Source organism: Antechinus flavipes, chromosome 4, assembly GCF_016432865.1.
Source record: "Antechinus flavipes isolate AdamAnt ecotype Samford, QLD, Australia chromosome 4, AdamAnt_v2, whole genome shotgun sequence".
Taxonomy (NCBI): Eukaryota; Metazoa; Chordata; class Mammalia; order Dasyuromorphia; family Dasyuridae; genus Antechinus; species Antechinus flavipes.
The window spans coordinates 206042099-206618814 of NC_067401.1; the positions used below are offsets into that span (position 1 = coordinate 206042099).

A 576716-nucleotide genomic window follows, 5' to 3' on the forward strand; every position below is an offset into this window, starting at 1 on the left:
CAATTCAATTCTACACTGTTTCCTTGAATCACATGTTCCCTTAAAATATTGCCAGCTTGCTCTGCAAAGCCTTGGCCTTGGATTACTCCCACGCTCCTACATACAATGAAGCTGAAGCTGGAGAAGATCATGAAGCCATGCTGATTGGATCCAGTCTAAATTTAAGTCACACACCTCAACCAGTGCATCTCTGCTGCTAGGCAACCCTTCCATACCTCCCTAATCAATTTACTAGTCCACTCTTCACAGGGACTCTTCCAAGCCCTTTCATTCCTGTTCAAACCTCCTATGACTCTCCCTCTCTCCACCCTCTCAGCTGAGATCTTTATCTTATATGTTACTGAAAAAGTCGAAACCATTCCCTGTGATCTCCCTCTTCTCCCCTTGTCTTCTCCTATCACCCAAATGCTTTTTGTCATTATCTTTTATTTCATTCTTGTCTCACGTGAAGACGTGGTTCTTTTCTTTGCACAGGTAAATCCTTCTTCTTCTTTTTTTTTTTTTAATATTTTATTTTATTTTATTTAATAATAACTTTATATTGACAGAATCCATGCCAGGGTAATTTTTCAGGTAAATCCTTCTACAAGAACAAACGATCTCATTCCATCTCATCTTCTCTAGATTGTTGCTTCTATCATTCCGACTTTCTCACTTATCTACAATTTCTCCCTGTCTTTCCCACTGAATACAAATATGTCCATATGCTCCATCTTCAGAAATCTTCTCTTATCCATTTGTTGCCGCTGGCTATTGTTCCATATGCCCCTGGATCACTGCCTCGTCATGTTGGAGGGGCTTGCCTAGCTCAATGAAATGATGAGCGATGCTGTGCAGGGTCACCCAAGACACATAGGTCATAGTGGAGAGTTCTGTCAAAAGGTGATCCATCGGAAAAGGAAATGGGAAACCACTCCAGTATCTTTTTCAATAAAACCCCATGGACAGTGCTAAAATGACAAGAGAGAGAACATCAGATGACATCTCAAGTTGGAAGTACCCAGTAACTACTGTGGAAGAATGGAGGACAATTACTAGTAGTTCAAGTACTAATGAAACATCTGGGTCAAAGACAAAAGGAAGCTCAACTGCAGATACATCTGGCGACAAAAGGCAAGTTTGATGCTGTAAAGATCAAATTGCACAGGGATTTGAATTATAAGATCTACAAAACATGGTAAACTATGTAGTCAAACAGCAAACAGAAAGATTAAATATCAATATTTTGGGTATTGGTGAACTTAAATGGATGATAATTTTGGTGAACTTGGTGAAAATGGTGAATTTAATTCAAATGATTACTACATATACTACTGTGGCAAAAATCCTTTTAGAAGAAATGGAATAGCCTACATGGTCAACAAAAGGGTGAGAAATCAGTATTGGGAAATAATCTCAAAAATGACAGAATGATATCTGTTCAAATCCAAGACAAATCATTCAACATCACAGTTATACAAGTCTCTGCTCCAACCACTGAAGCCAAAGAGGCCAAAGTTGATCAGTTCTACCACATACAGTATAGACAATGCATACCTATAACATGTTCTAGAAATAAAACTCCCCAAAAAGTCATATTCGTCATAGAAAGATTAGGATGCTAAAGGAGGAAATCAAAATATAATTGGAATAACAAGCAAGTTTGTCCTTGGAATACAAAATGAAACAGTGCAGAAATAATAGAGTTTTGTCAACATAACTTGTTATTCATAACAAATGCTCTTTTTCAACAACCTAAAAACTAACACTACACATGGACATTACCAGATGATCAACATAAAAATCAGATTGATTATATACTTAGCAGCCAAAAATGGAAAAGTTCTCTTTATATTGTCAGTTAAAATAAAATCTAGAGCTGACTATGGATCAACTATCTTGAACTTCTCATTGCAAAATTCAGATTTTTTAAAAATTCAGATTTAAATTGAAAAAAGTAGGGAAAATGATCAGACCATATATGTATGACCTAAATAACATGAATATGAATTGGAGATTTTAAATGTATTGATTTATTTAAAACTTGAATGCAAAATTTAAAAAAAATAGAAAAGGAAAGAAAAACAAAAAAGGAAAACATTGTCATCTATCCAGTAGAACATCAGGGAGGATTCAAAATATGTAACAATAAATTTCCATTTCTGTTTTGTTTTGTTTTTTGCTGAGGCAATTGGGAGTAAGTGATTTGCCCAGGGTCACATAGCTAGGAAGTTTTAAATGTGTGAGTCTGAATTTGAACTCAGGCCCTACTGATTTCAAGGCTAGTGCTCTATCCACTGTGCCATCTAGCTGCTCCCAATAAATTTCCATTTCAAAAAAGCATATCTATCTATCTATATATCTTTTCTATTTTTTTTTTAAACATCTAGTAAGTGTTAGGTGTCTTGAGGTCAAATTTTAACTTGGGTCCTCCTGTGGGCCTGTGTTTTATCCACTATACCATCTAGCTGCCCCAGTCTATCTTTTCTTTGATTCCTTATAGGTTTGTTTATTTGTTCTCTGATATGCACTTTTTACTTTATTCTTTTTCCCCCTTTCCTTCCTCCCACCTTTTCCAAGCTAGCTATAATCAAACACAGATATATTTATGTTTACATGTTTATATACATACTTGTATGCACACACGCAGACATATATATGCACACACCTACATACATATATACACACACACATATATACACAAATACACATACATCTAAAACAATATTAATATGGTCTGCATATAATATAGATTTCTCTATTAATTGAATCTTTAAGTTTGACTTTGAGATCAATGATTACCATCTCTACTTTTTTTTCCTAATAAATTCTACTCCTGATCATTATTATTGTGTTTTGTATATCTCTTATTTCCTATACCCGTTAATTTTTCTACTTTTGGCCCTGCTTTTACTTAAGCTACTGCTCCCCCCATAGATCTCTCCCATATCTTCTCTCTCCCCCACCCCCACTTCCTTTCCCTCTTTATCCCATTCCCTTTGATCTACATACTTTATCCTACTCTCCTTAATCTACACTCCTTATTCCAATTCCTTAAACATCTTTCTAAATCCCACTTTATCCTATTCCTTCCTCCCCTTATTTCTGTATAGATTTTGGAAGGTATCTTTTTTGGTATATTGTTCCTTCTTTAATCCATTCCTGATAAGAGTAGCTTTTGAAAACTACCAGCCTTCTTCTCCCATCTTATTCCTCAATATTAATTCTTGTTCTCACATCTCATTTGTATGCCACAATTATTATTTTTACCATTTTCTAAATTGTTTTGTTTTTGAGGGTCACAATGTACTCAGCTCTACTCCAATCTTTCTTTTGGACTACCCAATTACTGATGTCAATCTCAAACATAACATTTACATTTTGAGGTACAAAACATAAACAATTTGTCCTTATTGAATTCCTTGAAATTTTTGAGTTGAAAATCTTGAGTTGGCTCTTATATATTAAATTTTCGATTGTGTTCAGGCTTATTTGAAACAAAATGCTGATAATCTGACTGTCCATTTTTTTATTCAATATTATACTTAATTTTGTTGGATATAATACTTTTGGCTTCAGCTCTAATGCTTTTGATTGTCAATATATATTATTCTAGGACCTGCAACCTTTTATTACAGTTACCTTTAAATCCTGTGCATTTCTTCTTGTAGCTCTAGCATATTTGAATTGGTTTTGTTGTTATTGTTGCTTGTAAAATTTTCTTTGACCTGAGGGTTTCAAAATTTAGCAATGATGGTATCAGAGGTGATTGGTAGTTTTTTCTATTTCTACTTTTGCATCTTGTTTTATCGCTTCAGGACAATTTTTAAAAATTATTTCTTGCATTATTTTGTCAAGGATTTTTTTGGGTTTTTGGGTTTTTTTTTTTTTTTTGGTTATAGCTTTCAGAGGCAGTCCAATTATTCTTATGTTTTCTCTTCTTGATCTGTTTTCCAGAGCTGTTGTTTTTCTTATAAAATGTTTTATATTCTCTCCTATTTTTTCATTCTTCATATTGTGTTTTGTTACTTCTTGGTCTCTTATAGCTTCACTAGCTTCCCCTTGCCCAATTCTAATATTCAGAGTCATTTTCTGCTTTAAGACTTTGGATCTCCTATTTTAGTTTTATCTGTTTTTCATAGGTCTATAATTCATCCTGAGGTGTAATCTTGGGGGTTTTTTGAGGGAAATCTGGAGAACTTGGAATTTTCTGACCTATCCCACCATCTTCCCAGAATCCTCCAACGAATGGATTTTAAAGCATTAGCTCAAGTAGACAGAGTGCTTTTTCACAACATTGTACAAGAGGCAGTAACAAAAAACATTCCAAAGAAAAAGAAGAGCAAGAACACAAAATGGCTGTCTGATGAGAATTTACATATAACTGAGAAAAGAAGGAAAATAAAAGGGAAAGATATGCCCAACTGAATGCAGAATTCCAGAAAATGGAGAGATAAGAAATCTGAAATGAACAATGCAAAAAAAGAAGAAAATAATAAAATGGGAAAGGCAAGAGATCTCAAGAAAATTGGAGCTATCAAGAGAAAATTTCATGCAAAAATGGGCATGATAAAAGACAAAAATGGAAAGGATTTAACAGAAGCAAAAAAAATGAAAAAGAGGTAGCAAAAATATACAGAACTATAGAGGAAAGCTCTTAACATCATCAATAATCTCCATGTGATGGTTGTCATGAATCAGACATCCTGGAGAATGAAGTTCAACTGGGCCTTAAGAAGCATTGCTAACAATAAGGCTAGTAGAGGTGCCCATGAATCCATTCTCAGACTATATGAAAAAAAAAAGTCTTTCTGTGCCATTTGCTTCTGTAAGTTTACTGGGGGTGGAATCTTTGACCCAAAGGTTCGGTTGGTCAGTTAACAAGCATTTTTTGAGCATTACATGCCAAATCAGGCACTGTGCTAGAACTTGAGGATTCAAAAAAAAGGGGGAGGGAGGAATCCCTGTTCACAAGTAGTTCACAATTTAATGAGGGAGAAGACATGCTCAAAGATTTGAGTGTGTTCTGGGTTTACTCTCCCGGCAAAGATGAGATGTCTCTCTCTAAGGCCATTGGCTAGAAGCCCCACTGGTTGTATTCCATCTACGGTTAAGCGCCAGCAAGACCCAATTCCATGTAACTACTGAACGTCCATAAGCTTTTACAAAGCGATATTTACTTTGAAGGAAGCAGCTTCCCTAGTCACTTTTTCATGGTTAAATAACATCAGAGGCAATCTGGGCATGTGTCGGACCCCATTATAGATATATGCAGCGTAAATGGAAGAAGGGCCGTGGTGGTGAAGTGATCAGACCGGCCCTTTAGGAAAATCATTCTGAGAGCTGAGGATGGATTAAAGTGGAGAGACCTGGGATAGGGTTTGATCACAATAGTCCAGAGGAATGGTGTGAAAAGTGGTGGCCGTTCCAGTAGGGAGGAGACATCTGCAAGAGATGCAGAAATAAGAATAACAAGATTTCACAACAGATTAGATATATTGGTTGAGAGTAATTAGCTGACAATGGCACTATGGTTGTAAAAGCCTAAATAACTGAGTGGTGAGATTTTTTTTTAAAAAAAACAATAATGGGAAAGTTGGGAAGAAGGGAAGTTTTGAGGGGAAAGAGAATAAATTTTGTTTCAAACATGTTTGAGATGCCTATAGAACATTATCCAATTCATGATGTCCAAAAGGAAATAAGTTGGAGCTCAGAAGAGCATAAATCTTTAGTGGCTCCCTATTGCCTAGCCTGACACATCCTTGCCACATATTACTATCTCTGTGTACTTTACTCCAGCCTAACTGGACAGCTCTGTCTCCTGAACTCCTAAGCCTCCATATATCTTTGTTCAGACTTTTTCTCATCTCTAGAATTCTTTCTCTTTCCTCCTCTTTGCCTTTTGAATTCCTAAATATCCTGTAAGAGCACCTTCTCCGTGAAACTTTTCCTGGTCCCCAATCAATAAAGCCTTTTCAAGTGAGACCATTAACACTTTTTTGTGTAACTCTCTGATGCATTTAGATTTAATTATTAGTATTAGTATTAGTTTGTGTCTGTATACTTTATCTAATGGTATCTTCTCCTCCTCCTATGGGAGAGCCATTTGGTTTGGAGTCGAAGTAAAAGCACTCACTCAGGATTCTTTTTAATTCAAAGCTTCATTTTGCCAAAATGGGAGTGTCAAATAGCATGGGTAGAACTCATGGCCACTAAGTCAAAGAAAGGAAAGCTTATATACCATAAATTTGGCTCACATTAGGAATACTAAAGCTGTTAAACACAGAAATCTTTTTCTGACAGTATCTTAACCAACAGTTAGCCAAAACAGCAACTTGTTTGTTTGCCTGGGTTGAAGGAATAGTTTATGGGGCAAGTATTCCTTCTGTGGGTCCAACAAGTCTAAACATACTTATGCTAGTGATTTTATTTTATTTTTTTCTTTTTGAGGCATTTGGGGTTAAGTGATTTGCCTAAGTCACACAGCTAGAAAGTGTTGAGTCTCCTCGGGTCCTCCTGATTCCATGTCTACCCACTGCACCATCTAGCTGTTAGTGATTTTAGAAAATGTTTATGTTGCTAATTTTCAGAAACTAGTCTAGGGTCCAGTATTAGGGTCCAGGTTGTCCTCTACACTCCTGTGTAATATGCTACAAGAAGGCAGGAATAGTGTCTTAGGATAGGATTATAAGGGGTTTTTTTTTTTTGGAAGTGACAGCAACTATGGAGATCATCTAGTCCAGAAGCTAACTTTTTTTTTTTTTTTTGGGTCACAGATCACTTTGGAAGTCTAGTGAAATCTATGAATTCCTTCTAAAAAGAAATGTTTTAAGTAAAATAGAATACTTAGAATTATAAAGGAAAACAAATTTGTTTAAATATAGTTTTTTTTTTTATTTAAACAAGTTCATGGACCTGATTTAGTCCAACTTCTTCATTTTAGAGCTGGGAGGTAAAGTGACATCCAGAGGCCATTTTAGGAGCAGAGATGCTAAATCCCAAAAGTATACAGTAGGAACAGAAGTAGGATTGGAACCAATTTTTTCTTTCTGCAAATCAAAAACTATTTCATTACACCATGGTTGCTTTGTGCTTCTATCAATACCTCACAGAATTCTATGTAAAATAGGTGCTTAATAAATGTGTGTAAATATAAGGTAGGTATTTCATAAATGCATGTAATGATTGCTATTACCCATAAACATTGCCCCGTAGGATTCTGGGGGAACATCATCTCTAAAGCCAGCTGCTTGAAATGATTATCTCCTCTCATGTTAATAATTATTAAAGTTGAGGAGACTTAAGTTATTTTCTCTGTCCTATTTCTTTATCCAAAACCCAGTCTCTCAAAGACAGGGCTGATTCTCTTCATTCTGGGTATTACTATTCCATACAACTAGACCAGACTTCTAATCTAAAATGAATTCCCCGCTCATTATGTTCCACTCAAATTAATCCAGGTGGAGATGGTTCCTTTGTCTAACTTGCCCAATGCTGGGGGTGGTCTGGGTGAAGAGATAGTCTCTTTGTCCAAGAGTGACATGATGTCATTCTCCTAGCCTCTCATTGGAGTGAGTCTACTTCTCTTTGTACAGTACACTTTCCATTCATCGTTAACCAATTGCCACCCTCAGAAACACCCAGTTTTCTAAGGGTATATAAGTTATGAGCCTGCTACCGTCTTTGGTCCAAGAGAGAGGCTGCCAAATGATCATTTCTTTTGTTAATTAAATCCTGTCTTACTAATAAAATGAGCAATTACCCAGAAACTGTGTCTCTTGAACTTTTAAATTATCACATGCTTAAGCCCCTATACCAGTTTTGCTCCCTTCATTGTTAGTAACTAACACCCCAGTTTCATGCAATCAATGAACATAAATTGGCTTTTGTCAAAGGATATTTATTTAGAAGACCTGGTAAGAACAGAAATACAAACATTTCCCCCTAATACCTCAAGTGCATACCCTCCCCTGTACCATATCATTCTCCGGGGATAATGGACAGTATCTACATAGTAGTGGTCCCCCAAGCTCCTGTCCAAATGTGGCCTCACTACTGGGAGAGCCCTCATGGCAGCCACTGCTGGGCAAGGTTAGGTCCCGAAGCTCTTTTCTTAATCCTCAGGGTCCAGGCTCTCCTCCAGGACTCCCAGACTTTTGTCCTTCTACCTAAAACAAAGTAACAAAGCTGAGGCAAAAAACTGAGGCTATATATAGCAAGAGGCTGCTTGAGGGTGAGAGGACTCAGATCATTGTCTCTCAGCAGGCATTGTCAGGCAAGAAGAAATGGCAAGAAAACAAGAGGTCAAACCAAGAAAAGTAGCCTTGTACCGTGGGGCTAGTGCCTTTTCAATGCACTCCTCAGACAGGGGTCCTACTCACACCTAGTTAGCAACCTGGGCAGTTACAAAATGCTCATGCAGGCTGCTCCCAGACACTCTCATCACATGCCATCATAACACTGAGTGCACCAAGGGTACTCACTCTTTGCAAGGACCGAGTGCAGGGGTCATTCTCCAGTACCCAGAGCTTATTACAGAGGCAAAATTGTATTCCTAACCCTCCTTTTTTGATTCTCTTAGCATCATCTCCCTACCCCCCTCCCCAAGCCAGGATTTTGATTTCTCCAAGATTTTTAACTCTCTCTTCCCAGAGCCAAACAGAAAAAGATGTGTTATCACCATTTGCATCAATTGAAACTTATTCATATTTGTAACATTTTAAATATTTTTAGAGCCACAGAACTCACAATGTCAGAACTGGAACAGATCTGGTTCAAACCCTTGTTTTATATTTCATTGTAGAGTCAAAATCTTTGTAAACTGTTAAAGGAATTTAAATCATCCAGAAAAAAAAATTCAGGCAAGGAAACATTGTCCCTGAACTTATGATAAGCTGAAGCTGGACCCAATGGCAAATCTAATTAGTTATTTTAAAGTACCTCACAGAATTAAAAGAAAGAGAAGTTTTTCTGTAAGGATGGATCCGTGTTGTAGCTGGTGGAAGTCTATTTCCTAAAAACTGCAGATTATAGGAGTAAAACACCTGCACTAACATGAAAATGAGAAACACTTGAGCAATTACTATTCCAGAATCCACCAGTTTGTAACACCTTAGAACTAGGATTTCTGGGAGTGTTTTTGGTGAGAATTTCTGAAAAAAGTGAACTCCAGCCACAACTCAGAGTTTGGAATTCAGGATTTAATCTCTTCTCCCTTGTTTCTCCTTCCCACAACTTCCATCATTATCATAGGGGATTGTGAGCTAGCTTCTATTCTCACTGTACCCTATTCCCTTCTCTTGAATGCATAGTATGAATTATCTAATACCCTAACTCCATCATAACCTTGCCATGGTATCCTTCTCCCCCCCACCTACACAAAAGCAAGCCAAGGTGTCTTGATTCAGTTTCTACTACCTTAAACTTTTCAGCACCCAGAACTATCCAGATAACTTGATTTCCAGATCATTGGGTTTATTATTTAAGAACCCCTTAAGTGGTACAGTGGATAAGTACCTGACTTGAAGTCAGGAAGACCTGAATTCAAATCTGGCCTCAGACACTTAATTGTGTGATCCTGGGCAAGTCACTTATGATAACCCTCTCTAGTATCTTTGCAAAGAAAACCCCCTAAAACCATGACTGAAAATGACTAAACAACAAAAACAGATTGATTCATTCTTCTTCCCATCCTGAGAGCCCTTAAATTACAGAAGGTCAGGCCAAGATGAATTATGGCATTTAATGTACCTTAAACAAAGTTAGTAAAATTTCATTCTTCAGGTCCACTGAAGACTTTGAGCCTCCACTGTGACACAAGAGATTAAAAATCATAAAATAAATATATCTATGGGCTATGGAGGACACAATGCACTTTTAAAATTTGCATTTATTATAAAGTAATATTTTTAGAGTGTTCATTGTTGTGCATTCCTGCCCCTTTTTAAACAAATGCATTATATCACACACAGATGCCTATCTTGCCATCAAGAGATGGCTCTGGGAATAAGTTATAGGAATGGCCTGGTAAAAGATGGGAGCTCATAAGCCATGTACAGGGAACTTTTACTTAGGAGAACATTAAGTCAAAGGGATTAGTTCAGCTCTTGAAATGAAGATTTGGGACCTTTGTTATTTAACATATGTGATCATTTCACTATATAATTGAGTTATAGGTATAATAACCATCCATCTACTCAAAGAACCCACTGTATCAGCCCATATAGCATCTTTCCTTTTGGCCATTTAGTTACCGCCCCACCCCCCACTTCTACTCCTCACTTTGCATGGGCTGTCCCATGTAACTGAAGTCCAAGTTTAGGGGTATGTTTGCCTACCAAGCAAATCCCTCAGCTCCAGCTCCACTTATCCCCAACTTACCAGTCATTCTCCTTTAAATCTTTCACTGTTTCTATGAAACATCTTTACAAAGAGCATTAAAATTAGCCTCCCCTATCATGACTTTCCCCTTCATGGATTCAATAGCTCACAGATTGGTTTAAGAAATTAAATAGGAATTTTGGGTAAGTTTTGTGGAAGCACAGATAACACATGAAGACCAACAGATGACAGATGTACTTATCTAAACTTCTGGTTTTTTAGTGCTGGAACAAAGTCTGTTGAGTTTTTGCACCCAGAGACAGTAACATCTAGCTATTAGTTATTCTTAAGGTCATAGGGGAAATAAGGGCTGGTTTAACATCAATCATTATTACTCTTCCCCCTCAGTATCATTTATTTTTCCTCTTCTTTCAATCCCTGCCCAACATCACCAGCATAACATTCTTTGTTTTTGTTCCTCTGTTGGCTCCATGTCTGTTACATGTGTACAAGTAATGATGCAGAAAAGAATGTGGAATAAGGAAACCTGATATGGACACCTATTATAATAGGTGTTGAATATAAATGTTCAATGAATTAATAATGTGAAAAGGGACAAAAAGAAAAAGAAGAGGAATTATTATTCCTTCAGTGGACTTAGCTATGGACCAATTATGTTGTTATTTGTCCTTCCTTCTTCTTCTTTTTTGTTTGTTTGTTTTGCTGAGGCAGTTGGGGTTAAGTGACTTGCCCAGGGTCACACAGCTAGAAGTGTTAAGTGTCTGAGGCCAAATTTGAACTCAGGTTCTCCGGACTTCAGGGCCAGCACTCTATCCACTGCTCCACCTAGCTGCCCCTGTCCTTCCTTCTTGAAGACAATCTTGATATTGGGCAATGCCATGACATGCAAGTGAATTATATTTAAGTGAATGAGGGAAGTGCAAAGTCACCAGCTTCATTTTCTCTCCTAGAGCCATTTGTGTCCAGTAGCAAGATATAGATTAGGATGACTGGAGATGGTCCTGGATGCAGTAGGAGGCCTTGGTCTTTTTAACCTAAGGTAACAGATCTCAGTTTGACTGAAGCAACTGTCCATTCAGAGATTAAAACAAGGTAAGAAAAAAAGGAGTCAAAGAAAGCCTTTTTTACTGAGTCAAAAAGAAAAGAGAAAAAAAAAGAAAAAAATCAGTATGAGTGGGGAAGATCTTCAGGGTTTCTAGCTAAATAGAAATATTTGTTACTTACATTTCCTCTCAGCAATCAGGACCCAAATGATGATCAAATTATTGGACTACATGTCTTCTGAGGGCTCTTTCAACTTGGAAATTCGGTGATCTGGAGTAATAATAAACTGGGCTTCTAAAGATGAATAGGATTTCAAATCTCTAAAATGTACAGAGAAAACATTTTAGATAGGCAACAGTGTTAATAAAAGCATAGAAGCTGTAAAACACAAAATATGTTTGAAGAAATGGATTGTTTTACCTGAACAAAGATACATGGCATAAAGTAGTATGGAAATAAATGTGAGAGTCCTTGAATGCTAGATTAAGGAGTTAGAAATTTATTCAACAGGTAAAAGGAATCCTTGAAAGTTTTTAGGCAGGTGACTAATATGTTCAGTCCTTTTCATTAGGAAAATTATTCTGATTAGTACAGAATATTCTGGACTGTATAACATCATTTGGAAGAAGAAAAAAAATAGAGGTGAAACCAGACAGGTTGCTGTAGTAGTTCAAATGAGAAGAAAAGATGCAACATGACATTGTAGAAAGTAAACCAGATGTTGTCTAACTTGGGTTTCTTTCTTGGTTTCACCACGTCTCATGAACAAGTTATTTCAAAAGTCTGAGTCTCAGTTACCTATTAAATTTTTTTTTTTATAAAATGAAAAAGGTGGAATAAAAGGTTGCTATAAGATCTCTTTCAATTCTAAAACCCTACGATCCTGAAAAATATAATTTGGTTATAGAATGGTATTTATTGTGACCCATAAGAACTGTTCACCATTGAAGCTTAATGATGAGCAGCACAAAAGCCAAGGTGTGGGAAACTACATGTCAATTTAACTTTGTTATGAGTTTTCTCAGATTACAACCCTAAACTCCATGCTCAGAAAATATCCTCAGCCTCCTCAGACAGGTGTTCATGCTTTAGTTCTGAGGGTCATAGTTTAGGAATGAGAAGACAAAGGAGGGCAATCAAGTGATGAAAAGCCTTGAGTTCATACTCTATTGGGACTGGTTTAAAGAACTAGCAATGTTTAGCCAGGAGAAGGGAAGAAGGGAGCAGAATGGGAAGAAAATGGGGAGATATTAGCATGCTGATTATAAGTATCTGAATAGTTAACATATAGAAAAAGGAACTAGATTTATTTTGTTTGGCCTTAGAAGAACAAAACCAGAAGCAATGTGTGGATGGTATAGAGGAGTAAACAAGTTTAGTGTCAAGAAAACATTTACAGCTATATCAAAATGGTTTGCCTGCCTCTGAAGTAATAGATTCTCCCTCATTGGAAGTTTTCAAGAATAGGCTTCATGGCCACCTCTCAGGTATATTGTAGTGGATTAGAAATTTTCTGAGGTCCTTTTGAAATCTAAAATTTTGTTATTCTCCTCAAAACATTTTTTTAATTGAGCATTTGGTAGGTAATTATTTTTTTTTACATGTTTACTAAAAACATTAATCTCATTGCCTTAAAGTCACACTTTACTTATTATTAAATAAAATTAAATTAAAAAAAAAAGTCACGCTTTACATATTAAAAATTTGTTCAATTTGTCCAGGTTTTCAGATATCATTTTGTCCACAAGTGATAGAACTGAAAATATTTTGTATATAGCTTCTCAAACTCTCTGGCTACTGACATATGTTGATTGGAAAACCCTAACTGATGATACAGAAAAAGCAGGAGAAGGGAGAGGAAAAATAGTTCTGGATTGAGAAGTAGCTACTAGAAGTTTCATATACTTTATTCATAATGACTCTCGTCAGGAAGGGTTAACCTGGTAACATTTGAAAAATATATATTTTAACTGAAATCAATAAAGGCCTGGAATTTTATTCCTGATGTGGAATTTCCTGTAATAGCAAATCATAGCAATCTCTAACATTCTTAGTGAGGTGAATTATCCATGGTCATGCAATGGTTAAAAGCAATTTCCCTTCCCCCACAGAATAACATGCAATATGGAAATGCTTTCATGTGCTTAGAATTTTCACTATTTTGCTGAGGGGGAAAAAAATGAAGGATAATATAACTTACACAGAAAAACTAATCTACAAGATATAAATTTAGTAAGAGCTAAATAAAGAATTAACTGTAAACAACCATGTAGGCCTAACCATTTAGGCCTCTTCTCACTACTAAAATTAATAGATTTATTTTCAAATAAATTTTAATTCTTACCTTTTAGTAAAGGTATCTTCCTACTTTTTAAAAAAATTCCTCTGTTGATTTCTTGTTGAAAAAGCAACAGGGCCAGAAAGAACCAGATTGCAATTTCTTCCCAAATCCAAAGTTTAGTGTCATCCTTATGCTCCTTGCCCTTAGTCTTTTGAGTAGGCACAGTATTTAGCCTTGTTTCTAATTTCTGTAGAGATGAATGGATGCATAAAGAAAAAAGCTTGAAAAACATGATCAATGCTATGACTATCTATGATTGCAGAGAAGTGATGATGAAGTATTCTATCCACCTTCCCAGAGAAGTGATAGATCTCAAAACACACTTTTACACAGACATACTTTTTACACTCAGGTAACCTGTTAGCTTAACTATGTATATTTGTTATAAGGAATTTGTTTTTATTTCTGTAATGGGTGTGAAAGGGAGAGAAGAGGGGGAAGGGATTAAGGAATCTCTATTCTATAATGCAAAAAAGAGAAAGAAGGACAAAAGAAGCACAGATATAGGTTGGATATTGTAGGTTAAATTTATTAAATACTTAAAAAGAAAAACAAACTATACATAATAGAGCTCTGTAGTTTTATATATAACCCATGCATGAAAATGCTAATTTTATTTGGTGTTTGGCTCAGAATGAAAAATTTTTAAAAACAGAAATATTTGTTGCCAGTGTCCACTCCATTTCTTGCCCTTGGCAATACAGTCATCAGGAGAACATCAACAAGAGAAAGCACACTAGCAAAAAAAAAAAAAAAAAAAAACTTCCTTCTTTTGTGAAACTGACTTGCCTTGCTTGCCACAACCTATTCCCCTCAAACTAACCCAATCCAAATGTATCTAAGTTATGGCATTTGAGGACTATCCTATAATTTCTTGTCTTCTCTATGTAGGAATTAGAGTTATGGAATCATGGAATCATAAAATGATAAAGCCAGAAGGGACTTTAAAGATTTTCTATGGCTATCAATTGAAGAATGGCTGAATGAATTGTGGTATATGACTATGATGGAATACTATTGTATTATAAAAAATAAAGTGAAAGTTTCAGGGGAAAAAAATCAAAACATGACAAGATAAAACATGAACTGATACAAAATGAAGTGAAAAGAACCAGATCGTGATACACAATACAGTAAGAGCAATGTCGTAATGATTATAGACTGTGAAAGATGTGGCTTCTCTAATCAATTCAATGATCCAAGACAATTCCAAAGGTCTCAATACACTATCTCCTTCCAGAGAGAGAATAGCTACTGTAGAACTATGTTTTACATGACTTCATAAATATAATGCATACTGTATTTTTCTTTTGAAAAGAAAGAAATTTGAAAGAAGACTTTTGCCTTCTCAATGAGTAGGGGAAGAGGTGAAAAATTAGAACTAAAAATAAACATTGTAAATTTTATTTTATTTTTTGAGGCAATTGGGGTTAAGTGACTTGTCCAAAGTCACATAGTAAGGGTTTTTAAAAACTTTTTTTTTCTGGTTATACATGTATATTAACTTTTTAAATACACATTTCTTTATGAATAATGTTGGGAAAGAAAAATCAGAACAAAAAGGAAAAACCATGAGGGAAAAAAAAACAGGAAAAAAAAGTATTGATTCACATTTAGTCTTCTTAATTCTCTTTCTGAATGTAGATGGCATTTTCTATCCAAAGTTTATTGGGATTGCCTTGAACCACTGAGAAGAACCAACTCTTTCACAGTTGATCATCTTGCTGTTATTATGTATATCATATTCCTGGTTCTGCTTGTTTTGCTCAGCATCAATTCATGTAAATCTTTTCAGGCCTTTCTAAAATTACTTTCATATACCATAACTTATTTAGCCATTCCCCAATTGATGGGCATCTACTCATTTTCCAATTTGGGACTACCACAAAAAGAGCTGCTACCAACATTTTTTGCACATGTGGGTCCTTTTCCCTCCATTATAATTTTCTTGGGATACAGACTCGGTAGTGACACTGCTGAATCAAAGGGGGTATGCACAGTTTTATAGCCCTTTGGGCATAGTTCCAAATTGTTCTCTAGAATGGTTGGATCACTTCACCACTCTACCAATAATGCATTAATATCTTAGTTTTCCCACATCCTCTCCTGTAGAGGGCCAGAACTCTGGAGAAGTATACTTGAAACAAGGTGTTAACTCAGTGGAACTGAGGAGATAATGGTTCTCTAGTATACATATATCTAGTGTGATATAATGATATAATCACTCTAGATTGGCTTATACTCAGTATACTGTAATGATGTAATTGTAATAGGATATTTAAGGGCTTAGAGAACTGGGGATAAAGTCAGATTCACAGAGAGACTGGTTGAGAATGGCAGAGTGTCAGACTGCTGGAGGAGACTGGGTCAGACTGAGACTGGGTCAGACTATGACAGAGGCAGACTGTGAAGGAGACAAAAAAGACTTTAGACTCTATTCCTCACCATCCTCGTGGTGATTATCCTGCTGAGACCAAGGCCCATCCAAAGGATCTCCAGAAAGCTAGCCCGAACATTACGCTCTCCAACATTTATCATTCTTTTCCTGTCATTTTAACCAATCTGATAGGTATGAGGTGGTATATCAGAGTTGTTTTAATTTGTATTTCTCTAATCAATAATGAATTAAGAGCATTTTTTCATATGAGTATAGATGGCTTTAATTTCATCATCTGAAAATTGTCTGTTCATGTCCTTTGACCATCTGACTTGTATTCTTATAAATTTGACACAGTTCTTTATATATTTTAGAAATGAGTACTTTATACAGCTAGTACTTACTGAAAGTATCTGAGTCTGATTTGAACTGAGGTTCTCCTGACTCTAGAGCCAGCGTTCTATCCACTACACTATCTAGCTGCCTCAATATTGTAATTTTTTTTAAATTTAAAGTTTTCCTAAAGTTGTAGAACTATGAAATGCAATAAGATATAGAAAGAACTTGAGTTTAGATATTTCTAGCCTAGTGATGTTTTCCTTCTAAAATATTAAATGTAAAATTTTATGTGCATCAAAATATTTATGTACAATTTTACATGGAAATATGCTTAATCTCTTCTATATTGCCCCCATATTTCCCTGGTTTTCCTCTTTGGAAAGGAAGGAACATTCTATAACTCTATATTCTTCAGCCTAGCATTTTGGAGAACATGTATCACTTTATAGATGAGGAAATTGAAGTCTAAAGAAATTAAGTGCTTGTTGGTCAGAGAAATGCAAATTAAGACAACTCTGAGGTACTATTACACACCTCTCAGATTGGCCAAAGATGACAGGAAAAGATAATGATGAATGTTGGTGGAGTTGTGAACTGATCCAACCATTCAAGAGCACAATATAGAACTATGCCCAAAGGGCTATCCCTTTTTTTTTTTTTTTTTTGATAGTTTTGGCTATCAAACTCTGCATACCTTTTGATCCAGCAGTGTCTCTACTGGGCTTATGTCCTAAAGAGATCTTAAAAGAGGGAAAGGGACCCACATGTTCAAAAATGTGCAACCTTTTTGTAGTAGAAAGGTACTGGAAATTAAATGGATGTCCATCAGTTGGAGAATGGCTAAATAAGTTATGGTATATGAATGCTATGGAATATTACAGTTCTCTAAGAATCAAACAACAGGATGATTTTAGAGAGGCCTGGAGAGACTTACATGAACTGATGTTAAGTGAAGTGAGTAGAACCAAGAGGACATTGTACACAGTAACAAGAAGATTATACAATGATCAATTCTGATGGACATGGCTCTTTTCAACAATGAGATGATTCAGACAATTCCAATGGTCTTGGGATAGAGACAACCACCTATACTCAGACTGAATGTGGATCACAACATAGTATTTTCATTTTTGTTGTTGTTTACTTGCATTTTGTTTTCTTTCTTAATTTTTTTCCTTTTGGATCTGATTTTTCTTGTGCATCATGATAATAGTGGAAAAACTGTACATGTTTAATATATATTTGATTACTTGCTGTCTAGGGGAGAGTGGGAGAAGGGAGGGAGGAGAAAATGTTGAAATCTATGCATATTTTTTTTAAAAATAAAAAGCTTTTAAAAATAAAAGAAATAAATAAAATAAAAAAGAAATTAAGTACTTCAGGACAGCAGAATAAAGTGCTGGATTTGGAATCAGAGGACCTGAGGGCAAATCTAAACGATATTATTTGTTACTTGAGGAGAATCAAGGCCAAGAAGGAATATAGGGATTCTTATTCTTTAGCATTCTATTCATAATTCTAAAAATTAATATCATAATTTTACATTTTTCAAATGGAGGGAAAATAATAGGTTAAGTCCATGGGGAAAAACATCTTCCCAGATTTTCTGCTTTGATCTGTTTAGGGTCTTTATACCCAAAGCAAGTTAAGCACAGATCTCAAGTAGGGGTGTTGGGAAGCACTGATGATCTGAGCAATGTGACAGGACCTAGAACTACTGGAACAGATAGCCTGGACCTTAGAAAGGTGGGTGATATGTTAGGAAAGAAGGCATGTGACTAGTACCTTTAAGTGGTCCTTGAGAGAAGAATGTGGTGATTGATGACAGGCTAGGCAAGGGCTGTTGGGACAAAGCATTGGCAGGCCTGGCCTTGCACCTCTTTCTATTACCTTATCCTCAAGGTCATAATTTAGTAATCTGGGGCCCCACTACTGTGGTATAGGTTAGAGAGCAAAGGTCCTTCTGGAGACTATAATAATTCAGGATCAATAAACTTAGAACTAGAATTGACCATTTAGTCACTTTACAAATATCAAAGAAAAATATATTAATACCAGACTTTGTGATTTAGAAACAAATCTGAGAGAAACAATTTTTGTTAATTTAACATTATTCTAAATCCAAAAATTTCTACTTGCTGAAATGGATATAATCCCCATATTATTTCTATGCTCTCTGATAGATTTACTCCAAGATAACTTGAAGCAAAACATGTATAGGAATCTTAAACCAGGAAAATGTTTCAAAGTGAGAAAACACAGATTTAGGTTAGCATTAGAATATTCATTCATTAGTCACTTTAACTTCTGGAAATGCCACTGAAGAGTCAAAAACCACTCATCCCTCTGACCAATCCCCCAGGAGCCCTTCCTTACTCTCCTTCCCACTCCCTCACCCTCTCTACCACCACACCAATCCTCTATGCAGCTGGTCTCAAATGTCATGAAATAACCTTCAAATCAATATTCTAATCCCTTTCAGAAATGAAGAAATGGAGGATTGCTCTTAAATAAGTCATTAATTACTAAATCTTTCTTGGATAAGTAGAAAAGGATTTTAACTAAACATGAGTAATTTCTCTTTCTAAATTTGATTGCCACTAAATTTCTGAAGTCTTAGCCTTCATTCTTAACACTATACATTTTCCTAAAGGGAAAAATCTAGAAAGGATTTTAGACTTGAGGAATATTATTTTTCTCAATATTTTCAGTTGAAATAATAAGGAAATCTTCACTCTGTTTCCCCACAAATGGAAAACCCGAGGTCCAGAGAGGAGAAAAAACTCACTCATGTTCATAACAGAGACAAACCTCAGACTCAAAATGACTCTGATCTTTCCAATATGCCATGCTGATGATTTTGTTACATAAATATAAGGTATGATCAGGATTTGTGCATACATCATAGACTCAGAATTTAGATCTAGAGCTCAAAGGAACCTTAAAGGTCCTCCAGGCCAACCCTTTCATTTTATGGATGAGGAAACTGAGGGCACTTGATTTGTTCAGGGTCCCATAGATGGATTGAGTGTACCTAACTCCAGGATTCCTTTTATTGTACCACCCTGCCTCTTGATATGTGGCATAAGGATCAAATTGAAATCAATCAAACAAACGAGAAAGAAAAAACAAAGAGACACCACTTTCTATCAAAAGTGTGCTTAGGGAGCAAACCAAATCCCTAAAGATGGGTGGATTGCACATGTTTAACCTATGTGATCTACTCCTTATGTCTCAAGACTGTCTGTCTATGACTGGAGGGAGGTGGGAAGGAAGGGAGAAAAATATGAAACACAAAGTTTTGCAAGAGTGGATGATGAAAACTATCTTTCTATGTATTTTGAAAAATAAAAAGCTATTATAATTAAAAAAAAAAAAAAACGGTAGGCATTCAAGGGGCATGTATTTCTTTGCTGGTCAAGCCTGAAACTGGGAACAGCTCTTTTCGGTACCCTGTCATTTGGCCTTTATCTTTATGGTTAGTAAATTCAGGATGAGACTTGGGGCATGGAGATAGGAGTAGAATGCGCTATAATGAAAGAGCTATGTAATTACATGATAATCTTTCTCTCATTTTAAAAGTAGGAAAGGAAAATGTTTAGCTAGTCAGCAGGTTTAGAGAAATGTAGATAGAACATGAAAAGTCTGTCATCAACCAAGAAGTTTTCTGATTGTCCAGGATTGTCTACCAGACCAATGGGTAGGCTTATCCAGTGGAGGGGTGTGAGTGTATGTGAGACAGACAGACAGACAGAAATGGAGAGAGGGAGGGAGAAAGAGATAGAAAAGAGAGAGATGGAGGGAAAGGAGAGAGAGAGACAAGAGACAGAGAAAGAGAAAGAGAAAGAGAGGGAGCAAGTGGTTCTGGAATAAAAGTGCCACTATAGTCTTGAGACATAAGGAGTAGATCACAGCAGCATGGTTCCAGACTTAGCGAGGTCACAGAATCCAAATTAGGCTTAGAGAATTGTATCTATATAGAAGAGCTGACAGATTTTAAGTAACATCTACTTTAGGCAAGGTAGTTTTATTTTATATAAAGTCAATTACCTGCAATTGATCTTAATAATTTTCTAAATTATCTTTCATGACTACTTGTGTCTTGGGGTTCTTTTGTGAATAAACCATAGAAAATGCATTCTTATAAGGATGTTGGCACATGTAAAAAGAATAAGAAGCAATGAGTGTAAGATTTGGGCGTCAAGACAAATGGCAACAAGAAAGAAAAAAGAATATTAGGACAGCAACTCTTTGAACCTAGAGAATTCAGAATAGTAGGCTCAGGAACTAGGAAGGTGCCTTATAGCTGGGGTTTTAGAGTGAGTGTGATTTAGAGTTGAAAGAAGTTTTTGGCATAGGAAAAAGCAAAAATGCAGAAGACAAAAGAAAAAGGCCTGGTTCTAAAAGGAGTTGCTGGGAATTTGATGAATTTCAACAACGTCTTAGATAGAGCTAAGGCTATAAGGACCTAAATCCTTAACTAATCTTGATTGATCTTTTAAAAGACTTCATGACTGAGAGTTTTCTCTTTTGGCCCAATCAAAAGTTTCTTTGAGGGTAAGAGGAATGATGGGAATAAAACAGCACAATAGGCTTTTATAAGACCACAAGAAAATAAATTTAGAGCTGTTAAGGAAACTTAGGAGCTATATAGTCCATTTCCCTCACCTATAGGATGAGGAAACTGAGTGTGACACGGGAGGTAAGAGATAGTCAGGATTTGAATCCAGGAGTTCTGATTCCAAATCTGAAATTCCTTCTATTTTATCAAGCTGTTTCACCTTTGAACATAGGCAATTGTATTAAATCAGGACATAGAAATGTTGTGACTTCTCTGATATTCTTTAGTGACTCATTCTTTATCCCTTTTTCACTGAACTCTTTCAAGAATGTATTATCCTCTTAACCAATCTCACGGCTAATTCTCACTGCTGCAACTACTGTAAGACATTTGGTCATAGGCTCCAAAAATCATGAAATTCTAGAATACTGGGGGTGGTCAGGGCTTTAAGGTATTTAATCTAACCCTTCATTTTTGTAGAAGGGGAAATGGAGGGATGGCTCTACTTGTCCCATTATTTCTCATTTCTCATAATTCTCTTTCATATATTCTACATTCCAGCCAATAGGATTATAAAGTATCGTTGGTACTCAGAATGCTATTTCCATCTCTGGGTATTCAAACAAACTGTTGATTGCCATATCCAGAATGCAATTCCTCCTCATCTCTACCTTTAAGAAATTTTATTTTCCTCTGAGGCCTAGGTCATGTGCCATCTCCTTTGTGATTCCTTCTCAGATCTCCAGTCCTTAGTGCTCATTCCTGTCCCCATTACTTTCTCTCCCCAGTAGAAAGTAAATTCCTGCAGAGCAGGGATGACTTCGTTTCCCCCTTGCTTTTCTATTCCCAGAATCTGAACTATCAGAATGCTTGATGAATTGCAGGAACTTGCCTGAGATCACACATCTAGTAAATGACTAAGGCAGGACTAGAATCCTTAAATCCAGATTCTTCCTCTTTCTACTCCACCACATACAGTTTAGGCAGAGACAAAGACCAAGGCTCCCCTAAAATGATCTTTGTTACTATAGGAGATGAATATACTGGGTAAGATGACCTCTCTTTCCTAAAGCACCAAAGCTAGACTGGATTTCCCTGTCTCCTACTAGTCTAGGAGGTCTAAGACACTTTTGTATGCTCTCATCTCTGTAACTCTGATACACTCTGAACTTAGTGGGAACAGTGTATGTATATAGTCAAAGGAGCCCAGGATTCAGGGTAAAAGAGATTCGGCTAGAATCCTGCATCTACTACTTCTCTGGACTTTGTCTATGATTCTCCAGGTTCTGACTTCTCACATCTCATACCTTTGAACCTTTGGTCCTGAAGTCAACTTCCCCAAAAGCAGGGACGAAGAGTACAGTTAAATGGATATCCTGCCTTCTGTTCATGTCTCCCTGAAGTATAATAGTTTGTGGCAACTTGAATTCTACCTGCAGAGAAAAGAAGATGACCAAGTAAGAGTTAATAACATTGTCATCTCCATCAAGAAGGCCTGCTAAAGACTGAGTAAGGTCTGAACATAGGGGAGTGGAGATAAGCAAGAAAAGAATATCAGGTAGTATAGAAGAAAACATAAGCTAACATTTTTTTAAAATCCCATTACCAACATTTTAATCATACTGATGACTTTTTTCCTTTTCTTTATATTCTGTACCATCATATTAATCTACTTAAATTATCAGCTTGCTTCCAAATTTCTCTAAACCATCCAAAGCACATATCTGACATTTGCATATTGATTTAAGGTTTTTAAAGCATTTGATTTTCCTGAAAATGCTCTGGGGTAGGTAAGAGAACTATTAATACCCTCATTTTAAAGATAAGGATATTGAGGCTCAGAGACATTGTGACTCAAAAATGATTACACATCTAGAAAGTATTGGGGCTTAATCTGAACCCAGGTCTTCCTGAACATCAACACTGTTTTCAATATTCAGCACAGTCTCTCCCTAATGATTCTTTGACCTCAGGCCTAACCCTTGAGAAGGTAAATTTTCATTTAAAAATGTCCAAGACTATAAAATATGCTATTACATTTAAAAGCTGACTTATGAGCTGACACTGGTATTTCAAAGATAAGAAAAATGTCAATATTGCATATTTAACATTTGATTCCAACTATGTCTTTGCAAATATATCTGCCTCAGAACACAGTGTATAAGTTAGAACTCCCCAGGACTATGTACAAAGCAAACTCAGTCAAGGTTGGAAAAGCAAGAGGAAAGCTTTCAACCAAGATGCCTGACCAGAAGACAGACCACCTGTTGTCATATGACTACTCCAGCAGAAACATGAAATTCGTATCATACCAAATAAAGATCAAGAAATCCAATGAATACTGGTAGAGTTGTGAATGGATTCAGCTATTCTGGAGAGCAATTGGGAACTATCCCCGAAGGGTTATCAAACTGTGCATGCCCTTTGATCCAGCAGTGTCTTTACTGGGCCTGTATACCAAAGAGATCATAAAAGAGAGAAAAGAACCTATATCTGCAAAAATGTTTGTGGCAGCCCTTTTTGAAATGGCAAGAAACTGGGAACTGAATGGCTGTCCACTAGTAAGAGAATGGCTGAATAAGTTATGGCAAATGAATGTAATGGAATGTAAGTTATGTTTATGAATGGAATGGAATGAAATATAATAATGGAATATAAGAAATGATGAGCAGGATGATTTCAGAAAAGCCTGGACTGATTTATGTGAACTGATGTTGAGTGAAGTAAACAGAACCAGGAAAACATTGCACACAGTAACAGCAAAACTGTTTAATGATCAACTATGATATTCTTATCTCTTCTCAGCAATACAGTGATCTAAGACAATTCCAATAGATTTGGAATATAAAGTATCATTTGCATTCAGAAAGAAACTGAACACAGATTGAAGCATTTTATTTATATTTTTTACTTTTCTTATGGTTTTCCCATGTTGTTTTGATTTTTCTTTCACAATATGACCAATATGAAAATATATTTAAAATGATAGTATATATAATGTATATAACAGATTGCTTGCTGTCTTGGGGAGGAGGGAGGAAAGGGAGAGGGGAAAATACTTGGAACTCAAAATTTTACAAAAATGAATGTTGAAAATTATCTTTACATATATTTGGAAAAATAAAATACCTTTGAAAAGAAGAAAAAAATAAATATGAGACATTATAATAACTTCTTTTATCATAGAATTACACAAAAAGTTAACCAGAAGCCCACAAGCTAAAGAAAAAAGGGGTGCTAGCAAAGTCAGCATCAGAATAGGCAAAAAACCTGTCAGTTCACCCAGAAGGACCAGAAAGAGGCCAGAGAAACACATACCTTGGAAGGCTCTGAGTCCAGAGGTAACAAAAACAAAAAGACTTCCAAAAAAGACTCAGTGAGATCAGAAAACTTCAAAGTCGAGACCTTAGAAATATGGGTAAGCTTTGGCAACAAGCAAAGTCCATAGCAACACTCATATTGGGAAAGTCCAGGCTTCTAGGGGCTCAAGGGTTTCTAGCATACTGTTCCAAGATGTCAGAAAGGAACCTCAAGATTCTAAAGAGCTTAACCCCAAGAAATGAAAGTCCCAGGAACCAAAGTGATCCAGGGAGAAACAAAGCAGGGTTCCAACACAATACCCAAAAGTACAGAAGAGAATAGAACCTGGTCCTGCAACAAGATTCCAATTCAGGATCTAACATTGAGGAGATGAGTAAATCAAAGAAAACAGTAACCAGTATTTTTTTTTTCCCAAGTTGTAGATCTAAAGAATCCCTATCAAAGAACAAGTAATTTTGTAAAAACTTCAAGCATAACTCAAAGGAAAAAATGTATATCCCACAAAGATACATGAATTAACAGTGAATGAGAAATCAAGCAAACAAACAAACAAACAAAAAGCTCTGGAGGAAAGAATTAGAAGAATAAAATAGAAGAGAAAGTGGTAAGTTTTAACTACTTTGAGCAAATATAAAATGCTTTTCAAACTTCAAAGCTTTCTATTATATTTATAGCTTAAAGCTATTATTATTGCTATCCAAGTAATTATTTGAAAAAGTGATATAGATCAAATAGAAATCAATGATTTTATGAACCAGAAAAGAAATACTATAACAAAATCAGAAGATGAGAAGATGAGAAAAAACGGGAAAAAAAGATAGCTGATATTAAAAAAACAAACAAACAAAAAAAAAAAAACCTCACCTGGAAAATAGGTCAAATGGAGATACTCCAAAAATCAATGGAGTCCCTGAAAATCATAATTTAAGAGGAAAAAAAAATTTCAGAATTAGATTTTCAAGAAATCCCAAGTGAAAAGTGCTCAGACCTATTAGAGTCAGAGGGCAAAATGAAGACAAAACAATCCACGAATCACCTTCTGAAATAAACCCCAAAACAAAAACTCCTGGAACATCATAGCCAAAATCCAAAGTTTCTATGTCAAAAGAAAAAAATAATTTTAGCATCCAGAAGGAAGCAGTTCAAGTACCAACAAAAGTAACCAACACAGTCAGGATTGGGAAGTTTCTACTCTAAATGAGAAGTGATCTTGAAACATAATATTCCAAAGGACAAAAGAAATGAATTTACAACCAAGGATAACTTGCAGAGCTAAATATAATCCTGCATGAGAGAAAAACAGACTAGAGGAAAAGAGGATTTTTAAGCACTTACTATGACATAGCTGGAGCTGAGTAGGCATTTTTAAATTCAAACACAAAAGTTAAGAGAAACCTAGAAAAGATAATGAGAGATAACATTCTAAGGAGGGAGAAGAAATGTGTCCTTTCTGAACCTTAATGTCTTCAAAGATAATGATGGAATTAAATAAGAAAAATAGAGGACCTGAGAAGGATTGATTCTTTCCCGAGGATCTGGAGAAAGGAAAGAAAACAGAAGGTAAAAGCAATATGCTACTGTGCTATTTCTCATGATTGGGTACTTGAGAAGAAAAAATATATAAACATAGAGGAAGAAGGGATAAGGGACTGAGCATAAGATAAATCTCATTTTTACCTGAAAAAGATAAAGGAGAGTTAAACACTGACACCCTCAGAGTTTGGTGTAGGAATAGGTAAAATTCAAGTCAATCAACGAATATTTATTAAACAACTAAAATGTGCTAGGCACTGTGCTAAATGCTGGGGGTACAAATATAAGTTTAAAAAAATTACTTCTTTCCCTTAAGGAGTTTACAATCTAATCTGGGAAGGCTATACAAAACAAAGCTAAAAAGGGTGAGAAGAGGCATTTACATGATGAAGAATATCAAACAAATCCAAAAGCAGTATAGCTGGTAGAAAATAGGAAGAAGATTGTGTTGAATCCCATTCTTAAAAAAAGAGGCCCTCGAGCTCATAGTTCCAATTCCAGTCAATCAGAGAGGCAGGAAAATACTAAAGAGATGTGAGTACCAAGCAAATTCAGTTTTAGATAATGAGATTTCCTAGTGATGAGTTTCCCGGGAAAGGAAAATTTGATGGAGAACTCCAAATAGAAATACAAAAGCAGTGTAGCTGCTCTGGTTTGAAGAACTACAATATAGGGAGTGTCTATCAATTGGAAATAGTTGAACAAATTGTGGTATATGAATGTAATGAATATTATTGTATCAACAGAAATAGTGAAAGAAATGACTTCAGAGAATTCTGTGTACTAGAAGGTGTAGGTTGAGGTGAGCAGAGTAAGAATAATTTATAGAAGGAAAACACTGCAAAGAAAAATGAAAGGCTTAACAACTCTGATCAGTGCAATGATCAATTACATCTTTAGAGGATAAACCATGAATTGTTAATCAAATCCTGACATAAAGATGATAGATTCAAACTGCAGAAAAACACATTTTTGGATGCAGCCATTGTATAAATTCACTTTGTTAAACTGTGCTTATTTATAAAAGATATGTTCTCTCCCACACTTTGTATTTTGATTGGAACCAGAATTGGATGTAAAAAAAAAAGGAAGGAAGGTCATGGAAATTTTTTAAACAAATAAAAAGAAAAAGAAGGAATTTCAGAAAGATGTATCTTGAAAAAAGCAGGATAGTTTTAAAAGAAACATGTGAAATTACTTTTTTTTAAAGCAACCAATATGAAATGGAGACTCAGTTTCATATACAATCTTCTTGTTTGGTATTTGGAAATACTCTTTTTTTTGCGTCTAAGTTCAGAATAAAAAGAACAATTTCCAAAAAAGAAAATAAAAGTATTAAAGGTTTTCATAATAGATATTGTGGCTCTGACTTGACAATAGAAGTTGTTGAATAGACAAAAGGACCTAGAGCTATTCTGGAGAGTAGTCTGGAGAGTAGCTTATAGGGCTATAAAACGCACAAACCTTTTGATCTAGCAAAAGTACTACTAGGTCTGTATGCCAAAGACATTTTAGTAAATGGAAAAGAACCTATGTATACAAAATGTTTATAGCAGCTCTTTTTGTGGGGACAGAGAATTGAAGGGATTGCCCATCAATTGGGGAATGGTTGAACAAAATGTGGTATATGATTATGAAGACCATAAAGAGCAGGGTGCTTTCAGAAAAACCTGATGCAAAGAAAAGCAGAACCAAGAAAATATTATACATAGTAACAACAATAGTGTATAATGATCAACTGTGAATGATTTAGCAACAATACAAAGATCAAAAAAATTCTGAAGGACTTATGATGAAAAATGCTATCCACCTCCAAAGAAAAAAATGATGGAGTTTGAAAAAAGAAGCATGCTATTTTTGTGTGTGTGTGCTTTTTTTTTTTTTTTTTTTTTTGGGGGGGGGGGGAGTGGAGAGTTGTTTTCTTTCACAACTAATATAAAAATATTTCAAATGACTGCACATGTATAACATAACAAAAATTATCATTTTAGGGAAAGGGAAGGTATGGGAATGAGGAAGACAATTTGGAACAAAATTTTAGAAAACAAATAATTTAAAATTGTATTTATATATAGTTGGAAAAAACATTAAAAACAAAACGGCCTTGAAAATAGGAAGCCTAGGAAAAGCTAAGGGATATACTGAGGAAGAGAAAATGGAGGAAGACTGAGAGGTTAATGGTATCTGGGGGACTTCTTGATTAGGTCCCTAAAGGGTGTTTTAAGAATATTAGCTGTTGAAGAGCTAATCAACTCCTTTCAGCCAGTTTTCCAGGTAAATTTAAGATCCAGTGAAATTACTAGGTCTTACAGTATTATAGTATTATAATTATTACAAGTATTATAATTTTTCTGAGAAATCTCAATTGTTCTTTGTTTAAAATGAAAAATAAGTTTAAAATAAAAACTTCCCCCTTCCAAAAAAACCAAACCAAATCTCAACCATTCAATTATTTGATGTGGAAACAACAGCTAGTTTTAATATCTTACATTTCTATATCATTTAAAAAATTACAGAATACTTTGCTTTTCTTATATTCATTTTGTGGGGTAGGTTGGTCATATAAATTTAAGCTCTGCTAGGCTTCCTTGTGGAGAAGAAAGGGTCCTTCTTCCCAAGATTGCCTCCAAGGTGCTCTTAAAGGCCTTTAGAGACTTATTTCCCTCACTTCTTTATTCTTATTGAATTCCTTGAGAAAACAACAGGGAGGGAGGCCTGAAGAACTGTCATCTTGCAGCACCCCTTCCTCACTTACTTCCTTAATATATTAGAGAACATTCAAATAGTCTTCAAAGTGAATTGTTGGTCACAGGGACTTACAGAATCAAAGAAAAATAGGGTCATGTATCTTATGCAGTTTCTAGATTAATGATTAATCAATAACAAACATTTAATAATGGCTTATTAGGTTCTAGGTCTCATACTAATGCTGAGAATACAAAAACAACAAGTCTAGACAGGGTCCTCAAACTATGGCCTTCGGCCAGATGCAGCAGCTGAGGATGTTTATCCCCCTCACCCAAGGCTATGAAGTTTCTTTATTTAAAGACCCCCAAAACAAAATTTTATAGTCTGGCCCTCCAACAGTCTGAGGGACAGTGAACAGGACCCCTGGAGATTGCCCTTAAAGAAATTACACACTACAAGAAGGGGAGGGGGTTATGTATTATCACATTTAATCATATATAAATGTGTATTTAAAAAGACAAAGCAAAAGGAGAATAACTGGAAAAATGGAGAAAAGAAGGTGACATTTAAGCAGTGCATTGGAGGAAGCTAAGGATTTTATAAAGTAGAGATGGGGAGGGTAAGTCTGGATAATGGAATTAAGTCACAAAAACAGGAAATGGAATGCCATACATAGAACCAGTTTGGCTAGGAGGTAGAAATACCTGAAAAGGTATAATGTATAGATAGCCAGATGGTAAAGATATTTAAATGCCAAATAGGAGTCTATATTTTATGATGGGGGTGACAAGGAATCACTGAAATCTCTTGATCAAGAAAGCACAGAGATCCTGAGGATCATTGGACTACCCGAAAATTATGATGAAAAAAGAGCCTAGATACTATTTTACAGGAAACCATCAAAGAGAACTGCCCAGAAGTAGTAGAACCGGATGGTAAAATAGGCATTGAAAGAATTTATCAAACACCTTCTGAAAAAGACCCTAAAATAAAACTCCGAGGAATATTGTGGCCAAACTTCAGAATTTTTAAACTAAAGAAAAAATTTTACAAGAAAGCACAGAGATATGTGCTTTCGGAATTTGAAATTGGCAACTTTGCAGTGAAGGGAGTGGAAAGAAACCAGGTAAATATCAATTAGGAAACTATTGAAATAGTTTTGGACAAAGGTAATAACAGCTTGAATAGGCTGATGACCATGTGAATGTAGAATAGGGATGGATGCTATAGATATTGATGAAGTAACATCAATAAGACTTGGCAAATAATTGGAAAAAAGAATTCAAGATGACTCCTAGTCTGTAAATAGATAAGTAGAAAAATAGTGACATCCTCCAACAGAAATAGAGAGGTCACGAGCAAGAATGGGCTTTGGAAGAAATAAAATTATTTCTGTTTTAGACATTTGAGATATCTGAGACATCTAGATAGTGCTGTTTAGCAGGTAATATGAGCCTCCAAATGAGAAAAAAAATGGATATATAAATTTGGATATAATCTGCATAAACAGTTACTGATTCAATATTAGTTGATGAGATCACCAAAAGAGATTATAGAGAGAAAAGGGATGTGAAAGTTCATTCACCCAAATATCACAAACAAGAAACAAATGTTGCTTCTGCAGAGGAAAAATGAAAAAAGGTAGGAAGAAAACAATGATAAAGCAGTGTAATAAAAACCCAGAAATGAAAAAAAAAAAAACTTTATCTAATGAAGAAATCAAAGCCATTTATTTATAATCATAAAAAGAAATGCTCTAAATCATTGTTCAGAAAAATGCAAATTAAAACAACTCTGAAGTACCATTTTACACCTATCAGATTAGCTAATCTCATTATTAATCTGTTGGTGATAAATGTTGGAGAGGATATGGGAAAACTGGAACATTAATGCTCTGGTGGTAGTTATGAATTGATCCAACTATTCTGAAGAACACTTTGGAACTATGCCCAACAAGGAATCAAACTGTGAATACTTCGATCCAGCAATATCACTACTAGCTCTGTATCCCAAAAAGATCATTTTAAAAGGGGAAATGACCTACATTGCAAAAATATTCATAGCAGCTCTTTTTGTGCCAATAAAGAATTGGAAAGTGATGGGATGTCCATCAATTGGAAAATGGCTGAACAATTTGTGATATATAAACATAATGAAGTATTATTGTGCTATTAGAAATAATGAGTAGGTCAGGGGGAAAAAACCAATAACCTGGACTTACATGAACTGATGCATGGTGAAATGAGTAGAACCAGATCATTATACATAGAAACAACAACACTGTACAATTATCAGCTATGAATGACTTAGCTCTTCTCAGCAATACAGTGATCCAATGCAGTTCCAAAGAACTCATGATGGAAAACGCTATGCACATCCAGAGAAAGAATTGATGGAGTCTCAATGCAGGTTGAAGTATACTATTTTCACTTTGTCTTTTTCCCTTTGGGTCTGTTTCTTTTTTCACAACATAACTGATATAGAAATATGTTTTACATGATTGCACATATAGAACATACCCAACTGCTTACTATTTTAGGGAGTGGGAAAGGGAAAGAGGGAGAAAAACTTGGAACTCAAAATTTTTAAAAAACACTTGCTAAAAACTGTTCTTACATGTAATTGGAAAAAATAGAATATTAAATTTTTTTTTAAAGAATATTTATCTAAAAGGTGGACAACAGTGGCAAACACTGCAAAGAGGTCATAAAGTATGAGGACTAAAAAAAAAAGCAATTGGATTTAGCAAAAAAGATCACTAGTGATTTTATTGAAGGCAGTTTTTAGTTGTATAGAGGGAATAAAAAGCAGACTGCAAAGGGCTAAGAATACGAGGAAGTAAAAACAAAAACAGCAAATGTAAACAGCTTTTTTTCCTAGGAATTTGAGTATCAATAAAAAAGGAAAATATAGTAGGTTTGAGTGTTTTTTGAAAAAGATCAGGAAAATCTGGATATATTTGTAAGCATCAGGGAAAGTCAGTGTATGTAAGAGAGATTGACAATTATAGAAAGTGAAGGGGTGATCAAAGGGGTATTCCCAGAGGAAAGAGAAAGGGCAAGGGTTGAAGGCACAAGTAGAGAGATGAGTGTTTGCAAAAGGAAGGGCCAATCATTTTTGAGAGTAGAACAAACGAAGAGAATAAGGGATTATTAAATTTGTAAACTACTTAAGTAAAATTCCTCTTAAATGCAACAACCAATCCAAGTCTCAACATCACCACTCCAACCCCAATATACCTCTATGCTATTGAAAGAGTACAAAAAAAGTTAAACTTGTATATTGGCCAACATATAGAAGCAAAGAGTTGTTAAATCTGTCTTTTTTAGGGGGATAGTGAGGAGTAAAAAAAAAAAAAAAAATTATTAGTTTAACCAGGAATTCTTAACCTGGCATCTGTGAATTTATTCTTTAGTATTTTGATAACTAAATACAATTGGTTTCCTTGGTAATCCTATGTATTTTATTTTGTGCAATTAAAAATTATTCTGAGACTATGACACAGAAAAAGTTAAGAACCCCGAGTTTAAATTCATAAAACTAATTGAACAGCACACTCAACTCAGAAAATCCTGGGCAAGTTACTTTTCCTCTGCTGGGATTCCTCTTCTTCATTTGTAAAATGAGGTTGAGCAACAGAATGAGGCGGGAAAGATTCCTTTCTAGATTCCCACCCTCTCCTAGTTAATAATGTAAATTGTCCTTTAACTCACAAATCCTGGTCCCTTTGAATTCCAATAGAAGATCTGACCTGTTCCCAGCTCCACCCAGATCTGAGCCAACTTTGGGGCTACAATTTACATTATTAACTAGGAGAGGGTGGGAATCTAGAAAGGAATCTTTCCCGCATCAAGGATATCTAAGGTCCTTTCTCATTCTGCCATTCCATACTTTTGTTCATGGATAGTATTTCCTATAGGCTGCTTTGAAGTGAAAACTTCAGTTACAAAGGCTTGAAAGATCTAAAGCAAGGATGACCAGATTTCTAGCACCAGTACTTCACTGTTCTGGTACCATGGCTCTCATTTTACAGATGAGAAAACTAAAGACAGAAAAGTGACTTGCTTTGGGAGACTAGATTCACAACCTTTTTCTGACTAAATTTAAGCCTCTGCCCAGTAGGTCAAGATACCTTTCTACCCTTTACTAAAGTTAAGACACAGTTTGTTTATAAATGCAAAGTCTCCTCTCCTGGTTCTTTGATTCTTACTACTGAAAGTCTGGTACATGTTCCTGAAACATTGGCTAACAAATAAGGATAATCTTTCCGGGTTCCCCCATCCATAGTGTGGGAGGTTGGGGAGAAAGGCATGCACTTAAATAGCTTTTAAATGGAGCTAATCATCCTCTTCGAGCAAGCTAAAGAGTGTTGGGTCAAAGAAATTTTGACTAAAACAGGGTATTTTTCTGAATTAAAACACATTTCTCTCAAGCTTACAAAGCACTTCTCCCTTATAATATGATGAAGATATGTAGGATAAGCATCATTATCTTTATTCTAGAGATGATAAACAAGCTCAACAGTAACTTAAAGTCACATAAACAATAATTAGGATGGGAACTCAAGTCTCAAGACTCCAAATCCAGCACTAAAGCGCTACTAAGGAGATGTTTGGACAATGGAAGCAGTTCAATTACTTCACAGGACTACTAGGGTGGAAAGGACGCCCCTTCAATTAGATAAGCATTAAGTACCTTGCCAGGATCAGGGAATATCAAGAAAAAAACCCAAACCAGACCTTCACTCAACCTCATTTTACAAAGGAATCATTAGAATCAGAATGACTTGCTTAAGTAGCTCATAAAGTTCTACTAAGTAATTCAGCTCCTAGAATAGAGCAGATCCGGAGAGGGGGAAAAAATAGTTCAGATTTGTGGGTTTAGAGGGAAAAAAAGAATTGGCCTGAGGCATGATTACAAAAGATTTCAGAAGCTACACAAGAAAAACAATCTAGTTAATTTACAGGCCAGGCTCCATTAAGGTGAGTGCTCCAGGCACAGGAGCTAAAACAGTTTCCACTTTATAGTCACTGCTCCATTCTCTCCACCCCTCACCCCCTACCCCCCCTCCTCCCCCACCCCTCTAAAGGGCGCCGGCTTTTGCAGCCTAGGAAGCTTTCTGCTCCTTTTCCTAAGGCAGACCTAACTGTGCCCCCTTTTCCCCACCCTCCACTCAAGAGAGTCCCTAGAGTCTCTATTCCAGCTCTATTAACAAATCAAGAACACAAAGCCAGCACTACTTCCTGCCCTATCCAGGATATTTTAAGAATTAGTCTTTTTCATATCAAAAATCACAGGAAGGGAGGTGTCCGGAATGATCTGAAGTCTAAGTCAGAAATACATGGAAGTCTATATGGAGAACAGCTGGGGCCCATGTCTCCATCCTAGCTGCAGCTCACATAGACTTGCCTATATAATTACTTATTTCAAGGTTTATCTACCTCTAAACTACCACAGCAGAGGTACCATAACTGTTAGCTCTGCAATGTCAAATACAAAAACCAGTCTAAATTTTCGCAAACCACTGGAAACCAAAATCCTTCCCAACTGGGGCCGACTCCAAATGAAAAAAGTTGAGTTTCTCAAGTGGGCAGCATTAGGCTCAAACGCCAATTTTCCTAAACATATTTCTTCTACCACATGTTGAGTAAATCAGTGCTAGGTTAAAAAAATGATAAAAATTAGGACAAAAAAAAAAATCTGAGTCCAGAGGCTTTTTATTTTTTAACTTCCAAACACATTGGACATAACCAGCCTGAAAGATAAAGCACCTTCTGGGACAGCTTAAGGCTAACAGGCTGGAAAAATAGAGCCTAACTTCTGGCTCAGGCTTAATATAGCTTAGGTACCCAGGGTCAGAAACAGATCAACTTCTCTATCAACTCCACAAAAAATAGTGGCAGCTAGAGTAATGGTTAGTTCAGTGTACTTTAGTCACTATGCAGGGAGAGAGAGGTTACCCATCACACATTTGGGATTTTGTGACCTTAAAGAGGAGATATGGGAAAGAACCCCATTATACTTAAATGAGAAAGGGAACAGCAACCCCAGGCTAGGAGCACAGTCTTTTGCTCTAAAGGATGTGTATATGTATTTATGTGTTTGTAGACGATATGTATTATATATGGTCATTTATAGGTTATCTATATAATAATTTATGGATTATCATCCTATTAAGTGGATATCCTGAAGCCCAATTTCTGTTGGGTTCCAAATGGGGAAAGAGTTGAAAGTAGCAATCAAGGAAATTCACATCAGGGTCATGGGCCATGATTTCAGCACCCAAGTAAGGTATATTGAACAAATAAAACTGGCAAATAACCTGATGCCAGCCTACATATTTGTACTACAACTTCCTATATATTAAAGATTCAATTAAAAGCTAGATATTGTGTTAATGATTCCCATGAAAGTATGATTAGTAATGTCAGGATCTGGGGGGTAGGGAGCGAATCACCAACAATCCAACTAGATTTTCTTCTGTGTTCATCAAAGTAATTTTCAAGGGGAATTTTGAAAGCCCATTTCCTTTGCGGTTCAGATGTATTTGGTTTACAAACAAAAATCCAGAATGAAACATGTTGGATCAATATATTTATTCCAAGTGATTTACAATGAAAAATAAAACAATTAAACCTATGTAAGCCAAACACATGAATTCTTTAATTGTTTTTAACAAAATATACAACCCAAAACACACTCTATGGTGAAAGTGGCCTGGAAGGATGGGAGGTGAAGGGAGGGGCACACATAGGTTCCTGGCACAAGGACCGAGTCTGATCCCAAGATAAGGTTCAGGTCTTCAGCCTCTTCAGTGCAGGATCAGCTGCTAAATGATTTAACACAAAAAGTTACTGGATCACAATACAATGAATGAAAAGGCCATTTAAAATCATGTAAGTGACCTCAAAGTGTGTCTGGTCCAGGCGTCGAGCCATGAGCCTTACCGATTTGTTGTCTTCCAAAAAGTGAGTCAGCTAGATTTTCTTCCATGTTTACTGAGGCCATTTCCATACAGGTTTGTGGGTGGACAGGATGGTCTCAAGCACAGGTAATAGTCAAAGGGATTTGGGGAGATTTACATGCCACAGATCAAGAGAGACAGTGAAAAAATGAATTTACACTTCATTTCAAACAACACAAAAGGCAAAGTCACCCAGGCCGAATGCTTCAGAACCATTAATTTATCCATTTATCCATGGAGATTTCCAAAGTCAACAAGCCTTATGTTACTATTTCACAACAAGAGATCCATTAGCAAGTCCATGGAATGGAACCAGGTATGGGTACAGCAAAAGTATTTTTTAAGTCAACCATAGTTCCCTCCTTCCCCCAAATCCAAGAACTGGCAAAGAATCAAAAGCCAAAATACAATCAAAAACACACCGTGTATTGAGCCAGATAGAATCCATTTTAATGGCAAAGTACGAGAAAAGAAATTGGCAAAAGAATTCACAGAAAAAAATACTTTTTAAACATCTGTACAGAAGATGTAGTATGTATAGTACTTTTTAGAAAGGTTCTAACTTCAACCAATATTCATTGTAGGATGCTAAATGCATCATTACATGGTGTCTCCAAAACAGAGGAACAGTCAGTTCCTGTACCCTCTAACTATCAGAGCTCTAGAAGCCAATACAACTTATTTACAAGTAGCTCTGAATGTTCTCTCTCCATCTCTAACACTGAAAACACTAGATTTTGTGTGGTCCTAGGTAGCATCAACTGTACCTTCCTCCTGCGTTGGTATTTCCTTAGGGCCTACAGCAGCACTAACAACCCAGTCTTTTCCAGGATAACTTAAGTCTGGCATGTCTGCAGCACTCAAAGTGCTGTCTTTGTCCACCTGGGTAACGGTCTCCATCACAGAGGTGGGACTCTGAAACTCTGGCTGTAATGTACCTGTATCCAGGCTACTACTCTCAGGTATATCACCTTGCTTAGAGGACAGAGAACAAAACTTCTCTTCCTGCTTTTCAGAGACCGGAGTTACAAAGCTGACCAGATCCGGCTGGCAGGCAGAAGGCCGAAGGCCTAGAGAGCAGACGGTATCTGACTCCAGTCCTAATGACCTCTTAGCCTTTAATTTGACAATTTCTTCAGTATCCTCAGATAGCATTTCTTCAGTCCGGAGGTCCAAGGGCTTATGTGTTACTTCCATATCCTCGTCAACAGTTTTCAATACCACCTGAGGTTTCAAAGTATCCAAATCGGGCATGTTCTCATTTCTGGGCTTACAATTTTGTTTATCCTTCATCCCTAAGTCAAGTGCCATGGTTTCAGGAGATTTAAAAGAAAACTCAGAAAAAGTGGAGATAAGTTTAGTTGTCCCTGTGGAACGCAAAAATCTACCTTCATGTACATTCTCAGCCTGGATAGCCAAAGACCCTTGAATTGGTTCTACCTGACCACTGGAGAAATCAGAAGCTAGATTGCCTGGCGCACAAAGTTTCCCTAAATCTGTAGTTTCAAGGCCTTCTATAGGTTTGCTGTCTGTTGCCAATCTTAATTCAGTACTGACAATGGATAAGTCTGGGAATCCTAATTCTTTTCCCTTTGGAAGTTCTATATTCTCAGGTTTCTTGGTCTCTTCTTTCAAAATAACTGGTTGGGAAATCATTTTCTTCAGCTCTTCCTCTGGCTTTTCTCCCACTAACTTGAAACCTCTGATCATAGGTGTTCTATTAGTTGATTCAGGGGACTGGTCTTCCTGACATTCCTCACAATCAACTAGTACAGCTTGCTCTTGTGGACTCCCTGTTAAATGAATGCTTCTGACTACAGACTGGATGGATGGTTCTAGGGCACAATGTTGGATACCTGCTGATTGTGGGGTCTGTGATACAGATCTAATATCTGACTGAACTAAGTCTGTTTTTATCATTATAGTAGACTGAACTTGTGTATGTGGTTCTGTCACTATCTCATCTAGCTCTTTCATTTTAGACACTACCACTTCAGCAGGCTGATTAACAATTTGGTCATCTCTTGATAGCGTGGTCTGTTTGACTTCTCTCTTCCATACATGGTTGTCTTCACATTTCAAATTGGAATCCTTTGGGCTATGGGGGTCCCTTTGCACTATGCATAATGAAGTCTGAAGTTCCTCATCCTGGTCACCTATTCTCTCTTTCCCCACACCCTCTGAGAATAATAATCTCCCTTCTTCCAGTTCAGCAACTGTCTCTTTCTCACTTCCACAATGCTCTTCAGCTAGGTGGGTATCTTGAATCCTTTTAGCCTGGTTATCAACTATTCCAAGGTCCCTTGTATCTACCAATTTGGCAGGACATGCTATGTCTGACATCTGGGGGGCTGGCTCCTCTACACCAGGAGGACCTGGCTCTCCTGAGTTGAGGTCAGCTTCCCCTTCCAGACACATGTCTGTACTGGTCTCACTCTCATAAGGACTAGAGGGCAACATGGTTGAAGATTTTGCCTCTGGGTTGACTTCCTCCTGGGACTTACCCTGGTCATCTGTCAGAGAAGCAGAACCAAAGTCCATTCCTGTAAGAGACTGTAGGAAACCTCTATTCTTTAGTCCCAAATTCTGTTCTACAATTGTCCGCTGTATTGGAGATCCCATAGTCTTTGCACCAGGTTTGGCCAAACAGCTGTCCAAAGGAGCACTGGCCAAACCCTTTTCCTGGGACATCCCCCTTAGGAGAACACCACTCTCCCTAAGACTGAAAGTACTATCAGAGTTCTCATTTTTAGAAGAGTTGCTACTCTCCCCATTGGACAATGTGCTATTACCCAACTTGCTTTCTGTATTCCCTTTCCCACCACTGCTGTAGAAGATATCATACAAATCCTTGGCATTAGCTGTAGCTAGGCAAGAGTTCCGCTTCTCCAATTTTTTGGCCTGTTCACTGAATACGCCTGAGAGTGGTGGTGGAGGACGAACCAGCACAGACAGCAGAGCCTGGTCATGGTCACTCTCACTTACCCCAGGTGCCACCTCATCTGAGGGGATGGCAGCAGGGTGCACTGGAGCCAAGATGGAAGTTGGCAAGACTGGAGTCAAGAGGTTAGATCCCCCTATGCCAGGGGTCAAGATCTGGGATATGGTAGGAGCTGACTTGACTGGAGACAGTCCAGTGCTTGTTTTGGCAGATGCAGTAACTGACTTAAGTGTAACTGGGAGAGGTGGTGGCGGCGGAGGTGGGGGAGGTGGAGGCAACAGCTGCTCAGGTATGGGAGCTGGCTCATTTTTCTCAGCCAACACAGTCTTTTCCTCTGCGGAACTTTTTAAAATCACCTCTTCCCCACCAAATGCCTTAGAAATTATGTCAGGAGGTAGTAGGAGATCAGTTGAAGACTCTTTGACCACTGGCAGAGGTTTGGCAGTGGCACCTGAGGACTTAATGGACAGGAAAGTATTAAGAGGTGCAGGTTTGCTCACTGTCGCCGAGCCAGACTTGCGCAGCACTGTGGTGGGAATAGGAAGGTTAGGCCGAATTTTGGCCTGGGTAGAGGTGGCAACAACAGGCATCCAAGGACTGGTGTGAGCAATGACAGTTTTCCCAGACAGTTTGATTTCAATGGGCTTCACTTTCCCAGCCTGGGCTTTGCCATCCTCTTTGTCCTTATTGGTTTCCATATTCTCTTCCTTAGGGACGCCTGGAGCTACCACAGAGCTTTTCTCATCATCCTTTTCTGACTTCTTCCAGCTGAACTTCCCAAAGGAGGAGGAGGAAGAAGTCATCTGCGGCTCCTTTGTTTCTTCTTTCAGCTGGAGTTTTATGATCATCTTTCTCTTGTTCTCAAGCTTGTCTGGAGAGTTCCAAGTCTCAGAGAGCTGTTCATCTAGTTCTTCAGAAAGCTTCTCTTCATCTTCTTTCATTTCTTTAGCCACCTTTGCTTTCTTCTCATCTGTTTCCTCCTTTGGCTTCTCACTCAGTTTTCGCTTCAGCTCATTCTGCCTTCGGCGCTCAGTCTCTAGGACTACAGCTAGACCTGCCTGACGATCCAGATTCCTTCGCTCCTCATACAGCGGGTTTTCATCCACATATTTCTGGAAAAAGAAAATGCAGGGGCTCAACAACTAGTTTGGGTTACTAGGAAAATGAGAAAACCTTGGTCCTGACACTGTTTTGAACAATAATGTTATCAGTATAGAAAACCAGAGGTTACCTTTCTAAGGAAGTACACACTTTCTTGACAGGCTCAGTGTCTCTTTCTCTCTGGGGGTTTCTTTCTCTCTAGAAGTTGTCCCTTTTGATGTGGAGCTTTAAAAAACAAAAAGCTCCATCCGCAGTCATATAAGTCAGTGTTACTTGGGTAAAGCTGCAACAATGACTTTTTTAAAAATCTGTATGGGTTTAGTTGGTAGCTGGGGTGGCAAAAGAAGTTAAGAGAAAAAAAGGCACCAAAGCAAAATGGGGTACTGCACTGTGCTACTCAAGAAACCAACCTTATACTTCTCATTGTGCTGATGACATTTCACATGTTGTTCTCCAGAAATTGGATCCCCAAAAAACTCCTCACAAAGTTGGCAGTAATATCCAGTGATGGGAATCAGAAATTCAGAGCCTGGAGCAAGCAGATAAAAAGAGTTAAAGAAATGAGCACACAACATCTACCATGATACCAGCTAAAGGAAATTCCATTTACCCATTCCTGAGTCAATATGGTAAAAGAGCAAAGCTTTTCACTTACATTAAATTAGAAATCTTATTTCCTTGAAGCTCTCTCAATGGCTTAATCTTCCCATCTCAAATGTAAAGCTCGAACGCAGGACTTCCCATCCTTCACACACCTTATGGAAACCTGGGCCTTGCCATCCTCCCTGCCAATATACTCTCTGGTGTACTATAACATGTCTTCTACTTGCTACTTCATTCTCTGGACTACTGGATATTAGTATCTACCCTGATGCTGCAGGCTCCTATATTTGTTTATCCCCACTCTTAGAATATAAACTTAGAATATTTGTGGTAAAATGTTGACTTGTTTTTTGTTCTTGTTAACAAAGTGCTTGTCATATAGAAAACAATGAATGTTTTTTCATTCAGTCATCTATCCCCTTTCTTTCCACTCTCTGTAGTGCTATTCCACAGGCTAAATCTCTCTTAGAAATCCCTTACAATAGTAAAAAAAAAAAAATATATATATATATATATATATATATATATATATATATATATATGAGAGAGAATCACTAAATACTTTTAATGAAGGCCTTCTAAAAGCATCTTGGGGACAGAAGCTTATGTGCCAACAGCAAGATATCTTGGGGGAAAGCCTAGATTCTATCAACCTGGACTTTAAAAACTTCACTGATTAGATAAAAGCAGCACTCCTAAGGAAATATTTGCAAGTTTCTCTTGCCTAGTCTTCAGGAAGAATGGAGCATATTCTTTTATCTATTCCCTACTTACTCTAGCCTTGTTCTATGACAAGTCCTAAAATTGGTTCAGGCTCCTTGGAATCATCATTCTCCTTCTGGAACAATAAGAGCTTCTAAAACCCACCCCACATGGAAGACAATGAAAGCAACTAGCTTTGTCACCTGCTCAATTATGTTGATATCATTTGTCGAAGAGTTCTCAGAAGGCAATTCATGGTCCCTTGAATAGATAATTCTAGTGCCAATTCTCTTGAAACCTCAACCACTACTAAGCATTCAAAAGGGTTTGAAAACAGTATTACTAAAGTTAGACCAGAACTAGTCATATGAGTTATTCAATATCATATTATTCAGTTAAGTGGTTTACTCATCAGATCCACACTATGGTAAATGCTGATTACTTTTCAGCTGGAGAAGATTACAGACAAAGGAACTTATTTCCCATTACTCTAAGTATTTTGCTCTCCTAATAACTAATCTAGACCCTTTTTGATTCTTTCAAAAGCAAAAGCAGTTAAAATGAATTATCATCTCTCTGACATTTCTTAGTTTACTGAATTTCAAAGGGAAAAAGTACTGAATAAAAAGATGGTAAATAAAAGAGCCAATAACTTGAAAGCCTGACTTTGATCATGAGGATATCACTCACCCTACTTCTATCCTTTGCTGTATCTCAGAAGAATCCCAGTGCTGCCTCCCATTATCATAGCCCAAGGAATCCTCCATCAATTGGCTGAAAAATGAAGTTAGGTAAAGAAGGGTACAAACCTTTGGCAGGGACTGTTATTTTATCGACACGCTTTGTGGTATCTTGCTTGGCCTCACTCTGGATCTTCGAAGCCCAAGGTCTGTTGTAGGGATCCAATGTCTATTTGCAAGAGGCAGAGGTGCTCACACAATAGCACTAATAACTCAAGGATACACCTTTCCTCTGTCATTTTCTCTCCCACCTGAGGCAATGGGCCCCAGAAACCCTCCCACCCTCCCCATCTGCCAAATGGTTAAAACGGAAATCACCTGTGAAAAAGGTAAAAAAATGTTAGAGCAAGCAGCCAGTAAGGGATGAAGTGAAACTCAAAAAAAATCAGGTACTCAAGGAATCAAGAGACAAAAGCTCCACTTACACTTATTATGGTGTCTAGGCACAGCCAGGACCCCTGGACTGAGCCCTAGGGTTGGTGTCTCCTTCGAAGGGGTTGCTTGGCTCTTTGAATTAGGGCTCCTGCCCACATGAGAACTTTTCACTTGTCAGTTTTGAGATGTGGAAGAAGGTATAGAGGTTTGAGGGGAAGGAAAGGAAAAAGAGAGAGGCCAGGACACCTACCTGTCTATGCTTCTTCTTATGCATGTGAGTAAAGAAATCAAACATGGTCCCACAAATGGTGTTGCAATCTCTGCACCAGTGGTTCCCAGCATCATAATATTCATATACTGTAGCCAGCTGGGAAGTCTGCTTGGCTGAGGGCTGGGAGGAAGTCTCTGTGGGCTTGGGGCTCTTGGCATGAGCTTTGTCATTATTTGATTTTGACTCCTACATGGGGGAAAAAAAAGTTTTTCAAATAATAAGAGCTCAGAAAGTAACCAACTTCTGACCTCTCTGAAAAAAGGTATAATAACTTTAGCCTTGCTAGGGACAATTCAAAGGAAATACTCTTCACTTCAGATTTAATACGGTCAATATGATTAGACCTCCAGGCTACAAGCTCTACTCATTTGTTAGGTCTTCAGGAAAGAGGAGGAAACTTAAAGAAGCCTGGCTCAAAGAAAAAGTCAATAAAACTTCAGACCTTCATGTCATCATGAGCTGAGATAAAATGTACCAAAAGAACCTTTCTTAGCAGTCATTTAATTTTATCTCTGAGAAGCTTAAAAGAAGGCCTAAGCATAATGCATAGATAGAATATGTAATTACCTTCAGCTTATGACTTAAAAGGATCTGGGAATGCACCTCTACCTCCAAAAGTAGAAATTACATCAACACTAGAAATCCATTCCTTTAGTTTAACGGTTTTGGGTTTTTGTTTTTGTTTTTGAAATGCAATCCCTTGGGGTAATCCATTAAATATTCTTTTATAAATTAATTTTACTGACACATTAAAATACTTTGGTTCAAAGCAAAACACTAAAGAAAAGGAAAGTGGAATGGAAGGAGGGGCTATAGAAGTATAATTTGAGATAAGGGAGGTACATTGCAGAGTAGACATGAGGGAAAAGAAAGAGAAAGTGTTAAGAGATTCAAAGGCAAATGCTAAGTATTTTTGACATTCTGCATAGGACTCACAATACTAAGAATACTTAGCTTTACTCAATGTAGATGAGATTAAATAGAGGAGAACTAGCACAGACAAAAAGGAAATGAACATGCAGCAATTTCTCATTGGGGACAAGAAAATTAAACTGCAAGATTGGTCCAGAAACATCAAGCCTACTCATGTCCCTGCCAATTCAGATTGAGGACTCTCTGCCAGTGAAGATGATAGATCATTTCAGGATCTGAAAAGGACCATAATCATAACTTATGTCCCAATTTCAAAGGACTAAAACCTTAGTACTCTTTTCCTTCAGAGTTCCTCCACTCATAATGACACAGCAATAGGAACTGCAATTCCCTTTAGTTGAGGCAGAGAATTGTGCTAAACTGTTAACCCACAAATAACTGTATTTGAAAAATACATTCCATGCCCTGACCCAAGTACAGATGATTAGACCTAATGAGCCCCAACACTCTCTCTTCCTCATCAATATTTGAGTTCAGACATTACCTTGCTAGAAGAAGAGGAGGAGGAAGAGGAAGAAGAGGAAGAGTTGTTAGAGGATGGAGACACTTTTTCTGGGCTCTTGGATTTCTCAGCCTTCCCAGACTTCTCTGATGACTCTTTGCTGTCATTAGAAGGCCTTTGGGTTTTATCAAAGATGTTGATCCCCAGGATCTGCGCGACTTTGTCCAGCTCAGACTGTTTCTTTTCTGCTGCCTCTGCCTCACGCCGCAGTTCTGCCATGTCTTTCATGATATTGTCCTGTAGACGGCTCACCTCCACCAGCAGTGGATCTTTGTGGCCATCTTTCTCCCGACGTTTCTTACGTAGCATCTCCCCTGGTGAGACAGCAACAGAAAGCATCACATGCCAAGTTAGTTAAGAGCATATGCTGTTATTTAACCACAACGGGAAAAACAAAGAAACTACTAGAACTATCAGTTTGTAGAATTTCCCCCCAAGGTTTTAAAGAGCAGAAGGATAGTCATTTGTTTTAAGTAAAGCCTAACTGGAGATAAAGGGACCACATAATTTCTGGGGCATAATTTCTTTTCTATTCCATGACTAAACCTGATGATGATAATTCAATTTAGAATTTTTCCTGACACTGGATAGTCTGAAACAGGATAGCTAAATGAGTTTTTAAACTAGAAAAGATTTTCTTGCTCATGTCTCATTAACTTTATTCAGGGGGCCATTGGGTTTTCCAAGGTCCAACTGGATTCAATCACAAAATTCCAGATTCTCTCCCTTTCCCACTACATTTTTTAGGCCTAGAAATAGTCTTTTCCCAATCACTCAAGTATATTTCTTATCCATGAGACTGGTTCTTACAGAGGTAGCTGGTTCTTCAAAGGTAGCAAATGGCTTCCTCTACTTTTATTTGGTCTCTTACTCCAGACCCAGATAAGGATAGTTAGAACTACAGTAATACTCTTATCCATTCTTCTCCCACAACACTGCAACAATGAGACTGTCAGGCCCAGTACTGATGCTAGAATAAGAGGCCCTACTCCTATATGGGTAGAAATTCAAGTTTCTGAGGCATAAAGTAGGCCATAAAGAATGATTGTATAACTGGTGTGGGGGCAACAAATGCGTTGTCCTAGATTATCCCTAAATATTCTCCAATTGGCTTTCCTCTAAAACTGGGATAAGGGCCTGACTCACAGGAACAGCTTCATTCTAGGGCAAGGAGCAATACCTTGCTGCTTATGAAGCCGATCCAGCTCAGTCCTGAGATAGTACATCTTCTTCTGCCGTGCATCCCGGTCACTCCTCAGTTTTTCCCTCTCTTCTATAACCTGTAAGGTACAGAAGGGTATGGTGCTTCCTCTGACTTCCAGCAATATACTCCATCTATATTACTAATATCTCTTCCCCCAGAAACTCTCAAACATGACAATCTCAAAGAAAAAAATGTGCCTGCTTACATTTGAGCCCAGTATCATTAGGCTAATATCTAAAGTATTTTTTATTCTAATAAAGTGGTCAGAAAAAACTCATACCTTCCTTCTTCTCTCCAGACAATGTCTATTCAGTCAGCTGCACTACCTGAGCAAGTACCAGACTACATCCAGTAAGTTTCTAAGTTAGGAAGAAGTTAGATCCAATAGCATTCCACCTGAAGGACATGGCAGATGATGTTTCTGAGCCAAGAGAACCACCCATTCAGTTTGAATGATGTCTGAACTTTAGAGACCATAGTATTCTCATTGGCCCTGAGCATAGGACTTATACAAAGGATTATGGGAAAAGAATCAGTCACTAAGAGTTGCTCAGTTTTTTTTTTTTAAGTTCTGTCTCCATAGAAACAACCAGCCTCCATTTCAAAAGCCAAAGAATATAGCTTATTAACAACTGACATTTATACAGCTATTTTAAGTACTGCAAGAGATCTCATTTGAGTCTCTGAATAATGTTATGAAGTTCTACATTTGTTAAGTCAGTTTTAGCCATGATACAATTGAAGCTGAGAGAGATGCAAGTGATTTGGAAGAGATTGCAGTTAAGTTGGGGCATGCAATATGGACAAGCGCTGCTAGAAATACCTTAGATTCCTTATGCGTTTGATTTTGAATTAATCTTTACTTGTTGCATTCAGAAACCTTTTACTGTTGTCAACTTTTTCACAATTCCCACATTCAATTATGTGAATTGAATTGAATATGAATATGTGAACCATATAGGTGATCCACAGTTTAAGTGGCTTTGCACTACACAACCACCTGGCTGTCCTATCTAGCTTATAGTACCTTAGACAGACATATAAAGCCCTAGGAAAACAAAAAGGGAGAAACACACCCTTATTTTCTGTTCTTTTCCCAATGTCTGTATCTCAAAATTAAGAAACAAAAATTCACTGTGTATCTACTGTGGCATGTGCACCCACACCCACACACAACATACATACACCAGACATACCCATTCTTAACCTAGCAAAACCATTTTAGATCCATAAACATCTGTAGAGAACACTCAAATTGTGTTGCATACATTTTAGTTGCTCTAAACATTTATAATCTCTAAACTTCCTCCATCAAGAAAAATAAGCAATTTAAAAAACAAAACAAAAAGAACTTCCTTCAAATACCAAAATGCTAAAATTTCTTCAATGGCTTCAAATTTCCTGAGTTTTTTACATCTCTATAATTCTCCTCTCACAGATTGGGAATACAAAGGATCATTATCAAATAATGTACATAAAAGTGCTTTGCAAACTTTAAAGAGCTACCTAAATGTGAGCCATCATTATGAAACTATCACTTCTAGTACTTTTCTCCCTATTGGGACAGCTGGAAAAAGCAAAAACCATACAGCTTTTATTTCCCAAGCCACATCTATTTTCTATGACCATTGTTCAAAATTCACTAGAATAAAACATAAAAGAAACTTATATTGCCCTTTAAGTCAGAAACTCTTTCATAAAGCCATGACTAAGACACATACTCTAAACCATTCTGTATTGAATACCACAAAATCCCAATAATGTAAATAAAGACCTTGGATTTAGACAAAGAAGTTAGAACTATAGTTGAAAAATAACTGTCCTTCCAAAGCTGGACTGAGAATCACACCTTAGAAGGACCATTCACCCTTAGGAACAACACGTGAGGGAACCTGGGGGGAAAGAACCACTTGAATGGGAGAGAATTATCATTCCTGAAGCTTCTAAAGAAACCAGTACCCAACCACAACTCCCACCCCCAGAAGAAAACAAAAACAAAATTGGTGCCCTGTGAGCTGCCCCCCCAAGGTCTAAAACAAAGTACCCAAGTTCAAGAAATTCAACCACAAGGCTAATCTTCACCTTCTGCTTCTGGGAAGCCCGGTTCTTCTCATCTGAGATCTTTTCTGGATTGTATCTCATAAGTGGTGGAATGGGTAATCGAACAGGCACCTTGGTGGAGCTGTTGATGACAGGGATGGGAACTAGCAGTGACTCATCCCTCTTGGTTTCAGCAGAGGTCACAGTAGGAATCACACGGAGGTTGGGGCGGCTAGGGGTGACCTGTTTAGTGATGGGTATGAGTCTATGGGGATCAGTCAGTGGATGGCCAGGTTGCTGGGGAGAAGGATACATGGGCCAAGCAGAAACTGCATATGCCATGTAGTGTCTATAGGCATCAAAGGTGGAAGGAGGCATAGCAGGTGTCTGGTAGTTTGGAGGAATCGGAGCTGCAGAGAACTGTGTATTAGTAGGAATCTGAAACTGGGTCACAGAGGAAGTACAGTGTGGGAGTCTGATTGGAGGAGCAGGGGCTGAAGGAATCAGACACCTGATGGCAGATGACCGGGGCCCACTGTTGGTCACTTCTGGTCCTGGCATCTGGTTCATGGGGTGATCAGACTTAAGGAATGGGGGGCTGTTCTTTGCCCGCAGGTAAGGATCTACAGGAGAGGCTACAAGTGGTCGGGACACCTCAGGAGACCGAGTGTCACTTCGCCGTGCCTCCCTGCTTTCCAGCCTATGTGAGTCTGAAGAACTCCGATCAGATAAAGACCGTCGATCTACCGAGCGTCGATCAGCTGAGGAATGTGAGGACAACTTCTTTCCATGAAGTCGTTCTTGGGTGCGCACGGCCAACTTGCTAATCTCCGCCACCCCAATATCCAGCCCTATGGTCTTGAGCAAGTTATGGATTTTGGCATATTCTGGATTGGTCTCCTCTCGTGCATCCAGTTTCAGAGCTGATGATGGGGAATTAGAGGAGCTTGCTCTCTCTCTCCGTGCTTCACTCCCAAGACCTCCAAGGGATTTTGTTGGGGATTCTGGCTTCAAGTCCTCTTCTTCATTCCCATAGAGAAACTTTTCCTCATCCTCTATGTCTGGGAAGCTACGTCGCCGCTTTTCTTGGACACTGACAGGCTCTGCCAACATGCCCAGAATACGGGAAAAACCACTACCATCCTGGCTGGCTCTCTCATGGGGCAACAAGAAATCTGTGTGCCGCTCACCAAGTTCAGTCTTTCCATCCATTTTCTCCTTATGGCTTAGAAAACTCCCAAACTTCTCTCTGAGGGGGCTAGTATTCTTAGGCAGCCCAGAAAGAGGACCCCACTGATAGGATTCTTGAGGTTCCTTCAATGTCTCTGTCATAAGTCCTTTGTTGTTTTCAATATCTGAAGTAAAAGGGACTGTAACATTGCTTGGAGGAAGTGATGGGTGGCCAGAGAGAAGGGGAAGTTCTTGGCTAGAGTTGGTACTGCTGGAAAAACTCTCCATCTGCAAAGAAAAATACCATCAATTTAGTCCGCAAACAGACCCATGGCAGGATACTATTTAAAATGTCTTTGTTCAACTATAACACTGTAAAAGGAAGTTTCATATATAATTCTCTTTATGTTCATGCTCTGACTTCATCTATCAAGAATTATAAATAACAAAATCAAAAACAAAATATAAAATGCATTTGTTCTTACTGAGTTATCTAGAGAAAGTTAAGAATAGATTTTTTAAAAATATTCTAAGGCAGATATGGGAAGGAGGTTGAGGGGAAGGAAGAGAAGAAGGTATTCTGGAAAGAGAAAATAAGGAATAAAATAGATTGGTCCTAGGCTCACAGGGCTATACTTAGTCTTGCAGACCTGACAGATCCCCTGTTAATTCTCTTCAACATCAACTACTTGTGGGTCCTCTTACAAACTAAAAGAGCTAGATGCTTAATTACTGATGTGCTATTAACAACATAGATCCCTAAGAGTGACCTAGACAAAACACTTCCTAGTTAAAAAAATCTTTGCATCTATCAACATATGCTTTGGCTGAACAGTATAACAAACACAGCAAAAGGAGTTCAGATAAATCATTTTAGGAAAGTACCTAAAGCTGTTATCAAAAACAAATTTAACAGTAAGAAAAAAAGTACCCAGACTGGCTCAGGGGAAAGAAGGGACTGGGCAGATGAAAAAGAGAAATAGGATTCAGACCTGCAAGGAGGGTTCCACATTTACTTCTACTCGCTTCTTCAGAATGGACTTCTTGGGCATCATAGGCACATCTTCTGGTCGATGTATTGTATATCCTGGCTCTGACCCTGATACTCCAGAGATGGTACAACTGCTGCCGCTGCTGCTATCTACCCCCACCAAATCCTGACCCAAGCTCCTGTTCCGCTCTTCCTCTTCCTCCCGTTTTCTCCTGGCAAGGTCTAGCTCCCGGAACTCAGGGTCCATGAACCGGGAATTTGGGCTATGCCTCCGCTGTCGGTAGTTTCGAGCACCTGAGACATAGTTAGAATGGTCCCCACCCAGACTATGTATCTTCTCACTGTCATCATAGCGGGACCGTTTGGCTTCCCGGCTTCTTTCCTCTGATCGAACAGAGTAGGAGACTTTGAGTTTGTCTCGGTCTCGAAGGAGATCATCATGACGGCTAACATGGGGGTTATAGTCAGACCTATGGAGGAAGGCCTCTCTTGTCCTGTAGTCCTCGTCCATCCGCCCCAGAAAAGGGCTAAGGGGCCCTTCTTCCCGGGTGGTGTAGCGCTCAAGGCCCCGGGAGCACTGGGAACTATGTGTGAAGATAGGACCATCAGCCAGGTCATCCCTGAAGAAAACAGAGAGGAATCACTGGATATAATGGATTTCAAGAAAGTAAGGACAGAAGAGTTTAAAGATCGATGCTTCTAGGACTACTCAAAGCATTCTAAAAGACAGAACATAATATTATAGGAAGGTCAAAAATAGATAAGAACACATATCTGGTGCCATGGAATAGCCATTTTAAAGAAAATTAGCTACTCAGTGATTTCCACTGACATCAACATGACTTTCTCAGGAGTATTTAGAAATTTCATTTACATATCATACTACTGGGCCTCCAAGTCTCAAAGATCTCTGGCCATTCTTATCAACTTTCTTATGCCCTATCTAAATGCTCCTAAAGCAGTAGGTTATTCTTCAGGTGAGGATAGATTGATATTCCAGCTCATCATACTTTTACCTCAAAGAAGTAAAAAGTTAAGGAAGTTTCAGGTATGGAGGAAACAAAACTTGGATTACAGTTGTGTCCTATCTATATTCTGCTGCTGGTTTCAAAGCAAAGGCAATCATTCTAACCTATTCTTGGAATCCCAGAAAGCACTCATCATATAATGTATTCTTTCTTCAATTCTGACTGGCACTTCCCAAAGAGATTATCAAATATCTCAAACATCAAATGTCACACTATCACAAGCTTTCAATAGCACTACCCAAGTTGGAACACATTTCCAATGGCAGTTTATACTTAAAGAAGGGAAGAGACTTTTGAGATAAGAAGCAAATAAATATAAAAGCCCTCTGGCACGTCAAATGCATGTAATTTTTTAGACATCTGAATTAAAAACCAAAACCAAAACTAAAGTGTTTATCTCTCCCTTTGATTCAAAAGGGACAGCATCCTGAAACTAGGATGACCATTTTTAGGGCCTTCTGCAGCTCTTATTACTGATTTTACATTTATGAAGCATGTTTTCTAGAGTTGAATATCATTTATTAACAACTCTATGAAAAATTATCCAGGATAAAGCTTATCTTTCCAGAAGAGCTTGAAAATGAAATTGGTACCTCAGAAGAAATGTTCCTTTTAACATCTCTTTTTTTGTTGAATAAGGTGGGAAGTATAGTAGGATTACAAATCACCTATCTGTATAGTATATATATACGTGTGTGTGTGTGTGTGTGTGTGTGTGTGTGTGTGTGTGTGTAGTATATGACAGCACAGTATAAGAATGAAAATTTCAAAAGTGATCAAGTACATTACATTTTAAAAGTAAAATTGCTTACATAATAAGCCAAGCTTTGAGGACCTCAACACATCTGCTACTAGAAGAGAATATTGGTAAGGTATGTTACCTTACTACTAAATAAAAAAACAAATGTTTTCTAGTCATACTACTTAAAGAAGAAACAAATTTAGTAGATTTGGTGAATTCATTTGTGCTATCAAAGCAAAATCTTAGTCTGACCCAGACCAGCACATGATAGTGCTATGCAACTACCAACTAGTACAGACATAGTGTCTAATCCTATTACAAAATCTTAGAACTAGAAGATACTTCAGAATTCCTTTAGTCCAACTCATACCTAAATAGTAATCCTTTCTACCACATTCTTGAAAAAGGGACAGCCAGCCTTCCCTGAATCTTTAGTGGTAAAGGAAGCTATTTCTTGGAAGAGATGTCAATATAAAGTATCATCAATATAGATAAAGAAAGATAATTCTCAGAAAGTCAAAATCCAGACATAACATCTCAGCAAGAGGTGAAGAGATACTAGAAGAAGCAAAATGTCAAATGAATATACATACCAAAATTAGATCACTTTATAAGACTCCTTTCATAAACGGGGCTCAAAAGTAACCTCAAAGTAAGACAGTAGTCAAAATCTCAGAAAGTTCTCAATATGCTTTAGTTCTTTCTGTCAGGTTTAGTTCTAGAAAGGATACTCTTTACAAGGTTTGGCTGGGTCTGGCTAATAGAAAAATGGTCTAGCAGGGAGTCCACATTCTTTACTGCCGATTCCTTACAGCACACTGAGAAATTCCTTTCTTCAAACATGGCAAAAGCAAGACAAAAAGTACTAGCCCTAATTTATTTTGAAGGGGAATGAAAGCTAAGTATGAAAGGGCTAAAATAAGTTCTATGAATGGAAATTGCAGTGGAGGAATCATGACAGCAGAGGATTACTGTTATAACCAGACTAGTTCCACCACAGCCAATTATTCATTGATCTAACACATTTTGGATTACAAGGTCAAATGTTATAGATTTTTCCACACAATTACAGCACATATGTCAAAAGTAAGCTGCTAACCTAAACAAAAATATACTCAGCAGAATAGAAATGACCATCTAGATATAAACTATCCTAACATGAAATTCACATTCTGGCCTGAACCTATCTTTTAGATTCACTATACATTACACTCCTTTCCAAAGCCCTGTATATTACTATCCAGCCAAATTTGGTTTCTGTTTCACACACAAAGCACTCTTTCTCCAATTTCCACAGCTTTGCAATGGTCATCCTTTATGAGGCATTCTATGCCTGAAGTGTTTCCTTCTCACAGCCAACTCTTAGAACCCTTCCTTTCCTTCAAGATGATGTTCAAGCTTTACTTTCTATATAAAGCCTTTCTTTTTTCTTTTTTTGCTGAGGCAATTGAGGTTAAGTGACTTGTCTAGGGTCACACAGCTAGGAAGTGTTAAATGTCTGAGGCCACATTTGAATTCAGGTCCTCCTGACTTCAGGGCTGGTACTATCCACTGCGCCACCTAGTTGCCCCTATATAAAGCCTTTCTTGATCCTTGCCACTACTCTATCTTAATATTTAGTTTGTAGATATTTTCATGTGCATATACTGTTTCCTGGCATAGAACTTAAGTGAGTTAAGAAAAGCTATTTTTTTCCTTTGTATCCTTGGTACATTACAGGGGCTTAATACTCGTTAACTGATGTGACTTGATAAAGACACTGAGTAAAAGAAGAGTTATTTGTAAATAATTCACTTATACACAAGGGCTAGGGAGGATACCTCCTCTCATCATCACCCACCAGTTCCAAGTTGGTTCACAGCCAAAGGAAGTTCCAAAGATAACACAAGCATTGGTAGATAGTCTCAAAGAGCAATGACTAACAAAAATCAAGCAGGAAGAAGAATCACAACTGTGTAAAAAACATGGGCAGGATAGGGGTAGAAAAAGATATAAGGAAGAGCCTTGTGGAACTTTTTGTACTTTTCACCTTTCTCTAAAAGCAGAACCAAATCTACTTATTTTAAAAACAGTTCCTTCAATTGGTACATTATAATGTGATATTTTGATGAACAATATGCAAATCACCTCCAGTGCACACTATATAAGAGAATCACCACCTGTTTAATTTACCTAAGCTGACCTCTCACTTTCTGAAACAGAAGCAGCTGGAAAGAATGGATATAAATGTCTTCTATGCATGGCTTATTCAAAATATACTGAAGCCATGACTCTAGCCCAAATGCTTCAAAGCTACAAAGCCATGTATGTTTTTTTTTTTTTTTTAAATCTTCCCTCATTTTAATTTGTCCATTTTCAGTGATACTCTGAAATGAATGACATTTGGGGGAAATTATGGTCCTTCTATTTTTGCTTCATCTTTGTGCTCCAGGCCCTCCTTCCACTTCCTATGCTCTATGTACATTACATTACTGTACAGACACATTCTCCATCTGAGAGCAAATTCACATTTACTGCCAGACAATTTGTATACTTTCCATACTGTGCTGGGAATGAATCAAAACAGACATGTCACAACCCTCAAGCTTAAATAATTCAAAGGAAGTTAGGAAAAGCAAGCTCCAAAATGGTTAGTTTCCTTGCGTAATCGCAATTCTTTTCCTACAGACTTGGGAACCAATGCCAAGTCTACATTTAATACTCTTCAAAATATATTCAATATATTCTCTTCATCTCCTAATAGTTTTAGTACAGTTTCTTATATAGCTAAGATGTCAAGTTTTTATGTCATAGTTGATGTAAATATTTCTTCAATATGCTATCTTTTTTTTTAAATAATGTTATAAAATTTTATTTTCATATACACAAGGCACAATGATAACTGTCCACAAAATATACATGGTCAAAGGATTTCAAAGGAAGAAACACATTAATAATCAGTTTTAAATACTGTTCAATCCCAGTAAAAGTCAAAGACATAAAAATTAAAACAACTTTTGAAGTACTACTTCATAACCATTCGCATTGGCAAGAATGCAATAAAATTCAACATTGACAGAGATGTAGAGAAAAAGGCAAACTTAGTATTTGATGAAATTGCCAATTTGTAGGATCTTTTTGGAGAGAAACATATATAGTAAAAGTCACAAAATTCAATACACTTTTTTTGTCCCAGTAATTCCATTATTAAAGATATACCCTGAAAGTGTTATCAAAAGCAAAGATTTTTATAGTAGAATTTTATGTAATAAAAAAAAGAAACAAACTCAATGTTCCAAAAAAAAAAAAAAAAGGCTAAAAGGTGGCATGTTGATAAAATGGATAATACAATGCAATTAAGAACAACAAGCACTGGAAATAAAAGGAAATCTGCAAAAGCCTATAAAAGTCTAAATAATGAAAAGTGAAATAAGTATAACCAAAAGAATGGACCTCATATAATGATCACATTAGGAAAAGTTAAGGAGAATCAAGGAACAAAAAATTCTAACATGACAACTGAAACAATGTTGATATTTCAATAAAATTAATTTAAATGCAAAGTTTATTAAGCTAGTTTAATTATTTGAATTATTGCTCAATGTTAAGTTTTTAATGAAACATTTAATTGAAGCAACATTAGAATTTAATGCCTTAATTTAAGGCCAGAACAAGTATCTAAAGGTAGTGTCTAAAGGTATCAATAACTAACGAACTGGAAGACAGCTATCCATAAATTCCCATTTTAGCATCATCATAAGTTGAACTTTTAACATCTAACTTCCTTTCAAATGTGCTATGATCTTTCACCCATGAGTTTAATCTCTCAAGAATCTATAATTCTCAGCCTATATGTTAAGTCCAAAAATTCTTGAAGAATGGGACAGGATTTGTTGAAAAAGGACATATTTAGTCATATTATCTAATCCCTTCCAGATCGTAAAAACTTCAATCATCCTTCCCCGCTTCCAATTTTTACCCAAATAGACTTATCAGGTAGCTATCAGTACCCTTCCTTCTTGGAGGCCTTCCAACCCTCAAGGCCTTTTCCCCTGTAACACTCTGTGCTGCACATGGGTCCACAATTTCAGTGCTATTCAACTATACTTCAATCATAAGAACTTCAGCAATTTAGAGTTTCTTGTCTACAATTACAAACCACTATCATTACCCTTAGCTTTAGGAGAATTCTACCTGTCTATGTCACCCAGATTATCCACTGGAGACCCCAATCGATCATTAAGCCTCCGGGGGTCAGGTGAGCCAAGGCAAAATCGGTCATTGCCAACAGTAATCCGCAAGCTTTGTTCCACTGAAGATTCAGAATGGAGTCCAGGAGATCTCCTCTGTAGGGATAAAACACAAAGGTAGGTTCCCTGTATTTTTAGAGACACTGAATATGGAATCTGAGAAGAGAACAAAATAAAGGTTAAAAAAAAAAAAAAATCTCCCATTTCCCAGAAGGCACTATTTCTAGAGTAAGAAATAATCACTGTATGATGCTTCCTTAACCCCAAGAACTTTCAAGATCTTTGAAGGTAAGCTATTCCCTTTCTCTTCTCTTCTCTCCTGACCTTGACACCACACTCTTACTCAAGCATGACAGAAAAACAGTTCATTCAATCATGACCGAAAACCCAGGGAACCTTGGTCATGCCCTTTTCACACCTACAGCATCTCACAGAACCATTTAATGGAAGTCCTGCCACTGGGATTCAGGTTAGCTCTCTCAGAATAAGGTCTATTGCCCAGCAATCAGAAACCAAAAAAAAAAAAAAAAAGGGGGGGGGGGCAGAGCCAAGGTTTTGAACAGGATGATCTTTCATCTCACACCCTTTCTGCTCTTTTTTCCCCTTAATAAAAACTCATTTCTTTTTAGGGAAAGAGAAAGGCTGGAGGAATACCACTCTCCTATTCTGCTGGGAAGACAGGCTCGACAGGAGCTGTCTTTCCCTAGCCCCAGGGGGTGGCTGAAGCCCCAAAAGACTGCAGTGCCGCAGGTCTTCCAGAAAGGATTGCTCAGGGAAGTCAAGCACCGCACTGCCATTACCCAGGGCCCCATGGACAAGTGACATGAATGGTGGCTTATGGAAAAAAAGAAAACGGGTGGGTGGGGGGGACAAATTTCCCCACAAATCTCACCACAAATCTCACCCAATGCCTGGGAAAACATTGCTGCATCACCACAAGGGCTCCTCGACTTTAAGTCCCGACTCCCGTTATCCCTCAGGGAGACCCCGTTATGCGGTAACGCTAGGCCCGGAAGGGTGTTTACACTGCCACTATCCAGGGTCAGGCCCGGCAGGCGCTGAGTGGACTCCAGCGCACGGGGGTCCTCCCTGCTCTGGACCCCAGCCCGGGGGCGGCGGGGCACGGGGGTGGATTACCCGGCTGCCGCTGTCCCCCGGATGGTCTCCGCGGCCGTCCCGGGCGAAGTCCGAGCGGGAGCACGAGCGGCTGCTGCCGCGGAAGCCGCCGGAGCCCGACGGGAAGAGACGTCGGGGACGGGTCGGAGAAGGCGAGGCCCGGCGAGAGCGGGGCGGGGAGCCCCGGCGGCCCCGCGGAGGGCTCGGAGAACCCCGGCGGCTCCAGGGAGGAGACGGAGAGCCGCGCCGGCGGCCGCGGATAGAGTGCGGTGGCGGCGGAGACGGGGAACCGTGGCGGCCGCGATGGCCCGAGGGGGAGCGGGGTCGGCGGCACGGGGCCCGAGAGGAGGTCGAGGAGGAGGAGGAGGAAGCGGGCGGCGGGGAGGCGCGGCGGACCGGCCCGGTGGAAGAGGAGGAGCCGATGCTGCGGCTGACGCGGGGGCCAATGCCGCCGCTCTCCTTGGGCCGATGCGAGGAGACCGACGAGCGGCCGCCGCTGCGGTACATGGCGCCGGCGAGGGCGGCACGGGCCCGGCCCCGAGAGGGAGGCCGAGACCGCTCCGACACCGCGGTGCCCTGGAAACCAGCGCCGCCGCGCACGCGCGCCCCCGCCCCCGCCCCCGCCGCCGCCTCAGGGGCCCCCGCGGGGGGCCGGCCGCGCGAGCCGCCGGGTCGTTGGGGCGAGCCCGCGACACGCCTCCTTCCTCCTCTCCTTCCCTCCCACCCGCGTCTCCGCGGGGATTAGTGGGGGGCGGGAGTAGCAGAGAGGAGGGAGAAAAGGCGGGAGGCGGGACTGAAAGGGGAGAGGTGACGCGAAAGGCTCCGACTAGATCCTCCTTCCATCCCGGCAAGATGGCGGCAAATCACCCCGCCCCTTGGGGCCGCGTGACTCTGCCGCCAGCTGGCCCCAGGTCTGAGGGGACAGGGGCGGAGCTAAAGGAGGAGGGATTGGAGAAAGGAGAAAAAGGAAGAGAGAGATGGGTGGGGTTGATCACCTGAGAGAGGCTCCGCCCACACTCTTCCCTCCGGGGGCTCTTTTTAAGCCTCCCTTGAGGAAAACAAAAACACTACGGGGCGAGGAGAGGTCCTAAAATCTCACGTGTCTGATACTGCAATTCTTTACACACCAGCAGTACTAATTGCCTCAAATGATTTTTTAAAAAATATTTTAAAATTATTTTTATGCTTTAAAAAATATAAAATTTTAATATAAAGCTATTAAAACATGGTTAAGTAAAATTGGGAAATCATAGTCATGGAGTCATAGATGCCTTTTTTGTGAAGCCTATGGACCGTTTCTTAATGTTTAAAAGTACAAAAAATATACATAGGGGCCGCTAGGTGGCGCAGTGGATAAAGCATCAACCCTGAAGTCAGGAGGACCTGGGTTCATATGTGACCTCAGACACTTAACACTTCCTGTGTGACCCTGGCCAAGTCACTTAATAAACCCAATTGCCAAAGAAAAAAAGAAAAGAAAATACCAGATATAAGATTATAAAGGAAACCAATAATACTGAAATATGGTTTCTCAATGAAGGGAATTTGGAATAATTGGGACACTAATTTGCTCTTGGCAGAATTATGAATTGATCCAACTATTCTGGAATTGATCCAACTATTGGAGAGAGCAGTTCGGAACTATGCCCAAAGGACTTATAAACAGTACATTAACATTTGACCCAGCAATATTGTCAGAGAGATCAAAGGGGAAAGGACCATTTATACAAAAATAATTATAGTGACTCTTTTTGTGGTGACAATTAGAAATTGAGAAGTTACCCATCAAATGAAGAATGGCCAAATAAGTTGTGGCATATGATTGTGCTGATTAGAAATAACAAGCAGGATGGTTTCAGAAAAATCTGGGAAGACATATATGAACTGATACAGAGTGAAGTAAGCAATAGCAGAACACTGGACATAGAGCAGTATTGTAAAAATGATCAATTCTGAGATTTAGCTATTCTGATTAGGCAATGAGCCAAGACAATTCCATATATTGTAATGCCGGAGAAACTGAGGCAGGAGAGAGATTAGAGAGTTTTAATATTTTTATTAATGGGAGAGTAAGATTGACTGGACAGGACTCTCGTCTCAGATTATCCAGTCAGACAGAGATAAGTATACTGGGACCAAGGAATCCATATTGGTCCCAGGGCTGGAGGACCCAAAGAATCCAGCGTCCAGCATACAGCTGCCAGACGCCATTCTCCAGCAATGAATGGAAGAACCCCAACTTCTTAAATACCTTTTTGGAGACAAAGAAGAGAAAGGGAGGGAAAGTTTTTTTTTATCAGGGAGGGGAAGCCATAAAACCTAAAAATTCCAGAGACAAAGAAGTAAAGATATCATGGGTTGATCTTGGAATATTCTAAAGGAATATTGTAAATCCATAAAAGAATCAGGAGATCTACTCTTTTATCTTGCTAATTTATAACCCGAGAGCGAATAATCCTTAGTTTTACTGGGTCAGAGACAGAACAGTTAAGGTAACTGAGACAGGGAAACTGAGTCAGGACAGTTAAAGAAAACTGTGGCATAACAATATCTTTTTAATTTAATATTTTATTTTCTCCCAATTACATATAAAAACAATTTTAACATTCATTTTTAACAATTTGAAATCCAAATTCTCTCCATTCCTCCTTTCTTTTTTCTCTCCTTCCTTCTTTCCCTCAACAGCTCCCTTCCTTCCCTTGCCCCCTTACTGAGAAGACTAGCAAGATCCAAGATAATTTCAAAGCATTCATGGTGAAAAATGCTACACATCAGAGAATCGATTTTATATATATATATAAAATATATATACATACATATACATATACAATTTTCTTTAAAAGCGTATTGTTATATTATAGTTTAAAAAATTTTTAAAGCAAATTCACAACCTATCCTCCACTCCTCTCACCTACCAGGTCAAGAATTCCTGACTTAGAGTTTAAAGGAACCTCAAGAGGCATGTAGCTCCAAACTCATTTTACAGATGAAGAAACTGATGCTCAGGGACATCAGTTAGTTAACTAATGTTTAATATGGGCCTACCTACATTTGCTAGCTGTGTGACCTTGGACAAGCCACTTAACTGTTTGTCTCATTTCTTCATCTGTAAAATGGGAAGGAGAAGGAAATGGCAAACCACACCAGTATCTTTGCCAAGAAAACCCCAAACAGGGTCACAGAGAATTAGATATGACTGAAATGACTGAACAAACTATGCGCTAAGTAATATGCTAAGTGCTGGGGATACAATGAAAGAGATAGGTGCTATTATTACTCCCATTTTACAGAAGAGGTAACTGAGGTTATCTGATTTGTCTTTCATACAGTTAGGAAGTATCTGAAGTTAAATTTGAATTCAGATCTTCCTCAGTGCTCTATTCATTGCACCACCCCTCTGTCTCCCAGCTTTTGTGAATGGACTGGAGCAGAGAGATTTGAAAATAAATCAACCAAAAGGCTATTTTAATACTTCAGTCCTGAGATGATTAGGATCTTACAGACAGAGTAGTAGCCAGGTTAAAGGAGGATGTAGGGGAGGCAGAATGTTATTACTAAGATAAGGAAGGGATCTGTCATCTGATTGGATATAGAAATTAAGGGATTTGCTCAAAGTCACCCAAGTAGTCATCTGAATCCAGGGTTCCTGATCCCAGAGGTTCTGCTCTTCCCTCTCTACCACAGAACCTTAATATGTTGTTCACAAATAATAACTAAATATGGGAATAGGAATAGGTAATGGACTTGTGATTTCATTGGTCCAAGAAATTCCCTAGTGGAGAAACTCCTTTACCAATCTAGCATATCCTCTCAGCAATTTTCCAGCCTTAGAGAGTTGTTAAGAGCTATGACAGACAACAAGTCAAGGGATTTTTCTATCACAGGCAGCATAAGCCAGGAAGGATTTGAAGGCGGGTTTTCCTGGCTTTGGGGCCAACTAGCTGACCATAGATACAGGGAATATGCAAAATAAATAGGCAATAATTAGGAGCACATTAACCACCCCCCTCAGTCACAAAAAGTCCCTTGAAGGATGCCCATAAGGAGCACAATAGACAGAGCACTGGACCTGGGAATCTGAAGGACCTGAAATAAAATCCTGCCATAAACACTTCCTGCTGTGAGATCTGGACAAGTCACGTCACCCCTTTCTGCTTCAATTTCCCCATCTGCAAAATGGAGATAATAAATAGTACCTCTCTCCCATGATTGTCATATGGATTGAATAAGATAGTATTTGTGAGGTGCTTTGCAAACCTATTAAAAGAACTATTTAAATGCTAGACATTCTATAAAGCCTGAACTGGATCTTCATGGCCTCAGGGATGCTATGAGGCTGAATTTTAAAGAGAGTCAGAGGCAAAGTTTGAAATCAGGTCCTCTGACTCCAAATACAGAGCTCTTGCCATCCCTGTACATCCCCTTCTCAAAAACTTCTAGGGCCTGCTCTACAAGTTATATTCTTCTTACCCTTTCTCAATTCCTTAGTCAGCCAATTCAGCTCTGTACTGATCTCTATTCCTGTATCCCTTTCTCCCTTGTCAATCTCCAACTCTACTTGACTCCACTATCATCTTCTTGTGCTCTTATTTATATAGTAATGAATGGAGCTGGAGGAAATCACAAAATCGGGACAATTAGAGCCCACTACAAATTGGTCTTCGCTAGCAAGGTATTCGTTCCACTTTTGCCTAATCAATTCTCCATTTCACTCTCTACCACAACTGGTCCAGATCTTCTCTTTCCTCAAACCTCCTATGGTACCTCTTCCACTTTCTCAAGTATTTTATACATCACTAAAAAATAATTGAGAAGAGAGGAGGTGAGACAGAGTAAGTCAAAAAATTCCAAGCACTGCAGATTTCCATAAAATTTCACCTCAGAGTGAACATAGACCAATGAAAGACAAACTAGACTTGGACAAAAGAAGGGTCATTTTGGAACAATTTAGGACTGAGGGATAATCAGAGTGAAATGTAAACACCTCTAGGCTAGTTTCACTGAAACTGTAAGAGGGGAGCCCAGGAGTTAACTGGGTTCAGAAGTGGCCTCTGTCTGAACCACAGGAATTTTCACCTCCTGTCAAGCTTGGCAAGTTGGAGGATTGAGGTCCAGAAGATTGAGGGAACCTCTGCTGATAAAGAAAGCCAGGTCCAGCTGTGCTGCTGAGAGACAGTCCTGGTTGAGAAGGAACCAGCACACCCAGTGAATGCAGAAGCAGTGGAGCTACTGACTGTGGGTACCTACAGGTGTGGTGGAATTCTTGGTTTGGAGTTCTAGGTCAGAAGGGAGAACTAAAATGAAACCAGAGGCACCATCCCCCTCATCCCAGGACTAGAGGTGATTATACTAATAATCTTTTTTTTTTTTTTTTTTTTAATGAGAAAGAACTCAACCATAGAAAATTATTATGAGAATAGGCAAGACTAGGGTTCATCTTTAGAGGAGGATACTGCAGTTTAAAAAAAAAATCTTCTACCCCAAAGAGGAATTAAATGGCTACCTGCACAAAAAGAATTTATAAAAGAATTCAAAAGAGGGATTGAGGAAAAACTTTTTTTAAAAAGCCAGCTAGAAAAAAAGATCCAGAGTCTTAAAGTAGAAAATGATTCTTTGAAAATTAGCATTGGACAAGAGAAAGCCAGTGAAGTTATAAGAGATCAAGAAATAATAAAACAGAAAGCATAAAAAAATAGAATGTGAAAAATAAGAAAACAACAGATCTGGAGAATAGATTAAGACGAGAAAACGAAACATTTGGACTACCTGAAAGTTATGACCAAAAAAGAGAATCTTAGCAACAATAATACAAAGAAATAATTTGTCCTGAAGTGATCGAACAAGAGGGAAAAGTAGAAATAGGAAAAGAAAAACCCAAAAATCCCACCAATCACTACCTCAAAGATATCCTACAAGGAAAACATAAGAGTATCTTTACTAAATGTTGAAAACCCCACATCAAAGAGAAAAATGTTAAAGCAACAACAAATAATTCAAATATGCTGGAGCTACAATAAGAATTGCACAATATTTATCAGTGGCTACAATAAAAGCCCCCAGGTCCTGGAATACTATGTTGATAATCAAAAGAACTAGAATTAAAGCTAAAAATAGCAAAATTAAGTATAATATAGAATGAAAAAATGGATATTCAATGAACTGTAAGATTTTCAAGATTTTGTCTCAAACTGGAACTCCACAGAAAATTTGTCATAGAAGAGTCAACTCAAAGATTAATTTCAGTATTTTATTTTTCCAAATATACATAAAGATAGTTTTCAACATTAATTTTTGTGATCCAAATTGGACTTGCCTTGAATCACTGCTTTGTTGAGAAGAGCCAGATCTATCACAGTGGATCATCACAACAGAGAACAAAAAAAATTAACCTACAAAGAAGCAAAGAAAAGATGGACAATTATGAATACAATGTCTTCCATTACTTTATATGCTTTCTTGAAATGGACATTTGTTATATATTTTGAATCCTCCCTGATGTTCTGAACACATGACAATTTGTTTTTGTTTTTGTTTTTTCTTTTTCTGTCATTTTCTATTTTGTGTTTTTTTTTTTTCTTATTTTGCATTTGTTTTAAATACATTAAAAAATAATTGAAACTATTGGGAAAAAAATTGAGGTTCTCTTATGGGAATTCTCCCTTTCCCCTCTTCCTCCTTTTCTATCACTCAAGCATTTTCTCCCCCATCCCTTCATTTCTCTTATCTTCATTCTATTCCCATATACTATCTCTTTCCTTGTTTATAAACATGCTTGTCTCCCTTATCCTTTTTTTTTTTTTACATGTTTTTAGAAATGTCAATGAAGAGAGGTTCAAATGCAGAAATGTTCTTTAAAAATCTTTCCAGGGAAATTGAATGGATGCCCATCAATTGGAGAATGGCTGGGTAAATTGTGGTATATGAATGTTATGGAATATTATTATTCTGTAAGAAATGACCAACAGGATGAATACAGAGAGGCTTGGAAAGACTTACATGAATTGATGCTAAGTGAAATGAGCAGAACCAGGAGATCATTATACACTTCAACAACAATACTAGATGAGGATCAATTCTAATAGAAGTAGCTCTCTTCAACAATGTGAGGATCCAAATCGGTTCCAATCGATCAGTAATGAACAGAACCAGCTACACCCAATGAAAGAACACTGGGAAATGAGTGTGGATAACAACATAGCATTTAAACTCTTTCTATTATTGTTGCGTGCATTTTTGGTTTTTTTCCCAGGTTATTTTTACCTCCTTTCTAAATCCGATTTTTCTTATGTAGCAAAACAACTATATAAATATGTATACATATTGTAATGCTGGAGAAACTGAGCAAGATAGAGATTAGAAAGTATTTAATAATTTATTTAAAAGAGAGAGATTTACTGGGACCAGATGAATCAATGGTTTGGTGAGACTATGAGTCTATGTTCTCCAAGAATCCAGCAAACAATGAGAATTCTCAATGACCTATATACATACATGTGGCTCAGGCTCAGGGGGTAGACCTAGGTGGGGGTGGAGTCAGGGTGCTGAGAGCAGGAACGGGACTCTGATAATCTGGTTCTGACAGAATAAGGAACCATGGTGGGGAGGAACCCTGGATATGAGGAGAGACATCTTGATAAGAGGGTATCTGACATTTTGATAGCTTGGGATGGGGAGAGGCATTCTGATATTCTAAAACATAAGATCTTTTATTCTTATCAAATATTCTGATAAAGAGGGAAGGGAGGTTTTGCAGGACTGAGAAGCAGGGAAACTGAGTCAGAACTAGGTCAGAATAATTATGGAAACTGAGAACTGTGGCATAACATTTCACACTCTCTTCTGAATATTCAAATCATTGAATTACCTTCCTCTAGAAGGTCTTAGGACCATAATTTTGATCAACCCTTTGTAAAGCAAATAAATCAAAGTAAAACTAGAAAATGCAAGGACTCATGGCAAGGACCAGTCTCTCCCTGATAACCCTAGAATTATTAGCATCAAACAGCTTCCCTCACTTAAGGAGACACACAGGCCTCCCTGTTTAGGTCCTCTGCAGTTGGGGAGCATCTCAGCCAGAGAATCAGTTTGAGATGGACAGTTCACTGTGAGTTAGAGCTGTGGTCATTTGGGCATTTAACTCAGCTTCTGCTGAGTAGCAGTGCTCAAGACAGTCCTGCTGCCCATCTTAAGAGGAGCACCCCACGTCTGTCAGGAACTCCAAAAGAGGGAAAAAGTTGGGCCTGGAGTATCTCCATATGTTCCCCTCTCTATAGAAACAGGAACTGCTACTAGGAGACAGATTTCTGAGCAAATTATGCAGTTAGACCAAGGCAGGCAACCCCAAATTATTAGAGTCCTGATATCAAAATGCTGAAATACTAATTAAGGAACTGGGGTAACAGAAGTGGAGAAACTGCCAGTCCCAGGACAGGTGTCTAATTTCTGGTTGTTTCTTAAAAAATACTCCCCCAAACTGAGTCTGCCAGGGCAATTACAGCAATTTTAGGGGATTTCAAAATTAAAACATTACCAGCAAATCATAGTTCAATAAATTTTAAGCAAGGAGTTAAGTAATTTCCAATTCAATCTGAACTAATGAAATAGGGGGTAGGGCAGAAGTACCTAAGAAAAATACATCAGTTTTTCCCAATTTCCTGACCAGTTTCAACCAGTTTCCTTACTCTCCTTTTTTTCCAAGGAAAAGAAATTATCAAATGACTATTCCACATATAAATCCCAAGAGTGAATAACAATTCCTATACATAACAGACTAGTACAGTAAGTTTCCTAAAAATCCCTCAAACATATAGCAATAGTTACAGTTTTAACAAATTCCAGTTTTAACAAATCTTAAACACAGTGATACAGTTAAAATTTTAACAATAATTCAACCACTTTCCCACTCCCCAATATAAGTCCAAATTACATCAGGAGCCTGCTTCCCGCTGAGGAGATGCTCTGTCCAGAGAGGGATAGGCGTGGCCATACTACCTGCTACCAAAGTTTCAGATGGGCTGATCCATGTCTCAGAAGCAAGTCAATACCTGTAATTTCGACCAAAATCTAGAACAAAAATACAAATCTAACAAAAGAAGGTTAGACCAGACTGATACAAAATGTGAATAGGCCAGTATGCATTGGCCAGCAGCTTCCCAAGAGATAAAATGCACACTTTTGTACTCTCATTACTTAGAAACCTTTAAAAACCTGAATATCCACAGACAAATATTCAGTAAGAGACATGACCAGGTTAAATACCCATTTGCCAAGTATTTAGGATATAATGATTACATATAATCAGGTATAACATATAACCAGATTGGGAATAGCAGGTATGACATTTCCCAGAATGCAAAAGGAGATTTTTTTTTTTAAGCCAGACGATGTCTTTAAAAAGACACCCAGATTTATACTCTGGAATGCCCAGAGTTGTGCCAACTGGCACACAGATGTGTCTTAGACACCAGGTAGTGCCCTCTGCGTCCAGGGTCACTACGCCCAGAATTTATGCCCATCAGCATTTCATAATTCTGGGAATCCACATGCTAGCATACAGACAGAACAAAACAGGTCTTAAGATTTAACCAGATGGTACCCAAAGAGTACTCAGACAGACTTACTCTACTGTGGAGACTATAATTTTGTTCTCCTGTGGAGGTGTCCACTGTTGGGCTTCAGGCACAGTTGTGGCTGGAAACTGCTCATTCCTGGAGGCTCTGGAAAAAATCCAGAGGGCCGGCCTCTCCAGGCCGAGAACCCACATTCCCAGCCACCCTGAGGCCCAAGGGGGGGACCCGAAAGTCGCTTATCTCAATCCTGCTCATTTTCTAACATCTCGCTGGGGGCTCCAAAATGTAACACAGGAGAAACTGAGCAAGATAGAGATTATATACCTATATACACATGGCTCAGACTCAGGGGGTAGACTCAGATGGGGGCAGAGTCAGGGTGCTGAGAGCGGGAACGGGACTCTGACAATCTAGTTCTGACAGGGTGAGGGGAGGCATGGGGGGGAGGAACCCCGGAGATGGGGAGATGCATCTTGATAAGACAATATCCAACATTCCAGTAGCTTGGGATGGGGAGAAGCATTCTGATATTCTAAAACATAAGATCTTTTATCCTTGTCAAGTATTCTGATAAAGAGGGAGGGGAGCTTCTGCAGGACTGAGAAGCAGGGAAACTGAGTCAGGACTGGGTCAGGATAATTATGGAAACTGAGAACTATGACATCACAATATATTGTATCTAGGATATATTTTAACATATTTAACATGTATTGGACTACCTGCCATCTAGGGGAGGGGGTGGAGGGAAGGAGGGGAAAAGTTGGAACAGAAGTTTTTGCAAGGGCCAGTGTTGAAAAATTACCCATGCATATGTTTTGTCAAAAAGCTATAACAAATTTTTAAAAAGATCTTTTCGGGAGCCAGCTAGATGGCACAGTGGATAGAGCACTGGCTTTGAAGTCAGGGGAACCTGAGTTCAAATTCAGTCTCAGATATGTAATACTTCCTAGCTATTCCTTGCTCCCTGAGCAAGTCACTTAACCCCAATTGCCTCAGCAAATAAATAAAGAAAAATTTAAAAATACATTTATTAATTGCCCCTTATTTGCCAAAGATCTTCCCAGGTAGTCAGTCCACATTTATTAATTGCCAATTATGAGCCACTTGATCCTCTCCAGATGGTGAGGATGATCCAGAACCATCAGAGGCAAGGAGCAGATGACAACACTTCCAATAAAGTTACATATTTCCTCTGATGTGACACGGTAATGATGAGTAGCAGCTTTAGGGCCACGGTGACACTTTGGACAGAGAGACCTCTGTGGAGAGGTTTCCCCTTCTTCTAGAGGAGATGAATAAGGATTCTCCCAAGTCCCTATTACTTAGAATTACTACCAAGTCAACTAAGGAATCCCCTTTCTTTCAGATCAATATCAAACTTTATTGTTATTGTTGTTCAGTTGTCATCTTCCTGAGTTCAAATCTGTCTTTAGATACTTCCTAGTTGTGTGACCCTGGGCAAGTCACTTTACCCTGTTTGCTTCAGTTCCTCATCTGTAAAATGAGCTGGAGAAGGAAATAGCAAACTACCCCTGTGTATTTGCCAAGAAAATCCCCAAATGAAGGCGTGGAATGTCAGACATGACTGAAAAATGACCACAAAAGTATATACACATTCACCATACTTGGATAATAATAGTTTCATCTCTTTCAAGTTATAAGAAAACGAGGTACCACCCAAAAATAAAGTTTTTTTGATTCCTCTCCAAACTCCTTTTTTTCAGGTAGGAGTTATAAAAAACTTTGCCAGAGAAAAGGAAACTTTCCAATTGGGTGAGATTTGTACAATATCTTTTCAAATTATCAGGAATTTTTGCCCAAACCACAATTGTCCCCTCTTGCTCAAATTTCATCAATTGATCATATTATACCTTTTGCCTATATAGTATGCATTTCCTTTAGAAACTTTACCCTCTTGAGCAGATCCCCATCTGGAGCATACTACAAAGTGAATTCATTTCTACATAAGCCATGGAGGAATAATTCTCTATTTTAGTCACTTGCTAAATTTAGATAACTGTAAAAGAAGGTCTTGGAGATCTGGGCCAAAAGGATAGGCCTGAGGTCAGAAAGATTCATCTTCCTGTGTGATTCTAAAGAACTCACTTCACCTGTTGCCATTTCACCTGTAAGCTGGAATTGCTGGTGGAGTTGTGAAATGATTCAGCCATTCTGGAAAGCCCAAAAGGTTATTCAGCTGTGCATACCCTTTGATTCAGCAGTGTTGCTCCTGGGTCTGTATCCTAAAGAGATCATAAAAAAGAAAAAAGGACCCTTATTTGCAAAAATGTTTGTAGCAGCTCTTTTTGTAATTGCAAAGAACTGGAAATTGAATGGATGCCCGTTAGTTGGAGAATGGCTGAAAAAGTTGTTGTATATGAATGTAATGGAATATTATTGTTCCATAAGAAATGGTGAGCAGACTGATTTTGGAAAAGCTTGGAAAGACTTACACGACCTGATACTGAGTGAATTGAGTAGAACCAAGAAAAAATTATACGTAATAAGATTATGTGATTATCATGGACTTGGCTCTTTTCAAGCCAATTCCAATAGATTTGAGATGGGAAGTGCTATATGCATCCACAGAGAAAACTATAGGGACTGAATGTGGATAAAAGCATAGTATTTTCAATTTTTGTTGTTGTTTGCTTGCTTGTTGTTTTTCTCTTGTGGTTTTTTTCCCTTTTGATTTGATTTTCCTTGTGCAGAATGATGAATATGGAAATATGTTTAGAAGAATTGCACATGTTTAACCTATGTCAGATTGCTTTCTGTCTTGGGGAGGAGGTAGAGGGGAGGAAGGGAGAAAAATTTTAAACACAAAGTTTTGCAGGGGTGAATATTGAAAATTATCTTTGCGTATATTTGGAAAAATAAAATACTGTTTAAAAATAGAGTTGGAGGAGGAAATGGCAAAGGACTCCAGTATCTCTGCCAAAAAAACTTCAAATAGGATTTTGAAGAGTCGGACAGAACTGAAACCACAAAAGTAAGCCTTCAGAGAAATCCCCCAGGCTATGGAAATTAGTGCAAGTAAGTATTAGTACCATTAAAACCTTCTCCAGTGACTCAAAAATGAGTTTTTGTTTTGTTTGTTTGTTTTTTTTTAATTTCTCCTTCAGCTACTTCAGCTCTTCGGCAGAAAGAGGCTAGCAACTTCCAGCTCTTTCAAGATAGGAAATCACCCTCCTCTTCCTCCTCTTCTCCGTTTCCTCTTTTTCCTCCTAGGATACCTTTCTTTTTGTGTCATGGCTCAAATCTCGGGAGGAACCTGAACCTCTGAGAGACTGCAGGCTGGGCTCCTGCCTGGGGTTCCCAGCAGGAGAGATTTCTTCTTCACTTGTATAACCATGAGCCCTCAACTCTCTTTGTGCCATCCCTGAAAGCCCCATATCTTTTTCTAGTTACTAAATGGAGAAGGATCAAAATACTTTCAGTCTTAATAGGCCGGCAGTCCAACTTATCAATCAATACACTCCATTAAACTACCATGTGTCAGGCACTCTACTAAGATCCTGGGATGCAAAAAGAGGCAAAAGATAGTGCCTGCCCTCAAAGCGCTTACATCACCAGAAAATACTGGTCTTGGCTATTTCTTTACCCTCCTAAGCAGCTTCCTCTTACACTCACCAATTCTTCTGCTTTCCCATCCCAAAAAGAGGACTCCCATTACACAATGGGGAACCAAGCTATAGAACCAGGCACAAATCAAAAGTGACCAGTACTGACATCAGGCCCAAGAATAAGCCCCAGCATTTCCTACCTGAGAGAGTGGGGGGCACATTCTTTTGGAAATTAATAAATAAATTGGATCAAAAATGGACTCTCATGTATGAGGAACAGCAAGGATGTTGGTATTGTTGTGTCATAGAATGTGGATGGAAATAAAGTATAAGACTGGAGAAGTAGGAAGGAGCCAGATCATGAATTTAAAAACCTAGGACAAGATTTTAAATTTGATCATGGAAATAAGAAGCTAGTGGAATTTTTTAAATGGAGGAAGATAACATAGATCTGTAGAAAGATCGCTTTAGTAACTGAGTAGAAGATGGACTGAAGTGGTGAGATATTTTAGGTAGAGAGGCTCAGCACCAGCTATTAGTCCAGATGTGAGGTGATGGAGGACTAGGACCAGGAGGGTGACAATGTCAGAGTAGAGAAGGACACATATAGGGGGGACTTAAGACACTGAGCTCTCCAGCCTGGCTAACTAGGAGGATGGATTTACTCCAGACAATAATAAAGAAGTTAGATAAAAGATAGGGTTTTAGGGGGAAAAATAATGAGTTCACATGCCCAAAGGGCTATAAAACTCTGCATATCCTTTGATCTAGCAGTGATTGTTCAGCTTCATGTTTGATGTTCTAAATAACAATTTCCTAGAGGGTATAATATAGATCACTTTCTCTTGTTTAAATCGTTGTCAATAATACATCCTAATGCATTTTTTTTTTTTTTTTTTTTGCATCCTTATGTTTCCTTTTGTGGTACAAGAAATGTAAATGTCTTTCCTACTTACTTTGTATAATTAAATACCTTTAATTGATTTTTCCTGGGATTCTTAGCAAGGGAAGGAAGTGTAAAAGAGCCTAAACAATGAGAAAAAAAAGCCTGACCCCTCTCTTTTTAGGAGGCTAGACTCTCCCAGGACTGAATTTACTTCTCTTGAGCCCAGAGTCAAGGCCCTTGGTGGGAGAGGGCTTCTTCTTTCTCCTGGCCCATTGGTTTGTTACAAATGCATTCTAAAATTTCCCCAGGAATCAAAGTCAAAGTCACTGTTTCCACCAGTAAAGATCCATCTTTTGACTCTTTTGGAAAACTGGGACATTTGCCTATCTCTAGTCTTGTGACAACCCACTTTATTCTCTAGGGTTTTTCAAAGATCACTGACCAGAGCTCAGCCATCAACATCTTAAGGCTTTTTCACTATACCAGAGTGTAGTTCATTCAGGCCTAGTAAAGTAACTTAAAAGCATTGAGGACAGACAGATAGTCTTACTGCCCTCATTTATCTCAGGTTACAATTCCCTGTTAACCATCCCCCCCTCCCTTCCTAGTCTGAAGCTTTTTCTCTTTGACAGAGGACACAGAAGGAGAACAGAATTTGAATAATTCTGTCTTCTTCCCATTATTCATTATGATCATTCCATCTACTCCACAGTAGGTCCTTTCTCTTCTTTGATTAATATTCAAGACAAAGTGAACTGATTCTGGCTTTTAACATTCCTATTCTTACAAGGCCATACTGTACTTTTATGCTCACTTTCTTTATCTGAATTCTTGGTACGTTATTTTGAACCTGAATTGTTTTGCTGAGCTCCCTGAGCAGACTTTGCTTTTAAAATGTTTTGTATAGGTGTTGTCAGAATTTCAGTTTTGAGAAATTTCTGTTGGGAGAACCCCAAAACTGTCCTGACCTGGAGGAGGGGGAAACCATGAGGTAAAACTCCTTGAAGGGGAGAAATTTTCCTTGAATTCTAGAGAAGCTCTCCCCTGAGAAAGACCCACCTCAGGGAATCAAGTTTTATTCTATTATCCAGGAGGAGACCAGCAACACTCTCCATCGATAACACTCACTACTGATTACACCCTCTATTGAGTTGAGTCCAGTACCACTCTTAAATGGTCTCAATTGGCTGGAGATCTAGATTTGATATTTCTTTCTACCTCTATTGAGCTGAAGATTGGCTCAGGACCACTCCCAGTGGTCCCAATTCAATGTGTGTGTGTGTGGAGAGTTCTGGGTCTGGGGGCAGTAACAGTATTGGGGGAGTCTCCTGTTCAGTTGAAATTTCAGTCTCAAATCTCTTTTAAAGGGCAACTTGGGGCTTATTTCTTTGCAGAGACCCAAAGTGGGACAATACCTTGTCAAGGAACCCCTCTCTCTCCTTGACATAGCTGACCGCTGAGAGGAGACCCCTTCTTCTCAGTGTTAACACACCCTTGTTTATCTCTCTTACAAAATTTTTCTACATCCATTGTTTATCCCTCTTCCAGGACTTAGTCACTCAGAGGTCAGCCTCCTAGCAAAAGCTCACTTCTCAATGACAATAAACTTCTATTTTTTGCCAATTAATATTTCGGTTTGTGAATTCCTTCGCATTGAACCTCTGCGCCCACCCAAAGGGGTTCCCACAACTCTACCCTGCGCCAAACCTCATCATTTGGTTCCCTGATGACTAGGATCCCCGAAAACCTGGACGAGCTAAAAGCCTTTAGTTGTTGTTGTTGTCTATTCTATAGCTAGACACTCAACCACCCAGGAAGGTTTGAGTCATCTGGAGACCCAGGCTTGAGCAGTAGATTCTCAGGGACTCCTGGTTGAGAATATCTGCATTCTCTGACAAAAGGGCCCCCTTACTCAGGAGCATTTTGTCTTTGTCCATCTCTAGAGACATCTAGAGACAGATGAGGAGTTATAAAATTGGGGAACTTAAGACAGAAAATGGGCAAAAATGGGACAAAACATCTCTGCTTCTAAAAATACTTCCCTAAGCAGAGATAGATTTGACTTGAAAAATCTCAAGGCTGGAAAGCTTAAGATACTGCTTAGATTTGCTGGACAGGAATCAGACTTCCTCCAGCCCCTCTAGAGACAAAGGAGCCTTCCTTCGCATCTCTATGCACTCCTAAATCCCTTTCAGAACTGGACTTTATCTTTTTAACTCTCTCTCACCTGAACTAAATCCTGGGACTTCCAGTTTTTTTTCAGGATGCTGATTTTAACGTCTGCCCTCAGGTAGAAGTGGCTGAGACACTCTGAGCCCCAAAGTGCCTCTTTCACATCCCTCCCAGACTGAGGAGAAACCTGGCCATTCTGGGGACCCCACCCAGCTTTTTAAGGGGTCCAAGGCCAATGCCCTCCTTGATCTGTCCTGGGGAGATAAACAGAGGAACCTGCAGAAGCCAATTTTGAACCCTCAAGTTTCTCCCACTCTGCTGTTACAAACAGCTGTTGGAGTCTTTAATGACAGGAATTAGACTTTAGCCAAGCAGAGAGGTCATGGAATTAAAGTGAGATTTGGAGAAACATCTCTACTCTTGTCTGCTACTCCCGGGAACTACAGAGATCTGTGCTCTGAACTTCCCAATTCTTGCCCTGAGCTCATGCAGGAGGAGCACTGGAGGACTGCCCACAGGGGTCAAGCCGGCTCCCCAATGCCTGTCCTCCCGTAGGGGTTTGGGGCTTAGTCAAGCTCCCCTTTGCTCCAGTCCCAATGACGGAACCCTCGATATTCCCGGAAGTGGGTAAGAACATTCCATTTCTTTCTCCTTCACTCTCTGCAACTCTGATCTCTCCTTCCCCTCCACCCATAGAGTGGGGATAGTAGTGGGGCTCGAGATCTGTCTTGGGACCTCTCCCTGCCTTGCCAGCTTGGTAACCTGCCACTTAAATACTGCTATCCTGTTCCCTTATTGGGGTACTATTTAGTGGTGAGATTGGGGACTCAATCTTTTCAGACCTCCAGAAAAATTTTTCACTCACTAACTTTTAGGAGATCCTGAGAAGTTTACCAGCCATCTGTAATGGGATGGCCATACCCATCCCAGACCCCTTGTCTATCTCTTAAAGGAGCTGGAGTTGCTAGCCCTTTCAGAAAGCATGCTTATACTGGGCTTGGTTTCCCTGGCCTGGCCCTCCTGCCTTACAGCAGTGGCTGCCATGGCCCTTTTAACTGAAGAAGCCTCAAAATAATTTTGGGACATCCTTACTGCCACAGTCCACCAGCTGGCCAATGAAACTGCTAGCCTGGTTTATTAATGCTTTTTTCCCTCAGAACTGAAAGGCCCTAAAGGCCTCAGGGCACTTGCTAAGCCTGCCTAAGCTCCTGGCAGAGACAAACAGCCCAGCTTTTACTTCTCAGGTATTTCAAAATACTCCTGTGATGGGCTCTGGAGGAAGAAGGATGAAGTTGTCTGCATCCTTCTTTCTCTCACTCTCCTACCTAACTTTTTCTCACTCCAAAGATGAGAACTTTTTTGCTCCTAGCATGTTCTCTCCTACCTTTCTTGATTGGCATATTATGCCTTTGCCAGCAATTAACTCCTTAACTACTTTTAGCTAGGGAGCTCTGTGGGCAATATTGTTGGCTGGGCTATCAGCATTCTTAAAGCAGCCCACAGACAGGACTTGATGCATTTTCTGCAAAAGGCCCCATTCCCAAACATCACCATCTCAACCGTGGATGATACCCCACTTTTAATCTGCTCCCGAGATCTGTTTCCTGGAGTCTCAATATTCAAATTTTCAACTGCTCTTCAGTCGGGAGAACATGGGACGACTGATTGGGACGGCCAACACTCCTTAGATGCCCCTGCTGCTGTTTTCAGATCTCACACCTCCCCTCCTGGCATGAACCCCCAAGTGAATTTAGGGATATCTCTAGGACCCTTGGCAGCTTGAAGCAATTACAGAAGAGACCTTCGTCCTTTACTCCAAATGAATTTGGGGTAACTGCTTGAGAGGGGAAATGATGAGAGAACCCCAAACTCTCTTGACCTGAAGGAGAGGGAAACCATGAGGTAAAACTCCTTCAAGGGAAGAAATTCTCCTTGAACTCTAGAGAAGCTCTCCCCTGCAAAAGACCCACCCCAGGGAATTAAGTTTCATTCTATTATCCTGGAGGAGACCAGCTACATCCTCCATTGATAACATTCACTACTGATTACATCCTCTATTGAGTTGAGTCCAGGACCCCTCCTACTTAAATGGTTTCAATTGTCTGGAGATCTAGATTAGATATTTCTTTTTACCTCTATTGAGCTGAAGATTGGCTTAGGACCACTCCCAGTGGGTGGTCCTATTCAATGGAGGGGGGAGGGGATTTGGGCCTAGGGGCAGTGACCGTATTGGGGGAGTCTTGTTCAATTGAAACTTCAGTCTCAAATCTCTTTTAAAGGGCAACTTGGGGCTCATTTCTTTGCAGAGACCCAAAGTAGGACCATACCTTATCAAGGAACCTCTCTCTCGCCTGCCTGCCAGCACCCTGCCTTCTAAGAGGAGACCCCTTCTTCTCAGTGTTTACACACCCTTGTTTATCTCTCTTACAGAATTTTTCTACACCCCTTGTTTATCTCTCTACCAGGACTTAGTCACTCAGAAGTCAGCCCCCTAGCAAAAGCTGACTTCTCAGTGACAATAAACTTCCAATTTTGCCAATTAATATTTCAGGTTTGTGAATTCTTTCACATTGAACCTCTGCGCCCACCCAAAGGGGTTCTCACAACTCTCTGCCCTGCGCTGAACCTCATCATTTCCATACCTCTTAATTTCCCTATAGAATGGGATCCCACCTGTCTTTCCCACCCCCAGTCCACCCGAATTCTAGGGCACAAAACAGATTTTTTTCCAGAAATTATTTCTTTCCAAATTTCCAGTCATTTCCATCAGAAAGATCAACCTTTGCTATTCCTCTTTTTGAGATTTTTTTTGGAGGGAGAGGGAAACAACTGGAGTTAAGTGACATACCCAAGGTTACAGGGCTAGGAATAGTTAAGTGTTTGAGGCTGCATTTAAACTTGAGTCCTGCTGACTCCACTGTGCCATCTACCTGCCCCTCTGCTATTCCTCTTGAGTGTTGTGGTTGTTCTGTCATGTCTGACTCTCTGTGGCCCCATTTAGGATTTTCTTAGCAAAGATACTAAAGTGGTTTATCATTTCCTTCTCTAGCTCATTTTATAGATAAGGAAACTGAGGCAAATAGGATAAAGTGATTTGTCCAGGTTCAGAAGTGTCTGAAGCCAGATTTGAGCTCCAACAGCTGAGTCTTCTAACCACTCTACCATTATTCTTGACTAGGACATATTAGGCAGCTGAGTGGTACAGGGGATAGAGCTCTTTATCTGGAGTCAGGAAAACTCAAATTCAAATCCTGTGTCAGACACTTCCTAGCTGTATGAACCTGGACAAGTCACTTAACTGCTGTGTGCCCCAGTTTCTTCAACTGTAAAATGGAAATCATAATAACAGCTACTCCCAAGGTGGATATTTGTAAAGTGCTTTGCATAGTGCCTGGCATGCAATAAGCACTTAATAAATACTTGTTTCTTTCTTTCCTTTCTATCCACTCAACATCCCTGTAATTTTCTGGCCCAAAGTTCTCCTGCACTCCCCTTTATGTATTATCTCCCCAATTAGACTATAAGTTTCTTAAGAGCAGAAATGGCCTTTGCTTTGGTAATTTGTGCCCCTAACACAATTCTTAGCATATAAAATCTGTTTAATAATTTTTTTTTCCCATTCATGCTTCTACTCAGGAATACATCTTGATATGCAACAATGCTCCATTAACCCATTAATCTAATACTTTTCCAACAGGGTAGCACCAACTAAGGCAGACTTGTCTTATTCATATGCCCCTGTATTTTTTACTCAAATAACATTTTCTATCAGAAACACAGGAAGTTCAAGAGGGTTTCTCCTGAATTAGTTGTTGCACTTGATTAGACAGTCAGAAAACAAAAAACTGAACTGCTTTTTGGTGAAGTGCAGAGTAGCATTCCAAAGGGACAAGATAAGTGCAACTGAATTCATAATACTACTTTTATTTCCCAGTAGAAATGGGCTCAAAATAGTGATAATACGCAAAGTGGAGAATACTTTTGTCTTTTTAGTAAAGGACTCAATCAATCTTTCTCTTTTCTCTCATTCTCTCTGTCTTTCTCTTTCTGTCTTCTTTTTTTCTCTCCGTCTTTCTCTTTCTGTCTTCTTTTTCTTTCTCCCCTCCCTCTCTTTGTCTTTCTCTCCCCTCCCCCATTCTTCCCTTCAGTCCCCTCTTCAATTCCACTTTCCAGGTATCCACTGATCAGAGCTCTAGCACTTTAGAAAGTCTAGAAATTCCTAGTGAGTCCAGTCTCATGGTCACCTAGACAGGACACTTTAATGTGTCCTCCTGGAGAAGGACATATTTCCCAGAGGAAGATGCCCATGGTTGGTAGAAAATCATGCCCAAGAAACATAGCATGGATGGTGAGCTTGCCAGTATGTTAGGAAGACTTGGAGGTTCTTGCAAGAAGCACAAGGAAATGTCAGAAGTGACAGACTTGACATTTGACTTAAGAATCTAAATTTAAGGAGGGCACCTAGGTCGACTATCTCTTCATTTCCTACAAGGTCACACTTTTCCTAACTTTTCCATCATTCCCCTGCTCCTGTCTTCCTCTTCTTCCTTTTCAATGTTGGCTTTCCCATCATAATGTAAGCTTCTTGAGGTTAGACTTTTTTATATGTGTAAAATTTATTATGTAAGCATTCTTTTTTTTTATTTTCAAATTATTATTATAGCTTTTTTATTTACAAGATATATGCATGGGTAATTTTTCAGCATTGACAATTGCAAAACCTTTTGTTCCAACTTTTCCCCTCCTTCCCCCACCCCCTCCCTCAGATGGCAGGTTGACCAATACATGTTAAATATGTTAAAGTATAAATTAAATACAATATATGTATACATGTCCAAACAGTTATTTTTCTGTATGAAGAGAATCGGACTTTGAAATAGTGTACAATTAGCCTGTGAAGGAAATCAAAAATGCAGACGGACAAAAATAGAGGTATTGGGAATTCTATGTAGAGGTTCATAGTCTTTTCACAGAGTTCTTTCACTGGGTGTAGCTAGTTCAATTCATTACTGCTCTATTGGAACTGATTTGATTCATCTCATTGTTGAAGAGGGCCATGTCCATCAGAATTGACCATCATATAGTATTGTTGTTGAAGTATATAATGATCTTCTGGTCCTGCTCATTTCACTCAGCATCAGTTCGTGCAAGTCTCTCCAGGCCTTTCTGAAATCATCCTACTGGTCATTTCTGTAAGCATTCTTTTTTAAAAGCTTTTTATTTTCAAAACATATGCATAGTTTTCAGCATTCATCCTTGCAAAACCATGTGTTCCAATTTTTTTCTCCTTTCCTTCCCCCCACCTCCTCCCCTAATCCAATACATGTTAAATATGTACAATTCTTCTATATATATTTCCACAAATATTATGCTAACAAAAGAAAAATCAGATCAAAAAGGAAAAAATAAGAATGAAAATGAAATACAAGCAAACAACAACAATAAAAGTGAAAATACTATGTTGTGATCCACACTTAGTCCCCACAGTCCTCTCTCTGGCTGCAGATGGTTTCCTCCATCACAGGATCATTGAAAGTGGCTTGAATTACCTTGATGTTAAAAAGAGTCATGTCCATCAATTGATCATCATATAATCTTGTTGCTGTGTATAATGATCTCCTATTCACTTCACTTAAATCAGTTCATGTAAGTCTCTCAAGGCCTTTCTGAAATTATCCAGCCAATTATTTCCTTTTTAAAATTATTATTAAAGCTTTTTATTTTCAAAATATATGCATGGATTATTTTTCAACATTGACCCTTGCAAAACCTTGTGTTCCAAATTTCCCTTTCTTCTTCCTACTCCTTTCCCTAGATGGCAAGTAATCCAATATATGTTAAACATGTGCATTTCTTCTATACACATTTCTACAATTATCATGCTGCATAAGAAAAATCAGATCAAAAAGGAAAAAATTAGAAAGAAAACAAAATACAAGCAAACAACAAAAAGAGTGAAAATATCTATCCACACTCAGCTGCCACAGTCCTTTCTTTATGTGTAGATGGCTTTCTCCATCACAAGATCATTGGAACTGGTCTCAGTCATCTCATTTTGGAACTGATTGTATCTTATAGAACAATAATATTCTATAACATTTATATACCAAAACCAATCATTCTCCAACTGATGGCCATCCATTAAGTTTTAAGTTCCTTGCCACTACAAAAAGGGCATTTTTGCACATGTAGATCCTTTTCCCTTGTTTATGATCTCTTTTGGAACACAGACTCAGTAGAAATACTACTGGATCAAAGGTATACACAGTTTGATAGCCCTTTGGGCATAGTTCCACATTGAAAATTCAATTTTCAAATCTGTTTCTGTTTTCAATCTCTAGTTTATTTTATTTTGGTTGAAGCATACCAAGAAAATCTGGACTGACATAGATATGTAGTTGGAAAAGGGAAGAATCCAGCTAGATAATATGATAAATAAATAAAATGACAGATAAATAAGGTCTTACTTAGTATTATTAAGAAAAAAAGTTTTAACCTCAAAGAAGTTATCATTTTCCTATGAGATAAAACTGATTTTTCCTCATTTTATGAGTGGATATTGATGAGGAGAGAGGAATGATTGATAATAACTCTTTTTCAAAAATGACCTCAGGGGGAATGAAGTCAAGCCAACAAGTTTCTTTTAAGCACCCACTGTATGCCAGGTACTGTGCCAAACACCAGAGTAAAAAAAGAAAAAAAGAAAAGTCAAGCAACAGTTCCTGCCTTCAAGTAGTTTCCAGTCTAATAAAGGAGTGAATTCCCTTAATGAATTGATGGAATGTTGATTGTTTGGAAAGTTGTTGTTTTTAAAACTTTGTTTTTTTAAACTTTAATTTCATGCAACAAATGAACTTTAGTGCATATTTGAAATGTTGTGTAAGAAAAATCAGACCTAAAGAGAAAAAACCATGAGAAAGAAAAAGCAAACAAATGAACAGACAAAAAGATGAAAATACTGTGCTTCAATCTATATTCAGTCTCCATAGTTCTCTCTGTGGATACCAATGACATTTTTCATCCCAAGTCTATCAGCATTGTCTTGGAACACTGTATTAGAGCAAAGTTTCTTAAACTGTGGATCACAACCTATATGGTAGTTAATGAATGTAGGGGCTAATTTTTCATAGCCCCTTGGCCCATGGCAACAAAAAGGTATTGAAGATTTAATTCTGTATCTAAAAATAAGCAAGCACATTAATTTCTTTTATATGTGAATTTGCTTTTATCTTTAATAAATATGTATAAAGAATTATATGCATACCAAAGGATTTTTTATTAAAGCTTTTTATTTTCAAAACATATGCACAGATAATTTTTCAACATTAAACCCTGCAAAATCTTGTGTGTCAATTTTCCCCCCTTCTCCCCATTCCTCCCTTCGATGCCAAGTAATCCAATATATGTTAAATATGATAAAAAAATATATGTTAAATCCAATATATGGATACATATTTATACAGTTATCTTGCTGCACAAGAAAACTCAGAGCAAAAAGGAAAAAAATGAAAAAGAAAATAAAATTCAAGCAAACAACAACAAAAAGGGTGAAAATGCTATGTTGTGATCCACACTCAGTTCCCACAATCCTCTATCTGAGTGTAAAAGGCTCTCATCATCATAAGATAATTGGAACTGACTAAATCATCTCATTGTTGAAAAGAGCCATGTCCATCAAAATTGATCATTATATAATCTTAGTGTTGCTGCGTACAATGATCTCCTTGTTCTGCTCATTACACTCAGCATCAGTTCATGTAAGTCTCTCCAGGCCTTTTTGAAATCATCCTGCTGGTCATTTCTTACAGAACAATAATATTCCATAACATTCATATACCATAATTTATTCAGCCACTCTCCAAATGATGGGCATCCATTCAGTTTCCAGTTTCTTGATACTATGAAAAGGGCTACTACAAACATGTTTGCACATGTGGGTCCTTTTCCCTCCTTTAAGATTTCTTTGATATATAAGCCCAGTAGAAATACTGCTGGATTAAGAGGTATAGTCAGGTTGATAGTCCTTTGGGAATTGTTCCAAATTGTTCTCCAGAATGGTTGGATCAGTTCACAATTTCACCAACAATGTATTAGTGTCCCAGTTTTCCTATATTCCCTCCAACATTCACCGTTCTCTTTTCCTGTATTTTAGCCAATCTGAGAGGAGTATAATGGCACCTCAGAATTGTCTTAATTTTCATTTCTCTGATCAATGTGATTTAGGGCACCTTTTCATATAACTAGAAATGGTTTCAATTTCTTCATTTGAAAATTGTCTGTTCATATCTTTTGATCACTTATAAAATGGAGAATGGCTTGAATTCTTATAAATTTGAGTCATTTCTCTATATATTTTAGAAATTTTAGAAATTATCAGAATTTTTGAATATAAAAATATTTTCTCAGTTTATTGTTTCCCTTCTAATCTTGTCTGCATTATTTTGTTTGTACAAAAACTTTTTAACTCAATATAATCAAATTATTTATTTTGTGTTCAGTAATGAACTCCAGTTTTTCTTTAGCCACAAATTTCTTCCTTTTCCATAGATCTGAGAGGTAAACTATCTTTTGTTCTTCTAATTTTCTTATAATATCACTCTTTATGTCTATATAATGAACCCATTTTAACCTTATCTTAGTATATGGTGTTAGGAGTGGATCAATACCTAGTTTCTGTCATACTAGTTTCCAATTTTCCCAGCAGTTTTTGTCAAATAGTGAGTTCTTATCCCAAAAGTAGGGATCTTTGGGTTTGTTAAACATTAGATTACTATAGCCATTGACTATTGTGTCTTGTGAACCTCACCTATTCCACTGATCAACTTCTTTAGTTGATTTCTTAGCCACTATCAAATGGTTTTGATGACCACTGCTTTATAATGTTGTTTTAGGTCTAGCACAGAGAGACCACCTTCATTTGCATTTTTTTTCATTAATTCACTTGAAATTCTTGACTTTTGTTCTTCCAGATGAACTTTGTAATTATGTTTTCTAGATCTGTAAAATAAATTCTTGGAAGTTTGATTGGTATAGCACTAAATAAATAGATTAATCTAGGTAGTATTGTCATTTTTATTATATTCACTCAGCCTACCCATGAGCACTTGATATTTTTCCATTGATTAGGTCTGACTTTATTTGTGTGGAAAGTGTTTTGTAGTTGGGTTCATAGTTTCTGACATTCCCTTGGTAGATAGATTCCCAAATATTTTACATTATCAATAGTTATTTTAAATGAAATTTCTCTTTGTATTTCTTGCTGCTGGATTTTGTTGGTAATATGTAAAAATGCTGATTACTAATTAGCCAAGACATATGGCTGAACCCAAGGGCAGTTTTTCAGCTAACTCAAAACTTGGCACACATTCAAAACTTTCAATGCCTTCAAAAGCAGGTGGCTGTTGTTTGGGGCAAAACCCATAAGGGGCAGATTCTGTATCCATCCAATTCAATCCTACCTCTAAAGACCAAGAATAAAGACTGAGGACTTTTGCTAATCCTGACTCCAGCTGATTCTAAGGTATCCAGGATGCTAATGTGGTGCCCAATGTGGTGCCAAGGACCCTAATTTCACTGAAGAAGTCCCTGATGACCAGGAAATAGGGTGAGTATTTTAATAGACAAGCAGGGAACTTACTTTGTTAAGGGCTAAACTAGTAACCTTTTCTAGCTAAATGGGCCAGATGTTAGGAAAAGATTCTATATCAAAAGGAATATATCTTCTATTTTCTTGACCTGAAGAGTTAAACTGTTGAATCACAGGATATAGTTCTAGTTTCAAATCACCTAAATTCTGCCCTTCTTCTGTGGCTTTAAGTCATGTCTTTTTGCAATCTAGTTATAGGAGAGGATGATTGCTGGGAGGAGGTGCTGGTGATATCACTGCCCCTCCCACTACTCCTCCTTTCCCTCTCCATTCCAAAGGTGAAGTTGATGGGGGCATGTCAATAACCTATTTTGGTTTAGGTAGGGTTGAAGCTGCCTTGTGAGAGCGAGACTCACCACGCCTTTCATCCTCACTTAACTCCTCATGCCCTCCGATGATACAGCCATTAGTCTGTTCATTGTCTTCCTCTTTTTCCTCACACTTCCTCATCTGGCTGTTCTGAAAACTTTTCTTTTTTCTATAACCTGTGGGATTCTTTAAGGCCAATTGTATTATGTTGTATATATAGAATGTTTCCTTGGAAATTGAATGAGGACCTTTATCATTGTAGTAGTCACATAATTAGTTTCCTACCAGCTTCCAATTATCTAGCATTCTAATGTACCCAAGAGTCCAGCACTCTGCTCCCAAGTTACAATTAAGCCTTGTCCCTTGATCAACTTCAGCTCTGAGTGGGGATGGGGATGGGAGTTGGGTGGTGCTGGGAGAGAACTTCAAGAGCAAGTGAGAAAGCATCCAGGTAAGATTTATATCTTGCATGTCCACTCTCATAGTAGACTTCCAGGTCCTATTTTTGATGGTAATTCAAAAGCAGATAGCCTTCTAACCATGTTGGCCAATACTCCTTTATTTCAGAAAGCCCAAAAATCTCATTTTAAATATCATCAGGCTGTTCAAGCTTTATGTTTACAATTTGGAATAACAAGAGAGGAAGCTAGGAGCTTAGTAAAAGCCTGTACAGCTTGCATTCCTTTCCATGTTCCTACACTGCCTCCAGCGAAGAACCTTTGTAGTTTGAAATCCAATGAAATTTGGCAATGGATGTGACCCATTATAAATCTTTTGGTTGCCTGTCTTTTATCCATGTTGTGGTAGACACTTTTTCAGAATTCACTTTTGCAAAACCAGCAGTAAAAGAGATAGCCCAAAGTGGTCACTGAATTACTTATCCAAGCATTTGCAATTATGGGTGTGCCACAAGCAATAAAAACAGACAATGGATCTGCATATACTTCTAAACATTTTGCACACTTTTCTGCACAGTATAAGATTTTACACACCACTGGCATACCTTTTAATCCTCAAGGACAGGTGATAGTAGAGAGAAGAAACAGAGACAGTAATGTTGGGGGCCGGGCCAGGTCACAGGATCCTTCTCTGGAATGTCTAATAGTTTATCAATCAACTCCTCAAGGGTAGGACTAGGTGGGAGAGAAGCCAAAACTGGTTTGTATTCAGGACGGAGACCCTCCTTAATCAATTGTAAAGTCAATTGAGGACTGGCTCCAGTTTTTCCAAATGTACTCTCTACTGTCTCCTGTACTCTAGATATAAACTGTAGAGGCTTCTCACTAGGCTTCTGTTTAAGTCCTGATATTTTATTTGTCCCATTTTGAACCCCCATTTTGACTATGCTCACTGAAACAATGGCAAATCTTGTGAAAGGAGTGCAAAAAACAACCGATGAGAGGAAATGTTTTAATTGTGGGAAGTCAGGCCATTATAGATCAGCTTGTACACAGTTAAAGAAGGGGATACAGTGCTATTCCTGTGGAAAATCAGGACATATTGCTAGATATTGTAGGTCAGGACAGAGACAGAGGGCGGGAAACGGGAGACCGGGAGGCCAGGGGGGATGAGCCGTCCCGGCAGACTCCGCCCCCAAGCAGAACCTTTTCGACCCAAGCAAGGGGAGAGATAATTGCATTAAATGAACCTCTGATTGAGCTCTCTCCATGGAGCACGGTCACTGTAAAAGTAATTGAACAAAATTACCCTCGGTTAGTTATTGGGTCTGAATATTTTCCTTCTATTATTGTACATAGTCAATTACTAAATCCAGGAGAAAAAGATATTTGGATTACGAACCCTCATGCATGGCCAATTGAGATAACATATGAAAAGGAAATAGCAAAGGCCATTCCACTTCCATGGATAGATAAGAATTATGTAAAGACAACTCCTAGAACTTTAATAAATTGGGTACAGCAAATCACAGCAGACCGTCCCATGATTACACTAGGGGTAGAAGGACGTTACATAGAGGGCATGTTGGATACTGGAGCAGATGTTTCAGTAATAAGAGAGGAAGATTGGCCTTTAGAATGGGAAAAGAAATGGAGACTTCAGCCAATAAGTGGAGTGGGTGGTCTCCAGGTTGCATATACAACTCCAAGATATTTGAGATGGGAGTATGAGGATAGACAAGGTGTTTTCAAACCACTCTGTGTGACTGGGCTTCCTGTAAATTTATGGGGACGGGATGTCTTGAATAATATGGGGGCACAACTGAGTACTGAAGATCATCATTTAAACTAATTGGGGCCACCTGGGAAGCGAGGGCTATCCCCTTAAAATGGAAATATAATCAACCTATATGGGTGGACCAGTGGCCCCTAACAGAACAGAAGTTACAAGCCCTCCACAAGATAGTTCAAAACTTATTAAAGGAGAAACATATTGAACCATCAACAAGCCCCTATAATTCTCCAGTATTTGTCATCCAAAAGAAATCAGGGAAATGGAGAATGTTAATAGATTTAAGGAAGGTGAATGAGGCAGTGGTGCCATTTGGTGCACTTCAACCTGGCCTACCTTCACCTACTGCTATCCCAAGGGGATGGAAAATTATTATAATAGATATAGCAGATTGTTTCTTCTCAATTCCCTTGCATCCAGATGATTGTGAAAAATTTGCATTTTCTGTTCCTTCTATTAATTTGGAATCCCCCGCAGAGCGTTATCAATTTAAAGTGCTCCCTCAAGGAATGGCTAATAGCCCTACCTTGTGTCAAATGTATGTAGCTGCTATTCTTGCCCCTATTAGGGAGAGATTTCCTACAGCAAAAATAATCCATTACATGGATGATGTATTGATCTCACATCCTCAACAAAAGATTATAGATGAAATATTAGAACAAACTATTATAGCATTAAATAAGAATCACCTTCAGATAGCCCCAGAAAAGATTCAGAAAGGATTGAATTTTCAGTATTTAGGCCATCAGATTAATGGGAATCAAGTATCTAAGCAAATTCCCAGAATGGCCTTGGAGAAGGTAAAGACACTTAATGACTTCCAAAAATTGATAGGTTCGATCCAGTGGATAAGGACCTCGATTCCTATAACAGATCAAGAGATGGAACCTCTCTATGCAATTCTTAAAGGAGATCCAAACTTAAATTCACCCCGAGAATGGTCTAAGGATGCTTTAAGGGTCCTGGACATTATAGAACAGAGAACTCCACAAACCCTTACACGTGTTGATATAGAAGAACCAATAGGGTTGACTGTATTTAATAATGAAGGAATGATTGCTGTCCTTTTTCAATCATGTGGAGTTTTAGAGTGGGTAAATGGAAGCAAGGTGAAGAAATGTTTAAGAGACTGTCAAGAATCACAAGCAGCAATAGTAATGAAAGCTAGTGAAAGGTGTGTACAACTTTTTGGGAAATGCCCAATCATTTACTCATCAACTCCTTTAGAGGTCCTTAGAGAGTTGGCTCAAGAATATGAAGCTTGGGCAGTGATATATATCACCCATATATTCACCTCTTCACCTCTTCCCCTCATCATTCGGGGATGGAAAGAGATGCCTATAACCTTATCCAGAAGCCCTCTTTCACAATACCCAGTAGATGGTGTAAATGTGTTTACAGATGCCACAAAAGCCAATAGGGCTGCTGTGTATATTCCTGAAAAGAAAATATTAGAAGTGATACAGACTCCTTTCTCTTCTACTCAAAAGAATGAGCTAGCAGCCATTTGTTTTGCATTGAGGTTATTGCCTCATGAGGCCTTCAACTTAATCACTGACAGTCTATATTGTGCTAATGCTCTTCAACACATAGCTGATGCTGAGTTGGATATGTCAAGTTCTTCTATTAAGGAACTGTTCAAACAAGTTCAAAGCTTACTCCTTGCTAGAAAGGAACCTATATATGTTCTTCATATTAGATCTCACACCTCGCAGTGTGGGCCTATATTTCAGGGCAATTCTATAGTGGATTCTTCCCTCTCATCTCCTGTTACAACTATATGGTATTTAGCCCCTGAGTTAGCTCATTCTCAATTCCACCTTTCTGCACGATCTTTACATCGGTTATATGGTATTTCCCGGGATCAAGCCCGCCAGATAGTCAAACGCTGTACTGCCTGTATTCCTTTTAGGCCCCCTCCTCGAGAATTTACTTCTAACCCTCGAGGTGATCTACCAAATTCTCTTTGGCAAATGGATGTTACTCACTTTCAATCCTCTTTGATTCATGTAACTGTGGATACATTTTCTGGCTTTATAATGGCAACTCTACAGAACAGTGAGGCCACAAAAAGTGTAATACAACATATGTTAGAATGTTTTGCAGTTGTAGGAGTACCCCTCACTGTAAAAACTGATAATGGCCCTGCATATACTTCTCGAGGCTTTAAGGCCTTTCTTGATGAGTTTGCCATTCATCATATTACAGGTATTCCTTATAACCCTACAGGACAAGCAATAGTGGAGCGTGCTAATCAATCCTTAAAACGCACGCTCATTAAACAAAAAGGGGGAATGGCTGGAAGGCTGACTAGAGCTCAAGTAGCCAAAGCAGTATTTACTCTGAACTATCTACAAGTCAGAGAGGATGGTACAACACCAGCCATGAAATTTTACATTACTTCCCCAATTAGAAATGACAATCATACAAAACAAGACAATGAGTTACACCCACGGACTTGCCTAGAGGGCAGTACTGTGTGGTGGAAAGATGAGAAAGGAAATTGGAATGTCCCTCACAAGGTCCTTGTGAGAGGCAGAGGATATCTTTGTGTCTCTACAGGTGAGAATGGAGGAGAAAAGAGATGGATCCTGTTACAAAATGTCAGAGAAGTCCAGCAAACGCCATCGACGACCTCTGACGCAGAGACGGAGGGGAGGAAAAAAGAGACTTCGCAAGAGGGGATGTAGAGGCAGGAGAAAAAATCCATCCAGCAAGGCAGCGTGGAAATTAATCATAGGCTTTTTGGCCAGCATCCTGACTGATGTTGCTATCGCCACCCCTATGGTTCCCCATACATAAAAATGGAAAGATATTGTAACCACCAGAGAGGCAGCCAATTATTGGGCTGTTACTCCAAATTTGCCTGTTTTCCAAATGATGACATGGCGTCATCAACCCCTTCCATTAATTGTGCGTGGTAATGCTTCTTTTCTTGATGGCCCTTGGTTAGATTTCTCAATTGCATTCACAAATAAGACAATGGTACCCTAACTTTCCACACCCGCTATGCCCCTATCTGTGTATATTATGATACAAATAGCTCGAATGTTTTAGAGTATTGTATTCTTTTGACATCATGGAAAACTTCTCAAGGATCCCACAGAGATCGGGATCTCAACAATTTTACTAGTTCATTAGATGTTGAATTGTTAGCAATCCCACATAAGGACCCGGTTAATATGTCACACATAAGGCAATCCTATCTTCCTCCATGTGCCCATGATGCAGATGGAATAGTATTTACCCCTATGGTTAGTTGCTCTACAGGACAAATTGGTGGGATTTACAACATTGGAGAGGAGAAATTATTTTTTTGGGATAGAAATACCACCTCCACTTCCGTTTTAGTAGCCCCTTCCCCGGTGGTGGAGGATGTTCCACAAACTCAGCTATGGAAAATAGGATTGGCCTTATACGGTGTAAATATCTCTGTGAATCTTTTTAATCCATTACATAGGGATTTGTCTCTTGGACAATGGTTAGAGGTATTTCAAAACAAAAATTCTACCTGTCATAGGAATTATGGAGAAAATAGTACTTTCTGTTATGAATTTAAAGGACAGGTTCTTACGTTAGATAATGCAGCCTTTATGCTATGTAGGCACCCTAACATTACTCAGGTGGAGGGTGGATATGTGATCCAATGTAATAATCCCTTGATTATTAATAGACTTAATGAGAATTACATAGGTTATGCTGTGTTTCTTCTTAGAGTTCCTCCCTACACTATTCATCCTGTTCAAGCTGATGATTTTGCTACTTCTATTTCTGATGAATTAATTGGAAGATTAAGTAGACAGAAAAGAGAAGGAGAACTGGTGGCTGCACTGTCAGTAGTGAATCTGGCCCTCAATATTATAGAAGAGATACAGATACATAATATACAAAATCAGATAAGTTTTGTAGCCGCTTCGTTACAACAATTTATGGTTGAGAATGGACAAGCTTGGAAACATCAAGAACAGATAGACAGTGCTCTGTTAGCTAGAATAGCACAAACAACTGAGGTTTTGCAAGTGGTTGTACATCAACAAGCTTTGATGCTCCGCTATATGAGAATGCAATATCACTATAAATATTATCCCGTATGTGTTACCCCTGTTCCTTTTAACTCTACCTTATACCAATATTTTGAAGATGTGTTAAAAAATGCTACTTATGTTACAAATGTTACTAGCGAATTGACAGCCCTTGATCTTATTATTTCTGCTATGCAAAATGCTTCTACTGTTTTTGTCAAAGAATGGAATGAGGAAATCTCGAAGGGATTTACCTCTTGGTTTAAAGGTGTGAATTTGACAGATTTAGTTCATTGGATTACAATTGGATTCATTGGAATTGGATTGTTGATGCTTACATTCTGTCTATTACCTTGCATTCTTTCAATTCTCCTAAAAACCATCCGTGCTGCTCTTGAAGCTCTTAAAGCAGATATTTTGTACCCAATAAAAAACAAAAAGGGGGAGTTGTAAGAGGCTCTGGACCTGACCCTCCTGGGATGAGTTGAGACGCCTTTGTGTCAGGCCCACCCTAACCTGTATCCCTGGACTACCAAGGTGGCGCAGATGGTGTGGTAGAGTCTGGACAGGTTGGGGCACAGTAAGGTTGGGCTCCTCCTTTCGGGGAGGGATTGGGGAGGACTCTGTCCCGATTGGTGTACAGTAATGAGGAAGGATAAGAGCTATAAAAAAGAGCGGCACGGGGTGGTTCGGGGAGACACGTTTGACTTGTAGCATCAATAAACATCACTGTTCTATCAACCTCGGCTCTCTGTCTGGTGATTCCCTCCTCCTGTCTCCACGAGGAGGGCCGGAGATGTCCGAAGCCCCGTCAGGCTCGGGGAAGCTGGAAGAGGCAGTCTCTGTTGTGGTTTCCCGTTTTCCTGTGACCTGGCCCGGCCCCCAACACAGTAAGACACTTCTCCAAAAACAAAAGAAAGGGGGAGCCACAGGTAACCCTAGAGAACTTCTAAATCTAGCCCTTTATACTATTAACTTCTTGATTTTTGACAAAGATGCACTGGCTCCGGCAGACAGTGTGAGCGGCTCCACTATCTTTAGATAATTGCCAGGTGATGTGGAGAGATCCAGAAAGTGGTGAATGGAAGGGACCAGATAAGTTAACTGTGTGGGGGAGAGGGTTTGCTTGTATTTCTACAGATGGAGAAGGAATCAGATGGGTGCCTTGTCCATCAGAGAGAGATGGAGCAGACTCTTGAAACAAAGGAGAAGATCCAAGAAACAGTGGGTGGTTCTGTTGCTGACTGTGCTCACCACTGAAAGAGCCTGGCAGTTATGGCGTTTGACTCAGGGATATCAAAAATTGTTGGACTTCAAAACCCTCAGGAATCATTGGATTTTTCTGAGAAATGATAAGACTGTTGTAGTTCTTGAAAACCCTCAGGAATCATTGGATTCTCTGAGACATGAAACTGTTGTAGGACTTGAAAACCCTCAGGAATCACTGGATTCTCTGAGACATGAAACTGTTGTAGGACTTGAAAACCCTCAGGAATCACTGGATTCCCTGACAGATGATGAGACTGTTGCAGGACTTCAAAATCTGCTGGAATCATTGGATTCCCTAACACATAAAAAGACTGTTGCAGGACTTCAGAAGCTTGTGGGTATCATTGGATTCCCTGACATGTGAAGCAATGGACAATAGATTGGTTTTGGATTATCTCTTGGCTGCTGAAGAAGATGTATGTGTGACTGTTGTTTACATACCCTCCTTCTAGGACTCTGGAAATCTTTTACAACACTATGTTGATTTATATTGTTTGTTATATCACTGCTTGCATGTACAATTCATGTTTGTTACACCACATTGAGCCTGCACTGACTGTGGGGAGAGTCACCACTAATAGCCTGGGCGTTATTGTTATGTGCTTGTGTAATATCTCCCATGCTGATGAGTTTATGCATACCTGTTTCTAATAAAACTCTTCAGCCCAGAAACCTGCTAGCAATCCCCACTGCCCTTTGGTGCTTTTCATCTCCCTTCCTGAGATGTCAGGGAGGGCGTGATCACCTCTTTTGGGTGTTTTCATCTCCTTTCCTGAGAAGTCAGGGAGGGCATGATCACCTCCTTTTTGGTGTTTTCACCTCCTTTCCTGAGAAGTCAGGGAGGGCGTGACCTCCTTTTGGGGGCTCTCACCTCCCTAAGGAGTCAGGGATGGCGTGACCACCTGTGCTCTAAAACAAAAGAAAGCAGGAGATGTAAAGGGCTGAAACTCTTGAGTCAATGTACTGAGGTCCGGACAACCAAGCACTTAATGCTAATTATTGATTGGACAATACTCTATAAGCATATGCTTGGAAAATGGCCCTTTCCACTATCCTGAGCTGGCTCAATAATTGGTGTATACAGAGAATTGTAGGAGGGACTAGGGGGTGGAATAAGACTAGCCAGGATGATGGAGAAGGAAGGTCTCGGAGATTCTGCTTCTATCCAATTCAATCTTACCTCTAAAGACCAAGAATAAAGACTAAGGACTTTTGCTTATCCTAACTCTGACTGATTCTAAGGTATCCAGATATCTAAGGTATGCTAACTTGGTCATCACACTTCTGGAAATGACATTCCTGCCTAGTACTCTTGAGTCTCACTGACCAGTGGAAGATTTGTAAGTTCAAAAACTGCTAAAGCAAAATTCTTGGAATCCTAGAATTGAAGCATGAGGCTGGTGTTGGCCAGATCTCCTAGGTGAAAGGGAGAATTCTGATCAGAATAGTTGAAAATGTATAAAACATCATCTTGTTTCTTTTCCAACCAGCAGAATTCCAATATGAGGAAATCCCAAAGTCATAACTGATCAGTCATAAGTAGACTTAAAAGGAGTCAACAAGCATTTACTAAGCACAAATTATGTTCCAGGAAATTATGCCCTAAATATGATTGGGGCAAATTCAGTTTGAACAATTGGGGAGATGAGAGGAGAGAGCACGGTTCTAGGGCAAAGAACAATCTCATTCTAACCGAAGGTGCAATTGCTGCAGCAGAGCACATCCCACCTTCTTTTGGAGAGTCTGTCTCTGTGGGGGAGGCAAAGAAGGGGTATGTTGTGCAAGTCCATGGGCAAGAATCCCTACAAGTGGCTGAGACCTAGGTCTGGATCTGGAGACTGAAATAGGGCTCCATGATATCTCAGTAAAAATAGTTATCCAACCTTGACCCTTGGGGAAAGCCCCTATGCTATTAATAGGCCAAAGAAATCTCTTTTTCTGGGTGGATAGTTTTACATTTGGATTCTTCTGCTCTAGTTAACAAACACTATGTCTTCCACACTGCTTTTCAGAAGGTAATCTCCTGCTCTCACAAGAGGTTGGTCAGCACAATGAAATAAACCCTGGTCCTGGAGTCAGACTTCAAGTTTCATTTCTGATGTTTACTTCCCATATGACCTTGAGCATCAGTTTCCACATCTGTAAAAAGAGGGTTTGGATTAGGTAGCCTCTGAGATCTCTTTCAATTTTAAGTCAATAAGCCTATGACCTCTTCTCAATTGTTCTAAGAATCTGTTCAGGAAACATCATCAGGACAATAATGAAATTGTTCAAGATGCTGAGTATGATGTTTGTGCCAGGTCTAGGGTGGCTGGTAAATGTTTAACAATTGGCTTGAAAGGAGGTGGGGACACTTTCAATTTGTGATATAAACATTTCCTCATCACTTTCTTTTTTCCCCCCATCACTTTCCTAAATCTAGACAACCAACAAAATAAGCAAGTCCAGAGATGTAGTATTTTTGCATTTTTGAGATGTAAATGCTCTCACTCAATCAAGCAAAATTTAAATCTGATGCTCAGAACTGTATCCAACATACCCTCTCTCAACCCTTTCTAGTTTGCTGTGTGAGGAACTATTATCTTATAAGAAGATTGTCTTACAGACAATTGACCTACTGAGGGAAAGAGACACAGAGACACAGAAAAAAAAATCCAGAAAAAAAATCCAGATACTATTTAACATCAGATACTCCTATGGAATATGTTAACCTCAAAAGTAAAGGGGGAGATTCTATTACATGTCCATCTTCTAAATGCTGGAGATAATATGTTCTTTTAAAAAATATGTAAAGGGATAAACCTTAAAAAATATAAAAAAGATTTTCTAACAATGAGAGCTGTCTAACAGGAGAATGGGCTATGTTGGGAGTAAGCAAGTTCTTTCTCTTCTTGTTAGTTTTCAGGGAGAAAGAGGTTAAAGGACCCTTTGATAAATGTTTGACTAGATGACTTCTCATATGCCCAAGACTCTCAAATTTCAGGATGTGGCAAATAACTGTCCTAGATACTGAAACAACAACAACAACAACAACAGCAACAACCCAAAGAAAAGAAAGGAAGAGAATAGAATCATAGTTCCTGTCCTGACTAAAGGTACTACTAGATGAAATAAACCTAACATATAAAAAAATTATATAGAACATGTAACTTTGGAAAAAAAAAGATGTGGAAATATAAACTATATTGTCTTTTTAAAGAGCCTTGATTAGCAGAAAGGAAATTGTAACAAAATAATTGAGATCTTTTTTATACTTCTATTGTATGGGGACTAAATGTCGATCATAACACAGTATTTTCATTTTTTTTTTTTTGTTACTGTTGTTATTTGATTGGTTGTTGGTTTTTTCCTTGTGTTTTTTTCCCCTTTGATCTGATTTTTCTTGTGCAGCATGATAAATGTGGAAATATGTTTAGAAGAATTGCACATTTAACCTGTATTGGATACTTGCTCTCTAGGGGAGAGAGATGGGGAGAAGAAAGGAAAAAATTTAGAAGGTTTTGCAAGGATGAATGCTGAAAACTGTCTTTGCATGTATTTTGAAAATAAAAAGCTATTATTTTTTAAAAAGGCCCAACTCTGTATCACTTAAATACCACATCAAAACTAATCACTTGTGATGTCATTGGTTCACTTCAAAAAGGAGGAATGAACAACAATCATATTACATATGCTCTTATGGCCCAAACTCCTATAGCACCAGGTAGGAGAAAGCTAATCTATAACCAGGAACCTCAAACTTTGGGGCATCTTTCAAAAATTTCTCCCTTCAAAGTAAGAGAAAATATACAAAAATATCAATAACCACATGAAAAAATGCTCTAAATCACTAATTATGAATTCAATGAAAACAACTGAGGTTTTGCCTCACATCAGCAAACTGGAAAAAAAATTTAAATAGTGGGGGATGACAGACTGTTATATTCTTGGTAGAATTCCAATCTTTATTAAAAACAATTTGTAATCATATTAGAAAAGTGAATTATACTATAGCTATCACCTGGCACAAAGATCCCACAACTGGGCATATATCTTAAAACAAAGGAAGAAGTTTTACATATAATAAAATATTAATATTATAACAGGGCTCTTTATGATAGTAAAAAACTAGAAAGAAAAAGGATGCTTATGCATCCTAGAAGCACTGAGGAAATGTAGTCTAGGAATATAATAGGATACAGTTGGGCCATATTCATTGATGAATATGAGGAATTCAGAGAAATATAGGAATATTTGCATAAACGAATACAGAGCTGTGATGATCACATATTTAAAATCAGCCGGAATCAGGAATTTAGATTAGGGGAAAATTGTCAATCTTTATTCTTAGTGGAGGTGAAGAAGGATCGAAGATGAAGGGGAATCAGAGGTGAAGGGGGATTAGCAATGTGAGCAGCTGTGTCAAGATGCCAGCCAGCAATCTCTCTTTCCCCTTACCTCTCCGCCCCCCTGCCTCCACTCACCAAAATTGTCATTTCCTATTCAACACATCAGGACTTGCACAAAGAGTGAGCAGGGACTATTCTTTCTTCAAGTATATATATTAGTAGAGTATGGTCCAATTACTATTTAGCCTCACGTGCTTGGGACCTCAGTGCATCAACTTGAGCCTCAGTCCATTACACAGAGCAAAGTGTGTGTGTGTGTGTGTGTGTGTGTGTGTGTGTGTGTGTGCATATATGTCCTTTTCCTTTTTGATTTAAGAAGAATGATTTCCTGCAGTAACATATCTTTTCCCCTCAAGGAAAACTGACAAGAGACTCCATTGCTAGTGCATTCCCCATCCTTAAGGCCTGCTCTATTGGAAATGACCTCTTAATTACTGACCCTGGCAAGAAGGAAATTGTGGGTAGGGCTGGCACTTGGGTGTGTCAAGGGCTCTCTCAGAGACTGCCCTCTTGCCCTCTAAGGTGCAAATCATTCTTTCTCATAACTACAGAGCAAAGTGCAGGCAAAAGGGAGAATATGAGCTGAGAAGAAACTTGGGATACTGAAGTACCTTCCTTGAGGAAGCAAACAGGGGGCATCTTTTATGGAAAAAGGACACACCATCACCTGGGAAAAAGCCTCATGTAGAAGATCACATTAACCTTGATCTAGAAGAGGAGGCAAGGAGCAAGTCCAGGTATGGGAGATGGCCAATGCAAATGCAAAGATATGAGAAAGGGAATGAGGGACAATGTGGCTGGCTTGGTGAGTATGTGGAATGGACTAACCTGTAATAAAACTGGAAAGATAAGTTGCTGTCAGGCTGAGAAGAATTCAGAATGTTAAACAGTTTATACTTGATCCTTGATAGAAAATCACCAGACTTTATTGAGTAAAAGGAGTGACACAGTTAGAGTTACAATCTGTAAGAAAATAATTTTCAATCAGTCAATCAATCAATCAACATTTTAAGCATCTACTATGTAAGGCACTGTGCTAAGCACTTTGGTAACTTTGTGGAAGGTAGATTGGAGTGAGGAGAGACCTAAGACAAAGAAACTAATTAGGAGGCTACTGAAATGGTCCAAAAATTACTTTGGTGTTTATGAATGGAAAAAGGGGATGGTTATTAGAGATCTTGCAAAAATGGCAATGTTAAGATGTGGAATCAGATTGTATATAAGGGATGAGAGAAAGAGAGACAGAGACAGAGACACAGAGAAGATATAGAAGATATGATACTGAGATTGTGAACCTGGGAGACTGAAAGGATGGGTGATGCTCTCTATAGTAACAAGGAAGATATAAGAAGAGTGTGTTTGGTGGAGAAAAACTATAAGTTCTAGATTTATGTTGTATATATTTTGCATAATATCAGCTTCTAAAGGAAGGGGATTTTTTTTTTTTTTTTTTGGTATCCCTGGTGACTATGATGGCTCATGGCATATAGTAGATACTTAATAAATACTTACTGAATGAATGCATGAATAAATGGGTCTATTTTCCTAGTAGTTCCCTAGCATGAAAGATGAGAGAGAAAAAATCAGTTAGCCATTCAACAATCTGAATTAATAGTCCCAAAATTGTATAGTTTACAATCCTCTGGGCTAATTTGAGGAAGGTGGATAATTGACTTCAGTCATCAAGTATTTACTAAATACTACATGCCGGGGATTGTGCTATGTGCTGGGGATACACAGGCAAAATCAAGTTGATTAACAAACTTCACACCTCCTAAAAAGCTAAATAGATTTATACTGCCTTTGCACTGGTCCATCAAAATCTGAAAAACAGTTAGCATTTATAAAGCACTTTAAAATTTGCAAACTACTTTATAAATATTTTATCTGATCCTTACAACAACTTAGAATAGGAGGTGCTATTATTATGCCCATTTTACAGATAAGGAAACTGGAGCAGATAGAAGTTAAATGACTTGCCCAGGTTAAAATCTGGCTTTAGACACTTCCTAGCTGTGTGATCCTGGGTAAGCCACTTTACCTGGATTGCCTCAGTTTTCCCTATCTGTAAAATGAGCTGGAGAAGGAAATGGCAACCCACTCCAATGTCTTTGCTAAAAATAAATAAATAAAAGCCAAAAAAACATTCTAAATGTGGTAATGAAGAGTCAATCACAACCGAACAACAAAAGTTGGATGAAACTAGTGATAACAGCTAAAATCATATTAGAAATATATTTAGAGCTATATAGCCTTTGTAAGAGGATAAGTTCAACATCCTTCAATGATGATCCTTCAACAGAAACCTTCAATGAGCATGAAAAAGGCATCAAGATCAACTACCAGACTGATGGTAAAGTATTTAGGTTGAAAAGGCTACAAGCCAAAATTAAAGTGGAAGGAAAACTGGTGCTTAATTTTTTTGTTTGCTAATGATTGTGTAGCTAACCTCAGAAATTCAGAAGAAACAAAGGTACAGATCACTTTTTTTTCTTGCTTGTGCTAATTTTGGTCTGACAATTAACACCAAGAAAACAGAAGTTCTTCCTCACTAGCACTGGTACCATTCATAGACGAAATCACAGGTTACATCAGATGGAAAAATTTTGAATGCTATGGAAAAGTACACTTAGATGAAGTTGACTGCACAGATAGCCAGTACTGAGTGTTTGGGAGGCTCCAAAGAAAAGTGTAGAAAAGAAGTATTACAAAGCCATTGTGCTGACCTTATTGTTGTGTGTCTGTGAAAACTGGACAGTTTATCAGCACCACACGGAGAAACTGAATTGCTTCCATTTGAATTGCCTTAGGAAGATTCTGAAGAACTCCTGGCTGGATGAGGTACTAGATACTGAGGTCCTTTCTCAAGCTTAACTTCCAAGCATTCAAACTCAACTTCAGAGAATAAACTCTGATGGGCTAGACCCGTTCAAATACCAAACCTAAAAGACTATTTTATGGAGAATTCACAGCACAAGTGCTCACATGGAGGTCAGAAGGAGCAATATGTGAGCATTTGTACCCCAAGGAAATCATAAAGAAAGGGAAAAGATCCACATGTGCAAAAACGTTTGGAGCAGTTTTTTTGTTTTTTGTTTTTGTGGTTGCAAGGAAATGGAAATTGAGTGGATGTCCATCAATTGGGGAATGGCTGAATAAGTTGTGGTGTATGAATGTTATGGAATATTATTGTTCTGTAAGAAATGATCAGCAGGATGAATACAGAGAGGACTGGCGAGACTTACATGAACTGATGCTAAGTGAAATGAGCAGAACTAGGAGATCATTATACACTTCGACAACGATATTGTATGAGGACATATTTTGATGGAAGTGGATTTCTTTGACAAAGAGACCTGAGTTTCAATTGATAAATGACGGACAAAAGCAGCTACACCCAAAGAAAGAACACTGGGAAACGAATGTGAACTATCTGCATTTTTGTTTTTCTTCCCGGGTTATTTATACCTTCTGAATCCAATTCTCCCTATGCAACAAGAGAACTGTTCGGTTCTGCAAACATATATTGTATCTAGGATATACTGCAACATATCCAACATATAAAGGACTACTTGCCATCTAGGGGAGGGGGTGGAGGAAGGGAGGGAAAAAAAAATCGGAACAGAAACGAGTGTCAACATAAAATAATTATTAAATAAAAATTTAAAAAAAAAAGAAAAAATAGGGAAAAAAAAAGAAAAAATAGAAATAAAAAAATAAATAATAAAAAAAAAGAAAAAAAAAGAAATAAGAAAAAAAAAGAAAGAAAGAAATGATCAGCAGGATGAATACAGAGAGGCCTGAAAGAAGCAGAACAGGGAATACATTGTACACAATAACAGCAAGAATGTGTGATCATCAACTAGGAGAAACCCCAATAGACTTTGGACAGAAAATACTATCCGCATCCAGAAAAAGAATGATGAAGATTGAATGTAAATCAACACACATTATGTTCACGTCTTTTTTTTTTTTTTCTCTCTTCTATGGGTTTCTTCCTTTTGCTCTGATTCCTCTCTCCCAACATGATTCATAAAGCAAAAGCAAAAAGTAAATTAAAAATTTTTAAAAAGAAGCAATACAAGGACACTCTCAGTGTATCTCTGAAGAACTCTGGAATCAGGACACACGGCACAGGACCGCCCAGCATGGAGTGCCTCTATCAAGGAAGGATTGCCTATATCTCTATGAGCAAAGCAGAATTGTAGTAGCTCAAAAAGTAAACAAGCAAACAAAGCATGAGATGAGGAAGGTTAGAGACAGCTCCTTTTCTAAAGTTCACGGAGAATTTGCGCTCCGCGTGTGGTAGAGCCTTCCGAGTTTGTATTGGTCTGATCCGCCACAGTTGGACACAACTGTTCCCTGACCCCAACATAGTGATACCATTTTGGTTCTCTTTCAAACCAAGGACAACTGACCACAGTCAACATCTCTACTTTACAGATGGGGAAACTGAGACTAAATGAATTGGATAGGGTGATAGATGGCCAGTGTGTTTGGCAGGATTCAAATCCAGATCTTCCAACTATATAGCATTCTCTCCACTACCGCAAACTGCCTGTTTATACTGCTTCAAATATATTTCATATTAAAAATTAAATATTAAGTATATTTCAAATATATATACATATTTCATATATATTTATATTGCTTCAAAGCTTTCTTTTTTTTTTTTTAAATAACTTTTTATTGACAGAATCCATGCCAGGGTAATTTTTTACAACATTATCCCTTGCACTCGCTTCTGTTCCGATTTTTCCCCTCTCCCCCTCTCCCCCTCCCCCAGATGGCAAGCAGTCCTATACATGTTAAATAGGTTACAGTATATCCTAGATACAATATATGTGTGCATGCTTCAAAGCTTTCAAAGCAGTTTACAGAGATCTTTCGGGACTCTCCCCAAGCGGTCTTCTCCCCTCAGATGTGATCTAGTTTCGAGGAGGCACAATTCTGCTGCAAGCTGGAGTATAGCATTCCTGTGGGGGGAGGCTACAGTGATCATTAGTCCCATTTCTCAGATGAAAACACTGAGGGTCACAAAGGACTGTCTTGGATCATACGGTTAAGTGTCAGAGACAGGAGGATTTCCATTCTGTCATCCCCGCAAGCTGATCCCTTGGGTATTCCTGAAATTAACCCCTAAACCCAAAGAGCTCCTTGGAGTTCAATCCTGGGTACCAGTTCCAAAAAAAAAAAAAAAAGCCCAGGTTCAGGGAGCGCGCACGTAGGGGCGAGGCGCGCACGTGGGGATGAAGGCGGACGAGTGCACAGAGCGATGGGGCAAAAGCGCACTGGAGCGACCTCGTGAGAAAGGCTAAGGCAAAGCGATCTGGGGAGGGAGGGAGGAAATCCTCCAGCCACGAGGGGGCGCCCGTGACCAACACAGACCTAGTGCTTTGGTAATGTGAGCCCGGCTGGAAGCTCACGCTTCAGGTCTGGAGTTCCGGGATCTTGGTGGCGGAGGAGGGATCCAGGAAAAGAAGTACCGAGCCGGAGGAGAGAGCTTCCCCCTCCCCTTCCCTCTGAGGTACCGCGTGACCCGGGCTAGGGCCGTGGAGCTGCACTGGGGGAATGGGGGAGAAGGGAAGAGGGGCGGAGTGACCGGAGGGTGGGGGGGATGGGGCAGAGAGCGGGCAGTAGGAGGGCGTGAGCACTCTGTAGTCTGGAGCCAGAAAGCCTGGGTTCGAATCCCAGCTCTTACTTCCTGATGGATCTTGAGCAAAGGTTTCAGTTTACCTGTCAGTAAAACGTGGCAGTTGTACTAAATGCCCTGTAAAATCCCTTTCAGTTTGAACCCTGGAGTTGTGTATGGTACCCCGATTCTCTTGCCTCCCAATTTGATCCCCCCACGTATGCCTCCGTTCTATCCAGTTCGTGTGAGCCGCAGAACCTCCTAATTTGCATCTTCACACAAGCTCTCCTTCTAATTGTCATTCCCATCTGCACCCCAGATACCTCAGTCCCAGCCTCTCCAATCCAGGCATTCCCAGACCCAGACCTCTGTGTCACCCCTAATCTGGTCTCTCAGTCCTGGAGCTCCTTGACTCAGTTACCCTTTCCAGGAATCCCCGACTCCCTGTCTCCTCCCCCCTCCTCCCCGTGATTTATCTAAAATAATTACAGCCCCAAGGTTCCCTCCTCCTCTCTCTGTGGGATATGTCTCCCTCACTCGGGGCTCCCCTACATCTTTACCCCCTAATTATTTTCCCTTGAGTACTCCCCCCCCAATCCTGGGCTACGTAGTCAATAACCTCCCAATGTGGGGGAGGGGGCGGGGTCACCCCAGGCTTCTCCTTACCTACCACCCAACGGGAGGATTTCCCTTTCTGCCCAATTTCCCTCTCTCTCCTCTAATCTTGTTTTCCTCCTTCATCCCACTGCAGGGGTAGCCAGAATGGAGAGGCTTTTGATAAAACTGTGTGATTCCAGCCCGGACAAGCCATTCCCACTCTGGGAATCAGGCACAGTGGGACACTGCTTTACCCAGCTGGTGATCAATTCCCTGGCTCATGTACTCCTTGCCCTAATCAGCGCGTGCTACCTGGGCACTCCGAGGTGGGTAGAGAAAGGGGCGCGAAGCCCTTCTGTGGTACAGGCCCACCTTCCTCCTTTTTATTCCTACCCTTAGCCCGTCCAGCGATCTTCTCAGCATTTCTACTACTCCTCTCTTAGGTTGTTTCCATGCTAATTTTTTTTTTTTTTTTGCATTTTCAGCAACTTTGGGTGAAGTATTCATTCCAGCCTTATTTTCTTTGCCTTAAAGATGCCTACACTTTTGAGTAGGGGGAGCTCATCAAGACGGTGATATAGAATATCAGACCAGTTTCTGACTAACATAACCAGTTTTAACTCTTGAGCTGAGAATACTTAAAATCTGACACACAGAGAAAGGTGATTTAAAAAAAAAAAAAAGGGGGGAATTACCCTAGCATGCGTTCTATCAATAAAAAGTTATTAAAAAAAAAAAAAAGAAGAAGAAGAAGAAGAAGGGAGAGAGACGGGGATAATCTTAGTGAGAAAAGAATAATAAAAAAAATTATGGAAATTAAAAAAAAAAAAAAAAAGGGACAGGGCGTAAAAGCAAGATTCTGCCTAACTGTAGATTCCCCCTTGCTCTGCATAAAAACGCTGCGTAGAAGCTAAAGTGACTATCAACATCCTGAGTACTTAGGGGTTATGAGATGGGAAGAATGGAACACAGAGAAAGCAGGTGAGAAACTGCTGGACTAGAATCTCCTAATCTTATGGGGAGCCACAGCCCTTGACCTGGGGAAGACTATTCATTCTGTTCCATTCTTCAGAAAGCTTCTAAACTAATGTTTGTCCTGACTTTAAGGAGGAGACCTCAGTTCAACACATCTATACCACAGGTCCAGAAAGCTCTGTAGATTCTTTCCTTCAATCTATAAGGATCATAGTTTTATAGCTGGAAGAGACTTTAGAGGTCTCTCTCAAATTCCCTCAGTTTATACAGATAAGGAACTTTGAGGCTAGAGATTTCAAGTGCTTTGTCTAAAAAAAAATCACACAAATTGTTAGTAAGTAGAAAACCTTGGAATTTGAGTCAGGATCAACTCTAGACCCAATGCTCTTTCCATTGTACCAAGCCACCCGACTTCATTAATTTCTCCCATGGCATGGTAAAACAGAAAGATCAGTGAGTAAAAAAAATCTGAATTGATCCTCCCCAAGCTATGTAGCTTGTGAAAAGAAATATGTAAATAGCATTTTCACTCTTTTTTGTTGTTTGCTTGCATTTTGTTTTCTTTCTCATTTTTTTCCCTTTTTGATCTGACTTTTTTTGTGCAGCATGATAATTGTGGAAATATGTATAGAAGAATTGCGCATTTTTAACATATGTTGAATTACTTGCCATTTAGGGGAAGGAGTGGGGGTGGGGGAATTGGAACATGTGGAACAAAAAAAAGGTTTTATAAGGGTTAGTGTTGAAAAATTATCCATGCATATGTTTTGATAACAAAAGGCTTTAATTAAAAAATAATAATAACAAAAAGAAAATAGATATGTAAAGCTCTCAAATCTAATTGTTAAGATATATAATCATTTGAACTATGTATGGCTATACTTCATTTTAAGTAACAGGGTGGAGAGTGTATATGTGGCATGCTTTTGTGTGTGTGAAATACATGCAAATCAAAATATTAGCCTATGTTTCAGGTCCCCTAGTTGTGTTTGTCATTCACAGGACCCCTGAGTGAATTAAATCAATCAACCAAAGAGAATGGTGGGAACTGGGAATAAAATATGTTGTAAAATGCAGTCATCCTGAATTTATGTGTTGTGTAACTTGTGATGATAAGTGAAAAAATGAAATCTGGAGACCTGGATTCTAGTCTTAGCTTTGCTATTCATTAAAAGGACTTTGGGAGGTCCCTTTCCTTTACTGTGATTCAGATTCCTTTGGGGTGAAATGAAGGGAGCTAGACTATCCCTGTGGCTCCTTCCAGATCTGGGATTTTATATTTTATGAATCTTTGCATGTTGGGTTTTCTTCTAATTGAGTACAGTTCTAGATCCAAGTACAAAATAGTATATTGAAGAGATTTGGGTTAGAGACTGAGTTTATACATTAAAGAGTGGATTGGGGTGAATCTTGGAAGACCTTCTGATAGAAGAGGCTCAAATGTAAAATGCAAAGCGTTACAGTATTAATTTACCTCTTCCTTTGTCCCATCTGCAACTTCTCTAGGTATCCAGGCTCTCTTCCATCTCGTAGCCCAGGTTGGCGCCTTCGACTTGTTGTCTCCTTCCTGTTGTCAATCCTTCCATTATTGGATCTGTTCCCAGCTGCTATCCCTTCAAATGCAGTCCCTGGTCCCTTGGCATTAGAGGTGTTGGCAGGAGGTGTCACAGCGATTGCCTGGATCACTCACTGCTTGGCACTCCGGGCATTGGCTCATTCCCACCGAAGACTTTCTCGTGGGCCTCTGATTTTGGCTCTGACGGCCCTCATGCCTGCCCCGGGCATGGTGCTGACCCTGCTGTGGCACTGTCAGCACGGGACCCTCCTGACCCCACTGCAGCTAGCACCTCTCTTCCGATTCTGCTTTGTAATATTGCAGCTGACCATGCTTCTGGCCTATTTGCTGGGGTGGGCAGTGCCTGGGGGCCAGACACACCTGTCTTGGGCCTCTGACGACCTCCTGCCTGAGCCACAGAGGCCAGAGGTGGCCGAGGATGGGGAAAGCTGGCTCTCACGCTTCTTCTATCTGTGGCTGGCCCCTTTGTTGGCCCGGGGGGCCCGGGGACAACTCCGCCAACCTCAGGACACTTGTTTGCTGCCCTACAGGCTGCAGACAGCCTGTCTCGCCCGCCTCTTCAGGGCACATTGGAGGGAGCGGGCCAAGCTGTGGCTAGTCCTGTATGGAGCTTTTGGGCAACGCTACCTCGCATTGGGACTCTTGAAGTTGGCAGGGACCCTTCTGGGCTTCTCTGGTCCTCTGCTCCTTTCACTACTGGTTGGTTTCCTGGAGAATGAACAGGAGCCACTGAGTCAAGGAATACTCTACACAGTGGGACTTGCAGGCGGGGCAGTTCTGGGTGCTTTGCTGCAGAACCAGTATGGGTATGAATTGAAGAAGGTGGCCTTGCAAATTCGAGGAGCTGTGCTGGGAGCCATATACCATAAGACCCTCCATCTAGGGCCAAGTCGCCCCTCTGTGGGCGAAGCACTGAACCTTCTGGGCACTGATTCTGAGCGGCTGCTTAACTTTGCTAACAGTTTCCATGAGGCGTGGGGCCTGCCCTTACAGTTGTCCATCACCCTTTACCTGCTCTATCAGCAGGTAGGCCTAGCCTTCCTAGGTGGGCTGGGCCTGGCATTGCTTCTGGTGCCTCTTAACAAAGTGATTGCTACCCGCATCATGGTCAAGAACAAGTCTATGCTCCAGCACAAGGATGCTCGAGTCAAGGTAAGGGGGCAAGACCCCCAGGCAGTGCTGCCATGGTACAGATTGTTCTACATCCCACCCAGTTCCCTGGAATACTCTCATATTTGTTAGTCTCTTCAGAGTGCTTTTTGTTGATTATTTAGCATGATTCTTTTTTTTAAAATTTATTTATTTATTTATTTTTTACAACATTATCCTTTGCACTCGTTTCTGTTCCAATTTTTTTCCCCTCCCTCTCTCCACCCCCTCCCCTAGATGGAAAGCAGTCCTTTATATGTTGGATATGTTGCAGTATATCCTAGATACAATATATGTTTGCAGAACCAAACAGTTCTCTTGTTGCATAGGGAGAATTGGATTCAGATGGTATAAACAACCCGGGAAGAAAAACAAAAATGCAAATCGTTCACATTCGTTTGCCAGCGTTCTTTCTTTGGGTGTAGCTGCTTTTGTCCGTCATTTATCAATTGAAACTCAGTTAGGTCTCTTTGTCAAAGAAATCCACTTCCATCAAAATATGTCCTCATACAATATCATTGTCGAAGTGTATAATGATCTCCTGGTTCTGTATTTAGCATGATTCTTATGACAGCTGTGAATATCTGTACTCTCTGGCCAAATCTTCTTGGCTACCAGAGGCTCCAATAGCCCATGTCCACTTTATCCATGCTCATTGGCCTATGGGTGGGATGTCGTATGCTTTCTGGAAGCTCCAAGTACCATCTGAAGCACGAAGTTGTTCCTAGTCTCTCTTTCTCCTTCCCCCATTTGGATGTTTTTTCACCTTTTTGTGACCCCATCCTCCTCCTGTCTGCAGCTCATGACAGAATTGCTCCGCGGCATTCGGGTCATCAAGTTCTGTGGCTGGGAGCAAACTCTTGGCTTTCGAGTGCAGAAACACCGTGCCCAGGAACTTCAGCAGCTCCGCGTTATCAAGTACCTGGATGCAGCTTGTGTGTACCTGTGGGCTGCACTACCTGTTGTCATCTCCATTGTCATCTTTATCACCTATGTCCTCATGGGCCATCAGCTTACTGCTACTAAGGTGAGGGTTTGGACATTGGAGGACCCAGCATCGAAGGGGGAAACATGATGGGGAGCAATGGCCAGAGTGAAAATGGTAAGGTCCTCTTTGGGGGGCTGAGTGTGAATGAAGGTCCAGATTCAAGCGATCCCAGGCTATAGTGTTGGAGACTGGGGAGAGGGAGAGTCCCCTTCTTCCCTGCCTAGGGAGAATCCTGAAGTGATTTTTCTCTGGTGCCCATCTTATATTGGTTAATTGACAAAGCAAGTCCTCAAATTCCCTAAACCTCAGTTTCTTAATAATTATAATAACAAATCGAGAAGGAAATGACAAACCACTCCACTATCTTTGCTCATAAAACCCCTAATGGGGTCACAGAGTCAAACATGACTGAAATGGCTAAACAACAAGAAATTTTCATTAATAACATTTTACCAAAGAATATTATTATTACAAATAACTAGCATTTATATAGTGCCTATCTTGTACTTCAAATACTATTCTAAGTCCCTTATAAATATTATCTCATTTGATCTTCAAAATAACTGTATGGGGTAAGTGCTATTACTATTCCCATTTTACAGTTGAAGAAACTGAGGCAGAAAGTGGTTAAGTGATTTGCCTAAAGTCATATAGCCAGTAATTATCTGGGGCTGAATTTGAATTTGTCTTCCTGACACCAAGCTCAGCACTCTTCACTGTACCACCTAGCTTATCTCTTCATCTTTAAATTGAAAGTATTGAATCAATAAGTGTTTATTAAATGCTTACTCTGTGACATGATATAAGCATGGTGATAAAGATAGATATAAAAAATAAAGACAGTCTCTGCCTTCAGAGCTTATATTCAAAAGGAGGAGATAGCACAAAAGGAGAAATGTTGATTAGGGAAGAAAAATAAGGGGGTGGTATGGCCTTAAAGGAATAGATTGATCCATCCTATTCTAGATGCCAATCTAGAATGGAAGATTTAGTTTGATCATGGGTTCATGATTCCAGAGAGTGGGGGTGGAGGGGAGAGCAGGAGCCATCACCATTCAAGAGAGTGGAATCCAAGTGTGGTTCAGAGAAAAGAGCACTAACTCTGGAGTCAGGAGGACCTGAGTTCAAATACAGCCTCAGACACTTGTTAGCTATGTGACCCTGCACAAGTCACTTAACCCAGCTGTGTTTAAAAAAAAGAGAAAGAGAGAGATGGGTCCACAAAGGCTCTAGTTTCTCCAGGATGGTAAAACAGCTGACTGGAATGCAGGAGACTCAGGACCAGATGAGTTCTAAGGATCATTCCATCTCTGACATTCTCTGATTCTATGATGTACCAGTTCTAGGTCTGAAGGAAATAAACTTAGGCTTCCTTAAATTGTTAGGATTAGGGGTGTCTCCTGCCTATATGGTTGATCAGGACCCTCTGGGCTCACTATTGAGCAGACCCCTTCTTTATTCTCCTTTATTAATTGCAATAGTATTTCATGCTTTGATCCTGGACTTCAGGTTACACTCCCTCTTTTTGTCCCCTTCTTTCCAAGGTATTCACAGCATTGGCACTGGTTGGTATGCTCATCCTCCCCCTCAACAATTTCCCCTGGGTGATCAACGGGCTTCTGGAGGCCAAGGTATCTCTGGAGCGCCTACAGCACTTCCTCGATCTCCCAGACCATAATCCTCAGGCCTACTACAGTCCAGGTATTGTGGAGAAGGCAGCGAATGGGTATGGGATATGGAGAGAGTAGTACCTGGTAGCAGGCAGTGGGCCTGACAACTTTGAGGAGAGACAAAACTGTCCCAGTGGCACCCTGGGAATTTGGAGTTCCAACAACTTAGAGATGGTTGAGGTGAGAGGTATTCTTCCTCCCACAAGAGATAGATGGCTATCATCCCTGCTGGCTTCATTCTGGTCTCAGGTTTGTAACTGTGGAGTGGTTGGTGAAAAGAGAAACCACAGTTGACTTAAGAGTCAGGAGACCTGGGTCTGCTCTGAATCTTGCTATTGACTTTAGGCCTGGTTTTCCATATATGAAATGGGAATCAATAACTGTATCATCTTGTTAGAATCAAATAAGGTAAGAGATATGGAAGTATTCTGAAGACTATAAAGTACTATATGAATGTAAGCACTTATGAGAGGAATCTGGGGAATCTGGGCAGGAACGCTGGACAGAACTGGCAGGTCATTTTAGGCAGGACAGGGCTGACCCCCATGGGTGAGTCACTTAGGACCCCCTTATTTTGCTTCTGCTTTCTCTCTCTCCCATCCCTACTCCAAGAAAGATGGGATTGAATATCAGAGAGATTATCAGTGGGGAGCCTAACTCAAGTAACAGCTTTCCCTTTCCATTCAGATCCCCCCACAGAACCAGGAATAGTATTGGAGCTCCAAGAAGCCATATTCTCCTGGGACCCCATTGGAACAGGCCTGGACACCTTCATCACTCACCTCAAAGTGAAGAAGGTCAGTGAATCAGCACCTTATCCTAAGTCTCCCCTGGGTGGGAATTCCTAGACTGAACACTCTGATAATTTCCACTTTTGTTGAGAGTAGGGGAAAGAGAAAAATGATTCTTGTTCTTAGAAACCGAGCCTGATGATTCTTTAATTCCAGACTTCAGGTTATCTGATAAGGTGGCAGAGGTAACATGGTTCTGGCCTTCAGAGAGCTTCTAGTTGGATTGAAAACATAGGACAAAGTTATAGACATTTAAATAGGAAAATAAAAACAGAACCAAAGAAAGTCAGGTAACTCTAAAGATGTGGCCTTTATAAATGCTTGTCTATTTTCCTGGAAGACTTTTAGAAATATGATTGATCTTTATTTTACTGAAATAGCTTAGGAGGTAAAAGGGATACCATTGAGGTGTCTGGGAGGAGGCAAGGCAGGCTAGCCCTTCTGCAATCCCCAAGCCTGCTGGTCACTAATGGACATTTCTTTCAGGGTTCGTTGGTGGGCATTGTGGGAAAGGTGGGCTGTGGAAAGAGCTCTCTACTGGCCGCTATCTCTGGGGAGCTCCACAGGTAACTCTCTCTCAGATCCCCAGATGTCTCTCCTCCAACCCAGTGCTAGGCTTCGGCTCCACTCCTCTCACTTTCCCCACTTAACTCTTTCATCCTGATGCCCATCTTGTTTAGCATGACAGATTGAAGTGAAAAAGGGATTGATCAGGAGAAGCCAGCACTTGTATAAGAACTTCTAGGGGAAGCAGATTGGAATCAGTAGGGGAAAAAGGAAAGGGGAGGATGAGAATTGGGAGTATAAGTTGTAGAGGAGGATTAGGAGAACAATAAAATTATTTTGTTAATTAAATCAAATTTATCTTTAATTTATTTTTAAATTTAATATTATTGTATTTTTCCAATTACATGTAAAGATAGTTTTTAATATTCATTTTTATAAGACTGTGAGTTCCAATTTTTTTCTCTCTCCTTCCCTTCCCTCTCGACCCTCCCTAAGACAGAAAACAATCTGATATAGGTTGTATATGTACAATCATTTTAAACACATTTCTATATTAGTCATATTATGAAAGAAAAATCAGAACAAAAGGAGAAAATCGTGAGAAAGAAAAAGCCAATAAATATAAAAATATATGCTTCTATCCATATTCAGTCTTTATAGCTCTCTCTATGGATGTGAATGGTATTTTCTATCCCAAGTATATTGGAATTTTCTTGGATCACTGTATTGCTAAGAGGAACTAAGTCTATCACAGTTGATCATCACACAATGTTACTGTTATCGTACATAATCTTCTTTTGGAAGAACAATAAAATTCAGCCAACATAGAGCCCTCTAATGAATGCAGAAGGCTCAGGTTCTCTTCTGGTTCTCCTCCCATTTCCTTGGCCCTTTGGAGCATTCTTTACCCTACTTGAAGTTAAATTTTTGTGAGTGGGGAAAGTGTTTTGGATATGGAAATAAAGGGGAAGGATACTTCATAGTATTATTACTATTTGATAAGCTCTCACTGAGGAGAAAGGGGCTAATTGAGGTTGGAAGATATAAAATAAAAATAGATTTGTCCTCTGACCTCATCAGAGAAGAGATAGTAGTGTTTGAAGGAAACCAACAGATGATTAAAGTGTAAAATTAGATGTATGCAAATGGTATCTGGATCACTCTCCATTTTTTAAAAAAAATGCTTCCTGTAGATATGAAAATGACATTCTCAGGCTGATTGGTTACTCCCATTGAGCTTTTTCTTCTGTAGGAGAATAAGATGAAAGAGTCCAATTCAATGAATGTGTTTACCTGTATTAGATGGAAAGTAATATTACACTGGGCTGTCCAGAGTCTTCTTCCAGCTCTCTGCAATGCACTTAGCTAGCCAGCAAGTGGTAGTTTGGGCCAAGTGATCAGAGAGCTGTTTCTCCCCGTGTATGCAAAACTCAGTGCCCAAGCCAGAAGCCATAATCCAGGCGTTATCTATGTAATCTTCTAGCCAGCCAGCTTGTGGTAATAACCACTTACTGGGAAGGGAAGGGAATAAGCATTTATATAGCACCAACTGTTTGTTAGTGCTCTTTTTAAAAGTATTTTTATTTTACAAATATCTCATTTGATCCTCACAGCAACCATGTGATGTAGGTACTGTTATTATTCCCATTTTATAACTGAGGAAACTGAGATAAATAGAGGTTAAGTGAGTTGCCCAGAGTCATACAACCATGTAAGCATGTGAGGCCATGTTTGAACTCAGTTTTCCCTGTCTCCAGGCCCAGACCTCTATCCACTGAGCCACTGAGCTGCCTTCAAGGCAAACACAGGTGAAGTGACTTGCCCAAGGACACACAGCCACTAAGTGTCTGAAGAGTTATTTGAACTCAGTTCTTCCTGACTCCAGGCCTAGGGCCTTACTACCTGCTTTTGATATAGGGAATTGACAGATAGCTAGATAGAAAGCAATGTGAACCATTGGACAGGGCACCAAGTTAGGAGTTTGAGGACCTACCCCTGTCTCCTTTTTGACCTTGGGCAACACGTTCCAGGAAAATCTTCTTGGAAGAAGAGGATTGGCCAGCTGGGTGATGCAGTGGATAGAGCCCTAAGTCAGGAGCCCACATTCAAATCCAACCTCAGACACTTGCAGTAACTTTAGGCAAGTGATCCCAAATTTTCTCTGAAAGACGGAGAAAGAGACAGACAGACAGAGCCACAGAGATAGCGACAGAGAGAAAAGAAAACAATTTAGAATTGAAATGTACGCAAATGTGGTAGGACCCAGAAGGAACAGTTATTGTTCATGTTTCACCACTTCCCCTTCACCCACACGCATCCCTGGCTTCCCACAGGTTGAGTGGTCAGATTGCTGTGGCTGGGCTGCTTGAAGGCTTTGGTCTGGCCACCCAGGAACCTTGGATCCAGTTTGCCACCATTCGGGACAACATCCTTTTTGGAAAAGCATTCGATGCTCATCTCTATTGGAAGGTGTTGGAGGCCTGTGCTCTCCACGATGATCTTTCCGTAAGTGCCCTCAACTCCTGGTGACTTCTTTCCTCTGGAGGAAGGGGCATCCCCAGCCCCAGCCCCATCCCTGAAGGCATTTTCACCAGGCTCACCTGGGGCCCAGAGAAGTAAGGTGGGCATCTGAGTGAAGGGTGTGGTATAAGATTTTCTGGCCCCATGATGCTGTAGACCCTTAGGGAGTTCACTCCCTCCAGGTGAGGCTAGAAAGTGCCGGGACCTCCCTAGGGAAATGGGACTAGACTCTTAGGATTTTTCTGAGATGGAGGAAGAAGAGAAAAGTAAGTTCCACAATTCTTCCATGATCCTCCACTCATCACTTTGTTATGTCTATTGTAGGACTGCTCTCCTTATCATTCTCCCCTGGAGGAGCCTGAAAGCTCTCTAAGGCTGGAGGAAGTAGGATGGCTCGGGCTTGAGGAATCCTTTCTGTTGGTTCCCCATTCCCTGGGATGCAGATTCTGCTGGCTGTGTCACCTGGGCAAATTACTTTGCTTGTGTTGATCTGCATTGGTACCAGTGAAGATAGTCTTAGCTCCACTTCAAAAATGAGTGTTGTTGTTCTTCCTTCATTTTTGAAGAGGACCAATGATATTGTACGTGATTGTACATTAATTGGATTTAAGTGGGGCAGAGTAGCAGAGTTATCAGCTTCAGTCTCTCTTCCTGAGTCACGCAAGTCCAGTGTCAAGGACTGGGGATGGCCTGGGAAACTTGGGTTTCTTCCATGTCTGACCAAGCTCTAAGCACTGCACAACACCTATTTTGGCCGCCTTCATGATCGTGGGAATAAATTGTTTCCATTCACTCTTTTGGCCAGGGGAAGTTTTCACACGCTTGGGCTAGACTCCTGCTAACTCACCAACAGATCTGAGGCCTGTTGGTTACCCTCCACCTGGTTTAGCCCATCTGTAACATTCTTTGTTTGGTTTTCTTGGAGGTCTCTGGGAGCAGCCTTTGTTTCATTTCATCAATCACTATGAGAACAGCCAGGTGTTAAAGTCCAGATCCTTTATTATCTCCTTCCTGGGGCTGGGCAGCTTTCTGGAGAGCCTTTAAGACCGGACTTGGTCTCAGTGGGAGAAGTGCAGGAGGTGAGGGCAGCCACCAGGAGTCTGACTGAAGATGAAATGAATTTCTGTCTCCTTGGCTCTGAGAACTTCTTAGTGCACTTGTCTTCTCTAGTTCTCTGTGAATCGAACCTAGCCAAGGCTCCCAGCTTAGATGCTCTACACTGAGTATAAACCAATCATTATAACACTAGGAAACCATTATTTGTTATAGGATTAAATCAATCATTCTGAACTTAGAGAACTGTTAAGCACCATGCTAAACTAGATAACCATCGTATTATCAATTCCACTTAGTTAGTACCTCCTAATTATCCTTGTTTCAAGTTCAGAGTTCTGGCTCATAACACCCGTCTACTAAAATGGTTTGCCAGGGCTCGTGCTATACATGCTACAACTTCTTAGAGCCGCAGGTGAGCACTGGGTGGCAAGTAGACCTCAAAGGTAGATGGATGAGCAGTGCTGAAAAGGATTTAGCAAACCTAATTTGCTGGATTTTCAGGGAAAACTAGCACAAATGGAAAAACTGGAGGTCCAGAGAAATTAGATGACTTTCCTGTAGTTATACAGCTCGTGAGTAATCAGAAGAAGGATTCTAGATTCTAGCATGGAACAGCATAGAAAGGTCTTTCCTGACCTGTGGAATAAAACAGCTTATATTTCTGTAGAACACATTAATATTAACAAAACGCTTACCACATGGGATATATTTCTTTTGATCCTTATGGCAGCTTTGGGTGTAAGGCAGGTATTGATCCCATGCATATATGCATTTATTTCACCTTTTAGCACTGCAACTCTCAGCATGTCTGTCTCTTTTTATCTCACATATTTTTCCCCCCATAGCTTTCTATTCATTCTATGCAAAGTTTATTCTCTATTCAGGTGCTATCCCATTTTACAAATTAGAAAGTAGAAAAATTTCAATGAGTTGTCCAGGATCATATAACTAATATATCATAGATCCGAGTCTCAGTTCCAGGCCTTAAAACTCCAAATTTAAGGAGGAGTTGTTGTAGTTATGGTTTGTACTCCATCATTCTGCTATGCCCACAGATCCTTCCTGATGGAGACCTGACAGAAGTGGGAGAGAAAGGTGTAACCCTCAGTGGTGGACAGAGGGCCCGCATTGCCCTTGCTCGAGCTGTCTACCAGGTGAGCGGGGGAAAGGAGAAAATTGGGGTCTGAGATCTGTGCTTTCACTTGGTATTATCTTTTTCCATTTTTTCTCTTCAGGAGAACAAGTTCTACCTCCTGGATGATCCCCTTGCTGCTGTGGATGCTGATGTGGCCAACCACTTGCTGCATAAGTGTATTCTGGGCATCCTGGGACACACCACCCGGCTGCTCTGTACCCACCGGGTAGAATATCTGGAGAAGGCTGACGTGGTGCTGCTGCTCAAGGGTGGGCGCATCATCCAAGCAGGTACCTTTGGGTTGAGGACAGATGAAGCAGAGGGAGTGGCTTCTGAGTATCAGCTTTCCTGTCAGAGCTGAAATTCTATTCACTCAGTATTTCACGGGTGCTTACTCTGTGCAAAGAGCTGAGGACAAAAAGACAAATGTTTTTAAAATAGTTCTTTGCTTTCTTTGTTGTCTAGTCTTTTTCAGTTATGTCTAATTCTTCATGATTCCATTTGGGGTTTTCTTAGCAGAGATAAAGGAACGGTTTGCCATTTCCTTTTCCAGCTCATTTTATAGATGGCACCGTGCTAAGTGCTTTACCAATATTATTTCATTTGATCCTCAAGACAACCCGGTGAGGTTACACTATTATTTTCTCTGTTGAACAGTTGAGGAAACCAAGACAGAGGTTAAGGTACCCAGCTAGTAAATGTCTGAGGCCAGATTTGAATTGACCCAAAGCTGGTGCTCTGTCTACTGCACCACCTAACCTCTCTCCAAAAGAAGCAAGGATAGGATAAGAATGAAAGAACACCAGCAATGAAGGGTTGTTAATCTTGAGTCACCGCAGTACCTGAAAACTGGGACTTCTGTACTCAGGTCCTTGTTTTGCCAAAAGGTTTGCTGGAGTGACTGTGGGCAAGTTATAACCCTTTTGGGAAGTTCTGGCTTTTCACCTTCATTATATAATATATAGAATCATTCCCAGGTTTTTAGGACTGGTATGAACATGAAATGAAAGGGGAGATGGGAAAAGAAAAGAATTAGTGAAATATATGAATAGAATTTTGTCAGAAGAAGGGGAGATAGCTTGGAAATTTGTGAATCTAATTACCTTGGGGCCTTTGGGAGAGCTGAAGCTCAGAGGAAAGTGAGATTTTACATAAAAAGGCTTGGAGAAAATGGTTTCGAGAGCAGGTTTGAGAAATTACAAGCCATGGTAGCTTCCTAATCAGGAACTAGCCCACTGAGACTGCTCAGTGAATATAAACCCATTTTTGCCAAACCTCAAAAAAAAGAGAGAGAGAGAGAGAAATTACAAGCCATGTATAATTGATGTCATATTGCTTGCCTTGTCAAAGGGTGAGAAAAGAGTAGGAATAAGGGGAAATATTTGGAACTTGAAATTAAAAAAAAAAAAGAATGTTAAAAATACTTTAAATATAATTGGGAAATATTTAATGAAATAAATACAATATATTTAAAAAAAAAAAAAAAGAAATTATGAGATACAACATGGCTTAGTTGCAGTAGAAGACTCCTGTACTTGGAGTCAGAATTTGTTAATTTTGTTCAATTATCTAGTTATGTCTGACTCTTTGTGATCCTATACAGCATACTGTCCATAAGGTTTTCTTGGCCAAGATACTAGAGTAGTTGCTATTTCCTTCTCCAGTAGATTAAGGCAAACAGAGGTGAAGGGAATTGTCCAGCTAGTAAGTGTCTAAGATTGGTTTTGAACTCAGATCTTCCTGACTCCAGACACAGCATACTAGTCACTGAACCAACTAGCTGCCTCAATTGAGGAACATGTGAATCCAAATCTCACTTTTGACACTTAGTGGCTGAGCAAAAATTGGCAAAGCATTTAACTTCTGTTACTTCGTCTTAAAATAGGGATAACAATACTTGTTGCAGTTGTTCTGAAAAAGTCTGAGGTTTTTAGTGGTCTTCAAGTTTAAGATGAGTCAACAGTATAATATAGAGGCCCTAAAAATTAATACAATTATTCTTTCCATATCGAAGGGGCTAAGGGCACAGTACTCCTGTGATTTGGAAAATCCACATAAAATGTTTTTGGCCTTCCCTTCACACCAAAGAAGAAATCTATTTTTTTTCTTTCATGGGATGTTTCTAGTACCATATTGTAAAATCTGGGTTAATATTATATAAAATTATATATATAGTACATGGCTGAGCTTCTGATTTTTTTGTGTGTGTTATCTTTTGGCCTTCACATGTGGCTTCTGCAAAACTCCCCCCAAATTTTCACTTAATTTCTTATGTTGACCTGTGGCATCAAAACTGCGATGGGGAAAGTTGTGATAAAGGATAACTGTATATTCTTAGATTCCATTACGAAGGGCATCAGCTTTCAAGAATAGGAAGATAATAGTCCCACTGGGCACATAGGTAGCACAGTAGAGGGATTCCTGTGCCTGGAGTTAGGAAAACCTGAGTTCAGATGTGATCTTGGACATTTGCGAGCTGAGCTAATCACTGCCTGTCTCAGTTTCCTCAATTCTAAAATGGGAATGATAATAATAATATCTATTACACAGGGTTGTTGTGAGACTCAAATGAGATAATATTTGTACAGCATTTACCACAATGCCTGGTATATAGTGAGTGCTATAAAAATGTATATTCTCTTTCCTGACTCCATCTTGTCATTTGGAATATTCAGGTCTGGGTACCTGGGTTTAAGGACAGTGTTGATAAACTGGAGATTGTCCGGGGTGCGGTGGGAGGGCAGCAGGGAGGGTAAAGAGCCTTATGTCCATGTAATACGAATATTGATTGAGGGAGCTGGGTGTGTTTAGCCTGTGGAAGAGAACCTTTGAGGTGGGGCTTGGGGATAAGACAGTTTTGTTCAAGTCTATGGATGGTTATCATTTGGGGTCAGGATTAGAGGTACTTTGTTTGGTCCTAAAGGAGAAAATGGGAGAAAGATGCTAAGAAGCAAATCTAGGTTTTTCATCAAGAAACAATTCCTCACAATTAGAGCTACCCAGACATGATGTGCCGTGAGCAACTACTTGTTGGGTATAGTGGGTTATAGAGAGGATTCCTTTAATAGGCGTGTTGGACTAGATTCCCACTCTCACATTTTGTGATCTCTCACTGCTTGGTCATGAGGTCCACTTCCTCATGAGACCACTTAAAATATTTCACCAATATTTTTGTTTGTTTCCTTTTTTTTTCTTTTAAATGGTTTTTTTTAATTTTAATAATATTTTATTTTCCCCAAAACCTGCAAAGATAGTTTTCACCTTTACAAAACCTTGTGTTCCAGATTTTTTTCTTTCCTTCTGCCCCTCCCCAAGACAACAAGCAAACTGATATAGGTTAAACATGTGCAATTCTTCTAAACTTATTTCCATATTCATCATGCTGTGTAGGACAAATCAGCTCAAAAGGGGAAAAAAATCAAGAAAACACAACAAGCCCCAAAAAGATGAAAATACTATGCTGTAATACATGTTCAGTCTCTATTGTTCTCTCTCTGAATGTGGATGACTCTTTCCATCATATCTATTGGAATTGCCTTGAATCACCTTATTGTTGAGAAGTCCATCACAGTTGATCATCACATAATCTTGGTGCTATGTACAACATTCTCTTGGTTTTGCTCACTTCACTTAGCATTAGTTCACATACATCTTTCCAATATTTTCTGAAATCATACGGCTGATCATTTCTTATAGAACAATAATATTCCATAACATTCATATACCATAACTTATTCAGCCATTCCCCAATTGATGGGCATCCACTCAATTTCCAGTTCTTTGGCACTACAAAAAGGGCTACTACAAACATTTTTGCATTTGTGGGTTCTTTTCCCTCTTTTGTGATTTCTTTGGGATGCAGGCCCAGTAGAGACACTGCTGGATTAAAGGGTATGCACAATTTGACAACCTTTTAGGCATAGTTCCAAATTTCTCTCCAGAATGGTTGATCATTTCACAACTCCACCAACAATACATTAAATGTCCCAGTTTTCCCAAATCTGCTCCAACATTCCTCATTCTCTTTTCCTGTCATTTTAGCCAATCTGAGAAGTGGCACTTTACCAGTCTTAAAACCCTAAATAGAGACCAACTATGGGATTATTTTTTTGTCCATGCAATATTATTTTTTATCATCATCATCTTCTATTAGTCAACAAGCATTTATTAGACACCTAACTATGTACTGGAAACACAAAGACAAAAATGAAGCAGTTCCTACCTCTAGGGAGTGAACAAACTATCTCGAAGAATAATGTGGGATTCTTTAGCCTGTCCTTGAAGAAATATTTAATTGAACAAATATTTATTGAAACTGAGGTGGCTGTAGAAAGTATGCTGGATCTGGAGTCAGGAAGACTTGAGTCCCAATCTGTCCTGACCCTTCCTTGGTCTTGGAACTGTCATTTAACATCTGTTTGCTTCAGTTTTCTTATCTATAAAGTGAAGTTAATCACAGCACTTCCTTCCAGGGCTGTTGTGAAGATCAAATTAGATGACAAATATTGTTATTATTGGTCAGTTGTTTACCAGTCATATCCAACTCTTTGTGTCCCCATTTTGGTGCTTTCTTGACAAAGATAATGCAGTGGTTTGCCATTTCCTTCTCCAGTTCATTTTACAGATGAGAAACTGAGGCAAACAGGGCTAAATGACTTGCTCAGAGTCAGACAGCTAAGAGTGTCTGAAGCCAAATTTGAACTCAGTAAGAGAAGACTTCCTGACTCCAGGCCTGTTACTTCACTGCACCACTATCCAAAGTCATGTTCATTGTTTCCATGACACTTTCTATTTGTCTCTCTTAACTCCCAGTGAGTCCTTTCTTCTCATTATGTGGCCAAAGTACTTAAGCTTCAGTTTTTGTCCTTCCAACGAAGAGTGTGAATTAATTTTTTCCATGTTGTCTGATTTGATCTTTGTCCAAGGGACTCTCCAAAGTCTTCTGTAGCACCACAATTTAAAACTGTCAGTTTTGCAGCATTCAGCTTTTCTTATAGTCAGTCCAATTCTCACAGTTATACATTACTAGTGGAAAAAAGAAGTGAACATAGCATATATTGATTTAGTTCAGTCTCCTTAGGTTTTGTTTGTTTGTTTGTTTTGGGTTTTTTGCTGAGGCAGTTGGAGTTAAGTGACTTGTCCAGGGTCGCACAGTTAGAAATTGTTAAATGTCTGAGGCTGGACTAGAACTCAGGTCCTCCTGACTTTAGGACTGGTGCTCTATCCATTGTACCATTTAGCTGTCCCTCCTTAGTTCTTTCTGGATGCAGATGGCATTTTCTGTCCAAAGTCTATTGGGATTGTTTTGAATCACTGAACTACTGAGAAGAACCAAACCTTTCATAGTTGATTATCACACATTCTTGGTGTTATTGTTTCACTCAGCATCAGTTCACATAAATCTTTCCAGGTCTTTCAAAAATCAGCTTGTTCATAATTTTTTATGGAACCATAATATTCCATTACCTTCATATATCACTAATTGAGCACTTAGTGTGGGTGAGACACTGTCCATGCTACAAAGGATACACAGATAAGTAAAATACAATCCCTGCTCTTAGGAAGCTAATAGGTATATAAAACATATATAAGCAGCAATACTATAGAGCAGAATGTAATAAATGCCATAAGCAAGGAACAAAATACTATAATCAAGAAACAGAGATGGGAAAGTTCACTTCTACTTACAGAGATTAGAGAAGACTTCTCAGTCTCTTGAAATCAGAACTCTTTTGGGATTTGGGGGGGTAGGAAACTGAAAGGAAGACAATCAGGGTGAAGTGACTTACCCAGGGCCACACAGCTAATTAATAACTGAGGTTACATTTGAACTCAAGTCCTCCTGACTTCAGGGCTGCTCCACCTTGCTGCCTTTAAAATCAGAATTCTTCTGTGCATGCCCTAATCTCCTTAGTATAATTAGTAAGCTCCTAGAGGGCAGCAGCTGTTTTCTTTTCTTTTCTTTTTCTTTTTCTTTCTTTTTTTTTTTTTTTGGTCACTTTGCATGAAGTAGGTGCTTGATAAATGTTTATTGAGTTGAACTGAATTGCACTCTTTAACCTAGCACTCAGAGCCCTCCATCATCATTCTACATACTATCCAAACTAGACTTGCTGGATGAATCCCTGGGCATGACCCATGCTTTTCTGCTTCTCTCTATCTCTGTCTACTCTAGAATCTCCTTCCTCCACATTTATGTCCACTGACATATGGCCTCTCCTCCCTGTTTTAATTTGGAGAAGTTACTTCATTTATCCTAATCTCATTTTCCTTCCTCTTCCTCCTCTTCCCCAAGAGATGTCTCTCATAACAAAAATCAAGAATAAAAGTCTGAAGTTGTATACTGTATTCCACACATAGCCACCCACCTTCTTCTTCAAAGAAAATAGGAAGGAAGATATTTTCTTATATATCTCTTTTCTGGGGTTAAACATAGTCCTTATAATTGTGAAGTGTTTGGTTTCTATTGTTTTAGGCTTTTTCCTAGCTATTTGATTTTAAATTATTTATTTAGTATTTTATTTTTCCCCAATTACATGGCAAACCAATTTTTAACATTCATTTTAAAATTTTTGAGTCTAAATTCTTTTTCTCCCTCCCACTCTCCTCATTGAGAAGGCAAGCAATCTGATATAGATTTTACATGTGAGATCATCCAAAACATATTTCCATGTTAGTCATGTTATAAAAGAAAACATAGACCTCAAAAAAGACCCAAAAAAATTTTTTTAAAGATTTTTTTTTTTAAAGTATGCTTTGATTTGTGTTCAGACAACATGGATTCTTTCTCTGGGGACACATAGCATTTTTCACGCTAAGTCCTTGGATTCAAGGTCTCTTGGATCATTGTACTGCTGAGAATAATGAAGTCATTCACAGTTGATCATCATGCTATGTTGCTGCTACTGTGTACAATGTTCTCCTGGTGCTCATTTTATTTTGTATCACTGTGACCATCCTGCTCATCATTTCTTAAAGCTCAATAGTATTCAGTCACATTCAAATACCACAATTTCTTCATCCTTTCCTCAATTAATGGACCTCCCTTCAATTTCCAATTTCTTGTCAGCAGAAAAGAGCTACTATAAATGTTTTTTTTTATATATGGGTCCTTTTCCTGTTTTGTTTTGTTTTATTTTCTCTTTTGGCATTGTGAAGTCAAAGGATATGCATGTTTTTTTTTTAATTATAGCTTTTTATTGACAAAACATATGCATGGGTAATTTTTCAACATTGATTCTTGCAAAAACTTCTGTTCTAACTTTTCCCCTCCTTCTTTCTACCCCCTCCCCTAGATGGCAGGTAGTCCCATACATGTTAAATATGTTAAAGTATATGTTAAATACAATATATGTATACATATTTATATAGTTGTCTTGCTACATAAGAAAAATCGGATTTAGAAAGAAGGTAAAAATAACCTGGGAAAAAATCAAAGATGGTATGCATAGTTTTTATGCTTTTTGGGGATAGTTCCAAATTGTTCTACATAATAGTTGAATCCGTTCACAACTATCTATACTGCATTAGTACCTCCAATTTTCTCAGATCTCCTCCAACATTTGTCATTTTCCTTCTCTGTCATATTAGCCAGTCTAATAGAGGTGAGGTGGTACCTCAGAGTTATTTTAACTTGGATTTCTTCAATCAACAGTTTTTTAGAGTTTTTTTTTTTCTTCATATGGCTATAAAGTTTTCTATTATTTGTCACTTGGGTTTTACTTTTATTTATATTGTTGAAATCATTGTGTATATTTTCTACTTTTGATTACTTCACTTTGTGTCGATTCATATAAGTATTCACATACTTCTCTGTAGTCATATAGTCATTGTTTCTCATGGCTCAGAAATAATCATAATGACAATGATGGTGGTAGTGGCTAGCATTTATGTAACCCTTTAAGGTTTGCAAAGCTTTTTATACATATCTCATTTGATCCTCAAAACATGAGAAGCATGTGTTATCATCCCCATTTTACAGTTTAGAAAAATGATGTAGGGAGCAATTAAGTGATTTGCCTAGGGTCATGGGCTAGTAAGGCTCCAAGGTAAGGATTTTAGTTCAGGTCTTCCTCACTGAGTCCAGGTCCAGCGTTCTGTTCCGTCTGTTACCTTGATGCCACATTCGTGTACCACAACTTGTTTTGCCATTCCTGAGTGGATGGGCATCTACTTTGTTTGGTATAGACTATTTTTAGGACTGGGCTGGCTTGCCTGGAAGCAGGCTATCCTGTTTCCCAGGGACAGCTAGCTGGCACAGTGATGAAGTGCTAGGGCTGGAGTCAAGAAGACCTGAGGTCAAATTCTGCCTCAGATACTTCCTAGCTGTGTGATCCTGGGCAAATCACTTAGCTCTGTTTGCCTCAGTTTCCTTATATGCAAAATGATTTGGAGAAGGAAATGGCAAGGCACTCTAGTATCTTTGCCAAGAAACCCTAATGAGTTCACAGAGAGTTGAACACAACTGAAATATGAAGTGATTTTTGAAAAGCCCTGCTCAGTCCCAAGTGTTCAGAGCACCATACAAGTTAGAATCAAGAGGGCAGCCAGATCAGGGGCCACTGGAGGACAAAAGATTGAAGCAACATAAGTATTTTTTGAGCAGCTGGTGTTTGGAGCACACTTAACTAAATGTTGTAACCTATTAGTAACTAGAGAATTTTCCAACCTTCATTCTAGGACCACCCTCTGAGATTCTACCGCTGGTACAAGCTACCCCCAATGCCCAGTCCGAGGATGAACAGAAGACTGAGTCAGGTGTGCCTTTCCATATTAACCCTATTTCCTCCCTCCTCTCTTTACCTTTCACAGTCAGTATCTCTGAGATATTTAAATATTGGCCTAAATACTCCTCTCCTTCTCTTCCCTTCCCTTCCCTTCCCTTCCTTATGGTCATTCCTTTACCCTAAATCCTCCGGGTGTGACTCCCCTTCTTCTCCTTGTATTTAATTGTAGCAGTAGCCTCAGAGGCATGGAAGCCAGAGAAAGAGAGTGAGGAACCCAAGGATCTGGGCCCAAATGCCAGCCGCCTGCTCCAGGAGGAAGGAAAGAAGGAAGGGGCTGTGGCCTTCCAGGTGTACCAGGCTTACTGGAAAGCTATAGGTGGGGGTCTCTCCCTGGCTATCATCTTCTTCTTACTCCTCATGCAAGGTAAGAGTATTTCTATGAACTCCCCAGCTCTCTTTATTTTTTAGCCCCTCCCTTTGTTCATCATTCACATCACTGGGCTGGGCAGTCTCAACTCTTGGGTCCCTATTTCCTGGGATGCTCCTTGCCCTCCATAGAGTACATGGTGCTGCATTCTCTATCTCTAGGGTTTCGAGGGAGTGACCATGGATGACACACTTTTCTAGCATATAGTTTCTTCTTCTGACTGTTTGATTATTGGATTTAGAACTAAAGGATGAATAAATATGGATTTATTACATGATAACTGTGAATGAATGAATGAAAAAGCATTGACTTGATATTTACTATGTGGATATCAATAGAATATTAATTAGGGGAGATAACTCACAAAACTCTGAGCTGAAAGTTCACAAGAAGTTCTATAATTACAATGGTGAAGAGCAGTTGGAAAGATCCAAGGGTCTTTCAGTTATATTATTAGGTCAGATGATAGTGCCTAGATTATACAGGATACAGAGGCAAGGCATATGGTAAAGCCTGGAGGACTTTATGAGATAGGAACAGGGCAGTTGGTAAGGCCTAGTGATCTTCCCTCTGACTAAAAGGAATAGAATGGGTGAGTCCTAGCTATTTTAAGCCAGTAAGGAGAACCTGATGGGTTCTAGGTCACTGACAAAGTGGGGAAGGGGAAGCAAGGTGCTCTCAATGAACACAGCTGTCACATCCCAGTTAGGCTAGCTTCTGAGACTGGGGATGGAAGTGGAAGTGGGGAAGGAAGCCCTTGTGAAGGCAGGTCTTGCAATCTCCTGGGTAACAAGGTAACATGGTAGAGCTCTGTCCTGGAGTCAGGAAGAGCTGAGTTCAAATCCAGCCTCAGGTACTTTTTAGCTGTGTGTTCCTCGGTAAGCCACTGCACCACTGTCTGCCTCAGTTTCCCCATTATATTATTTATATATAATGTGGGAATATAATTATATGGCATAATACATAAGTAATATAGTACACAGACATATCATTCATATATTTTTTATAATCATAAATTATTCTGGACAATAATAATACCCATCTCATAGGGTTGTTGTGAGGCTCAAATGAGATAGTAATTGCACTTAGCACAGTAAGTGGCACATAGTAGGCACTTAATAAAAGTTTGTTCCCTTCCTTTCATCTTCCCCTGTGCCAAATGTGCCAAGATCTGCTTGGATTTGCAAAGTAGATCATCACTTCCAATCTCTTCATTTTACAGATGAGCAGACTGAGGCCCAGGGAATTAAGCGACTTCTCAGTGGTCATTCAGTAGTGGTCAGCGGCAGCGTCTACCCCTGGGAACGCCCGCTCCTTTATACTCTAAGGCCTTACCTAGAAAACAGGGATACTTGTGCATGTGCTATCACAGGCTTGCTGTGAGCTAAACGTTTGTGTCACTTACAGGGCTATTATTAGACTCTCTGAAAGAGAGGTGGCGGCCTTGGCCTTGAGCCCCAGCTTCCAGAGGCTGGGGACTTCCCAGGATTTGGCTGGCTAGGTCTGCCCTCACTCTTTTTAGTCTTCCTCTTCTCTCTTAAATTTGGGCTGCTCCCTCCTTCCCCCAGACTGGCGCAGAGGGTCATGGAGGAGGCATAGGATGGGGGAAGGGATGAGGCCACCGGCCAGGAGACCCAGCAAAGGCAAGGCCTGGAGGCAGGGTCCGAGCCATCCCGGAGGCCAAGGGTGGTGAGGAGTGAGCCCCGGAAGGAGAGGGGGAGGAGTGACGGACGGATGAGAGGAAAGCTGGGCTAGGCCCAGGAAAAGGCGGGTGACAGGTTGGCTTTCCTTTCCCCTCCTTTTCCTTTGCTGTGTCCCAGGGACCCGGAATGCTGCTGACTGGTGGCTCTCTCATTGGATCTCCCAGCTGAAGAGAGCTGAGAATGGCTCCCAAGAGCTGTGGCACCTCACCAGCCAAGCGCCCTCAGTGCTCTCCCCACAGCTACTTCTCTTCTCTCCTGGAGGCCTCTTGTGAGTGACCCGGGGGGGACCTGGAAAAACTGGAGTCAGAACCAAATTCAGGGACCAAGCCGGGGCTTAGGAGTGCATCCCCGGGCCTCTCAGGGTGAGGGTGTGGAGTCTGAGTTTGGGGTGCAGCCCGTGGCTGACAGTCACTGGTCTCACTTTCCCTTCCCTCTGCCAGTGTCCCCGTGGCCCCGTGGCCCAAAGCCACCCCAAATAGCTCCCTGAATGTGCAGTACTACTTGACCGTATATGGAGCCATTGCCGGTGCCAATTCAATCTGTACCCTCCTGCGGGCAATACTCTTTGCCGCTGGCATCCTGCAGGCAGCATCCACCCTACATCAACGTCTGCTGAACCGTGTCCTCAGGGTGAGTGAGCAAGAGATCTGGTGGGGGGAACACAGGAGGAGGACCCTTTGCTTCAGTCCAAAGGGGCCATTGTTCCAGCTCTACAATGCATTTTCTGCTTGGAGTCACTACTGGGCCATTGCCAGAGCTCCTCCCCTCTCCCTGGGCAGCTTGAAGGGGATTGTCCTTTTCAGTAAGACAGCTCACTCTTCTTCACTGCCAGAGGCAGCACAGTGTAGAGAGGAGATCTGCCATTGGGCTCCAGGTCCAGCTTGGTCACTTGGCTAGTTGTGGGGTGTTAGATGACTCCCTTAACTGTGGTTCTTTGGAGGGTGGTGAAACTGCACTGGCTCTTTCTCCAGGGCAAGGTGCTCCTAGTATGGGAAAGGGAAATCCCTTTCTGGTGCAGACCCTCAAAGCCTTACAGAGGTGTCTGGGGACTTGTGACTTGCCTATGATTGCAAAAGCAGAATTTGAACTAAGATGTTTATGACTCAGAGGCTGATATTGTAGCCACTATATCACTCTGTCTCTATAATAATAATGACTCATTTTATGGTGCATCAGGTTTTGCAAAATGCTTAACATCGAGTGTGAGCCTCATAATCCTGTGACACAGGTGCTATTATTATCACACCCACTTTGCACATGGGGAAACTGAGGCTCAGAGAAATAGCCTCATCCACTGAGGGGTCACACAGCTAGAAAGGTTGCTAGGTGGTATTCAAACCCAGGATTTCCTGTCTTTCATGTCTAGGTCTTCACCACTAGGCAATATGGCCTCTGTGAAACTTTCTGACTCTCAGTTCCTTCATCTGTAAAATAGAAATCCTCTAAGTTACATTACCAATTCTGCAAGGGAGTTGTGAAGAAGGCACTTGAATGAAACAGTGCTATAGAGCTGTGAATTATTGTTTTTGTTAGGAGATTGAAGAGTGACCAACTGAAGCTATAATCAGAAGGAGTTTGGAATCCAGGTCTTGAAAGGAACCTCAGGAAGTCACATAGGTCAGCTAGTCCAGTTCCCTGTCTCTTGACAAAATGACTTCTTAAAGGGACTGTGAGATTTTCCTGTTCTTAATAAATTCCCTTCCAGAGAAGAAGCTTCTATATCTTCTCTCTCCTTCCCTGATTTACTGGTTAAAGAAACTCTTAATACCAACCCTTCATCTTAGTGCAGTTGAAGATTTCCATCCTTTTAAGAGAGAGGTCAACTCTTAAGGAAGACCTCTGAAGTAAAGGGGTGAGAAATGCAGTGCTAGAGTTGCTTTTTTTTTTTTTTTTTTTAAGTTGCACCCATGCCTTTTGTTTTTACCTAGAGTTATGTCCCCATATACTCTTCCTCCAGAGAAACTGAGCCCATGGCATCATTTGCCTGCCAGGGTCCAGGCTGGCCATTATAGTTAGGGGGAATCCCACTTGCTTTCAGGCACAGCTCCTTTTTCCCTGGGGGGATTTAAGCCCTTTAGGTGCCTGATTAGAGGCAAGAAGATGGACAGGCTGAGGCCCCACCAGCTAGAGTTGAGTCACCATCCTGCCCTCCCTCTTAGTGCTCTTTCCATCTAGCCCCAAATCTGCAGACTTTCTCCTACTTACTACTCTGTACCCTTCCCCTAACCAGCCCACCCTCCCTCAGGAGACCCACCCCCACAGCCTTCTGTCTTCTCCAAGCTCTACTAGGAGCCTCCTTTCTCTTCTGGTTCTCTCCCCATGTCAGGGCTCACAACTAATTCCTTCCCCTCAAGTTTCTTCTCCCACGTCCCCTGCCCGAAGCTCACCTCCCGTCCCTCCAGCGTCATTGCCCCGACCATCCACAGGCACCTGTGACGTTCTTCGATTGCACCCCGACGGGCCGCATCCTGAACCGCTTCTCCTCTGACGTGGCCTGCGCCGACGACAGCCTGCCCTTCGTTCTCAACATCGTGCTGGCCCAGGCAGCGGGCCTGCTGGGGCTGCTGGTCATCCTGGGCTCGGGGCTGCCCTGGCTGCTGCTGCTGCTGCCGCCCCTGGGCGCCCTCTACTACTCGGTACAGCGCCACTACCGCGCCTCCTCCAGGGAGCTGCGCCGCCTGGGCAGCCTCACCCTCTCCCCGCTCTACACTCACCTGTCCGAGAGCCTGGCCGGCCTCAGCGTCATCCGGGCCGTACGGGCCGCCTGCAGGTGAGGGGGGTCCTGCCAAGCAGGGCTCCCGGCCGGGGTTGGGGAGGGCCCATCCGGGAATCTTACTGGGGGGGATGGACAGAGTGGAAGCTCAAGGCGAAGGTGCCCGAGGGAGGGGGGAAGAACTGCGGTCCAGGAGCCTCAGAGGGGAAGGGGCGGGGGTGCTAAAGAGAAGGGAGATAAAAAGCCTGCAGGGGAAGGGCCCCAGGAGGCAGAAAACCCAGGGGAGTGGGAGCATAAAGCAGCCATCTCTTCTGTCTGCTGAACCCTTCTGAGTTTAGACATGGAGATAAGGAGGAGGAGAACCCCACCCTGAGGCTGCTCCTTGACACATGGGTGGGAGAGAGAAAACTCAGCTCTTGGCCCTTAGATTTGAAGAAGAGAATGAGAAACTACTGGAGCTCAACCAGCGCTGCCAGTTTGCTGCCCATGCCTGCCTGCAGTGGCTGGACATACGGCTGCAGCTCATGGGTGCCACTGTGGTCAGCGCCATTGCCGTCATTGCCCTCATCCAGCATTACCAACACCTCGCTGACCCAGGTGTCATCTTTGTTCCTGAAAACCCTCCTGTCTCCTCCCAACTTTTCCCTGTTTCTGTTCTCTATCAATGAACTTTCTGCCCTAATTCCTACTCTTCCATCCACCTCCCTTACCTGCACCTCCCTCCCTTCCTAGCCCCTGCTTCCTGACCCCACACTTACCTCAGCCCCCTCATTCTTGGTCCCTCTTGTAGTCCCTATCTGGGTCCTTTCCCCATTCTCAATCTGCTTCCTTTTATTCTGCCATCTATGTAGATAAACATATATGTATACACATAAAAACATGTCTTTTCCCCACATACAAGTTGATTCAAGAAATGTTTAAGTACCCATTTTGTTGAGGTTTTTAGATATATTTATTTAGTAAATAGTATTTTTTTTTCCAATTGCATGTGAACATAGTTTTCAACATTCTTTTTTTATGATTTTGAGTTTCAAATTTTTTCTCCCTCACACCCTTCTCCCAAGACAGTAACCTGATATAGGTTATACATGTGCAATCATGTAAACATATTTCCACATTAGTCATGTTGTAAAAGAAAAAACAGAACAAAAAGGGAAGAGCATACACATACACACATGCGCACAATTTTTAAAAAGTAAAAATAGTCTGCTTCAATCTACATTCAGACTCCATAGTTCTTTCTCTGGATATGGATAGTGTTTTCCATCATGAGTTTTTTGGAATTTTCAAATCATTGTATTGCTAAGAAGAACAAAGTCTGTCATAATTGATCATCACATAGTGTTGTTGTTACTGTGTACGATGCTCTCCTGGTCCTGCTCGGCATAGGTTCATGTAAGTCTTTCTGGCCTTTTCTGAAATTAGTCTGCTCATTATTTCTTATAGCACATTACCTTCACATAACACAACTTGCTGGGCCATTTCCCATTGATATGGATGCCCTCAATTTCTAAATTCTTTGCCACTACAGAAAGAATTTCTACAAATATTTTTAAATACCTATTTTGACCAACTCCTTGTGCTGTGTTAAAAATACTAAAATGAAATAACCCATCTTCCCTTCCCTTAAGAAACTTAAAGTTTAATAATATGAGCATGTTACCTCTCTCTCCCAGCCTCTTTCAGTAGTAGAGAAAGTCTGGAAGTGGCAGCAAAAACAGCAGTAGCCAGGCAGCCCCAAGCCCAGAGCGGCCAGCAGCCCTAGCAGGCTCACCACATTCTTTTTCTCCTCAGGACTGGTAGGCCTGTCACTGTCCTATGCCTTGTCACTGACTGGCCTTCTCTCAGGCCTAGTGAACAGCTTCACGCAAACGGAAGCCATGATGGTGAGCGTGGAGCGGCTGGAAGAATATTCATGTGACCTGCCCAATGAGCCCCAAGGCCAGAAGATACAGGTATGAAGCCCCTTCCTTTTTTCCCATCTCGGAGCCCCAAAACACAACATTTGCTTTCCCTCCATAGTGTGGTCTAGTTTCAGTCTTAGACCCTTCTCTGTGCAGCAGAACATAGAGCCAGGGACAAAATAAGGAGAATTGGGGATTAATTTAACCCTCTTAGGTGGAGAAGAGGGTGTTATGTTGGGACAGTGGCTAAGTTATTATTTCTTACTCATCTTAATTCCTCACCACTTCCTTTCTTCTCATCTTCCCCTAACTGTCTTTTTTCATTCACTTGCCTTCACCCATTTCTCTCTCCCCATTTTTCCTTATCTCCAGCCCCTTCTCTTTATTGTCTCTCACCATCTTCCCAATCTTCTGTGCTCTTCACCATTTCTATCTCTGCCCATCCTCCCTATCTCATCTTTCCTCACTCTTCTCACTGTTTCTTCTCACTCTCTTTTTAACATTCCTTCCATCTGTCTTCATTTCCTTCCCCTCCACAACCCACCTCCTCCCTCTCTTCCTGTGCTTTTTTCTACCTTACCATGTCTCCCCCAATTGTCCCACCTTTCTCCCCACCATCATTCCTATCTCTTCCCCTTATCTTTTTCTCATCTCCAGTTTTGCCTCACTATTTCACCTCCCTGCCACTCTCCTGTTGGCCACATTGCCTCACCCTCCCCCGTCTCTTCCTTCCCTTTAATGACCACAGGTAGGAGTGAACTGGCTGTCACAAGGACACGTGGAGTTCCGGGATGTGGTGTTGGCTTACCGACCTGGGTTGCCCAATGCCTTGGATGGAGTCACTTTCAACATACTGCCTGGTGAGAAGATAGGCATTGTGGGCCGGACGGGTTCCGGAAAGTCCTCCCTGCTGTTGGTGTTGTTTCGGTTGGTGGAGCCCAGCGCTGGGCGTATACTCCTGGACGGCGTGGACACCAGCTTGCTGGGCTTATCAGCTCTCAGGTGGAGTTGGGGCTGGGGCTGCCTTTGGCCCCCGGAATTCTTGCCCTCTAAAGGGCTTAGGAAGGGGCTTTAAGGCAAAAGAATGGGAATGGGGCAGTTTGGTGAAACTGGGGAATAGGAAAAGCTGATTGATCCTGTGGGTGGAATGGGAGCTAAGAGAGATGGAAAAGCATCTGTGCAAAGAAATACAATTAGTTAGCCAATCAACAAGCATTTACTAAATACTTTTTTAAGTGCTATGCACTATGATGGGTGCTAGAGATAGCTATTTTTATCAAATCAAAACTCCTAAGCTTGGCTGTCAAGGCCTTCTCCAATCTTATTTTCTGTTTCTTTCCTACCTGACTCAGGCCACTTTCAGCAACTTGAAAACCCTTCTATGCTCACTGTGAATTCTCCCTTGGTTCATGCTGGTTTCCCTATCCCAGAAGGCCTGCCTTTCTTTCTCCTACCCAATGCATCTTCTTTAAGGCTTGAGCTAAACCTTTGTCTTTCTAAACAACATAGTTCTGATTAATCTTTGCCTTGACTACTCCAGCTCACCCTGATATCTGTCTACTCTGAATACTATAGGGCCAAGCACTAGACCTGTTTCATGAGTGTCAGTTCTGTCCCCTGAGGAAATTTGAACTTGTAGACTATATTTTATTTTCCTCTCTGATCCCCAAAGTGTCTAATAAATTGCTAGATACACAACAGAATCCTAAAGCTTAGAGCTGGAAGTATTCTTAGAGGTCATCTAGTTTGACTTCCACATTTTCCAGAGGACACAGGCCCAGACAGGGGAATTAATTGCCCAAAGTCACATAACACAGTAATAGCAGAACGAGGATTTAAAGCCAAATCTGAACTCCCAATTCAGGCCTCTTTTTTGTTTGTTTGTTTTAAGGCAATTGGGGTTAAGTAGCTTGCTCAGGGTCCCTAGTAAGTGTCTGAGGCTGGAGTTGAACTCAGGTCCTCCCAACTCCATGGCAGGTGCACTTGGGATTGCTCTTTTTTTTTTCTCCCCACTTAATAGTAGTTTCTCCCCAATTACATGTAAAGATAGTTTTCAGCATTTATTTTTGTAAGATTTTGAGTTCCAAGTTTTTCTCCCTCCTTTCCCACTGCCCTCCCCAAGACAGCAAGCAAACTCTCATTATTCTATGTTTTCCATTGGTTGGTTCAAAGGTAGGAATTAAAGAGGTTCTAGCTCATATGTAGGGAATGGATCTTGGGACCAAGCAGAAGGTGCCTGCAGTCCCTGAGACCAGCTCCTATTGTTTGTTCCCTTTTTTGCCTCTTAGGTCCCAACTGGCCATCATCCCCCAGGAGCCCTTTTTGTTCAGTGGCACAGTCCGAGAAAACCTGGACCCTCTGGGCCGCCATGAGGATGAGGAGCTGTGGCAGGCCTTGGAAGAGTGCCACCTAAGTGAGGTGATCGCTCCCCTGGGTGAGTTCTGGGGACCTAGCAGTGGGAGAAGCTGGTCGAGGACAGTCCCCCACCGGAGGTGAGGGGGGCAGGGGGCTGGAGGAAGCAAGATAGCAGGAGGGGCGGGCCTCTCGGGATGACCAAGCCTTGCCCAACAGGCGGTCTGGATGGTGAGCTGAGTGAGGGGGGACGGAGCTTGTCCCTGGGGCAGAGGCAGCTACTGTGTTTGGCCAGAGCTCTCCTTACAGATGCCAAGGTAAGAAATGGGGCTAGGGTTTTGTAGGGGGGCACAAAGGTGGCCTTGAAAGGGAGGTGGAAGAGCCCCGCAGCATTATCGGGGAGATAATATAAAAAGGAGTTGGCTGTGTCAGGGCTCAGCCCTCCTGCACAGAGCTGGACAAGGAGGCCGATGGGGTGGATGGGGTTAGGATCCGGATCAAAAATAACTCTCCTCCCTCCCCCCCAGATCCTGTGCATTGATGAGGCCACAGCTAGTGTGGACCAGAAGACAGACCAGCTGCTCCAACAGACAATCTGCAATCGTTTTGCTAATAAGACTGTTCTGACCATTGCACACAGGTAAGCCAGTGGAGTGGAGGTGCCCAGGGAAGGATTCTAAGGATGATGGGGAGAAGGAGGAGAAACTAAGCCAGTGTTGAAGGTTCCACTGAAGGGGGATTACAGCAGGCCACCTTCAGACCTTTTATTCCTTCCTTCTTTGGGGATTGCCCAGAAGTTACTGAGGAGATATCTCCGTCTCCTCTGAGGCCATGTCCCTCTCCCATCAGACACCATGGGTGGGAGCTGTCTCACCCTCAGGTCAACGGAGTCCCTCAGCAGCCTTCTCCTCATGTCCCCATGCCCCCAGCAGTGGACACCTGACCACCCAGAGTGGGTCAGAAATCTGGGAGTAGGGGAGTAGCACGGGGTCATCCCTTACTCACGGAGTGCCCACCCTCACCTGCCTCCTAGGCTCAACACGATCCTGAATTCAGACCGGGTGCTGGTGTTGCAGGCAGGAAGGGTGGCCGAGCTGGACACCCCCGCTGCCCTGAGGAGTCAGCCCTACTCCTTGTTCCAGCAGCTGCTGCAGAGCAGTCAATGATGGCCCTGCCTCCTCTGAGCCTCAGCGTTGTTGGTTCCCTCTTCCTCACTCGTCCTCGACTCTCTCTCTATATGGGAGGGCTTAGGGCTTTTATTCTCAGGTGGTGAACAGATGTTTATTCTCCCCCTCCTCTCTTGGGCCATCTGGACCTGGGGGGCCCCAGACCCTCCTTCACCAAGCATCCCTGCCTGGGCACCTCAGGATGCTCTCTTTGATATCAGTCCTCCTTTGTGAGCTGCTGGTACCGGAGGAGAGTTCTGACTGGGCCAGGACTAGAACTTTAGATGTGGGGCTCCAGGCTGGCCACACTTGGGGCCAGGAGCTACGGGAGCACAAGCTATTACTCACTGTCATTTTTGGTAATTTTATTTGATAAAACTTCTCTTGAACAATTTGTGTATTTAAAAAAATAGCATTTCTGATGTGAGGCTGAGACACCTCAGTGGGGGTGGGGAGGAGCCCACAACTGTCTCTGGAGGGGAGGAGGTGTGAGGAAGAAGGAGATGGAGAGGGGGCCCCCTCTGCCCCCCCTCCAACTCCCATCACAGTGCTGTGGTCTTGCCAGGCTCAGGTGGGGAGCCGGGTGGAGGGGAGATTCCGGCAGGGAGCATGCTGACCTGACACTCCTGGTCATGCTGCTCGGGGGGTATGGCATATTGGCGAAATGGGTAGCAGCAGAGCCCAGCAGGGCAGTGGCCATGGCGCCATGCCCAAAAGACCAGCAGCCCTGTGGTAAGGACCAGGGTGGCAGTGAGGACTCCGAATATCACCAACACAAGCAGGCTTGACTCCCCTATGCCTGCTTCCTGTCGCCTTACTACCTCCTTCACTGAGATCCGCAGCAGCCCTGCCCCCACGCTGAAGGGAGCTGGTACTGTGAAAGGAACCACAGCTGCAGGAGTAGGTCCAGCAGCACTCTCTGGCTCCGTAGGGAGGTCCAGGGCTGGGAGGGCAATCTCACATGTCTTGCCTCCATAGCCATCAGGGCAGAGGCAATCGAAGTCATGGACACGGTCCCGGCAGCGGGCACCATGCTGGCATGGGCGGCTGGCACAGTCATCCAAGTTGATAGTACAGAAGCGGCCAGCAAAGCCTTCAGGGCAGTGGCAGGAGAAGCGGTTGATGCCATCATGACAGGTGGCACCATTGGCACACGGCCTCATTAGGCAGTCATCCACATTGACTTCACAGCGTGGACCCACAAAGCCTGCCAAGCAGCGGCATGTGAAGTTCTCTGCAAAGCCTTGATCATCTTGGCACTGCCCACCATTCCGGCAAGGGGACCTGAGAAGGGTGCAATGGAAAGGAGAGAGTTAATAGTGACAATGGACCAACTCACATCCCCACTCTGGGCCGGCTGGCCTCTCTACACACAGAGAAGTTTGGACTCAATTTTTCCCAGGTTCTCTCTTTCACCCTAAGCTTCTGTGACTCTCTCCAAATCCATTCACCCTCACCTTCTACATACTCCCTCTTCCCTCTTCCCACAAAGCTCCTTTGCCCTCACCTCATCCTAGCTGCTTCTAATACCTTAAGGTCTGCCCTATGCCCAAACCCCTATTTGGCCGGTTCCATTGCAACTCACCCAGCATGCTCACAGGGCCCAGTCTTGCGCTCACAGTTATGTCCGTGGAAACCTGGTGGGCACATGCAGTGGTACTCCCCATCCCCATCATACACACACTTCCCTCCATTCTGGCAGGGCGGCTGCTTGGTGCAGATGTGCTCATCTGGAAGGGAGAGAGGGATGCCTCGGGGGAATTGCCTCTTGCCCTCCACCCTTCACCAAGTGCAGCCTAGGGACTTCTGAAGCTTCGCCTCAGCCCGTGTCTAGCTTCCACCTTTGGGACCTTCTCTTGGTCGGCCTCTTAGCCACGTTCCTTCTCTCAAGATCATTGCTGTGTAATGAAAGCCATGTCATTCTGGGAGGCAGGTGCTGAGACCTGGGCTCTAGCCAGCTGCCAGCTGATGAGCTTTTGAGTAATTCATTTCAGTGCTCTTTCTTCCTCCCCATGCCCCACAATGTTTTTCTCCCAATTTCTCACCATTAAAATTAAGACTATCCCACCTACCTCACAGGGTTATTACTGTAAAGAATGAATAAGAGTGAGTTTTTATTTTTGTGCCTTTCTTAGTATCACTGTCCTAAATACAATGCCTACATCGTGCCTGTACTTTGTACCATACAAAGTATACCATACAAAACCATACAAAACACGAGTGTGTTAAGCACATGCTTAATAAATACCTGTTGATTTAGTGATTGAATGAATATGAAAGTCTTTTATAAAAATGTGAAAGGCTGTTGAAACTTAAAGAATTTGTATTCTTAGGTCTCTTTTCATTTCCCCTTTAGATCCAGGTGGTCCCTTTCACGTCACCTGAAGGGCTCAGCAGGTGTTTCCATGCCTATTCTCACCTTTGTCACAGAATTTGCCAGCCCAGCCACTACGGCAGATACACTGCCAAGGCTGGTGACAAGTGCCATGTTGGCAACCAGGCATCCTGACACAGCGCTCACAGTGTAGTCCCTCCCAGCCAGGGTCACACCTGGGGAGGAGGATGGAAGCACAAGTTATTCTTCTAGGAAATTTCAGGAATAAAAATTAAAGCATCCTCTCCCTCCCCCCCAAAAAAAGTGAGTAAATTGGGCCCTACATTGCAGTGAGCCCATCTCAGTAGGATACAAAGTTAGCAATGCTTTGGAAAGTTAAGTTCATCTCTTGACATTTCATATACTGAGAAGCATGTACTTTTCCAGTTCTTAAATCCTAGTACAACTTGCAAAACAAAATCTAGTCAAAGGGCTCTTCTTTGTTCCAACCTCAATCTCACCCATTGTCATTTACCATCAACCTTTCTTATAAACAAGCCCCCAGTAGTATTGGGAATCTATATATACACCATCAGGATTCCTCCAGTCTTCTCTAATCCTGACTAAACCATCCCAACTCCTTTTCCTGCCTTTTTGGCTCTACTTTCTCTGTTCTCTTCACCCCTACTTATCTCCTCCATCTGTTCCCTTCATCCTTCTGACCCAGGGATAAAAACTTTAGAGGGAAGGGGAATTTAGTGAAATTACAGAGATGGGAGATAAATGTTGGACTACACTAAGTGCTGGCAGTCCACAAAAGGCAAAGAAGGTCATAAGATTACTGTTCCCCTTTCCTGGGATAGAGGAAAGAAGCAGTAGCAGCTTGAGCCTCTAGACCCTTTGGCCTCTTGTAGGTGGGAAGGGGAGAGATCATCTAAAGAGAGAGACAGGCTAGAATAGGGATTCTGAGGCATGGGGAAGGGTTTGAATGCAGACTAAGGATTGGGAGATCCCAAGCACCTACCTGCAAGTGCCGTCTGGCTCACAGCAGCCGTGGGACAGATCACAATGGGAACTACAGTCATTGGCTACGGGAAATAAAAAGATAAGATTAAAACTCTGAGATGGCACAAATCCTAGGACCCCAAGGAGGAAATCTACATTTTGAGTGAGGAGGATCTTGGTCTTCTTAGATCGGAACGTGGAGTTTTCTTCACTCAAAGGGCCTGAATTGGGAAGGGTCAGATTCATTGGGTCCCTCCCAAGGACACCGATGGTCAGTATGGATGTAGTCCCTGTTTCTATCGGCAGGGGTCAGTGTGGGAACAGGGGACTAAGGCTGAGGCTACTGGTCAGCTCAAGGGGGAGGGGAGGTACATCGGCAGCTTCAGCTTTCCTACCTCCCACCTCCGGGAGTCCGGGAGCTTCGACACTCACCAGGGGTGGGCTGTCCGGATGCCCCCAGGATCCAGAGTAGAGACACGAGCTGGAGGCAGCGGCAACCGTTGGGCATGGTCAGCGCCGGCCCCAGGAGGGACGGACGGAGGACGGACACCTGTAGGACAGAACGAGACAAGGGTCGTGGAGAGAAGGGGACAGTGCCAGAACAGAATGGGGGGCAGAGAGATAAGGAGAAAGGGCGAGGATGGCGGGAGGTGGGAGAGATTCAAGGTGACGAGATCAGAACCTGGACGACAGGGGGTAGGGGGCGAAGATACGAAGTGGCACAATGGAGAACGGCAGTGTAGGAATCAGGAGGTGTACCCAGGCTGTAAGGAAGGGTCTCTGCCAGCAGAGAGAAGAGAACGGGGCTAGAGCAAAGGGGCCGAGAGGTGAGGGCGGCAAGGTCGGAGACGGTGGGGCAATCCCCGAGTCAGAACAGCCTTTGCCCCTCCCAACCTGTGACTGGACTCCCTCTCTTCCCCCCACAACCCAGGCGCGGGGCCACTTCCACCCCCGGCCTCTCAGAGCTGCCCCCACCTCTCGTTCCGGTTTGGCAATGGCACAGGGCCGAGACACCCCCATGTTACAATCTCCCCCAAGACGCGACATCTCTACCCCTCGCCGGCTCGGGAAGGACTCTTGCGTCTCTGAGCCCCCTGCCTCCAATCGCTTCCCACCTGGTCTCTCCCAGCCCCCCACCTCCCGCGCGCTCTCTCTCCAGGGTCCTCCCTCACCTCGGGGGTGACGGCGCCGTGCGCCCAGGAGCCCAGCCAGCCTGGGAAGCAGAGTGCGGGAAGCGGGGCCAGGGGATCCTACGGGATCCGGGCCAGAGCTGGGGGCTGCGCAGGGCGGCCCCCTATAGGGCCAAGGGGCCGGCCAGGGAAGCCGCATCCATGCCGAGCGCTCCGGGAATCTCCGGATCCGGGCCAGACCAGGGAGCGGCGGCGGCGGCGGCGGCTCGGTGCGCTCAGGCCGCTTGCCAGGGGCGGCGTGTGCCGGCAGAACCCGCCCTCCCCCGGGGCCGCCGCCCGCCTGCCCGCCTGCCCGCCTGCCGGCCCGCCCCCCTCCCGGCTGAGCTCGCTGCCTCAGGCACCGCGCCCCCAATCCAGGCAACACATCCGCGCGCACGCACGCAGACACACACACACACACACACACACACACACACACACACACACACACACACACACGTCTCACGCCCACATCTCTCACCCATTGCTCACCTCATTCCTTATATCCCCACTTTTCATTCACATCGCTCACACCAACCCTTTACCCGCAGCCGCGATACCCATCCATTACTGTGTTACCCCCGTCTCCAACTCCATTTATTCAATGAGCATTTATTTAAACACAATGTGCCAAACACTCTGCTAGGCTCTGGACTGAAACAGTCCCTCTCTTCAAGGACCGTGCATTTGGGGGGGGGAGATTAAAAAACGAGAGATATTAAATATGCAAAACATACATGGTAATTGGCGGGTACAAGAGCATCCTGGGGGCCGAAGATCAGGAAATACCTGTAGGAAGTATCACTTAAATCTCCTTAAGCATGTGACTTTTTAAACATTTATTAGAAATTTCTAGACAAAAGGATGCAGAACATTTTAGCCCATTCACTCCTGCCCTGCAGTTTTGATCCCAACAATTTCCATTTTACATTCCCATCCTTTCTCTTTATCACTTGTCTTTCTCATTTCTTCATCTCCCAGTAGTACTTCTCCTTTGCAATCCTTAACTTCCATCTCTTTCCTAATCTTCCCTTTTCCGTTTTTCCTCCTCCTAGTTTCATTTAGCCTCACAACTCTTTTATCCTTCCAGCATAATCCAATATAACTCCTTAATTTCCATCCCTTCCTCTTTGGTACTGCCTCCCACCCCACTTCCTGTCTTCCTTGATCCCTTCAAACCTCCGAACCCTTCTCCCTTCTGTCATACCTTACAATCTAAATACTTCTAACCTCTAAAATGCAACTTTGCAGATTCCACCTTCACACCAGCCTAACTCTAAAACATTTTTTGTGTGACCTTGCTGGCTTACCCTTGGTCCAACTCTCCCTGACCCTATATAGGGTTTTCTTGGCAGAGATATTGGAGTGGTTTGTCATTCCTTCTTCATCTCATTTAACAGATGAGAAAACTGAGGCAAACAGAGTTCAGTGACTTGCCCAGGCTCACACAGCTAGGAAGTGTCTGAGGCTGATTTTGAACTCAGGAAGAGGAGTCTTTCTGACTTCAGACCCAGATTACCACCGCCACTTAGTCCTATTCTACCATGATGCTAATCATCTGGCCAACTCTGTGCAAATTAGACATTAAGGTGATGACTAAAAAGGTATTTTCTTTTTTGAACAGAGAATCTGCAACATCTTCCCATTCCTCGAGCTTTGACTTTTTCATTTAGGAAGATTTCCATGCACATATTATTCTGACTTCATCCTCTCTGGGTTTCCTGCCAGTATAAGAGGGACAGAGGCAGATGGCAGAAATATCTGCCCAGCTCCATTTCTCACTCTCTTCCTTTCCTCTCTCTCTCCTAAGATTTCATTAGGTCATCCTTTCCTCCGGTAATCTCTCAAGCCTCTGTGACCTCTCCTATGCACTGCATTCACTCCATAGTTATTTATGGGTATGCTCATACTTCTAGTAAATTTTAAGCTCTCAAAAGTGAAACAGTCCCTGCCCTTAAAGAGTTTACAATCTACAATGCCCAGGTAAGGAGGACCTTGTGCCTTAGTCCTCAGTTGTCATGTGTTGTTTTTTTATCTGGTACACAGCAGGCACTTAATAAATGCATATTAATTGGGGGAGTTACCTTTGTGTCCCTAGCCCCTCAAAGAAGACATTGAATGTTGGTAACCATTTGTGAGTTTGAATTTTGTATAATTCACACTGACTCAATGGTCTTTCAGAATCAGGGGTACTTGTTATTAAGAGCCAGTACAGAACAGTGAAAAGAGCATAAAATTTGGACCTACATGATGGATTCAAATCCTGGCTGCCAAGGGAACCTCAAGGAAGTAATTTTATCTTTCTTGGACTGTTTCTCTGTTTATACAATTAGAGGGTCAGATTAGAAGATCCTGAAGATCCTTTCCAGTTCCAAATCTACGATCCTAATTTCTTTACTATTAATATCACTACTGATACTTTCCCACTACTTGGAAAGATTTACATGACCAAGTTCATCACATGGGTAGAAAAAAGAAGAGATAATGAATGGAAATTACTTTGTCAACCTTAATGGGCTATGTATGTATATGTATATATCATAAATATCTACACATCTATATATGTATATATAAATATATATATATATCTCCAATAATATTATTATTATACTTTTGGCAGCTAGGATGATCCAATATCAGGACAGCTAGATGGTACAGTGGATAGAATCCTGAGTTGGATATCAGGAAGATCCATCTTCATAAGTTCAAATTCAGTCTCAGATACTTACTGGATGTGTGACCCTGGACAACTCACTTAACCTTGTTTGCCTCAGTTTCCTCATCTATCAAATGAGCTAGAAAAGGAAATGGCAAAACACCCTAGTATCTTTGCCAAGAAAACTCCAAAAGGGTTTACAAAGAGTCAAGTATAACTTAAAAATGACAATACTAATTATTGTTATATTTTCTGTAGCTATGGTTAGCCATTATTTATAGTGGATGAAATACTGTCTTTGAAGTGAAATGATTTGGGTTTGAATCATAAGTCTTCCACTTATATATATGTGACCCAAGATAAGTCATGGAATTTCCTTGGACCTCAGTTTCCTCACTTGTAAATTGAGAAGATTGGACCAGATCACTTAAGATTCCATTTACTTCCAAACCTAGGATCCTATGAGCCTATCCTCGGTTTTTCAACTAATTCCTTCTTCTCAAAATTCGAACTCAAAACATTTTCTCCAAGTAATCATCCCTCTACTGTTTTTATGGCTCAAATTACCTATTTTATATTTTACTTCACATTGTTCCTTTGTATTTGCTTCCTTGACTTTTATTATGTATTACATCTATTTCATGTGGGGAGGGGCAGTATTTGTGACTCTTTTATGCCCTGTTTTACACCTTGGAATGTCAGAGCTGGAAGGGATCATTGAGATCACTTAGTGAGTCCAGGGGTCCTCAAACTACGGCCCGTGGACCAGATTTGGCAGCTGAGGATGTTTATCCCCCTCACCCAGGGCTATGAAGTTCCTTTATTTAAAGGCCCACAAAACAAAGTTTTTGTTTTTACTGTAGTCCGACCCTCCAACAGTCTGAGGGACAGTGAACTGGCCCCCTATTTTAAAAGTTTGAGGACCCCTGATTTAGTCCAATCTCTTCATTTTATGGAGGAAATTGAAGATAGATTAGAGAAGTGGTCAGCCCAATATCACACAGCTAGGAGTTGGCAGAACCAGGATTCAAATCCAGGTCTCCTGAGTACTCCTAGTTCAGTGTTCTTCCCATCAAACGATGCTGCTTCCCAGACTAGGATCTCCCTAAGTAGGTCTTCAGCAGTTCATAAGCTAAGAGAATTAGTCAAAACCATGGGTTAAATTAGACAAATCACATTTATTTCAGAAGTCAACATCTGCAAAATAATAAACATTCTTGATGTGATAAATTCTCCATTCTTTGTTTGTGGTGTTTTCTAGTGTTCTTCATAAATCTTTGATACCTAGCTCCCCTTCTTCTAGGACTTATCTCTAAGAAAGGAGATTGTGTGCTGAAGTCTCCTGGAAGATGTCTGTAGCCACTGTATAGCCTATTTCACATGAATCCACCACCAAGTCCCTCCCTGCTTCTCTCTGTAAGAATAGGAAAATTCAAGGAGTGGAAGGGCTACCTAGGATAGCTCAGAAGCTGAGGACAGGATACCCAAGAAGGAACTGATTGTGTCTGAATACAGAGTAAAGCATGCTCTCTCTGTCTGTCTGTCTTTGTCTCTCTGTTTCTCTCTTTTTAACTTAATTTTTCTTGAGGATTTTTATTTTCATTCAGATGGGAGACCTATTTTTTTTTTTCACAACTTGACTTTTATGGAAATTTTTTGCATAACTTCACAAGTGGTTTCTTGTGTGAGTGGGGATAAAGGAGAAAACTTAGAACTCAAAAATTTTAAAATTTTTGCAAAAACAAAACCAAGAGAAACAAGATTAAAAGGGAAACACAAAACTGGGGAAAAAATCTTTATAGCCAGTGTTTTTGATAAAGGTCTCATTTCTAAAATATATAAAGAACTGTGTCAAATTTATAAGACTATCATTAGGGGCATCTAGGTAGTGCAGTGGATAAAGCACCTGAAGTCAGGAGGACCTAAGTTCAAATCTGACCTTAGACACTTAACACTTCCTAGTTGTGTGACCCTGGGCAAGTCACTTAACCCCAATTGTCTCATCAAAAAAAAAAAAAAAAAAACCAAATAAATAAAAATACAAGTCATTCCCCCAATTGATTAATGGTCAACGGATAGGAACAAATAATTTTCAAATGATGAAATTAAAGCCATTTATAGTAATATGAAAAAATGCTCTAAATTATCACTGATTAAAGAAATGCAAACTAAAACAACTCTGAGGTACCACCTCATAAAATGACAGGAAAGGATCATGATAAATGATGGAGAAGATGTGGGAAAACTAATACACTAATGCATTCATTGTTGATGAAGTTGTGAAATGATTTAATCATTCTGGAGAGTAATCTGGAACTTTTGCCCAGAGTTTTATAAAAACTATGCATACCCTTTGACCCAGCAGGGCCATTACTGGTCTCTATTAAGGAAATCATAAAAGAGGGAAAAGAATCCACATGTGAAAAAATGTTCATCACAACTCTTTTTCTGGTAGCAACAAATTGGAAAAGGAGTGGGTGCCTGTCAATTGGGGAATGGCTGAACAAGTTGTGGTATATGAAGGAAATGGAATATTATTGTTCTTTAAAAAATGATGAACAAGCTGATTATAGAAAGGCTTGGAAAGATTTACATGAACTGATACTGAGTGAAACAAGCAAAATCAGGAATACATTGTACACAGTAACAGTAAGAATGTGCAACGATCAACTATGAAAGACTTGGTTATTCTTAGTACTTTGGTGATCCAAAGCAATCCTAATAGACTTTGGAGAGAAAATGCCATCTGCATCCAGAAAAAGAACTAAGGAGACTGAATGTAAATCAACACATGCTATGTTCACTTCTTTTTTTAAATCTCTCCCATGGTTTTCCCCTTTTGCTCCGATTTTTCTTCCCCAATATGATTCATAAAGCAATGTGTATTCAAAATAAACTTACAACAAAAAAAAAGTTTAAAAAGATGTTTTAAATGTAACTGGGGGAAATAATAAATACCAAAAAAAAGCTGAGTGCAAGAACTTTTGGGGTGGGAATAAATGTCAATACAGCTGGGAGCCCCTTGCAAAATTCCCTATCCTCTGGATGCCAAAAGCAGAGTTGAATAGGGGTGATACTACTCCAATCCTGTTTCTGTTCCTTTCTCCAGGATCCTATCACTGATCATTTCTGGTTTTTTATACCCTGCTTGTGCTTGCCCTGTTTATTTGAGCTAGGTGATATGGTGGATAGAGTGCTAAACCTGGTTCAAATATAGCCTCAGACACTTAGGAAACCTGTGTGATCCTGGTCAAGTCACTTATACCTGTCAGCCTCAGTTTCCTCATCTGTAAAATGAGTTGGAGAAGGAAATAGCAAACTACTCCATCATGTTTGTCAAAAAAAAAAAAACCCAAATGAAATCACAAGAAATCAGACATAACTGAAATGATTTAAAAAAAAACCCCAATCACTAAGATGAGAGCCTCTTTAAATAAAAAGGTCCATCCTTCAGTATCAGTCCTTGCCTGCTCACTTACTCCACTTATCTCCTGCTTCTTCCTAATAGGAATCCCCAGATCAATTCCAATTGTTCTCCATGATATTATTATTTCAAGGCTTTGTTCATGAAGTTTTCAGGTTCCCAAGTTTTACTGATTCTACCTTTATAACATTTCTTCCATTCCACTCATAAAAGAACTATCTTGGTTTGAGCCCTCATCACCTCTCACCTGAACTATCACACTAATCTCCTACTTAGTTTTCCTGTTTTTAATTTCTCTCATCAATCCATTGTTTTTCCAGGAAAATTAATATTCCTGAAATACAAATCTGACCATATCACTCAGCTCAACTCAAAATTCATTAGTAGAGCTAGGTTGCACAGTGCTTAGAGCATTGGTCTGAAGTCGATAGGACCTGAGGTCTCTTACTTCCTAGCTGTGTGACCCTGGAAAAGCCATTTAACCCTCTTTGCCTCAGTTTCCTTATCTGTAAAATAAGCTGGAGAAGGAAATGGCAAATTATTCCAGTATCTTTGCCAAGAAAACCCAAAGAGGGTCATAAAGAGCTAAAACAACTGAAATGGTTCAATAACATTCTTTCTCAGATAAAATATAAATTCCTCTAGCTGGGATTTAAATTCTTCCCTAGACTGACTCCTACCTCACTCTCCAGACATTTCATAATGCAGTCAACATTCCAATCAAACTTCCTACTATTCTCTTAGCTCTATCTATACTTTCTACTGGTGAGCAAGGACTAATTAGTTTCTTCTTCTTTTTAAAATCTTGGTATACCCAGGCAACTTGGCACAGTGAACAGAAAGCTGAGCTTGAAATAATGAAGACAAGGGTCTTTCACTAGAGCTAGCTCAGTTTCCAAGAGCAAATTTATTCAATATTCAATGTCAGCACTGACACTTGAGAAATTCTCAAATTTTACAAATCAGCACTTGATTTATTGTTTCATTGACTGTCTCTAGACTTAAGAAAGTGATGAAAGAAATGTTAATAATGTGGGTTAAACTTTAAAGTATGTTGAGTGTGTCCCCCTCCCCCCAGAGCCTGTTGTTAAACAGTCCTATCTCTGACACATAGCTAATGACGGGCAAGTCACTTCACTGTTCAATGCCCGAGGTAAGCTTTTAAGACTATAAGTTATGGACAAGTTGGGATCTGTATCTCTAAAGATAATTTCCACACCAGGAGTCCGCTATACTGATGAAATTGCAGGTCTAAACCAAACATAATACAAAAACAACCCCACTCCCTACCCCAACCTTCTAGTACCCTGCATAGTCTACAAGGATATATTGTACAGGTGTTTAATAAAGAATTCTTGAGTTGAGATATTTCCCACCTGGAACATTCTTTTTCCCTCCTCCCCCAGTTTTTATTTGCTTTAGAAATGTATGGTTGCCAATTTATGTTTAATGGGTTTTGTTGTTGTGTCAAGCTAGTAAGCTATCCTAAACCCTATCTCCTCTGAAAAGCTTTTCCTAACTACAGTCTGGCGAGTGGATAAAACTCAGGGTTTAGAGTCAGGAAGACTCATCTTTCTGAGTTCAAATTTTGGCCACAGATACTTTAAAGATGTATGACCAACTACCTGCCATCTAGGAGAGGGGGTGGGGAGGAAGGAGGGGAAAAGTTGGAACAGGAGGTTTTGCAAGGGTCAGTGTTGAAAAATTACCCATGCATATGTTTTTCATATAAAAAGCTATAATAAAAATTAATAATAAAAAAAGATGTATGACCAAGTTTCACCCTGTTTGCCTCAGTTTCTTCACCTGTAAAATGAGCGGGAGAAGAAATAGCAAATCACTTCAGTATCTTTGCCAAGAAAACCCCAAATGAGGAAATGAAGAGTCAAACAACTGAAAAATGACTGAATAACAACAACCAGTCTAGCCATCTCCCCATTTAGTTCCTTTTATCTGTACTAAGTATTTTGGTATTTGATTGTATACTGGATGCATCCCGTTTTGAAGCTAGGAACTACTCTGGAGTTCAATGAAGTCAACCCCTTCATTATCTAGAGAAGGAAACTGAGTCTCAGAAAGGGAAGTGTTTTGTCCAAGACTGAACAGACAGGAAGTGGCAGAGCAAAGAATCAGATCCAAGTTTTCTCACTAAAAGCTAGTGCTCTTTCCTTTATGTTTCCTGCCTCCTGTCTTGCTTGCATTTTCTGTTTTCTTCTTGTATTTGTCTTGATTCTGTCATATATTTCCTTGTATATATCTTGCATATATGTCTTGTGCAGAAAAAGCAGTTAGGTGGCTCTGGAGTGGATAGGTTGCCTGGCCTGAAGTCGGGAAGCCTTATCTTCCTGGGTTTGTTTGCCTCAGTTACCTCATCTGTAAAATGACCTGGAGAAGAAAATGTCAAACTACTCCAGTATCTTTGCTAAGAAAATCTCAAATGGGTTCATGAAGAGTTGGACACAGCTGAGAATGACTGAATAAAGGAAGTAATGTGATAGAGCATCCACATTGAAATAAGGGAAACTTGGGTTCAAGCTCTATGAACCTAGGCAAGTCATTTAATCAGGGTAGAACATGAATTACAGAGAAGGTACTGATCTTCCCTAACATTTCCACTTACTGCAGCTGCCTTCACTCTGGTCATCATTCCCACTCCTTTTTGGCCTTCTTTTGCCAGGAATTGGGCCATCTACATATCACATAGCCTCTGCTCACCTCACATAGCTTCCCTTTATAGGTTGTCTTCCCCAGTATAAGTTCCTTAAAAAAAATTTTTTTTCCCCACACATTGCTTTATGAATCATGTTGGGAGAGAAAAATCAGAGTAAAAAGGGAAAAAAAACATAGAGATGGAAAAAAACACAGAAAAAAAAAGTGAACATAGCATGTGTTACTTTGCCTTCAGTCTCCTTAGTTCTTTTCCTAGATTCAGATGGCATTTTCTATCCAAAGTCTATTAAATTGTTTTGAATCACAGACGCACTGAGAAGAACCAAGTCTCTCAAAGTTGATCATCGTTCATTGTTGCAGTTATTGTGTAACAATATATTTCAGGTTCTGATTGTTATGCTTAACATCAATTCATGTAAATCTTTGCAGGCCTTTCTATAATCAGCTTGTTCTTTTTTTTTTTTTTTTTTCTGAGGCAATTGGGGTTAAGCGACTTGCCCAGGATCACACAGCTAGGGAGTGTTAAGTGTCTGAGGTCACATTTGAACTCAGGTCCCCCTGACTTCCGGGCTGGTGCTCTATCCACTGTGTCGCCTAGCTGCCTCATTATTCCTCATTTTTTATAAAACAATAATATTCCATTTTCTTCATATACCTCCCAATATAAGTTCTTTAAGGGCAGAGACTGTCTTGTTTGTGAATCCCCAGTTCTTAGTCCAGTATCTGGCACACAGTAAGTAAGGTTTTACAAGAGTGAATGTTGAAAATTATCTATGCATATGTTTTGAAAATAAAAAGCTTTAATTAAAAAAATTCTGCTCAGACATCACCTTCTACATGAAACCTTTCCTGATTCTTCCTCTCCCTCCTTCCTTATCAAATTATTTTGTATTTATCTCATGTGGATTTTGTAGATCCTTATTTATGTACAAATTATCTCCCTGGTAGAATGTAAGTAAGATCTCTCATATGTTGTTTGTTTGTTTTTTGGGAGTTTGTTTGCATCCCTCACGACAGCTTGTAGTACATTTTAGGTAATGAATAAATAGTTGTCAAATGAGTAATGGATAAATGATGGTAAATCAATAAATTCTTTCTATAGTTTCTCCCCCTTGCTACAGTTGTAGCTCCTCTCCTTTTGCTATATACTCCTGCCCTGAAAAATCACAACCTGCTATAGGCTTAGGATTTCTTTAAAATCTACCCCTCGATAAGATGATTTCAGAAAAGTCTGGAAAAAGTTACATGAACTGATGCTAAGTGAAGTGAGTAGAACCAAGAGATCATTATACACAGCAACAAAATTATGTGATGATCAACTGTGATGGACGTGGCTCTTTTCAACAATGAAGTGATTCAAGCCAATTCCAATAGACTTGGAATGGGAAATACCATCCGCATCCAGAGAGAAAACTATGGAGAATGAACATGGATCAAAGCACAATATTTTCACCTTTTGTTGTTGTTTGTTTGTTGTTTTTCTCTTATGGTTTTTTTCCCCTTTTAATGTGATTTTTCTTGTGCAGCATGATGAATATGGAAATGTTTAGAAGAATTACACATACTTAACCTATATAGGATTGCTTGCTATCTTGGGGAGGAGGAGAGGAAAAAGGAGAGAGAGAGAAATTTGGTACACAAAGTTTTGCAAAAGTGAATGTTGAACACTATCTTTTCATGTATTTGGAAAAATACAATGCCATTAAAATCCTCCCCTCTATCCTCACAGATATAGCTCTTTGTATCTCCAGTCTCCAGTACCACAGTGCTTTGCAAATTCTTTGGTCTAGACCTGTGGTTTCATTAGGGTAGGGAAGCTCCTGTTAGCAACGCTGATCAGCAATTGTTGCAGTTTATAGTCAGATAGTTACCAGTAATTAAATGACTTGCCCAGGCTCCCAAAACCAACATGTGTCATAGGTGGGACCTGAATCCTGTTCTCTGATTTCAAGTCAGTTGCTTCTCACTCATCATGCAATAAGGGTTCAATAAATTTTCCTTAAATTGAATTTTCTTTGTGGTAGAATCCTGCCTCTGCTCAGGAGAGGGAAAGATTCCTTTCTTCGTGATTCCCAACCCCCCCTAGTTAATGTAATTACCCTTTAACTCACAAATCCTGGTCCCCTTGTATTCCAACAGAAGATCCTGGCCTGTCCCAGTCCCCAGCTGGATCTGAGCCAACTCGGGGCTACACCCACAAGCCCCTCGAGCTAAATCTCCCATTATAAAAGGGATGCACTGGGACCCCCTCTTTGCAGAGGTCCCAAACATGCTAGCCATGTCAGGACTTTCTGTCCACTGGACCCTCTGTCCGGTGCTCTCCTTATCTCTGCCTTCGCCTATACTTTAACCTTGCTTCTAAACCCCATAATAAACCTCTTTTATCAATCTATCTCTTTGGGTCGATAAATGCTTTTATTGGGGACTCACGCTGCTACTAGACCTCATTTACCGCCGTATCCTTGCGCCGAATCCAATATGGTTGCAGGGGAGCTTTGCTTGACTTCCTGTACCCCAAACCTGCCACTAGACCTCAACTAAACCCTAATTTCATTTAAGTACCCCAAATCTAGACCTCATCACTTCAGTCTAGCCTAACCCAATCCAGGATTTTGATGTTGTTCACCCCTTTCCTGAAACATCCCTGAATTTATCTGTCCACTGGGGTTCTCTTTATCTCTCTCATAGCCTCTCATTTCCTAATCCTGATTCTATTTCTGACTCTTTACACTGCACCAATAGGATAGCTAGGTGTTGCTGTGGATAGTGTGCCAGGTCTGGAGTCAGGGAAACCTGAGTTCAATTGTAATCTCAGACACTTTCTAACTGTGTGACCCCTGGAAAGTTACTTAACTGTTTGCCTCAGTTTTCTCATCTGTAAAATGAGTTGGAGAAGGAAATGGCAAATCCACTCCAGTATTTTTTTTAAGAAAACCCAGATGGGGTCCCAAAGAGTCAGACATAACTGAAATTGATGAGGTCTAGATATGGGGTACCTAAATGAAATTAGGGTTTAATTGAGGTCTAGCGGCAGGTTCGAGGTGCAGGGAGTCAAATAGAGCTCCCTGGCAACCCTTTTGGATTTGGCTCAAGGATATGGAGTTAAATAAAGGTCTAGTGGCGCGAGTCCCTAATAGAGGAATTTATTGGCCTGAAAAGCTAGATTGATAAAAGAGGTTTATTATGGGGTTTGGAAGTGTTATGGGGTTTGGAAATAAGGTTAAATTATAGTTAAGGAAATAGAGATAAGAAAGGCACCAGCCACAGAGTTCCAGTGGACAGAGGGTCCTGGCATGCCAGGCATAAGGCTGGCATATTTGGAACCTCTGCAAAGAGGAAGTCCCAGCTTGGCCCCTTTTATAATGGGAGATTTAGTTACAGGGGCCTATGGGTATAGCCCCAAGTTGGCTCAGATCCGGGTGGGGCTGGGACAGGTCCAAATCTTCTATTGGAATTCAAAGGGACCAGGATTTTGTGAATCAAAAGGTCCTTGATTGATAATTATGTCAACTAGGAGGAGTTGGGAATCAGAAAGAAAGGAATCTTAACGGGACCACACCGGCATCAAAATGACAACAAATAACAATCCTGCACCAAATCACTCTCAGTCACCTCATATCACCTGGGATTCACTGAATTTGGGAGTAGGGGCAATATAGCCCAAGCAAGGAACCTGAAGCCAAGAAAGTCCTCACCTCTTCCCCAGTGCCATATGGATTCATCTTAGGAAAAAAAATCCAGAAATGTATGTGTATTGTAACTATAGGGTAGAAATACACAGACAAAAAGAATAGTGAGTGATGGGGACATTCCCAACATCATCCCTTTCCTTTCATAATTTTTTTTGTTAAGCATTAACTGTGTTCATCATATAATCTGAGACACTTGAAAGGAAGAGATAAGACACAAAAGACACAGAGGTCTAAGGTCTCAGTTCTCAGGGAACTCAGGTATGGACAACACAACAATTAGGAAATAATCACAAGCCACAATTAACTTGGTACAAACTATATTTTAGGGAGATGGTAATGTGGTCTTTGAACACACTGTGTTCAGGGACACAGAGACACAGGGACACACACACAGACCCCTGACCACAACTGTGGCAGGCTCCAAGTGATGGCTACATAATTTACCTTCTCTCCAAGGTCCCTGCTACAGGCCTTCTGGTCCTGTTCAGCCCAGTTCAGTCCAATTCAGGAGTGGTGAAAAAAGGTGGAAAAAAGGGGAAGAAAGAAGAGGAAGAGAGCCACACACCAGCTTCAGTCACGCATCATCAGGCTCTGAGAGGGTTGGCACAACCAGGGCAGGGGGCTTTATGTCCTGAAACAAATGGGTCTTTCCACCCCCACAGCAGAGCTGGAGCTGGTTGCCCAGGGGCTGAAACCCAAACCCTACCATTGTTTCTCACCTCAAAGCTATATTTGACTCTGTGTGTGTTTGTGTATGTGTACAAGGGAGTCTATGGTGCACATAGCGGGGTGGGGGTGCCAAATCCCATTCCCCAGATGCCCAGGATCATTTAGAAATAGCTGGCTCAAGACCAGTAGGGGGTTGGTAGAGAGGGAGGGGAAGAAAAGAGGGATAGGAATGAGTGTGTGTGTGTGTGTATTTGTGATTATGGAAGAGCCAAAAGAAACAGGAGACTCTGAGCTACCCCTGAAGCTTGGCGCCGGTGGTCCCTCATGCCTTAACTGCACTCCTTCCTCACTTTTGCCTCTTAAAATCCTGCTTCCTTCAAAACTCTGCTCAAGTGCTATCCTTTCCATGAAGTCTTTTCTGATCCCCTCAGCTGCCAGTTCCTCTCCATAATTTTACTTTTTATGTATTTTTTATAGACCTATTTATACATTTGCTGTCTCTTCCTTAGAATATAATTTCTTTCAGAGGAGAAACTTTTATTTTTGTCTTTCTATTCCTAGGGTTTAGCAGAGTCCTGGAATAGAGTAGGTACTTAATAAAATGCTTGTTAATTGACTGATTGATTGATGTATGTGTATACATGTACTGTGACCCATGTCAGAATTCCCCCCAATCAGTCCATGTTCCCTTCACTTCAGAATTCTCTCTAGACTGCAATATCAAGAAGCATAATGGGAAAATGATATAAAAAATACAGATTAGGGATGTGCCCCAACTTCTCTAATTCTTCCTTGTAACCTGTCACCTAGATCTGTCATTTAGGAATTTACCTAAACCTTGTTTTGAACTGATTTTTTTCCCCTAGGGTGGCTTCAAGGGATGACTTTTAAAATTGGTTTATTGATATCTTTTGTTTCATTTCCAAATATATTCTTCCTCCCTTCCCTGCTGAACTGTCATCTCTTGAAATAAAGGATAAAAAGAGGAAGAAAGGAAAAAAAGAGTTCAGCAAAATTAACCAATCCATCAACTGAATTTGACAGTATATGTAATATTCTATGCCCATGGTCCTTCACTTCTGCAAAGAGGGGTGGGGAAGGCAGGTATATTTCTCGAACCTGTTTAGATATTCAGCCTGAGCTTCTTCTCTATTTCCACATGTTTCAGCTAGCACATACATGTATCATCTAGGACTTACTGGGGAGACACAGGCATAGAAGGCAAGTTTGAAGGATCCAAGTATCAAAAGCTAAAGTACCCAGAGACCTGGAGAGCAGTGGGCTTGTAGGAAGAAACCTATTTTTTAAAATAACTTTTTATTGACAGAATCTATGCCAGGGTAAATTTTTACAACATTATCCCTTGCACTCACTTCTGTTCCGATTTTTCCCCTCCCTCCCTCCACCCCCTCTCCCAAATGGCAAACAGTCCTATACATGTTAAATAGGTTACAGTATATCCTAGATACAATATATGTGTGCAGAACTGAACAGTTCTCTTGTTGTACAGGGAGAATTGGATTCAGAAGGTAGAAATAACCCAGGAAGAAAAATAAAAATGCAAATAGTTTACATTCATTTCCCAGCTACATTTGGGTATAGCTGCTTCTGTCCATCTTTGATCAATTGAAACTGAGTTAGAGCTCTTTGTCGAAGAAATCCACTTCCATCAGAATACATCCTTATATAGTATCGTTGTTAAGGTATATAATGATCTCCTGGCTCTGCTCATTTCACTTAGCACCAGTTGAAACCTATTTTTCTTAAATAGTAGTTTATTTTTTCGTATATGTGCTGAATATGACCCTCACCACTCCCGAAAAGATAATTTTCAACATTCACCTTTGCAAAACTTTGTGTTCTAAATTTTTCTCCTTCACCTCCCCAAGAAACCAAACAATCCCATATAGGTTAAATATGTGCATTTCTTCTAAACATTTTCATATTCATCATGCTGCACAAGAAAAATCAGATCAAAAGGGAAAAAAAAAACAAGAAAGAGGGAAAAAACAACAAGCAAACAAATAACAAAAAGGTGAAAATACCATGCTTTGATCCACATTCAGTCTCCACAATCCACAATTCTGGGTATGTATAACACTTTCGATCACAAGCCTATTGAAATTTAGACAAGAACCTCTTAATGGGGAGAGTATGGAAAGAAACTGGAGCATTCAAAATTGCCAATACTTAGCTCCTAAGTTAAGAGAAAAAATAATTTTTCAATGGATCTGAATGAGATCTCATTTACTCCCTCCAACGAGATATAGATTGTGACATATCCATGTCTGTCTATCTTATGTAATTCTTATTTATGCCCTCTTATAAATTCCTCATAGGTGGTCTGCCCAATATGCTAGAGGCTTTCCTTTAGATATCTAGTCATAACATGGATCCCAGCAGAATATGTGGGCTATCTATTAATTATTTATTGCTCTTCTGATATTTTGAGTGACCCAGTTTTTCTGATATTATCCTTTCTGCCTTCTCTTTGTTGCAACTTACTCATGCATTAGGGGAAAGGAACAAGTATTTATTAAATTCCTTTACTGTGTCAGGGATTGTGCTAAGAGTTTTTACAAATGTCATCTTGTTTTATCTTCACAATTACCTGTGAAGTAGGATTATAATCTTTATTTTACAGTTGAGGAAATAGGGCCAGACAGAGGTGAATTTACTTGTCCAGCATAACATAGCTAGTAAATATCTAAAATAGGATTTGGACTCAGGGCTTTCTGATTCCCGGACTGTCTATCCATTATATCACCTAGTTGCCTCTAAGGGTGAGCTCTGTGCCTATGACATTCTACAATTTTACCAGCCATATATTCTATCCCTGGAAGAACACTGGTATTAAAAAAATGGTTCTTTGTTTCAGGACAAAACTTGAAATCATTAAGAGAACCTTGTCATTTCCCAAGACAATCTGGTCAGCAAGTAGGTCTATTCACTGGAAGGTCAAATACTGAAACTGAAGCTTAAATATTTTGACCACATAATAGAAAGACAGAAGTCACTGAAAAAGATCCTAATGTTGGGAAAGATTGATGGCAAAAGAAGGGGATAGAGAGAATGACATGAATGGATAATGTCATGGAAACAATGGACATGAATTTGAACACCCTTTGGGAGAAAGTGGGTGATAAAAGAGCCTAGTGTGCTATAGTCCATACGGTCATGAAGAGTCAGATTGACTGAACAACAGGACAGCAATAAATAAAAAAGTTTATCTGGCCATGTTGCCTTCTTGTAACTTGACAAGCACTAACCAGTTAAAAAAACATTTATTAAGTGCTTTCTATGTACCAGAAATCATGTTAAGTGCTGGAGATAAGAAGAAAAGAAAAAACACAAGTCTTATCCTCAAGGAACTTACATTTGAATGGGAGAAACAACATTTTAAAAATATTTATGCAAGATTATAAGTGTAAATGGAAGTTAATCTCAGTGGGAAAGCACTAAAACAGGGGATATTATAATATAATAATAATAGAGTAGGGAATGGGGGAAAACATCCCCAAAACAGAGATATGAGGAGGGTGATAACCAGGAAAAGTCTACAGAAGGTGGTATTTAAACTGTCTCTATCTCTTTATATATATATAGCTTGAGGAGATTTTTTTTGGTACCAGTTTTAAATTTAAATTTAAAACCAATTTTATTCTCTAGGATAAGAATTGCATTTCTACTTCTTTACAATACTAGTAAAGGGTGAAATTGTTCACACCTTTCCTTCTGCATACATTCACATATTCAGAATTCAAAATTTACATAGCAGTTTAAGAGAGATTTTTCAATTGCCATGGCACCCTTGGCTCCAATTCAGTTCCTTTGCTTTTTGAAAAACCTATGGAATGCTCTGTTTTCTGGTGCTTCTAGTCAATCTTTTCAGTAGTGGATTCAGAAGAGGCACTCTGGATGGGGCTGCTTTACCACCTAGAAATCCACCAAGCATGCCTTCTGATGTATTCCCTCCCCCCCCCCCCCCCCCCCCCCAGCACTGTGATATAGATTAGTAATGATAGAGTTGCAATGTTATGCCACAGTTCTCTTTAACTGTCCGGACTCAGTTTCCTAGTACAAGTTTCCCTTGCCTCAGTCTTCCTAATTACTCCCCTAAGCTGTAAATCTCCCTCTGGTCCATGAAGGCTGAGGACCAATTAGTCTAAGGTTATAAATTGTTAGCCCAAGCAAGATAAACAAGAGAGTAGACTTCCTGATTATCTTCTGTCCTTGAGAATTTACAACATCCCTCTAAAATATTCCAAGATATTTCACTAACATCTTTATCTCTGGGTATTCAGACATCCTATCTCTGGGTTCTTTTTTGATTCATAGCCTTTTCCAGCTGGGCTTTCCCGCTCTTTCCCACTCTTTCCCTCTTCTTTGTCTCCAAAAGGTATATAAAGGTTAGAGATTCTCCATTCATTGCTGGAGAATGGCGGCTGGCAGGTGGATGCTGGACGCTGGATTCTTTGAGATGATAGTCTCCTCCAGACCTGGGACCAACATGAATTCCTTGGTCCCAGTATATTTTTATCTCTGTCTGACTGGATAATTTGAGACGAGAGTCCTGTCCAGTCAATCTTACTCTCCCATTAATAAAATATTAAAAACTCTCTAATCTCTCTCCTGCCTCAGTTTCTCTGGCATTACAACAGATCTTTTGATCTGTGTCTTGAAGGAAGCCAGAGAAGGTGGAGAAGAGAAAGAATATTTTTGAGGACAGTCACAGGAAAGGCAGATCTAGGAGATGGAGGAGACAGAATATCCATAAAAGACGAAAGGAAAATAATATGTGTGCAGTCATTCAGACAATAAACATTTATTAAGTGCTTATTTTGTGGCAGGCACTGTGCTGAGTATATACAAAGAACACAAACCAGTATAAATGAGGAATGAGAAAAGAAGGTTGCTGATTCCTTTAGGAGCCTGGGGACCATGGCTGAAGTCATAAAGAACATGGGTATGCAATTAAGTTTCCTGACTGTCTGTCCTATTCCCTGAGGCCTTAAACTAGTCCATGGAGAAACTGGTCCATGTGAAACACCCCCAGGCTTGGAGAAATGAGACACCTTTTGGCTCTGAAATTTTGATGAGCTGAGGAGGGTGTAGTGGGAGCAGCGTGTGGCAAGGAGCAGATGGAATTCCTGGAGCTATTATATTGGCCTGTCACCGGAGAGGGAGTCAGTCCTGGATAATTTATGGAGAGAGAAACACTAGAGGCTCTTCTGGAAATATGTAAACAAGAGTGGGCTGGGAATGAGGTAGGCATTGTCTTTGATCCTAACTAACTTCCTGGGTGCACATCCTCATCTCCTCTCCATCTCTTGAAACCAGTATCATTTTTCTTTTGTCTATTTCCCTGTGTTGACTTAAGAGTTTTCCAGGGAAATTTTTATTCTCATCAGATACTTCTTCAAGGGCCTTGGACTCAGTGACTTGGGATTTTTCTTCTTTCTCAGAATATTTGCCATTTCAGATATTCTTTCTATTATTTAAGATTATAAATTCATAAATTAGAGCTGGGAGAGTCCTTAAAAATCATCTAATGCAAATTCTTCATTGAATTCCAAGCCCAAAAGATAAAATGTAATGCTTAAGACAGCATAGATAACATTTGAATCCAGGGCCTGATTCTATAAACTAGGTCTCTTTCCTTTGTATCATATAATCTCTCTAGAGTATGGGATTCCATTCCTTAGAGGTCCTAGTTTTTGTTTGTTTGTTACCCACTTTTCTGATGTCTCTCCATTTTGACATCCTGTTTCTTTCTATAGCTTTCTCATACTCTGAGTCATCATGTCTTTAATGGTCTTTTCTTTTCCCCAGGCTCCCTTTCCTTTCTTCACCCCAGTGACCCCAAATTCTCATCATTATGGTTCTCCATACTTTTGTCCTTATCCTTCTTCCTTAGGGCCCTTCATCTCCCTGTTGCACAACTGATATTCTGTTAATCTTTAGGTATCTTTATAATGATACTAGATTCTACTATGTTTATATACCTCTTTAAGGTTAACAAAACCATCGTTCAATCAACAAACATTTACTTTCCACCTATAATGTGCCAGGAATTGTGCTAGGCAGTGCAGATGAAAAGACAAAAGTGAAATTGTCTTTGGCCTCAAGGTCACTTGAGTAAATCTTCCCCTATCTGGGGGAGATAATCTGTACATGTATAGATTATCTTCCCCTATCTGGGGGAGATAATATGTACATGTATAGATTTTTGGGCAGCTAGGTGGTACAGTGGATAGAGTGCCAGGCCTGGAGTTAGGAGAAACTGAGTTCAAAGATGACCTCAAACATTTACTAACTTTGCGATCCTGGATAAATCACTTAACCCCAATTTGCCTCAGTTTCCTAATTTGTAAAATGAGAAGGAAATGGCAAACCACTCCATTATCTTTTCTACGAAAACCCAAAATGGAGTCAAAAGAGTCAGACACAATAGAAAAATGATTGAACAACATCTTTGAAGTTGAAGAAAGCTTCTCAGATAGATGTAATAACTGCAGCTCAGAAACTGTGAACAGGATAAGCAAAGATATTATGACTGATTTTGTTGCCAAGATCTGTAGCAAGATCTATAGCAAGATAACAGAGATTGGGGGCAAAAAACACTTTCACGTTCAAAGGACATATGCATTAGCTGATTGATGGAGATTTACTCCTTTTATAACTTTTTATTGACAGTACATATGCATGGGTAATTTTTTACAACATTATCCCTTGCACTCACTTATGTTCTGATTTTTCCCCTCCCTCCCTCCACCCCTTCCCCCAGATGGTAGGCAGTCTCATACAAGTTAAATATGTTATAGTATATCCTAGATACAATATATGTGCGCAGAACCAAACAGTTCTCTTGTTGCACAGGAAGAATTGGATTCAGAAGGTATAAATAACCTGGGAAGAAAAACAAAAATACAAATAGTTTACATTCATTTCCCAGTGTTCTTTCCCTGGGTGTAGCTGATTCTGTCCATCACTGATCAATTGGAAATGAATTAGATCTTCTCTTTGTCGAAGAAATCCATTTCCATCAGAATATATCCTCATACAGTATCGTTGTTGAAGTGTATAATGATCTCCTGGTTCTGCTCATTTCACTTAGCATCAGTTCATGTAAGTCTCTCCAAGCCTCTCTGTATTCATCCTGCTGGTCATTTCTTACAGAACAATAATATTCCATAACATTCATATACCACAATTTACCCAACCATTCTCCAATTGATGGGCATTCATTCAACAAATGGAAAGTATTGATGAGTAATTAGTTGATAAGAGTTTAGGAAGAAAAAGATCACTAAGTAGTTAGAGTTAGATTGTCTAAACTAGCAACAATTCAAAAAGTGATCTTCTGATCAAGATAATCCTGCAAAAAACTGAAATCCACACCACACTGAATAATGATTAGAAAATACAATGAAAAATTACAGTGAATAGTGTTTGACAAACCCAAAGATCCTAACTTTTGAGATAAGAATTCATTATTTGATAAAAACTGCTGGAATAATTGGAAATTAGTATGGCAGAAATTAGGCATGGACCCACACTTAACACCATATACCAAGATAAGATCAAAATGGGTCCATGACCTAGGCATAAAGAACGAGATTATAAATAAATTAGAGGAACATAGGATAGTTTATCTCTCAGACTTGTGGAGGAGAAAGAAATTTGTGACCAAAGATGAAAGAGAGACCATTACTGATCACAAAATAGAAAATTTTGATTATATCAAATTAAAAAGCCTTTGTACAAACAAAACTAATGCAAACAAGATTAGAAGGGAAGCAACAAACTGGGAAAACATCTTTACAGTTAAAGGTTCTAATAAAGGCCTCATTTCCAAAATATATAGAGAACTGACTCTAATTTATAAGAAATCAAGCCATTCTCCAATTGATAAATGGTCAAAGGATATGAACAGACAATTTTCAGATGATGAAATTGAAACTATTACCACTCATATAAAAGAGTGTTCCAAATCATTATTGATCAGAGAAATGCAAATTAAGACAATTCTGAGATACCACTACACACCTGTCAGATTGGCTAAGATGACAGGAAAAAATAATGATGAATGTTGGAGGGGATGCGGGAAAACTGGGACACTGATGCATTGTTGGTGGAGTTGTGAACGAATCCAACCATTCTGGAGAGCAATTTGGAAACTGTGCATACCCTTTGATCTAGCAGTGCTACTACTGGGCTTATCCCAAAGAGATACTAAAGAAGGGAAAGGGACCTGTATGTGCCAAAATGTTTGTGGCAGCCCTGTTTGTAGTGGCTAAAAACTGGAAATTGAATGGATGCCCATCAATTGGAGAATGGCTGGGTAAATTGTGGTATATGAATGTTATGGAATATTATTGTTCTGTAAGAAATGACCAGCAGGATGAATACAGAGAGGCTTGGAGAGACTTACATGAACTGATGCTAAGTGAAATGAGCAGAACCAGGAGATCATTATATACCTCAACAACGATACTGTATGAGGATGTATTCTGATGGAAGTGGATTTCTTTGACAAAGAGACCTAACTCAGTTTCAATTGATAAATGATGGACAGAAGCAGCTACACCCAAAGAAAGAACACTGGGAAACGAATGTGAATTACATTTTTGTTTTTCTTCCCGGGTTATTTTTACCTTCTGAATCCAATTCTCCCTGTGCAACAAGAGAACTGTTCGGTTCTGCACACATATATTGTATCTAGGATATACTGCGACATATTTAACATGTATAGGACTGCTTGCCATGTAGGGGAGGGGGTGGAGGGAGGGAGGGGGAAAATCAGAACAGAAACGAGTGCAAGGGATAATGTTGTAAAAAAAAAAAAATTACCCTGGCATGGATTCTGTCAATATAAAGTTATTATTAAATAAAAAAAATACTAAAAAAAAAAAAAAAAAAGAAAAAAAAAAAAAAGAAAAATTACAGTAAATTACTTCTTTCATTCCAGAACCTCACAAAAAATCATCCAGAAACCCATGAGCAATAGGAAAGGAACCATCATGCAAAATCAGTGCTAGTACAGACAAATAGGCAGGACCAAAGATTTGTCAGAGATACTTATAGCCTGTAGGGTTTTATATTCAGAGCTAGTAAGAACAGAACTCCCAGAAGAAAGTTCCAGAATGGGTAGGAATGAGAGGAAGCCCTGGGAAACAACAGAAATGAGCTGGATGGTGCTCAGACTAAGACAGCCCAAATGTCCAGGGATTCCAGGTCCTTAATTCTCTGTCCTGAGATACCATGAGAATCTTTTTTATTTTAAATTAAAGCTTTTTATTTTCAAAACATATACATGGACAATTTTTCAACATTGACCTTGGAAAAACCTTGTGTTCTAATTTTCCCTTCTTTCTCCCACCCCTTCCCCCAGACATCAAGTTATCCAATATATGTTAAACATGGTAAAAAATCTATGTTAAATTCAATATATGCATACAGATTTATACCATTATCTTGCTGCACAAGGAAAATCAGATCAAAAAGGAAAAAAAAAATGAGAAAGAAAATAAAATGCAAGCAAAGAACAACAAAAAGACTGAAAATGCTATGTTATAAACCACACTCAGTCCCTACAGTCCTCTCTCTAGATGCAAATGGATCTCTCCATCACAAGTCTATTGGAATTGGCCTGACTCACATCATTGTTGAAATGAGCCAAGTCCACCAGAGTTGATAGTTGCAACAGAAGCTTGTTGTTGCAGTGTTCTACTCTTGGTTCTACTCACTTCACTTATCATCAGTTTATGTAAGTCTCTCCAGGCCTCTCTGAAATCATCCTGCTGAAAGTTTCTTATTGAACTATAATATTCCATAACATTCATATACCACAGTTTATTCAGCCATTCTCCAATTGATGGGCATCTACTCAGTTTCCAGTTTCTTGCCACTACAAAAAGGACTGCCACAAACATTTTTGTGGGTCCCTTTCCCTCCTTTAAGATCTCTTTGGGATATAGGGCCAATAGAGACATTGCTGGATCAAAGGGTATGCACAGTTTGAGAGCCCTTTGGGCATAGTTCCAAATTGCTCTCCAGAATGGTGGGATCCTGAATTCCAATCTCAAATCCTCTAATTGCCTTTTAGACATCTCAAACTGGATGTCCAGTAGACATTTTAAACTCAACATGTCCAAAATCAGAACTCATCATCTTTTTCTTAAATCCTCCCTTCTACTTAATTTCCCTTTTACTGTAGAGTACAGACTCACAGCCTAGGATATATCCTGGATTCCATACTAACTCTTATGTACAGTTACCAAGGCCTATCAATTTCACCTCTGCAGCATCTTTCAAATATGTTCCTTTCTCTTCTCTGACACTGTCTCCCTAGTGAAGACCCTCATCACTTCACCCCTGAACTATTACAATAGCTTACTGGTGGATCTGCCTGCCTCAGGTTTCTCCCTACTCAAATCTAACTTCCTTTCAGCCACCAAAATGATTTTCCTAAAGCACAGGTCTGAAATGTCATGCTCCTATTCAATGAATTCCATAGGTCCCTTATTGGTTCCAGGATCAAATACAAAATAGTCTGGTCAATATAGTAATCTAGTGTTTGATAAACTCAATGACTCCAGCTTCTAGGATAAGAACTCACTATTTGACAAAAATTGCTGAGAAAATAGTATGACAGAAACTAGACATTGACCTACACCTAACATCCTCTCACACTTTATACCAAGATAAGGTTGAAATGGGTTCATGATTTAGACATAAAGGGTGATATTAAAAGCAAATTAGGAGAACAAGTTACAGTCTACCTCTTAGATCTGTGAAGAAGGAAGGAATTAATGGCCAAAGAAGATTACAGAGCATTATAAAATGCAAAATGGATAATTTTTACCATATTAAATTAAATATTTTTTGTACAAAAAAAAAGCAATGCAGCCAAGATTAGAAGGGAAGCAGAAAACTGGGAAAAAAAATTTACATAGGAGGTTTCTGTTAGAGGCCTCATTTCTAAAATATATAGAGAATGACTCAAATTTATAAGAATATAAGCCATTTTCCCAACTGATAAATGGTCAAAGGATATGACCAGACAATTTTCAGATGAAGAAATTAAAGTCATTTCTAGTCATATGAAAAAATGCCCTAAATTACTATTGATTAGAGAAATGAAAATTAAGACAACTCTGAGATACCACTTTACATGCCTCAGATTGGCTAAGATGACAGGAAAAGATAATGATAAATATTGGAGGGGATGTGGGAAAACTGGAACATTAATACTGTTGGTAGCATTGTGAATTTGATCCAACCATTCTGGAGAGCAATTTGAAACTATGACCAAAGAACTATAAAACTGTGTGTACCCTTTGATACAGCAGTATCTTTACTGGCTTTGTATTCCAAAGAGATCATAAAAAAAGGGAAAAGAATTTACATGTGCAAAAATATTTGTAGTCGTCCTTTTTTTATTATAGCTTTTTATTTATAAAACATATGCATGGGTAATTTTTCAACACTGACCCTTGCAAAACCTTCTGTTCCAAATTTTCTCCTCCTTCTCCCTACCTCCTCCCCTAAATGGCAGGTATTCTAAGACATGTTAAAAATATATGTTAAATCCAATATACATATATATATGTATATTGGATTTAACATATATATATATATATATATATATATATATATATATATATATATATACACACATATCCATAGTTGTCTTGCTGTACAAGAAAAATCGGATCTAGAAAGAAAAAAAAACCTAAGAAGGAAAACAAAAATTCAAGCAAACAACAACAGAAAGAGTGAAATGCTATGTTGTGGTCCACACTCAGTTCCCACAATCCTCTCCCTGGGTATAGAGGGCTCTCTTCATTACTGAACAAATAGAATTGGTCTAAATCAATTCATTGTTGAAGAGAACCACATCCATCAGAATTGATCATTGTATAATCTTGTTGTTGCCATGTAAAATAATCTGCTGTGTCTGCTCGTTTCACTTAGCATAAATTCACGTAAATCTCTCCAGACCTCTCTGAAATCATCCTGTTGGTCATTTCTTATAGAACAATAATATTCCACAACATTCATATACCACAATTTATTCAGCCATTCTCCATCTGATGGGCATAAATTCAGTTTCCAGTTTCTAGCCACTACGAAAAGGGCTGCCACAAACATTTTTGCACATGCGGGTCCCTTTCCCTGCTTTAAGATCTCTTTGGGATACAGGCCCAGTAGTAACACTGCTGGATCAAAGGGTATGCACAGTTTGATAACTTTTTGAGCATAATTCCAGATTGCTCTCCAGAATGGCTGGATTCATTCACAATTCCACCAACAATGTGTCAGTGTCCAAGTTCCCCCCATCCCCCCAACATTCCTCATTATCTTTTTCTGTCATCTTAGCTAATCTGAGAGGTGTGTAGTGGTATCTCAGAGTTGTCTTAATTTGTATTTCTCTGATCAATAGTGATTTGGAACACCTTTTCATATGACTAGAAATAGTTTCAATTTCTTCATCTGAAAATTGTCTGTTCATTTTCTTTGACCATTTATCAATTGTATTTCTTATACATTTGAGTCAATTCTCTATATATTTTGAAAATAAGGCCTTTATCAGAATCTTTGAATGTAAAAATGTTTTCCCAGTTTATTGCTTTTCTTCTAATCTTGTCTGCATTAGTTTTGTTTGTACAAAAACCTTTTAACTTAATATAATCAAAATTATCTATTTTGTGATCAATAATGATTTCTAGTTCTTTGGTCACAAATTCCTTCCTCCTCCACAGGTCTGAGAGTTCTTCTAATTTATTTATAATCTCATTCTTTATGTCTAGATCGTGAATCCATTTTGACCTTATCTTGATATAAAGTGTTAAATGTGGGTCAATGCCTAATTTCTGCCATACTGGTTTCCAACGTTCCCAGCAGTTTTTGTCAAATAATGAGTGCTTATCCCAAAAGCTGGGGTTTTTGGGTTTGTCAAACACTAGATTGCTATAGTTATTTTGTCCTGTGAACCTAACCTATTCCACTGATCAACTAATCTATTTCTTAGCCAGTACTAAATGACTAAATGGTTTTGATGACCGTTGCTTTATAATACAGTTTTAGATCTGATTAGGCCACCCTCATTTGATTTTTTTTTTCATTAGTTCCCTTGAAATTCTTGACTTTTTGTTCTTCCAGATGAATTTTGTTGTTATTTTTTCTAGGTCAGTAAAATAATTTCTTGGGAGTTTGGTTGGTATAAAAACTAAATAAATAGATTAGTTTAGGTAGTATTGTCATCTTTATTATATTCACTTGACCTGTCCAAGAACATTTGATATTTTTCAAATTGTTTAGATCTGAGTTTATTTGTGTGAAAAATGTTTTGTAGTTTTGCTCATATAGTTCCTGACTTTCCCTTGGCAGATTGATTGTAGCAGTTCTTTTTGTAACTTAAAGGAACTGGAAATTTGAGTAGATGCCATCAGTTGGAGAACGACTGAATAAGTTATAGTATATGAATGTAGTGGAATATTATTGTTCTATAAGAAATGATCAGCAAGCAGGATGATTTCAGAAATGCCTGGAGAGACATACATGAACTGGTAGTAAATGAAGTGAGTAGAATAAAGAGAACATTGTACTTAGTATCAAGAAAACTGTGTGATGATCAACTGTTATGGATTTGGCTTTTTTCAACAACGAGGTTTTTTAAGACAATTCTGATAGACTTATGATAGAGAGAGTCATCCACATCTAGAGAGAAAACTGTGGAGACTGAATGTGGATCAAAGTATAGTATTTTTCACCTTTTTTTATTGTTTGTTTGCTTGTTTTTTCTCATTTTTTTCCTTTTTATCTGATTTTTCTTGTGTAGCATGATAAATATGGAAGTATGTTTAGAAGAATTGAAAATATTTAACCTATATTGGATTACTTGCTTCTAGGAAAATAGGGAGGTCTAGGAGAGGGAGGAGAAAAATTTGGAACATAAGGTTTTGCAAGAGTGAATGTTGAAAATTATCTTTGCTTGTATTTTGAAAAATAAAAAGTTATTATAAAAATATAAAATATTCTGAATATGAGACATTCAAAATGCTTTATAGCCCAGCCCTAACTTTCCTAACTTTCCAGTCGTGTAAGTTTCTGCTGTGGACTCTTCAATCAAATGACACTATCCTAGCTGTTCCTTAGATATTTTCTCTCTTGAGTCTGTCTGTTCCCCTTTTCTGGAATGCTTTCACTTTTCCTGCTGGTCTCCTGGCTTCCCTAGATTCAGACGTCAATTAAAATTTCATCTTTTATAAGACCCTTTCTCAATCCCTTTTAATTCTAGTGCCTTCTCTCAGTATATTATTTCTATTTAATCTGTATATAGCTTGTTTGCTTGTTGTCTCCATCAAATTGTGAACTCTTTCAAGGCAAGGACTATCATTGCCTATTGCTGTTTCCCCAGACCTTAGCACAGTGCCTGGCACATACTAAATGCTTAATAAATGTTTATTGAATTGAAAAAATGTAGACTTGCAACCAAGAATAATTACTCTTTAAAAACTTATGAAGACAAGTAAAATCCTGCAGGAGAGAATAAAAATCCTTCCTGGAATAGAGAATTTTCAAACATTTCTGATAAAAAGACCAGAGCTAAGTAGGACCTTGGAAATTCAAACACAAAAATCAAGAGAAACCTAGAAAGATGCATTTATCTGAACAAGTGGAAGGAGTGAAATGATGATTCATTATTGATATTTTTGAAGCAAATATCCCTCATAACTTAACCCAGTGGTTGGCACATAGAATTTATTAACTGAGGGACAAGTAGGTATTATATGCATCACTATCCCTATTTGCAGATAATGAAACTGAAGTTAAGTGAGGTTAAGGGATTTTTAAAAATAATATTTTCTCCCAATTATATGTAAAATAATTTTTAAATGTTTATGTATTTTTAAATAATTGTTCAGTTACAAAATGCTTTACAAGAATTTTTGAACCCATTTGATTTTTATCCATCCCTATGAGGAGGAAAATAGAGTAAGTCAATTTTATCATCTCTGTTTTGTAGATAATATGAAAGTTAGACATCAAGAAATAAAGTCATGATCCATGAACTAGGATCCTAGCCAGTACTAGGAACACGTGGAATCCAAAATCAAGTTCAAGTCTTCTGGTACAATCTAAATCAGAATGCCAACAAATTGTGAGGAATGAACTTGGCCAAGTTCACTGAGCATGAGGCAGGCTCTGTCCTTTGCTGATTGGGGTTAATTGGAGCAGAGACTCAAGGTTACATAGCTGGAGTTAACCATGTCAGTCATGTTTATTTAATTGAAGACTATGTGTTAGGCATAGTGCTAAGTAGTGGAGTCACAAAGAAAGACAGAAACATAATCCCTGCCCTCAAGAAGCCGACATTTGAATGTATGGTCCCCAAGGAGGTGGTATGATTACTAGAATTAGAACTTCTAAAAACAGAATGTCAGTGGTTGCCAAAAAACATAAAATAGTAATCATTCTCAATTACAAGATTTCATTGATTTTTCATCTCAATATAAGGGGAGTAGCATGATAGCAGAAACACTTGCTTTGGTGCCAGAACCAAACTTTCTTTCTTTCTTTTTCTTCTTCTTTTCAATATATCTTATTTTTCTGAATAAAATAAGCAAACAAACAAATAAATAAAAATAAAGTAAAGATAGTGTAAAAACAGCTAACATTCATTCTAAGTGATGTCAAGTTAATTGCTCATGATACACAGCCAGTATTCATTAGAAGCAAATCCAGCTGTTTCCAGAAATCTAGTATTCTTTTCTTTGTACCTTACCCTTCTTTCTGTCCCTCTCTTTCTATCCTCTTTCTATTTCATTCTTCTTCCTCCAGCCCCAAATTTCTCCCATCTGAGTAACTAGGTGATGAAGTGGACAGAGCTTTGGGTTTGAAGCCAGAAAGATCTGAGATAAAATCCAACCAGATAACTATTAACTGTGTAACCGTGGGGAAAACTCATTTAACTCTTTTTTGCCTCAGTCTGTAAAATTAGGATAATAACGCTAAGGGTTGTTGTGAAGATCAAATGAGATAACAAAGGTTAAGTGTTTAGCATAGTGCCTGTCGCACAGGAAGTGCTACATAAATATTATTATAATAACATTTAGCACAGTGTCTGGCACATGGTGAATGCTGTGTAAATATTTTTATAGTACTTAGTACAGTGACTGGCTCGTAGTAAATAGTACATAAATTTCAGTTAGCACCATAATAGCACTTAGCACAGTGTCTGCTCAAAGCAAGCACTAGGTAACTGTTAGTTATTATTATCATCCAGTGTGTCCTCTGTTCCCGATTGCCCCCTCCTTTCTTGGGTCCCGTCATCCCATATCCTCACCCCCATCTCACCCCCAGCTCCCATCGCCCCCTCCTTTCTTCCATTTGATGAACAACTCTTCTGAAACAAATCGTTTAACCTCTCCGGGCCGCAGTTCTCCTTCTGCAAAAGGAACGTCTTGGGTCACCCTTTCTCAAAACTTAAAAACTCAGTCTAAGACTCTACCACCTACTAACCCCCACCTCCTCTTCCTCCTCCTCCTTTCTCCTTCTCTTTTCTCCTCCTCCTTTCTCCTTCCTCCTCTTTTCTCCTCCTCCTCTTCCTCCTTCTCCTCCTCCTTCCCCTTCCTCCTTCCTCCTCCTCTTCCGCCTCCCTCTTTCTCTCGTCCTTCTACTCCTTCTCTTCCTCTTCTTCCCTTTCTCCTTCCTCTTCCCCTATGCCCCTCCCCTTTACACTTAGAGTCCGCCTTCCAAGGGCCCCGCCCACTCTGATGACGAGCGGTGCCGCTGTGCGTGGGGATTCCGGCTGCGACCCCCCCCTTCCCCTCAGCGGAGGATTACCCGGCCTGCCCCGCGGCAAGATGGCGGCCTGAAGGGAGCGGGCGGCGGTGAAAAGTTTGTTGTGGGGGCTGGAGGAGTTGGGGCGGGGGCGGGGGCGTGGGGCCGGGGGAGCTGGCTGCAGAAACTGAGAGAGGCTGGCCGGGCGGTAGCCGAGCTCAAGAGTTGGGGTGAGGGGGAGGAAAAGGGGGGGTTCACATGGGTGGGGGGGAGGGGCATTGGGGGAGGGGCGGGGGGCTCTTCTTTGATCCCCACCTTGCTGCTCCAGGCGAGGGTGGAACAGCAGGTGTTCTGCGGAATTATGTGGAAAGTGCTCTTTAGGAGCTTGGCGGGAGGGGACTCTTGCAACCTCTCTTCCTACCTGAGGCTGAACTTCCCCCTTTCCCTCCCCCAGGTGCTTGGAGGCTGGTGGGTTGATTAGGTCCTTTTACCTGGAGGGTCCGGGAAGGGGGCGGGGAACCTGGAGTGGATGGTTGGGAGCTAGAGGAAGTCGCCTCGAGCCTGCGGTGAAACATTCTTCTAGGCCTCGAGGAACCTTCTTGGAACTCCCATCTCTGACAGCAGCATCCGCCCCTCTCTCAGCTGGAAGTCCCCAGGGCTTGGGGACTGGACAGAGTGAGCGTGGCCACCTGGAAAGAAGAGGGGTGGTCCATTGCCACGTACTCCTCCCCAGAGCGGGTAAGGTGGGTCCTCGAATTGAGCATGGTGTGCTATTGAGGCGCCCTTCATTTGAGAGAGCTACAAGGGATGGTTGGGAACTTCTGGAAGAATATCTTTTTGTTAGTAGTTAGGTGAATATACCCTAGTTCGGGTCAGGAGTTGCTTGTCTGGTTTATTAAAGTTGAACAAAGGAGCTATTTCATATATAAAATGTAGTTAGAGAAATAATAACTAACATTTTTATGAGTTTCAAGATTTACAAACTTCATCCCATTCTGTCGCCTAGGATCAAATGGTATTAATTTCCATTTTACTTTTGAGGAAATGGAGCCCGTGGGGTTAAGAGATTTGTCTGTGGCCACTCAGCTAAATGTTGGAGGTGGGATTTCAAAACTTCAGAAAACGGTCCATTGCCCTGTCATTTTCACCATACTGCCTCCGTAAAAATCATCTCTTTATGTTGCTTTGCATGTTTGCTTTAGAAGCATTTCTCACAGTGTTATGTGTGGCAGTATACATATACAAGTCTCTCCTGAATTATCTTAACCTCTAAAGTTGATAACCTGACTTAAAGTGAAGATTGATGGGAATAAGACCTTGGAAAATTATACAAAATAATAGGAGATTGAGGTGGGGTGAAATAAGAAGAAAGACTCATCATTGTCCTCTCCCTATTCTTATTTCCTATAGCCAGCTCTCCACTATTCCAGGTGTTAGATCTGGCTTTCTTGATTAACTAGTCTCACATTCTTTTTGTCATTTTTATATACAGAGTTTATTTTTATAATAGGGAGTGGGATTTGGAATAAAGTAATCAAAATCAAGTTGAGGAGCAACAGACTTAGAAGGAAAGGAAAGATAAAGATGTCACCCCTTTGCTTGAATTTTCAACGAAATTCAGTATTTGATCCTAATCTCAAGGGTTGCATGATAGAAGTGTTTCTTATGGAGCTTGGGTTTTCTTCAGGATAAATCTGTGATTTTAAACAGTCACTTTTACTTAAGAGTCACTTAGGATAAGGTCAAACTCATGTAGCTGAGGTGGCAACATTTTGGTTTCTGAGGGTCTAGAAAAAGCTGAAGAGCTGGGAACATTTCTCTTGTTTTGTAATAAACGTCTTGGAAGTCAACTAAAATAACTGGGGGCATAGTGAACAAAGTACTGGGCCTAGAGTTAGGAAGATGTGGGTTCAAATCTGGGCAAGTTATTTAATCTGTTTTCTTGACAGTAAAGTGGGGAGAATAACTATATTTACCTTGTTGTTAAGGAGAATCTCATTAGGTAATATTTGTAAAAATTCTTAGCACATAAGTAAGCACTCTACAAATGTTTATTTTCTTCCTTTCCCTTGTATCTAGTGAGACACCTATGTTTTATATATAGCTCTTGGCATTAATTCCTTTTTTAGTCCGATTTTTAACCCATCCTAAAGGTTGGGATTGCAGACCAGTATTACAAAGTATCTCAAAAGAATTTGCAGGCTTGAATCTATCTCCAAGTTAAGGGATAAAGTTTATTTGTAAAGCAAATTGAAGTGGGCTAAATTCCAAAATGATTTTGCAGAGAACCAGGAACAAAAAGAAAAATTTATAGGAAAAAGACAAGATCAGATTGAGAGCTTCATGCCATTGATATGCTGACTTTATGGTTTAGAGAATTGAAGAGTGGTCTGGTATGTACCTCAGTATTGAAATTTATGATTTAGTGGTTAGTTATCCCTGACCAACAGATTGTTATCTGGCAGCCAGCATTGTCTGTTTAACTTCAGCACTCCCAAGGCGAAGTGACCTTAGGGTTACAGCCACACCTCCTCTGGAAGCTGCATCTCTTCAGGGGGACTTGGGTGGCCTAACAATAGGACTAACTGAAGGCAAAATTTAGGTCTAGCTTTAGGGGAATGTGGATCAACAAGTGTCTAGTAGCTTCACTTCAATGTCAGCATATTGAATGGATCTTACCAATGATTTTCTTTTAATTGAAGACATGAGGCTGTGGAACTGAGCCTTCATTTGGGACTTTTTCTGACTTGAATCACTGACCTGACTCTCTTCAGAGTCTGTTTCGTATAAAGAGCCACACAAGCCCTAATTATTTGGAGAAGCCATAATGCTAATGAAACAAGGGATTATCTTCCTATTCAACATTTAACCATTTTAGGGCAATAAGATAAACTTTTTTCAGAGCCCTTTGCTACTGTGTTTGGGAACCTTTGAGAAACAAATTTTATCATCATATACATTCATGTTTAGAAGTCTCTTTGGTGTCTATAAATCTTAGATTGACTCATTTTAGTGTTTTGTTGTTTAAAAAAAAAAGGTAGCAGTAAGTTGTGCTATTAAAGACATAAGGAATTTCACACTTCCCCTCAGTTCCCTAGATCTTACCTCCATATAAAAATAATTGAAAAAAAAATGAGATTCCAATGAAATGGGAGTTTTTGGATTGTATTGGTTGTTAGGAAATGAAGGTCTGGGTATTTGAACCTCAAGCAGATTTAGCCAAATGTCCAGTGTTGCTTTGTTCTTATACTCTGTTGTAAAATTTAGATGGGCCACATTCCTTCCCCTCTCCCACTTCTTCCTATCCTCCCTTCCCCCTTCCTTCCTTCCTCCTTTCCTTTCCTTTCATTTCCCTTCCCTCTTTTCCTTCTCCTTTTTCTTTCTTCGCTCTTCTTCCCCTCTCTCCCTCTTTTCTTCTTTTCTTCCTCTCTCTCCCTCTTCTCTCTCTTCCTTTGTCTCCCTTCCCCTTCCTCTTCCTCCCTCCCTCCCTTCTCTCTCTTCTCTCTCCTCCTATTTCCTTCCCCTTCTCCTTTCTTCTCTTTCTCCTCTCTCCTGATAGGAAAGAGATACCTTTGAAGCCATAGATCTAGGGGTGTGGCAGGTATTTGGTTGACTGGGTTTCCTTAGCCCTGTATTTTAGACTCACTCTTTCCCTCTTTCTGAGTCATGTTCCATCTTTAACATACCCTCTAGGCCAGTTTTTTTTTTTTTTTTCCTTTTTTACTTCCATAAATGATTGTGTTGTGAGCAAGGTTAGACTTGCATTCTGATTGTCCACAGAGCTCCAGATTTGGGGCCCAGTGCATACCTCCTTTTTTAGTATTCTAATGCTTTTTCCTTGATTTGATGTGGTAAATCTTTTATATAGAAGTGAAAGAGTTATGATCGTGCAATGAATTCCAAGTTATATGTAGTTAGACTTTTCTACTTTCCCTCCCCCACAAATATATAGCAATTTACACATCTCAGCATGCTATACTTTATCTCAGTTTGTGCTGCAAGAGCTTTGCATGCTGAAGCGTGTTGTTTCTGTGGACTATAACTTTATATTTCAGTAGAAGTCCTAAAACTTTTGCCACAAGGCATGTTTTAGCACGTGATTTAATTTCAGTATGGTTGTTGACAGAGTTCTCATTTTTTTTTTTTTTCATAAGTAAACTTGCTATATGTCCATTTCTTTTAGTCTCCCTCTTGCACTATCTTTTGTACTTTGGTGAATTATAGTAGAGATTCCATTTTGGAAAAAACCAAACCAAACTTGATGAGGTACATCTTCTAAGGGAAGCAGTGGGTCTCCTGACCTTAGAGTGCTGTTGTTCCAACAATAAGTTTGTCAATGATTCCATAATCTTCTTTTGACTTTAGGATAATCCTATAAACATTGCTGACTGTCAGATAGATAATCTGCTGGTCATTGATAACTAAGTTCCTGAGACAGTGGTGAATAGGCTATCCTTCAAACTTATCTGTAAACCATAAAATTAGTAAATAAGTAACATGAAGCTCTAGTCTCTTTTTCTTTCTTTGCTAAAATCTTTTTGGAACTTAGCCCACTTCAATTGATATTAAAATTTTTTAATTTTAATTTTTTTTCTATTTTTGCTGAGGCAGTTGGGATTAAGTGATTTGCCCAGAGTCACACAGTTAGGAAATGTTAAGTGTCTGAATTCAGATTTGAACTCAGGTCCTCCTGACTTCAGGGCTGGTGCTCTATCCACTGCACCAACTAGCCGAGGTTAGTGATAGTCAGAGTTGTTAAAATCCCCTTTTGGACGGAGAAGGTTCTTTATGAAAGAATTCATGAACCTGAAATATTAATTGTCAAAAATGAAAGTTTATTGTTGGATAGGAAGCCAGCTGTACTAAGAGACTGACTTCTTTAGTGGCCAAGTCCTATTAGGAAATGGCACTGAAAAGAGAATGCCTTCTCAGTGGGCAGGGTCCTAACAAGCTGCTTTGGACCTTCTGCAAGAAGTGAATTCAGATGGAAGTGGATTTCTTTGACAAAGAGACCTAACTGAGTTTCAATTGATAAATGACGGACAAAAGCAGCTACACCCAAAGAAAGAACACTGGGAAACGAATGTAAACTATCTGCATTTTTGTTTTTCTTCCCGGGTTATTTATACCTTCTGAATCCAATTCTCCCTATGCAACAAGAGAACTGTTCAGTTCTGCAAACTATATTGTATCTAGGATATACTGCAACATATCCAACATATAAAGGACTGCTTGCCATCTAGGGGAGGGGGTGGAGGGAGGGAGGGGAAAAAAAATCAGAACAGAAACGAGTGCAAGGGATAATGTTGTAAAAAAAAATTACCCTGGCATGGATTCTGTCAATATAAAGTAATTATTAAATAAAAATTAAAAAAAAAAAAAAAAAAGAAGTGAATTCAGAAACTGCCCTTTAAAAAGGAGTCTTAAGGCTCAGGTTTCAAGTTGAAAGGGAAGCCAAAGTTCCCAGTTCTAGCCCAGATCTCCAGTTGGAATTGGAATTCAAAGGGTCTGGCATCTCCAAAAGAGTGCTTTTTGACCAAGATTTCTAATTGAATAATGACATTTAACTTATCTGGTGGGATATGCCTTTCCAGAAAGGCCTGAGATCAAAAGGGAACACAGTTTCAGAGTGATAATTTTAAAGGGAACACAGTTTTACCCTTCACAATCACAATAAACTTTGCCCCTTGATTTACAGATGGGTTCAAACCTGCAATTCTTTTGAGATGCCTTGCCATACCGGATCTGTGACCCCAACCTTTTGTGGTCTCCTTTTGAATCTCAATAGATCCATGTTAAAGAAATCATTTTATTTTGTGAAATTGTCTCTAAATTTCTGGCTAGTTGCCAATATAATTTTTGGTTTAGGCGGAGTTTAGGTTTTTGTCCTCAGTAAATTAGTTGAAAAAATGTGAAGGGGTTGGGAAAAGAGTAGGAGAGATGATAGTCTATGAGGAAAAATCTTGGTGGAAGGAGACCATTTCTTCTTAATTTTCACCTATCTCAGTGCCTTTCCTTTTTTCTTAGGGTTTTTAGTTGAGACAAAAAAATAGCAACATTCAGATAAAGCCAAAAAAAACCTTATGTAGTAATCATAATCTCCAATTGTGTAAATATAGATAAATATATTTATACATAAAATACTGTAAATATAAATACAGATAAAAAAAGATAAGTAGTGAATTTACTTATGCTAAAAGACACTTCAGGTAGCAAAACAATAACAGTACTTAAAGGAAAAGTTAATTGAATGGGGAGAAAAATAAACTATAAATCTATCCTTGGTTTATTTATTTATTTACCATAGAAGGGAGGCCTTCTTATACTCCTTTTAGGCCTTCATAAAATTTAACTTAGATCATAAATAAATTTGAGACTTGAATGAAAATTTGGGAAAAAGAGAAAATTAGGAAAAATTAGTTCTCTGGTGGATGCTAAATGTGAATAGAAAGAAGTTTATATATTTTCAGCTGTTAATGGCACCTTTACAAAAATTAACTATTCTGGTATAAAGACATTACACAAAAAATTGAAAAACAAAGATACTAAACAAATCATTTATTAATTACAGTATGATGAAAATTATGTTTAATAAAGTATTAAAAAACTAATTGGAGATTAATGTAATTCTAAACTGATAGGCTAGAGAAACAGTTATAGAAATAATAGGAAATTTTATTAAAGAAAATGACAGTAATGAAACTATATACCAATACTTAAGGGATACAACTAAAGCAGTTGTAAGGGGAAAATTTATATCTTTAAATGCTTCTATCAACAGAAATCATTGAATTGAGATAACAATGAAAAAAGAACAACATAAAAAATCATCTAAACAAAGTAAAAATGATAAAAATTAAAGATTAGTAAAATTGGAAGGAAAAAGATAATTGGATTGCTAAATAAAATTAGAAGTTTTAAAAAAAAATTTAGTTTAAGCTATTTTAAAAAACAAAGAATTAGATAACATGATTAAAAAAAGAAAACCAAATTATATCAAATATTAAAATGATGAGGAATTAAGGAAATTAGCAGGAATTATTTACCCAGCTACATGCTAATGAAGTCAATAATTTGGAAGAATTTAAATGAAAATTTGCAAAAATATAAAACACCCAAATAGCAAAAGGTGTTCTTTTTCCTATGAAATTAGGGGAACATAGCAACTAAAATTTAAAATCATAAAAACGAATAAACAAATTTCATGGATTTTTTGTTTTATTATGACGTAACCAAAGTCTTGCTAAAATTGGCTTGCCTGGTACAATTCATAAGAATCCTGCCCTGGTTCCTTATTTTTACCTTAGATCCATTTCCTGCAAAATAAGATAAAAACAACCAATGCCTTTTATGTACTTATTAACCTGTTCCCCGACTAATATATAATGGAGTTGATATTTGTCATCTTCAATCCTTGTGTTCCCATCTTGCTTCTTTGATCGATGCTAATCATGGTAGAAAGCGGAGATGGGAAGGTGGGGATGTTCTCATGGTGGTTTGTGTGCATCATGGACTTAGAAGTTTTACTAGACTAGTAAACAATTGGATCATGAATTTCAGGAAAAAAACTAGAAGCTCTCTGCACAAGGAGAGGAAAGAACAGATATGCTTGGGATTGAAAAAGGTTGAAAAAACACTGAAAAGGAATGTCAAAAGGTAGTTAGTTAAATGAACTATTAAATAAACTGTCTTGCTTAGCTGCTCTTTCAATTGATGTGCCAGAAAAGGAATTTAAGTTGCTACACAGTGACATGAATGGATGGGTTTCCTCAGTGTAGGTGTTTGGTAGCCCCTGAGGCGCACCTCTTCCCAGTCTGTGATTTGGCTCTAGTATGTCTGTGTTGATGGCAGTTTGTTCCCAGAAATACTATATCTCTGTATTGTGTACCTTCATTGTTAACCCAGCACAGAATGGTTAAGGGTGGAATTAAGGGTGATATTATATAGAGAATAGAAATAGGAAACTGAGAAGAAATCAGTTGACATGACATCTGGTTTTGCTGCCTCTATGATGTGATGAGAACCAGGGTCGTCTTCCCTTTCCATTTGGAAGAATGAAGAGTGTGTGTCTTAGGAAAGTATTCTGATTCTTTATAGAAACAGTGCTATATAAACTATAAATTCCAAGGAGTAGCATTAATAATAGCAACATTAATTCTTTTTATAGAGGGTTGAATTATATGGTTAATGGCTAGATTGTTGTAATTCTCTAATGTAGGCTTTGACTTTTTTGTTTTCCAGTAGTACTTGCTTTACAGGGCCACTAGGGGAATGAGAGGAGGTGAAGTTTATAAATTTAATGTTGGTGGTCTCTTCTTTGTTATCATTTCCTACAAAGAAATGGTATTTGGATTATTTATCAAGCAGATTTTAGGGGTAAAGTGACCAAACTAACCAAATCAGGTTAAAAAATTACCTCCTTTGAGGGGCCTATTCTTGTCTTGTCTATTCTTGTTTTTTTCACTTATTTGTGTATATCCACCAAGGCTTTTTCTTCAACTCTCCTCCTTGGCAGTCTTATCTACTCCAGTGGGTTCAGTTTTCACGTATATGCCAATGACTCCTAAATCCTTATGTCCTAGCCCAGTGCCTTTCCCAGTTCCAACCTCATGTCTTTCATTGTCTTTTGGGCAGTTCTGGCTGCTGTTCTGCTAGAAGCTCAAACTTAACATATCCCAAACTGAACTCATTCTTCTTTAGAAAGCCTTTTTCTTAAAATTGACTCTCCTCAAGTACCTATTTCTGTGGATGATACTTACTGCCCACTGAATTTATTTTAAAATCTTCAAGTCTCATTTGACTCTTTCCCTCCTCTTCTTCTAGGTAGTTGCAAAGTCCTCGTGATTCTCCATGCTATTGCTTGCCTTGATTCTCTTATTAATATCCTAACTTAGGTTTTCATCATCTGAGACCCTAGATTTAAAGTTGGGATAGGTAAGTTTAGGGGCCATTTAGTCAGTCTCACCTTGTTTTATAGATGAGGAAACTAGAGGGGTGAAGTGACTTTTTTAAGGTCAAATGGGTATAAACCGTCAAATCTTGGGTTTGATATTGGTTATTTTAATTCTAAACATGTTCTTTTCCATTGTACCATAATTCCTCTTGGATGGACTATTGTAATAGCCTACTACCCTGTCTCCCTGCCTTGAGGCTTTTATCCACTCCATCCTTCACACAGCTACTAAAATAATTGTTGTAACACACAAATATGGTCACTCCATTCCTTTTTACAGACTTCCCCGTAGGATAAAATGCAAATTGCTTAGGTTGGAAAAGCTGTAGACTGTCTGGGAACACCCTATCTTGTCAACTTAACTTTACATTCCACACATGTTTAGTTCCCATTAAACTGATTATTCTCCAGTCTTACCCTATATTTTCTGCCCTATGTGAATTCACATAATTCTGTGGCTATAATGTACTCCTTTTTGCAGTCTCTACTGATCAAAATCCTTGTTTTTTCTAGACCTTAAACAGATGCTGCCTTTAAAAAAATTTTTTTTTATTATAGCTTTTTATTTACAAGATATATGCATGGGTAATTTTTCAGCATTGACAATTGCAAGACCTTTTCTTCCAACTTTTCCCCTCCTTCCCTCCACCCTTTCCCCCAGTTGGCAGGTTGACTAATGCATGTTAAATATGTTGACATATAAGTTAAATACAATATATGTATACATGCTCAAATAGTTATTTTGCTGTACAGAAGGAATTGGACTTTGAAATAGTGTATAATTAGCCTGTGAAGGAAATAAAAAATGCAGGTGGACAAAAATAGAGGGATTGGGAATTCTATGTAGAGGTTCATAGTCCTCTCTCAGAGTTCTTTTGCTGGGTGTAGCTGGTTCAATTCATTACTGCTTTATTGGAACTGATTTGGTTCATCTCATTGTTGAAGAGAGCCATGTCCATCAGAATTGATCATCATATAGTATTGTTGTTGAAGTATATAATGATCTCCTGGTCCTGCTCATTTCACTCAGCATCAGTTCATGTAAGTCTCTCTAGGCCTTTCTGAAATCCTTCTGCTGGTCATTTCTTACCGAACAATAATATTCCATAATACTCATATACCCCAATTTATTCAGCCATTCTCCAATTGATGGGCATCTACTCAGTTTCCAGTTTCTGACCACTACAAAAAGACCTGCCACAAACATTTTGGCACATACAGGTCCCTTTCCCTTCTTTAAAATGTCTTTGGGATATAAGCCCAGTAGTAAAACTGCTGGATCAAAGAGTATGCACAGTTTGATAGCTTTTTGGGCATAGTTCCAAATTGCTCTCCAGAATGGCTGGATGTATTCACAATTCCACAACAATGTATGTGTCCCAGTTTTCCCACATCCCCTCCAACATTTCGCATTATCTTTCCCTGTCATTCTAGCCAATCTGTCAGGTGTGTAGTGGTATCTCAGAATTGTCTTAATTTGCATTTCTCTGATTAATAATGACTTGGAGCAATGCTGCCTTTTTTTGGTGAAATCCTCCCTAATATCAAAGTTTCCCTAAAGCATTTTGTCTTAATATCTCCTTTGTCTCATTACTTTTTTTGAAAATAAGTTTTTTATTCTCTGTTTCTTATATCACCATAGTATTATATTTCCTGCACTTTTTAAAGAGCCATCCCACATGATAAATAGTAATTTTTGGAGAGAGGAAAAAAAAAGATAGCACAATCTATCAATAAAAGTATCTATGCAAGTACTATGTATAACACTTAATCACAGTACTTATATTGGTCTGTTCAAGTCAAAACTGTAATGTTCTCTTAAATATAATGTTCTTTGGGAGCAGGTTTCTTGGGGGGCTTCTGGAGGCAGCCTTAGTTACAATTCAGAGTAATAATCACCTCAAATTCAGCTAAGTCCAAATCCTTTATTGTCTCTTCTAAAATATTATCTCCTTCACTTGGGGCTTGGCTAGCTTTCTGGAGGCCTTCCGGAACTTGGTTTCAGTGTTCTCCACAGGATAGCCTGCCACCACTTCTCTGTCTTCTTTAGTTCTGCCCAACTGCCGTTTCTGGTTTGTGAATCTCCTGCATCCTGGTCGAGGCTCCTAGCTTATAGATGCTCTCTTAAAGGTGTGAATTTTTTGGAATTGTAGTAAATATTAAGTACAACTAGAGATCTGTAAGCACCCTGCTAAACAACCATTATCTCTATCAATTCCACTGACTTAGCACCTTGTAAAAATTCTAACAAAAACTGTGTTGTTTTCATCTTTGTATCCTTCTTGTGCAGTTTGCATGTTGTGTAGGTCCTTAATGTTTGTTGAATTTAAGCATATTGAAATTATTCCTCAGTTTGAGATATAGTCTTTGGACCTTCTGGTAATAGTTATTATTATTATCATTTTACTCTTTTGAGGCAATTGGGATTAAGTGTCTTGCTCAAGCTCACACAGCTAGCAAGTATTACATATTTGAGGCCAGATTTGAACTCAGGTCCTCCTGACTTCAGGGCTGATGCTCTATTCACTTCGACATCTAGCTGCCTCTGCCTTCTGGTAAGAATAGGTTGAGTCAGTAATCCTATTTTATGTGTGGCTCTTTCACTTTCTTTCCTCCTTGATTCAGTCAGAATAGTACCGCTTCTTGGCAGCTCTCTATGAGTGCATTTAGATTTTTTTCCAGGGAAGGAGAATAGTCTTCTATCTTAGCTCAAGTTATTAGGTCTTTATCATGCTTTTTGCATAAAATAAGGTAGGGAAGGTAGATTGGCATCTACTTCCCTTTTGCTTCTGTATCTGCTGAAAAAAAGACAGTTCTCTCCATCCCCCAGACTGGAGTTTGGAAGAGTTTTCCAGTGAGGATTTCTAGACAGCCTGTCATTCTCTATTCCATCTCAATTTAAGAAATCTGATCACTCATGTTTCCAATAGACCAGCAGTGATGCATGACATCCACCTCCTGAGAGCAAGGATGGATTCCAGAGACAGTTCCTGTCTCCTGCTTGTCAAGCCTCCCTCCACTTCTGGGCTATTATTCACAGATACCAAAGAACTGAAAGATTTGTGTTTTGAGAGGTGTAAAGCTCAGCAAATAGAAAAGGATTTATGAGAGTCTCATAGCTACAGCCACCAGTGCTATAGCATGAGGTTACTATAAGACAGGTCCCTCTTTCCCCCTCATTTTTTCCTGCCTTCCCACTCTCCATCATGCTAAAATGTAGGCAGATGTGGATCTGCTTTGGCCTTTTCATTTTATTGGCCATCAGCAGTTGGTACACTGAGTCTCAGGTGCTTTCTGCCTTAAGAATTCCAAAATCAGCACCTGATAAATTCTCTTCCATTGCAGGCCTGTTCAGGGCAGAGAGGGTGTATAATGAGGTTAAGGGGGAGTTTTGTTACTTCTGCTGCTTGACACGGCCTGCTTTTTACTGCCACCCACTTGAAAAGTTATAGCCACAATGCTTTCATATGAATAAGTGAAATTGTCTCCTATGCTGGGGGATGTGATATCCTTTTTATTGGATCTTTGTTACTGGGAAAAGATGGAAAAGACTTCATTGGATCTACAGGCTTTCTACTGAAAATAAGGCTTCTATGTCCTAGAGGCCCTTTCAGAGCTTATGGGGCCGGCAGGACACTAATCCATCCCCTCCTGGCATGTAGAATGTGGTCACACACTATCCCATTGTATTTCATTTTCTGATGTAATTCCTGTAGTTGTCTTCTCAGTTCTGAGGCTGGTTCCTTCATTCACTTTCTACTTGTTGCCCATGTGGGGAGAGATGAGACAGACTCAGCTGGCATAGGCTAAGTCGATAGGTAGTAGTGCCAGGCCATGGAGAGCTTTACTCCCAGATTCTATCAACATTTTAGATTGGTATTGCCAGACTTTTACAGCACAACCTGGCAGCAGTATTTGTGAAGCAGGGAATAGGGAGGGCAGTCTATCTCTCTGCCAGTAATACCTTCGTCCCTCTCCTTATCCACCCTTACTGTGAACAAGTACTGTGATACAAGAATTACTGTGGATCTTTTTGTTTGTTTGTTTTTCTTTTCTGGTTAAAGAAAAAGCTTTGTGCCCAAGCATAGTTGGCTGATGGAGGGTGAAGACCAGGTAATTGTCATGCTTCCCCGAGGGTTGTTTTCTCTGTTCAAACCTGCTGAAGGGGGTGGTCTGTCTGAATCTTTTCTTTTGGGAGCATCTGTGGCATATAGCCCCACAGGCAGGGGTTAGTTGTGGTATTCTGTAGTTTGGCATCCCTTCTCCTCTCTTTTTGCAGCTCCAGAGTTGGGCTGCTCGTAAACCAAGCTGTCTGTTTATATGGAGAGCCTGGAGGGTGTCTGCCATGAGTCTGCTGCTAACAACAAGAACTGGCTGGTTTGGGAGAAGACACTAACTCCGTGAGTCTGAACCTAGCCATATAATGTGCTTCTGATGGTTTGTTAGCCATTCCCCTTCCCTGAGTCTTTACTAGAGCCTAGTTGCTTCTTGCTGTCTGATGGACACTTGCATTTATTTCTCCATTAATCTCATTCACTATGTTCTGCTTATCTTGCCAATCTCTTGCTTGGCTTTGAGAGGGAGCCCCTTTCAAGGGTTTGATGTGGAGGTGTGTCATTAGAGAGCTGTATCCTTTCTAGATGGGCACTGACTCTCACCTCCAGTTTCCTCGCAATTCCATTGCCTTCAGTGCTTTGGGTTTGTCCTCGAGAGGTATTAGTTGGTGTCCCAGGCTACTCTGTAGTTTCCATTTTGACTGTTGGACCTGAAGATTCCCTAGAAGCTACAATGATTTCTGATTTCTGTACTAGGAAGTAGACAGGAGTAGAAAGGGGATTTTCCTCTAATCTAAATGTACTACTGCTATCCCAAGGCTCTTGTTATCCTGGATTTTATTCTGGAAAGAATGGTGGATTAATTAGTACTCCCATTACTTTTCCCCTCTGGATAGGAGCAATCCAGACTTTTTCATCAAGGGAAATGTTTGGAATCAGGGAAGAGAAGTTGGGGAAGAATTTAGGTTAGGCTTTGGGGAATTCCAAGAAAGAATAGTTGTTTCCTAAAACTCAAAATGTAGTATAGTGAAAAGAGGACTAGGTTTTTGAATAAGAAGACCTGGGTTTGAATCTTGTCACTGTTACTTACCATAACTTTGCAATTAGTCACTTAGGTTCTCTGATTTTCTTTTGTAAAATGAAGGAATGAGACTAGATCTTTTCCAATATCACTTCCAGCTCTAATTCCTGTGAAACTGGTATCCAGATTCAGGCCCCTATTTTAAATCCTGACTTTGCCCTCTTGCTCTCATTATTCTTTGAGGTGGGTGTTGAGTGAAGTTTGACCTTTCTCCATGTCTGGAGGTGGGGCTGGACTTTAGCCCAAGTTAAGCTAGTAGTAACTCCACAAGAAGACTTAGCCAGAAAGAGAAGAGATCTTCGATTTTTGCCATCTCTAGCTTGGCTTGTAGATCGGTGAGTGAAAACTCATGCCGGATGGGGCAGTTCATTCAAAGCTTTCCTTTTGCCAACTTAGATGAGGTAAGGAAGATGAAGATTTCCAAATATATTCTTAATGTTCCCCTGTGTTCTGATAAAACACTTTTTAAAAACAGCTTCTGTGACCTCCTGGTTGCTCTCTTTTCTGCAATTCCCTCCTATCCCATTCTGACAGAAGATCCTGTTACTAAATGTTCGGAAATAGGGGGTTTGGGGCCTTTTGGGCTTGGCTAAGCCCTTTTAGAAAGAGAAAGTGGCTTTTATTTAGAGTTCAGAAAGCAGAAAGTAGTCTTGTCTGTGAAAGAATTGCATTTATATACTTTGCTTTTTGTGGAAGAAGGCAGGGAAAGGTGTGTGGGTGACCATTTTGGTTCTGTTTCAGAAAGCCAGAGTGATTTGGAGCTAAAACCTTGGTCAAAAACATTTATTGGGGCAGCTAAATGGTGCAGTGGATAGAGCACTAGCCTTGGAATCAGGAGGACCTGAGTTTAAATCTGGCCTGAGACACTTAACACTTCCTAGCTGTGTGACCCTGAGCAAGTCACTTGACCCCATTTGCCTTGGAGAAAAACAATTTATCACCCTGTCTTCTTTGGGAAAGAGAAGCCCTGATTGGGATATGTTGGTACAGGGTATTTTTGGTTTAGTAAACTCAGTATTTACTATATTCAAAATGGGAGAGTAAGGTTGGCAAAGGGGGCTGAATGATAAACAAAGTACATTGCCAGGTGTGTTATAATTTGGTCTTGAATAATATAGGGGTTACCTTTGTTCCTTTTGGTGTTTGTTTAGAGTGAAAGATCAGATAAGCAGTACTTGTGTTTGCTCAGGTGGGTCCTAAGTAACTAACACTGGTTCTAAGCAGCTCAGGGTTACCCTGGATTCAGATATTTCCTATCTTTTTGGGACTTCTGAGGACTTGTCACTCCACTCTCCTCGAAGCCAGGCAGAGGATCAAGCCTGGGCAACAGCTTGATTTGGATGGTAATGGTCAGTGTTAGTTGGGGCAAGCCAAGCCAGCTTTTTCACTGATTTAGGAGACTGGCCTGGGAGCCGATTGACATCTAGCTGGTGCTCACTGTACTAAGCTGATGCTCCTCCCAGACCCCACCCTGACTCTGTTGGCTGCCTGCCTGCCACGCGCCCAGGATTGCTGCAGGCTTTGCTCATGCATCTCTTGAACAGCTGCACACTTGACCTGGGTAGGGTATATAGAAGAGGGAAGGGTAGTAGAAGAAGCACCGGAAGCCTGAATCTCAGGTCCACTCTGTTGGAGATAGATGGACAGCTGTACGGGGAATAATTATTGCCCTGTGTGCCTCAGCCTAAAGATTTGCACTTTGGTAGGGTTACATGAGGATAGATGTGAAAGGCATCTGACTGAGGAAGGAGCCCCTTCTGGGGTGAACCCTGTTTTGCTTCTTTGATATATAGCCCCTTAACATTGAGTGAGGGAGTAAGAGAGGATTGGTAGGGTAATGGGGACCAGCAGCTTTGACTGTCATGGAATTTGGCTAGAAGCAGAACCCTGATTTTTAGGGGAAGCCTAGAAATAGACTAGTAGAAATAGAATCTCCTTTCCCTTCCGGGGATGTCTTGTCTAACTTTCAAGTTACCGAAATGTCCAAGTACCTGACTCTGAAGATACTAGTCTTCCTTTCTATTTTTGTCATGAGGTAGCATTTGGACTCTATGTGCCTTAGCTCCCAATTTTTTTTTTTCCTGAATGGGAATTTGAATGAGGTCTACTCTTAAATTATGCCTGTTTCCCAAAGTTATGAAGATTTTTGTGATAGAATAGGAAATAGAGGGAGATTTGTATTTGTTTTGATTGCTTTTTCTTCTGTATAATGCTGCCTCTCTGATAGGGATTCAGCCTTTTTCAGGTTTGAAGAAGCTGAACCAGGGTCAAATGGATTTCCAGAACTGGTATAGTTGTTAGAGTCTGGAGATGATTTTGAATTTAAAGGGCCAAGAGAGACAGCAACATTTAAGAGCCCTGTTTTCCATTTCAAGAAAAGTATGAAGAGAAAGAGAGGAGAGAGGGAGAGGGGATGAAGGACAGGAACAGGAGGGTGTATGTTTGGAAGTCGATTGGAGAAACCAGGTATTAAGGATTGGGGCTGTTACATTCCCTAACAACAATATGAATTTTGCTGTTTTGTTTAGTAGACAGACAGAATCTGATCCCTGACAAAGAAAATTGTCATAGTACAGTGCAAAGTTGAATCATGCCTAAAGATTTGCCCTGTGTCTTCAAAATAGGTTGCTTTTCTTTTCTTTCTCCTGGGCATTGGAAAAGTCCATAAAGAGTCTGCCTTAATTGTGGAAGTGTGTAGTTGGACTTGGAAATAGCTGTTCAGTTTTTTCCCTCTTAAATCAGGAGTAAAGGAATGCCAGGGAAGAACCAGAGTTAATGGCATTGCCCCTTACCCCCAATTCCTCAGTAGACTCAGTGAAACAGGTGTGTCCCATTTCCTAGCATGGGGAATAATGGTGGCCCAGGGACTGTAGCAGATTTCGCTTGTCTGCTCACCTTCTTGCCCAGCTATTCTGTAGTTTAGCAGTGCATGTCTGGTCCTATTTCTGATGAAAGTAGACTTTGTTCTTTGGAGGCTGATAATCGTGCCCCATGGGGGTGTAATCAGGGAGAAGGTATTTAATACAGGGCAGGCGGGAACAGGCGGCCTGTCCCAGCTGGCAGATTGCAACATGACAATTAGTTAGGGTCTCATCTCTCTCCCCTCCTCCCTTTACGTCCTTCGAAATGGTGAAGAATGAATGTTATGCAGGAGTACAGAAAGGGGTGGGCAGGGCAGGGAGGAGCTTTGCATACTCTTTTTTTCCCCCAGGAATTGGAAGAAGAAAGCACTACTGTGATAGACTTCACTTGGTACATAGACCCAGCTGTGTGATTGTCGGCTTTTTAGTAGAAGTCCAAGATGGCTTTGGGCAAACCTAAGCAGCTAGAGTTCTTGGGGATTTTTCCCATCTTTCTTTTTCAACTGTTTTTTTTATAATTCTACATGCCATAAAACCTAGATCTTTTCTTTCTCACAAGTTGGTAGGTGAGGTGATTCAGGAGCTCCTCTAGTTTACTTAAGACATCTCCTTCCTGGTCCTGAGAGGTCCTTTTTGGGATCATTCCAGTTTCTGGGGAAGCAGCAGTGTCTCAGCCACAGTCACCTCCAACTCTTCTTGGACTTTTGTGAAATTCATCATTTTCTCTCCTCCACCCCCCTCTCCCCTCAACACACACCTCCCCCACCCCCAACTGCTTTTCCTCAAATTCTTTCCAATGACATGAAATCTATCCTAGGCTGAGCCTCTTCAAGCTGGAATCTAATCCTAGGAAGACTTTTCTTATTAAAGACCTAGAGGAGGGGTTGGGGGTCTAAAGTAATGTTCTCCATCTTCTCTCCTGACCTCCTTTCGCTGCTGTATTTTAGCCCCTCCCTTTATTGCCTTCTGTCTCACACTGCATTATCAGTACTAATTCTCCACAAAAATTCTCTTTTCCCAAGCTCCATGAATGTATAGAAGGTTAATGCCTTATCCCCTTTCTCCCAGCAGAACCTGATTTAGGATTCATTGTGAGGTCCAGAGTTGGGATATGGAGCTAGATGACCCTGAAGGGCCAACATGTACATGAATAGATCAAAATTGAGGATGAAGAGGGGTGCTTTTAGTCCTGGGAATCAGCAGTTTCATTCCTAAGTATAAATCATGTTCTCTCTCCAGACAGATTCCCTTTTAATAATCTGCCTGATAATTGTCTTCCCTCCTTTTATTCTATGGCAATAGGTTACCTCTCCCCACGTGATACCTGTATGCCTTGTATACCAAGTCTCCTTTCTGCCATTTAGAAGTATTTTGAAAAGAACAAATGGCTTCCATGCTGATTTCTCAGTATGAATTTTCAACTGACCATCATGTTTATTCTTGATCACTTGAGCTGGTCTTAGGGTGGGAAGGGGGAAATGTTTGGTCAAGGCCCTTTGCCTTTTTAGCAGCTGAAAAAAGCTGAGCCAGAGGATGTGGATGTAACCAGAGCCAGGGACTATAGGGCTTGGAATGGGGCAGATCTGCTTACAGGTAGGGTTACCAGACACCTGAGAGAGAGAGAGTCTGAGACAGCACGAGCTCTTCCTCCCTCCCTCTGTTCATACCAGTAGCCTGGTGCCATGAAAGAGAGAAAAGTCTGTATTGTAGGGAGGAGAGAATCATAGACCCTGGGGGTGAAGGGTACATGAAGGGACCTGCAGGGAGGAAGTCATTCTTGGAAGCAGGGGGTGGAGTGATTAGGAAAGAGAGGCGGGCATTTGGCTTCTCTTTCAGAGAGGGAGACTGGCAGGCATGTTCCCCATCCTCCCCACAGGGTTAAGGTGCTGCGCCTTCTTTCTCTTTTCTCCTGTCCTGGGCCACTAGCAGATTCCCTGCTGATTGCCCGTGGGCAGTGATAGTATTGGGGCTGTTGCCCTGTGCTCCTCCCCTTGCTGCTTCCTGACCCTCTGCCTTGCTGGGGAGTTACTCCTTTAAATCTGCAGCCTGATGGTCTCTCTAGACCCCTTTCCCCAGGCCTCCTCTTGAGGGCTATCTCTGGGGGAGCCAGGCGGGGGTAGCGCTTGTGGCTTGTTTTCTCTCCCTTGTTTGCTCGGCTCTTGAGGAATGTGTTCTGTCCCTGTGGGCCTGCCCAGCATTCCTGCAGAGCGAGTCAGTCAGCACGCTGCCTGTGCCCTGTGGGGGCATGCTTCTGGCCCAGCCCCGGAGCTCCCAGGTTGTGGCTCGTGCCCCTAGGCCCAGACCCGGGTCCCCTGCCCCGCCCTACCCGGGCCTCTCCTGCATCCCCCCTCCACCCCTCCTGCACGCTTCTTGCCCTAGGCCCCGCAGGAATGCTTTGAGAGCAAGTTCGGTGCCGAGTCACAGCCAGAGCATGTCCTGACAGCAGGAACACGTGCTCCTTCCTGCTCGCTCCCCCTCTCCCCCTAGCCCCAGCCCCATGGTGGGAGGGGAGCTTGTTTTTTATACCAAAGAGGCCAGTTGAGGTTAGTGCCTCCCCCAACTCCAGGAAGGTTTTGACTGCCCCCATGCTGTAGCTGTGTTCACTGCAAGTGATAGAACCCTTGTGCCTACAGAATAGGGTTTGGGAGTTGAGGAAGATGGGAAAGGAAAGGTCTCTCCTGGACCTTTCATTGTTCTTTCTCAAGGGCCTTAAACTTCCCTTTGGAACGGGTAAGTGTTTGTGCCCCCAGAAACAAGTGGGATAGCCTTTGGGCACCGTCGGTGTTGTCGGCTTGTGTCCTCTCCATCCTTGGGGTGCTCTTTATATCTCTCTCTTTTTTCCCTGCGAGATTTTTTGGTTGTTTCAAAGCCCTGAGAAAGAAGTGGCAGATAGGGAGAGGGGAAGCCATGTGACAAATTGAGATTCCTTTGTTGTGTCTCTGAGATTCCTGTCTGGACGGTTCCTTTAGAATTCCAGAGAGGAGGATTGGGAACTAGAGTTCTTCTGATTCAGCAAGACCTGCTTCTCTTCATACATACCCTTTTCCATTCCCTCCTGGTAGCAGTCTTTTCTCTAGTTCTCCTTAGTACATCTTCTTGGCCCTGGGGACTGAGGTTAGGCAGTGACGGTCCTGACAGACAGGTGGCTGACACCCGGTTTCTCCTTTCTGCCTCTTCTTGGATTTCAGGAACTGTCGGCCAAAGGCGCTGGAGGGGCCTCAGGATGAGGAGAGCCAAGGGCTGACTCCAGGACGGCAGAACGGAGGGAACTGCTGACAAACAGACGGTATGTCTCTGTGGAAGTCTGAAACGGTGGGTCTTTTTGAGGGCAGATTTGGCCCAAGCTAAACATTGGGAAACTTTAGATAGGAGGTGTTGGGGACCATGAGAGCTGTGGTAAACAGATGGTGTGAATTTGCTGTATCTAAAACTTTGGGGATCCTGGAGCTCTTTTGGCCTCATAATTCACCCAAACCTTCAAGGGAAGAGGTGGTTGTGACAGAAGCTCTCCAGTGTATTAGCCAAGACTTGTTCTCTGTTTGGGATGGGGACGAAGTCGTAGAGGAGCCTACATTCAGGGGCTTCTCAAACTCCTCTGTTCTTGCCAGAATGCCTGAGTGAATCTCCTTGGTGAAACCCCAGTCTGAACCCATAGGTGAGTTGTATTTTTTATGGAAAATATTTTTCTTACTCACAAGGAGCTTAAAAAAGGAAGGAAGAAAAAAGAATGGGCATCCACAAATTCCTAATCACATATCCTACCCCAGCTGGTTTGATGATCCAAACCCCCAGTTATGGCTTGGGGCTTTGGGGGAGGGGGGTGCTTCTTCCTTAGCAACTGCATACCAGGACATTGTAACAGTCCCTGTAATCAGCATCCATGTTCTACTAACTTCTATTAGCTTGGTGTTTGCTGAGATAATAATAACTAATAGCTAGCATTACCTAGTACTTTAGAGTTGGTAAAACCTTTTACATGTGTTGTCTCAGTAGATCATCACAAACCCACTGTTGGATAGGGGCTCTTATCCCCATTTACAGATGAAAAAATTGAGGCTGAAAGAGATTAGGTATCTTGCCCAAGATTATATAGCAGCTAAGTGCCTAAGTCTTGATCTAGACTCAGATTTTCTTGACCTTAGCAACTTTATCCACTGGGTCTCCGTGGCTGTCAGGTTACATCTCATCTTTCCCCCACCCTCCTTATTTCTGGGAGCTAGACAGTCAGCTTCTCTGCCAGAAACCCCTCCTAAAGGACCATCTCAGTAACAAGGTATGGGGGGGGTTGGGGGCGGTCTTGAGTCTCCATCCCCACTTTTTCCATGAAAAGCTTACAACCCCATTTGTCTTTTTCAGGCAGTAGTAGAGCATTTCTCTGTCTTCCTTTTTCTCCTCCGCCTTAGCTCCCTCCAGAAGGTTAAGGAATTTTACCTCTCCCAGGATGACCAGCACAGCCCCCTCTAAGAAGCCATACCGCAAGGCACCTCCCCAGCACCGGGAGCTGCGGCCTGAGCTGCCTGCTCCATGGGCTCAGCAGGAGGTCAGCATGATTGAATGCCAGGTAACCTAGTGCCAGTGGGCATTGTCAGGCGTAAAATCCGGGCAGTCAGCCAGCACTGCCACTGCCTTGACTTCTCTTGGCCTGAGAAAGAAGAAGTAGGAATCAGGAGACTGGAGCAGCATGGAGGGGGTGATGATGATGTGTCTGGGTGTGCTCGGCACCTGTCCAGGTTACTTCTGGTATTCAAGCAGCCTGGGAGTGAGGCCCACCTGAGGGAATTCTGAAGGAAGATGTTCTCAGGGGAGGCAAAACGGCCTCAAAGCACACAGAGTTCTGGGTTCCTGGAGTGAAAAGATACTGTTTTTGGCTTGACCAAAAGCGGTATCAAAGAAGTTATCTTAGAAGACCATGGCTTGAAGGTGGTATTGCCACTTTAAGAGAGAATCAGAGCTTAACCTCAGTGGTGTATGTATTCTTCCTAAAGAAATGCTCAGTATATCCCCTTTTAGAAATGATTATGTACTTTGAACAGGATGGTGATGTTAAACTTCATTCCAAAGAGTCATCATAGCCATGAGAATAAATGTTGTAGGAGAATTTAATTCTATCCATATCACAAATTAAAAATAAAATGATCCTACTAAAAGGAATACTTTCAAGATGGTGCATATTGAAGTGGGTTTCTATCAAGGATTGGGTGTTTAGAGATAGAATGGACAGTTAAGTTCTAAATATTTGTTTTTCCCCACAATATTTTTGCCTCAGAGTTCAGTAACATCCCTGCCCTGCTGCTGCTGTGCTGAACAATTTCAGAGGCTTCCTCTTCCCCAAGGACTTAACTTCCCTTCACTCTTCATTGACTAAAGGAAATTCCCTCCATCTTGAACTGACCCCTTTCCTCCTTTTCCCTGTTCACTCTCACCTCTGCTTAGGACCCAAATTTAGAGCCACATTGGTTTGGGGGTAAAAGGCAGGGCAGTGCCTTCTCTTTAGTCTTATGTTAAAATTTTTTTGGGGGGATCAGGGTACTCTCTCAGTATCCGACCTTTGCTCCAGTCACCAACAATATTTGCTTCTTCCCTTTCATCAGGGTGACAGCTGGCTTAGAGCACACTTGCACTGTTTGTATGGAGGTCTAGGGAGTGGGAAACATCATTACGGAGGGTTGGGTGAAGGAAATCTGAGGTCAGTCTGTCAGGCAGGGTCTCTGGGTGATTGGCATTTGGGGTTAGAGGAAAAGCCAGGATGGGGAAGTTTGTACTGCCATCTCCTTATGGTTAGAGCAGGGGGGTGACGCGGGCCTTCCTGGCTGGCTATGTTAAAAGTTAGGATAGGGGGTAGGATGAGCCAGGAGCAGGTTCAGAGCTGAGCCTTTGGCCTCTTTTCTTTTGTGCACAGGAGTCCCTGACAGATTCGGAGAGGATGAAGTAAGTGCTGCCTTCAAGCCCCTCCTCATGATTCTTTGTCTGCCCCCTTAATTTTTTCATTTTTGTGTCTCTAGTATTTTGAACATCAGAGGCATCTGATTATTTTAATTGATTTATTCCCCACCAGCCCCCATTGCCCCAGCTTTTGTTTTGGAGAGAGATGGAAGCTTCATCTCTATTTTTGTCTCCTCTGACCGTGGGAAGGACAGTGCTGGGCAGAGGGAGGTGGCCCAGGCCTCTCGGGCCAGGCGCTGAAAGCCTCTGGGTACCTACACCGAATGGTTAAGGGAATAATAGAGAAGACCACACCTGGAGGCCTGATTAGTCTGGACGGGAGCCAGAGACCCCTCCACCTTCTCATCTCTTTTTCTTCTCATTTCGGCTTTGCCCTTACCCCTTTCTTAGCCAAGTTTTTAGGCCTCTGCTCATACATCGCCTTGTCCCTGGCAGAGGGGAGCAGCGGTTTGGTTGAGGATTCCTTCTGCAGCAGAGAGTCAAGTTAGGCTTTAGGCCTTAGACTCTTGCTCCTCTTCTCTGCTGCCTCTTCTGATCCTGGGCATTCACCTCTCCCCGTCCAGGCTCCTGCAGCAGGAGAACGAGGAGCTGCGGCGGCGTCTGGCCTCTGCTACCAGTCGCACAGAAGCCCTGGAGCGGGAGCTGGAAATTGGGCAGGACTACCTGGAACTGGAGCTGGGTCAGAGCCGGGAAGAACTGGACAAGTTCAAGGACAAGTTCCGACGGTGAGAGTGGAGCTAGGGGGTGCACTGGGCAAGAAATGGGAGGGGGAGGATGGGGCTGTGACCCTGCTTGCTGGGAACTAGCCGTCTCTTTTTGTGTCTATAGGTTACAGAACAGCTACACTGCATCACAGAGGAATAACCAGGAGCTGGAAGACAAGTTACACACACTGGTAACTGGCCACAGAGTACCTCCAGGGCACCGAGTCCACCAGAGGGCAGAGTGCCCTAGGGCCTCCAGGGAGATCTCTGTACTCTCAGGGACTTGGGAGCAGTGTGGGGGAGGGCAGGAGCCAGGGGTGCGGAGGAGGAAGGGGGGGAATCACAGTGTGTTGTCTGAGTCAAGACTGTCCTAATGCTCACGGCTATTTCTCTTTTCTCCTCGTCTTCCCTTCCCCCATGCCGCCACTGCTGCTGCTGCGCTCTCCTCTCAGGCCTCTCTTAGCCACAGCTGGATTTTTGCAGTTGCGTCTGAGTTTGTTTTTTCTCTCTTGTATCTTGGCCTTGCCCTGGGACCCTGAATAATTAACCCCACCCTTTGCTCCATCACTAGTGCCCTATTCTGTTCCTCCTCCTTATCCCTGTTCTAGGCCCTGTCCTCTTCCTAGAACGGTGGTCATGGGTGCCCCCTTCTTCCAGGAGCTATGGAGGGCCAGGGAAACTTGTAGGTGGCTCTTGGGGTACCAATTTATGCGGGTGTTGGACAGTGTCCTCCCTGCTTACATTCAACAGAGATGACTTAAGTGGCTTCTCCCTCAGAGGGGCTGGAACATTGAGGGGTACCTTGAATATGTGTCCCTTTTATTTCCATCTCCTGGAATTGCTATAAATCTTATCAGTGCTACAGAAATACCAGGATACCTCTCAGGGCCACCTTTGCCATTTGTCCCTCCCCATCCACCATTTCCTTCCTCCCCACTCCTGGGCACAATACATCCTATTGGTTCAGTAGAGCCTGTGTTTGGAAGGTTCCTGACTCTGAACAGGTGATGTCAACTGCTCTTAATTCCCTTTATTCCTTCCCATTCAATCTCACACCCTGAACTTATGCCCATGAGGAGTCCTTTGAGTTGCATAGAGACATAGCAACTCATAAACACTTCTATCTACTCTTTATGTGGAAGGTGATAGATAGTCCATGCCCCTTCCTATCCCTATCCCTACCATTTAGCCAACCTAGAGAAAAAGAGAGGCCCCTGGTTCCCTTTGTCTTTACATCCGTCCATCTGTCTGTGTTGTCTACCTTAGCTGTCCCAGCTCCTGTGGCTATCCCATATTTGTTGGGGGGGAGGGGGAATGATTTGAGGTAGCAGTAGGTACTAGGCTAAGGATATTTCATCTCTTACTTTAGATTAAGAAAGCTGAGATGGACCGGAAAACCCTGGACTGGGAAATTGTGGAGCTGACCAACAAGCTCTTGGATGCTAAGACTACCATTAACAAGTTAGAGGAACTCAATGTAGGTTCCCTTTGGATACATGTGCTTTTTTCCCCATGGCTAGTGGGTTGGGGCGGGGGGGAGGAGGGCATGGGTTCTGGCTGTCACAATCCAGTGCCTTTGGGAAAGGGACTCCCTTCCTCCTCGTAATCAGGATGGGCACTGATCCTAGTATCATTCCTCCAGGAACGCTACCGGCAGGACTGTAACCTGGCTGTACAGCTGCTGAAGTGCAATAAGTCCCATTTCAGAAACCATAAGTTTGCTGATGTAAGTATCACCCACACTTACCTCCCCCAGCCTCTTCTCTGATTCTTACTTGTACTTCTGTTTGCCTCTTCTTTCCCACCTCCCTTTTTTGCCTCTCTCCTCTTTATATTCTGTCACTGATGTTCTCTGCTCTCACTGTCCTTCCCTAGGGGATGAGAATGGGAGTAAGGGATCTGTTAACATTTCATGAGCAGAGGCAAAGGGGGTATAGAAGGGGGAGGATCAAACTTCTCATTCCTGAGCAAGGAGGAGGGAGGGGGATGTGGAGAGAGCTATTAGGGACAAAGGCATGGGGTGGCTGACATAAGGTAAGAAGGGTTCCTCCAACTAGGGACCAACTCCTGAAGACTGCCCCCCAAGCTAAAAGTATGAGGATGTAAGTAAGCAAGCAGGGTGAGATGCTGAAGGGGGTCACTGCTGACTCCTTAAGCTTGTTTCTGGATCTAGGAGGACACACCCCCATCCAGGGACAGAGACATCACCCAAGGTTAGGAGGAGTGGGTTTATGTTATAATAGCCTTAAGTTGTTCCACTCCTGTTTGTATTTTTCCTATGTAGCTGCCCTATGAACTTCAGGACATGGTGAGCAAGCATTTGCACAGCACACAAGATGCCCCTGGCCCTAGCCCTGCTCCTAGCCTGGCCCCAGGAGCTGTGGTGCCCACCTCCGTCATTGCTCGAGTACTGGAAAAGCCAGAGTCGCTCCTGCTCAACTCTGCCCAGTCTGGCAGTGCCGGACACCCTGTAGCTGAGGATGTCTTTGTGCATGTGGATATGAGTGAAGGGGTCCCCGGCAATCCCGCCAGCCCCACAGCTCCGAGGAGTCCCACCTCCCAAGCCAATGGGGAATGCTGCCCAGCAGACAGCGCTCGGGGCTCATCAGAGGAAGAGCTGCCCTGTGAGAAGCTGAGCCCTTACCCCACTCCCCCACCCCCCCACCCATTGTACCCGGGTCGAAAAGTGATTGAGTTCTCTGAGGACAAGGTGCGGATTCCCAGGAACAGCCCTCTGCCCAACTGTACCTATGCCACTCGACAGGCCATCTCTCTGAGTCTTGTGGAGGAGGGGTCCGATCGGGCCCGACTCAGCCCTGGCAGCCCTGCCTCTGCCCAAGCCTCCCCTCGACCACTTGCCAGTCCGCCCTCTGCACTCAGTGCTGTGGCCAGTTCCGCCAGCTCTGAGGAAGATCTGCTGTTGGCCAGCTGGCAGCGAGCGTTTGTGGATCGGGCACCTCCACCTGCCCCTCTGACCCAGCGTACAGGCTTTGGGCGTGATGCGCTTCCAGATTTGCGCAGTTTTGCTGGCAGCACCTCTGATAATGAGGACACTGGCCCTGTGCCCTCCTCTCCGGTTGGTGAGGGGTGTCGACTGTTGTCGTTTCCTAGCCCACCCCTGTCCAGGGATGAGGATGAATTAAATCTGCCCATGAGCCCTGAAGAGGAGCGCCAGAAGCTGCTTCCTGAAGAGGGAGGGGAAGAGTCGGGTACCCCTCCTGGAGAAGGCAAGGTTCGATTGACCTCACACCGTCCCCAGAGAAGCCCCAAGCGAATGGGTGTGCACCATTTACACCGAAAGGACAGCCTAACCCAGGCCCAGGAACAGGGCAACTTGCTTAACTAGGGCCTTAATCACCCTTTCTGCTAACAAACACTTTCCCTGTTCCCCTGCCCCCCAACACACTACCAGGTTGTTACTGCATGGGGGGATTCTGAGGCATCTCACTCACTCTAAACTCAGGTTCCCCATCCCTTTGCTCCTTGGACCAGCCAGTTCAAGCCATTGAAAAGCAGGGATCTTAACCTTCCTTGGTTGAAGCATTGAATCAGTCCCTTCACCCAACTTGAGCTTGGCCATTTCAAAAACTGGGACCCCAGACACGTCTGTCCACATATGGCCTTTAGGCCCTTACTGATTGTGCTGAGCAGAGACCATTATCTTTTCCCACACCTTGACCATCCCATGTTTTTGGTCTGCACTGGGTGTTTGAGTAGGGGTGGGGGAGGGGAGGGGAAGGTCCTGTCAGTATTTAACCCAAGTCTACTTCTCATGGGAGTTTTTGGGGGAAGGGGTTGTTTTCGAACCCCAAGTTTCTTCTGTTGCCTGAAATCCTTGAAGCCATGATGGCAAGGTTGCTATATAGCTGCTGCAGGTCCTTCCAGTGTAGTTGGTCCTATGGGGTTGTGAGAGTGAAAGGAGGATGGCTTAGGGCTTTCTGTCTCCTCCTTGGGGACAGTGGGGTAGAGAGAAATCTGCCTGGGCTGGCCCTAGACCTAGGGAAGACTATAGATGCCCCTCCCCTCCTTTGGCTCTAGACTGTTACTCTCAGCTTTGGGAAGTTTTCACATTGATGAGTCTATTTTAAAATCAGAAATAAACTATTTTATCGGTAGTTTTGTGTCATCTGTTCTACTTAACCCACCAAACTTTGTTGCCTGGTAATTCCTCCAGACCAAAGATGCTTCTGAAGATGCCCCACCCACATCAGATGCCCTGACGGCAGAAGTGATTCTTGGATCCCTCCTCCCACCTAAGGATGTTAACTTAGCTCTTGCCTAAGGTTTCCCCCAGCTTTGCATCTCCAAGGTGGTGGTGGAGATCCAACAAAGGACCCTGACATCGAGGTATTCTCGGCACCCTTCCTGAGCTTGACAACCTCCTGACCTGGGACGCGGGGCTAGGCTATCTGAGCCACCTAAGCTTCAGGGCTGTCGTCCGGCACGAGGCTGAGTTGTTTGGATCATTTGTTAGTGACCCTACGGTCAGCAGCAAGGCGGTCCATCCGTCAGTGGCCTCTCGTGGCGGTCCTTGGGCGTGCGTGGAGAGCGGCCAGCACCATGTGGCAGGAAGCGCTGAGTGGGGGCCAGAGAGTTAGAGCTGGAAAGCTCAGAAGGCTCGAGTCCCTTCATCTCACAGTTGAAACTGCTTTGTCCGTCAGGGTCGCTAGGCAGAAAGTGGCTTTTAGCTAAGGTGACGATTGACTACTGCCATCCCGGGTGTTAGCTTCTTAGTTAGCTTTATGAGGTTAACAGCGCTACCCGCCTACAGCGTTGTGAAGATTAAATGCGGGAAAACCTTTGTAGCTCCGGGGCTGCAGAAATGGGACCGGAAACGGTTAAAAGGCAGGCCCAGAGCCGGTGCGGAGGGGCGTTGCTGCCCCCTAGTGGGGCCGGATCTGGCTTCTCCCGTAGCTCTTGCGCCGCAGACAGCGCCTGCTGTGTCGTCACCGCTCCTCCCGAGCCCTCTGAGCCCTCGCCCACCCACCCCCAGTGACCATAGCCACACACCAGGTTGTGGAGTTTATAAAATCTACCGAGCCAGCGGGCTTCAGCCGGGGCACTGCCCGGGAACAGGGGCCGCCCGAGGGCCAGTTAGTCAGTCGCAGAGCCACCCGCCTGCCCACCCTGCAGCCGGGGACTGCCGGAGCCCCGGGCGCCACCCCCTGGAGACCCTCGGGCTTTGCCCTGCTCACAACGGGAGGACACACACACGGGGCTCGTGGAGGATGGGGTTGGGGCGGGTGCAATGGCAGGATTCACATCTCAGTCTCAGCCAACAGACTCTCTCCCAGCCCTGATGTCATCAGCACCATCTGCGAGCCAGGATCTGCAGAAAGGGTTAAGAAAACAAAGGTTACTGAGGTTATTTAGAATCGGGGGGCAGGGAAGGCAATATCTGGTCTGGGGTGAGGGGTCCCTTAGCTGGCCATGTATGGAGCCGTTGAAGAAGGGAGCGTCTGTTTCTCACTCTTGACTGTCCCCATCCCTGCGGTTCCAGGTTTTGGCTCTTACCGCTGGGGCAGATCCAGGATCCGCCCCTCTGGCGAGCACTGAGTTCCCCATCTCGCTCCCTATCCTGGACCCGGCCGCTGTCTCCCCCTGCAGCCGCCTCCTCCTCCTCCTCGCCCTCCGAGAGCAGGTCACAGATCTGCTGCTGCAGCTCTGGGCTGATGCTGTTCTCAGTTAACACCAGGCTCCGCAAAGCTGTGGGATAGTTCTCCACCATGTCCAGCAGGGTCTGGGGGTGATTTGTGGGAGGAGGACTCGTGAGGTACACGGACACCAGTCCCTGCCACCTTCCTGCAGCACACGAAACCCACAGCCTCCCACCCCTCACCCAAGCCGGGCGCTCTCCGGCCTCCTCCCCAGCTCCTCGCCCAGAGTGGGCCAGACTGGTTTCTGCACTGCAGGGAGAAGGGGACCAAAGTCATACATAACAAGAAAAACAGTTCACAAAGCGGGCAAGATGGCTATAGACGGGAAAGGGTGGCTTCTAGCAATGGGCTTTGTTTTGGGCACTCATGAAACACTGCACTGGGAGAAGGAGCTGAGTGATCCAATGAGTGTGACCTTGGACAAGCTTTCCCTGCCCTCTCTGAGCATGAATTTCCTCAATGAGAATACTAGGGAGGTAAGACTAGGTAGGAAATCTCCAAGGTTCCGGGCTGTAAATCCTGTATTTTCACTCGGTGTTTTTCTTATCCCCTCCGGAGGCACAGGGGAAGGCAGGGGAAATTCTGTGCTCTAGGCTTTTTCATTCCCCTGGCACCCAGCAGAGTGTTGTGCACACAGTGGGCTGAGTTTGTGTGGCCAGCTTCCTGGGCTCCTCACCTGGGCTGACTGGTTGGTAAGCCCAGTCCCCTCCAAATCCAGGACCTCGAGGGTGCGGCTGGAGGCCACAGCCACAGCCAGCATCCCTGCCACATGGTCACCTGGAGGGAGATAGCCAAGGAGAACTTATTGCCCCCTCCCATCCCTCAGCATCACCCATTGCCCTAGCAACCACCGGATGCCCCACCTTCCCTTCGGAGGGAAGCTGGTGATTGGTTGGGTCATCAGAAGAAGATAGCTATGATTGGTCAGTAGTTGCCAGCAGAGGCTGGTACTGGTGAATGTATGGAGTACAGTGATATTGGGGGGAGGAGGAGAGAAAAGATAGTGTATAGAGAACTGTGGCTCCCTCTGAATATCCCCCATTTGCACAGCAAATTTTCACAGGACCTTACAATATTCTAGGATTGCCAAAACAAAGCAAAGGTTGATCAGGAAAATTGAGAAGCAGCATCTTCTGTCCCCATGCTCACACTTTGCATTCCAAGTTCTAGTTGGGGGTTTCCTGAGGTCTCACCCAGGGGTTGTAGTCCAGATTGAGGACTCGGACCTGGGAGCTGTGGGCCACAGCGATGGCAAGTCTGCTCCAGCCCTTGGGGGTGATTCCTGGATTGGCACTCAGGGTCAGCTCCTTAAGGCCTGGTGGGGGGGAGAAGCCGGCGGTGCTGAGTTTTGGCCCGCCTGGGCCCATTCTTCAGGCTGCAGTCAGAGACCTGATGAAAGCCCCTGCTGTTCCATCCAGATGTGAGACCTTATCCCATTTCCTCCTCTCCCAGCCCCTCCAAAACTCCCAGCCCAGCTGCTCTTCTATCCAGATATGGAGCGTGATCCCGATTCATTCTTTACCCTCTTAGTTCATATTTATCATACTTGGGGCATTTCCAAAAACCCCTCCCCTCGGGAGTCCAAGACATTCCACCCCTAAAATGCATTAGGCTCTGTAATTCCTACTCCACCCCTTAAGCAGAATAACCTCCCACCTTTGGAAGTGGAACCCACAAAACTGCTGGAAAAGGAGACAAGTCAGCTTCAGGAGAAGCACAGAAATTCCCACCTAATGCCCTTGTCCCTTTGGTCACGACCCTCTGCGCTGCCCTGCTCACCTGACTTAGCCCCATCAGGGGGCAGGAGACCACAGATGAGATTGATGGCTTCATCCCCCAGCATGCAGTCCCCCAAGTCTAGGGCCACGAGGGCAGGGTGCAGGGCCAGGGCGGGGTTGAGCAGGGCCAATCCGGCATCTGTTAGGGGGCTCCCATGAAGGCTGGGAGTGGGGAGAAGAGTGAGGAGGCAGTCATGGCTATCAAGCACCAGCCTCTTTACACAAAGCGTGGTCTTGCTTTCTGCATGCTGGGGCAGTGGCCCTCTGTAAATGGTCATGTGGTGGGGCAGGCTGGGGGTGCAGGGAGGAAGTGGAAGAAAATCACATCCAATTAGCCAAAGTATCACAGAGGGGCCTGGGAGATTGTGGGGTCAAAGTGGAAGTGAGTTCAGGTCTTTATGGGGGAGGGAGGAGACCTCTGGAAGGATGGAGTTTTGGGAGAAAGCTCAATCTGAGAGGACTGAAGGTGAAGGATTGGTGGAGTGGAAGGCTGGGCTTTGGGGTGTGTGTGAAGGAAAGCTGGTCCAATGTGCTGCGTCAGGGGAATTAAAAGAGGAAAGCCAGAATGCCCTAAGATGGGAGGTCAGGAGTATCTGGTAAGAATTTAGGGCAGAGTATATCCTGCATGGGAAAAGGAAAACCCCATTCAGAATTGGGAATTAGGTTTTCATCTTGAGAAGAGCATTAGGAGGAGTTACAGCTCGGGGAGGGGGTGAGTAGTTAGAGATGAATTTATGGGAAATAAAAATTAGACCCTAAGTAGGAATTTAGGGAGAAACTGCCCTAAAAAAGGAGGTTCAGCACGGGAAGTAGCAAGAGAGTAGCCAGGTTCAGCACGGGAACAAAAGACGTCACTTAGATGAGGCAGATCTTGACTTCTAATGGAAGATGACATGAGAACGCCTTATTAAAGGAGTATTCTTCTCTGGGAGAATTTGGTGGGGAATACTTAGAAAGTGAGGGTGGGAATGAGTTTCCAAAGTTGATAAGATTTTAGTAGAAAGAACCTTAAGGGGTTAATCTAGGCTTCCAGTTCATTTTATAAATGAAAGTGAAGCTCAGTAGATGGGAATTGCCAAGGTCATTAAGGTATTATTAAATGGGAGTCAGAATAAACAGTGTAAGGGGGTGGGGGGAGAGGAAGATATTGGAGGGTGTCTCTGGGAGGGGAAAAGGGGACAAGAACTGACAAAGTATATGAAAATGAGGTTACGGGGTCCTCCCCTGTGTGTTGGGGAGGGTCTCATTCCTTAAGTCGGGTGGTGCCTGGGAGTCCCAAAGGGGGCAGTGACCCAGGGGAGCCGGGTTGAGGTACCGGGAGGGGGCCCCCTGCCCAACCCATCCCCTTCCCCAGCCCACGCCTGGGACACTCACAAGAGGGACTGGACGGAGCGGTTGACCCTGAGGGCCTCGGCCAGCTGCTTGACGCGCCCGGGGCTGGACACGACGCCCAGATTGAGGTTCAGCTGCGCCAGGGACGAGGCTCCGGCCAGGGCGCGGCAGATGCGGGCGAAGTCACGGTCGCAGAGGCGGCAGCCGCGCAGGGACAGCAGGCGCACGGCGTTGTCCCTCAGGCCACGACAAATGTCCCTCACCTCGGCGCTCGATAGCGGCTCCCCGGAGATCTGGATGGAGCTGGGCAGCATCGTCTCCGCCGCGGGGCCGGGCCGCTGAGGGCGCCGGGGGCGAGGAGCCGGGCACCCGGGTGTGCGCGGGGGCGCGCGGCGGGTAGGGCGCTCCGTGCCTGCGGGCCCCAGCCCGGGGCTCCGCTGCCGGGCTAGAGGCAGCGGTGCGGTCTGACTCGAGCGGGCGGGGTCCCGGCCGCGGCACAGGTACCCTGAGAGCTCCGAGCCCCGGGCCCCGCGCAGCGGGCGGCGGAGGCTCCGGGGCCTCGGCTCATGGCGCGTGGCCCCGGACCAGGAGGGCCGGTGCAGATGGAGCACGTGCCCCGGGGCTTCCTGCTCCTCCTGCTTCCCCTCCTCGAAGCCTCTCCCTGTCTCCCTTGGGCCGGGCGGATGCTGGTTATCGCTCCTCCGTGGGCCGCGGCCGCAGAACCCCGCTGCGGAGAGCTGCGGCTCGGGATCTGCTCGGGCTCCGGCCTGGGGCTCCAGCGGCTTTGCCGGGGAGGGCGGCCGGTTTCCACAGCAACGGCCGCGTCACGGCCTCTCGCTCCGCCCTCTCCCAATCCAATCCTCGCTCCACTGACAGGCCATCGGGTTAGCCCGAGCCCGGGGTCTAGGAAGGGGCTTGTGACAGCCCCGCCGCTGTCAGTCCATCCAGACGAGAAGGACTTAGGAGCCGAGGCAGTGGGCATGGGCGAGGTGACCTCACCTCCTCATCTCCCGGGATCGCGGGGTTAAAGCTGGGAGGTGAGATTGCTAACAAAGTTCTCTCCCTTCCGACTGAACTAGGGTCATCGACCTACGCTGGAGAGATGCCCTGGGAGGATCACGTTGGGGGCGAGCCCTGCGTGAAATCACTTGTGTATGTATGTGTATATATGGGTGGAGGCCCATACTGCCACACATACTCAGCCCCGAACCCGATTTTCTCCTAGTGGTATGCGACCCTCTGGTTTCCGGACCCAGAGATCCTTGCTTCCCCAGGCCCTTTAATTTGCCCCCGCCTTCCCTCGACTCCTCCTCCCCAGATCGCTGCTCGTTTGCCCCGCCCTTTTTGTCCCAGCCGCAGTGACGTGATGTATTTCGTGCGTGGGGATTCCGTGGGACTGGTCCGATTACCCACTTCACCTTGCGCCCGGTAAGCAGACGACCTCTGCCAGGCCGGGGCGTGGGTGTGTGTGATGCTGCACTACCTCAAGCACCTTTCTAGGTCTGAGCTTAGGTTACACAGATATCAGCATGAAGGCAGGCCCAAATGGAGTAAGGGAAACAAAGGTAAAGGTGGGAACTAGAGCCCTAGTTTAAAAACCAGGTAGCTGGTGGTGTCCAATAGCGTCAGATTCTGCCTGACCCTCTTTATATGGTTTAACATGTATTACTCCAGCTAATCTTAAAGATGAAAATACTGAGGCATACAGGGTTAAGGTTTCAATGTCACGAGAGCGTGTCTAAAGCCAGATTCGAACTCTGGGAGAGCAATCATCCCGAACCCACCCACGGCACTCTATTGAACATGGGTGCAGACCCAGGGAGCACTGCCTAGTTCTGGAACCGCTAGAACAACAGTGGATAGAACAATGGGCCTGTAATCAAGTTTGGTCTTAACACTATCTACAGTGTATACCTGATTTTCCCAGTAGTAAAATGGAGATGAGAATATTTGCTAGATACTTACAATGCTTAGCACTCAATGTGAACTATAAATAAATGCATATTCCTTTCCTTGCATTTTCAGATATATACTTTCCTCTCATTGACCCCGTTTCTACATCTGCAATGTAGGATTTACCATTTATCTTCTAATTTGGCCAGTATTGTGGAGTTCAAAAGTAATGGTGCTTTGCATGGGGAAGCAATATATGTCAACTGTTACTACCATTATTCCCCAGAAAAAAATGCAGAAGTGGGGAAACAGGGAATGCTTTCTGGCTGACACCCCTAGTATAAATAGGAAGCCAGGAGGAGCTAAGGACTACAGAGCAGAACATGATAGTTTGCTCAAAATCTCAGCAATGTAGAAATTGTTTTCTCCAACCAGGACCACCATCAAGTGAAATGTATTTTGAACCCCATTTCTCCAAAGTCTTGGGTTGAAGGATGCTTATACTCTCGGAAAAACATACGCCATCACTCTCCACCCTCCACTGTGTATTAGACATATTAATTTCAAATGTTGTATTCCTACACCTAACACCTATTGCCCTTTAATCAACCAGAAACTGCCTTGCAATTTTAACCTATTAAAGGTAAACAGGAGTCTATAGACCGTGCCCTAGTGCACTACAACAAGTTTTCTGATAATGATGCAAATGTATATCTTGGGTTAATAGGCTAGAAAGTGAAAGCCTGGATGTCTTTGCACACATCATACTAGGGTAAGTGCTGGGAAAGATTGGTTTAGTTCCATGCTGCATGCACAGGAAACGACTTGTTTTGGAAAAATCTGTGTCAAGTCTGGAAGACACTACTATCCTGATTCGGGCCTGTCTACTGACCCAACTAGCTGAATCTACTGTTGCTACTCAATCTTCTGACCCAAATGAGTTTACATATTTATGCCCTGCTTCCTAGGTACCTACCCCAGCTCCCCCAATCTCCACACCCTCCTCCCTACCACAAAATGTGAAAGGCTGAAAAGAAGGGGATATTTTATAATGGGCACCAGCTGAGAAAAGTGGTGATGGCAGGGCGGGCCACTGGAAGAGTAGCTGAATTTCCAGATCCCAATTAATCTTTTAATTATCAAGTCTATAATTAGCAAGATGGTACAGAGAGAATGAAAAGGGGGGGGGGGGGGAGAATGGAGAGGAGGACCCAGAGGGCCTGACATACTTTCTGCCCTGGAAGAACAGCCCTGATCCTGGGCAAGGAGCTCCGGGCCACTCTCTTCATAAGCTTGGAAAAGATGCAGGAATATTGGTGGGGGAATCCATAGCTCCACAGAAGCCCCAACCCCCATCAAAAAGACACAGGTCACCAACACTGTCCTTTAATCCTCTTCCCCACGATGCTGTGGGGACCAGCAAGCTGAACTTGAGTGGAGGGGATATTTGAAAAGACCAGGATGGAGTCAGTGTGGCTGCAGAGTCAGGGCAACAGCCTTGGCTGTGGCATTGAGCACGGCGATAGGGAGCCCTGCGATAGGAATGTCTCGGGGGACTCTCTGGATGGGGGGGATGTTGGGACCCTCGAGGGTGTCCAGGATCCCTAAGAGAAGAAAGAAAGGAGGCAAACACAGAATTTCTGAATGGCTTAGATTGGATACTGAAACACAACCCACCCTGGAAGTTCTCCTTGGGCTCTGAAGGTCATCCTGAGGTACCGGGCACTCTAGGGAATCTTCTTAAAGACAATGTACTTGAACCCTCTAGGAAGTTTGTTAATGTTGGCTCCTGTACTGCATCTAACCTAGCTTAAAGAGATGGTGGTGATCCTCCCATTAGGGTGAAAGCTCAGTGAGAGCAAGTCTTATTCTTGTTGTTTTCCCTTTGTATCTCCAATGCTCGGCACACAGTACTTAATGCCTATTTCTTGCTGCAAGAGTTCCTCAAAAACATTTCAGGAAGTGCTGGAGAAGCCTGTAGGGAGGAGACAGGACTAGAACAGGGATTACTTCCCTCTCCTTTCTTTCATTCTTTGGTCAAACTAGAAAAAAGCAGCCAATAATCACCCTCCACTCCCTTCCCTACCCCCACCCACATCCATGACTTACCTTCCACAACTTTGTGGTAGGCAAAATGCAGGTAAAGTAAGAAGAGCATGTGTAGAGTAGCAAGGGTCCCACAGAGAAGCAGTCGCTGTGTGGGACCCACTGTCCTTGACACTAGCACCGCCACCTGGGGCCACAAAGGATGTCACAGTTCAAGTAAACCTGGCCCATCCTGGGACAAACACTGTGGGTAGGAAGGACAGCAAGGGGGTGGGAGTGGGGAGCTGTCTCTGCACTTGGCCGAATGACCTTTCTTCATGTCCATGACCTTGGTGGTTTGGGGTTGGGGGCGAAGAATCTACCCATTCATGAGCCACTCTTAGATTTATGCCTTCATTCTCAGGCCTCCTCTCATACCCCTCACCCTCATAACTCCTTCCCCAACTCACCATGCGCAGGGTGGACAATCCACCCACCAACAGCCAAAATAGATAGAAGAGAGCATGGAGATGGATGTTGTAGGTGATGAAGAGAACAATACAATGTCCAAAGAGTCCATAACCCTGAGGAATGAGAAGAGATGGCACTTGGTGGCAGGCCTGGGGAACCTCCCAATTTTATCCCAGGGACTCAGATACCTCTCATTCTGGCCTTGGCTGGTTAAGGGATTGATCCAGCTGAGGGTCAGAGAGTTTGTCTGCTGCCTGCCCACCCACATGGTCCTCTTACCAGCAGTGCCAGCATCTGTAACATGGTGATTTGCGCATTACACAGGTAAGCCAAGAAATAAATGAAAGATGAAACACCCAGCCAGTAGCCAAAGCAGGTGCCGATTGCAGTGCCCATCAGTGTGCCTTCCCGCTGGGGTGAGGAAAAAAAAAGACTGATTTAATCACACAAAACCTTTCACTCTCACTTCCCTCATTCTTTTTCTCAAGCGTCTGAGTCCTATTCATCAGCTCTCTCAAAGCCGCCATTTACCCTTTGTCCCAGTGTTTCCCACTTCATTTAATAATACCCAAGCACATGTCCTTAAGCCCAGTAGCACAGCCCTGGAAAGCCCCTTCATTAACCTCAGCCCCCTGATCTGCTTACAATTATGGTATCAGATGTCTTCATCCCGTGAAGGAGAATGGCAACCAGGGTGAACACCAGCATGAGGGGCCCATAGAGTTCGCCAGCAATTTTCTGTGGAGACACTAGCTCAGCTTGCGATGTTCAATTAACTGACAGCCTTCCCTTCTACTTCTGCCCTCCCAACCTGAGCTTTTTCCTTGGAGCCCTTGGCCCTGAGTCCTGGGTCAGATTTCCCACCCTACCTTTCAGTGACTTTGCCCAAACCTTCCAAGCTCCCACACATTCAAACTACTGTTCCTCACTGGGTTAGCATTTTCTACTTGGGAATATTTGGGAATATCAAGTAACAAAAGGGACCATTACCACTTACCTGGGGAAAGTTGACCATCTTAACAGGAATCATGGACTCCAAAAGCCTATAAAATAGGAATGATGAGAGGACAGGGTTGAGGATAATCATTTCTAGGAGGGATCTCTTTCCTTCTTCTATTATGGTGCCATCACCAGAAGGGGAAAGTCTTTGAGGAAACTGGGCCAATGGGAAACAAGGAGATCTTGAAGAGCTCTACCTGAGGGACTGAGAAATTGTGGACTGTATGGAAATGTGTTTAACTTAGTATGGGTAACGACTGTCTAATACACACACACACACACACACACACACACACACTTTTTTTCCCGGAGGCAATTGGGAATAAATGACTTGCCCAAGGTAGCACAGCTAGGAAGAAGACTCTGTAATATTAGTGAAAAATGATTCTTTTATTTCCCCTAGGGTTACTGGATTTAGAGTTGAAAGACAAAATATTGTCCAAGACTTTCATTTTTATGGATGAGTAAAAAGAGTGTAAGAAACTTGTTCAAGATTACAGCCATACCTTTATGTCATGACCAAAGTTTATAAAACACAATAGAACAATTTTATAAGTAGACAGGGTAAATATTATCCCTATTTTGTCAATTAGAAAGCTCAGAGAAGTAATTAAGTTACTCCAAATCTCACAGCTACTTGGTATAAGATTTGAACTATGTACTCTTTCCACTACTTTACATCTTCTGTGTTATCGAATATTAATTATGTTCAAGTCAATGTTTTAAGTATAAGAGAAAGAGAGGTAAGACAGAGGCACTTGTCCTAGGGTGCTGGGAGAGAAACTAAGCACATTAATAACTGTGATAGAGAGGAGAAAAAATGCAGGCAAACACTCTACCTGCATTTGCTTTTGCTTGTATTTCTATGCTTAAGAACCTATGTACTCTTGTGATGTATGACCTTCACAAAAGCTGGCCCTGAGACTGGAGTCATATTTCTGGACTCAGGCCTGTAGAACAAAATGCACTGGAGGACTTGGTCAAGGGGCATGGGTATGGGGATCAGGGAAGCCGAGTCAGCTGGCTGCTACTGTGATTCTGGCAGAGATGGGGAAGAATAGCTAGGATGGGAAAAAGAGAACTCTTACCTGCTTCGAACTTGGGCAGGCTCCACATCAAAGTAAGGCCGAAGGATATCGATATTAGCATAGAGGCTGAAGGCCTTGGAGGCCTGTCTCTTTCCGGCCTGCCACATCTGAGAGAAAGAGATAAAGAAAGTAACCCCCTAAGAGCCTCTTCTGGTTTCTAGAAACTAGCTCAAATTTTCCAGAATAGGAGAGATTCTTGTTTGGCTGATACAAGGACCATCCTGCCTAAAGATGGAGACACAAATGGAATAGCTTGGACAGAAGCTTGCTATTCCTTAGCCTATTAGAAGCTCAGTATTGCTTACTTGATCAGCCACCTGACGACTTAGCTGTCCCTTGAAACCCTTCATTCCCAGGAATTCTCCATCCTCCTCCTCAGCAGCAGCTGCATCTGCATCCACCTCTTCTTCACGGAGCCGTTGATGTAGCTCCCCCATATCTTCAAAGCTAGATCCTGATGTGTCATCCATGTTTTCCATGTCAATCACTGCTGAGCCTCCACCCTGTGGGGTCAAAGATATAGTCTGTATTGAATCCAGATTAATAACCATGGTACTTACATCTCATCAATACTCTTGGCCCCTTTGATTGGATCTATGCGGGGAAGGCAGGGCCATGGGCTCCAGGGCTTTTATTTAAAGGGGGGAGAGCTGTGTAAGTGTCCTAGAGGGAGGCTCAGTACCGTTTTTCTCCCTGAGTCCCACCACCTAACTTCAACTCAAGACACCTCTCCCCATTGTCAGCCTCCTTTTATGTTGTAAGCTCCATGAGGACAAGAATTATCTTCATTTTTATTTGTACCTCCAGCATTGTGCTAAATGCTTTAAAAATCTTTAATAACAGGCTGAATTTTCTAATCTATCCATTCAGCTCGCTATCACTATTCCTCTTTCTCTTATCTGAAAACTGGGATTTTCCTAAAATGTAGATCTAGTTATGACTGAGTGTACAAATGAATATATCACAAACCTTATACACACAGTGCCTAAAAAGTGCTTTATTGCCCATAAAAAAAACAAAAACCCAGCAGGCATTTCAAGTCCTACACAATTTGGTTTTCATCTTCCTTCCCAGAATTATTTTATATTACTCCCATTCATCTACTCCTCTTAACAAGCAAACTAGGCTACTATTTTCCTAGGATTTCACTTCTCACCTTTATAACTTCTTCACGAATGGTGCCTCATGTTTAGTAGCTCTTCAACTTTCTATACTTCCAGCCTCCTTTTGAAGTGCCACTTCCCTGATTCTTTCTTAGCTATTAGCCACCTTCCTTTTAGAATTACTTTGTAATTACAAACCTGTAAATATATTCTTAACTTCACTCCTTTCCCTCCCATTAAAATGAAATGTTCCTGAGAACAGGGACTGTATAATTTTTCTATACCCCTAATGTTTAGAAATGTTTTATATACAGTAACCATTTTGTCTGAACTGAATCTTCCTGTCTCTCCCAACTCTAGGTATTTTCTCTAAAGACTTTAAACTTTTCAGGCTCAGGCTCTACATTTTAGTCAGCCAAACTCATTTTTTTGTCCTGTTTCTTTCTCTCCAATGAGGACAGAGAATGAGTTTCTGTGGAACATTTTCTCCCTTACCCTCTTCCTTATTCTCATCAATAGAGACAAAGAGTATCACTTACTAAATCAAATGCTCTCTCATCATTTCCTAGTAAATTCCAACCAAATTTGGTATTCCAGAATAATTTCCTCCCATGTTGCAGTCTTCCTAATACTTGGATTGCTGTCCCTTCCACTTGGGTTAATGTCCTTCCAAATCCAGCTTAAATGCTGCCTTTTATCAAATGTTTTCTGATCTTTTCCCCTTCTCCCCTCCTCCAATTTTTACTTCCTCTTGGAATTACTTTATATTTACTTAATTTGTACACATATCATAAATTTCCGCATCCTCCATTCCAAATAAAGTTTTTTCTCTATTTTTCTGGGATCTTTCATGGGGCCGTTTTCTCCTTCTCCCATGATATTTGTCATAGTTCCTTAATCGTCAGGACTGAACTTCAAAGTTCTTTGAATCTCCCCAAGTATGCAGTAAAAGCTCTGTTAATATTTGTTGAAGGAGTAAACTGATCTTCCCTCTCGGCCCAATTTGAGGCCCTGGAGGCCAATCAAGTCCTTTCCCTTCCCTTTCAATACAGGGTGCACTCAGTCAATACTGTGGAGGGACTACTGACTCTCCGTGCGGGTGGTCTTCGGCCCAAAGCCAGGAGCTCTTTTTCTCCAGCTCCACGGAAGGGCCTGGAGAAGAAAAAAAGGTACTACTTAGGGGGCGGACTCAGATGTGGAAAGGAATTTCCCTGGCTTACGGCGTTTGTGGCATTACGCTGCTTCCCGTTTGTGGGTCTCAGTTTCCGCTTCTGTAAAACAAGGGCGCTGTACTAAATGGTCTCCGAGGTCTCCCGGCTTTAAATCCCAAGATCCGGCATGGGGTTGGAATGGGGAGGTCACAAATAAGGAAAGAGGAGGAGGAGAGAGAGGAGAAGGAGAGGGAGAAGCAAAGGGAAAGGAAGTAGAGGGGACAGACTCAGACTCTACGTTCTGATTGCTGCAAGAACCTCGCGAGGGATCTGCCGGCCAGTCCGGGAAGATTGAGGGGCAGAATGGATCATTACCTGGATATTTTCCTCGAAGCCCCCCCATTCGGGGGAGGCTCCATTTCGGGTACCTCCCACCGGGGCCACAGGGGTTGCCATGTCCCTCGAAGGTTCCGGTCACTCGGGTTCGCGCAGGGACTGCGCAGAGGACACGGAGAGGGCCCAGCCCCAAGGTGGGTAGTGGGACAGATAAGAGTCTCCCCCACCGTGGGATGCTCCCAGAGGAAGACGACCGGATGTTTAGGCAACCCCACCCGGAAGTTGTAGACGTGGAAACAGCAGGTCTATTCTATCTCGCGAGACCCAGGAAACGCTTGTCGCCACGGCGACGACGCGAAGAGGCTAGTGCGCACGCGCCTTGAGTGTGCAGCAATCACGTGCTGTAAAAGATGGCGGCCTCCGGAGCGGTGGAGGAAATGCGGAGCCGCGTGGTACTCGGGGAATTCGGGGTCCGAAATGTAAGACTCAAGTGATGAACAGGACCGGGATGTGTACGGAGGGCAGGGTGCGGACCCTTAGCGTCACTGTGCCTTTTTGGTCTAGGTTCATACCACGGACTTCCCGGGAAATTATTGCGGCTTCGATGATGCATGGGACCAGAGCCGCTTCGAAAAGGTGAGAGGACGCCGAGTGGTGACAGGGGAGCTGGTGAGGGGAGCACGGGACCCGCGAGGCTAAAGGTTTGGCCAGGGGCCCAGAGGAGCCTCTGGAGGGGAGGGGAAGGCGAGTCCTGGAAGCTTGTGCCGCAGAAGGGAGTGCAGATGAATCTTTGCGCTCCTTCTCCCCCAAATTCTTTTAGGAATTCCGCGTGGATGTGGTGCACATGGACGAAAGTTCACTGGAATTTGATATGGTTGGAATTGATGCTGCCATTGCCAATGCTTTTCGGAGAATCTTATTAGCTGAGGTAGTAATGGTACTTACTTGCAGGGAAGAGGTGATGGTAAGACTTTGTGAAGAGGGGGAAAGTGAAAAGGAAAGAACCACCCTGTTATATCCACATTTACTACTTCGGCTTGCTTAATTTTTTTGGTAAATTTGTAAGTTTCCTTCTAGTTGCTTGTGTTTGTTCAATTCTCCACCCCCACTCCCCCATTCCCCTACCTTTTTTTTTTTTTTTTTTAAAGGAGTACCTAGAAACAGAAAATGTTTCTTCCCCGGTGGAAGGAAAGAGAGGGTCTGTTCTGTTTATATTTGAATGTTTTGTTTACTGAATATTTTCAAAGAGCAGCATCATTTCCTTATCTAGGTTCCAACCATGGCTGTGGAAAAAGTCTTTGTGTACAACAATACATCCATTGTGCAGGATGAGATACTGGCCCATCGTTTGGGTCTCATTCCCATTCGTGCTGATCCCCGGCTTTTTGAATATCGGAACCAAGGTAGGAAAGGAGAGATTTGGTGTAGGATAAAGAAGAGAGGTTGTGGGTTGGCGTAAAATAACCCCTCTTTCGTGTGCAGGTGATGAAGATGGTACTGAGATAGACACGTTGCAATTTCAGCTGAAAGTCAAGTGTACCCGTAATCCTCAAGCTGCCAAAGACTCCTCTGATCCTAATGAACTTTATCTCAATCACAAAGGTTAGTGGTGACAGGATTAGAAAAACAAAGGTGCAAAGCCAGTTCCATTTCTTATATGATCTTAGGCAAACTTTGTTTTTGACCTCCAGTCTCATCTGTAAAATGCAGGGGTAAGATTTTATAGTTGTAAATCTAGCAGTACATAGGGAGGCAGGAGGAGCTTCTGCCACTATCACCAGACCACAGAGGCCATCTGGGCCTTCCAATGACACCTTCCAAATTTCCTTCAGATTATCCAAAAAGTGACATTTTTTTTTTTGTCCTATCCTGTAGTATACACAAAACACATGACATGGATACCCTTGGGGAACCAAGCAGATGTTTTTCCCGAAGGCACCATTCGTCCTGTACATGATGACATCCTTATTGCTCAGCTACGTCCTGGCCAAGAGCTAGACCTACTTATGCATTGTGTCAAAGGCATCGGTGAGGATTGTTGGGTGCTAGTCCAGCTATAGCTAGTCTCCTATAAAGTTTTCAGTTTGGAAATGCTAATGGTGTAGCTCAAAGCATGATAATATTGTGGCTTTCTTGTCTTCTTCAGGCAAAGACCATGCAAAATTTTCTCCTGTAGCCACTGCTAGTTACAGATTGTTGCCAGATATCACTCTACTACAGCCCGTAGAGGGAGAAGCAGCTGAGGAGCTGAGTCGATGCTTTTCTCCTGGTGTCATTCAGGTGCAAGATATTAAAGGTATCTTTAAGGGATGCTTATATCCCCACATTTTAAAGTCCTTGAAGACACTTCTCAATTGTCATATTTCCTGATTGTTACTGTTCTTTCTCGGGATTCTTAAGTTTATAGCAGGTAGCTGATTGTTATAATGTTCATTTCTAACAATAACACCCTTTAGAGCATTTCTGAAGCCTCATTACAAGTTGTTGGCTACAGATAATGCAGTTGAAGAAATTCAGAGATCTGATTGATTTAATGATGCATATGAGTATGATTTCGCTTTGACAGAATCAGTAATATCATTTTACCAATCAGGAAAGAAAGTAGCCACAGTTGCCAACCCCCGTCTGGATACCTTTAGCAGAGAGATTTTTCGGCACGAAAACCTTAAGAAGTTGGTGCGGTTGGCCCGAGTCCGGGATCATTACATATGTGAGTATTGGGGGAAAGGTGTAGGTATAAACTGAAAATCACACATCGATCCCACACCCTGGGAAAAGGATTTCCTTTTCCCAGCCCTGTAGCTCTATATTGTCTGCTACAATTGAGCTTTTTACAGGCAGGCTTTCTCTCTCCTGTTTATATTTCTAGAATGCATTAAGTTCTTAAATGTTTTAACATTTACAGTCTCAGTGGAATCAACAGGTGTCTTGCCCCCTGAAGTCCTGGTGAGTGAAGCTATCAAAGTTTTAATGGGGAAATGTCGACGTTTCCTGGATGAACTGGATTCAGTTCAGATGGACTGAATTATCTTGCGGAGACTTAGTGGCAGACAACAACTGGATGGCAAGATGGTTTGCTTGATGGAGATGCTTCACTTTTCAAATAAATCCTGGGAATTGATTCCCTAATAGTCTGGATATCTAAAAGACTCTTAAGAGAATATCATTGGAAATGGGACTGCAATCACTGATTAGACCTCAATTCAAAAGCGTTCTTGATTACTTTTTCAAAGTGTCAACTTTGCAGTGAAAAGATCTGGCATACAGATTATGCTCCCCAAGTCAATGGGGAAAAGACAGAAATTGGTAAGCTCAATTAGAAGAACAACATAAAAACAATAACTTTGAAGTGCCATGGAAGTAGTATGTACTATGAGAAAGGCAGCTTGTATATTAAACTTGTATATCAAACTCAGATTTTTTACTGACATGCAGAAATGTGCCTCAGTTAATGTTTCTACAAAAAGGCTCTAAAAACAATTAAAAAAAAACTAACATGAAATCACAAGATGTTAAAAATTATCACAACACAATAAATACAACTGTTCCCTTCATGGCCCCAACCACACACAAGTATAAAGAGTTCCACTGAGGCAGTAGTCAAAGCTAGTAGAAGGCATGTTCCCAAACTGCCTTTGTGGTCAACAGAAAAACTTAAAAATACTACAACAGAATACTTGAATGTGTGTGTAGAGGACAGGAAGTCTGTGCAATACAGGTAGACACACTGGATTTGAGACATTTTCCCAGCTTTCTCTTGTTCTTCTCTATGGGTCCATGAACTACAGAATCCTTGCCAAATACATTTCCAGCTCATTTTAAATTTAGATTTTAGAGGAGGCCTGGGTGTTTTGTTATAACCCTAGAATGGGGTTTTCAAAACTATGGGCAGCTCTAATGAGCCATGACTGATGGTATTTATGAGGAAAATGTCCTATAGGCAGTTGGAACTTCAGAAGCCATGAACTTATTAAAGGCACCTGAACTAGGATACTTGGAAACCAAGCTATAAGGACCAAGTTATGGGAGAAAAAGCTAATAAACTTAGCCAGCTCCTAGGAATAGATGCTGCTTAATTCTGTCCAATAACCTTGGATGCCCACAAAGCACCCGAGCATCAAGTGAATTGGTTCGAGATTGTGGCTGTTGCTCCTGAGGAACCCCTGCTAATGAGAGAATGTCATCTAGTCATTAGTAATAAACAATAGATGTCATCCTCTCATGAATGATGGGAAGGCTTCCCCTTCACATAGGGAAGCTAGGACTTGGGTTTGGCCAATTTCTGAAGGGATCTTGTCCTTGACCATAGCTACTTGTAGCTATGATGTTTATACTCCTCCTAAGGGCCAAGATGAGTTGGCCATACATGCATTTCATTTACCATCCCAATCCAGCAACAAAATAGAAACCCAAATAGATCTGCCTCCCATTGCTCCTTTCCCCAGCACATGGTGGGGAAAGATGTCAAGAATGGGCATATACATCCATTTCTGCGCCTGCAGTCAGCCGCAAACCAGTGGAACAGAAACCCCAATCCCATATTCTACATATGCTGCAAAAAGGGTACTCGGAAAGGGAGAAGGGAAAAATGACAACAAGGAACTATAGTTCTGCTCATGGCTTCTCTTGAAAATGCCCAGACATGGAGCTCTTGAGTGGTTTGGGAGACATCTTGGGAGAACTAGACAGAATAATGTAAGTCCTAACTCCCTTGAAAATGACATCAATGTAACTGCTTCTGGCCACTTCTTGGAGACAGTCACTGGCTCTCCGTCTCCAAGCCTGGTTCTTTCTCCAGGTCAGTACTGGAAGAGGAGGCAGTGGAGATAGAGCTATAGGTTAGCTATGAGGGGGAAGGAGAAGAGATGACAATGAAGGCCTGGGAAAATTGTTCAAATGGCCATATCAGGGTTCAAAGATGGTGCTCAAGCATCCATCCTCATTTTCCAGCACATCACATTCCAGCAACGGCTTTGGTTTTTTGAAGAGTGATGGAAGATTCTTAATGTGAACTTCCTTACGGAACTGTTCTCCCAGAGGTTTCTGTAAGAAACAAGCAGAGGTATTATGAAAACCTGAGCAATGGGGCTCCCTGTTTCTCTGCAAATGAAAAGTTCCATTCTTCTATTTTTAGTGACAGACTATTAACCTGGTAAGACTAGTTTGAGGTTTTCTCTCTATGTTTGTTTTTTAATACCCGATGGTTTCAAAAAACAAGTAGGGAAAGAAAAGGAGATTATCATTCAGAGGGCAATAATAAGATGGTTCCAAGTTTAGGCTTACCCCAATACAGCCAGCAATGAGGCGTTTGAAGTGATCCTTTCTGCGCTTATCAGTAATTTTCTGCAGTGTAGGATTCAGTAGTTTGCAGTCAAACTGGTCCAGAGATTCCTTCTGTATTTCTGGGATTTGTTCCATCACAACTCTCACCTCTACATACCTGGGGCGCTGAAAAAGGATTATATCTACTGAGGAGGACAGATTTGGGCATCTTAGCTTGTAAATATTAAACAACATGCCAAGAGCCTCAAGAATGATAACTAGAAAGGCATCAGGAACAAACTGGCAGGTTCTAGTGTACCTACCAATGCCTCATATATCTGGAAGGCCAAGTGGACAAGTGCAGCCATACAACCATCATGCTGCCCATGCATCTGCAAACCCTTTAACACACTGGTGAAAAACCACGTTACTGCATCAGAGAGGAGTGTTCCCGAGAGGACCTGAGGAAACAAACTGTCAGTATCAAATTTTTCCCCTCAAGCTTCCTAGAAATGCTAAGAAAATTGCTTAGAAGGGATCATTTTGTCCAATGTCCTCTTTTGATACTGTAAGCCCAGAGACAGTGACTTCTTCAAACAGGTAGTAAAATGGCTGTCAAGTGACCCAAGACCTCTAATTCTAAATTCTAAAATTAGTCCTCCTTCCACTAAACTTTTGCTAGGCCCACACCCTCCTTTTAACCAATAATCCTTTGGTGATTCTGTTCTTAAAGTATCCTCTCTTTAGAAGAATTGGGTGAGGAGAGAGGAACTCTACTTGTTTAAGCAGAGGCCAGCAGAGCTGAGTGGTGGTCCTCTGGCAAGATAAGGTGTCCTTCCAGGCTAGGGAAGTGAAGGCTGTGATGAGCAATGCTGTACACACATCCTAAAGAAAGGAAGAAAAGAAAATGAACTTTATTGAGGATTCTGTTTAGGATTTGAACTATTAGGATTTGAAAGTTTGACAAAAGGGAGTGAATGTATGAGGGAATTTTATGAATGATTTCATTTTGTGAAGAGAACAAAGAAAGATGGAGAGCCAGATAAAGTACACTACCATCATTTCTGCCATTCACTCACCTCATGCTTCATGAGACATTTGCCCAGATCTGTAAGCTCGGCCATGGCTGAGGGGGCTACCTCTGTACAAACCATCTCTTCATCTATAATCAAAAGGAAAGCAATTATTAGTGTCATCTTTCGGAGAAGTCCTCTCACATCTTGTTCAAGGGTAAAATAGTAGCTGAAAGCACATCTGCATAACTAGATACAATGGTCTAATGTGTGCCTGGATGCTCTCCCTGACTCAGGTACAGCACTTTCTGTCCTAGAGACATATTCTATTTGGAGTCAGAAAAAAGAGCTTGATGGAAGTTCCCTCATCTAGATGTCAGTTTATCCTCTAATGGAAGAGAAATGTATTCACCCAATAAGCTTCAAATGTTGGGAAAGCTTTATGCATGGCCAGATCTATGACATAAGAGCCAACTACCAAACTACTAGAAAGACATTATAAACTTTACAGGCACAACTGTGGCATAAAGGTCAAAGAGGAAAGAAAGCTAAGAAATCAGGAAATAAATTGTTCGCTCACCTTCTCCATCAGCTGGGGTGTTGGTATTGGTGGTGGTGCTATTGGTAGCTGTGTTGTGTTCAGCACCTTTCTTTGAAACACAGCAAACAGCTGTAGAGAAAGGCTGGGTTATTACAGGAAAAAAAGGTGTTCCATAAAAAGCATAGTCCCTCTAGGAGACAAAAGCCTGTATTCTAATGCTGCTCTGGGTCATGGGATACGGCAGAAAGTTGGCATGTAGTAAGTATAAAAACATCTTTGGTGTGTGTGATAGGGGAATGATTTTCTGGCTTGATAAATTTACTTTCCAAATTTAAGATTTTGCAGGAAAACTCTCTATATCTCCTGAAAGAGAACAACCTAAAGAGCTCATTATTTTCCTCAACCTTTAGGTAAAAATTCACTCCATAATTTTCTAGTGAGATTATAGTTTTCTTTTGCTTATGTCCTTCCTAACCGTGACAAATCCCTCTCTGTTGTCTAAGATAAACTCTTCTAGCTATACTTAGCTCTTATGCTGTCTTCAGAGGGATGAGTAGTTTACACCCTGTTATTGATCCAATAACCATTAACACTACCTTTAATCTTTTAATATCAAATCAGTCAGCATTTCCTGAGTATTTGCTCAAGATTGACTTAACATAGTAGGATTGGCTGGATCAAAAGGTACTGAGATAATGGGTGAGATAATTTACACCTGAAATAATGGAAAATCTATACTTGGAAATGACAACACTTAAACCATAAGAATTAGGCCTTCCCTTCTTTCTTTGTTCTTTCATGTGTTACTTACTGATCAGGTCCATAACTTCACGAGTGAGAAGCCTCACTAATTGTTCTTCCAACATCTCTTGAGATTCTGGATTTTCATCTGCAGTCTCTTCTTCACCGCTGAAGAGAGCCAAAGGGTTAGATAACACTGGATGGGTTGTTAGGGTAAAGGGTAAAAGTTTGGGAATCAGGTGGAAAGTGAACCCTCCCACTGTAAACTCCTCATTTCATTCCATTACATTTATTACAGCAAAAACTGGATATGGCACTAAATGATCTAGTATTAGACACACAATTCTGAAAGTTGAAGTGGGAGGAATGATGCACCTGAAAAGTCAGATTATATAATAATAGATCAGAGGAGATTTCCAAAGCATCAAAATCCTGTTAATTTAAGAATATTTAACCTGGATATCAGCCTACAGATCTTTCCTTTCCCACCTGGGACATCTGAGCAAAGAGTGTACTATTTCCCAAGAATGATTCCAATTTGAATGTCTGCTGACATACTGGCTATTTAAGCAGGGCTTTCTGCCCAGTAAACTGTAGGCAGAAACATTTCTTACCACAGTAAACTCCTCTGGTTGATGACTTGCCATTTCTGGGAAAGCCTCTGGAAAACAGTGAGGAAATAAAAAGAAAGAGTTGGAAATAATTTCCCACTTAAGGGTTAGTTGAAATAAACAGAACTCTATCATTCTATGGATGGGAATGGTAAAAAAAACAACTTCTTAAACTGTGGGTCAGGACCCCATATGGGATCGTGTAATTGAATATTCAGACAGAAAAAGGTATCAAATTATTTTGCCAAGATTTAATTGTTTATGTGAAAATAAACAAGCACATCTATCTCATTAGTATACAAATTTGCTTTTATCTTTAATAAATAGTAAAATTACATTTATATATGCTATAAATATATATATCACATACACATATAAAAGAATTGTTTTATAATAAATTTCTTCATAATTTATTATGAATTAATATTTGATTTGCATGCCTATTTTTTATACCTGTATATCTAGGCTTATGTAAAAATTTCTCTGATGAAAAGGGGTTGTCAGGTGAGAAAAATGTTTAAGAAGCCTTGGGATAGAAGAAAGTCATCTAAGCTTCCTAGAAATGTAGTAGTTTGAATAATGCCCCTTCTCAAGCTGCTGACCAGGAAAAAACCAAAATTTTTTGCAAAAAGATGAATAATGATCTGATCTTCAAAATAAAAAGAGAACAAATGTAAATACATAAGACTAAAAGCCATTCTCCCAAAGAAAAATTTGATCAAATAACATGAATAAGCAATGCTCAAGAGAACAACAAATTATTATCATGTGAAATTTTGCCCCAAATTTACTAATAAGAAAAATACAAATCAAAATCAATTCCCAGGAAATTGGCAAAAGTGACAAGAGATGCGAACCGTCAATATTGGAAGGACTAAGAAAAGGATAAGCATAGTAAAATATTATAAAGAGGAGTTGTGAATTGTTCATTCTGGGAAATAATTTGGAATTATGTAAGAACACGAATAAAATATCGATATCCTTTGGTCCTGAAATCCCATTGCTAAGCTTACCTCCCAAGTAGGTTAAATGACTCAAAGTATTTACAATAGTACCTTTTGTGGGAGCAGGAAAAAACCCAACAAGAAAAGAAATAAAGTAGAAACCTATCAATTGGAAAATGGCCAAACACATCGTGAAAAATGAATGTGATGTTGTTGTATCATAAAAACCATAAATATGAAGACTACAGAGAAGCATGGAAAGATGCTGATGCAAAATGAAGTAAGCAGAACTAGGAAAATAACACATGATTAGAAACGGGAAGAAAAATGAAATAAAGTAAATGGAAAGCAAATGGAAATAAGGTGAATTCTGTTTTCCTCTTTTAAAACGTTTTTGTACAAGGGATAATTCTCTATAAAGAAGGAACATTTCTGGAAATGGTCATGTAAAAATAATAGATTTTTAAAAAAAGATATGATTCCCACACTTCTATTTTCATCAACCTAGATGGCCACATTTGAGGCTTACAAGAAAGAATAGTGATGATAGGATACAGTTTAGAATACCACAGCTCAATATAATAACCAACAGTTCAAAGGATCACTTAAATGAGAAAGAATTTTGTTTCTAAAGTGTTTAGGCTACCAAACTACATTATTATACTTATATAAACAGCTGGTTTGTGGATTCTTTCTGTAGTAATGTTTAACATCCCCTCCTTCCATAACAACCTGGTTATTAGGAAAAACCTAAGAAACAGGAAAAGGCAGCTAACTATACAAGATTCACATAGTCAATAAGAAGACTAAACTTACATTTTAGGCTTTTTTGTAATATTCTGAATTAGACTGTTATTAGTTTTGTTTAAAGACAATGAGAAACCAGAGAAACTTTTGCCATAAATTCAATCTAGAAGAACTTGAGGCTTCAAAGAATTCCTAACCCGAGGGAAGCTAGATGACACAGTGGATAGAGCACTGGCACTGTAGTTAGAAGGACCCGAGTTCAAGTCTGGCCTTAGACACTTGACATTTACTAGCTGTGTGACCCTAGGCAAGTCACTTAACCCCTTACACTACCTGTATAGCCCTACCCCACAATCCCTACCATTCTTAACTTGAACTCCTTAGCTGGATGCTTTTGAGCTGGGATTTTCAATATCCTTTTGATAGTGCCCTCTTACCATATGCAGATAGGTGAAGAGGGGTCCAAGGATGGGAGATACAAGGGCTTCATAATGCTCTGGAGGGCAGAATAGCACCAGAGGTTTCACAAAAACCCGTTAAGAAGGTAGGTTAAGGAGACTATAATATTCAAGGCACAGGTATATCCCTCATTCCACAAGCATAATGTTCCTGGATAATCTGAGACAGTCAGATGGTACACCATAAACATGTTCAAAAAGTCTGCCAATGGTTTTAAAGCTACCAAAGACACTATCTAGTGTTAGGTAAGCCTTTGGACTTGTCTCTTTCCCTAACATGCTAAGCTGTTTGGCTGTTTAATTCTATTACATTTCCAGAATGCTTACATTTGCAAGAGCTAAATTTCATCCACTGTGAGAAAAAGGGGAAGGCGTTATTTTTCCAACCAAGTTTTGCTTCCTATCTCCACTGGTTCACAGTTCTGGGGGAAAAAAGATGCCAGTATTAAAAACAAGATGAGAAAGTATCTGGATCCCAGGACAACTTGGGAGATGGAAGGGATCCTGGAGGCCAATTAACCCAACCTCTCCTTTTACTGTGAGGAAACAGGCCCACAAAGGTCCAGTATCTCACTCAAGGACAATTATGAACAGAGAGGAGACTTGCACTCTGATCCTAATTCCCAAACCCAGAGTTCTTCCCACTATGTCATTCTGTCCCTAAGTGAAGGGTTATTGCCAAAATGAAGATGCTTTTCCACAGAAGCAGCATACTGGCAATTACACAACAATTACACAAGCTAAGTCTGAGTCAAACCAATAAATTTGAGGGAAAAGACCTAATCCTAAGAGAATGAACAAGATCTTTTAAGATTTGCTAATAAGGTTCCAATTAAGAAACAACTTTCAAGAATTCCTGTCTCTTTTTGTAATTTTCTTCTATTGCTTTTAGGTTTCAAGTCATTTTTCTTTCAGTGAAATTTTCACGAACCCAGATAATTAAATCCCTCAGTCTATGTGGATTATTTCTTATTTTCCAATTCTTTTGGTAGATTCCAAAAGGATATGAAGCATGGGTCGGAGTCGGTAGTCAGGAATGCTGTTCAAGTTGACAAAGGCAGAGTTAAGAAGCTGGGTGGCAAGGTCTTCAACAGTGTAGAAGTCTTGCTGCATAGAAGAGCCTGCTTTCCCTAGGATATGGAAACTACAAAGGAAAATCACCAGCAAATTCAGTACCCACCAATGCCAGTTCTTAATGTCCAAGAAATTTAAAAAAAAACAAACAAACAAACCAAAAATGTGATTTGCTCCTGCTTGCTTCATCAATAACGACAACCAATAAATTTCTGAGTCAAGGGTTAAGTGCCTTTTAGTTGCACATTAATTAAAGCAGAATGACTTTATAATAAAAATTATCTCAGGATAGCTGTTACTGGATAATTCAAGCTAAAGATGCACAGTAAATTTGCCATCTGTACCAGTTAACTAACTCCATAACTAGAGAATTCTTGAACTCTAGCCATCCTAAATCCAGGTATGTCACTTGTCCTATGAGGAAATACAGAAGAATGTAAAAGATTCAGACCAAATATACCTCAATATTGGAAAAGGAATAACCATGATATTCACAAGGGAATCGTGGAGGAGAACCAGAAGTTCAACCTGTTGATAATGCCATTGGTCCTTAATAAGAGAATATTTGTATTTGTACTTACTCAAATGATTGGTACCCAAAGGAACATGAATTAAATACCAATCACTAGGCATTCTAACACTAATGTGCCCATGAATAGGAATAGTGAGGAACAGAATATAGAAAATATCAATCTCTTACCAATTCTCATAGAGAGTACAAAAGAAACCCTGCATTCGTTCCAACACTGTTTTGTAGACAGGAGAGTCATACAGTTCCAGGAGAGGCTGAGGAAGTCCTAGATCAGGGAGAAGATTAAAAAAAAAGAAAAATCAGACAAGACGGGCCTTCTCTCTCTTCTACTCCAATTGAAAACATGGAAAACAAAACAAAAATTACTATCATGTAGTCAATCAAAACAAATTTCCACATTGAGCCTGTTCTAAAAAAAATACTTGCCTTATTCCACTTCTAAGTTCCTCAACTTTTCTATTAGAAGGTGGGTGGCATGTTTCTCCATCAATTCTCTGGGATCATGATTGGTCTGCTTATACCAAAGGGAGTTCAAGCACAGTAGCATTCCATTTTAGCATAACTTGTTTATCCATTCCCCAATTCATGGTTGCTTCCTTAGAATCTCATTCTTTGCTAGCTTAAAAAACTATAAATATTTTCCTACATCCCCAGAGTTTATTTTCTTAAGAACTACTCCCTCCCATAATCTATCTTCTCCTTAATTCCCTCCCTTCTCACACTTCCTCTTTCCCTCTGACTGGTTAAGCTGAGGGTGAGGTTCAAATGTCAAATGCTCCCCTCTACCCTTCTCTCTTATTTTATAGAGAGCTATTTGTATAACTCAATAATTTCCCTAACATTCCTTTTCTTTCTACCACAGTATTCCTTTTCTCTCTTTTCTATTCTTTTTTTTTTTTTTTTAAATAAAGATAATCAAGACATAAACAACAGAACCAATACTGCACCTTATCTAACTGGACTCCCTCTATGAACCCTAATGATGATAGGGTTCAGACACATGCATCATCTTGCATTTGAATTGTAATTTGAATGTAAGCAGCTCATGTTACTTTTTAAGGTTTCTCTGCATTTCCAAGTTTTTATGCAATGTCATTCTTTTCCTCAGAAATATTTGGAAGTCTTCTATTTCATTAAAGGTTCATCTCTCCCTTCCCCTACTCCCCCAAAGTATTATATTCAGTCTTAGGTTATTCTTGGCTGTAAATCTGTCTGTAACATTATATTCCAAATTCTCTGCTGCTTTGTAGTGATGGCTGATCCTGAATGTGGCTCCTTAGTGCTCAAATTTTTTTCTTTATGGCTGCTTGTGATAGTTTTTCTTTGTCCCAGAAATTTTGGATTTTGGCTAAAATGTTCCTGGGAATCTTCATCTTGGGTTTTCTTTTAGGAAGTGATTGGTAAATTCTATTTCCACATCTACATTTTCCCCCCTCAATCTATTTTTCAGGTCAGTTATTTCTCCTATGAGATACTTATATTTTCTTCTGTTTTCCCCCCAGCATTTTGACTTTATTATTTTCCCTTGCCTTATGATATCACTGGTTTTTATTTGGTCCATTCAAATTTATAAGGAATTTGTTGCTTGGATAAGGTTTTGTACCTCTTGTGCCAAGCTTTTCAACACTTTTTCCAAGTTGTTTCTTCCATCTGTCTCATTTCTTTTCCAAAATTTTACTAAAACATTCACATTCTATTTATAAAAAAATATTTTTAACTCCTTTAAAAAAAACCTCTTGGTTAATCTCTTCCAGCAACTTGTTTAGTTTATGCCCAAACTAAATTTTTTCTCTGAGGCATTGCTTGTAGATGTCTTGGAGTCATGATCTCTTCTTCTGAGTTTTTGTTGAGCATTCCTACTATCATAATAGCTCCTTATGGTAGTTTTTTTCTTTTTTGGCCCATTCTTCCAGACTACTTCCTGACTGTGGACTTCATATCAGAGTTGGGCGCTGCAGAACTTCCAAAGGAATGTTATGAGCTGGCTGTATTAACACTTTCTTGGGGTTTTGAGTGCTGTGTTATTCCAGATTGTCAGGATCACTTTTGGGGATCTAGAAATTTTCAACAATTTGGTGTCTCCCTGGTTTAACTCTGCAAGGTCTTGACCTGGATTTAATAAAAGTAGAAGATGCTGGACTCAGCCCATAAGCTGGTTGGAAAGCTTTGCTGCCTCAGGGTGACAGAGTCATAAATTCCTCTTTGGTTTGAGATTTCTATTCTGGTAATGGATACTGGTAAAGAGACTCTGCTCTGTCCCTAAATCACAAACTGCTACTAACTTCTAAAGTTTCTCTCTCTCTTTTTTTGGGGGGGTATAATAATGAAGCCCTCCCTTATGTGCTTTATAAATCCCCTTCTTATTCCACCTTGGATTTGTGAGTGACAAAGCTTCCAGTTAGCACTTCCTTCTGGTGTGGGTCGGTAGAATGTCCAAATATGGGTCTGAGACTTTTTCTGGATTTCTCCATCAGGATTGGATCTGGTACATTTTATAGATGTTTGGAATTGTTGATGGGAACTTAGTTGTGTTGCTTCCTTCTGCTCTGCCATTTTGCTTGCCCCAGGAAGAAGATTGTTGAGGTACATATTGTTCTACCAGTAACTACCTAAAGTAGACAGTGCACAACATGGTACTGAAGTGATCTGGGCTAATGGCTTAGATTCCCATGTGGCTGACCAAGGCTTCAGACTGTTTCCGTAGTTTCTTTGAAGATTTAAAAGAGGTGTGAAGAAATGTGCCTGCCACATTTGTGTTGAATCATAAAAGGTACAGTTCCTCTAATAGTGCCAATTTGCATTAGAAGGCTTGCTAATAGAAAGAAGTGACTATATTCATAGTATCACTAACTACTAGGAAAAACTAAGCTAAATGGGAAGACTTCCATTTCAGTGGATATAAACTGTTTTTTACTGATTTGTTTTGATATATTACTCTCTTCAGACTTCTACATGATGGGGAAGATTCATAGGATAAGGGATTGAAAAGGCAATTCTGGCTAATGGATAACACTGGACAGGCAAAAATAATATTTTCCCACTTGAATTTGCTTAAATTTAGCCTTACCCACTGTGTTTTTTCTAACATATTTTGTGTTGTTTGGTAGAGCTAAGCTTGCCTTCTAATCAAGTTGGGGAAAGGTTTTGGGTATACAAAGATTCTGTATTATTTTAAAAAAATCATTCAAATCAAGTTCAGGTTAGTAGGAAAGGAATATTTAAATTTCTTTAAATTAAAAAAAAAAAGGAGAGGCAGCTAGGTGGCACAGTGATAGAGCACCAGCCCTGAAGTCAGGAGGACTTGAGTTCAAATTTAGCCTCAGACACATAACATTTCCTAAGTGTGTGAGCCTGGGCAAGTCACTTAACCCCAATTGCCTCATCTTTTCTAGGGGAAAGAGCAGGATATGCTCTAAATGCCTCTATTTCAGTCCACTTGAGGACCAAGCAATAAAGACATTCATTTTTGCCCTGAAGAAAATATAACAATTACCAAAAAAGGCACTGATATTCAGCATTTTTGGTCATCTTTGAATAATTAATTCTCAACTAGATTAACCCATAAACTGAGAGGCTATTATTGCAGGATTTTAGCTTCAAAAATTAAACAACTTGTGACTCAATCACACGTTCAGTGTAGGTAGTCCTATAACAGTCTGTGGGACTGCTTAGACATTGTATCTATCTTTCATATCTACCTTCCATTTCCTAGTGTCCCTCGAACTTCAACCAGTTTCTAGTAAAACTTATTTGCAGCTAGATATCAAAGTGTCTGTGGGTTTCTAAAAGAAAAAGCTGCCATAAAAGCATTAAGTAAGCCACTGGTCAAATAAATTCAAATACATTAAGAGATAGAGCTTCATATTTTACATCAATACTTTATGCATTTATAATTTCTTATTAATATACTACATATCTCTTAACATTTTATATGCTAATGTATTTTTTAAAAAAACATTTGCTATTTATAGAAAAGCAAATGAATCTTTTAGTTTAAACAGTCTAGAGATTAAGCATTACTTATATGTGGCATACTCTTGTTACTTAGTGGTAGAGTACCAAAATCATAGAGGCTACAAGACATCTATGTCTTGTACTAGTACTAGATGTACTAAGTCTAAGAAGACTGCATCTTCTTAAGGTTGAATATGTAATACATAGGTGATGAAAAGATAGTATATATCACTTGATCAATCACTACCCAGATAACCTGTTCTAGAGTTGGGATGATAGCTACTATAGGAATAACAAATTCTTACAATCATACTCCTATTTAGCATAATCTTCACTGTTCAGATAAGAAAATTAACTCTCAGAAAGGTTATATAGTAACTGCATCAGTAACAGATAATTGCATAGAACTTTTGAGTTTGCAACACAAATTTTTTTTTTTTTAATTTTTATTTAATAATTACTTTATATTGACAGAATCCATGCCAGGGTAATTTTTTTTTTTTTTTTTACAACATTATCCCTTGCACTCATTTCTGTTCCAATTTTTTTCCCCCTCCCTCCCTCCACCCCCTCCGCTAGATGGCAAGCAGTCCTTTATATGTTGGATATGTGCAACACAAATGTTAACTTATTTTGCCCTAACAATAACCCTGCAAGTTAGGTACCATAGATTGCCTCACTGCTTCTGGACTTCTCTAGACCTCTTCATCTTGCCTTTATTCCCCAGGAATATTATTCTCCAGGAATATTATTCTCCTATTATGTTGCCAGACTGAATCTGGCTAGTACTGCTATCTTCTTGTTAAGTACCTTCCACCTCTCTGAATGGAGGGCAGAGACATAACTCCAGATTATCTATTTAAGGAGGGGGCTCAGAACAGTTTTCTCCCGATTTCTGCTTTTGGACTCTGCCACAACTCTCCATTATGTCCCTGTACCAGATACCTTCACCTCCTTTTCTTCCTACTTCTCACCTTTCTTTTAAGCTTCCTTTTGTGCATTATCTTCATTTAATGGACTCTTAGCTCCTTGAGGGGAGAAACTATATTTGTTTTTATTTGTATTTGTATCTCCAGTGTTTAATTTACAGCTTGGTACAGAGGTGCTTTATCAATGTTTATTGACTATTGACTAGGAACAGAGATATTAAGTATCTTGGCAGGGGAACAGAACTAATAAATATTAGAGGTATGATTTGAATCCAGGTTTTTAATGGCTTCAAGTCTTATACTCTTTTCACTATAATATGCCTTGTGAATATATCAAGAGCATAGTAAGATGTTAGTGCAACAGGAACTACACATACCAGACTGCTGAAACTGCTCTAGATGTACGCTTGCAGCAATTCTTAGAATAGAAGAGAAGAGATTGGGAAAAACTGAACTTCTTAAAGAAAATGTAAAATTTCTTACCTAGGATGGCATTCTTTTCTACTTCAAGCATATCCAAAGCCTTTGAGAAGTTATCTCCCAGTTTAGCCAATACCTCTGGTGTATACAAAGTATTGTGTGTTCTGAAAGAGACAAGTTGCTTTATGTGCATGTTTCTCCAAATCTGACAAGGAAGAAGAAGGGAAATAACAAACAGAGTGGAGAGACTGCCTTGTGCTGTACATCAGAATTCTTTTTCCCACTGGTATGCAGATGAAGATTGTTCTTAAGACTTCTCTAACAGGGGACAGAAATGAGGGCACGAAGTAGTCTGAGTGTTTTTCAGGAAAAGGGTTCTGAATGGAAACCTGGAACTCTGCTATGAAGTATAAACATATGAAATATGAAACCAAGGAAAAGGAAGGTAGCTGTTAATCTAACACTTCAGCACCAGTTCTGTGAGATGATGTTTTCTTGAACCTAAAATAGATCTGCTCTGGCCACTCCTAGAGTTGAATTGTCCAACTTTTTTTTTTTACATCTCACACTTTCATTCCAAGTCAAAATTGTCTTAATATCACTAGAGGCAAGTAGTCAATATTACTTGTTGCAACAATGATAAGCAATTCTGCTTCATTTGTCACTGGAAACATAAAGCTGTGTTGTAGTAGTTATAGTCCTTCCTTAGCCCAATGGAGAATAAATTTTTTCCATCCTGTGAAACAAATTTCACTATATCATATGATAGTTTTCTTTAGCATCTAACATTACAGAAATATAAGAATCTACAAAACCTTAATGTCAACACAAATTAGAACTGAACACCAAAACCCCATTCTCATGCTGGCTCAAGAAGGCGTTTTATACAATTAAGTCTCACAAAAATCTAAACAATACCAGTATTTTAATGATACAGATTCTTACTTATATAGAGTTTGATCTTGGCCAAGTGGCTCCTTGGGACTGAGGAAAATCCACCTGTTTCAGCAAGGGAAGTTTTATTGCTAATGCTTACATTAGGAGACTAGACACAAATACAGAGGTGATACCATTCCCATTTGAAACTTTTTGAATAGAAAAAATCCAGGAGTAGAATTATCAATGTCAAAAACCATCTGCTTAAATCATAAATAAACAATGAAAAAAGAAAGTTGCCGCCAATTTTTGTTAAGACAAAGAAAGTAGTTGTCTGTAAACAATGTAAAAAGATCCCACACTATTGTTTCCAGTCCTAGTCTTCTTTTACAAAAATATCACAGCCACTCTTTTCCCATTTATTGTCTTTCCCAAAACAGTGCTGTGAATTACAAAGAAGAGAGATCTATAAAGACAGATTTGAAAAGCTATGATTCTTGTTAAACCCCTCTCTCCCCAAACAATTTTCTACTGAATTATATTCTCAGGGTCAGAGATGGAGAGTCAAGACAGAAATTGTCTTTATAGAGTTTCATTAAGCAAACTACTACACATGGTCTTAGGCTGGTCTGGAAGAACAACTGATTCCTGAAATGGGAAGCCAAAAAGGCAGTTTTTGCTCACAATCCAAGTAATGCCAGATATCTATTCTGAAGCTACCTAACAGAACTCCAGTGCTGGGTTAGAAACTAACACCAAGACTGCACCATTGACAGTAATAAGTCCATGTTTGGTCCCTATAGTATAAACAAAGTAAGGCTGGGAGTTTTACTGACACCGTTCTGCTATATCTACTCAGAATAAATGGCTTTTTCAAGAGAGAGCCAAATCCTTGATGGATGCTGCTAGATCCAAGCTTACTTGAGCAGAAACTAGCTGTTTTTAGGACCAAGGAACAGTGACTAGGAAGCTGTTCTGACCTGCACTCCACAGCCTCCCCACTTGCCCATGGCATATCAAAAGCATCACAAAGCAACCTATGGAGATGATTATTCTTGAAAATTCAGCATATTTGCCATCTTTTTTTTCCTTCTGAATTACTTAAGATTTTCCCTTAGCTGCTTTTACCTATATGCATTACTTCAGGAAAATGTACTTTCTGCCAATATCAGTTCTTCAGGCAAGATCTCAAGATACTAGAGACAGAGATCTTTGGTTCTTATTCTCAAATTACATTAAGATGACAAATGTTATTAAAGCTACAAGGCCCTGGAGTTCTTTTATCTCACCCTTTCCCCCTGCCCATCCAGTAATCTTCATGCTAATGATGACGATAATATTGCAATTACCCAAGGATTTTATCAACATGATGCCCAAGGTCTCATAAATGGATTATCTAGGTTAAGGCAATGAGCATGCTACACTTATATGAATTCTGACCCCATTTTTTGTTGAATGCCTACCATAGTGTCCCCAAATCAAGGAAGCATACTAAAGGATAGTCTTATAAAGCAATTTCTAGATTATCTAACAATTTCATCACCATGGTGCCAACACTATTTATTACCAAATATCCTTCCCATCAGTAGTTATGTACCTACAACAAATAAAGCATCTCCAAGCACAAATTTAAAGTAAATCTAAAAGAGTTTATTAGGATAAAAGATAAAAGTATGACCAATGAGATGAGCCTTTGGAGAAGAATTTTGCATGAAAAGTCAATTTTCTCCTCCAATTTTACTATCTCCAACCATCTCACAAACCAGCCAACAAGTTTCATTCTAGATACAAAATAACCAACATAATAATAAAATACATCTTACTGTACAGAATATAATGGCAACTTTCACCTTCTGCCCTGAACAGACAAACTTAGAGGCATCAAAATCCAAACTTGTTCTGGTTTTTCTATTTTTTTAAAATTGTCATTATTGGCCCCATAGCACCATCTAGGATCTCCTAAGGAAGAGAAAATTGCTGAATCAACATTTAATAAAGTATCTATTCATGTCAGAACTTTGACATAGGAATTTGAGATTATCAAGGTGACATTCTATAGCAACTTTGTATGTTTCCTTATTTAACTTACTTTAACATTCAGTTAGGGTTGTACTCAATGAAGAATACTGCTTTTCATGCTTACTTCTTTATTCTTATCTAAATACTTGGGTATAGAAGTCCAATAAGAGGTTACCCAGAAGAAGGAAAGATAGACTGCTCTATGTCCTTGTTGCTCTATGAATTCATTATACATCAAAAGTCACCATGCTATGACAAATGAATCTTTTATTCTTCTTTTTTTTTGTTTTGTTGCTGAGGCAATTGGGGTAAGTGACTTGCTCAGGGTCACACAGATAGATTCAGGGCTGGTGCTCTATCCACTGCACCACTTAGCTGTCCCATGAATCTTTTATTCTTAAAAACATCAACATGGCAATAAATTTTCTTCTACCTAAATTTGTAATACAATGTTGTAGTCCAACTCACAACCAACATTTCTAATAGAACAACTTCTCTAGAAACCAAGACAATGTGTTAACACATATCAAGACAAAACTCCTACATCTACAAGGTACCCAGCTATAAGACAACCAAGCTCTAAATCTACCAAGTACCTAGTTACAAGACAAAAGAATCTTTAATGCTGCTCTTCTAGTTGAGATGAATGTGGGATACCAGGTGGGTTACCTGAGATACAAGCATTTTGGATTGCTGACTACAGTCTGACTGATTGGCCAGCAAAGGAACAAATGGGGTTGGTACCTAGTCTCAAATTTCAACATGGACAATACTGAAAGAAATAAGTAGATGCTTAAATTCAATTGCTGGATAAGCAAGATTGGCTTTCACATTTGCTTTTGAAACACTTTGGAAATACTTTGTGACAGCTTCTCAAAATCCAGGAATTACATGATACCTGCAATTTCTAACCATACTTATTTATGACATCTCTTTCTATTTGTTTCACAGGTTAAATCATGGAGGATGGTGTAGGGAGTAGAATCATCTTTTGATGCTTGATGATTACTAGCGGTGTCATTTAATTTCTCAGTGCCCCAAACAACTTTTTAATACAGTTTCCAGGCAGGTGCTGATTCACATTAATAAAGAGTTTTAACATCTACAAATGACAACATAGTGTCAGCTCAGCTTCCTCCTCCCTCCCCCTACATCTCAGTAAATGAGGTGAAGATATAAATATCTCCATTAAGTGTTAACTTTCTTCTTTTCAGTTTACAGGCAGTTAAGTAGATTTTAGTACACTTGTAGTCAGCTCATATGAATTTCATCTAGAGAATCACAATGACAAAGCAAGAGTGGGCAGGTGAGCAGTTACTTTAAAAATGTGTATGATTATATCAAATGCAGCTCAAGGTGAAAGATGAATTCCCCCTTTTCCTTGGGGAGGAAAAAGAGAATAGCCATTTTGGAAAAAGCAGCTATGGGTTTCTACTCAACATCAAAACCAAATCAAGTAAGAAATGAGGTTATTTCTTTTCATCAGAGTTTTACAAGTTCTGGGGTTCCTTTAGGAAAAGCAAAAAGTCACCCAAAAAATCAGACTGGCATCAATCCTGGTGCCAGGACACAATCCCGTTGATTCCAGTGGGGAAACACATTGAGGCCATGCAAACAAATAAGTTTTGAGTCAGAAAATGACATATCAGCTTGACTTACCTTATAAGAGCAAGCAAATTGTCGAAAAGTTTCAGGACCTGCTCGGTGCAAGGGTTACGAAAGATTGGATTTCCACTTGGAGTATAGCCAACCACAAATCCTCCAGCTTTAGCCTCTTCCAAGTCTGTAGGCCAGCGAGCCCGTTTCACAACTCCCAAAATGGTGTACACACAAAAACTTATCTATAGCAAAAGAAAACAGAGATAAATAGAAAGAAAAAAATGAACAGAAATACTTCTTCTTAGCAAAGGCTTATTTAATGCTCTGGCAAAAGCAGTATGAGGCCAGCGAGAAGGTGAAGATTTCCCCTTCACTTGCTCACTGAACCTTGCTCTCATTAAGCCAGCAAAGCCCAAGGGGAGTCCTCCAGCCGCCCCTCTCCGGGTCGGTGGTAGCCTCTGGAAACCTGTTTACAAGCTTCCCCACCATGAGGATACCTTCCAGGGTATGCAACGACCCTTCCACAGGAGCTTATGACTGGAAGATGTCTTGGTGCTAGTCGTGCTGAGTCGAGTGTCTGCAGGATATGCTCTAAAAGGAAGTGTTTGGGTCACCACTATCTTGTCTCCCTGCAGCACAATGCTCCGAGGACTGACCGCAAACCTTGCTCCTGTAACAGGTCTGAAAGTGGATTAACATCTCCAGGGCGACCATCGTCCTACAATGGTGCTCAGTGGTTTAGAGATTGGCTGTCATGCGGCCAAATTATCAATCTTTTAAATGTTGACTCATTCGATTCTACTTCAAGAACAAGAGTCAGTAGCTCATGCAACATCAAGAGAGGGAAGAAAATTCCCATCATGGTACATTCCACTTCTCCAACCCACACAGATTCACTTTAAGTTCTTCTAAGTCTTTGCCTCTTGTTTTCTGATTCCTTTCCTAGTATTTTTCTAGACTATACAAATTTACCTTCCCCAGCAAACTGTTAGGAAGACTTTTATGTGGGGCTAAAACAATGATGGCTGGGAGACCATCAATTTTCCGTGCTCATCTCTGACTCATTTTTGTGAAACTTCCTATTTAAAGTGTTATTCAGAAGCTTAGTAAAAACCAGTTATTTTACTGTATGAACACAGCTTAAAAAAAAAATCTTACTTAAAAAGAAAGAAGCAGCTTAGAGCAGCAGCAATATTCCTAAGACACTTCCCAGAATGTCAATGGGAGAGGCCAGGACTAGCAGAATTATGAAACTGAAGAAGGTATCACACAGACACACAAAATAATTGTATAGAATTTGTTTTCCCAGAAAAGGCTTTTTACTTACTCGTGAACGATTTAGACCATTGGCATCTTCTAAGCCTGGTTCACAGATTTTGTTATCAGCACCCACATAAGCAATAAAAGCATCAGCATCTGAAAGCACTCTGAATTTTGGGCACAGAGGAGAGAGAACATTAGTCAGTATTTTCATAGTTTCAACCCAAGTGGATGCAAAAAAATTTGGTGGCTAGTTTGTATTCCACACAATGTTAGAGTTATACAAATGTCAGCATTTTCTTTGACAGGAAGAGGTTATGGTTATTTTTCACGGAAGAGTTTGTTTCAACAGAGGAGTAGAAATAAGTTTAAATCATTTTATTGATAATATATACTCAGAAGGATCAAAGATGGGGAATCTTCCTTTTAAATGCACACTTGTGCATATCTGTGTGACTTCTACTTTTGTTCATTGCTTAGCTATTCATCTCTCTCAACTACAGTGAAAAATAAAAGCTCAAGAGAAGCATAACAAACCTTACCCTACAATCTGTTCAGACTACCCATGCACCACCCTTGGCATTGAACATTACATCTATGTGCATGCACTATACTACCTGAAAAAAAACCTCTCTCAACTACAAGTTAAATACTCTTAACAGAATTTGGAAACACTTGAGTGCCATTACCCTAATCATACATCCTCATATACTACTTAAAATATGATTCCCAAGATGGCAATTACCTACAGAAACCAAAAAGCTGCCTTTTCCTTCTTCTGTTGGTCTTTAAAGGATTTCCCCCTCCAGTTTCCTCACTATCTTTATAAACTTCCAGGAGGATGTGAGATAGCATCAACTATACCTTTGCATCTCTTCAGAAAGCCAGAGATTGGCAACTGGTGACATTAGTTCCTCCAAGAAAACTTTCTGCCGTTTGTAGTCCTTGAACTGATTGCTGATTAAGACCAGAGCTTCCATAAGGGCACACTTTTCCATCTGTGTCAGGAGCAGCTCATTGGAAAGCAGCTGCTTTACATGGTTATAAAGCATGTCAAAATTGGGCTATAATAACAAAGGAAAGAACCAAGGGTGGTAAAGTTCAGTTTTTCTTTTTAATAGATTTAAATTCACATGTATGTGTGTAGCTCCCCTAGATTTCCTCTTGAATTCTGTATACATAAATGTCATTCCTCACCCCCCCCCAACTATCTGTTTATATATGGAAAAAAACAGAAAAAACTTATCAATACAATGTAAAAATGTAACAGTATATCTAATGTTTCCACACCCATGATACCACTTCCTTCTGACAAATTAAAAAAAAAAAAAGATTTCTGCTATAGACACTGTGACAATGTATACAGTATTCTCTCCTAGCACCACCCCTTTCCCTTAAAAGTGAGGAGGTTTGTTTCTCAATCATGTTCTGCTACAGAATCTTAGCTAATTTTTTCCTTGGGTAGCTGAAATCTGCTTTTATATTTTTTCTTTTTCAAATTTTTATTCATTTATCAAATTTTCAGAAACAATTATTAATTTTAATATTTTAGGATCATATATTCTGTTTATATTTTTATATATTTATTTTAGTTTAGCGTTTTATTTTCAAAACATATGCAAGAATAATTTTTTGATAATGACCTTTGTGTTCCAATTCCCTCCCCAACCCTTAGATGGCAAGTAATCAATACAAGTTAAACATGGTAATTTATATATATATGTGTGTGTGTGTGTATATATATATATACACACACACACACATATATATAAATTCAATATAGGCATATATATTTATGCAATTATCTTGCTGCACAAGAAAAATCAGATCAAAAAGAAAAAAAAGAGAAAAAAAATTCAAGCAAACAACAACAAAAGTAAAAATGCTATGTTGTGAACTACTCTCAGTTCCCACATTCCTTTCTTTAGGTGTAGATGGTATTCATCATCACAAGATCATTGGAACTGGCCTGAATCATCAGACCTGTTTTTTATGGAGAAATCGCCAGATATCTAAAGGCTATAAAACAGGGAGCCTAACCAGGATTTTAATAAAAAATTATGTTCCGTGAACTGTTGAAAAATTGAGTCTTATAGGAAGGTCAGATCTACAAGATAATAATTTCTATGACAGTATTTCTTAGGTTTTCTAATTAAATCAACTGTGTTATCCAGGAAAAAATTTGTACTTTTCCATGCTATGTAAATGTGAAAACACAGGCAGCTGCTGATTCCATGTGGGCTAACTTTTCTACACCAATATTGCTTTAAAAAAAACAACAAAAAACCTCATAGATCATGCTGTTTGATACACATACTAGGAGGCAAACAAATACATACTGTATATTTCTGGATAAGTCTAGTTAATTTATATATCTGAGTAGAGATTAATTTCTTAGTAAGACTCTTACTTATATCCTATCAGGTTGTATAATGTGACTTGTCTCTCTCAAGGTGAAGCCATTTTATGCTTGGACACACTTCCTCTTCCCACCCTCCCCCTTTCTGAAAGCTTTTTATTTTCAAAACATAAGCATGGATAATTTTTCAATATCAACCCTCGCAAAATCTTGTGTTCCAATTTCCCTTCTTTTCCCCCACCCCTCTCCCCTAGATGGCAAGTAGTCCAATATATGTTAAACATGGTAGAAATATATGTTAAATCCAATATATGCATACATATTTTTACAATTATTGTGCTTCACAAGAAAAATCAAATCAAATAGGAAAAAAATGAGGAAGATAATAAAATGCAAGCAAACAACAAAAAGAGTAAGAATGCTATGTTGTGATCCACACTCAGTTCCCACAGTCCTTTCTCTGGGTATAGATGGCTCTCTTTATCACAAGATTATTGGAACTGGTGGGAATCATCTCATTGCTGAAGAAAGCCATGTTGGATACAATATCTAAAAGAGTCTTAAACAGAAATGCAAAGACTATGCACGTTTATATGGGGAACTAAAGATAAAGAGAGAAGGTTTTCTATAGGAAAAAAAAATTATACTTTTAACCACAGCAAGCCAAATTTTAAGAATTTTTCTTTGAAGTGAGGTATATTTAAGACCATAATTAAACAAGAGTGAAATTAAGCTGAAAGCAGATTAGAACAACTTCTTGGCCTTGCTTCAAGTCTTACCAGCACAAGTTGAGGATAGTCCCGACACATTTTGATGATAGAAGAACATGCATGTCTTCTCACATTCCTCACAGCACGAGTTCTGGGAGCCTGAAGAGAAAAATCCAACAAATTAAAAGGCAAGTCTAATTGGACAAACCGTACCTAATTTTTTTAAGGGGAAAAACTCACAAGCATTTTCCCTTAGCTAATGGGTCCTGGGATGAAAAAATACTGAACTTGGAATTATTGGATCTGGATTTAAAGCCAAATTATTCCACTTTCTACCTCGTTTGATTCTAAGCTAATTACTCAGCCTTCCTAAGTCTCAGTTGTTTAATTTATAAAATAAGAGGATTGAATTATATAAAACCTTCAAGGCCTCTCTTACTTCTAAATTTAAAGTTATATTCGTATTTGCATGATGTTATTTTTGCAATCAACATTAACTAAAGGAAATTCAAGACTACTGTGTAGGATAAAATATTATTAGGGAGAAACCTGGTCTTAGAAGCTCTAGATTACTTGTGAAAATGTTTCAAAAGCATTTTCTGATCTGTGTATTCCTGACCTAAATAAGGTATATAGTTCTCTATCACAAAAAGGAAAACAAAGATGGCAGGAAATAACTGTCACTTATATAGGCTTCCTGTGTTGACTTAGAAATGAAAAAGACAGTACACAAAACCTAAGTACTGACTTCCATAATCAGAGATAAGGAAATTACAAATGTCATTAAGAGATAGGCTAATTAAATATAATATTATCAATGCAGACATTATGTCTTAGGATTTGGAAAATGAATAAAATTAATGCTCTCTTACCTTACTTTCCTCGATGATTTCAAAAGTAACAGATGAAAACAGCTAAAAGGATGAAAGAAAATGATCATTTCTCAGTACCAGATATGTATCTCAGAAATAGAAGAGTCAAGAGATACTTAAACTGAATTCAGTGACTTCCTTCTGAAACTTCCTACCCTTTCAAATGGTACCATTATCTTCCTGGTCAACAATCCTCATTGTTCCTTCTTTTTTCCTCCCCTTTCTAACAATATCAGCAAGTCCTATTAATTCTACTGACATACAAATCTTCCTTATTATTCTCATTTTCACTTATGACCTTCTTAAAGTGTATAAGGACTATCAGATCACTGTCCCAGGTGGTCTGTGCCTCACTGCAGCCTCTAAACCAGAAGTGTCAAACTTAGGGCCAGCAAAACTTCATAGCAAGGCCTGAATCAGAATAAAATGTAATTGGAAAATAATTAACAAAATAAAAATACAATACAACCCAGAGAATGTCAATCTGTGATTTTCTAAATCAAGATGTAGGGATCCCTTTCTATTTAAATCTAATACCACTTCTCTAAACCATGGCCAGTTTTAATTTTTCTAAAGCATAACTTTAATCGTATCACTTCTGCTCAAAAATTCTCAAGTTTCCCTTGTCTATCAAATAAAGTCCAAACTGTTTAGCCTAGCATCCACATCTGTATTTTATCCCCCCCTTCAATATTTTTTGACAATTTATTGAATGAATAACAAGAAAGAATAATCATAGTACAAGCCATCAGTTTTAAGTCATGAACTAATTTTAGAAAGGAAGTTTACTTGACACCAAAACAACTGAGAAAGTTTACTATTCAAATACTTTGAAGCAAATAATCATCATAGTACAATAATGACTGTCCCTAATTTCTACACTATCAAACGGTTGTCTCTAAAACCCATATGCCTTTTTTCATACTTTTCCCAGTGCTTACAATTATTTCCCCACCCAATCAACACTATTATCTCTATTTCAAGGTTCTGTTCAAATTAAAGTCACCTCTTCCAATGAAGTCGTACCTCTCTAGCCTCTCCCTTCCCATAAACCTCCATTGTACTTTTTTTTTTAAATGAACTTGTATTTGGTAATTTTTTTTTTTTTTTTTTGGTATCTGAATTCTAAATTCTTTGAGGGTGGGAACTGTGCTTTGCTCATAGTTGTCTCTCTGCTAGGTACTTAATAAATTTTTGTTGCATAAAAAATTCCAACCATTTCATGAGAGGAACAAGGCAAAATTACATTATGGTTAAGTTTTACTCATACTGCTTAATAATCATAGTATCAGTAGTGAGACAATTTATGATAGGAAAAAAGTTCATGTGATTTCAAAAAATAAAAGATCTAAATGACTGCTTATTATATAATAACATTACATGCTTTTTCCTTCTCCCCAAACTGTTTTCTTGTAATTTGTAATGCTAGTTACATATTTTCTAAATGTTTATGACTATGCCTCAAAAGCAACAAATCAATGATTCATTTTGCACGTAAAGCACAAAAAGAGAGGCAGTTGCTTACCTTCGAAAGGACCTGGGGCAAGTACTCTGGTCTGTAACTGACAAATGGAAAGAGTGCTGAAACATTGGTGAGGACACAAGACAAGATGAGGGGATCCTTGGTATTAAAGTTCAGTACATTCTGCAGCAGTTCTATGCCATCATTCACTGGAATTTCCTGCAACATAAAAATGTCTTTGAGCATATGGCCAAGTCTTCTTTTAAAGTAACTGCTATATGAGTATAGGCCAGAGTGTGAATGTGACCTTGAGATTCAGAGAGAATGTAAACTACCTTAAATAAAAGTAAACAACAAAAGAAGCTCCAATAACCCATGGGAAAACTTGCATGTGATCCTGGGCCAGGCTGGACACTATACCTTCTTTATTCTGTTTCTATATAATACCTGACATGGTCTATGTTTGGTGCAGGGATCCATGATGTTATTTTGTCCTGCTACTGACTAGGACAACTGACCTCTTGTGAGTAAACTCTCTTAATCCAATTAACCCTAATAAAACTTATTAGTAGCCAAGCTGACATGAATCCCTCTTTCTTTGGTATCTCAGTACTCTCATTTGTTGTAGTGAGCAGAATAATATGCCCCCTTACAGCTGCCCAAGTTTATTTATTCCAGCCATTAAGTTAGGTTTCATCAAGATTCTCAACATAAGTTATAAATACACAAGTTTAAGAAACCTTAATAAACAATAAAACTGCACTATAGGTAGTCAAGAATTGACAGCACAAACTAGATAATGGGAGTTCTGGGACAAGAGTGGGTGGGAAGGAAAGGAGAAAAATATTTGGTGACAGTTGCATACTAAAATGCTACTGTAAGACATCTGTACTTTAGTCATTCAGGTCTACCATGTTTATTTTTACTTCAATATATGTTGATACAATTTGATTAAAAGAGGGTTTTTAGGTTGTTAAGGTTTATCCATCATCACTTAATTCTTTGGACTTCTATCCATAAAGTAGGATTCTACAATTCTAAGAATAAAGGTTTCTAGTAATAATAATTTACTGAGTATCAAAAAAAAAAAATGAAATTATGAAATCTAGTGCCTTCCTAACACTTCTTTGCTTTCTCTTCAAAATTTCATATGCTTGTTTTTCTCAGGGATGTAGTCTTCTCTTATATACACTTTAAATTTGCTTAATTTTTTATTAAAATGATTACCAGAAGATTAAATAAACTGATAAAATCAAATTTCTGAGATAGCAAGTAAGATTCTGGACCTTTGCTCTACAAAGATGCAGACACTATAAGATTTGGTCTTAGAAGTCAGTCAACACACTTATTCACTCATTACCACTTACTAAAACAACAATTACAATATATTATATTTAAGTATAATGTTCTGTAATTTTTGTACTTAAGAATTTTCCCTTTTGAAGAGGTAGAGCCACAATAGTGGAGTGAAGATAAGGACTCAACTGAGTTTTCCCCTAGACCCTTCAAATACCTTTAAAGAACGACTCTAAATAAATTTTAAGAGCACCAGAATCCACAAAAAGATAGAGTGGAACAATTTTCCAGCTGAAGGCTGCTTGGAAGATTGGCAGGAAAAGTCTGTTGTACTGAATTGGATGTGGAGTGCAAGTGTTGTGCAGGCCATGAGAGTACAGCCCAGGGTTAGGGTCCAGGGTCCAGGAAACCAGGATAGATGATGGAGCCTCTGCACCAGTGGCAGCAATCTCCAGAACTCTCAGCCCACAGAGGCCAAGGACAACTCAGAAGGAAAAGTTTGTTGCACCAGGGCATAAGGGGAGTCCCAGTTCAGGATTAGGCTTTGGAAGTCACTGAATTAACAGTAATGCAGAAGCAGAGCTGTGGTAATAGCAGTGACAGTGTCCATCAGAAATCTCAGACCACAAAGGCTTAGACAACTGGTCAGAAAGAAATTGCAGGGGCTTCTTTGCTGGCACTGGGGCAGGACTTTGTTGCTCTGCCCATACTCTCAGATCTGGGTAGCAATGCTGGCTTACAGTACAGGTCCCTAGAAGATCTCTGAAAATAGCTGTACACTATCTCTGAAGCTTGGGACAATGCACTCTCCACACTGGAAACAGAGCCCTACTTTAACAAAGAGATAAAAGTCAAATAATAGGCAGGGAAAATGAGCAAACAAGAGAAAAAGATTTTGATCACAGAAAGTTACTATGAAGACATAATAAGGAAGACCAAATACAAATTCAGAAGATGATAACAAAGTAAAAATTCCTAGATTTAAAACCTCCAAGAAAAGTAAGAATTGGCCTCAGACCATGGAAAAGCTCAAAAGATATTCTGAAGATTAAGTAAGAGAGGTTAAGGAAAAAATGAGAAGAGAAGTAAATGAGATGATGCAAAATGACATATAGAAAGCTAACAAGGAGGAAAATGCCTTAAAAAGCAAAACTGTCCAAATGAGAAAGGAGGTACAAAAGTTCCCAGAGGAAAATAATTCCTTAAAAATCAGAATTGAGCAAATGGAAGTTAATGATGTTGTGAGAAATCAAAATGCAATAAAACAAATCTAAAAGAAAGAAAAAATAGAAAAACAGTGAAATACCTTATTGAACAAACAACTAACCTGGAAAACAGATCCAAGAGTTACCATTTAAAAATTATTGGTCTATCTGAAAGCCATATTAAAAAGAAAAGAAAAGAAAAGAAAAGCCTGGATATCAGCTTCCAACAAATAGTAAAAGAAAACTGTCCTGCTATACCAGAACCACAGGGTAAAATAGAAATTTAAAGACTACTGATCATCCCCTAAAAGAGCACAAGATGAAAACCCCTAGGAATATTAAATTAAATTCCAGAACTCCAACTATCAGAAGATTGAAAGCATCCAGAAAAAAACAATTCAAGTATAGGATAACCACTGTTAGGATAATACAAGATTTAGCAGCTTCTACATTAACGGATAGGAGGCTGTAGAATATGATATTCTGCAAAGCAATGGAGCTAGGATTACAACCAAGAATCACTTACTCAGCAAAATTGAGTATACCTTCAAGGAAAAGGTGGATATTCAATGAAATAGAGGATTTACAAGCATCTGTGATGAAAAAACCAGAGTTACAGAAAATTTGATTTTCAAATACAGGACTCAGGAGAAACATAAAGAGATAATAGGAAAGGGATATCATAAAATACTGAATAAAGCTTATTTGTTTGCATTTATTCCTACGTGAGGATGATACTTGTTACTCATAAGAACTTTTTCATTCTTATGACAGAAGAAGCATAGACAGGGCACAGGTATGAATAGAATATTAAGGGATAGTATTTTAAAAATAAAATAAAATCAAGGGGTAAGAGAGGAATGTACTGAGGGAAAGGGAAAAGGAGAGGTGAAATGATATAAATTATCTGCCATAAAAGAGGCCAAAAAAACTTTTACAATTGATGGGAAGAGGGAGATCAAAAGGGAATGAGTAAATCTTATTCTCATCAGATTTGGCTCAAAGAGGAAATAAACATACACACTCAGTTTGGGTATAGAAATCTATCTTACCTGCAGGAAATTAGGAAGGGAAAAGGATATGAGAAGGGGGGGGGAGTGAGAAAAGAGAGGGTACATTTGGAGGAGGGGCTAGTCAGAAGTAAAATACTTTTGAGGAGGGACAATGTGAAAGGAAAGAATAGAATAAATAGGGGGGAAATACAGTTAACAGTAATTATGAAAACAATTTTGAAACAAGTTTCTCTGATGAAGGCCTCATTTCTCAAATATACAGGGAACTAAGTCAAATTTATATTAAAAAAAACCCCAACAACAATTAGGAGCTATTTCCTGATTGATAAATGATCAAAAGATATGAATTATGCTCAAAGGACTATAAAATCACACATATCCTTTAAACTACCAATACCACTACTAGGCATGAATCTCAAAAGAGAGTAAAAAAAAAAGGGGAAAAACCTATATGGTTTTCTCAGGTCCAAGAATTAGAAATTGAGGGGATATTCATCAGTTGGGGAATGGCTGAACAAATTGTGGAATGGGATTATGAAGGAATATTATTTCTCTATAAGAAATGATGAGCAGGAGGCTATCAGAAAAACCTGGAAAGTGCTCCATGAGCTCAAGCAAAGTGAAATGTACTGTGTATACACTAATAACAATGTTATAAATGCTCAGCTTTGAATGATTTTGTTATTCTCAGCAATTAAAACAACTCTGAAATGCCACCGCATACCTATCAGATAGGCTAGTGCAAAAGAAAAGAAAAATGACAGGTTTTGGAAGGGATGTGGAAAAATTGGGAACTTAGTGGTGAATCGATCCAATTGCTTTGAAGAATAATTTGGAACTATACCCAAAGGGCTACAAAACTGTATATCCTTTGTTCTAGCAATACTACTATTAGGTCTATATTCCAAAGCTGAAAAAAAAAAAGAAAAAAAAAAGAAAAAGATCTACATGTACAAAAATATTTATAACAGTTCTTTTTGTGGTGGTAAAGAATTAGAAATGGAGGGATTTTCATTATGTCTAAACAAGTTGTGATATATGATTGTGACAGAATATACTGTACTATAAGGAATGATGAACAGAATGATTTCAGAAAAACTTGGGAAGACTTACATGAACTGGTGTAAAGTAAAGTGAGCAAAACCAGGAGAACATTACATATAGAAATAGCCATAGTGTATAGTGACCAACTGTGAATGAGTGAGATCTTCCCAGGAATACAATAATCCCAGACAATACTGAAGGATTTGAGATAAAAAATGCTATTCACCTCCCGAAAAAGAACTGATAGAGTCTGTATGCAGATTGAAGCATAATATTACTATTTCTGTGTTTTCATTTGCAAATTGGCTAACATGGATAGGTTTTGAATAACTATACATGTACAATTTTTATGAAATCGTTTGTCTTCTCAAGGAAAGGGTTGGGGAAGTATAAAGGGAGAAAATTTGACACTTAAGATTTAAAAAAAAACATATTAAAAATTGTTTTTTACAATGTAAAAAAAAAAGGAAAATTTAAAATCCTCTAATTCAATTTCCCCATTTTATTGATGATGAAACTAAGCCTGGAGTCAAATCACTTGTTGAAGGATACAAAGTAAATAAATGGCAAAGTTCAGACTAGAATATAGGTCAATTGTTCCTAATACAATACTTTCTAATACAGTTGTTTGTTGATTTAAGGCAATATCAGATAGGTTCTAAGACCCACCACAGGGACATGTTATCCTAGTTGTTGAACCTTCCCAATTCCGAAGCTGAACCTTTAAAGTCTTTGAAATTAAAGTTATACAAAAATGCTTAATACCTTAGATGATTTATATACAATTGCTAGGACCCCTACTTAGGAACTGATAGTGATTTCTCCTGCCCAATCTATCACATTTGTATTTCTTACTCTTAACATGAAAGATTTCCATCCTCCCAAGCCTGTCCAACTTTGTAATTTGCTACATAATAAGCTATTCTTTCTGCTCCTAATAGATCAGTTTTACTGTTGTCCTTTACATCTTTTGCTTAATTCTGTTAATATGCTTTCATTGCCTGAAATTCGGTCCCATTTCTCTGAAAATCTATAACTCAAGTGAAGATTTCTTTTCCAGAACATTTTTTCTGCATCACTCAACACTTTTCATGTTATACATAAATCTGAATTATACGACTACGTTCTTTTCTCTGACTGCTTTGTACCTCCAATTATACTGTAAATTACTCAAAGACAGGGATTAAATCTCTTTTCTGTATCCTTTGAAATGTCCCATCCAGTTCTCTGAACACAACATGTGCTATAAATAAAAACTTGCCGAAAAAAACGAATACTTATTGTGGAGCTTTGTCAGATCTTTAGAGCCTGCTCTGGAAGCGAGTTAGCCTTTGGGGCCACAGGTTTATGGTTTTATTTATCTCACTATCTGTATACCTGAATCTGGTTAAGTTTAGAATTAGGGGCTTTTATGATAAGAGTGCTATTTTTGATAGATGAACAGATTAAGTCACCAACCCTCTTTTCCCACAGAGAGTTTATGATAATTCTAGAATCATGCAACCAATGGGGACAAGCTACTTACTTCTTTATCTAATGTTCGAAACATCTGGTTAATCACACTTTCTGAAAAGAAAGTCATGGCATCCCATTGTACAAAAGAGGGAGAGAAGATTGAACATAGGCCTTCTCCAGTCCTAGCTGTATAAAGAGAATAGGACAATGAAATATCTAATAAATAAAATTAGGGAGCTTTGATATTATCTAATCCAAATCCATTTTACAGATAAAGAAACATAATATAACAGATTTCCTTCCTTCTAGTAGTATTTGGCATATAGTTGGCTTTTAATACTTGTTTAATGAATGCTTATATGTTATACAAGCAACTGATTAATTAATTAATTTGGGACTTAATATAATTTCAAGGTTTTTTTCAATAGTGATGGATTTATATGAATTCACCCACATGCTTTTGCCCCATTCTCACCTATTTTTAATCAAAACTTATTAACAATCTTTGGATTTCATTTCTTTTAATATTCAAATGTTATTTAAAGGTTACAAAAACTACTAAGTCTTAGTAGGAGTTCTGGTTATATACATATATATATATATAAACCAATGTAAAAAAAACTAAAGGAAAACTGATTTAACAACTCAAGGAAAATTGAGACAAGCATTTTAATGTAAATCTTCCAATTCAAGTAAATTTAATATTTAGTGGTTATTCATTTGCAAAGGTATATTAGTGGAACTGTTCTTTTAAGTGAGAATATGCATAAAGCAATTTGCAACTTTTGTCAACCAATCAAAATTTTTTTTTACTAAAGTAACAAAATTGTCAGCTATCATTACCATTAAATACTTTTAGGACATTAAATTATGAATACTAGGATTTTTCTGCTTTCAATCCTATTAATCTTTTTTCTCTTTCAACTGGATTGAAGTTTCAGTGTAAAAATACCAGCCAACTTTCATGGGCAGATGGAAAGGAAAAACCCTCAGAGTGGTACTAAGGAATAGGAAATGCTATTTCTGACAAAGTATTGTAATATTCCCTAAAAACTGTACTTAAGAGCTTGGTAGGAAACATCAAAGGTAATCTAGAAGAAACAGTTCTAGCCTAACATTTTCCCTGTCACCCTGTCACTAATATTTAGCAATTGAAAAAAAACAACAACTTATTTTTAAAAATCAGACTTACAGTTCATTGGCCCAGTATCCACAGGTGTTGAAAGCTGGTACTTCAACCACTCCCCAGCCATCTGAAAACCAGTCTTGGGATCCAGGCGACAGGCCATCCTTATTACTTCTCCCTGCTGAGCTCGGAATGCTGCCAATGAATATGAGAGAAATCAGATCTAGATCCTAGTAAGAAGTAAGATTGGTGTTCCACACATATAGTGATTTGTACATAAGACTGTGTTTACTCAATGAATTAATGAATCCAAAAACACTAGCAGCTGGGTTCTCTAAGTGGTAGCCTAACATCTGTTCCCTATTCTTATGGATATGAGAAAGGCAGCAGACTACAAGTAGACTAGGATTGGGCTATAGTAAAAATAATGGGCTTTCCCTTGTTTTGGGAAAAGGAATTAGACATCAAATAGCATAACAAATATCATCTTTAAGCAAAATAGAGTTTAACCACAGGAGAGTAAAGAAAATTAGATAGGACATAATGGAAGAGAGCACTTTGAGCACCCTTTAATAGTGTGAAATCTAGGGTTCCAGAAAGCCATGTTGAGAATTTAGAGATCTTCCTGATAAAGAGCCCCAAGGTCTTAAAAGTATAACATAACATAACATATATAAATTATCCCAAGGCTCATAAAAGGAAGATATTCCAAAATCACTTACAGTTGAAGAAGGCATTGAAGTCCTCGTCACTGTCAAAGTCAAATTGAGAATATTCACAGCTAGCGCTATCTGTTTTAGAGGGAAAGCCAATCTGAAAGAGATACCAACCCAGGGGTAGGGGATGAAAATAGACATTGTGAATTTTAATTCAGCCCTCTGGGTCATAGAAAAATGTTAGGGGAACAGTCTGAAAAATGCTACTCTTAAATTAGAGAAATGTAATTCAATGCTAAAATCATGAATGAGGAGAGATATACTGTCCCCAATAACTATTAACTTTGCTATATCCCAAGTCTATAGTTCACTTCTAGATCTAAGGTCTGAAATATTAAAATTCTTTTCCTAGTTCCTTAGGGAGAATTCTAATCAATAATTAATGCCTTTGACTATAAAGCTCAAGGATGAAGGGCAAATTTAAATTAAAAAAAGAAGAGTCTAAGAAGACATTCAATATCAAGTAACAAGCTACTTAAGGAATAAACGGGCATATGTGTGTTTCCCTTAAGACTTGTTGAAGGTTCCTAGAGACATGTTAAATCTGACAAGTACAGTTTGATGGTTCAGATTAGGGGATTTTCTAGAGCAAATTTTTGTGGCTTGGACCTTTGAATGGAAAAGCCCTTTCACTGATTCTTTAATAAGTCATGGTCAAGCACAATCAATTGCTAAGTATTTATGATTAATAATCCCAAGGGGACATGTTGAATATTTGTCCACTGAAGTGGGGTAAGCAATCTTTGCCAGAGACTCTACAGTGATACTAAAAAGATTGGCAGATGTTCCATGAGGAACTAGGAAGATATTATCTAGGGAAGTTATACTGGTTCTTAGTTGGTTCCAGTGAAAAATCTTACACCTTTACAGTTATTTGTCTACAATCTACATTCAATTACTGTTATATACCTTCACCAAGTTAGTCATAGAAGCACGGAGATATTTGGGAATCATTCCTAAAAGCAGAGGATCTCGGGATAAGATTTCATGCCGGAAAAGGGCTCCCCAAGTAATCTGAGTTGATGATCGCAGAAACTGAAGAAAAAACATTTTGAAAGATCTATATGTTTAACAGAATCTATATAGGGTTTAAATTTTTACCGTTATATATATTTTAAAAAGTTACCACTAACGTACTTATTTTTAGCTCCTGACAAAGACACCAGACACTTCATAACAAAGGAGTTACAATGGCCATTTATTTGATTCTTGAGAGTAGAAAATTATTATGGTGATAATAGCTGACACTCATAGGAGCTTTTAAGGGTTGCCGATGCTTTGTTTCATTTGAGCCTCAAACAATCCTGAAGAAGACTTTACAGTAATCATTATTGCTATTCTACAGTTTAAGACACCTGAAGGAGTGATTACCACAAGCTGCATTTGTTAATAGCATCTGAATTGAGGCCTTTCTGATTTTATATCCAACACTCAACCTGCCTCACTTAGTATTTCATGCAGCAGGAGGTGATCTTATTTTAAATATGAAAGTATAGTTACTCAAATTACAAAGTATATTTACAATGTTTTACCTTGAACTAAGGAGCCAAATTGTAACTTATATTCAGAACTAAAGCTCTATTTCCTAAAGCATTTTCTGCCTTTCTTATACTAACCTGGCTTGGATGAGTTGTAAAAGCCAGAAAAGATTCCAAGTATTTTCCAAGGTTGGCTGGTGTTTCAATATCAAAATCGGTGCCCTGTTGGGAAAATATTTTAAAGGCTATTGACAGCAGAAAAATCATAAGTGCAGTTTCAAACTCTGAAAATATAGTTAAAGAACCAGGGACATTTCCAGGATGACATGAATGTTTCATTAAATTTTCTTTTTAAATCTACTAAAAATTAGAAGAAAAATGAAAACTCAATACAGCTGAAGCTTTAATTTTCCAAACTTGGTTCACTCTCACTTCCAAGTCTTAGCATTTGAGTGTATTACCCAATAGTTCATTCTTTGTTTCATTAGTTCCATTCAGTCCATTTCTGATCAAAAGGTAATTCTATCATGACCTCTTCCAAGTTAGAAAAAATGCATTAAGAGCAAATAGAACAAAAGTGGATTATTAACAGCAAATTAAGAAAACCATTCCAGAGTCCTGGATTTCAAGGTGAATATTTAAAAGCAACCATCATGTCCTCATTTCCCACAAAATTAGTTTTCTCCACTTGCTCAGGTTATGCCTTTCATTTCCAAATTAATAGGCAATAACATTTAACCTAAAGAATATTCTCTTCACATACTAGGCTTCTGTGTTAAAATAAGGCCACCAACAAGAAGTGATATACATAGTGACTAGTGTTTTAGAAAGTATTTCTTTGTGCTTTTACAATGTTGAAAAATGTCAAACTTAACTTCATTTAGTAAGGCATAGTTACACAATAACAACATCACTGAAAGATAAATTAGCATAGTCATATGATAATATTACAACTGTGTACAGTATCTGTCTATTAGGAACATACTGGTTAAAAGAAATCCTAAACTCAAATCCTATTCCCAATCAAAGACATTAACATAGTCTATAGGACAATCTTCGCATGTCAAGTTCAGTTTAATGGCTAGAGTACCACATATAAATAAAGGGAGATAATTTCGAAGTCCCTGTCTCTGATGGTATCATTGAATGCTCAAAAGTTGCCAAGTCCTTCACAGACTTCAATGGTCCTTACAGAATGCTTACCAATAAAGCACATAGTTGGCTGCCTAAAGCACACAAGACCTGACAAAGTCTCTTCAAGAAAACATAGTGTTTTTCTACAAGGCCTCCACCATCAGCAGTCCTAAGAGAGAACAAATGAAAGAGGGTCTGAGTTTGGAAAGACTCTATGGTTAGGACAAAGGGATTCTTCATTAAACAAACATAAATGAGAATGGCCATTTTTCTGCCCCCTCACATGAATTATATTACAGAAACAAGGAAATAAGGAAGGAAAAAGAAATAAGTAAGTTCGCTAAATAAAACCATACTTCTCAAAAGTCTATCCATTACATTCTCTATTTTTTGACATTCATAAAATTCTGATTTTTTTTTTCATTCAAAACTGATAATTTGGGACATGAGTCTATAAATAACAGTTACACTGGATGACAACTAGAGATGACTCAGAGACAACCCTGGAAGAGAGGAGTAGTGACAACTAAAAATTACAAAATACAAGAGTCCATGGTTGAAATCAGACTCTGTTTTTGTTTCAACAATATTTTACTTTGAAGGATGCTAAAGGGATAATGTCTAATTGGGACTGAAGTTTTGACATAATGTGACCCCAGATTTCTTTTCTGATTAAAATTAAGAGGCCTCTTCTTCATGAGAGAATGGAGGATGCAAAGTACAAGAGTCCTGAAAAGATGGAAAGTTTGAGAAAAAATAACACATACCAAAGGGTGCATTATAAAGAAAATTACAAATATTGGAATCTATTTCTAGCACTGAATTTTCTAAAAATATTGACTATTGTCCTTGAGAACTGCTTTGTTTTCTTAAACAAATATGATCCATAGTAGATTAGCAAACAGTATTTGGGAAGAAAGAGTTCAGACATGTAGTATTTTAATAAGGAGAGAGCAATAGCAATAGGCTTAGAAAAATATTCTGTTTATAAAAAGAAGATACTTACTGAGCAGCAGTAAGTATATAATGCATGGCAACATCTCCAAACAACACCATTAAAGGCTTCCGGTCTTCCAACCTGCCCTAGACAAAATCAAGAGAAACTTAGGTCAAAATAAAGGTGTAGGTCAAAATATACTACTTACTCATATTATCAAGATCTCCAAAACCTTGATATTTTCTACTTTCAGTGCATATTAACTACACAAAAACATACTGTTACATGGTTTCTCAGATGTAACATGATAGTTAATGTCAAAATTAAATTAATTGATGGCAAAATTTGGTTTAAAAATTTAAGATCTGTACTCAAGTACTACATGCTAAGGAGGAGAATTAAAAGATCATTACAACTAGCTTTTAAGATGCAGTTAAGATCCACATTGCAGTATTAAATCCAATATCTAATAACAAATTTAGCACTGTTCAATAGTGAAATTGCAAGATTCAGAGCTGGTGTAATAAAAAGAAAAAAAAAGTACGATGTAGTATGGAATGTTCATTTATATTCTGACAACTGAGCTCCAAAAGGTTATAGATAAACAAGGAAGGCAATCAACTGCCATCTAAAGATGCAGTAGGAGCTTTAGTCAGTCTCAAACAGAAAAAAGTGAAACTCTTAAAATTTGCCTGGAGAACTTTGTGTCAAACACAGCTCTGGTCCCCTCCAAGCTAAAAACACCTTCCCTTAAATGACTGTTCTTCAAACTATAGTTTCTCCTCATGTGTTGTCAAATGTCTAGGAAAAAGTATATTTACATGTAGCTACTTTTCCATTTACCCCAATATCCATCCTAAAAATCTGCCTGCCTCCTACCTATCAACCATTAAGAACACAAGAAAAAAAGAATTCCAAAATATAACAAACATGTATAATCAATGAAAACGAATTTCCATATTGACTACATTCCTCACCCCCCTCAAAAACGTTTATTCTGAATCCTTCATTTCTAGTATGCTTTATTATTAATAATGGTTATCACACTTATGAGTACAATTCAATGATACTCCATTATATTTATATACCATAATATAATGGGTATGTCCTCAGATTTCCATTTTTTTGCCACATCAAAAGAGGTCTTTCTATATATATATATACACACATATACACACATCCCTCTACCCCCCCATCCACTCACACATACCATATCCCCCCCCTCCCACCTTCTTCATTTCCCAATTAAGTGAAATGTATTTCTGTACATAATGTATATATGTATTGTTCCTTCCTTTGACCAGCTTAAATGAGGGAGGTTCAAGTGTCAACTGCTTCCTCTCACCCCTCCTTTTTGTTTTACAGATATCTATACGTACACCTTGATTATAACAGATAATTTCCCTAGCCCTTTTCCTTCCTCTCTATTTTTTTTTTAAAACAGATCACCAAGACATAACAGTACTACTCCTGGGTCTTGTCTACTTGAATACTCTTTATGAACCCAGGTGATAGGGTTCAGTCATGTGCATCAATTTCTCATATCTGATTGTAAGCAGTTTATTTTTGTTTAATCCTTTATAATTGATTATTCATGTTTACTTTTTAAGATTTCTCAGCAATCCTCTGCTTGGACATCAAGGTTTCTAAGCAGCAGAAATATTTGGAAATCCTCTTTTTCATTAAAAGTCTATTTCTCTCCTTGAAGCATTATATTCAGTTTAGTCAACTATTTTTTGGCCTAAGTCCTTATATCTTTCAACTTCTTTAATATCATATTCCAAGTTCTTCACTGCTTTATAGTGATGTCTGCCATACCAATATATGTGATTCTGAATATAGCTTGTCATTGTTTTTTTCTAGGTGTATGCAATACTTTTTCCTTTGACCTGGAAACTGGACTTTGGCTAAGATGTTCCTGATCATTTTCATTTTGGGTTCTCTTTTAAGAGGTGACTGGTAGATTTTTTTTCTATTTCTACTTTGCCCTACAAGTTTCAAGTTTGCCCTACAAAAGCTTCAAGTGATCTGAGTGGCTAAAATTTTTTTTCAATAGTATTTTATTTTCCAAATACATGTAAAGACAGATTTCAATATTCATTTTTGTAAAACTTTGTGTCCCAAATTATTCTTCGTCCCTTTCTTACTCCCCCCCCCCCCCGTCAGTTGCACAAGAAATAAATCAGAGCAAAAAGGAAAAAAATATCATAAGATTCATATTCAGTCTCAATAGTTCTCTCTCTAGATGCCAATGGCTAGTCTTGTTGCTCTGTTGAGAATACTGAGTGTTTTGTTATTCCAGGATCTCAGGGCCAGATTGGGGACCTTGAAGCTTTCATTGTCAAAGTGATCTGATGTAGGGCACTTTGCCCTGATTTCTGATATACTGTCTCCCTGGTTTGAATTCTGCAAGATCTTGGCCCGAGTTTAGGTCTGAACAAGACCACATGCTGCTGGACTTCGCTCATCAATTGGCTGGAAAACTCTGTTACCTCAGTGACAGAATTCCAAGTTCCACCTTGGTTTAAAATTCCTACTCTAGTTATTCCTCTCCAGGATTAATGTCCCTGAGGTCTAAGCCCTAGGCTGCTGCCAGCTCCTGAACTTCTGGGGCCTTCCTATTTGATAACACCAAACTTAGGCACAGGTTTCCTTCAGAGGTTGACCTGGGTCTATAAGCCAGAATAGACTAGTGAGTGACAAAGCTACCAGTTCAGACTTGTCATTCCTTTTTAAAATTAAAATATTTTATTTTTCCCCAATTCCAAGACATTTTTAAACATTTCATAAAAAAAAAAAAATTGAATTCCAAATTAGCTCCCTTAGACAGTAAACAAGCTGATAGCCACGTTGCAAAAGAAAACACAGATCCCCTCCTCCAAAAAAAAAAAAAAAAACAAACCAAAACCACCCAAGAAAAATGAAAAAGTAAAAAACAGTATGTTTCAATCTCTACTCAGACTCTATTAATTCTTGCATTCAGACTCCATCAGTTCTTTCTTTAGAGGTGGAGAGCATTTTTCAACCAAAGTTCTTCAGTATTGTCTCAGACCACTATTGCTGAGAATAGCTAAATCACTCACAGTTAATCACTGAACACTACTGCTATTTTTGTTTATAATACTTTTCTGGTTCTACTCACTTTTTTTTTTTTTTAATACCAATTCATATATATCTTTCCAGGTTTTTCTAATATTTTAGTCTGGTCATTATTTCTCATAGTACAATAGTCATCCCCCAATTGATAAAAATCCCTTCCTTTTCCCATTCTTCACCACCCCAAAAAGAGCTGCTATAAAATATTTTTGTATAAATAGATTCATTTCCCTTTGATCTCTTTGGAATATAGACCCAAGAGTGGTATTGTTGGATCAAAGAGTACTGCCTCAGTTTTATAGCCCTTTGGGCATAGTTCCAGGTTGCTCTCCAGAATGGTTCCATCATAGAGTTTACAACTCTAATAGTGTATTAGTGTCTCAATTTTATAATAGTCTTAGTCAAATAATGAGTTCTTGTCCCAAAGCTGGCATCTTTGGGTTTATCCAACACACTAGATCACTATGGTCACTTACTAATGTATCTTGTGTACCTAATCTCTTCCTCTGAGGCACCACTCTATTTCTTAGCAGATTTCCACTTAGTTTGAGATGTGATATGACCAGGCCATCTTCCTTCACCTTTTTTTTCACGAATTGCTATTCTTGACCTTTTGTTCTTTCCGATGAATTTTGTTGGTAATCTGATTGGTATAGCATTGAATAAGTAAATTTATTTGGGTAGAATTATCATTTCTATTATATTGGTTCAGCTTACCCATGAACAATAGATATTTTTAGATCTGACTTTGTGTGAAAAATGTTTTGCAATAGTGTTAATGTAGTTCCAGAGTTTGTTTTAGCAGGTAATTTTACACAGTATACATTATTTTAAGTAGAATTTCTATAACTCGTGCTGCTGGACTTTCTTAATAATAAAAATTTTGATGATTTATGTGGGCTTATTTTATATCTTGCAATTTTGCTAAAGTTATAATTTTTAGATGATGAAAATAAAATTAAAGCCATCTATAGTCTTATGGAAAAAATGTTCTAAATCAGTATTGATTAGAGAAATACAAATTAAAACAACTCTGAGGTACCGCTACACAGCTGTAAGATTGGCTAAGATGACCAGAAAAGATAATGATAAATGTTGGAGAGGATTTGGGAAAACTAATGCATTGTAAGTGGAGTTGTAAAATGATCCAAACATTCTGGAGAGCAATTTGGAACTATACGCAAAAGCCTATAAAATTATATACACCTTATGACCTATCACTGTCACTACTGGGTTTGTATCCCAAGGAAATCATAAAGGAGAGACAAAGACTCACATATGCAAAAATGTTTGTAGCAGCTTTTTGTGGTAACAAAAAATTGGAAAATGAGTAGATGTCCATCACTTGGGGAATGGCTGCATAAGTTGTGGTATATGAAGGAAATGGAAAATTTTATATATTATATATAATATTATTTTAGTTTTATTTTGTATTACGCACCTACATATATGTATATAATATTATATTATATACTGTTCTATAAAAAATGATGGCCAAGCTAATTATAGAAAGGCACAGAAAGATTTACATGAACTGATGTTAAGCAAAATAAGTAGAACCAGTCACACATTGTACACAACAATAGCAAAATTGTACAATGATCAACTATGAAAGACTTGGTTCTTCTCAGTGGTTCATTGATCCAAGGCAATCCCAATAAACTTTGGATAGAAAACACCATCTGTATCCAGAACAACTATGGAGATTGAATGTCAACATATGCTATGTTTGCTTTTTTCTGTTGTTTTTTTTTTTCTCTCTTGTGGTTTTCCTTTTGTTCTGATTTTTCTCTCCCAACATGATTCATAAAAAAATGTGTATTTAAAAATACCAGAAAAATTTTTTTCTTGGCTAAAGTTGCTAATATCAACCAGTTTTTTAGCTAATTCTCTAAGTATACCATCATATCATCTGCAAAGGGTAAGTTTTGTTTTCTTACTGCCTATTTTGATTCCTTCAACTTCTTTTTCTTCTCAATATTATAGTTAGCATTTTCAGTAAAATATAGGAGAGTGGCGATAATGGATATCCTTACTTTATCCCTGATTTTACTGGGAAGGCTTCTAACTTATCCCATTACAGTTAATACTTTCTTTAAACAGATTCTACTTATTATTTTTAAGAAAAGCTCTATTTATATATATGCTTTCTAGGGTGAATAGGAATGAGTATTGTATATTTCTACTGAGATAATCTTATGATTTTCATTGCTTTTGTTATTGATAGGGTCAATTATGCTGGTAGTTTTCCTTAATATTGAACCAGCCCTGTAATTCCTGGTCTAAATACCACACACATAGTGTATGATCTTTCTGATATATTGCTATTGTCTCTTTGCTAGTATTTTATACAAAACTTTTGCATCAACATTCATTAGGGAAATTGGCTTACAAATTTCTTTGTTCTCACCTCTTCCTGGTTTAGGTTATCAGCACCACATTTATGTCATAAAAGGAATTTGGCAGGACTTCTTTGACTATTTTTTCAAATAGTCTCTATAGTATTGGAATTAATTGTTCTTTAAATGTTTGGTAGAATTTACTTGTAAATCTATCTAGCCATGGGGTCTTTTTCTTAGGGAATTTAGTGATGACTTGTTCAGCTTCTTTTTCTAAGATGGGATTGTCTTCTGTTAATCTGGGCAATTTATAATTGCTTTAATTTCATTTTCATTGGTGGTAAATTCACCTTTTTCATGTTTGATACTGGCAATTTGGTTTTCTTTTTTTTTTTTTTTTAATCAAATTAACTAATGGTTTATTTATTTATTTTTTCCTATAAGGCAGTTCCAAGCTCAATAATTTTCTTACTTCCTATTTTATTAATCTCTTCTTTGATTTTCCACACCTGTCATTTGAAGCACTATAGGGCTGACAGAGCCCAGGGATGAGTCTGGGATTTCCTCTTGTCCTAGTATACAGCCTATCCTTGGTCTCTGAAGTACTCTACACATGAGCAATGTCTAACTGAACTCTGTGTCTCTAAGATCAGTTTTCCTATGCTGACTTGAGCTGACCTGGCAGAACTTTTTGGAGATGTCCCTATCACTGCATTTCTTAGATGTGCGGAGGAGTTTTACGGAGAAGAGCTGGGCTGCACCGCTTCCTGACACTTGGCCATCTTGGTCTCATTTGTTCTCCTAAAATATCAAACTCCATTGTTCTGTTTAAATACTATTCTCCTTTTACCTCTTTAACACAATACTTTCAGTTGTTAAAATATTCCCCATTCATTCTGAACAACAATAATAGCTAACAGAAAGGAACTGAAATACATAGAATAACCATTGCATAGAAATAAATTATATTGAAAGTTAGAGTAATATCATGGTATAAATATTTTTTGTGTTCTATTCTTTTACTAACCTCTCTCATCACCTCCCCATTAAACAATGAGCTCATTACAAATATGAAAAATAAACTTCAAAGCTTTTCTGCATTTGAATCTATGGGTGGGACAGGCTGCAGCCAGGGCACCACATGCCTATATACTATGACACAACTCTGCCAACTTATTTCCTTTTGTTTTTTTCCATGTTTGCTAGTCTGATGGTTATGAGGCAGAACTTTGAAGTTGTCATAATATGCATTTCTCTAATTAGAGCAATTTTTTATGTGGCTGTTTAAAGTTTGGACTCTTGCTTTGAAAACTACCTGTTCATATCCTTTTTTTTTTAAAATTTTATTTTATTTAATAATAACTTTGGATTGACAGAATCCATGCCAGGGTATCATATCCTTTTATTTATGGATTATGGAACAATTCTTAAGTCTTATACATGTGAATCAGTTTCTAATATAACTTGGAGAAAACTAATGCAAAATATTTTCCTGTCGTTTTCCTTCTAATTTTTGATACATTTAGCTGTTTTAGCAAAAACTTAAGTTTCATATAATCAAAAGTGCCCATTCCTGTCACTTGCTAAGTAATGAATTCTTTCCCTAACTAAAAAGTTTTTCCTGTTTCCACTAATCTGTTACGATAGGACCTTTTATGTCTAGGTCATGTATTCTTTAGAAACTTATTTTAGTTTACAGTGGGATGCCAGTCTAAACCTCATTTTTGCCTTGCTATCCAGTTTCCCCAACAGTTTCTCTTGAACAGTTGATTCCTTTCCCCAATAACTGGGTCTTTGAATTGAACAAACAATATATTCCTCTGTTTTTGCCTGATTTATATCTAATCTGTTCCACTGATCTATCTCTAATGATTACTGTAAGTTTTTTGAAATTTAGTACTGATAACCCTTCCTTCTCAATTTTTACCCTTGATATTCTTGATCTTTTATTCCTTTGCACCAAATTTCATTATGATTTTTTTTCTAGTTCTATAAAATATTTCTTTGCTGGTTCAATTGGGACTGCATTGAAAAAGTAAGTTAATATAGGCATGTTTGGGATAGTGTTTATTATATTGACTTGACCTTTTCATAAGCAATTAATGATAATAAAACAATTAAATAATTCTTCAATTATTTAGGTCTTTATTTCTGTAAAATGTCTTCTAGTTTAATATAAATCCTGGTTGCAACTTAGACATACTTGCAAATATATGCTTCTGTAGATATTTTAAATGGAATTTCACTTTATATCTATTCCTCCTGGGTTTTTTTGATAACACAAAGGAATGCTAATAATTTTTATAGATTTGTTGTTTCAATTTCTTGGTAATTTTAGGTTTTTCTAAAAATTCATCATACTTGCAAAAAGCAATAGTTTTGCTATCTCTTCACCTATGTTATTACCTCAATTTCTTTTTTCCTGTCTTATTGCAAATAACTTTCATTTCTAGCACTATGAAATAGTAGAGAAAAAGGCCTTTTTGCTTAATCTCAATTTTATTGGGAAAAAACCAAAAACCTAATATTTCTCCATTACAACCTTTGCTCTTTGTACTTCATTTGTGTTTTTGGTAGATTCTGGTTTTTAATTCATTCTGCTATTTTCAGGCACAGTCACAAACGTTTGTTAATTGTGTATCTCTTGTCATTGTATTCTCTTTGTTTTTATGGCTCTTTTCATAATAATAGTAAAAAAGTTTTCCTGATACTTGTGATCATGATTTTAAATGCCTCCCTTTGTCCCAGTTTCCTCTTATTTCCCTTCTGAGTTGAAAGTATTTCAACAATGAGATGTGTGTACATGTAAATGTGTGTAATTTTGTTCTATCTTTCCTGTTTGATTCAGATAAAAGACTGATAGGATTCCTGTTCCTTCTCATTTCCTTCTCTTCAATCTTTTCATTATCTATTTCTGTATCACACAAGTGATTTCCCTCCCCTTCATTTGGTCTTCAGTATTGTCCCTTACACATTTCATGTGTCTTTTTGTTCTTCAGTATTGTCCCTTACACATTTCATGTGTCTTTTCCTAAGAAAGAAATCATCCAAAGACCATGTCATTTTTAACCTTTTCTCTGACCTTTAAAGACACTAGTTCTAAGACTTTTCTTTTTTTTCTCTCCTGTTAACATGTGAATAATTCATCATAAACATGCGTACCTTTTTAGTTTCTTTTGGTAGCTGCATTTCCATTTGAAAATGTTGGCTCAGTTTGAGTCTTTTTATCAGGAATGCCTAGAAATATTCTATTTTATTAAAAACTCATTTCCTTCCCTGTAACATTACACTTAGGTTTGCTGAATAGGCTACTCTTGATTTTAAACCTTTATCATTTTTGCAATATTATATTCAGTCATCCCATCATTACTGCTGACCAGTGCTAAATGTGATGTGAACCTTATTGTGGCTTGTTGATATCTGAACATCATTTTTGGCTATTTGTATTTTTCTTTGCTCTGAAAGCTTTCTCTTTTGGCTCATTCCTAGGTATTCATAAATAGTATTCTCTATTTTTACTTTGTCCTCTGGCTCTAAGAGTTCTGGGAAGTTTTCTCTTGTAATTTTTCGAAATATGGCATATAGATTTTTTTCCCTGATAGTTTTCAGACAGTCTGATAATTTTCTTATATTTAAAATTTTTCTTTGATTATTTCTTGTTGTCTCATTGAGTTGTATTATCTGTCCCAATCTAAATTTCAGGGCATTCATTCTTCATTGAGACTTCTCACCATCTGTTCTAAAGGTGTCCTTGCTATCCTTTCCACTCTAGCTTTTCCTTTCTGTACTTTGTTTCACATCTTTCAGGTACTCCTGCAGTCCCTTTAGCCAGGATTATTTTTTTCCTGAGAAAGATATTATTTGGACTTTGAGGCAGTTATACTACTCAGGATTTATTCCTGGGTATTTTCTCCAATACATTTTCTCATATAATTCAGACTTTTCCATGGTTTATTCATTTCATCCAACTCACTATCTAGTTTTAGGGTTAGGGGAAGGATGAGGAAGGGCACAGATGTACTTGGATCAAACTGTGAAACAAAGTCATAAGCAGTGCTTCCTTGTTTTTGAGTACAATAGGACTTTTTCTTTCAAAACCCTAAGGCTTTGCTCTTGACCATCTTTCTCTTTATATAAATTTTCCCTGGGGTATCACATTGATCACTATTGATTTTAATGATCACCTATATTCAGAAGACTCCTCTATGAGCTGAGAGTCACAATGACACAGTTCTATTTGCTAGTTGGTCTTTTCCACCTTGAAGTACAACAAATACCTCAAGATCATAGGCCTAAAATTGAATATACCTTTCATACAAAACCTGCTTTTTATTATTTCCAATGATGAAATCATCACCCTTTTTACTCAACTTCAGCTTAGTTAATGTCCTTTTCACTCATATCCAGGCAACTGCCCAAACCTATCAATTCTACTATTTCAAATCAATCCCTTCCTTTCTACTTGCACTGCCAATATTCTAGTTCTGGTCTTCATTAATTCTGGCTTGGATTACCAGTAAAAAACCAAACTGGTCATCTCAACTACAGTCTATCCTTATTCTAATCTACCCTTTATACTGCTGATGGATTACCTTTTTAAGGCACAGTTCTTATCACTTCATTCTCTTGTTATGCTTAATAGGTTTTTACTGCCTAACAGATGAAATCCAAATTGCTTAGCCTGGCTATTTGTAGGCCTCCAAAATCTGCTTTTCCAGGATCTCATACTATACTTTTTTTTCCTCCATTCAACATTCTGACCAAATGAAATTATTTACTGTTTTTTAATATCTTTTTGTTTTTATCTTTGCATGATTAAAACAGACATCTGTTTTCCTTATTCCCTTTCCTCTTTCTTTCTGCTGAAATCTCTCCTTTGTTTCAAACCTGAACTTAGCTGACATTTCTTTCATAAGTCTCTCCTATATCTTCACCCCTAGCTAAAAAAAAAAAAATCTCATCCTACTTGAGTTTCCTATAGATCTTGGTTCTAACCTCCTTTGCAGTTATATTAGAATTATTATTCTTTATATTTTTATACACATACCTATAGGTTGCTTTTACAGCAACCTATATATTTTACCTTGAGGGCAAAGCCTATTTTATTTGATCACTGCAGTTTCAGTAACCAGTACAGCGTCCTGGATATCATAAATGCCGAAGAAACATCTTTTAACTAGGAAACAACATACCTTCCTGCTGACTGCAATTAGAAGACATTCAGCTGCTCCTACTTGAAGTTCAGGTTCATTCAGAAGCAAGCATAGCATTTCCAGGAGTTTGCAATTTTCAGCTGTAATATGGTTCATGGCCACCCAGTCAATGTAGCCTGCCAGGGTATTGAGTGCTGCTATTCCTACCCTGCAGTTAGCCTGGGCCTAAACAGGAAAATAAATATGCAAATGAAATAATGCCTCTTAGCTAAAAAGATTTTTACTCCCTCCTTTTACTCCAGAACACTTTATCTCAACCACACTATACCTCATTGTGAACACACATACTTATATGCACACATAAAATATTCTGCCTTTAACTCTTTGGAGCTATACTTTTCATCTTTGTAGTATAACTTCCTTGCACAGAGTAGATGTTAATTAATGTTTGGTAAGTCTTAGTTACAGCTGACTCATTTCTAATTTTACTTGAAAAAGATGATTCCTTTTATTTCTAATAGTTGGCAGGGAATTTAGAAGTTTCTTCCTCAAATACAGATACTTCAATGATGGCAGTTCTATAAACTCTATAAATTCATATTGATAATTATTGTCAACAAATCTGTTTTCCCAAGTGGATCAATAGTGACACCTTTTTTTGTTGTTTGCCTTTTCTTTCTTGTAGATTTTCTCCCTTTGTTCTGATTTTTCTTTTCCAACATGATTAATGGAAAATGTTCAAAACAATGGTACACATATAACCTACATCAGATTGCTTGCTGTCTTGAGAAGATGGGAGATAATCAGGGAGAAAAAAAAAAATTGGAACTCAAAATCTTGTAAAAATGATTGTTGAAAGCTACCTTTTACATGTAATTGTAAAAATACTATTGAAAAAATAAAACAAGACAAATAAAAAACCCCACAACAACAAAACCATGTTTTCTCAACAAATTCCAAACAATATACTTTTATCTAAGACTAAAGAAACAGAGATCTGTGAGATGATTGGTTGACACTGCCGAAACCAAGTCCTCCATTACCTAGAATTACTTCTAATTATTACTTATAAATGCACATACTAAAGAATTTTTCTACAAGGATTCTAAGCTGTTTCCCTATACTCTATACTGCTTACCTTTGGCTCCAAGGAAGTATCTGTTTTCTGGGGAAAGGGAAAAAAAAAAGGAATAAGGATCTACTTCATCACAGTAAATGATTGTGCAACAATCTTCCTTATTTCCCCAATCCAAAGGTGAAAATCCACCTTTGAAAAATCTTGAGGTTTAAAATCTATTTAATACATTTTATTCTTTATCCCTCAGGATAATGCCCTTCTGAAAAGTTATAGTATTGGAAGCGAAACTATGCTACATTTTAGTAACTTCCAAAATATATTCAATTAATAAGTATGTTTAAATCTATATTGTATATAAACTAATAAGCAAAAATTTGGATTTTTAACTTTTCATCACCAAAAGATAAAATTTATTTCATCATGAATTCTTCCTCAACAACAACAAAAAAGAAATAACTTTTAACTCTGTGACCAAATTCAACCATATTCAACTAAAAAATATGAAAACCATTCTGTTGGGTTATGGAAATAAAAATGATAAGACAGAAATGAAAAATACTTCCTGCTCTCAAGATTACAAAGAAAACAGGTTAGCAAATTCAAGATGATTGGATGACAGCAAATGCCAAGAACTAGGGATTTTAGAAAAGACAAGAAAAGAAAAGTAGACAGTATCCAGACAGAAATGGGATGCTGAATAAGACATACATTTTTCTAACATGGCTAAAGAGTGATTCTGTTTTGCTTGAATACATGATATTGTTACAAAACTTTTACTTTTTATTTTTTTTTAATATGATGAAAGAAGTGGGAAACTAAGAATCTTAAGAGTTTCCCTTTTTCAAAAAAATAATAAAAAGAAGAGCAGAGGAAATTACAGGCAACTAGGACAGCTTTGAAAAGTTACATGATGGACCAATTCCAATGGTCTTATGATGAAGAGGGCTATCTGTATTCAGAGAGAGGACTTGAGGGAACTAAGTTCACAACATAAGGTTTTTACCTTTTTTATTGTTGTTTGCTTGTGTTTTTTTTTTTTTTTTCATTTTTTTCCTTTTTGACCTGATTTTTCATGGCACAATTAGAACTGCACATGTTTAACATATATTGGATTATTTGCTATCCAGGAGAGGGAGTGGGGGAAGGAAAGGAAAAAAACTTTGGAACACAAGGTTTTACAAAGATGAATGTTGGAAATTATCTATGCGTATTTTGAAAATAAAAAGCTTTAATCAAGAAAAGTTATATGATAGTTTTATCATGTTTTAAAAAGAAAAACAGGCTCAACATAAGAGACTCAGAATTTCATGTATAATCCTCTTTTACTTTACAACATAATGATGGCTCATTTTATATAATATTCACTTAAATTAAGGATAAAAAAATAAAAATGTAAAAAAAGATAGATGCTAACAAATAAATTTAATCCTGAGGGAAGATGGGGATTTCAAGAGTTAGATATGAAGGGAATGCCTTCCATAAATTTGGGGAAGCAGGGAAGCATGGAAATAGAAAATGGGCTGAGTTAGGGGAATGGCAAGCAGGACAGTTTGGCTGATATGTGAAATACATAGAAACATGGGAAGAGGTAGACTGGACTGTGGAACCACACCCATAAAACTGTACATATCTTTTGGTTAAATAATATACTATTTCTATGCCATAAAGAAATCAGAGAAAGAGGTAAAAGACCTATATATTCAAAAATATTTATAGCAGCTCTTCTTTGTGGTGGCAAAGAATTGGAAATTGATGGGATGACAATCAACTGAGAAATGGAATGTGACAAAATACTATTGTGCTGTAAGAAGCAAGGAAGGAAATGGCTTCAGAAAAACCTGGAAAGCTTTGTATAAACTGCTATACAATGAAGCAAGCGGAACCACAAGAAAAATTTACACAATAGCAATATTGTAAAGATAATCAACTGAAGAACTTAGGAACTCTAATCAACACAATGACCAACCACAATTTCAAAGAACTTAGGAAGAGTTTCAGAATATTATTTGGGCAGTTGTGTGGAAGATGTATTTGAAAAAAGCCTAAAGATCAATCAATGCTCAATTAATAAGCAGTTACTATAGTTTAGGCTATGGACTGAAAGAATGAGTTACCTTGGAGTCATTTGAGTGGAGAAAGTGGAATGGATGGGAGATATGATGCAGATAGAACTGATGTGACTTGATGGATGATTGGATGAGAGTGAGAGGTTTGTAAACTTGGGTGACTAGATGGATCATAGTGCTTTCAGTAGAAACAAAGAAGTCTGAGGAAGATGTAAGCCGAGTTGGGGAATGGAAGAAGATAATTAACTCTGTTTTAGATATGTTAAAACTTTGAATTGGGGATATAGACATTCCGAATGCAATTGGTAATAAGGAACTACAGATCAGAAGAGATTAGACTTAAGATATATAAATTTGGGATTTCTCTATATGGAAATGAGCGACCCCATGGGAACTGATGCAATCACTAAAAGCAGGTGGAGAAGAGGACCTAGGGCTGAGTCTTAGAGAATACCGATAATAAGGGAACAGGAAATAGGTGAGGATCCAGCAAAGGAGAATGAGAAGAGATCAGAGAGAGAAGAATTAGGAAATAACAATTAAAAAAAAAAAAAACCACACCAAAAAACTCAAATAACAAACCTGAAGGAGACTCTCCTGAAGAGGTGGTCCTCAACAGTGTCAAAAACTGCAGGGATGTTAAGAAGAATGAAGACTGAGAAAAGTCTATTAGATTTAGCAATTTAGAGATGCATGGTTTTGGAGAGAGCATTTTCAGTTGAATGTTGGAGCCTGAAGTCAAGACTGCAAGGGGATGAGAAATGAACAGGAGAAAAGGAAATGAATCTAAGTGGTAATAGCTCAAAGAAAAAGTAGGGTCAAGTGAAGGGTTTTTTCCATGTTTTTGTATTTTTTTAAGCTTGGGGACCCCAAAAGAGCATTCATTACATAAGAAGAGATTCAAGATTAACAAGAGAAGATAGGATGCTTAAGTGAAAACAGGATCAGGATTCCTCAAAGACTTGGCTTTTGCAAAGGGCCATATCAATCTAGAACAGGAACAGTGCGAGAGATTCCCAAGTTATATAATAGGGGAAAAGAAGCTCATGTCAGATGGCTTCTATCTTCTTCAAAACTTTTCACCAACAATTAATTTTGTTGTTGTTTGGTCGTTTTAATTATATCCAAATCTCTGTAATCATGACTCCATTTGGATTTTTTTTGGGAAAAGATACTGGACTGGTTTGCCATTTCTCCAGCTCATTTTATAGATGAGAAATCTGAAGCAAAGACGATTAAGTGACTTGCTCAGAGTTAGAGTTAGTTAAGTGTCTGAGATTGGATTTGAACTCACGAAGATGACTCTTCTGACTCTAGGCCCAGTACTCTATTCACTTTGCCACATAACTGTCCCATGCAATTATAAGAGTAAGATACATGTTCCTTTTACTAGGGGAATACTGATAATGAGCGACATCTACAGGAGTGATAATATGATGGATAAGGTCTCAAAGTATTGCCCCTAACTTTTCTCTTGCTGCACTTCTACTATTTTCTTTGATTTTCCAGGTCTTTGGTAGTGGACAAGAGTAAGAATGACAGTACATGATACTTGTGCCTTACGGTCAATCTCATTCTTAATTAATGTGCAATCAATTATGCTAAGCACTATTTTCCAATATCTAAGAATTGTCCTAATCTGGAAGTGGGAACAAAGTTTGAGTGAATTGCAACATTCTAAATGTATAGGAGATGAGTGTTGCAATTGCTAGGGCACAACATTCAAGTAAAAGCCTTAGAAAATGAAGAAATTAAAACGGAAGGCACAGAAATATCAGGATCATAAGTTTAGAGCTGGAAGAGATCTTATAGATCAAGTCTAACACACTCAAATAAGAAAAACTAAGACATGTGACTTACTATATTAAAATTCAGATTTTCCTGACCACATTCATTCTACTTTATTGCCTCTCCCTATTACTTGCTCTATGTGGCATCTATTCTATTGTCCCTTGCTCAACCACAAGACTAGGGACTATAATTTTGGATATTTTGGATTTCAAAATATCTGAAAACTACTGTCCAAAGCTCAACAACAATACTAAATTTGGAAGGTGAAGCAGATTATCCTTAAAGAATACATTTTAAAGATAATTGAAAGCCTTTCCCTTAAAACTGAAGACTCTAAATATTTAAAATAAAACAGTTCTGCATTCAGTGTATTTTTCTATCTTGTCCCAGTTCTGTATGTTGAATTCTCTCTCTGGCCCTGGAATTACCACACTGGAAGTATTCTCTGTCCCTGTAGCCTCTCTCTCTGATTGGATAGTTCTTTCTTATGCCTCTCAACAGTCATGTTTCACTTCTAAGCTCAATTCAGGACTTCTTCTGCCATCCTCTTCTCTCTCTACCTTTGCAACTTCCTTTTACCTATATTTTTCTGTTATCAGAATATAAGGTTCTTGAGGGCAAGAAATATTGTTCTTTCTACTTGTGTTTATATTTCCAGTGCTTAGTACAGTGCTTGGTACATAAAAAATACCTGTTAACTTACTATCAAATTTATCCCTAAAATTACCCCAGAATGACATTAGCACAACGGAAAACTGCAATCAATAAGCAGAATTTCCAGATAATGTTCATAGACTATACATTTTGTAGTGTTGAAATATCTTCTTTCTCGTTGTATGCCAATTTATCTAGTCTAAAGGATTCCACTATCAAATGAAAAATATCCTCTAAGTCACAACCACATCATTATACTTCTCAGACTATAAATAAAACTTTACGCTAGGGACAAAATAACCTATATTCATAGTTCACAACAGGCAATTAATTCAATTTTGTAATAAATAAATCATAATAATCTATACTTTCTAGAAAGCTGGCGAATCCTCAAGGGTTATTTAGTTAATAAACCCCACCATTTCCATTCTGTCAGTGGGCTAAGCTTGTGAAATTTAAAAACAAAAAACAACAAAAAAGTTTTCTCCCTTCCAAGAGGTCTTAAAATGATGTTTTCTCTGAAATTTTCCTTTAAAACCATTCATTAGTAGTGGCAGCTGGGTGGAGCAGTGAATAAAGCATTGGTCCTGAATTTGGGAGGATATGAGTTCAAATTTGACCTCAGACACTTACTAGCTGTGTGACTCCAGGCAAGTCACTTAACCTATCTCAAAAAAACAAAACCCTCTAGTGTACAGCCTATAGATCAAGATATCTGGAAATTAAATGAAGTAAGATTTGTAAGGTGCTTTGCTAAATACTTATTCTCTTTTCCATCCCTTCTTATACTTAATCAAATGGCTAATAGCACCAAAGTTTTACAATGCTAAAGGAAATAACTAAAATTCTCTTTCATTACAGAATGTTCTTGAGTCCCAGAAACTAGGCAATCAAAATGCCTCTTCCCACTAAAATCACCTATAAGGATTAATGAGAAGACAATATTAAGTTCATCCCTTCCTGCAGCGTTGAAGTCTCAGCAGAATAAATACCAAAGTTTAACAAAGACTAAAGATGAGCTCAACAGTTTTCCTACTCTTGGAAAAGAATCAAAGAAAACAAAAGACCAGGATTAATAAGGATTAATGCTCATGAATTTGATGAGCATACTACTTCCACTATCAAATAATAAACATTAAAATGTCAACCAAATATTAAATATCTAGTTAATAGTACAGTGATTTGCATGCAAGGGGTATTTAATGGTTATTCAAACAAATCTTTATCTTTACAGCAAAGTCTAGGTTCCTTACTGAAAAGGATTTCTTTCCCCCATCAATTCCATTGTTTGGACACTAAATTTTAAGGAAGTCATTTCCAGTTCATAAAATCATAAATTTTGAGCTGGAAGAAACTTTTGAGGTCACTGAATCCAACCTCCTCATTTTATGAATGAAAGAACTGAAGCCCAAAGAAGTTAAATGATTCCCTGAGAGTCAGAGAGCTACTAAATGCTTGAAGTAGAATTTAAACCAAAATCTTCCAGACTCCAAATAAATTCTTTATTAACTAGTTTATTTTGCCTTAATGAAAAGGTTTTTGCTTTCTTTATCCATTCTTAAGAGACTGTATCCATAAATGCTTTACCACCTCCTGAACACTTGCTGCATCTCTGGAACAAGGGAATTCCTCTTACCATTCGCCGATATTTGTTCACATTCTGTTGAAGGGTATTAAGTAGAAAGCTGAATATCTTTTCCATGTTCTGGGTTAGTGTTTGCTGGATGTCCCTTCTTCTCTGAGGGGGTAGTGTTTGAAAAGTTACTACATCTTCTGCCAGTCGAAGAAGGATGAACATCACTAGCTCTGTCTGCGTTTCCTAGAGCAATGAAAATAAATAAGGTAAATCTGACTGTACTGGGATTTCTTGTAGCTACCTGCTATTTCTAGCCTGAAATTTTGGAAAAAGTGTAACAGATCACTATAATAAATTAATCATGTGTTTCATTCATATTCAAATGAGCTATAGTTGTTTTTAAAGAAGATCTTTTAGAGACTAAAAAATAAGTTGGGTGTTATATTTCATACCCCTTGTTTGGAGAGGGTGTCCAATTCTTTCAACATGTCGGGCCAATGCTGTGGCCATTCACGCTTAATCATTTCCACCACAATTCTAGATAAAACATCTTTAATGTGACTTTCTTCATCCAAAATATTTTGAGTCCCCTGAAAAAGAGCCAATACATATATAAAATCATTAAACAATAAGAGTACAGGAAAAAAACAGGGTTATTTTTAGCTAAATAAAAGAACATATATGTCCAAAGAAGAATATAAAGAATTTTATAATTCCACCATGATCTCTTCTCATAAATTCACATAATAGTTCATCAAATTATAACTGGTGCTCAGAACCAGGATGGTTTGATACTTCTCTTTATTTAAACATAATAGAATTTCTCCTCATACTTCTTCCCTTCTGTTTTGGGGAAGAACAAAAGGAGTGAAATTTAGTATGGGAGATGGGAAGTGAGGAGAGCATTAAAAAACAAACCAAAAAAAAAAAAAAAAAAAAACTAAGTTAGGAAATAAGATAGAAGATTTGATGTTTGAAATATAATCCTTCATTAACAGTTCCATTATAGCTATATTCTCACTGAAGTTTAAAGGTACTTATTAAGACTTAGGTTGTTTGTATATTAAATCAGAGAAACTGCAATCAAAGTGAGAATTTTTACTAACAAGAATGAAAACAATTTGATGACAAAAAGAGCCAGGGACATTTTTCCCTCCAAGGGTTTGGTCAAAATTGATTCTTTTGATTAAGCCTACCAATACAAACACCTTGCATAATGTAAACTATTAGTATAATAGTGAAAGAAAGCAGAAAAATGAGTGCACTGAATTTTAAGTCAGATCTAAAAAGTTTAGACTCAAACATAAGAAATGGTCATTTAAAGAAGTTAATATTATATGAGGTAATGATGAAAACTTTAAATTATTCCTGCAACATTTACGCACAGAGCCCTTTGAATGGCATTTATGAAGCACTATTTAAATACAGTTTAAGAAACAAGACTGGTTTCACACATTTATAGTAATTTGGGAAAAAATACAGTTTTTATAGGGCTTGCTCTGCTTAAAATAATTATTTCACTACTACCAAAAAAAACCAAAACCCACAGGCAGGACCTTCTTCCTTTGGGGAATAGAAATACCAATGTCCCTGCCCTTCTGTCCTCATTCCCCATCGCAAAGAATTGTAAAATCCCTATAATGTTATCTAATTCTGTGGAACTGGTTAATTTATGACACAAAAAATTTCACATCATATTCCCCAAATAATTTTTTTAATAAAGCTGCATCTCAGCCTAATCTACCCTTAGTAAAAGTTTTCCAAATACTCATTACTTACACTTGATATCAGCCCCATGACATTGTTTTTTAGAAACACCTTTTCCAGGCGAGACATGTTATTCCACCGAAACCTGGCCAACAAAAAGGAGAAATGCAACAGATGTATTATGACAAAACACGTGAGTATTTTTTTTTGGGTAAAAAAATAGTATTGTTCCCCAACCTCAATGATCCATTAAAGACTTACTCTACTGATAAGTGTACCTTTCTATAAGCATACAAATATTTTTATTCTGAAGATTAAACTTCAGAGACTCTATATTAGGCACACAACTCCAATACCAGAATGACTGAGAATAGATTTTAATATGCACAAAAGCTAGTAGTGGGAATCCATGTACACAAATCCATGTACTGTTTCATTTTGATGGAGGTAAAATACACACACACACACACACCTGACAACGGTTCTGAATGCATAACTTTGTTGGCTATTAAGATATTTACAATTCTAGTATATATCTAATTTAGTGTATAACACCAACTGTTGCAATGGGAGTTGGCCTAGGGAATGAAGACTAAAATTAGGAAGCTGGCACATGGGGGTCTTAGACATTTTTGGATTATGCTATTCTATCATAAATTAATTGTTCATGTACTCTGAACTGAATATTATTCTCAAAAGGGTCATGAGCTACAGAAATGTAGAACCAAAGGGACCACATTGAATTCTGAATATTTACACAATCCTTTAATGTTTGCAAAATGCTTAACTCATATCATGCTCCACACCCTACCAATCTCTCCTTGAGGTAGTTTTATACTATATGTATTAGTTTTATTTTACAGAAGAGGAAATTAAGGCCAAGATTATGTAAAGTGCCCATACTCACTCAGCAAGCTGATTTTAAGTCCTATACTCTTTCTATTCTATGTCAGGGAACCTCTTTGGAGAGGATTTTGTCCAGTAACAAGAAGACTACCAGAAGACCACTAGGCATAAATCACAAAAAAACCCCCCAAACCAAACAATTTTTATATTCAGAAGGTTCAATGGAAAAACTACAGGCTACATGAGGCCAGAATGATCTCAGGTAGGTAAGAGTCTCTTACTTGACAACATGTTCCAGGATCTGAAGGCCAAAGTGTCTAATTATAGGAGTTTGTGTTTTCTCAGCCAACTTCAGACCACATGGGACACAAATGGGACACTTTTCTTTAAACTCTTCACAAAACTGGGGAAGGAAAATAGTTACAAGCTTTTACTAGCAGCTGAGAAGTAAAAAAATATGAAAAAGACTATATTTGATACTGTCAACATATGACCACGGAAAAAAAAACATCCTTTATTAATTGCCCTTATATTAAGATATGTTACCCCAGCCAAATAGATTAAAAGAATAAAAATATTAAGAGATCCAGTTATTTCTGATTTCACTTCTTGTACAGAATTTATGTATTTTCCCCAGAGTGAAGATTAACATTCATAATCCATCGTGAAGTAGAGAAGCAAATTAATTATTACTTGTATATGTTAATCAAGGAGCAAGAAGTGTTATTCTCCCCCCTCCCAGCTTTAAAAATATTCATGGTCATGACCCTCCTTCCCCCATAAAACCGAAGACCACTTCCACTAAATGATACTGTCACTGTTTAAAAAAAAAAAAAAGCAAAAGAAGCTGAATTCTAAGCAAAAGAGCCTAAAACATCACAAGCTAAAATTCTAGAGCTCCGAGTTGTGCTTAGAGGGTAAAGGGTGGGAGACTCGATATGAGTAATGTAAGAATAAACAGGGAAGACAAACTGGGATGCTTATAAATGACATGAAAGGAGTGTCAGAATGAAAAAGTCTAGGCAGGGAAAGGGACTGGGGCTGCATGTTTACAGGTAGTTGAGGAGGGAGAGAAGAGATCACATAGAGTGAGATAGCTGTGTTAACCTGGGGGTGGGGAGGGTGGGAGGGTGAGGGATGTGTATAACTAGATGGGGTACATAGATGGGGAAGGAGGTGGGATCACTATTGTGCCCGATTTCTTGGAAAGAAGGGGGGATGGGCAAACGCTGAAATCAAGCAAGGATGGGGCGTGGGAGAATAGCTGGCAGCAAGGCCCGGAGGGCATCGTGGTGGGGAAGGGGCCTGGGAGCGGCCAGGCATATTCGGGCCTTGGGGGTGAGGGGGACACTGAAGAAGAGCTGCTGAATAGGGGTGTCAGGGAGGGCAGGGGGGAGGGGTTCGTAGGCCGCGTGGGCCCCAGGCCAGGGCAGAGCCACGGGCCCGGCGTCCTCCGCGCGTGGGCAGCGGGGGCCGAGGCTCCTCCGCGTTGGTGCCACGATCCTCCCCTCCTCCCCCAGCTCCCCAGGCTACCTTGAGGGCCTCGAGGCGGTAACGCTGGGTGGAGCTCGGGTCCATCATGACCGTCACCGCCCTCACCAGCTGCTCGCATATAACGTTCACTTCATCCGTCGACATGGCGAGAATCCCCCCAGTGGGGCGCGCGCCGACCCCCGGAGCACGAGGCAACCACTGCTATACCCGCAACCGGGGCGGCACCACGCAACAGCGCCCGGGTGGGACCCGTAGAAGACAAGAGCAGCAGAGCTACAAGGGAGCGAGAACCAACCGCTCCGAGTGGGGGGGGGGGGGAAGAAGGAGGAGGAGGAAGAGGAGGAGGAGGAAGAGGAGGAGAAGAAGGAGGAGCAAAGTAGAAGGGTAGGAGAGAGGGAATTCACCCTGCGCACGCGCTGCTGCCCCGACACGGCGCTCGCACCCGGGCCCCGTCACTGCGCGTGCGCTCTCTCGGGGGGAGTGTGGAGAGGGTGGGTCTTTGGCCTTCAGAGGGTGGGGGTGATTGGATGGAGTTTAGTGTGCGGGAAGCGCGAAACCTCAAGGCCGAAGTGCGCAGGCGTCTCAACGGTTTCCCGCGACCGAAGGGCCAGTGCCAGTCTGGTAGAGGTTTGAAGTGCGTCTTGGTACGTCCTTCTAGTCGGTTGAGATCGGGACTTCTTTGGCCGTCTGACAGCCGGCACCAAGGAGTGATCATCTTCGCGAAATCTCGCCAGTCTCTGAGCGTTCGGGAAGCTGCGCGTCTCCTGTCAGGCAGGCGGTAGGTGCTGAGGACAACCCCCTCCTGACCCCAGCTCCATCTCACCTCCAGTGGCGAATCTCGGTTGGAGGCGTTCTCTGGTACGTCCTTCGTTTTGGTAGAGGTATTTGTAAGTTCTATCTTGAGACAGCTCTTGCGGAAACATGTCGCCTTGATTCTTGGTTTCACGGAACAACTCTTGGCTGGTGACACTTTTCGGTTCCAGGGTAGGGACCCGGCTGCTCCTGATCCTGGAAACTGAACCATCCCTGTGTATTGGAGAATTTGAGATTGAAAGTCTGGAAGAGTAAACAGAATCACGGTTGGATCTGATTTGATCGCCTTTAGGAGTGGGGGTGGGGTGGGGGGATGAAGGGGAGGTAGGGGCAATGTCTTAGCTGCCCAAGTAATGGTCACACCCTAGAACTCCGAAAATTGCCTATGCTACTTACTTGGATGTTATAATCACCTGAAAAGGATCCCAGCTGATTATTTTTTCTCCGGGAATAGATTGAAGCAGACGTAGGCATTTAGTGATGGCACAATTCAGCTATGAAATATTAGTCTAAAGTAAAGTCCATCCTTAAAAAAAATAAAGTGATTCAAGAATGATCATCGATATCAGCGTTAGTAGCAACTGGAAAGAAACTTCCTCCAGTGCCTGTTTTTGTGTTCTGTACCATCTTATTTACATATTGTATTCACTAGTATTTACGTCTCATATCCCCGCTTCCATTTGATGACATTCATCCATTCTTTTATTTTAAATGCTTTTTCCCCTGACAGTCTGATTATTTTTTGTTTCTGAATTTCATAAAGTTGCTACTGTAATCCACTTTACAAGGTTATTTCTGTTATATGTCAACTTAAACTACAGATGTATTACATCCTCCTTTAGCCATTATTGCAGTGAATTAAAATGAATTTCCTTTTTTTCTGTCAAGCTTTTCAAATAATAGAGATAATCTTAATTTTCGTAATCTTTTTTGTGCTTCTCCAAATCCTGAGACATAGCATATCTTTTTCAAGTTGAATTTTATTTTCTGTTCCAGAATATTGTCAGGTGAATTAAATATCAAATTTGAAATTCTGAAAATAAAGGGGATATTAATAAAATTGAAAGTAAGGAAACTATTGAACTAATAAAATTAAGAGTTGTTTTTATGGAAAGAAAACAACGCATAGATAATCCATGAGAAAAAGGAAAGAAAATCAAAATGCTAGTATCAAAAATGAAAAGAATGAACTTTCCACCAATGAAGAGGAAAGCAATAATTAGGAGCTATTTTGTCCAACTGTATGCCAATAAATCTGATAATCTAAGTGAAATGGATGAATATTTACAAACATATAGATTGCCCAGATTAACAGAGGAGGAAATAAATTACTTAAATATACCATTTTTTAGAAAAAGAAATTAAACGGAACTATTAACTCCCAGAATATGGTTGGATGCTTAAACTATGGTTGGGTGCACAACTGTCAATCTCTGTCTCATATACATTTATACTACTTCCTCTTTGTTCACTTATGTTTCCTGCAGTTTTCAATTTAGTACTTCCTAACTACTCTGAAATACTTGTGCATTGTTCACTCTGATTTTCAGATTAACAACAGTGAGTGTTAAATGTCACTAACCTTGTCAGTACTAGATCTTATCTGCACAATTATCCTTTTTTGGTTTTCCATTTCCTTTGTCCTCAAGTAATTTAAGCTTTCCTCTCTAGAAATACCATCTCATTTCTCTTATCTGTGTTCTTGGGCTTATCCAAGATCTATCCAGGAAGAATATTTTGTTTTTTCCAATTTCATGTAAAAACAATTTTTAACATGCATTTAAAAAAACAATTTGAGTTACAAATTCCCTTCCTCTCATCTACGTGAGATATCAAGGTATTTAATACATGTACAATCATATAAACTGTCAGGCCCTATCCAGGGAACCAAGCTTCAATATTTTCCCCTAGCATGCTTCAGCTTCTCTGATAGATGATAAAGAATGCGTATGTTAGTGATTCAGAATTCATTATGTTTCCACCCAAACTCTATCCCCTTCTCAACTTGCCTTTTTTTTTTTTTTTTTGTATAGAGGCTTATCCTCCTGGACAATTTGTTTTGCAACTTCAGTCATCAGCAATTCTTCACTCTCCACCTCTTTTCCAGTCAATTTCTAGTCAATTGCCAAATTCCTAGGGAAAAAAAAAAAACACACCCTGTTTGGCATTTTAAAACCACTATAATCTAAACATAGCCAACTCTCCCCCTCCCCCCCTTCCCCCGCAAATGAACATTATTCCCCTTCATCCTTCAACCAGCCAAACTGGCCAACTTGTTTTTTTCCAAACTGGATATTTTCATAGGCAAATATCTCATGTCCTGAATATACTCTGTCCTTTCCTCTCCCTCTTAGGACTCATAGCCGGCTTCAAGGTATAGCACCAAGGATTTCTCCTGAGCAGTCTTGATTGATTTCTGCCCTTTTCTAATACTCTTCTTACCTCATACTGGTTGTTTTGTATTTATTTTATGTTCACCATTCTGTGTACATGTTTTTTGTCTTGAAATGAAAGCTCCCTTCTTAAGGGCAAAAGTTGTTCATTTTTCTTTGTATGCCTAGCATAGCATCCTGCATATCTTTTCCCTTAATAAATGTTTGTTGACTTGGCACAGTGCTTAGAGGACTGGGCTTGGGATCAGGAAGACTGGTCTTCCCGAATTCAACTCCAGCCTCAGATGATTACTAGGTGTGTAACCCTGGACAAGTTGCCTACCCCTTATTGGTCTCTCTTTCTTCATCTATAAAATGAACTGGAGAAGGAAATGGCAAACCCCTCCAGTATATTTGCCTTACTGATTTCAGGATATATATTTTTAAATTTTGTAATAACTTTTTATTGACAGAACCCATGCCAGAGTAATTTTTTTACAACATTATCCCTTGCACTTGCTTCTGTTCCGATTTTTCCCCTCCCTCCCTCCACCCCATCCCCTAGATGGCAAGCAGTTCTATATATGTTAAATATGTTGCACTATATCCTAGATACAATATGTGTGCAGAACCGAACAGTTCTCTTATTGCACAGGGAGAATTGGATTCAGAAGATAAAAATAACCGGGGAAGAAAAACAAAAATGCAAATAGTTTACATTCATTTCCCAGTGTTCTTTCTTTGGGTGTGCCTGCTTCTGTCCATCATTTATCAATTGAAACTGAGTTAGGTCTCTTTGTCAAAGAAATCCACTTCCATCAGAATACATCCTCATACAGTATCGTTGTTGAAGTGTATAATGATCTCCTGATTCTGCTCATTTCACTTAACACTGATTTCAGGATATTATAAAATTTATAAAGCACTCTACTTTCTGTAGCAAAATACATAAGCTGAAAAAAGTCATTCATATTCTGCCCAGTAGAATTTTAACTGGCTATTTTGTGCAGCATTAGAAAGTGATATTTTAAATAATCCATGAGAGAATCCAAGTCTTTGCCATGCAGGATTTAGTTAACTAGAATTTAATGAAACTAAGGGAGAGTGGGGGTGAGAAGGAATTTCCCAATATGGGTTTGTTTTAGTTCTTTCAGCCCTTTCTAACGCAAGTTTTATGATTATCTCTTCTTTTTTCTTGCGGAGCAGTTAAGGATAAGTGACTTGCCCAGAATCACACTGCTAGTAACTGTTAAATGTCTGGTCAAATTTGAACTCAGGTCCTTCTGATTCCAGGACAGGTACTTGGTCCTATCTAGTTGCCTTAAGCTTTATGATTATTAAGAACCCACTAGTTGTAGCTTTATATGAAAGGCAGAAAAAACTCCTCTTAGGATTACATGGAAACCTTCCAAAATATTTTTCTTGCATAGTATTCTTAATAGTTTCCCCAAATGAATTAACATTTTTTTCTTTCTTTCATTAGCTATTGTTAAGAGTGGCTGTTACATCAAGACTTAGTTTCTTCTTTATCTATTTTGCTCTTGGCTTAGCTTTAGTAGAAAGGAGATAAAATTGAATCTCACAGATAAAACCAAAGGCTAAAGTTAAGCAAGTTTTATCTTATTTCTCCTACAACTTTAAAAGAAATTGTATAACCACTGAAGACATGATACTGTACTAGGTCTGTTAAAGAGCATAATTTTTACCAGTGCTTCTGATAAATTGAATTTTTTGAATAAGCATTATCAAACTTAATATGTTTTATGGTTATCTTTCTGCATTGAAAATTTTTAGAGCTGGATTTAAAAATCATCTAATTCAGTCCCTATATTTTACAGATGAGAAAACTGTTTCCTTCTTTACCCAATATCCATCTTTTACAACCCAAACCCTATATTATCTCTTATGTAAAGATTTCCCCAATGTCCATAGCAGGTAAATTCTTCCTCTTTATGTCTAATGCTTTTACGTTCTTTATAATATGCTTGTAATATTTTTAATTATGGTTATCTGTTTTGGGGTCTTAAATGTTCTAGACTTTATTAATTCATTAGGTCCTAATATCACACAACTAGTTGGTGACAGAAATAGAAGTAGAATTTCTTTTCTCCCTCTCATCTACCACACCATCCTGATTTTTCTTGCTTATTAGGCAATATTCCTATTCATAAAAATTCTAAATTACTTGAAAAAGGTTATATTTATCATACTGTATTCAATTCAGGAAACATTTATTTAGGCTTATGCCATGTGCAGAGAGTGGTGCTAGGCCCTAAGGAAATACAGAGTTTACATAAGACATTATTTCTACTAGTCTAATAGGAGGATAAAGGATGGAAGAAAACAAGCATTCAGTGCCTACTATGTGCTGTGCTAAGTGTTCAACAAATATCTCATTTGATTCCCCTCAATGATCTTGTTGTTGTTATTATTATCATCCCCATTTTAGGGTCAAATAAACTAAAACAAACAGGATAGGTTACTTGACCAGGACCAGACAGGTAAGAAGTATCTAGCTAGAATTTAGGTTTTCCTGACTCCGCGCCCAGTTGTTTAGATACGTGAAAATGTTTTCATTTCTCCTCCCAACTTTTCTCTGGGAAAATATCCCCTTTCTTACAGCCCATAAGTTCCCTTTGTTGAGGGCTTTCAACCCCCCACCTCTGGATGTATTTCAAAGAATTCTGCATTTGGAGTCAGAGGACTAGGATCTAAATCTTGACTTTGTCATTTATTATCTGTGTGACAAATCAGTAACTCTTCTGGGACTTAGTCTCATCTCTAGAATGAGATGTTTGGACTACATCGTCCCTAAGGCCCATTCTATCTCTGAATCTATCCTCTAACCTTGTCAGTGTTCTTTCTTAGTCTGCCTACTTTGTACCTTATTCTGCTGTTTATTCCTCCTTAGGCTAAGGCCTTGTCATTTATAGATAAGTGCATTCAAAAGATGTAAAGCACATCACCAACAAAACCCAACAGCAAGAGATACAAAGAGAAATTCCATTCAGAATAACTGTTGATACCATAAAATATTTGGGAATCTATCTACCAAAGGAAAGTCAGGAATTATATGAGCAAAATTATAAAAAAGTCTCCACACAAATAAAGTCAGACTTAAATAATTGGAAAAATATTAAGTGCTCTTGGATCGGCCGAGCGAACATAATAAAGATGACAATACTCCCTAAACTAATCTATTTATTTAGTGCTATACCAATCAGACTTCCAAGAAAATATTTTATTGATCTAGAAAAAATAACAAAAAATTCATATGGAACAATAAAAAGTCGAGAATCTCAAGGGAATTAATGAAAAAAAAAATCAAATGAAGGTGGCCTAGCTGTACCTGATCTAAAATTATATTATAAAGCAGCAGTCACCAAAACCATTTGGTATTGGCTAAGAAATAGATTAGTGGATCAGTGGAAAAGGCTAGGTTCACAAGACAGAATAGTCAACTATAGCAATCTAGTGTTTGACAAACCCAAAGCCCCTAACTTCTGGGCAAAGAATTCATTATTTGATAAAAACTGCTGGGATAATTGGAAATTAGTATGGCAGAAATTAGGCATGGACCCACACTTAACACCATATACCAAGATAAGATCAAAATGGGTCTATGACCTAGGCATAAAGAACGAGATTATAAATAAATTAGAGGAACATAGAATAGTTTATCTCTCAGACTTGTGGAGGAGAAAGAAATTTGTGACCAAAGATGAACTAGAGACCATTACTGATCACAAAATAGAAAATTTTGATTACATCAAATTAAAAAGCCTTTGTACAAATAAAACTAATGCAAACAAGATTAGAAGGGAAGCAACAAACTGGGAAAACATTTTCACAGTTAAAGGTTCTGATAAAGGCCTCATTTCCAAAATATATAGAGAACTGACTCAAATTTATAAGAAATCAAGCCATTCTCCAATTGATAAATGGTCAAAGGATATGAACAGACAATTTTCAGAGGATGAAATTGAAACTATTACCACTCATATGAAAGAGTGTTCCAAATCATTATTGATCAGAGAAATGCAAATTAAGACAACTCTGAGATACCACTACACACCTGTCAGATTGGCTAAGATGACAGGAAAAAATAATGATGAATGCTGGAGGGGATGCGGGAAAACGGGGACACTGATGCATTGTTGGTGGAGTTGTGAACAAATCCAACCATTCTGGAGAGCAATCTGGAATTATGCCCAAAAAATTATCAAATTGTGCATACCCTTTGATCCAGCAGTGTTTCTATTGGGCTTATATCCAAAGAAATACTAAAGAAGGGAAAGGGACCTGTATGTGCCAAAATGTTTGTAGCAGCCCTGTTTGTAGTGGCTAGAAACTGGAAAATGAATGGATGCCCATCAATTGGAGAATGGCTGGGTAAATTGTGGTATATGAATGTTATGGAATATTATTGTTCTGTAAGAAATGACCAGCAGGATGAATACAGAGAGGACTGGCGAGACTTACATGAACTGATGCTAAGTGAAATGAGCAGAACCAGGAGATCATTATACACTTCGACAACGATATTGTATGAGGACATATTTTGATGGAAGTGGATTTCTTTGACAAAGAGACCTGAGTTTCAATTGATAAATGATGGACAAAAGCAGCTACACCCAAAGAAAGAACACTGGGAAACGAATGTGAACTATCTGCATTTTTGTTTTTCTTCCCGGGTTATTTATACCTTCTGAATCCAATTCTCCCTACGCAACAAGAGAACTGTTCGGTTCTGCAAACATATATTGTATCTAGGATATACTGCAACATATCCAACATATAAAGGACTGCTTGCCATCTAGGGGAGGGGGTGGAGGGAGGGAGGGAAAAAAAAATCGGAACAGAAATGAGTGTCAATATAATGTAATTATTAAATAAAAATTAAAAAAAAAAAAACAATATTGTATGAGGACATATTTTGATGGAAGTGGATTTCTTTGACAAAGAGACCTGAGTTTCAATTGATAAATTATGGACAAAAGCAGCTACACCCAAAGAAAGAACACTGGGAAACGAATGTGAACTATCTGCATTTTTGTTTTTCTTCCCGGGTTATTTATACCTTCTGAATCCAATTCTCCCTATGCAACAAGAGAACTGTTCGGTTCTGCAAACATATATTGTATCTAGGATATACTGCAACATATCCAACATATAAAGGACTGCTTGCCATCTAGGGGAGGGGGTGGAGGGAGGGAGGGAAAAAAAAATCGGAACAGAAACGAGTGTCAAAATAAAGTAATTATTAAATAAAAATTAAAAAAAAAAGATGTAAAGCAAAGTTCTATATGCAGTTCAAGGAGGAAAAGGTTATCAACTGAGAAAAGCCTTTGAGTTCAAATCAACATTTATTAGCTACATACTATGCTCTAGGCTACAAAGATAAAAATGAAACAGTAATTACCTCTAGCAACTTACATTCTACTGGAGTGATACAATATATACACAGATAAATAAATGAAAGGTAATTTGAAGAGTCAGAACACTTAACAGCTAGGAAGAAGAGGGAAGAATTCATGGTGGAAGATGACATGAACTGAACTTTGAAAAAGTTAAGAATTCTAGAAGAATACCGGAAGGAAGTGGTGTAATCCATTCACAGGGGAACAGTTTGTTAAGATTCTTTGAGTTAGAAAGAAGATTGAATTCACAAAGCAGCAAGTTCTAGGTTGGCTAGAACATGTAATGCTTTAAGGGTAATAAAGTGAAATTAGGTTTAAAAGATAGAAGGGAGAGAGATTGTAGAAGTTACCTGGGTAATAACTTGTCTTTAATAATTTTCAATCCAACATTGCTAATAGGCCAGGATGAGGAATTTATATTAGAATGATTACTTTGTCAATTGTGTGTTGAATGGGAGTAAATAGAATAGGGGAAAGAGAAATAACTGAGAGGTTGAGAAAGAATCTATTATAGTAATCTAGGTGAGCATTCATGAGAAATCAAAGTTAGATAGTAGTCTCCAAGTCAGAAAGAGACAGTTGTGAAAGATATTGTAGAGTTAGAATTAACAGATCTTGATAACTGATTATAACTGGAGGAGGAGGAAAGTGAAGAGGGAAAATCAAGTATGATTCTGTGATTATGAACCTCGGTAGCACTCTCAACAGAAATAGGAAAGTTTTAATGAGAAGATTATCAGATCCATTTTTGTTCATGTTAAATTTGCAGTGAGATATCAAGTTGCAGATGTCTAGCAGATTGTTGAAACTGTAGGTAACTGAAATTCAAGAGAGAGTGACTGAATATATAGATTAAGGAATAATAATCTGAGGGAAATTCTGTTGAAACCATGGGAATTCTGAATTATATAACCCAAACCCAGAAAGAAGAGAACCTATGATAGATCTTTGAGAAAGCTTGCCTTTAGGGGTTGGTAAGAGTACAGAAACCAGTGAAAAGGTTAGACTAATGATTATAGATGTAAATGGATAACCAGGAAAGTGAGCTTCCTGAAGCCAGAGATGTGAAGATCTATAGAACAAATGGTAAATGATGTCAAGAGCACTTGTAAATTGCTTCAGAGGTCAAGCATAAGAGTTAAAACAGACCACTGGGCTTGCCAGTAAGGAAGTCAGTGGTAAGAAAAGATTCATTTAGAGTTCATGGGGGTGGAAACTTAAGTTGCAGAAAATCGAGGAAAGAAAACAGATAATAAGAAGGCAATGGTGTAAAGGTAGAGGCATGATTTTTTAAATTATTATAGCTTTTTATTTACAAGATATATGCATGGGTAATTTTTCAGCATTGACCCTTGCAAAACCTTCTGTTCCAACTTTACCCTCGTTCCCCCCATCCCCTCCCCCAGATGGCAGGTAGACCAATACATGTTAAATACAATATATGTATACATATCTATATAGTTATTTTGCTGCACAAGAAAAATCAGACTTAGAAATAAGGTAAAATTAACCTGAGAAGGAAATCAAAAATGCAAGCAGACAAAAACAGAGGGATTGGAAATGCTATGTTGTGGTTCACACTCATTTCCCAGAGTTTTCACTGGGTGTAGCTGGTTATCTTCATTATTGAACAAATGGAACTGATTTGGTCCATCTCATTGTTGAAGAGGGCCACGTCTATCAGAATTGATTATCATAGTTTTGTTGAAGTATATAATGGTCTCCTGGTCCTGCTCATTTCACTCAGCATCAGTTCATGTAAGTCTCTCCAGGCCTTTCTGAAATCCTCCTGATGATCATTTCTTATAGAACAATATTCCATAACATTCATATACCACAATTTACCCAACCATTCTCCAATTATGGGCATCCATTCAATTTCCAGTTTCTAGCCACTACAAAAAGGGCTGCCACAAACATTTTTGCACATAGAGGTCCCTTTTCCTTCTTCAATATCTCTTTGGGATAGAGGCATGACATATGGTGGCTGGACAAGACAACATCAAGTCAAAAGAAGGGTTTTTTTTTAAGGATTTAAGAGACCTATCCATGTATATTGGCAAATGGAAAGCACCCAATAGAAAAAGAAAGAATGGAAAATAAAGGAATATTGTTGGAGCAAGGTCCTGGGGAAATCAGGAGGGAAAGAGCAAAAAATGGGAGATAATGTCAAGAAGTTCTGTGGTATAGAGTATGGAACTCCTATTAAGTGAAGTAGAAAGAAGACATAGTTATCTACTAGTATTATGGGCCATGAGAAGGCATTTGGAGGCAGTCAGTTTCATTTTGATGAAAGGAAAAACCTAACAATTGGTGTTTTTTGAAAGTGGAATATGTTGACTCAGAAGATAGTGATTTCTCCCTCATTGGTGTTTGAATGAAGGATGAGTGAGTACTTTGCTAGAGATGTTGAAGGAATTCTTGGTTAGGTGTAAATAGGATTAGATATCTGAATTTCTATTTCTTTACTGATGAGAACAGTGTAAAAGCAGTGGATAACTTAGCTGAGTCTAAGCAACATAAATTTGTAGCAGGTGAAATCTTTTTAAAACTTTTTCTATCCCTGTTTTTATCACTGGAATATGGGGACATCTCCAGATCTATGATTTCACTGGCATAGGGAATTCCCAAAGGGTAAACTCCTAGATTAATACTGAATCTGCAGTTTGTAGTCTTTTAAACAACAGCCTGGGGCAGTGAAAGGTTAGGTGATTTATCCCAGGTCCAGGGATAAGCTATCATCACTTGGAAAATTCTCTAATCCAAATTATCTCATTCCCTCATGATATCAAATTAAGTTAGGGATTACTCTATTGGTTCTTCTTTAAAGATAGCTAACATCAGCAAATGGACTATTTAAAAGAATAGTCACAAAGACTAATGGAAAAAAATATCTATTTTTGAGCTGATTTAATTAAAGTTATAAAGAAGCAGTTCTGGTGTGTGTGTGTGTGTGTGTGTGTGTGTGTGTGTGTGTGTGTATATATGTGTGTGTGTGTGTATATATATATATATATATATATTTTAAATAGAACTATATTTATATTTTTGATGTTGCAGGCTACCTTGTTAAGAGCTTAGGAAGCATTTCATTTGTGATAGCACAAAGAAAAGGAAATTTTAGAACTCATACATACACATTATAAGGTTAGTAAAAAGAAGAAGCTAGGAATCCTACATAACTGGATTTGGTTTGGCATCCTCTAATAAGTAGAGTCTAGGATCTTAGAAAACAGTGTTCTCTGGAAGTGGAAAGAGAGAAGAATCCTAGAGGAAATTTTGGTGATGTAATGAAAGCCAAAATTTTTTAAAATGAAAAAGCCAGTAATATGGGGAATGTCTGATTAAATGATGGTGCTGCTTAAAAAAATATTCAAATGGCTCTCTAATCTCATTAGAAAAGATATTCACTCTAAGCAAGTGAATTCCAAGCATTCCATATATGTCTGTTAATTCTGTGTGACCTTATCTTTGGCCCTTTTTGAGTTCATTTTAGGGGGTCCATCCAATGTAACAACAACCATACTCATTTTCACCCAACATCTTAAGCATATGGGTTGAGGGATGACTTGATGGCCACCGGTTTAACTCTTGTTCTTGCCATGTTCCTACAACATTTTTTTATTATTATTATTATTTTTTAATACTCCTTTCTCTCTCTCTCTCTTTTTGTAGGATTACAGTCTCCTCACACTCAATCTGGATGTCTCCATTACCCTCTGGGTGATAGTGGGTATCACTAGAGTTCCATGGCTTAAAGCCATAAAACACAATAAAATACAAATTTATTAAGTACCTACTCTATGCTAGGTTATAATCTAATGGGGGAAAATGATACCCAAAAGGAAGTTAAAAAGGGACAAGGAATTAGAACACAGTCCCTGGTGTGTGTAGGGAGAATAAAGATATTGAAGTACAAATAAGCAGTATATCGAAGAGTCAGCTGGGCTTCTGAGATTTCTATAAAGGAAGATTTTGGGAAGAGTTTCTTTACTTTGACATCTAGCCCTTCAATCAGAGGGGTAGAGGCAAAAGAGAGCGTACCAAAGCTAAAGCTGTCTTCATGATGATGCATTTTCTAGTGATGAGCTTATTCTGGTACACAATGAATTTGAAACCAAGAAGAACATCTGAAACACCAGTAGGATATTGTATATTTAAAAATGAACCTTTTTATCTAGGAGAAGTAGGGTTACTAAAGAAGCTCTGCAATTTTCTGAAAGCAATCCTACCTACTCTTCCCTTTCTCTTAAGTTCTAGGCCCATTTTGTTCATTTGTACTCTAAATCTAAGACATATTTATGAGTGATAAGTTCTACAGGTTGTCATAATCTAGATAATAGACATTTTTTATCCACTTGGTTTTTCTTTGGTGGATGATTAGGTCAAACTTTCTTGAATGGTAATAGCTCTCTTCCGGAATACTCCTCACTATTTTGGGCCTATGAAAAAAATATCTCAAGAGAAATCCCAATATAGGGTTGGTTTTATTATTATTTTTTTTTATTTTGTACTTTATTTTAAACCATGGATTGACTAGTGAGTATAACTTCTCTCCTCTATACCATTTACCTGGTATAAAAAAACTAACTCATGCTTTTTAAAGAAATTGTAATCATGTTTTAGAATTAAAGAGAAAATAATTTATGTCTTAAAGCTATTTCTGAGTTTACTTCTTTTTTGTAGCCAAGGGTAATTTCATGAATGAAATTATTTATTCTAACCTTTTATGCTTTTTACATTCCTAAATATTGCCTGGTGGTTATCTTTTCTATGTGGTAAACATAGAGTAATACTTAAATATGAATAGAAATGTTTTCCCATATCTCTTTTTAGTTATCTTTATCTGATTCATTGATTATAAAACATTTTGTTTTTGTTAACAGGAAAATGGCAATTGGGCAGGAGCGTGTGGTTGCTCTGGTGGACATGGATTGCTTTTTTGTACAGGTGGAACAGAGAGAAAATCCACATTTGAGAAACAAACCTTGTGCAGTTGTGCAGTACAAATCATGGAAGGGTGGTGGGTATGTGTCATTATCATTTTTGACATCATCAGGTCATAGTTAGAAGTTTACATTGGACTTAAATGATATAATTAAGACTTCCCTGAACTATCACGATTTAAATTTCAACTGTGACTTCCATGTGCCTAGAAATGTGGAATGTTCACTATTTCATGGCCTTCTGATATTTAAACATTTTTAAGTGTTCACAGAATTTTATAGAGTTGGAAGAAGCTTTCTTGTCCAACTTTACCTGCACAGGAATCTTCTCCACAGCATCCAGTCTTCCCATTCTTCTTTTAAATAATTCTAGTCTTTTTCTTTTCCTTCTTTTTCTTTTTTAATAGCTTTTTATTTATCCAAATACATGCAAAGATAATTTTCAATATTCACACTTGCAAAACCTTGTGTTCCAAATTTTTCTCCCTTCCTTCCCTAGACAGCAAGCAATTCAACATAGGTTAAACATGTGCAATTCTTCTAAACATATTTTCATGTTCATCATACTGCACAAGAAAAATCAGATCAAAGGGGAAAAAAAAAACAAGCTAATAACAAAAAGTGAAAATACTGTGCTTTATGAATAATTCTTATATAGCTCAAATCTGTCTCTGAAATTTAATCTCTATTCTTGATTTTCCTCAGAGTTTGATTATTATCATCTTTGATTATTATCATCTTTTGTTTTGCCCTAATTCCCCAATTTCTAGTCTTCTTATCAATCAGTTAACAAAGCATTTTTTAAATGAGTGCTCATAATGTTGTAGCATTATGCTAAGTTTTGGGAATATAAATACAAACAAAAAGAAAGACAGTTCCTACTCCTGAAGAATTTTATTCTTTTTTTTTTTTAAATTTTAATAGCTTTTTATTTACAAGTTATATGCATGGGTAAGTTTACAGCATTGACAGTTGCCAAACTTTTTGTTACAATTTTTCCCCTCCTTCCCCACACTCCCTCCCCTAGATGGCAGGATGACCAATACGTGTTAAATATATTAGAGGATAAATTAAATACAAAATAAATATATGTGTCCAAACCATTATTTTGCTGTACAAAAATAATTGGACTCCGAAATATTGTACAATTAGCCTGTGAAGGAAATCAAAAATATAGGGATTGGGGATTCAATGTAATGGTTCTTAGTCGTCTCCCAGAGTTCTTTCACTGGGTGTAGCTGGTTCAGTTAATTACTGCTCCATTATAACTGATTTGGTTCATCTCGTTGTTGAAGATGGCCAGGTCCATCAGAATTGATCATCATATAGTATTGTTGTTGAAGTATATAATGATCTCTTGGTCCTGCTCATTTCACTCAGCATCAGTTCATGCAAGTCTCTCCAAGGCCTCTCTGTATTCATCCTGCTGGTCATTTCTTACCGAACAATAATAATCCATATTATTCATATACCCCAATTTATTCAGCCATTCTCCAATTGATGGGCATTTACTCAGTTTCCAGTTTCTGGCCACTACAAACAGGGCTGCCACAAACATTCTTGCACATACAGGTCCCTTTCCCGTCTTTAAGATTTCTTTGGGATATAAGCCCAGTAGTAACACTGCTGGGTCAAAGGGTATGCACAGTTTGATAACTTTTTGAGCATAGTTCCCAATTGCTCTCCAGAATGGCTGGATGTATTCACAATTCCACCAACAATGTATTAGTGTCCCTATTTTCCTACATCCCCTCCAGCATTCCACATTATTTTCCCCTGTCATTCTAGCTAGTCTGACAGGTGTGTAGTGGTATCTCAGAGTTGTCTTAATTTGCATTTCTCTGATTAATAATGACTTGGAGCATCTTTTCATATGACTAGATATAGTTAAAATTTCTTCGTCTGAGAATTGTCTGTTCATATCCTTTGACCATTTATCAATTGGAGAATGGCTTGGTTTTTTATAAATTAGTCAGTTCGCTATATATTTTGGATATGACGCCTTTGTCAGAACCTTTGACTGCAAAAATGTTTTCCCAGTTTATTGCTTCCCTTCTAATCTTGTTTGCATTAGTTTTGTTTGTACAAAAACTTTTCAATTTGATATAATCAAGATTTTCTATTTTGTGATCAGTAATAATCTCTAGTGAAGAATTTTATTCTAATAGTGAAGTCAACACTTAAAAACCTAAAAGGGGGCAAATTGTATGGGGGTGTGGAAGAGGAAAGGTACATAAGCATGGAGACGTGATAGAGAAGGTCAGTTTGATGGGCATTGAGGAATTTGTCTCACTTTAGTCCTCAAAAAGCCTTTTGGCTATACCCCTCTATTGGTTTATGATTCTCAGTGGTATAAAAATCTTCTTCTTTTTTTTTTTTAATAAAGCTTTTTATTTTCAAAACATATGCACAGAAAATTTTTTAACATTTAACGTTGACCCTTGTATAGCCGTGTGTTTTAAATTTTTTCCTTCTTCACCCTCATCCCCTCCCCTAGATGGCAAGCAATCCAGTATATGTTATACATGTTAAAATATATGTAAAATCCAATATGTGTAAAGATATTTATAGAATTCTTTTGCTGCACAAGAAAAATCAGATCAAAATGGGAAAAAAATGAAAAAGAAAAATGTAAATGAACAACAACAAAAAGAGTGAGAATGTTATGTTGTGATCCACATACACTTTCCATTGTCCTCTCTCTGGGTGTAGATGGCTCTCTTCATCACAAAATCATTGGAACTGACATCAGTCATCTTATTGTTGGAAAGAGTCATGTTCATCAGAATTGATCATTGTATAATATTGAAGTTGCCATGTACTTAAAAATCTAAAAGAGATAGAATAGACAATACATTGAAGTACTTGATTCTAGTCTAAGTAACTTTATTTTCTTTATGAACTTTAGCAAGGTATACAAAAATAGTATAATACTTGATGCTAGTCTTAGCACATAGTAAATTAGAAATAAAATAATGCCTGGAAATTATTTTTTCTTTTGCATAAGGAAAGCATCATATTTTTATAGATTATTATATTATATTAGGATTTTCCTAACGGAAGACTTTAGGGGTATACAACTCTTTATTTCCCTCCTGTCACCACTGCTTCCTATCTCTTTGGGCTCATTGTGTTGCCTTTTCTGTGAAAGACTTATCATATAAACATACCAATTCTATTATGTGAATTACAGGAAAATATTTATTTAAAAACCTCTGAATTAATTTGATAAGTAGGTAATGAACACATAGGCATTATCAGAAATATCCAATAACATTTGCTGTATTTTATTTTTACCTATTCCATCTGTACGACCATTAGCTTTTATTTTTTAAGCTGTTGCTAATGCTGATTGTGAATATAACAAGTTTAATGTGTCATTTACTATCTTTGTCTCCTTAGGTACCTATGGAACTTATTGCTTTAGTGGATTTGTGTTTGTTGGCATCCTTTTTCCTTTTATTGTTCAGTGCCATTGCTTAAAATGAGAACCACTTGCCCATCTCTGTTTGCTACAGTTCATAATAGATTCCCATTTTATCTAGGAAGTTATTACTGTAAATGTTTCCTTTTTTTGTTGCTTGTGGTCAAATAGTAATTTTTCATTTTTTTTTCTCTAGAATAATTTCAGTCAGTTATGAAGCGCGTGCATTTGGAGTTACTAGGAGTATGTGGGCTGATGATGCTAAGAAGCTATGTCCAGATCTTTTACTAGCACAAGTTCGTGAGACTCGAGGGAAAGCTGACCTCACCAAGTAAGAAGAAAAATTGTTTGGGATAAAAGGGAAGGAATTGGTATTAATGGTCCATGATGCCCAGAATGGGAATTTTAATACTATTTTGAACTGGCAGCACCTGAATGGTGTCACTTTCTCAGATACATAAGTTTGGATTCCAAGAATTATTAACAATCATCCTAATAACCAGGTAGCTTTCTCCTTTGTTTAAAATTCTTCATTATCTTTAAACTCATCACCCATTATCTTTTTCTTTCTTATTAGAGTAGGGATAGCACATCTTCTTTGGCAAGGTCTATATCTATATTCTTTTATTGCTTTTTTTTTCCCTAAGAATTTTGTTTTAGAAATCATTCCCTCTTTAATGACTAATAAAACATTTATTAAGCATTTCCTGGGTGCAAGTCCTAGTACTAAGTGCTATGTTTACAAATATAAAAGTAAGATCTTACTGCTCTCAGGGAGCTCACATTCTAATGAGGGAGATAACACATATGGGACATTATAGCTACAAGTCATATGGAAAACTCTCGTGATCATTAAGTTGCAGCAGCAAGGCACATGGTAATGCCTTTTTGTTACTGTAATTCCGTTGAGAAAATCATAATTTTCTGATGTTGAACTATTTGACAACACCAAGGACTTTGGTGGCAAGAACTTTCTATGATCTACAAAGCTCTTTTCTAGCAGTAATATCATGAGGTAGGTAATGCCTGTATTTTCCTTTTTAAAAACTGAACCTGAGGTTCAAATAAGTTAACTGACATAAGCAAGATTACATAGTTAAAAAGTAATGGAGGCAAATCCCAATGGGAGATGGCATTAAAGTATAAGAAATGGGGGGGGGGGTCATTGAGGCTTCTCTTTTAAAAAAGGGAGAAATAAGAACAAAAGGAACGCCAGATAAGCCTTTGATCAGCCTTTGAAAACAATTAATTTTTATTTGTTCTATTTGTTTTCAGTCATATCTGACTTTTTATGACCCCATTTAGGGTTTTTAGTAAAGATACTGGAGTGGTTTGCAATTTCTTTCTTCAGCTCATTTTATAGTTGAGGAACTGAAAGAAACAGATTAAGTGACTTGTGTACAGTCATACAGCTAGTAAGTATCAAGGCCACATTTGAACTCAGGAAGATGTCTTTCTGTCTCCAAGCCCAGAACTCCATCCACTGTACCACTAAAGCAAATTGTAAATAATAGTAACTTGTATTTTAAAACTAAAATGTTCTTTTCTTCTACTATGTTTATATAAACTACCATTTTATTTATTGTTTGTTGGGAATAAAATTTAAAATATTTAAAAATTAGCTCAAGAATGGGTTGTATAACATAAAAGATGTACCTGTGCTAAGATAAAATACTACTTGGAAATTGCAAGGTAATTCTCTCACAGATTGTATTGATTAGATGTTTGCTAAAATATGTAGCCCACAGCCCAACAGGGACACAGACAGCATGGAGAAAGTCCAGAAAGCCCAGAAGAATAACTAATTGATTGAAATGTAGTTCCTTTGAGGAAGACTTAAAGGATCTTAGTTATTTTAATTGAAGAAATAGCAAGGGGTGATCTGGATACAAATCCTGCTTTACTTCAAAGAATTGTTACACTGATATTTAAAGGAAGAATTTTGAGTTCTGAATTCATAAAAGGATAATGACAATATTCTACAAATGGATTACTAGAGGCAAAATTTAACGGACTAAGAAATAGCTTTTACATTCCAGCAGGGAGAATTCAAGTTAAGCAGTTGGAATTTCTGACCATTCTGACCACTGATTGAATGGTCACTTAGTTGAAGTTGATATTTTCAGTGGAATGAGATATTAAGGAAATTGTTGAACTCCATTTACTAGGAAATTTAAACAATATAAATATTCATATATATGGTAAAGATATAGATTTCAACTTAAAGAATCCATGATTTATTAATTCTTTATCATGAATTTCTTATTATCTGTGTAATAATACATCTCTTTTAAAATCTGGAATGGTGAATCAGAAAAAGATATGTAGCTATTTAGAGCAATAAGGAGTTCTAAGTCTTCTTTGGCCACTTAACAATGTAACTTGGAAAAGTTAAAGGAATAAAAAAACTTGTTTTGTTCTCTCTCTCTCTCTCTCTCTCTCTCTTTTTTTTAAAGCAAGGCAATTGGAGTTAAATGCCTCGTCCAGGGTTACACAGCTAGTGTCAGGTGTCTGAATTTGGATTTGAACTCAATCAAACTGACTCCAAGGCTTGTGCTCTATCCATTGTGCCATCTAACTGTCCTGGCTTATTTTTCCTTATAAGAGAAAAAATAAATTTGGAATTTCTTTTTCATTGTACATAATACAAAGAAGAGTCTATAAAGAAATGATTCTTTTATACAGCTTTGTTTCTTATAATTATCAAATACTATCATATGTTCATGAAAATTCAACTTAGGAAGGTGTGAAAAAGCACTACTTTTATAATGCTTTTTATAGTTTATATAATTTGGGGCAGCTAGGTGATGCAGTGGATAGAGCACCAGCCCTGAAGTTAGGAAGACCTCAATTCAAATCTGGCTTCAGACACTTAACTCTTCCTAGCTGTGTGACCCTGGAAAAGTCACTTAACCCCAAATGCCTCAGCAAGAAAAAAAAAGAAAAATATAGTTTACATAGTTTATAGTATCCTTTTCTGATTTTTTTTTGTACCCTTTATAACCTTTTTCCAGATTTGATATCTGAGTACCTTCTTCATATCCCCAAAAATAATAATATATTAAAATGCTTTTTATAATATTTTGCTCATTTGAATGTTTTACTTATAACCAAATTGTAATTTCTTACCAAGTAAGCTGGTGGTGTTCATTTTATAAACAACAAATAAAAAAAACTTGTTTCAGTTGTCTCAGAATGCCAGTGGCAGAACCAGGAAAAGGATCAACATGCTGTCATTACTGAGGCTCCTGGCCAACAGTCAATTATTTTTATAATCTTCAGGTACCGGGAGGCCAGTGTGGAAGTAATGAAGGTAATGTCTCGTTTTGCTGTGATTGAGCGTTCAAGCATCGATGAGGCCTACGTAGATCTAACTAATGCTGTACAAGAGAGACTGCAAAAGCTGCAAGCTCAGCCTGTCACAGCAAACTCGTTGGCAAGCACCTACATTCAGGGGTTTCCCCATGGCACTAGGGCCCTGGAAGGGTCTATTCAAAAAGGTACTTCCATAACAACATAGTGATACTGTTTCCTGCCTTTGGAACCTGGTTTCCTCAGACATGCTAATTCTCAGGATTAATTTTTACAGATAAATCTGCATTCACTGAAAAGAAAGTAACTTTAAAGAAAATAACACTTGGAAAAGAGACTCACTTCTATTCCAGGGAGAAGGACTTATGAAATCACAAAGAAGCCAATTTCTTTTAGATTTGCCTGGGGCAGACTATTGTTGTAAATAGGGAACAGCATCTGAGCTTCTCTTTTTCCTTTTTATTTGTTTTTTATATTTCAAAATACATGCAGTGCAAAATTAGTTTTCAACCATCCAACCTTGCAAAACTTTGTGTTCCAAATTTTTCTTCATCTCTGAGGAATCCAGTATAAGTTAAATATGTGCAAATTTTCTGAACATATTTCTATATTTATCATTCTGCATAAGAAAAATCAGATCAAAAAGAAAAAAAAAGGAGAAAGAATAAAACAAGAAAACAAACAACAACAAAGGTGAAAATACTATGTTGTGATCCACTTTCAGAGTCTATAGTTCTCTTTCATGACGTGGATGGCTCTTTCCATCACAAGTCTATTGAAAATGCCTTGAACCAACTCATTGTTTATTTTTCCACTTTAACCTTAGTTTAGTGTGATGTCATTGTAATGCTTTGTCAAGTTCATTTCTGGTACAAAATTCACCTCCATGAGATTTTCATGAAATCTTTGTGAAAGTGCTTTGATAAATTAAAAGCACTAAATAAGGTAAATAACAATTGTAAGTTAAAAAAAAACACATTAGACAAAGGAAGGCAGGTAATATAGTCAGTGGGCAGAACACTGCACTTAAATCAGAAGAGACTGATTCAAAATCTACCTCCAACATTTACAAATTACAAACATTACTTAGTTGCTCTCAATCTCAGTTTCCCCCATAATAATCTAACATGTAATAATATCTTTAGTATTTGTCTCATAGAGTTGTTGTGAGGATTAAAGAAGATAATAGGCACAAATCTCTTTACAGACCGTTGAACTCTGAAACTGTAGGACAAAATAAATATTAAAAAAAAAAAAAAACTTTATTTTGTCTTTGATTGTAAGGACTTGTGATATTTCCAGAATCTGTCTCAGAAAATTCAAAGAATAGTATCTTGTATTGTTCTTAAATGTTTCTATATTAGGACTTTATTAATTTCCCCAAAGCCTAGAATTCTGTGTCTTAAAGCCTTTCATCCTAGTTAACGAGTGTTAACAGAACATTATGACTAGTTTTCCCTTTATCAGTAACAGGCACCATTTTTATACTCTTAGAATACTTTTGTAACATTATTTCCATTAAGATTAGCCATTTCATTAGAACATGAATATTGGATGCTTGTTGGCTCCAAATTTAGGAAACTGTCTAGACACAAATCTGTAGGGAGTTACTCCCTTGGGGGAGCTATTCTGTAATTCTGTAATTGTTGAAAGAAACTGTGCTATTTCTAAATAAAAAGGTCTAAACCTAACCTGAGAGCCAGGAAACCTCACTCTGATTTCAGAGTAACCAATTAAATAAACATTGAGTGCTTACTGTTTGATAGGCATTAGGAATTTAAAGATAAAGAACATACAACTTGTTAATGGAAGGAAAAACATGTACACAAATAACTATGTTACAAAGAACAAAATGTGGAAAGTACAAAAAAATTTTCCAGTCAAATTACTGTGAGGGAGAGATCAACTTCAACTGCCAGGATAAAGATGGGGATATCAGGAAGATAGGGAAGCTCAGGAAATGCTTCATGAAGGACATAGCATCTGAGAGGGGCTAACAAGGAAGGGACAGGCTTCAACAGATAGTGAAGTCGACTTGGGGAAAAGAGGGTTCATTTTAGGCATTAAGGTATGCCATAAGCAAGAGCATGGTGACAGAAGAAGGCTGAAAAATAATAGGAGCTAGAAAGTTAGTCTAATGTGACAGAAACATGCTATGTAACACAGTTATATGAGCTAAGGCTAGAAAATAGAAAAGTGAGCTGGAACTATACTGGGGATGATCCTTCTAATGTCAGGAGCCATTGAAGGTGTTTTGAAAATATAAATCATATTCTCAGGTCAAGGCTTGGGGGCAGCTAGATGATACAGTTGGTAGAACACCAGTCCATAGTCAGTAGGACCTAAGTTCAAATTAACTTCCTAGCTGTGTGACCCTGGGCAAGTCACTTAACCCTAATTGCTTCCAAAAAAGAAAAAATTAGGGACTTGATTTAGAGTGATTGAATAAAGTCAGTCAACTGGCATTTTTTAAAGCATTTGCTTAAAAGTTACTAGGCACTGTTCTAAGAACTAGAGGTATAAAGAAAGACCAAAAAGGGAGATGAATGGTACATATAATTAGGGGAGAATGGAAGTAGAATTAAAAGTCTAGTGCTGGAAGGGGACCTAGAGGTCACCTAGTTCAATCCTCTCATTTTATGTTGCAATATGGGAAGAGTCAAAGGTGACTATTTTGTGAGGAGGAAGCTGGCAATTCCACAACAGAAATAAAATAGTTAGGGGGAAGAAAAACTTTTGGGAGAATTCAACAAGATTATATGATGATCAATTCAGGATAGTTCTAAGGGTCTTGTGAGGGAGAGAGCCAACATCTATACCCAGAGAGAGGTCTTTGGGGATCACAACATAGTATTTTAACTTTTTTTGTTGTTTGCTTTTTGTTCTTTCTCATTTTTTCCCTTTTTGATCTGATTTTTCTTGTGTAGCATGATAACTATGGAAATATGTGTAGAAGAATTGCACATGTTTAACATATTGAAATACGGTCTAGGGGAGGGAGTGGGTGAAAGGAAGGAAAAAAATTGTTGGAACACAAGGTTTTGCAAGGATGAATGTTGAAAATTAACTATGCATATATTTTAATAATAATAAATCTCTGGGGAGAGGATGGAGTTGGAGGCAAAGGTTTGGGAATCAGATGCAGAGAAGTGTTAATTGAAGTCATGAGACTACATACAATCACCAAAAGAGAAAGAGCAGATTGAGAGAGAAAGAGGAGAAGGAGGGTCAAGAACAAAGCTTGAAGGACACTCACATTTTAAGAAGTTGAGTCAAAGGAGAACATTCTATTCATGCTTTACTATTTTTAGTTTTTTTTTTAATGCTGATGAGAGTTAATTCTTATATATGAACCTATTGTTTTATGGCATTTATGGTATAGAAAAGGAGTTGGATTTTTGTTCAGTTGTGTCCAACTCTTCATGCCCCTTTTTGGTTTTTCTCTGCAGAGAGACTGGAGTGACTTGCCATATTCTTTCTCAATGACTTGTCAAGGATCACACAGCTAGCTAGTACATATCTGAAGCCAGATTTGAATGCAGGAAAATTGAGTCTTCCTGACTCCAGGCTCCATGCAATGTAAGAGCTTGCTGCCCACAAAATTACACAGGACTCAGTACTGAGGAACAATAACTAACCTCAGTGGTTAAACTTTATACTGACATTCCATTGAAATAGAGGCAAATCTGATGTTGAAACTTATATTCAGTTTTTTTGTGCTAACTGGAGGAATTCTATTCAACTCCATTATCTATGAAACCTAACCTTGAATTTTCAGAGGATGTTTTTTTTTTTTTTCAGGATTTGTTTAAGTGAGTTGTTTAGTGGTAAAATGAAAGGAATATTGTACTTAGTTTCTCGAAAGATTTAATTCTAAAATAAACTTTTCCCTGCTAAAAGCTCTTCCAGCGCTGTTATATAGCTGGTTTCTTTTAACTAAAGATTCCACTTACTTTCTTCTTCCTGTCTTATTCATTCTTTTAGCCAATTTTAGCCAATAGCATTTATTGAAGGCTATATATAATTTTACTTAAAAGTACCTTTAACATGCATGAATTATAGCTATAGAGACATCTTTCAATTCAATACACATTAAGCAACGATATTGTTCAGGACACTGTGGGAAGTGTTGAGGATAAAAAGAATAGAATAGTCCCTGCTTCCAATGAATTTATATTCTACCAAAGGTACATAATGTGTACGTACACAAATAAAGAATACAAGGAAAAATAAAGAAGAGGAGAAAACTAAGAGATTAGAGGTTCCTGGGGCTCAGGAAAGTTAATGTGGAGTGGAGATTTGATTCAGGTTGTATGTGGGGGGATAGAAGTGACAGGATATGATGAATGATGGGGACAGAGAGGCCAGAGAATCAAAGGTGACAGGACAGGACAGGTCAGAGTTGAATTGTTCAACAATAAGGTCAAAACGCTGAAGAGAGGAAAGCAAGTTTGGAGCAAGTATAGTGGAATGAGAGAACAGGGAGCCATGGAGTAAGCTGTGTCTGACAGGAATTTGGGTTTATGTTTGGAATGAAATGAGAGATTCCAAATTAACCTAACAATTAACAAAAGTAAATATATTTAGTCACTGTATGGATTCAGCATTGATTCAATTAGGCACACACTTTCATTCTTCTTGTATTCTACTCCTTGTGGATTGACTTTTACCAGGAATTTATATCTCTGGTTTCAGCCTCAGCCTCTTATACCAATTAAATCTTTTTTTTAATATAAATAGCTTTTTATTTTCAAAATACATGCAAAAATATTTTCAACATTCACCTTTTCAAAACCTTGTGTTTCAGATTTCTCTTTCCCTCTCCCCCACACTCTCCCTTAGACAACACGTAATCCAATATGTTAAACATGTGTATTTCTTCCTTTAAAAATTTCCACATTTATCATGCTGTATATAAGAAAAATCAGATCAAAAAGGAAAAATAAATGAGAAAGAGAACAAAAAGCAAGCAAACAACAAAAAAGCTGAAAATGCTGTGTTGTGATCAACATTCAATTTCCATAATTCTCTCTCTGGGTGCAGATGGCTTTCTCCAGCATAAGTCTATGGAATTGGCCTTAATCACTTCATTGTTGAAAAGAGTGACATCCATCTAACTTGACATCACATAATCTTGTTGCCATGTGTGATGATCTCTTGGTTCTATTCATTTCAGTCAGCACAAGTTCATGCAAGTCTTTCCAGGTCTTTCTTAAATCCCGCTGATCGTTTCTTATAGAATGCCAATTAAGTCTTAAGGAAAATTTCAGCACATTTTAAGGAAAAAGTAGCCTACCCTTCATTCATTTTAAGAAAATCTAGACCACCTTATATGGTAGCCTTAATAGATGTTGCCCCTATAAGCATAAGGTATAAAAACTTTGTGGGTGACTGAAATATATGTAGCTCATGGCAGCTAAGGAGGTTGATGAACTGGGAGGCCCTAGGGTATTTGAAAGGACCTCACTATTAAATTGAAGTCTCAAAGTATCAGAACAAGGATTGGATTGGAGAGTTAGAAACTTTGTGTCAAGTACTAAATTCCTTAAGACAGGAAATAATGATCTGGAAGGCAGTAGATTATAGTATCAGGTGAACTGAAATAGACAGATGTGGTAAATCCTGAATGACTAGAGATTGCTGAATGATGGTAGTGGTACAATGGAGAGCCCAAAGTATGCCAACTCCTCAGGTTGGTTCAGTGTGTTAGGTCACATTGGAAAAGGTACAGTTTGCCCTGGGAAAACTGGCCCAGAGATTAAACATCCAGAGAAATCCCAAGTTTCTGTGAGAAGTAAAAAAAATGCAAAAAGAGATCAGATTGAAGAGTACTTTAACAGTGGAGTTGAGATTTGAGGAGACACAAATGGAAAGAGGAAAGAAAAATAGGAATATATCCTTTTTACTATTTAAAGTTAATAACATCATGGGCAAGGTTCATGGAATCTCAGCATTGGAATGTATCTCAGGAGCTATCTAGTGCAATTTATACCCAATAAGAAACCTCACTGCAACCTTCTTGACCTGTTGTCATATAACTTCTGCTAGAAGATCTTCAATGAAGGTACACCTGTCATTTCCTGAGGCAAACCATTTCATTCCCAGATAAGCCTAATTAATCATTAGGAAGTTTTTCCTGATAGAAATGGTAAAAATTGCTTCTTTGCGTCTTCCACACATTGCTTCTGACACTATCCTCTAGAGCCAAACAGAAGAAGCTGCAATCCCTTTTTCACGTGACAGCTCTTTATATATTTGAAGACAATTATGTTTCCATTGAGGCTTCTCTTCTACAGGCCAAATAAATGCTCTAGTTCTTTTCACAAATATTCCTATGACATGGATTCCAAGCTTCCTTCCATCCGCTGGGTCCCTTCTTTTGAACATTTTCCAGTTATCAATATACCCCTAAAATTGTGACATCTTGCACTCCAGTTGCAGCATAGACAAAGGGTAAAGTGGTAGCAGCAAAAACGAGCAATGTGGGATATAAAGGGGCCAAGAATCAAAGGTGGCAGGACAATGCAGAGTTGAATTGTTCAACAATAGGATCAAAACTGAAGAGAGGAAAGGGAGGTTGGAGCAAATATAATAATGGTTTCAGGCAGGGGGAAGCTAGATCTGACTCAGGTTTATGTTTGGAATGAAATGAGAAATTCCAAATTAACCTAACAGTTTACAAAATTAAATATACTTAGTCACAGTGTCTAGATAATGAAGTAGTTGCTAATACAAGAGTCAGACTTCTGCATGATTTCCAGATGTCATTTCTATACTGCCTTTCTTTAAACTACCAACATCCAAATGACTTGTTATTTTTTTCATCCTATTCATTCTAACTAGTATTACCTAATGTCCTATAACTCAACCCCTTAAATATTTAATCAAGTTTTGCTTCTTTAAAACTATTAATTTAGAATTGAGTAACAAAGTACATTCACCCAGTCTCCAGTCTGTCTTATTTGACTTTTAAATCATTTACCTAAAACCAGGATTGTGACCCATACCTCTAAAAGTTATACAAAATGTATTACCAGCCAAGATGGTGGAGAGCAGACACAACTTTCTATGACATCCTCTGACCTTCTCTAAAATCAACAGCAGATTAAGCCTCTAAACTGGTTTTGAAGTCAAAGAATCCACAAATATTTGGAGTACAACGCATTTCTAGAAAAAGATAACCTTGGAAGAAATTCAGAGCAGGTTTGTTTCAATCAGGCAGGGGGACAGTTTTCTGAACTCAGACCACAGTATAGGGAGACCAGGGCAAGAAGCTGGAATGGAGAGTCAGAGCATTGTAGCTTCCATGGACTTGGCAATCTTCTATGAGCCTCTTAGGCCACTCTGTCCTGGTTGCAAGCAGGCAGTTTGGCAATTTTGCCTTTTGTAAAAGACAAAAATACAAAAATATTAGGGCATAAAAACCTCAAAATCAAAGGCAGAAATAATAAATGCATTTTTTTAGGTCATGATGTAATAAAAATCAAATGCAATATAAGGCCAGAAGAAAATAGACCAAAAAGTAATTGGAAACTAAATAATCTCATCCTAAAGAATGAATGGGTGAAACAGCAAATCATAGACACAATAATTTCATATAAGAGAATGAAAATAATGAGACAACATATCAAAATTTGTGGGATGCTGCCAAAGTGGTAGTGAGGGGAAATTTTTATATCTCTAAATGATTATTTGCATAAAATAAAGAGAAAATCAATGAATTGAGCTTGAAACTAAAAAAAGCTAGAAAAAAGAATAAATTAAAATCTCCCACCCAAATACCAAACTTGAAATTCTAAAAATAAAAGGAGAGATTAATAAAAAAAAGTAAAAAAAAAAAAACTATTGAATAAAACTTGAATTGATTTTATGAAAAAACCAACAAAATAGATAAGCCTTTAGTTAATTTGATTAGAAAAAGGAAAGAGGAAAATCAAATTGTTAGTCTTAAAAATTAAAAGGGAAAATTTTACACCAATGAAGAGGAAATTAGAGCAATAATTAGGAATTACTTTACCCAACTTTATGCCAATAGATTTGATAATCTAAGTGAAATGGAGGAATATCTGTTATCCAGATTAACACAAGAGGAAATAAATTAAATAGAATTTTAGAAAAAGAAATAAAACAAACTATTAATCAAATCCCTAAGAAAAATCCCCAGGACCAGATGTATTTACATATGAATTCTACCAAACATTTAAAGAACAATTAACTCCCAATACTATGTAAACTATTTGAAAAAATAGGGAATGAAAGACTCGTACCAAATTCCTTTTAGGACACAGATATATACGGTTCTGTTACCTAAATCAGGTAGGATGGAAACAGAGAAAGAAAATTAAAGACCAATCTCCTTAATGAATATTGATGCAAAAGTCTTAAATAAAATATTAGCAAAAAGATTACAGAAAGTCATCCCCAGTATAATACACCATGACCAAGTAGGAGTTATACCAGGAATGCAGGGCTGGTTCAGTATTAGAAAAACTATTAGCATATTAGCATAGTTAACTATATCGATAACCAAATTAACAAAAAACATGATTATTTCAATAGATGCAGAAAAAACATTTGATAAAATCCAACATCCATTCCTACTAAAAACACTAGAGAGTATAGGAATAAATGGACTTTTTCTTAAATAGTATCATCTATTTAAAACTATCAGCAAGTATCATATGTAATGGGGATAAACTGGAACCATTCCCAGTAAGATCAGAGGTGAAACAAGGTTGCCCTCTAATCATCATTACTATTCAATTTTTTATTAGAAATGCTAGCTTTGGCAATAAGAGAAGAAAAAGAAAATAAAGGAATTGGAGTAGGTAATGAGGAAATCAGATTATCACTCTTTGCAGATGATATGATGGTATATTTAGAGAACCCCAGAGAATCAACTAAAAAGCTATTAGAAATAATTCATAACTTTAGCAAAGTTGCAGGAGATAAAATAAATCCACATAAATCCTCAGTATTTTTATACATCACCAACACAATCAATCAGCAAGAGATACAAAGAGAAATTCCATTTAAAATAACTGTCAATTGTATAAAACATTTGGGAGTCTTATCTGCAAAAGAAAGTCAGAAACTACATAAGCAAAACTACAAACACTTTTCTACACAAATAAAGTCAGATCTAAACAATAGGAAAAAGATCAAGTGGTCTTGGATAGGTCAAGAGAATATAATAAAGATGACAATACTCCCTAAACTAATCTGTTTATTTAGTGCTATACTAATCAAACTCCCAAGAAACTTTTACTGATCTAGGAAAAAATAACAACATAATTCATCTGGAAGAACAAAAGATCAAGAATTTCAAGGGAATTTGTGGAGGAAAAAAAGCAAATTAAGGTGGCCTAGCTGTACCAGATCTAAAACTACATTATAGAGCAGCAGTCATTAAAATCATTTGGTACTGGTTGAGAAATGAAGTAGTTGATCAGTAGACTAGGTTAGGTTCACCAGACAAAATAGTGACTACAGTAATCTACTGTTTGATAAACCTAAACACCCCAGCTTTTGGGATAAGAATTCACTATTTGACAAAAACTGCTGGAAAAATTGGAAACTAGTATGGCAGAAAGTAGGCATAGACCCACACCTAATACCATATACCAAGATAAGGTCGAAATGGGTTCATGATCTAGACATAAAGAATGATATCATAGATAAATTAGAAGAACATAGGATAGTTAACTTCTCAGATCTGTGTGGAGGAGGAAGGAATCTGTGACCAAAGAAGAACTAGAGATTGTTACTGATCACAAAATAATTTTGATTATATTAAGTTAAAAACTTTTTGTACCAACAAAATGCAGACAAGATTAGAAGGGAAGCAATAAACTGGGAAAGAATTTTTACATTCAAGGGTTCTGATAAAGGCATCATTTCTAAAATATATAGACAACTGACTCAAATTTATAAGAAATCAAGCCATTCTCCAGTTGATAAATGTTCAAAAGATATGAACAGACAATTTTCAGATGAAGAAATTGAAACGATTTCTAGTCATATGAAAAGCTGCTCCAAATCACTATTGATCAGAGAAATACAAACTAAGACAACTCTGAGATACCATTACACACCTGTCAGATTGGCTAAGATGACAGGGAAAGATGACAAATGTTGGAGGGGATGTGGGAAAACTGGGACACTGATACATTGTTGATGGAATTGTGAATGAATCCAACCATTCTGGAAAGCAGTTTGGAACTATGCTCAAAAAGTTATCAAACTGCATGCCCTTTGACCCATCAGTGTTTTAATGGGCTTATATCCTAAAAAGATCTTGAAAGAGGGAAAGGGACCTATATGTGCAAGAATGTTTATGGCAGCCCTTTTTTGTAGTGGCAAGAAACTGGAAACTGAGTGGATGCCCATCAATTGGAGAATGGCTGAATAAATTTGTGGTATATGAATGTTATGGAATATTATTGTTCTGTAAGAAACGACCAACAGGATGATTTCAGAGAGGCCTGGAGAGACTTATATGAACTGATGCTAAGTGAAATGAGTAGAACCAGGAGATCATTATACATGGCAACAACAAGACTATACAGCAATCAGTTGTGAATGGACTTGGCTCTTTTCAACAATGAGTTCCAATTGTTCAGTAATGAAGAGAGGCATCTACACCCAGAGAGAGCACTGTGGGAATGGATTGTGGACCACAACATAGTATTTTCACACTTTGTTGTTGTTTGCTTGCATTTTGTTTTCCTTCCTAAGGTTTTTTTCTTTCTAGATCTGATTTTTCTTGTGCAGCAAGATAACTGTATGAATATATATACATATATTGGATTTAACACATATTTTAACATAGTTAACATGTATTGCATTACCTGCCATCTAGGGAAGGAGGTGAGGGGAAGGAGGGAAAAATTTGAAACAGAAAGTTTTGCAAGGATCAATGTTGAAAAATTACCCATGCATATGTTTTGTAATTAAAAAGCTTTAATAAAGAAAAGAAAAAAAAACTTAAAAAAACAAAATGTGTTTACCAGCATAAAGTTCAGGCTATGATTTGACTGGATTTTGAATGCTTTCTTATTGGATCCACCAAACCAGGGATAGGATCAGATGTGAAAACAGGGGTTAGGAGGGCAGGTGAGAAATGACTTTGTTTGGAGTTCTATTTAGAACAGATATACTTTATGCTTCCTGTTATTCATGACAATCTGCAGGTTGACTCAAAAGAACATATATTTAACCATGAGAATTCATGGTTACACTGAGAATCCTTCTGTTTGGAAAAAGCAGTAGGGATTCATTGCTTTGAATACCATAGATGGAGTTTTCTTCACCTGATTCTTCAATCTTATTCAGATGCTTTTTAAGCTAAGTTAAAACCACACTTGGTCTGGCTTACCTACACAAATATTATTCATGTACAATATTTTTCAAATGTCAGGGCCATTTAAAGTACATAGAAAGCCTGAGGTTCCTGGAATAGAAGCAAAGTGCAAATCTGTCTGTACCTCATGTTGTCTATCTTAGTAGGAGTCTAGGTATCTTTTATTCTAGCAAACTAGCTTATGTCCATAGAATCTGTGCACTAATGACTTTTCCTCTTACGACAATTAAGAGCAGCACTGATTTGAGGTAGAGTATATTTTATTTATTTTGACATTCTTTTACTCCTTTCTCAGATGAAATTCGAAAGCAAGGAGTAATCCAGTGGCTTGAGTCTCTTCCCTTTGATGACTCTAGCTCTCCAGACCTGCAGCTCACTGTGGGAGCAGTAATTGTGGAGGAAATGAGAGCAGCTATAGAGAGGCAAACTGGTTTTCAATGCTCAGCTGGGATTTCACACAACAAGGTGATGGTTAAAGATAGGGGCAAATTCAAAGAGAAATACAGGTATCTTTGTGAAATTTTGTGAAACAGGAGCAGCTAGGTGGTGTACTGGATAGAAAACCAGCTCTGAAGTGAGGAGGACCTGAGTTCAAATCTGGGCTCAGACACTTAACACTTCCTATCTGTGTGACCCTGGGCAAATCTTAACTCTAATTGCCTCAAGGGGAAAAAATTTTGTGAAACAAGAGCAAGAATGGTAGGACCATTTAGATAATTGTGAACATGTAACAACACATTGGTCCAAGTATGGGAAGCACTCTCCTCCTAAATCTTAACTCGTATGAAACTTAAATGTAGCTGATGTTTTTTAGTCTATGCCTGTTTCCCTTCTTTTAAAGAAATCTCAGTTTTTGCAATGTAGTTTATATTCAAAAGTTGCCTATATTTGGACCATTGTAATTGTTTGAAAATAAGGTTCCCTCTTTGCTTCCTATTGACACCTAAATATGAGCCTCAGTATATCCCCAGTATGCTAAAAATCAGAACTAAGTAAACATATTTTCAGGAAAAGGGGAAGATTATTGCTTGACTGTAAGAGTTTTATATGTTACTTTATTATTTCTGGCTATAGATAGCCTATTGCCTCTTTGTACTATATAGTCTCATCATGTATATTGTGAGCTCCACTTTCCCTCCCTATTTTCTAATACAACCAATAAGAGATATGTGTACAATAAAATCTTAAGTATCCAGACCAAATTGAAGGATGCTAATCTGACTTGAAGAGTTTAAATTATAAGTGATTATTACATTTATGTAATGTAATTACATAATTCAAACGAAGTAATTCAAACGAGGCTAATAAAGTATTGCCTGATGTAAATATTTAGGATATTTGTTTAAATCGATATAAATAGTTGTTTTTACTTAGTAATCTGTAGTTGGAAACATGTAACACAAATGCTTAAGTATCCTTGAACATTTAAATAGTCCCTTTGAAATCTTATTTGTACCATTAATTTGTTGTACTTTAAGAAGAAAGGGTTGATAAGTAGCATGTAGATACCAGTCAGATAGATACTTGATACCAGATTGACAGAATTATGGGGGAGGATTTGGAGAAAGCTGAAGGTGGAAGAAATGTAGGGAGAATAGTGAGAGTGATGAGAACTCTGTAATTTTTTTTCCACTGAGGACATGAGAAACAAAAGTTTAAAGATCTTGAGTTTCAGGTTTTATTTTTGTTTGTAATATGCAAACCATTAATTAAGCTATGGCTACACATAGTTAGAATGTTTCTGCATTCACTAGCCCTTTGTGTGGATGAGATTGACAGTAATGAAATTTCTCTGCTGTTTCCATGCTTCAGATCCTGGCAAAACTGGCCTGTGGACTAAACAAACCCAATCGCCAAACTCTGGTGTCACATGGGTCTGTCCCACAACTCTTCAGTCGTCTGCCTATTAGTAAAATGTAAGTATTTAGGGGGCAATTTTCTCTATTCAAACTTGAGTAAAAGTGGCCTAGAGTTCTACTCTGCCTTTTGGTGAGGCGGAGGTAAAGGAAGGAGGAAGAGGGCAAATCTATATAACCTGTGAAAAATAGGTTGCAAGAAAATGAGGGAAGTGGAAGAAAAGGAACATTGAAGAAAAGTTTCCAAAGCAAACAAATTTAACTGAATATTCATTCTATTCTAGATTATCTAAGGTAATATGTGGACAAAGAATACCATAGATAATTGAAATCATCAGTCAATGTAACTTCCTTCCTTCCCATGATACTTTTTACCAAAATGTTACTAGGTTACAAAATAAGAATGTTACTTCCTTCTGTTGAGGTCTAGATTTGGGGTACCTAAATGAAATTAGGGTTTAGTTGAGGTCTAGTGGCAGGTTTGGGGTACAGGAAGTCAAGTAAAGCTCCCCTGCAACCCTCCTGGATTTGGCGCAAGTATATGTGTAAATGAGGTCTAGTCCTCAGTAAAAGCATTTATTGGCCCGAGAGCTAGATTGATAAAAGAGATTTATTATTGGGTAAGCAAGGTTAAAGTATAAGAAGGGCACTGGACAGAAGATCCAGTGGACAGAGGGTCCTCACATAGCTAGCGTGTTTGGAATCTCTGTTAAGAGGGGGTCCCAGCGTCTCCCTTTTATAATGGGAGATTTAGCTTGAGGGGCTTTTGGATGTAGCCCCAAAGTTGGCTCAGATCTGGCTAGGGCTGGGACAGGTCTGGATCTTCTATTGGAATTCAAAGGGACCAGGATTTGTGAGTCAAAGGGTAATTACATTAACTAGAGGAATTAACAAGCATGTTCTTTTCCTCTCATTCCCATCCTCTGGAAAACAAAAAAGAACAACAAAACTTTTTTTAACTCATGCAGAGTCGCAAGCAAAACAAGTTCCCAAGTTAGTCATTTCCAGAAATGTGCATTCTGCCTACTTAGTCTATCTACCCCTCTGGCAGGGACTATATTGCATTCATTATCTTTATGACCCTCTGAAGCCATGGTTGATCATTGGGTTTATTAGCATTCATAAATCTTTAAAAATAATGTATTTTTACAATGTCAATTAAGGTTGTTCTGGTTCTCTTCATTTCACTGAATCAATTCATGCAAATCTTTCCAGTTTTTCTGAAATTTCCCCCTTTGTCTTTTCTTATGAAAATAATACCTTATAATTGAGTATTTATTCAGTTTTATAAGACACATAATGATATATAAGACATAATTCCTTAACCTCAAAAAGTTAACCCTAAAGATTTATATCCCCAAACTTGAATAATAAGTATAAAATTTGAATAAAGACAAGGCAATTGATGATCAATAAGTTATTGGTATAGGAATTCAGAGGATAAAAGTCCTATCAACCTGAGATGGTCAGAAAAGGTGATAGAGGAGGTTGAATTTTAGCTAATTATAAGATTTGGATAGCAGGAGACTACTAGAGAAGATATTTTAAGCAAGTGAAATAAGGGCCTTCAAGCTACATAAATAGGATAAATCTGGATTCGAATTCTGGCTGAGACATTTACTAGTTATGTTACCCTAGCCTTAATTGTGGTTTTTTTTTTTTTTTTAATTAAAGCTTTTTATTTTCAAAACATGCATGGATAATTTTTCACCATTGAACTTTATGTTGTGTTCCAAATTTCTCCCCCTCCCCCCCCACCTCACCCCTCCCCTAGATGGCAAGTAATCCAATATATGTTAAACATGTTAAAATATGTTATATTATATGCATATACATATTTATACAATTATCTTGCTGCACAAGAAAAATCAGATCAAAAAGGGGAAAAAAAAGAGAAAGAAAATAAAATACAAGCAAACAACAAAAAAGAGTGAAAATGCTATGTTGTGATCCACTTCAGTTCCCAGAGTCCTGTCTTTGGATGTAGATGATTCTCTCCATTATAAGATCATTGGAACTGGCCTCAATCATCTCATTGTTGAAAAGAGCCAAGTCAGTCTGAATTGCTCTTGAGTCATCGTTATTTGTCTTAACTTCTCTGGGTTGCAATTTCCTTGTCTATAAGAAAGGGATTGGTCCCTTCGAGCTCTAAATGTGCTATCCCAATGATCCACTGACCCCCAAGTTTGATTTCCTTTTGTCTGCTAACTAGACTAAGCCTTAATCTGTATAATCTTTGTTTTCTATTTCCCTCTTTTGGCAGCCGTAATCTTGGAGGAAAGTTGGGAGCTTCTGTTATTGATACTCTGGGAGTGGAGTATATGGGTGAACTAACCCAGTTTACTGAACTCCAGCTCCAGAGTCACTTTGGGGAAAAGAATGGGTAAGTAGTCTATTTATATGCGGGTAATTTCTAGTGTGCTAATTTCAGTGCAGAAAATTTCTCTGGACAAAAGCTCCCAGGAAAGCTTTAGGCTTGTCTCTGGATCACTGTGGGTTGCTTTAATTTAAATATCTTCTGTATTCTTTCCTCTCATATCTTTGGGGAAGTTTTAATTTAAAAAATCACTGAGTTCCAGCCCATGGCTATTCTTATTCTACTGCCTCATTTGTGCATGGTATTGAAATAACAATGATGATAACTCACATATATGGTACCTTAAGGTCTGCAAAGCACTATCCTCACAGTAACACTGCAAGGCAGATGAGTAAAAAACCTGATTATAGTATTTTAAATTTTGCAAAATACTTTACATATAAATCACAGCAACCTTGTGAGGTTAGTACTATAGATATATTAACACCACCCCCCCCCCCCCCCCTTTTAAGGAATAAAGGAAACCTGAGAGTCAGAAAAGTTGTGGAATGGAAGATTGCTCCTTTATTATAGGTATAGGTTCTGTTAGGATACACATACATTAAAATCTATGGGAAAGTACAAATACTAGCTTGGATTTAGAAGAGTTTGCCTCCATAGTTGAGTACACTAAAGTTCTCTGGGAAAGACAAAACCTATTAGTGGACAATTTTTTTTTACTTTTCTTTGCCTTAGGGAAATGGGCCAAGGACTAGAGTTTACCTTCAGCTTTTATCCTTTTCTCTTCATTAGATCCTGGCTGTATGCCATGTGCAGAGGGATTGAACACGATCCAGTAAAACCCAGGCAATTACCCAAGACCATTGGTTGTAGTAAAAATTTCCCAGGGAAAATAGCGCTGGCTACCCAGGAACAGGTAGGCAGACATCCTCAGGGAGAAAATGCCATTTTTACAGATTTGTTGCTTAGTTAGGAATCTAATTGTTCTAAGCAACATTGTAGAATATGAAGGTAATAGATATTCCTTTTAGACCTTGAAAATTGATGTTAAATTTTGAATTTATTAAATTCATTTTTTTCTACCCCCAAGTAAATAAAACTTGATTAGAATTCTAGTTGGAATTTTTCATTTTTGAAGTTTAAAAGTGATAGCCCTAAGGAATTTTGTGCTGAGTTTCATAGGGGTATGATGTGCCTAAAATCCACCAGATAGAATGTTAAGAGCATCTGCAAAGTGTCTTAGCATAAGCTAAAATAGTATTGAATAGTGGTAAGATTTGAATAAGTCCTTAGGATACTGCCTATATCTGTGCAGTTGAAGGCCTGAACAAGTCTGGGCTTTCTATGTCTTATCATGTTAAGTTCACTGTTGTTACTCATGAATTTTGAATCCCACATGTTCCTTTTGCAGATCCAGTGGTGGCTTCTCCAGTTAGCCCAGGAGCTAGAAGAAAGACTGATCAAAGACCGAAATGATGTAAGAAACATTTTCTTCTTTTTACCTTTATTATGGATTTAGGGATATTCTAGGAAGCTTGATTTTGAAACAAGTTTTGAATCTAGAACCTTGCTGAGTGTTTTTCAGGTTTAAAAGTAGGATTGCCATTCCCTTCTCCCTCACTTTCCTCCAAGCATCATTATATTTAAGCTTATTTAAAAGGTTAAAGTTGCTTCCTTTCCCATGTCACAGTGGTCCTCTCTATTGTGCCTTTTCCACATACTCCACATGCTGCAACCCTGAATTACCCAGTAGCTTTGGGATGTTTCTGCCAATCTTTGGCCCAGGGTCTAATTCTAACAACATCAGCCCCCTGGGAAGTAATATTGGGATAGGGACACCAGTCTCCAAAAAGTGGTCATGGGAAAGGAGTAACACAGTATTGGAATTAAAGATGAAAAATGGGAGACCACCACTATTTCTTTTTGCCTTGTGAAAAGACTGTGGCCAACCACTAGATTCTAGCTCCAACTCTGCCTTTGTGTGCCCTTGGACAAGTTGATCTCCAAACATCAGTTCTTTCATCTACAAAATGAGAAGATTGAACTAGGTGGCTTTTTATGGTTCCTTAATTCTATATAGTATTTTACCATTTATTTTTCTGAAAAAAATATGGGTTAACTCACAGTGTACCCAGAATACTATCTTTTAACTGGGGCAGTGGGTGCCTATATTAAAAGGACAGGGAGTGCTATCTGTGATAGTGAGATTGGTTTTGCTGGATCTGACGGTGACCACAAGGTGTCACTCTTTTCTCAGTGTCACTCTTTTCTCACTTCCTTTTTGGTCTAATGTCAAATTAGAAAGCTAACGGAGACTGGGTTAAGAACTATCCTGTGACTTCAATGGTTTAGAGAACTTGATTCATCCATGTAGGTAGATAGTCACCTTCTCTGCAGTTTGTGAAGAGAGTTGCCTGTAACATTGACATGTTAAATGACTTTCATATCATAAATTAGTATATTCTCAAGCCTCTAGTAGTGCTTTAAAGAGAGATTCTGTCCATTAAAATCCTTCCCAGAGAAAAGAAATTTCTTTCTAGAGAGGGTTACGTCAGAATTGAGCCCTATGTAGATGCAAGAAACAAAGTACTTATCTGAGAATATTCTGGAAAACTTCTATGTAGGGTTCAAATTTCCCTTCTTTAACGGAGGATTTTAACACGTTGTGTTAGGGACAACTCTTCACAAATTGCCGAGAAGGTATTATAACTCTAGCTTTTGACTGTTTCTTTTCTTTCAAACACAGAGCCATTATTATTTTTTTTAATAGCCTTTTATTTATAGGTTATATGTATGGGTAACTTTACAGCATTGACAATTGCCAAACCTCTTGTTCCAATTTTTCCCCTTCTTCCCCCCACCCCCTTCCCCAGATGGCAGGATGACCAGTAGACGTTAAATATATTAAAGTATAAATTAGATACACAATAAGTATATATGACCAAACCGTTATTTTGCTGTACAAAAAGAATTGGATTCTGAAATATTGTACAATTAGCCTGTGAAGGAAATCAAAAATGCAGGTGGGCAAAAGTGTAGGGATTGGGATTCAATGTAATGGTTCTTAGTCATCTCCCAGAGTTCTTTTGCTGGGTGTAGCTGGGTCAGTTCATTATTGCTCCATTGGAACTGATTTGATTCATCTCATTGCTGAGGATGGCCAAGTCCATCAGAATTGGTCATCATAGAGTATTGTAAGTATATAATGATCTCCTGGCCCTACAGCCATTATTTCTTATTCCTCTATTTTGTTTCTCTTCCTTACATTATATAAATATAAATCCTTTTTCATTTAATTTGTAATATCTTTTAAAGTTGGCTTTATGGAACCCTATTTGAACTGCAGCAGGTATGTGGTCTAGTGGATAGAACACAGGACCTTGATCTTCCTGAATTCAATTTTTTTTGCCTCAATTCCTTATCCGTAAAAATGAGCTGGAGAAAATGGCAAAACCAATATCTTTGCCAAGGAGATCCCAAAAGGGGTAAGAGCTGGATATGGCTCAAAGAGTTGACTGAACAGCAACAATTTGACTGGGGCTCACCTCTACATATCTTGCCACAATATTTTGATACATTAGGCTAAAACTTTTGCTTTTTTTTTCTCTCTCTTAAAAAATATTCAATATTATGAACATCAGCAACTTTTGGATTCCTAGAATTTAAGGATTTAGAAAAGGTTCCCTTTTTAGTTTTTCCTTGTCACTTCTTGAAGATTATGCATTAAACAGATTTTTCTAAATTGTATTTCCTACCAATATACAAAATTAGGAGCAGGTAACGACAGCATCTATCCTCACTTAGTGGAGAAGCCCATAAAGGACAAGCTTCATTATAGAACCAGTCCATACTACTTGTTGCTTTTTGATTGGACACCTTTCAGACAGACCCTTTCACAAACATGTAGACTGTTTGCCACTTCTTGGGCACACTGTGCCTTCACTCATGCCAGTGCTTTTGTCTTGAATGCTCTCCCCTGTATCTCAAAATCTTCATTATCCTTAGATGCAGTTTAGCTGCTACCTCTTTCTCAGTAGCACTTGTTTTGCACTGGAATATGTACTGGCTACATATTGCCTTTTATTATTCTTATTTTTGCCTATATACTTGGTTAGAAATTATAAATACCCAAATGTGTATCACAGCTTCACTTTTGCCTTCCTCTTCCCTCCCATCCACAGAATGACAGAGTGGCCACACAGCTGACAGTTAGCATCCGGGTACAAGGAGACAGACGTCTCAGCAGCCTGCGCCGCTGCTGTGCTCTGGTCTGCTATGATGCCCATAGGATGAGTAATGATGCATTTGCTCTTATCAGAAACTGTAACACTGCTGGAATTAAAGCTGAATGGTGAGTTCCTTTTTCTTTATTGTGAAGATAGGTCAGGGGCAACTAGATGGCACAGTGGATAGAGCACCAGCCTTGGAGGCTCAAGAGGACCTAAGTTCAAATCCGGCTTTAGACACTTAATGATTCCTAGTTGACAGACCTGGGGCAAGCCATTTAACCTCACTACACATATGCACATGCATGTTCATGCACACAATATGTAAATGTCCTAACTTTCACATTAGGTAGAATACAATAACTGGCCACGGGGGTAGGCTCCAGTATTTATTGGTAAATGATTATTCCTCTGCCTAGCAGAACTCCACAACCTAGAGTAGTGTGGTCATATGCTCTAGGAGGAATGTAGAGCTGCAACTTTGCAAGCTGCAGTTTTTCCATCTTTCATCCCAAATATTTTTATTCCCGTGATTTGGTTAAAAGATTGAGAATGAACTGAGGCTAGCTGTTAAAAGCCCTACTGCAGATAAATCATTATGTGCTTAGACTATGTCACCTAGGAATAAATCATTTAGGGAGAACACCTCAGAACTTTTCTACCTAATTAGCATAACTTTAAAGTATCTGTTTTCTTTCTCAAAGGTATCTCTAATTGTATCTATTAGTAGTAATGTGGGTCCACATTCCTCTTTAGTCTTAAGCTCAGAATAATCTATCAACAAGTATTTATTAAGTACCTACTATGTTTCAGTCTCTGCTAGGTGTGAGATACAAAGACAAAAGAATGAAATAGTCCTTACTGACAAGGTGCTACTAAACATTCTAATGGGAAAGACTACAAGTTCACGTGGTAGAAATCTAAAGTAATAAACATGTAAAAAAAATATAAAGTAATAAAAAAGAGAGGGAGGGGCATTAGGAATCAAGAAAAATCATCTTACAGAAGATGGTGCTTGAAATTCTTAAGTGGAGGTAAAGAAGGAATGCATGTGAGGGAGAAGAGCTTAACTGGTAGAATACAGAGACTGAAATGGAACATCCTGTAGGATGCACAGAAAGAAGGCTCATTTGGTAGGACCACAGGGTGTGGGGGAGGGAGTAATAACTAAAGAGACTGTAAAGATAGGTGGAGCCAGATCATATAGAGCTTTAAATGCTAAGCAAGAGGAGTTTATATTTTATTCTAGAGGAAATAGGAAGCCAATGAAGTTGAGTAGAGAAGTGATATAATCAAAACTTCACTTAGGTGGCAACAGTATCAAAAGTGGATTGGATTAGTAAGAGATCTGAGGCAGGAAGACCAATCATAAGAACTTGCAATAATTTATACAAGAAATTATGAAAGCCTGAACTAGTTGGTAGCTGTGGAAGTAAACAGAACAGGGTTAACTTTGAGAGAGATGATGGAGGTAAGAAAGTGAAATTTGGTAACTGAATGGATATGTTGGATGAAAGAAGAGTAAGAAGTCCAGGATAATGCTGTGGTTATAAATCTGGATGATTGGTATCTTTTTAGAAGAAGATGAGTTTAAGTTTGGATGTATTATATTTGAGATGTCTTCTAAGACATTTAGCTTGAAATATCTTAATAGGCGATTGGTGATTTTTGGCTGAAGCTCATGGGAGAGAGAGTGTGTGTGTTGATTTTTAGAATATCCTATATAACTGAGCCATTTGCATAGAGATTAAACCCATGGGACTTGATGAGCTTACCAAGAGACGAAGTAAGGAGGAACCTTGGGAAATTATTTATGAGTTGGAATTAGTTAGAAAGCCAGTTAGGAGAATGACCTGAAATTGGCTTACTATGATGACCACATATTTTGGACTGAGTGGAAAATGTTGATTTCACAGATTTTGAAGAAAGAGAGTTTGCTGAGTGGTGGACATAAAGGGAAAATCTGAAAGTAACGAGGAGTAAGCAGTATTCTGACCCCCTTTCCCAAAATTAAGAACAATAGATTGATGAGAACGCAGTGCTAGAGAAGATAACCAGAAACATCCTCCTCTCCATCATTGGAGAACCAGACCTTAGGGAGGGCTTAATGATATTCTCAGATTGAATTATACTCTTTACTGATGAACTTCAGGTAAACATGAAACATGAGAACTAAAAAGAGACTTGTTCTGGATTGTAATGATCCAATAACATTAATCCATTCTGACACCAACAGCAGTTTGGATATTCTAAGACTGGCGTCTGATAGCTATATTTAACCCTTCCTGATGAATTGAATCAAACGAAAAGATTCTGATTATCAGGAAGATTAAATCACTTATTATTCTATATACTTGGCTATTGGCTTTTATGTATATGATTACAAAAAATATGGCTAATAGTCTGCATATATAAATCCATTATATTGTTGGAATTATCAATGACCTTTTAATAATCCCCCAAATAACTATATACCCAGCAGCCCTTTTTGTAGTGGCAAGTAACTGGAAACTGAATGGATGCCCAATCCAATGGCTGAATAAGTCTATGGTATATGAATATTATGGAATATTACTGTTCTGTAAAAAACAACCCAGGATGATTTGAGAGAGGCCTGAGAGACTTACATAAATTGATGCTAAATGAAATGAGCAGAACCAGGAGATACACGGCAACAGCAAGATTATACAAGGATCAATTCTGATAGACATGGTTCTCTTCAACAGTGAAATGATTCAAACCAGTTCCAGTTGTGTTTAGTGATGAAGAAAGCTACCTACACCCAGAGAGAGGACTATGGGAACTGAGTGTGGTTCACACCATAGCATTTTCACTCTTTTTGCTATTTGCTTGCATTTTATTTTGCTTCTCTTTTTTTTCTTGGTTTGCATTTGCTTTTTCTTGTGTGGCAAGATAATTGTATAAATATGTATGCAGATATTGGATTTAACATTATTTCTACCATGTTTAACACATATTGGACTACTTGCCATCTAGAGGATGAAGGGGAAGGGGAGGGGAATTGGAACACAAGGTTTTTTCAAGGGCTAATGTTGAAGGATTGTCCATGCATGTGTTTTGAAAAATAAAAAGCTTTAAGGGGGAAAAAAATTATATATGCCCAGGAAATGTCCTGCTTAAGACAAATTAAGCTGAGGCCATAAGTGGGAAAGGGTGGTACAGTGGACAAGCACTAATTTCGAAAGAATAATGTCTATAACAGCAAGTGTTTCCTGATCCTGACCTTTAGAAGAAATGCATCACTGAGATGAGACCTAGAATTAAGATTGCTCCATGTAGGCAGTCAGAGGACCTTGCCTATCTACAGTAGGCTTGAGGACCACCAAAAGGAGAAAATACAATCCTCTACGTATTCACATGTTAAGGTAAAGCTTAGAAGTTTCTGTCTTAGTAGTGATTTTAAATTTATGGGACACCTGAGTTCTAAATCCCACTTCAGCCACATGACCTTGATCAAGGCACATCTCTTCTGATCTTCAGTGTCCTCATTTACTTAGTACAGGTATTGAACTAGTTGACCCCAACATCTCTTCTGTCTCTAAATAAAGATGTTACAGTGGGCTCTGTGAAGTGTGTTATAGTGGCTTTGTAGTATCATCTATTCTGCTATTCTCTGGATATGTGCTGTGTATCTATGCCTTTTCATCTGGAGGCCTTTTTTTCTAGATCCTGCAAAGAATATATATGTGAAAATGAAAAGTTCTTGCTCTTTTCTCAGAATATCTTGAATTAGCTGTTGCTTACTAGTGTTTTTGTGTGTTAGGATGTTCAAATCCCAAATAATTTCACAATGCCACCTGATAATTTGTATAACATTTTTCATATAAATCCTTATTCTAGAACTTAATTACTTGTAAAGGCAAAAAAAAAAAAATCCTAGAGATTTAAATTTAAGTGAATTTGTTTTTAATAACAGTAACCCACATTCATATATGACTTCAATATCTACAAAGCACTTAACTCAAAACAATCATGTAAGGTAGTTAATATGCAAGCATATTATCCCCATTTTATAGGTGAAGAAACTTAAGACTTTTCCAACTGGGATTCAAACCCAGGTTTTAGAGTAATTACTATAGTGCCAAAATCTCTTGATTATAAAAAAGCTATCCTATAACATGAGATCTGAGCAGAATGTATTAATGTAGTAATATTATGAAAAAGCTTTTTGGACCAAACATATAATTTTATTGGTGGTAACACCACTTCTGTGTATCTTATCATCTTAATGTTGTTATAATCTTAAATATTGTCTCAAGCTCTGAGAAGATAAATACCTTGCCAGGGGTAATACTGCCAAATATGAGGATTATCTATTTAAGTGAGTCCTCTTACTTAGAAAGTAATGTCAACTCTCTTTTCCCCCGTAGAAGATACTTGTGTAAAAGATGAGAAAGCTTATTGGATATTATAGTGAGGAACTAAGGAAAGCTATAAAACTGCTTTCTTTCATAGTTCATGGTCTACAAAGAATAGGGAATCTCTCAGATACGCAGATATATTCTGCATAAAAGTAGTAGATATGATATTTCCATGTTTCTTTTAGAGCTAGAATTTAGCTAGTATCTTTTTGGTTATCTTGGCTGCCAGGCCCTGCATCAAATATTGACCCACCCAGCTCCATACTGTGAACTATGATTGTAACAAAATAAAAATACAAAACAAACACGATTTGTATAATGTATTAGCTATGTTGTCAGTGAATGGTATCTTTCCTGGAGTGTAACCATCATCCCCAACTATATGGGATTTGAATATTATCTTCACCTAATCCCTGAAATTCATACTTGGTACTAATCTTTCTGCTCTTTTTTTACTCTCTGCACAGGTCTCCTCCCCTCACCATGCTCTTCCTTTGTGCCACCAAGTTCTCTCCTTCTGTTCCACCATCTTGCACAGACATCACCAGCTTTATGAGCAATAACACATCTGTTCAGAAGTCAGATGCTGCCACTTCAAATTCTAAAGCTCTGGACTGTGGTCCAAAGGGTGTAGCTACTAAGAGAGCTATCAGTTCTCTGGAGTTGCTTTTCCAAAAAGCTGCAGAAAAGCAGAAAGCCAAAGAGGCCTCCATCCCACCTTCTTCTACCATTCAGGTCCCTGCATCCAGTTCACCACTGAAATCTTCTTTACAATTTTGTTGCAACAATACAACTGAAATGGAGCCCTTCTTTAAACGAAAAAATAGGGAGGCCCAAACATATCCACATCTTCATAATAGCTTTTTTGCTCCTCTCCCTTCACAAAATTCATTGCCTGTGGCTAGAAACATCACCAAAAATCAATCAGAAGAGCCAGATCACGAGGTGCTAGAACCTAAACCTTCCACGGCTCCTCAAGAAGAAATGGTTTTGGTCCAGTGTGGATCAAGAAGACTTGGTTCTTCTCTGGACAATGCTGGCAAGGTAGCTACTGGTGGCCCACCTTTTCCAGATGCTGAAGACCAGATGTGCTGTGAGAAGTGTGGCTCTTTAATATTAGTGTGGGAAATGCCTGAACACATGGACTATCATTTTGCAATGGAACTACAGAACTCATTTTTGGGACCCTGTTCCAGGTCTCCAGTTGTCCTTGCTACCTCCCCTTCTCAGATCAAGAAAAGTCCCAAGAGCTCCTTGCTTTCAAATGCCAAGCGCTTCAGGCCTGAGGGCACCCGAACATTGGAATCATTTTTTAAGCCATTAACACAATAGCTCTGGCTCAGAGTTAGGCTGGCCCTGGATTTTATCATTTTTATCTGAAATCCTAGAAATAGAAATGCATGTGACTTTTTAAGGGAAATCCATACAAAAACTTTTTTAGCATACAGAAATTTATTTTTACAATGCTACATATGATTATTCTGGCATTCCTTTGAAAGATGTAGTTTTTCTAATTGGAAACCCTATTGAGAAGACTTGAAATTTGACTTTCTTGATGCTTATACAGTGCATGCACACCTGGGTATTTGATATAGGCATGTTCTAGTTAAGGTAATCTCAACCTATGTTCATGGTAATGTTATAACCAAAAAAACATCACAGTAATGAATTAGTGTAGTTTGCCTGATTACTTTAACACTTTCTATGTGATTAATTTCCCCTTGAAAACGTTATTTCATAGCACCAATTAATGGCATCAGGCAGCATATTTTTATAGTAACTAGATCAGTTAATGGCAAGTATGGGTTTAACAACAGCAATACTTCTCAATAGCCTCCAATCCTAAGAGTTTTCCTTTCTATTAAATATAGTGGATTTATCGGTACAAATCAGGAGTGCAAGCCTGTTGAAGAATGGATTTTAAAGTATTATGTCACAATCTCTGTATAAGTCTGGAAAGTGGCTCCACCCTACATAGGTGGATACCAAAAGACCCAAGTCTATAAAAGGGCAATTGTTTTTCTGTCACCTAAAACCTACAGGTTAGATGTGAAAGGAAGGTAATAGGGTATATTGGGAAGAAGCTTTAGATCTAGACTCTACTTCCACCTACGACTTGTATAATGTTAGGCAAATCATTTAAGTTGCTGGGCCTTAAGTTGCTCATCTGTAAAATTAGGAGTCAGGACTACCAAATCTCCAAGTCTCTAAAAGTCTTCCTTATAAATACTAATTCAGGTCATCCCAGGCACTTCTCAAATTAGGACAGTTAATAATATTCTATAATTCTGATCTTTTCACATGTAGGATACTAAAACCCTTTTTTTTGCTTTGTGTCTTTGCTTAAACAATTCCTTCTTCTTAGATTTTTCTTCTTTCCACAATTCTTATCAAAATTCTGTCCATTTTGCTCTGATTAATGATTTTACTAGCTTTATTGATTAGTGTTGCATAATTACACGTTTTCATGGAGTCTGGTATCTAGATATGGCATCTATTTTTAAAATTCTATTTTTAATGAATTATATAATGAACATGACTCAAATTATCTGTTTAATGCTAGTGGCTTATCTGTGACTAAAAGGCTAGGAAATAATTGTTTTCATAATCATTCTTTGAAGTGATAAAAAACTGGACATGTTTCTTAAAGTATATAAGGTTTCAAAAAAAAATTTATATCCTTCAAGACCTGGATTACTCAGTCTCCAATTAAGTTCTTTATAATAAATACTGTTTGGTAAAACTAATACAGATGAGATTATAAGGGAAGCAATATATTGGGAAAACATTTTTTACATTTAAGGATACTGACAAAGGCTCATTTCTAATATAATTAATTCAAATTTATAATAGTTCAAGCCGAATCCAATTTTTAAATGGTCAAAGGATATGAACAATTTTCAGATGAAGAAATTAAAACCATTTCTAGTCATGTGAAAAGGTGCTCTAAATAACTATCCATCAGAGAAATGCAAATCAAGACAACTCTGAGATACCACTATACACCTGCCAGATTGGCTAAAATGATGAATGTTTGAGGGGTTGTGGGAAAACTGGGACACCGTTACATTGTTGGTGGAACTATGAATGATTCCACACATTTTGGAGCACAATATGGAACTATGCTCAAAAAGTTAGCAAACTGATCAGCAGTGTTTCTATTGGGATTATATCCCAAAGATATTTTAAAGGAGGGAAAGGATGCACATGTGCAAAAGTGTTTGTGGCAGCCTGTTGGAATCCTTACAAAGTGCTAATTTAGCATGGTACTTAGCAAATCCTCTAGCTCACTAATGTATTTAAGCACTCATTTGGAGTTCACATGTTTGGGAGATTTCAGGGTTTAGTATGAGATATCCGAATTCAGTTATGGAATATTATTGTTCTGTAAGGAATGACCAGCAGGATGAATACAGAGAGGACTGGTGAGACTTACATGAACTGATGCTAAGTGAAATGAGCAGAACCAGGAGGTCATTATATACCTCAACAATGATACTGTTTGAGGATGTATTCTGATGGAAGTGGATCTCTTGGATAGAGAGCTTTAATTGATCAAAGATGGACAGAAGCAGCTACACCCAAAGAAAGAACACCGGGAAATGAATATAAACTACTTGCATTTTTGTTTTTCTTCCCGGGTTATTTATACCTTCTGAATTCAATTCTCCCTGTGCAACAAGAAAACTGTTCGGTTCTGCACATATATATTGTATCTAGGATATACTGTAACCTATTCAATATGTAAAGGACTGCTTGCCATCTAGGGGAAGGGGTGGAGGGAGGGAGGGGAAAAATCGGAACAGAAGTGAACGCAAGGGATAATGCTGTAAAAAATTACCCTGGCATGGGTTCTATCAATAAAAAGTTATTATAATGAGGTATCCAAATTCACACCTCCCTTAATCCCCGCCTCCAGAAGGAGTCGTCCACCTTTGGGAGATCATATATAAAGAGGCTCTTAGCTTCGGGTTAGTGAGTTACTTTGGAACATTGCCAGGGGTTGGAGAGAAGCACTCTGGGAGGAAGCCCACAAGCCCTCTCTTGGAGGCAAGAGTCTTCCATTTTTCCACCTGGTTGGCTGGAGGCTGAAGGACAAACCTTTGGATTTGGAGATTTTCAGAGGGAGCTCTTGGAACCAAACAGAGAGATAGGTCTCTAAGCTAACCCGGTGGATAATGGAATGCATCTCTCTTCCCTCCGCGAGAGGGCTTGTGGGCTTCCTCCCAGAGTGCTCTTCTCCAATCCCTGGCAATGTTCCGACATAACTCTTGACTGGCTCCCTGAAGCTCTATTTATGCTCCTTCTCCAAGTGTGTTCCGAAGTAACTAACCCAAAGCTACTTATGAACCCCAACGAGTACTTAAATACATTAATGAGCTAGAGGATTTGCTAAGTACCATGCTAAATTAGCACTTTGCAAGGATTCCAACATCTCCCCTTTTCTTTTGAATTCAAGTTGTCCTGTCGCCAGGCGCAGCACTCTATCCACTCTGCCACCTAACCATCTCTTTGTATAATGTGGCAGCCAAAAAGGCTAATGGGATCTTGGTTGCACTGAGTGACAGATTCTTAGCCATACTCCGTCTTGGTCAGACCAGTCTAGAATACTTACAGTTTAGGGCACTACAGTTTAAGAACACTGATAAACTGCAAAGTATCCAGGAGAAGGAAGCCAGGATAGCAAGTCCATGTCATATAAGAATGTTGAAGAATCTCGGGGTATTTGGCGAAGATCCAGAGAGAACATGATAGTTTTTAATTGCCTGGAGAGCTACCAAATAGATGGAAGATAGAAAATTGTCTCTACTCAAGAGGGCAGAGCCAGGAACAATGAGTAGAAATTTCAGAAAGGCAAATTTAGAAAAAAAAAAAAACTTCACCACAATTAGAGCTATATACTAAAAGTGGAATAGCTTGGATCAGGAGATGGTAGTATCTTCCTCCTTGGAATTCTTTATGCAAAAGATTGATCTATTTGAGTAAGTTATAATTATAAAGGAAGAGTAGCAGACCTGGAGTAGGGAAGACTAATCTTCCTGAACTCATATCTGACCCCAGACACTAGACTACATAATCCTGGCCATATAACCCTATTTGCTTCAGTTTCCTCATCTATAAAATGAACTGGAGAAATGGCAAACCAGTGTGTCAAGAAAACCCCAAATGGGGTCATGAAGAATCAAACATGACTGAATAACAACAGAAGTTATAAGGATTCCTATGGATTGGATTAGATAGTACTTCCAACTCAAATTCTGGCACTCAGTAATAACAGGTTAATCTGAATTATAGAAGGGTTATGATTTGTGTCATGGAGTACCACTAGACCATGGAAACTGCATATCTTTGAATCACTGGGTACACAGCACCAGGAAGCAAATAATTGGTTACTTAGCACATCACACAATCAGACAGAATGGATCCCTAGGGGTTTACATAGATGTAAAAACCATTGATAACATTTATTGAATGTTTTTTTCTGTATATAAGTAAAACAGTCTTAAAAAAAGGTTAGTCTAGTGTGTAAACATATTCCCTGCCAAAGGATTGAATTATTGACACTGACCTAATGGCCTAGAAAGCAAACTGTCTACAATGAACTCAGTGACTTACCATTTGTCACAATTGCCGTCCATATGGACTCCTTATGCTGGACATAAAAGGAGGTAGCCTCAAATAAAGACCCAAGTCTCGCTTTGTTTCCCTGTCCCTGGTGCTGGTTGGGAGCCAGGCTAGTCATGGCTGGGGTGGAGTTGTCAGAGCTTGTTTCCTTTTTCCAGCTGTCATCTCATTTCTGGGCTCTCTAGCTGCTCTGCCTTTTTCCAGGAAGTTGCCAACCACAGACTATTTTTATACATATAGGGTTAAACCACTGATGTTTTTAAAGTCTAATTGTGAGCACATCTCTTTTCCACATGTCCCCCACCCCCACCCCAAGCCTGGAGGCACAGCAGGGCCCTGTAGCAGGAGGCAGGTTGTATTCATATTTTATTAGACATTTTATAGGACTTTCTAGAAAGTTCACAAAGCACTCTGTGTGCTTGATCATTTACTCTTTGACCCTAGCCTCATTTTATTTATAAAATATAGAGGCTCAGACTTGATCTAGAAAGAGCAAGATACATGTGGCAATCAAGGTACGGGGGAAAAACAAGATAGGTCTCATCCATTCCCTGTCACAGCAGGATAGAATGTGGGTTTGTCCTATAACCCCTGAGTGTGTACTAGGACCCACACACTGACACACTCTACTTCTACAGGTCATTCTGAACTGATCTGGCATTAGTGAGAACGGTCAAGACAATTTACTATTTGTCTAAAGAATTTAGATAATTAATTTCAAGAATTTCTCCCTGGCATGGATTTCAGGGTCATATGGGGCTGTTTAATGCCTTTGAGATTACTGGAGAAGAGCCAAATGTTTGGAAATGCAGAATAGCTGCTTGTTTCAGCTTTCATTTTCTATTCATTTATTACCTTTGCTTCTTGGCTGGGCCAATCCAATTACAACATATAAAACACCTGTTAGGCTTGGTAGGCAAAGAGGCTCCACTAAGAATCCTCCCTTCTACCCTCAGAATGCATTGAAGTTGGGGTTATAGCTCTTTTTTCTTTTTTTCTGGGAAAAAAACCGATTCCTCTGGGAGATGATCCATAACCTAATCATCAGCACAGCTCATTCAATAAAACATATTTATTCTGTACAATATATATATATACATATGTATATGTGTATATATAGAGAGATGCAGAGAAATCAAACAACAAATGATCTCTGAGCCCATGGGAACCCAGGACATCAACATGGGGAAGGAGGAAGTCCCTTTGCTAACCTAGGGGACGTGAACACTCCTCCATTTTTTTGAGGGGCAGGGAAGGTTACCTGCAACAATGGGCAGGATAGAATCACTGCAAACAAACAGAACAATGGGTGATGGGGCTTCTTGGAAGCAGGAAGGGTAAAGACTGGTAAGGGAACTAGAACTCCCAGTACCCAGTCACCCATTTCTATAAAGTAAAATGTGTGTCTGATTCATAACAAAAAAAAAAAAAAAAAAAAAACCACCAAAAAAACAATCTTCAGAGGGAAGAGAGGACAAGACCATGACTGACATGCAGCTGACCCTTAGTATGTCAAGCCCTGGACCAGCCTAATAAATAGCACCTGTGAGGCTTGTGGGGGATGAGGATGGAGTAATGGAAGTCCCTAAAACAGGGAACAAGAGGAAGCTGGGGATGGACCATTAGGCCCTGGCACAAAGTGTGAGAAGTTAAGTTCATTACTCACATGCCACTCCTTCCATTTGAACCTTGGGCTCCAGGCAGACAAGGGGACATATCTTTTGTCCACAGTCAGATGGAAATGGCCTCTATTAAGAAATTTATATAGCCCTGAAGGCTAGAAAATGAGGTTCTTCCTGAGAATCACCCCAAGCTGCAACTGTTTCTAAGAAGCCCAGATCATACTGGGAGATTAGCCCCAGTCCAAAATCACTGAAAGGGTATGGCTGAAAGTGGCCAGAATGGCCTCTTTTAAGGCCCCAGAAGAAGAGCCATGGATTAGCCGGAGTTGGAGGAACCAAGCCTGGGGCACGGCCCTAAGCCAATACCCTGAGTTTTCCTGTCTTCTTTCACAGGATTCTCCTTCCCCTAGTCACCCCAAGTCGGGCACCACTTCAGGAGTACTGGGAGAGGCAACTGGCAGGGAATGCCCCCTCCCCCAGGCTATTAACACACAGAGCTGCCACTGGGGGCAGCGTGGTCTGAAGTCACCTTGTATATTGTAGGGACAGCAATGAAGATGCCCCTTGCCTAGGGTAGTTCAGAAGCCCAACCTGGCCTGGGCCTCTCCTGCTGCGATAGCCTGCACGTCGGTGACATGGCCGATGCCTTTGGTGACACCCTCCCGGAACAGCAACTTGGCACCCACCTTCAAATACTCTGGGTGTTTCAGGAAGCGGAAGCGCACTACCGCCTTCTCCCCAGTCCGCAGTTTGTCCTACAGGAGATATGTAGTCACTAGTGCTCATCAGCTCATCTTGGCCTGGTTGGAGAGCTCTGCCCACAGTGAGTACAACTGGAATTCTGCCCACCTCAGGGAATATGGGTCCACAATGGGAAGTAAAAGATTCAAGCCAGGGCCACATCCCTCTCCTTTCATAAGTAGAAATGACTTTCCCCCTAAGGAATCAGGGAATAATTGGGCGCCCCTCACCTTGGCGTGGATCTTTTCCACTACAGCCGTCTGCCGCACGTTGCCCACGTGCACAGTCACCTGGAAGCCACGCCGGAAGGTGGTGGCATGGAACAGTAGGACAATCTCTGCCTCGAACACTGAGCAGATAGTGGGGTTCATCTCAGGGCTCACCATTACCATGCCCTGTAGAAGCAGAGGTCACCCAGGTCCAGGTGGGACAGACCCCAAATCATGTTTTCCCATGAAAAAGCCCTGGCATGTTATTTCTCCTTCCCCTTTATGGCTCAATTCAAGATTTTACCTTATTGCTTAAAACGCATCTGTTATAGGAAGCCTTCCTGCCTCCTCCTCATTCTAATCCCTTCTTTACTCTCTGCATTTTTAGGATTGTAATAGGACACTCAGTTTGTACTATATTAATTCACACTTGTCGAGATCACTTTTCCCTCCAATTTACCCTTCACACCAGATTAATCTCTTAGATTTGGTCACGTTCCTTCCTCTGCTCACAAATCTTCAGTGAGTTCCTACTGCTTCTTCTTGGAATTAAAAGTTGTCCAGCATTTGACCACCTTACCTTTCTAGCTTGATTTCAAATTACTTCTTTTTCATGCGTTCTATAATCTAGCCAACCTGGATTTCTCTCTGCCCCTTTGAACATTCCTTGCAAACTCCCATCTGTGCTTTTGCTCATGATATTTCCTATACCTAGAGTCCTTTTCCTCTATTTTTCTATCCACCCTTTAAAAATTCAAATAATTTCCTCCATGAAGTCTTCCCTAATCCCCTGGTTGATAACCTTTCTCCATCGGCTCTTATATGGCACTTCATTTTGTACTTCATTTATAATATCATATTTTATATTATACTTATCCATGCTTGAGTCTTAATCCCACTAGATGATAAGCGCCATATAAGGATCTGTATGGTATCATGTGTTACTTAATTTTGTATGACTCCCACCCAGCTCCTAGCTCAATGTTCTGTACATGGTAAATGATTAACAAATGTTTGTTGGGTATACATATTGTGTTCCTGACCCCTTTTCATGTATAGAGGACCTGTCTGTGAATCTTCATTGTGGCTTTCAGAAGGGCAGAACTATTTCTTTTGGGCCTTTCTGCAGTAATGAATAAGAATAGGGCTCTGCACATCAGCTATCACTAAACACCACTGCCTCTGAAAGCACTTCCCCAATAATCCTATCTCACCATCTATCCATAAGTTTTTTACTTAGTTCCTCTTGCCTTATCACCAACTCACCTTTCGAAGAAGAGCTCGGTCAAAGTCACCAAGGGCCAGTGTAGCTGCCTGACCAGCTCGAAGTACTCGGCAGGCTGACCGGTTGCGTTGGATGCTGCACACCTTCAGCTCCAGGAAGCGTCCATCATCTGTAGGACCTACCACCAGCTGATCCCCCTCACGACAGATTCCACTGTAATCCAGAGCAGGAATTATATAGGGTCAGTTTGGGCCATTTGTCTACTTCCCACAAGGTCCTGGGCTGCCCCTCCCCACCTAAGTTTCTTCTAGAGTAGTGCCTTTCTTCTTGGAGTAAGGGACTTAGGGAAGAACTCTTGATTCAGAGTTGGAGAGCTGCCTTCTCCTGGCTTAGAGCTCCAACTTTAGGGGAAGAGTCTATAGGGAAAGTCAACTCAAAGCTTAAGCGAATACCACACTAACATTGATTAGAGAATTATTATTTCACGATCAAGAGTTGGTTTTAAACACTAATAGTGTGGACCCGAATGGCCTTATCCCCTCGACCTGTGACCTTTAACTCAAAGATAGATCCCAGAAAGGAACTCCTATCTTCCCTTTTTTAGTTAAGACCAGTTAGGTGGAATTCGGATAATTTCCCAGGGCCCAAGCACCCACACCTCACCCCAGTCCTCTAGAAGAATAATTATCCTAGGGTGTGATTCCCAGGAGATAAGAATGCTGTTCCTTTCCACATATAGCATCAGGCTGGTTGTCTCCAGCATTTCTGACAATGAAGGCATAGATTCTTGAAGCAAGTAAGTTCCTTTGGATAAGGTATACTCAGCTTCACAGTAGGAAGGTGGGGATTTACCTCCTTTGGAGTCTGATGCCATCATGTGGAGGGAACCCTCTACCAAAATCTCCCCCAAAAAGGGAGTCACCTGGAAAGTGTCCCTCCAACAACAGTCCCCACCTCTGGCACCGTGTAGATTTCATCCACCTGAGACCAAAGAGGACACCATCAGTGGGTGGCCAAAGAGGCCCAGGAGGTTCCTAAGGCCTCTGGATAGACCTTGAGGGTCAGCTTCAAGGCAAGTGGCTCAAACCAAACTTATCCCACTCCCTGCCCAGCCCCAGCCCATCTCCTACCTGGAACTCAGTCAGTTGCTGCATGAGCTCTTCCTGTTCTTTGCTATTGGTGAGTGGCGGTAAGATGTTGAGAAAGACTTTGAGTAGGTCCAGGCTTTCCCCAGACACACTAGACAATGTGAAAATGGGGGTGACACTGTAGGAAAAGACATTGAATGGTCAGGCAAGAAAGATCCTTAGGGTAGAAGGTAGCTGTGAGATTTCATAGGCTGGCCTCAGGATCCCACTAAGAAAGAAGCTAAAGTTTTAAGATTTTCTCCTATTGCCATCCTAGTTCCATTGTTAGGATAGGTCTGGGATGGTCCTTTGAAGACCAGAAAAAAAGCATGGCACCTAAAGTCTTCCCTGAAGTAAAAAAGCACATAAAGAGATATCTAAGTACAGGCATCATTTTATTGTTTATGATCCTGGACCAAGTCACCATAGCTTGACATTGGCCTTGGGGATATTGGTATATCAGAATAAGGATGGCTTTGTTTTAGTATATTGACTTAAAGAACTTGCTGATTGAATCAAAATGATTTCTCTTCTGGCAAAGAGATTAGGAGTGAGAAAATGGAAGAGGAGAGATGTTTCTGGCTATCTTCTTTTATGAAATAGGAGGTAGACTTACTTGGGTGACTGGGCAAACTGTTGGGCAGCAGTGACAGCATCATCATCAGAAGTGACCAACAAGGGGAGTTTGTGGCAGCCAGGCTGTTTAAGGACCCTTTCCAGCTGGCGTACTGTCCTTTCCACTGTGGCCTTTGAGCATAGGTCCACCTTGCTGACAACAATGAAGAATGGCACTTTTAGGGCGAGGGCCAGCCCCAGATGCTCCCGTGTAGTACCCGCTACAAGAAAGAAAGGGGTAGGAAGAATTAGAGAAGGGAGAGAAGGAAATGAGAGTATCAGAGAAGGGAAAGGAACAAGCATTTGTTATAACATCTACTATGTGCTAAGCACTATATTAAGTGCTCTATAAATATTATCTTATTTGATTCTCACAACCCTATGAGGTAGGTACTGTTTTTAATCTCTATTTTATAATTGAGGAAACCGAGGCAAAGGATAAGTGAATTACCCAGGATCATACAGCTAGAAAATATCTAAGACCAAATTTAAGCTCAGGTTTTCCTGGAAGCATAGGATTATAGACTAAGAGCTAGAAGGGATCTTAGAATATTGATCTACTGGGTATAATCCCTCATTTTACACATGAAGGAACTGAAGCACAGAGGACTCAGGTCACTTGCCCAGAGTCATATAGCTAGTAAATGTCTGAAGCTGGATATAAACTCAGATCTTACCGATTCCTCTCAATGTTGCTTACCTACCTGCATCTGGATTGTGCTTGGGAAGAGACCCAGGGAAATAAGAAGTGTATGGGCCAGATCACCCCTAAAAGTACTCACCAATGCCAGTATTTGCACTGACTAGAAGCAGGGCACAGTCAGGACAGTAGGAGGTCAAACCAAAGATGGTTGTGCGTAGGTATTTGTGGTGTCCTGCCAGGTCAATGAAGGTGATCATCTTGGAGCTGCTCTCACAGATCTGCTCTGCCGTCCTGGAGTCACTGTAGTTCACCACCTGGACCAGCCCTCTTATTAGCACCTGTTGCTAGCTCACCCTGACCCTTCCTCCTATTTCAAACACCTTTCAGATTGAAAGTGCATCTCTTCCTCACAACCTGTCAAATTATTTCTACTACCCTTCCAGTCCTTCCCCAGAGTCTGGTCCCATTCAAGCTTCCTCTCTTTCTGCATACCTCACCCCTGCTGTTAAAGCCAAGGATCTCAAAGCTGATGCTGGAAGTACGACCAGATTGGATCTCATGCAGATGACGGAAGAGATTGAGCCGGGCTCTGCCCCGCCCATTGTCTAGCTCCCCCTGGGTCAGCACCCCTAGGAGAGTTGACTTCCCAGAGTCCACATTGCCAAGGACAGCCACTCGAAGGTCCAAGAACTGTGAAGAAATCAATTCAAGGTCAGGAATCTTCTCTCTCCTACCTTCATTTTGGGGTATCTTGGGCAACAAGAGGAAGCGAGCTACCCCAAGAAGCTTGGGCAGGGGAAATGATCCCAGGAGATGGGCAAGGACACATGTTTTGGTCAGGTATGTGTATGGAGGGAAGGCATGTTAGGGGATGGATTTACCTGCTGGTTGTCAGGGACCTTGCGCACCAACACCTCAGTGATCTTTCGAGGAACATCGCTATCGTAATCCACCTCTCGCTCCCGGAGAACTGTGATGTCTGCCCCCACCCTGTGTACAGCAAGGTCAGTCCCCTACTCCCAGTTCAGTGCATAACCCCATCCCAACGACTCAGTGACACCTGCCTTCCCTTGCCTCTCCAGCCTGAATCAACCAGGTGTTCCCTTTTTCAATACTTCTACTCCACTCACTGCTTTCTTCCTCTTTTCATTTTCCATCCATAACCATAACCTCTCCCCTATCTCTCCAAAGGCCCAGAGCAGGGGCCACAAGTTTGGATGCCCTGAAGCAGTCCCCAGAACCTTAATTTCTCCCCCTCTCTGGTATTGAACTTAGCTAAAAGACAGGTGCAAGGAAACCCCACCCTAATGCCCTAGGGAAAAAACAAGACAGGGAAGTGCTATCAGAAAGGTATAGAGGGAAGGAAGGAGAGTGGGGAAGGGAACATACTTCTCAGCCATCCGGTGCAGGGTCTTGAGGGATGCCCGCATCTCCTCATCAGCCAGCCCCACTAATAGCCCATTGTCCTCCACCCCAATCTGATAGACAGCCTCTCCCCGGCCTTCTTGGAGCCGCCATTTCATCTGTGTCACCAAATGCTCAAAGCGGTACTGGGATGGGTTTACCAGCTTCAACTGGGAAACAGAGAGGTACAAAAGGTGAAGTTATATATGGACTTTTATTTGCCATAAGGAGGCCCAGGGCCATCTACCTCCCTATAGATTAGTGGGAGTAATTTAATCTGTTCACCACCTAGCCCTACTTCCACCCTGGAAATGAATCCAGTCCCTTCTAAGACAACCTTTTCTAAATCCCATTCCCTTAAGAGCTAGGGATTCAGAAGAAACTCAGGGATGGAAACCCACACAGGTCAGGGGCAATCCTGATTCCCCTACTCACCCAAGACTCACCTTGTACTCAATGTTTCCATCCTCAGCCTGTAAAGAAACATAAGACCCGGCAGTCACTGCATACTGCTCTAACCCCTCCCCTTTTTCTCCTGGACTCCAGACTAGTCTCCAAGTTATTCTCTTCAAACAGCAGGAGACCCAGAATGCAGCACCTTGCCAAGGGAGGAGGTAGCAGAGGGACCAGGATAACTCCCTCATCTGGCCCCTCCAGCAGGGAAAGCTGCACTGCTGGGCCCCAGGGAGTAGTCCACTGACCAAGGGAGAGAGCACAGGAGTTCCTCCCTCCTTTCTGTCATCAGTCCCCACCGGAAACGATATTAAATTGATGTCCCCAGAGGTCAGAGCCTCCTCTACCCTCCTCGGCTGAACTAACCATCTCTCAGATAGTCAGCACTTCCTGCTCCACCCCCTTGACTGATGTCATGAGGAGAAAGAGGCTGTAAAGAACTTCTGTATCAGGGCTAGAAGGTGAGCCTAAGCTCTGTCCATTCTGAACACAAAAATCTAAGCTAAGGAAGATCAGGTTAGGAGAGGTTTAAGTAAGGGGCATGAATTGAGGCTAAAAGGCACAAAAGTATTCTGAATGACCCAGAGATCCTTGAGCAGTGCTGGAGACAGGAAAGAGAGTCCCATCTTCTTGAAAATTTCTCTCTCAATGGTCTTCAAACTTATCCCAGATTCTACTCTGCACTTGTTGCATCTTCATGCTACAGACTTTGATGAACCAAACTCAAGTGTTCCTTTGAGTTCCTTACTCCTTTAGTCTATTCATTTATTTTAAAAAAATAAAATAAAAAGAAGTGCTTATGCCAGCCACTCTTCTTTAAGCTGGCCCAGTAATCTGGGGGCTTAGTCCCCATTCATTCAGTAATTATTAACCTTTATTCCCCTGACTTCTACCACTTCAACCCTCATGGTCTGTCCTTATTTCTCAATTAGTTTTCCTCACTATTTAGCAAATAGCACTCACTGAGTTAGCACATACTACAAAAAATAGTATGTATTGAGACAAAGTTAGAAGGGTAAAAATTGCAAAACAACACATGTAGGTTTGATGCCCAGAAAAACATTTTAACAATTAGAATTGCCCAGAAGTGGAACGGACTGCCTGATGGGCTCCCTCCCCCCTTGGAAGTCTTTTAGCAGAGATTAAAAAACTATGGGGGATCCTTTTAAGAGTTGGCATGAACAAAGTGGTAATTGAGGTCCCTTCCAACTCTCAAATTTTGTGATTCTGGAAAAGATCTTTCCCCTTCTGACTTCATCTAGCATTCTGGTTTACATCTCTGTAAATTAGTTATCGTGTCTTATTGAGTAATACAGTTATCTACGCATGAATCATATCTCCTGCTTGACTAAGTTCCATTAGAAGTACTTGACCTGAAGTCATTAAACTCTAGGTTCAAATCCAATCTCTGACATTTATTAGTTGTATGACCATAGGTAAACAACTTAACCCCTCTTGAGCTTCAGTCACTTCATCTATAGAGCGAATAATGAAACCTCACAGAGTTCTGAGACTAAAATGAAAATGTATGTATAATTCTTTGAAAACTTTCAAGTGCTACATAATTACCAGCTAGAACGAATTATAATCTCCCACAAAACCCTGTGAGGATGTCAGGAAAGAGATCAGTCCTTCTATTGGTCTCCTTCCCAAAAGGTAAGTCTGCCACTTTCCAGCAACTTGTTCTTTCAGGCCTCTCTCTAATCCCCCCTCCCCCAAACCTCAAGGTTATATAGAACGGGATAGGGACATATTCCAACTACTTTTTTCCAGGTTTCTTCTCTTCTTGGGTAGAGAGAGGTATAGGACTTGGAAGAATGTTCCTTTTGTCTTTTTCCAGCCTTACTCCATGGAACAAATTCAGGATTTGGACAGAGGGTTCTTTGCCGAAAGTCCCAAAATTGAGTAAAAGAATGTTGGTTGGTTTTTTTGAAAGCCCCCTTTCTAAATGGAACACTGCCCCTTCCCTGACATTCCCACATGGCACAAATATAGATTGGAAGAGAGAAAGCGTTTTTTCTGTTTTTCTTCAACCATCCTTCATAGGATAGGGGGGCAGGTAGATAAGGTGGATAGGATGTATTTTCTCTCTCAAATCCTTAACCCTGAACAGGTGCAGGATAAAATGAGGGTGGAAGGGTGGAGTATACTTTCTGCCCCTCCTTAAGATTCCAACCTAATTCATAAGACAAAGAGAGGTTCAGGATTAAGGGAATTCTCTTTGTCTCTCTTGGAGCTCTATCATGGAGTTAAAGGGGATACCCTTTTTTCCCTTTCTCCAACCTACATGTATAGTAAATGGCAGGTACAGGATGAAGAATTGCCCTACCCATCCCTCTCCTTACTCACTCCCCCAAAAGACAAGCAAAGGTCCAGGATAAAAAGCTTTCTTTCTGCCCTTCCTCATGGAGCAGATACAGGATGGAAGCTGGGCTCTGATCCTAAAGGATGCCCATCATAGAACAAGGATTGAATGGGAGGTGTGTTCTCTACTTTTCCCTAAGCACTCTCCCCATAGGGCAGATCCAGGAGAGAAAGGTATACTCTCGGAGCCTTCAGGACACCACCATGAGGCAGGTGTGCAAAGGGGGAAGCTGTGCTTACAGATCTCTGGAACCCCGCCATGGGGCAGATACAGGAAGGGATGCTGCACTATTGACCTTTTGGGATCTCCTCTCATCGTACAGGTGGGGGAGGGGGGCTGTGCTCTGACCTTTTGGGAGCTTTCATGGAATAGGAACAGGAGGGGAACTGCTCTCTGGCCTTCCAGGACTCTGTCCCCATGGGGTATGTGGGGGGACTGTGTTTTCTGACCCTCCAGGATCCATCCACTGGGCAAGTACGGGGGAGGAGGGGGGGGGGGGATTCGGTCTTTTGACCCTCCATGGAGCAAAGACGTCAGGAGTGTGTGTGTGTGTGTGTGTGTTTCTAGGAACTGAGCTCTCTCACCCTCTGGAACCACCCCATAGGGCAAGTAGAGACAGGGAGGGAGGATGAGCTCCCCTCCCCACGCCAGGCCCTCTCCTCACCTCAGGGGGCAGATAGGGGGGATTGTTGGCTTTGCCCCCTCGGTTCCTTCCGCTCTTCTTCTTCCCCTTCGGGGCCCCGCCGCCGCTGCAGCCGCCTCTGGTCTTGAGGCCGCCGCCGCCGCCGCCGCCGCCGCCGCTGCCGCCGCCGCTGCTACCACCGACCGCGCCACCGCCACTGCCCGGGGGACCTCCAGCAGGCCGGCAGCAGCCGCCGAACAGCTCGGACACCCGCGAGTCCATCCGCCGCTGCCCCCCGCCCTTACCCCTGCCCCTCCCCCCCGCCGCCGCGGCCGCCTAGTTTGAGCCTCCACCACCGCCACCGCCACTGCCACCGCGTAGGGCCGAGCCTGAGGGGAGTGGGGGCGGAGCTCTACATAGGCCCCGCCCCTAGACAGTCTCTCCCTCCCCCACTCCTTTACCCCTTTCGGGCGCGTCGGAAAACAGCCGCGGAGCACCACGGGATACGAAGTCCCCAGCGTTACAGTCACCCACTATAAAAAGTATGCTACCATCCTACAACTCCCAGTGGACACCGCAGGGAGAGGAAAGTTTGTCTCTGAGCACAAGGCACCAAGGGAATTGTAGTCTCACTTCGACTATCCCGGGGCTCCGAGAGACTTTTTTCCTTAACCTTCCAAAAGGAGGGCACCACAAGAAATTCTTGAACTCATTCTGTTACATACTCACGCACACAAGACACATTTCTGAGTGGATTGGTGCGGGGGTCAGCTATCCGGATCCCGTTTTAAGCAAGGGAGTAAGGGTGGAAGGAAGGAGAGGGGAAGTTACATTAAAAATAAGCTTAATGCTACTGGGTTTCTCAAGCACTGCCGGGATTTCAGAATTTCCAGAGTTCCTGAACTAGCCCTGCACCATATCAAGGCTAGGAGTCTATATCCCGTAGTCTGAGGGTCTAGATTATGAGAATTTGAAGCATCAATCCTAAATCCTCTTCCGCAGCCCTAACCTGCCTCAGTTTCTCCTTTGTGCCTCCGTCAGTCATGCCATTGGCGTGAGTCAAGGAACCCAGGGCTTGTGGGCGTGTGGGCTAATGTGGTTAAGTTAATTACGATTGTTATTGTTGTGATGACTTTGCTGCCTTTACACAGTAGCCACTCATCTCAATTGCCTCCTCCTCCAATCCTCCAAGATGACTTCAGGTAGTTTTCAGCAGCCTGAGGCACCTTTACACTCCCAGCACGTGGTACAGATGGCTAATAAACCTATCGGGTCTGCCCCAGAGCTAAAAACACACCAAAGCCCTGGAACACATCCTAACCTGCCCCGCCTTCTCCCCCTCCCCCAAACTAGCTCTCCCTCCTCTTTGTTTTGAAGCCGAACCAATCAGGAAAGATGTAACCCAAGTTTATTTCCAAACACCCAGACTTATGGGAGGGGTTTAGGTACCTCCGGGAGGAGGAGCTGAGGCCCTAGTTGCATCAGATCCAGGAAGACAGAGGACGAAGGGTGGGGTAGGGAGCAAATAGAAGAGAAGGAGGGGACTTGACACTAATAGAAACTTGGCCTAGAGCCTGAAGAATTTTTGACTTTTGACTTAATAGCCAGAGTCAGCACTTAACGCGATCCCCAGTCTCCCGGGTCCTAGTAGCCAGCAATTGCACAAACATCCAGCAGCAGAATTAACCAGGAGTTACCAGGAAGGCAGAGTGATCAAGTAGTTAGTTCAATGGGCAGCTCGGAGTCAGGACGCAAAGTATCTATCTATTCCTGGACCCTTCCACTGACTCACAAAGCATCCACTCCCTCCCTAGGCACAAACATTGGGTACATAACAAACAAACAAACAACAACAAAAAAAAAAAACTGTCCCGTCTACATGACATTGATTGAACCTTTCTCAGCTTCTATGAACATGTTCTCCAAAATTCAGTTTCTCTACAAGCTAGAGGCAGTGACTTACCTCCGGTGTTGCTCTCTGGGGCTCTGAGGGGGAGCTGGAGGATCCCACAGCAGAAAGCAAGGAGTGTGGTGGACTGTGGGTCATCGTTCCCCTCTCTCCCCTCCCCTCCTCCTAGGCTCCGTGGGCTAGTTGGGGTGGAAGAGTGAAATCTGTAAAGCAAAACGGACCACCCCACACCAGCTGACTTCAACCAAGTGGGATCTCCTCAGTCTCAGTTGTCCAGGAACCCCACAAGAGGATCTTTTCCTCCTTTTGTTTCTTGGGTTCAGAGGAGTTGGAGGAAACAAGGACTCTTTCGGATGGAATTATTATGGGGACTGAGCCGGGCAAACTTGCTGAGGATGAAGGATGGGTTTTGGAAGGAGGGAGGTTCCTTTGTCCCCTTAGTGCCCCCAGTCCACCACATGGATAAGCTGATAGCCACCCTGCTGCACTCGTCTGATAACCCGACTCACTCTGCCCCATGGGTACTTGAACAGCCTTCCCTCCCCTCATCCTCTCGTCCTTCTAAACGGGGATCTTCTAGTGGTAGGAGAGGGGATTTCGGGTGGTTGATGGGGGTGGTCAATTCTCCTGCCTCCTTTCCACCTGCCCCACTGGAGAGATAAGGCTGGACAGACAGGTGGGGCAACATAGGTCACCATGGTGTCAGAGGAGGGAGTGGGGAGACCAAAGGGCGTGTCTGGGGAGGGGAGGGGTACCAGTGTGCAAGTTCCCTAGGGACAGAAGGGTGGTCCTGCGTGGTAAGCTAAGGGGGAAGGGTACGTCTGGGGCAGCAGTGGAAAGAGCACTGGGTTTGGAGTCAGAAACACTATTCTTCTCGAGTGACCTCAGACATGGCTGTGAATCTAGGCAAGACAGTTCGCTCTGTTTGTCTCCGTTTTTTCACGAGTAAAATGAGCGGGAGAAGGAAATGGCAAATCACTTCAGAATCTTTGCCAAGAAAAGCCCAAATAGGGGCTCGGAGAATAGAATATGGCAGTAACTATTTCAACAAGGCCAAAGACTGATTTCCCAAGGAGGAAGCAACATTAAAGTGGGATGTCCCTAAAGAGCACAGGGCCGCGCATTAGTCTAGAAAGTTAAATTAACGTAATACGAGAAGAAGGCGGAGCTACGCAAGGAGTTCCCTTGCATCCACACCTACATAGAACAGCCACTTTTCTTCACTCCTTTCCGCGCCGGAAGCGGAAGTAGTAGCTTCCCATGGTGCTCCGCGAGGAGGGATTCATTCAAACTGGCTGGCGGAGGGAGGAGGTTGTGATGGCGGAGCCGAAGCCGGAAGTGGCGGCGGTCGATGGTAAAGCGTGAGATACGCGGCTCCTTGGGGCGACTGTGGGCCAGGCTGTTGCCGCTTGTCCCTACTCAGCCCCACTAATCCGTTCTTGGGTCTTTGGGATCAATCCCCTCCCCGGGAGGTGACCAATCGCACCCCTCCCCCTCCACCCCGCCGTGTCTATCCCGCCTAGTATCCAGCTTTTTTTTCCTCAAATCCTCTCATTCTCTCTCCTACTCTCCTTCTTAAGTATTCGTGCAGTTGTTGAGCTGCCACTTTGTGTCAAGCACTTGACCACCCTCTCAGATCCATCTCGCCTCTCCCATCAATCAAGGAGAAGTTAATTACTAAGCCCCTCTTTTGGTCCAGGCTCTGTTCTAGGTCAGAACTAAGGATATAAAGACAAAAGCAATCCAGGCCCTACCTTCTAGGAGCCTACCTTCTCCTGGACTTCGATTCTGATTTCTCTTTCTTCCTGAAGGCCCCCTAAGCCAGGGTCAAAATCCAACTTTCTGCAGTATCCCCCCTGTGCCCAGAACACCTCTTTGGTGACCTCTAGCCTCTCAAATCCTTTTGTTTCTGTTTTCTCTCCAATCACCACTATTCTATTTTAATGAATTTAATTGACATCTAGCTGGTCTTGTAGCTAAGCTTATGAGATGGATCTTCTCCCCCCCACACACTCCTTCACTGTTTTCTTAACGACAATAGCTATATATAAATGTATATGTGTCTATAGTATATAGAGATAACATATACTATATAAGCATACATATTGTATATAGAAAGAACATATATACTATGACCATATATAAGGTATATGTCTATGCATATATTTACATGTATATTATACATGTACATACATAGTGTATATGTGTGTGTGTGTAATAGTTTAGTCGTTACTATTTGACTCTTTGTAACTACTTTTGGGAATTTTCTTGACAGAGATAGTAGAGTGGTTTGCCATTCCTTCTTCAGCTCACTTTACTGATTAGAAAACTGAGGCAAGCAGAATGCCCAGGGCACACAGTATGTGTCTGAGACCAGATTTTGTCTTTCTGACTCCAGACTCAGTAGGTCCACTGTGACACCTAGCCCTCCATATGTGTGTACATTTGTGTCTGTAGGTGTATGTGTATGTATATAGATAATGCATATATGTATGAGTATATATACATATGTATATTTGTAATAAATGATGTTTTAAAGTTTATAAAGATAAATGGTATCATTTGAGCCTTTTGTTATGCCAGTCTCCGTGAATTTGTTCTACCTCAGTTTCCCTGCATTCGTTTCCCTGAATTATATCTCCATTGTCCTGAGCCCACACACAACCCCTGCCTTTTTTCCTGCCCATTAGGCACTGCACTACCCCCTCTAAACATTCTTTAAACATATCTAAAAGATAAGACTGTCTCAGATACCTAATTGACATTTTTACTTCTGTTTATTCAGACATGTTGACTCTGGCTTCCTAGTAAGAATTTATAGTTTTCCCCCCATCCTGCTAGAACCAAATTTATGGTCCTGAGACTTCCCGCTCTTTTCTTCCTGCTTTTGTTTCTCTTCTTACTAAAGTGCTATTAAAAAAAACCTGGGATTCTCACATTCACTACTGGATGCTTTGAGACAAGAGTCCTGTCTAGTCAATTAAACTCGCCAATAAATAAAATATTAAAACTCTAATCTCTCTATCTTGCCTCAGTTTCTCCGGCATTACACTTTTATTCTGATCTTAGATCAGAGGCTGTATTCTTTCCTTCTAGATCCAGGGAGTGGGGGATATGTCAGGGTTTGAACTGGTAGATTAGACTCTATAGATTCTACACTACAAGACCTGAGCCATTAATTTTGCAATTCATGAGAATAGGTATAGGGAAATTTCAGTCAATGAAAACAAAAATAAACATGACTATTAAATTTGACTTTTTCTTTTGCATCCTATTATTTAGCCCAACTTTCAGAGTTGGAAAGGATAGAGGATTCAGAAGGATCTTGTGCCTCCCAGACAGAATTACTTGAGTCTGCCTCAGCCTATGGCCCTTCTAGCAACCCTGAGCATCTCTGTCCTGGAGACTCCATGGTCCCTGTGGTATTTCCAGGACCTGTGAGCTCAGAAGGTTGCTGTAGATTTGCCTGTGAGCTCCTAAAGCACATCATGTACCAGAGGCAGCAGCTGCCACTTCCCTATGACCAGCTCACCGTCTTCTACTCCAAACCTTCTCCTCAGGTGAGTTTGGGCTTTGCTCTGGGGTAAGTTGGGAAGAAGGGAATTTGGCAGAAAAAGGGCTAACTAACCTAAATAGCTTTTGTTTCAGTGTCAGCATTAGCCATGTCCCTCCTTTCCATACTTGACTTAGCATAGAAAAAACATCCAGTCCATCTTCACTAAAAGCCTTTGAGCTAAGGTTAAATGACCATAAGTACATATTCCATTCCCTCCCAGGAATGGGTTAGTCCATTTAACTGGCCACTCAGGTGTCCTTTGCCTCTTTGAGGCTAATTGCCTCTATTTCTTTGATTCATAGCACCTTAGAGACTTCTGATCCCATGACTCTACTGAAATTGCTCCTGATAAGGTTGCCCATCATTTCATGTTGAATCCAAATTCTGTGGAAGCATCACTTCTCAAACTGTACAGTGCTATGGAGAAAAAGATAAGAAGTGTGGTGGAGTGGCTAAAGAGCTGGCTTTGGAGTCTAATAAATCTGGATTCAGTTCCTGCCTCTGACATGTGTGACCTTAGCTAAGTCCCATAGCTTCTTAGTGATCTAGGCCATTCTCTAAAATTCTGAAGTGCTGAAAACGTACCGCCCATTTGCACTGGAAATGGAATCCCCTTATTGAGAGTTACCTATTTCAGTGCAACACAGGTCCCATTACATATATTTGGCACTTGATAGGTTGATGGTTGCGAAGACATCTCCTCCTCAAGTTTTCATAACAGGCTCCATAAAGCAGAATAATTTTAAAATAGGGCTGTGATTTTATTAATGGCGTGTGTTATGCTTCCATTTTATTTTTTTTAATTTAGTATTTTATTTTCCCCCCAGTTACATGTAAAAACAACTTTTAACATAAGTTTTCAAAACTTTGAGTTCCAAATTCTCTGCTGTCCTCACTTCCCCTCGTTAAGAAAGCAAGTAATTTGACATAGGTTATATATGTGTAGGAATGTAAAATCAAAAAAACCCTCAAGAAAAATCAAGTTAAAAAAGTATGCTTCAGACACCATCAGTTCTTTCTTTGGGGGATCGGTGGCATTTTTCTTCATAAGTCTTACTTCAGAATTGTCTTGGATCATTGTATTCCTGATAAAATAGCTACTTAAAAGTATAGATAGTGCTGTTATTTCACTTTATATCAGTCCAGCTTTTTCAGAGAGAATCCTCGTCATTTCTTATAGTGCAGTAGTATTCCATCATAAACACGTACCACAGTTTTCTCAGCCATTCCAGTTGATGGACATCTCCTCTATTTACAATTCTTTGCCTCCAGAAAAGAATTGCTAAAAATATTTTTCTATATATAAGTCCTTTTCCTTTTTTTTTTTTTTTAATCTTTTTTGGGATGCAGACCTAGAAGTATATATCTTTAGCTGATATATAGATCAGCCTCACTTGACTAGTTTGTCACTTATAAACTAGCTGAAAGTAAAGGCATAGGGATGTAGAAAGAGCACCAGAAGAGTGATGATTCCAATGACTTGACTTGTGACTTGATCTCTCTGCCTCACATTATCTTCTCTTATATAAAGTCCTTGGTTAGAAAGTAGCCACCCTGTCTTCTCTTGCTGATTGGAGTTTATTGAAGGAATGGCCATAGTGTAGTCACCACATGTTATGAGGTGTTTAGTGCTTTCTGATGATAATCTTGAATAGTGCCTTGCATATTTTGAATTGTGGTTGTTCGTGGGCAAAGTTTTGGTGTGTCAGTGCTAGGCACTGCCTTAGCAAATGCCCTAAACTGGAATTACTACAGCCATGTGCTGTACAGTAAGATCCCACAATTGAAGAAAGACAGCAGAGATAATCTGAATTTAGAGTATCATTTGTTGGAATTGGTAGGGCTTTTGGCTACTGGTGAAAGTACTATATAGAGATGAGAATGAAGGTGAAATTGGGTTAGCTCTCTGATCCATTCAACCGAGGAGCTGTTTATGAATGGATAATTTTTTTATAATGTTACAAATCAGAAGTTTGAGATATGTCGATTGTCCTTTAACAAGGAAAAATAGGTTGCAGTGGAAAAAATGCTTGATTTAGACTAAGAAGACAAGAGTTCAAATCCTGGCTCTGTTATTTACTAGCTATGGAATCTTGCACCACTCACTTCACCACTTTGGCCTTCAGTTAATTTCAATGAACAATAAAAAGTTTGGACTGGATAGCACTTGAAGGTCTTTTCCAGCTCCTAAGTCTATGATCTTATAATTCCTAAGTAGTGGGGTAACCTAACCAAGGGAATAAGTGGTATTAAGACGTGGGAGGGGGAAGGGATAGATTGGAGAGGCCAACTATGGGTCATTAATGCTCATTCCCTGCCTTTGACTATCCCACAGGCAGAGGACATAGTGAAGAAGAAAGCTGAGAGAAGCTACAAGAAATTCCAGCAGGCCTTGGTAGAACTGGAAGGCATCCTGAGCCACCTCGAGAGCCTCTTTGCCAGGACGCTGGTACCACGGGTGCTTATCCTTCTTGGGGGCAATGCTATGTGCCCGAAGGAGTTTTATGAGCTGGACCTGGCTCGTCTGACTCTGGGCAGGATGGGGCAAAGCCTCAGCACTTCTGCTTGCCTGCGCCGTCTCTTCCGTGCTCTCTTCATGGCTGATGCTTTTAGTGAACTGAAGGCTGCTCCAGCCATGGGCACCATTGTCATGGCCCAGGGACATCGTGAGTGTGGTGAGGACTGGTTCCGCCCCAAACTCAATTATCAGGTTCCGAAACGGGGCCACAAGTTGACTGTGACCTTGTCTTGTGGGGGTCCCCCCATCCCAGACTCTACCTGGGATGATTATATCTGGTTCCAGGCACCAGTGACACTCAAAGGCTTTCGTGAATGAAAAGGCTTTGTGCTCTTGTGAGCAGCACAGCTAGTTCATCTGTTTCACTGTGGGCCAATTACCTTGCTTGCTTGAACTGTTCTTCCAACTGAGCTTCTAAGGATTGTATTATGGAGCTACATTGTGATAACTGAGCAGCCAAGTCTCCCTGCAGGGCTGATTTTCCTGTGGGGTGATGGGTCATTCAGTCTATATTAGGGCTGGGAAGGATTTAGAGGGGCTTGTGATGATAGCTTTTGTAGAGATTCCTCTTAACCTTGCTCAGCTGGGGATGGGCCTGAGCTATATGTGCTTTGGCTTCCAATGAAATAATGTTGGTATGACTGAGCAAGCTTGTATATAAAAATGAATGTATTCATATTAAATTCTCCTGGATATCCATTGACTTAAAGGGACTTTCCAGGTTTGAGACCTTAGTGTCTAGTTTTCTTCTTTTGCCTTCTCTGTCCCAGGGGCTCCTCGGCCATTCATGTCAACTGCCCCTTTGCCAGGTTGAGACAAATACTGGGCTTCTGCAAGCAGTACCAAATTCAGAGGGTATCAGAATAATTGGGCACTAAACCCAGTTAATAAACATAGATTTGAGGAAGGCCAGAATCCTTCTCTCTACCCAATATGAAGACTAGACTCCAGATTTTAGGATTCTTGAGCTTTGGATTTCGTACCTTAACTTAAATAAGGAGATAAGTACAAAGAAGTGATTTCTTTTTATGGAAAAGAAAATTATTGGCCCTGCCAGAGAGAAGAGGTGGCAGCATCAGCTAGTAGAATGAGCCTTGCTCTTGGAATCAAGAAGCCCTTGGATTATCCTCCTAGCTCCACTACCATTAGTTTTTGGGATCCCAGTCTAGTTATTTCATGTCTGTAGTTTTACTGTCTAAAATAAGAATGATGCTTGTAATTGTGGGGAATGTGTTTTCTGAGCGTCAAACAGAGTTGTAAGGTTGCTATTGCCATTATAATATTATCATCTCCCTTAAAATCCTCTCATATAAAATGAAGACTGGATACAGTAGGAAAAACGTTGAGTTGATCAGAGAATCTGGGTTCAAATTCTGCTTCTAATGCTAATTGCCTACATAATTTTAAACAAGTCATTTCATCTCTCTAGGCCTGTTTTCCTCATCTGAAAAAATGAGGTTGGACTAAATTAGGTATTTTTATCCTAGAGGCTCTTAAATGCTTAAAAAAAATTAGATAACTTTTAATGTAACATTTCTTTTGTGGTCCTCTGTATTTTGTATTTTGTATTTAAAAACATCATTTCAGGTATAGTATACCTGGATTTCACTAGATTGACAAAGCAGGTCTTATGACACAAAAATGCCAGATGCTTTCTGAGGTTCTTTTTCAGTTCTAGATCTGTGACCCTTGGTTCTTAAAAGCTCTGGTCAGTACACAAATTCTGTCAGGTCATATCCTACTGAAAGGTATTTGGATACAACTATGGGCCATGTAGGAGTCACTCAAGATCAACATATCTGGCAAAAGCCCATCTCCAGTTTTGACTGTATGGCAATCAATTAAAAAAAAAAAAAAAACCATGGTGAATCTTGAAGACTCTCAGGTTGTAGTGTATTTGTAGCATGTGATGTCGAGAAAGAATTCTCACATCAATTGATTCTTCACCTTGAAGAAGTATATCAAACATTAGTATCACTGTTAGGATAGCAGAAGTAAATTTAAGTGACTTTGTTCCCTGAAGATGCTACCTAATGCTTCTTTTTCCCTTAATACTATTCACTTTCAGATAGAATTGCAGAAAGTTATCATTGGATTCAAAGATTAGAGTGATCAGGAAAATTATCTATGTGCCTGTGATTAGTTTCTTGATTAGAAAGGAGACAAAGAATTAGGCAGCACACTATGATGCAACTTACAGAGATATATATGACAAGGGGATCTTTTCAAGATTAAAAATATATATTCCCCCTTTTTTATGCCATGAAGTTTAGGGTACACGGCTCTCTATTTTTGTCTGTCAAGCCATATGATTAAAGGGTCAAAGTCACTGGTGGACCTAAAGAATTGATATAATTTCCAAACCCAGGAGAGTTGTAATTTGTAGTCTTTGCTTCAGATGACAGCCTTGTCTTGTCCAGCTTATTTCTTGACCACCTAAGTAGCTACCCTATGCTATAACCTATTATCCTAGTTATATAGTATCATTTTTAAAAATATGTTAAGAATATTTGGTTCTTCCATATGGTCATTTTAGTCTTAATTCCAAATGCCATCCTTTCTTGCAATGTCTGTTTAATTTCCAATTCTGGGGAAACCATATCTCATACTGGGGAAACCATCTGAAGATGACTTCTGTAGAAGCTGATCAAGTCTAAGAAATTGGGCCAGGAAGAGTCTGAGCACTTAATTCACATAAATATGCTGAAGAAGGAAAGTGAGATATTTAGTTTTTACTTCTTACTACCTGTCTCATTTTTGGAAGCTCATGCAAATAGATAGGGAAAGCAAGTGTGGTGAGTTGCCTCCCTCCCAAAGAAAGAATTCTGCTGACATAGACTGCCTGTAATCCCCTTAGTGCCCCTAGGCAACCCTGTAATTGTCAGTTGCAAAAAGAGTGCCAATCACTGTTGGGAAGAGAATGTTCCTCAATGGGAACTCCCAACACTGATGAAATCAAAGAGCTGGTTAAAAAAAAAAACAAAATGTTGATTGATGTGTCATTGGATTTTTCTGTTCTCACAGGGTGGCAATTCAAGATAAACTTCTGACTAGCTGGGGGACTTTGTAAGCCACATTCTTAATCTTTCTGGCCTCATTTTCCCCATATGTAAAATGAAAGGGTATACTCGAAAGTCTCCATAGTTCCTTCCATCCCTAACCATTCTGGGATTCTTGCCCTTAGTGCTCCCAGTCTGTTTTCAAAGGTAGAAGATAAGCTGGCATTTGTTGTGATCCTTTGACAGTTCAAAAGGGTCAGGTGGGGGGAAGGTTTTTGAGGGGTCAGGTGGTGGGAAACTTTCTGACTTCTTTGATCCATTCAGATCTGTATTTGCCTCTCTATTTTTTTCTCCTAGCTTGACTTTCCCTAAATTTCTGACTCTTATTTATTGTTTTCTTTTCTCTAGGGTGTTCTATATAATCAGAAGACTTAAAGTCAAAAGACCTAGATTTGAATCCTGGTACTGCCACTTTTCCTAATTGTGTGATCTTAGACAAAGCACTTAAGCTCTTAGGACTTTTTTTTGTTGTTGTTGTTGAAAAATGAGGGAATTGAACTAGGTTTGTAGTTCATAAAGTGTGGGCTTGTGGTCCCTGAGACTACTCTCAAGGCTCTACAAAGTTAAAACTTTTTTTATAATAATACTAAAGTGTTTCTAACATGGCTCATATTCATAGATAGAACACATGTAAATAGACACTCTTGGGGGCAGGGTGCTTCTCAGTAAGTTTTAAGAATGCAAAGAGATACTGAGATCAAAAAGTCTGAGAATCATTTAGATAATACTTGCCATTCTTTCCATTTCTGATACACCGTAGTGTGTGATTCTGTGACTCCCTTCTCTTTTCTGGTAAATACTGGGAAAAACCCAGTGATGAGAAGAGAATCTGTCCTTCAGTTAATATCCAATTCAGCAAACATTTGTTAAGCACTTTACTATGTGAAAGGCACTGTTCTGGTTGCTATGGAAGATACAAAACTGAAAAGTAATATCTCCTGCCTTCAAGGAATTTACAGTCTAATACATATTATTTTTACTGAACAAATGAAATCATATTTGTGTAATGCTTTGCAAATTCCTGACACACAATCATTATCATCATTATTACCTATTGTTTTGAAAATTGGGTGTGTTGACAGTGTAGTTGTGACTTATAACTATTACAAGACTATATACTATTGCCATTAAATTTATAAATTGTAGTTCCATATTTACAGGCAGCTGGATTTACAGGCACAGTAAAATGCCAGACCTGGAGTCAGAAAGACACATTTTCCTGAGTTCAAATCCAGCCTTAAACACTTAAAACTGTGTGACTCTGGCCAAGTCACCTAAACCCTGTTTGCCCTCAATTTCCTTATCTGTAAAATGAACTGGAAAAGGAAATGGCAAACCACTCCAGTATCCTTGTGAAGAAGACCCCAAATAGGGTCATGAATAGTTGGACAAAACTGAAATGACAGAACAGCAACAAAAATTCCACATATAAGGAAACTGATTTGTAGCTATATATTTTTACTGAGGGTACTATCATCCTTTCAGTCATCTTGATTTACCATCTCAAAGTCTCCAATCCATCCTCCATATCATTTCTAGTATCACCTTAAAGCACAAGTCTGACCATGTCATTTGCCTGCTCAGGAATCCTCAATGGCTTTTATTGCCTCTACTGCAAAATAACAAACTAGTCTGCTTTGCATTGAGAGTCCTTCAATCTGGCTTCAGCCAGTAATGAGCTTAGTAGCCATTACCCTCCACACTCTATTATTCTCCATTATCCACTCTCAATAACAGCTAAACTGACCTACCTGCTATTCCCCAGCTCAGTATGCCATCTCCTTTCTTTTGCACAACCTAGCCATATCGGAAATGCACTTTTTCACACATTCCTTTTAGGATACTTAATGTCTACTGCTTTCTTCTGTTTCATCGCCAGTCAAAAGTCTCTCCTAATCTTTCCCAGTTACTGTTCTCTCCCTTCTCAAATTATTTTGTATGTTCTTATCTCTTTACCTGTAGGATTCTCCAGTAGAACATTAAGTTCCTCATTACCCACCTAATTTACCTAAGTTTTCTCTGCTTGATTTTTGGCTCTTTCTAAAAATTGAACCAGTCTTTGAAGAAAGAAGACTTACTACTAATTAGGAGGTTCAAAAAGTTATGCATATGCAGAATTGATGGAAATTCCAAAAGAGATACGTTGAGCCAGAAGATAGCTTCATTGAAATATGTCTGTAATCATCCCAGTGAAGAGAACAGCAATTCTTTTGAATGGATAAATTTTGGTTTTTTTTCATTGCCCTGTGCCACACCTCAGTGCACTGTAACTTTAAAATCACTATAACTGTAAGCCGCTATTAATAATATTAATATACAGTTCCTACCCTCAAACTCATTCTGGACACATTTTTGAGATAGTGTCTTGCAGGGCACAAATGATCATTTTTTAATTAGGCTTTTTCTTTTGTTATCCACAGTGAGTCACAAGGACTGACTGGTTACTTGGGTATGATTTCTTGACTAATAATTGATTGGCCATAGTCCAGAGCTGTTTTGCTTAATGCACACCCCTGGGAGTATTTTTAAACATAAAGACTTGATATTTTAAAGTTGTATATTTAATTAGCATCGAGAAATTCAGCCTATCATATAATTAATTCAGGTATGATGGTGGTATATTAATAATTTAATAACCAACATATACAGTGCTTTAAGATTTGCAAAGTGCTTACAAAAATAAAGTTTCCAAAGTTCTTAAGTGGCTTGGGGCCCTTCTCATATGTTAACATCCTAAAAGTAAGTCCCTGTACAAAAAACATGCTTTGGTTACTATATATTCAGAGGGACAATTCACAGACCCAACCAGTATTTCTCTTTTAACAGACCAGCATGAGGACAGTTCAAAAGAAAGGACAATTAAACAGCTTGACAAGATAAATAAGGAAAGTACCCCTATGTACAAAGAGGCACACTCTCCAAAAGTTACACTGTTACTTAGAGATGGGATATTCAAAAGAAATGTTACAAAATTGGGGCAATTAATGCTCTTATAGCTGCCCTAGTGGGAACCTATCCTTGTATTTGACCCTGCTGTTTGTTGCTGCTATCTGTTGGGCTATTTTCTGTGATGCACTCAGCCTGTTTTTAAAATTTTAAGTATCCAATCTTGAAAACGATTGGCCTCAGAAAGTAGTGGGTTCCTCCTTATAGATGTTTCAACAGAGGCAGACTGAGCACTTTTTGTATTATGGTAGGATTTGCCTCAAGTCTCTTCCAACTCTTAAAATTCTGTGATGCCTGTGACTTTTTTCATTTTCAATATTGCCTCCTACCCAAACCCCAACTCCATAACAGAACTATGCACACATCATGTGTTTAATATAAATGCTTATTGAATTGTCTCAGTATTAGAATCTATTCTGGAACAGGAAGATGAATTAGATTTTATCTAGTTCCATAGCTCCCTTAATTTTGTGGGGGAGGGGCCATGGCTAGAGAAGCTACTTTTAGTTTCTGTAGAGTTGGGAGGGCTCCTGGTGAAATTCATTCTCAAGGTTAGGAAAATCAGCTCAAATGCTGCAGCACAGATTTAGAACTTGAAGGGATCTTAGAAAATAAAATAGGTCATTTGTTTGTTTTATAAATGAGGAAACAGGTCTTAGTGGCAGATCTGGGACTTAAATTCCAGTCTGTTGACTCACTCGAGTACTCATTTTACTATACCACTCTGTTTTCCTCCCAAGTAGGAGCCAAGTTGAAGGATAACAATGGAGAGGTAGAGACCAGGAAGAGGAGAGGAAGGAGGAGGTAGGGATGAGAGTCAGTCTGTCTTGACAGCTATATTGGTTTGAGATCTCTGATCTGGTTATTAGTGGCAGAGTAGGAACTAGAATCGGGTCTCCCACCTCACTTATCTGCCCAATATACCAAGTTGCCTTTTCTTGCCTTTAGCAAGATTTTTTAATCTTGGACCAGCTAAGCAAGAGTCATATTTACCATAGGCAAAACATTAGTACATATGCCTATATACTACTATAACCTAGCTGTTGTAGGTAGGACAAATGCAGGTATTGCTATGGAGTGTGCTATATGATTAGGCTTGGTAGTTTCGACATCACCATGACAGTTTCCCCTTAAGGAAGGCTATAAGCTTATAGAATTTACTCATGGAAAAATATTGACAATATTTTTTGAGGCTTGTTATAATTCTGTTCCCCAAATACTATTTTGTCTACTACCAGCTTATTTTTCTCCTTGATAAATACTCCACTGATATTTTGTCTACCATGTACTTGTTTTGTTCTTCCTGGTAACCCCCCCAAATAATAGTTTGCTCTGACCACTAATATACAATTTTACTAGCTCAAAGGGAGGTTTTCCAAAATCATAAGAACCTTACTTTCAAAGAGCATTTTGGAGAATATACTCTCCTTTTAGCAGGAGGACCCCTTCCTGCTAGACCCTTTCTGTTGAATTGACCTATGATTCTTTGCTCCCCCAAAAGGCACCGTCCTTACATGAGTTATATTCTCTCTTTATTAGTTATATGTGGGTCTCCTTTTCTTTCCTCCTCTTCCCCATCTCCATTCTTGGTAATAAAGCTTTGCATTGAATGGCTTCCCATTGTTTTACATATTATTCTTGGCACTCAGAACCAGACCTGTTTTCCTGGACACTTCTGTTTGGCCCATGAACTTTTTCTTAGTCATAAATTAGATACCTGGACAAAGACAACCTATTGACAAAGCTGCATCTGCATCAATGGAGTAGAACCTAGTAGTATAAAGTAAGGGTCAGTAAGGGAACCCTGCATCCTCCTATCAGAGACTCCCCTATGCCAGAGGACTTTCACAAAACATGGAGTGTGAAACAGCTAATAAGACCCAGGTAGAAGAGAGAATTTAATTAGCCCCAGGACTGAGCGTGTTCTGTTTGAACTCACGTGTATACCCTGGCAGGTCTTGTCAGGGGACTATTAATGCAGTCTATTGTAAACTAATGAGAAAGAAAAGAACAAACAGGAGGGAGGTTTGGATGGAGATCTGAGTGTGAGGTTCTTTGCTCTATGGGATTAGCTCCCTGGAGTGAAATGTGCTGTAGAGTCCTTTGTCTGATTTGGGTCAGCCCCCCTCATGAAGGGGATGCTTAGAAATATATGACTTTGGCGCTGACGCCCCACCCCAGGTGGCAGTATTGCCCTTAGAAATCTTAGCATTTTCTTTTCTTTTCAAACTGTCTTGGTCATTCTGACTTGTCTTTTAATCAAAACCAATAGGGTATAACTGGTTTCTTGTCGCCACCTACTGTCCAGAATGGAAAGGGCAGCAGCTCTCATAACTCGGCTGAATCCTAGTCAGCAGTGCTCCCATGTCTCTCTCATTCATGAGGAAGTGGACATCTTGATCCACATTGGGTTTCCGCCCTTTTTAAATAACACAGCAGTGTGACTTTTTCATCATTGAGCAGGGCTTATTCTCCTACCAGAAGGAACCTCATGCTTTATATTAAGAGATGATTGGATTACTTGCCATCTAGGGCAAATAGATCCCTATATTTTTAGGGGGTGGGAGAAAAGGAAGAAAAAAAATTGGAACACAAGATTTTGTAAGGGGGAAATGTTGAAAACTATGCATATGTTTTGAAAATAAAAAGCTTTTTTTTAAAAGAAAGATATGGATTTTTTTTCCTCATGCTTTTTGGTCAGAAATGGTATTCTGTGCATTGTAATTTTCTTCTCTAAAATTTAATCTTCTCTGGGAGCAGGTTTCTTGGGGGGCTTCTGGAGGTAGCCTTTGATTCAGTTCAGTATAATCACCCCAAATGCAGCCAGGAGTTAAAGTCCAAATCCTTTATTGTATCCTTCAAAGTCTTGTCTCTTTTCCTGGGGCCTAGTTAGCTTTCTTAGAGGCCTTCTGTAGTCTTGGTTCTGAGAACTTGAGCTCTGGCTTCTGAATCTCTCGGACTCCAAAGATTTCTGCTTTAGTCTCTAGCCAGCACAAAGGTGGAAGATGGAATGAATCTGTCTCCTCCTCTGAGACCTTCTAGTGTCTGGCCCTGAGAGCTTCTTGCTTATATGCTATGCACTGAGTATACATCAATCATTATATGACTAGGAAACTATTATTTGTTGTAGGATCAAATCAATGCTAAACTAGATTTAACCAGTCTCCTCAATTCCATTTACTCAGCACATTGTAAGAATCCTAACAGTGCATCCACATATTCGGCTATCTTTTAGAGAATATGCCTTTATTAATGAATAGAGGCTATATTTCCTGTCCTAAAGTGTATAGAGCTAGAATAAAAGGGCTTTTCTTACATCATAATAGAACAGACAATTGGAATTTAAAATATATTGGTATAGAAGACACACGATGTTTGTCAATGATATGCCATTACTTCGCTCTGTTTGGCTTGGCAAAGAGGACTTGGGTCACAACAATTTCATAAACTTTTTCCTCAGAAGAAACTAGGATCAAAAATCCCTTTTAAAATGATTGACACTATTGGTCAGAGAAATGCAAATTAAAACAACTCAGGTATTACTTCATACCTCTTAAATTAGCTAAGAAGACAGGAAAAGATAATGATGAATGTTGGAGGGGATGTGGGAAAATTGGGGCACCGATACATTGTTGGTGGAATTATGACTACATTCAGCCATTCTGGAGAATGATTTGGAACTATGTCCAAAAGTCTATCAAACTGCTCATACCCTTTGATCCAGCAGAGTGTCTACTGGGTCTGTATCCCAAAGAGATCATAAAAGGAAAAAAATGACCCATGTGCACAAATGTTTGTAGTAACCCTTTTTGTAGTGGCAATGAACTAGAAACTGAGTAGATAGCTATCAGTTGGAAAATAATTGAATAAGTTATGGTATGTAAATGTAATGGGATGTTATTGTTCTATAAGAAATGATGAATAGGTTGATTTCAGAAAAGCCTGGAAAGACTTACATCAACTGATGCTAAGTGAAGCAAGAAAACCAGCAGAGCCAAAAGAACATTGTACCCAATAGCAAGAAATTATGTGATGATGATCCAACTATGATGGACTTGACTCTTTTCCAACAATTAGATGATTCAAGGCAATTCCAATAGACTTGTGATAGAAAGTGCCATCCAAATCCAGAGAAAGAACTGTGGAAATTGAATGTATAGATCAAAGCACAGTATTTTCATCTTTTGTTGTTGTTTCTTTGTTTTTCCTTTTAATCTAATTTTTGTGAGTGTGCAGCATCATGAATATGGAAATAAGTTTAGAAGACTCACACATATTTAACCTATATCAGATTGCTTACTGTCTTTTTTTTTTTAATCACATAGATTCTTTATTTCAACCAGTTTCAGATTGAAAATCATTTCCAAATGGTCATCTAGTCTTTGCTAGAAGACCACAGTCTCCTGAGGCAAGATTGCTTACTGCCTTGAGGGGGAGAGGAGAAAGAGAAAAATTTAGACCACAAGTTTTGCAAAGGTGAATATTGAAAACTATCTTTGCATGTATTTGGAAAAAAATTTTAAACTATTAAAAAGAAAAAAATGATGATTAATAATATAGGGAACTTTATGGCCTAAGATTCTTCTAGAATGCCAATGGAACCCTGCCCAGTTCTTTTGACAGTTATTTGTCCTTCCTTGCTTGTCTAGAAAGTGGAATGGATCTGAGAAGTCATTTTGTCCAAATTGTTAGTTTTATTTATTTCTAGATTAAAATTTTTTTTCAATGAATAAAAACACCTTTTTTCCTTACCATCTCTCTCCTTCACCTGCCATTGAAAAGAAAAAAGGAAAATACAATTCCTGTAACAAATGTGCATAGTCAAATAAAATAAAATCTTTCATTGGACATGGCCAAAAAAATTATGTCTCAATCTACACCCTGGGTCGATCTGTCACCTCTTTGTGAGGAGGAAATGGCATTTTTTGTCCAAGTCATGGAAAAGCTATCAAGACATAATTGTCTGGGCTAAAAGGGGAGACTCACCACCTTCAGAGGCATTCCTTTTCACTTTTGAATATTATGTCAAGTCAAAATATATATGGGATAGCCTTCCTCCTGTTTGATCCTCTGAAGCTATGTAGAACAAACATAATCCTCGATGACAGCTCTCCAAAGAAAGGCTGGTACCATTTTTCTTCTCTGTCTTCTCTAAACGAAACATCCTGGTTGCTTCATTTGAATCCTGTATGACATAGTCACCAGTCCCCTGACCACTGTGGTCACACTTTTATGACTAACTTAAGAGTTGTTAATTCAACTCCCTTATTTAAAAAATATTAAGATACTTTAGGCCAGAAATCAGTGAAAAGTGGGGTCCTGATCATATAAAATAAGTCTCAAACTCCTAGGAATGTCAAGATAAAATAATGAAGAGCCTTAGGTGAAAAAGGATGAAAGAAGATTTTGGCTATCAAAAAAATCTTGAAAAGTATAACAGCAATGAGGTTGCTGTTTCATAAAAAGGGAGGCCCTTTGGAAAGGCCTGCCTGGCTTGGGTAGTCAATTGCAGTCTCAGAATGACAGACGCAGAAGGAACTTGAGCGAGAGTTTTGGATGACTTGTCCGAGACTACCTAGCTAATTTTTGGCATAGTTGGGGCTTTTTAATTTCCACCCTCAGCCTTCATGCTCCTCATCTTTGCCTAAATAGGGAGCTAAGTAGAAAGTATTAGGACACTTTGTTCAAATTAATAGACATGCTCAACCCTTCACTCTGACATCCCTGCGCAACATCTAAAGTAAGAGCTGGAGAGATGGGGGAGAATATAGCGTTGTCTCCAAGACCACAGCGGAAGCCCCGCCCCACGCGTTGCTAGGGGCAACCGAGGACGGGGTGTGCTATGATCGCAGGGGAACCTGGACTTCCTGTGTCGCGGGGCGGAGTTTCGCGGTCTCCAAAGTAACATCTTCTCCTGTTAACGGGCTGGTTGTTAGTGGCAGCGATGGATTCTGAAAGCCTACTTCTCTCCTTGGAGCTGGCATCAGGCAGCGGGCAAGGTTTAAGCCCCGACCGTCGAGCTTCACTGCTCACCTCCTTGCTTCTTGTTAAGCGTGATTACCGCTACAACCGGGTGCTGTTCTGGGGCCGGATCCTCGGCTTAGTCGCTGACTATTACATCGCGCAGGGCTTGGGCGATGACCAGCTTGGGGACCGCAAAAGCCTATACAGGTAGGGGGCGGGACTAGGAGACAGGAGAAGGGGGGGCAGGGGAGGAAACCTTTCCTAGAGGCGGGACCAAGGAATGGATCGAAATGAGTCTGGAGGAAGAACCTAGGCAGGGTAGTGGGAAAGGCCGGGAGAGGGGCGAGACCTAGAAGATGGGGTTTCCCCAGGGGGCGGGACCAAAAGGAAGAATGAAATTAAACGAGAAGGCGGGGCCAGGGAAGGATAGGGGGCGGAGCCAACAGGAGGACGTGCAAAGTATTTATTACAGGTCTACTTTGCGCTGGGCACTGTTATAAGCACTTTTTATTTACATTTATCAACGCATGTGGTCCTCACAACAGCACTGCAAGATAAGCGCTATTATTTTTCCCATTTTCCCGATGGGAAACTGAAGGCTAAGTGAATTCACACAGTTAGTAAGTGTCTGAGGTCAGATTTAAACTTAGTTTTCTATCTACTGCCATCTGCTGTCTCTGAGCCACATGTGCAATGAGATTAGCAAGGGTGGGACCTAGGAAGGACCTTGAAGGAGAGGTTGCCTGGAGGAATGTCTTGAGAACTGGAAAAGTCAAGAACTCTGTTCTTTAGTGGATATGGTCAGAAAAAGGGTAGGCAGGGTGAGGAAGTGAATGGGAAGAGGGAGTGGCATTTTAGGCGATGAAATCTAAAAGAGGAAGGAATTAGGTGCTGAGGGGAGAGGTGCTTAGGAAAGTATGGATGCTAGGGAGAAAGGGATGCAGACCTGGACAAAGAAGTGTGGGTCAGAGCAAGGAGTGCAAGGAAAGAAACAAATACTCTGTAGCTGGAGTAGGGTACATCGTATAATCTAGGAAATTATAGAAGATAACCTTGTATATGGGTGGAATTTGGGAAAAGTCTGCAGTTGGGAATGGAGGCAGGGGTGGAGTGGACTACATTGTAGAACCGTAGAATTTTTAAAAAATTAAACCTTTTTCTTTTTCTTTTTTATTAAAGCTTTTTAATTCTCAAAAAATATGCATGGATAATTTTTCAGACTCTGCAAAATTTTCTGTTCCAAAATTTCCCCTCTTTCCCCCCATCCTCTCCCTTAGATAGCAAGTAATCTGATACATGTTAAACATGTTAAAATATATGTTATATCCAATATATGTATACATATTTATACAATTATCTTGTTGCACAAGAAAAATCAGACCAAAAAGAAAAAAAGAGTGAGAAAGAAAACAAAATGCAAGCAAACAACAACAAAAAGAGTGAAATTGCTATGTTGTGATCCACACTCAGTTCCCACAATCCTCTCTCTGGATGTAGATGGCTCTCATCATCACAAGATCATTAATTTTAGGTTATACATGTACTTTTTTTACATTTTCCATATGGGTCATGTTGGGAAAGAAAAATCAGAACAAAAGGGAAAAACTGTGAAAGAAAAAAGACATAAGAAAAAAAAGTGAAAATAGTATGTTTCAATCTGCATTCAGTCTCCATAGCTCTCTCTCTGAATTTGCATGGCATTTTCTGTCCAAAATTTGATCACTGAAATTACTGAGAAGAGCCAAAACTATCATAGTTTATCATCAAACAATCTTGCTGTTCCTATATATGGTGTTTTCTTGGGTCTGCTTGCTTTACTCAATATCAGTTTGATAAGGTTTGGTGTAGGGCAAAGAGTTATGAAGACCCCTTCTAGTCAGCACAGGTCCTTCATAAATGAATTTACAAACCCGAAAAGTTAGATTGGCAAAAGAAGATTATTTTTGGAACTGAGAAGCCAGCCTTTGCTAGGAAGGCTGACTTCTTTAGTGGCAAGGTCCTGTCAGAAAAGTAAAGGTCTAGCAGAGGAATCCTGGCAGAGAGATAAAATTCCTAGCAGGGAAATTTCCACAGAGAGGTAAAGAGGGGTGTGGCCTATTAGGGAAATAGGTGAGAGAGATAAAGAGAGGTTAACACTGAAAAGAGAATGTCTTCTCAGCGGGCAGAGGGTCCTCAAAGGCAGGTATGCCAAGAGAGAGTGAGGTTCCTTGGCATGATTCCTGCATTTGGCCTTCTGCAAGTAATGAGCCCCAAGTTGCCCCTTTTTATAATTTGAAGCTTTAGCTAGGGGCTGGGTGCAGTTTGAGTTGAAATCAGACCGAAATCTTCTAATTGAATAGAAAATTTCCATTTGAATGAGTAGTCCTGGACTAATCTCTAACTCAGTAGAGATCTATAGCAATATAGATTTCCAGCTCCTGTTAAGCAGGAGTGGTCCTGGACTCAACAAGATAAACAGAATGAAAGCACTTTATCTTGATTCCCTAGAGCAGGTCTCTCAGGGGAGAGCTTCTCTTAGGGTTCAAGGAGTTTCTCAAGCGTTCCCCCCAAAGTCAGAGAGACAGTTTCAGTATTCCCCATATCGAGTTCATATATAGTTTTCCAAGCTTTTCTAAAATCAACTGACTCCATACATAGAATTCTCCCTGCTCTCCCTCCCATATCTAATTTCTGGCCTTCCTAACTTATTTTGTAATGCCAGAGTAACTGAGGCAAGATAGTGATTAGAGAGTATTTAATGTTTTATTTGAAAGGGAGAGGTAAACTGGGACCAAATGGATCCATGGTTTGGTTCCAGGACTGAATGAGACTATTGTCTCCAAGAATCCAGCAAACCGTGTGAATTCTCAATGACATATATACATGTGGCTTAGACACAGGTAGACCTAGGCATGGGAGGAATCAGGGTGCTGAGATTGGGAATTCGGGACTAACAATCCGGTTCTAACAGGGTGAGGGTAGGCATGGGGGACATCTGATCATTGGGATTACAGAGTGGGGAGAGGCATCCAACATTCTGATGATGCCTAAAATAGAGGGTCTTTCTCTTTATCTGGATCATCATGATTAGGAGGGAGGGGTGTTTGAGCAGAACAATTATAAACTGAGGCAGAAAAATTAGGAAAACTGAGGCAGGACAATTAGGGAAACTGAGTCAGGATAATAAAAGAGAACTGTGGCACAATATTCCACACTTTTCTTCTGAATATTTAAATCATTACCTTCCTCTAGATAGGTCTTAGCACCATAATTTTGACCAATCCTATGTAAAGCAAATAAACCAAAGTAAAACTAGAAAAAATGTAAGGACTTATGGCAAGGACAAGTCTCTCCCTGATAACCCCAGAATTAATCAGCAGTACAAAGGCTCCCTGTTGCTAGTATGTCAGGTCTTCTGCTGTTGGGGCATCTCAGACAGATTATCCAGTTTGAGATGGACAGCTCACTGTGGTCTGTGGTCATTTGTGCATTTAACTCAGCCTCTGCTAATATAGGGAGTAGCAGTGCTCAGGATGGTCCTGCTGTCCATCATAAGAGGACATCCCAAGTCTATGAAGGACTCCAAAGGGGGGGAAAAGTGGGGCCTGGAATAGCTCCACCTGTCCTCTCTCAGTAAAACAGGAGCTGCTACTAGGATCCAGATTTCTGAGCAGATTATGCACAGTTAGACCAAGAAAGGTAATCCCGAACTTTTAGAGGTCTGACACCAAACTTCAAGGTTCTTTGAGAATGCTGAAATACTAATTAAGGTAACTGGGATTACAGGAGTGTAGAAACAGATCAGAGAGACTGCTAGTCCCAAGATAGGTGTTTGATTTCTGATTGTTTCTAAAAAATAATCCCCCAAACTGAGTCTGCCAGGGCAATTCCAACAGAATAAGGGATTTCAAAATTAAAACATAACCAGCAAATCATAGTCCAGTAATTTTAAGCAAGGAGTAAAAACGACCCAATCAGGGTTCCCAAATTCCCCATATCAGTCCATCAGGGGTAAGGGATGAAGCCTTATTCAAAACTGCTTCAGGCCAGGCACTGATGGAGACCCTCAGTCCATGCAGGGGTGCTGACAATCAAAGCTGATGTAGGTCCCAAAAGTGAGTCAATACCTGTCAGTTGACCAAAATATAGAACAAAAAATACAAATCTAACAAATAAAGGTTAGAACAGACTGATACAAAATGTGAAGAGGCCAGTATGAGTTGACCAGCAGCTTAATAGGTTTTCTTCACAGGACAGGCAAATGGCTGTCAGCTATAGTTCCAATAGATAAAACGGCATTTAGGTTTTTGTCCTCTCATTAGTTATAAACCTTGAAAAAAAACTTGAATATCCAGACACATATCCAGTAATAGATAGATGATCAGACTAAATACTTATTTGCCCAAGTATTTAGGATATAATGATTACATATAACCAGGTTGGAAACAGCAAGGTATGACATAATTGAATTGCATTAACAATTTCTATTGACCATTGCTCTGATCATAGAAGTAAGTCACAGGAGGAAAAAAGTGGAGGGACACAACTATATCATAACATAAGCAGTTAAAACTTAACTTTCAGCAAAACAGGATAAAATAGCTTTAATTCATTTTTACTCCAGTTAATTGTCCCATAACTGTCAGAGGATGGATCTTTAAAACTCCTAAATAGCATTAACTATAAGCCCAAGAAATTTTATTTCCAATAACAAATCCCATTAATCAAAGTTTCAGATAAATCCTAAACAGATATTTACCATAACCTTATATTTATAACAGTAAGAAATTCAATAAGTTTCACTTCTTTCATATCTAAATAGACAGTTTCATAAGTGAACATTATATATACAAATCATTTTGCCTTAAAATACCCAATACATAGAGAAATATTCCAAATTGCATATTGTCCATAACAGAAACATTTTCAAAAAGATAAAAAAGAAAAAAAAAACTTATTTTCAGAGGCTCTTTAAATGACTTCAGGCTGACCCAATACAATCAATTCTTTTATATTTAGCAGAAACATTTTCAAAAGGACAAAGAAAAACGATTATTTTCAGAAGCCCTTTAAATGATGGGTATAACCTCAGGATACAATCAATTAAACTTATACAGAATACCCAATTCCACACAAAAGAATCTGAAAGATTCTTAAAATATCAAACTTTTAGAAATAGCCTTATCAAATTATCGAGGCCTAAGATAGGTTTTTCTCCTTATCTGGATCATCATGATTAGGAGGGGTGGTGATTGAGCAGAACAATTATAAACTGAAGCAGAACAATTAGGAAAACTGAGGCAGGACAATTTAGGGAAACTGAGTCAAGATAATTAGGGAAATTGAGTCAGGATAATAAAAGAGAACTGTGGCACAACACTTCTTTCTTCATTCCTTCATTCCTTTGTTCCTTCCCTTTTTCCTCATTTTTCCTTCTTTTTTTCTTCCTGTTTATATTTTATTTTTATTTTCAGTTCCATATGCTCTTCCTTTTTCCACCCTTCCCTACTCAATAGCAAGCAAAAGATATATCATCATCACATATATTCAAATATGGTATCATATTTCATATAGTAATGCAAAATGCATTTTTGCATTAGCCATGTTAAGGGTGGAGGGAAGGAAGAAAAGTAAAGAAATGAAAAAAAAAAAATCTCCAGGTTGCCCTCTGAGTATATCAGTTCTCTTTTTGGAAGACAATAGTATTTTATAGTTTGAATCCTTCAGAATTGTGGTAGGTTGTTGGATTGATCAGCGAGGTAGATAGGTGGCACTGCAGTGGACACAGTGCCAGGTCTGATGTCAAAAAGTCTGAATTTAAATCCAGCTTAGATCCTCACTAACTGTATGACTCTGAGCAAGTCACTTAATCTTGTTTGCCTGAGTTCCCTCATTTGTAAAATGAATTGGAAAAAGAAATGGCAAACCGCTCCTGTTATCTCTGCCAAGAAAACTCCAAATGGAGTCCTGAAGAGTTAGATATAACTGAACAACAATTGTATTGATCAGAATCCCTAAATCTTTCACATCTGATTAACTATACTATATTTCCATCACTATGTAGATTACTCTCCTGCTTCACACACCTCATGAATTCTATTATGTCTTCTGCACTGATTATCTCCAATTTATCCTTGCTACTGCTTGTCTCCCCCATTAGACTTGAAGCTCCTTGAGGGCAGGGCTCTTTGCCTTTCTTTGTATTCCTTGTATGTCCCAGTTCTTGGGACAGAGTAGGTACTTAATAAATGCTTATCGATTTACAGACTAAGGGAAATTTTTTTGTTTTTCTTTTCAAGTAGTAGGTGAGAGAAGGGAAAATGAGTAAGAGAAAGGTTTAGGGAAAGTTTCTGAAGATCTTGAAGTGTCTCAAAACTCAGAACTATGAGAATGCTGTGGTGTGCTGGGACAAAGCCTGGACTTGAAGTTAGAAATACATGAAAGTCCTGGTTTTGCTACTCCCTGTGTTAGCCCAATTATTCCCTTCTGAGCATCAGCTTCCTGCTATGTAAAAATGAGGATAACACGTGCACTTAAAACTGTTGTGAGAAAAGTGTTTTGTAACGTGTTGTCTTTGGGTTGTACTTGGAACCTAAATTTCCTTATGTGGATGTTATTGCCAGTTTGAACTGCATGGAATGGAGCCTCCTGCCACCAGCAACAGAAGAGATGGTCACCCAAACATCTGTGGTGAAGGGTCGCTTCATAGGGGACCCTTCACATGAATATGAGCACATTGAGATGCAGCGTACCACTGAAGGAGAAAAGACGTATGAAGACGAAGTGATGGTGAGTTGGAAATAAGCGAAAGGCCAGATGAGAGGAGACTGTCCTACAAAGCAGACCACACACACACACACACACACACACACACACACACACACACACAGAGTTAAATATCTGCTACATTATCGATAGTCTTACTGATGTGGTGCTAGTGATAGTGAAGAGATGTGAGAATTGAAGTGAGGAATCCCCTCTGGTTGGTGCAGGTCCAAGGTGAAAGAATTTACAAACCCGAAATCTGTGGCAAAAAAAGGATTTTTATTGTTCACTAAGAAGGAGGTTTTCTTAGTGGGCAAATTCCTAATGAGGAATGTTGGCCAATAGACCCCTGGTTATATGGGCAAATGTTGGCCGGGGGCTGGGAATTGTCTGGGCTAATCAATAAAAAATCATCAGATAGAGATCTCCAATTGAATAAAATCATTTTGAAGGCCTTTTCCCAGAATCTGGGAATTCCCTGAAGGGGGAATCCGGGTCACCCCCAAAAGATCTCAGTTTCAATGGAGGGTAATTTGACCAAGATCTCTGATTGAATGAAGGTACTTAACATGGGGAGGGCGTTCTCTGGGAAAGGGGTGCTTTAAACAGGGAAGATCCTCAGACCCTGAATCACCCTTCTTTTACAGATTAAAGGGGACACAGTTTCAGAATTCACCCCCATCATTACCATTCAGCTAACATTATTTAAGCTATTTCAATGACTGGCCTCCTGAAGTCTCTGAAAACTATGGCTCTGGAGCCCTCTGCTTCTTTCTCTAGGTTGAATGTGATGGTTTGAGGGGTGGGGGGTAATCATTTATAAAAAATCATGGCTCCAGCCCCTATCCAATACAACAGTTTCTATTTCCATACTATGTAAAATCCAATAATTCAATTGTAAAAGCATTTAATGGAGGAAAGGAGAGTTATATCTCTTGCTCTCCATTGAGTAGGGAAGGAGTGGAAAGAGGAAGAGAATATGGGAAAAAATGAAGAAAAAGAAAAGAAGGAAGGAAGGGAGGGAGGGAGGGAGAAAAGGAAGGAGAGAGGGAAAGAAAAAAGGAGGGAGGATAAATAACAATGAAACAAATAATCCAGTCACCACCTGCCTCAGTTAACAAGTAGATGTAGTCTACCTTTCCCCAAGTGGTGAATGGGATAGAAAATTCTGTGGAAAACTTAAGAGGTTTTCCATAGACATTTTCCCTCAGAAAGTCTGGGGATCATTTTTCTAGTCTCCTTTCAGTATGCTCTCATTAACTAACATGGAGATTTTCCAAACCACTGAACAGACCAGAATTTGCTGAAGACTCTTACTTTGACTTTGGGATCATTGGATTCCATCAAGACATCTGGATAGGGGGATGTCATGGTAGCACTGCTCCACACAACCTCTGTTATCTCCTCTTGCTCAATTTTCTGTATCTGTCCATGGCTCTCAAAGCTCCCTCATCTATATGGTTCTCACATCTTTTGTCTCATTTTTTCCAAGCAACTGCCCAGCTCTATCCCCATATCTAGATATAGGTTTCCGGGAAGTCTTAAATACGGAATTTTTTTTCTAGGTAATACTTTTCATTTGGGACAGTTGAAACACTCTGTAGAGCCCTCATGAAGGGCAAGCCTCTCCTATGAGACTAACATATTTGCACGTTGAAGGCAGAAGAATCCTGGTTACAGTATATCATTATTCATCCATTTAATAAGAGTTAGCTCAGTGTTAGGGAGGCTCTGAAGGAAAATGTGGGAGAGAAGAAGTAGTCGTCTGTTAAGAGTTCAAATGTTGGAGTTTGTTCTTCTCAAAACACAGCCGGTTTAGAGGCTTGGAGTCCTTTGGATGTCTCCAAATCCAAAGGTTCTGTCCTTCAGCCTCTGACTCTGCTTTCTTCTGCCTCCAACCAAGACAGAGATGGAAGGTCTCTCTTATCTCCTTCTGGGGAGCCCAGCCACCAACTTGACGCGGAGAGAGGGCTTCTGGTGTAGCTCCACTGAAATCCGTTAAAGTGTTCTCTGCACAAGAGTCGTTCCTTTCGAGTCCAGCGCGATCAGCCAGCCAAGAGGAAAAAATGTGTATTCTGGAATGGCTGTCTCGCCTTATATGTAAACCTTCTGAAAGAATGGGATTATGGGTTTTCTCCCATAGTGCTCTCTGGCCCAAAGAGCTTTAAGGTGTGGACTCTCTTGAAGTTAGAAAGTGTACTTTGTGAAGCTAGCATACTTATGGACTCCAATGAGTAAAGGTGGGAACACAAGCCTTGTCTTGATTAGTTCTACTTAGTACCTTGTTTCAGGTTCTGGCCAAAACAACTTCTTGTAAAATTAGATCAACTCTAATTACTTAGCAGTTAGTAAGGATTCCAACAGTCGTCTGTCTACCAAACGTGAAGGTTTAACAGAACCATTGTGCTGACTTTGTTGTTGTGGGCCTATGAAATCTGGACAGTCTACCAGTGCCATGCCAGGAAACTGAATCGCTTCCATGTGAATTGTCTTGGGAAGATTCTGAAGATCTCCTGGCAAGATAAGTTACCAGACACCGAGGCCCTTTCTCACACTCAACTGTCAAACATTCCCAACTGCTACAGAGAGTGCAACTCTGATGGGCTGGCCATGTTGTTCTAAGGGAAAAATATTTTTGCCTTAAAGAACTCACATAAGACAAGTGCTCCCATGAAGTCGGAGGAAAGGATACAAGAGTTGGTCTCTCTGAAGAATTCTAGAATTGATTGTGCCCCGTGGGAGACAGCGGCACAGGACTGCTGAGCATGGCGTGCCCTCGTCAAAGAGGGCAAAGCAGAATTTCAGTGGTTCAAAGGAAAGAGGAGATGCACAGACTTAGAGACATTGCCACTCCAAATGTTCCCATGGATTATTTGGCAGAGTCTTCTGAACTCGTATTAGTCTGATCCACTACAGTTGGCCACGTTGTATTTTGACCCTAACCTAGTGATGTCATTTTAGTCCTTTTCAGGAACAAAGGACAACAACTATACCATCATGCTGTGTGTGTAAGGAACTTACTAGGACTGTCCACTAGAGGCAAACACGTACATATATAAATATCTACAAACTAAATATGAGGCAATTTAAGATGCTAGCAGCTTGGGGGTTGGGGCACGAATCAAGCATAGGAACTGCTTAGGAGGTTGTGTTCCAGTTTGACCTTGAAGGAAGCTAGGGATTCTTAAAGGTGGAAGTGAAGAGGACATGCATTCTATCAAAGGGAGGCTGTCTAAGGCACCGAGATGGACTATCCTAGAGATGGAAAGTAGCAAATAGGACAGTTTGGCTGGATGGGAGAATGTTTGGAGGAGGAGAATCTTGCAATAAGCCTTGAGAGATAGGTTGGAGCCAGATTGTGAAGGACTTTAAATACCAAACAGAGGCGTTTGTGTGGTTGTTATTCTAGAGACAACAGGGAATAAATTAAGGGATATGGTCAGATCTGTGTTTGGTAATATCAATTTGGCAGATATGCAGAGGATAAATTGTGGGAGAGACTGAATGATGGGAGACTACTTAGTAGGCTTTTACAATAGTCTAGGCAGTTAGAGGTACTAAGAACCTATGCTAGGGTGATAGCTATGTGAATAGAGAATGGGATTGATGGGATTCTCACCACTAAATTGGGAATAATGGGCAATTCATGACTTGCTGTCCCCCTCACCCTCTGACTTATCTTTCTTCCTATAGAATAAATAGCTATTTCTCCAAAATGGTAGCCCAACACTCCCTCTATTGTGTAAACATCCTTCTGGGCTTCTTCCTTCGGGTCAGCACATTCTCCCATAACAAGCAGGCCTAGATCTTCCATTATCAGGCCTCTGAGGCTATTATTTAAAAAAAAAAGTTTCCAAATCAAGGCCCCCAAATCTGATAGTGCCATAGTACCATATTCATATATTATTGTTCTAAAGAGACAGCCAGTATCATGACTCCATAACACCTCCATCTTCCTAAACTTCCCATTTCCTTATTACAAGGCCAAACCTAACCCAATCTGGTTAGTACCGAGATCTAAGTGTCTTGACTGATTATCAGGACGAAAAGCAATTGATTCTCCATCAATGAGGCTTGTGTTCAGTCCCAAATGGTGTTAAAATGGAGATTACCAAGGATTGAATGTCTACTTTGTTCAGTGATAGAACATGCCTATGAAAAAACTAATTAAAAATATAAAACAATTACAAATGAATTTTGAACCGAAGTGCTGGGGTTAGATATTGAGAGGTGGCTGGTATTAGAAAAGACTTCTGTGGCACAAGAAGAATAGCACTAGATTTAGCATGAGTGGGTCTGGATATGAATCACTGCATTTATTAAGTGCCTGCTATGTTGTAGGAACTGTCTAGGTAGGCCCCGAGAATTTATAAACAATGAAGCAGTCCCTATCTTCAGGTTGGATAGACAACATGTACATAAATTAGCATATTGCGTGTGTACACACACACACATATATATGTATATATATATACATATATATATGTACACACACACATATATATGTGTGTGATTGTGTGTGTGTAGTGTAGGGTATATGTGTATATGTATATATATCTTAAATATATATGTACATATATGCACATACTACATAGGAGGAAAGGTTTCATGTAGAAAATGAGAGTTTTGAAGGAATTAAGAGATTCTAAAAGGGAGGGAGTATGGAAGAACATTCCAAGTGTTTACAAATGTATATAGATGGAAAATGGAATGTTATATGCAATGGACAATAAAATAGTCATTTTGGCTAGACTGTATCCTGAAGAGATAGGGGATCATGTATCATTAGATTTGAAAGTTGAGTTAGAGCCAGGTTATAAAAGACTTTAAAAGCTAAACAAAGGAGCTTCTATTTTATCTGTGAGATAATAGGATGTTAATGGACTTTATTGAATAGGGAGGCAACATGGGCAGACCATGCGTCCAGAAAATCATTTTTGGTAGCAGTGTGTTGATTAGATCAGAGCAAGATTTGAACAAGGAGACCAGTTAGGACGTTCTAGGAGTCCAGGTAAGAGATGATGAGGGTTTTAATTAGGTGGTAGCTGTGTGAGCAGAGAGGAGACAGATTAGAAAGATGTAGAGATAGAAATGGCATTTGGCAAAATAATTGGATATGTGAAGTCAAGGAATGAGGAGTAGAAGATCATGAATATAATCATAAAGAATATATCCAGTCTGAGAAATTTAATAGGTAGCCCGGACACAGGAGAGGGACTAGGGCTAGATATAAATTCAAGATTCGTCTATATAGAGATTTGATGAGATCACCAAGTGAGAGAGTGTTGAGAGGGAAGAGAAAAGAGACCAAATCTATCTTTTAGACTCTCCTCTGCTTTAAGGCTCAGCTCAGCCTTCCTTCAGTATCTCTCCTCTGTTCCCCCCTCTCCCCCCCATCGGCATTCCCTATTTGGCTGAAAGCCAATGTCACATCTCTCCATTAGAATTTAAGGGCCTTGAGGAGAGGGACTGTTTTCCTTTGTCTTTTTTCCCCCCAACCTAGAACATAATAGCAATTAATAAATGTTTATTGAGTTGAATTAGAACCTACTCTAGGAAGGAGACAGCCAGAACTCTAAAATGGGGGAGGGGGCCAAAGGAGGGAGATATCAAATACATTTGGAGGCTTGGTGCCAGCAGATGTAAAAACCAAGAGCTTGGAAGCCTGAAGATACAATTTCCGTAAACATCCTCTTTGACTATCACTTCCCAGACTGTATCCATAAAACAGGCTGGCTGCCTGATGGCAATACATGACCTCCTTTTTTCCACACCAACCGTGCAGGTTGCCTAATGTCATCTACCTTCTGGGTACAGCCTTTTCCCTGATATTTCTATTGCTGTTCCTAATATTTGATTCTTAGTTGCTGATGGAGGCTTGATATACAAATATTATGAGAGGTGAGAAGGGGGGTCCGCATAGTCTGATTTTTTCCCCTAGGTTCTTATCCTATGAAGGATAGCCCTTGTATCCACAGAGTCTATCTATCTGATTTCTGGTCAGTCTATCTCTAATTAGTTTACATTCTAGTCTAGGATATCTGTTTGGGGGGAGATGGAAGAAGGGAGCTCATGGACACGTCTTAGGACTCTTCATATATTTCTTTAGATCCAAATCAAGGAGGAATCTCGCCTGGTGTCGATCATTGACCAAATTGACAAGTCAGTCGCTATCATGCCTCGTGGAGCCCTCTTTAAGACTCCCTTTGGACCTGTCCATGTCAATAGGACCTTTGAAGGTAAGTCCCTCATATCCTCTCCCAAAGAGACCTTTGCTGCTTTTATCCTGAGAGAAGGCTTAAGGGGGAAGTATATGTTTAAAGTCTCAAGGATACAATATGGTATATTTAGGGGAATAATCTATAATTCTTTACATATTTCTTTAGGGAAAGATCCCCTGGACATTGCCTAGTGATAATAGCTTTATGAAGTTTTGTACAACTAACTGACTCATTGTTCTAGAAACAATATCTTGTTTATAGAACAGCTCACAAGATACTGTTGCCCTGGTTCCCGAGTTGCTTCCTCACCTGGCCTAATGTCCATGACCTTGATTCCAAGCTTGTTTTTCTTCACTCCTTCTCTTTGGAATCAGATTAGCATGAAGAGTTATAGCCCCATTCCCTATACCCAGGGTGCTGCAGTTGCTCCTTGTGCCAGGAGGTAGAACATTAGGGAATGGACAAGGCCTTGACTGAGGTCTTTTCACCATCCTGCCTCTTATTCCTATAAATCCTAGCACTGTGAGGGGTTTTATTCTGATTGACAATCTCCATCTGCCTCCTCTCAGGATTGACTCTGGCAGATTCTAAGAAGCTCAGTTCCTACTTCCATTTTGTGGAGCCTGTGGAATTGAAGAACAAAAGCCTGCTAGAGAAAGCTGACTTGGACCCTTCCTTGGATTTTATGGACTCCCTGGAAAATGACATTCCTAAAGGTACAGTTGTACAGTCACTTTGAGTGAAAGTAGTGTCCTGTCTGGACCTGTCTGGTCTAAGATCTTGTTTCTGATGGAGAAACTGAGGGAATGTGTGTGTTTGCTTCATAACACTCAGATCTTAATAAATGCTTAAGTATTCCTAACTTTTTAATATCCCAACATAGAATTATTAATGTTTAATAAAATCTGAGTACTTTGGATCTGAATGCCCTTTATGGGCAATACAATCCATATGTTGTACTTGTTATATAAATACTAGTTTTACTATTATTCTTTAATGAATTAATGTCATTGATATGGACATTTCTCTTTACTGATGTAGATTGCCACCCATCCTTCCTTCTAGTCCTATAAGATTCTTACACTTATAAATTTGTAATTTCTCCATAGAGGATCTATCCAACATACTGGGGACCTTCTTATAGGTGGCTTAGTTTTTCATGGATATCACTGTAATACATAGGCAAGGAGCTAGGTAGTACAGAGCACCAGGTCTGGACTCGGAAAGACACTTCTTCATGAGTTCAAATCAAGCCTTAGACAATTACTAACTGTGAACCCTGGGCAAGTTACTTAATCTTATTTATCTCAGTTTCCTTATCTGTAAAATGAACTAGAGAAGGAAATGGCAAACAACTACAGTATCTTTGCCAAGAAAAACCCAAATGGGATCAAGAAAAGTTGGACTTAACTTCAAAAAAAAAGACAATTATTATTTTGTACACGAATGACCAAATTCTTTTTTTCTAGAGGCCATTAGGCGATACAATGAATAGAGTACTGAACTAGGATTCAGGATTGGAGTTCAAATCCTGTCTAAGACACATATTAGCTGTATGAATCTGGACAAATTACTTAACTACTCTCTCAGGCTGCTTCCTTATCTGTAAAATAATAACATCTATCTCACAAAATTTTTTTCTTTACAACCTTAAAGTGCTATGCAAGTGCTAACTTGTATAGAGTACTTATACTTGTCCTTTTTATAGTTTCAAAAATTTCCCCACATAATGTAGGGCCTGACTTGTTAGGCCTGCTAAATGCCTAGCTATTGTTGGAGAGGGTAGCAGAGGCTTAATTTCCCTCTCAGCCTCTGGCATTCCCAGTAGAAGAGGAAGTCTTATGATAGATATTTTTCTGAGCCGCATGAAAGAACATGAGATCAGGCTACAGGAAATCAGACAGAGCACTGGAAAAAAAGGGGGGATAAGGGCTGTCTAAGAGCTAACTGAATAAGGACCATATTTCCCTTCTCTTCTAGAGATATCAGATATTTATGAAAATTTGGATTCATAAAGGGTAGTGATTTTTCTAGTGATTGAATAATGGGAGGAATGACAGGAAGATGACTGGAATAAGAGAAGGGGGCAACTATTTCAGCTTAGTTCCAAAACTAGCAAAGCTGATGGATAGTTTTACCACCAAAAAAATTTCCTACTGCTCAGTAGTGGTTATCATGCTCATTTTATACTAATAATCTTATTGTATTGTATTTATTTGGATTATTCAATGGTAGATTACTGATGAACTGTAATCTACTAACAATCCATCATTTATCATTTCTCTCTGCATTCAGTTGGCTTGTGCATTAATCAACAAAAACTCATTTGTCAGGAGTGTGGGATCCTGGTTCTAGAGGTTAGAAGTCATTGAGTCCAATATTTTCATTTTACAAGACAAAGCCCAGAGAGGTTAAGTGTTGAATACTTTGATTTTTTCCTCCTCTCCCAATCTATTCTAAAGCTGAATAGAAGTGATGTTCGTACCATGTGTGTTAATGGTCTACTTCATGATTGTCATCCCAAGAGTAACTCACATTATATAGTACATTAAGGTTTACAAAGCACTTTGTTTTGTTGTTCACTTATTTGGTTGTTCTTTGTTGCCCAAGGAACGCTCAAAAGTCTTCAGTATAGCCTTCATTCTACAGTACTCAGCTTTTCTACTAGTTAAGCTCTCACAGCCCTACTTGCCTTATATTAAGCACTTACTATATGTAGAATATATAGAATGTGCTAAGCAATGGGATAGTAGACACAATCCATTGAGATATAATGCAGATTAAATATAAGTAGTCTCTACAGTAAAACTGCTTACAACTTAATATGTAATTATAAATAAATGGATATGCATATATGTACATGCATATATGCATAATTACACATATACACATCTATATGTCTATACATACACATATTATAGTGGATCTATAATTTCTTCAAGAAAAATCATACATTTGTTGCAAATCAAGCTCCATCCATGACTTCTTTCTCATCCTATAGAAAGGACAGAAATACATAAAAAGATAACAATGCAGAGTTGATTTGATTTGATCATGATGATCATGTCATCATGAATGATTTGGAATGCAAATAAGTCCTGTAGGTATTTAGGGGAGGCAGGGGGTAATTTTTGAGAGCTACAGTGACCAAGAAAGGCTTCATGGAACCATTAAGATCTGTCCTGAGTTCTGGACAATTTAAAGATTTTTTTGATTTTTGAATAGGAGATGGTGTGTAGTGACATGACTATTATTAGGGGTCCTTATTCTTCTCCCAGTTGTAAGTAGGGTGCCCAAAGAACAGCTAACTACATCTCTTCATTGTTTGGGATGGGGGCGATTCTTGTGAATAGTTGAAGGTATCTTTCCAGTGTTTTTGGTTTGAGCCCTTAGTCCAATATGTACTCCCCAGTATCAATTGCCAATGCCAATTAATACCTCCTCAACATCAATACCCTTGATTAATGATGCCCAAGTATTAATTTGATCACTTCCTCTTCAATAGTAATTAACCAATTCATATAAACTAACTTTTACAAAGTTATATTTATTGTAAAAACCAAAATACAAAAACATCCCCTGAATCATGAGGCATATTTTCCCTTCTATTACCTTGGTTCCATGAGGGAATAGGCTCAAAATGCTACAAGGTGATCGTCTTACCAAGTTCACTTCTCAATGCGGCCAATGAGTGTAGTCACTCTCTTGCTTGCAGAATACAACATCTCATCACTGATTCAACCTTGGACTGGGCCAATCAGGTCTCTCCTCAGAGCTGTTTGGGGGCACCATGTCCCTGGATCCCCCTAGGGGCTCTACTGACCTTCCAAAACTCACAAGATCTTAGCCTTGTTTGTTCTATTTCTAACACCCCTTCACTAAAGAGGAGGAAAGAATAAACAGGACAGGGACAGAAGCAGCAACAGATTCACAGGCCACAGGGCAATAGCCAAGCAGGGAGGCCTGAGGCCTCTTTCTCCATCCAGGCTTGCAGCACGTTGACATGAGTTGGCTGTACCAGTGAAGGACTAAGAAGGATTTGGCCTTTTTTATGTATACCCAGTGCTTATTCAATAGCCAACCAAATGTTACCTAATAAGTGACTGGAGACTGAAAATACTTGCAACTGAAGTGGAAAGCTGGGTTCTTCCATTCTACATGATCATAAGCTTCTATTTATTTAGGGTTTTTTTTTTTGTGGGGGAAGCAAGACAATTGGGGTTAAGTGACTTGGCCAGGGTCACACAGCTAGGAAGTGTTAAGTGTCTGAAGTCAGATATGAACCAGGGCCTCCTGACTTCAGGGCTGGTGCTCCATCCACTGTGCCACCTAGCGGCCCCTGATCATGAGTTTCTAGAAGTACTCACCTTAGGCACATACTTCCAGGATTGGGCCGGTCTCCCTCCTCTCCACCTTATAGTATATATAAAGTGATATTTCAGGAAGATTAATGTCAGAAGTATAGGGGAGACTTATTTGGGAAGTTACCCTAAGACTGCGCTAAGTAGTCCAAAGCCTGGACAGTGGTGACTGTAGATATTGCAAAAAAAATTGTCAAGTTTAGGTGACTTGTCTGGATGGTTAGGGAGGGGGAAGAATCAAAAGATGACTCCAGGATAGGATGTTCAATCTGGGAGAGTACAGAAATAAGCAAATCCAGGGTAGAGGTAAGGGGAGGCAGGGGAAGCTGATTGTAAGGAAAAGATGGTCAAATCAGCTTTAGACATATTGACTTTAGTGTGGTGGTAGAACATCCCCAGCAAACAGTTAGAGATGATTTAAATCTCAGAAAAATAGTCATCCTTTTAGTTGTGATATGGGAAGGTTACTGAGGGAGAGTGTACATGAGAATTGCAAGTTAGCTATATAACAGCAGGCACTCTGGGTGTGTTTTTGCATTATTCTGCTGAGTCAAGGAGGTTAAGGAGTGAGCAGGGCATGTCCAGAACCTGAGACAGAAGTCCCAGAGCAGAAGAGAAGAGTGGTCAGAGACCAAACATAGTTGTCCTGGCTGAGCCAAGGAAGGAGTTTGTGTCCATCTTGAGCAGGACCCTGATCTTTCTTGCTCATAGAATGGGGTCTTCTGTTTCCAAAGTAGATAGATAAGGAGAAGTTTATAGGACCTGGGCTATTTCACACCTATGAGCAGCCCATTCCGAAGTCCCTTTATCCTTTTTAAAAATTGTTTTTTTTTTTCTGATTATACATGTATATTAGCTTTTAAAATATACATTTCTTTATGAATCATATTGGGAGAGAAAAATCAGAACAAAAGGGAAAAACCATGAGAGGAAAAAAAAACAATAAAAAAGGAGAACATAGCATGGTTTTTTTTTTTTAATTAAAGCTTTTTTATTTTCAAAACATATGCATGGATTTTTCAACATCGATCCCTGCAAAACCTTGTGTCCCAAATTTTCTCCTCCTTCTCTCTACCCCTTTCCTTAGATAGCAAGTAATTCAAAATATAGCATGTGTTTTACATTCACTCTCCACAGTTCTTTTTCTGGATGTAGATGGCATTTTCTGTTAGAATCTTTACAAAGTGATAAGCCAGTTGCCTAATTTTGCATGGTACTTAGCAAATTCTCTAGCTCACTAATGTACTCATTGGAGTTCACACTTTTGAGAGATTCACAAATCAGAAACCCATAAGCTCACTCTCTCAGAGAGGAGTCACCGTTGGGAGATCATATATAAGAAGCTGACAGAGGCTCAGTCGGAGTTCAGCTGAAAAGATTGAGAAGGGAGCATCAGGTCTATTCAGAAGAAGCCTCGAGTGGGAGTTGAGCTAGAGCCAGAAGCAAAGGACAAAGCTGCAAGAGCTCTTAGAACCAAGGAGAGAGAGGCCTCTAAGAAAGCTAACTGGGCTTGGATTTTCTTTGGATAAGAAATTAAACGTTTGGATTTTATCAGCTGGCTGTATTTGAGATGATTATTACTTTGGACTGGAACTAAGGCTGCCTCCAGAAAATCTCCCCAAGAAACCTGCTCCCAGAGAGAACCATCATATATTATAAAAAAGAAGAGAATACCACAATTTTCTATCCAAAGTTTATTGGGATTGCCTTGGATCACTGAACCGCTGAAAAGAACCACATCTTTCATAGTTCATCATCGCACAATCTTGCTGTTACTATGTACAATGTATTCCTGGTTCTGCTTGTTTTTCTCAGCATGAGTTCGTGTGAATCTTTCCAGGCCCTTTTAAAATCAGCCTGCTCATCACTTTTTATAGAACACTAATATTCCATTAATTCAGCCATTCCCCACTTGATGGGCATCTACTCTTTTTCTGGTTCTTTGCCTCCACAAAAAGAGCTTGAAGCCCTTTTATCTTTGCTAGACTACCAAATTGCCAGCCAGACCAGGAACTGAGAAATAGGCAGCAGATTTCCTCTATTAATGGGGGCCAGGAATGCTAGGATGGTGGACTTAGCTTCAAGGTCTAGTGGTTGGGAAATGAAATGAAATGATTCTTAAGTCTCCTCAGTTTGAGGATGACCCACCTTGTCATTCCCTTTTTTTATCCAGATTTTCATCTATTTCCCCTACTCTCATTCCACTCTGGACAGAGAATGAATGGGTCTTTTTTTGCCATCTCCAGGCCTCTTGGACTATATGTATCTTCTCAAGATTCTCAAAAGAGATGACAGCATCCAGCCAACTTTTCTTATGTAGGCTCTTTGAGGGAGGCAAGATTCCATTCTTGGATTTCCAACCCTGACTTCTTAGCTTTAGAGAGAACATCTGATTTGGAGCCAAAAGGAAAAAGATTTTTTTTTCTTTATTTCTTCCTTTCTTTCTCTCCCTGCCCCCCCCCCTCCCTTTTTTTTTTTTTTTTTTTTCATCCATAGCAGCCTCTTTTCATATAGTAAAGTTCAAAGTCAGGTCAGTTTGATCACAGGGACATGCATACGAAACTGAGTCTTCATGATCCCTGGCTTACTTATTTGCCTCCAATCTCCTTGCCTTTGTCGCACCTGGACCTCTGTTGGATCAAGTAATCTCTAGTACCCCAGGAGACACTTCTGCATCCATAAGAGTACATTCTAATTGCAATCGCTTGATTAGACACCTGTGGGTCTAGGCCAGCGCAAAGCCTTTCAAAGGAGATCTAGGAATCAATTTTTCTCAAACTACATTGGTAATGAGTTAGTTGGTTTTTGGAAGGGGGTTGTGTTAGTAGGGTTCCTGAGGGAACAGATCTCTCCAGCTTCATTTAGGGGAAGCTATTCTTAGGGTCCAGAGAAGGAATGGAAAGTCTGCCAGGAGTTGAAGGAAACAAGGTCTCGAGCCCTTGAACATTCTGCCTCATTAACCTGGTTTCTTGGGGATGAGCCCAGTTAATACTGGTTGGAATGTTGGTGCCTTTGGTTTAGAGTTAGGAAATCTGAATTTAAATCCCAGTTGTTAGCCATGGGTCATTAGACAGCCATTTAATTTCTCTGGGCCTCAGTTTCCTCATTTGTAAAATGAGAGGATTGGACTCAATGATCCAAAGTATCATTCCAAGTCTAAATCTGATGTAGTCTTCTTTCTCACCCAGTTTGCCTAGAATGAACAGGCATTAGAAGATAGTGCTTTTAGGGAGGCTGCAATCTGGGCAACTCAAGTCTCTGAGCCAACACTCAAAAGACTTTGATTCTCTCCTCTTAGCGCTACCTCGAAGGAGCCCCTAGAAAGTCTGTTGCAGTTTTTTTCCCACAGAGGAGAGAGGAGCAGCAGATGGCCCCTCTGAACTTAGTTCCCAGAGTGTTCCTTATCTACTGGTAAAAATGTATGACTGGAATTGTCTTGGGGGTCAAGAGCTATCCCTGGTGGGTAGGGATCCACTAATGGGACCACTAAACTGCAAATAGATATCAAAGTACAGGCCCCAGAAACCCTTGAATCTCATCCCTGTATGAGCTTCTAAGGGTGCTGGCCAGAGAGATGGGATTGACCATCTGTTTTCTGTCTAGGAAGAAAATGCACTGCCTAATGGTGACTGCTTTCCATTCCCTCAATGTACAAGGTTAAATGCTCTGTGTTTCTTTTTCGGGTCAGGGATAGGGATTCTTCTTGGCAAATCCTAAAAGGTTGGTTCAGTTTCAGCACTTCACAGAAATTAAATTCCTTATATAATTGATAAAAAATTACTTGCTTTCTCGAGGAAGGGGGTGGGAAAGAGGGAGAGAATTGTGAATTCAACATTTTAAAAAAAAGTCTTAAATTTAAAAACTTCTTACTATATGCATACACTGTATGAAGTACAGTTGGGAATGGGGGAGAAGGGGGATCAGTGACCAAAATTTAGATAATTTTTTTTTTCCTTTGGTCAAGGTGATGGGATATGAGCTGTGAAATAATTCACTCTATGGCAAAGAATAGGAAAGTTTATTTCTGAATATCACTAAGAAAGAGACACCCTTAGTGGAAAAAAGCCCCTAATATAATCAGGAGATTTTGTAAAGATGGCCTCTCAAGATAACAGAATGAGGCTGGTCATCCAGTTTGTCTGGGTGGAGTAAAGTTCAAGGTAGCTTTCTCCTTGAGAGAGAAAGTTTCTTCAGGTTTCCCATTTCATGCTCCCCTCAAGCAATTACCCCAAATGCATTTGGGGAAAAAGGGGCGACGGTCTCTTCTTCAGTAGCTTCTTCGAGCTGGCAAGGGTTGTAGAGATGTCCCTAGTTCATTTGGGGGTTCATGCCAGGAGGGGGAACACGAGATCTGAAGACAGCAGCTGCAGCATCCAAGGGGTGTGTGTCCCCATCAGTAGTTTCAGTGTCTCCAGGCTGCAGGAGCAGTTGGAAGTTTGAAGCTCGAAGCCTAGAAGAAACAAATCTCACAAGCAGTCTGAAAATGCAAGGGCCAAATATGAGTAAAAAGATAATTATTAGAAGTGGAGTTAGTATAGGAGTTAAGAGAGACCATATCCAGGAGCCCCACCCAGAGGAAGATTGGGGAGGGATAAGGATTTTTTCATGAATGTCCTTTGTCCAGCCAGCTTTCTTTAAGATCTTCTCAGTGCTAAGCTCGACTTCCCTGGAATTATTAATATACATACAGCAAGAGGTATTGACCAGGGAACAGACATCTTCACTAGAAGCTAGGAGATAATCCAAGGGCAGATGATCATTCAGAACCATGTTGGCAAGAGAGTCCAAGGATTCTTGAATCTCCCGGAAAGAATGTGCAGTCTCACTGGCCAGCTGATTAATAGTGGCCGTTAGATTGGATAGAACATTTTCATGCTCTAAGTATCCCACCCAGGGCACTAACTAGCATTGAAGTGCCCTTCTTTAAGTAGGGCAGAACATTTTCCAAAATCCCCTCCTTTGTCTCCTTGAGGGGTGGGATCAGAGGTGCTGGCATTATATACAGTGAAAGGGGTGTTTAAGTAGCCCAGGGTGCAGGACCTCTTAGTGTTTAAAAAGTGTTAAGCAGCAAATGGAGAGAATCACAGGTGGGGGAGGGTCCCAGTCAGAGGCATTCCTCCTAACAGGCCCCTTAGAGACATTGGAGGGGGATGGAGCACTTACTTTGCAGAGAAAAGCACATCCCTTCGGGGCACAGATGGTACCTGAGGTCAGGCTCTATAGCCGTCTCCTGGTTGAGTATGGGCACATAATATTCTATCGATCGGAACGTTAGTTTTCAGGAGGTTATGGAGGAGCCTTCAGAGAGGGGCCATAGAAGCACTGGAAGGAGCTTGCAGGATAACCCCGGGATGGGTTCCCCACAGTTACCCCGGGGGAGGTACCTGATCATGGGTGCACCTGGCCCGGACCCTCCCATGCAGCTGGTGCCCATTGCTGAGGAGAAATTGCAGCAGCCTGAGAGAGCTCACACTGGCACCCAGTGTTGGAGGCATAGGTCAGCGTCCCCACGTCAGGGATGTCAACCTGGCCATTGTGGGAAACAGTGACAGCCACTGTTACTGTGGTGATGTGTGGTGCGAGATCCTTCCCAGCCCAGAAGTAGGGACAGCGGGGTCAGAGGAGTCCCCAGGGGTTGGCCAGTACGAAGGGGAGGCGTCCAGGGAGGAGACGGTGACATGTGGGAATGGGACCTTTGCAAAGAGTGCATTAGGCCGCCTCTGTGGGTCCCCCCAGCCATCCTGGACACCCCTATCCCCGCAGAGTTCCCTAGTCTTACCACAAAGTTGTCACTCCCTGGCGAGGGCCCACGGAGTAAGACCAGGAAACCTGGGGAGAGGGAGATTAGTGTGAGAGCCTTCTTTCTCCAGGGTTTTCCCAAGAGTCTTGCAAACTTTAGGTCCTCTATGGGCTCACAGGAGTATACTGGGGTATCTACCATGTTCTAAGTGACCCTGGGTTTGCAGTGGTGACGGAGAAAAAGGGGGTGCCTCACCAAACCCTGGGTCCCGTTACTCCTGCTCCTGAGGAGACCAGAGGGCGAGGTTTGAGGCGGTGGCTCTACCCCTCTCTGGGCAGTCTCTCCTCCAGTGCCCTTCCTTGTTGCATTCAGGGCAAGGGCCGGGAGGTTTTTTCCGAGGGCATCTTCGTGCCCAATGACCCTGCCCTTTGCACCTAAAGCAGGAACCCTTGTGCCCTCTGGAAATAGCGGCAGCTAAAAGTTGGGCCTGCTCTTTGTTTCTCGCTCTGGCCCTGATTTCTGCTGCTTGGTCTCTATTATTGAACACACCAAAAGCAAATTCCAGTAGTTGAGTCATGGGAGTCTGGGACCCCAAAGCTAATTTCTGCAACTCCCGTCTTATGTCTGGGGCAGACTGGTAGATAAAATGCACGCAAAGGACAGCGGACCCCTCTGGAGAACTGGGGTCCAGATTAGTGTATTTCCTCAGAGCCTCTACCAAACGGCCTTGGAAATGGGCAGGATTCTCCTCAACTGCTTGAGTAATCTCCCTTAGTTTGTCGTAATTAACTTGCTTTTTAGCTCCCTTCCCCATGCCCTCGATGAGGCAGGTTAGTAGGTGATCTCTCTTCTCTCTGTCCCCGCTCCCCTCCTGGTAGTTCCACCCGGGGTCTGAGACGGGCACGGCTGTGGCCCCTGCTGGATATCTACCAGGGAAGGAGACAGCCATGTCATCCCCAAACTTCTGGGCCAGGTCCCAGATCCTCCCTTTCTCCTCTATGGTACAACAGGAGGAGATAATGATATTAATATCTCCCCAGGACAGATCGTACTGGAGGGCGATAGCCTTAAACCCCTCAATATACTTGGTGGGATCCTCAGAGTATCTGCCCAGTTTCTCCTTAATCCAGGAAAGATCCAACATGGAGAAGGGCGCCTGCACTCTAAGCGTTCCCCCCCAAGCGTCAGCCACTTCCCTCAAGGGGCAGAGTTTAGAAGGAGCCAAATCAGGGTCCTGAGCTGCAGCTTTGGCCGAACCAGGCTCCTGGCGAGGAGGAAGAGCAGCTCCAACTTCGTTGGGCTGGCCGGCCTCAGAGGGAGGCTGGAGAGACTGAGTTGAGGAAAAATGGAGCCCATTTCGTGTATGAGAAGAGCTAAGAAGTGGGGCAATCCCAGAATTCGACTCCGGAGGAGAGGGGAGTCGTATATCTTGGGATTCAGGGTCCTGTTTTTGATAAGGGGGCGGTTTTATAGTGCGAGCATTCTGCTGAGAGCCCCAGAATGGGGCAGACGCCTCTTGCGCCCCTAACGGAGTGGAAAAGAGGGGATCATCTAAAAGGTCAGTTTCTACCTCCAGTTCCTCTCCATTAAACTTGACAAGGAACATTCTGCAATTTAATTTTAACTTGGGGTCTTGTGCCAGAGCCATGAAGGCCTGAATATAAGGAACTTCAGTCCATTTCCCTTGTCTCTTGCAAAATGAGTCTAGTTCCTTAATAGTACTGTAATTTATTGAGCCATAAATTGGCCACTTTTCCTGGTTTTCTAAGAGGTATTTAGGCCAGGCAGTATTGCAAAAATAAATGAGCTTTTTGGTCTTGAGATCTCCTAAGCCGAATTTGTCCCTGTTTTTTAAGAGACAGCCTAAAGGTGAATCTTTAGGAATAGATGAAATAAGCTGTCCCATTTTTGTCACAAGCCTCAAACCCCAGACTTTCCCGATTTTATAGCTTTTTCGTTCTCTTAAGGCGTTCCTGAGAGAGAAAATCAAATCGCAGGAATCTTCTGCCGTGAGTGTCCCCACGCAAAAAACTCTGCTTGAGTGTAGAGCTCCAGCAGGCCAAATGAATCCAGATTTTTGGCTGCTCACAGCTGTAGAGGGGGACAGAGGAGGGGGCTTACCTATCTGTTGGCCAGGCTCTGTCCGAAGTCCCCGTGGTGAGCCACCAAATGATGGGATATGAGCCGTGGCAAGAAAGGCAGAGCTTTCTTCTTAGTTTTTTGGAGTGAAATTCACTCTATGGCAAAGAATAGGAAAGTTTATTTCTGAATATCACTAAGAAAGAGACTCCCTTAGTGGACAAAAGCCCCTAATTACAATCAGGAGATTTTGTAAAGAAGTTTGTTGAAGGTACTTAATTTTATGGGTATTTAGTTTTAGTCCCCAAAGTTTGGGAGTATTGAAACAATGGGGAATTTTGGAATTGAATAGATATTTGTTTAACTCTATAGAAAGCTTAATCCGTAGTGGGTGTTATCAATGGGGACTGGTCATCCTGTTTGTCTGGTGGTAAAGTTTAAGGTAGCTTTCTCCTTGAGAGAGTTTCTTCAGGCTTCCCATTTAAATTGGACTTATTGCTAGGAATGGGAGATAGACACATATAGCACTAATTGCAAAACCGGGGTTCTATGATTTCATTTGAATAGTTTACTCCCACAAATGCAGATCTCAATTTACAGTTGTACCATTTCCCATTGGAAAGGAGCATTGAGGTTAACTGATTGTCCTTATCTTGTTTTATATCTCCTTCTGTCCTTTTCTGAGCATTCTTTTAAATTCTTCGTTGGCACTCTTTTCTTCTTTTTTTTAGCATCACTATTCTTACTCTCCTTACTTCCCTCATTGTTTTCCAAACCCCAAATAAAAGGAGCCTTCTTTTGTAACAAATGAGCCCAGTAAGGCAATGCTGTGGAGAGTCCTGGGCTGAAGGTCAAGGAAACCTAAGTTCAAATTCATCCCTATACATTTACTAGCTGTATGACCCTGGACAAGTCACTTAAATAACCGTGGCCTCAATTTCTCCATCTGTAAAATGGGGATAATAGGGCTTAACTCAAAAGATTGTTGTGAGCCTAAAATAAGTTAACACATATCATGCTGTATGTTACCTGTAAAGTGTTGTAAAATTGTTACCTACCTGTTATAGTCAAGCAAAACAAATTTACAAGTTAGACTTGTTTCATTCTGCACCTTTAGTCCAGGACTGCTGTTAGGCTGTGGGAAGCATGTGTTATTATTGCTCCTCTAGAATCCTGATCAGTTATAGTTTTGAAGCCTTTTAGAGTTGGTTTTCTTTATCATGTGGTATAAAATGTACTCTTGGTTCTATCCACTTCATATGTTTTTTCAGGTCTTTCTGAATTGATCCCTGAATATTTTTTTTTTATTATTATTTTTTTATTTCTTTATTATTTCTTGGGGAGGAGTATATGCCTAATAGTGGTATATTGCTGGGTCAAAGGATTTGCATGGGCTAGTAACTTAGGGTGTAGTTCCAATTGCTTTCCGGATTGGCTAGACTAGTTCACAGCTTCATCTATAGAGCATCAATGTGCCTGTTCTCACATCCCTCAACAGTTGTCATTTTCCATTTTTGTCATCTTTTCTAGTTCATTAGGTTGAACCTCAGAGTTTAAATATGCAGCTTTCTTCTTATTAGTTATTTGGAGCATTTTAAGTAATTTTTGGTATCTTTTCTTTTTTTAAGAACTACCTGTTTATATCCTTTGGGCATTTATCTATTAGGGAATGGCTCTTGTTCTTAAAAATGTGAATCATTTTCCTTAGAGTCCTTCCTTGGGGTTGAATTATATAATTTAATAACTCCCTAGGTCACATCCCAGAGTACTGTTTTCTGATCAAGGTCTAGGGATCTTTAGATTTCTGTGTATTTCTCTCTGTGGGGAGGCAGAAGTCATCCAAAGCACCTAAAAGGAGTCCTCTCCTACTGTCAAATTCCAAGGAGCATCTCTCCCATTTATTAAGTACTTTGTAGTTGAGGCCTGGATCTTGGAAGATGGTGTGGTGTCAAGTGATGGACAGAAAACCCTATGATGACATTTCAGTCTTGACACTTACCTTGCTCCCCTGTTTGTTCAACCACCACAAAATGGGGACCCTTAGTACTTAGGGGGTCCGTACCTCCAAGGAAGGGTGTTGCGATAAAAGCAACATGTAGACATGAGGTTATTCATCCGGGAAATAAAGCACAGAAAACTATCCTTTTCTCTGCTCCCACTTCCAGGAGTTGGGATGCGGAACACACACAGAAGTAGCAGTAAAGAGGCTTAACTTCTTCCTTGGCTAAATGAGCCACAATGCTATGTATGCGGCAGGGGGCAGCATAGAGCCAGCCTTTTTTTTTTTTTTTTTTTTTTAATAGTAGTGGAAAGATGGCTTTGAAAGCAGTCGGGGGACCAACAATCCAAACTGAGAAGCCGGCATTCACTGTTAGGCTGGAGAGGGCAGGGGGAAATATTATGAAAATCCTTCTTTTAGCGCTGTCTGTCTCAGGCAGACGGGGGAGGATGATGTTCACTGGGCCTCCCTTACCCACACTGAGGAAATCCTTGTCAATGATAGCTAATCTGCCTCCTACTCCTAGTTACCAGGGAGTGGACTAGGCCCAAGGGGAAGATCCTAGAGGTCTTTATAATAAAATGCCCTGGAGAGAGTGTTAGTCTTCTGGTCTAAGAACCTGGTCTAAGGTTTAGCTTAAACTCTGTGGGGCCTCTTTGGTTCCTCATTTCTAGAGCCTCTAGTCAGTAATATAAACTCATTTTTTTACAAGAGATGAGGTGTATAGTTCTTTTGACTTTCTCATCTGCCAGCTGGGTCAGAAAACCTGAGATCGAAGTTTACAAGTTTTGTAGGTCAGGCTCCACTTGTGCTAACTTTACTCCTCAACTTCTCCCTATGTCCCTAGTCCCCAGTCTTTCCCTCTCCCTTTTTGCATAGGTAGATACTCTGAACTATTGTGACTACTCAGAGGATACTTGAAAAAACAGTCAAGGGCCTAGTGCTACCAGGGAATTTGGATGGAAAGACTTAAGGGAAAAGAAAGAGTAATTACATGCCACAGAGCAAATGAATCGGACCCAAGCTTAGCGGAACCTTTTGATCCCTATTCCACTGCTGTGGGAGACCCTGTTACTCTTTAGAACTGGAGCAGCAAGAACAGAAGACAAGTAGCAGAACTAGGAGACTATGGCCCGGGGATAGCAAGGCTCATTTTCAGTCTGAAGCTATTAAAGTGGGTGAAGGTGACAGACTAGTCCCCAGCTCCCCAGGTAGACACTACGTGACTCTTGGCACGTTGAGAACTACCGTTTCCCAGGCGACCAGCTGAAGGAGGACTTGCAAGGGAGGGAGGTAGGCGGCAAAAGCTTAGCTTGCCATTCATATGCTGGAATACTCAGCCAAAGCTCCCTTGTCTGTGGTGGATTATTCCTTTTACTCGAGGAAATGGCTGGCATCCCTGTCCCTTTCCTGCTTCCTGGCCTAGAACCTCTTTTGGTGGTTCTAATCCATATTTAAGTACTTACTACATGCTAATTGCTGAGGATACAAAGACAAAAACACAACAGTACCTGGCCTCAAGGAGCTTACACTTCAGAGAGGAAAGACTTAATACATACATAAATATATATACAGAATAATTACAAGGTAAATTTTTTTGGGGGGAGGGCAGAGGGAGGCATAAGCACTAGAAGCTGGAAATGTTAGGAAAGGTCTCATGTATGGCACTTGACCTTGAAGTAAATGAGAAATTCTAAGAGGTGGAAGAGTAGGAGGGAATGCATTCCAGGCACGGGGCCTATGCAGATGCACAGGGACAGAAGTTGCAAAGGCCTGAATGAAGAAAAGGTCAATTTGGCTGGAATATAGTCTTTGGGAAAGGGAGGAAAACATAATAAGGCTGGCAATACAGTTGCAGCCAGATTGTGAAGGGCTTTAAATGCCCAACCAAGGAATTTGTATGTGAACCTACAAGTAACAATACCAAATGCATTCACTCAGTAGAGGAGTGACATAGACAAGGACCTGATCTGTTCAGAGTAAGACCTGACAGAGGCTATTGTTTAATTCCTACCTATGAGTGGGATAAGATGAGGATGCAGATAGCACCTGGATTCCCCAAACTCATTCCAGGTTAGTGCCCACTGCCTAGGGGATGTGTTTAGGATTGTTAGTGAAATTGAATCCAGATGCTTCTGGGACTGGTGGGGCTAAGGGGGAAGGTGAGTGATTTCCCTAGATGCTGGTAAAGTTCTCCAGCAGAGAGTGAGTTGTGGAAATTTATCTTGCCCTGTTCTCGATTTTGAAGCTTAGGTAAAATCATTTGAAAAAGTTCACTCTCTACTCTTTAGAGCTAAGCAGGATAGGTACAGGTACAAATCTAGGAAAGGTTTGCAGATACAGAACTTTACAATGTTCCATGGGACAGTCCAGCAAGGCAAGGGGAATACTTAAGAGATTGGCTACTATATCCTTTTTGTAACCATTTTACAGTATGAGATTGAGGGCTGGAGAAGGCTTGATGGGGCATATGGCTACTTTGGAGCGATTATCTAGAATACATCCTGCTACATAGTGACATTTTGGTGAAGGGAGAGAAGTGGGGAGGGAAGAGGAAGGACTCCTCACTTTTCCTACCTCTTCCCAGTTTCATCTTCTTCTTCCTTAATAATGATGACTATGGCTGCCCTGCCGGCTCCTCTGGAAGCTCAAGCTCTGGCCCAGGGCAGTGAGGCTCCACCCTGGGCAGGGCTAGGGGTTACTGGCGGTCAGTTGGGTCCAAAGGCAGGGTGGCCCCTTAGGGGTGGGGGGATCATGCTGAGCCATATACAGGGTTCCTGGGTGTGGTATGGCCAGGGCAGGCCATGGCCGAAGAAAGCCCGTGGGAAGCTGGGGCAGCTGGAGCCAGGCAGCCTGGCTGAGCTGGCAGCTGATGAAGGCTGCAAGAGTAGACCTCATTGCAGGGCTGGCTGGTCCAGCACCAAAACCTTCAAAGCGTTTGCCTTTTTGGCAGAATGAGCAGAGCTGTGGCTGGGCTGGGGAAAAGGGGGGAGAGGCCACAGTACGCAGGGGGAATAGGAAGCTCCAGATCTCCATCCAGAGGAGATTTTCCCAGGCTCTTTTCCTCCCACACAGCAGCTCCCTCCCTTGATTCTGGAGCTGGGACAGCCTCTTCCCGCCAAGTCATCAGTGGCTGCAAAACGTAGCCTCAGGCTGGGGTGCTCCTGTTTGGGGGAGCATAAGGAACCAGGATAAGGCCTGTGAAGGGTAAAACCTTTGGCTTGTTTCTTAAATTCTACCCCCATACTTCAATTAGCCTTAGGTCTCAATCCCTTCCAGCTAGAGCTGACATCCAGATTGAACATTAGTTGGCTAGGCTGCAAAGAAAGGGTGATTTTATACTTAAGGGGCCAAGACTCTAGAGAGCTGGTTGTCTATCTATACTAGTGCTTAAGGCTATAAAGGGTTGATAGGGAAAGGCGGGGAAGGGAGAGGGAGGTTTGAGTTAAGAGTGGGGATGCTCAGGTACAGAAGGGAAGAAAGAAACAACAGCTACTCTATTAGGTGGTTTGCTTTACTATTTTTGGAAGAATTAAAGTATGTGTACTATGTAGACGGTATTAGTTGGAATATCATTGTGTCAAAATGTTTCAAGTTTTGGGAGATGCCCCTCCCCCAACACCACCAAAAGAGAAAAGATAGAACCAGTAAATTGGGGGCAGAGTACACTAAGACTAAAAAGAGTACAATTATATCAGCTAAAATGAGCCATGGTTAGGACTACCAAAATACTAAAAATCTCCCAACTTAAATTTTGTTGGCTTTTATTAGTCTCCTTTCCTTAACCCAAGAATATGGATCAGTTCCGAGTTTCACCTCTTTTCATTTCTTTGTCCTCCTTCTGGTGGAGAGGTTTTAATGAGCAATGAAATAGCCAAATGGCACTGGGGAGATGTAAAAGGTCTGAATAATCAGTCTGGATAATTGAATTGTCTTTCTTTATTCCTAGCAATCAAGTCACATAAACCAGGACAAAATCCCCAAACAATTCTGGAACTTTTTCTAGTAGCTAGCTGAGATGAACAAGCCTCTTTGGAGGCCCCTGGCTTCAACTTCTCCTCATCTCTCTTCCCCAGGGTCCTGGAGTATCCAGATGGAGAGAGGAAACGCACTGGTTGTGCTGCGAAGCTTGCTCTGGCCAGGCCTAACATTCTACCATGCTCCCCGGACCAAGAATCATGGCTATATTTATGTGGGCACTGGTGAGAAGAACATAGACTTGCCCTTCATGCTTTGACTGGGGTGTGCCTCAGCCCGGGTACTACTATCTATGCAGGCCAATTTTAATAATGTTTTTTCATAAACGTAAATGAATTTATTATGTGTTTACAGTGTACTTGCCTACTTCTCTTCTATGCTTCTAGTCTTTGAGATGGGTCACTCTGGTGGCAAAACAGGCAAAGGTAGGTGACAGCTATCAAAAGCTTCTGGGAAAGAATGCCAAAGGGCAAATGGGCAGAAGTGCAGGAAGTCCCCAGATGATGGGAAGGCTCACCTGGGATCTCCTTTTTGGATAAATTACTTAGGCTTATGTAGCCAGGACACTTGTACTCAAAACAGAGGTCTCTAGCCTCTGCTTTCTTCATTCAACCCAATCCCCTACTCAGAACTCATAGGTAGTTAGGGTCCCCGAAGAACAGACTGGGGACACATCAAATTACATCCTTTTGGCAACCATGTATTATCAATAACAGGATATCAATTCCATTATTTTCCAAGTCTCCAAGCTGCACAACTTGATGAAGAAGATCCAGTAACCTCCAGTTTCTGAAGAAGTAAGCATACACCAAGTAGTTTAGCAAACTTGTCTTGTTTTATGACATTTCTTGGGTAATTGTATCTCCAACTCAAAAAGTTCAGTCTGAGCTAAACATGATATCTTATGGTATATTTGCCATTTGTCTCCCCATCACTAGCAGCTGCTTTAGAATCCATTCTATGATGCCATAAGCATTTCCATCAGAATTTGGACCATATTATTATTGCCTTTCCTGTTGTCCACATTTTGGTGAGGAATAACTAATTTTGAAGGCATCTGGGTCTGTAGCAGTTCCAGGCTGGATTTTACCTTCTAGTCCTTCCTTGGAACGAAGGGAGATAGTTCCCATTGCCAGGGGTAGGGAGCTTTGGCCAAGTTGATCTTACAAACTATTCCCTCCCATCAATGGTACATCACTAGGGGTTTGTTTGTGTAGTTGACATTATCCTTAAGCAGGGAGGAGCCCACAGCCATTCGAACTTTGTTCCATTTTGGACCTTTCTTTAAGATGGGTTTGACAGAGCGGGGAGCCCATCGTGTCAGGTACCTGTAAAGGAAGATATATAGAATGGTACAATGAGGACCTATGGGAGACTTAATCATTTTGAGTACTACAATGGATAAAAGTTTACCTGGACTTTGATTCTGATCAACTTGGATATGAAGAATAGGGGTTCTAGCTTTCCCATCATTACTATGGCTAAACAAATTGAAATGCCCACCATAGCTGTCATTCATTTGAAGAGTAGGGAGGAAGTAGTTCTGACCTTCCAAGGAGAAAGCAGCTGAACATGCTGTAAACAAACGAGACTCCTGACTGCTGTGGTTCAGAGTGTGTGTGGCTGGGGTCAGAGTCAGCAGGCAGCACAGGGCCACACACTTCCTTGATCTTTTTAAGTTGTCAGTGTTTGTGTATATATAGAGGAGGAGGAGGGAGAAAGCGGCTGCTCAGATCCTAAGTCATTCTTTTTGGCCTTGACCACAGAGAAAGGAGAGGCTGATATAAGTGTTTGGGCAAAAAAAGGTCTTTGCTTTTACTCATTTGGCTCAGACAGTTGCTCCAGTTCCAGGAGCAGATCCCTTGGGCAGCCATAGCCTGTGCTTAACCTCTGAGCCCCCTCCCCGAGGAGGAATAAGAGCCAAAGGGTGGGAGATATGGGTGCAGTTTGGCTGGGGAAGTTCTTACAACTCTTGGGGAAGAAAGTAACTATAGGCATGGTCCTTTGGCCTCTTTTATGGAGAATAGGGCCAGGATTATTGGTTCCGGGAAAAGTGGCTCATGATAGTGGGGCTGAGGCTTGCTTTGTTCAGAATGAAACTTGGGCTACAGCCTACTCCGGAGGTTCAGCAATGGCAAAAGCTAGCCTCCCCAGAAAGGGCCCCAGCCATCCATGCCTGGAAAGCCCTGGACCCCACTCAACATGTTTGCCTCATCCAGCTGTGCTCTAAAGCCCCACTTTCAGATAGACTTCAACTATGCTCCACTGATCTGACTCCTTAAAGATGAGAATGCTTCCCTTCTTTGTGTCCTTCAAAGAGAGAAAAAGGGAAGTGTTTCTTCCCCTCTCCAAATGAAAGAACAGAGTGAGACACTGAGATTAATATGAGACTAATCCAAAGAGGAACCAAGAAGCCAATAAGAGTATCTGCCTATTTACCAAGGAGAAAAGCTAGACATGGAGGTACAGAAGTCCCTGGGGATGAAGAGTATTTCATTCTGGCTATTCCAAACATTAATTCTCTTGATTACATTCCTGTTTAGACTGTATACACAAGAAAATGTTAGATAGGATCAGGGGGGGAAATTGAATATGTCTGCTGTCCACTGTAAGAAGTTACTTGCCTCCTGGGAAAAACAGATTGAGGCATGAAGCTAAGCAGTTTCTCTGTATTGCTGACCCAAAGCTATTCTATCTCCCTTTGCCCTAGAAGGATCTGATGTGAAAGTGAAGTTCCAGCTAGCCTTGGGCCTAGTGTTAAGTGCCACAGAGAGTAGCCAGCTGGCAAGGAAAATGGCTGGGTGGGCTCCAATAAGCTCTTTGGGAACAGCCAAACTCCAGGAACAGTCCAAAATCCTCATTTCAGTACCTTCCTAACTCTTGCAGTGAAGTAGTTATGGAGTATAGGAAAAGGTAAAGCTCATTCATTACTATGGGACCTCCTCTGATAGAATCCCTTTAGTACCTCTTCCTTATAAGGGAAATTTCAGTTTCCTCTATGTTTCTCTTTTATCAGTCCTATAGTCCCTATGTTCATCAATATTATGTCACATTAAAGGACACTGGATTTAAGGGGAGGAATTCATGTCTCTCTTCAAAGACCTGAGAACAAGATGAATTGTGTCCTTGGCTCTCTGTTGTCTTTTACAGAGCCACAAGGAGGTGAGGTCTATCCCCAAATGCTATACACAGCCGGTATAAGTAGGGCAGAAGGCAGGAAGAGGTTGACATGTGTCCTGTACTCTTTTGGGCGGCTGTCAAATGAATGACTTATACTACCAATGTGGTAGGCACAAGTGGAAGTGGGCTTGATGCAAAAGCTATGGCAAAGCAATTTAATGCAAAAAAAATATATATATATATATTCAATCAAGGCAACTTAGCAATACAATGCATACTAAACAAGCCCCATATTCCAATAATGTCCCCATCCACCCATTTTCCCTCTACAATAGCTAAAATATACTGGTTTGCTTCCCTGCTACTTCAGTTACCCAGACTCTGTATTTCTAGACCCACTAAGGGAGTGATAGAGGTGAAGAAGGAAACTAAGAAGGCAGGAGTCTTGCTTTGTGAAAATCCTCAGCAGAACTCTCTCTTTCTCATATCTTTCACTGAGTGACTTGCCAACAGCAGCATGCAGGCAGGGGTGGAGATGAGAGAAGAAGAAAGACACAAGTTGGGTTCGAGTTAATCAGAGAAAATCCAAAGACAATCCTGTACACATATACCTACAACAAAGAAACCATCACTAGGTTGGGGCAGATTGGGTGTGAAAAGAGGACTCAAGAATATAGTTATATTGATGTTAAAAGAGTTACTGCTTATTTTGAAAAACAGCTGCATTTCAGGGGAACTGGGATAAGGGAAAGGAGTGGGTCATGTTCCAGAACTTAACATTCCACTCAAGTAGCCAGCCCCACATACCCCTGCCCTCCTATAGTCACATTAGAACCCACAAAAAGACCAGAGGCCTTTCTTCCATTTTTTATGTCTGTTTCTGCCCTTTGGTAACCCCAGAGTGAGGAGAGAGCAAGGATATTAAAAGTTCAGAAAACTACTCTGGCATTCCCATGGCAACAGAGTGTGATGTCATACATAGGATTAACACCACCAAATGTCCAACAAGGACAGATGATAATATGTACTTTTCAGCTCTTAACTCTTCTTCTTTCTAAGTTCCCTTATGGAAAGACAGAGGAAGAATCCCAGGACATATTCATATTCCAAGACAAATAAAGAGTGTGAACAATGTGAACTATAGCCGAGTGGGGGAAGGGAAATGAAAGAATCAAAAGAACTCATGTCTCTCAGCATATGGGGTGATGACTAGCTATGCTGCTACCAGAGACATGTGTATCCTGAGCTCTCTACAATAAAGGCTGAGGGACCATGGAGTAACAATGAAGTGGGGTCACTGTCTATCCTGAAAATCCACAGCTGTAGCCATCCATCTCAACTAGCACCCAGTTCACTCACCGATTGAGTTGGGGTTTTTTCTTGGGAACAAATCCTTCTGGAAGCTTAGGCCTATGATTCGGTAGCAGACCTAGATGAAGGGAGAAATGTATCATTCCTGAGACAGGTAAAGTTAAACTAATTGTTAGTAACACTTTTATCACTGAGCAGAAGTGCTTTCATAGGCGCTAGGGGGCGCCACAGTGGATAAAGTGCTTTGTCTGAAGTTTAAATCCAGCCTTTGATACTTACTAGCCCAGTCACTTTACCCTGTTGCCACAGTTTCCTCATCTGTAAAATGAGCTGGAGAAGGAAATGGCAAACCAGGACTTTTTGCCAAGGAAACTCCAAATAGGGTCACAAAAAATCGGACATGACTGGCTTTCATTGCAGTTAAACATGGGAGATATTGTGGAAACAGCTGGATATCTTATGCCTCCCCTACATTAATATTTTTGAATAGAGGGCTCACTTCCTGAGGTAGAGGGAAGGGCAAACTACCTGACCGGTGAGCCATCTTCACACACTCCTCCACTTTCCGATGTTCTTCCAAGCACAGCCCTGTGACTCTCCGGGGCAACATTCCCCCATGGGGCCGAATAAATTGACTCAGCAGAAGGACATCCTATAGGGTATGGAAAGAGAGAGAAAATGGCAGAAAAGAAGGCAGACTTGGTCTACTGCCAGCATTTGGGAGCCCAGAATAAGACAATTAACAGAGGTTACTGTCATTCAGACCTCATCTTCCCAGATGCCAATATGTAATAAGACATTTTGAAATCTGACCCCTACTATTGTATCCACATCCCAGACCTGTGAGCAACCAGAATGGGACAATAAGATCCAAGTTAAATCCCAAATGGCAACAAAAGATTGTGAATTCTATTAACAGGGCCAAGACTCTGAGTTCTAAATGTAGGGCAACCTTTCAAAAATGAAAGACCAATTCTACTCAATAGGTAGAGGTAGGAATGTTTTTCAGAACTGAAGCATTTCTTTTATCATCTGATTATTAAGTTAAATGCCAAAAAGGACATTTTCAAAAACACAACAAAATGACGGTAAATTTCCATTTCATGATCCAACCATTCTGGAGAGCAATTTGGAACTATGCCCAAAGACGTATCAAACACTGCATACCCTTTGATCCAGCAGTATCACCACTGGGTCTGTATCCCAAAGAGATCATAAAAGAGGGAAAAGGGCCTATTTGTACAAAAATGTTTGTGGAAATCCTTTTTGTAGTGGCAAGAACTGGAAACCGAGTACATGCCCATCAGTAGGGGAATGGCTGAATAAATTATGATATATGAAGGTAATGGAATATTAGTCTATAAGAATGAGCGGGCTGATTTCAGAAAAGCCTGGAGAGACCTACATGAACTGATTCTGACTGAAGTGAGCAGAATCAGGAGAACATTGGCAAATAACAAGATTATGTGATGATCAATTGTGATGGGACTTGGCTCTTCCTAGCAATGCAATGATCCAAGACAATTTCAATAGACTTGGGATAGAAAATGCCACCCATATCCAAAGAGAATTAAGGCCAGTGAATGTGGACTGCAACATAGTATTTTTATCTTTTGGGTTTTCCCCTTTTTGAATTTTTCCTTTTAGTCTGATTTTTCTTGCAAACATGACAGAAAAATGTTTAAAAGATTTGCACATATTTACTCTATATCAGATCACTTGCTCTCTTGGGAAGGAGGGAAATAAGGGAGAAAAATTGAACACAAAAAGTCTTATAAAAATGAATGCTGAAAATTTAGATGTATTTGGAAAATACTATTGCAAAATTTTCAAAAATTCCATTTTAAACATTTCCTTTAAAAACAGCAAATGTTGGAGGCAAAGAGATGGCACAGTGGATAGAATATCAGCTCTGAAGTCAGTAGGATCTGAATTCAAATCCCAACTCAGACACTTGACAACTTACTAGCTGTGTGTGACCCTGGGCAAGTTACCTAACCCCAACTGCCTTAAAAAAAAACAGCAACTCTCCCCACTCCTAATGCACATACAGCAATTTTTTAAAAAATCCATACATTACTTTCAAAATTGCCCTGCTTGCTTGGGCTTCTTTCTGAACTTTTTCATGTCTTCAATAGGCCTTTGTTTTGGGGCATCAATATTACTAACCCTCTCCTCTCCCAATTAAAAACCTTCAGGGGAAAAAACCACACAAAATCTTGTAACAGACATAGAAAAAACAAATCCGCAATGGCCAACATCAAAAACCAATGTCTTTGCCTATTACCTCTTTGTCAGAAGATGGTTAACATGTTTCATAGTCTTTCAGCAATATGGGGGATCACTGTCATTAAATAACAGTTAAGTCTAAATCTTTCAAAGTTGTTTTGTTTACATTGTTTTTGTAGCATAAACTGTTCTCTTGGCTTTGCTTTGCTTCACTCTATATTAGTTCATATTCTAGTTCATAATATTCCCTTATATTAACATACCATAATTTGTTCAGCTAGTCCTCAATGGCTAAAACATCACTCTTGATGTGATTTAGGAACATGAGGGAGCTATCTCTTTTCCTAGATAGAGAATATATATGACATGTTATTGTCCCATTAGCATGGAGGAATGGGGTAAAGGAAACTCAGGGCTATATGTGACAACTACACAAACTACCTTGTATGGTACACACACTACATGCTCAGAAGGGACTGGATTGGACAAAGTTATGAAGGATGTGGGGTAAGAAGAGGGATTCATCATGGGTCTTTTCCTCCATGGTGACAAGATGGATGTGTTATACTAGCTTCTCTCTACCTGTCACATCTCTGTTAGGCTTGTCCAGCTTCTCAGGCTGTTTTGGAGGGATCACAGGGTTAAGAACAATTAAGAACCAGCCATAAGACAGGAAGCCATCCTAGAATCTTGGGTAACTGGGAAAATGCCATGAGAACACAAAGTGGGATTAAATAAAATTACCCTTCCATTCCTCCTTTAGGGGCCTGGCACACCAGCCTCAGTGGTCATGTTCCATGAAATTAACTTGCTGTGCTGCTGGGAGCCAAGCTATGTAACAGCAGATTTGCTTTAATCACTGGACAGCTCCTGAGGGACACAGGCCCCCAATTCCCGCCCTTGTAATCTTCAGCATCTGATGAAAACAACTTGGATTGGATTAATATGGGCTAATAAGCCAGACTCACAACTCCAGCCTCCTGCAAGTACTGCTGAGTGAGCTGATGATTTTATGTAGTTTGAGCATATTTTTAAGTGGAGGGGGTGAAAGCAAAAACAAATTTAGCCTTCACCTCAGAAGGATTGGATTTCTTCTGATGGATAAACAAAGCCAAGTACAAGCTATAAGTTTCCTGGAAAAGCCTATGGGTAGAGCGCCCTGGGGCACTGATGCCTGTGTTTGGTGGCTGGACAGGTAGGGGCTCTCACTCCTCCTGATACTGCTGCATTCTGAGCAGCAATACCAAGTACTAAACATATGCCATAGGAAGCCCACTCTAGGTCCTAAATAGGAGGACCTGGCATTTCAGTTGGACTATCAAGCTTGCTACTACAGGTAGCCCTAAGGGTTAACCATTCTGAAGAATCATTCCAGCCATTATATCCATGCCCCATGGATATATACTATCCTTTTACCACATGACTAGATTGTAGCTCTTGGTCATTTTCATTCCCCAGAAGGGGCCAAGAAAAATCTACATCAACTCAAACCTACCTACTTGATATAATTTTTTTAGGTTTGGCTTCTAAGCTAATTAATTTAGAATCCAATCACCTACCATATCATAGAAAACTTAAAAGTGCCTAGGGAGCAAGGAAAGTAGTTTTCCTTAAAGATGTGATCCCACCATCTCTGGGCTCCTCCAGAAATTTCTGCTTTTGAAATGACAGAGGTATCTGGGATTAACACTAAGGACAAATGTCATAGCTGCTATGCAACATAAGAGCAGTGCTCAAAACTACTCTGGATAGTAACAAAGGTTCTTTGTAGCTGAAGTGCAAGTATTTTGTTTAGCCCATGTGAATCTCCTCAAATATATGTTATGGGAGAAACCCATGAAGAAATACAACAAGGGAAGGACTAGAATGAAGAATCTGAGAATCCCTAATTCTCAGTCAAATCTTGGATCATTTACTCTCTTCCCTAGATCTAGCAGCAATAGGCAAAAAAGAGGATCAAGTTATACTTAAATGGAAACCTAGTCAGAAGATGTACTCACCGTATAATTATACTTATATTTCAGATTCCAACGACAGATTGGGCACTGGCCAGAGGGATTAGGAGGCTCTGGTGCCACCTTGGAAGTTTGAATAATTCGGCCTTCAATCTAAGAAGCAGAGAGGGAAAGGCAGAAAGTAAAGTACTGAACAAAATATTCAATATAGACACTAAATATTATGATATAGAAACTGGGGGATAAAAAGCAGTTCTCTTTGAAGGTCTAGAGTCTCTTCAGCCTGCTGAATAAGGGATAACAAATTGGTCTTTGCTTAATTAGAAATGAAGAAACTTTTTCTTTGCTATGAGGATTCTGGAGGGGAAGGGGGGAGAGAGGAGGTGGAGAAGGAAGAGTCAGTGAAAGTAATAGTGGGACTTCCCCTTTCTCCCAAGCATCAATAAAATTTGTTGTGAACAGGCCACAGAACTATGCTATTACACTGGCCTATTAGAACTTACCTGTCCCTTAAAAGGGGCAAAGATTTCAAAGGTGGGAGCTTAGGAGAAGAGGGCTTTATATGTGCTTCACTGCTTTGGATGTCACTTTCCAAACCCAGATAAAGTCATAGGAAATGAGTTCAACTAGTCTTGGACTGGCTCATGTATTCTTCCTATGATAATGTAGCCTTTAAGTTGCTAAGAGCAACAAGTTGATTAATCTTAATAGCCAACTGTTATTGGAAGTAAGAAATGGAAAGTAATGCTAGAAGGAAATCATGAGATGTGGGAGTAGAGCCAGAGACGCCACTTAGAAGCATCTAGGAACCTACACCTTCCACAGACATGAAAACAGTCAGAGGGGAAAAGAGGCCAGAGTATGTGACTGGAACATAAGAGTGTATGGGACTTGAGAGTTATGAGAAAAGGTGAGAGGGAAGACTTATCAACAGAGCTTTCAGAAATACAGGTCTTGTGATGAATTCTGGACCTGGTATCATGAATGCCTATCTCCTACAAATTCTAGAATAAAGGAAAATTTTCACATTTCCAGCTTAGTAGTTTTGAACCTTCTGGCTTGGAGTTTTCAGAAACAGTATTTGTTTTACTCCGTAAGTAAAGAGGGGCAAATGAAGAAGATACCCCAAAGAGGTATTAGGATGTCAAAGTGATTACACATGGTGTCTTTTGGTAATAGGGCAAGGGCCCAGATTTTCTATAAGACAACTATGTTCACCACAGCTAGTTGGGGTGGGGGTGGAACAGAATCCTTATTTTTGAACTGTGGAGGCAAGCCCCCTGAGAGCTCTCTGAAGGGTTCTAGCTGCTGCAGGGCTTTCATGGAGACTAGTGAGAATAGATTAAAAAAAAATTAGTGCTTTTAACTTGAAAGGGGCCACACTATTAGATATCTTAAAAATTCCAATAATGAAGGACAAGCCAAAGGTTCTTGAGAAAAGGCAAATTTGAATAAATGATATGATTCTCTAACTGTTCACTACAGAACTATTAAAAACAGCTTAGTCCCTTTAGGGATTTAGGAAAGGAGCTGTAGTAATAGGTTCCTAGCTCTGGGCCAATTATCTAGTTCACTGCCTCAGTTTCTCCTTTTGAAAACTGAAAATTTAGTAACCTGCCAAAAATAGTATGAATGAAGATGCCTGAGACGTTGTAACTCAAAGAGTAATGTGAATCTAGGCCATTTTCAAGTAACAGCTCCTCATTCCAAGCCTAGCGACTTTCTGACCTTAACAATCCACAATTAGAAAGTGGCATGTTCCAGGATTTAAGGTCCCAGAGAGAGCCAGTGTTGGAGCTAGGAAGTCCCCCAATCAGGGTCAATTTGAGGTTTTCTTCTAAAAATGTAATGATTCTGCATTTCCAAGAATGACAAAGATTCCAAATGGTCAATGCTTTGATACTTACAATAGTTGTCTTCCCTTCTTGGATCTCCACCACTACAAAGATAAAGAAGAAACATGAGGTCAGTCATTTAATAAGAAACAGGAAAATCTTCAACTCACAAAGCTCAAATTTTACATATGTAGAAAGTGGAACATAGATCTTGTGAGCTCCCATGGGCCCATTCAGAACAACTTTGAAAGAGAATGCTTATATAGAACTTGCCTGTGACTCCCATTTTGATATTTTAAGAGGTTATGGTTTCTACACAATCCTCCCTGAATTTTTCCTTTCCCTTTAAAAAGCTGCTAGATTTCTTTGGGTCTCTCCAAGCTGAGATCCATGAGGCTCTCTGTCCATTTCCTCTCTTCCATTTCCTTCTAAATGACAACAAATTCTGAGGATTTGGGAGAATGGCTTAACTTTGTTGTCCTTCACAAATAGCACCAAAGGCTCTTTACAGTAACATCATTGAAAAGACTTTAGAAATTATTTAATGGTATATTGGCCCTTTACAAAGAGAATTACAAAGACATAGTCCATAACCTTTAAGAGTTTGCAAATGTTAAGGTTGACTAACCTTGTTCCTAGCTAGCCAACAGTGGTGAGAATACAGATTCATGAAAAGATTAACGCCAGTATTCAAAGAGAAAGGTTGTAGAGGTTGTAATACAAGAGTAGGCAGTAATCTTTTTAGTTTCCTAGATCTCTTCATCTCTTTGCAGAGTTTTAGCATTTTTTTTTTAAATTGTAAGTTTATTTTTAATACACATAATTTATAATATTTATAATACACATAATCATGTTGGGAGAGAAAAACCAAGGGACAGATAAAAAAACAGAAAAAAGCAAATACAGCATGTGTTGATTTACATTCAGTCTCCTTAGATCTTTTTCTGGAAGGAGATGGCATTTTTCTGTCCAAAGTCTATTGGGACTGCTTTGAATCCCTGAACCACTGAGAAGAACCAAGTCTTTCATAGTTGATCATCACACATTCTTGCTGTTGTATACAATGTATTCCTGATTCTGCTTGTTTCACTCAGCATCAGTTCGTGTAAATCTTTCCAGGCCTTTCTATAATCAGCTTGTTCGTCATTTTGTATAGAAAATAATCCATAACCTTCATGTACCACAGCTTATTCAGCCATTCCTCAATTAATGGGCAACTATTCATTTTCCAATTCTTTGCCAACCACAAAAAGAGTTGCTACCAACATTTTTGCGGTTCTTTCCTGTTCTTATGATTTCCTTGGGAGTTTTAGCATGTTAATTATATAGAGAGATGGAAGATTGGAAGAGATGGGAAATTCATCCATTTCTGCACCAGAGCTCTACAAACTCCTTATCAACTTAGCAGAGCCCCTAGAAAACATGGGGGAGTAATGATCAATTTTCTGGCCTGTCATTGCTGAAACAGTAAGATTTGAATGAGCTGACAGCAGAATGACTATTTTAAAAAAAAAAACTGTATTGTTTGTGTGTGTATGTGTGTAATTGCATGTAAAGATAGTTTTCAAGATTTGTTTTTGTAACATTTGGAGTTCCAAATTTTTCTCTCTTCCTAAAACAGAAATCAATCAGATACAAATACATGTGCAATCATATCAAACATTTCTATATTGGTCATGTTATAAAAACAATCAAGTAAAAAGGAAAAAAACCATGAGAAATTAAAAACATTTTTTTGTTTTGTTTTGTGGAGGCAATTGGAGTTACATGATTTGCCCAGAGTGATGCAGCTAAGAAGTATTAAGTGTCTAAAGCCAGATTTGAACTCACGTCCTCCTGACTTCAGGACCAATGCCCTATCCATTATGCTATCTAGCTGCCCCTAAATTTTTTTTAAAAAGTGAAAAGAATATACTTTGATCTGTATTCAGATTCCATAATTCTCTCTCTCTGGATATAGGTGGCATTTTTCATTTCAAGTCTTTTGGAATTGTCTTGGATCAATGCATTGCTAAAAAGAGACAAGTTTATCAGAGTTGATCATTGCACAATGTGGCTGTTGTTGTGTACAATGTTCTCTTAGTTCTGCTCACTTCACGCAGCATCAGTTCATGTAAGTCTTTCCAGGCTTTTCTGAAATCAGCCTGCTCATTTCTTATAGAACAAAAATATTCCAAAAATATTACATGCATATACCACAACTTGTTTAGCCATTTTACAGTTAATCCTTTCAATTTCCAATTCTCTGCCATAGGTGATAACAGTTTTTAGCAAAATTAAAAGGAACAGTGAAATTATAGTCTTACATTGTATTTCCATGGAAATTTCAAGATTAATGGAAACTGAATGGATACTCATCAGTTGGAGAATGGCTAAATAAGTTATATAAGTTAATGTTACTGAAATATTACTGTTCTGTAAGAAATGATCAGCAGGATGATTTCAGAGAGGCCTGGAGAGACTTAGGTGAAATGATGCTAAGTGAAATGAGCAGAACCAGGAGATCATTATACACGGCAACAGCAAGATTATATATACAGAGATCAATTATGATGGACGTGGCTCTCTTCAACAATGAGATGATTCAAACCAGTTCCCATTGTTCAGTGATGAAGAGAGCCATCTGCACCCAGAGAGAGGACTGTGGGAACTGAATGTGGACCACAACATAGTATTTTCACTCTTTTTGTTTTGTTTGCTTGCATTTTATTTTCTCATTCTTTTCCCTTTTTGATGTGATTTTCCTTGTGCAGCACATTTGTGAAAATATATATGATATTATAAAATATATGAAATACACATGAAAATATGGATAGAGCACCAGTCCTGAAGTCAGGAGAACCTGAGTTCAAATCTGGTCTCAGACACTTTTAACACTGTGTTAAAACAGCTGTGTGACCCTGGGCAAGTCACTTAACCCCAAATGCCTCAGCAAAAATAAAAATGTATAGAATTGTACATGTTTAACATATTAACAAGATCACTTGCCATCTGGGGAGGGGGTAGAGGAAAGGAAAGGAAAAAATTAGAATACAAGATTTTGTAAGGAAAAAATTAGAACACAAGGTTTTGTAAGGGTGAATGTTGAAAATTATTTATATATTTTGAAAATAAAAAGCTTTAATTTAATTTTTTTTTTAAGTTTACAAAGAAAAGCCAGAAGAGTGATGTCACTTACCCATGGTCACAGAGCTAGTAAGAGTCAGAACTACAATTTAAATCTAGGTCTTATGACTTTACAACTTCAGGCCACTAGGAGATAACATGAGGACCTTTTATAATCTCTTGTTATATTCTAGTCTGTGGTATTCTTCTTCTTTAAAATAATAATGGTTCTCTCTGGGAGCAGGTTTCTTGGGGAGGTTTTCTGGAGGCAGCCTTAGTTTCACTTAAAAGTAATAATCACCCAAATGCAGCCAGATGTTAAAAGTTCAGATCTTTTATTGCTTCCTCCAAAATAGGCCGGTTAGTTTTTCTTAGAGGCCTATCTTTCTGCTTGGTTCCAAGAGCTCTTGTAGTTGTCCTTTGCCTCTGCTTTCTGGCCTCCAGCCAGCACAAAGGTGGAAGATGGAATGAATCTCTCTTGCCTCCGAGAAAGGGCTTCTGGCTCTGAACTGACCTGACGCTCCCCTCTCAATCTTTTCAGCTGTATTCCTGACTAAGCCTCTATCCACTTCTTATATATGATCTCCCAAAGGTTAATTCCTCCTCTGAGAGAGTGAGATTATGGGATCTGAGAGTGGGATTATGGGTTTCCTCTCAAAGTGCTCTCTGGTCCTAAGAGCTTCTTGCTTATATGAGCTCTCTAAAGATGTGAACACAAGCATTGTTTCTATCAGTTCCACTTAGTACCTTGTTTCTTCTAGCCCATAACATCTCCTTGTAAGATCAGATCAATCATACTGAACCATGCTAAATTAGATAACTATTGTCTCTATCAACTCTAATGACTTAACAGTTTGTAAGGATTCCAACAGTAGTCATTTGTAATTAAACCAATTTTAAAAATCAAAATAATTATATCCAAGAAAAGCGCTGGACATAAAAACGAGGCTGTGACTATCTTCCATGGCACCAAAAACACATCTTAGTGGCATTTCAGATTAAGTGGTGCTATTATATCCAGTTTTACTGTCTGAAACTATCCACTAAAAAACAAAAAACAAACAAAAAAGACTTGGTACTAAAAATGAGAGAGATGAGAAAAGTATTCGTTCTGAGTTCAAAATCAGAGGAAGATAATGGAGCTAAAAAAGCTATTTTCTTTTCAATAAGAAATATAAGATGTTCCCCTAAGCACAAAGAGTTCTTAGAAGAGCTTTAAAAAGACTTTAAAAATCAAAGGGGGATAGGTGGGTGGGAGGATTGGGGGGAGAGTATCCAAGAAAATCAAGTATGAAAAGAAAGCCAATCAACTTGAATTGGGTAAGAGAAAGTTTCTAAGATATCAAGAAATAATACCACAAAATCAAAAGAATATAACAAGCAGAATAGTAAAGCATTCATCAGAAAAACAACCAATCTGGAGAATATATCAAGGGGAAATAATATAGGAATAGTTGGAGTACCTGAAAATTATGATAAAGAAAAAAAATATTGATATAATATTACAAGCAATTATCAAGGAAAATTGCCCTGAAGTTCTAGAACAAAAAAGCAAAGCTAAAGTAGAAAAAAAAAAAAATCCACCTATCACCACCTCAAAGAAATTCTAAGAGGAAAACTAACAAGAATATCCTAGACCAGTTTCAAAGCTCCCAGGTTAAGGAGAAAATACTGGAAGCAACAAGAAAAAAACAATTTAAATTATCACAGAGCTCCATGTAATAAGGATTACACAAGACCTAGAGGCTACTATATTAAAGGATTGTAGGTCTTAGACCTACTATATTTTGTAGAGCAAAAGAGCTGAGATTACAACCAAGGATAACTTACCCAACAAACTAAGTATAATCATAAGTACATAAAACATAAGTACAATCAGGAGGGGGGAGAGGGAGGAAAAAAGGACATTTAACGAACTCAAAGATTTTCAATTTTTTTGTGACAAAACTTCCAGATCTTAAGGAAAAACATGACATATAACTTCCAGGAAAAATATAAGGTAAATATTAAAAATCAATTATAAGGCACATAATAAGATCAAACTGCTTACTTAAGCGTGAAAATATTAGCAATACTTTTATAATTGTCATTATTTGGGCAGTTTGAAAGAAAAGCTGAGGTTAAGCTGAGTATGATGGGCTGAGTCTTAAAAAAATAAAACTCTGTAGGTGGAGTGATTATCTCATACAAATGACACATAAAAGGAAAAAAATGATACAGAAAAAGCTAATAGTGGGGACAGTAGGTAGGGCTGGAACCTTACCTTCATTGGGAACAGATTAAATAGGTAACAACACATACTTCTTAGAAAGGCATACAAGGTTTTTAAATTCAAAAAGAAATAAGAGGTTAAAGGGAGAGAAAGTATGTGTGTGGGAAGAGGGGGAGGATAAAGGAATGATTCTTGGAGAGGATATTTAAGTAACAGGAGGATAAGGAAAATGAAGTAGGAGAGTTAGAAGGGATAAATAGGGTGAGATTTAGAATAGTGAGGAAAAATAGAAAGGAGGAAACTACATAACTAAAAAGTAATTGTAGTTTAGAATGTAAATGGGATGAATTTACCCATAAAATGGAAGTCAAGAGCAAATTAAGAATTTGAATTCAACAATATGTTGCTTTCAGGAAACATTATAAAAATGAGATATCCACAAAGATAAAATAAAAGAAAAAAGTAGAATTTATCAAGTAAAAAACCAGGGGGTAATAATATAAGATCTGAGACAAAATTAAAGGTTAAAATACATTTAATCAAAAGAGAGAAATAGAAAAACTACACTATATGTCAGAAACATTATTCAATATTGTTTCAGACCATTTAAAATAACTAGACATAAAATACCTGAACATACAGACCTGCCAAAACTAACACAGGAACTATATGAACATAAACATAAAACACTTTTTATATGAAGTCACATCTAAATGAGTAATATTTATTGTGAGTAGATAGTCAAAATAATTTTTAAAATGACAATCCTACCTACCTAATCTATTTATTTAATGTCTTTCCAATTAAATTACTAAAAAAAATTACCTTGCTGAGCTAGAAAAAAAAAACACAAGTTCATCTGGAAGAACAAAAGATTAGGAATTTCAAAGAAAGCAGAGGAAAAAGATGCAAAGGAAATAAATTTAGCAATACTGGACAATAAACTATAGTAAAAGGTGAGAGTATTGTTGAAATATAAAATGGATAATTATGATTATATTAAATTAAAATTTTCCTGTATCAGTAGAACCTATATACCCAAGAACAGAAGGAATGAAAAATTGGAAAAAAAACTTTCACAGACAATCTCTCAGGATGGTATTGGGTTGACATATTTCATTTTCTTGTGCAGCATGATAAATGCAGAAATATGTTTAGAAGGACTTAACCTATATTGTATTACTTGCTGTTTAGGGGAAGGGGTGGGGAAGAGGGAGGGAGAAAAATTTGGAACACAAGGTTATACAACAGTGAATACTGAAAACTATCTTTTTATGTATTTTTTTTAAAAAAGCTATTATTGTAAAAACAAAAAACAGGAGAGACTTGTTCTCATAAAGAAAGGTGAGATTCACCTTCAGAGAAACAAATAACAAGTAGAAACAAGCTTTTAGTATGGTCTTACATATATGTATGAGTGTGAATGTTTATAGATATCTATATGTGTGTGTTTACACACACATACATACACACACATACTCAGACATATATATGTTTAATTATACCTTCTTTAAGGTTAGATAAAAGGGAGGGGGGAAATGGAATAAAAAATACATAACAGAGAACCAAAAAAACCCTACAAAGAAGCAAAGAAAAGCTAGCCGGCTTTGAAAACAAGGTGTAATGTATATAGGTTTTCTTGAAATGGAAATTTATTGTTTTACATTAAATCCTCTCATATTCTGCTGTATACACAGCAAATTTTTTCTTTTCTCCTTTTGTATTTGTTTAAAATAAAATTAAAAATTTAACTCTCCCTCTCCCCCCCCAAAAGGAAATACATTGAAAAAAAGTAAGGATACCATTACCCAACTAGACGTCTAGAATGCTACTTGGGGTTTGTTTGTTACCTCCACCACTCCCATCTAACAGGACACAGAAACTACCTATAGTTGTTACTTCTTTTTTCTCCAAACCAGACAGGCTCATTATCCCACAATTTCTATCATCAAATTTAGCACCAGAAGCATAAGCAGTATAAATCATCAGAACAGTCCTGCAGTTGCTCCTTTAAAGAACCTTTCAGTACTGATAAGACTCTTGATAAACACAAGATCGGAAAGGCATGGAAGTCAGTGGGCCCATGGGTTTAGAACAGATTTGGTGGGAAATATGGGGTTCACTGAACAGTGACATAACCAGTATGCAGAATTGCCAACAAGGAAACTAAGGAAAGGGCATCCTTGGTGCAGCAGTACCATGGAAAATCTGCAGATATCTATAAAATCGACAAACCAAGGCAAAGGGAGGGTGAGGACAAGTCATGGATAACAGGTTGGGGGTGGGATTAGGCCTGTTTCTAAGAACCACAATGAGAAACAAAAGGAGACAGATTAGGGTACCACCCAACTCAGAGAAAAGCACAATGCACTGAAAAAGAAATTGGATAAACATGTGTTCCCTTCCTCTATGGAGACACTTGGGTCCCAACCATGAGGTAAACAATCCTAACAAAACACATACCACTTAAGGCAATGAACCAAACCCTGAAGTCATCTTATTGGCCCCTGGAAAAGAGATCAAAGAACATGGCAAGCTCCACTGCTCTAGAGATTCCCCACACAAGCCAATAAATCGTCTTACTATAGGCAAGTGGGTAAAACAACAGGCTGATACTTATCTAAGAGACAATTTGTCAAACTAGAAATGACCTTTGATAGGGGAGATATCTCAGTGGAAAGGATAAAGGCCAGGCTGCAGAATGGAATAAACCCAATGAGATATTTTGTAACCATTAAGAGATAGAAATCAAATATATCTGAGACATTCATTATCCAAAACAAAAAATATCAGAACCAAACAAAACCTGGAATCCAATTTTCTCCTGGCTGTTACTCCATTTGCTGCCATTCAGGGTGAATGGGGGAAGGGCAGAGAAAGGAAAGAACCGAAAATTAGAGACTTATGGATAAAAGGCTTAAGAAGGAGTATTTTCCTCCTAGCTAGCATGTGGCTGTGACAGGAAGACAAAGGAAGGATCAAAGAATTAAATTTGTTACTAAGAAAGTTCTCTCTCTCTTTTTAAAGGACTTCTCAATATGAATAGGCATTAATCATGCACTTTAAATAAGCTGCCTAAAATAATTTCATAATTTTCCCCAGTCTACCCATTACCAAAGCAGACTATATTATATAGTCCTTGCCCTGGAGGGTGAAAGGAAAGTAAAACAAATATATATAATGGTATCTCCCTGTCAAGGACTCCAAGTGTAGACTCCAAAGATCTTACAAAGAGGTCTTTTCAGATCTTTGATAAACTCCAAGGAACCAAAATAAATCAAATGATACCAAATAACAATTGGTGAAGCTCCAATGAACATAATAATGGTAAACACAAATATAATGAATAAATGCAACTGTATAAGTACTTAGAATCAAAAGTAGGAAAGTTTGTCAGTTAAGTAGCATTTATGAAGCACCTACTATGTGCTAGACATTATAATAAGAACTGGAGAGGCACTGCAAGGTAAAAAACAGTCTCTGCTCTTAAAGAGCTCAGTCTAATGAGATAAGATACAAACAAGATATACCACAGGATGAAATGAAGTCTCAGAGGGAAGGCAATGAGATTCAGGACTGGGAAAGACGTCTTTCAGAAAGTAGGACTTTAGCTGAGACTTAGAGGAAGCCAAGAAAGTCCAGAGTTAGAAATGGAGACAGTGAAAAAGGGGAGTCAAAAAGACAGGAGTGTTGTGTTTGAGGAATAGCAAAGAGTTGTCATGGAACTGCAAAGAATGAAGTAAGTAAAGATGAAGGATCTGTGGTGGGCAATCAATCAGACAACAGCACCTACTAAGTGACAGCTACTGTGCTAGGCCCTAGGGCACAAAAAAAGGCAAAGACAGTCCTTGCTCTCAAGGAGCTTATAATTAAATGGGGGAGACAAGATGCAAACATGTATAAGCAAGCTTACACAGGATAAATACCAGGGAAACTAATAAGAGTTGCGAAAGGAGAGTACCCCAGGCATTGGGAACAGCAAATGGAAGGCCAGTGTCACTGGACTGAAGCATATGGCAGGGGACTAAGGTATATGACTGGAAAGGTCCAGCTAAGTTAGGACAGCTAAGTTTATGAAGGGCTTTGATTGCCAAGTAGAATATTTTAGGGGAGTGATATAATTAGCATTTTGGAAATGTGTTTTTGGAAAAATCAGTTTGGAGGCTAAATGAAGAACTGATAGAAGGGAAAAGATGTGTAGCAGGCTATTGTATAATCCAATTACTTGAGCAGTGGTAGAATCAGAGAAGAGGAAGGGGAGCATAGAAAGATGTTGCTTAAATGAAATCAATAGGTCTTGATAACTGCTTGGACAGAGAGTGATAGGAAGTGAGGAACCATAGAATAACTCCTAGATTGTGGGTCTAAAGGAGTAGGAGAATGGTGTTATCGTTTACAATAACAGGGAAGGATGGAGATAGTGAGAATTATGGAGAAAAAATGAGTTCTATTTTGAACATGTTCAGCGTAAAAGATCTTCTGGACAGGCAGTTTGAAATATCTGAAAGACTGCTAGAGATGAAAGTATGGAGGATAGAAGTTACCTTAAAACTGACAACACAGTTGGAGGATGAAGAATGAATGAAAAAACTCCCACTATTTATTAAATGCTTACAGTACGCTGGGTACTGCAAGCAGGAGAATCCTTTCCAACCTGTTTAAGGAAAGAATATATTCAAAAGCTAGGGGAGGAAAGGAAAGTATAAATTGAAATTATGAAAGCATGATTTGGAGTTGTCCACTAAGAAATGTGACATTTCTTACCAGGAATAGTATAAACTAGGCATAGCCCTTATCTTTGATGTTGTTGAGGCCATTGGGGTTAAGTGACTTGCCCAGTGTCACACAGGTAGGAAGTATCAAGACCAGATTTGAACTCAGGTCCTCCTGACCTGAAACTTATAATTTAAAAAATAATAATTACCATTTTATTCCCCTCCCCCAAATTACATGTAAAAACAATTTTTTTAACATTAAAAAAAAAATTGAGTTCCAAATTTTATCTTTCTCTCCCATCCCCTACTCCTTCAATGAGGAGGCAAGCAGTTTGATATAGGTTATACATGTATAGTCATGGAAAACATATTCCATTTTAATCAGATTGCGAAAGGAAATACAAACAAAAAAAACAAAGAACGATAAAGTACGATTTGATCTGCATTGAAACTCCACCAGTTCTTTCTCTGGAAATGAAGGGCATTTTTCATTATAAGTCCTACGTAACTGTCTTGGATCACTTATATTAGCTGAGATTAGGTATGACATTAGCTATTGATTATTATACAATATTGCTGTTACTGGAAACAATGTTCTCCTGATTCTGTTCACTTTGCATAGTTCCTTTAAGTCTAAGTTTTCTAAGAGAATCCTGCTTGTCATTACTTATAACACAAGTTTTTCAAACTTCCTTGTCTTTATAATATTGTTGTCATAGTATAAACCATTATCCTGGTTCTGTTCACCTCATTCTACATGAGTTCATATGTCTTCCCAGGTTTTTCTGAAACCACTCTTCACCATCATTTCTTACAACACAATTCTATCACATCTATATACCATAATTTAATCGGCTATTTTCCAATTGGTAGGCTTACTCTCAGTTTCCAAATCTTTGCCACTCAAAAATAACCAGTATAAATTTTTGCATCTTCTAAGAGTTTGTTTTGCTTAGGACTAGTTCCTCCCTTAATCTACTCCCTTCTCTTATTCTCTCTACTCTCTTCTTCCTTTCCCAATCCTGTTTCCCCGTTGTGTAAAATGTATTTCTACATCCAACTACGTGTCTATTTCCCCCTAATTTGACCAGTTTATGATTGACGTTTAAGTATCACTGCTCTCCTTGCCCCTTTCTCTGTATATAGACCTCTATATAGACCTTTACTTACACACTCTGATTATGCGAGATAATTTTTCTCACTCTTACTGTCCCTTCCTCCCCAGTATGCTTCTCTCTTCTCCATTTCCATTCTTCTTTTAAAATCATTAAAACATAACATAGTCATTCCCAGGCTCTTTGTGTAATTAGACTTTTTATAGCCAACGAACCAATAAACATTTATTAAGTGCCCCCTATATGCCAGGCACTGTGCTAAGTGGTGGAGATACAAAATGATAAATCCTTACCTTAAAGAACTTAAAAATATATATAAGCAAATTTCTCTTGATTCCCTTCTTTGCACTTCAGAATTTCTATGCAGTTCTGTCTTTTCATCAAGAACACTTGGAAATTTAAAAATTTCTCGGCTTCCCTTTTTTGTTTTAGTTTTATTTATTCAATAGTTTTTTTTTTTACTTTCAATTTTTAAAATCTCTCCTTTTATTTTTATAATTTCAAGTTGGTATTTGATTGGGGTTTTAAAATTTGTTCTTTTTCTAGCTTTTTTATTTATGAGCCCCATTCATTGATCTTCTCTTTCTCTATTTTACGCAAGCGAGCATCTAGAAATTTAAAATTTCCTCTTATTATCACTTTGGCTGCAGCTCACAAATTTTGGTATGTTATCTCATTGTCATTCTCTTGGATGAAATTATTGATTGTGTCTATGATTTGCTGTTTCACCCATTCATTCTTTAGGATGAGTTTATTTAGTTTCCAAATATTTTTTGGTCTATTTTCCCCAGGCCTTTTATTGAATGTAATTTTTATTGCATGGTGATCTAAAAAAAATGTATTTACTCTTTCTGCCTTTCTGCATTTGATTTTGAGGTCTTTATGTCCTAATATGGTCAATTTTTGTATAGATTCCGTGAACTACTGAGAAGAAAGTGCAGTCCTTTCTGTCTCCATTCAATTTTCTTCAAAGATCTATCATACCTAATTTTTCTAGTATTCTATTTACCTCTTTAACTTCTTTTTTATTTTATAGTTTGAGTTATCTAGTTCTGAGAGAGCAAGGTTGAGATCTCCCACTATTACAGTTTTGTTGTCTTATTTCTTCTTGAAGCTCTCAACTTCTTCTTTAGGAATTTAGATGCTATACCACTAGGTGCATATATGTTTAGTACTGATATTGCTTCATTATCTATGATATCCTTTAGCAAGATATAGTTTCCTTTCTTATCTCTTTTAATTAGATCAATTTTTTGCTTTTGCTTGATGTGAGATCAGGATGACTACCCCTTTAGCTTCCCTTTTTAAATAAAAGCTTTTTTATTTTCAAAATATATGCATATAGTTTTCAACATTCACTCCTGAAAAACCTTGTGTTCCGAAATTTTTCTTCCTCTCTTCCTCCACCTCTTCCCCTAAACAGTAAGTAATCCAATATACAGTAAACATGTGAAATTCTACACATATTTCCACAGTTATCCTTCAATTTCTCCTTAATCCCCTTTTCCAACTTCTTAAACTCTCTATGGGGTCTTGTAACTCAACGTGGGGGTTGAGTTACAACAAAATTATGATTTATGATCAATTAATATTTGATTTAAATACCTAGTTTATATAACTATAAATCTGGGGTCATATAAAAATTTCTCAGGCAAAACGGGATTACAAGTGGAAAAAGTTTAAGAAGCCCCATTTCATTTCATTAGATGTTTATTTTCCTCTCTGTAAAAGTATACTCAGTTTTGCTGGATGAGTTATTCTTGGAAATGAATCTATATGCTTTGCCTTTTGGAATAATCTATTTCAAACTCTATTTACAATGGTGATTGCTATATCATGTATGATCCTGACTGAGGCTTCTAGTATTTGAATTTGGCTATGATGTTCCTAGAAGTTCTCATTTTAGATTTTTTTTTTTTTAAAGGTGACTAGTGTTTGCTTTCTATTTCCACCATGCCTTCTGGTTCTAAGGCATCTGGGTTTGCTTTTTAAATAAATGATTTCTCGAAATGTGATGGTGGCTAGGCTCTAATATGGGTCATAGCTTTCAGGTTTTTTTGCCTCTTCAATCTTCTTTCCTTATTCTAATTTTCAGATGAGATAGTTTTCCCTTACAATCTTATATTTTCTAGTTTTTCCCAGTTTTTGGTCTTTGTTTTAATATTTCTTGTTGTCTTATGAAATTGTTAACTTCTGTTTGGTCCACTCTAATTTTCAGGGAGTTTATTGCTTGGGTAAGATTCTGTACCTCTCATGCAAGGTTGTTAATACCCTTTCAAATTCTTTCTTTCCTATTTTTAATTTTTTTTCCTTTTTTGCCTACCAGTATCCTCACTTCATCTATAAAAACATTTAAAACCTCTTACTTCATTTCTTCCAGAAATTCTAATTGACTTTGTGCCCAAGCTGTGGTTTTTGCTGGAGTTTTGCTTATAGATGTATGAGAGTCAACCGCTTCTTTTGGTTTGTATCTTGCTTGTCCCTGTCATCATCACACCATCAAAGGAATTGATAGGGGCTTACATCTCTGTCTCCTTTTCCCTAACCTAAGCTGAAAAAGTGACATCCTGTGATTATTTTTTTCTTAGGTTTTATTAGTATGTTGTTATAAAAAATCCTTTAATTACTGATTTGGCATTGGTAGATGTTTTTTGAGACTGGTGACAGCAGATACATAAAAGGGAAGGTAACTAACATAAGTGAACCAAACATATAATAAAGAAGAGAGAGTTAACAAAAATAATCAGCCCCTCTCCTACATAATTTTTTTAATCTTACTGTTTCCTTGAAGGAAAAGACATTTCCAAATATATTAAAATTTGTTTAATACATATAGTCACTAATGTCAATTATCCTTTGCTGATTCTTTGGAAAAGAAAAAAAGTATCTTTTTTGTTAAAGAAAATCTTAGAATTTTATAATCTATATCCTTATGCATTAGCTGGGCTAATGAAGTTCATTGTGCAAGCTATGAAGATAGTTTAGTTTCGATTTGTTTTACTTTTTTTTTTTTAAGCAGCAACACAGGGTAGTGAAAAAAACTACTGATTTTTGGAGAACTTGAGTTTAAATCTTAACTTTGCTCCTATTCATTAATGTTGTGACCTTGGGCCAGTCATTCAGCCACTTCATTGGCCCTTCCTGGTCAAAATCAATAAGCAGTTATTGGACACCTACTGCGTTATAAACAACCAGGTGCTGTGCTATTTTGAAAATGAAATAGACCTGGCCCTTAAACAGTTTACCTGAGGGGAAGGGGAATACACACTTCTTCCAAAACCCACTAAGGTTTCTTCCAACAGACCTGCTCATCATGGCACCATAATCTTTCTTCCCAGTAACTATGATTATCTCCCTTGTAATTATTTCGGTACCTCCCATTTTATTCCAAGGTACTCCACAACAGTCGTTGTGCCCTGTCTCCTTTACAAACTGAGGAGCCTCGGGGTCCCCCAAGGTACTCCGGGCTTAGGGGTGACTCTACAGAAAGGGGCAAGGAATGCTGGGTCCCCGGCCTCGGGGGTACCACTACGAAAAGGAGGCGCGGGGCCCGAGGGAGGAAGGTGAAACTCGACCAACTAAGCCAGGACCTCGAGAGCCCGGACTCCAGAGAGGGAAAGTAGAGAGCGCGCAATCCCGGGGTGGGTAGGAAGAACGAGAGATCCCGGACTAGGGAAAGGGGGCAGGGCGCGAGAAAAAATGGGGAGCTACCGAAGAAGGGAGGGGCGGGGAAGAGCGCGAGATCAAGAGGCGCGAGGCTAAACGGGTCCCGGACCAAAGCCTCGGAGAGAAATGCGCGGCCCAGGGCTCAACTCAGTAGCACCTGCAGGAAGACCGTGCGAAGAGGTAAAGAGAAAGGTAACGTTGGGTGGCGGCTGCCAATGGAGCCCGCTACTCACCTTCTCGGAGACCCCGGGTCGGAGGCCGAGCCCAACTGACTTGAGCAGGCCCCTCTAGAAAACCTCGGAGCAGCCGCCCACATCCAGACACCAGCGTCCTGAGGGCCGCCATGGTGAAGATCACCTGTGGCCGCCTCGGTCCTGCGCTTTTTCCGCTTCCGGGGCAGCTGATACGCAATCGCACTGGCGAAGAGGGTGTCACTGAGCATGGGGGCCGCCATCACAGTTTCTCCTCCTCTAGTTCCTACTGGGGGTGGGGCCAAGGGCCTGAAGATGAGGGCTTCGGCCCTTGTTCCATTCCCCCGCCCTAGGACCAGCCTTCTTCCTGAAATGTGCCAAACATCGTCCCGTCCATCTCCTTAGTTGATCCGCAGACACTCTTAGGTTATTTATTATATTATTATTGTGTCTGGAAAGGACCTTCAATACCATCTGGTCCAGAGTTCTCCTTTCATTTATGTAAACAGAAGAGGAAACAGAGGCTCCAAGAGAGGATGTGACCTTTCCAAGGAGGCAAAACCCGGGCTTCCTCGCTCTTTTTAGGGTGCTTTTTGTACTGACTGCTAGGTGGCACTGGTGTGGCTCTGGGGGTCAGAAAGATTTGAATTCAAATTCTACCTCAAAAATTACAACAGTGTGACCCTTTGTTGTGCATCAGTTTCAGATGTGGCTGGCCCTTTGTGACCCCCATTTGGGGTTTTCTTGGCAAAGATAATGGAGTTTTTGGTTATTTCCTTCTCCAGCTCATTTTACAGATGAGGAAACTGAGGCAAACAGTGAAGTGACTTGCCCAAGGTCATTCAGCTAGTAAATGGCTGAAGCTAGATTTGAATTCAGGAAGATGAGTCTGTCTGACTCCAGGCCTACTATTCTACCCTCCGATTTACCCAGCTATCCAATGGGTTCAGTGATCTCAACTGTAAACGGGGATAGTTGCACATCTCTTTTAGGATTGTTGTGTGGGTCAAATTTACAAAATGCCTGGCATGTGGTAGGAGCTATATAAATGTTTATCCCCTTCCCACTGCTCTATATATTGCCTCTTACTCCTCCTCCCCCCAATCATATTCCATTTTCCAAATCCATGTAAAGATAGTTTTCAGGATTCATATAAGACTTTGTGCTCCAAATTTTTCTCCCACCCTTTCTTTCCTCCCCCTCCCCAAGACTGCAAGTAATTTGATATAGATACATGATACATATGTAATCCTTTTAAACATATTTCCATATTTGTCATGTTGTGCAAGAAAAATCAGACCAAAAGAAAGAAACTATGAGAAAGAAAAAGTAAGTAACAAAAATGAAAATACTATGTTCAGTCTCCCTAGTTTTCTCTCTGAATGCGAATGGCCCTTTCCATCACAAGTCTATGGAATATCATCACATTGTGAAGAAGAGCTAAGTCTGTCAGAGTTGATCATCACACATTCTTGCTGTTTCTGTGCACAGTGTTCTCTTGGTTCTGCTCACTTCACTCAGCATCAGTCCATATAAGTCTTTCCAGGCTTTTCTGAAATCAGTCTACTCATTTCTTATAGTGCCTCTTACTTGTACCAGGGACTTCTCTATAATCACTGTAATGATCTGCAGGGTGAAAGTGTAATCTTTATGAACTCTCGGGTTTCATGAATATGGGTGATGGTTTTCTGTCTTAAGCAGTGCAATATAATAATAAAAGCAATGGACTTAAAGTCTTGGTTTGAGAATTAGTTTTATTACTTTGTCAAGTCCCTTCCCTCTGGGAGACCTGAGTCTCAGTTTCTCGGGTGCTGCTTACTCCATAGAAATCTTTCAGGATCTGTGCTTTATTTGTGAACTTGTGTCTCGATGGCGCCCATCCCAGTGCGTTGTTATATGTAGATGAATAGACAATAACATAGTTCAATAGATTCAGAGCTAGATACAGCTGATATGCCAGCAGTATGAGAAAAGGCTAATGTGAACTCTAAATGTGACCACTACAAGGGCTGCAGTTTTGAGAATAAAGAGATAGTTTTGCTGTACTCTTTCTTGGTCAGATCACAGCTGGAATATTATTCAATTCTGGATGCCACATTTTAGGAAGAATATTAATAATCTATAGAGCATGCAGAGGAGGACTTTCAAGGTGATGAAGGGGATCAAGATGACAATGGATAAGAAATAATAAAATAATAAATTTTATTATATATAACATATTAATGTATATTATTATATACATATATAATAAATGGATATATATAAAAGTAAAAAATAATAAGAAATAAAAAGGAATTGAAGGAACTGGAGCTATTTAGTGTAGAGCAGAGAAGATTTTGAATACATATGCTATCTTTTAAGTATTTGAAGAACAGTCACAGAGAAGTATTCTATTTTGTTATCTGGGCAGTCTTACAAACAGTAGGTAAAAGTTGCAGAGAAGTAGGATAAATTTAATGGAAGGAAATGTTTTCTAACAAAAGTGAACCGAGCTTCATGAAGAGGTAGTGAGATTCCTCTTGCCTGAAGTCTAGATGACTCCTTCTTAGGGATGTGATAGAGGGAAATTCTTCAGTACAAAGTACAACTTGGGCTAGATGGATAATGAAGTCTCTTCCTCTTCTGAGGTTTTGTGATTCTTTAAAATGTGACAGCAGATAGAAAAATATCAAAGTCTGAATAGCTCTGTCTTAGAGCAGAGTGGAGAACCTTTTTTCTACCAAGGACGATTTGGATGTTTATAGCATCATTCATGGGCTGTACAAAACTATCAACTTGTAAAACTCCAGCAGTGGGAGGTCTTGCATCTCGATTTCAGTTCATCATTGCCTGCAGTTGCCCTATTAAATGATTTTGAAGGCCTTATGTAGCCAGCAGGCTGGACATTCCCCTCCCATCTCAGAGTTCTAAAATGATATAGATTCTAGAAAATAACTTCTATTGCAGTGAATGGCCTTTTCCGCTCATCTAGCTTGAGCAGGAGTAGTAGTTTAAATCTAGGACAGCTATGTACAACATTGCATATAGTATATTCCCAAATCAACCATAAACAAATTATGCAAACATTTAAACAAAACTGCCTGCAAGAGTAATTTCAATTGTACATTTTAGAGCTAGCATTTATATATGAGCTTTAAGTGCTTTAAGATTTATAAAGAGCTTTATATATTGTCTCAAAGTGCTGGACATAGCGTCAGGAAAACCTGAGTTCATAAAAAGGGCCTTAAGCATATTCTGACTATGTTTGATTTAGGAAGTCATTTCACTTCTGTCCACTTCAGGGTAAAATGAGATGATAGCATTGTAAAACGGAGATGATAGCACTGAGCTCTTAGGGCTGTTATGAACCCCAAATAAGATCATACTTGTAAAATAAACTTAAAGTGTTATGTAAATGTTATTTATTATTATTAATCTCCCTACAAGGAGACTACCTACAAATAGGTGATATTATTATCCCCATTTTACAGATGAAGTAATTAAGGTGTAGAGAAGTGACTTACCTAGGATCATAAAGCTAGTATAGACAACTTTACACTTTTGTAATTTCCTGTTTGTTAAAAAAAAGGAAGGGCTTATAAATAAATAGCTCACATTTATTTAGTGCTTTTAAGGTTTACAAAGTACTTTAAAATACATTATCTAATTTGATCTCAAAACAATCCCTTAAGATGGCTGCTATTATCCCCATTTTATAGATGAAAAATTTAAGGCTCACAGGTTAAGGGTTAAGGGACTTAACATATAGGTAGTGACTATTTGATGTGGAAATCAAATTGAAGTCTTTCTGCCTCTAGCTCTGACATTGTAGCCCTTATCAGCAGAAGTCACTAAACACAACATATTTTTTACTCCACTGATCCCCAAGTAGTGTATACCGAAAACTGAAACAAAAGGGGTGTTTGTTGATGAGTGACTGGCTGAACAAATTATGATACATAAATGTAATGGAACACTTGTACCACAAGAAACAATGAATATGAGAAATTAGGAGAAATTCAGGTAGACGTGTATGAATTGATATGAAATAAAATAAGCAGAATCAGGAGGATAATGTGTATAATACTATTATATTACTACAATACCACTATAGGTAAACAACACTAAAAGACATCCAAACTCAGGCTAATTACAATAATTAATAATGGCCTCCATGAACAGATGGTGAAACACCTCCCTTCTCTTGATGGGGGGAGAGAGAGCTATGGGTTAAAACTTACATACAGTGCCAGAAGTGGTTTTGCTTAACTGTGTTTCTTTGTTACAAAGGAGGAGGCTCAGTGTAGGGGGTGTTGGAAATATATTGAGAAAAACAAAAAGTCCTCAATAAAACTGAAAAAGAAAATAAAGGAAGACTGTGCTTTCACTTTAACAAGCAACAACCTGGTTCATTGCAGTTGAGCAGTTGGCATAGTCATTGTGTGTATATTATGTTTCTGCTTTCATCACTTGATATCCCTTCATTCAGCTATCTTTCCTTATGGCCACATATGTATAAATCCAAGTGATGATGATGATGATGATAATGATGATGATGATAATAATGATGGTCCACTCCCTGAGAAAATCTTTCATCCACCCCTTCTTATGGCCAACCCAACTCCCTTTTCCTCCATCCCTTTTCCCAAGGAGACCATCCTTTTATCCACCCCTTGTTCTGAAATTTCTCTATCTCCTAACTCTCTGGAGATAACAATTATGAATCAAGTGCTTCCATGAATATAATTAGGGAAGAACCTGACAGGGATGGGCTCAGAGGTGATGTTCTTTGTTTGCTCAAAAAGTTTTAAAACTTGGGACAGAAATTGTCTGTTCCAGCTGCTGTTTCCACAAATGAGACTGAAGGAGCAGCCAAGAACAGAGGCAATAGCTAGCAGAGTCAGGACACTGAGCAGGCCTATGGCCTGTAGATGAGGGGTGAGAGGAGGGTTGGCTGTGGAGAGACATACTCTTCCAACCTTCCTCCCTTCTTCTCCCTCAGGAGGATCAGAGGGTCAGAGCCAAGAGCCTGCACAGATGTCAGGGAGGAGGTAGCAGAGAAGCTGAAAAAAGGAGAGGGTTAGGGAAGCTGGAGAGGGAGGAGCCCCAGAGGGAGAAACTAAGGTTAGGGTGGGAGTGTGGAGGGGGACCTATTAGAAAAAAGGGGAAAGTATTGGCAGGCTGGGGTGATACTGATGTTTGCTTTCCTCCTAATTAATGCGGTTTCCCTACCAACCCCCTGCTGTTTCCCAGCTGGCCGACCTCAATAACCAAAGACTTACATGCCCCATCCAATTGGGGAGCTCAGAATTTTTTGACATTGCACAGAGGGGTCTGGTTTCATTTTCACGGTCTCTCCCATTTGCCCCTTTTGTTGCTTATGAGGAAGGGACAGTGCCCCAAGCTGATGAGTGTGGAGGGACCGCAGCTTGAAAGCTGGTGAGTAAGGAGCCCTCCCTGACTGCCAGAGTCCTCCTTGCATCACTGCACACTACTGGCTTGCTAGCCTCACCTTAGTTTCCCACGACCTCATGAAATTAAAGCATTACCCAAAGGGATCATTCTGTGACTGTTTGGGCTGGGAACTTCCAGACAGAATCCTGGAATAGACTTTCTTCTACTTGCGTAAATGACTGCAACATGCAGGTGCCCCTTCTTTCTGGGGAAAAAAAAGAGAATAGTGTCTATAGAAACAATTTATAAATTGAATTATTGGCAGTCAATTTATAAATAGAATTATCTTTTCCATAAGTCATAGGGTCACTTCAAAGATGTTTAAACTTTCATTCTTTTTCTTCAGTGGCTTGAGGCATCAAACATTTTCACTCTACTTTCTGTGTCCTTACCTCATGTTTTCATGGTAAGTCTATAAACAAATAAACAAATGACTTCTATAATGAATTCTCAAAGCCCAAACAATTACTATAGTCGGCATAAAGGAGAAGCCTGGTCAATTATGTCTGGAGATGGGTGGGATTAAAAAGGTAGGATGGACTTAGATGACTTTGAAGTCCTTTTTAGCCTAAAATTTTCCCAGATAATCATTTCCCCTAGATCCCAAACCTCAGGGAATAGCTTAGGAACAAATGAGGGAGTGTTAACACTTTGAAATCATAGAAATGTACAATTTTTAAAATATATCAGATAGTATTCCAGGTAGCCAGGTAGTAGATGTTCTGTCCTAAGAGATCCTGGAGTTCAGAGCTTTGAGAGACAAATATATTTGCAGAGAACAAGAAGACATATTACATGAGGATATTTGTCCAATTAATCAGTAAATATTTATTAACTACATAGTATTGTTACTAAGAGGAAGGTATAGGAGAGGATTGGGTATGGGAGCCAGGAAGATCTGGGTTTGAGGGCTCTCTCTGACACATACTATCTATGATTCTGGGCAAGTCTCTAAATCTCTCAGAATTCTATGCTAGATTCTAAGATCATAAATTTTAGAATACATATAAAACTTCATTAGTTGAGAAAGTTCTTTATTCAGAGCTCCCGGCATTGATGATAATGTTAAACAACACAGACCAAGCACAGATCCCTGGGATGCAGGAAACCTCTTGCCACTGGTATGGAAGCAGTAAATAGTACAGTGGATAGAGTGCCAGGCCTAGAGTAAGATGAGACCTGAGATCAAATATGGCCTTAGACACTAGCTGTGTGCTCCTGGGCAAATCATTTAATCTCTGTTTGCCTTGATTTCCTCATCTGTAAAATGAAGTTAGTAACAACACATATTTCACAGAGTTGTCGTAAAACTTAAATGAGATAATATTTATAAAATGTGCTTAGCATAGTGCCTGGCATATAATAAGCTTCTATATACTATATATGTTCATTCCCTTCTCCTCTTTTCCTTGAACCACTAAAGACTACTTATTCAACCTGTAACTTTCAGATGTATTTCATTTGTCTGTGATTTCTTTTTCTGATCTTTTTTCTGTTCTCTCCTGTGAATTAAAAAAAAATGCTTCAATGACCTTTTCTTGTTTTCCTTTTTGTGTATGACTGTTCTTTCCTTAGACTTCTTCTCCTCTCCTCCATTAAAAAGAAAAAGAAAGGCAAGATCTTTCCAATGAGTTTGCATAGTCAAGAAAAATAACTTTCACATTGGTTATATCCAAAAGTATATATCTTATTCTGCATATTTGGTCAAATAATTTCTCTTTGTCAGGAGGTAGGTAGCATGCTTCATTATCAGTACTCTGGAATTGTGGTTGGCCATTGCATTAATTAGAATTCTAAATTAATGTTTTTTGAAGTTGTTTTTTCTTTATAATGTCACTATTGTGTCAAAAGTTGTTCTTGTCAAATAAAGCTCATTCTTTGTGATCATTGATTGCTTCCTTTTCTAGGTGATCACTATAACCATCTAGTTATATATAATATCTATATATGTTATAATCATTTATAATGAAAATCCATTATAGAATTTCACCAGGAATCATTAGGTTTGCTTGTCAAATTGAATTGAATTCAGTACTTATTAAGAGTGTGTTATTTGCAAAATTCTGGGGGATTCAAAGATGAAAAACACTATCCCTGTCCTTGAGGAACTTATAATCTAATGGTGATATATAATGGATACCAACAAAAATATGACATGAGTTAGCATATGATAAGGACAACAAAGAGATCCACACAAAGTGTCATAAGAAATATGAAGGAGGAGAAAGATTTGAACTGGCTTTTAAAAGGAGACAAGAATTTTGGCAGGAGAAAATATTGAGGGAGCATATACTAATCATGGAGAATGGAGTGTACAAATTCATAGTGTTTGGATAATTCAGAACAAGATGGGAAATATCCAGCATTACAGAATCTTAGGATTTTAGAATTGGAAAGTACCTTCAGTTCAACTTTTATACCAAAAGGAACCACTATGACAGTGTATCATCAATAAAATGGTCCTCTAGTTCCTGCTTCAAGACCTATAATGAAGAAGAACCTACTACCTTTGGAGACTGCCCATTCCATATATAGATCTCTTTAATTGTTTTGTTGATGAGTTGTTTCGGTCCTATCTGACTCTCGACCCCATTTGGGGTTTTCTTGGCAAAGATAATGGAGTCGTTTGCCATTTCCTTCTCTAGTTCATTTTACAGATGAGGAAACGGAGGCAGATAGTTAAGTGATTTGGCAGGATATCACAGCTAGTAAATGTTTGAGGCTACATTTGAATTTAGCAAGATGAGTCTTCCTCATTTGACTCCAAGCTCAATGCTCTAATACTACCTGCCAGCCTTTAATTATTAGAAAGTTGTTTGCTTTTTCTATCATCAAACCCAAATTTACCTCTTTTTAATTTCTATCCATTGCTTTTAGTTCTGTTCCTTGGGAACACAAAAATCTGCTTCCTCTTTCATGTGATAGTTTTTAACAAATGGGTTGGAACTTATGAAGCATATGAAAGAAGATAATGTAAACGAATACTAGAAAGGTTGGAGTCATATTAAAAAGAGCCTTAAATGCCAGGCTAAGAATTTGCATTTGTGTTTTATCTTGTAAGCAACAGAGACGACTGTATGGTACAGTGGAAAAGAGCATTTGGTTTCAAGCCAGTGAACTTGAATTCAAATTCCACGTCTGCTGCTCACTTTCTATTTGACCTTAGACAAATCAGTTATTAGCTTCTCTTGACCCCAGTTGCTCATTTGCAAAATGAGAAAGTTGTACTATATACCTCTAAGTTTCCTTCCAACTCTAAATCTATGATCCAAAAGGAGTCACAAGAGCCTCAAGGAGTCATAAGAGCCTCGAGAAGTCAGTGGTCAGCTCTGTATATTAGAAAGTTTAATTTGTTAACTGTGTGGAGAATGAATTGGAGAGAGAAGAAACAGGAGGCAAGGAGATTAAAGGATAGCTGGTTGGAAAGGTCATCATAAACTGTCTAAATTAGTGGTGCCCAAGTCAAATAGAAACAGGAGCCACTAAATAGCACATGAGAACTGCTACAGCCACAAATGAATATTCTTTATGTTCTACTATGTTCTTATTTTGTTATATATTTCCCCATTACATTTAATTACAAATGTAATTAAAATTACATTTTAATCTGGGTAGGCATCTTCAGCCTTTTAGTCTATAATCTCCTGTCTACCGTACCCCAAACAAATGATTATCCAGTCTTCCTTTAGAGATCTATGAAGGTAAACCCACTACTTTCTGCACCAATCTATTACAGTTTGTATAACTCTAATAGGTAAGTTGTTTTTCCATCACGTAATTTCCTAGTATATCTCTTCCCCTTATTCATTTTGGAAAGCCACCATCATTTATATGTGCCTGGTACATAAATGATGTTTAATAAATATGTGTTGATTGACTATAAAAGAATTAAAAAGAAAGAAGCTAAACCAACCGACTTAAAAAAAAAAAAAACCCACAACAAACTAACCACATCAGTCAAGTCTGACACTATTCTTGATGCATCTTTTCTATAGTTCTCCACCTCTGAAAAGAAAGAGATATGCATTCTCATATGCCTTTTTGGGGGACAACATTGAGCATTATAATCAAACATTCAATTTAGATTTTGCTGTTGGTCTTTCCAGTTATAATGTTGTAATCATTTATATATATTCTTTTCTTGGCTCTGATAACTTGTATCACTTCATATATGTCCCCATGCCTCCTTGTAATTTTTTATTGTTACCATTTCTTATATCTCAGTAATATTCTGTTACATAGTTTGTTTAGGTATTCTCTAATCTATGAGAATATGCTTTGTTACCAGTTCTTTTATACTACAAAAAGTGCTATTATTAATATTTTGGTCTTTATTAGACCTTTCTTTAGGATTGCTCTAATTTTTAATGATAATAATTTATATGGTTTGCAGATAATTTTATAAATATTATTAATTAATTAGCATTTTGTTGAAATTCTATATTAACATATAATTATTATTTATATAGCACTTTAAAGTTTGCAAATAATTTCCTAAATATTAACTCTTTTCTGTCTTTACAATAACCCTGGGAGGTTGGTGTTATTATACCTCTTTTGAAGTTGAGGAAACTGAGGAAGATAAAAGTTGTTGATTTGCCTAGGATCTTATTAGTAAACAAGCGTCTTGAGTCACATTTGAACTTAGGTCCTTCTGATTTCAAGTCTAGCAATGCACCATTTGGCTGTTAAAAAGTTTTTCTTTACATTAAACCTAAATCTGCATCTCTGTAGCTTCACTAGTACCTATTTTTTCTCTGTGGAACTGAGCAGAACAAATCTAATTCCTCTTCTATATGAAAGCCTGTCAGATTTTTGAAGAAAGATCTTGTGTCCCCACTTCTTCCTTTAGTCTTTTCTTCTCTAGACTATACATCCTCTTTTCTTTCAACAGATTTTCATATTATATGGTGTTTTTAAAATAGTATTTTGTTTTTTCCAATTACATGTAAAAACAATTTTTAATATTGATTTTTACAGAATTTTGAATTCCAATTTTTTTCCTCCCTCTTTTCCTCTCTTCTTTCTAAAAAAGTAAATGATTTGATATAGATTATATGTGTGCATCTTGTAAAACGTATTTCCATATTAGTCATGTTGTGAAAGAAGAAACAGACCAAAAGGGAAAAAACCCTGGGAAGTAAATGCTATAATTTTTCTCATTTTATAAATGAATAAATTGAGGCAGACAGAAGTGAAGTGAGTTGTTCAATGTCTGAGGCTGGATTGGAATCCATCTTCTGGACTCCATGTCCATTTTTTGGTCCACTATACCATTATATTATTAAGGTCAAGGAGTATGAAGCCTAATACAAAATCATTAGATTTGGTGATTAAGCTCATTTTTTGACTGATCTTGATGTTCAAAGATTTACAGCCTTGTAACTATAAAACAAGAGGTGATTATCAAATGAAATTTTTTTTTTCTTTTTTTATTAAAGCTTTTTATTTACAAAACATAGGTATGGGTAATTTTTCAACATTGACCCTTTCAAGATCTTCTATTCTAAATTATCCCCTCCTTCCTCCTAGTCCAATACATGTAAAATATGTTAAAATATATGTTAAATCCAATATATGCATACATATTTCTATAGTTATCTTGTTGCAGTGAAATAATAATTAAAGCAATTTGTCAACCATAGAGTGTTATGCAAATGTGCCTTATCATTTACTATATTTACTAGATGATACTAAATGCATGAAAGCAGGAAGTACATTTTATCTAAAAGATCTACATATAGTAGGTGCCTGTTGAATTTAACAACTTTAGTGGAGTGATATGTATAAAAGTCATATTGCATGAGATTATAGAGTGGAGAGTATAAGCCTTGACTACTCTTAGAGTTTGGTGGTAAAGAGCAGACACATATAGGAATCTGATTTGATAGGAAAGGAAAATGGAAGTGGTGGTGGTTGTTTCAAAGATAGAGAGGATCTAAGTATGTTTGTGGGTGAGAAAAAGGAAGGAGAGAGAAAAGGAAAGCAAAAGTGGGGGAGGAAAGGAAGGAGGCAGAAAGAAGAGAGAGAGAGAGAGAGAGAGAGAGAAGAGAGAGAGAGAGAGAGAGAGAGAGAGAGAGAGAAGGGGATGGTGGGGTGGGGAAAATAGGGAATGCAGCAGGATTCTAGCTTAGACAAGAAGAGTTAGGCCTTGGAGACTCGAGGGGAAGAGAAGATGAGTAAAGATGTAGAACAGTTTTTGAAATGTAGAAGAGGGGAGATGAGTAACTTTCAAAAGACAGTCTCAGTCTTCTCTGTGAAAAAGGTAGCATAGTTGTTTGCTTTAAAAAATATAAGAGGGCATTGGGGGCTGGAAAACAGGAGAAACTCTTAAATAGTTATTCTGAGATATGTAATAGGGAATCAATGTGGGTTGAATGAAAGGGAAATGGAGTAAGGTTCTTGGGTTTGACTCTTCAGTGGGTCATTGAGTGTGAAATGAGAGACCCAGGTGAATTTCCTTTCAGCAGTCACATTTTATGAATGTATGAGATAAAAATTCCAAAGGTTAGAGAAGGGTGTGTCTCTCTGAGTTGACTCAAGGAACCTTCTTCTGGATGTCTTCTGTGTTCTGAGTGTGACCAATACCTGAGGAGTAACCTGGGGGGAATGCCTTGTGAGGAGGAGCTGAGCTTAACTGCTAGATACTTTGCTCTCAGACCTCATCATACTTGTAGACTGAATTGAGAGGGGACCCCCAGATTGAATCGAGAAGGGAACTGCAGCCTTTCTAAGTACCCAGCTTTCTGGTGGAGGGCCATGGACACTAGGAAAATTTCACATGGAGCAGAACTGTCAGATATATAACTAAATCAGCAAGAAGAAATCTCAGGGACTTACTTGTAAGGGACTCCAGTAAAAATTTCTTATTGGACTTTCGCTTAGAGTTGCTTTCCTGTTTGCCTCCCTGAGTGCAATGTAGAAGAAAGAAGACTGATTTGAGAATTTGGAACACTGAACTTCAGTTCTGACTGTGTTTCACCCCTGGGATTATGTTGGGTAACTCATTTTACTTCTTTGGACCTCCATTTGATCAGCTATAAAATGGAATGATTGATTGAATTAGATTATACTAAAACTTCCTTCCAATTTTATGATTTTTCTGACTCCTGTGGTTGGAAAGAGTTACATGCTTCCTTCTGTGACTGAGTTAATGGAAGATTTAGTGGGAATCACAATGAAATATAGACCTGGATCCACTGGGACTCCACCATTATCTCACTATTGAGGGAGGTTAACTAGATTCTTCTCCTGGCCCCACTGGTCCTTTTTAAGAGAGGTGGAGCTTTCATCTCCCTGAATTCAGGAGCCCTAGCAGGGACAAGGGTACTTTAATTCATGTTTTCCTTCCATTTCTCTATAAGATCTGAGTAAATTATGATTTCTGGAAGTCCTAGGGTGATTTATTACCAAGGATATTAATAACAAAAGAATGCAACCCAGCATTTGCCTGTGTGGGTTGAGCATACCCACATGATTGTGTGTGTGTATGTGCGTGTGTGTGTATTTGTGTGTGTGTGTGTGTGTGTGTGTGTGTGTGTGTGTGTATAGTCTGTCATAATTCCATGCCTGGAAAAATGCCACATTCCCCTCTTTAATCACAATTTCCTTCTAACCCTTGAGGAAACTCAGATACATTTATCACCAGGGGCCGCCCCTGGCCACTGAATGTGAGAACCAACTGGGAGGAAATGTAGTAAGGAGCTCTGGGTTGATTCCTCTGTGGGTCACTGGAAAGTGGTTCGAACAGTAGGAAGGCAAGAATTCTCTATTTTTCCTTCTTAGGCTAACTTTAGCCTTGAAAATAGGATCGGTCTACTCCATCTTGTTCACTTTGTTCTTCTCTCTGAGGGGGCTGAGGTGTCAAGGGAATGGATGAGATGTCTCCTCTCTGTCAGAATCTCTCCCCATAGTGGAAGGAGTTGGCTTGGGAAGTGCTATGCTTCCCATTACTGGAAGACTTCAAGAGGAATTTGATTAATAGCTAACTGAGATATAGTAGAGGATTCTTATTATTATTAATCACAGATGGAGAGCTGGAAGGGATTTCAGAGACCAAATGGTCCAGCTACCTCATTGTACAGATGAGGAAACTGAGTACCAGATTTACCCAAGGCTGCAAAACTAAAAAGTGTGAATCTGTGTTTCAAAACCCTAATCTTTGGCTCCTAATCTGTTTTTTCCCTGATTCATCATTTTACAGTGGTTGGATTAGATGGCCTAAATTTCTTACCTGAGAGTCTCTGATTCTGTGATTTGGGGATCCCTTCCAGCTGGAGGTTATCAGAAGCCTTAAATTGTGAACCTCACACTGATCTCTGTAGGGGAAATGTGAAGCATGAGTTTTGGCGTTTCTTTTATATTTATTTCTTTCCTATCCTTTCCCAAAAGAACTACAAGAACATTCACCAAAATGACCTCATTTTTGCCTAGGACTATCCTTGGGAGGTAGGGAGGAACATGGATAAAGATTTGGACATTGGGTTCAGGACTCCAAGGTCCTGAGCAATTCAGTGACTTGACCAGAGTCACACACATTGAGTCAAGGGGATGTGGGGTATGAGGAGATTTGGATTTAGGGGTAGGTATCCTGATTCCTAGAACTTGTGCTTTTTTTTTTTTTAAACCTCTTTGTTGACTCTGAAAGAGGAGAAGGTTGGGAAAACTTTTTTTTCCTTTTTTCTTTTCTTTCTTTCTTTCTTTCTTTCTTTCTTTCTTTCTTTCTTTCTTTCTTTCTTCTTTCTTTCTTCCTTCCTTCTTCCTTCCTTCCTTCCTTCCTTCCTTCCTTCCTTCCTTCCTTCCTTCCTTCCTTCCTTCCTTCCTTTCTTTCTTTCTTTCTTTCTTTCTTTCTCTTTCTTTCTTTCTTTCTTTCTTTCTTTCTTTCTTTCTTTCTTCTTTCTTTCTTTCTTTTTTTTTTTTTTTAACAGTGGGACCAAATAGCAATAGGCAGAGGAGGCCCCTGTCTCTTTCCACCTGGACCTGGCCATTCCAATCAAGGCAAGGAGAACCTAGTTCTCAAATAGACTGGAGCTTTAAAAGCAGAACGGTTGGCCAGTCTGCAGAGCCTCTGAAGGAGAAAGGAGCTAGCGCCAGGGAAGAGAGGCAGAGAGAGGCCAAAAGAGGGGAAGGCAGAAAGGGAGGGAAAGGGCTTGGGGACAGAGGGATCTGGAGAGTAAGACAAACAAACAATGGTTTGGAAAACAACTTGTTTCCCCTTTTCCAGGCTCCCTGCCTTTCCCAATGAATGTAGCTATTTTCCTGTTAGAATAACGAGTCATAATTTGATTATGTTTTATTCCAACCTCTTAGGGTAAACAAAGAGGTGGGTGGATGGAACTATCACAGTCTCTTGAGGAAGCTACCCTCTGCCTCCAAGGGGTTTCCCTTTTTATCCCTGCCTTTGTCTCTCTGAAAGCTCTTGGTTAAAATAGATACTGTAAAGCCCCCAATTCCATGCTGCTTTAATATTTTCTCAGTTTGCTCCAACCCTACCCCCATCCCACTCTGAATATATTTCACCTTTAGCCCATCCATAACATAAATATTTAATCCTATCTATTTATTTCCTGTTTGTTAATAGTATAAATTTGGAGTTCATTAATTGTCTGCTTGTGACTGTCTCTGTCCATGTGTTTGTCTCAACCTGGGAGTCTCCCCCCATCCCTGTCTCCTAGGCTCAGGCTCCTTGTGGCTAGTCATTTTGTTCAGTTCCACCCACTTCCATAACTTGTTTCATAAATCTTTTAAAGACCTTGGGATGAGATTTAGTGAAGAGTGGATAGAGTTCTGGACTTGGAATCAGGTAAACCTGCTTTTGAATCCTGCCTCAGGAATCCTGCCTGAGGGACCATGGACCATTCCCTTATCACTTTGGGCCTTGGTTTCCTCATCTGTAAGCTAGGGATAATGATAGTTGTTTGGAGGATCGAGTGAGAAAGTGTTTTGGAAAACTCTAAAAATTGCTACATAGATTCTGAGCTAAGATGATGAACTTACTACTTATTTGTGCCATTCTGAGTAAGTCACTTGGCTTTCAATCTCAATTTTTTTCTATAAAATGAATTAATTGATCTCACAGTTTCTTTCCAACTCCAGATTGTATGACTTGGTGTTATTGCTACTGCTATTGCTAGTGATGTGAATGTTAATGACCACAATAACAGGAGAGACACAACTCAAGCAGACGAGGGTATAGAGCAGTTTCCAGTTTCATTCAGGTCATGGTCGATTTCTCCTTTCAGAAAGGAAAGACCGACCTGGCAGAGAGAAATACTCCAGCAAGGATTGGTAGAGATTCCCTTTTCCAGAACCTCCCAATGACATCCAATGGGGGGTTATGAGAATGAGGAGAAGGGGCTCAATTCTAAATGTGGAATAAACTCCTAGTCTCTTTGCTTACCTCTTCTGGCCCCCTTTCCTCCCTCCAGGGGCTTTTCTTTTCATACTTTGTTTTGGACTTTGTGATCAGCAACGAAGGGTACCTAGAACTACAAACTCCTTGAAACTCTTGAGACTGGATCAGCTTCTTCCTCTTCAAAAGTCCTGAGTCGATATCTCTATGTGGCTCTGGACTGAATTCTTTACAGAGGGAATGGGCAACATAATAAGAGAGCTCCAAGGGATACTGAGAAGCTGATGGCTCCATAAGGGACCCTCAGATGACAGAAGAAAAAGATCAAACTGACAACAGAACACACAATGAAGCAAGCATTTACATCACATACATGTCAGTGGTGAGGGAAGCTTGGGGTGGAGGGAAAGGGGTATAAACGTCATTGGGGTGGGGAACACCCCTGGAGTCTCATGGTCATACAGGGAGGGGTCAGGGAAATCCTCATCTCTCAGGAGTTGGTTCTGGTAAGCCATCTTTTGACTTACAGGACTGTGACTTAGTTCTATTTTCTGATATCCTTGTAGCTCTCACTCTTCTTTGTTAAATATTCCTGGGCCTACCAAGGCCTAGCACAATTAAGTAGAACTGGTCAGCCTGAAAATATTTTATAGAATCGGTGGGAAAAACAGAACAAAAATCAAAAACAAACACTATGGAATTAGAGTAAAAAGGCCTGGGTTTTAGGATTTGGCTCTACCATGTTATAGGTTAAGGTTATTAATGATTTAGAATGTAGGCAAGTCACCTCACCTCTGTAGGCCTCTTTTGTCTTATAAAATGAGGGTTTTTGAGGAATGGAATCATAGACTCTGAGTTAGAAGGGATTTCAGGGTGTCATGGAAAGACCACTGAGTCTGGAGTTAGAGGACCTGGGTTCTGCTATTTTACTAGCTACAAGGGATTTCCCCCTTAGCTTCAATAAATTCTGTAAAATGAGATTATGCCAGATGATCTCCAAGCTTCCTTTTAGCTCCAAATCATAGAGTTTAAAAAGTGAAAGGGACCTTAATGACCATCTAATTCAACCCACATCTAAAAAGAATCTCCACTTTAACATATCAGCAAGGGAGGGTAACATATCCTTTCCACCTTTGGACAATTCTAATTAGAACATTTTCCCTAATATAAAACCTAAATTGATCTTTTTGCAACTTGGACTCAAAATGCTTCTGGTTTTATCCTGTGATCTAATTAAACCCCTTCCTGAGGAAAAAAAAAATTCTCCATAGCATCTAGTCTCTATTGGGAAGACTTCCAGCAATGGGGAACTTACTAACTCCCAAACTAACCCAGTCTATATTTGGACAACACTATTTGTTAAAATATTTGAGATGAACTCTTGTCTCTGTAGTTTCCTCATTTGGGGGAATCCCCTCGTTTTGGGACCAAGTAGAATAAATTGGATCCCTCTCCTACACCACAATATTTGAAGAATGCTGCTATGTCTTTTGTTCCTACTCAGGCTCATGCTAGGTAGGTCCATTTCTGCCCCTGGCTATAGACTACATCTGTAACCAAAGGAAGCTATTTGCCACACACTCTGCTGGCCACAAGAGTGATTAGCTAAGAGAGAGTATGACTAGCTCAGTGCACCCATACTCATATCAGAGATAGAATGTAAAGACTAGACACTATGACGAGTCATTTCCCTATAGAAGTCTTGTACACTTTGGGGAACTTGATTGTCTACTACCTGAAGAGAAAGATGGGGTGCAAGAAGGAGCTGGGGGAAGTATCTGTGTTTTGGGATTTTATGGTGATTTTATGGCCTGAGCCTCAGAGCTAGAGCTGGAGGGGATCTCAGAACCCCCCCCCCCTTCATTTTCCAGTTGTTTCATCAGAGAGGTGAAGGGATTTGCCTAAGGTTAGCCAGGTAGTGTGTGTCAGAAGCTACATGTGAACCCCTGTCCTCTGGCTCTAAAACCAGAGCTCTTTCCATTGTACCGAATTGATGGAGGATTTGGGAGGAAGGGAGGGAGGGAGACAGGGAAGAAGGGAGCTGAGTCAGGGAAGGATCCCCTCAGCACACACTAGCCCAGATAGCCAAGCTGTTGTTGGTCAGTGATTGCAGCACCCTTCCTCCTACCGGTCCCCTCACCCTACCCCCAGCCCGGTCCTGTGCCCTAGATTATTAGTCCTCAGCTTGACTTCCCTTCCAGCTGCTGAGCGCCAAGATTGCAACACAGCAGCCCTCCCCCACCCAAACCTCCAGGACTGGCTGCTGGTGTGGCTATCACACAGGGAACCTCTGACCACCCACAGAGTGGAGTATCCCAGCTGCCCCACTTCCCCAATGTTTTCCTCTGCTCTCCCTCCCCTCCCCCTTCAGCCCCCAGGGATAGAGAAACCCTCGAGCCTCGGTCAGAAGCAGGGATGGACAGGAGCACAGCTGGGCTTTCCACCTCCCACTGCTGTGGCCAGATGGCTCCCATCTCTGGCTGGATGCTCAGTGTGAGGTCTATTAGGGCTCAAAAGGGCAAACCTGGTGCTCCTGGTCTGGGATACCCAAGAGAATCCTCTGGCTTGAGGGCAGCTGCTATTGTTAGCTTGAGGACAACCTCATGAGGAGGAAACAGGGATACCTCTACCTGCTCTTTCCAAGGCAGCCCTGGCTTAGGCTTGTGTCCTGTCCTCTTGGACATTTCGTACATGCTGTGGAGGTGCTCCACCCTGCTAGGAACAAATTTAGTCTTTCTCTTGGGCTGATGAGCCATTCTCCATATGAGGGCTAGAGAGCGGAAGGCTTATGGCATCTTGCTTTGTCTAGGAAGTCTATCTAGGTCACTGTTCTTAGCATCCTTTTCTCCATTTGTCTAAATTTTGCTCCTTAAACAAGTTTAGTCTTATTTCTGCTACGAAGTCTCTTCTGACTCTATAAGCTCTGTCATTGTGGATAAATCATTTAATGTTTCTGGGCCCCAGCTTTTCTATCTATAAAATGAGGGGGTTTAACTGCATGGTCTTTAAAGTCTCTTTCAACGCTAAATCTTACCCCAATCCACTGTGATGTTTCTGTTCTATGAACTCTGGTTCCCATTATAGTCAGTAGTCCTCAGTTTATCTCTTGTTCTCTTTGTTTGCTATGGATTCCTTTTGCTTTCCTATTCAGATTATGAGTTTCTTTAGGGCAAAGACCATGTTCATGGGGACCTATATTATCTTGGTGCAGGACTCTTAGTGTGTTACTTCTTTAGGTCGTTTCTTTAGAAAGAATATCCAAGGCAGTTATGAAGAGGGTAAAGGAAATGTCACAAGAGGGCAACATGAAGTCTCAGTTGGGTATGTGTGAATGAAGGAAGGGAAACCCTTTGTTCCTGGGCTATCTGCCAGCCCAGGCTCTGCCACTGATCATGTACAAGAAGTCTTGTATGTATGTGATGTATAGCTTTTTTCTTTTTAGCTCAGGTGGCAGTATCATTTTATCCTCTTTTCTGTAGCCACCTAGGCTAGGACCATTGCTCTGTGTCCTGTATTCTTCATTTAGCATGGGCACAGAGGAGATACACCTAGTAGATATCTGTTGATTTGTCATTCACAGTGGAAGGATTAAGAATTCCCAGTTTTCCTACAGCAATATTCTGTTACCTTAGGCCCTGGAACAGTTATTGTCATGAGACTATTATTGGGACACCTGTCCACCTAATATAAGAACATCAAAAACTAGGACTGGTATTGTCCAAATGTAGACATCTGATGGTCACATTTGCTTAAAAGACATTGCAGGGTGCAGTTCATTCAGATACTTCTGCCAACTGACAGAGGGACAGATCCTTGTCTGGGATGTCATGGTCATATCTCACCCACTCAGGAAAGGGCTGCTATGTGCTAATGCTGAAGCACAATGATCCTAATCCAAATCCAGGAAGGCATAAACCAAAGGGCTAGGATGGAGTAGTACCAGGGTTTCTACTGAGCATTCAGTTCCAAGAGGATGAAAGTAGGAAAGTACCCCCAAGTACATGTAGAATGGAGATGTCAAAGCAAGATGTATTCAACTATTTGGATTCAAATATTGCTAATATGGAAGTACCTAGTTCATTCAGGGTTTAGAGCTCTGGATCTAGAGTCAGAAAAACCTCAGTTCAAATCCAGTTTCAGACACTTACCAGCTATGTGACTCTGGGCAAGTCATTTAACCTGTTTGTCTTAATCCACTTGAGAAGGAAAAGGTAGACCATTTTAGCATTTTTGCCAAGAAAACCCCACGGACAATATGGGTTCACAGAGTCAGGAAGAATTGGACACAACTGAATGACTGAACAACAAAATGCTGATACATAAGTTAGACTTGATTCAGGCCAGTTTGGAATTGGAATGAAATGACACTCATAGATCATCTAGCAGTTAGGAAAAGAAAGTTACTTAGCCATGACATGGTAAGAACCCTTAGCAAGGTTACAGCATTGAATTTAGTGGAGTGCTGTTCCCCTGTATTGGCTATGTTGGTGTTTGTTCATCAAACCTGAGGGACTTTTATCTTTTTAGGGGCTGGCTTTTGTAATTAGGACCCTGGAAGGTACACCATTGGCCTGGACTATGGTCTTAGTCCCCTGAGTTGATATATTTGGAGGATATTTCAGTACCTTTTAAGGAAAAATTAGTCTCATCTATATGGCAGCTATTGCTTCCATCACACACAGCTGACCATTTATATGATAAACACTAGATATCAGAGGTTTGTTGATTGTCTAGATTTAATAAAGTAATCAAAAAATGTGTGCTATGCATACATTTGTTGTTTTTTTTTTTAAAGCTTATTTTTAAACATTTACCAGCATCTCCCCATTGCTATGAACTTGGATAAGTCATGTCTCCTTTTGGGCTTTACTTTTCTTATATATAAAATGAAAGGGTTATAGTAAGATGATCTTTAATATACACTCAGCTTTAAATTTTATTATCTTAGGGATAGATTTAGAAAGTAGGAGAAAAAAACCCAGCTAAATACAGTAATCAAGTGTGTGGTAAATCCCAAAATAAAAACTACTTGGGGAAATAGTCAAATATTCTCTATTTGACAAAATAGGTAGGAAAATAGGAAAGCAGTTTGACAGAAATTAGATATAGGCCAATATGGTACTTGACCTAAATATTAAATGTTACATTATTTTAAAAAACTCACAACTTAGAAAACTGAATGAAGCACCTTTTACAACTGGGGAGTATCTTTGATTTATTTATTTTTTTTATCTTTGACAAAAGTCTAATATCCAATATATAGAATGAATTGATACATATATATGACTGAAAATCATAAGTAATTATGTGATATAAATAGTTTTTTTTACCATCTATATTTTTATTAAAGCTTTTTATTTTGAAAATATATGCATGGATACTTTTCAACATTCACTCTTTTAAAACCTTGTGTTCCAAAGGTTATAACTCCCTTCTCCCCACTCCCTCCCCTAGTTGGCAAGTAATCCAATATTTCTTAAATATGTATTTTAAATAGATGCTACTGATTATTTTAAAGAAAAATCCATTTATTCCTAAATACACTAGTGTTTTTAATTGGAATGGGTTCAACATTCACTCTTACAAAACTTGGCATTCCAAAATTTTCTCCCTCTCTTTCCACCTCCCCATTTGGGTTTTTTCTTTTTTTTGTGTGTGTCTTCTACTTTCTTTTTTTTTTTTTTTAATTTATAACTTTTTATTGACAGTACATATGCATGGGTAATTTTTTACAACATTATCCTTTGCACTCACTTCTGTTCCAATTTTTCCTTTCCCTCCCTCCACCCCCTCCCCCAGAAGGCAGGTAGTCTTATACATGTTAAATATGTTATCCTAGATACAATATATATGTGATATAAATAATTTTAAGAAAAGAGTTGCAAACTATCAACAAATAGATGGATACATATTCTAAATCATGAATAATAATTGGAAATGATTACAATAATGTTTCACTTTATTCTCATAAAAGATGGGAATTGTCAGAGGTACTGGAGCAATATGGCACAATAATACTGTTGGAACAGTCCAGCGATTCTTGAAAACAATTTAGAATTATGTGATGAAATTCACAAAACTATTCATGCTCTTTGATCTAGTCATTCTACTATTGGGCAGAGAGCCCAAGAATGTCAAAAACAGGAAAAAAGGCTCCTATAAATTAAGTGTGTGTGTGTGTGTGTGTGTGTGTGTGTGTTTGTATGTGTGTGTGTGTGTGTGTGTGTGTGTGTGTGCGCGCATGTGTGTTTTCTGATTAAAAAACCACTCAAAGAAGAACATAGTAGGTTCCCATCAGTTGTGGAACAACTGTGGTATATAAATGTAATGCAATATTGTTAGACCACAAGAAATGATGGATAGGAAAAAAAATGAGAAAAACATGGAAAGACTTTTTTGAACTGATATGCAGAATGAAATAAGCAGAACCAGGAAAATGATTGATATGAATGCACTAAAGTTAATAAAGAAAATGCTAAAAGTGAGTCAAGTCATGAGTGATTGTAGTGTGTTGGCCCTGGTGAAACACACCTCCTCTCTTTTGGTAAAGAAGTGAGAGAATTCAAGAGATTGTCACTGTCAAATTGTGTCATACTAACTGCTTTTCTTTGTTGTACTCAGCTGGATATGGGAATGAATGGGAAATGACTATGATGCAAGTGAATATACTGGGAAATGACTGTGATGCAAAAACGAACAACATCAATGAAACATTTCTAATTTTGAGGAACCACTGCTGGTCCACAGATGTGGGGTAACGAGGGGCCAGGGTACTGCTCTCACTTGCTGTTCTGTACCCCATGCTTGTGATTTAGGCCAGGTGTATACTGTCTCAAGTAAGAGGGGTTTGAACAGGAGTTAGACTATTTCAAGGGGTGCTCCCTTTCTCATACTCTGCAGCCCACTAAATTTTCACTCCAACAGTGGGGGCAATTTTACTTGTACACTTTAGATTTTATATCACATCTAAGATTTTCTCAAAACACGGGGAAACTAAAGGGTACTTTCATTGTCAATATAAATCAAGTATGGGAGAGGCAACTTATTTCTGTATTTAAAAAAAAAAAAGTTAACCAATAAAGATTCAGGTTTTAGCTGAATGATTTGAACAAGCCTCAATAGTAACTTATAATTATTGTTATAATCTGCTAGAATAAATTTCATGATTACATAGTTTGTAGATCTAATACTTAGGTATTTTACATTTTTTATCTTGGCTCTGTACTGTCCAAACAATTCCTCATACTTGTTTTCTGGTAAAATAGCCAGGCTTCAGCTAATCCTCTTGTTGATGGCTACCTTTGCCAAGAGAAATTCCTTGGAGGTGTTGCCATCTAGCTACCATTCATCTATCCAATTGAACCTCCAGATCTCTCAAATAGGACATGTCCATCTCAAGGTTGATTCTTGTTCACCTAAATTCAGAAAAGAGCAAATGCAATAGAAGTTTACAAACCAGACTTAGGCTTGCCCGGATAGAATATATCCTTTGCCATGTGATCATGGTTTCATGAAGGCTGGACGAAGTGGTAGAGATAGGACAAATCTTCTCTTTCCCCCAATCCCTTATCTAGGAAGGAGTCCTGACATAATTCATAGCTGAGAGGGTGATCAATTTTTTATACCCACAGAGTCATGAGTCCTTCTAGAAGTCAATAACAGAACTCTTTATATTCTCAAAGTACAAGACTTTTAATACTAAGTTATATATGTCCAGAAGCAGAAACCCTCATTCCCACCCATATGGTCAACCAGAACCAAGAATGGCAACTGAGTACATTTCATGGCATGGCCTCTGTGGGCTAATTCAACATCACTACACACACACACACACACACACACACACACACACACACACAAATGAATAAAACAAATCCTATAATCCTATGTTACTAAGAAGCTTTGCTAAGAGTAGAGAGGAGAGAACCTTTCTGTCTTGCAGTCACAAAGAGCAAGGGCCATAGGGAGAGTGAGAAAGGAGTCAGCTACTGGATCATAGAAATGGAAACTTCTGGGCAAGAAAACAGCTACTTAGCTTCATAAACCCACTTGGACATCCTGCTTCCCTGTTGGCCTCAGTGGGAGCCCTGGGCAGCTAGGGAGGGATTTAGGGTTAGAACAATATTTATCTTTTTGGCAATCACTGTGCTCTCTTCCCTTCCCCCAATCTAACCCTGGTTCAGGACTTGCACCTGCCTGTGGGGCCCCTTCCCTTTCAACTTTTGCCAGTAGGCTTGTTGTAGATCAGAAGTTGAGGGGCTTACATACTGAGGGTGCTCTAGATAGAGGGGACCTTGAGATAGATGGCATTTTGTAAGACCCCAGATCTCCAGAGGCAAGAATACATTTTGTCATCCAAGATACAGAATTTTCTTGACCTTTTAAAAAATCCCCAGAGAACTGAGACTTTGCCAGGCTCACAAGTCAAGATCCTTACCCTTGATTTTTCACCCTCTTTTTCTCATTGACCTGTGTTTACAACGTTTATTATTAATACTATTATTATCTTGTTTACAATATAATGTTTTCAGAAGAGTCCCATGAGGTAGATAGTGTTAAGTGTGCTCCCTATTTTACAGAAGGAAGAAACTGGATTGAACAATAGGAATACAAATAGAAGCAGAAAGGCACTTCTTGCCTTCAATTAGCTTACATTCTAATGGGGCAAGACAGCAGCACATGAAGATATATGAACAAGAGCATGGAAGACAGAGTTCAGAGAGTTATGAAAGTAGCCTACAGAGGAATGAAGACATGGTTGGTCTGCCATTTGCCTTAAAAAGCAGGCTCAGGAAGAAACCAGTCAACCAGAGGAAGGAGCTGCAGGAGAAAAAGGTATTTCTCTTGTGAGAAGTCCAAGCATGGCATAGTTTCTATGACTTGGTCAGTGCGTATGTAGGATTTAGATACAGGCAGGCGAGGAATAAAAGACCAAAAGAGATAATATACACAGAACACTTTGCACACCTTAAAATGTTACATAAATGAGATTTTATTTACCTTCCTCCCAGTCCCTTAGGCTTGCAACCTAGGAGTCAATCTCAGCTCTTCCTTCTCATATCCCATAAGTAATCTATTGTCGGTCTCACCTTTATAACATCTCTTACACATATCCCCTTCTCTGACACCTGGTTCAGGTCTTCAGTACCTCACAGCTGAGCTCTTGCTAGTTGGTAGCCCTTCTCCACTCTAGTTCCTCCTCTAATCAGCTCCCTATTAGCTCTAGGATCAAATGTAAAATCTTCTGTATGATATTCCAAAAAATCATCATAACCTGTCTCTTCCCTACGTTATGAGTTGTCCTTATACTGGGATGGCTTCATAGAGCACAGAGCCTAGAGTCAAGAAGACTCATCTTCCCGAGTTCAAATCTGGCTGTTGACCCTTACTAGCTCAGCTCTAAGTGACTTAACCCTGTTTGTCTCAGTTTCCTCATCTGTAAAATGATCTGGAGAAGGAAATGGTAAACTCCTCCATTATCTTTGCCAAGAAAACCCCAAATGAGGGTCACAGAGAGTCAGACATGACTGAAATTACTGAACAACAGCAGATACCTTACCTCCCCATCCCCTCCCCATGTTCTCAGCTATGTAGTGATAGTAGTTTCTTGCTATTCTTCCTTCAAGACCCTCCATTGTCCAGTTTAAGGCATTTCCACCATCCCCCATCTCATTTCTCATTTCTGATCTCTGCTTCCTAGCATTCCATGCTTTCTTCAAGTCTCAGCTAAGGTCCTATTTTCTTTTTTTTCCTTCTCAATAGTATTTCATTTTTCCAAATATATGTGAAGTTAGTTTTCAACATTCATTTTTGTAAGACTTTGTGTTGTAAATTTTTTCTCCTCACCTACCCACACTCCTCAAAACAGCAAGTAATCTGATATAGGTTAAACATGTGCAATCCTTTTAAACATATTTCTATATTTGTCATGTTGTGCACACACACACACACACATCAGATTAAAAGGGAAAAAAAGCATGAAAAAAAAAGCAAACAGACAAAAAAGTGAAAATACTATGCTTTGATCCACATTCAGTCTCCAGATGGCATTTTCCATCCTAGTCTATTGTAATTGTAAGATCCTGCTTTCTACAGGCAACTTTTCCTCTATTCCTCTTAATTATAGTACCTTCTCTATGTTGATTATTTCCTGTTTTTCTGGTGTTTAGTTTGTATGCAGTGTTTCTCATTTTGGCTCCCACATTAGATTGGGAGCCCCTTAAAGACAAGGACTGTCCTTAACCTTCCTTTGTATACCCAGTACTCCTGGCACACAGGAGGTGCTTAACAAATATTTATTGACTAATTAATAAAAGCCCAGATGAGAAATTATGAAGACCTGAATTAGAGTAGTAGCTTTATAAGTAGAAAGAAGGGAACAGATAGGAGATATAGAGCTGGAACTGGCAAGATTTGGCAAGTCAATGGAATATATAAATATGGAGCAAGGGAAAATGAGGTGTCAGAGATGATTCTCTGGTTGGCTGGAAGGATAGTGATGTCCTTAACAGTTAGAGAGAAGTTTGAAAGATGGGTAGGTTTTAGAGGGGAAGATAAAATGAAGAGATACAGCAGAATGAAATGGGAGGGATATCAGAAGCCACTTAATTCTGTAACTTTATAGATAAGGATACCAAAGCATAGCGAGGTTAAATGCCTAGGGTCACACAGCTATTAAATTTTGGATGTGAGATTCGAATCCAGATCTTCCTGCTTATAAGTTCAGTGTTCTATCTTCTTCTCTACATCATCTGTACTGTCTTTGAGCTAGATCACAATCCATCCTTGCCTGTGGGACTCACTCCGTATCATTCAACTTGAAAAGGCAGTGGTGGGACATTTACTTATGGGTCACCACCCTCAATTACAAAGCCTGCCCTCCAACAGATGCCCTTTGTGCCATAGGCAGGAGGTGCCTGGGAGGCAGGAGGTTAGTAGAACAAATGTTTCCAATGGTCCAGCTGCTGTGGGTAGCAGCTAGTTTAGGTTAGAATTGGTCTAAAGGGCTGACATCAAGCTTAGGAGAGATGGAGGAAGAGAAGGGGGTAGTGTGTGATTATATTGGAGATAAGCACCAAGAGAGTGGGATGTGGCCTAGCTATTGGTTGATCATACAGCCTTTGGGGTCACTCTATGGCTAGGGGAACTCCCTACTTTGGAGAACATAGATATAGAGCATAGTGCCAAGGCTGCCAAGGAGAGAAGCCATTCAAATCAACTCCCCCCAAATCTTTTCAGCATCTACTGTAAACCTGGCACGCTGTTGGATGCCCCGATGGGGTCCAGATAGCTTTACTCTGACTTCCAGTACAAACCAAACTTGTAAACCTTAGCCAATTGGGCTTTATAAATGTGCATTATGAGTTACAGGAGAGGTGCCAAGGTAAGAGAATGTGGATGGCTTGATGTGAGCCATTCCTACTGCTCAGTGATCAGAAGCCTCTTTTTAACACATCAGGGAAAAACTGGTTTTTTTTTTTTTGGGGGGGGGTTTAATATCACTATCACTATCAAGATTTCCCTTGTTTTCCTAAGACCCTTCCTTATAACAAAAAAGCTAAACAAAATAAACATTAACTGACAATGTATGCTTCATTCCCCACCTATAATCTATTACTTCTTTGCAAAGAGGCAGGAGATATGTTTCACCTTAAATCCTATGAAATCAAGATGGAGAAAGCACTATCTTAGGAAAAAAAGATGTTCCTCAAGATCTATGCTTGACCTTTTATTTTCTCTTTATACTTTCCCCCTTGATGATCTCATAGCTATTGCAAACCACTCCTAAATCCATATTGACAACTCTGCATTGATCTGACATTTTTCAGTATAGTTTTTCTTTACATTATTGTTGTTGTAATGTAAATTATCTTTGTGGTTTCCATTACTTCGTTCTGTGTCAATACATATGAGTCTCCTCAAGTTTCTCTGAATTCTTTATATTTTTCATTGCATTCATATAACCATAATTTATAATCATTTCCCTAATCAATGAGTACTTTTCTACTTCTACCAAAAAAACTACAATAAAAAATACTACTTTAAATATTTTTGCATATTTGGATCCTTTTTGTCTTTGGGACAAAGGCCCAGTAGTTGGACTATCCTTTCTAAGTAAAACTCTCTTCTACTCTGATTTCATAGATAATATTTTTTCTTAGTTTTCTTCCTATTTTTTCAACAGCTTCCTCTTTCTTTCTTTTTTTGGTACCATATTCTTTTATTTTTATTTTTTTACTTTTTAAAAAAATAGTATTTTTTCCCTAAATATATGCAAAGATATTTTTCAACGTTCATTTTTGTAAAACTTTGTGTTCCAAAATTTTCTCCCTCCCCTTCTCCTCTCCCCAATACAGCAAATAATCTGATATTGGTTAAATATGTGCAATTCTTTTAAACAATTTTTTTAAAATGGAAAAAATCATGAGAAAGAAAAACACACAAGCAGACAAACAAACAACAAAAAAAAGGGTGAAAACACTACTCTTTGATCCATATTCACAATCTCCATGGTTCTTTCTCTGAATGTGGATGGCATTTTCTGTCCCAAGTCTGTTGGAATTGCCTTGAATCACTTCATTGTTGAAAAGAGCCAAGTTCATCACCGTTGATCATCACATAATCTTGTTACTATCTACAATGTTCTCTTGGTTCTGCTTACTTCACTCAGCATCAGTTCATGTAAATCTTCCCATAGCTTCTTCTTTCAATGAATGACTCCTCATCTTTGTCCTGATCCCTTGACGTGGATGTACATGAGAGGTTTTTCATATTGTCTTAGTCAAATGTGAAATGTGAGATGTGCACATTTAGAGATATTTTCATTCCAAATGTTCACGTGGACTATTTATGTCTGGCCTGTGGTAGAGCTCGTCTTAATCTGAGCAACCACTTGAACATGCTGTACCTTGATCCCCAAATAGTGGTGAAACTTTTGGTCTTAGGATGAAAGCAACAATGCTCTCTTAGTGACTGTCTTCAACCACCCATACTATCTATACCAATGACCCCCAAATCTATATCTTTAGACCTGACATTCAGAACTCTAGACCCACTCTCCCAACTTCATTATTATTCCTCAGCTGCTTTCTTTGCCTCTGTTCCAGGGTGCTCTTTCCCACTGGTAAATTCTTCTTAAAACCTCCATTTTGAAAAAGTGCTTCACTCTTGAGATTTAGCCACCATGTCTCCCTGATGGTTCCTTTCTCCTCTCCCTGGCATTTTTTTTTCAGACCTTTTCTGTGGGTTACCTTCCCTTGTTGGATTGTAAGCTAATTGAAGGCAGAGACTTTATTTTGCTTGCTTTTATATCTCCAAGTTCTTAGTGCAGTGTTTAGTACATAGGAAGTACTTCATAAATGCCTGAGGACTACCACCTCCAATTACCTACAAGATTTTTCTTCCAAAATGACCTATCTTCTCAAATTCAGCATGTCAAAAACAATCTTGTTATCTTTCCTCCCGAATTTTCTCTTCTTTCTGATTCATTCTTCTATCTTTTGACACCATCATTTACTTTCTTCCCTCTTTTCAGCCTTGAGGTCATCTCTGATTCTTCTCTCTCCCTGACCTGTCATATCCAATCAGCTTCTGAGTTAATTCAATTTCACATCCACAACATCTATCTTGAATCTGTTTCCTACTCTTGTAGCCCTCATTCAGGCCCTGCCTAGATTATTACAACCATTTTCTAATTGGTCCCATTTCCCCTCTTTCCCTTGTCTAATATGTCCTTTTTTCCTATTGCCAGAATTATTTTCTTCATAAATTTGATCATGTCACTCTTCTCCTTAGAAATCATTACCTGAGTCCTTCTTTCCTCTCCTATAAGAGTCAGACTTTTGCCTGGCATCCAAAATCCACTACAATGTGGTACCTTTATGCTTTTATCTTTTATTTCTTTCTTTCAAGAATGCCAAACTGGACTACTCTCTTGTCTCCAGGACACACACCATTTTCCCTTGTGCTGTTTTCTATTCCTAGAATGTCCCCTCTACCCTTCTTCACTGGTTGAATGCCCATTTATTCTTAAATGCCCTACTTAGACACTTCCTTTTCTGTGAAGCAGCCTTTCCTGATCCCTCACTCTGTAATGACTTTTCCCCTTAGAACCAGCAAAGAACTTAGTTTCACAGAATTCTAATGCAACTTCTCTCAAAAAGGCAGCATGCCTTCATAGATTGAGAGCTTGCCTGAGAGCCAAGAAGACCTAAGTTGGATTCTAACCTCTCACTCCTGTTATCTGTGAGATCCTAGGCAAATCACTTAATCCTTTAATACTTGGGGCAACTCTTTAAACTACTAGTTGTGGAACAGTTACTGATCTATGTTGATAGAGGGATATTCCATGATGGGAAGTCCCAACACTTTTGAAAAAAACAGATCCTGACCAAAGTAAAAATGAGCATTTCTCATATAATAATGTGCAGAATAACAATCCATGTTTGTATCTTATCTTCTTTCTAGATAGCATCCTGAGGTGGGGACAATTTCTTTTATCTCTCTTGAACTGACAAGGTACTTTTATACACTATATATAATAAATATTTGTTGAATGAATTGAATGACATATATGACTGAATAATTTTCTAATCTGTTTATTGCTTACATTTTGTTGTCTGGATATCTTTGTTATTTCTCCTTTCTAGAAAAATAATATGGGGTGGATGCCTCAGTATTTTTTTGTGTAAATTCCCCACTCCTCCCTGCCTTCCCCTGGGGAGTGTTGCACATTCTAGGGGAAAGAGCACTGCCCTGGGAGTTATAAAGCCTGCATCCTGGTCCTAGCTCATTTCTTAGTTCATTTTGTGACAGAGCAAGTCACTTAACCTCTATGGGTCTCAGTTTCCTCCTTTGTTAAAAGAGGGAGTTGAGTTAAATGGCTTTTGAGATCCTTTCCAGCTGCAACATTCCATGGATTTGTAAGATGAAGGCTTCACTGCTGATTAAGGAGACATGGGTTTTCTTTAATTGCTTCAAAGAAAATCCATTTAGTATGAAAAGTCCTACCTTTGAGCATGACCTCCAGGGTGCTTTGTAAAGGAAATAGGGAGACTGTTTACATAATATGTTGTTAAACACATCATAAAGCTTTTCCTGCAGGAACATGTCTCCCTTAGGGCCTTATTATGCTCTAGTCATCTCTTTGATATGGTCTAAAATGATAGTCCCTAATCTCAGTTAGATTAAGGTAGGGGTAGGGTCTCCAGAAAGCTGTTAGAGAAGTGGGATGAAGTGTCTCATTTAACTTTCATCTGCTAGCATAGAAAAGCTTACGATATTAGGTAGTTATCACCTTGAAAGCCACAAAAAGCCCAGTCTTGAAGGGAGAGATACATAAAGGAAAACTTCCTTTTTTTGCCTTTAAAAAATTCTTTTTCATTTTACATTTAACAAACACTACAGCAAATCAGCATTTCAATATACAAACATACTGGAAAAGGATTGCACATGAAACCTCAAATGTCTATAATTTATAGCTTGTTTTTCCTTTTAAATTTGTAAGCTTTCAAAGCTATCTTGCCTGTGTATCTTCCTGTTTTCCTTCTTTACTCTTCTGTTTCTGCTTTTGTGACTCTCCTTTTGCCCACCTACATAACCCCCTCCATTGAAAAAAAGAAAAAGGAAATCTTTACAACAAATATGCATAATCTAGCATAACAGATCCTCACATTGGCTGTGTCTGAAAATATATATCTTATTTTACACTTTGAGTCCATCATTCCTCTGTCAAGATGTGAATGGCATGCCTCATCCTTAATTACTACATTTAACACAATTTAGTAAGGGGTGTTTCAAAGGGAGTGGAGATGGATGGCAGTAATGAAGTCTGGGGGTGAAGGGTCACATGGACAATGTTGGGGGGGGGAACAACTTTACCTAACTTCACAGAATTTTTTTTTTTTTTTTTTTTGCTACTGTTCAGCCCTGATGACTCCTTGTCACCAACTCTGAAATGCAGCTGTCTTCAAAGCCCTGCCTATGGATTATCAACTTAGTTCATTCCTTGTGTCAAACCTTTCATCCTAGATCAGTTTCCTCCTGCCTGCTCCTCAGAATGGTTAATCAGGTTTTTCCCAATAAATGTCATGGGACACATACTTGTGGAATGCACACTTACTATCCCACAGCCTAAACCAAGTGCCTTTAAGAGTTCTCCACTTGGACATCCAGATGTCAGCTTAAACTCCACTTTTCCAAAAGTGAAAAAAATTCTCTTCTTCCCCACCTCCCTTCCTCCAATTTCAATTAAAATATCTCCATTTTTTCTGTACTCAAGCTTAAAACTCTAGAATTATCATTTGACTCATCTCTCTCCTCTATCCTATAGCTAGATCTTGAAGATTACTCCCTTTAAAATCTATCATGTATCTCTCTCTGAACCTTAATTGATCCGATCCTTCTATCAGCCTATAACAGAGTTCTTGCAATTGACACTCATTATTTATTTGTTGATTGAAATACACACACACACACACACACACACACACACACACACACACATACACACACACATTTAAAATAGAGAAAATCTACCCTGGAATCAGGAGAACCTGAGTTCAAAATCAGCTTCAGATACTTCATAGCTGTGTGATCCTGAGCAAGTCACTTAATCCTGATTGCCTCAAAAAAGGGGGTGGGGGAACATATATAAATAATATATGATACATATGAAATATATAAACACACACACATGTATCCTGTGCATTCATTAGCTCTTTTAGGCTTCCAAGCAGAATCTAGTGTGTGGTTTTGGAGAGTGATTAATGCTTCTAATTTGGATGCTTTTACTTTGGAGACAGTTGGGGAAGTATTGCAGCCATTTGTGCTTGTGGATGATGATTTGGTTTTGTTATTCAGTCATTTCAGTTTTGTCTGACTCTTCATGATCCCCTATGGGGTTTTCTTGGCAATGATACTGGAGGTTTGCCATTTCCTTCTCCAGCTCATTTTATAGATGAGGAAACTGAGGCAATTGGGCTTAAGTGACTAGCCAGGGTCACACAGCTAGGAAGTGGTAAATGTCTTGAGGTCAGATTTGAACTCAGGTCCTCCTGACTCCATGGCTGATGCTCCATCCATTTTCAGTATCTGACTGCCTCCCCAATTAGCTTTACAAAGGGATATTAATTTCAAAGGTATAGCAAGAAATAACAAGCAATCCCCACACCTCAGGGACACACTGGTCCCTCTACCACCTCAGCCTCTTCAGAGATTACTTTCAGACTTAGCATCGTTTCTACATAGCATCGGACGAGTTCATGTCCAGATGTGGTATGACTACTTTGTCTAGCTACTATGAGGCTCTCAGAGGTCAATTAGCAGAGTCACTGCTGAACTGATTAGAAATTCCAGCACAGATTAGACTCCCCGGACAGCTCACTCTTCTGACCTTTCAGAATTCATAAGTTTATAGACTCAGATTAATCTCCTTCACCAAAAACAAAGTCCCTAAGGCAACATCTGTAGTCACCGGCCACATTTTGGCCTGGGGAGAAGAGTCATTCTCTCTCATAGGATGCTGTCAGTGAAGGAATCCAACTGAGAGAAAGTGATCCACTCAACCAAGGCAAGTCCATTTAACTAAGGCCGTTTGATGAGACTTCTGGTTCAGGCTCCACAGCCAATCAGAGGCAGCCAATCACCACATGTCTAGCAGCCTGGAACCAGTTACAGATTATTTTTGCATTTTTTTCAACGTCTCTCCAAGCACTGCTATGTACAGCAAGCTCTCCAGCCTGATCTATATGGAGAATTGCATCAATCACATCCATTGCTGCACTCTGCCCGTGTGCCAGTTCCTCCCAGTTATGGAAATATTGATAGGTCATTCTACTTACAGCTAGAGTTTGAAAGCGAAAGGTTTGTAGAATTTTTTCTTCCCCATCAGACTGAGACCTCTTAGAGGGAAGCGATTAAGTCTGTTTTCACCCCACCGAAGGCTTCCAGAGAATAGGAACTTTACCTCCCATCAGACTAGGAGCTCCCTGAGGGCAAGGACTTTCTTGAGGACAGGAGAAAGAGCTCCCGTTTAAATTTCTCTATAATGTATCCTAAATGTATCCAGATATAGAATGTGAGTGTTTAGTGAGGGATTGTGATGTGACAAATGCCTCTAGAATAAAATCTGGGTTTTGTTCAGGTGCCATTTTTCTGTGTCATTTCTGGGTAGATATTGTAGCATTCAAGATTGACCTTAGGGAATTCTCCAAATGATAAAGATACGTTTGTATGAAACCTTCAGAGAATTTATAATCCAGTTAAGAACATATGGTATACACACTTAAGAAAGACTGTAAAACCCCTACAAAAGCAACATATGAGGAAATGCAAAATAATAAATTGTAAACTGAACACATAAATGTCATGAGCTGCTAAGTCAAGATAAAATCAAGGTGAGGTTGAGCTAATAGGGGAAGACTTCCTGGGCAAACTTGGACATGTCCAGAGGAAGGCACTCCAGAGTCTGGATTCATTTGCAAGATGTCATATTCCTTAAAATACTTCCTTAGGAGGTTGTTTCTTTGCATCTGTATCTGTCTCTAGCATGCATTTTTGCTTCTTACCACATGCAGTTTTTCTGGCTTAGTAGCTCTGATGATATAGTCAATTTTGGGGAGGAGTGGGGTAGGGATGGAAAAGAAAATCCTTTTACTCCTCCAATTGCCTTGAGTTCTGAAACTAATTTAGGACCATTTCAATCTGTCCCCCCATACACGACTAAACTGCTTGCTTAGCCAATCTGGAGCTGATCTTTTTTTTTTCCCAGTTGGAGAAGTATTGGCACTTGGTATACTGATTAGAGCATAGATTAGTCAATCGAATATTTCATTTTTATAATCACATTTTGGGATTTTTGTGACTACATTGGCTGAGAGGGGAAGAACTTTTTTCCATACAAAAATAAAGACAATAAAAAATAAGCACAAAGTAATAAAATAGAAAGTAGGGAGGAGGAACTCAGCAGTTAAATCAGGAAAGATCTCCATTATAACATCATGATATAACATTGTGCTCTGTCTTGATGCATAGGAGTAGGTACATTTACACTGTAGAAAAGCATTCTTAGAAGGACCATGGCAGCTTTCTTCAAGGACACCAAGGACTTGTCAAGTGGAACTGTCAAGAATTGTCAAGTAGTAGAGGGTCTGACTTGAGGAGATAGTAAAAAGAAGACTAGATTTAGAATCTGGGGGTATAGTTTTGAATCTTTTTTGTTGTTTAGTCATTTTTCAATTGTGTTCTACTCTGTAACTCCATTTGGAATTGTCTTGGCAAAGATACTTTGCCATTTCCTTCTCCAACTCATTTTACAGATAAGGAAATTGAGGTAAATAGGGTTAAGTGACTTGCCCAGGATCACAGGGCTACTAAGTGTCTGAGATTAGATTTAAACTCAGCTCACCTTGATTCCAGGCCCATCATTCCACTTACTGAATCATTTAGTGGCCACTACTAGTCTGCTCCTTCTACTTTTGGGATCTTGAACAAATCCCAAAAAAAGTTATTTCTAGTAGCATGTAAGCTTTTGGAGGGTGCAAGGTCTTGCATTTCTAGTGTAAATCTAGAAATGTGAGGTGCTCACACTTGGAGACATTTCTAGTCTAAATGTTCATATGAACTATTTGTGCCAACCTGTGGCAGAACCTTCTGAGCTTGTATTATCCTTATCGCCCAATCAGACATACTGTCGCTTGACCCTGACATAGTGATGTCATTTTGGTCCTTTTCCAGAAAGGAGGACAACAACTATAGATTCAGGCTGCATGGGACTCAGAGGCCACTTAATTTGGCCATAGTAGGCATTTAATAAGTGTTTGTTGAATTAAAGTCACATTTACCTCTCTGGCTCTAATGTTTTTAATCTATAAAATGAGTGTTTCCTAAATGAATTTAGCAATCTCTTCAAGTTTGAAATCCCAGAATTTTACAATTTTTTTTCCCAGCTGGGCCCTAAGGGGACAGGACTAAGAGCAATGATAGAATTTGCAGAAAAGTGGGTTTCAGATCCAAGTAAGAAAAAACTTCTGTTTGTTTAGAACTATCTGAAAATGAAAAAGGCTCCTGGAGAGGTAATAAGTTGTGCTTTACTAGAGAATTTGACCATTGTGGGCAGTGCTTTAGATGGGTTAGGAAGTTAAAGCAGTGCATTGGAATGAACAATGAATTTGGAAACAGATAATTCGGGTATGAATCCCTCCTCTGCTATTTGCTACCTGTACATCTTTGGTCAAGTCTCTTAAACTACCTGAGCCTTAATTTCCTCATCTGTAAAACTGGGACTCTAGACTGGGTGATTCTGAGGCCCCTTCCGGCTAATTTTTGTGGTGTATAGGATTCTGAATTTGGGGGTCATTAATCCTTTTTGTTCGAATCTTGCCTTTGAGAGTGGTTATATGACATTGGAAAACCCCTCTGTCCCTCATTTGTAAAATGAAGGGGTTGAACTCCTTCCAGCTCCAAATTAAACATCATTATATCCTATGATCTGATTCCCACTCTCTACTCTTTTTCAATACCTCATGATTTTCTGGTTTGCTGCTACAGGGCTCACCCACAAAAGCCCACTTACTGCAGGGCCTTCTTCCACTAAGCTCCTCCTCTTTCCTACCTTTTTGGCCCAGAAAGTTTCTTTTAAAAGGGGCATTGGGTTGGAGACTAGGCAGCTTCTTGCTCCCTTATTACTTAGGCCTAAATGTTTAGGCAGCAGCTGGAGAGGCAGGGGAGAGACTAGATGACCTTTTGAAGTTCTCTGTTTCTCTACTCCCTTGCCTATATAATCACTCTGCACAGCTTCTCCCCACTCTGCCTCCCCACTCTCCCCCGCCCCCCTACACTGATGTAGAGTGTTAGGGTTTACAGAATGCTTTCCTTATGACAATCCCACAAGGCAGGTTGAATAAACAGAAAAGCATTTGTCAAACATTTGCTCTCTACAAAGAACTGTGCTAAATGCTCGGGATATAAATAGAAAAGACAACTCTTGCTCTCAGGAAGCTCACATTCTAACTTGGGGGGAGCTCTTAGAGAAGCTGCCTTTTTAGGAGGGCGTTCTAATTGGCGGGGGTGGGGGGTGGGGGGAGGTGGGGGCGTCGGGTGGGAGAGCCACACATTTAGGAGGGAGGAAGGCAAGGCCTGGAAGTCCTAAATTTGCAGGCAAGTGTATCCAGGACCAGGATTCATGGGCATGTCAGATGGCAATGCTTGGGGGTTTGGCAAATATGATCCCTATTTTATAGACGTCGAAACTCAGCTAAATGATTTTTTTTTTCAATAGCAACATGGATTATTCCTCCTTCCTGACTTGCCTCCTCCATTATTTAAACCTTAGTAACCCCCTAGGCTGGAGGTGGGGGGGAGGGGTGGGAGGATGCCGCTTTCTCGGATTCGGGTGGCTGTTATGCTTATTCATAAGGAAAGCTTCAATTTAACTCTTTGCCCTCCCTTTTCCTTTTCATGGCTGGGTTGTGGGATGGGTGTGGGGGGGAATCATCACTCTGTCGCAGGTTCTCCCCACAGAGGTAGGGTGAGGGGGTGGGGGAGCCCCGTCTGTCTCTCCCCACCCGTCTGGCTTGTTAGTCGCCTCGAGCTCTGAGGGTTTTTCCCAGAAGTTGGCTATTGTGGCACAGCTGGACACAGCTGAGGAGGGAAGAGAGGGAGGGGGAGGCTAACACCTTCCAGATGTACAGCGGCCTAAGAGGCCCTGGGAGCCTCCAGATCTGCCGTGGCCCAGAGGCCATCTGTGGCCTGGCCAAGATTTCTAAGCTTGAGAAGTGCCAACCCAACTCATGCAAATCTTTATGGGTAAACAGTATGCAAATCCACAGGATGGGTCGTAGGTAGAGGGAAAATCTCTGTTCTGTACCTGGAGAAGTTCTAGGGAAAACTTTATTGGTTTAAGAGACACTTATTCATTCAACAAGCACGTGCAAGGCTCTGTGCTATATCCAGTCGGGGTATCGCTCTCTGGGAGGTGTATCCTGACTAGGGCTCATTCTGTTTTCCCGTGTTTTCCTGCCCACAATGAGAAAAGAAGTTAAAACTTTTAAAAGAGCAGGAGATGCCGTTTCCTTCTTCCGCCACCCCCAAATGAAGAGCTGCTGAATTCAGGGAATACTGAATTAGATCTCCTGGAGAATTTTTGTAGTTTGGGGAAGCTCGATTGTGAGATTCCCCTCCACACTCAAAACACAGCCACAGAGGGAGGGGGCAAAGGGTGGTGATTGTCTAGGGTTGTGTGCAGAAAAGAGCAAAAGAAATGCTGGGGTTTGGAGGATCCTTGGAAATGCCAAAATCCGACAGCCTTGGGGTCCTCCTCTAAGATCACACACTGAATGTCTGCATGGTTTCTTAGAAGTATAGATTTCTGAGTCTCTTTATGTGTCTTCCTTCTTTGGTTTGCAGTTTGCTTCTGTCTCTGTCCCTTATTTCAGTTTCCGTCATATCTGCCTCTGTCTGTCTCCCTTCTCCTTTCTCTTCCTCTTCTACCATGTGTCATTCTTGGCTGATGGAATTAGGGAGAGGAGGGGAGGGCTGGGATATGGGGGGGGGGCAATCATGTTTGGTCACTAGAATTCCCCTTTGAGGGAAGGGAGGGACCAAAGGAATAGGGAGGAGAGGGAGCAAGGGTCAAGGGTAAACAGAGAGAGGGTTTGGGAGAAAGAGGCTCTGTCACTGGCCCAGCTCCCAGGAGCTCTGGGGTATAAGGAGGGAGCTGCCCAACCCTCGTTGCTCCCTCCCCCCATCTCAGCTCCTTGGTTGCTGAGGCTGCCAGCTGGGCTTCAGCCAGATCAAATAGCTGCCAGGGGGAGAGGAAGAAGCATTTCCGAGCAGGAGGCTCCAGTGGGCTCCAGATCTAACCCAGAATCCCCCTTTCTACCCGCCAGTGAACAAAATAAAAACTAAACATACTAGAGCTGAGGGGACCCCAAGGAATAGAGCAACTGTGTTGAATCAAGGAAAGCTTCCTGGAGGAGGTATGTGAGGAGCAAGTTTGCAAAGAAATGGAGAAAGGTGGCTTGCAGGAGCCCTAGATGGGGGGAAGGGAGGTCACTTAGACTCAGGAGATGACCTGTATAAAGATTGATAAGGAAAGAGGGAAGGGATGGTTTGGCTGGGGCCATCATCACTGGAATAAACTGGTGGATTGGTCTGGAAGGAGAGAATGAAAGACTTGGTCCCAGTTTGGAAGTAGGGGAGGAACGGGAAAGGCTCAAATGATTATAGAATTAAAGTTGGAAGGGATTTTAGAAGCCTTTTTATCCCAGTGCTTGCATTTCACAGTGGAGGAAGATGAGACCCAGAGAAATTATGGCTTTCCTAGGGTTACTGAAGCAATGTGCTGGAGAAAGACACTCTCCTTGTGAATTGGGGAAATAGAATGCAGAAAGAAGCATAGAGGTCTATATGGATTGTCAGAATGGGAGACTAGGCTTGAAGATGCTTGTTTGAGTTCATTCGTTTGAGTACAGAGGGAACTTTCTACAAGAGTCCAGAGCTCCTGTCTTTCTCCTATCACTGTGGTTTTAGAAAGAATGATTTTACGCTTTATTCATGTCCCTATGGGTCCTGGACCTTAGATGGGGAAGGTGATCAGGAGAGAGTAGATTTCTTCTTGTTGGACTGAAGGTATTCTCTCATCTAACAGTTTCTCATGTTCCACAGGACTCTTCTCCATTCATGTGAGAAGCATCACATCTACCATTATAGAGAGTACAATGATTTAGTTGCTGAAGGGTTAGTGCTCTGCCAGCTCCATAGTACAGCATTTTGGCTAGGGATGGTGGTGGTGGAGCAAGACAAAGGTCATCAGCTACACTAGTTTCACCTGAACCTTTTAAATCTTGCTCCTGAATTAATTTGCATGGATTAGGATAATAATCGTCAAAAAAAAAAAATCTTCTCACCCTAGCTTCACCCGGATCCTTTGCTGTTTCTGGTTGGCCAACTAACTTACTAGGATGATTTGAAGGTTTCTATTTCAGCTGCATGAAAGGAATAAAAAGGAGTTTTCAGATCACAACTCTGATAACAAGTACCCCAGGAGAGATGGTTTTATTCTCTGTATTGTATCCCCATCACCAAGTACAGTGTCTAACACATTGTAGTTGCTTAATAAATTGTTGATTGATTGAAACCAGTTAAAAGGACCGAAAAACCCCTAGCCATTTGAGTAAGTGCTATTGACTGGGGTCTACATCACAAAAGAGCTGAAATAAACTTTGGGGCTATGAGCTAAGAGCCAATTATAGCTGTTACATTTTGAGAGAAAAATTTAAATTGCAGATGAAGTCCTGAAGATGGCAGCAGAGAGCAGTTCAAAAGAGGAGCCCTCCCCTTCCTCCCTTTTAAAGGAGAAAAAATTCAGCAGAGGACCCAGTCTCAATAGACAACAGCTTGCAGTTCTTTGATATCATCAGAACCCATTGTTGGTTCTTTAGGAGAGCAAGCAGCAAGATTGGAAGGAAAGAGAGCTCTGGTTGAGATGGTACCTTAGGACTGGCATTAATCATTTTCACCACCATTATTAGTCATATCACCATCACTATTAGCATCATAATTTTCATGATCATTAATATCATCACTCTCAGGAAATCAATTCAATTCTAGGTCTCGAATAAAAATTCAGCTTCGTGTTACTTGATTCCAACTTCACAGGGTTTGCTGATAGTATATAAGCCATAAATGCTATACACAAAAGTGCTGCAAAGATAAATTCTCCAATTAGCTTTTTTGGTCATTTAGTAGCTGATCATAGCACAAGTATAACATGGGCAGGACATTCCTAGAATTCAGTTCATGTAGAAAATATCCAGATGTAAATGAGTTTTGGGGACCATTTTCATTGCTGGGAGGAAAACCAGCATAGATAGTAGTAGATTTAGGAAAGCCTAACTCTGTCTAATATTTTAGGTTAGTTCTAAACAGAAGCAGTGATTAGGAATAACACTGTCTTATACACAAGAGGCCAAAGGGAGGTAGAGCTTCTTTCAAATGTACCAACAGACCCCAGATACCTTTTGATCACTACCAGTCATGAGTAAACTATATAAGGATGAATATAGGGGTTGATAGAATTCTGGTGTCATGGAGATGAGGTGGGAGCTATCATTGTCTGTCTACAGTGTACACCCCTTTTTGGGGGGGAGGGGAATAGAAGGTATTATTTATCATCACCACCATCACTATTGTCATCTGAATCATTTCTCTTCAACAGTTTGTTTTCTGTTTAGTAATGACTTATACCGATGTAAAGCTTAGGGGCATAATCTTTATCTGTGTATCTATCTTTTAAAAAAAATCTTCCAATTCCTTTCCATATTCAATTAGTTAGTCAATAAACAATTACTAAGCCCCTGCTATTAAACCCCAAAAAAGACAGATAAATTGTGGTATAGCTGAGAGCTGCATTTAGGGGTAGGGATTTGGAATCAAACAGCTTCACATCTCTGCTCTGCTACCTGTTTTCTACCTGACTAATCTAGGAAAGAAACAAGCATTTATTAAGTGCCCACTATGTACTAGTTTCTGTATTAAGCACCTTACAAATATGAAGTCACTTCATCCTCACAACAATCCTGGGAGTGATGAGTCTTATTAGCCACTTTTGCACTTGGGAAAACTGAGGCAAAACAGACTTGTCTAGGGACATATAATGAGTAAACATCTGAGGAGGATTTGAACTCAGGTCTTCCTGACTCCAGACCTAGTATTGCACCATTTAATTGTTTTGGTCAAGTCACTGCTGTTCTCTGGGGCATTATTCTCTATTGTCTCTCTATATTGTCTTATGGGAAAAGGAAGAAGGTCGAGAGCCATCTGTAAGGGAGCTAGGTGGAGAGGGATAAATGGCTTCTTTGGTGTGGTTGTGGGAGGGCGGGGTGGGCTGAAGTCATGCGCGGGTCTTTGGCTTGTCTCCAGAGGAAGCAGAGATTGGTGGGGCCCCTCCAAGCTAGCCTGCTGCTTGGCCCCGTCTACTGATAATGAGGTCATGAGAGTGGTCTGGATGGGGAGCATCCGAAGGCTGAGGCAAGAAAGTTCACATTTGCCCCTCCTACCCCATCTGCATTTTTTAAAGCACAATGTGCTCCCTCTTGCCCCCCACCCATCAGCCACCTGTTACTTTTGCCCTCCTGATGATTACTGGACATTCATGAATTAGCCGCGCCCAGGCCTTCCTTCCCCAGATATTAATCCATATTCCAGACCTTTCGTCATACCCTCCTTTGATTGGAATGGTTTCTATCCCTTCCCCATTAGAATCTCTTAGTCTTTGGGATTTAGTTTTACCTTTCCAGATCTAGATATTTCCAAACAGATAGAGCATTTATTACATGTTTACTTTGTGCCAGGGACTGACACAAATGCTGGAAATATAAATAAAAGAAAAAACATTTCTGACTTTAAGGAACTTACATTTTAATGGGGGGGAAAGAAAACATATAAAGGGAAGTTAGGAAGTGTGGGAAGGAGAGGAAGGAAGCAAGAGAATGTGTGTGTATGTGTGGGGTGAAGCTAGCAAGGAGTTGAAGACTGGATGTGAACTGAAGGCAGGAGTCATATGAGCATAATCTGAGAACCTCATGAAATCTGCTCCAGGGATTCACCAATCCCAACAGTCCAGGACAGAGGCATGTCTTGGATGAGAAGCTTGCTGGAGAAGAGATAGAGAAATTAAATGGGGAAAGAGAGAAATGGTTGACATTACCTTGGTTGGGAAGGGTATTCCCATCCCTCAGCCCTACAGTTAGCAGGTACCCTTCTAAGGAAGTCAGAATAGTATCCAAGGCCTCAGGATATTGCTTTTTGTTCATTCCCTATCTCTTCCTGCCAAAAGGGGATGCTAGACAAGGTATCCTCTATAAAACACACCCCCATTCTCCTTCAAGGCTGCTAATTGGTCCAAACAGCCTCATTTCCTTAAGGTAATCTTTATCTGTGTATCTATCTTAAAAAAATTTTTTTCCACTTCCTTTCCATTTTCAATTAGTTAGTCAATAAACAATTATTAAGCCCAGAAAAAAGCAAGAGACAGATAAATTGTGGTATAGCTGACTCTTCACTTGGTTGATATTCCGGAGAAGCACGATGTGGAACTACAGGAGAGATGTTTATCTCTATATGGGACATAAAGAAGGGAATTGACAATTTTGAGAGATAAAGGGAACCCAGAGAGTCACAGATAGGTTCTGGAAAGAAGGATCATGGAGGAGGAGTGATCTAGTTTTTCATCATTCAGCTGAGATCTTTGCCTCATACTTTACAGAAAAGAGTTGAGGCCATTTGCTATGAACTTTCCTTCCTTCCATCTTTCTTGTATCCTATCCCTCACATGTTTTGTGCTGCTTTCTCCTTCTTCACCCGTCTCATATGATGAGATAATTTTACCCCTTACCAAGGCTAACCCTTCTACCTGATCTCCTCCATGGGATGATGATTCTGTCCCATCTCCTCCAATAGATTGCCCCTTCTGTTATCCCCATTCTTTCCCTTATTTTCAATCTCTCCTTCTCTAATGGCTCATTTCCTACTAATTACAAACATACCCATGTTTCCTCTCAATTGGTCCATCCCCTATGTCTTCCTATTTCTTGGGCCTTTTGTTGCTAAACTCTTCAAAAAGACCATCTGCAACTGGTGCCTCCACTTTATTTTCTCTCAGTCTCTTCTTACCCCTTACTCTCTGATCCCATATTCTTCAATTTAGTGACACTGGTCTCCTGGCTAATTCCACAAACAAGAAACTCGATCTCTAGACTCTGGGTTATTTTTCTGGCTGCCCCCCATACTTGGAATGTGCTCTTTCTACTCTGATTGTTGACTTCTCTGGCTTCTTTTATTTGTATTTTCAGTCATTTCAGCTGTGGCCAACTTTTCTTGACCCCTTTTAGGGTTTTCTTGGCAAAGACACTGGAGTGGTTTGCCATTTCCTTATCCAGCTCATTTTATAGATAAAGAAACTGAATCAAAAAGGAGTAAATGACTTGTCCAGGGTCACACAAATAGTAAATATCTGAAGCCAGATATGAGATTTGAATTTAGGAAATCTTCCTGATTCCAGGCCCAGTGTTCTAGCCACTGAACCACCTAGTTGCAGGCTTCCTTTAAGTTCCAATTAAAATCCTACCTTCTAAAGGAAACCTTTTTTAATCCCTCTTGATCCCAGTATTTTCTCTTTTTATATTATTTCCTATTTATCTTGTATATAGCTTGCTTTGTGTGTATTTGTTTATAAGTTTGTAAGTTCCTTGTGGGCAAGAAATATACTTTGCCTCTATTTGTATTTCCAGCACTTAGCACAGTCCTACACTTACATTAGTCCTATGGACAGCACTAGTTCATAGTAACCACTTAATAAATGTTTATTGAATTTATTAAATTGAAGGAGCATCATAAACTTAGATTTGGAAGAAATCTTAGAGGTTATCTAATCTAACCCCTATTCAAATCATAAATCTTCTTAATGACAGTCCCAACAAATATTCATCTAAATTCTGAAGCTTGCTTACTTCAATGATGAGCAAATCACAATTGCCTAAGACAGATCATTATATTTTTGAACAATTCTAAAAATTAGGAAGTTTTCTTTACTATTGAGGCATCTAGGTTGGGTAGACACTTACTGCTGTGTGAGCCTGGCAAGTCACTTAATCTTTATCTCTTTGAGGATCTATTAAACAGAAATTTTTAGTAAAATAATTGTGAATTCACTTTACTATGCTAGCCATCATCTGGCCTTCATCTTTCCATTTCGATCACAAGGATAATGTGGACGATTTTGTCAAATGACTTTTTGAAATCCGAATATATAAGTATTCAAAATTTCCCTCTGATTTAGTTAACTGTCAAGAAAAGGAAATGAGGTTAGTCTGACATGAACTGAATATACATGAGTTATTTTTTAAATAGTATTTTATTTTTTCCATATGACTTATATTTAATGAAATTCTCCTAGGTGTTAGTGATCAAGCCTTCTCTAAATCATCTCTTTGATAGAGGTTTGTTTTGGTTTTACTGAAGTGATTTTTTTTCCCTCTCTTTTTTAGCTTTTGTTACAAGGGAGTGCTCACTGGGTAGAGGAGGAAGGATTTAGAAATGAATAAACTTTGAAAACAAAAGGCATCAATAAAAAAGAAAAAAAATCTTAAATACATAAAAACAATCTGTGCTAGAATTATACCAGCAAAATTGATAGGATCTAATTTAAAATGAGCAATTAGCTAAATAAATACTTCATTTATTTTAACTACCTACCCACTTTGTTTCTCACAGAATATTAGGCTAAGGAACAACTTAGAAAATGGTATTTCATTTTATGAAGAGAAACTTATGAAGCTTTAATAATAGTAATAATCTTAATAATAAGTAATTCTCTCAAAGGCTTATTCTTCTTCCATGTTGTTGGAAAGAGGTTGTGGGGAGGAACACAGAAAAGTAAGAGAATGCCAGACAGGATGATGTAGGCATAGGATATGATGATAATGATGGAAACGACCATTTACATAGTTCTCCATAGTTACAAAGCTCTTTCTTTATAGTGACTCTATAAAGAACATAGAGAAAGTATTTGTTAGCTCTATTTCACAGATAGAATATTGAGACTTGTGTAGGTAAAATAATTTGTTTTAGTAACACAGCTGAGTGAGATTGAAACCCAGATCGTCTAACACAGGTTCAGTGCTACTTTCACTATATACTTCTTGAAAAATGTCCCAACAAGAATTAGAATGAGGAAAGAAGTGAATTTGTTTCTTTGAAGTCCAAGAAGAATCCTGAGATGCTCCCTATCCAGTATTCTTTTTTTTCCCAGTACCATCAGCCTCTACTGTAATTAAAAACACTGGACTGGGCATCAAGAAGATTGTCTTTTCAGACACTATCTGTTATTAACATTCAGTGTGATCTTGAGAAAATCCTTTATTTCTCTGGGTATCAGTTTAATGAATCACAGAATCTGAGAATTGAAATGGGCCCTGGTCTCCATGTAGTCCAAAAGATCCTCAAAAGGAATACTCACTGAAACACTGCCTGCAAATGATTGTTTAGCTTCTGCTTGAAGATTTCTAAGGAGAGGAATACATCGTCTAGGAATGTGATAGAGCAAGCTCCTTCCTTATAAGAGTTGGTTGTTAAATTTGCAGTATGGGCATTTGCATCTTGCAAATCAGCAAATGCTCCAAATTGGGTCCTAATTTAGTTTTTTTTAATTATCTAGGCTTAAGGAAGTGATGGAAAATGGTAGTTATGCAGATTAAATTTTAAAATAGGTCCTGTTTTTTTAGAGAGCCAGTTAAACATTTACCAGCCTGTCCGTGAGAATCTGACTTTATTAAACCATAGTACCCAGAACTGAAAATAGTACTCCAGAGAAAATCTGATGAGGTAGAGTGCAGTGGGCCTATCATCTTATTTGTTATTCCTGGAAGTGAAGTCACTTTTAATTCAGCTCAAAATCCTATATATTTTTTGACTACTACATCTCATGGCTGACTCATATTGAGCTTGAAATTCACTAAAACCATTGACTCTTTTTCAGAATAGCTTCTAGTTGAATAAGATGATAGATTTAGAGCTAAAAGGGATCTTAGAAGCAATCTGGTCCGACCTGCTGATATTATAAAAGAACTGAGGTTCTTACTTGCTGTGGTCACATAAGCAGGTGACATTGATGGGGAATTAAGTCCAGGTTCTCTTAATTCCAAATCTAATACGAGCTTCTTTATCATACCTGTATCACTTCTCTGACAGTCTATGTTCTGTGTTCTAAATTAGAACACTTTTTTTTTTTTTACTTAAATAGGCTAATATTGAAATGGTAGCCATTTGTTCTATTACTGGGTTATCAGTCAGGCTGATCAAAAGCCTCGAAAGATATCCAATAGATCTTGGTTCAAATGAGTCTGGCCTAACCAATGGGAAAATTAGGACAATGGATGCAGAAGATTCCCTTGGCTTCTGTGACCAGGGAAGCTTTTCATTGGCCCAAGAAAACTATAACTTTAAGGGCATAAATAGGGCAAGAGCAACAGGCAAACATTACTCATCGTCAGGCTTGGAAGATAGAGAAGTGTCATCCCATCCTGGCTGGCATTTCATCCTATCCAGTTCTTTGGGCCAACTATCCATCCTCGCTCACTAGGTATACTTTGTCGATGGGGCAGCCCCAGGCAGGGATATGTTCAGTTCCATGTCAGTCTTCTATCCCCCATAATCTAATAATCTCTCTCCCCTGCCAAATATCTACAATATGTTTGTGGGGAGAATGGATAAATTAAATAATTCCCATCATTCAAAATGATCTTTCTCCCTTAAATCCTAGCTTTTCTTTCCAAAATATAATCTCCTACCAAGGTTTTGCAAATTAACTCCTTACCCAGCAAATCACATTGTTTCATTCCAGGAATCCTTACCATAATGGATCTTTTTTAAAAATTAAATTTTTATTTACAAAACATATGCATGGGTAATTTTTTGGCCCTTTGCAAAACTTTTTGTTCCAAATGTTCCCCTCCTTCCCCTTACCCCCTTCCCTATCTGGAAGGTAGTCCAATACATGGTAAATATGTTAAAATACGTGGTAAATCCAACATATGTATACATATTTAAATAGTTATCTTGCTGCACAAGAAAGATTAGATCAAAAAGGAAGAAAAAGAAAAACTGAGAAAGAAAACAAAATACAAATAACAACAGAGAGAGTGAGAATGCTATGTTGTATTCCATACTCTGTTCCCACGGTTCTCTCTTTGGGTGTAGATGGCTCTCTTCATCACTGAACAAGTGGAACTGGTTTGAATCATCTCATTGTTGAAGAGAGCCACGTTCATCAGAACTGCTTCATATAGTCTTGTTGTTGCCTTCTATAGTGATCTCCTAGTTCTTCTTATTTCACTTAGCATCAGTTCATGTAAGTCTCTCCAAGCTTCTCTGAAATCATCCTGCTGGTTGTTTCTTACAGAACAATAGTATTCCATAAGATTCATATACCATAATTTATTTAGCCATTCTCCAATTGATGGGCATCCACCCAGTTTCCAGTTTCTTGCCACTACAAAGAGGGCTGCCACAAACATTTTTTTTTGCACATGTGGTTCCCTCTCCTTCCTTTAAAATCTCTTTGGGATATAATCCCAGTAGAAATACTGCTGAACTAAAGGATATGCACAGTTTGATAACTTTTTGAGCATAGTCCCAAAATGCTCTCTAGACTGGCTGGATTCATTGACAGTTCCACCAACAATGCATCAGTGTCCCATTTTTCCCATATCCCCTCCAACGTTGGTCATTATTGTTTCCTGTCATCTTAGCCAATCTGACAGATGTGTAGTGGTACCTCAGAGTTATCTTAATTTGCATTTCTCTGATCAACAGTGATTTGGAGCATCTTTTCATGTGACTACAAATTTTCAATTTCTTCACCTGAAAATTCATATCTTTTGACCATTTATTGATTGGAGAATGGCTTGAACTATTATAAATTAGAGTCAATTCTCTATATATTTTAGAAATGAGGCCTTTATCAAATGTTTTCCCAGTTTATTGCTTCCCTTCTAATCTTGTCTGCATTAGTTTTGTTTGTACAAAAACTTTTTAACTTAATATAATCAAAATTATCTATTTTGTGATCAATAATGATTTCTAGTTCTTCTTTGGCTACAAATTCCTTCCTCCTCCACAAATCTGAGAAGTAAACTATCCTATGTTCTTCTAATTTATTTATAATCTCATTCTTTATGTCTAGATCATGAACTTATTTCGACCTTATCTTGCTATACGGTGTTAGGTGTGGGTCTATGTCTACTTTCTGCCATATTAGTTTTCAATTTTCCCAGAAGTTTTTGTCAAATAGTGAATTCTTATTCCCAAAGCTGGGGTCTTTGGGTTTGTCAAATACTAGATTGCTATAGTCATTGACTATTTTGTTCTGTGAATCTAATCTATTCCACTGATCAACTTCTCTATTTCTTAACCAGTACCAAATGGTTTTGATGACCTATGCTTTATAATATAGTTTTAGATCTGGTACAGCTAGGCCAACTTCATTTGCTTTTCTCTTCATTAATTCTTTTGAATTCTTGACCTTTTGTTCTTCCAGATTAATTTTGTTGTTATTTTTTCTAGTTCAGTAGTTTGGCTGCGAGTTTGATAGTTTCTTGGGAGTTTGATTAGTATAGCATTAAATAAATAGATTAGTTTAGGAAGTATTGTCATCTTTATTATATTTGCTTGACCTATCCAAGAGCACTTAATATTTTTCCAATTGCTTAGCTCTGACTTTATTTGTGTGGAAAGCATTTTGTAGTTTTGCTTATATAGTTCCTGAATTTCCCTTGGCAGATAGATTCCCAAATATTTTATACTATTGACAGTTACTTAAATGGAATTTTTCTTTGTATCTTTTGCTGTTGGATTTTGTAAGTGATGTATAAGAACGCTGATGATTTATGTGGATTTATTTTGCATCCTGCAACTTTGCTAAAGTTGTGGATTGCTTCTAATAGTTTTTTAGTTGATTCTTTAGGGTTCTCTAAGTATACATCATATCATCTGCAAAGAGTGATAATTTGGTTTCCTCATTACCTACTCTAATTCCTTTAATCTCTTTGTCTTCTCTTATTGCTAAAGCTAGTATTTTTTAAATAGCTTTTTATTTACAAGTTATATGCATGGGTAATTTTACAGCACTGACAATTGCCAAACCTTTTGTTTCAATTTTTCCCATCCTTCCCCCCATTCCCTCCCCTAGATGGCAGGATGGCCAATACATGTTAAATATGTTAAAGTATAAATTAAATACAAAATAAGTATATATGTCCAAAGTGTTATTTTGCTGTACAAAAAGAATTGGGACTCTGAAATAGTGTACAATTAGCCTGTGAAGGAAATTGAAAATGCAGGCAGACAAAAATATAGGGATTGGGAATTCTATGTAATGGTTCTTAGTCATCTCCCAGAGTTCTTTTGCTGGGTGTAGCTGGTTCAGTTCATTACTGCTCCATTGGAACTGATTTGGTTCATCTCATTGCTGAAGATGTCCAGGTCCATCAGAATTGATCTCATATAATATTGTTGTTGAAGTATATAATTGTTGGAATCTTTACAAATTGTTAAGTCATTAGAGTTGATAGAGACAATAATTATCTAATTTAGATAGATTGATCTGATCTTATAAGGAGATAGTATGGGCCAGAACCTGAAACAAGGTACTAAATAGAACTAATTGATACAGTGTTTGTGTGTTCACTCCTTTACTCATTGGAGTTCACACGTTTAGGAGATTTCAGAGTTTAGTATGAGATATCCAAATTCACACCTCCCTTGGAGCTGTTAGGGCCAGAGAGCACTATGGGAGAAAACCTATAATCCTGCTCTCTGATACATAAGAAGAAAGCAGAGACCCAATTAAGAGAATTCAGCTGAATTACATGGAGAGGGGAGCGTCAAGTCAGAAGAAGCTATGAGTCAAGAATTGAGCTGAACTTAGATTGAGAGGGGAGCATCAAGTGAGTTCAGCCAGAAGCCCTGTCTGAGTGAAGAGTTTTACTTCGGAACATTGACTGGGGTTGGAGAGGAGCACTCTGGGAGATTGAGAGCCAGAAGCCCTCTCTCAGAGGCAAGACAGATTCACCTTTGTGCTGGTTGGGCTGAAGGACAAACCTTTGGATTTGGAAACATTCGGAGGGAGCTCTTGGAACCAAGCAGAGAGATAGGCCTCTAAGCTAACCAGGCTATATTGGAGACAATAAAAGATCTGAACTTTTATCACCTGGCTGTGTTTGGGGTAATTATTGATCTGAACTGATACTAAGGCTGCCTCCAGAAAATCTCCCCTGAGAAACCTGCTCTCACCCAGAGAGAACCATCATTTATATTATATTTTAAAGAAGAAAAAGAACACTGCATATAACGATCTCCTGGTCCTGTAAAGCTAGCATTTTTAATACAATATTGAATAGTAATGGTGATGGTGGGCAACCTTCTTATTGAAGGTTGATCTTATTGGGAATGGTTCCAGTTTATCCCCATTACATATGATGCTTACTGATGGTTTTAAATAGATGCTGCTGACTGTTTTAAGGAAAAGTCCATTTATGTCTATACTCTCTAGTGTTTTTAATAAGAATGGGGTGTTTGATTTTATCAAATGCTTTTTCTGCATCTATTGAGATAATCATATGGTTTTTGTTCATTTGGTTGTTGATATAGTCAATTATGCTAATAGTTTTCCTAATATTGAACCAGCCCTGCATTCCTGATATAAATCCTACTTGGTATTATCCTGGGATGATTTTCTGTAATCTCTTTGTTAATATTTTATTTAAGATTTTTGCATTAATATTCATTAGGGAGATTGGTCTATAATTTTCTTTCTCTGTTTTCATTCTACCTGGTTTAGGTATCAGTATCACGCCTGTCAGTCATAAAAGGAATTTGGTAGGAGTCCTTGATTCCCTATTTTTTCAAATAGTTTAGATAGTATTGGAGTTGATTATTCTTTAAATGTTTGGTAGAATTCACATGTAAATCCATCTGGCCCTGGAGATATTTTCTTAGGGAGTTGATTAATAGCTTATTCTATTTCTTTTTCTAAAATGGGATTATTTAAGTAATTTATTCCTCTTCTGTTAATCTGGGCAATCTATATTTTTATAGGTATTCCTCCATTTCACTTAATTGTCAAATTTATTGGCATAAAGTTGGGCAAAGTAACTCCTAATTATTGCTCTAATTTCCTCTTCATTGATGGATAGTTCTCCCTTCTCATTTTTGAGACTAACAAACCATACTGGATCTTAATCATATCTGCTGATTATCTGCATATGTAGGGAGGAAGCAGGACCAGAGGATTTAGAGATGGAAAAGGCTTTAGACATTTGTCAATCCAATGCTTTTTAGGAAGCATCCCAGTTGTATTTCACTTCACTAACATCTGGACTTCCTCTGGAATCCTCCTTCCCCTCACTTGCTGAATCATTCTTTCTCTCCTCTACCCCAGTATCTTTTTCCTTCCTTCTCCTTTCTAATTCCCCTTTATATGTCTCATCCATAGTATTGTAAGCTCCTTGAGGGGAAAGACTATCTTGCTCACTTGTATTTATATTGATAGAATTTAGCATAATGCCTGGATTATAGTAAATGATTAAAATTGCTCTCCTTTCCTCTCCTTCTCCCTCTTCCAATTTTATAAAAGAGCTAAAAGTAGAAGATATACTCTTTTTGATATGGAGATCCTCAAAGACCTGAAAAAGGCTTGCACTCTTTATGGGACTACATCAGCTTATGTTAAGATGTTATTACAGAATTTGGCTTATGAAGTCTTAACCCCTAGGGACTGGAAATCTATAGCAAGGACATGCTTAGAACCTGAATAAAACTTGTGACTTTCTGAATATAGTCAGCTCTGTAGGATACAAGCCCAATGAAATAGTTATAGTGGAGTTAATACTCTAATCACCTATGACCAACTAACAGGGATAAATTTTTATGCAGAAATTTCAGTACAGATTAATTACCTCATAGTAGCATATGAGCAAATTGATGCTGCTGCTATCAAAGCATGGTCTTCTCTCCCAAATTAAAATGACAAGGGTGAAGCCTTCACAAAAATAACACAGGGGCCAAATGAACCCTTTGCTGATTTTGTGGGACATTTGCAGACAGCTGTTGTATGAACTAATGGTGAAAATGCAGTAATAGACATTATGATAAGGCAACTTGCTAAAGAAAATGCCAACAAGGTTTGTAGAAGAATTATATTAGGACTTTGCAAGGATGCTCCTTTAGAGGAAATCATAAGATGTGGGCAAAAATACCTTTTATATCCAGGCTATGATGCAGACTTCCCAAGATCCAAACATGGGAAGACAGGGTCCCTTCTGGCAAGGGACTTCCAGAGAGACTTGTCAATGCTTTCAATGTGGTAAAGTAGGGCATCTGAAAGCTCAATGTTGGCACAGAAACAGAGTGAGAAAACAGGGTAGGAGAACAAGACCCAATATCCCATGTCCAAAATGCAACAGAGGCTTCCATTGGGCATCAGAATGTAGACTGATTTAGGGAAATGGCATGAGGGGTCCAGCCCCAGGGCCCAAGACAAAAAATACTTGGGCCATGATGGCAGCTGATACTACACCCAGAGTGCCTACAAGTCCAGTACCCAGACATGACCAATCAGCCAAGAAGCCATCTGATGGGAGAAAAGGATTACAATTGGGGAGAATAGAGTTGTATGCAGCTGGGACAACTGAGATACCCTGGGAGAGGTGAAATCTGTTCCTCTCCAGCTATGGATCCCTTGCCTCCAGACACAGTAGGCTTGACCATTTCACCTCCTGAGTGTCCTTACAAAACAGTGTCCATCCATACACTGATGTGGGAAACTGGGGAATGTGTAGATAATATCCCAGTCACTAATACAGGTAGACAATTGTGACATCACCCAGGAGAAGTAGTAGCATCAGGTTTACTCATACAGAATCCTAATAAGCAGCCTGTGATAGTCACCCAGATTCTGACTCCAAGCAACAAAATCTAGGAATGTACTAGACAGCAGCTGTGACAGCTGACCGACCTATGCTATCTATATAAATGGCATACCATTAGAAGGATTGGTAGACACTGGTGCAGATTGTACAGGCATTAGAGGTGCCAACAGGCCCAATCACTGGCCAAAGATTAGGGCAGACATCTACATGTCTGGCATAGGGGGATCAATAGCAGCTGAAGTTAGTGCTACCCCTTTGAGATGGACATTTGAAGGTGAAATAGTTTTTACTCCTCTTATAGTTGAAAAAATCCCCATTAATTGGTAGGGAAGAGACATTTTACAACAATTAGGATTAAAAACTTCGGTTTTTTAGGCAGAGCTGCTGTTGAAGGCCTGCCAACACTTTCACCTGTTCTTATCCAATGGAAAACTGATACACCAGTGTGGATAGAACAGTGGCCCTTAGGTAGCAATAAAATTCAGGCCTTATTAGATATAGTACAGGAACAACTTGACCAAGGACACTTACAACCTTCTCTAAGTCCTTGGAATTCCCCAGTATTTATTGTAAGAAAGAAATCTGGAAAATAGAGGATGTTGACTGATTTAAGAAAGGTAAATGAACAGATGGAAACTATGAGAACTCTTCAGCCTGGGCTTCCATCTCCTACTCAATTGCCTAGAGAATGGCCTCTTTGGGTTATGGACATTAAGGATTATTTCTATTCTATCCCTCTAGATAAGGAGGATCTGAAAAGCTTTGCCTTTTCAGTGCCCAGTGTTAACTTAGCTGAATCTTATAAAAGATATGAATGGACAGTTTTGCCACAGGGAATGAAAAACAGCCCTATTATGTGTCAAATGTATGTTGCTGCTGCTCTTTCTCCAGTAAGAAAAGCATTTCCAAAAGTTATGTTATTACATTACATGGATGCTATATTGGGATGTGTACCTGAGGAACAAATGTTAGAAGCATGTCTACAAAAGACCATGGAAACACTAAGGTACTACAAATTGCACATAGCTCCAGAAAAAAATTCAAAGACCTGCTCCTTTTCAATATTTAGGATATGAAGTATATCCTAAGGTGCTTACAGTACAAAAACTTTCCTTAAGAACAGAGAAGCTAAACACCTTAAATGACTTTCAGAAATTGATAGAAGATATCCAATGGATGCATCCAGTGTTAGACTTGACTACCTATCAATTACAACCATTATATGACATTTTAAGGGGAGACAGTGCTTTAAACTCACCACACCAGCTTACAAAAGAAGCTCAAGAGGCTTTGAGAAAAGTTGAACTGGCTTTACCCAATGTGGTTGAGTCACTCAAAAACCCTTGGAAATATCATGTAGCAAAAACTGATAGTTTTTGCTTACCACAGCAGTCCTTCATCAAAGAGACAGTGTGATAGAGTGGGTGAATCTCCCAGCACAACCAGAACAAAGCCTTACTCCTTACCCAGTGCTTGTGGTTAGAATTTTATTAAAGGCCATTAAGCAAGCAGTACAATTGTCTGGGATAAGACCTGACAAGATATACACCTTTTATACTAATGCACAAATTAATGTATGCTGTAAAACCATCCCAGAGTGGCAAATTTTATTAGCCATGGCTCTCCATTAAAGGATCTCCATTAAAGATAACCAGACTATTACATAATTGGCAATGGATTCTTGAAGAAAAGGTTTCTAAAGTTCCTCTTAAAGGACCAACTATCTTTACAGATGCATCCAAACATAATATTTGTGCTGTATACTCTCGTGACTTAACTATAAAGAGAGTAGTCAGAAATCCTTTTCAGTCCACTCAGCAGAATGAATTGTATGCAATCATTCTCGCTCTTATTATCCAGGAGATATAAATATAATATCTGATTTGGCCTATTCAGTAGGTGTGGTACAAAGAATTGCCACAGCTCAAATAAAATTTGTAGCCTCTAAGATATATCAGCTCTTTAAGGAACTTCAAGAGCAAGTGAGAAAGCATCCAGGTAAGATTTATATCTTACATGTCCACTCTCATTGTGGATTTCCAGGTCCTATTTTTGATGGTAATTCAAAGGCAGGTAGCCTTCTAACTATGTAGGCCATTTTAAATATCATCAGGCTGCTCAAGTTTTATGTTTACAATTTGGAATAACAAGAGAGGAATCAAGGAGCATAGTAAAAGCCTGTACAACGTGCCTTCCTTTCCATGCTCCTACACTGCCCCCAGGGAAGAACCCTTGTGGTTTGAGACCCAATGACATTTGGCAAATAGATGTGACCCATTATAAATCTTTTGGTCATCTGTCTTTTATCCATGTTGTGGTAGACACTTTTTCAGGATTCACTTTTGCAATACGAGACACCCTGAGTGGTTACTGAATTCCTTATACAAGCATTTGCGATTATGGGTGTGCCACAAGCCATAAAAACAAACAATGGACCCGCATATACTTCTAAACATTTTGCACACTTTTGTGTACAGTATAAGATTTTACACCACTGGCATACCCTTTAATCCTCAAGGACAGGCAATAGTAGGGAGGAGAAACAGAGACATTAAGATGCTCCTCCAAAAACAAAAGAAAGGGGGAGCCACAGATAACCCTAGAGAACTTCTAAATCTAGTTCTTTATACTAGTAACTTTTTGATTTTTGACAAAGATGCACTGGCTCTGGCAGACAGGTTTTATAACCCACTGGAAGGGCAGTGTCCAGTGCGAGTAGCTTCACTATCTTTAGATAATCGCCAGATGATATGGAAAGACTCAGAAAGTGGTGAATGGAAGGGACCAGATAGATTAACTGCTTGGGGGAGAGGGTTTGCTTGTATCTCTACAGATGGAGAAGGAATCAGATGGGTGCCAACGAACTGTATTTGCCTTGTCCATTGGAGAAAGATGGAGCAGACCCTTGAAACGAAAGAGAAGACCCAAGAAACATCGGGTGATTCCATTGCTGACTGTGCCCACTACTGAATGAGCATGGCAGTTATGGCATTTGACTCATGGACATCAAAAATTGTTGGACTTCAAAATCCTCAGGAATCATTGGAATCCCTGAGACATGAAAAGATTGTTGAGGGATTTCAAAACCTTCAGGAATCATTGGATTCTCTGAGACATGATAAGATTATTGTAGGATTTGAAAGCCTTCAGGAATCATTGAATTTTCTGAGAAATGATAAGACTGTTGCAGGACTTCAAAATCTTCTGGAATCATTGGATTCCCTAACACATAAAAAAGATTGTTGCAGGACTTCAAAAACTTGCAGGGATCATTGGATTCCCTGACACATGAAGCAATGGACAATAGATTGGTTTTGGACTATCTCTTGACTGCTAAAGAACGTGTATGTGTGACTGTTGTTTATATACCCTCCTTCTAGGACTTCTGGAAATCTTTTACACCACCATGTTGATTCATATTGTTTGTTATATCACTACTTGCATGTACAATTCATGTTTTTTACACCACATTGAGCCTGCACTGGTTGTGGGGAGAGTCATCACTAATAGCCTGTACGTTATTGCTGTGTGCTTGTGTAATACCTCCCATGCTGATGGGTTTGTGCATACTTGTTTCTAATAAGACCCGTCAGCCCAGAAATCCGCTAGCAAACCCCACTTCTTTTTGGTGCTTTTCATCTCCTTTCCTGAGAAGTCAGGGAGGGCGTGATCACCTCCTTTTGGGGGCTCTCATCTCCCTGAGAAGTTTGGGATGGCATAACCAAACAAAAAACAAAACAAAAAACAAGTGTTCCAAAACAAAAAAAAGTGGGAGATGTAGAGGGCTGAAACTCTTGAGTTCATGCACTGAGGTCCGGACAACTGAGCACTTAAGACTAATTACTGATCAGACAATACTCTACAAGCATATACTTGGAAAATGGCCCTTCCCACACATCCTGTGCTGACTTGATAATTGGTGTATACAGAGAATTGTAGGAGGGACAAGGGGGGTGGAGTAAGACTAGCCAGGGTCACTCTGGGTAGGAGATTAAGAAGGAAGGTTGAGGAGATTCTGCTTCCATCCAATTCAACCCTACCTCTAAAGACCAAGAATAAAGACTAAGGACTTTTGCTTATCCTGACTCCGGCTGATTCTAAGGTATCCAGGGTGCTAACGTGGTCAACACATGAACTCATCTTGATATGGTAACCATTTAGTCTGTCACTAGACTTTTCCAGTTTTGTAGGACTATCAGTCAATCCACAAATGTTTATTGAGCTCCCAGTGCCTGGCACTGAGGATACAAGTATAGAGAATGAAATAATCCCTATCAGAAAGGAGCTATTTTAAAGGGGAAATTGGCAAGGACATATCAAAATAAATAGAGTAAAAAGTAAAGTTATTAAATACAATATATAAAAAATTAAATATAAGGCAGTTTGAGTCATCTCTAGGCTATTAAAAAAACCATGAGAAGAGGACTTTGGTAAAGGTAACTAACCTTATATAGCTAGCAAGTAGCATAATGGAGATTTGAACCCAGTTCTCAGATTCCAAATCCAGTGCTCTTTCCAGTAAAGGAAGATATTACTGTAGAAGGGATTTAGGGTGTTAAAGAGAGAATTCAAAAAACAAAGCAGAGGGAATAGAGAATATAGAGACTCATTCGTTGGGGGGAGTGGTCCATTCCACTTTCCGTTTAGAATCTGATGTCTTTGGAGGAAGAGAAGAAACTAAATGCCAGTACATCCAGACTTGAAACCACTTAGAAAGAAGTCTTCTTGACTTACTCTAACTTGGTATTGGTGACAGAATTGGGCCTGGAACAAACTGGAGTCAAGTTAAGTATTAAAAATCTTAGAGTATTAAAAAAAGAGGATAGAAAAGGATCAAATGAAGACTGCAAGGGAACCAATTGATATGTGATGAAAGAATGTGGGAAGGTGTTTTCATTGAATTTGAAATGCTATGTGCTGTCCATTTGATCATTAAAAAGAAGCTACTAAATCAGTAATGGGAAAAGAGTATTACTATATCTACCTTCAAGAATATAATTGCTTCATGAGAAATGAGTAGAGATTTTCTGTAATTTTTAAAATTCATAGGGAAAAATCTGGACAATACTAAGTTTGATGAAAGTACCTGATGGAAGGTTAGGATGATAAAAAGGGAAAAGAGAGTTTCTTTAGAAATAAGAGATTTGGGAGACACTGAGACTATGCCAATTGTTTTCAGAATTTGAGGGAACTGACCCGTTGGGATGGGGGCTTCATACAGAAGCCAATTGAATGGAGGGGGGTGCAGTGGTATAAATTGCACCAGACTTGGAATGTGGAGACATTGTTTAAATCTCAATTCTGTTACTTTCTATTCTGTGATCTGTTTTCTCTTTGGTAAAATGGGAATTATAATTCTTGCATTATTTACCTTATGAAGTTGTTGTGGAAAAAGAAAGCCTTTGCCTTTAAAAGAGAGGTATGGAAATGTGAATGTTTGTTAATGACGATTGGGGATGGATTGGATGTGGAAGTGAAACTGGGATAATTATTTTCTTAGCCTTGAACTCCTAATGGAGTTCTGGATGATTTTAATCTGCCATGTGATTGGAAGAGCATGACAGAATGATGAAGGGTCTCAGAATTAAAAAAGATCAATCCTGGTGATGTTTAGCCTAAAGAGAAGACTTAAAAAGAACAAGAAAGTCATTTTCAAATATTTGAAGGACATTCACCTGGAAAAGGGATTAGAGTTGTCCTGCTTGATCTCAAAGTAAAAGCAGGAACAATGTGTGAGAATTTTAAAAGGGGCAAGTTTAGGTTTGAGACCAGGAAAAACTTCCTTAGAGATCTATCTCAAAGTGTACCAGCTGTCCTAGGAGAGGCAGTGAGTTCTTTCCCACTGGAGAGTTTTAGGAAGGCTGGATAGTTTGGGGAGGGGGGTTTCCAATTCACATTCTGTGATTTTTGTTTGTCTGGATCTGACTATAGTCCTAGGCCATTCCCCTGGGTCTTATACTCTAAGTTATTATTTTTTTATTTTATTTAAAAAACTTTTTATTTTCAAAACATATGCATCGTTTTCAGCATTCATCCTTGCAAAACCTTGTGTTCTAAATCTTTCTCCTTCCCTTCCCCCACCTCCCTCCCCTGGACAGATCAAAAAGGGAAAAAAATGAGAAAGAAAACAAGATGCAAGCAAACAACAACAAAAAGTGAAAATATTATATTGTGATTCATACTCAGTCCCCACTATTCTCTTTCTGGGTACAGATAGCTCTCTTTATCACAAGACCATTGATTGGAACTGGCCTAAATCAACTTGATGTTGAAAAAAGCCATGTCCATCAGAATTGATCATCATATAATCTTGTTGTTGCTGTTACACCCTAAGTCATATGGATCCCCCCTCATACTTGTATAATACTCCTTAGTCTCTCAACTGCAATCAGGCTGGTCTCTAGTTTGCCAAAAATGGGGAGAGTGATGTGTGTAGGAAGGGAAACAGGGAGAGGCAAATGCTTTCTCTCTTCCTTATCTCCATCCCCAATATCTTGAGGTGACCATGTTGGAGGATCAGAGAAGAAGAGATAGAGGAGGAAGAAGAAGGAAAGGTGAAGAAAGATGATCAATGAGCTTGGAGAGAGAAAAGAATGAGAAAGGAGTGAGGAAATGGGAATTGGGGGAAGGAAAGAAGACAGAAAGAAGGGAAATTGGGAAAGGGAGAACATATAGGGAAGGAGAAGTGAGGGAGAGAAAAAAGGAAAGAAGGGAAAAGAGAGATACTTGGGAAGTTAACAGGTTGAGGGAAGAGGATGGAGAGAAGGTTAGAATGACAAGAGAGAGTAAAGGAGGTTTGGAGAGGCCATGGACTGGAGGAAAAGAAGGGGAAAAAATAGAGGAAGAGAAGCTTGAGGAGAATTGAGAACGGAAGAGAAAAGGGACAGAAGTGGGGGGTGGGAAGAGAAAGGTGGAGAAAGAGGGCAGAGGGGCAGTTTAGGGCAGAACCAGCAGGGGTCACTGCAGCTCTAAGTAACCCCAAGGGAGGTTCTGGCTCCCTACCATGTACTACCCCCTTCTCCCCAATAACCTTTATTGTACTGTACCTAAGGCAGGTTAATCAAAGGATGGGTTCTGGGTTTTGGGAAGTAGCGCTTGCTCAAGAGTTTTTTGTAAGCTATAGTGTGACCATGGAGTAGGGAATGGGTTGGAAGGAAGGGTGGGGCCATATTGTTTGTGTCCCCATTTTCCACAAGAAAGTGCTCAACTGAGAGCTCAAAGAATGTCAGAGCTAGGAGGGACATTAGGGAATACTAAAGGATTCCCCATCCTCTCATTTTACAGGTAAGTAAACTGAGGCACAATGCAGTTAGTTGACATGTCTATGCAAGAACAATAAATAATAAAGCCAGGATTTGAGCCCCCAATCCTAATTCCTACTACAGCATTCTTTCCACTCCTATCATCCTTACAATGAACCTGGTTTACCAAAAACATGCTATGAAAACCTTCTCTATAAATTAACATTGGACAGATGCTCATCTGGGCCTGATAAAGAGTGGGTCTGATAAGGACTCAGTTTCCTCATTTGTAAAATGAGTGAGGCTGGGCTAGGGATAGCTGATTTTAGATATTTACTAAGATTCCCCCTCTAACTCTAATAATTTATGTTTCTTTCAGTTTGAGTGGAGCAATGATGAAGATGACCTCTTATCTCCACACACATACACACAAAAGTAGTGTTGCCAAAAGAAAGGAAGGAAATAAGCATTTATTAAGCACCTGCTTTGTGCCAGGGACTGTGCTAAGCATTTTTACAAATATTATCTCATTACAAATATCATCTGACAACAACCCTAGGAGGTAAGTGCTATTATTACTCCTACTTTACAGCTGAAGAAATTAAGTCAAATAGAAGTTACATCTTTGACCAAGGTGAGACAATAAATATCAGAGGGTCAGATTTGAACTCAAGTCTTCCTAATCTTCTTCTATTCCTTGAGCCACTTAGCCTCTACTATTAGGAGAAAGATAATACATATTCAAGCAAGGAAATAAAAAATATCTGTATAATAATAAAAAGTAATTTCTAAGAAGGAGAGAATCCTAACCAATGGGGAAAATCAGGAAAGGCCTTGTGAATGAGCTAATACCTCAAACTATGCTTTGAAAAAATCTGGAGAAAAGAAAATGGAGAGTTAGGGAGGTGGAGTGATTTGATAGGAAATCCCCTTCATCAAGTCTGGAGTCAGAGGACCTGAGTGGGGATCCAGTCTCCACTGTCACTTTCTTGTATAGCTTCAGGCAAGTCATTGCTTTTTTGGGCTTCAGTTTCCTTACCTGTGAAAAAGTGGCTTGGAGGAAATCACTCCTAATGTTCCTTTTGGTTTCAAATCTATTATCTTATAAACTCCAATCATACAACCCAGCCCTTCATTCTTCAAAATTCAATGGTCTCTACAATTCCATCTAGCTCTAAATCTTCCTATCCAAGGTTACACAGTTAATTAGTGGCAAAGTCAGATCTTTTGACACAAAGCCCAGTGTTTTTTTCTTGTAGAGTTGAGGGGGTTACCTATTAAGCTGTTATCAGTCATTAATACCTCAGTATGAATGAATTTATCAGACCTTTCCAAAGGTGAGTGCAGTGAGAGCAGCTTTCGTTGGAGTGGGGGGGGTGCAGAACGGCTAATAATAGAGAAATCTTGTCCTTTCTAGAATTTCTAGTCCAAAATTATAAGTTGTGAACGTAGTCCAAAATTTTCCCCAAGATTGACTTGTTATAAAGTGTAAGCATGATCTACTTGGTTTTAGTTGGTTTTTCAGTATATATGTATATATATATATATGTATACTTTGATTATACAAAATATATACTTAATATATGACATAATGTATATAAAATATGCAGAAATATGATATGTGTATTCATAAATTTTATGTACATGTTTACATTTGCATATACACATATGGAGCACCTGGATGGTGTAGTGGAGAGAGTGCCAGACCTAGAGTCAAGAAGACTCATTTTCTTAAGTTCAAACCTGATTTCAGACACTTACTAGTATTGTGTGACCTTGGACAAGTCATTTAACCTTATTGCCTCAGTTTTTTCACCTGTAAAATGAGCTAGAGAAGGAAATGATAAAATCACTCCAGTATCATTGCTAGTAAATCTCCAGATGGTGTCATGAAGAATCAGACAACTGAATAACAACTCAACAAAAATAGTAATTATTATACATTTTTTCTCTGAAGCAAATTTCATGCTTGGGGTAAATTCTATATTTTGACCAATAGGTACTCTGAATCCTGCTGGCCTACAATGAGAAAAGTCTTCCCATGTACCTAATATTGTGAGAGTCTAGGAGTCTTCCAGTAGAGCAGAGGAACTGGAGGAGGAAGAAATCAGAGGAGGAGGGACCCTGACTTGCCTGTCAGAAAATACCAGGCTTATTTAAAATGTCAAGTGGGTGGAGGACTGAGGGACAGGGAGGGGAACCTTTGTGGAACAGAGTGTAGAAAGAGGAGTAGGAGGTTGTAGGGGAAGGGGACAGATGTAGGCAGAAAACAGACTTGAAAAAGATACACAGGTCCAACCCCTATCATTCTTCCTCCTGCCCTTCCTGAGAAATGAGGAACCTCTGGCCAATGCAGAGAACAGCGGAAGTGTTAGGAATTAGGGAATAGATCCCATTTTAAATTACCTGCATGAAGCTTATCCACCCTGCGGCCTGTCAGTAATTTTTCATCCAAGGTAGTCTTTTTGGTTATTTTCTTCATTTTGTCATCTTCTTCCTGGAGCTGAAAGCCAGCCTATTCCTGGATATCTCATTCTTGGCCAGTTATTAAATTGTGTTGTCATTTTTGTTGATTTCTGCTTTTCTTTCTCTGTATATTTCAAGAATTTCATTTTTGGGGTGTTCTCTCTAGCAAAGTTGACCACAACTTTCCTATGTCTTCAAGGGTTTCATTGGCCAGAACCACCTCAGTCTGTGGCCAATCTGATAATGTTGCCTCTTTGATAGTTAGTCTGGTCCTTAGAAGAAAGACATACCATCCATTCCTTGATCCACACTCAAAGCAGAGGTTATGGTCTACTAGCCTATACTTAGGGTTACTGCCAGGATGAGGTATCTGGTAGTTTGGTGTTTCAACACTAGGTGTGATCCACTAACCTGATCTTGTTCTATAAGAAGTATTTTGGTTCTTGGTGCATCTCTCAGTCATCCTGTTGAGTAACCACTGAACAGAAGTTCTGGAAAATTATAAAATTCCCTGTGATTCTTAAATAGTAGAAGAGCTTCTATATCCCAGGTCTTCTTGTTAGATGGATGTATCCATTTACTCACTAAGTATAGGAGCTGTGTTTAGTGATGCTTCCATCTTCTAGAAACTCTTCATGCCCTAAAAACTTGCTTATTTCACTGAGATCTGTTCACAAGACCTTGGCATAATGGAGTCAACTTTCCAGGTATGCTAGGATACTACCTATAACATTTTATTCTTGGCACAGAATCAATACAAGCAGCAAAACAACACATCATTAAACATCCACTTTATAGTTGTGCAACTGTACCTTCTTTCAGTTCCTGGATAGCACATATGTTGCTCTGGACCCTGGAGATACAGGAAATACCATCTCCAATTTGTCCTGTCTATATAAATTGTTTGTACATAGATGTTTACTTGTTGTCTCCCAAATTAGATTGCAAGCTGCTTGAGGTCTTTTATTTTGTTTTGACCATTTTTTCATATCCTCAGCATTTGCACAGTTCCTAGAACACATGAGGTGCTTAATAAATATTTACTGTCCAACTATTGACTGGTTACTGTGACTAGTTTATTGTGTTTGGGGAGGAGATGCTACCTACTATCTAAAAGCAGCAGCCATGTGTTTCTGATCTCCAATCTTTCAGCTCAATTTTTTGGGTCTTATAAGTATAGCACATTTCTCTGACTCTTTCAATCAAAAATCAGTCTTGACTGTTGTCTCCTTTTGTCCTCAACTTTTTTAATTCCAGAAAAGTGGTGCTGGTAAGGGATTGAAGATATTAAAGATAGAATAATAAACATACCTTACATTTATTTATAAAGCTACATTTTATTTATATGTTAATTTATTTACAAAGATTTTTTTTTTTTTTTTTTTTTTGCTGAGGCAATTGGAGTTAAGTGACTTGTCCAGGGTCATACAGCTAGGACGTGTTAAGTGTTTGAGACCAGTTTTGAACTCAGATCCTCCTAACTTCAGGGCTAGTGCTCTATCTACAACACCAATTAGCTGGCCCCCTATCTACTATTTTATATAGACATTGTAGTAATCCTATGAGATTGGCAAAATAAATATTATTATCCCCATTTGACAGAAGAGGGAACTAAGGCCTACACAAGTGACTTGCTTAAGACTACATGTTTGGTTTATGGCAGTCTATTGCTTGACTATTATCTAAAAGCTCTTTAACATAAGCACATGTCAAACAACAGGAAAAGAATGTCTGTGGCAGATAACAATCATAGTATAGTGGAAAGAGTGATAAATTTGGAGTCAGAGGACATGGGTATGAAGCATGTAAAGAGACTACACAATGGATAGAAAAGGCTGGATCAGGAATCTAGATTCCAGTTCTATTTGTGCAACTCATATCGGTTCTGTCATGACGGATGGTCAAGTCAAAACTTCTCCATACCCCATGGAAACTCTTAGTCACTGATGAGTTCTTCAGGATTTTCTACAAAGATAAAACTACAAATCTGAATTTTTTTTTGGGAAAAAAAGATTGGTCCCTCATGTAACAGATGTGAAAAAACTGAGGTCTAGAGAGAAGGGGTGACCAAGTCAACTGATGAAGATTTTACTGGGGAAGGATAATAGTTTCTTATAGGCTGACCAAGTTAGAGCCCAAGAAAGGGTGATAATAACTTTTTACTTAAGACTTATTTGTTTTAGAGAGTCAGAAATCTTTTATTTTGTTTGGGATTAGGACAGGACGTTCAGGAATCAATGGATTCAGGGGCTCAGTCCCTACTGTTTGGTCCTCCAAAGAAAAGGGCAGATAGGGCACATGCTTCACTGATGGAAGTCCACTAGAAAAGTCACAGTTTGTATTGTAACTTGCAATTTTCACATGTGAAAACAGCCAGGGTGGAGAGCCCACCTGTAGTATTCAAGAAGGGAAAAAGTATATTTAGACACATTGAGATTTTTACACTGTTAAAGACCTGACTAAACATTAGATTAGGGTCCAGAAGTATAGTCACTTCAGTGAGGAAACATGCCCCAGGAAAGGGCTGAGGGAGACATTGGGTATAAAGAAGCCCTCTTCTGGTGTGTCAGAAAGTCTAGGAAGCCTATCCCTGAATGGTTCTGTTGGCAAAAAATATAGGTTCCCTGAAGTGAAACCCTGATTGTCCCACCCTAATTATGTCTCTGATCTTGATGATACATAGGCTATAACACATCTACTAAGACCTATCACCTTCTCTTTTCTTCTTTAGCTTCCTAATGGGGCAGGGGAAGAGGTTAGGGTAGGGATGAGGGGAAAGGTGTGTCACTTCCAAACCTCAGGGAGGAAACATAAAGGTGCCCCCTCTCCCTTTCCCCTACTTCCCCTTTTGGAACAAAGCTGCTATTTCCATTGTGGCCAGGTCAGGATGCCAGTGCTACGTCAGGCTTCCCCAGGGGTGTGTCTGTGTATGTTTGTGTGTGTGTATGTTCGTGCACCAAGGATTGTATAATGAGCTCTGCATGTGTATATGTGTGTGTGTGTGTGTGATGCAACTGAACTTTACATAACCTGATGTAACACGGAAGTTATGATTCTGAAGTGAGGGCGAGAAGCTGGGCTAGATCCCAAACCACAAGAGCATTTGACTTGTGGTTGCCAGGTCCCCACAGAGGGGGGTTGTGGACAACTGTGTGTCGGGATTTGCCCATCACTAGGTACCTATGTCCTGGTACCTGTGGCAGGTGCTGGGATTTTGAATGGGGGAAGGATAGGGAGAGGAATAAGTAGGTGTTATTAGTCCCTTCCTGTCCACTTTGAGTATATTATGAATATAGAGTGAGGGAGAATAAGTCTTGTCAAGCTTCCTCACTTTGCTCACTATGACTTCCTCTCCTTACCTACGAATCCATTTTTCTGCCTGAAAGCCTTCAATACTACTTTTTCTGCTTCCTCTACCTGGGGTTCTAGACAGCAATATCCCCAGAACCATTTATGGGGCACCTTGGAGAGTTGTTGGCACTGAGATGTGGGAGGAGATAGCTGATGAAAATTGGCACCATCTTGCCCCACTGTGTGTTCTAAATGGGTGACGGTGACACAGCTGCCAGAGAGCCCTCCCTTTTTCTCTTCCTGTCCTAAGCAAGGGCTGATCCATCTCTATCCCTCTTTCTTTGAGCCACCTGCTCTAAGACCATAGTGATGCAACTTGCTTGGTAAGTTTCCTCAGTAGTGGGTAGACACCAGGGACTGAGAGCTGGATTGATTGGGATAGAATGCAAGGTTAGGATTCTCTCCAAAACTGTCTAGGGGCACCCTTTGAAAGTCAGGCACTTCATATATTCTCTATAAAACACTCCACTATGACCAAGAAGGAGCATATAGGAAAAGTTCCTTGGATTGTCCCCCTAGAAATCATATCTTATGATAATCAGGGAGAAGTAACATTCATTTAATTAAAACATCAATTTGTAAAATCTCAGAAGTAGAAGGGACCAATTTAAAATAGACCCAGTATTACCTTCACTACCCTTCCAAGTAAATGGTCATCCAGCCTTTGCTTGGAGCCCAGGCAGGGTGCAGGGTACATTAGCATAGAACACAATCCACTTTACTTCTAGGCAACTCTTATTATTAGCAGGTTTTTCCTTCCCTCAAACTAAAATCTGTTTCTGTGCAACTTTTTCTCATTGTTCCTTATTCTGTCCTCGGGAGCCAAACAGGACAAATCTATTACATTTTCTACACAATAATCTTTCAAATACTCAAAATAGTGATTATACCCTGCTCTAATCTATATCTCTTTCCCATGATAAGCAATTCCACTTCCTTCAACTAATCCTAGCATGCTTTAAGATATCTTTTCATCCTGGTCAACCTTTTCTGGATGTAATTCATTCACCTTGGCTATGTCTTTCTTTGAATGAAGGGTATGTCCTTCCTAAGATGCTTGGGTTAAGAGATCAGGGAAGGCTTCATTGAGGAAATGTCTTTTGAGTTTCTAGTTAAAGGATAAGTAGTAACAAACATGAAGAAATCTTGAGAGAGGTTCTTTCCGATATAGGGCACGTTGGGAGCAAAAGCAGGAAAGCATTGGAGCATGTAGTGGGTAAAGCAAATATATGGTAGAGAGGAAAAGTAAGAAATATAAAACTGGAAAAGTAGGATGCTGATTTTAGAGGACCTTGAATTTCAGATCAAGGAGTATGAATCTTACTTGGAAGGTGATAGAGAGTCACTGAAAACTTTTGAGTAGAGGAGCGACACAATTGGAACTAAGAATAAAGAAATTAGTCTAACAAAGATATAAAATTTGAATTGGAGTTGGAGACAGCTAAACTGACTCTTTGAGAAGGATTTCACTTTTGAGCATCTAGGGTTATAACTATGGTGTATGTATAAGTAATTGGTGAACAGAGAACTATAGAGAGGACTATAGGGAAGAGAAAAAAAAAACAGCAATCTGAAAATAGTTAACATGGAGACAAGTTGGGAGACAGAAGATGCATAGTTTATGGATGTAAAACATCCAGCATTGGATGTGATTGATCTGAAAGAAGGCAAAATATAGTAAGAACTTAGAGTCAGACTACTTTGTCATTTACTAATTGCATGACTACAGCAACTGGAAAGTGATATAGTTGAATAAGTACCTTGTAAGGGAAGCCCCTTCCCCTCATAACTTCCAGCTACAATCTGGGCTTTAATTTCCTTGATGTGTTGTTGTTCAGTCATTTGTCATTTCTGACTCTTTGTGACCCTATGTGGAATTTTCTTGGCAAAGATACTGGAGTGGTTTGCCATTTCCTTCTCCGGGTTATTTTTACAGATGAGGAAACTGAGGCAACTAGGGGTAAGTGACTTGATTAGAGTCACACAACTATTAAGTGTTGGAGGCCAGATTTGAACTCAGGTTCTGCTAACTCTGGGCCAAGTGCTCTAACCACAATGCCAACTAGCTACCCTAATTTCTATAATAAAGTTAGATCAAGTCACCTCTAAGTTTTCCTCTAATTCTAATGTTCTGTGGCTCCCTAATTTTGAGTGGGGTTTGGTCTACCATCTGAGAAAACTGGATTGCTGATTTCTACCCTCACATTCTAGTGAGGCCTTGACCAGCTTTCTGCTCTTCCTCCTACTTTATTTCCCCAATATTTTCCTTCTCCCCCTCAAGTATTCCTTGGAGACTGAGATCTAAGAAGACAAGAAAGTTCCATAGGTTCTAGTGCTTCTTAGTTTCATTCTCCAGGCTTTCTATCTTATTCTTATTCATCTCTATTTGATGAAAGGCACCATTCATATGAGTCCAGATGAATACTGAAGAATAGTTGAGTGGCTTAGCAGGACTCAGGAGATACTCCCAATTGTTTGGGTAGTTTTTTGATTTCCTCTCTGAATATGATTGCTCTCTGCTTATATTCCTGTAGACTGAAGTAGATGGAGATTGGGTCAAAAAAATCAACAAAAATTATGTGCCAGGTGCTGTGCTAAGTGCTGAAGATACAAAGAAAGGAGACAAAAAGTCCTTGGAGATTTCCTTTGAGGCATTTTTCTTCAATCATGTTCTAGTTATCCATACTCTTAGATTGTACTATTTCTTATTGTCGCTGTGTTACTGTGCTTGGTATACTCACCCCAGAGCCTCTGGTCTGATGGAAGAGATAGGCAAGACCCCGGCAGAACTCCTAGTCTGTCACAGTTTTTAACTTGAGGAAAGAATTCCACATTCCTTATTCTTGGTTTCCCCAAAGGGCCCCTATTCCAGTCTGGTAGGTACACTCCTGCTCCCATCAAAGCTCAGGGGAATCTAGTGCCTAATATAGTGCCTGACACATAGCAGGTGCTAATTATTTGTTGGTTGATTGAATTAAGTGTAGGAAGATGGGAAGAGAATGGGAAAGAAAAAAAATATTGAGATTCTATTTCATCTCTGGTCAACAATCAGAGAGAATATAACTGGAGCATGTTTGGATGGGAGAGAAACTCTAGTTATAATTTCCTACATACTGGGTGGCAGATATTACTGAAAGAGTCAATAGCAGATTCTGAACTTTTACCTAGCACTGAAACTACATCCTGAAATTCATGTCCTTTCTTCCCAAGGATTGCCTAAATCCTTTTTCTTCCATCTCTCCCCGAAACTGACATCTGCTTCCTCACTGCCCTGACAGGAGCAATCCAGACCACAAGTCCTTAGATAGGCAGAGGGATCAGGGAAAAAGCTTTGAAAAGAGATGATTTAGATAGAGAAACATGGCAGTCTTGTCCAGTTTCCTCTTTCTCCTCGTTCTTTCCCTCTGCCTCCTCTCATTCACTTTTAGTTCTTCCCTCTCCAATCAACTAGTCTGTGTAGGTATGGGGCAGCGTGTTGGAGCTCAAGTCTCCTGTTGATTCTCCCCCCTGGGAAAAGGTAAACAAGCGAGATATGCCATGTCTACCCTCTTCATTCCCCTGGAGAAGGACAAAAGTAGAAGTCATCATTATCCCTATTCCCTTCTTCTTCAGCTTTTCCCTTCTCTGAGTTACAGTTCTGGGGCACTTAGGTTCTCTGTCCCTAAAGAACATGAGACAGTTGTGGGGCTTATGTTTGGGGGGAGTTATATCTGTTAATGTAGTTCAATCTGCCCAGATAGTTTCATCAGCAGTAACAACTGTGTCTCTGGCAGTCCTAACATGTCCAGGCAGGGGGTTCCCCACCCTATCTCAATGGGGCCCCTTGCTGCTCTCCCCTCCTCCAGTAAAGACTCATTCTTACCTTTTCCCGGATGTAGGGGACAGGCTGGGGCAGGCCAGGGACACACTCAGTTTCCCTTTTCCTATTGCCTCTCCCTAGAGTTGACACCCACTCCCCCCACACCCTTTGTTTGGGGAACACAAATCCAGAATTGTTGGGTTAGGGGCACTGGGATTTAGGAAAGGAATTCAAGGAAGATGGGTATTTATAGACTTCATTCTCCTCTGGGGTCCTAGTACATCCTCTTACTACTCCTCAAGTTTTGAGGGAGGAATGTGAAGAGGGGCCTTCCTGTGCCAGGGCTAACCATTCTGGAGGGGACACAGGAGGAAGGGTTCTGTGATGAAAAGAGGTCATGGAGGGTTCAAGGAACTTCTCTTTTCCCAACTTCTTTTTTCCTGATTATTAAACATTTTTATTGATATTTTTTAGGTCACTTTCATCAGTCAAATATATTACTCTTCTCTCCTTCCCAGAAATCCATCCTTTGTGACAGAGGGTTAAAAAGGAAGAAAGCAGTTCAATAAAACTGACATCTCAATTGAGGCTGAAAATATATGCAATGTTCATTCCCCCAAACCTTAGCTTTTTAAATCCCCCAACTGTTTATAGACCTATACATAGAATGTCAGAACAGAGAGGCACTCTAGGATCCTCTCACATTTTCACAAATGAGGAAACTGATGCCCAAAGAGAGAAAGAATTTAACATATCCAGACAGTGGCAGAACTGAGAAGAGAATTTTGACTTACACTACAAGGCCTCTTTCTATTGTATCACTTATCTGGTTACAGAAATTGAAAGAAATATCCTAGAAACAGTTTCTTTCTGGATGTAATTAATTGATCCAGACAGATACTTCATCTTAATTTTGGCCTCCAAGCATAGACAGAGAAAGGAGCCTTGTGGGGGACTCATTTGTGGAATGTGGAATCTTTCCCCATATCCTTTTAAGAACAGAAAAAAACTGAAGGTGGTAATGAGGGGAAGGAAGAGCACTTCTGTGGGGAATCATGGAGTTAGGTGAGATAATTTTGTTAGTGTCCTATGCATGGCACACTTTCTGACTCTTCAAGCTACCTGACTAGTGCCTATTCTTCTGGGTGGTGGCAAGGAAAGTGTGAAAAAAGGATGGTTATTGCCTTGTCATCTCATCTGAGCTCAGAGCATAGCCATAGGGTCAATTAGAATAAAGAATAGGGTCAGATAGGTACAAATGGAGTGAAGAAGACAGAAAGATTGAATCCTTCAATTATCAACTTACTATATGACAAACTCTCTGGGCCTTGGTTTCCACAATTGTAAAATGAGGGAATTGGACTTGATGAAATCTATGTTCAGAATCAGTTCCAAATCTATCATCCAGTGATTTTGTGGATAGGACATCTTTAGCTTAGCTTTACAAGATTGGGAAGCAAAACACCAGGTCAGATTCCATGGGAAGGGCAGAATTTAGCTCCGAGCTAAATTCATAAATCCAAGCCAGTTATAGACTGGTACTGAGACCTATTGGTGGGCAGAGCCCTAGGCTGATGAATAGAGACATAGTTCCTGAACTCAGAGGTTGATGGACCAGTCTGATACATGTCTGAAGACATGGTCTCCACTTTTAGGGAGTAGTATTAGCATACTTACCCCTCATTAGATAGCCCTTATTACCACTGCCTTCCTTTAAGATTATCTCCAATTTATATTGAATATATTTTGCTTGTATATTATTACTTGCATGTTGTTTTCTCTATAAACTTCTTGAGAACAGGGATTTTTTGGTCTTTCTTTTTATTCCCAGCACTTATCACAGAACCCATCACCCATCATTAAATAGACATTTAATAAATCTTTCTTGATTTGATTTAACTAGGAAATACTCCCTAGAGTATTTAGGTAAGTAGTGGAGCCTGCTCCAGACTGTCTTTTTTTCCCTTCCTTTTCTCTACCCAGTGTTGTGTGAATGTGGCTGAGTCAGTGATGTCTCTGGGCCTCAGATTCTTCCTCTGAACGATGAGTCCCTGCCCCTCCCTGTCTTCCAGGGTTGGAGGTGGGTAGGTGTGAGAACTTACAAGATCCTAGGAAAGAGCTTTGAATTCTAGAGCTAGGTGGGATCTCTCCTCCCCATCTTTTTCTTTTTCTATGCCTGCAGGGTTTTTTTTTCCCCCAAGGGGACTATTGTCAAACCTCAGAGAAAACATCACCACCTACGATTAATCTCTGACACTGCACCCAGATTTAGGGCCCTGCCTTTGGGGAGCTTACAGTCAGACACAATCATATAGACAGAGACTTACAAAACAGAGCTAGTCAAAACTCCAATATTGTTCAGTGTGCTTGTATCATACACAAGGGAGGGGACAAGGTTAGGTAGGGAAGGCAGTGTGGGTCATGAGAATGCAGTTAAGACAGTGAAAAGAACAATCTTTTTGGAGTCAGAAGAAATGTAGGGTGTGATATTTGTCATCCTTTTTGACATTGGCTTAACTTTTTAGGGCTCTACTTTTCTTATAGATGATTGCTAAGTTTCCTTCTACTTGCTGTGATTCTAAATATGTATTTAAGATAGAAAGTTATGGGGGTGAGGAAGGAAGGATGAAAGTAGCCAAGAGGATGATAGGTGGAAGAATTGATAGCTACAGTGAATAGAGTGCTAGACCTGAAATCAGAAAGACCTTAGTTCAAATATGGCCTCTGCTATTTGCTAGCTATGTTACTCTAGGCAAGTTACTTAATCTCCATTTACCTCAGTTTCCTTATCAGTAAAATGACAACAACAATAGTACCTACCTCCTAGCATTGTTGTGAGAGTCTACTGAGATAATTGCAAAATGCTTAGTAGAGAGCCTGTTATAATAAATGCTATATAAGTGTTAGCTATTAGGAGAGTTTCATTGAGGGGAATGTACTGGAAGTGACATGAGGAGGAAAATGTTAGAAGCATGGCAAGCAAGGGATGTGGTAAACAGAGTATGGGGATTTCAGGCAGATGATGTGACAAATGTCTCTGATAGACAGAAGTCCCTAGATTAGAGATAGGTGGGAGACATGACTCGAGAAAAGGCCTAGGCAAAATGTGTGGCTGAGGGAGAAAAATAGAGGAGGTTAGGTATGCCTTAAGAGGCATCCCTCCCCCAAATCTTTCTAATTTGGCACCATGGAGGACAGAAGGCCAAGTGGAAATCTCAAGGTGAATTGGAGAAGAATGGACCACATGGTAGTTTTCTAGCATGATGGTCTTCCCTAGCCTTCCAGATCTCTGAAAATGGGAAAAGAGAATATATCATTGGGTATAGGTAGTTTTGTTGGGATGAACACAGGCAGAAAACTTTAGCTTGCATTTTTGGCTTTGAACTCTGAGTTCAGTCTGGCTCCATCCAACCTGTGCCCATGAGAGGGATCAAGAAAAATAAGGTATCCCCTCTTGGAGGAAGAGATTCCTGGACCAGAAGGGAACCTTAAAATATAAGGGTGATGGACATTTTCTCTTTTCCTCTGGGATATATTGTGCCCTTTGTCCCAAGTAAGGAAAGGCCCTCTTCTACCTTCTTCCAAAGCCAATAGACTTTTAAACTATTGTGTTAAATTTAATATCAACCTTGTACATTACTCTTTCCCCAAATTCTTCCCTGTGTTCATTTCTTTGATGTTTGTTAAATTCATAATAAAAAAGAAAGACAAGAGCACAAGGGACTTCATAAGATGAATTTCTAAAATCCAGGGAAATTATGTTTATAGCATTCCCAGTCTGACTTCCCACTGGGTCATTCTTCTTTCCTTGTCTCCATTGTGTGTTAGACAGATTGGGTTCAAGAAAGGCAGACTCACTTGAATATTAGCCAAAGCCAAACAGCTTGGATCTCTAAAATATAGAGACAAATAAAACGAGACCAAAATAGGATAAAATTATTAGATGTCTACTAAGGATGTATGATGTGCAAAGCATTGTGCTTGATTTCCTCATTTTTAAACTGGGAATAATAACTGTTGCACTACCCAAGTCATAGAGCCGTCTTGAGGATCAAATGAGATACAATGTAAGCACTTTGTAAACCCTCAGGCTCATTTAAATGTGAGTTATTCTTCAGTATCTCCAGGGATATCTTTCCAAAAGGAAAGAGATAGTGAATTCTCTTTGAGCATCCTCTGCCCTAAAATGAGCTTCTCTTCCCCAAATTCCCCCTTCCCTTCCACAGTAGCTCTCCATGGTCTTAGTTATACAAATACTCCTTTTTTCCCCACAGTGTAGATTGCCTGGGGTTGTGAGATAGTAGGCAGATGATGATTCTTGAAAGGTTCTTTGAATTGATTAGTAAGTAATTATTAATCACTTACTATATACCAGGTACTGTGCTAAGCACTGTGGAATACAAAGTAAGGCAAAACCAGTCAGTGCCTTCAAAGGGCTTTACATTCTAAGGTGGAGGAGACAACATGAAAAACATTGTACATGCAAGTTATATAAAGTGTAAATGGAAACTAATTTCAGAGGGAAGGCATTTAGCAGTTGGGGGAAGGGTATGGAGTGGGAAGGATAAGAGTGGGAAAAGCAGTGGATGTTATATGAGAGGAGTCTTAGAGGAAAGGAGGATAGCCCAGAGATAAGGCGAGGAAGGATAGCATTCTAGGCATGGGAGACAGCTGATGAAAAGGTAAGAGTCAGGAGATATGTGTGAGAAACAAAAAGGCCAGTATTATTGGATTTGGAGGGCAGTAAAATGTAAGAAGACTGGAAATGTAGGAAGGGCTCAAATTGTGATTGGTTTTAAATGCCAATTTTAAAAGAGTGAGGGAGACAGTGTTTCTAAGCAAAGAGTGGGTGCAGTGTGTGATTTGGGGGGGAAGGGAACATGATTTACTGGCTAGGCCAAAGAGACAGGGAAAATTTTTCTGCCCTGCATCAACCACCACAGTTAAACCTGAGTCACTAGTGGGGCGTGGGGTGTGGGGTGGGGAGGAGAGGGGATGGAGCAAATTTTTCCATTCAACCCCGCCCCCCTTCAACCCAGTAAACCCGCTCACCTGATCAGCTCTTTGCTTCCGCCTACACCAAGGGAAATTCCAGTTCTTTTTCCTTTTTCTGCCTGAGTCTGCTTTGGGATTGGGGGAAGGGGTTTGAGGGTTCTCTTGGAGTAGGGAAAACTTTACCTGGGGAACCACTACTAGGGTCTTGATTGGGTCCATTTAGCATACAGTGAGGATTTGCTGAATATCTAGCCAGGGTGAGCATAGACAAATGCTAAATGTAGAAGAGAGTAGTGGGCAAAAGTTGGTTTTGGAGGGGAAGGTGTAACAGTTTGAGTGGGGATTTTTCTTGGGGTTCTAGTGATACCGGTTTCCATTATCCCAATTCCAGAGGAATTGTGTTGTGCAACTATAAGTGGCAGGATGTTGAGGACCAGGGAGGGTGGAAGACTCAATTTGAAATTGGGGGCTAAATACAGGATATGGGGTTTAAATTTTGGGTGTGGAACAGGTTTCTTTCTTTTGTCTGCTCCTTTTCCGGTTGTCAGGTGCCTTGGGAAGAGGTGAGGGGAATGAATGTAGATTTTGCCTGGGGACACAGGACTCACACACTGGAAAACAGACACAGAGCCACAAGAACTCACATGGGGACACACAGGCAAGTTCTCATATACTCACATAGGGGTGGAGTGCACCATGACATAGTGAGGTGTCATCTCAGTGGGATGGAAAAAGCACTAGATTGTAATCAGGGGATGCTGGTTTAACTGTACCTAAAAAATCTTGAAAAAGCCATTTCTTCATCTATAAAATGGAGAAGTTGTACTAGATTAGGACTTCTTAATCTAGAGTCGGTGAACCTGTTTTGTTTTTTGTTTTTTAAATTTACAGCTGCATTTTAATATAATTGATTTCCTTTGTTATACTGTGCATTTTGTTTTATGCATTTAAAGTCAGTATGAAAATGGTTCCATAAGCTTCATAAGACTGCCAAAGGGGTTCAGCTACACAAAAAGTTAAGAACTCATGAACTATATGCTTTTTAAAGCTAAAATATAGATTCTTCAAAATGCAAATCATTTAAATTTGCAGGGGCACACAAAACTATTAGTATTCTTATAGTTTGTAGGTTTGGAGGAAATTGAAGCTATTCTCAAATTTTGCCAGTGAAATGCTAATAAGGTGGAGGCCATAAGGGAGAAAAGAGGTTCCAGTCTTGCTCAAGCACAGAGTCTTTTAGCAGTTCTTTTGAACATTCCCATGACTCCTTATTTTCCTCTAGGATGCTTGTGTGTGTGTGTGTGTGTGTGTGTGTGTGTGTGTGTGTGTGTGATATGAATAGAGGTTTTCTTTGCTTAGTAAAGATAGCTTGGAACTTGGAATCAAAAATTATATACTTCCCTATTATCTTCCCCCACCCTTTTCCTCAAAGAAGTAAGCCCATAAAGGGCTGGAACTGTTTTATTTTTATCTTTATATTCTCAGAGCCTAGCATAGGACATAGCATATAGTAAGAGTCTGAACACATTGTTGAATGATTGGCTGATAGACCAAAATCATTTAACCTTTCTGATCCTCAGTTTTCACATTTTCAGAATGGGGATACTAATATCTGCAGTCCTTACCTCATTGGGTTGTCTGAGTAATAAAGGAGATAATGGTTGTCTAAGCAAGGTAATCAAGGGAGCTCTTGATTTGCTGAACTGCAGCATTTCTCATGGAACTGGATATGAGTTTTCTGGCTCCTGGATGAGATAAACCAATCCAGAAAATGAAAATTTCTTCAGATCCACCCCCCTCGGCTACATTTGTAAAGTGCTTTGCAAATCTCAATGTGTTATATAAATGTCAGCTATCAGTATTGTTGTTAATACTCCTCTTCCTCCCTTAGAGAAAACACTTAGCTGCAGAAACTGGTATATGTATGAGGGTGGGGTGGGGCAAGGAGAGGCAAACTGGAGGAGGAGGAATGGGAGATGCACTCTCAGCCAAAGAGTTTGTATATATGGGAGGGAGAAATGGGGGATACCCAGCGCCTCACCACCTCCCAGCTTTGGAAGTTTTCCACTCTCTGTCTGGCAGAGCTGGTACCCAGAGTATACCGTGGGCCAAAGGGTGGGGCAGTGCCCTGCTGCCACAGTGATCTGTTGCCCAGAATAACCAACAATGACAGTGCTGATCCTAGGATATCTGATCCCCAGCCACCTGGGGAGGCTAGGCATCTGTGGAAACTAGTCACTAGTAGTTAAGTACTGGCTGCCTGATCACACATATCTTGACCACCAATATAGAGAAGTCTTGAATCCCAGAAGAGCTTGGAGGTCCCCTTGTCCAACCTCCCATTCTATTTAAGATTACAGTCTATCTGACAGGTGGTTATTAATCTCTGTTTGAACATCTTCATTGATGAGGAGTTCAGAAGTCTCCCAAGTCATTCTGTATTTCTCATTAGAGTTCCAACTCCTTAAGAATTGGAATTGCTTCCCTGTATTTTTACTGACTGTATAGTTTTAATAGAAAGTTTTACTAATATTGAAACACAAATCTTTCTATTAGTATCATAGATTTAGAGCTAGAAGAGATGGTGGGAGTCACTTAGTCCTACTAATTTTACAGATAAGCAAAAAAGCCCAGAGAGGTTGAGCTACCAAAGTTATATAAGGTCAGTTATTCAGTCAATAAACATTTATTAGGCGCCTGCTTTGTGCCAGGTACTGCACTAAGTGGCGGAACTGAAAACTGAAGCCCATTCATAGGTCTTATTTCTGCTTTCTGGAGACAGATTAAGTTTATATAGGTCAGAAAACTGGGAGTCTAGTCGGAAATCCTTTACATTCTGTAACTGAAGACCAAGTTTTATACCTTAATACCCAAATCCAGCCCCCATTCCTGGGTCCCCATCCATAGATCATACCTTCTGATCCCTAAGATGAAAAACCCAGCCCCTGATCCCTGGAATCCCACAACCTGATCCCCAGGAATCAATTTCTAAGCCTCAGGAATTTATTATTCACTAATGCTTATTCTGACATCCTGTCCCTCTCCCTCCCCCATCCATTTCCTGTCTCCCAGTCTGGTTCTTCAGTGGCCCTTTCTCAGAGCAGAAAGTGAAGGGTATGTATGTTTGGGAAAAAAGAAAACACAATGTAAAGTTGGGATCAGGGCCTGCATCAGAAGAGAGTGATTACCCTGTTAGCCTTATCATGTGTCTCAGGCCAGCTCTAGCTTCCCAGGTTCTTCAAGGTAGCTGGGGTATCATTAGGGAAGGAGGGCTGCCCTCTGGACCTTCCTGCATCAGGGGAAATGAATGGGCAAAAGAGGCTTTGGATGGACAGATCTTCTTAATTATCCAAAGTCCAAAGTGGGGCCCCAGCCCAGGAAAGAGAGGTTGGTAAAAATGAGGGAGTATTAAGACTTTGGAGGAAAAGGACTGGAGACCTTGGGGGAGAAGTATCTAGTGGAGAGAGTAAAGGCAGCAGTATGCAAATAAGATTTAAAGCATCATTTTTTTTTTTTTTTGGATTCCATAGAAGGGCTCATTTTTGGCAGCCAAAAGGCAGAGGATTTGCAGAGTGGGGAGAATAGACAAGCTGCTGGGAAGGGAAAGATTGGGGAAGGAAGACCCCAGGCCTCCTCTTCCCTCCCTCCCCACTCTTAACCCATGGATAAAAGCTCCATCCCCTCTAAACTCTTAAGCCCCTGAGCCCTCATTAAAGACTTTAATCCCCCAGCCCCAGATAAAGGGGCCTCAGCCCAGATCTGGAGGTATAGAGGGAAAAACCTTTCTCTATTTCTCTCTAGCCTCTATTCCTTTCCTCCAATTCAATTTATCTCAGACCTAGGCTCCCTTCTCTCCTCAATGTCCCCCCACATAATTACCCCTCTCTGGGGCCCCTTCTTCTTACCCAGCCATATCTCCCTTTCTTTCTTGTGTTTTCTCCTCAGTCTTCTCCCTCTTCCTTTTTCAGCCCTCCTCCCTCAGCCCTCTCTGCCAGTGACCTCCAGATTCTTGCTTCTTATTTTCCTCCCAGGTTTTCTCAGTCCCATCCCTTTCTCCCCAGGAACTGAATATCTTCTTTCTCTTGTATCCCTTCTCCCTTTCTACTCCTCAGCATTCCATGGATTAGATTGGGATACTAGCTTCAGAAAACCTGAGGTTGGGCTCTGTTTTTGAAAGGTGAAAACCTCTTCAGTGGTTAGCAAGTTGGTGGAGCAAAGAATAAAGAATATGTGAATAGAGATAAAGCTAGATGTTGGGAGCTGATGGGAAATGGGAGGAGGAAAACAATAGGCTTCCAAAAGAGGAAGAGGGGGAGGAAGGCAATTTTCCTGGTAGAGTAAGAGAAAGTCCCTGGCAAGAGAAGCTTTTCCCACTGCCTTGTTCCCTACCACTCTGGAGATTCCCCCTCCAAATTGGGAGGGGGAGTGAAAGGAAGGGAAATAAGGGCTTAGCAGCCTCCTTTTCTGGGAAGTAAGAGACTAAGTCACTAGTCCTGTCTTGGCTCCTCACTTGCTATTGGATTCTGGGTTAGTCACCAGTTGTCTTTAGGGCTCAGCTTCTTTATCAACTGAGTGGGGAGAATCACTCTGATGCTTCTTTTTCACATGCCAGGGCTGGCATGAGAACAAAATGTGAAGCTGGATGAGAAAACACTTTTAGCAACAAAAAGTTCTGAAAACATTCATAGGATGCTGGCAGTTTTACATTACCATGGGCTGGCATCTTGGTCTTGGTCATGCTGCATTCACTGATGTTATGAAGAATGCTAGTGGCCTGGTAGTTTCATATAGAAATGCAGAAAACTTTTCCTCTTTCTTCCACATCCCTACCCAGTATCTGTATGGATTGAGCTTATCCAGAAGACTTGGGCTAAAGTTTGAGCTTTACTACTTATTAGTGTGACCTAGGTCAAATTATTTGCCTGCTCTGAGTCTCAATTTCCTTATCTGTAAGTGAGAGTTGAACTGTGAGATGTAAAGTTCTTTCCAGTTCTAGGGGTCTAGGGTTCTATGATTCCACATCCAGAGCTCATTCTATTCTTCAAGTCCATCTATTTATCCCAATCTGAACCTGTCTATGGGTAGATTCATTGATAGATGTAGTCTCTGTCCTCAGAAAGCAGAGATTGGGAATGGAGGAGGAGGAAGGAGACAATGCCTTCTCTAGGGGACTCCTCAGGCTGATATATAGATGTGTGTGTGTGTGTGTGTGTGTGTGTGTGTGTGTGTGTGTATGTGTGTGTATGTGTGTGTGTGTAACAACACTGTTCCTGTCCAAGTTGTTGCTATGTTGATGGTAAAGACACAGTTCTTATCTTGAAGGGACATTTTTCTGCCTTGGAAGCACATTTGGAGACAGAAATATAAAGCATATAGAGTATATAAATATAGATCTATAACTCTTTGAGAGAAGAGATTATATCCCCATCATTGCATCTCTATTACTCATACTGTTCGTAGGTACTCAATACCAGAAGGATCAGAATTTAAAAATACCTCAAAGGACCATTTCAATATTTGTGTCAGTTGACAAGTATGGTTAATAGATGTTGAGGGAAGTCTGTAAAAGAGACTTGATAGATTCAAGAAGAATTTATTAAGCACTTATCTACTCTCAAGAAGCTTACCCTTCTTTTAAATTATATTTTTATTTAGGTCAATCTATATCCCTGGGTCATAAAGTATATGGAACCAAGTAGTTATAAGAAAACTAGAAGTTTAGGAAAGGGCTAGATTTAAATGGCTTTAAAAGCTAGAGAGAATATTTTTCTTTTCTTTTCTTTTCTTTCTTTCTTTCTTTCCTTTTTTTTTTTTTTTTTTTGCTGAGACAAATTGGAATTAAGTGACTTGCTCAGGGTCACATAGCCAGCAAGTATTAAGAGTCTGAGGTCAGATTTGAACAAAGGTCCCTCTTGACTTCAGAGCTGGTGCCCTATCCACTATACCTAGTAGCTATCCCAAAGTTTTTTTTTTTTCCTTCAAAACATATGTATGAATAATTTTCTACATTCACCCTTGCAAAACTGTGTTCCAAATTTTTTCCCTCCTTTCCCCTCACCTCCTCCCCTAGACAGCAAGTAATTAAATATATGTTAAACATGTACAATTTTTCTATACGCATTTCTACAATTATTGTGCTGCATGAGAAAAATCAAATCAAGAAGGAAAAAAAGATAAAGAAAACAAAATACAAGCAAACAACAACAAAAAGGATGAAAATACTATGTTGTGATCCACACTTAGTTCCTACAGTCCTCTCTCTGGGTGTAGATGGCTCTCTTCATCACAAGACCTTTGTAACTGGCCTAAATCACCTCCCTGTCAAAAAGAGCTGCAAAGGAACTTACCTTCTACTGGGAAAGACAGGATATAAATATGGTATTATTATATGCTGCTAGATAGATACAAATATGATTTACATATGGTATATATAAGATATAAAAAGGGTAAACAGAAAGTAGTCTTGGCGTTTAATATTTGAGGGGAAGTTTAGGGAGATGGAAGATGGGACTGGCAAAGGTTTTTTGCAGAAATTGGATTTGAGCTAAGTTTTGAAAGGACACCTGGAAAGCCAGAAATTGGAGGTCAATAGAGAGTTCATTCCAGCCCAGTGAAAAGGCAAAGTTGGGAGATTGGAGTGTTGTTGAAAAACATCAGGGTCAATCTATATCCCTGGGTCATAAAGTATATGGAACCAAGTAGTTATAAGAAAACGAGAAGGATAGGAAAGGGCTAGATTTAAGTGGCTTTAAAAGCTAGAGAGAATATTTTATATTTCTTACTTGGGCTAATAGGGAGCCACTGGAATTTATTGAATGGGAAAGTGGTGTGTGTGTGTGTGTGTGTGTGTGTGTGTGTGTGTGTGTGTGTGAGAGAGAGAGAGAGAGAGAGAGAGAGAGAGAGAGAGAGAGAGAAGAGAAGAGGAGAAGAGAGAAGGGTACAAGGCTAAATGTGTGCTTTAGGGAGATCATTTTGGCTGCTGAGTGGAGGAAGGACTAGAGTGGGGATAGACTTGAGCAAGAGAGACTAACCAGAAGGCTGTTGCAATAGTCCAGATATAAAGTTCTAAGGACCTGCATCAAGATGGTGGTTATTCAAGCAAAGAGATGAGGACATATGAGAAATACTGAAAAGGCATAAATCACCGAACTTGGAAATGTATGGAGCATATGGGTGAGTATGAGTGATAAAACTCAGTTTGAGAGCTTGGTGATTGGGAAGTTGGTGGAACCCTTGAGAGTAAAACTAGGATGTTTGCAAGAGGGGCAGGATGGAGTGGAAAGAAGAGTCCTGTTTTGGACATGTGGAGTTTCAACGGGACATAGTTTGTCCTTTAACTAACTGTAAATTGGAGATGAAGGTCAGGAGAGAGGTTAGGGCCAGATAAATAGATCTGGAATCATCTGCATAAAAATGATAATTGAACCAATGGGAATTGATGAGATCACCAAGAGAAAAACTATAGATTCTGTACCATAGAAGAAGAGTAGATGTGATTTTAAAGATGCAAAGAAGCCTGAGATGAAGCAGTCAGGGAGGTAGGAAGAGAACCAGGAGTAAGCAGTGTTTAGAAGTGATCTGATTACAAACACAGGAAGTGGTCATTTGCGGATAATATTCCAAATAATAAGGCAGCTAGCTGCCTCAGAGTTAGAAAGACCTGGTTTCAAATTTTACTTTAGAAACTTACTAATAGTGTGTCTCTGGGAATACTACTTAACCTCTGTTTGTCTAGATTTTCTCATCTGTAAAAAAGATAATAATAGAATCTACTTCTCTGGGTTGTTGTAAGCATCAAATGAAATAATAATTGTAACTCACTTAGTATAATGCCTGGCACATAGTAAGTACTATATAAAGTTGCTATTGTTATTAATAAAATTAATAAAAATTATATTTCTCTTATGTATATGATATAAAGATATGCCAGCACAACACACAGTTCTTATTTTATATATACCTATACATGTTTATCAAATCATAAGATTTAGAATTGGAAGAGCTCTTTTGAGGACATCTGCTCTCATTTGACAAATGAGAAACTGAGGCTCAGGCAGAGAAGTGATTCACCCATGATTAATTAGCAGGTAGCATAGTTTGGATTTAAATATAAACCCTCTTACTTTCCATCCAATGCTCATCTCGGTAACATTTTTCTCCCCATTTGCAGCAGATTCTATTTTCTCTTTCCTAATTTGAATCAGTTTTCCCTGGGAGCACCAAACTGACAGGAGACACGGTGACTCAGGGCACAGAGGAGAGCTCTCTTGAGATGAAGCAATGAACCTGGAGATGTACACTGGATCTTTAGAGAGTAGACTGTATCTCTGGACCCTAAGTATTTGCTGTCCTATGAGAAAGGAAGATGATTTCTCTTAGCTCCCTCCAGATTAGTCAAAAATTTCCTTTGGGAGTGAGGATTGATCGAATTGAGCCAGCCACAGTCTTGCCAGACTACCTTGGGGATCAATGACCCTTGAAGATGAAATGGTTGACTTGACTGGCCTTAGGATGCCATTTATAGTTAGGGTGAAGGGATCATACTGTGGCTAAATTTAGGATTTAGTCTGTGGCTGAGTTTTTCTTTTTGGGAAGCTAACCAACCCAGATGGGGATCAAACCTACAATGTAAACAGTTTCTAGCTGTTCACAGAGTGGGACTCCATAGTCCAGAAGGAAGCACCTGGAAAAGGGGTTTGAGGAGGGGGTTCAGATTTGCCATCTCCAGCTGCTTAGCAAACATTATGGTCTACAGCAGAGGCCCAGAGGCAAAGCAGGGGTGGGGCTGTGCTCTTCCCCCACATTGGCTCCCTTGGTCCCTCCCTCCCTCTTTCCCACTTTCTATTTCCCAGTGTCCTGCCCCAGTGGGAGCATCCAGGCATCAAGATGGGAAGTGGCACATCAAAGGGAGATTTGCTCTGGGCCCCCCTCCCCAATCCGAGTAGGAGAGCTTCTTTCCCTCGCTCAGAGGAAGGGGGGCAGTTTTCCCCCTCTTTCTCTCTCATCTCACAAAGTCCATCTTTTGTAATTCTTTAACAAAGGTTCCCCACTCCAGATGGAGAAAAGTCTGCTCCTCATCTACCACATACGTCTTGCTAATTGACACGCCTAGACCTTTACACTGGCCATTCCATCTGCCTTAGACATCCTCTCTTTTTTTCTCAAGAGCCATATCCTTCAAATTCTGATTCAAAACTTACCTTTAAAAAGAGAGAGAGAATACTTCCCTTCACCTCTCCTTCCTTCAAGAAAAAAACAAAAACAAAAACTAAGATGTAACTCATCTTCTATAAACTTTCTTTGTTTAAAAGCCAATCTGCTGACACACAGAGACAGAGATTGAGAGAAACTGAGGAGGGAAGGAGAGACAGACAGAGAGAGAGACACACATACATACTCAAACACACACATTTCCCTAGTCTTCCCTTTCCTTTCCCCAGTATCTTCTCTGAGATTAACTTCCATCTATAGTCTATATTTACATAATTATTTGCATATTCTATTCCTTCATTAAAATGTATCCTGTTTGTGGATGGGGGGAAAACTCCAATCTACCTCTACTTAACTCTATGCACTTTCAACTCTGTTAAATTCCATTTTTACACAATTAACTTGTTCTCTTTCCCTCCCCCTCTGTGTCTTTCTCTTTCTCTGCTTTTCTGTCTCTCTCTGTGAGTGTGTGTCTCTCTCTGTGTATCAGATACTGATACTGTGTATCAGTAGATTATTTTTTAAACAAAGAAAGTTTATAGAAGATGAGTTGCATCTTTGTTTTTTTTTCCTCAGGGGGAGGGGGAGGTGGGGAGCGTATTCTCTTTGTCTCTATGTTTTTTTTTTTTTTTTTTTTAAATCTCTTTAACAAACTGTGAGCTCCCTGAGGCCAAGGAATGTATCCTGTCTAACCCGGATTTTTATCCTATCTCCTTGTTAACTGTGTGTCAACAGAAACAATGGAACTCGGGTTAATGATGACATCAGCCAGATGTGGTTAATGTTTGCTTTATGGGAACATATACATATTCTCAATATTGTTTTGGAAATTGTATATTTTGGTCTCTTGGTCTGCACAGGTCACAGGAAGAAAAGGAGTTTGAGAAGAACTCTTTTGGAAAACAGTGATTTTAGCTGTTTCTATTTCTCCCTGGTAACAGAGACTGCAAAGGGGCACTTCAGTTATAGTGCTGGAGTTTCAAGCTTGGCTCTGATTCTTCTATTTTTTTTTCCCAGGATAGATATGTTTTCATTTACAATGTCATAGGTTAGCTTTACCAGGTATTTAGTAGATAAAGCCCTGTTTTAGGATTCTGGAATCATCTATCTTCCTGTGTTCAAACCTGGCGTCAGACACCCTCCAGCTATGTGACTATGGCCAAGTCACCTAATCCAGCTTGCTTTAGTGTCCTCCTCTGCAAAATGAGTGGGAGAAGAAAATGGCTAACAACTCCAGTATTTTTGTTAAGAAAACCCCAAATGGGGTTACAAAGAGTCGATCAGGACTGACCACCACCAACAAAGCTTTACAATATTCAATCAATAAGAATTTTTTAAACATCTAAACTATGCTAGGTGTTGAGAATGCAAAGACAAAAATGAAACTATCCTTCCGGCTTTGATTCTTATTCCCTGAATAGTCTCTCTTGACTTCATTTCCTTTTTTAGAAATGAGAATGATGGACTAGAACCCTCTAACTTCACTCTAATTTCTCTGTGTTCTCAGTCACGAACCCCAGGGTTTTCCCACTTCCATTCTTTGACTCATACAATTCCCCTTACCTGGAATGTCCTCTTTTCTTGCTTTCCCAAATTCCACTTCTCACCTATCCTTCAGAGCCAGTCAGCAAGCAACAACCATACACTGGAGGCCTATTAAGTCTCAGACCCTGCTCTGGGCATCGGGGACACAAAGACAAAAAAGAGGGACTGTTTCCCCAAGCTCCAGAAACTTTCATTTTACTTCCCTCCATTCCCTTTTTTCAGACACCAGCTCAATTCTCACTTTCTCTATGAATCCTTGCCCAAGAACACTGCTGATCTGTTCTTCCTTAGAATTCCTGGAGTGCTTTGTCTATATTATTCTTTTGAAACTTCTATACTACTCAGTATTATTAGTTGTATTTTCATCAATCAATAAACATTTATTAAGCATCTACTATATATTAGGATAGAAGTTTTTGTGTTAATGTCTATCTTCCTAACTAGATTGGAAGTTTATTGAAGACTTGAGTTATTCATCTTTCTATTTTCCATAATGCCTTGTACAGGTGATTCTACATAATAGATATTAAGTAAATATTTGATCACCTACGTTTTTGTTACTCAGGTTGTCTAAGTCCAACCTTATGAATGTTTTCCAGATTATCACATTCTCCTTTGTATATTTTAAAATAGTGTGTGTGTATATGAGTGCACATGTATGTGTACTAGAAGTATATGTGTGTGTGTGTGTGTGTGTGTGCGTGTGTAGGATGTGTATATGGGTGTTTGTATGTGGAGGTATATGTGCATGTGGTTATATGTATGCATATATATGTGTATATTTGTATGTATGAGAACAGCTAGGGGTGAAATGAATAGAGCACTGAACCTGGAGTTCTTCAAATCCAGCCTCAGACACTTTCTAGCTATGTGATCTTGGGCAAGTCACTTAATCCTGTTTGCCTCAGTTTCCTTCTCTATAAGCCGTAGAAGGAAATGGCAAACCATTCCAGTGTCTCAAATGCGGTCACAAAGAGTTGGAACACCAGCTCAATTCTCACTTTCTCTATGAATCCTTGCCCAAGAACACTGCTGATCTGTTCTTCCTTAGAATTCCTGGAGTGCTTTGTCTATACTATTCTTTTGAAACTTCTATACTACTCAGTATTATTAGTTGTATTTTCATCAATCAATAAACATTTATTAAGCATCTACTATATATTAGGATAGAAGTTTTTGTGTTAATGTCTATCTTCCTAACTAGATTGGAAGTTTATTGAAGACTTGAGTTATTCATCTTTCTATTTTCCATAATGCCTTGTACAGGTGATTCTACATAATAGATATTAAGTAAATATTTGATCACCTATGTTTTTGTTACTCAGGTTGTCTAAGTCCAACCTTATGAATGTTTTCCAGATTATCACATTCTCCTTTGTATATTTTAAAATAGTGTGTATGTATATGAGTGCACATGTATGTGTACTAGAAGTATATGTGTGTGTGTGTGTTTGTATGTGGAGGTATATGTGCATGTGGTTATATGTATGCATATATATGTGTATATTTGTATGTATGAGAACAGCTAGGGGTGAAATGAATAGAGCACTGAACCTGGAGTTCTTCAAATCCAGCCTCAGACACTTTCTAGCTATGTGATCTTGGGCAAGTCACTTAATCCTGTTTGCCTCAGTTTCCTTCTCTATAAGCCGTAGAAGGAAATGGCAAACCATTCCAGTGTCTCAAATGCGGTCACAAAGAGTTGGACAGGATTGAAAAAAGACTCAACCAGCCTGTCACATATATGTGTGATGTATGGATGTATGTTTGTCTGTGTATATGGATGTGTGTATGTGGATTTGTGTATATGTGCATGTGGATGTATATTTCTGTATATAGATACATGTATGTATGGTTGTATATGTGGAAATCTGGGTGTCCAGGTAGCCAGATGTTTATGTGTGGATGTCCTTCTAAGAACATCTGTACATATCAGGGAGAGAAGGGAGCTAGAAAGAAACCAATAGAAAGAGACAGAAAATTAGCATGATTTCATGGAATGATTGACAGACCTGCCCAATCTTTTATTATATATCTTTCTCTATTGGTCCATTTCTAATTACATAGATATCATCCCTCAGTTTCCTTCTCTGTAAATGAAGAGAATTGCACTAGATTGTTAGAATGAAAAGAGCACCAATTCTTTGTTTTTCTGTATAATAACTTTATTGTAATTTGATGTGCTGAAATGCAAAAAAAAAAATTTCAGCAACAAGATACAAAAAGTATCTGAACATTAACATCAGCTGATTATAAAAAGAGGCTGGCTAGTTTGATGCAAGTGTTTATACATATATTACAAATTTTAAAAATCATATTCACCTCAATACTGATCTTTAAATCATTATAACAATGTATTTTTTCCAAAAAAGGACTTAAGTTAAGCCTTCATTTTAAACACTGAATACAGAATTAACTGGACTGTTGTGAATAATGAGATCAAATAATCTGAAGAATTCCCACAAATTCAAGTCCATTTACTGCAAGCAGAAAGTAAGCTGTGAGCCTAATTTAATTCAGCAAACATTTAAACACCTACTATGTGCAAAGCACTGGTTAAACTAATCTAATATTGATCATTTATAGAAAGCTCTATGTGTCTATATATGTGTATGTGCATGCACACATTTTTCCAATACCAGGGACCAGCATTACTGAATTAATTTCAAATATGAAATTTCAAATTGAATATGAATATGAAATATCAAAATGAAATTTCAAATAAATGAAATTAATACTCCTATTGGATAAGCTTCCATCTGGATTGAAATATTGATTTTAAACTATAAAATATCTTTACAAGGAAGTAATGATCTCTTAACATTTCATGCCTAAAACACTTACTTTAGACCATGAGAATGCAAATATAAATATCTGACATGTTTGAATTAGTGGCAGGGGGGACCTCTTCCTGTTCAAGAATATTGTATATGGCTAAGAGCACTGATTCTTGAATTAGAGAATATGAATCCAAATTCTGCCTCTATATATTAACTACCTATATGATTTTGGGTCATTTACTTGCCCTGGGACTTATTTTCCTAAATCTGTAAAATGAAGGATTTGGATTAGGCAGCCTGGGAGGCTCCTTTCAGCTCCAAAACAAGAAATCCTATGCTGGGTAAGAAAGTTCCTTTTAGCTCTAAAGAACTATGGTTCTCTAATGCTATGTATTGGGATTATGGTTTTGGAGGAAGCAGTATCTTCTCAGATAGCTGCGCAAGATATGGGGCAAAAACCCACTGTAGTCTCATTCCTCTTAAAGAAAGGATGAGGAGATAATTTCAGTATCAGAACAACCTGTGGTTTCCTTCCTACCTCTTACTATTCTTTCTCAGGCCTTAATCTTTTCCCCTTTCTGTCTCCACGAGACTCCCTGACTGGGATGGATTTGATAGCTTTCTCCTTGATATTATCAGAATGTCAGTTGACCTCTTATTCTGTCTCTTATTCCTTCCTTGCTTCCTAAACTTCTCAATCATAATGTTTGTGTGGGGTGGAGGGGAGGAGGAAAGGGGAGAATGTGCCTTCTGCCCCACTGTCCAGATGGATCCAAATTCCAAATCCCCATTTCCTCTTCCCATTTGACTTTTATCCTGTGGGGAGGGCAAGGGTGGAACATAATATGTACTCTGTGCTAGTGTTGTTGATGGTTCAAATGCTGACTCCAGGGGCCTGCAGGAGAGAGGTCCACACCTCTTCTCCTCCCACAACCCCCTCCGCATTCAGGGCTGAGTTGTCCCGTCCCCAGCTTTCCAAGAATGGGCCTCTCTTGATGGTTCAGTTGTGAAACCCTCCCTGCTGTGGGTTCCTCTGAGGGATGAGGACATCTATGGGCTGAGCCCCAGTGTCCACCCTGTCCTCCCTTCCAGCCCCCCCATTGTACTCGCCTGCCAAGCCCCTTACAGTTAGTTAGGAGTCAGGGAAGTTGCTGTTTGAGAACACAAAGGTCCTGGAAACTGGGAATCACTGTGTGCCAGGCAGTGGTGGTCTATGGCCTGCTGACAGCACTGAGGAAGATGGGCTCAGAACAGGCGATGGGGATAGGAAGTCCTCCAGTTTTATGATCTCCTTTTTTGCAGTATTAACTCCTCAGTATAGCAGAATATAATACTAGGGCTGGAAGGGATCTTAAAAAACTCATTTAGCACAGTGATCCTGGATTTCTTTTAGAATGAGGATCTTTTCATGATGTCAGAAAACTTCAAGGGATCCTACCCTCATGTCTTTATGGTATTGTCACAATAGTACATATTCTATAAGTAACATTATTATTATTATCATCAATAGTAATTAAAATGGATAGAATTTATATTGTTCCTACTATGTTCGAGATATTGCTAAGCACTTTACAAATATGATTTCATTTAAACCTCACAATAACTCTTGGAGATTATTATTATTATTATTAGTCCTACTTTACAGTTGAGGAAACTGAGGCATAAAACAGTTAAATTACTTGCCCAAGGTCACACAGCTAGTTAATGTCTCTGGTCAGTTTTAAACTCAGATCTTCCTAATTCTAGGCCCAGGACTCTAACCACTATGCTACTTATCTGCCAGTATTATGTTGATTGAGAAAAACTCATCATGACAAAAAGCCAATATGAATTCAAGCAGACAATGAGCACAGACTAAATGATAACTATGTTTTAGGCACTGTGTTAAGTGCTGGGGATCTGATACATATTATTATTTGTCCTTTGTTTTTGAAGAGAACTAGTGACATCATGGGGTTATTTCTTGATTTGTGTGTGTTGGATTTCAGTGGAGCAAAGTTGCACAAAGTCTCACTCTTCCAGAATATTTTAAGTCCAGTTTCAGGATGGAGGATTGGCGGCGGGTTGGGGTGCACTGGATGATTTTGGCATCTTTGGTGCCTGACCAAGCTTTAAGCGCTCTTTAGTCTCCTTCATAGTCAGTGGAACAAATTGTTCTCATTTGCCCATTCCTCCAAGGAAAGTCTTCACATGCTGGCATCCCTAATTCACTGACACTACAAAGTAATGAGCTACAAAACTCATCAGATACCTTCAACTTGGTTTAGTCCATCTGCTGAGATGGTTTACTATTGCTGCACATGCTACAGTTTCTCAGGACTACAGGTGAGAGTTAGGTGATAGGTAGACACCAAAGGTGGATGAGCAGTTCTGAAAAGCATTCTCAACAAGCCATCTGATCAGAGACACTAGTAGTACTTGAGCACCCCATACATCTAAGCAAAAAGAAAGACAGTCACTGTCCTAAAAAAGCTAACATCGCCATTAATATTGGGATTTTCCTGAGAATTGGGGCTAGATCTTCCCTATATAAGTAGCAACTCTTTGAGGATAGAGATATCTTCTGACTGGGAACTGCCTGGGGACAGGAGCTATCTTCTTGGCAGCCTGGATACTTCTAATAAAATTCTGTTCAACTGCTATACCTTTCTCCTTACTTAATTAAAAATTGATTTTCTGCTAAAGCCTATATTGGATAAAGCTCCTTTAAAGAGAAGCAAGTAATAGTTAGATTATGGCTAAACAAATTGTGGTACATGAACATATTGACTTTTAATAAAGGATGACAATGGAGAATTCAAACAACTAAAGACGACTCATATGAAATGATGGAGGGCTAATTGAGCAGAACAATGTGTGTGTGTTGTGGGAGAGTTGAGATAAGAGAGGAAATGGGGAACATACACAATGACTAGAACAATCTATATGGAAAGAACAACAAAAAAATGAAACTGAATCCCGTGTAATTATAATGACCAAGATTGGGTCAGAAGATAAAATGAGAAAATACATCCTTTTCACTCTGTGTAGAATTGGGAAATGATAGAGTATACAACAACACATATAGCACCAGATCTAGTTGATATGTTGATTAGTTTTACTGAACAACTTTTCTTTTTCTCCTTCTTTTCTTTGTTACAAAGAGATGGCTTTTGTGGGAAGGGAGGAAAGGAGATCTATCTTTGTAAATAAGGTAATGTAAAACAAAATAAGCTATTAATTTTTTTAAAGGAAAAAGAACTGGCAAGAATCATCAGTAACTATACTACCGTCCCGATGGCAGACAGATGCCAGCAAAAGAGATTTCCTGATATACTTGGTCCTCCCTCCCTTATCTGACTGCAAGGTGGAAGAGAGGATGGAAACCGGTTAAAGAGGTTGGGGTGGAGCCCAAGTGATAGGGTTAAACCAAGGTTAATGAATTTTCAACTTCATGCCTTTTAATCTTAACCATCTAACTTTTATACCTAGCATCTTAACTGAAAGAGACCTTATCTGTGATCTAGTCCAACCCTTTCATTTTTCAGGTCAGGAAATTAAACCCTAGAGATAGGTAAAAGGATTTATTAATACTTTATTATGTTCCAGGTAATGTGCTAAACTCAAGGAAATAAAATACAAGCACCTACTCTCAAGAAGCTTATATTCTAATGGCAGAATAAATTACATAAAAGGAAGCTGGAAATTGAAAGAGGGGATCTTTGATGAAGGGAAAATGGTGGAGAGGGAGGGGAAAAGTCTAAAATGGAGCTAGAAGTGAAGTGAAAAAACATTATTTGTTGAAGGTCATCCAGCTAAGATGTAACAGGGTTAACTGGTCTAAGCAGGCTATTGTATGATTCCATCTTGTTCTACCTCTTTGCTGTCTATGTAACTTTGGGGGGAACCCACTTTAGGCCTCAAATTCCCCATCTATAAAATGTGTGCATTTTACTATGAATCACTGAATTCTTTTGTAGGTTTACATCTTTGATTCTAAGGCCTCAAATTCAATGCTAATTCCATTATTCTCTTTCCCCCACTCTACTCTTTGGAAGGATGTGTGTGTGTGTGTGTGTGTGTGTGTGTGTGTGTAAATTTTTCCCTTTGACATTTTAAGGGAAGAAAAATCTCTCTCTCTCAGGATAAAAAAGCTGGGAAAATCTGGGTTATCTCTAGACCCAGGGTGGGATTGGTGGCAACTGGAGGAGAAAATTCACTAAGTGGTAGATCTGGTTATATATAGGTCTAGTAGAAAGTAAATAAAGTTTCTTGTTATTCCTTGAACCAGGAACTCCATCTCCTATACTGGACATTTTCCCTGGTTGACCCCATGAACTCTCTTCCTTCTCATTTCCACCTCCTGGTTTCTCTGGTTTCCTTCAAGTCTCAGCTAATATCTCACCTTCTTCAGGACATCTTTATGAGTCCTCAGTCTTAATGTTTCCCTCTGACATTATCTCCAATTTGTCCTGTCTATATCTTGTTTGTACATACTGATTTTCATGGTGTCCATACTAATAGTCTGTGAACCTTGTGAAGGCAGGGATTGTTGTTCACTTTCTATTCTCAGGCTCAGTGCCTGGCACATAGTAGGTGCTTAGGAAATGTTAGTTGGCTGACTAATTGTATCTTGTCCATAGTTGTTTTTGTATTATCTCCCTCTCATTAAAAGGCAAGAACTTTTTACCCCTTCATCCCTAAGACTTAGCACAATGCTTTGCACTAAATACTTGTTGACTAGAGAACTGACCAGAGATCAGTGGCTTGTTCCATCTCTTTCCTCTTCAGGTATTTCTTTAAAGAGCTCCCTTAGGCGGAGACCATGTCTTCTCTTTCCTTCTTTTTATCCCCACCCCAGCACTCAGTTCTGTATCTCATTATAGTAAGGGAAGAGGGATGGTCAAGACTTGCTGTGGATGTATTGGCCCATCTAGAGATTTTTAGTGAACTCCACGATAGGAATGCTCCCTTTAGTAGATGCTTTGTCTCTGATCAGGTCTAGGATGCTCAAGGAGCCAGAGGGTAGGAGATGGGAATGAGGGGGTAGAGCATCAGGAGACAGCATGGTCTTCAGAGCTGATTCCTTCTCTAGTCCCCCCTGCTGGATTCAGGAACACAGCGGCACAATTTCCAGAGGTGCACAGTCAGCAGCTTTTCTTGATGTTTCGTTATTACAAAGAAAACCTAGTATTCTATTAGTTCTTCCTCATTTTGTTGAATCCCTCCTTCACATTCCCTCTTTTTCCATCAGCCTTCATAGCCTTTTCCGTTCTCCACTCCCTTTCTCTTTATGTGGCTTACACATAAAGATCCCAAGATAGAACCCCTATCCTCTGTATGTATAGTGGATTGGGGGAGAGTATGGTAACCTACTTGGCCAATGGTGGTAGTAGTGGTTGAGGAACAGTGGATTAAGTGGGTGGGGGATGAAGGGAGAGTGGGGGAGGAGGCATTCAGCTGTAATCAGTCCTAGAGATGTAACTTTTGTGGCACAGGGACAGAGGAGGGGAGAAAGGAGGGAATTTGAAGAATACACTGAGTCAGCACCCCTGCCCCCCATCCCAAACCCCTGCCTGTTCTCAGAGGGACAGAGAGTTCAGTTCAGGGAGGACTAATTGCTGAGGACACACAGATGGCTGTGGCACTCCAACTCCTTGGTTTTTGATTCCTGAAGCGAGGGGGGGAGTGTGTGTGTGTGTGTGTGTGTGTGTGTGTGTGTTGTAGGGGGGACTGGTGAGAAGGAAGGAAGTCTTGGCAAGGATAAAAGCTCAGAGCACTGTAGTGGGACCCAATTAGTTATTGCCTAAGTAGGGTTAACCCACCTCAAGAGTATAGGAGCTGGAAGGGATTCCGGAGAGAAAGGAAGAGACTGAGGGGCACTGAGGCAGAGAGGAGAAAATACTAAAAGGGACAATGGAGAAACAGGGTAGGGGTTGGAGCAGATTGGGAAAACAGAGGGGGGTTTAAGAGACACTGAGAAAGAGGAACTGGAGATAAAGGAGGAAGAAGAAAAGGGATTGGGGAGAAATTGAAAGATAGAAGAGAAGTCTGAGAGACGGTGAGAATGTATTTCCTATCCACTCCATTGGCTAATGCTTGATATTTGTAAAAGTTTTATTCCTTTAACTTATAACTCTGATCCCTATTAAAAGGCAAGTGACTTGGGAGACACTGGAGAAGAAGTAATAGAATAGGGATATTGGGAAAAAAAGGAGGAAGCTAAGGATAGTGGGAAAATGGGGAAGGGGATAGGGGAAAGGTTTGGGAGGCATTGAAGGATGGAAGAGAAGGCTAGAGGATAGTGAAGAAAGGAAAAGGAATAATTTGATAGTTATATTGTCTAATTCATTCCATCCATTCCTATTCTCTGTCTAAATTCCATACTTGTTTGGCCTGAATGTTGTTCACTATCTCTAGCCTGGAAGTCATTAATGGAGGAATCTTCTTCAGTCATTTGTTCTTTAGTCACCTCTTAAGCTGAGGTGTTACCCACATGGCTGAAGCATTTGTATTTCTCCAGAAGTCATCTTGTTTGTCACCCTATTGTAAGGACAAAGTATAAATAAACTATCAGAAGTTGACAATCATTTCCTATCCCAAGTAATAGGTGATTCCCTCTCTGGGTGACATGTAATCAGGAAGTCCTGCTTATTGTCCAATCTCAATTCTTCCTGCTGTAAATAATGCCTCTCGTATTCCCCCCTTGTTCTGTCCCTCTAGTGCTCTCATTGGGCTAAGGGGGGCTCCATGAGCCCTCTGGTCAGGCTCTTGTGCTTATGTTCTTGGAAATGGGGGCAGGGGAATCCCTTGACTAATTCCTAAACTTCTCTTAGCTAAGGTTGGCCAGACCAAGGCATTTACTATTCCCTAGTCCCCAGGATGGGTGCTTCGTGAGGAGAGGGACGTGCTGAGAGAGCATTTGTGAGAGGCGGGGGTTGAGGAAGAGGGTCAGAGGGTCAGAGTGTTTTTTAATTTCTCGTTAGTGGTGACAGCTGGAGAACTCAGGCAATTAAGGAGGGAGACTCCCCCGGGATGCCAGAAGGCCAGTCCCCACTGCTTTCCTTCATCCCTCCCCTTATCCCACTCTGTCCACAATGCCCTCCTCCCCTTTCTTTCTCCCTGGGCCCTGGAGGAAGCTGTCTCTAATTATGAGGAGGAAAGTGTTGGGCCCTGAGAGGGATCCATTCCCTCTGATGGACATATGTGTGTGTGTGGTGTGAGTGTGTGTGTAGGACAAAATGACAAATATTATTGGGGTGGGGCACTTGAGCTCAGTGTCTATTTTGACCACTGTTCATCTGAGCCTGAGACTGAGAATATGAAGAATGAGTTATGGCATAGGGACTTGTGTTGGACCTGGAATCAGAGAGACTTCAAAACTTTATAAATATAATTTATTAAAATTATTATTGATTCTCTCTAGGACTTGGAGATGGGAATGGAATCAGATATGAAGAATCTTAATCTTATTTTATAGAAGTTATTACTTTAATTTCCCTGCCTTCAGGCTGTATGATCCTTTGATCAATGTGCAAAGAAGTATGAGGGATAGGTTTAGAGCTGTAAGAGAGGTGAGATGTAAGAAGGCAGCATGCTAGAATGTAAAATCCAGATCTCCTGCAGACATTCCAGTGGGTAGAAATGTACCAGTCTAAAAAGAAATAAGAGCACTTACCTGTAAAAGACTTTCTGTTCAACCCAGGTATCCTCAAAAACACTCCCAAATCCTGGGAGAAACAAACTGGGATAGGTTTGGGCAGTGAAGTATCAGGGAGGAGTTTGAATCTAGAAGTGGGAGAAATTCCCTAGTTGGGGACCAGCCAGGCGTCTTCCCAAAGTCCATGAAGTCAAGAGCGTAGGAGGAAAGTATAGAACTTAGAAGACCTCCAAGTAAGGTCTAGCACTGAGGGTGAGGTGGGGCTCATTAGTGGATCCATAGGTTGAGGAAAGAACTTAAGTAGAGGCTAGCTTGAGGCATCTCCAAAGTTGTAATGACACTCTAGGAGAGAGTGTTCTCTGAGCCTTTCAGCAAGGGGAGAAAACCCCAGGCAGAACCTAATAACACTGTTTGGCAGGGAGGGAGCAAAGAGGAAGAAGATAACAAGTCTGGTGACAAGAGGGAGCTATTGGGCAGAGCCAAGCATTGGAGCAACCTTGGAGTCCCTTGAAGGAAGGAGCCTTGTCTACAATACTTAGGACCAGTTAGCCTTGTTCATACCATTCAGTTCTGGAGTTTAACCTAAATATAGTTCTCCCCTCATCCCCCAACCTAGATATTGAAATTGATGAGCTGAGCAAACCAAGGAAAACTCCAAATATCCTGAAGAAATATTATGGTTTGAGAGACGACCCCAGGAGTAAACCCTGAGGAAGACAGGAACCCTGCAACAAATTGAAGTAGTTCTCTGAAGAAAAAATGACGTGTGTGCAGATTATAACAGTATCTGAAAGGAATGAAACAAGGGGTACAAAACTCAATAGCTAAAGAGGAAATAATAGAAAGGAAAATTGACACCTAAGAAAAGAAGGTAGAAAATGGCATTCAAGAACTAAATTCCCTGAAAATTAAAATAAGTCAGACAGAAAAAAAATGACTCAATAAGACAATAAGAAATGTTTTTTTTAAAGCAAAAGACTGGAAAAAAGAGAGGAAATGTAAATAAAAAATAAAAAAATAACTGATCTGAAAAACAAGTCAAGGAATGACAATTTATGAATTTTAGGATCACCTGGAAATCATGACTAAAAAAAGGCTAATTGCTTTTCAAGAAATTGTAAATAAAAAGTACATAGAACTCTTAGAAACAGATGTAAAAGAAAAAATAGGGGGAAAATCCACCAATCATCTCTTGAAAGAAACCTCAATGTGCCCTCCCTTCCAGTAATTTTGTAGCCTCAAAACAAAGATTTAAGGTTATAGAAATAATACCTTAAGCAACCAAAAAGAAAGAATTCAAGTACCAATAAGGCATAATGTTATCACATAAGACTTGGCTATTGCTTTGAAAATAAAAAGGAGATCCTGAAATATTCCAAAGGCAAATTCCAGATTCCAAAGAGGAAAAGATAAAGATTACAACCAAGGATGGGCTAAACTAAATATAATCTTGTAGGCAACATATGGATCATTAATGGAATAGAGGGTTTCCATGTATTCCTGAGAAAAAGGCCAGAACTGAGTAAATATTTTCAAATGGAAGTGTGGAAGCCAAGAGAATCATAGAAAAATACACATTATTTGTTTTATTGGAAAGGAATATGTAAGGATGAATTGTCTATCTTTTAATAGATAAGAAACAAAAAAAATCATCTGAAAATCCTAATGCTTTTAAGGGATCATAGAAAAAGCTAAAATCTCTATTTTGATGGTCCTTGGAGAAGACAAAAATGATAGGGACGGGGACTTTATTGGGGAATAAAGGAGGAAGAGAGGGAAGGAAGTCACTAAAACATAATGTTAAGTTGATTTAGTTGGGTCCAACCCTTCATGACCACATTTGGGGTTTTCTTGACAAAAAAGTTGGGATGGTTTATTGTTTCCTTTTCCAATTCATTTTGCAGACAAGAAACTGAAGCAAACAAGGTTAAGTACCTTGCCCAGGGTCACAGAGATGCTGTATTTTTCTGAAGCTGGGTTTTAATTTAGGTCTTTCTGACTCCAGGACCAATGCATTATCCATTATGCTACTAGCTGCCCCCATCATATAATAGAGATGCATAAAATGAAGAGTATATAATTGTGGTGGAAGTAATGGGGGTTATCACATGGACCTCAATTTTATCTGAATAATCTCACTCTTCTCTCACAATACAGATTTTGGTATAAATTATAGGAACAATAGAAAATTTCATCAAAGAAAATGACAATATCAGTATAATAAAATTTACAAGAATTTTGCTAACGAAGTTCTTCGGGGAAAAAGTTATATCTCTCAATGCTTTTATCAGTGAAAGAAAAACCAAATCAGTGAATCAGACAAGCAACTAAAAAAAATCTCAACAACAAATAAAAAATTTCCAACTAAGTAACAAAATAGAAATTCTGAAAATTAAAGAAGAAAATTAAAACTAAAAACATCATTGAATTAAAAAAATTAGGAAACATTTTTGAAAAAACTATTAAAATACATCAACAATTGAAAAAGAGAAAAACCAGATTGCTTGTATAAAAACTCAATAATTGGAGAGGAAATAAAATATTTTTAGAAATTATTTTGCCAGATCATATTGGTAACAAAATTGATAACTTAGAGGAAATGGATGAATACTTATAAAAGTATAAAACACCAAGATTAATAAAAGAAAAAATAGACTATTAAATAATCCAAAATTCAAAAGTACCCCCCAGCAAGCCATAAATGAAAAAATAATTTCAGGAACAGAAAATATTCTGGTTTGTTACCAATACCAGAAAGAGGTATCAAGAAAAATCTGGAAGCAATAAAATATTTGAAAGTATATCTGCCAAGTTGCACCTAGGAAATATTCTCTGTAGAAGTATAGAACTGAACAATTAAAGAAACATTAATGGTTCATGGGTAGATCATAACAATTTATAAGTGAATCTTATCAAACATTTGAAGAACAATTAATTACAATATTATATAAGTGGTTTATAGTAGTATCAATAGTAGCAGTAGCAGCAATAGCAGTAGTAATAATATTAAAGGCATCGTTCTAGTGTTTCTCTGTGATATCAATATGACCTTGATATCTAGGGAAAAATAAAGCAGAAAGAGGAAAATATAGGCAATTATCTCTACTGAACATTGAGATAATTTTAGATCAAATATTACCAAGTACTCTACAATATCATATTTGAAAGATTTCAAATTATGACCAGACTGGTTTTATACCAGATTGCGAGATTAATTTAATGTAAGGAAGGCAATAAATATTATAAAACATGTTATTAACATAAGAAATAAAAAAATGGACTGCTAGGTGGTTCAGTGGATAGAACACCAGCCCTAAAGTCAGGGGGACTTGAGTTCAAATATGACCTCAGACACTTAACACTTCCTAGCTATGTGATCCTGGGCAAGTCACTTAACCCCAATTGCTTCAGCAAAATAATCAAACAAACAAATAAAATCATATAATTGTATTGGCATATCCTTAAAGAGGTTTTGAAACAATTCAGCACCTTAAAAAAAATTCTAAAAAGCAAGGAATAAATGAACCTTTGCTTAATATAGTGAAAAGAACATTTAAATCTAAGCACAATATTATATGTAAAGGAGAAAAATTTAAAACTCTTGCATTAAGATTGGAGATAAAACAAGTATGTTTATTATTACCATTTCCATTTAAGATTGTGCTAAAATACTAGTAGCAGCAACGAGATAACAAAGATAAATTAAGATAATAAGTATAGGCAAAGAGGAAACAAAACTATTACCTTTTGTAAATGTTATGGTGATTTACTTTGAAAATCTTAGTCACCCAAAATTGAAATAATAAATTAACCACAATTGCAGAATATAAAAGAAATGCCCATAAAATATCAACATTCTGGTTTGTTACCAATACCAGAAAGAGGTAGAAAGAAAAATCTGGAAGTAATAAAATATTTGAAAGTATATCTGCCAAGTTGCACCTAGGAAATATTCTCTGTAGAAGTATAGAACTAAACAATTAAAGAAACATTAATGGTTCAGGGGTAGATCATAACAACATAATAAAAATTGGCAATATCATATAAATTAATTTACTTATTCACTGCTAAACTAGCCAAAAATCCAAAAAAATGCTCTAATACCAAAAAAAATCATGAAATTCATACAGAGAAGCAAAGAGTCAAGAATTTCAAGTGTATAATGAAAAGTAGTAAGAAGGAAGATGAGGAGAATGCAAGGTATCCTTTCAGTACCAGATTTCAAATTGTATTTACAAAGTAGTAACCATTAAAGGAATTAGTGCTGGTTAGAAAATAACAGAATCAATTAATCAAGCAGATTATGTAGACAACAAACTGAAGCAAGCATAGTGATATAATATTTAATAATCCCAAAGAGTCACTATTTGACAAAAGCTGATAAAGTGTTGGACAGCATTCTGGTAGAAATGTGGTTTAGATCAGGATGTCACATATCAAAATAAGCTACAAATGATTACATGACTTTAATATGAAAAGTCACACCATACACAGGAACAAGGAAGAAATTACCTTTTGGAACTATGGAAAGGGAAAGAATTCACGATTAAATAAATTATAGAGAGAATTGCATAAGTTAAAATGGATCATTTCGATTACATAAAATTAAAAAGTTTTTTGCGCAAATCCAACATAAAAATTAGACAGGAAACTGATAAATGTGAAAAAAAATCTTTGCAGTAAATTTCTCTCATAAAGGTCTCATATCCATGATACATAAGAAATTGATATAAATTTATGCTTTTCTCCAATAGATAAATGGTCAAAGTATATGAAGGAAGGTGGCATAGTAGATAGAACTCAGGGTGTAGAGTTAGGAAGACCTGAGTTCAAATCCAGCCTTAGATAGTAACTAGCTGTGTGACCCAGTGCAAATCATTTAATCCTATTTGCCTCAATTTCCTCAGCTGTAAAATGGGGATAATAATGGTAGCTACTTGTTGTGAGGACCACTAAGCACAGGGTCTGGACAGAGTAAGTGCTAAATGTTAATTGTAGATGTCATTCTCAAAAAGTTCAGTTGCAAAAGAAAGAAGCATTATGGAGCTATAACTGGGGGGGTAGATGAATCAAATGAGGGAATTTTGAGGATGGGGAAGACATGGGTATGTTTATAAGCATAGGTCAGTAGATAAGGAGTGAGTGAAGATCCCAAAGATTGGGATGATGTCACATTTTCTATTCAGTTCTGGTCTTTTCATCAGGAATGCTTGAAAGTTCTCAATTTCATTAAATATTCATTTTTTTTTCTCCTGAAGGATTATACTTAGTTTTTCTGGGTAGATGATTCTTGGTTGTAATCCTCACTCCTTTGCCCTCCAGAATATCATATTTAAAGTCCTCTAAACCTTTAATGTTGAAGCTGTTAAATTTTATATTATCTTGATGGTGATTCTATGATAACTGAATTATTTCTTTTATATTACCTGTTCTAGTATTTGACTGTAATATTCCTGGGAGTTTTCATTTTGGGATCTCTTTCAATAGGTGATCAATGGATTCTTTCAATTTTTATTTTATCTTATTTCTAGTATATCAAGGAAGTTTTCCTTGATAATTTCTGAATGTCTAGACTCTCTTTTTAAATCATGGATTTTAGATAGTACAACAATTCTAAAGTTCTCTCTCCTTGATCCAGTTGTTTTTCCAATGAGGTATTTCATAATTTTCTCCTGTTTTTTTTTTTTTTCATTCTTTTTGTTTCTTGTTGTCTCATGGAGTTATTGACTTCTACTTGTCCAATTCTAATTTTTAAGGAGTTATTTTCTTCAGTGAACTTTTGTACCTCCTTTTCCATCTGGTTAATTCTGCTTTTTAAGGAATTCTTTTCTGTGGATTTTGTGTCTATTTGGGTTTTTCTGTTTTTTTTTTTAAGCTGTTATTTTTTTTTTTCAGTATTTTTGTGCTTTCTTTACCAAGCTGTTAATTCTTTCTTTTATCACTTTCATTTCTTTTCCCCATTTTTCCTTTCTCTCTATTATTTGCTTTTTAAAGTCTTTTTTAAAAAGCACTTCTAGGGCCTGAGACCTATCTACACTTTTCTTTGTGATTTTGCATTTAGCTACTTTGATCTCATTGTCTTCTGAGTTTTTGCTTTGGTCTTCCCTGTCACCATAGTAACTTTCTCTGGTCAGATTCTTTTTTTGATGTTTGCTCATTTTCCCGCCATCTCTTTGACTTTTAACTTTATGTTAAAGTTGGGCTCTGTTCAGTGGAGGGGTTGCTGTACCAGGCTGTAGGGTTTTTTTGCTATTGTGTTTAGAACTAATTCTGGGAGTCTGTAAACTTCAGTTGTTCCAAGATAGTGTGATCTAAGAAGAAGTATGGTCAATGTTTTCCTGGTTTGGACTTTGGAGTGACTATAAGCATTCTTTTCTACCTTGGAATCAGTTCTAGTGCTGAGACTTAGAACTATGTATGGACAATGTATGTACCATCCATGAGTTGAGAGCTCTGGAACCTAACCACCATGCTGATTCAGTCTCCCTCAAAGGTACTGCTGGTTCCCTAGAGCATGTCCTGTTCTGGCTCAAGCTGGACTGTATTCCACTCCCACTCCAGTGAGACATACCTTTCTTATTGATATTCTAAGTTTTCTTGGGCTGGAAAAATTTTCACCCTGTTCTTTTGTTGGTTCTTCCACTCTAGAATTTGTTTTGAAGCATTGTCATAATGTTGTTTGGAGGGAAATTTAGGAGAACTTGGGCAAATTTTTGCCTTTATTCTGATATCTTGGCTCTGCATCTGTTGTTCTATTTCTGAGGATGGGGAAGAAGCAGAAATGTGTGGGAGCCAGCTTAACTTGCTTGAGAGAGGTGATTGTTAAAATTTCAGTGTCAGCATTTATACTTTAGAAATTATCAAATGCTGCAAATCAGGGCTTGATTTATTATTTTATTGATTAGTTATACTTGAGTGATGGGGAAAATGTTAGTAATGCAGATTAAACTTAAATGTGTGTCCTATTTTCATTTCTCTTCTGAGGGCTGATTGTTAAACATTTATCAGTGTACTCCTAGAGAAGTATTCCAGATTAATGCTATTCTTTTATTCAGCACTGAACTTTGCTCCTATTGTGTATAAATCCAGCATCTGAGGAAAACTGTCTTTCCTTTACCTTCATAAATTCTCTCCCCCCACCCTTACGTGATAGTATTAAAATCTCATTCTTTTAACTTATTACTTTTATCTCTGTTAAAAATAAAATCCCTTGGAGAGATAACACTCTTAAGCTATCATCCATTTATATCTTGTGCTAAATGAAGGATGTGACCATGGTGGGTTTTTTTAATTTCAATTTTATTTTCAGTTCCAAACTCTCTCCTTATCAGGCCCTTCCCTCACCCTATGAGAAGACAAGAAAAACAAAACTCATTATAAATATGTATAAGAATGCAAAATAAATTCCCACATTAACTAAGACAATTAGTTTTGATAGAGAGAAGAGGGCATCAATGAAGAGAGGGGCATGTACAGGAGAATTGGAAAGGATCTTATTAAACCTATTTAACTTTATTAATCATTTTACATCATTTTAGTGCATTTGTCTTTTAGGGGAATGTATAGGTAAGGGATAGAGTCTTCTGGATCCCTCTGATTCCAAAAGAAATGATTCAGAAGATTGTTGAGGAGTCAGTCTGTGGTTCTCCCTCATACACCTTTTATTATCTTTTGTCAATGGGATATTGATACAGGAGCAGGGTAGATATGTCATGAAGCCATTCTGGGGTCAGTGAGACCTCATGTCCAATTGAGAAGCCCTGAAGTCAACAAGATGGTCTACTTTTTGTAAATCTCTTCAAGCTACAAACCAACTTCAAGCCATAAGAGAAAGGAATTGTAGATTAGGAGAGAGTAGTTACAGCTGTTTACACATGATAGAAGGCCAAACAATCTTCCCCTAAAGGTAAAACCTTTATGAATTAACATTAGAGAAGTTTAGTGCTAAGAACTCTCATTCACCCTTCATTTATTTCAGTGATACAAGCAAACTTTCAAACTGAAGTCTGGGGGGATTTAGCCTTAGGCAAATAATTGGCCCAGAGACTGGGCATGGAATCAGGGAGATCTGAGTTTAATTCTTACCTTAGACACCTAATAGTTATGTGATGCTGTGCAAGTTACTTTCCTTTGTTGCCTCAGTTTCCTCATCTGTAAAATGAGCAAGAAAAAGAAACGGTAGACCATTCCAGTATCTCTGCCAAGAAAACTCCAAATAGGTCATGAAGAGTCAGATATGACTGAACAACAAGATCTCTATGTCAGTTTGGTCAGAGTGGGGATCTCCCTCAGCAGGGAATCTACCTAAATGTATCCTTATTGCATCCACCCCAAATACTTTTAGATACTGATTCTGTTCAGACATATGAAGAAAAGGAGGAAAAAGAACAGAAAGAATAGGGCTAAAGGAGGACACTATACCAGTCCTAATGGGAAAATTACTAGAAAGCTATTTGGACTCAATCTTTCCACTTTTCTTTCTTCTTATTCTGCCTTTTTCCCAAGCAGCAGTAACTTAGAACAGGAATTGGGTCTTTATCTTTCAGTAAAAGGAGACTGATACAGTATTATTAGCCATTTGAGAAGATGGAGGTGGGATTTGTAAATAGAGACTAGCCAAAGATTTAGTGACAATATGCAGGGTAAAAGAAAAACATTAAAACTCCAACGATATTAAGAAAGAAGACATTGGTAAAAGTCTGTCATACAAGCAGATCATCCAACACAGAAGATCCTAAATAGAAAAATAATATTGAGTAAAACATAAAAGAGAAAACAAAACACATTAAAACAAATATTATAATGCCTGAAGAAAGATAGTCTTGTGGGTTTTCCAGAGACTGGAACCACAACAAGAAATTCCAGAATGGTTTAAAATAAAAATAAAAGGTCTGATGATATTTACAGTACTCTACAGCTATTGTCCTTACTTCCCATCTCCTTCTTTAAGGAAGTCAGAGTAGAGGGGAAGATGTTTTCTTATATCTTTTGTTTATGGCCCAGTTTGGTCATTATAATTTTATAGCATTAGTTTTGATAGGACATATGAATTCCATACAAGCCAAAGTAATTAACCTTAAAGACAAGATTACAGAGATGACCTAAGAATATCTCTCAGAAGAACATAACAAAATAACTTGAATATCATAATGCAAAAAACTGTTCAGCACTTTCAAATATAGAGAGCAAAGCAGTGAGTAAAAGAAACAAAACTAAGCTTCAATTTAAGACACTTTGTGGTTAAATTTAATCATAAATGAGGGAAAACAAATTTTATAAGAGACTAGGAAAAAGACCTTCATATATGAAAGGAAACTTGAATAACACAAGATTATTTTACAGTTATATGAAATCAATGGAAGAATGGGATAGTATTTAAAAGCAAAGACGATCAAGCTGCAACCCAAAATGATATACAGTGCAAAGCTGAATCTTTCAATAAAAAAGATGGATGTTCATTTCTGGGGGGTACAGATCAAGAAGAAATACCTAGGAAATTGTTTTGGGAATAATAATATATGTTCAAGGCAGCACTTGAACCCAGGCCTCCTTGACTCCTGGCTGTCCTTCTTTCCCATATGACATAATATAAAATGTCAAATGATGATCATATATACAATATATAACAACAATAATATAATGAATAATTATATTCATATATAACAACATATAATACATATTATATAATATAACATTATATAATAACAATAATATAATGAATATATGTCAAGGAAAGATAAACTAAAGTAAGCAAACAAAGACTTTCTTGTCCTAGAGAGCTTATTAATCATTAAGATACTAAGATAATGGTAGAAAACTTCAAATTAGGTTAATTTTTCTCTGGATCCTATGGAAAAATCTTTTAAAAAGATTTAGAGTAAGAATACTCGGGTCTTAAACCCTGTTCCCCAGTAGTAGTTGTAATACTATGGACAATTAATATCATCTTTCTGAGTCTTAGTTTCCTTATCTGCAAAAAAGATGACAATAATCTATAATAATCTATCTGCTTCATAGATATAAAGAATGTCCTTTCTAAATCATAAAATGCTACCAAAATGTGAACAACTGTTATTATTTGAATTTAAGTTTATGAAATTAGTAAGATAGAAAAGTAGTAGAAGCAGCCTCAACAAAGATCAAAGAATACCAGACTGAGTAGTGATCATCTAAGGATAAACCACAAGAAGTATTTTCTCCAGCCCAACATCTTAAATTAGTCCCATAGGCAAGTGAACAAGGCAAGAAATATGGAACAAGGGAGGGCTGGCAATTCAGTTACTCTGATCCCAAAGGAGGATCTCCCAGAGTCAGTCTCCTTAGAGGCAATCAGCAATTGTTTAGTTCCCTGGGTCTTAGGCCAGGTCGAGGTTATCTACATTATTGCTCTGAACCTGTAGAACCTTTCTACTAATTGACAGAGATGGGGGCCAGCAACTATCTAACAGAGCTCTAGTGCACCAGTTTGTAGTTGTATTGCCTAAACCCAAACTAAATTCTGAGCTCAGGCAGTCTAGGAGAACAGTGATCAGATTGTGCCCTAGATCAAAATTCTTAGGCACTGCTGAAAGTTTATTCCCTGGCCCAAGCCTCCTCTGTCAATCTTGACGAATACACCACTTCTGGAGAAAGTAGCAGTAGGACCCCAGGAAATACAAATCAGGACTAAACAAAACCTTGAAATTCCCTGTAGAAGCATGTAGATCCTGTCCCTAATACAAAGTTTCAATCCATAAAGTAAGACTGAAGGAATGATTAAAAAAAAAAAAGATTACTAAGATTAAGATCTGCTATACTTCCAGGGATGCCCAAGAAAGAAAGCTAGAATAGAAGAATAACTTCAAAGCCTTAAAGAACAATCTAGTTTGGCTTTTAAGACCAAAAGAAATGAAGCAAGAGTTAAAAAACGTAAACCCAATAGATTATTGTATCTCCAGCACCTAGCACAGAGTTTGGAGTATGGAAGATATTTAATAAATGTTTGTTGAATGAGTGATGAAATAATGAAGGCTTCTTTGTCATCAATAATAACAATAAACATCTACTAAACCCCCACTGTATACATGACACTGTTCAAGGAAGTGGGAATACAAGGAATTATGAGGTTTAGTTTTAACCCTTTAAGAACGTCCAGTCTCATGGGGGATACACAAATGCATTCATTTCAACATCCATTTATGCAGCATCTATGTACAAGATACCATGCCAGATCCTAGGGAAAAAAGAAGAAATAAAGCACTTTTTTTCTTTCAAGAAGCTTTAAGTCTAGTAATCAGAACAAAGCATTTATCATTAAATATAATATGTAATTACATATAACAAAATATAACATAATTTTTTAGTTAGCTTTGTTCATGAGGAAGTTCATGAGTGATAATTCTTTTATGTAAAGATAATGATATTAATAATAACTTTAGGCTAAGTTCAATCATATTCCCACCACTTTTTGATTATACTTGATTATATAATACAAAGTATATGCATGTACTTTGATTATATAATATATATTCTCAAGAATATTTTTGATACATGAAAAGATGGGGGCAGCTAGATGGCGCAGTGGATAGACCCCCCAACCTGGAGTCAGTAATATTAATCTTTGAGAATTCAAATCTGGCCTTGACAATATCTATGTGACCCCGAGCAAGCACTGAACTCTGTTTGCCTCAGTTTCTTCATCTGTTAAATGAGCTAGAAAAGGAAATGACAAACCATTCCGGTGTCTCTGCCAAGAAAACTCCAAATGCGATGATGAAGATTCGGACAAGATTGAAAAACAACTCAACATCACAACACATGAAGAGAGAACTAGAATTACAGAGTGGTAGATGCCAGGTACCAAGGGATGTAGATGATATACTATGGAAACTCAGGGAGGGAGAATTCATGGTGAATTGGGGCAGCCATGGAAGGTTGCAAGAAGTTTGTCCTTGACTTGGAACCTGAAGAGCGGGTAACATTTAAATAAACAAAGACTTAGGGAAAGGGAAAAAATTCCAGGTAGGACTCAGACATTAAACAGGATAAACAAACAAGGTGGGAATTATTTTTTTTTGGTCAAGTTCTGGTCTTATGAACTCATCAATATAGGGAAGTACTTGGATATAAACTCTCTACTGTTGTGGATATGTAACTTCTGTAGCTTGGGATCCTAGAAAGCTGAAAAGAAGCTGAAGGGAGATTTGGTTCAACAAAATGAAGATTTTTCAGAAAAGGAATCTGAGGGTCAAGGATATTTTATGATTAAGCAAAGTCCAACAATATATGTCCGAGGCAGTGCTCAAACCCAGGTCTTCTTGACTCCTGATTGTCCTTCTTTCCCCTATGACATAATATACAATGCCAAACGATGATGATGATGATAATAATAATAACAATAACATAGTGAATATATGCCAAAGAAAAATAGAGTAAAGTCTTTGAGTTTGAATCCAGAAATCACATTAAACCAATGAAAGTGATGCCTAAAATAATTCCTTGTCTCTGTCGATCAAGACACATAAAACATAAAAATATAAAAGAGAAGTTGGTATTTCTTCAGTAATGTCTGGCTGTTTGTGACCCCAATTGAGCATTTCTTACTTAGGATACTAGAATGGTTTGCATTTTCTTCTCCAGTTCATTTTCCAGATGAAGAAATTGAGACAAACAGGGTGAAGTGATTTGTTCAGGATCACACAGCTAAGGAAGTGACTGAGGAGAGATTTGAAGTTTCCCTGACTCCAGGCTGGGAGGCAGTCTATTCATTTTGCCATCTACTTGTTCACAAAAGAGAAGGCTATGGCTAAACACTCTGAGACTTAGTGCCATTCTGAAATCAAAACTGGACGGGAAGAAAACATTTAAAGCATTTAAAAACACCCATGTGATTGCAATCTTAATATATACTTTTGGAACTGTAATGGATTTGGAAAGTATTCTCACAAACCTTAACAAAACATAAAGTCTGTTTCCCCCAAAGCAGCTATCAAAGGATTAACACTTTCTCAATAAAAAAATAGGAGGAGGATTGATAAACATTCTTAGATTAGATATAATAATAAACAGATTAGAAACTTGCAGAAATATTTATTATGTACTCTAAGAATGTCTATCAATTCTCTTTCTATATATATTTAACAAGCAGACATTACTTCATTGAGCAATAATAAAGGGTAAGAACAGTTATAAGCCATTATATTTGTCAAATGTAACCAAAAGTAGTTTACCTTCAGATGAGTCTTAGAAATAAATAAGGTCTATGAATTGAATTAAAAGGCCCTACATGGGTGACTTTTGCATGAACTCAGTCAACTCAGGGTCATGTGGATTTGTTTGTGGAAATACCGGAGTTTATGATAGTAATTCAGGACTGAGTCATTGTCACCAGAAAATACAGAAGAGAAGGGTTATCCTTAAGGAGACTGGACTTGATGATCAGTGTGGATTATGCAATAAAACATTAAAAACTGTGGAGCATATCACCAAAGGCTATAAAAATTTAATTCCTTCCTAGCAAGGCATAGCCTAGTGGCTAGAATTATTTATCAGAAACTTACTATCATTCATGAACTGACAAGTGACAAATTTCCACACTACAAATATAGATGTCAAAATATCCCAGAGAACTCAACCAATAAACTACCTTGGAACAGGACCATTATCAGACTGAAGTGTGACCAATTATTGCCCTGATATAACACTGATCCTTCAGAACTTAGGAACAACATTTTTTTTTCCTGATTACAAGAAAACTTTATGTTTCTTATGGATGCTAAACATCTGGGTGGTCTTGTGCCAGTGTCTCCCATATCATACAAACAATGATTGGTGAGATAGTGAGACTATGAATGCCAAACTAATGATTTAGGACTTAATTTCTTTGAACCTTTACTCTTCCTCTCATACCTATTGCTCATACTTCTGTCCATCTAGGCCAGAGGCAGCAAGATGAATGTTACGACCTCTGGAAAATAAGACTATTCTTCATACTATTTCCCCTTTAATATTTGTCCTGATCACTGTTGGTCCAGGTCTGGTGTTAAGAAGGGTATGAAGGGAGATCAGGACATGCTGGACATGGAATCAGGAAGACTAGGTGAAGGTCCTGCCTCTTAAGCTTGTGATCATGAGGAAGTCATTTAGCTTTGTCTAATCTCTGGGTGGCTCAGTAAAATAGAACTCCAGGACTGGAGTTAAAAAGACCCAAGTTAAGTGTGACCTTGGACACTAATAGCTGTATGACCCTGGTCAAGTCATTTAATCCTGTTTGCCTCAGTTTCCTCATCTGTAAAGTGAGCCGGAGAAGGAAATGGCAAACTACTCCAGTATCTTTGCAAAGAAAAACCATAAATGGGGACAAAAAGAGTCTGACATGACTGACAATGACTAACCAATAACAACAAAAAGTCTCGCTTTTCTCATCTGAAAAATAGAGATAACAGTACCTACAATGTTTACATAACAGGACTGATGGGCTGTCCAAAGTTTCTGAGAGGAGGGATGACATGATATGGGGCAAAGAACAGTGGGTTTAGAATCAGAAGTTTTCTTGACATGGATACTGGAGTGATTTGCCATTTCTTTTTCCTGCTCATTTGACAGATGAGGAAACTAAGGCAAACTGAAGGTAAATGACCTGCCCAGAGTTCCATCGCTAGAAAGTGTCCGAGGCCAGATTTAAACGAATCTTTGCTGATTTCAGGTCTGGCACTTCATCCATTGCCACCTCACTGCCTGGGCTCAAACTCCATATTTGCTACTTTCATTACATTCATTTTTTGAATGTTGGAAGCAATCTTTACATGTAATTGTAAAAATAAAATACTATTAAAGAAAAAAACAAATTTCCCTTTCATTGACAAATGATGGGGTTAAGCTAGGTTAAACTCTAAGGTTCTTTTTAACTCTAAGTTTCTATCATTTACTTGATTTATCCTCATATGATAAAAAGAAAAGGCATGTTTTATATAAAAAAGAAGAGCATTTATTTTCAGAATGGATGGATAACTTCTCTGAAGTTAGGTAGACCTAGGTTGAAGTGTTGCCTCTAATACATGTTGTCTCTATGACAATGAGCTAGTCACAACTTCTCATTATCTTAGATATCACTCTATTTTTTGACAGCTTTTTATTTTCAAAACATATACACAGATAATTTTTCAACATTGACCCTTGCATAGCCTTGCATTCCAAATTTTCTCCTTCTTTCCCCTACTCCCTCCACAGATGACAAGCAATCCAATATAGGTTATATGTATTAAAATATATGTTACATCCAATATATGTAAACATATTTATACAATTATCTTACTGCATAAGGAAAATCAGATCAAAAAGGAAAGAAAATGAATAAGAAAACAAAATGCAAGCATACAATAACAAAAAAAGTGAGAATGTTATTCTGTGATCCTCTCAGTTCCTTCTGTCTTCTCTCTAGGTGTAAATGACTCTCTTCATCACAAGATCATTGGAACTGGCCTCAATCATCAAAGGAAAGAGTCTTGTCAGATAGCACTCTAAGACTTGAAGGCAGTGGTGGGCATTGATTCTTACCCAGAGCTCCCTGCATTGAAGAAATCATAGATCTAGATTCTCCCTACCATCTCATTGCATTTTATTCTCTTATAATATATTAAAAAAAAAAAAAAAAACAAACCCAAACCAATAGGCCACTTAGTCTTTGACATCCTTCACTATTTCCTACAATTCCTTCCCTTCTCTCTTAGGGTTCCTCCGTTCTCTTCCCAAGTGCCCAATCCCTTTTGATATTCTTGCCCTCTCATCTCTCCCTCAATTTCCTTTTATCCTCTTCCTTTTTTCCTCTATTGTCCTTGTGGAATGACTCTTCTGTGACTGATGGAGGCGAAGGTGCTGATGGGTAGGGGATGTGCGGTAAGTGTAGAGTATGGGTGGGTAATCCATGCTGGATGGCATTACACCTTCTGGGGAGAGGGCAAAGGGAAGAAAGTCTTTTGATTGCCCTAGGGCATAGAATAGCCAAATCCTGCTCTCCAGTGCCCTCTAGGGGTTTAAGATGAGGCTTTTGTGTTTGGTTGGCCCTGAGGAAGAGAGCTTTGGGGAGAGGGACCTGGGACACTATTGCCCAAGGCTCTTGGGATATCTGGAAGGAAGCTGCAAGTCGTTTATAAGCAGACTGTGACATGGCATCATAAAATAGACATGGCTTGAAGGGACTTAGTAGGTAGAGTGGAAAAATGGATACAGCTGGAGTCTGGGAACCTGGGTTCAAATCCACTGACTGAATGATCAAGGGGTAAATCAATTCCTTTTTCCAAGCCTCAGTCTCTTCATCTGTAAAATGAGGCAGATAGATGATATGATCTCTCGATTTTCTTTCTATCTCTAAAAGTAAAATTCAAAGGACTTCCTGATGGAATTTGGAGGGAGGAGAAACATGTTTTATGTTCTAGGAAAACTTCAGCAACATGAGCTTCTCTCTTTCCTCCTTTCCCATATCTCAGATTCATTTTTTTTTAAATAATAGCTTTTTATTTTTAAAACACATGTAAAGATAGTTTTCAAAATTCACTCTTGCAAAACCTTGTATACCAAATTTTCTCCCTTCCTTCTAGACAGCAAGTAATCCAATATATGTTAAACATTTGGTATTTCTTTAGGGTTTAGGCAGCATCCTCATTTGGGAGAAATACTACCTTTCCTTGATCTTATTCTCTCCTACTGAATTTGACCAGAGTCTTCTCCTGAATTCCAGGGACTGCTGGGATGCTGTTAGAATAGCACTGACTAAAATTGAAAGACCTGGATTCAAGTTCTGCTTGTCCCATTCACTAGCTTTATGATCTCTCCTACTCTGGACCACCATTTCTTCATCTATTAAATGAGGGGAGTCGGACTTGATGACTTCCATGTCCCTGCTGGCTCCATCAGCCTGAGGCCATCAGCAGAGTTGTTGCCAAGGTTACTGAAAATCAGGGTCATGGGATTTAGAGCTGGCAGGAACCTAAGGGATTATTTAGTCTAACCCTTTCATTTATAAAGGAGGAAACTGAGGTCCAGAGAGGGGAACTGATTTATACAGCCAGAGTTACACAGCCACAGACTCAACGAGTGGGTAATAGAACCCAGGTTTCCAACAACCTTTTTATTATGCTACCAGTGCCTCTAAGGTCCCTTTCCGTTTTGACACCTGTAGTTTTAATCTAACACATCTCCTGCTTACTGAAGTGGTGATGTGGGGGGGCCCTAGCATCTGTCAGTGGGGTAAAAAGGAAGGAAAAGGAGTTGGGTAGGGGAATGGAAAAGGAAATGTTGGCCAGATCTGGAAGAGAATTGGCAGTGGTTTAGAGCTCTTCCAGATCACTCAAGCAATTTTACTGGGCTATGAGGATTAAAGTTCCCTTGTGATGGGGATCAGAACCAGGGGTGGAAAAGGGAAGGGGGTTGACCTTTGCTCTCTTGTTGATGAGCATGCTCATTTACATAAATACTAGAGCTGCTTATAATTTCTGTCCCTCCATAACATCCTTGCCACTCTTATACTGGTGCCCAGTACCAGGATATCCTCAGGGGGTTGGAGCCTATCTTCCTCCACCCAAAAAATGTGGTTTCTTACCTAGAAGAATATAAATCTACACAATCTGCTTGTTCCTTCCGTAGGCAGTGAGATTTGACTTTCATTTCAGTGAGATGGTAAAAAGGTTAGATAGCAAGGACTTCCTCAACAGCTGGATTTTTTATTTTTATTTTTTTTGGCTTCCCCATTGATTTATAATCAAAGACAGAATTTCAGAGCTGAAAGAGATGTCAGAAGTCCAATCCCCTTATTTAGTGGGTAAAGAAACTGAGGTTTAGAAAAGATTTAATAATTTGCTGAAATCACAGGGGCTAGTAAATAGTTCAGATGGAACTTACACAATGAAATTCAATGAGATAACTAGCCTCTAAGGTTCCTTCCACCCCTGATCCCATGATGCTATAAACCCAGGTCTCTAAATCCCCCATTGAAATGCTCCATTCACTAACCTCAAGGGCTACTGAGGCCTCTGTCTCCACAGGAGTTCTCTGGATTTCACTCCTTCTTGTTTGGAGAGGAAAGGGGGAAGAGACCTGGGAATGGTTCTTGTTCAGTGTAACTTTTATTTTACCAGGCCCAAGAGAAGGAAGCAGAGAACCAGCTGCCCTCCCACAGCATCCCTTGGGCAATAGAACTAGGTACAAGGGATCTGTCTCATTTATCTTATGGGGATCTGGGGAGAAAGACAGAAAAGGCATGAGTTTTGGTACATCATGGAGTGAATGCAACTTGTTTAGGGAAGGGCCTATCCTCCTCATTCCCACTGAGGAGCCTAATGCCCTTTTGCCTTGTCTTTTGACAGAATAGGATCCTGCTAACATTTTTTTTTGTTCCTCTAACTACCATTCCTGCTCCCCCACTTCTCCTTTGCCAGGCCCAAGCAGGAAACCCTCCCAGTAGGGGGCTGTCGACACCTCTCAAACACTGCCTCCCCGTTCCCCCCCAAAAGGAGCTGATAACACGAGCTCCGGCGCCAAGGCCGCAGGCCAATGCCTGTGTCTCTGTCTCAGCTGGAATGGGGTTGGGAAAGGGGGGTGGCTGAGGCAGGGTGCCCAAAGTACAACCCTCTTTCCCCATCCCTTCCTCACCAGAGAAGGGTCTTGTCTTTTTCTCATTTTTCCTCAAATACTTGCCAAGCCACTCAACAGCCTTCTCATTCCTTTCTTGCCCCCCCCCCACTTGCTTTGCATTCTGTACCCAACCACTTCTCTCCTTTCTCGCCCTCCCCCCAGCCAAATTCCTTTTCCCACTTCACTGCTTCATTATGGGGTAGCCTGGGTAGTCCCATCCATATCTGCCCTCCAAGGGGGATGGGGACCATAGCCCAGGAAAGAACTGAAATTCAGCTTCTTTTCTTCTTTCCTTACTTCCTCCTTCCCCCTTCCCTCCTTTCCTTTCCTTTTCCTTTCTTTCTTTCTTTCTTTCTTTCTTTCTTTCTTTCTTTCTTTCTTTCTTTCTTTCTTTCTTTCTTTCTTTCTTTCTTTCTTTCTTTCTTTCTTCTTTCTTTCTTTCTTTTTCTTCTTTCTTTCTTCCTTCCTTTCTTCCTTTCTTCTTTTCCTTCCTTTCCTTGCTTTCTTCCTTTCTTCTTTTCCTTCCTTTCCTTCCTTTTTTTCTTTCCTTCATCCCTTCCCTCCTTGTTCCCTCTTTTCTTTCATTTCCTTCATCCCCACCACCACCATCAGATGTTAGAATTGTAAGAGACCTTGGAAATCAACTAGTTTATCCCATTATACAATTCTGGCCTGGAGAGATGAAATGACCAGCCTGACTAGCCTGAATTCAAGTCATCCTGTTATCCCAAAGTAGCAACCAGGTCTCATGACTACTCCTTAGATTAGTTCTCTCCCCTGAGAGGACTTCTTATTCAGTCCCCTATCTTTGCAGAAGATGGTACCTTCTCCCAACAGGCATTGTCCCAAGTTGATGTCTGTTTGCTATCAGAGAATATATTTGAGAACCTGCTTTGGGGAGGAGGTAGGGCATCCTTGTTCAGTGGGAAGAATAGTGACTTTGAAGTCAGAAGGCCTGAGTTCACATTCCTGCTTGCCATTTAGTAGCTTTGGAACTTTGTTTATAGATATAATTTCCCTCCCATTTGGGTCTCAGTTTCCTTCATTATGAAATGAGAGAGTTGAACTAGATGGCTTCTAAAGTCCCTTTCAGATAGCTATCTATGAGTATAGGATTTGGCTGTTAATCCTTCAATTGAGCTGAGGGCTATCAAGAAATTTTGAATAATATAGTCTGTTAGAAGATCTTTTCTCCTTTCACTTAATCCTGCCCTTCACTATCCCAAGAATCCTTCTGGCCCCATCAGAGTAAGGATTTTGAGGGAGAGTGACTCAGACTACTACAAGGGACAGGGACTCCCTCTGCTTATCCCCCATGAGTACACAGACACCTTAATATGATTGTCTTTAGATTGATGATGGAACTGGAGAGTCTCCATGCCTGGAGCAGGCAAAAGGTTCAGAGCCACCAGTAAACAGTTGAGGAAGCAAGAATGCCAAGTGGCAGGCCCTTGGAGAGGCTGTTTGCGTCAGGTGCTTTCAAGGTAACTTCCTGAGCTGGGGGTGGGGAAGAGCAGCATTGAAGGAGAGGGGGAGCTGGGGAAGCAGCTTGGAAGCACTGGAGGTCGTGGTGACCCAGGTCAGCTCACAGGGAACATCTGGATTTCTGGAAACACTTCTCCCACCACTGATGTGGGGCCCCTCCCCCAGAGAGTTGGTTGGTCAGTCATAGGCTCTCTGTCTGCCATGGTCTTGAGAGGAACCTGGACAGAATATTAGGAGAATAGGGCAAGAGTAGGGCTGAGTCTAGGGAAAGAGAGGTGCATTTACCTATCCCTGCCATTAGGAAGAAACTTTCCTCCTTGTTGCCAATAGACGGTGGCTCACCTAGGGGGAGGGGGTGGGGAATGCCGGGCTGCCTCTGGGTGGGGAGTTCTATACCAGCTTGGCTGTTACATGACTACTCCACCTGGCAAACAGATGGTCTGACATGTTTGGATTTCTTCCCGTGGCTCCAGCCCCCTCTGCCTAAAACCCTCATGAAAGTTTTCCCAGAGTCCCTAGGGATCTAGGATAGAGACTTTAGGGCAATCATAGAAGTTAGAGCTATATGGGATCTTAGATACCATTCAGTCCAGCCCTCATTTTACAAAGGAGAAAACCAACATCTGGGAGAAAGGAAGCAACTTCATGTACCTCATGTCCCTATGAAGCAGCAGGATCTGAACCCACGTCTTCTGGTTTTAAGTGCAGTGTTCTGATGGCTAAACCATTCCATTATCTCTCTTCCTATTTATGGTGCCAGGAAAAGAGTTTGTGGGGGCTCCGGGTGGGAACGGAGCAAGGGGAGAGGAGAAAACTGCACTACCGAGCTAAGGGCAAAGTTAGGTCCTTCCCTCTTTCCCCTTTTATATGTAACTTGGGGTCAAGTCCTTAGACAGTCACAGGAGGGCGCTCAACAAATAGAAGTGATGAAGGAGCTTGCACTAGAAAGTCTCCTAGGACTGAGAGGGATTGGGGTAGAAGCAGGAGATGCAGTGATCCTTTTTGCAAGGAGGTTACAGCATTGGGGAGGAAAGGGATGCAGATGTGGTAGAGAGGAAAGCAGGTAAGAAAAGGGCTGAGGAACCAAGAGGGAAGTTGAGGTAGAGAGGGAGAAGGGGATAAAAAACATAGAGGGAAAGACAGGCAGGGGAAAAGGGGAAGGAAGGAAAGAGTGAGAAGTGAGATTAGGGTACAAGCAGATATAAAAGACAGACAAAGGAGAGCACCTGTTTGGAATCATCTGCATTTTGTTGACACTATCTCTCTGATGGTTTGGGCATTGGGCCTGAGTTTTTCCAGGGGAAATTAGAGATTTGTAACTCAGGAGGGAGGACCTTTATAAGAAGACCAGATCTCTTCTTTCCCCAGCAGCACCTTGGGCCCCCGCCGCCCCCCCCACCCCATGGATTGGTTTTTTTAAAACTTATTTCCAGCCAGCTTTGGTACATAATAACCTAGAAGGGGACCTCCTTTCTAGGGAGAGAAGAAACTGGGAAGGACGGCTATATATAGACTGAGAGATGTTGAACCCTGATACTTGTACCCTAGCAGTCCAGAGAGTACCTCATCTTAGACACAATAGGGGAGGACCAGGCAGGAGCAGGTAGAGCAAATGTTTCATGACCAAGATTTTAAAATATTAGGCAGGTGGGTCAAAGGAAAAGTAGAAAAGACTGAATAGATTCTTCTCTTCTTTATAACTTTTTAAGTTAAGTTTCCTGGTGATCCTGTGTTTTGGGTGGGTTAATGAGGGAAGATGTCCACTATAGGTCTTTTGGAGGCTTTTGAGGAAGGGAAAAGAGGGGAGGGCAGGGGGTGAACTTGAACAAATGGGAAATGGGGTAGTGTATGCAGGTGCTACTAACACCTTTCAGGAACTTTGGCAGAGCATGCCCTCGAGTGTGCACACACACACATACACCCACACCCACCCACCCACCCACACACACACACACAAATACATTTATACCAGCACTAATGGTACCTGTTTTGCCACTTATTTCTTGGATGACTCTGAGCACTCACTTCCCCTCCTTTTGGGACTCAATCTTCTTACTTGTAAAGTGAAGGGTCTAGGCTAGAATTAGGTGATCTCTTAAGAGATAATATTTGTAAAGAGATGGTATTTGTTAAACCACTTAGCACAGTGTCTGGCATAAAGTAGGTGTTATATAAATGCTTATTCCCTTCCTCTTCTAGTGATAACATTTTGTGATTGTTTGGAGAGTACTAAGAATGGGAGTGTGATAGGTAAGGAGAAAACCCCATCCCTTGCTTTCTGGACCTAAGGAGGGAGGCAGGGAGATGGTGATTTCCTTGATTAGCAGGCCTTCTATGCCTTGACCTTCCCTGATTGGAATTATATCTAACTCGTGCATTTAATCAGCTCCTTCCATCCCAAATAGATTTTGCTATTCCAGAGGAGACCACTTCCTATATTCCACAGTTGGAAGTTTTATATTCAGTAAAGACCCTTAAGGCCATTTAAAGGGTGATAGAGTACCATGCTCTTAGTTGAGGAGGGACAGATACAAAGGCCTTGCCAGCCCAGGGATATGGGTGTTCTTATCAATTTGGATTTATCTTTGGGCTATTGTTGTATGATTTTTAAAAATCCCACCAAATTTCTCTGTCTCATTTTCAATTGAGGTAGCTTCTAGGATCATAGAGTTAGAATTAGAAGTAGTGGTCTAACTCAATTTTTAAATTTAAATTTTTTTTTAATTTTAAAGATGAGGAAATTGAGGTCCAGAAAAGTTAAATAATTGTTCAAGTCACCAAGGTAATATGTCAAAGATGGCATCTGAACCTTAGTCCTCTGAATCCAAATACGGTGCTTCCCCCACTGTTAATATGCTTGAATATAGGGAGCTGGGTATGGAGAAGCTAAGAAAAGCTGGGATACAGAATCCACCAAGTGACTAAGGGGTATCCTATGTTTCAACCACCTTCTTTCCTAAGATAAAAAATAACAGCTCATGATTTAACATTTACAAAGGTATTGTCCCCCCACTTTGATAATCCTGTGAAATAAGTTATAAAAGTACAATCACTACCATGTACAGATGAAGAAACTGAAGACAGGGAGGTTTAATGTTCTTGGCCATACAGCTAGCCGGAGAAATGAATTTTAAATCTATATCCCTTATTCAAAATCTAGAATTCTTTCTGTTACAGCAGGAGGCCCATTCACTCCCTCTCAGTAGGTTTGACCTTAGAGAGAGGCCAGGGATATATCTGAAGGGTTCTGGGAAGGACTGTGCCCTACACAAAAAAGAAAGGAGAAAAAAAATTAAAAATAATTATTCCTTTCTATGGCTTAAAATCCATCATTAGAGATAATATTTCTTTGTGTTAAGCTTTGTTCTTCCTAAGAATTCTCTTGGGCCCTTGGGAGGGGGTAACATATTAAAATCATTAACACCTCATTGTGAATGCTTGTCATCTATTTTCTTGGAAGCTTAGTTGTTAAGGGCAGGAGGAGAGAGACCTTAGAGATAATTTAGCTCCACCTCCTCATCAAATATAAGCAAGTGGAGCTTTTTGACATGATGCTGATTTAGGGGTGGGCACATCATCAAGTCAAGAAAGACTCAATACAATCCTACCCCTGGGTCTGTACAATGAAGAGAAGAATCACATTCTTCCTCTGAACCTCACAGTTCCCTTCCCTTCTGGACTCCTGATTCCTAGCACCCCCAACATTATACCTGAGAGGGCTGACTATAGAAATGTCTATTTTGGTGAAACCCAAGATACAGAAACTAATTTAACAATAACAGTGCTCTTGCTAGGTCCCAAAGACATTTAAAAAAGGAAAAAAAGACCTATTTGAACAAAAATATTTATAGCAGCTCTTTTTGTGGCAGCTAAGAATTGGAAATCAAAGGTATGCCCATCAGTTGGGAAATGGCTAGAGTTGTGGTGTATGATTATGATGGAAGATTATTGTACTATAAGAAATTACAAGCAAGATTTTAAAAAAACCTGGCAAGACTTACACGAACTGATACATAGGGAAATGAACAGAACCAGGAGAACATTGTATACAATAACAGCAATATTGTAAATGACTTAGCTGTTCTTAGCTATAAAATGATCCAAGACAAAATCCCAAAGCATTAATGATGAAGTTTAGTATTCACCTCCAGAGGAAGAGCTGATATTGATTGAATACAGACTGAAACATGCTATTTTTCATTTTTTCATTTTTTTTCTGTGTTGAATTATACAAAATGACTAATATTCTATATAATTGCACATGTGTAATCTAAATCTGATGGCTTATTATCTCAGGGAGGGGCAAGGAGAAAGAGAGAGGGATAGAATTTGGAACTCAAAACTTTGATAAAAATGTTTTAAAAAATAAAACTGATAAATGTTAAAAACCCCAATGGCAGTGCTCTACAGGTCTGACAGATCCTGTGGTCTCTGTCTCTCCTATATTTCACTTCCTTCCTTCCACAACTGAATTTATCCCAGGTGCTAGAATTCCTAGCTGTAGCCCTGTTTCCTGTTTCAGTGATTCATACATAGCAATTGCTTAATAAATACTTCTTTCATTCATTCTTTAATTCATTTACTCTTCACTATAGAGGAAGAAATTCAGACTGAGATAGGGAAAGTAACTTCCCTAGAATCACACCAGTTTTGACAGCAAAAGAACCAGACTGAACCTAGCCCTTTTAATTTTTTTTTTCTACTTTTATTGCCTTGCTGTAACAGAACAACCAGCATATGGGCCCTAGATACCTGCTAGGGAAGGAGACGGGGTAGGAGACATAGAAGTTAAATTCCACTATTCCACAATGCAGGGCTTCTCTCTGCCCATCTGGAATTGTTCTTCTCCATATCTCCACGGTCCCAGGGACTTTGGCTGAGGGAGACTGGACTCCTCTCCATTTCTGTCTTCTCCAGAGGCTGATGTCCTCTGCCCTCCCCTTTCACCACCAACACAGAAGGCAAACAGTGATGAGAGAGCTGGACCTGATTTACCCTTCTCATGTTTGTTTAAATTCTCTAGGGGAGACTTTCTGTCGCTGAGGGCGGGGAACCTGGTCTGTGGCTCTCTACCAGAGGTAGCTGCATTTTCCCTTGTACTTTGGCTGAGGATGTCTTTGTAGAAACTATGATTCCCCAGAGAGTCCCTTCCAGGGCAGCCAGGTGGCCCGGTGTAAAGAGAAGGGGACCAGGAGTCAGGAGTAAACTGTAGTTCAAATCCAAACTTGTCCACTTACTAGCTTTGTGATCCTGGGCAATTTTCCTTACTTTTATATGTCTTAGTTCCCTCATCTGTAAAATGGGGAATAAAAATAGCATCTATCTTCCAGGATTGTGGTGAGAATAAAATTAGATAATAAATGTAAAGTACTTTGTAAACTATAAAGCACTACATAAATGTTAACTATCATTGTTATCTTCCTCTCAGCTCCTCTGTTTCCTCTTTATTTATTTGCTCTATTTTATTTTTAAATCCCAAAGACCATCTTAGATCTCATGTAGACAAAGTAGACTGGATTAAGTTCCAAGTAAGGGAAAAGAACAGGTTTGGGGATGAGAATCAAAATTTTCCTCTTCCACAGAATCCTAATCCTAGTTAGTTCTCCCTTCTTATTTTTTAGATGAATCTTACCTGAAAATTGATAGGGAAAAAAAAAAGACTTGCCCAGGATCCCTTAGGAAGATTGTGGAAAATCTGGGTTGAGAACCCTGGGTTTCTTGCCTCTCAATTCAATGCTGTTTCCAGGATGCTTTGTTGCTCCCCAAATTCCTCTACAATCTTGCCTGAGGGTTGACTGAGTCACTCTGAGAAGTTGAAGTGATGAGGACAGAGTTTTGGTGAAAGTCCTTCTGGTGTGGGAAGCTTTCTCTCTTTGACAGGGTTGGAGTGTAATGCTTCCACTTGTTATCTGTTACTTGTCCAGTATAGAAAAGGGGCACACCTGGGATCTTAGAGGGACCCCTTAGGGACAAGATGATGGTATGCTATTATCTTCTAGACCCTGGTATTCAACCTTGTCTCAGCCTTGGAGGGGTTGAGAGGAAAGAGATCTAGGAAACAGGCATATTCCTAGGAGACACTTCAGACCTGGAACTCTGATCCTACCCAATTTCTCATAAGTCTTCTATAATCTTATATTTCAGGCTGTCACCAGTCACCTTATTTTCTCCCCTTTTTTGCTCTGGGAACTCACTCTTTAGCTTCCTTCTCAGTTTAGTCTTCTTTCCTGGATGCTGTCTTTCCAGATGGCCTCTGTTCTACATTTTCTTCATCAGTTTTTTCTCTTGTGTTTCTCTTTTGGCTATATGTCTATCTCTTGCTTATTCTTTGCAGAGACTTATCAAAAGAGGGTGAAAAAATAGCAAAATTTTACCTTTTTCAAACTGAATCATATCCTTCAATTCAAAAAAAGAGTTATTCAGCTTTTTCTTTTCTTTTCTTTTCTTCTTTGCCCCTCCCAATTCTAGGGCTGAAGAGCATTGGGGGTGGGGCAGGAAGGAGGGACAAGAATACCAAAGAGAAGTAGAAGACAAAATCCCTGTCCTCAAAGAGTTTACATTTTAATTCCACACATAAGACACTCATAAGACACAGCTAGAGACAATATGGTGTTGTCAAATTGAAGTTTGAAGAAACATAGGTTCATATCTTATTTCCCCCTGGCCATTCTAGGCAAATTATCCTAGCTGAGCCTGATTTTCTCTATCTGAAAAATGGAGATAATACTTAGTGAGTACCTATCTGCCTATCATTTATAGTTATGAGAATAAAATGGGAAGATACACACATATACATGTATTTTTGTGTATATATAATATTTTATATACATTTTTTATATCAATATATATCACTTTACCATGTTTAAATGGATTTATATAACTGTCAGTTATTACAGTAACTACAGTCGATGTAGTTTGGTGTCTTCACAGTTCCTATTGCCCAACCTCAAAAATATCCTCCTGATTCTCTTATTGGCCATTGTTCCTTCTGTGTTTTCTTTTCCCCCTTGAAGAGCAGGGCCCAGCTTTCTTTAGCTGTGCCCCTCTTATTTCTCTGACCACCGCACCAAGTCCCACCTGCCCTCTGCTTCTCACTCTTGGATGAGAGGAATTCCTACTTTCTCTCTGTCCCTTCCCTTTCCCTCCCTCCCTTCCTCCCTCACCATACTAGGATATGGCTCTTCTTTCCTTACTGTGAGAGGTACTGTCCTGTTAGGAACCTCTTCAAGAGGAGAGGGGACTTCACTACAAAGTACAGTTATTATACATATGGGCTGATCACTACCTCCTTTGTCTATGACTCCACTTCTGGCTTCTGGCCTCTTTTCATAGTCTGCCCCACCCCCTGGCCCCCTTCCTCCCTTCCCCCATCACCTGGAACAACCTTCTTCTCACAAGCCAAACATCCTTCTCTTTCCTTCTTGGATCCCTACTCTAAACCTCTTTCTTCCACATGGCCTTCTCTCCCAGCCTTGTCTCTGAAATATTACCTGGGTTGCTGCTTGCTCATGTTCAAATGGGAGTAGCTATTGATGTCTTGTTATGTGAGTGGCAGAAAAATTATTTGTTTTAGATAGGGGAGAGAGGAGAAGATGCCCAAAGGGTCTTTGAATGGACTATCAACTGCTTCACCTTCTTATGATACTGGCCCTTCTTCATTGCCATATGACAAGTCACTAAAGTTAGGTGATGGGAATCCAGAAGTAGCACCTTCTGAATCCATGTTAGTATTTGTTAAAAAGCCTCCAATTTCATCCCTCAGACCTAACTAGGCTCATCCCTAGAGGGCCAGGACCCAGAAGAACTGAGGGGTGAAGGTTAACACCATTTCCTTACCTCTATGAAAGTGACTGCTTATCTGGGTATGTTATCCCAGTTGGAGATAGTCTTCCTTGTCATTGTCCTGGGAATTGCATTAAACTTGATGTTTCGGTCAACATTATGTAGTGACATTATATGTTATATAGACAACATTATATATTGTAAAGTAAACCAGAGGATTCGGGTTCAGATTCCAACTGTGTGACATCTCACCACCCTGGGCCTTGTTTTTCTCCTCTGTCAAGTAACAGGATTGGACTGAGTGACTTCTAAGTTTCCTTGCAGCTATAAATCCCATTATCCTGTGTCCTTTATACTTTGCGTAGTTCTGGTTTATCCCATTCCTCTATCAGCCCCCCTTACCTTGGGACCACTGAGGCAGAGATCCTTCTTTAATTTCACATCCCTGGAATGTTGGGGGGGGTGTTGAAGGGAGCAGGAGATGGAACTCTGGCTAAAATGAGTCATTCTGAGGCTAGACACTCTCACCCTGGGTTTGGAGTCAGGGGGATTTGTCGTGTGAAGCTATTGTACCCAAAGAGCTCTGGTTTTGGGCAAGGCTCCAGTATGGAGGGAGCTTTGGAGCCAGATCTAGACTGACAATTCGGAACCTTAGCATACTCCTCCATCTCCTCACACCCGCCCCATGACCCTCTCCCCAATCCCACCAGCCAGAAAGTGATCCTAAGCAAGGGGGCCAACCCTGGGAGGGGATCATTAAGCCAGATAATGTACATTTATAAAGTGTAAGAAGAACCAGTCCCTAGCAGTTGGGGGTCTTGCCAGCTGGTTGAGAGGGGATATAGATGGGAAGGGCAGAAATTATGTCTCCTTCCTCCCTCTATGAGTTGCTCAGAACTATATCTCCTTCCATGGTGAGGCAGATGGCTGGATGGGAGTGTCTGGCATATGAGGGTGAGATCTTGGCCTATGGGGCAACATCCTGTATGGAGGGGAGGGAAGGAGATATATTGGGGAGAAGATAGGAGGCAGGGGCACAGAGGCAGAAACCTGGATAAGAAAATCTGGGATTCTTTTGTCTTAAACTGGCCTCCAACCTTCACTCCTGGCCCTGTTAAGATTATTCAAGCTGTACTACAGTGATTTATGGGGCGAGGGGTAGGAGCTGGAGAGGGCTGACAAGAGGGATCCATTGGATTTGAACTCAGGATTGCTATTTGTTTGGCCTCAACCTCAGTTTCTTCATCTGTAAAATCATGGCATTTGGAGTAGGTGATTTCTATGGCATCTTCCAGTTCTAAATTAATAACTGTGCCTGTGAAGATCTCTGTGTACTTTTAAAAGCAAACTCTGTGGTGGGCAGTGGGACAGGCTAACTTCCTTTCTTCCCACAGGCATCTGAGCCCCTCATTCTTTCCAAAGAAACAGTCCAGGAGTAATGCTGGGTAATGCCCAACTTGAGGGCTGGCTGGATATTGGGGGAAATGAGAGGGAAAGGGGTGGGAAGTGGGGGAGGGGACATTGAATGGGAGAGGGGAAGAGGCTGGGAGGAGACAGAAGAAGGGTGCTAGAATATATTGGAGGAGATAAGAGAGATGGAAAGGGGGGCAGAGTAATAAATCCTATCCAAATAACCCAGAAATGTGACTGGAAAGTAGAAATAATGGATAATCTCAGTGTTGGACTCTGGGATCAGGAGGTCCATGGAGAAACTTTGGGGAACTGTTGTATGTAAACGTGCAGAAATAGTGGTGGGTTAAGCCTGAATCATCACGTCAGGCCCAGGCTGTGCCTCCATCACCCCTGTGCCCATGCCAGTCCCCACAGCACCATGAACAAGGGCCTCTGTCTCCTCAGCTGTTTCTTCCTCCCAGCTGAGCCAGACTGTTGCAGACAGTCTGGTGTGGACGTGGGCTCCAACAGCTCTGCTTCCCCTCAGGGTCATAGCTTCCAGTCAGCTCAGCCCAAGAGAGGCCTTGATTCCTTACAAACTTTGCCATCTTCCAAGAAGGCTGCCCACATTCATTCCCAGGAACCAGCCCCTGTCTCTCTGTGCTGGTGTGACACGGGCTGATCCATCCTGTTATTTTGCACGGATAATGCTTCCTATTAGTTCCAGGCTGGGAGTTTTCCAAAGGGCAGGGGTCCTTGGTCTCCCCCATCAGTCTTTAAATTCCTTCAGGCGGAAGGATTCTGTCTCCTTTCTGGACCTCTTCCTTCAGTACCTCCACTACGGGACTCAGTGTTTGGGTCCACTCCATCAAAAACCATGTAGCGGGGGGAAGAGGAAGCAGGCACTTTTAAGAACAAATTATCCTCTCAAAAACTGAATTCCATCAGCAACCCCCCCACCTAACCAGGGCTCAGCCAGCCCTGGGGCTAGAGCTTTAGGGTCTCCCGTCTGTGACCACTAGGCGGCGCTCCTTCACCACGGCCAGCTTCATTATTAGCCAGGTGAACTTGGGAGAAAATGGATAGCCTGCTTCTCCTTCCCCTCTTCCCCGACCCCCACTCACGTCTCACTTTACTAGGGGGTGGGGGGAAGTGGGGTGCATAGGAAAAAGGTCAGGGGTCACCTCAAGGTTCCCATTAATTATGGCTATGGCTCTACGCTCTAGAAGATTTCCAGTAAAGGGAGGGGAAGGAGGTCTGACTGCCCCTGGCCCTACATAACCCTAAATATCTCCCCTCCCTCTGCCTTCTCCCCCTCCCCCAATTGAAAGACAGAGAGAGAAAGGGAGAGAGAAACAGAGAGACAGAGACAGAGAGACAGAGAGACAGAGACTGAATTTCTTGGGGGAGAAGGTAATTCTCAGTTTTGATTATGGAGGGGGGGGAGAAAAGTACCCACTTTAACTGCAACAGGTTTCTCTGGGGAAGGGGAGAGGGTGGGGAATGATCGGAGCCCTAACTTTCATGTCTCCCCCACCTGTAGAGAAGTCCTCTATTGAAAATGGGGTGTCTAGATACATTACTATAACATTAAGGGTAATATAGAAGGTGTGGGGAGACCCCCCAACCCCTTAGCAATAGCAGGAAACGAACTGGGGAATAGGTTGGTAAGGGACTGGGGAGGAGGGGTTCCTAGACATAGAGGAATAAGCGAAATAGCTTTTTTTTTTTTTTTTTTTTTTTTTAATTCCACTTTAGCTTGAGGTTGGAGAAGGGATGGCTGGAGAGGAGGCGGAGAAGGTATGGGGGGAGGGGGAGGACAAGGGCGGAGCTAAATTTTTTTACGCCTTTGAGGGGCGAAGAGTGGGGGCTGGAAAGGGAGGCGGTCCTCAAGGCCAGTTAAATTGACCGAGAGGCGGAGAAACTGGGCCGAGCAGAGCCGGGTAGAGGCAGCGAAGAGAAAGGGAAGGACGAGCGACATATTCCCCTTTCTGCACATTGCGCTTGACTATTGGGGCTGCTCTCGTTTTCTTGTTTTTTTTTTTTTTTTCTTTTTTTCACCGTCTTCTCTTTTCTCAATTTATTTTTCGATTCCTTCCTTCCTCACTACAATCGGGAGGACTTTTTTTTTTTCCTGGGGGGATTCCCCCCTTCTCCCTTAAATCACTCTTTGGATTTTGGAAACCGGCCGAGGGCAGAGAGAAAGAGCAAAGAGTAAGAGGGAAAGAGAGGAAAATAAGTGATCTTGGATTTTTTTTAGGGAACTGACTGCAGAAAAGAGTACTGAGTCTTCTCCCCCTTCCAGGTCTGAGACCCGGGGACGCAGCGGCTCTGGGACTGACACTTCTCCCGCACTACCGCCAGCCAAGCACCGACAAGAGGGGGGACCCTTCTTGCACGCACACTTTCTTTTCTCCCCGGCTTCTGACGGCGGCAGGCTCGGCTGCAAGGTAGCTGGAGCAATACCCGGGTCAGCGGCTAGAGACGGGGTGGAGGGGGCAAGGGTACGAGACTATGCACTGAAACTTTTTGTCCAACTTTTGGGCTGTTCTCGCTCCGAAGGAGCTGTGGTCCGCGCCGGGAGCGCCGAGCCTTGCCCAGCGGAGAGCAGTGCTCGCTCGGGCCCGGATCATCATCAGCAGCGGCGGCAGCTGCGGCGGCGACAAGAGGAGGAAGAAAAAGAAGAAAACGAAGAAAAGGTGTGGGGGCCGCGGGAACGGCAGAGGCTCGGTTCTAGAGAGCCGGGCTCATGGACGGGTGAAGCCTTAGAGAACACCGTGAGCGCCCAGCCCGCTAGCGCGCCCCAGGCCCTGGCCCGGGCCTTGGCCCCGGGGGAAAAAGGAGACAGCGAAGAAGGCGCCGGGGGGACAAGGCCACCGACGCCGCCACCGCCGAAGAGCGAGAGAGGAAGAAGAAGGAGTGAGAGCCTCACCGGCCGCGACCGGGCCTCCGAAACCATGAACTTTATGCTCACTTGGGTACATTGGTGCTTAGCCCTGCTGCTCTATCTCCATCATGCTAAGGTAAGCGAGTTGGTGTTGGCAAGGGGTGCTTGGTAATGGTGTGGTGGCGGCGGCGGCTAGTGCCCGGCAATCTGGCAGGGGGTAAGGGGTGGTGGGGGTGGTGGAGGCACAGTGCGGGGTGGTGGAGGCACAGTGCATAGTGCCTGGTGGTGAAGCATGGAAGAAAGCTGGGGGAACGGGGGACGTTGAGCTCCTTTTCCTAACCTTGGGAGTGGGGAGGGTAAGATCCGTGCCCAATTCGTATTGGTGGGCACCGGGCATTAGAGAGTATTCCCTCCCCCACCTTTACCCCCGAAGTGTGGAGCGGGCTGGGGAGGGGACGCGCTCTAGGTGGGAGAGCATCTGGTTAGGGTCTCGCCGCCCACGCGGGCCCTGCCCACCCACCGGAGCCACACGCACGTAGGATCCCGGCCGAAGGGAGGGGAGGAGGAGGGAATCCGAGGGGCTGGGCTAGTGCTTCGGCGGTTTAAGTTTGCTCCTTGTCGCCGGGTCCCTCAGCAAACAGACAGGGCCATGGGGGCGCTGGAAGCTATGCCCCCTGGTGTATGTGGTGGGGGAGAGATGGGAGGTGGTCACGGATCTTAGACTGGGGAGGAAAGCAGTCTGAGAGCACGCTAAAAAGACAGAGCTCCGGAGGTTCAGGTCATGTCACTTTCTCTTCCAACCTTCCCCCTCAACCCAAATGAGTTTGGAGAAAAGTTTGTGGGTGGGGGAGCTTCTGGTACCCCCAGGAGTGCAGCTTGTAAAGCCTCCATTACCCCCGCCTCTCTCAGGTCTCCTTCCCAGTCCCCTCCCTCCCCCTCCTCGGCGCCGGGGGCGCGCTGCGCGAAGCCGATTACATCAGCCCTGGGACTGGCCGGGCCGCGTGTTCCCCTAGAGCAGCCTGGGCCAGAGCTCGGGGTCCCTAGATTGGGAGAGACCTCCCCATTCCCCAGAAAACACACGGATACAAATTCCTCACCAGATCTCCCCCCCTCCTCCCGGGAAAGGTGACCCCTTAACTAGCCAGCCGAGCGCGGTGGGTAGCACCCCCTCTCCCCACCAGCGCCCCCCCTCCCGGACTCCTTTTTAGTCCGAGAGAAATTCGAGTACACCCCTTTTACCAACTTCCTAGCACTGAGAGGCCCCCCCTTCCCTTTTTTGAACCAGAAGTCTCCAACTGCTTTCTGATCTCATCACTAATCCCCCCCCTCTCCAGTCTTGTATTGCTTTTAATCGAGGAGGGAGCATAGCCCGCCCCCCATTCGCACTTTATAGAGTAGTGCGACCCCCCATTTTTCTCCCCCTCCCCCCTTCTTTCCTTCCCGCCCGCGGGGCCTGGGAAAGGGACGGTCACTGCCAGTGGACCCGGCCTGGGAGAGCCCGCCCAGGGCGGCGCTTGGTCTCGACTCCGCCCTTGTAGTGACCTGGTGACAGCCCGCCTCCTGTCCCCTCCCCCCACAGCCCTATGTGTAGCCGGACGGGGGCTTTCTGATCGTAGGGGTGCAGAAGGGCATAGAAAGGCGTTTTATATGCCGAGGTTTGGCTCTCTCAGCGGCACTCTGTCCTCCCTGCACCTCCCACTTTGTTGAAAATGTTTCCAAAATGCTGTGACATTTGAGTTTCGGGGGTATCTGGGCAAGGAGAGTTCGGCTCTTGCTTCTTCGGCATACTTGCCCTTGCTGCTCTCTCAAGATCTGGCGCTGGCATGGTAATAACCCGGGCTCCGGGCTGCTTGCGACTATTTCCCAGTCCTCCTTCCTTATAGCCTCCATATGGTGATTAGGGGAAAGAAACTGGAAGGAATGAAGCTGGAGCTGGAACCCTTCCCCTCCCCCAGGCGCTGTGAAATATGCTCTTTACTACCCTAGTGTGTCCAGAAAGGTGTCAGTCTCTGGGTTTGAATACTAGGTCCAGACTACCCTGGAAGTCACTGCTATGAAGTTTGGGCAGGCATTGTTGCCAGTCCTAGGGACATTTATTTGAATACTTGCTTGGGTACTGCCAGATTTTAATACTTGTCCCCCTGACCACCCCTATTCCTCAGAAATCTCATTCCCCACTTTCTCTGGAATTAGCAACAAAGACTACTCCTCCTCTTCAAACCTCCCCCCCACCCCCCAAAGTTGAGTGGAATTCACTTGTATTGCTATGAGCTCTTAAGATCTGGCACAGTCACCCCTCCCCCAATCCCCCAAGCTGTAGGCCTCTAGACTAGGACTAGGGAAGAGTTGTCTAGCTATAGTTATGACCTTCATAGGCCCCCAGAGAAGGGCACCAGCCTCCCAGCCCCTCCCCCTGGGCACCACCCCCTCTCTGTGACTGTAGTGGTGCTGGTGGGGAAGTCTCCCTTTGCCCCCTAGCCTTAGGGACTTGGGAGATGAGAATGAGGTTGCTGGGGCTTAGTAGGACACTGAGAGGATCTTAATATTAGGGAGCCATGGGAGTTAATCGGCAAAAGGGAAGCAAGAGAGTATCTTGAGGGCTAGGTTATGGGGGGACATAGGGTGAAAAAGACTTCTTGGTGCTAGGGAAAGTCAAAATTCAGAGCCAGAAAAGATCTTGGATGTATCAAATTCAAACCCTTTTTTTTTTTCAGTTGAGGGGATCAAATCACTGTGGGGAAAGGGGGAAACCTTGATAAAGTTGGGGATATACATCTGGGCCTTTCTTCTTAGAGAAGAGATATCTGCTTTGAGCATGAGAGAATTGAAGGAATCTGTGTGTGTTTGGGGATTTTATGCTGGAGGAAAAGCCTAGGGGACAGAGAGGACTGGGGTGTAGAACTCTATGGATTGGAGGAAACCCCACCTGCTGCTCATTTGGCCCCAAAGGGTCTCAAGGTCCTTGGGAAAGATAATTTAGGAGGGACCTGGTACCCCTTCCCTAATCTCTCAATATGGGGATTGGGCCAGAAAGGGGGCATCCATTTTGTCAGTGTCCTGGCTCTTGTCTGTTGACCTTCACAGTCAGTGGGGAGGGGCTGACTGCCAGGAGTTGGGGGTTGGGGGAGACTCAGTGTCCAGCGTTCTGGAAGATAAGTAGCCTCCTTGGGGCTCAGGGTACAATAGGATCTGGGAGAGCTTGGAGAGGGGAGTAACAGGTAAAACCTGGGAGCCCCCAATTCCATGGGAGAGAAGAAATCAGGAAATAGGGAAAGGTTTTGGAAGAAAACTTGGAAATAAATCCTGATTTGGATTTAGGGAGTGGAGTGGGAAACAACAGTTTGGAAGTTTTGGGCCTTGTAACCATATTATTAAGATTCCCCTTTAGTTTAAAGTAGGTTTCCCCCTCTTTTCTCCAAATTAGTCAACCCCTTACTTCTTTCCCCTGGGGTCAAGTTAAGCATTTCTGGGGAGAGGGCAGAAATGAGTTTTGGTCTGGGAGGGTGTCTTACAGCCGTCTTCCATTTTCTCTCCTCTCCCAACCTCCCCGCCTGACACTACTTTACCCCTGGCATTTGTCATGTCAACTAGATAAGGTCACCGGTGCTGTTTTTCTTGCTGGATCCTTTCCTTCCTGCCCAGATTCAATCGTGTTTTTCCCCCCTTTAATTTTAGTCAATGCCTTTGGACCAGAGTCTGTGTGTTGAAGAGGGCTAGGTTGGAGGATTGATTAAGTGTAAAGATTGGGTTTTTTTGAGAGTGATAGTTAGAAATGAAGAAGTAGTAGAAGTGAGGAAGTGGGTTGAAGAAAGGCCTGGAGAGTGGACAGAAAGAATCTCTTTTTTCCTGACTACCTAGCTAGTTAGCTTTTCTTAGTTCTATCATTAGGGGGAAACCAATGGTTCTCTCCTCTGATGAGATGCTGTGGCTGGAGGAGGTCCACTTGAACACACCTTTCCCTGACGCAGAACCTCAAATGTATTTGTGAGGATAAGAGTTATGACCAGTGCAGTCCATAACTCTGTCTTGTATGGGAACACCAGAGGGAGAGTCTAAGTCTGGTTTAACTTATGTAAACCCCATTTTGTGAACCCCTCCCCCCTTATCCCATACCTCTATGTTAATTCTCTGATTTATTTACAGTGGTCACAGGCAGCACCCACCCCAGAAGAAGGGGAACGAAAATCGAATGAAGGTGAGTCTTTTTCATATCATGTGCTCTAAATTCCTTTCATATCTGGAGTGGACATTAGATGGGAAAGGGGAACCCTGACTTCTTACTCCCCTTGACTTCCCCTGCCTCTGGTTCAGGTCCTCCTGGGGATGAAGCAGAAGAAAAGAGTAGGATTAATGAGGGCAGACACTTTATTTAAGCTACTGGTTTTCTATGGGGTCCAGTCTCTTTCTTGGCTGAGCAAAATCTTTTTAGGCACAGGTAGTAAGTGAACCTCTTGTCCTTCTTTCACCCTTTAGAAATTAGAATTTTTAGAGAGGACAATGGACAGGCAGGGGTTCCAGGCTGAAAGTGATTTATTTAGTCCCAGAGTCCTCTATGCAGTGAGAGGGTTGGAAGTTCTTCTCCTATATTCCTCCCTCCTTCTCCCTCCACCCTCCCCCCAAATACCAAGGAATAGGGATGTTATTGGGGTAAACTTCCTTTTAGTGCCAGCAGAGGGCTGTAGCTATAAAGCTGACTCTACCCCTTTCCCCCTCCTAAACCTTGACTGTCTTTTGTTTGATAGGATCCCCATTCCCTGGGTATTCCCTGATTCTTCCTCTAACCCTTGTACCCCTACTCTGCTTTCCTTTGGTATTTCAATGGCAGACATCCCCTTCACTTTCTCTCATCATTTTGCATCTATATATCAAGGCACAAATCTATATGCTAAAAATTAGTGATTTTCTAAAGGACCCTTCCAGGCTGTTTCCTCAATCTCCTTGGGAATGGAATCTCTGATTAGCTCCACCTTCTCCCATTATTTTGTTTGTCTTCTCTATCAGCTGGAAAAGGTTTCCTAACTTTTGTCCCACTCACAACCAAACAGGATGCTCTTAAGAGATTCACTTTCTCCACCCACCCCCCTTTTCAAAAACCTCCCTCCCCTCCCGAGTCCTCCCCCTCACCTCCCCAGCCTTTCCTAGTGGTCTTCATGACTTGGGAGAAACAAGACAAATGGTCTTTGTTTATTGGAGAAAAGATTGTGATAAATAAGGAAAACCTAGGATATTTGAAGCCAGTGAGCATGTGTGCTTGGGTGAGTGTGAATATATTTGTGCTTGTGTGTGTGCTTGAGTGTTAAGGGAGTTATTTATTTGAAGTCAGTGGCAGGAAGGGATTGGAATGGGTGCTAAGAGAATATTCTGACCTGTTCTAGATGGCAGACTTTCTTCCTTTGCCCTGGAGGGCCTAGAAATCCTTTTCCTTTTGGTGGAGTCTCCATTGGCTTGTAAAGGTCTATGATCTCTCCAGATTATAAGACAACCCTTAAAAAAAAAAAAAAAAAAACTACCTCTCTCTCCTTCCCCCTTTCCCACCTTGAGGAGAAGGGACAACCCAGGATGATGCGATCTGTCAAAACAGATAGAGATCCAGCTACCTCTTCCTTTATCCCACTCCCAAACCCTTTAGAGCAAGAACCAGAAATTTCCATGATCAATTATCTTTCTCAATGCTTCATTTTAAGAAATTATGTCCTTTAAGAACATTTTTTCCTAGCCATCCCCCAGGGATGCAGAGAACATTCCTGCACAGAGAGGGCTGACAACTAGCCTGTGGCTTAATATTAGCATTGGGTGCTTGGGTAAGAACCCAGATTTTGAGTTCCAGCTAATTGTCCCCATCCTCCCTCTACCTGTATGAACTTGGCAGGATGAAGTAGTAGTGGTCGGGTCTATCATCTCTTTCTGGCTCTCCACCATATTTTAAATAATGTGTATATATTATGAGAAGCAATTTAACATAGCATATGGAAAACTGAGAAAGTTGAAATCAGTAAGTGCTGAGTTCATGTACTGCCTGTGCCACATACTGACTGGGTGATTTCCTCAAGTCACTTAAACTCAGTGCCTCAAACAGGCTTTTAAGATTGAAAGTGGGGCAGTTTAGGTAGTGAAGTAGGTAGAACACTGGCTTTGCAATCAGGAGGACCTGAGTTCAGTGCCAGGCTTAGGTATTCACCCATTCATACAAAGTCACTTAACCAGTGAATCCAGGGTGCTTGAATCTAGAGTTGTGTACATCACACCATGATTGGCAGAACAGGTAGGGTTCCTAGGAGTAAGAGTTTGGAACCATGTGGATTTGACTTGTTGGGTTACAAATTTAAAATTAGAAAGGACCTTAGGGGACATTTAGCCCCTTCATTTCACATATTAAGAGACTGAGGCCCAGAGAAGCTAAGTTAATACCAGTGCCTAGCACAGAGTAGATGCTTAATAAACACTGATCAATCGACTGATTATTGTTTGAATTGCCCAAGATTACGCAGGGAAGTAAGGAGTGAAACTGAGATTTGAATTGAGGGCTCTGAATCCAGCCCTTCTGGCACTGGATCAAGCTGCTTCCTTTATTGAATTGTTCCTCCTTGGCTTCTGTTGATACTTTTTCCCTGAGCGTGTTTTGCTGTCACTGAGTGCCCTGTCCCCTTGACCCTGAGTTACCCTTTTATGCTTACCGCACCCCAGGCTCTGTGCCCCGTTACCTAGCTCAGGGAACCTTTGTTGCCCCTTGTCACCTGCTCAGTTCCTCCAGAAATGCTTAGCAGCAGGAGGAGAAGCACGGCTGTTTTTTTTTTTTTTTTCCATGATGCAAGCAGTTTGCTCTTATCAGGCAGGGTTATTGGTCTCTCACCTGGCACGCTTAGCCGTGCCCAGTGGCTGCTGACACTCAGGGCTGCCCAGCTGAGGCCTCCTTGTTTTTTTTTTTTTTCTTAGCTTCTCCCTTTCCCTAGGAAGGTGTCTCCGAGGCACAGGCCTAGAGTGTGGAAGGCCAGCTCCTTGCCCTGTGGCTGTGCTCCCCAGAGACCTCCTTACCTTCTGGCATTGCTTCTTCCCTGGTGTTAATAATGTCTTGAGAAACCCTAGAGGTCCACAACAGGGATGAAAGTGGAAAGCCTAAATATGTGAAAATTGGCTTTTCCTTCTCTTTATCAGGCTAATCATGTGAAATAGTCCTCTCTCTGGATTTCATCTCCCACACCTGTCACCCTCCCCCTCCCTAATACACATTTCTTTCCCCTGCTAGAGATCCAGGCTGGGGAAGGGCAGCAGTTTATAGGCTGAGGGTATGGGGCAGAGTGAACCGGAGATGAATTTTATAAGGATTAACTCTTAATAGAGAGAGTGACTTTGCCCCCCCCCCCCACCCCAGAAAGAAGGGAGAGGTTGGGACACTACTGAAATATGTGGGATTTCTAAGGCTTTCCCTGAGAAGACACTGTCCCTTTTCTCTCCCTTTGCCCATATTCCTTCATCTATATCTCACTTCCAGACTTTCTTCTTCATCTTTCTCCAGACTATCATGGGTGGCAGAAGGTATCTTAGGAACTAACAATGCTGGGGTTGGCCAGAAGAATGAGGGGTAGAATTCAGGCCAGAGTTCTGAAGAGGGTTGGGGTAGGGGGATAGGGGAATGTGCTTAGAAATTGATGTTCATGCTGGAAAATTACTTGGGGATCCTTGAGTCCATTTTACTAGATGAGAAAGCTGAAGTTTTGGGAGGTAACATGAACAGCGGTCATAGGAATTCTGAACTTTTTTTTTTTTTAATATCATGAACTGCTTAGGCAGTGCACCTCTTTGTAGGATTTTTTAAATGCATAAAATAAAATGCATATGATTATAAAGAAAAACAATTATATTAAACTACATTTATCAAAATAATTTAAAAAATCCAATCACCAAATTCATGAGCACTTAGTGGCTCAGTGAATAGAGTGTTGGTCCTGGAATCAGGAAGACCTGAGTTCAAATGCAGACTCATATCTTTTATGTGACACCTATAAATCTTTGTTTGCCTCAGTTTCTTCATCTGTAAAAAACGAGCATAAAGCATCTATCTTACACGATTGTTGTGAGGATCAAATGAGATGATGTTAGTAACGATAGTCCCTGACACATGATGGGTATGTACTATATAAGTAGGTACCATATGTTATTTATGCTTTAGCCCTGCTCTTTCATTTTTTACTGATGAGGCTACTGAAGCTAGAAAGAGAACAGTCTTATCCAGTGTCAGCTAATTTGTGATAGAGGCAGGATTTGAAAACAAATCTTTTGACTTTAGATTCAGTACTCTTTTCATAGGGTAGCTAGGTGGTGCAGGAGATAGTGCTGGACTTAGATTCAGGAAGTCTCCTCTTACTGAGTTGAACACCATCCTCAAACACTTATTATCTGTGTAACCCTCTAGCTTCAGACACTTACTGGCTGGATGACCCTGGTCAAGTCACTTCACCCTGTTGGCCTCCGTTTATTCATTTGTAAAATAAACTGGAGAAGGAAATGGCAAACTACTCCAGTATCTTTGCCAAGAGAACCCCAAATGGGGTCATGATGATTACGACATGATTGAAAACAATTGAACAAAAAACACATATAATAATATATAGATGGATAGGTAGATATATCTATGTGATATAGTTCTGTGATAGATATGATATAGATATATGATATATGACATGAATATCTATATCTATATGTATATATGTGTGTTTATATCTATCTATCTACATATGTATTGAAAAATTTGGTAACTCTTGGAGAGAGTAATTTATTTACTCATAAATAGAGAACTCCAATGGGATCATGAAGAGTTGGATACAACTGAAAAATGACTGAAAACAAAAAAAATTCTTTTCCCCTTCCTTATTGAAGGCTATGAAGCACAGGGGCCAAAATCCCTCTTACATCAGAATACTGGCTGGGGTTTTGCTGGGGTCTTTTAGTTTACCCATTCATTCATACTTATAAGTTGACTCTTTTCCTTCAGTGGTGAAGTTTCTGGATGTCTATCAACGCAGCTACTGCCGGGCAATCGAGACCCTGGTGGACATCTTCCAAGAATATCCAGATGAGGTGGAATTCATTTTCAAGCCGTCTTGTGTACCTCTGATGAGGTGTGCTGGTTGTTGCAACGATGAGGGGCTAGAGTGTGTCCCCATTGAAGTGCACAACGTCACTATGCAGGTGAGAAAAGCAGCCTTGGGTGATTACCCATGGGGGAGAAGCTTTCTCCCAGGGTAAAAGAGTTCAGACATTTATTTTAAATTGAACTTATTTTATTTTAAAGTTTTTGTTAGAATTTATACCTTTTTAAGGGATATATTTTTTTTTTTTTGGCAACAAGTCGGTTTGAGGTCTGAGATTTCTTTCTCAGGAGAATAAAATAGACAATTCTCTTTATGTCGTGTTTTCCTGAAATGTGAATGTTTGGAGAAAGGGGCATGGACCTCTCTGCAGGAAAAGAAGCCTCTCTTTTGGGGTATCCTTTTACCTGTTTTTCTGTTGTAGTAGAACCCTACACCCTAAATCCTTGATCCTATTCTATCTTTTCCCCATCCTGGTCCCTTGCTCCTTATTGCTGGAGTCATTCAGTGGCAGGAGCCACAGTGTCTGTTTCTCCTCTCCCCACCCCCTTCTTCCCAGAAGTACTTCCTTACTGTCCTTGGGACTCTGATCAGAAGTTGTGGGACAGCTCTGGCTGGCCAGGACTGGAAGGATCACCAGGAACATGAGGCTTGGGGAGTTTAAAAAAATTAATTCTATGATGCAATCATTTCCTTAGAAAATCCTTATTTTTTCCTAGAACTCCCTCTCTTCTGCATCAAGATATATAAAACCCCTGCCCAAGTCCTTGGCTTTGCCCGTCCCTACCATCCTCTCCTCCCCCTTCCTGTTTTGACTCCTCCTTTTTGCCCTGAAGATCCTGCCCTTGGTACTCCTTCCCAGTTCTGCACCTAAGGGAAATGGCAACACTGCCCTCTGAGGCACAAACTTTAAGAGACCAGGCATTTAATTCCTTGGTTCTCAGGACCTTGAAAATATTGAACTCTTGTCTCCTTCTTCTTCCCTGTTGTCCCCATTTCTTTTCCTTAGAATCTAGGAATGTGAGGGATTTGTTCTTCTTAGGCCAGTGTTTATGGGAGAAATTAAATTATTCCCTCAAATGGGGTTTGAACAGGGTGAAAAGAAGAACCAGATTATTTGAATTTTGTAGGTACTAGAAATCTGGTTGTGGGTATGGACTTGGAGTGGGGAGAATGGGGGGGAATAAGGAAGGGGCTGGAAATGGTGCCAACCCAGGACCCTAATTCCCAGCTCGGCCAACCCGAAACAGCCACATCAGCTCCCTGAGATTATTGGGGTTGGGAGGTGGGGGGGGAGCGGGGCTCTGTGGCTTTGTCCTATTGACAGCCATTATCCCCCCCTCCCTCTTACCTCCTTCATTCCCTGGGGACTTAATCCCTGGAGACCCCGGGGTGTTGAGTGGCAAGAGACAGGGGGGTGTCGGGCGAGTGGCTGGCTGGGTCACTAACTACTGTGTTCTCCTCCTGCCCTCCCAGATCATGAGGATTAAGCCCCACCAGGGCCAGCATATTGGGGAGATGAGCTTCTTACAGCACAGTAAATGTGGATGCAGGTAAGGGGAGATTTGTGGATAAAGGTGCTTTTGGGGAAGAGAAGGGAAGCTTTAGGCCTAGGAGTCAGTAAGAGAGAAGGGGTGTCAGAGAGAAATGTGTTCAGTGGGTAGACAGAAGAAGGCTGAAGCACAAATGAGAAAGTACTAGAAATCAGAGACACAGAAAGAGAGGGGTGGAGTGGGTAGAGAGAAGATGGAGACTTTCTATTAAGGGCCTCCCAATGGGGCTGGGGGTACACTGTATTATAGGTCAAGGAAATGAATGGAGGGGCATATATTTATATGTGTATACTTTTGTCTCTTCCTGTATATAAACTCCTTGAAGTCAGGAGCGGGTTTTTTTTTTTTTTGTTTTGTTTTGTTTTGTTTTGTTTTGTTTTCTTAGTGCCCAAGCTGATTGAGAGGTTGACTAGAAGGCAGGAACATGGAAGAGGAGGTTAAGTTGAGTAAAGATGAGAAGAGGAAAAGGAGTATAAATTCTTGGGCACTCCCCAGTACAAAGGCGGGAGGGAGAATGTTCAGGGTGGGAAGAAACCAGTTCTCTTACTTTCCCCCTCTGTTCTTTTCATTTTCTCATTTTTAGACAAAAGAAAGTTGTCAAAGGAAAACCAGAGAAGTAAGTGGACATAACTTTTGATCATTTTTCTCCCTTCTCGGCTGGTTGTCTTAATGGTTTTTTTTTTTCCCTGCCCCTTTAGTTGGTCTGTTGGTTCATTATTCAGAGTTATTCAGACCTCATTAAGTCTAGGTATAAGTGTGGAGAGCTGATCAGTGGGTGGAGGAAGGTTTGAAAGTAGAGTGGAAGGCACCCTCTTTTTTGTGTGGTCTAGATAGTTCCCTATCTGCCTTGCTAGGTGGAAAACCCACTTGGCTCCTTCCAGAATTAATTATTAATGAATTAATTATTATTATCCATTCAGGTCCTGAAATTTGGCTGGAGCATTACTAGGAGATCCTGAACCAAAGTATTTGTCCTTGCTGGGAAGAGCTGTTAGCCCCTGGGCCTTCTTATATCTTACATATGGCCTTGCTTGGTGTTGTATTTTTCTGACACCCTGTTTGCTCCCTAGCCTGACCCTCAGGTGGAGGTGTCAATCCCTAGAATACTTGATACCCTGCCACAGGATCAGGGTGCAGGCAGGGGGTTGGAGCTGTCAGGAAAACAGGTGGTGGTGGGTGTGTGATATATTTCCATTTGTTAACTTGTGACTCAGTTTTGAAGACTGTACTTGGAGGGGAAACAGGTTCCTCTGGGGTTTCTACCTTGTCATTGCCCTTGGATGGTTTTGAGGTCAAATTAAGAATCTGACACTCTTCTGGATTAGATAGTAGATTTTTGCTAGCTTGGTTTAATAGATTCAGTATTTGACCTGATTAGTTTCCTCAGTTTTAAAGGGTTCTATAATCTGGGAATGGGATGGTGTTAAGGGTGAAAGGCTGACTTTAAGGGCATAGTAATATTAGACAGAAACTGATCAGTATAAGGTGATGGTTAGTAGGCCACGCATTGGAAACTAAACCTCTGAAGCCTGGGTCAGGCTGCTGAGAACCTAAAAAAGAAGATGGAGATGGAGAGAGAAGATAGTTTCTTCCCTTTTTCTATTCCTCCCCCTACCCATTGCCCTGGGGGTACCTGGTCTTAGGGATGGGCAAGATTCAACCTCCTTCTCTCTCCCCTCCAAGACCATCATGTTCTCCTAGTGTTGGAGCAGTTTTAGTGGTATTTTAGTGGTGATGGGACAGAGGGGCTAGTATGTTGGAAGTGTTCTGTGGAGAGACTCTGGATGAATGAGTCTGGTTTCCCAGGACTCTCCCTTCCTTCTAATGCTTATTACTTCTCCCGGTGCACCCTAGGAAAATAATGGAGGCCCCCCTTCCTTTCTCCTCCCCCTTTCCCTTCTTTTTTGGCAAAACTCCTTGAGCTGTATCCACTTCCCCCAACTGGGACAGTGTGAGGAATGATGGTTTCCTTTTGGTGGGGGTGAATAAGGCCACAGCCCACCACTTCTCCCACTTCCTCATTCCCTATGAGTCCCAGCCCCCTATTCCCCACCTCAGTCTGTTCCCAGGATATCAGCCTTGCCTGCAGCTAGAGAGGGGTAGCTTGGAAAAAAATTTTGTGAGAAGGCAAACAGGCTCTGACAGGGCCTGGGGAAGATACCCTGCCAAGTTACGCCCCAGCCTCTCCCCTCCCACACCCCCTTCAATCCCCCCTCCCCCTCATACCCACAAGCCCGCTTTCCCTCAGGCTCTGGGGGGTGGGAGGGTAACTTCTTCCTGGGAGTGGACAGTTATTATTGCCCAGGATGGCCCTACACATTATGGAGTGGAGTTCCACATTGTGACTGCTCAGATCATTCTTCCAACACATATATCAAAAACCATACTTGCTCCCCAGTCAATGCCTTGGGCTCTTCAACCCATCCCCCTTTATGATGATTCCTAATGTTGCTAAGTGGAAAGTCAGGAGTGTGAGTCAGGGCTGTTGGCCCAACCCCCTCAAAGTTCATATAATGTTCTTAACATGGAAATGATTTTGGAGGCCCCCCGGGACCTTGAGTTGCTATCCATTTTTCTCCTTGTTGCTTTGCATCATTTCTGGGAGAACCCTTAAGGGCATCTCAACCATAGCCTGGAATTCTGGAGCCTTTGTTCAGCACTGGCTCCCTGCCCTCTCCTCACGTTTATATGTGGCTGGGGCTGAAGGAAGCACCCCAATTTGATAGAGGTGGGGCATTTCTCCACTATTTCTCCCAGGGTGTCTGTCTTCAAAGTTCTGAAATATTTTAAATGGTTAAAATTATTTCTCACTTTCAAGACTCACAATGTGTTTTTCTCCTAACAACCTTGTGAAGGAGAGGTAATCCAAGTATTGTCACCCCAATTAAAAAGATGAAGAAACTGAGTCTTGGTGAAGTGATTAATGGGACTTGCATCTTCTGATTCTCATTTCGGTCTATTCTACTAGATCATGTTGTTCTAGGCTTCAAGAGCCATGACTGGTACTGTGGTGATAATAATAATGATATTATCATATAATTATAAATTTATTTATTAATATTTAAACAAAAATGCATAGACCATTTATTATACTTGTAACATTGTGATATTATAATAATAAAAAATACAATACAACAAACAATGTTGTTACAGTTTCCTCCTCTGGAAAATGGGGATATAGCACCTCCCAGGTTGTAAAGAGCAAATGAGATATTTGTAAAGCACTTTGTAAACTTTAAAAAGCTACATGAATGTCAGTTATTTTATTATTATTATATATAACAATAATATTAGTAAAATTCCCCTTCACACATCAGGAAAATGAGATACATAGTTATCAGAATTAGGATTTGAATACAACAAGGCCAATATCCTTTCTACTCCTATCACTTATAGGGATGGCGTAAGTTGCCAAAGTATAGTAATGCCTTAGAAATAAATATGGCCCCTATGCCTTCTGCCCACAATCCCACTGTCCTTGGATTTTTTGCCCTTGACAGAGGTGGTGATATGAATGGAGAGAGTTATGAGGGTAATGGCAAATTTATCACCCCTCTACATCTTTTCAAAGTCAGCAAAATAATGATAAAGGGATTTATTTGTGGTGCACATCCTCCCCCTCTCCCCCAAGACCATCTTCCCTTTAGCCTGCTTCCTTCTCCTCTTGTTCTCCTCCCTAGGGAGAGAAGCCATTGGGATGTTGGGCTTAGGAGGGGATGTGTTTCCCCTTGCCCCGACCCTTTCTGCTTCTTTCCTTTTCTTCCTGCCCCTCCTTGGATCCCACCTGTTCTCTGTCTGTCTCTGTCTCTGTTTTTTTATTTTCCAGAAAATCAAATCGAGGAAAGGGGAAGGGGCAAAAGCGCAAGCGAAAGAAATCCCGGTATAAATCCTGGATCGTGTACGTTGGTGCCCGGCGCTGTTCAATACCCCTTCCCCTTAATCCCCTCTCCCTACAATCAGACCCTCTCTTTGTAGCACCCATTGACACCCCTACCTATCTTTTCCCTTCCTTCCCATCCCTAGTGTCTCCATTTTTTTCCACTTGACTAATTGGCACCAGTGGGGTCAAAGTGGTGGTGGCCGTCTGTTTAGGCCCTGGGTTCTTGAGGACTAGGGTGGGGGTGCTATGGCTTGGCTGGGCACAGACTTTCTCACCCACTGGGCACTGGTGGCGGGTCTCTGTTGGCATGGGCACTGGGAAGTGGTGCCTGTCCAGTCTAGCTCTTGGCTTATGCATTTATTTGAAAGTCAAATTGGGGTGGTCTTAGATAAGGATGGGTAGGGGAACATTTGAAGAGGATTTGGGAAAGGAATATGTATACATAAGTGAATGACATTGCGACGATGCAGAAGGTGGAATGGGCTGGGATTGGGGGGCGGGGTGAGGAGAATTTCTGAAGAATATTATGGTTGCCATCTTTTCCCCACCTACTCCATGGCAAGATGAGGATGGAGAGGAATTCTTGCTAAAGCAGGAAAAAGTTTTCTGGTTCCATCTTTTCCTCATTCAACTTAGGCCACAGTCATTAACATAGACCCTATCTCCTTGAAGAAACCTTTGTTTTGTTGTATCTTTAAGGGAGCAATGAAATGTGTGCCTAGGATAAAAGTGTATTCTGGCTTCCCTTTACTCAGGAAAGAAAGAGGGAACAGCAGGGCCTTGAGGCCCTGGATGCTCCTGGGATTGTACATGGCTAGTTCTGGGGAGGGTATAGTGACCTGCTTCCCATCTCCCTTCATGATACAGATTGGCAAGAGGTCTAGGGCCCATATGATTCTTGTCTCGGGGCATTAGAAATGATGATCCTAGTAGCATTGATTCTTTTCTTTGGGGAAGCTGAGAATTGGTGGGAAGGGACTTTGCAAATGAGATTCCCAAATTCTTTTGCTTCCCAATGGAGTTTCTTGGGTTAGTCTGTCTTCTAGGATCATAGGATTATAGATTTAGAGTTGGAAAGGATCATCTTGCCCAACCTCTTCATTCTTCAGAAGAGGAAGACAAAAAAATTAAATGATTTGCCTGGGGTCCTATAGCTAGTAAGTGTCTTAGACAGGGTTTGAATCCCATTCTTCTACAATATCTCTATAGAGCTGGAGGCATTCTTGAATCCACAGCGTGTCCTACCCCAACATCCCCAAATGGGTAGGGTAGTACCTAATTACAGGTCTTTTTCTGGTCCATTTAAAGCAGGAATAGACCTTAGAGGCCATCAAGTCCAATAACCTCATCTTGTAAAGGAGGAAACAGGCCTGGAGAGGCCAGTGATTTATCCAAGTTCACACAAGTAGTGAGCTGCAAAATGGGACTTGAACTCAGTTCTTCTGACTCCAAGTCCTATGTTCTTTGCCATATACCATGCCAAAGGAGGAAACCCCACCTCCATTTCTGGGAGTCCTGAGACCTGCCTTTGCTCAAGCACGCTGTGTCTTTGCTTCTTTTGTCCCATCAGACCAGCCTCCTCTTTCTGGACTCCTCTCCTAGCTAACTCTCTGCCCCATTTGGCTCCTCCATGCAGGCCTCTCCAAAGCTGCCTCTTTGCCTCTTTCTGCTGTAGCTCTCTGATATTGGGAATGGGGAGTGGGGTCCGGTCATGGCACGGCCGGGAGAGGGCATTGAAGGGAGGTGGGAGCCCATGATGGCAATGTGTTAGGGGTGGGGGTATATTGCACGGGGATGGTTTTTTTCCCTCTGCTGAAGCTCTAGCTTAGATCTCTTTCCTTTTGCCTTTTTGCAGTCCCTGTGAGCCTTGCTCAGAGCGGAGAAAGCATTTGTTTGTACAAGATCCACAGACGTGTAAATGCTCCTGCAAAAACACAGACTCGAGGTGCAAGGCGAGGCAGCTTGAGTTAAACGAACGAACTTGCAGGTTGGTTTCCCGAACAGAAAGAGTCAGAGAGAGAGAGCGAGAAAGAGAGAGAGCGAGAGAGAGAGAGAGAAAGAGAGAGAGAGAGAGAGAGAGAGAGAAAGAGAGAGAGAGATAGACACACATACACAGAGAAACAGACTGCTCGCTTGGCTTTTAGCTCCCTGCTCTATGACTGCTACTTTCTCCTGCTCTCAGGATCCCCCCTGTGGAGGGTGGAGTGTCGGGGTTCTGTCCTGGCCAGGTGCCACGGAAGCTGCCCCCATTGGCAGGGTGCACAGACTGGCGTGGCTCCATGTGGTGGTGTTGCCGTGGAGGGTAACGCCCTGTGATGTGCTGTGTTGTCTGGTCCAGGTGGTTGTTATTAATAATGTGTGTTTATGTTGCTTTGTCATCTCTCATTGTTTTTTACCAGCCTTGTCTTATTGGACTCTTATAACATCTTCCCAAATTCTTCAGGGAGGCAGAGAAGATATTTTTCTCCTCCATTTGACACATGAGCAAACTTGAGTTCAAGAAAATGGAAGAGAGCCAGGATTTGAACCCATATCTCCTTACTCTTTGTTTCCTGTTCTTTATACCATACAGTGCTGTTGGAATAAATTGGGTGGCTCCTGTCTGCTGCATATCTCCTACATCCATATTTCCTGTATGCTGCAGCAAGTAAGGGTTTCATGGTGGAGGAAGTTAACAGAAACCCTAAGTTGATCTCCTCTCCAACTTGGTTTTTCCCACTTGTTATTACTTAAAAAAACAAAAACAAAAAACCTAGAAACATTTTCTGCCTGGGCTGCCTTTTTTTTTGCTTACATAAACCTAGCTTCCCTGGGCATGTGACTGCCTAGGGGTTGGGTATGCTGAAGACCCAATATGGATCTTGACATATTGGTGTGAGGGATCCATTTGTCCCATGAAGTGATCTGGATTCTAGAGTGTGTGTTAGGGGGAGGAGTAAGGGAAAGCTGAAGCATATTCTAATCTTCCCTCCCTGGGATTCTGTGAAGATACAATCAAGTAGAGTAGATGTAACTGTTTGCTTCTAGTGGTAAAAGAATTTGGTATAAGTGGAAGTGGGAAGGGAACATGTAGATGGGAGCATCTGAGGCTACTGGGCACCTGGATTGGACTGAGAAAGCAAATTCTCAGTCTAATATCATCTCAGACATCACAGGCCCATCCTAATCTGACTACTTCCACTCTCTGACCCTATTCCATTAGTCTATCAGATATGATCTTAGTCTCCCTTAATAGTGGCTTTGCGAGGATGTTGTGGAGGGTGGATAGGTCTTTTTTAGGATCAAGAGGATGGAAGAGAAGACTTGAGAGTTCTCTTCATTTGAAAGCATTCTATAGTAGAATTCCTTCCTCATCTGTTTCCCTCTTCCTTTGCCCTCTCCCCTAAATCCAAAGATTTAGGCCTCCAATTGGAGGCAAGAGGATGCCAGACATTAGTCTGCACATATTCTTCATAGAGGTGTTTGTTTGCCAACTACACTTCATTAGTTCTGCTCTGATATAACTCATAGACTGAAGTGGAGGAAGAGGGGTATTCTTAGTAATGCTTAGCTTCTTCATGTCACCTACCCTACCAGAAATTAGGTGTGTTAGGGGCTGGTTCTTGTCTGACTTTTGAGGACCATCCATATCTTCATCTTAATTTTTACTCCTCAGTATAGTCCCTCTACTCCTACCATTATGCAAAAGACAATATTCCCACTACCAAACTTTTGCATAGTTTGTACCTGAGGCCTGAAATGCCCTTCCTTTTGTGTACCTTTAAAACATGTAGCTCATGGCTCACACCCCTGAGTTGTCCTTGTCTGTTTGATTCCAAACAACTCTGATCACTGCTTTGATTTGTCTTGTCGAGAATTTATTACTAACAAATAATAATAGTAAAAGCTGATATTTTTATAACACTTTAAGGTTTATAAGGTGCTTGACACAAATAATTTAAATTAATTGGTCTTTGTTCGTTGGTACCTGCTAGTATGTCACTTTGTAAATGTGAGTCATGTCTGTTTCATCTCAGTCAGAGTGATTGCTCCCTGAAGTCAGGAGCATCAGAATGGGGAAAGCCTTAAGAATGAGGACTGTCTCCTCTATCAGACTTGGGACTCCCCGAGCACAGGAACTATATTTTCCTCATCAGCCTCAAGGGAAACTTGAGGGCAAGGATGTATCTTCCCCCTTCAGAGGTGGGGTGGGACTCAATTAGAAGCTCCCAAAGGTTTCAGGACACATTTGCCTAGTCTTCATTTGCCAAATGTGTATGGGAAGATGGAGAGTAGAATGCTTGGGCACAGTTAGTACCATTTATAACCTTTCTGGTCTTTGTCCTTGCAGATGTGACAAGCCAAGGCGGTGAGGCCCCTCGGCATTTCTAGAACCAGACCTCTCAGACCTGGAAAAGACAGAATCAGAACAATTAAAAGAAATCACAAGCCGCCACCACCACCGCCACCACCGTCGCCAACACTGACAACCCAATGATGATGAAACTAACACTAATCCAAAAGAAACCTTAAATGAAGGATGAAGAGAGGCGCATAGCACTTTGAGTCCGGAAGGTGTGACTCCGGCAGAAGCATTCCCGGGCAAGAGACCGAGCAGGGGTCCCTCTTCCAGTTGGATTGCAATTCTGTTTTTCATGCTGCTAAATCATGGAGCCAGGAAGATTAGAGGGTTTTATTTCTGGGATTCCTATAGACACACCCACACGCGTACATGCATTCATATATATATATACATATATATAAAAATAAATATATATATTTTATATGTGCATATAAAATATATATATTCTTTTTTAATAATTAACATTGCTAATGTTATTGGTGTCTTCACTGGATGTATTTGACTGCTGTGGACTTGAGTGGGGAAAAAATATCCCCATACAGAATCCAGCTGGGGAAAGATGGGAGCAGCGATATTGGCGTGGCCACCTTCTTTTGGGGGAGGCCAGAGCTATCTATCTGTGCCTTCCACTCTGTCCCTCCCTGGCCTGCCTTGTCCTGCTGGCCCCAGGAAGAATGACTGAAGGAGAGGTCCAGCACCTGGAGATTGAATTTGCCTGGCTCTGGGTTTTGAGGGCATGTTGACATACTCAGCTGTGCTCCTTCCCCCCCCCCCCCATATTTTACTCTATTGGATTGTACGTTGGACCTGCCCCCTAGGTTGTTGGGGTTTTTTTTGTTTTGTTTTGTTTTGTTTTTGTCAAGAAAGGGGAGAGGACGGGGAGATGAGAGACAGGAAAGAGGAAGCAGCATGGTTAGGAGGAATGGGGACCACAGAATGCTACAGTGATGGGGTGCTCTCCAAACTCCCCTGATGATAAGACATCCTATCCCTTGGTTCTAAATTGCCTGGGTGTCCTTCACAACACAACGGAACATTTCTGGAGAGGGATATTACAATGATATGGAGATGGGGTGGTGCATTTTTTGTGATAATACATCCTTCTTCCCCCATGTAGTCCCTCTTCCCAAACCTTTTCCCAAGGAGGAGAAGCTATTCCCTTCTGTCTTCCTCTTGCTCAATGAGGCAGGCTTTAGAAGGCAGAGATAAACCCTCAAGACTACTAAACCACTAGGAAGCTTCCCCCAGGGTGTCCAAGGTGGGCTTGTCTAAAGACAGGCAGGCACAAAGGGTAAAGGGCGAATGGGTGGCTGGGTGGCTGGGTGGCTGCGGGTGTGGGAATGCTTCCCTGACCCTGGACCCTGACCTTGCCTCCTACTCCATGGTGGGGGGAGACAGAGCAGGATCCATATGCCTGATATGTAGGCAGAGAAAAGAAAAAAAGTGTTTTATATTACTTATTTAATATCCCTTTTTAATTAGAAATTAAAACAGTTAATTTAATTAAAAGAGTAGGGTTTTTTTCAGTATTCTTGGTTAATATTTAATTTCAACTATTTATAAATATACCTCTTTCTCTTTTTCTCTCTTACTTTTTCTTTTCTATTTGTATTTTTTTTTTGGGGGGGAATAAAGTTCATGTTTCCAGTATCTGCTCACCTCGATTGGGGGGGACCATTGGCGATGGTCAGTAGCATATTTCGAACAGATATTTAATTTTTCTAACACTTGCCCCTCCCCATTTTCCCTGCTCCCCAACACATTCCTGTTGAAATAAGGTTTCAATATACATCTACATACTATATATATATTTGGCTACTTGTGTTTGTATATATATATATATATATATATATGTTTATGTATATATGTGATTTGATGAAATAGACTTCGCCACTCTGTTTTTATAAAAAAAAAATAGAAAATTCTACATACTAAATTTCTCTCTTTTTTAATTTTAATATTTGTTATCATTTATTTATTGGTGCTACTGTTTATCCGTAATAATTGTGGGGAAAAAAGATATTAACATCACATCTTTGTCTCTAGTGCAGTTTCTTGAGATATTCCGTAGTACATATTTATTTTTAAACGACGACAACAACAACAAAATACAGCTATATCTTAAAAAAAAAAAAAGAAGCTTTTTGTATTAAAAAATTTAATTCTGATCTCAAAAGTTCCTCCCGTTTCTACTTCTGGTTTACATTTAATTCCCTTTATTTCCTTCCCTTATATCCCTTTACCTCCTATTAGGAATCTGGGATTTCTATTCTTTTTTTTTTTTTTTTTTTTGATGGGTAGAGAGCAGAGTCATGTGACCCTAGTTTCTGGGAAGACCTCATTGTAGTGGGCCGAGTTGCGGGCTTGAGTCACTGGATCTCCGGAAACCTCTCTGGGTATAAAAGAATCAAGTAAACTTATCTGATTGGGGGGTGGAGGTGGGAGATGTGTAGGGAGGACATTTTTTAAATTGGATCTTGGAGAAATTCTAGGACTGGTTGATTTGCCTTCAGGGGCCAAGTAATGCCTTGCTCTGCCACTGGGCCAAAGGAAGAGGAAATGGTTGAGTTGAGGTAGTATTCAGCTCTACTAGAAAGAAGGGAGAAAAAGATAGGTCAATCCATGGATTTGCTCTGAAATCTCCTTTCCACTAGACCAGATTACTGGGAGATGGGAGTGGAAAGGTTTGGTGGTGGATGTGGGTAGGGATGACAGATGGGACCTGAGAATTTGGTGTAATATAGTTCTGGGCAAAAATCCTTCCCCCTCAAATCATTTGCTTGACCTGTAGAATGAAGAAAACAACTGGATTGGTTCAATTGGTTGACATTGTGACTTTCTCACACCGACCCCAACTGTGGCATAAACTCATTTTTGTTCTGTACTCAGTGGGAATGCAAAATATTCTTGAGGGGTACTCTTCCTACTTTTAACCTTGATGCTGATATTCTAGTTTCTTCCCTTCTTTCTAGCACATACTAGCTGCCCTGGTCACCTTTTGTATTTCCTCAGTTACTAAAGGTTTCAGAAGATCTGGATTTGACTCCTGGTTTTGTGGCATACAATTTATGTAGCCTTGTGTAAGACACTTTCCTTCTCAGGGCTTCAGTTTCCTCATCTGTCAAATGAGGGATTTGGGGTGGGTGATCCCTAAGGGCTCCTGCAGTTCTATTCTATTCTCAATATCATTGAGTATCTTTTACATGTCCAGGCCTATATATACATGTCCAGGAAAGTGGGCAGGGGATACAAATAAAAGGTTAATCTTTACCTTCAAAAATCTAAATGGGATAGCAAAAACAGGAAACAGAACAATTAATCTATTTGAATTCACAATAAACCAAAGTATTTACTGAGCAATTATTGTATGTAGAGCATAGTGTTAAGGCACTGGGGGAGATCCAAAGTTTAGATGAGACATAGTCTCCCTCACCTCATAAAACTTAACAGTCTAGTAGGGAGAGAAGAATAACATTGATATGACAATGCAAAATGAAGTATTTTGTGCAATAGTAAACTTACTGATGAGTGATGATGGAAGACTTCCCCAAAGGGATGGATCTTTCAATGGGCTTTAAGGGATGGTTTGAAATTAAGCAAAAAGAGGAATAAGGAACACTCTAGATAGAAGGAACAGAGGGGCAAAGGTGCAGAGATGGGAGAGTAGAGTGTATGTTCTAGGGACTGGAGCACAGAGTACTTGGGAAGAAAGTGATATTTTTAAAGATAAGATAGTGGCAAACTCTGAAAGGATGATAAATGTTAGGCAAAGTAAATTGAATTTGGTAGGCAATAGGCAGCCACTGAAGATTTATTTTAGCTGAAGAATGACATGAAATCTGGTGGTTACATAATAGTTGGATTGAAGGGAAATAGAAAAAGGAAAAATAGAGGCAGGAAGACTCAATAGGAGGCTATTGCAGTAGTCCAGGTGGGTGGTAATGACTATACTAGGGTGATGCCCACTTTATGCCAGTAACTGTACCAGGTACAAAGATTAAAATGACACAATTTCTAGTCCAATCTAATGACTATAAGTGGAACAGGGGTAGTTTTTTGGAGTAGATCAGGAAGACTTCTTGGAAGAAGTAGGAGTTGAGTGGGTCTTGGAAGAATGTGCAGGTAAGGGTGGGGAAGAGTATTTGGATAGATGACAGAAATGGGAAGGACTTCTGCACTGGGGAGTGGCATTTGCAAAGTCCCAGACAAGAACGTTAACAATTTGCAAAATAATATAGTCTAGACTAAATGCAAACAGGCAAAAGAAAAGTAGGATGGAGTTTGGAAAAGAGGCGCTAAATAAAGAACTGAAGCCCTCTTCTCATGAGAGTAACAGAATAGTTGGCCTTTGTAGAAATATGATTATGGGATCACAAGGCTTAGAGTTTGAAGGAAGCTCAGAAATCATTTGGCCAACCCCTCTTTGCACAGATGAGAAAACTGAGGCTCACAAAAGTTAAATGCCTTGGTCATGATCACATATGTCACTATGTGACAGATGGGATTCAAACACAGGTCTCTAATATGTTGTGAGATATGTCTTGTATATGTTGTTTCCCTCTAGAGATTGTAAGCTCTCTGAGGGCAGACATGGTCTCATTTTATCTTAGAGGTCATGACATATCCAGAGTTGGAAAGAACATCAGAAATCATAGATTCCAATCTCTTTTATTTTTCAGAAAAGAAAACTGAGTATTACAGAAGTTAACTCAGAGTTATTATAATAAGATTATTTTGTCAATTTTAAAACACTATAAAATTTCCCTCTTTCCTTCCTTCCTTCCTTCCTTCCTTCCTTCCTTCCTTCCTTCCTTCCTTCCTTCCTTCCTTCCTTCCTTCCTTCTTTCCTTCCTTCCTCCCTTCATCCGTTTCTTTTTCCTCTCTCTCTCTCTTTCTCTCATTTCTATGCAGAATTTTCTTGTTCTTACATGGGAAGTTTTCTGTCCTCAAGTTGCAGACACTCTAGGAGCAAAATCCCCATGACATAATTAGCATTCAGACCACCAGTCTCTAAGGCTTAGGATAGAAAAGAAAGGGATTATTTTCCCTCTGAGGACAGAGACCAAGATAAACTTCATTCTACCTTGAGAGATAGAAATTAGATATAAAAAAGAACTATTAGAGAGAGACAGATATTAGGAATAGGAGGCCATTGGAGTTTATTCTTGAGCTCCTTAAAGATAGAAGATTCTTTTATTTGCCTGCTGTAACTTTAGTAGAGTATTTCTCACACCCAGGGGGACTGGATACAATGATGGGTGGTAAACTTTTTTCAAGCTGCCTGAAGAGATATTGGTGGGAAATAGCACACCATGTCTAGGACATCATCCACCAGCACGCAGGGAGTGGGTGAGGGAAGGAAAAGGAAATATTTATAATCTGCCTGGAAGAGAAAAGATCCAAGATCCTGTTTCTATAGGGCCAAATGGAGCAGAGATAGAAGCAAAATGCTGGTTTGGGTTTTTTGAGTAGGGGGAGGTGTAGATTTTTGAAGGCAGTGGAGCTAGAGGGTAGGAAGAGGTGAAAAAATACAGGGTAGGGAATGAGGAATGGCAGACAGGAGAGACATGTCAATCAGTTTCAAGTGAGGCAAGAAAGAATGTATGTAAGGCACTATGCTTGGGGCTAGGATCACACTCTTCTGATATAGATAACCAAAATAATTCACATATTTATAGTGTTTGAAGGTTTATGAATCGCTCTTAGCTTCTGTAATACTCAGTTTCCTTCTCTGTGACAGAGAGGTTTGGACCTTATGATTCTTAATGTACTTTCCAGCTCTGAATACATAAATTTTGAGCTCTAAAACTCTTGTCTGCCTGCAGGGAGCTTAAATTCTCCAGGGAGAGACAATATATACAACATGTCAACATGTAAATACACACAAAATAAAGACAATGTAATTATGAGGGAAGGGTGACACTACCTAACAGGGGAATTGAGAGAGGTTTCCTATAGGAGGTGGCTCTGATGTTGAGATTTGGAAGAAAACAGGAATTCTAATAGGTGGAAGTGAAGAGAGAGTTCAGTTCAGGCACAAGAGACCGCTAGTACAAAGCTATGGAGACGAGAGATGGGATGTCATTTACGGGGGATGACACTCCTGTCACTCATGATTCAAAAGTTTCTCCATTCCAGGGTCAGAGTGTTATTGGAGTCTCTTTAGAAGAACATTACAAAAAGAGGAATTAGTGGGACTCAGGTAGCTCCAGTATAAAGTGGTTGTTCTCAGCAGTGCACATGCCTGGCTTAATAGGGGGTTAATAAATGATTTTTGAGTTGACTTGTGTTGTTCAATTCTACTACTCTCATGCTGAATCAGAGTAAAGATTTGATGTTGAGATCTGGGTTTGAACACTGATTTGGACACTTACTAGCTATGAAATTTTGGGTTATTTGCTTTTACTTCCTTCCATCTTCTCCTTACTTTAATCTATCATCCATCCAATTTCCAAGGTAATTTTCCTAAAATATAGATCTGCCTACATCAACCCCAGTGCTCTGTGAGCTTCAGTGGCTCCCTATTACCTCTGGAATAAAATTTAAACTCTTTTGACATTAGAAGCTTTTTATAACCTGGCCCCTTCCTTCCTTTCCAGTTTTCTTATGCTTTGTCCAGACATGGGATCCAGAGAAACTGCCTTATTTTCTTTTCTTTGAATAGTACACAATATCTCTTGACTTCACGTCTTTGTATGGGCTCTTAACTTTCCTGGTTTAGTCCTACCTTCTACAAGAGGTGTTCCCTACTTTCCTCACTGCTAATCCCTTCAAATCTGAAATTATCTTATAATGACTCTGTATATGGTGTAATTAGGTGGTGTGGTGGATAGAACACTGGGCTTAGAATCAGGAAGATTCCTGAGTTCAAATTTGGCCTCAGACACTGTGTGATCCTGGGTAAGTCACATCACCCTGCTTGCCTCAGTTTCCTCATTTGTAAAAAGAGCTGGAGAAGGAAATGGGTAAACCACTCCAGTGTCTGCCAAGAAAATCCTAAAATGGGATCATAAAGAGTCTGTCAACATTGAACAACAAACTCTTGTATATATCTTATATTACATGTTGTCTCTCCAAAAGAATGTAAGTTCCTTGAGGGCATGGAATGATTTTATTTTATTTTTTGGTGGCCTTTCTCATCTCTAGCCCTTAAGCAATGTCTAATATATATATATATAAACACTTAATAAATGCTGATTGACTAACTTGAATGACTTTGAGCCTGAGTTTCCTTCTCTGTAAAAATGAGGTAAGAATAACTCGCACTACCTACTTTATAAGGTGATTGTGAAGAAAGTGCTTTGTAAAACTCCAAATACTTGGGGGATATGAACTATGATGGTTATTAGAGCATGGAACAACATTTAAAGGGGAGGAGAGAGTGAATCGGCCTGGGGACTGGGCGGTATCTCCTCATTTCCAATCCCTAGCCTAGAAAGAAATAAAATTGTTGACTTTTATATGATTTGCACAACCAGGTCAAAATGATCCTAAGGCCTCCCTTCCATGGCCCAACCCAATTTAGCCTCTTTCTCCTCCCTTCCCAGGAAGCTGGGGGTCACAGAGTTGGATCAGCATTGAATAATGGCTGGTTGGACCCCAGTAGGGGAGGCTGTAGTTTGTGCTAAACCATGTCTCCACCAGCGCTTGTGTCCTTCAACCCAGAGCACCAGAGCAGAGGGTCTCTCCCCAACCCAACTCCCCCAACCCAAAGTGTGGCAGGGGTCAGCATTCCGAAGTCATGGGACTAGAGGCCCGGGAGTCAGCCACTGGGTTGGGTAAGCTCTGGGGAGGGAGCTGGGGAAAGGGAGCGGAGAGGGCTGCATAGGGCATGCCCCAGAAAAATTGCTCTTTGGGACAAGCCCCCCAGGGGGATGACGGGAAGGGAGGGCCAGGGAATAGCTTCTAGAAGCAGCTGGCGTGTTCCCCACCATGTTTGGCTGACCTTGTTTGTGTCCTGTGACCCCCTCTCCCCTGCTGACCGTTGCTCACCAATAAACACCTCGTGGACTATTAATAATGCTCTATCTGGCAGCCTTGGTATTTATAACACTGGGCTGGGACAAGCAGGCCAAAACTCTGGTTCTTTCTGCCTGCAAGAAGGCCTAGGGTGAGCTCTCTCCCAGGACAATATCTCTGTCAAATCCTGTTCCTCCTTTTCTGGGAAAACTTGTTCAATGCTGCTCTCCTCTCGGAACCCCTAGGCCCATTCTTACTTTCAGGGATTCTGCCTGCACTCTTTTCATTGACCTCTGCCTTGGTGTTGGTGGGGCAGCCTGAGCTCTGGAGGAGTGTCTGCTCTCTTTCCTCAGTCTAGCAATTCCCCAGAAGCAGAGATTGCATTTTCCCTAGCAGACTGAGAAGCGGCACAGTGAAAGAGATAGATGGAGGAATATAGACTCAAGTCTTGCCTTTGATACTGCCAATTATAGGACTCTGGGCAAATCCCTTATTTCTGGTTCTCGGTTTCCCCAAGTATAAAATGAGGGATTGGATCTCTAATATTCTTTCCAGTTCTAAAGTTTATGATTCTATGCTCCCCTCAGGCCATGACTATGTCTGTTTCTGAGCCATTTCTGCACCCAGAATGAGATTGAGTAAGCAGAAGATGCTCAGATAATGTGTCAACTAGAAAATTCCTCCAATTTTGTAGTCACAGAACAAAAAAAAAAAAATCACTGTCTCATTCTGGGTCTGTTTCTTCCCAGTTCTAATTCAAAAGTTTTGTCTAGATGACCTCTAAGGTCTCTTTCAGCTCTACATATGATTCTACAACAGAGGGTTAACAGAAAGAGCCACAGGCCTTATGTGGAAACCACCAGTGTAGAAAGGTAGAAGAGGGAATTGGGTAATATTCCCTTTCCTCCTGGTTTTTGTAACATAAGCTAGCCTGCATTTTGCTTGGAAGATCTGGAACCTGGGGGTGGAGGACTGTGGTGGATATGGAGGATGGGGAACTATTATTCAGCACCTACTACGTGCCAGACATTGTACTTAGAGCTTTGCAAATATCGTATTTAGGCAGTCTTGCATTTCTGAGTTGTGGCATTTATCTTTTGTCTCTCTCCCTTCCCTCAGGAAAAAAAAAAAAAAAGATAAGGTCTTATCTTTTTCATTTAATTATCCAAACCCTTCTTGATACCCATTCTCAGTCCTTAGCTACTATATGCTCATTTATGAAGTATAAATTAAATATTGCTAAGCTGGACGTTTTACTGGGGATGATTGGGTTACCCCCCTGTTCAGTGAATTCCTGTGCATCCTCATTACCCCTGGGACCAAATATAAACTCTTATTGTTTGTCTTTTAAAGGTCAGACATTGATTTCTTTCTACAACTCTTTGCCCTCAAGGGATTTACTTTCTATTAGTTCAGTCTTTTTCAGTCATGTCGGACTCTTTGAGACTCTGTTTGGGGTTTTCTTAGCAAAGATCTTGGAGTGGTTTGTTATGTCCTTCTCTGCTTATTCAACAAATGAGGAAACTGAGGCAAATAGCGTGAAGTGATTTGCCCAGGTTGACATAGCTAGCGATTGTCTAAGGCCAGATTTGAACTCAGGAAGATGAGTTTACTTGACTCCAGGCCCAGCACTCCATCCACTGTGCCACTTAGCTATCCTTTTCTTTCTCCTGGAAGAGTGTAAATTCTCCCATCAGACTTCAGTACTGTGTCTATATTTTAGGAAGGACATTGAAAAACTGGAGCATATAGAGAGGAAAGTAAACAGAATGGCCAAGAAATCATGTTGTTTGTGAATTGATTGGGAAAAGACTTGATTCAAGTATTTGAAGGGTTGTCACTCACAAGAAGGATTAGTCTTGTTTCACTTCCTTCCAGAAGGCAAAAATAGGAGCAAAGGATGAATGCTGCAGAAGCAGATTAAGGCTTGTTAGTCAACATTTCCTAACAATCAGAGCTATTCTTAGGGGAATGGGTCCTTTGGAAGGTGGAGGGATTCATCCTCATTGGAAGCCTTCAAACAAAGGTTGGAAGACTACTTGGTCATGTTGTGAAAGGGATTCTTGCTTATGTCAGAGTCAGGCTAAATGGGCTCGGGTCTTTTTTAAGATTCTATGAACCAGAAGCAATATATCATCTTTGTTCAGTTATCTCTGACTCTTCATGATCCCATTTGGGATTTTCTTGGCATAGATTCTGCAGTGGTTTTGCCATTTCCTTCTCCAGATCAAATGAAAAAAAAAACAAAAAACCGAAGCATAATGGGTTAAACGGCTTAGCCAAGGTCATACAACTAGTAAATATTTGAGGTTGCATTTGAACTCAAATCTTCAGACTCCAGATCTTGTGCTTGGTCCACTGTATTACTATACCTCTGCAGCATGATGTAATGGAAATGTTTTGGGAGCAGAATATTTGAGTTCATCTCACTTGAGATTCATGTGACTGACAACAACTTAAATCATTTCCTCAGGTTTCAGGCTTCAGATGCCTCATCTGTAAAATGGGGGTAATGACCCCATTTATCTCAGAGTGTTAAAATATAAAACGCATTGCAAACCTTCAAATGCTATTAAAATATTGGCTTTTGTGATTCTCTATTAAGCATCTACTATATGTTGGGTACTATGCCCCACTTCTGTTTGCTGAGGACACAAAATACCAAAAACAATATGTTTAGTGCTCTCAAGGGAAATGCTCAGTGTGAGAACCCCCATCCCCTTTGCTTCTTTCCCTAGCTTCACAAGCTATAACCTTGGATCTGCTCTGACTGCCTTCTATTAATAAAAAAGCTCCAAGATTGTGAGTGCAAGATGAAAATGCACGAGGAGATGGGGACAGAAGGAAGAGGTGACATCTGTGGTGACAGGCTGGGCTAATTGTTGGTAAAGTCCCTCTGGAGACTTCTGGGAAATAGCCACCCCAGGTTTCATTTATCAGGCACCACGGCTTTACCGTTGATTGCCTTTTGCCCAACAGGAAGTTCCCATGGTGAGTGACTTAGCTGGTGGGAATAGCTCAACCGTAAGGGTTGGGGAGGAGAGAAAAGAGAAGGGGAAGGGAGAATATATATTTTCATACGGCCCACTTTTGCCAGTCTCCCTCTGTTATCCTCCCTCCTTTTCCTTTCTAGATTACATCCTTAAATAAGAGCTATAGATTAAGAAAAATATGAAGGAGATGTAGAACTGGAAAGGTCTCAGCTCTCTGTTTTCAATCATGTCAAAGAGCCAGAGGGCTAACCATCCTGGTCTTTAGAGCTAGGTAGATGACCAGTTTTCCTAGTGGGTTTCCCTCGTTCAAGGCAAATGCTCACATGGAGGTCTGAAGTAAAAGTGACATAAGGACACTCTCTCAAAGTCTCTCTGAACATCTTTGGAATTAATAGTGAGATATGGGAGACCCCTGGCACTGCACTGTCCAGCATGGTACTCCTGTGTCAGTGAAGGCGCTGTGCTCTGTGAGTAAAGCAGAATTTCAGAAACTCAAAAGAAATGTGAGATGCATAAATTTGTTCAATTGGGTTATTTGTGCCCAATCTGTGGTAACAAGCTCAAATTAGTCTGATCAGCCACAATGGGACACAATATACTTTGACTTTGACATCATTCTGGTTTTCTTGCTAATGCAAAAAATAACAACAGTAGTAACAACAGCAATCACCACTCATTCACTTTATGTAGAAAGGAAGAAAATAAGCATCTACTTCAATTCCTAGCATTTTATCAAGGATGAAACTACTGGGCCTGCCTCTCTCTTACTAGTGAAGCCCATTTATTTTATTTTCATTGGATCCTTTTGTGCATGTGGAGAATCCAAGGAGTTCAGCATGGTCCTGCTGTTTTTGAGGTGAAGTGAATGGAAGGTTGACCTTAGTTTCCTGCAAGATCAGGGGTCAGTTCCATCCTCTACCACATAATTGGATTTGTAACCTCAGGGGAAATTATTTATTTTCTCTCAATATCTGAGGCAATTTTAGGATTATATAGTTGCTTATTTTCATTGTCAAAGAGTTTCCGTACCAGGAGGAAATTAAATACATCAGATTGAGGGGGGATTGCAAACCCTTTTGGGAGGGGGCAACAATTTATTTTCTTTCTGTTGAGAATTAGAGACATAAGGATGGGCTCAGAGTAAGGAAAACCCAGATTCAAACTCTACATCAGACACTTACTAGCTGTGTGGTCCCTAGTTGAACAGTGGACAGATAGCTTTTTGAGCTTAGTTTTCTCATCTATAAAATGAGGCAATTGGGAATCATGACTTTTAAAGGTCCCTAGGCATACAGATACAGATGTTGTTATTTTTTCTTCTTCTTAATTTTTGTTATTAAAGAAGACCAATCACATCATTGATTTGAATTGTGAGTGAACTGGATTTTAACAAGGCAGAGTTGCACAAGTTATCTGCTTTACTCTCACTTCCTGAGTCATTAAACTTCAGTGGCAAGACAACTGGCAATACCGTGGGATGCAGAGGATAACCTTCAATGTCCAACTGAGCAACAAGCCCTCCACAGCACCTGATTCAGCCACTTTCATGGCCATTGGAACAAATTGTTCCCATCCGCCCATTCCACCAGGGGTAGTCTTCCCATGCTTGGGTAGACACCACCCGAACTCACCAGTGGGTTTGTGGCCTGTTGGTTACCCTCAACCTGGTCTAGCTTGTCCGCCAAGACGGTTTACTGGGGTGTGGCTGCTATGCTATAGCCACATGCTATAACTTCTAGGAGTCACAGGTGAGAGCTGAGTGCCAGGTAGACACCAAAGGTGCATCAGCAGCCCTGAAAAGGGCTCAACAAGCCCTCATTCTAGAGCTTCTAGCCTTCCTCGAATATCCCAAATGCTGAATCTTCTTAGTATGGGATTATTGTTGTTCATCTTGTTCTTAAAGAAGACCAATAACATGAAGAGGGGAGTGTCTTGATTTTCAAGTGACTTGTATTTAAATGAAGCAGAACTGTGCAAAGTCATCAGTCCCCCTCTCTTCTCCAGAGTCTTTGGGGGTCCAGTGGCAAGACATAAGTTAACAAGACTGGCAGTGGCTCTAGATGCGGTGGGAGACCTTGTCCTTTTTAGGCTAGAACCTTTCCCAGGTCCACAGAAAGAGCTAAACAGTGTTGAACCCAAAGGAGTGACTCTTTAATGGTGGGATTCCAAAGAGAGAAATATTTGGAGCCTAAGAAACTTTCCCTGAATCAGAGGCAGCAAAGATCATAGAATTAACTAAACCTGGAACAGATCTTGGAGGCCATTTAGTTCAACTCTGTCATTTGACAGATAACAAGTCATTTATCCAGGTCAATGAAGGTCATACCTGGCAGAGGCCAGGTCTTCTTTAAAACTCAGGTTTTTTGACTCCAGAGACAATGATCTTTCTATTATATCACATTCCCTTGAGTGGTGGTGGAGGGGTATGGAGTGAGAGCATCAAGAGACCTGATTTTGAGTTCTCCCACTTTATGAGCTATCTGTCTTTCCCCACTTGAATGAATGTGTCTTTTCCCAGCTCCCTAAAAGCAATCTTTCCTGAATTCTGACCTTGTCTGTTTTCAGTTACAACTTCTACAGCGAACTTTCTGTTTTCCTGCCTATGTCTTTGTTCACATGGTTTCCTTTCCTTGGAACTTGCCCCTCAACCCCCCACCCAATTTCTTTGGGTGGAAATTCAACCCACCCTTTAAAGCCTCCCTCTAACCTCTTCCTTTCTGCTTTCTCTGCTTCGTTTAGCCCAGCCAGCATCACAAAGGATCAGAACTGGAAAAAAACTGAGTAGAATTTGCCAGTTCAATCCACTTCCCTCATGTTCTCAATGAGAAAGTTGAGCCTTGCTTTTTATCTGTCAGATGGGGTTAACAAAACTCGGCTGTACTTTGTAAATCATAAAATCCTCCACAAATGTGAGCTATTACTTACCTCATGAAGCTGGAGTGAGGAAAAGAGTTTGTTAAAATGCTATATATAAATGTGAACTATAATTATTATTATCTCCATGGGTGTAGTGGAAAGAGCATTGGACTGGGAATCAGAAGAGCTGGACTGGAGTGAGAATGGACCTGGTTTTATCACTTTCTAAGTGTATGATTTTGGATATCCATTTAATCTTTCCTGATCTCAGTTTTCTTGTCTAAAAATAGGTGGGAGGGGGGGATGCGGCGGGGTTTGGATTTAATGATCTCTAATGTCCCTTTCAGATCTAAATCTCCAAACTTAGGATCTTAGAAATCATCAAACACAATTTTCTCCTTTTATAGGTGAGAAAGCTGAGGTCTAGAATCACAGAACTAGTAAATGTCTGAGTAAGATTTGAATCCAAGTCACTATGGGTTCAGCAGAATATCCACAGATCCTATACAACCATGAGGGTGAAGTAATCATTTAAACTACTCTGCAGTTTGTCCTGGCAGAGGTTTATTTCTTCTTGTTGTGTTTGTTATTCCTTCAGTTCTTAGTATAGGGATCTGTTCACAAAATAACCCCAAGTGGGAGTTTAAGGGCTCAGACCATAGTTTCTCTCTCTACCCTCCTGGGAAAGGGGCAGATAGGCAGCCTCCTTTGGACCCCAAGTCCTCTTGTGAAATTCATTGTATGTTTCCCCATTTCCCCCCCTCCCCACTCCTACCCTGAGGTAGATACCTCCTTGACTTACATTTCTCCTTCTTGGCCCTTCTTGCTGAGGAGCTGAAGCCTCCACCCTCATGGTACCCACCCACTCCTAGTCCTCGGGGGGCTGTTCATCTTTCCCTAAGGAGTAACACAGGATTGGGAAACCAGCGGTCTGGACAAACGGGGAAACACACCCTCGACCCTCTGGCACTTTCCCAATCCCTGAACTGCCCCTGTGCCTGCTGTGCGTGGGAGGCTGGTGCGTGCGTGTGCGTGTTCATGTGTCGTGTGTACCTGCCTAGATTAACTCCTTTTTCCCCAGGGGTCCCTGCTAAGGCATCCATCGTACATCCTGGAAGGCTGGAAGGCTCGGCTCTGAAAAGAAGGTCTTGGTTTTATGCTTCAATTTGGATATGTATCCTGCTGTAATCATCATAGGATTGAAAGCTGGAAGGGATCTTAGAACTATCCAGTCCAATCTCCTCATTTTACAGATGAGGAAACTGAAAGATAGGTAAATTGGCTTGCCAAACATCCCATATCTAGTTAATAGCAGGGACAGATTTTGAACTCAGGTCCTCTGATTCCAAAACCAGGGCTGTTTTCCTAGGTCTTTTTTTCTTTTTCTATTCAATGGGAATACAGATCGCTATCCAACCCATCTTGATGAAATATAATAGTGAACAGGAAGTTTACATAGGATTATTGGACTCAGAAATAGAAGGGACCTAGTCTAGCTTCTTTTCACAGGTGAGGAAACTGAAGTCCATAAGTGACTTGCCGAAGGTCACCCCAGCCAAGGTCAAACAAAGCAAAGTCATCTGTCTCCAAATTCAGTTTTCTTTCCATGACGGGCGTGTGGACTTTTGCATGTGCATGTGTGTGTATGTGATTGAGGACAAACTTTGCCCGCTTCACCATTTTGCCAGACCAGATGAGGGAACATGTGTTCTCAAGATTGAGGGCAGAGTACGATGAGTCACAGATGACTCAGGTGCTGAGGAGGCCACTGGCCAGGGGCACTGATAGCATGAGGTGGGTTAAGGGGAAAAGGCGGAGGTGGCAAAGACTGGGATAAATAGGTGACCAGGAAGCTTGAGATTCTCTCTTCCCTGCCCCAGGGACTGGGGCCAGAAAATACAGAAGAGATTTCCATTTTCCTCTGACACACCAGCCCACAAGCAGGAGAGTAGATGATATGACTCTCTAAGGGGCTTCCCTAGGAGCCTGACCAGCCCATGCTTTTTGGCCCTCTTCTTAAAAGGATGGATGGTTCTTGTCCCTCTTCACAGGGACATGGTCCTTGGGCAGTTTTTTAAGAAGTGGAGATGATAATTCATTGATCACATCCATTGTGTGTTCTGAGTTAGCTTTAAGGACTCCACCTGTAGCTAGAAAACAGAACTACTCTCTTTTCAAAGCTAAGGAGTTTGGACAGGAGCAGAGAATATATGATTTTGACCCTCTCTGGCAGTCTGTTGCACTCACAAGGCTCCTTGATCTTTTATTTGCCTATAGCATCCTTAGCCTCTGACATTCCAGGATTCTGAGTTTAGGCCTCTGACCTTGCAAAGCCACAAATTGCCCTGCTGCAGGGGAATGGCTCCATGATGTTCTCTCTCTGACTCTCTGTTTATAAGCCAAGAGTTAGGCCAGGACTCGCTAAAGATAGGGAGTGCTGGGCCCCAGCAGAAGAATTATGGGTCTGTGTCCAGCCCCACTTACACGGTGATGATTATATGGTGGGCAGTGTGGGCCCAGACACTGTAATCTGCCTCTGTGCCAGGCCCAAGGCCCCAAGGCCTCATTTCCTTCTGCTTTTTTACAACTGTGTTGGGAGAGGCCTTTGCTTCAGTCTTTGGACAACACAGTGAAAGGAGAAGGGAAGAAGAAGGGAAATAAAAGGAGAAGGGAGAGAGCCAGAAGGCAAGGTGGAGAGCGGGGCAGGGGAGAAGTGGAAGAATTTGAGTACTCTAGACTAGCATTTGGGAAGATGTATAGCTTCTATGTAATCTGCTACAATAGAGCTTCTTAGAGAAATGGATAAATAACAATATAAACATGACTTTTGTCCATTTGCTTTTCCATAAATAATCTGTATGGAATGAAAATATTAACTAGTAACTAACTATTGACTCTAGAGTAGCATAACAAAAAGATAAAACATTTCAGGCAAGACTTGAAAACATAGAGGTATAATCTAGTACCCTTCTCACTAGTTCTTAACTCTGCTCATCAGTATTCACTCATATATTCATTCCATTAGATTAGAAGCTTCTTAAGGGCAGGGATTATCTTTTCCTTCTTCTTTTTAAAAACATCCCTAGTACTTAGCACAGTGCCTGACATAGTAGATTTGCTAATTATTTAATTGATTACTGTTATACTGTTAATTGATACTGTTATTGATTGATTAATTATTTATTGATTAATTGAAAACTGTTATATATAAGGCACTTTTCTAGTCCTCAGTTCTCTTTAATACTTCGCTCAGGTTCTTTCTCTTTGTACAGAAAAATATGATTTTCTTTGCCATCCTGCTTGGTAATAACTAGAAAAGAAATAGATTACAAGTACCTTGTGTGTGTACATACACACACACATATACATATGAAAGCAGCCTTTTCCAATCAGATGGGAATTGTCCAATGAAGCAGTCAGCTTTTATGTACCTTAACTGCCTCCTCCCAGTAGGCAGCTTGGCATTAACTTATGGTTGGTTGCTTTTCTAACTGCTGTAGACTTTCAGAAGTTTTACAAGGTTGACTTCTGACACAGTCCTTTGACACAACCTGTTTTTGATTAAAAAGGCCTTGCCTTTTAAAATATTCTGAACATACTTCAAAGAATACACTGGAATGTTTGGTAAACAGAGATATATTGCAATTTCTTTCCATTACTTGTCCTTCAAGGCCCAACTCAGGACTCATCTCTTTCATGAAGTCTTCCCTGGCTACTTCAACCAACAATGATTTCTGTCTTTTTTGAAATCCAGAGGAACCAGGCTACAGAAGGTGTTGGCCAATCTTTTAAGAGTAAAGTCTTTCAAAGGACTCCATCACATCAGGAATTCTGTCTTGAGTGGGAGCCAGTCTGGGGTAGCAGAGCCAAACCTAAATCTAACAACAGAAAGTCAGAGAGCCCAGTTGGAAAATCTAGCTCATAGAAAACAACTGAAATTAAAATTGGGACCTGGATTAGACCCTCTCCAATCAAGAGGATCCAAAAAAATGGCAAACAAGAAATCTAGGGGAGAAATTAAATTCTGCTTGGTTACTAATAGCAGCATTCAAGTCCTGAATTCTGATATTAGTATTGATAGCTTGTTTGTTTGCATATGTCTCATTATCCTTACGTATAAATACTTTTCTCTCCCTTCTTGCAACATTTTTCCAATTTCCAAAAGCCTCTGAACTTGTATGTGGATAGTAGGTTCTAAAAGCCTTTTCTCTAAACTTCTATAGAAACAAACATATATTAAATGCCTAGTATAATCAGAACAGCATATTGAGAGAGATACAAAGTTTAGCTAAGATCTTATCCCTGTCCTCATGGAGTTTATGGTCTAGTAGAGGGTTATGACAAGTTCATATAACATAAGTGTGGGGTGAGTGCTAGATTTGGATTCAGAAGGCATGGGTTTAAATCTTACTAGTTGTGTGACCTAGCAAGTAATTTCCATGCTCTGAATGTTTGTTTTTTCATGATAAAATGAAATAATAATTATACTACTCATCTTACAGGGCAGCTGTGGGGAAAGGGCTTTGCCATCCTTAAAGTGTCACATAGATGTGAGAAATCCTAATATAAATAGAATCTAATAAATATTTAAAGAGTTCCAAGGTGGGAAAGAATGTTTTTGACTTGGGGAAATCATTAGGAGGTTGTTGGAGGAAATGGCATTTAAGCTGGGCCTTGAAGTATAGGTAGGCAGATTAGAGCTTCTTAAACTTTTTCCACTTTTTGGCTTGAGAAACTTTTATGAGACCTCAAGCTATATAGATATATAAAATAGGTATACAAATCAAACATTTACTGACAATAAGTAAGTCATAAAGAAATTTATTTTAAAACAATATTTTTACAATTTATTAAAAATAAAAGCAAATTTGCATGACAACAATTATTATAAAAGAATTAAATTTTGACAGAATATTTGATACCTTTTACTGCTGCCAAATTTTTTTGCAATCTCAACTTTCAGTTACATGACCCTATGGGGTCATGACCCATAGTTTAAGTTAAAGCTTTGCTTTAAATTACGACTGGAAGATAGGGCATTCCAGGAATGTAGGATGTGTGTGATGGGAGGGTATCTCACCTTCTTCAGGAAGCCTTTCTCAATCTCCCTTCATTCAAGTGTCTTCCTAAGCTAATTATTTCCAATGTATCCCGTGTATAGCTTGTTAGTACATAGTTACTTGTGTTGGCTTCCCTATTTGACTGAGAGTTCCTTGAGAACAAGGATAATTTTTAACTTTCTTTGTGTCCCCAGCACTTAGCCTAATGCCTAACACTTAGTAAGTACTTAATGTTGTTATTCATCCTTTGTTTTTTGAACCAGACCAATGACATCACAGGGTGATTGATGTCTTGACTCAAGAATAAATTGGATGTGAGACAGAGTTGAACGAAGTCGTCAGCCTTATTCTTTCTCTCAATGATCAAGATCCAATGGCAGAGATGGCTTGGAATGTAGTGCATAATTCTGGTGTCTTTGATGTCTGACCATGTTCTAAGCACTTCACAGTACCTGTTTCAGCAATCTTTATTGGCCACTGAAACAAATTACTTGCAACTGCTCATTCCACAAAGGAAGTCTTCATATGCTTGGAGTATCCACTCCAAGCAATCCGGACAATCCATTTAACTCAGATGGGTTTGAGGCCTGTTGGTTATCCTCAACCTGGTTTAGAAAAACAGGTTTTATTTAATTTTTATTTTTTACCATACTAGCCACTGGGCATGCTATTGATTCTTAGAGCCACAGGTGAAAGTTGGGAAAGGTGGACACTGAAGGTGGTGGAGCAGCCCTGAAAAGCTCTCATTCCAGAGATGCTAGTCCTCCCTGAGCACTCCATACATCCCAAGTACTTAATAAATATTGATTGGTCAAGTAGAAAAATAAATGATATATCTAGCAGATAAAAGAGAAGGATGAACTTGTTTTCAAAATTTCTCCCCACAATTTAGGTGGATCTTTATATAGAATCCTGGGATCTAAAGTTTGAAGACAACTCCTTCCCAAATTTACAGATGAAGAAACTGTTCCTAGAGATGAGAAGTGACTTGCACGCAATAATCAGAACTATGTCCAAATAGAATGCTTTCTTTCATAGTTTTCAATAAATTGGAAAGAACTTGAAAAAGAAGAGATAGCCTTTTATGGCGAAGAGAACACAGGCTCTGGAATGAGAGGACCTAGATGCAGATCTTGTTGCTGATGCATAAGTCTGTGACCCTGTGCATTTACTTCATTTGGGGAAGCAAACAGAACACTAAGCCTGGAGTCAGGAAGATCTGAGTTCTCTAATCCAGATACAGTAGCTGTGGAACCTGGACAGGTCGCTTATCCCTCTTTGCCTCAGTTTCCTCATCTGTAAAATGAGCTGGAGAAGGAGATGGCAAACCACTCCAGTATCTTTGCCAAGAAAACCCCAAATAGGATAAAAAAGAGTTGGACATCACTGAAAAAAACAGACTGAACAACAACAAAATGACAATGATGTGTGATCTTGGGCAAGCTGTTTCTCTTCACTGCCCATCAGTGACCTCATTACAAAGTAAAGGGAATTGCACACAATGATCTTGAAAACTGATTCCAGTTTGAAATGCTGAGTAAGATCTTTGCATGTCTGGTGAAAAGGCTTGGCCAGGGAGAATGGGCAATAAGCTTTCCTCTCTGGGTCAGAAAGACTTTCTAGAGAAGAGAGCATTTTAGGAGCTCTTACAAAGTGGGAAGGACCCTAGAGAGCTGGGTAAATGGAGTTGGAAAGAAAGGATCTCCTGGCTTCCCTTGCATCCTCTCAGTTCATCTGCTCAGGTATCTATGTAGCTGCAATAGCTCCATAGTGCCTCATTGCATTTGGTTGGAATGAAGCAGTGGACTAAGTTTGGACTTTGGGCTCCACCTCTGGCCCCCATCTGGGAAAAAAAAAACTTTTTAGAATGAACTCCTTGCCTCCTGGGCTACCTTTGATCTTATCTGCTATTCGACTACCACCATTTTCCAGCCTGAGCCAGCGTCAGAGATTTATAAGGAGTTGTTATTGGTCAAAGGTGAAGTCAACAAGAGCTCAGGAAGACAACAGGTTCTCAATACTCTTGATTACCTGTTGAGTGGTTGCTTAATAAGAATAACCAAGTCTGTTGGGATTAAGACTAGGGTTCCTGACTGTAGAGATCAATTTATCTGACCCTCTGTCAGTAGAATGGATGCCCCCACTCCACCCCACTCCATGCCAATTCTAGCCTAGGCAAATCAATGCTTTCCAGGGACAGAGATGCCAAAGTCTCCTTTCTTTCATCCATTCTCTACCCAATGCCTTTTACTCTATTTAACAGTTAAAAAAGTTCCTTTTATTATCTATTTTTAAATTTTATTTTTGTCTTTTAAAAATTCTCTTTTGATGTCTAACTCTTCAATTATTCAACAAATTTTACATAGTTACATCCCTACCATATGACATAGGAAATTGTCCCTACTATTAAGGAATTTAAATTTTATTAGAAGAAAATAACTCCAATGCAGATAAGCGAAAAAAGAATAATGGCTGATCTTTACATAACTCTTTTAGCTTTTCAAATTAAGCTTCTCAACAAGTGAGGCTATTAGAGGTAGGGGACTTTCCAAGTCCACTGCTCCATTCACTTTACCAGTTTTCTGAGAGAGAGGTTGAGGAAGGAAGCTAAGGGAGAACAACAACCTGGGATGGAGTTGAATATGGGGAGTGGAGGTGTTTGGGAAATCAGATCAAGTCTCACATAGGAAATTTCAGATTCTAAGAGCTGGAAATAAGGAGGCTTTGGGGTCAGCCTGAAAAAAGATGTGGAGACAAAAATGGAATGTCCTATCATTCAGGCAACAAAAAGACAAGTCCTCACTAGTATGGGAGATCAGGAGGAACACAAAGATGCAGTTCTTCATTAAATCTGGGATACCTTAACTGCCTCTTATAGACAGTATCATTAGGGAAATGTGAGGGACTATGTATGATTTATGTAGTATTCTCCTGTTTATTATAAGCTTCATGAAGGAAGGGACTATGCAAGATGGCACAGTGAAGAGGAAGGACTCAGGGAGAGTCATGTTTATGAATTCAAATCTGGCCTCAGACACTTACTAAATGTATGACTCTGGGCAAGTCACTTGTCCCTGTTTGCCTCAATTTCCTCATCTGTAAAATGAGTTGAAGAAGGAAATGACAAACTACTCCAGTATCTTTTTGCTTCCTTTAAGTCCCAGCTAAAATCTTATCTTTCTTGAGAAGTCTTTCCTTGATTATCTTTAATTCTATTACCTTTCATTTGGTTCTTTTCAGCAGTTCAGTGATCCAAAGCAATCCCAATAAACTTTGGATAGAAAATGCCATCTGCATTCAGAAAGAGAACTATAGAGATTGAATATAAATCAACATATGCTATATTCACTTTTTTCTGTTTTTTTCTTTTGTGGTTTTCCCCTTTTGTTCTGATTTTTCTCTCCTAACATAATTCATAAAGAAATATGTATTAAAGACATTAATATATGGGGCAGCTAGTTGGTGATGTAGATAAAACACCTGAAGTCAGGAGGACCTGAGTTCAAATATGGCCTCAGACACTTAACACTTCTTGGCTGTGTGACCCTGGGCAAGTCACTTAGCTCCAATTGCCTCAGAAAAAAAAGTTAATATATATGTATAACCAGAAAAAATAAAACAATTAATTAAAAAATTCTACTACTTTTCCTTTATTAATTAAATTTAGTTTCTTCTTACATATCTTGTTTGTACACAGTTGTTTTCATACTGTCTTCTCCATTAAATCAAATGAGATAGTAATTGT

The 576716-nt window shown here is 39.9% G+C and overlaps 14 protein-coding genes across 33 annotated transcripts; 7 read left to right on the forward strand and 7 right to left on the reverse strand.

The window, feature by feature from the left end:
- Window positions 1-35105: 35105 nt before the first annotated feature.
- On the reverse strand, window positions 35106-56755 carry ZNF318 (zinc finger protein 318). Its single transcript, XM_051997015.1, has 10 exons — window positions 56198-56755; window positions 55005-55156; window positions 49063-49681; window positions 46943-48358; window positions 44837-44936; window positions 43639-43970; window positions 42201-42407; window positions 41645-41744; window positions 39941-40059; window positions 35106-39541 (listed from the first exon to the last, which is right to left on the reverse strand). The coding sequence occupies exons 1-10, from the start codon at window positions 56681-56683 to the stop codon at window positions 36236-36238; spliced, it is 6837 nt and encodes a 2278-aa protein (XP_051852975.1). The 5' UTR covers window positions 56684-56755; the 3' UTR covers window positions 35106-36235.
- A 41153-nt stretch (window positions 56756-97908) lies between these two features.
- Window positions 97909-132172, forward strand: ABCC10 (ATP binding cassette subfamily C member 10). 2 transcript variants are annotated; one of them, XM_051997016.1, is made up of 22 exons: window positions 97909-99720; window positions 100577-100748; window positions 102904-104125; window positions 104922-105149; window positions 106655-106811; window positions 107468-107577; window positions 108058-108137; window positions 110412-110583; window positions 112710-112808; window positions 112890-113079; window positions 121469-121546; window positions 121745-121939; window positions 123763-123913; window positions 124086-124275; window positions 126072-126415; window positions 126786-126955; window positions 128153-128313; window positions 129011-129264; window positions 130551-130696; window positions 130834-130931; window positions 131142-131254; window positions 131648-132172. In XM_051997016.1, exons 2-22 carry the CDS (start codon window positions 100588-100590, stop codon window positions 131778-131780), a joined length of 4452 nt encoding a protein of 1483 aa, XP_051852976.1. In that variant the 5' UTR covers window positions 97909-99720; window positions 100577-100587; the 3' UTR covers window positions 131781-132172. The 2 variants fall into 2 exon arrangements, with proteins under 2 accessions (XP_051852976.1, XP_051852977.1); XM_051997017.1 differs by lacking the exon at window positions 97909-99720 and having other exon boundaries at window positions 99773-100748.
- On the reverse strand, window positions 132131-136538 carry DLK2 (delta like non-canonical Notch ligand 2). Its single transcript, XM_051997019.1, has 6 exons — window positions 136272-136538; window positions 135532-135649; window positions 135119-135182; window positions 134200-134330; window positions 133366-133510; window positions 132131-133064 (listed from the first exon to the last, which is right to left on the reverse strand). Exons 2-6 carry the CDS (start codon window positions 135605-135607, stop codon window positions 132323-132325), a joined length of 1158 nt encoding a protein of 385 aa, XP_051852979.1. The 5' UTR covers window positions 135608-135649; window positions 136272-136538; the 3' UTR covers window positions 132131-132322.
- Window positions 136539-166212: 29674 nt separating this feature from the next.
- On the forward strand, window positions 166213-193882 carry TJAP1 (tight junction associated protein 1). 11 transcript variants are annotated; one of them, XM_051997031.1, is made up of 14 exons: window positions 166213-166287; window positions 166754-166908; window positions 179403-179523; window positions 186309-186406; window positions 186729-186775; window positions 187341-187393; window positions 187524-187681; window positions 189020-189048; window positions 189627-189788; window positions 189892-189958; window positions 190220-190249; window positions 191137-191244; window positions 191410-191493; window positions 192052-193882. In XM_051997031.1, exons 7-14 carry the CDS (start codon window positions 187562-187564, stop codon window positions 193111-193113), a joined length of 1662 nt encoding a protein of 553 aa, XP_051852991.1. In that variant the 5' UTR covers window positions 166213-166287; window positions 166754-166908; window positions 179403-179523; window positions 186309-186406; window positions 186729-186775; window positions 187341-187393; window positions 187524-187561; the 3' UTR covers window positions 193114-193882. The 11 variants fall into 11 exon arrangements, with proteins under 11 accessions (XP_051852991.1, XP_051852986.1, XP_051852984.1 ...); XM_051997026.1 differs by lacking the exon at window positions 187341-187393 and having other exon boundaries at window positions 166214-166287; window positions 166754-166913; XM_051997024.1 differs by lacking the exon at window positions 187341-187393 and having other exon boundaries at window positions 166214-166287.
- Window positions 193883-194489: 607 nt separating this feature from the next.
- On the reverse strand, window positions 194490-198848 carry LRRC73 (leucine rich repeat containing 73). The gene is made up of 6 exons (XM_051997039.1): window positions 198577-198848; window positions 197204-197364; window positions 196620-196739; window positions 196101-196204; window positions 195282-195507; window positions 194490-195096 (listed from the first exon to the last, which is right to left on the reverse strand). The coding sequence occupies exons 1-6, from the start codon at window positions 198846-198848 to the stop codon at window positions 195026-195028; spliced, it is 954 nt and encodes a 317-aa protein (XP_051852999.1). The 3' UTR covers window positions 194490-195025.
- A 2689-nt stretch (window positions 198849-201537) lies between these two features.
- On the reverse strand, window positions 201538-207863 carry YIPF3 (Yip1 domain family member 3). 2 transcript variants are annotated; one of them, XM_051997037.1, is made up of 9 exons: window positions 207640-207852; window positions 205316-205513; window positions 205011-205117; window positions 203921-203966; window positions 203569-203661; window positions 203203-203334; window positions 202923-203036; window positions 202537-202660; window positions 201538-202031 (listed from the first exon to the last, which is right to left on the reverse strand). In XM_051997037.1, exons 1-9 carry the CDS (start codon window positions 207718-207720, stop codon window positions 201895-201897), a joined length of 1032 nt encoding a protein of 343 aa, XP_051852997.1. In that variant the 5' UTR covers window positions 207721-207852; the 3' UTR covers window positions 201538-201894. The 2 variants fall into 2 exon arrangements, with proteins under 2 accessions (XP_051852997.1, XP_051852998.1); XM_051997038.1 differs by lacking the exon at window positions 202537-202660 and having other exon boundaries at window positions 207640-207863.
- A 111-nt stretch (window positions 207864-207974) lies between these two features.
- On the forward strand, window positions 207975-211015 carry POLR1C (RNA polymerase I and III subunit C). Its single transcript, XM_051997036.1, has 9 exons — window positions 207975-208079; window positions 208165-208236; window positions 208421-208528; window positions 208871-209003; window positions 209083-209202; window positions 209476-209628; window positions 209747-209896; window positions 210194-210310; window positions 210506-211015. The coding sequence occupies exons 1-9, from the start codon at window positions 208011-208013 to the stop codon at window positions 210622-210624; spliced, it is 1041 nt and encodes a 346-aa protein (XP_051852996.1). The 5' UTR covers window positions 207975-208010; the 3' UTR covers window positions 210625-211015.
- XPO5 (exportin 5) lies at window positions 211000-269480 on the reverse strand. 4 transcript variants are annotated; one of them, XM_051997020.1, is made up of 32 exons: window positions 269227-269480; window positions 267975-268096; window positions 266920-266992; window positions 265593-265730; window positions 265201-265383; window positions 259114-259140; window positions 258015-258200; window positions 247457-247533; window positions 246520-246619; window positions 245455-245538; window positions 244748-244873; window positions 243845-243935; window positions 243189-243317; window positions 242067-242182; window positions 236047-236202; window positions 234522-234563; window positions 233719-233808; window positions 231445-231644; window positions 230648-230747; window positions 229381-229562; window positions 224890-224990; window positions 219692-219788; window positions 218925-219061; window positions 217897-217994; window positions 215772-215818; window positions 215228-215325; window positions 214456-214545; window positions 213942-214024; window positions 213640-213747; window positions 213186-213323; window positions 212884-213048; window positions 211000-212643 (listed from the first exon to the last, which is right to left on the reverse strand). In XM_051997020.1, the coding sequence occupies exons 1-32, from the start codon at window positions 269329-269331 to the stop codon at window positions 212506-212508; spliced, it is 3627 nt and encodes a 1208-aa protein (XP_051852980.1). In that variant the 5' UTR covers window positions 269332-269480; the 3' UTR covers window positions 211000-212505. The 4 variants fall into 4 exon arrangements, with proteins under 4 accessions (XP_051852980.1, XP_051852981.1, XP_051852982.1 ...); XM_051997021.1 differs by lacking the exon at window positions 259114-259140; XM_051997022.1 differs by lacking the exon at window positions 267975-268096 and having other exon boundaries at window positions 269227-269295.
- A 309-nt stretch (window positions 269481-269789) lies between these two features.
- On the forward strand, window positions 269790-316364 carry POLH (DNA polymerase eta). The gene is made up of 11 exons (XM_051997040.1): window positions 269790-270045; window positions 282679-282819; window positions 286359-286493; window positions 289445-289662; window positions 301132-301301; window positions 302649-302752; window positions 304956-305075; window positions 305802-305925; window positions 306421-306486; window positions 309191-309360; window positions 314085-316364. Exons 2-11 carry the CDS (start codon window positions 282683-282685, stop codon window positions 314947-314949), a joined length of 2109 nt encoding a protein of 702 aa, XP_051853000.1. The 5' UTR covers window positions 269790-270045; window positions 282679-282682; the 3' UTR covers window positions 314950-316364.
- A 3935-nt stretch (window positions 316365-320299) lies between these two features.
- On the reverse strand, window positions 320300-332787 carry GTPBP2 (GTP binding protein 2). Of its 4 annotated transcripts, XM_051997043.1 has the most exons (13): window positions 332687-332787; window positions 332232-332380; window positions 327275-327301; window positions 326814-326998; window positions 326306-326414; window positions 325917-326114; window positions 325564-325738; window positions 324783-325002; window positions 324170-324305; window positions 323962-324020; window positions 323081-323252; window positions 321836-322000; window positions 320300-321619 (listed from the first exon to the last, which is right to left on the reverse strand). In XM_051997043.1, the coding sequence occupies exons 2-13, from the start codon at window positions 332313-332315 to the stop codon at window positions 321443-321445; spliced, it is 1707 nt and encodes a 568-aa protein (XP_051853003.1). In that variant the 5' UTR covers window positions 332316-332380; window positions 332687-332787; the 3' UTR covers window positions 320300-321442. The 4 variants fall into 4 exon arrangements, with proteins under 4 accessions (XP_051853003.1, XP_051853002.1, XP_051853004.1 ...); XM_051997042.1 differs by lacking the exons at window positions 332232-332380; window positions 332687-332787 and adding an exon at window positions 330311-330565; XM_051997044.1 differs by lacking the exons at window positions 321836-322000; window positions 332232-332380; window positions 332687-332787 and adding an exon at window positions 330311-330565.
- Window positions 332788-333375: 588 nt separating this feature from the next.
- On the forward strand, window positions 333376-346922 carry MAD2L1BP (MAD2L1 binding protein). The gene is made up of 3 exons (XM_051997046.1): window positions 333376-333531; window positions 335460-335737; window positions 338069-346922. Exons 1-3 carry the CDS (start codon window positions 333438-333440, stop codon window positions 338567-338569), a joined length of 873 nt encoding a protein of 290 aa, XP_051853006.1. The 5' UTR covers window positions 333376-333437; the 3' UTR covers window positions 338570-346922.
- A 3208-nt stretch (window positions 346923-350130) lies between these two features.
- Window positions 350131-381682, forward strand: RSPH9 (radial spoke head component 9). Its single transcript, XM_051997047.1, has 5 exons — window positions 350131-350427; window positions 356823-356988; window positions 363074-363203; window positions 363755-363901; window positions 381441-381682. The coding sequence occupies exons 1-5, from the start codon at window positions 350201-350203 to the stop codon at window positions 381599-381601; spliced, it is 831 nt and encodes a 276-aa protein (XP_051853007.1). The 5' UTR covers window positions 350131-350200; the 3' UTR covers window positions 381602-381682.
- A 339-nt stretch (window positions 381683-382021) lies between these two features.
- On the reverse strand, window positions 382022-406987 carry MRPS18A (mitochondrial ribosomal protein S18A). Of its 2 annotated transcripts, none has more exons than XM_051997048.1 (6): window positions 406839-406978; window positions 391865-391896; window positions 390003-390110; window positions 386302-386425; window positions 385822-385891; window positions 382022-382670 (listed from the first exon to the last, which is right to left on the reverse strand). In XM_051997048.1, exons 1-6 carry the CDS (start codon window positions 406948-406950, stop codon window positions 382526-382528), a joined length of 591 nt encoding a protein of 196 aa, XP_051853008.1. In that variant the 5' UTR covers window positions 406951-406978; the 3' UTR covers window positions 382022-382525. The 2 variants fall into 2 exon arrangements, with proteins under 2 accessions (XP_051853008.1, XP_051853009.1); XM_051997049.1 differs by lacking the exon at window positions 382022-382670 and adding an exon at window positions 384692-385073 and having other exon boundaries at window positions 406839-406987.
- A 127617-nt stretch (window positions 406988-534604) lies between these two features.
- VEGFA (vascular endothelial growth factor A) lies at window positions 534605-556279 on the forward strand (the record flags this gene model as incomplete). Its single annotated transcript, XM_051996689.1, has 8 exons — window positions 534605-535378; window positions 539386-539437; window positions 544232-544428; window positions 545805-545881; window positions 546465-546497; window positions 549708-549779; window positions 551617-551748; window positions 554092-556279. Coding segments are annotated over 8 exons (1359 nt in total), but the record flags the coding sequence as incomplete, so codon positions are not given.
- Between the last annotated feature and the right edge of the window lie 20437 nt (window positions 556280-576716).

What these genes read in the sequence shown, in the direction of transcription:
- ZNF318 (XM_051997015.1), bottom strand. Translation starts at nt 56,683, where the DNA reads ATGTACCGCAGCGGCGGCCGCTCGTCGGTCTCCTCGCATCGGCCCAAG. An exon ending in CGGGGGACAGCGGCAGCCGG is followed by an intron (nt 55,157 to 56,197) that starts GTAATCCACCCC and finishes TTATCCCTACAG; the next exon opens with AGGAGATCTCCTGGACTCCA. An exon ending in ATAAGAAGAAGCATAGACAG is followed by an intron (nt 41,745 to 42,200) that starts GTAGGTGTCCTG and finishes TCTTGCAAATAG; the next exon opens with ACATTGGATCCCTACAACAG.
- ABCC10 (XM_051997016.1), top strand. Translation starts at nt 100,588, where the DNA reads ATGGAGAGGCTTTTGATAAAACTGTGTGATTCCAGCCCGGACAAGCCA. An exon ending in CTCACCTCAAAGTGAAGAAG is followed by an intron (nt 107,578 to 108,057) that starts GTCAGTGAATCA and finishes CATTTCTTTCAG; the next exon opens with GGTTCGTTGGTGGGCATTGT. An exon ending in TGAACAGAAGACTGAGTCAG is followed by an intron (nt 121,547 to 121,744) that starts GTGTGCCTTTCC and finishes ATTTAATTGTAG; the next exon opens with CAGTAGCCTCAGAGGCATGG.
- DLK2 (XM_051997019.1), bottom strand. Translation starts at nt 135,607, where the DNA reads ATGCCCAACGGTTGCCGCTGCCTCCAGCTCGTGTCTCTACTCTGGATC. An exon ending in ATCCGGACAGCCCACCCCTG is followed by an intron (nt 135,183 to 135,531) that starts GTGAGTGTCGAA and finishes TATTTCCCGTAG; the next exon opens with CCAATGACTGTAGTTCCCAT. An exon ending in GAGCCAGACGGCACTTGCAG is followed by an intron (nt 134,331 to 135,118) that starts GTAGGTGCTTGG and finishes CCTCCTCCCCAG; the next exon opens with GTGTGACCCTGGCTGGGAGG.
- TJAP1 (XM_051997031.1), top strand. Translation starts at nt 187,562, where the DNA reads ATGACCAGCACAGCCCCCTCTAAGAAGCCATACCGCAAGGCACCTCCC. An exon ending in ACAGATTCGGAGAGGATGAA is followed by an intron (nt 189,049 to 189,626) that starts GTAAGTGCTGCC and finishes CTCCCCGTCCAG; the next exon opens with GCTCCTGCAGCAGGAGAACG. An exon ending in TTCAAGGACAAGTTCCGACG is followed by an intron (nt 189,789 to 189,891) that starts GTGAGAGTGGAG and finishes TTGTGTCTATAG; the next exon opens with GTTACAGAACAGCTACACTG.
- LRRC73 (XM_051997039.1), bottom strand. Translation starts at nt 198,848, where the DNA reads ATGCTGCCCAGCTCCATCCAGATCTCCGGGGAGCCGCTATCGAGCGCC. An exon ending in CGCTCCGTCCAGTCCCTCTT is followed by an intron (nt 197,365 to 198,576) that starts GTGAGTGTCCCA and finishes CCCCACTCCCAG; the next exon opens with CCTTCATGGGAGCCCCCTAA. An exon ending in CCCTGATGGGGCTAAGTCAG is followed by an intron (nt 196,740 to 197,203) that starts GTGAGCAGGGCA and finishes CCCCCCCACCAG; the next exon opens with GCCTTAAGGAGCTGACCCTG.
- YIPF3 (XM_051997037.1), bottom strand. Translation starts at nt 207,720, where the DNA reads ATGGCAACCCCTGTGGCCCCGGTGGGAGGTACCCGAAATGGAGCCTCC. An exon ending in AGATGGTCAACTTTCCCCAG is followed by an intron (nt 203,662 to 203,920) that starts GTAAGTGGTAAT and finishes GTGTCTCCACAG; the next exon opens with AAAATTGCTGGCGAACTCTA. An exon ending in AGACATCTGATACCATAATT is followed by an intron (nt 203,335 to 203,568) that starts GTAAGCAGATCA and finishes TCCTCACCCCAG; the next exon opens with CGGGAAGGCACACTGATGGG.
- POLR1C (XM_051997036.1), top strand. Translation starts at nt 208,011, where the DNA reads ATGGCGGCCTCCGGAGCGGTGGAGGAAATGCGGAGCCGCGTGGTACTC. An exon ending in ACTTTATCTCAATCACAAAG is followed by an intron (nt 209,203 to 209,475) that starts GTTAGTGGTGAC and finishes CCTATCCTGTAG; the next exon opens with TATACACAAAACACATGACA. An exon ending in GCATTGTGTCAAAGGCATCG is followed by an intron (nt 209,629 to 209,746) that starts GTGAGGATTGTT and finishes TGTCTTCTTCAG; the next exon opens with GCAAAGACCATGCAAAATTT.
- XPO5 (XM_051997020.1), bottom strand. Translation starts at nt 269,331, where the DNA reads ATGTCGACGGATGAAGTGAACGTTATATGCGAGCAGCTGGTGAGGGCG. An exon ending in TCCAGATATATGAGGCATTG is followed by an intron (nt 213,049 to 213,185) that starts GTAGGTACACTA and finishes ATCCTTTTTCAG; the next exon opens with CGCCCCAGGTATGTAGAGGT. An exon ending in TCATTGCTGGCTGTATTGGG is followed by an intron (nt 212,644 to 212,883) that starts GTAAGCCTAAAC and finishes TGTTTCTTACAG; the next exon opens with AAACCTCTGGGAGAACAGTT.
- POLH (XM_051997040.1), top strand. Translation starts at nt 282,683, where the DNA reads ATGGCAATTGGGCAGGAGCGTGTGGTTGCTCTGGTGGACATGGATTGC. An exon ending in CACTTTGGGGAAAAGAATGG is followed by an intron (nt 305,076 to 305,801) that starts GTAAGTAGTCTA and finishes TCTCTTCATTAG; the next exon opens with ATCCTGGCTGTATGCCATGT. An exon ending in TGATCAAAGACCGAAATGAT is followed by an intron (nt 306,487 to 309,190) that starts GTAAGAAACATT and finishes TCCCATCCACAG; the next exon opens with AATGACAGAGTGGCCACACA.
- GTPBP2 (XM_051997042.1), bottom strand. Translation starts at nt 330,550, where the DNA reads ATGGACTCGCGGGTGTCCGAGCTGTTCGGCGGCTGCTGCCGGCCTGCT. An exon ending in CAGTTTGCCCAGTCACCCAA is followed by an intron (nt 324,306 to 324,782) that starts GTAAGTCTACCT and finishes CTTTTCCTACAG; the next exon opens with TGTCACCCCCATTTTCACAT. An exon ending in GTTGGAGGGACACTTTCCAG is followed by an intron (nt 323,253 to 323,961) that starts GTGACTCCCTTT and finishes TCTGGATTACAG; the next exon opens with TGGAATCTGTCGTGAGGGGG.
- MAD2L1BP (XM_051997046.1), top strand. Translation starts at nt 333,438, where the DNA reads ATGGTGCTCCGCGAGGAGGGATTCATTCAAACTGGCTGGCGGAGGGAG. An exon ending in GGAAGTGGCGGCGGTCGATG is followed by an intron (nt 333,532 to 335,459) that starts GTAAAGCGTGAG and finishes CCTATTATTTAG; the next exon opens with CCCAACTTTCAGAGTTGGAA. An exon ending in ACTCCAAACCTTCTCCTCAG is followed by an intron (nt 335,738 to 338,068) that starts GTGAGTTTGGGC and finishes ACTATCCCACAG; the next exon opens with GCAGAGGACATAGTGAAGAA.
- RSPH9 (XM_051997047.1), top strand. Translation starts at nt 350,201, where the DNA reads ATGGATTCTGAAAGCCTACTTCTCTCCTTGGAGCTGGCATCAGGCAGC. An exon ending in CGTATGAAGACGAAGTGATG is followed by an intron (nt 356,989 to 363,073) that starts GTGAGTTGGAAA and finishes ATATTTCTTTAG; the next exon opens with ATCCAAATCAAGGAGGAATC. An exon ending in TGTCAATAGGACCTTTGAAG is followed by an intron (nt 363,204 to 363,754) that starts GTAAGTCCCTCA and finishes GCCTCCTCTCAG; the next exon opens with GATTGACTCTGGCAGATTCT.
- MRPS18A (XM_051997048.1), bottom strand. Translation starts at nt 406,950, where the DNA reads ATGGCGGCCCTCAGGACGCTGGTGTCTGGATGTGGGCGGCTGCTCCGA. An exon ending in AATATAAGTATAATTATACG is followed by an intron (nt 386,426 to 390,002) that starts GTGAGTACATCT and finishes CATACCCTATAG; the next exon opens with GATGTCCTTCTGCTGAGTCA. An exon ending in GAAGATGGCTCACCGGTCAG is followed by an intron (nt 385,892 to 386,301) that starts GTAGTTTGCCCT and finishes CCCTTCATCTAG; the next exon opens with GTCTGCTACCGAATCATAGG.